Genomic DNA, 576716 nt, shown 5'->3' with positions numbered 1-576716 from the left:
GACATGCCTATCTATAATGAAAATAAACATAGAATTACAAATTGAATGAAGAATTTATAAATCAAACTAAAAAAATTCTAGAACCTAAATTAAAAATTAAATTAAATTAAATTAAATCAATTGAAAAACAATAAAAATTGAACCTACTTGTGGTTGGATCAAAGGTGGAGCGATAAAAGGGCAAGATATTATCGTATACCCTTTTTTTTTTACCCTATACCCTATACTAGAGGCCATTATGTAGAAGGAAAATGATGAAACAACGTTCAAATTTTTTAAAAACTTATGGGTAGGTATTGGGTACCCGATATGCTATGGTAACATTTTTTTAGTATTTTTATTAGGATTGGGGGGAAAAAGTTAGGGAAATTTTCAAATAGCTTTTGGAAGTTTTTGGACTAGTCTTTTTTCACATCATCAATTGTTGTCCCACTATGATCCAACACATACCCTAACCTACATAAAGAGTGGGTGAATTCACCTATAATGTGGGTAGATAACTCATCCACAATGTGTAGAGGAGAATGAAAAATTAAAAAAGAAAAGTTTCCTATGTGTTGAAACAACTGTCTAGGTAATATACTATCACCAGGATTACCACCATAATGGTAAAAAGTGGTGTGTCACATCAGTCCAAATTACTCATATTTTGATACCTTGGTTATGACAATGTCCTAAGTGGTATTTGGTCTTTTTAAACTAGTGGTTTGTTTGGATTCCTAGAAATTTTTTGGTATATGCTAACCATAGTTTTGATTAATTTACATCATAGATAGTTTTAGATGTTCAAAATAACAGTTTTAAATTGAATGATGCCCTAGATAGTAACTGCTCTTATTCCCATTTCATAATGCATTAAATTTCAAATAGTATATATGGAATGCCATGATGAGTTTCATGTGTATCTAGAATAGATGCAATTGTTTATCTAGTATTATGCAATTATTGAAATATAATGCCATCATTTTAGATTGACTACTTGTTTTTCAAGTAGATGCAAGATCAACTCAACTTCTGAAGAAATGGGAGAAGGAGATCACTGTGTAATGGGAAAAGAGATATGGTTTAAGGTCAATGATTGACTAGATTACAAAGGACTGGTAAGTACTGACTAAAAGTAAATTAGTGCAACCTTGTCGACCTAAGACCCTAGCAACATTTAGAGAAGGGTGTGTTCATTTACGCCTTCTTTCAATCAAGTGATAACCATAGAGTCATTAGATAGTGAAGATAAAACATTTCTTTACAAGTGAGAACAAAGATATATATATATATATATATATATATAAGTTTTTCATTATATTAATTATATTGATTAATAAACATGTTTCATGAAGGGACACGTCTCTTCTCTTGGTTTATTCCTCATACAAATTCAAGAGGACACTACCATTTAGAAAGTACATACCAAACATTATGACAGTGCTATTACATTTGCAGTGATCCCAAAAAACCAAAATGATCTTTTTGTTCATGTTTAAAGTCTCCTTATCTATTATGCATGTAAACATTTAGCATATATTATTATTACAAACATATTGCAAATCTAGAACTGCAAATCAATACATTTCATCTACAAACTTTATCACAATTCTTGTTTTGCAAAACCATTTTCATGAGTCAAATTTTCAATTTTTATATAAATATTATTTTTAAATAATAAAAAGTGATCTACCCAAGTACTCTCGTCCCTTATTTTGAATAATAGCCATACCTGTACCCTAAGTACCCTAGTATCACATCCCATGCAACCTTGATTAATATATAGTAATTATAATATTACATTAATATTTTAATAATAATAATATATTAAAAAATACATAATAATAATATGAAATTACACATAAATAGTAATTAAATTATAAGATAATAATTTTAATAAATATATCTAATATATTACTTATGTCTCCAATACATATCAAACATGATAATAAATATAAATACATAACTATTAGAATAAGTTTCCAAATGTAATTTCATTGTGTATGCAAAGGAGGAAAGTTTGGCAGGCGGGATGTGCAAAAGCAACACAAGGAGGATCTTGATCGGGAGAGTAAGGAAACTCATCATACAAGTTCGAGTGATTGTGGAGTAGCAGGGTATCGATCATCTTCTTGCCATTCCATAGGGAAATCTTAGCGTTTGTGAGGTTACAAGTTTTTCATTGCAAGAAAGGTGTCTTCAATGAGGAGATTCGTCATAGTGGAAAGAGGCCCTCAAATTCCCAGCCTCCAGTCCTCTGTTGTCAACCCCAATTCATTCATCTGATCGCTTGGATATTGCTAATTTTAATCCTACTGTTCCAACTTATATCTCTTGGCCAAATTTCATGCCAATGAAGAGTTGTATCATGTTACTCGGTAAGGGTATGAATATTACCCACAATAGTATTAAGGGTGGGTAGGATGGGAGATAAACTTGGGATAGTGTTATATGTTTTTTTTACAACCCTCAATCGATTTAGATTTTCTTCAATTAAGTCTTGAATTTGGGGAGGTTTTTGAGGGGGTAGTGGTGGTTCTCTATCATTTTGAGGATCATCATTTGGCAGGGGATTGTTTGGAGGTTGGTTAGGGTCTGACATGCCTATCTATAATGAAAATAAACATAGAATTACAAATTGAATGAAGAATTTATAAATCAAACTAAAAAACTTCTAGAACCTAAATTAAAAATTAAATTAAATTAAATTAAATCAATTGAAAAATAATAAAAATTGAACCTACTTGTGGTTGGATTGAAGGTGGAGCGATAAAAGGGCAAGATATTATCGTATGCACTTTTTTTTTACCTTATACCCTATACTAGAGGCCATTATGTAGAAGGAAAATGATGAAACAACATTCAAATTTTTTTAAAAACTTATGGGTAGGTATTGGGTACCCGATATGCTATGGTAACATTTTTTTAGTATTGGTATTAGGATTGGGGGGAAAAGTTAGAGCAAATTTCAAATAGCTTTTGGAAATTTTTGGACTAGTCTTTTTTCACATCACCAATTGTTGTCCCACTATGATCCAACACATACCCTAACCTACATAAAGAGTGGGTAAATTCACCTATAATGTGGGTAGATAACTCATCCACAATGTGGAGAGGAGAATGAAAAATTAAAAAAGAAAAGTTTCCTATGTGTTGAAACAACTGTCTAGGTAATACTATCACTAGGATTACCACCATAATGGAGAAAAGTGGTGTGTCACATCAATCCAAATTACTCATATTTTGATACCTTGGTTATGACAATGTCCTAACTGGTATTTGGTCTTTTTAAACTAGTGGTTTGTATGGATTTATGCCCTGGACAATTTTTGGTATATGCTAACCATAGTTTTGATTAATTTACATCGTAGATAGTTTTAGATGTTCAAAATAACAATTTTAAATTGAATGATGCCCTAGGTAGTAACTGATCTTATTCCCATTTCATAATGCATTAAATTCAAATAGTATATATGGAATGCCATGATGAGTTTCATGTGTATCTAGAATAGATGCAATTGTTTATCTAGTATTATGCAATTATTGAAATATAATGCCATCATTTTAGATTGACTACTTGTTTGGCAAGTAGATGCAAGATCGACTCAACTTCTGAAGAAATGGGAGAAAGAGATCACTGTGTAATGGGGAAAGAGATATGGTTTAAGGTCAATGATTGACTAGATTACAAAGGACTGGTAAGTACTGACTAAAACTAAATTAGTGCAACCTTGTCGACCTAAGACCCTAGCAGCATTTAGAGAAGGGTGTGCTCACTTATGCCTTCTTTCAATCAAGTGATAACCATAGAGTCATTAGATAGTGAAGATAAAACACTTCTTTACAACCTTCAACACCAAGCATGTAATGTTTCATAGCTTCTTATTGTATTATGTACGTAATTGATAAGATCCACACATTCTTTTTGTCTGCTTGCTTTTAAATCTTTTTGAAGTTCCATGATTCAAATATTAAAACATGAAGAGTTACTAGTTCTTTATGTCATTACTGAGAAAGGAAACTTCATTGATTATATTAATAGCTGAAAGAATGTTGAGAAAGAGTGACCATGTAATGTACCCTATTAGATTTCTTAAGAATTTGTACAAAATACTTATATAGTTTCCACTACAAAGGTCCCTTTCTATCTATCATTCATGCACAACTCTTTAATTTGTCATAATGAGTGTGTGGAAATAATTTGCAAATTGTGTATATTCCAATCCTTATTTAATAAAATAGACAATGAAAGATGGACCAATGCAATTATCTATCTTCTATTTATATTCTATTTAGATTTTCCTTCTTGGTTGTCTACAACTAACTTTCAAGGATAGTAATCCCAACTATAGTTGGAAATAACTTAGAAAAAGAAATAAACTATAGCTAATCTCTCTCCACTTTTCAAACATGCCTTTGGATTGTATTTGATAATCTATCAAACATATCATAACTAAAAGTGAATGCAGAAACAACCTTCTAGATATATGAGGTGAGAGGAGACAATGATAGGTCCTATGTCATAATTTTGTAAAATATCTTCAGAATAGTTGTGAGGACCCATCTCCAAAAAAATAGAATATTTACAAGTGCCATTAAGCACAGATCAACATAATGTGAGAAATTAGATCAAGAGCATGTACTTCCTAGGACTAGATGAGACCTCAATGAAGTACATGAGCTCAAGAGGTTACACCATGTTGATCTATGCTCAATAGATCCCAAATCTTTGATTAACTTAACTTTGACAATAACACATAGTGTAAGAACCAAGATTAAATGTCTATGTTTGTATGCTAGGAAATGGTGTGGAACATATAGATAACATGAGAATATAATCTTAGAATATAATCTTTTATACTATATTAGTTACCTTAAAACTGTAATGTGTCTCTAAGGGTGCAAGCGGAATAGTGTGAGAACTTGAAAACATGGTAATCATGTGCAGTGAATCCTTGGCCAAGGTGCACTAACCACATGCTACTGCTTGTCAGTTCTTAAGTTCTGAATATAGTCTCAGTCAAGAGTTATACCAACTTAGTAATAGAAACAAGGTGTAACTAACCAATGTTGTAGTGTTTTACACCAGCTCTACATGACTTGACATAACCACATACTATTCCCTTGCGGAGGGTTGGGCTCATTTCATAAAGAAGTGAGCAAGGCAGGATCAAGTTACAATCCATGGTTGGGTGGATAAATGCCCTAGTGGTATCTTTCCCCCTTTATGTAGAGGGAGACTAAAGATGTTCCAGTAACTTACAATGGGTAAATGCAAAGTAAGTTTCCTTCCATTATCTACACTTTGAATACAATGTAAAAGAAATGTAAATTTAGATTTAGATTGTACTTGGAAATGATCTTAGAAAATGTTGTAGCAATGAATATTTTATAGATTTTAGGAAAAAAAAATTATCATGTTAGGGCAATTCCTTTTCTTGTTTTATTTAAATTCATGTCATCATCAGTTTTTTATTTAAAACTAGTCGTTAACTTTTGTTTTAAGTTTAATGTTTGTTACATGGTTTAACCCTTATTATTGGGTTGTTAGCACATGGGACCAAGTGCTAACAAGCCAACGCACCATCAACCAAATCTTGGAGAAAAGAAGGAACAATTATAGGAGTCAATGTGGCAAGAAGGGGTTGCATCAATGTAAGAGCTGAAGTAGGATTTGCTAGGTTTGGGGAGTCTAAATCAATAACAAGAAAATCATCTTGAGGGGAGTCATCATTAACCTATGAAGAGTCATTAGAGGAAAAACCAAAAGCTAGGATAGTCAGATGACTATCATTCTAGCATCATTTGATCAAGTGGAAATGCCTTTACAAGGTGAAAGAGAACAATCACTTGCTAGGTGACCAATAGAGAAACACTTACTACATCAAAATGAGAGGCCCTAATAATCTAGTTACTAAGTTCACAGTCTATCCCCAACCATGAGAACCACATCCTCAAGAAGATGCGTGGAAATTTCAATTGACCAAAATATGTGCAAAGGTAGAGAGACTCATAGAAACCATGGTATCACCCACCTTTAAGAAACAACCAATGGAGCTACCAATAGCCTCAAAATAAGAACTTTCCCAAAAATGAAGGGGAAGACTAGGAAGATGAACCACACTAGATACACACTAAGTGGTTCAGTAAGAGGGTCAAAGAATATTGTTTAGGGTTTTGTAGAAGAGAGTGTGTGTTGGAAGTCCACAACTTTCTCAACACTACATTTCAATCATTACAAGAAATAAAGACAACAAAAAACCCTTTAAGACAAGGGATAAGATCAATGTTACTAAAAAATATCGGTCTGCAAGAATCTTTGATCCAAGATGAAGATCTAGAAGAGAAGGTTAGAAACCAACAAATCTACAAACCAACCCACAACATTGATAGAAGTCCACATTCTCCACCACATCAAGGCTACATCCACCATAGGAGAAGTCTTGGCATGGGTAAGAGGTAGCAATTTCACCTTTGAAGGAACAGTGGCACTTGATTTGGCAACACAAGACAAGCTTTGCCCACCAACAATAGAGATTGGGGGAGACCCCCTCATTTTTATAGTATTAGTTGACCTAATAAAAAGTCTCTTAAAAGAGTGTGTAGTGATCATCGCTCCAACAAAAAACCCCACATCAGTGTTTCCCAAGTTAGATTGAGTGACACCAATACATTATCACTGCAACCAAGACCATCGATACCTAACACCCTACATAAGAGCCAGATGCCTAAGCAACACTCCAAAAATGATCAAATTCAAATTGGGGCACGTGATGTGGTATAATATCCCATAGATATATGATCACTTAGAATGATAATGTCATGTCTTCATTTCAATTAGAATTTTAATAGTTAAATAAATAGTAATAACAAAATTAAAATAAATAAATAAACATAATACAATTAACATTATATATTACAATTTTAATAATATAAGAATTATAATAATATATTAATATCTAGGTTGCATAGGTACACTTACCCACATCCCCAAGATGTGTACCCACATACTTGAGTACTGAGTACATATACCCATGTATTGCATACTTAGTGGAGAGCATCATAGCTAAGAACTTTGATTATGATTTCTAATTTTTGTTTTCCTATCAACTTGTTGTTTATCATACTTAATTCAATACATTCGAAACTTTGGTACAATATTAATTAGCAGTAAACTTTATCACTATTCAAGTTAGAAGTTTATCATTTATAGTATGTCATTGTTATACAATTTATGATCTGTTGATGTTTTGGTAGCTTTAGTAGGATAAACCTGGGAGATCAAAGAGAAATTAATATAATTATATATATCAACACACACACACACAAATTTTTTGTTATATTAATTATATTGATGAATAGACATATCTCATGAAGGGAGATGCCTCTTCTCTTGGTTTATTCATCATACAAATTTAAGAGGATGTTTTCCATTTGAAAAATACATACCAAACATTATGGGAGTGTTATAACATTTACAACAATCCCACAAAACCAACATGGTACCAAAGCCAGACCGCAATGAATAGAATAAAATAGAAACTAAAGCACAACAAATGAAGGTGCCAAACTATGTATTTTTTAATGGAGAAAGAATTTAATCATCCTGCAACATATGTAGTATCAGTATCTACGCTTTAATAACTCCATAAATGATTCAATCTGAAGCCAAGATGTCGGATGTATTAAGTGGAAAGAGAAACTTTTATGGTAGTCGATATCACTTGAAGCAACTATGATAATAGTCGGTGGTGACACTACTGGCAATAGAAAAATCCAGCCTAGTATAAATGTTTCACAGTGAGAACTATGTGGATGGAATACGACAATCAAGCAATCTTACATAGGAAACTATACTACTGATGAAAGGTTATCAATGACTATAGACAGATGCATCATGGGAAGGAAGAATACAAATTATCATGGGAAGGAAGATACAATTTCTATTGTAAGCGAGTGATACTCTTTGAGAGGAGAGTATACCTTCTATAACATGTAAAGCATTGATAAATGAAGCGTGAAGTTTCGATAAATATCAATTAGCAGATTGGTAATTATCATATCGCCCAAGTGTAAGAAGTCGCACAGGTCCCACTTAAAACAACAAAGATAATGTGGTACTGGAGGCACTGATAAGATACTTTGTGATTCATGGAACATAACACAGGAATTGTCGTAGGTGGACAAACATATAAAGGAGCAACACCTAGCAACTCGACCTCTGGAATGGAAGTTATGTCAATTGCATAGAATATTAATCACCAATGAAGTGAAAAGAATGCGGCAATTTTCCTAGCATACAAACTGGGCAACGTCGGAGATAGGCTGCCAAGATTTAATGAAAATACTTAGAATGTAATCATAAAAGGAATATTGTTATATGTTGACCTTGAAATAAACCACTCCCCCTTTTGAAATGTACCCATTTAGATACCAGTGGGGAAAGATAAGATAAAGAATGATCAAATTCATCAAACCATGATCAATTTGGTGGCGAGAGTGGACAAAAATAACATTGATTTAGTCACGAAGGATGTGAATAATAATCCAAAACATCGTAATAGCACATAACTTCCCTTGCATATGAAAGGCATCCACTGGCGTATGCGAGTGATTAGGTATGAGTCTTGGAAATCGATCCATGCATGTTATCATAGACTAATTAAACAACAAGCTTTTTCATTGAAATGACACGATATGAAATGAGTGAAATGAAAGTTTTTAATGATGTCCATGATACCCACAGTCTATAGGACCAAAAGAACCTTTAGTTAAATTATCGTGCTTTCTCCAGGCTGTTCCTTTTGTTGTGGATCTACATAAGTAAGATTGCCCCCTCATGGAGAGTGTTCTTGTGCTAGTTGTTAATGTCCTTGTATGCGATGCAATCTTTCACATAGTGACCTCAATTTCTATCACTCCATCTTTGTAAAAACCTATAAATTTTGTCCTCCCACTTTTCTTTAGGAACCTCCCATTTGTTTGTTTCACATCTCAACTAGTGCAATCCTCACCTCAGTTGGGCAATTAGAATTTTAGCTTTTCCTTTGATCTCAACCCCTAAGTATTCTTTGTCATCGTGATCACATGTGGGATTAAATTCTTTGACATAATGAGCTTTTTTTCTACTTAACTAATTTGTCCACATGATAGATCTGATCTTTTCTACCACCCATTTTTAAATTTCTATATTAGATTTTGAGCATTCCTGGTAGTCAATGTTCCACTTGTTGAACCATTTGTTGTTTTGTTTCCTCCATGTCTTCTTTCTGATGAAGAACCACTCTGATACCACTGAGGAAGGTATGCTCTAATACCCCTTAATTTAGGCCACACCACCGTTACCAACTCAGAACCAAGAATGCAACAATATGAAGACCAAGAGAAAATAAAATGCTTCCCAAAGAACACTTTTATTATACTTGAAAATCCATCAGCAATTACATTAACATTTTTGCAAGATCTCTCAAGATACAATCCAAACCCAAGCTAGTCCAGATCCACACTCTGGTAGAAACCTCTGAGATCTCAACTTGTGCTCGCAAGCCACCAAGCAACCTCCTTGTTTCAAAACCACAACCACTAGCTCTTCTCCAACCTTATCCAAGATCCAAGTGTAAATTGCCTCACATTTGGTGTTCTATTTACACTCACAACTCCACCATAATCCTGTTGTAAACTGCCTCACATTCGGCGCTCTGTCCACAGACTCAGGAAAACTCACTCCTCACTTCCTCCTTCTCTTTCACACCCTGAAGCCTCCACACCTTATAGCTTTCACCTTGAAGCTTGGCCTTCCAAAGCTTCTCCTTCTCGAGCTTCTACTCCTCAAGTTTGATTAGAAATGCTCATATGCCTTGCTTAAATAGGCACTTATTGCCCAATGCATGATTTATCCACAACCTTCTAGAATTCCACCTACACAATATCCACAACCTTATACAACTTCCATAACCTTTTACAATATCCACAACTTTCTACAATATTCATAACTTTCTAAAATTCTTCCCACACACTTCGATAAATGGAATGACAACCATTTTTATTTTTATTTTCTATTATGCCACCTATGCACCTCGAAAATAGAAATCCCCTTTTCCTTTCTTTTCTCATTTTTTTCCCTTTTTATTATTTTTATTATTTCTCCTCTAATTTTCATCACTTTCTCTCTCCTCCAATTTTTTTTTTTTTTCCAATAATTTTTTCATGCAAGATGCTCCTGCATCAGACTTCCCCGGTAGATAGAAAAGTGTGTCCCACACTTTGACACCAAAAAAGAAAGATCTACCACCAACTTCATCTTCACCAAAGGTTTCCACCTTAACAAGGACAAGAAAACCACCATGCAAATCTTCCACATTTGCATTACTCTATCAAACACCAGAATTTCAACCATCCAATTAGCATGCTCACTCCCAGGAACAAACTGAACATAATTCTTCATCAATAGACCCTCATTCACATCAGCAACTAGTGAATCCACACCAGTAGCAACAAACCCTACATCAGCAACAACAAACTCCATATTAGCACCAACATGTAGATCATCATCAATACATGCCAAACTAGCAATAGCATTGCTCATAACAAGATGCTCTGCAATACATAACTCACCTCCAACAACAACCAGATCATCCACAACCAAGTGCTCTGCAACATACAAGTCACCACCAACATCAACTAGATCATCCACGACCAAATGCTCTGTAGTCTATATGTCAAACTCAACCATTGATCATGAAAACCAACCTCTGTCCCAACGTCAACAAGGTTAGGAATATCCTCAGCAACAACCTCTAGTTTCTCTGTAGGTTCTGCATCAGGCTCCACAAACTGATCAGCAAAACCAACCTCTTCTACCTTGACCTTTTTAGCTTGATCCAATCTAGCATCCAACCAAGAAAATATCTTAGAAAAATTCCTCTCCACTATATCATGGATTTTCGCAATCATCTTAGGGTCCAATCCTCTTGGATCCATCTCCCAAGATCTTCGTAAACCCTCTGCAACAAATCCTTCCCACACTCCTTGTGACAACCTTGAATTGTTTACAAGTCAGATCGCAACTTGTAATCCACAAGCTCTCTATGGTCATGCTTCAACATGTTCAGTCTTCCATCTCCACATCCATCGATCAATCTGCATGTCCTCCCAAGGTCCTAGTGCAAATTGCCTCAGCTTCGACAATCTGTTTACACACTCAGGAACTCCCACTCTAATAAACTTCACCCAACCAAAGTCTTGGTACAAACTACCTCACACTTCAGCAATCTACTTGTACACTCAAGAACTCCTTCTCTAATAAACTTTACCCAACCAAGGTCTTGGTACAAACTGCCTCACACTTCGGCGATCTACTTGTACACTCAGGAACTCCTCCTCTGATACCACTAACAAAGGTACGCTCTAATACCCCTTAATGGAGGGCCACACCACCCTTACCAACTCAAAACCAAGAATACAACAATATGAAGACCAAGAGAAAATAAAATGCTTCCCAAAGAACACTTTTATTATACTTGAAAATCCAATAGCAATTACATTAACATTTCTGCAAGATCTCTCAAGATCCAATCCAAACCCAAGCTAGTCCAAATCCACACTCTGGTAAAAAATTTTGAGATCTCAACTTGTTCTCACAAGCCACCAAGCAACCTCCTTATTTCAAAACCGCAGCCACTAGCTCTTCTCCAACCTTATCCAAGATCCAAGTGTAAATTGCCTCACATTTGGCGCTCTGTCTACACTCACAACTCCACCATAATCTTGCTGTAAACTACCTCACATTTGACGCTCTATCCACAGACTTAGGAAAACTCACTCCTCACTTCCTCCTTCTTTTTCACACCCTGAAGCCTCCACACCTTCCAGCTTTCACCTTGAAGCTTGACCTTCCAAAGCTTCTCCTTCTCGAGCTTCTACTCCTCAAGCTTGATTAGAAATGCTCATATGCCTTGCTTAACTAGGCACTTACTACCCAATGCATGATTTATCCACAACCTTCTAAAATTCCACCTACACAATATCCACAACCTTCTACAACTTCCATAACCTTCTACAATATTCACAACTTTCTACAATATTCATAAGTTTCTAGAATTCTTCCCACACTCCTTGATAAATGGAATGGCAACCATTTTTTTTAAATTTTTTCTATTATGCCACCTATGCACCTCGAAAATAGAAATCCCCTTTTCCTTTCTTTTCTCCCTTTTTCCCTTTTTTTAAATTATTTTTATTTCTCCTCTAATTTTTGTCACTTTCTCTCTCCTCCAATTTTTATTTTTATTTTTCCAATTTTTGTTTTTTTCAATAATTTTCCCATGCAAGATGCTCCTGCATCACTTTCGATGCTCAAACTATGATGCATATTCATTTTATCTACTTTTTTTAGGTAGCTCAATAGACGGATAAGTGTCACGGTTTCTACCGGAAAGATGCCTGCTTCCACCAAAAGAATTTTGTATGGGACTGTTGACTTGACTTTGAGGTTAGTGGTGATGAAATGCTTTGGTATTCTTTTTTTGATTTGCTGCCATTTGTGGTTTGAAACGCTGCTCCCTTAGACTTCGCTGCCATAAAGAACAACCAAAATCACTAGCAACCCAAAGAGGGTATATAATACCACCTTATAACAAGGAGAAAATAAACCCAAAAATCTAGGGGCAATGCACATGAGGTATGTGGTATTATAAGTATATGTTTTATTAAATAGAAAAAACTATCTTTACTACTTTATGAAATTATTATATGATTGAATATCGAAAGAAATATATGATTGAACATTGAGAATTTAAATGGAATGATTATTTTCATGGTAATTACTAGAATAAGCAAATAATTGTTGAAAATATAGATTAAAGTATATGCATATATAGATATTTATCTATATTATTTTGAAGCGATCTTATATTAGTATGCGAAATTATTTATTATCTTTGAGTATTATGTTAGTATCTTAGATTATTCTTTTATTTCAATATGTACTATAAGAGCTATTTGCCTTAATTTTTCCAAGGATGCCCTTGCAAGAAAAAGAGAATTGATATCAAATTCAGAGGGAGTCTGACACTCCACCAAAAGCATTATTCAATGAGGAGTTCAAATGATTGATATCTAGAGGGAGTTTGAAAGTCCATATGTGTGACTATGATTTTAATGTTCCTACCCCTTGTGTACATCATGAGGAAGTGACGACTTTCAAATGATTATCACTTGTATTTGCAAAAGTTATTGAAAATTGATGATCTTACAATATATTACAATGTCTATGCAGTTCATGATAGATTATACTTTGCATAGTAGATGTTTATATGGTACACATTATGAGAATGCATGTACATATAGTTTATAAACATTTTTTTTAGTACATTGTGAATGATAATGCAAATTGATGTTCTAGAGGCCATTACACAGAGAACTTGGTGAGTATCATGCAATTTGATGTTCATGAGACCATTACTCACAGTACTTGGTGAATATCTTGCTTCTCAACATTATGAAATCTATTACTCAAAGAGTATTTGGTGAATATCATATATAAATTTTTATTCTAGAGATCAATACTCAAATGTGATATCAAAATGGTGAATATCATATGTTGACATTTTGAAGGCCAATACTCTTAATATCATATGTGATATCAAAATGGTGGACATCTTTAAAAAAATTCATACCTAACATTACTAATGGTGTAATACATGCCCTGTGTTTATCCTTCTTGGCTAATATATATATATATATATATATATATATATATATATATATATATATATATATATATATATATATATATATATATATATATATATGAGTTTGCCATTATATTAATTATATTGATTAATAAACATGTTTCATGAAGGGACACGTCTCTTCTCTTGGTTTATTCCTCATACAAATTCAAGAGGACACTACCATTTAGAAAGTACATACCAGACATTATGACAATGCTATTACATTTGCAATGATCCCAAAAAACCAAAATGATCTTTTTGTTCATGTTTAAAGTCTCCTTATCTATTATGCATGTAAACATTTAGCATATATTATATTACAAACATATTGCAAATCTAAAACTACAAATCAATACATTTCATCTGCAAACTTTATCACAATTCTTGTTTTGCAAAACCATTGTCATGAGTCAAATTTTCATTTTTTATATAAATATTATTTTTAAATAATAAAAAGTGATGTACCCAAGTACTCTCATACCTTATTTTGAATAATAGCCATACCTTTACCCTAAGTACCCTAGTATCACATCCCATGCAACCTTGATTAATATATATAGTAATAATAATAATAATAAATTAAAAAACACATAATAATAATACGAAATTACACATAAATAGTAGTTAAATTATAAGATAATATTTTTAATAAATATATCTAATATATTACTTATGTCTCTAATACATATCAAACATGATCATAAATATAAATACATAACGATTAGAATAAGTGTCCAAATGTAATTTCATTGTGTATGCAAAGGAGCAAAGTTTGGCAAGAGGGATGTGTAGAAGCAACACAAGGAGGATCTTGATCAGGAGAGTAAGGCAACTCATCATGCAAGTTTGGGCGATTGTGGAGCAACAGGGTATCGATCATCTTCTTGCCATTCCACAGGGAAATCTCAATGTTTGCGAGGTTACAAGTTTTTCGTTGCAAGAAAGGTGTCTTCAATGAGGAGATTCGTCATAGTGGGAAGAGGCCCTCAAATCCCTAGCCCCATGACATATGCTTCAGTCCTCTGTTGTTGACCCAAATTCATTCATCTGATGGCATGGATATTGGTAATTTTAATCCTACTGTTCCAACTTATGACTCTTGGCCAAATTTATTATCGATCTACTCCATTCCCCAAATAATATTCTACTGCATACAAGAAAGGGAAAATTTCACCAAAATATTTCCCTAGAGTGTTTTGTTAAAGTTTGGTAGAAGGAAACAAATAATACTAAATTTTCTCCAAGGGCTTCACAAGTGCAAGTCTCTTTGGATTCATCACAGGGTTTTTAGCATTCGAAGGACATGAATCTGGGTCTATTATTACACTTACCTAAAGGATTATTGGAGCCCCAACTTACATAGATGTCAAAATCAATGTTAATCTGTAAAATATGGGCCTATACACTATAGTACATTTTCACTGATTTTTTGACCAAAGGCCAGATTGGCTTATGAAATCTTATTTATTTATTTTTTGCCTGATTTGGTCAAAATTTTGACCAAATCAGTTTTAATAACAAAAAAGAAAGAAAACAACATAACATTTTCTTTTTTTCGTAGGAGGAGTTGGTTCGATGAGCTTTGCATGCACAGGAGCTATTTGAGGTAAGAAGCAACCATTTTTCATTGATTCAATCCCCTTATAGTGCTGTTGATTGCATTTTGAGTTGCCTTAGGTGCCTTTGCTATTTACGTTTGCATTTCTCATATGGTGTGCAAGTTGATTGAGTTGCCATCGCAGACATTTTACAAGTTTGATTTACCACTGTAGATGTTTGATAGGTTTCGAGTTGCCATTGCTAAGTGGTAGAAATCTACAACTTTTTTTATTGCATAATGTATTTGGCAAGGGTTTCATCAAATCAATAAGTAATTTGTTTTTTAAAATGTGTATTTGGTAAGGGTTTCATCAAAATGATATTATGTCATTTATAATTGGTTGGCTTGTTAATAATTGCACAGTAATCTTTCTAGTTTATTGTCCTCCCATTTCTAAAAATATGCCTACAAAATCCAACTAAGTGTAATGTATGAAGCCTCTGTCATATCACTATCAACTCACTTCAAAGATATTCAAGTTATGCATTGTTGAATGTATGCATTGTTGGATGTTCTTTCATATAGTAATATAGTTAGAGAGAATAATTTAGACAAAAGTGAACCTCAATATGAATAGTTAATAGGTTATTTACTTTGTTACATTGACATCCTAATAATAATAAATATAATTAATAATCTTCTCTTTAAGCTAAAATAACCCAAATTCCATGTTATCTTACTAAAGCCACCCTTGTGATAATGCATGTTTCCTTGTTGAATATGGTGGTTGCCTCCCAACCTTCAATATCTTAGCCACTCCACTATTTGCAAATGTTTCTTAACACCCCAAGGATGTATGCCAACCTCCAAACATGTATTCCATTCCCAGTTTTATGGATACCAACACCCTTTCTATTGATTTTTAATCCATACCAAATACATTTAGAGAACTAACTAAGGCTGCCAAAAAAAAGAGTGTAGTGGTGAGGGATTACATGGGTTGAATTCTGACAGCACTTTATGGAAGGGTCCCAGATGGATCAAATAATGTGGGGGAAGCAAGAGCTTTACTTGAAGCCTTGTCAATGGAAATTTCTAAACGGACAAGGCATTTCTAGATTGGTCATAAAAGGTGACTCCCAGATTATAACATCAGCTCTCATGCCAAAAAAGATTGTGAGTTACAGTATGTATTGGGGGAGGTCTAGAAGTTGCTACCATAGTTTTTCAAATTCTCAATTGCTTGTTGCTATTGGGAAGCAAACTTAGTAGCTAATTGGTTATCAAATATGTTAGTAATGTTGGATCAAGGTTCCATTTTCTTGGATGAAAATAATTTAATAGGTATTGGCTTACAACTGTTTATTACAAGGTCTTTGGCTCAGGTATTTGTACATCTTGTAGGTGCACTTATTTGGAGCACATTAAAGAGAGGGTGATGTTCCTTGCACGGGTAGCATCAACCCTATGTTCTAGCCCTTATCAACAATAATAAAAAAAGGGTAAGAATAAAATGGATATAGAGATTGAGTTTCCTTAAGTATCTAGGATTTTTGGCTCTACTTGGAATGTTGTTTCTGCCTATGAGAGCTGGAAAATAAAGGACAGAGTGCTTAATCCAAGACTCTGTTTAATGTGCAAATCTCCTATGAAAATCTTGGTACAATCTTCAAAGATGATTGTTGGACATGTATCAGGCATGCTTGTAGCAAAACTAAGGAGAATTTTTATGTGTCATGCCCCATTGTATCTTATTTAAAAGTCAATTCCTCCCCATGTTTATCTAGTATAAATGGCCTTGATCTAGTCTATTTCTATTCACAAGCATGTCTTTGTGTGTGTTTAGAATGAGTTTTCTCCTTCAATATAAGTTGTGCAAGGCTAGGACCCACAGGTGGGAGATAGGCATTTGGGTATGTGCATGGACTCCTTTCTTGAGGAGATCTTCAAGTTGAACCACAACCACATCATGGCCTTAAGAGCTAGTTGTATTGGGTTGTGATGCAACAGTTAAGGACTTCTATGAAGATGCTCATCTTGTGTAAGAAGAGGGTAATAATTCCCAAGAGATTATTGTTCCCAACATGGACATGGAAGTGGAAGAGAAGTCTTTTTTGCAGCCAAGTCCTCTTATCAATAAGTACACTCCCTTTATTTTAATATATTATAAGATTTCAGACTTTTGCCCATTAATACATCATATAAAACTCATCATCAAACTACATATATTTAAAACAACATATAAATTATTGTATTTTGATTTGAACTTGATGCTATAAAAAAATTCATTGATAGAAATTGGCTATATTCCATCTAATAAAACAAATAACTCCATATCTATCTAATAGATTATAATAATCAAAATTCCAAAATCAACTATTCTTCTGTGCAACTATTGCTTTACCCTTACCATATGGATCTTTGCTTGAGTATGAGCCATCCTCTCTACTTAGCCCAATACCAAGTGTGGGCCAAGGCTGTTCATTTGAAATACTTTGAAAATAATCTTTTTCTTTCTCCTATTCTTGGATTACTTAAATTCATCAACCCATTGACTATGAATACCCATTATCTTGAAGATGCAAGCCTGACTAGAACAAGAAGGATTTCATATTATATTAAAGAATATTAAGATAAAATTGTTACAAATTAGATTATATAAAAGAATATTAAGATAAAAAATTTATGCACCTAAGATTTGATCTAGAGAGAAAGACATATCAGATAATTATTATAATTCCAAATATTATTCTTGGGGATAACTACAAGAATTTTATTAAAGAACCAAATAATGTACTTGTTTTCTGAAGATGGAAAAAAGGTTGGTTTGTATCATCTGAATGGAAATGGCAAGGTTTTTTACCTTTCAAAGATGCAACATGTGTTCAAATAAAATTTGATGAGTGTCGGAAGTAGTGGTCATCTAAATATGAATGCATTGTGACCCAAATGGCTATATCAAATCTATCACTCATGTAGATTTAGATAATGGGGAGGTGATTGTTTTGATTTGTATCCATGTAGCTAAGCTTTTTCCCAAGCTCTAATTAGGTTTTTCTCTTCTCTCATTGTGTTTTCATTATTTCCTAAACTACTAAAATCTAAGTGTTGCTGTGTTTGTAAAGGATTTAAAATATTAGAGGATTCTGTTATATTTATCAAGTTTTGTTGCTTTGAAAATATAATTAGTATTAGTTCAGAGTGTAGTTGGATTTATGAAATTTTGGTATTTTGTAAGATAAATGAGTATGTGCAGGATCATGGTGTGTCAAAAAGTGGTGATGTGAAAAATGTGGAGTTTAAAAGCATCTAAAAGCATTTCAAAATCCACTATGACTTTTTTCCACCCATCCTGATACCAAGGCTAAGAAGTTAGAACCAAGCCTTTTCGGGTATCTAATCAGCAATCAGGTATCCGATTTCATATCGGATACCTGATATTATATCGAGTATCTGATAACCTGAAACCTATAACATAGATTTAAAAAAAAAAAAAAAAAACCCGAGAGCTCTTTTTACATTGCATTTTTTCTGGTTTGATTGTTGACCTCCATTCGGGTATCAAATTTCAAAATGGGTATCGGATAAGGGTAATTTTTTTTTGTTTAATGTTTTGAATGAATATTATTATAAATTAGTTATTTTAAATTGAATTTGTTAAAAATTAGGTTTTTTTAATAGAAATTGTTGAAATTTAGGTTGTTTATAATACTAATTATGTTTTACAAATTAATAGGTATGGCTGACCCAAATGATGATATTGATGTAGGAAACAATGTTCCTCGTAACCCTCCACCAAACAATCTAGTACCCCCTCAAAACTATCCACCAAACAATCCCCTACCCCCTCAAAACCTTCCTTGAATTAAATATTTGATATTTGAAAATCTCGTTGAATTGAGGGTTTTGTGAACCACATATAATGCTATACCTGCATTGGCTCTCATGTTATCCATGTTAAACACCATAGTGGATAATATTGAAACACTTACCAATAAAAAAAATGTTGCTATTCGTTGGCATGACCAAATGCATGCCATGTTTGATGATGAGTTGGACTATGATGAGGTTGTGACCCTAAATATAACTAAAGATGATATAGTTAGCCTTTTTGTGGACCCAAAAATTGGTAAACAAGTAGAATGCACAAATCCCAAACTATCAATTAAATGGTGGACAAATGAGACTATGTATGCAAACTTTTGGGATCATTGATGGATGGTTTTTGACATCCCTCCACACAACAATTTAGAGGTGTCATTTTATTTCATTAGAAAATTGTATGCCAAATTTGTGTTGCACCTCAAGGTGAACTATTGAAGCATGAGGCCCAACATAGATGTAGGAGGAGGAGGTCCTTAGGATAGATCCTTTTCCTAGTAGAAGAAAGCCTACACTTTTGTCCCCCCTACTGATGTCTCTCCCCCCCCCCCCCCAACCCCTCTAGTAAAGCATCCTGATATCATTGCAGAGGCTAGCTCTCAAACTATTAGAGCCATCCATAGATTGAGTAGCCTATTGATATACTAGGCCAGGTTAGTGTTGCCTCCCTGTGTTGATGATCTTGGCGCAAGTTCATCATTGCAAAGCTCATCATTTGTTTGTGTGTCCCATACTTGCATAACATTCAAGAATATTTGTCTAGGTCCCATAGGTGATCTTTCTGAGTATTAGGTTGTATTTGAGGAGGATGCACCCAATGCACGTACAAAGGCTACATAGCCTAATGTAGGAGAGGAGAGGCATAGAATCCTTTTGTGTTAGTATGTATATACATTTTTTTGTTATGACATATGCAATTTAAAGTTAATCTTTATAATAGAGTAACTTTAATTTGTAACCCATACTAACTTATACATGTATGTGATCTTCATTCATGTTTAGTTGATGACTGATGAGGAGCTTAGGCAGGTTGATAATGTCACGCTCTTGACTATTTCATTTGACCTTGAGACATCTATGGTACATTATGTTGTGTTCTCATTTTTTTTCTATTTGATTTTGGAGCATATATGGTTTCTGTTAGAAATGGAAAAATAAATATGTAAATAAGCAATACTAGGAAAGAATCTAAGTGATTTAATGCATGAAAAGATATTACCATAATATAGGAGAGAGAAAGCTTCAAGATCCAACACCATGAGACAAGATATTTGAAAAGGGAAAAGCAAAGAAAACCCATTGTGACATTATGAATGAGGCATGAAAAGCCTAAGAAGAAATAGAGAGAGAGCAAGAGAGCAATTGCTCATACAATAATTGAGAAGAGGAAGAAACCTCGTTAAAAATAAGAGAGGAGGGTCATCTCTTAAATAGAGATGAGAGAGAGGAGTTAGAATGTAACTCCCATGTCTATGAATGCCACCATTCATAAGTGTGTGAGGCCAAGTGTGAGATTTCTCTTAAGGAGGAATAATCTAAATTACAAATTACAATAAATATTTGTCCTCACATATTCCACTAGATGACAAAATAAGATGTAGTGGAAAAAGGACAAAAAAATAATAATATTAGGATACCTTGGCTTATATCCTAATATATTATAACAATAAAGAAAGGAGGTCTAACCTTGGTTTATAAACATACGAAGGAAAGATTACAACTTCTAACACCCCACTTTAATCTTTACTTGGGGTAATTATATCAAGGGTATTAAACCCAAATTTTACAATGATATGCTAAATAGAAGCAACTTGAGCTTTGAGAATGTCTTCAATTATGTGAAAGGTCTCTTGTGAGTGTAGGTAGATCTTCATATAGCTAAGTGGATAGGTCCTTAAAGTACACCAAATCTTGTATGTGCCTAGATGGATTACCTGAAAAACATAGACACAAGAAACAAGACAACTATCCACATGAAGTATTTCATCTTATATACAAATTAGAAATCCTTTTGAATAAGGATAATAAAACTCTAATAGAGAAACAATGAGGAAAATAAAACATGTTACCATAAAGCAATGGAGATAACCTGATATCAAGATAAATTATATGATCAAAAATTGTCAACAAGGACAAATTGAGTAAAAAGCTTGATCAATGCTCTCATGAAAAGTATAACATACTAATGCACAAATGACCACAAACAAGGCCAAATAATGAAACCTGCATCAACATTGCGTCAATCAGATGGATATATACAGTCCACTAAATGAATCATCTCACTGCAAGTTAATGGGTTGCAACACCATAACTTACATGACTCATGATCTAAGCAATAAAGTATGCAAAACATTATCACATTGTATATTTATCAAAGAAATATAAGAGAGACAATAATAAATAAGTAGAGCATGTGCCTCAAGCAGCAAATAATTCAAGTTACAATTTTTCCAAGAATTATTGCCGATGTGGATCAAAGGAAGGATTTATGAGGAGTGACAACATATTGCCTTCAAATAAGAAATCCATCATGGACAAGCAACATCATTGCCATGAGGAAATATATCAACAAGGGTCAAAACAACTTTCTCAAATAGAGTCTCCAATATTGGAGTGCTCCAAGATATGGTAGCCTCATCACCTATACACTAAAAAATTAGCAAGGTGTAGGAAGTCATACCATGAATAAATCAAAACTAGGAGCATACACCGAGGAGACAAAGGGATTGGAATGAGAAATCCCCATAAAAATATCATCCTCGCATTGAGGACAAATGGAGGGAAACTCCATTGAAGTAAGTGCACACCAATTATAGGTTGGAGGGATACTCCACGGTCAGATAAGGCAACTATGAGTCAGCTAAAAACTGTCGGGTCCACCATAGTTAACCTTGATAAATTGGCTCCCGATGCAACTTACAAAATATATATATATATATATATATATATATATATATATATATAATAAAAGAATGGTATTAAATCATGAAATTCTACTATGAGCATAAAGAGATGCTATAAAAGCATCAAACTGCAATCATGTGCAGATAGATCAATTCAGTCAAATCATTAAATAATGAAGGCAATAGTGTAAGATAACTCATAAACCTGAATAATTTGAGATAAATAAGAAGAATTTGGAAGAGCAATAAGCATAAATTATTAGATATCAGGTAGAAAACTCCATTAAGGGTAAGCATGAGTACTTAAGAGATTTTATGCAGTGGAGTCTTGAGCATATGTATTTTGGAGAAGAAAAAAAAATTCTAAATTAATAAAATCACAATAGCTTGTATATTTATCTGGGTATATATGTGGGCCCCCATATATACTTGAATAAATATACTTAAAATATGAAATCCTACAATGAAACAAGGTCATATGTAGCTCACATGGAAGCCAAATTATTGATGGAACATAAATACGTGTTCTAAAAGAAATAGACTTGAGGTACTTACCTTGATGCTTGATCAAAAATTTAAATGAAAAATAATATAAATACCTATATTCACAAAAAAATGATAAAATTTCTATCATTTTCTCTCCAAATTCAAATTTATTAAATTGCATTATAAGATTTTAAGAATGTGGACTTGTCAAATAAGATCAAAAACTTTAGTAGGTCTCTATTTGAACACTGAGTCCAAAGTTGAAAAGAAGAGTATAATTCTTGCTGAAAGCATACTTAGCAACAACTGATGGCAAACTGTTGTCATATTGGTAAGGTTGTCAATACAATCTGTGAAAATATTACTTTGCACACAACCAAATTCAATTCACCTTCACTAGTTTGCCAACTATTTAGAATTAAACACTTCAGAAAAAACACAATATGAATTGACACAGTCAAGAGTGCTACAAATTACCATTGCCTAACCCTGCAGAGCATATTTTTTCGAGACTAGAAAATTATAGCAGGTACTACACAGCTAATGCAATTTTTCAACATAAACTAAGAATATGGTTGTTTAGAACATATGAAACAATATGCACTAAAGGCCTTAAAATAGAGAAGTTTATTCTCGCTATGAAGGATGTTTATAGGTTGTATAGGCAAATAAAATTTCACAATCAAATAACTGATTTATTATAATCAATGTATAGATTGTTTACTGTTAGAGTAGTAACAAGCAGTCCATTGACTATTCATTATTTAGAAAAGGACCTGCATCATATTCACAACAAAGATTAGTAATGGCGGCTTTAATATCCAAAAAAAAGCTCAAAAATTGTAAAGAACTCCAACAGTAGTAAGTGACAGTCACAGCTAGAATGAAAGTTCAAAGATGTATAACACAGATACCTAGAAGATGTGCAGCCATGACAATAAGATTCCTAGCTAAAGTCATGTCATATTAAAATATGCAAACCCCAGAATGAGGAATCATGAATCTTAGAAGCAAAAAAGGTAGAGAAATGTCACAGTATCAAGCAAAGGGGGCAAGATTTTATGAATAGCAGGAGTAAAGTTATATGTTTAAAAACTTTTACAAATGAAAACATTTTTCAGACAATCTCCAACCCGTGAAGCCAACCCCATATCAGAAAAAGCAAGAAGGTCGAGTAAAACCTTCAAGGGTGGGCTAAAATCAAACAAAAAATGTGTCCAGAATCACAACTCACATCAAAGCCTCCAAATGAAGAATAACATGGAATGACTAGAAAGTATAAAAGAAGCATTTTTCTTACTTATACAATTTGGATTAATTGTAAGTACACTACAAAAATTTGAATCCTTCCAAATAATACCAATAGAAAATTGCAAAAAAATTTGAAAAAACCACAAGGAGTCATCTACAGTAAAGGGAAAAACATCAATAACAAGCTCCTGTCAAGCATCTTTCTAGAACTTTCAGATTTGTTTTCTTTAAGTGCCAAATCATGAGCTTAAAAGGCATATGAGGAACTAGAATGAAGAATCACAACCCTAGCAACAGTGGCAAAAATGATATAAGAAAAGCAAAAACCCATTTCACAAAACCCTCAATCGTAGCCGCATATGTGGGTGGATCAACCCCATAGCACTTTTCAAGCATTTCCATGAAAAGCTGCATGACTTCCTCATATTTTTCAAGTCTAAAATGAGCAGCCATTAAGTGCTTAAAGGTCACATTACTGGTTCTCATATTAGTGTCATAGATCATCTGCAACATACCAAAACACTTTTCCATGTCGAGCAGCTCAACGTAGCTGCCAAGAACGATGTTGTAGGTAATGACGCTGGGTATGACTTTTGATTGGTGCATGAATGCAAAGGGATGGAAGAAATTCTCATACCTTCCAGTGTGATGGCAATGGCCAAGGAAACCTTTCGCATATACTCCTAAACATATAAAGTTTTTAAATATTACAAATAACCCTCCATAAATCTAAAACATGCACTACATGCATCGCGTAGGCGGCCATCTTCAAATGCATCTCGTCAGTATAATAAAGGATGAAAAAGTAGCCCTACCTTTGGCACCAAACCTGAAAAATGAAGTTCTTCCAGACGAAGGACTCGGCGAGGAGGAAGTGTCAAAAATCTGTTTGATTCCTGCGCTCTTTGATATTTTAGCACTACATTAATCGAAGCCATTTTCAGAGGATTCCTCTGACAATCATTGCGGTTCCAGCATAATGAAATGCAACAAAAGTCCTTCTCTCGTGGAATTCAAAATCACCTATAGCAAGCCGCTGGAGAAATGCAAAGGCGTCGACAATGAATCTTCAAATGGAAAGCGCAAGATTCAAGAGGGCAAATCGTCTCCAAAGCAATGTTCATCCTACAATCAAAATATCTACAACAGCTAGAGGAGCGAGATAGGTGAGCAAAATAGTGTTGTATTTTGCCAAAACTTGCAGAAAGCACAGGCCTTGCCAAATTATCCCATCAATAAACTAAAATATGGGGAGCCTGTCAACATGATCAATGTCCATGTAAATGTTAATGATCATGCACGATTTTTGAAATTTTGGGTGAAAGATCTGGGAAACAGTGAAGAGGGTATATGGATATTATAATCATGCTCTCAACAGTGAATCATAGAGTCCCAAAAAAAGAGAAAACCGTAATAAAAAAATGTATTCACTATTTGTCCACTGTCTCTGCTTCACTGTCTCTGCAGCGCAACCTCTTTCTCCAAAAGAGATGGCAAGAACAAAGCAGACAACAAGGAAATCCATAGGAAGAAAGGCTCCTCAGAAGCAGCTGGCAACAAAGGCAGCTTGTAAATTGGTGCCAACAATAGGCGGATTGAAGAAGCCACATAGATTTAGGCCCGGAATAGTTGCCCTTTGAGAGATTCGCAGGTATCAAAAGAGCACAGAGTTGCTTATTAGGAAGCTGCCGTTTCAGCGCCTAGTTAGGGAAATTGCTAGGATTACAAGACAGATCTGAGGTTCCAGAGATTTAGCGTGCAAAGAAGGGAAATATGTATATATATATATATATATATATATATATATATATATATATATATATATATATATATATATATATATATATATATATATATATATATATATATATATATATATATATATATATATATATATATATATATATATATATATATATATATATTAGCAAGAATAAAGTTTTTTTTTTTTAAAGGAAAATAAATCACAATTTTTTTACTAATCTATTGAGTTCTAAGTTTATTTTTAACAATCACACTTAGAATAATTTGTTTAATTAATCAATATATAAAATATTTAAAATTAAACAAATTGCACAATTTAATATAAGTGCTATCTAATAAATGCTTCTTGTTTTGGCAGCACGCCGTCCAAAAAAAGAGTAAAAAAAATTGATTTCTAGATAGGAAAACCCTTTGGCGGCAAGCCTTCCAAAGGGGGCTAGATGAAAACTAATAGAAAATAAGAAGTAACCTGCACAAATTAGAGAAAACATAGGTTAATCAAGTTTGGCGATAAATCAGCCAAACTCAAAAAAAAATCAATTTCTTCCAACTTAAGAAGATTAAAAAATAAATTATTGAAATCTCTCTCAAGAGTCTCCTTCAAATCGTACCTTCATGCAAACACTCAAAAAAAAAGATTAAACTGCTCTAATACCATGTTAGAAATGGAAAAATAAAGATGTAAATAAGCAATACCAGGAAAGAATCTAAGCGAGTTAATGCATGAAAAGATATTACCATAAGATAGGAGAGAGAAAGCTTCAAGATCCAACACCATGAGACAAGATATTTGAAAAGGGGAAAGCAAAGAAAACCCCTTGTGACATTATGAATGAGGCATGAAAAGCCTAAGAAGAAATAGAGAGAGAGCAAGATAGCAATTGCTCATACAATAATTGAGAAGAGGAAGAAACCTCATTAAAAATGAGAGAGGAGGGTCATCTCTTAAATAGAGATGAGAGAGAGGAGTTAGAATGTAACTCCCATGTCTATGAATGCCACCATTCATAAGTGTGTGAGGCCAAGTGTGAGATTCCTCTTAAGGAGGAGTAATCTAAATTACAAATTACAATAAATATTTGTCCTCACATATTCCACTAGATGACACAATAAGATGTAGTGGAAAAAGGACAAAAAGGAAATATATTAGGATACCTTGGCTTATATCCTATTATATTATAACAATAAAAAAAGGAGGTCTAAGCTTGGTTTATAAACATACCAAGGAAAGATTACAACTTCTAATAGTTTCTAATCTTTCTTTTCTCTTGCAGGTATCACCTGTCAATGGGAGGCAGAGTGCAGGGGATGAGGCACAACCCATTGACAAGGGAAAGGTATTTAGGTGCTTTTAAAATGATTAAATATTGATGCATTCTTGTAAAATATTTTTGGTAATGAAATTTAATTACATTCTTTATTGTATAAGGTGTGGCTATTGGTGATGAGTCTAGGTAGATTCCACATCACAGACCCTCTAGCATTTCCATTCACAGTGAGAGCCCCATTGTATGTATAAGTATCATTTATTTTTTATTTTCTTTATTTTCATAAATAAATTAAAAACTAATTTATGTGATATTAAAATCTAGTATTTTGTATCTCATAGGAAACACCTAGTGCATAGGAGGTTGGATGCTAGAGTTTTGTATCTTTGCTGACACAACCATTATATCTAGAGGAGGAGTCAATAGAGGTAAGTTGTAGTTTGAATTCTTGATTATATGTTATAAATTTAGCATGCTATAAATTATAATGTTATATTTTAAGTTGTAGATTCATTTGACAAACATATTTGAACATACAAATGCTACAATCACCGAGGTTCAAGCATTGCAGAGGACATATGAGAGGACTCCTGACTGGTGCAGGAGGTTGACGAGAGAGGTATTTATGATGAAAGTTTAATACTATAAATCTTCATTAAAAAAAAGATCATTATGCATTTGAGTATTTCAATGTTAGATACATAGAATCATATAAATTTAGTAGTCTAACTTTGGGTTTTCCTTTTTTGTTTGTGTAGGAGGCATCTAATCCATCTAGTGTAGTGAAGAGGTTGCATTTTGATCATCCACCAGCAACATAGGATAGTATAGTTTTCATAGGATGCATCATGAGATATTTTGAGATGGCATATGCCACATTGTATATAGAAACATTGATATTATACACATTCTGATAGCATGATCAACCACATTTTGTATATGGATCTATATATTTTGATATATATTTGTGTAATTTGTCTATGGATACATGAACTTTAATATATATTTGTGTAATTTGTCTATGGATACATGTATTTTGATAAATATTTTTATCATTTATGTGCACAACGATATACATATTAATTTAGTATAGTATTGTTCAACTTATTGTAGATCATGTGTATTGTTCATGTTTATGGAATATCATTCATTTTGATCATATTTTTTATATTTGATTCAAATGCAATAATTTGTGAATAAAATTTTAGAAACCCTTATTATCAAATCTTGATGCAATGTTTAATTTGAAATGCTATCATATATGCTTAATTTGAAATAATCTTTGCAATCCCTTAAGATGTCACTATGGTTCACCTACCCAAATGCACTTAGAGCACCTTGGAAATGAGATAGGTTATTGTAGGCCTCGGCATGACCATCTTGTAGTATTCAAAATTTCATCGATAGCCCCCACAAGCTCCGAGTTATGACCTTTGAAAGATCGACCTTGAAACACACTTAGAGCACCTTGGAGACTCTTCGGTATAGGGTGGCCGCGAATGATGGAGGCTCTCTGTGACCAAAACAAGGGTGTCACTAGGGTTCACCCACCCATCTAGAGCTAATCGAGTTGAAGATTTGATGCCAAGATCAGTTGTTTCAAAGTTACGCTATGATGCACCTATGAACTAAGGCACACTACGAGTTTTTCCATCGAGCGAGATTTTTGTGCCGAATTTAAATGGAATGTGATCTCTCAAAAATGAGATAAGTTATTTTAGGCCTTGGCATGATTGTCCTATAGCATTTGATGTTTCATTGGTATCCCTCATGAGCTCTGAGTTACGACCCTCAGAAGATTGACCTTGAAACACACTTAGAGCACCTTGGGGACTCTTCAGTACAGGGTGGCTACAAATGATGGAGGCTCTCTATAGCTAGAACAAGGGTGTCACTAGGGTTCACCCACCCATCTAGAGCTAATGGCATTGGAAATTTGATGCCAAGATTAGTGGTTTCAAAGTTACGCTACGATGCACCTATGAATAGAGGCACATTGTGAGTTTTGGCATCGAGCAAGATTGTTGTGTCAAATCCAAACAGAATGTGATCTCTTAAAAATGAGATAGTTTATTTTAGGCCTCGGCATGGCTGTCCTATAGCATTCAATATTTCATTGATAGCCCTCATGAGCTTCAAGTTATGACCCTCAGAAGATCGACCTCGAAACACACTTATAGCACCTTAAATACTCTTTGATATGGGGTTGTCGTGAATGATAGAGGCTCTTCGCAACCGGAACAAGGGTGTCACTAGGGTTCACCCACTTGTCCAGAGCTAATGGTACTAATGATTTGATGCCAAGATTAGCGATTTCAAAGTTTTTGATTAAGTAAAACAGGTTTTAAAGGGGTCCTAAAACTCAAAAGTTTTTACAACATATTTGAAATAGAAATATAAAGAAAAGTTTAGCTACAATACATCTGCTTATCAAAAGCCAAACCCAAATGACAGGCCCGTGGCCAGGATACAAAAAACTAGCTACACTAGAAAAAGAAAACCTAGCTAAACTAGTAAAAGACGAGACAAAAATGAAGAACTAACTATTAGTTCTCCCTATCTAGAACCTGCAGGGTCTTTGTAGCTTCATTGGTCTTTCAATTGTCCACGTCCTCCTAGTCCTAGTTCTAACCATCCGTCGGATCCCTAGTTTCTTCCAAAACATCCTCAACCTACCTAATGTCCAAGCTAGCCTTCTCCATCTTTTCCTTTCCCAATCCAGCACTCATCAGTGATTCACCCAAACTATTAATATTCTCATTTAGGGCGTTCATTGTGGCAATCACCTGACTAGCCAGGTTCTTATGGGAGAACTCCATCCTTTGGACTCTTTGTTCAACCTTGGTGATTCTGTCCTCTTGGTCAGCATCGTGTCTCTGGATGTTGTAGTGCCATTGGCTTCCATCCCGGCTTCTCTTCTTGTTGAGATAATAGGTGTTGCACACATTGCATAATATTGCTTAAATTTTATTATTTTATTTTATTATGTAATGTTGTACCTAGATGGATGTGCAACATGTAAAGATTCCCATGGAATATTTTTGATGAGTTGTATTGTAGCATTGCGATAATATTTGATGTAATTATTTAATATTAGGGAAAAGAATTAAATATCCAATATTAAATGTGGGCTTAGTGGGTTAGGTAACACATGGTTTATGTAATACCACTTAGTGGTTTTGTGGGACTTGCTACTATATAAGCAGCCACAAGGGTAGTTGTTGTGTGTGAGTGAAAAGGGAAAGAGTCGAGCGAGACAAGGCTTGACAGACTAGGCTAGGGAGCATTTGTGAAGGTTGGAAGCATGGCATGGAATGTGTGGATTCATGCTTGTTCACATAGTTTTCTCAGTTATGGCCATGGCTTTGAAGGCTTCTATGGTTGTATTGCAATGGTATTTTTGCTGAATAATACATGGTGATGGATGCTTTTAGAGGCTGGGTTTTTCCCTCAATGAGGGTTTCCCAGGGTATATCTTGTGTCACATTTTTGTGGGTATGTTGTCTATTCTCTTGCATGTGGATTTCAATTGCATATTTATTTCAAATTTATTATGGGTTATGTCGAAACGGTTATATTCCTTGTCGAGTTTCTTTACACTTCTCTTCATTGTGCCCCTGGTCGCTACTAATACTCTAGCTTCCTTCCTAGCTTATTTTCCCCTTAAGGTCTTCAATTTTATGGAATAACCATTTGATAGACTAAAAATTGTCTATCATGTCATTATTTGCATTGTTCAAAAGATTAAGCCTAGTTTCCCTTGCATTATCAGATATAACAACTAGTGCAGAGTCAATGAGTTCATCAAAATGGGCTTTGCCATCATTGTCTTCCATCACTTGGAGGCTCATCGGCTCCTAACTATACCTAATTTTGCAATATTCATGTTAAAATTCCTCCAAGACCTCCTCCTATTTTTCATTATCACCTCCCCACTCTCTTTCCTTAGAATTTCTATCTTCTCCTTAGATAGAAAAATAGAGGGGCCAGGGTGTGGAGTCTCAGGAATCTAGTCATTGATTTCCTGTGACAAAGCCTCATCTGCTTTCCTTTTCTTGGGATTCCCCAACATGTCAGCTAAATCCTCCTCCTCCTTTTCACTTTCCCTCCCCTTCTCCTCCTCCTTCTCATCATCCTCCCCCTTCTTCTCTTCCTCTAACTTTGTATCCTCATCTTCATCATTATCCTCCTCCTCCTCCTAAGGCTCAGACTTAGGGGGAATGGGGGGTAAGCCTTTGGGACTCTTTCTATAGAGAATGTGGGTAGAAGGAGTAACTTTCCTTTCTTCCTTAAGGGTTTTACCTTTAGAGGAAGAATTGTCCTCTTCTTTCGATTTTATGCTATGCACATCCTTAGAATTTGAACTCCCACTTTCCTCAGAAGCACACCTAGTATCACTAAGGAATTTTCCCCTAGTTTGAGTCTTCAGATACTCATAGACCAGGAGGAGTAATCCCTTGTGAAGGGCTAGGTTAGCAGTAGGTTTCCTCTTAAAACCCTTGATACCCTTGCTCATGGAAGTGAAAAGATAAAAAGGAAAATATATTTTGATTCCATGCTTAAAGTGGTTAAGCAAAACAAAATGATGTATTCTGATTCTATCAAATCTAGGATCCAGAGAAATATATTCAATGATAATCCTCAAGACATACCTCCAAAGATTTTTAATTGACTTCATCTCATAATACATCTTTTCCTTGATGAGTTTATTCCTCTCAACTTCATCCTTCACAAAAACTTTGACAACATTAGTCGACAATTTCTTGTCTTTGAAGAAGTTACTCCCTTCCAGAGGGATCTCTGTAACCTAGGCAATCAACTCCACATTGACATGGTGGGTGACCCCATCTATTTTGACTCTCCCATTTTTATAGGAATCCACCATAATCTTGGTGATCCCCACATCAAATCCATGGAGTTTCTCTAAGAATCTTGTGATACCACCCTTTTTCAACTTATGCCAAACCTTTGATTTCTTCTTCTAGTTCTCCACCTCCCCTGATGGCTCCCTCCCAATTCTCTCCCCAACCATGGTTTTCTTAGGTTCAATAAGCCCCCAAATACTCATAGTTGTATTATAGACTTTGGCCTCTTTCAAATTGTGAAACTCGAAAACATTTTTGGAATTATCAAACAAGACAACCCATTAAATATGCCAAATGTACATGCTATCATGTTTAGAAAAGAACTTCGCATGATATTCATTAACTCCTAGTCCGACATGCAATTTGGAAAATCTTCCCATAATTAATTTTGGATTGGTTTAGTACTTCCCTAGATGTGGTCCAATAGAATTAAATCATTCATTGCCACTAGAAAGTTGTCTTCAACATGCCATGTCATCGCCGAATTATTGGCAACCACTTTATTTGCAAACCAGTCGGTAGCTGAATTGGCTTTCCTATACATGTGGCTAATATGGGTCTTGTTGTATTTACCTAGGTTAGACTTTAACTCTTCAATCATATTCACAATGGTCCAAGAAGGCACAAAGTGACCGTTTAGACAATTTTTGATATTTAAAGAATCCAACTCCGACCAAAGGTTCTCAATCCCAGAAGCCAGGGCTAGTTTAACAATGTGACTAGCCACACTGGCTTCTATGAAATGATTCGTCTAATGTCCAAGTGGATAGGAAAAAGTTGTAACACCTCCTTCATAACTATTTCTGATGATGCCTCCACTGCTAGCAGGGCTAGGGTTCCCTTTGGTAGCCCAGTCAAAATTGGCTTTGTACCAATTATGGGGGGGGGAACCACCTAGCCTCTATCTTTTCCTATATCTATCCTTTTTCCTTTCTCTATTATTACCACCTTCTTCAATAATTCCTTCCTTTGTGATGGAAAAGTTCTCCTTCATTAATCCTTCAATTTTCTCAACAATAACAAACTCAAGGGATTCCCTATCTCTAAATATTCGATTATTCTGCTCTTTCCAAATTCCCCAACAGAAATGTGGAAGGAACCAAGAGAAAATTAACTAGGTTATCATACCAAAGTGTGAGCTCTTCCATTGGTTGAAGAATTCTTGGATGTTAGCCAAGGGACACCAACTGACCCCAAAGTCCCTAGTCAGAAGGCTCCAAACTTTGGAGGAATAGGGGCAATGAATAAATAAGTGATTGACTGTCTCTAGGTCATGCTTACATAAACTAAACCTATTGGTGATAATCCAACCTCTCTTAGCTAAGTTATCGAAAGTAAGGATTTTTCTTAGAGAAAAAGCTAGAAGAAGATGTTAATTTTTGGGGTAATGCTAGGAGTCCAGGCCTTAGCCCAGATGGGCTTCTCCATTCTATCCCACAATGAAAAATACCTAGAGGCAACAAAGTATTGCCCATTCAAGTTATCTCCCCAAATGACTTCATCCCTCTTATTATTAATGAATATAGCATTCAGGCTAATCATCAAAGACTTAAGGTCTAGGGATATTATAGACAGGTCTTGCCATCCATTGCTAGTTCTATAATCACTGACTTTTAGACCATATCTTCTTATGCATGGCTCTACCCATCTTCCATAATTAGGGTAGTCAATAAGAGGTCCCTGGCTCATCCAGTTGTCCTGCCAAAATAATATATTTTAACCTTTGCCAACTTTCCATTTAGCCTTGGACTTAGCCAAGAATTTTTCCTTTAAGATCTCATTCCATATGTAAGATCCTTGAGGAATATCAATCTCATGAAGCAAAAGGCTGAGAGATTTCCTTCGTAAGTATTTCTCAATCATGATTTCCCTCCATTCTTTGGTGCTCTAAAAAATGCGCCAGATCTGTTTGGCTAAAAGGGCATTATTAAGGTGTCTGATTTTTCTAATACCACGGCTCCCATAACATTTGGGAAGACAAACATGGTCCCAAGAAACAAGATGATATCTCTTGTGCTATTCAACCCCTATCCAAAGAAAGTTCCTCTGAATCTTCTCCTTTCTGTTAGCTTGCTTAGTCAGGATCCCAAAGAGACTTAAGGCATAAGTGGGGAGATTTTGGAATATAGATTTCACCAAATTACATTTTCCTTCCTGGCTAAGGGTAATGCCTTTCCAACCAGCTAATTTCTTGTTGAATCTATCAATGATATTGTTCCAAAAAGATTCTGGGGGTTTGGACCCCAAAGGTAAACCAAGATAATTTTTTGGAAGGGTCCCAATACCACTTCCCAGGATACAAGCAATTTTCCTCTGTCTCTCTAGTAGAGTGTCAATGAAGTAGACTGATCTCTTATCCCAATTGACAACCTAGCCAAAAATCCTAATGTAAGTATTCAACAAGCCCTTAAACACTCTGGCCTCCTAGACTGAAGCATCTCCCCCTAGAAGAGTATTATCCACAAATTGTTGGTGGGTGAAGGAAGAATGACCAGATGAAGGCTTGAGACCTTGCAGACTCTGGTCCTTTCTTTTTCTCATAATTAGCCTTCCCAAACATTCTACCAAAATGATGAAGAGAACAGGGGAAGGGGATCACCCTATCTTAGCCCTCTCAATGGGAAAAAGAAATTTGAGGGGGAACCCATTAACTAGAATAGACAAAGAAGGGGAAGAGACAAGCTAAAGGATAAGTTTACAAACCTAGGTATCAAAATCAAAAGCCTAGAGGACAACCTTCAAGAAATTCCAATCCACCTTGTCATAAGCTTTAGACATATCTAGCTTGAGCAAAAAACCTCCCTTCTTACCAGCTTCAAGAGAGTGAATCACCTCATGAACTGTGATAATGGAGTCTAGAATCTACCTCCTTGGGACAAAACCAGTCTATTGTGGGGAGATAATCAAGTGAAGAACACTAAGAAGCCTTGTGGATAGAACTTTGGATATGATTTTGTAGAAAGAGTTGTAAAGATTGATGGGCTTGAACTTATCCATCAAATCTACCCTTGGGATTTTCAATACGAGAACCAAAAAAGTGGCATTGAGTTCCTTCAAAAGGTTTCTAGCCTCGAAGAATTCTTGCACAGCCTTCACAATGTCCCCTTTGACCACCTCCCAATAGAATTAGAAAAAGAAGGTCAGAAAACCATTTGGACCAAGGGCTTTATCACCCAGAAGGGAATTGAGAGCTCAAAAATTTCCTTTAGGGATGGGATAGCTTTCAACATAGAGTTGTGGTGGGCTTGCAGTAGTGAAGGAATAGTAGACAAAATTTCCTCTTGATTAGGCACCAAGAGAGAGGGGTCCTTGGAGAGAAGAGAAGAGAAAAACTACATTTCTTCATCCGCTATCTTGTCATCCTTAGATAATAAAGTTTGTCCTTTCTTGATGCTAGAAATCTTGTTATTGGCCTAGTGTTTTAAAGTAGATAAGTGGAAGAACCTGGTGTTCTTGTTCCCTTCTTTAAGCCAATTAACCCTTGATCTCAGTTTCCAAAAATGTTCTTCCTTGGAGATGATGTTGTGGAGGTTAGAGAGAATAGACCCTTCCTCTAGCTAATTCTGATCATTAAATCCAACTTTCTGAATCTCTTCCTGAACTATATGGAGCTGATTAGTCTTCTCATCCTTTCCCTAAAAAATATGGCCAAAATCTGATGTGTTCCAGACTTTAATGTTTCTTTTCACATTCTTCAAACATTCATCAACTTTTGGGCTACCCTGAACATTGTAGTACCTTCCACCTCAATGTTCCAACATGAAGAAATCTTGGTTTCCAAGGTTGGGTGGGAAATCCACATTTTCTCGAACCAAAAAGGGAAAATCCTTTTGATCATTAAAGAGAAAATGGAGATCGATATGGGAGAGTGGTTTGATCCAACTCTAGGGAGAAGGGAGAGTCTATAGGAGTGGGTTTGCAACCAATCAGGGGAAATAAGGGCTCTGTCAAGATGAACTTGGATGTATTCCCCCCCAACTCTCTTGTTTGACCAAGTGAATCTACCCCCCAGGAGATCAACATCCATAAAAGCCAAGTTGTTAATGAAGTTTGAAAGGTCTAACTTACTTTCTTAATCTAGGGCAAGCCCTCCACATTTATCATCATTAGAGAGGGGGGAATTGAAATCCCCCATAATAATCCCTTTTTTTATGTTATTAATGCTAATAACCTCTAGAATCTTAGCCCAGAAGACCTTTCTCTCCCTTTTAGAATTGGGAGCATAAAGATTTAAGATGAACCAAGAATCATCACTATGAATATGAGACACCTTTCATAGGAGGGCATTACCTACATTATAGATAATAGATATATGATAAGCCTTGTTATTATAGAGAATCAACTCCCCTCCAATAGCTCCCTCTGAGTCTGTGGCCTCACTACTCATGCTTTTGTTGAAAGAGAGTTTGCCTACCACATCTTTTATCATTTTGATTTCTTGAATCAATAAAAAATCTAGTCTTTGATCTTTGATCATATTCCTAAGTATCACTTGTTTCTAAGCCACATTTAGGCCCCTTATATTCCAAGATATGATCTTCATTTCTTACTTCTAGAGTATTCCTTGATGGTTCTCTGGCTCCCATTTGCCAAGTTTTTTTTGGTCTCTTCTTGCAATAACTAATTCAAAAATTTCCTTCCTGGAGTCTTAGTTTTAGCCCCAACATTAGCCTTAACCTTGCTTCTGGTTGTCACTAGTGACAAAGGAGGGTGGTCACAATTCTTCTTCTTTTTAACCAAATTCCAGCCATTTAAACTGTCTTGAGAGTAGCTATCAATCCAATCTTCCCATTGGGATATCTGATCTAGAGAGGAACTGTTAATAAGCTCTAAGATCTTTGTCCCCAAACCTTTGGATGTTGGAAAAATCTTCAGAGGAGCAACATGACTTCCCACCTAACCAGGCCCATCACCAATAGATTTGTCATTTAGATTGTGATCCTCTATCCTCGAGAGATCTGCAACACCATTAATTAGGGGTTTTGGGTTAGAGACCCTTGTAATCTCTGTTTGGGGGGTCTCCTACCTTCCTACATTCTACTCTTTCTCAATCAACACATTATCTCCTTCCTCAGCTATGGCATCAACAGTTGGGACCTCCATTGTAGGCTCCTTTGGCACTAAATCACTACTGTGGACTTTGTCCTACTTTTTTGAGTCAGGGTGGGTAGGACCATTTCCACTATCATCACCTTGAACTCCATCCTACTTGATGGCATTCTTCTTAACCTCCCTCTCATCCTAGTTCTGAGGCTACTTTAGATTTGCATTTCCAGATTAATTTCTTCTTTCCCTTGACAAAAGTGCCAGTGGGCTTAGATTTCTTCTTTGCTTTATCAAAGGTAGCGGGAACCTTACTTTTCTACTTCACATCCCTTGGGCATTGATTTTGCTTGTGGTTGGTCTTTAGAAAAAGGAAACAGACAAAAGACAATGTTTCATAGATTAATTTTTGAACATGCACTCCAAGTTTGGAGTGAAATGTCATAGTTTTAGGCATGTTTTTGCCTTCCCTAACTCTATGTAGATGCAAGCATAGTTGAGACATCTTTTAGAGGTTGTGATCATATCAATAGACAAAAGTTCTCCAAAAGATCTAGCTAGCCCCATAAAAACATCTTCGTTCTAGAATTCTAATGGTAGTTCTTGCAGTCTAACCCATATAGGGGCTTGAACATAAAAAGTGTCATTCAGGTTCAACTTGGAAGACCACTTCTGGAGGACCAGAGTGGAATCACCCATAGCCCACTGACCTTCATAGAGAATGTTAGAGAGGTCTTTCATGCAAGTGAATTCAAAAGAAAAAAAACCCTTTTCCATGGCTATGACCAAAACTTGGCCTTTAAGAGCCCATTTCTTCTTAATAAAAGACCTCACATCATCTATATTAGGTCTAGACCTCAGAAATTTACCAATCAAGGTAGAAGCTATTGATCAAATGTTGTGATCCACAATTTTGTTCAGGATGGCAATGACAATTTCATTCGGGGAGAATCTTAACAGGTGGGAAAGATGACTTACCTGAGGGCTTGATCCCAAAAAGAGATGACCATTTGGCTGACTAACCCCCTTTGGGAATCAAAGGAATCTTGACCACTTCCTTGGGGGGAGCATCTAGGTCCCCATCTGCATTCTCTGACTGATCCCTATACAAGACCCCTGACCATCCCCCTTTTGTGGCCTGTGCTCTAGATTAGGGTTTCGATTCTGATAGTCTAAAGGAATCTCACCCTTCTTTGAATTCAAATTTTGAATCCCTCCCCTACCTCTAGTCACACTTACCATTACTTGGTTAAGTGATGGGAGATTTGAATGTTAGCAATTTCAAAGTTACGTTGTGATGCACCTATGAATTGAGACACACTGCAAGTTTTGGCATCGAGCAAGATCACTATGCTAAATCCAAATGGAATGAGATCTCTTGAATGAAAATGAGATAGGTTATTTTAGGCCTTGGCATGACTATCTTTTAGCATTTGATGTTTCATTGATATCCCTCACGAGCTTCGATTTACGACCCTTGGAAGGTCGACCTCAAAACACACTTAGAGCACCTTGAAGACTCTTTGATACAGGGTGGCCATGAACAATAGATGATCTTCGCAATTAGAACAAGGGTGTCACTAGGGTTCACCCACTCATTCGGAGCTAATGGAATTGATGATTTGATGTCAAGATCAGTGGTTTCAAAGTTACATTGTGATGCACCTATGAACTGAGGCACACTATGAGTTTTGGCATCGAGTGAGATTATTGTGTTGAATCTAAACAAAATGTGATCTCTTGAAAATTAGATAGATTATTTTAGGCCTTGACATGACCATCCTATAGCATTTTATGTTTCATCAATAGCCCCCATGAGCTCCAAGCTACGACCCTTGGAAGATCGACTCAAAATGCACTTAGAGCACCTCAGAGACTCTTTCATATGGGGTGGCCACAAACGATGGAGGCTCTTTGTGACTAGAAAAAAGGTGTCACTAGGGTTACCCCACCCATCTAGAGCTAATGGCGCTAATGATTCGATGCCAAGATTAGTGGTTTCAAAGTTACGCTGTGATGCACCTATGAATTGAGGCACACTACAAGTTTTGGCATCGAGCAAGATCGTTGTGCCGAATCCAAATGCAATGTGATCTCTTGAAAATGATATAAGTTATTTATTTCTCAACATTACCATCCTATAGGATTCAACATTTTATCGATAGCCCCCATGAGCTTTGAGTTATGACCCTCGAAAGATCGACCTCAAAATGCACTTAGAGCACCTTGGAGACTCTTTAGTACGAGGTGGTCATGAATGATGGATGATCTCCATGGCCAAAAAAGGGTGTCACTAGGGTTCACCCGCCCATGTAGAGCTAATGGCGCTAATGATTTGATGCCAAGACTAGCAGTTTCAAAGTGACACTGTGATGCACCTATGAACTGAGGCACGCTGCAAGTTTTGGCATCGAGTGAGATCATTGTGCCAAATCCAAATGAAATGTGATCTCTCAAAAATGAGATAGCTTATTGTAGGCCTCATCATGACCATCATGTAGCATTTGACATTTTATCAATAGCCCCCACGAGCTCTGAGTTACGACTTTTGGAAGATCAACCTCGAAATGCACTTAGAGCACCTCGGAGACTCTTTGATACATGGTGGCCACAAATGATGAAAACTCTCCATGGTCAAAAAAAGGGTGTCACTAGGGTTAGTATTAAGTAAAAATATTATTTTTTACCTCTGTCAAGTTTTTGGCATTGGGCATGGTGCAAGTTTGGTATTAGTATGTATTGAAATCATCATTTTTTAGGTCCCTCCACATAAATTGCATAAAGTAAAATCATCTTTGTTTCTTAAATTAAATCAACAAGTTTCCATTTATAATATCTCAAGTGTTTCATCATTATTATATCAATACACAACTATCAAAAATCATAGTGTCAAAAATCGTAGTAAAAAAAAGTAGTGTAAAAAATCGTAGTGTCAAAAATAGAATAGATTTTTTTTGATTCTGCTCCTTATTTTAGATAGCTAAATTTGATTACATCACTAGGTAATCTTATTTAGTAATCTCCTAGGACATTATTGATTAAATATTTATTATTTAATTAATTAATCTCCTAGTTAATTCAATTTATTTAATTAACTATAGTCCAATTGATAAAAATCAAATAATAACCCAAAATCAATTTATCAATTAAAACCTTATTCCTCTGTTAAATTAAATAAATCCTCAAATATATTCAATTTAATCCCACATCCCCTATTTAGTAAATAAATCATTTAATAAATCATCCAAACCTCTAAAAAAATCCCTAAACCCAACCTTTACCCCTAATCTAACTCATTCACCCATACTAACCTCACTTAACCACCTAACTAACCCATCATATCAAAGCTAAGCCACTTGCCCCATAACCCCCTTTCTAAGCTAAGTCTAATCTTCCTCCTAAACATGTGCATAACTTTAAGCAAGGGTTAAGACTTGCTAACCCAAGCCAAAGTCAAAAAGTCTCCGTTATCCTCTTACATCCCTATCCAAGAGCATTTATGGCTCTTACATGTCATCAATACCTCTTACATGCCATTAAAAGCCTTTTACATCTCTCTTCCACACTCTTCCTCCCTCATTACTCCCTTTGACCAACTATTATCCCATCCCCTCACACTCTTCCTCATTGTGACAAGTGTCACTCTCTGATTGGCTACAAACAAGCACAATCCATGTGCTCCCCTTTCAAAGAATCCTAGCCCTCCCTCACCATTCTTCCATCCTTGCATCCTGACCCTCCATCTTGTTAGATTGTGGTGACTGATCAGGAAAGTAATGTACTATTTTCCATTCATAGATTCACCACTAAAGTTATGGCTAATTGTGGCCGACATGTTATAACCCTAAAGTGGTTTAATACTTGTATAAAAGGGTTTAGGGTTGGGTATTTTTTCATTATGTTGTGATGCAAAATTGGTTCTTGCAGCGGTATTGAGTTGTAAGGGATTACAGATTGTAATCAGGTTGTAATCACTGGATTGTAATAAGATCAAACTTACTATTTGGTGGGTGTAGCCCAGGGATTGGGTGAACCACATTAAATCTTGGTGCCTTGTGTTCATTTCTGTGTGATCTATTATTTTCTGTTATTGGTTATATTTTCATGTAGTTTTTATTTCTATCCGTGATTTATCCTAACAAGTGTTATCGGAGCCTAGTTGTTTTCTAGTTATCCTCTGCAAGAAAGTTTCACAGTTGAGTGAGAGCAATGTTAGATGAGGGTAAGCTGAGGGTTGACAGGTTTAATGGGCAAAACTTCCAGTTATGGAAGATGCAAATGGAAGACTATCTATATCAGAAGGATTTATGGAAGCCATTGGAAGGCAAAGCCAACAATCAGGGAACTATGTCAGAGGCTGAATGGGATCTTTTGGATAGAAAGGAACTTGAAAGCATTCAGTTATGCTTGGCACCATCAGTGGCATTTAATATTACAAAAGCAAAGATGACAAAAGATTTGATGAAAACCCTAGTGACATTGTATGAAAAGCCCTCCGCTTCAAACAAGGTATTTCTCATGAAGTGTTTATTTAATATGAAAATGGTATAAGGTGGATCTGTTGCAGATCATTTAAATGAGTTTAATACTATTACTAGTCAGTTATCTTCTGTAGGTATCAATTTTGACGAAGAAATTAGGGCTCTCTTGATTTTGTGTTCTTTGCCTAAAAGTTGGAATGGCTTGGTAATGGCTGTGAGTAATTCTATTCCTGGATCTAGTACCCTAAAATATGATGATGTGATCAGTGTTGTTTTGAGTAAGGAAACTCGTAGGAAATCCTCAGGTGGATCTATATCAGGAAGTGCTTTGAATGCAGAAAGCAGGGGTAGAATGACTGAGAGAGGAAATAACTCTAGAAATCGTGGAAAATCAAGAGGAAAGTCAAAAGGGAGGAGGTCTCAATCGAGAGGACCAAATGATTGCTGGTATTGTGGGAAACTAGGGCACAAAAAAAAAGATTGTTGGAATCGAAAGAAAAATGAAGGAGATAAATTAGATGGAGAGAAGGAGGCAAATTTGGTAAGTAACATATTCGAAGAGGATGCTTTGCTTCTGTCTTTAGAAAGTGTTGATGATTCATGGGTTTTAGATTCTGGTGCTTCATTTCATGCTACACCTTATAGAGGTTATTTCATTGATTATGTCCAAGGGGATTTTGGGCTTGTTTATTTTGGGGGATAATGAACCCTTTCAAATTGTTGGAAAGGGAAAAATTAAGATTAAGTTGCAGAATGGGAATCATTGGCTACTACATGAGGTAAGACATGTTCTAAGGCTGAGTAGGAATTTAATTTTAGTGAGACAACTCGGTGATGAGGGTTGTCTAGTTACTTTTAATGATAAAAATTGGAAGGTTTTAGAAGGTTCCCTTGTAGTAGCAAAATGTGTGAAAGTAGGCACCCTATATCTTTGTATAGGTCATATTGTTCCTTCTACTTTGATTGTTTCAAAGAAAAATGAATGTTCAGGAACAATTGTTGTAGTTGAGCAGGGAGAACAAATAGCTATTGTAGATTTCGATATAGCACTGTGGCACAATAGACTTGGGCACATGAGTGAGAAATGTATGAAAGTACTTCATTCAAAGAAAGTTTTACTAGGTCTAAAATGTGTTAATATGGATTTTTTTGAAAGTTGTGTATATGGAAAACAAAAGAGAGTGAGTTTTGTAAAGAGTGGGAAGGAAAACAAAAAGGAGAAATTAGAGCTTGTGCATATAGATGTATGGGGACCAGCTCAGGTATCTTCCCTTGGTGGCTCTCATTATTATGTTACATTTATTGATGATGCAACTAGAAAAGTATGGGTTTATTTCCTTAGACAAAAATCTGATGTATTTCAAACTTTTAAGAAATGGAAATGCTTGGTTGAAAATGAGACTAGTAAGAAATTAAAATGTCTCAGATTTGATAATGGTGGTGAGTATTTTAGTTATGAATTTGAAGATTATTGCTCCTCTAATGGTATTTGTAGAAAAAAAACTATTCTAAGGACTCCATAGAAAAATGGAGTAGCTAAACGCATAAACAAGACTATAATGGAGCGTGCAAGGAGCATGAGGTTGCATGCTGGGTTGCCCTTACACATATGGGCAGAGGTTGTCAATACTGCAGTATATTTGATTAATAGAGGTCCCTGTACTCTTTTGGGCTATGCTATTCTAGAGGAGGCATGGACTAGTAAGAAGGTGAGTTATTCTTTTCTCAAGACCTTCGGTTGTGAAGCTTTTGCTCATATAGACTCTAAAAATAGAACCAAGCTAGAAGATAAATCAAAGAAATGTGTCTTTGTTAGATATGGAATTAATGAATTTGGTTATAGGCTTTGGAATTTTGAAAATCATAAAATTGTTAGAAGTCGAGATGTCATATTCAATGAGAAAGTGTTGTACAAAGATATGTTGTAGCAACATGAGAAGAAAGAAGATGATTATGTAGTGTTGGATGATACTCCAAAAGCTATTTTTCTAGCCATTCCTCATGATGTGCAACAACTGCAATAATAAATACCACACACACCAGTGAATGTTAGATTGTCAACAAGACAAATTAGACCTCCACAATGATTTTCTCCATTTTTGTATTCTATTTTACTTACTGATGTTGGTGAACTTGAAAGTTATGATGAAGCTGTGCAGGTGGATACTAAGATTCAGTAGGAGTCTGCAATGAAAGATGAAATAGACTCTTTGCTGAAGAATAAGACATGAGATTTGTGCAAGTTGCCTACAGGTAGAAAGGCTTTACAGAATAAGTGGGTTTACAGGTTGAAAGAAGAGGAAGAAGGTAAGAAAAGATTTAAGGCCAGGTTAGTTGTAAAAGGATTTGCACAGCAAAAGGGAATTGATTTTGATGAGATATTTTCTCCTCTTGTTAAAATGACTTCTATCTGTACTGTTTTAAGTCTTGTGGCTACTAAAAAATTTTATTTAGAGTAGCTGGATGTTAAAACAACCTTCCTTCATGGTGATTTGGATGAAGAAATCTATATGGCTGAGCTATAGGGATTTGAGGCCAAAGGTAAGGAGAACTTAGTGTGCAAATTGAATTTTTTTTTATATGGCTTGAAGCAAGCACCTTGGCAATGGTATCTAAAATTTAATAGGTTTATGCATGAGCATGGCTATAATAGGTGTCATTCAGATTATTGTGTTTATTTTAAGAGGTTGGATGATGATAGCTACATTATTTTATGTTTATATGTTGATGATATGCCTGTAGCTGGGTCTGACATGGATCATATTAAGAAGCTAAAATGCCAGTTAGCACATGCATTTTCTATGAAGGATTTGGGGGCAGCAAAAAAAATCCTTGGTATGAATATTTGCAAAGATAGGAAGAATAGAACATTGACGCTATCTCAAGTTGATTACGTTGAGAAGGTGTTGCAACGTTTCTCTATGAAGAATGCTAAAGCTATCAGCACACCTTTACCTGGTTATTTGAAATTGACTAAGAAGATGTGTCCTAAGACATAGGAAGAGGAAGATAAGATGTCCAAGGTACCCTATGCTTTAGCTGTAGGAAGCTTGATGTATGCTATGGGATGCACTAGGCCAGATATTGCCCATGCAGTGGGAGTCATTAGCAGGTATATGAGTCATCCAGGATTTAAGCATTAGAATGTTGTCAAGTGAATTTTCAGATATTTGAGAGGAACATCCAATAAGTGTTTACACTTTGGGGGCTCTACTACTGATTTATAGGGCTATGTTGACTTAGATTTGGCAAGGGATATTGATACCAGACGAAGTACTATAGGTTATGTCGTTACTATTGGTGGGGCAGCCATGAGCTGGGTTTCTAGGTTATAGAAGATTAATGCTTTATCCACTACAGAGGCGGAGTATGTTGCTACTACAGAGGTATCCAAGGAGATGACATGGCTTCAGTTCTTCTTGGAAGAATTGAGATATCTTCAGAAGGATAATTATTTGTTCACAGATAGTCAGAGTACCATTCATCTTGCAAAGAATTTAGCTCTGCATTCTAAGACCAAATACATACAGTTGCGATACCATTTCATTCGGTCAATTTTGGAGGATGGACAGTTAAAGCTAGAGAAGATACATACCAATGAAAATCCAGCAGATATGTTGACAAAGGTTATAACACGGGAGAAGCTAAACTCCTTTTTAGCTTCGGTTGGTCTTTTAGACTGAACATGAATAAAAGAACAATAGAGTCTAGGGTGGTTTGATCCAGTGGGAGCCCCATGTGGTAGTAGTATTGGTACAAGATCAGTCTCCAAGTGAGAGATTGTTGTTTAGTGTGGAGCCTAATCAGTCCCCAAGTGGGAGATTGTTAGATTGTGGTGACTAATCAAAAAAGTATTGTACTATTCACCATTCGTAGATTTGCCACTAAAGTTATGGCTAATTATGGCTGACATGTTATAACCCTAAAGCAGTATAATACTTGTATAAAAGGGTTTAGGGTTGGGTATTTTTTCATTATGTTGTGATGCGAAATTGGTTCTTGTGGCGATATTGAGTTGTAAGAGATTACGGATTGTAATCAGGTTGTAATCACTAGATTGTAATAAGATCAAACTTTCTATTTGGTGGACATAGCCCAACGATTGGGTGAACCACATTAAATCTTGGTGTCTTGTGTTCATTTTTGTGTGATCTATTATTTTTTGTTATTGGTTATATTTGCATGTAATTTTTATTTCTATCCATTAATACTTGTATAAAAAGTTTTAGGGTTGGGTATTTTTTCATTATGTTGTGATGTGAAATTGGATCTTGTAGTGGTATTGAGCTGTAAGAGATTATAGATTGTAATCAAGTTGTAATCACTAGATTGTAATAAAATCAAACTTGCTATTTGGTGGACGTAGCCCAGGGATTGGGTGAACCACGTTAAATCTTGGTGCCTTGTGTTCATTTCTGTGTGATCTATTTTTTTGTTATTGGTTATATTTGCATGTAGTTTTTATTTTTGTCTGTGGTTTATCCTAACACATCTCTCTATCCCTTGGCCTACAATTAAAACCCTTCCCTCTCACAATCCATCATCCAATTTCATGCAAACTTATAATGCCCCACTGACCGCTACATACTTGTTTTGCACCATAGCCATGCTAAAATCTATCTTCACCTCCATTGTTGAATCCTCCACCCACCCCCATGCTTGATAAAACACCCATTTGTTGGAAGCTTGAGCACATCATGAGCATACATCCCCTATCCATTAGGGACACATCTACATCATTGTAGGTTACACCCAAGGAGTTTATTATTCTTGGTTTGCTTTCCTTCTTGGTGATAATCTTGGTCCTATCATAAGTTTTTTCTTATTTGGTTTTGTGAATGCTTTTGTTAATAGCTAGTATTCAATTTGCACTACTAAATTAGGTGATACACTTATTTAGTTTTTTTATCTTCATGCATGGCTACTCTTCATGATGTACCTACATTCCAATTTCATAAAAAATATTAGTAACTTATTGTATTAAACAAGATAATCATCGGTTCACCAAATCATTATGAACAAAATAACATAAGAAGTAAATATACCTAGTCCAATGTTCTAGTAAGGTCCTCTCTCTATTTTAGGGTCCCCAATAGGGCATCATGATCAACATTAGTAATAGTAAAAATTTTTTTTACTTTTGGTCTTCCTTGATGCGTCAACAACTTCACAGTTATTGCTATAATAGAATGCAAATATATGAGAATCGTTTTGTGCCTTTGATAGTCTTTGAATGTAGGAATTTCATTCCTTCTAAGCATGTATGTTCGCAACCATGTTCCAGCAATAACCACTGAACTAGTAGGATATGTGAATCTATCATCATCTTGTTGGAAATGATTGAAATGATCATAAGAAAAGTTGTTGGAATAATATATGGAACTGGTAAAGAATGGGCTCAATCATTGTTTTGTCATTGATGTCAAACTTGCTACTTGCAGGGATGACAATTGCTTTAGTGATCCAAATACTATCAATTAGTTGATTGTCAAGGTGGAGGCAATCAATAAGATGTAACTAGAACACCTAGAGAAAGGTTGAAGTTATGATGTTGTAATGAAGTACAAGGATCAGTTAAGCCATTGATGAAATAGTGTATTGGATGACATACTAAAAGATAAAAAGAATGAGCACACTGAAACATATCAAAGATCTAAGGTTTTAGCTAAGTCTTTTGTAAAGCTCAAACTAAGTTCATTAGAGAGAAGGAGTCAAGCAAGCTAGTAAGATCCGAGCAAATTCCTAGTTAAAGTGCCAAGCAAGTTCAGGTGCCAAGCAAAATCAAGTGCTGAGCAAGTGCCGAGCAAAATCAAGTGCCGAGCAAGTGCTAAGCAGAATCAAGTGCTGAGCAGTATCAGGTGCCGAGCACCAGTAACTCAATAATGCCAAGTTGGTGCATTATTTTGGAAATCAAAGATTCGTCAGATCTAAGTCGACGAAGTTGTTATCTAGAAATCTGTGAATTAAAAGGAAGATAAGAATGATGAGTTGGTGGCATAGAACACCATGTAGAACGTTTTTAAGATACAACTAGCAAAGTTTCTAGAAGAGAACAAGATATGGGGTAGATACATTGTATCCTACCTAATCCATTTTGAAACCCTAGGATTGGAAAAGAAAAATTGAGCAGAAAAAGGAAAATCAGACTTCTATATAAGAAGACATAAGTTAATGAAAAACTAAGGGACAATAAGAGAGAGAGTCGTGGTCAAGCATAAAAGCATAAAGTGTTGTAGAATGTGCTAAGGAGAAGAAAGTACAGGAACTCTGTTTGAATAAGATGACCACAAGAATGATTGCATTGGTAGAATAAGTAATAAGACTCAAAGAGACGAAGCTTGAGAGGGAAACAAGTAGTCAGAGCTGAAGTGATTGAAGCCAAACATAAGGATTGAACTGAAAGAGTGATCTGAAATCTGCAAAGTATGTTGTAAGTTATATTAGATCAAAAGACCATTATCATTACTTTCTAGCAATTGTAACAGTAAGATTAATCCTATGGACTTAGGTTGGTTTAATAGCCATTAGATAAAACCTTTAACAGGGTGACATTCCAAGTGAATGTTCTAAAGACCTTTAACTAGGCCCATTCCTAATAGTTTGGTGAAATCCTCTAACAAGGTCACATTTAATAGTGTGTTGTAAGCCTTTAACAGGGTAGGATTTTAAGAGGGCATCACTTTAGAAGAGTGAGAATCAAGTAGCATGTTACTGGTGGTTTTTCCCAAATTGGGTTCTACGTAAATCATTGTGTCATGTGTTGATCTTGAATGTTTTATCTTTGCATGTTGATTTACAATAATTTTCTTATATGACTAATTTAAGTTTGAACAGATAAAAAGGGTATAGATTCATTAAAAAGGTATTACTAGGGCATTTGGACCTTGAATAATTGATTCACCCCCCCTCTTAGTTATTCTAAAAGAATTCTAACAATTGGTATCAGAGCCTGACTGCTGATTCAATTTAAAGGGACTACTAGCAGAAAAGATCAAAATGCCAAAGAGAGAAGTTCCCAAGCTCAACAAAGACAACTTTGTTGCATGGAAAATTTTGATGAAGCTATATCTTGGATTAATAGGATATTATGCTCAAAATTCAATTGTCACTGAACATGTAGATCCAACAGGTGTTTCTACTACTGAAGACATGAAAAACAAGCAAGAACACAACCAAACAATGCTGGAAATTACCTTTGCACTAAGCTATGCTAAATTTGATGATATCAAAGGATGTGACACTGCATTCAAAATGAGGAAAGCCCTATTAGACATCTATGGAGGAGATTAGAATGTACAAAGAGCAAAAAGAGAAAGTCTCAGAGAAAAATTTGATGACATGAAAATGGAAGAAAATGAGAATGCTACTCAGTATGGTGCAAGAATAAAGGAAGTGGTAAGTGCAATAAGATGCTTGAATGGTCAACTAGATGAAGATACTATTAATAGTAAGTTCTTAAGAACCTTGCTCCCTATCTATGCTATTAGAGTATCAACAATACAAGAGCTAAGATGTATACCAGGAAATAATCTAAGCTTTGAAGGTATAATAGGTAGACTCACTGCATTTGAGTTATCTAACTTTGACAACTACAAACCTGAAAATGCTGAATCTGCTTTTAAGGCCAAGTTATCACTGAAAGATGCCAAACAGGTGAAATCAAGGAAAGGAAGAAAAATGAAATTTGTATCTAGTGACAACAGCACTAATGAGGAAGATGTGGAACAATTGGAAGCATTGCTTGCTAGAAGATTTCATAGGGGCAAAGGAAAATTCAAAGGTAAGATGCCTATCATTTGTTTCAATTGCAATGAAGTAGGTCATATTGCTGCAAGATGTCCACAAAAAAAAGGATTCTGAGGAAGGAAACAAATACAAGAACATAAGAGATGATGACAAGAGAGATTACAAAGGAAAAGGTAAGAAGTGTTATATTGTTGAAGAAAATTCTGATGACAATGATGATGAAGTTGTTTATGTAGCCATAAAGGACCAATCTAATGAAGAAGAAGCCACAACACTGGTGACATGTATAAACAAGAATGACAGTTGGATCATAGACAGTGGATGCTCACATCACATGACAAAAGACAAAAGTAAGTTTGTTAACTTTACTCAGTATGATGGAAATAGTGTTAGATTTGGTAATGATGCTCCATGTCAAATCAAAGGAAAAGGTTCCATTAAGCTCACAAAACAAATTTCATGTGAAAATGCATACTATGTTGAAGGATTAAACTACAATTTACTGAGTGTCTCACAATTAGGCAATGAAGGTTGCAAAGTGGAATTTGGAAACAAAACTGCAAAAATCTATGACAATGATGGTAAACTGATAGGAAAAGGAGAACAAACAAAGAGTAATTTTTTTTACCTTGATATGGATGATGTTTCTTGTCTACTTGCAAAATTTGATGATGAATGGTTATGGCATAGAAGATTATGTCATGTCAACTTTGATAATCTAGTCAACATCAATAGAATGAAGAAAGTTAGAGGTTTACCAAAATTAAAGAAGCCTGATAATATCATATGCAAACAATGTCAGCTAGGAAAGATGACAAAATCAAGTTTCAAAAGCAAAAACTATACATCTAAATAGATACTTGAGTTAGTTCACACTGACTTATGTGGTCCAATGGAAATACAAAGCTATAGAGGAGATAAATACATAATGTTATTTTTTGATGACTATTCCAGGATGATGACTGTTATGTTCTTAAAACAAAAATCTGATGCTTTTCAAATGTTTAAGTGGTATGTGGCTAGAGTTGAAAAAGAAACTAGAAAAAGCTTGAAATGCCTAAGATCAGATAGAGGTGGTGAATTTACATCAAATGAATTTGAGATATTTTGTAATGACAATGGAATCAAAAGACAAACGTCAGCTCCTAGAACTCCCCCACAAAATGGAATTGCTGAGAGAAGAAATAGATTTGTAATTGACTGTGCTAGAACATTAATGATGGAAAAGAATGTTTCTCTAAAATACTGGAGAGAGGCTGTAAGCGTAGCTGTTCATACATTGAACCGAGTACAAGTCAAGAAAGGTACAAATACAACACCTTTTGAATTATGGTATGGTTACTCACCAAATGTAAAACATTTCAAAGTGTTTGGTTGCAAATGTTTTATCCTTAAAGATGTTAGAAATGGAAAATTTGATGCAAAAAGTGATGAAAGTATATTTCTTGGTTACTCCGCTAGAAGTAAGGCATATAAGTGTTTGAATATTAACACTAACAAAATTGTGGAAAGTGCAAATGTAAATTTTGATGAGCACGCAGAAGTTCAAGCTGAAATACCAAAGAAAATGAAAGAATACAGAACCTTTGTATATTCTTATGAAGGAATGACTGCTAATGAGGATGATGTCAATCAAATTGAAAATCAACAAGTTTCAATTTCAGCTGATTCACAACCAGTGAATGTCGAGTTGCATTCAAAAGCCGAGTTACAGAATGAAGAAAATGCACAATTTGATTCTGAAGACAACATATATGATGAAGAACAACCTGACAATGAAGTGCATAATGATCTTGAATCCGAAAGATCAAACATGGAAACAAGGACAGAGCCAAGATTATCCAAATATGTGAAAAGACATCACCCTGCTGAACAAATAATTGGTGACAAAGATGCAAGACCAATGACAAGGAATAGACTAAGACATGAATCATGTTTTATTAGCCAATCTGAACCCAAGACAGTACATGGCGCATTACAAGATGATGACTGGTATAAAGCAATGAAAGAAGAAATTGATCAAATAAGGAAAAATAAAACCTAGAGTTTGGTTCCCAGACCAACTGATAAGAATGTGATTGACACCAAATGGGTATTCAGAAAAAAACTAGATGAGAATGGTGAGATTACCAGAAACAAAGCTAGACTAGTATGTAAGGGTTACGCTCAAGAAGAAGGAATAGACTATGGAGAAACATTCGCTCCTATTGCTAGAATGGAAAGGGTAAGAACTTTACTTGCATATGCTATCTACAAAGATTTTAAAGTCTATTAGATGGATGTAAAATCTGCCTTCTTAAATGGTATACTAGAAGAAGAAGTCTACATTGAACAACTAGAAGAACTTGTTGATGAAAACAATAGGGATATGGTGTGTAAGTTACACAAAGCACTCTATGGCTTGAAACAAGCACCTAGAGCATGGTATGAGAGACTCCACAAGTATCTAGTGCAAATTGGATTTGAAAGAACTGATGATAACAACAACATGTACATCAAAGTTGAAGAAGGAAAAGACATTATTGTATCTGAAATTTTTGTGGATGACATAGTATTTGGTGGTAAGGAAGTACTTTGCAAAGGCTTTTCTGACAAAATGAAACATGAATTTGAGATGTCTATGTTTGGAGAAATCAGATTTTTTGTTGGATTGCAAGTAAATCAACTCAAACATGGAATATTTATTACATAATCAAAATACATCAAATAAATTCTTAAAAAAATTGGATTGGAGGAATCCAAACCAGTCAGCACATCGATGGCCAGGGGAAATAAGCTATCCAAAAATGATGAGTTAGCTGAAGTCAATCAAACAATGTACAGGTCCATGATTGAAAAACTACAATATATTGTACATAGTAGACCAGACATAGCATTAGCAGTTGGAATAGTGGCTAGGTTCTTTGCTAATCCTAAAGAAAATCATCCCATAGCAGTAAAAAGAATAATGAGATATCTCAAAGGGACTGATGACTTTGGTTTATACTAAAAAAAGAATGGAAAATTTGAACTCAATGCATATACAGATGCAGACTGGGGGGGAAACATTGATGATAGAAAAAGCACAAGTGGAGGTGCATTATTTCTAGGCAAAAGGCTGGTTACCTGGACTAGCAAGAAACAAACATGTATATCCCAATCCACTGCAGAATCAGAATATGTGGTAGCTGCAGTCAATTGTACAAACATTGTATGGCTCACACATTTATTGAATGAAATGAAAGAAGAAGTAACAAAACTGGTGATATTGTATTGTGATAATACAAGTGCTATAAACATATCCAAAAATCCTATGATGCATGCAAAAACCAAGCATATTGCAATTAAGTATCATTATGTCAGAGAATTGGTAGAAGACAAACAAGTGAAATTGGAATACATTCACACAAAGGAACAAACTATAGATATCTTCACCAAACCATTGCCCAAGGATGCCTATGAATATCTTAAAGGCAAGTTGAGGGTTATACCCCTAAGTTAGGAAATTTAAGGCAACAAGGAAGCTACCTTGCATCAACATGAATAAATCATTGAAATATTAACAGGTTGATGCAAAGGATGACAACAGGAATAGAAACTCCAAATCAGTCACAAGCATGGTGACAGAGGGAGAAAAACAACAAGAAGCCAAAGCTTATATTTTGCATGATAAAGATGCTACATCTTTGGCATTTATGTCAAAGAGGGAGAAATATGCAGAAAATTGATCAATGCAAAGAAAGAGGAAGATATATTTAAGAGGGAGATATATGAGATCAGTAGTGAAAATGCAGCAAGCTAACATATACAATCTTGGTGGTAACTGAATTGATTACTTGATCAGTTTGGTTTGCCATCAATGCCAAAGAGGGAGATTGTTGGAAATGATTGAAATGATCATAAGAAAAGTTGTTGGAATAATATACGGAACTGGTAAAGAATGTCCTCAATCATTATTTTTTCATTGATGTCAAACTTGCTACTTGCAGGGATGATAATTTCTTTAGGATCCAAATACTATCAATTAGTTGATTGTCAAGGTGGAGGCAATCAATAAGATGTAACTAGAACACCTAGAGAAAGGTTGAAGTTATGATGTTGTAATGAAGTACAAGGATCAGTTAAGCCATTGATGAAACAGTGTATTGGATGACATACTAAAAGATACAAAGAATGAGCACACTGAAACATATCAAATATCTAAGGTTTTAGCTAAGTCTTTTGTAAAGCTCAAACTAAGTTCATTAGAGAGAAGAAGCTGAGCAAGCTAGTAAGAGCCGAGAAAATTCCTAGTTAAAGTGTCGAGCAAGTGCCGAGCAGAATCAAGTGTCGAGTAGTATCAAGTGCCGAGCACTAGTAACTCAATAATGTTGAGTAACACAGAGGTGCCAAGCACCAGTAACTCAATAATGTCGAGTTGCTGAATTATTTTGGAAATCGAAGATTCGTCAGATCTAAGTTGATGAAGTTTTTATCTAGAAATATGTGAATTAAAAGGAAGATAAGAATGATGAGTTGGTGGCACAGAACACCATGTAGAACATTTTTAAGATACAACTGGCAAAGTTTCTAGAAGAGAACAAGATATGGGGTAGATACATTGTATCCTTTCTAATCCATTTTGAAACCCTAAGATTGGAAAAGAAAAATTGAGCAGCAAAAGGCAAATCAGACTTCTATATAAGAAGACATAAGTTAATGAAAAAAGAAAGGGACAGTAAGAGAGAGAGCCATGGTCAAGCATAAAAGCATAAAGTGCTACAGAATGTGCTAAGGAGAAGAAAGTACAGGAACTCTGTTTGAATAAGATGACCACAAGAATGATTACATTGGCAAAATAAGTAATAAGACTCAAGGAGATGAAGCTTGAGAAGGAAACAAGCAGTCAGAGCTGAAGTGATTGAAGTCAAGCATAAGGATTGAACTGAAAGAGTGATTTGAAATCTACAAAGTATATTGTAAGTTATATTAGATCAAAAGACCATTATCGTTACTTTCTAGAAATTGTAACAGTAAGATAAATCCTATGGACTTAGGTTGGTTTAACAGCCATTAGATAAAACCTTTAACAGGGTGACATTCCAAGTGAATGTTCTAAAGACCTTTAACCAGGCCCATTCCTAACAGTTTGGTAAAATCCTTTAACAAGGTCACATTTAACAGTGTGTTGCAATCCTTTAATAGGGCAAGCTTTTAATAGGGCATCACTTTAGAAGAGTGAGAATCAAGTAGCATATTACTAGTGGTTTTTCCCAAATTGGGTTTCCACGTAAATCATTGTGTCATGTGTTGATCTTGAATGTTTTATCTTTGCATGTTGATTTATAGTAATTTGCTTATATGACTGATTTAAGTTTGAATAGATAAAAAGGGTATGGATTCATTAAAAAGGTATTAATAGGGCGTTTGGACCTTGAATAACTGATTCACCCCCCCATCTTAGTTATTCTAAAATAATTCTAACACATCTGTGATCGGTTGTGCAAGATTTTGTTTTCCTCTTACACAACATGCTAACCTATAATCTAGTTTCTCATCATTCCCTTGTGGTGCAATCAATGCAAAGACATGTCTTGGCTGAAGAAGATCTGATAGATGGTTATGCTCAAGTGAACTTTCCATGTCATCATTTCTGATAGAGGGTATGATAGACAATGGAGTAAGATATTGTGGAGCCCATGTGTCCACCCACTCACTTGACTCATAATGATCCTAATTAGACTGAAAACAACTAGGACAAAAGCAAGCTAGTTGTTGTGTCCAAATGGTTCATGTACTAGAACGAGAGCTCCAGAATGAATGAATTTTTTATGAGTCTTTGATTGTAGCACAATCTGATCTATCACCTATGGACCCTTCCTCAACCAACCAAAATAACTTGAATACTACTGAATCAAGAGTCCCCCCTATGATAATGTTGAGCTACACCAATTAACAATGCTATGATCATTAAGAAGCTCTACTCTTGAAATCTTCAATTTCTCCTTAACTAGAGCTCTCTTCACACATGCCCCTACTCCATCATGTTCCCCTTTCTCAAGGTTAGACTAAAAAAAGCTCCAAATATGAGGCATCCCCCTCTCTACATGTATCCTACACAACCAATAAAACAAGCGAGCATCTTGAATTGACCTGTGCAATTATTTGACCAAATGATATTTCTATCGATAGCAATGTCATGCTTCTATAAGAAATCAAAATAATTCTCAAAAAAATTTTGCACAAACTCGTAAGAGTGAGATCTATCATCACTCATATAAAAATGGTACTCTTTAATATTCTTCTGATTATCTTTTGCACTATCAGGGGCATGTCTATATGTTATGTGGACAAAAATAGAAATCTTAATGGAGTTGTAATATTGAGATTATGTCTCATTTTGAGGCTACAATGTGTAGTTCTCAGCAAAGTCAACAATTGATATAATAGTGCCCATGGGAAAAGTCTCCTTAGACATTCTAAATTATCGATCCAACCACTAAGACCCATGACTATGTCTTTCATACTTGTAGAAAAGATCTGTCTTGAAATTTGAAATAAAACTAGCCACACTAATTTCTTTTGCAACCAATTCACATATAGAGCGCTCACCCCCACTCTTCAATGTGTATTTCACCATTTCATATACCATTTTTTTTTTTTATTGTCTTCCCAAGATCTTGTTCACACCCCTCATGGAAACATGTGTCAAACTTGGATAAGCCACCACATTCTGAGCACTTCTCATTTAAGCAAGCATTTCTATAAAAGAAACAATCATCAACTCTATGACATAAAAATTGATCTAGCAAGTCTCTTGATGATTTTGGAAGCCTGCTAGCACCACAATTCTCCAACATTTCTTTACTATGCAAAGTAGAATGGATGGAATGTAATAGTTCATGGTGCATAGAAAACTCGACATGATATTTGCAACAATATGTATTTAAAATTTAAAGTGGAACATAATAAAATAACTTCAAAGATTCAAAAGCCCTTTGTGATATATGCAATCTTGGATGACTCTCTCTAAATTTTTTGAAAAACATAGTTTGACTTACCTCCAAATAATGTTTAAGATGTGGTGTATAATCTCTTATTTCAATTCTCAACTTTAACACATCTTTTGCATTGGTTGATACTCTTGAGCTAGAGTGCCAAAATTGTGTAATTTCTTCCTTCACATCATTGGATGGCTTCTTATCAAAATGTGGAAGTCTCCCACCAAAAGTCCATGTTTCATTTTGAAGAGGACCATCAATTCTCTCTTGTCTACTAAGTGTTCTATTGTCACTAAAGTTTGCACCCTTGTCCAAAGCCTATGCATGAGGACAACCTAGTGAAACATGTAAAAAACCTCCAAGCTGTGGGACTTGAACTGTGAGGTTGAGTCTTCAGAGAAGGTCGGCTTCCTCTTACTATCAGGGTGCACCTAAATACTCTTGGAATGGAAAAGGGAGAAGGAGAGCATGAAAGAAAATCTACCTAATCTAATCTAAAGAGGTGATGCACCAAAATAGAGTATTCAGACCAATCTCTGCCCATATATGCACTTTTGAACCAGAATGAAACTAAGGATATACACATTTAGATTTTCTTTAATCTAATAATCACATGTGGATCAGAAGACCAAGATGAATGAAATAAGGAAAGAGAGATTCACTTATATTATCATTCATAGGCCAAAGAGATGCAGTCATGCAGATGATAGATCTCTACAAAACACCGATAAGAGGCAAAGAGTTCTTGCACTTGCATACCAATGGCTGAAAGAGATAAGGTAGAAAATCATGTAGTTCAGAGGCACAGGGGACTTTACATTGAGAAACTATAGAACAATAAAAGAGAAAATAGAGAAAGGTCAACCCTCACAAAATTCACAAAAATTGCCTTTATAGTTTAGGCATAACTGAGATTTTCCCTCCAAAACTATTCTGCAACCACTGCCATCAAGGCTCTACCAAAAAAAATCATGGGGATCTGAAGAAATCTGATCTAAGTATAGCTCTAGGTACCACAAAATCTGACTGTTAACTAAAATAGGGCCTTTAGAAGATAGAGGTGGCACTATAATTGTGCTCTGATGAAGTAGATAGATTAGATCGAGGGGTAGAGTGTCTCTACATGCTTCACATTCACTTTTGGTGGTTGGAAATGATCATGAAGATCAAATTCATGTAAAACCTTGATTTCTTATCATTTTTGGTGCATGAATTAATAGAGTTAGTGGGTCAGCTAAACACTGTAAGCAAAACAGGCCACATGGACCAATTAATTCATTTCTTTATGCCACCTTACAAGTCTCCCCGAATTTGACAAGATATTCAAACTGACCATGCCACCTTGCAAACCTTGACTGCAATGGTCAGATTAACTGCCGATGACTAACCGTCAATACCTCTACCGGACCCACTGGGACATGTGTCATTGAGGTGCTATGTCACTATGCATACCCTCTGAGAAATTTTCTATAGCAAGATAATGCCCACCATGGATCCAGACTGATCTGACCATTGTGAAGACTTGTCGTATTACTATGTCACTGATCCACATGGCATAATGGTACTATGTCACTATGCATAATATCCTCATAGCTTTCCATAGCGAGATAGCGCCTACCATTAATTTTCCTTAGATCTAGCAGCGATCAAAAAAATTGTACAACTGTACATTGATTTGGCTAAGTGGACCAATGAAACATCACCACTGTACTATGACCCACCTGATAAATGCCACTGAGGACAAGCCACAATATTACTTTGGAGAAGGGCGAGCCCATGATGTCATTTGTGCCACGCATTGCAAAGGCGCTATGTCACTAATAGCGAGGAACATAGATTTTTTTATAGCACCATAGCTCCCACTGTGGATCTATCAAAACTCGGTGCTAGAGAAACAACGAGGAAAAGGAGGACCCACCGGCCACGCAGCCAAAAGGCACTATGTCACTATGGCAAAGGACCATGCAACTTTCCATAGTGAGATAGAGCTAACCATAGATATCTTTCAATTTGATGATGGGGGACTTGCGGGCTTGCAAAAATATACCTAGGAAATAAGAAATATCATAAGGTTCAATCATTTAATTTTTTTGATATTCCTAGAGATGTTTAAAATAACATTAAACAGGGAAGTGACCGTTGGGCAGGCAAGTATTTAAAATTCAAATATTTGGTAGGGGGCACAATATGTAACATTTCTAGCAAATCACAGGGGATGCTAGCCTGCTATGCATAAGACCAGTGACCTCATGCATCGATTGGGCTATAGAGTCAAAAAGATGTGGATCCTATGTATACTATGAAACCCTAACCCTACCTCTGAGAGGAAAACCCTGAAACCCCTATCTCTGCAACTGGAACTAGAGACCAAAACATCCATCCTTTGGCCTCCAAAAGTTAGAACCTACCATCTCCCAAAGAAATAGCTTGTGCTCATGCACTTCTTTGAAAATAGGAAAATAAACTGGAAACAAAACTAAGCTAACTATGTACATGGAATCTCAAACCCTCAAAAACATGGCTTGAGATAGATCCCATTGACTAGGATAGGCAGAATCTCACCATCAGGCTTGATTAACTAGAAAGCATTGACATATTTCCAACTAATAATCAGATAGGGGCCACTCCATAATGTGTCAAACTTTGAGTGTCTTCTTGGTTTTTTCCTATTTGCATCCCATTTCAGAACCAAATCTCCCTCCCTGAAGATTCTGTCCCTAGCCTTCCTATCAAAACTCTTTTTTACTTGTTGTTGGTGTGTCTCTAGGGTTTCCATGGCTTTACTTCTCTTCTCTTCCAGCTCCATCAGCTCTGCCATTCTTACTATCATGGCATCATCTTCAATCAACTCCAGCTGATGAGCTAGCTCTAAGGATGGGAACTCCAATAAAATTAGAAGCCTTGCTTCTCTGCCATAGACTAACACAAATGGTGAATTCCCTATTGACCTTTTAGGCATTATTATGTTAGCCCACAATGCAGTCTTTAGTTTTTTATGCCAACACCTCTAGTTATCTTCTATTGTCTATTTCATGATCTTGATTAGGTTTTTGTTGGAGGACTCGGCCAAACCATTACCCTGGGGGTAATAATTTGAGGATGTGCTCAAATAGATATTATGGTCCACTGCCCATGCACAAATCTGAGCTCCAACAAAAGACTTTGCATTATTTGAAATAATTGTTGAAGGGGCACCAAACCTAGTCACAATTCCATCAAGGAACTCAACAATTGGAGATTCAGTGGCATCCTTCAATGCTACTACCTCTATCCAACTGGTGAAGTAATCTATAGCAGCTAGAATCCACTTGTGACTAGAACCGGAAGAAGGATTGATAGGGCCTATGAAATCCAATCCCCATTGAGCAAAAGGCTGGTCCACCTGAATAGGATGAAGGGCAAGAGCTGAAAGTCTTTGTTTGCCAGAGAAGAAGGCACATTTTTCACACTTCCTTACATACCTATGATAGTCATGGAACAAGGATGGCCAAAAGTAACCAACCCTCATGATATTCATTGCAGTTTTTCTTGCTAAGAAGTGGCTACCATCAAGACCATCATGAAGTTCTTTGATCATTCTTTCAGCCTGGTCTATATTAAGGCATCTTAATAGGGCTCCATTAAAATCTTTTCTAAAGAGGACACCGTCAACTATGACATAAGGAATTGACTGTAATCTATATTGTCTCCTTTTAGTTCTATCTAATCTTTGAGGATATCCATTGCCTAATAATAAATTTATCATATCATCCATCCATCTCCTTGGGTCACTATTTCTTACCTCTTGTTGCTCTATCAGTATCATAGCAGATTACTCATCAGGTTCTTGAGATGATAGCATCTATTTACACAACCCCCTCCCTCTTACTAGCTTGGTAATCTAAATGTCAATAGCATATTCCATCACTTTAGTTATCCAGCCAACTCTTTTCTCACTAATATCTTTGCTCAAAAGGAAATCCTTAACACTGGCATGGGGTACTAACAAATGAATCTTATTATGAGATAGGAGGTGTCTAAATTTCTTTAAAGCTTTGATGACTGCAAGGGCTTGCTTCTCTACATAGTTGTATTTATCTTCATATTCTTTAAGCCCTTCACTAAAGAAAGCTATGAGTTGCTCGTCACCTTTATCATTTCTTTGAGTCAAGATAGTAGAAATGCTTGACTCACCACCTAGGGTATAAAGGATGAAATCTTTCTCAAAATTTGGATTCATGAGAGTAGGGGCTGAGGCTATGGTTGTCTTGATCTCTTCAAAAATTTCCTTTCCTTCCTTGGTCCATGCAAAGACCATACCTTTCTTGAGCATAGCTGTAAGAGGTTTCACCATGGTAGCAAGATTAGGGATAAATCTTCTCACAAAATTTATCCTACCTAAGAAACTTTGCAGCCCTTTCTTGTATTTAGGAAGAGGAAGGGCAAGTATTGCTTTTGTTCTCTCTAGATCAATGGTTAAGCCATCCTCAGATACAATATGTCCTAATAATTTTCCTTGGTTAGTAGAAAAGACACACTTGCTTGGGTTAAGGGAAACCCCAAACTCTCTGTATCTTAGGAATACCTATGTTAAATGATCAAAATGATCCTCTGCATTCTTAGAATACACTATAATATCATTAAGGTAAACTAAGACAAACTTGTCAATCAATCTTTTGAAGGCCATCTCCACTGCCTTCTAAAATGTAGCACCTGCATTGGTTAGCCCAAATGGCATCTTACAATAAGCATAGGTACCCCATTTAGTGGTGAATGTCATCTTGTATCTATCAGACTCTTTAACCAGCACTTGATTGTAGCTAGAAAATCCATCAAGAAATGAAAATCTCTTTGAACCATTGACCTTGGACAAAATCTGCTCCATAGAAGGGAGAGGATGGTGATCTTTAAGAGAAGCTTGGTTAAGGTCCCTAAAGTCCACGCACAATCTAATTTCTCTATTCTTCTTCCTAACAGGGACAAGGTTTGCTACCCATGATTAGTGTTTGATAGGGAAAATTATGTGGGCCTCAATCAATTTGGGTAGCTCCTTTATCATTAAGGGTTCAATTTTAGGATTCACTAATCTCTGTTTTTGTCTTACTAGTTTTACATCATTAATTAAATCTATGGTATGCTGAAACAACCTTGGGTCAAAGCCATTTAAGTAATCATATGTCCAAGAAAATACATCATTAAATTCTTGACATAGATGAATAAAATTTTCTTGTTCAATTTCAGAACATACCTTCCCAATGTTTAAGGATTTTCCATTAGCAACCATGACTGGAATATGATCATCCTTTTTAGTAGCTAGGTTCATACCTCTACCTCTTGCTTGATCATTAGGATTAAAAACACTCTCTAAGGTAATGTGACCCTTAAGAAATTTGTTAGAATTGAGATGAATGATTTGGTCACCATACTAATCCTACAGTCTTGATTGATTTCTCTCTGAAAAATTTGCCTCATTCTGCAAGAAGCTCACAATTTTCTCATTAGACTCAAAACACTTGCCAATGGATGTTGTTATCAGGGATAGCAGGCCTTACTACCACTTTGATTTGTTGCTTCTTCTCCTTCTCAAGATTCCCTAGCACATCATAAGATGCACCTATTGCTACAAGTCTATCAACATGCCTATTTTCCTTTCTAGGGATGTTTTGAATATTAAATGGATTGAAACCTTCAAGAAAATCCCATTCCCTATGTTTATAAGACTTGAGCAAACCATTCTTGGTGGTATTTTGATTCCTCAATTGATTAAGCGCCAACTCACTGTCTCCATACACCCTTAAGGCTTGAATTCCTCATTTTTGAGCAAGTAGGAGACGTTGAATCAAGGATTCATAGTTGGCTACATTATTAGTGCAACTGAATTGAAGCCTAAAGGAGAAGTAGTACCTTACTTGTGTAGGATAAATCAACATCGCACCAGCCCCTGACCCATTCTTATTCCTTGATCCATCAAAGTACATACTCCATATCCCACTCATATCTTCTTTAGTACCCACAAGATTGGGAACTAGAGCATCTTTCTCCAATATACAATATGTACTAAGACCTATCTCAAGGGTTTTTGACATAGGGTCAAGTTTATATGCGTTAGCCCATTCATCCAAAAAAAAATCAAGTATCTCTACTAGGGGAGTGGTGGGCTCATTCACTATGTCATTCTCATCCATCTCTAGAATAGGGAAATTTATGTTGATGGGGTTGGGGATGTAAGATTCAGTATGATGGAGGGCTTGAGGCTCTACTCTAATTGAAGCATTGGCTCCATATCTCATTTTAAAATACATATATGACCAATCAGAAGATATGAAATCACCTATTTGGGCAGTGAAGTCTCTTGACAGATAGATGGCAAAATATGGCTTGACCTCAGCAACAGAGATATCTTGGGTTACAATACAACTAGGGTATGCATGTAAGGCCATCTCCACATTCCTAAGGATCCCTATAGTCTTGAAAATACTTCCATTCAACTGTAATACATCCCTAATAATGGGCTCATATTTAATTCCTGAAGCATCAACAACACACCTAGGCATCACTAAACTACTAGCCCCTGAATCAATCATGAAATTATGGACTAGTTTGCCCCCTATAATTAGAGAAACATAGAATTGAGAAGGTCTAACCTTTTTAATTGTTTCTACCTCCCTTGATGGTTTTAATAGGCTTGTGGCACTTTCCATACTGAGTGTCTAATCCTTTGTTTCAATTCTTTCCAATTCTTGCTACAGCAACCTCTTTTGCATTAGTATAGTAGCAACGGCATCCCACATGGAGATATTCACATTTATCTTCTTCATTTTCTCTACCACACTGAATGACATAGCAGGTGCTTTGGTAGGAGCATTGGGAGCTACAATTGATTGAGGTTGAGATGGAATAACCTGAGGATCACTTGCATCTTTTCTACCATGATTTTGCCTTTGCTACTGAAAGGTACTTGATTGATTGTTTACTGCTTGCTCATGAGATATCACATTTGAAGTTGAGGCTTGCTTGGGAGAAGGAGGGACAACATCTTCCATAGCTCTTCTTTTTCTTCTAGTGTTATGAGCAATGAAACCCTAGTTTACATTACAATGCTCCTCCATTTGATGATTCATAAAGGAGCAATTGCCCTATCTTTGCATATCTGAGGCATCTTTAAATTGGTCCTCCTTGTATGATTGTTTTGCTGCAGGTTCTTGGACTGTTAAAGCCATAAAAGATTCAGCCTTATGACACATACAATAGGTATAGGAGTAGTTATAGGAGGGACAAAAATCTTTTTCTTGAGCCATATTGTTTTGAGGGACTATGGCCCTACTTTGGTTTACATTTGAGGTTGAAGCATGGCCACCCTGCCTATTCTAATCAAAAGAATTGTTCCAATGATTAGGATTTGGAGGCCTACCATTGCTTGGAGTTTGATATTGCAATTGATGAGGCTTACTACCTTGAGCTTTATGTCTTTTGAAACCTTGTTGCTTACTTTCTGCATCATAGAGGAGTTATCCTCCAGCTTCTTCCCATAATCTTGCAATCTTTTCTCTAGGTTCTTTTCTCTTTTATCCATGTTCTGCATCAAAGATTGCATCATCTCTTTGATTTCATCTATCCCATTTGAGGATGTGGAAGCTTGAGGGACTAGAGTAAGGGATTGTGATGTAGAAGTTGTGGGAAGGGGAGCCATTGCTGGTTGATGATTTGGAACATCAGGAAAGAAAGGCATAGGAGACCTTGGAGCTAGTTTACCTCCTTGTATTAGGTTGTGCTTTGATTTTATTGCTATGTCATAAGCATTGGGCAAGATATCTCCTCCCATAGTTTGGATTGTAGTGGCAATATCACTATTAAAAGCTCTAAGGTAATGCAAGAAGGCATTACTAGGGGTAGGCTTCACTGAAGTAGGTATTGTATCCCATATCTTTTGAAATCTATAGTTAAAATCAGTCATACATTCATGGGGGGCTCTTTTTATAGTAGTCAACTACTCTAAAAGTGACAAATAGTCACTTTTATGCTCAAAATGTTTGCACAATCCTACTCCTACTCCATATCAATCTATTATAGAACCATGAGCTAGACCTCTATACCATTGTAGTGCTTTTCCTTTCAAGGATGAGGCTAGGAGCCTAAATGCAACATCATCCTCTATAATACCATGGATATTGCAAACATTTTCAACCTCTTGAATATGTTCTGAGGGAGAGATAGAAGCTTCACTAGTAAACTCTGGTATACTTTTGAGGGTAGCTACTGGTATGTCATGTCTTTGGGCTAATAAGAGAGGGTTCTCACCATTAAAGGTGGAAAAAGTATGAGCTCTAGGTAATGCCATATAGACAAGTGATCTATTGATATGTACTGATGGCAATCTAGGTTGAGATTTAACAGTAGGAGGAGTAGAGATAGATCTTGTAGGTGTATTTGTTACTATTGCACTCCTAACCGGTGATAAAGATATTCTAGTCTTCCTTCTTCTAGGATTTGAAAATGAAAGCTCTTGATACTGAAACTTACCTCTAGAAGATGCCCTTGTTTCAGATATGGGCATGAATCACCGCAACTTTGGTCTAAAACTAGATATGTATTTGAAGCTCAGAGTCACCTAGTACTTTGAAGAATGAGCCTCTTGAAGGCTTAAACACCAAAGCTGGTACTATCTCCTTGGTATTGATCTTGAAATCTTTCCTTTTGACACCAGTAGGCTTGAAATTTTTTGAAAAGTTGTCCCACTGGGCATGCCAAAAATTGTTGTCATTGAGGTTTGCACCCTTGTCCAAAGCCTATGCATGAGGACAACCTAGTGAAACATGGAAACAACCTCCAAGATGTGGGACTTGAACTGTGAGGTTGAGTCTCTAGAGAAGGTCGGCTTCCTCTTACTATTAGGGTGCACCTAACTACTCTTGGAATGGAAAAGGGAGAAGGAGAGCATGAAAGAAAATCTACCTAATCTAATCTAAAGAGGTGATGCACCAAAATAGAGTGTTCAAACCAATCTCTGCCCATATATGCACTTTTGAACCAGAATGAAACTAAGGATGTACACATTCAAATTTGCTTTAATCTAATAATCACATGCAGATCAAAAGACCAAGATGAATGACACAAGGAAAGAGAGATTCACTTAAATTATCATTCATAGGCAAAGGAGATGCAGTCATGCAGATCATAGATCTCTACAAAATACCAGTAAGAGGTAAAGAGTTCTTGCACTTGCATACCAATGGCTGAAAGAGATAAGGCAAAAAATTATGTAGTTCAGAGGCACAAGGGAATTTACATTGAGAAACTGTAAAGCAATAATAGAGAAAATAGAGAAAAGTTGACCCTTACAAAATTCACAAAAATTGCCTTTATAGTTTAGGCATAACTGAGATTTTTCCTCCAAAACTATCTTGCAACCACTGCCATCAAGGCTCTACCAAGAACAATCATGGGGATCTGAAGAAATCTGATCTAAGTATAGCTCTAGGTACCACAAAATCTTACTGTTAACTAAAATAGGGCCTTGAGAAGACAGAGGTAGTGCTATAACTGTGCTCTGATGAAGTAGATAGATTAGATCAAGGGGTAGAGTGTCTCTGCATACTTTACATTCACTTCTAGTGGTTGGAAATGATCATGAAGATTAGATTCATGTAAAACCTCAATTTCTTATCATTTTTGGCACATGAATCAATAGATTCAATGGGTCAACCGAACATTGTAAGCGAAACAGGCCATGTGGACCAATCAATTCATTTCTTTATGCCACCTTGCGAGTCTCCTTGAATTTGACCAGATATTCAAACTGACTACACCACCTTACAAACCTTGACTGCGATGGTCACATTAACTGCCGATCGCTAACCGTCAATGTCTCCACCGAACCCACTAGGACATGTGTCACTGAGGTGCTATGTCGCTATGCGTATCCTCTAAGAAATTTTCCATAGTGAGATAGTGCCCACTGTGGATTCAGACTGATCTGACGATTGTGAAGACTCGCCGTATTACTACGCTTTGCCCTTAAAACTTCTAAGCCCACGAAACACTTGGCAACCACCTGGCACAACTTGGCATCCTAATCTTGGTGAGACTTGGCCCCACTGATCCATGTGGCATAATGGTGCTATGTCACTTTGCGTAATATCCTCATAGCTTTCCATAGTGAGATAGTGCCTACCATCGATTTTCCTTAGATCTAGCGGCAATCAACAAAATTATAAAACTGCACACCGAGTTGGCTAAGTGGACCAATGAAACATCACTACTGTACTATGACCCACTTGAAAATTGCCACCAAGGATGAGCCATAATAATACTTTGGAGAAAGCGAGCCCATGATGTCATTTGTGCTACGCATCGCCGAGGCACTATGTCACTAACGGTGAGGAACACAAATTTTCTAATAATGCCATAGCACCCACTGTGGATCTATCAAAACTCGATGCCAAAGAAACAACGAGAAAAATGAGGACCCACTAGCCACGCGGCCAAAAGGTGCTATGTTGCTATGGCAAAGGATTGTGCAACTTCCCATAGCGAGATAGCACCAATTGTAGATATCTTTCAATCCGACGATGGGGGACTTGCGGGCCTGCAAAAATATACCTAAGAAATAAGGAATATCATAAGGTTCAATCATTTAATTTTTTTGATATTCCTAGGGATGTTTAAAATAACATTAAACCAAGAAGTGACCATTGAGTGGGCAAGTATTTAAAATTCAAATATTTGGGGGGGGGGGGGGTTGCACAATATGTAACATGTTCTTCTCAAAGTTGTACAATTTAGGTTCGAGTCAATACAGGTTTACCTCATATATCTACCCTTTCTCAAAAGATGACTTGCCAAAGAGGTTGTAATAACCCTTCGAGCAACTCTCTTATCCTTCTCCCTACTATTTTTCCTAATGCTATTGAGAAAATTGAAAAGATTTTTCAAAATAATGACATTTCTTTCCAATTTTTTATTGACATGAATCTTCAATTTGGAAAGCATAGGTCTCATCTTTTGCATCTTTAATAAGTGCATAAAAAGTTGACATTGTTCCACCACTGTCTTGTTGTTGAAAAACATCTTATATAGTCTTGAAGCCCATAACCGAATGGTTCTTTGTGATTTTTTCCCTTCTAAATTGGTAATAATCATTTCATCAATTTCAATTATCCATTTTGGTGTTCTAGAACCTTCATGTCGATTATAATTAAGAGATATGTAATGTTATTGCACATTGTATTTTTTGACATGGTCAATCATGCAATTTGCATTATGAACTGGTAAAATTTCATTCTCCAAATTTTCATTCTCTAAATTTTCAATCCTAGCATTATCATTATCAATTGGTACATTTTCATTCCCCAATTGTATATATTTATTATTCAACTCTATGATTTTACCTTCAATCAATACATCATCAACTTAACTCACATTTAACATACCTTGTCTCTTTCTTCAATGATTTACCTTGTCCCTTTCCCTATATGTTGCAATGTCTACATTCGATACCTTCTTTTTGCATTTAGCCTTTCGACGACTATTGCTCCCCATTCAGAAAAAAAATCAAACATCTAATCATACATTATAGAATCTTTTTTGATCATATGGGCCACAAGAAATCATTTTTCTCCAATTCCATGAAAATGACCCACAAAAAAATGTGATTATCGGGTTTAGAATGATAGAGAATGTTTTGGAAAAAGTATGCCAGTATTTCGGGTACCCAATCCCATATCGAGTATCTGATCCCAAATCAGATACCTGATATGATATTAGGTACCCGAAATGGATACCCAAAGTTTGGAGGGAAGTCAAAATTTGGCAAGTGTGGGCAACGTGAAAAAATTTGTACATTATTATATATTAGTATTTTATTAAATATAATATTTGCATATAATTATTATTATGATTATTATTAATAAATATAATATAGTAATATATTATTATTATTACTATATTTAATAGGATATAATATATGATTCAATCGAATGCGTATGCATTTCATGACAACATATATCCCTAGATGCCCTAGGACACCTATGAACCTATTTGGTTTGTTTGAATGCATCAGAAGGGGTCATATAATAAGCTATGATGCCTTTTGATGCATTTCATGACAACATATGCCCCTAGGGGCCTTAGAACCCCTACAAACCCATTTGGTTGATCCAAATGTGTCGAAAGGGGTCTTAGTATAACCTATGACACCTTTCAATGCATTTCATGACAACATATGTCGCTAGGGGGCCTAGGACCCCTAGGGACCAATTTGGTTAGTTTGAATGTGTTGAAAGGGGTCATAGGTTATCCTATGACCCCTTTCGACACATTTCATGAAAAAATATATTCCTAGGGGCCCTAGAACCCCTAGGGACCCATTTTCTTGGTTCGAATCTATCAAAAAGCATAATAGGATAGCCTATGACCCCTTTCAAAAAATTTGACAACATACATCCCTAGAGGCCCTAGGACCCCTACGAACTGATTTGGTTATTTTAAATGTGTCAAAAAGTGTCATAAGATAACCTATGAATCCTTTCCATGAATTTTATGACAACATATGTCACTAGGGGCCCTTTGACCCCTAGGGACCAATTTGGTAGGTTCCAATACATTAAAAGGGGTCATAGGATAACCTATGACCCCTTTTGATGCATTTCATGACAACATATATCCCTAGTGGCCCTAAGAACCCTAAAGACCCATTTGGATGGTTTGAATGCATTGAAATGGGTTAGAGAAAAACCTATAACCCCTTTCGACGCATTTTATGACAACATATGTCCCTTGAGAACCTTTTGGTTGGTTCAAATGTGTCAAAATGGGTCATAGGATAACCTATGAGCACTTTTGAGGCATTTCATAACAACATATGTCCCTAGGGGCCCTGAAACCCCTAAGGATCCATTTGGTTGGTTCAAATGCATCAAAAGGGGTCATTGGCTAACTTATGACCCCTTTCAATGCATTACATGACAACATATATCCCTAGGGGCCCTAGCACCCCTAGGGATCCATTTGGTTCATTTGAATGCATCAAAAGGGGTCATAGGATAACCTATGATCCCTTTTAATGCATTTTATGACAACATATGTTCCTAGGGGCCCTAGCACCCCTAGGGACCCATTTGGTTGGTTCAAATACATCAAAAAGGGTCATAGGATAAGCTATGACCACTTTCGATGCATTTCATGACAACATATGTCCCTAGGGGCCCTAGGACCCCTAAGGACCATTTTGGTTGGTTTTTATGTGTCAAAATGGGTCATAGGATAACCTATGATCCCTTTCAATGCAATTAATGACAAAATATGTCCATAGGGGCCCTAGAACCCCTAGGGACCTATTTGGTTGGTTCAAATGCATTAATAGGCCCTTTCGACGCATTTCATGACAACATATGTCCCTAGGGGCCCTTAAACCCCTAAGGCCCCATTTGGTTGGTTCGAATGCATTGAAAAGGGTCATAGGATAAATTTTGACCCCTTTTAATGCATTCCATGACCACATATGTCCGTAGGGACCCTAGGATCCCTAGGGATCAATCTAGTTGGTTTGAATGCATCAAAAGGGGTCATAGGATACCCTATGACCCATTTCAATGCATTTCATGACAATATATGTCCCTTAGGGCCCTAGGACCCCTAGTGACCCATTTGGTTCATTTGAATGTGTCAAAAGGGATCATAAGGTAACCTATGTCACCTTTCAACGCATTTCATGACAACATATGTCCCTAGGGGCCCTAGCGCTTCTACGGACCCATTTGGTTGGTTCAAATATGTTGAAAAGGGTCATAGGATAACCTATGATCCATTTTGATGTATTTTATGACAACATACATCCGTAGGGGCCCTAGCACCCCTAGGGACCCATTTAGTTGGTTTGAATGCATCAAAAGGGGTCATAGGATAAACTTTGACCCCTTTCGAGACATTTCATAACAACATATGTCCCTAGGGGTGTTATAACCTATTACCCCTTTCGACGTATTTCATGATAACATATTTCCCTAGGAGCCGCAACACCCCTAAGAAACCATTTGGTTGGTTTGAATGCTTTGAAAGAGGTCATAGGATAACCTATGACACCTTTCGACACATTTCATGACAACATATGTCCCTATGGGCCCTGGTACCCCTACAGACCCATTTGGTTGGTTTAGATGTGTTGAAAAGGATCATAGGATAACCTATGACCCCTTTTGACACATTTCATGACAACATAGGTCCCTAGGGGCCCTATCACCCCTATGAACCCATTTGGTTGGTTCAAATCTGTCAAAAGTAGTCATATGTTAACCTATGACCCCTTTCGATGCATTTTATGACAACATATGTTCGTAGGGGTCCTATCGCCCCTAGGGACCCATTTGGTTAGTTTGAATGTATTGAATATTTCAACACATTTCATGACAACATATGTTCATTGGTCCCTAACACCCCTAGGGACCCATTTAGATGGTTCAAATACGTCGAAAGGGGTCATAGGATAACACATGACCAATTTTCATGTATTTTATGACAACATATGTCCATAGGGGCCCTAGTGCCCCTAGGGACCCGTTTGGTTCGTTCAAATGAGTCGAAAGGGACCATAGGATAACCTATGACCCATTTCAATGCATTTCATGATAAAATATGACCCTAGGGACCCTAGGACCCCTAGGGATCCATTTGGTTGGTTTGAATGCATAGCAAAGGGTCATAAGATAACCTAGGGGTCAACATATTTCATGACTATATGTCCCTAGGGGCCCTAGGACCCCTAGGGACTAGTTTGGTTGGTATGAATTCATCTAAAGTGGTCATAGGATAACCTATGACCCCTTTTGACGCATTTCATGACAACATATGTCCCAAGGGGCCATAGGACCCTTCGGGACCCGTTTGGTGGGTTTGAATGTATCGGAAGGGGTCATAGAATAATGTATGACCCCTTTAGACACATTTCATGACAACATATGTCCCTAAGGGCCCTAGGACACCTAAAGACCCATTTGGTTGGTTCAAATGCTTCAAAAGGGATCATAGGATAACCTATGACCCCTTCAACAACATTTCATGACAACATATGTCCCTAAAGCTGCTAGGACCCCTAGGGACCCATTTGGTTGGTTTGAATGCATTAGAAGGGGTCATAAGATAACCTATGACCCCTTTCAATACATTTTCAAGATAACATATGTCCCTAGGAACCCTAGGACTCCTAGGGACTTATTTGGTTGGTTTGAATGCATCACCTTTCAATGCTTTTCATGACAACATATGTCCCTAGGGGCCTTAGGACCCCTAGGGAACAATTTAGTTGGTTTGAATGTGACAAAAGGGGTCATAGGATAACCTATGAACCCTTTCAGCACATTTGTTGACAACATATGTCCCTAGGGGCCCTAGCACCCCTAGGGACTGCTTTGGTTGGTTTGAATGCATCGAAAGGGGTCATAGGATAACCTATAACCCCTTTCAACATTTTTGATGACAACATATGTCCCTAGGGGCCTTAGGACCCTTAGGGACCTATTTGGTTTTTTTAAATACGTCGAAAGAGCTCATAGGATAACTTATGACCCCTTTCGATGTATTTCATGAAAACATAGGTCCCTAAGTCCCCAAGGGACTAATTTGGGTGGTTTGAATGTGCTGAAATGGCTAATAGGATAACCTATGATCCCTTTCGATGCATTTAATGAGAACATATATCCGTGTGGGCTCTACCACCCCTAGGGACCCATTTGGTTGGTCCAAATGTGTTGAAAGGGGTCATAAGGTAACCTATGACCCCTTCAATGCATTTCATGACAACATATGTCCCTAGGGGCCCTAAGACCCCGAGGTACCCATTTGGTTGGTTCTAATGCATCAAAATAGGTCATTGAATAACATATGACCCTTTTTGATGCATTTCATGACAACATATGTCCTTAGCCCTAGGGACCCATTTGATTAGTCTGAATGCATTGAAACGGGTCATAGGATAACTTATGACCCCTTTTGATGCATTGCATGACAACATATGTCCTTAGGGGCCCTAGGACCCCTGGGGACCATTTTGGTTGGTCTGAATGTGTCAAAAGGAGTCATAAGTTTTTGATGCATTTTTTGACAACATATGTCCCTAGGGGCTCTGGGACCCTTAAGGACTGATTTGGTTGATTAGAATGCATCAACAAGGGTCATAGGATAACCTATGACCTCTTTTGATGTAGTTCATGACAACATATGTCTTGAGGGGCCCTAGGACCCATAGGGACCCATTTGGCTAGTTCGAATGCATCAACCTCTTTTGACGCATTTCATGACAACATATGTCCCTAGGGGCCCTAGGACACTTAGGGACCCATTTAATTGGTTTAAATGCATCAAAAGGTGTCATAGGATAACCTATGACTCCTCTCAACACATTTCATGACAACATATGTCCCTAGGGGCCCTAGCACCCTTATGGACCCATTTGGTTGGTTCAAATGAGTCAAAAGGGGTCATAGGATAACCTATGTTCCCTTTTGATGCATTTCAAGACAACATATGTCTATAGGGGCTCTATCACCCCTAGAGACCCATTTGGTTGATTCGAATACATCGAAAGGGGTAATAGGATAACCTATGATCCCTTTGGACACATTTCATTACAACATATGTCCCTAGGGTTCCTAGCACCCCTAAGGACCCACTCAATTGGTTCGAATGCATTGAAAGGGGTCATAGGATAACCTATGACCCCTTTTGATGCATTTCATGATATCATATGTCCCTAGGGGCCCTAGCACCCCTAGGGACCCATTCGGTTGGTTCAAATGCATTAGAAGTAGTCGTAGGATAAGCTATGACCACTTTCGACATATTTCATGACAACATATGTCCTAAAGGCCCTAACACCCCTAAGAACCCATTCGGTTGGTATGAATGCATCAAAAAGGGTCATAGGATAACTTATGACCCCATTCAGTTGGCTCGAATGCACCAAAAGGGGTCACAAGGTAACCTATGACCCCTTTTGATGCATTTCATGACAACATATGTCCCTAGAAGCCCTATCACCCTTAGGGACCCATTTGGTTGGTTTGAATGTATTGAAACGGGTTATAGAAAAACCTATGACCCCTTTTAATGTATTTCATGACAATATATGTCCCTAGGGGTCCTAGCACCCATAGGGACCCATTTGGTTGGTTTGAATAGGTAGAAAGGGGTGATAGGTTCGATGCATTTCATGACAAGATTTGTCCCTAGGGGCCCTAGCACCCCTAAGGTCCCATTCGGTTGGTTTGAATGCATCAAAAGGAATCATTGGATAACCTATGACCCCTTTTGATGTATTTCATTTCAAAATATGTCCCTAGGGGCCCTAGCTCCCATAGTGACCCATTCAGTTGGTTCAAATGCATCAAAATAGGTCATAGGATAACCTATGACCCCTTTTGATGCATTTCATGACAACATATGTCCCTAGGGGCCCTAGCATGTCTAGAGACCCATTTGAATGGTTTGAACACGTTGAAAGGGGTTATAGAAAACTCTATGTCCCTTTTCGACACATTTCATGACAATATATGTTCCTAAGGGCCCTAGCATCCCCAGGGACCAATTTAATTGGTTCAAATGCATTGAAAGTGGTCATAGGATAACCTATGACCCCTTTCAAGGCATTTCATGACAACATGTCCCTAAGGTCCCTAACACCCCTAGGAACCCATTTGGTTCGTTCAAATGTGTCAAAAGGGGTCATAGGCTAACTTGTGACTCCTTTCATTGCATTTCATTACAACATATGTCCCTAGAGGCCCCAACACCCCTAGGGACCCATTTGGTTAGTTTGAATACGTCGAAAGGGGTCATTGGACAACCTATGACCCCTTTCGATGCATTTCATGACAACATATGTTCCTAAGGGCCCTAACACCCCTAGGGACCCATTTGGTTGGTTCAAATGTGTCGAAAGGGGTCATGGAATAACTTATGAGTCCTTTCAACACATTTCATGACAACATATGTCCCTAGTGACCCGAGCACCCTTAAGGACTCACTTGTTTGGTTTAAATGTGTCAAAAGGGGTCATAGGATAACCTATGACCCCTTTCGACACATTTTAAGACAACATATGTCTATAGGGGTTTTAGCGCCCCTAGGGACCCATGCACACCTAGGGACCCATTTAGTTGGTTAGAATGCATTGAAAGGGGTAATAGGATAACCTATGACCCCTTTCAACACATTTCATGACAACCTATGTCCCTAGGGGCCCTAGCATGCCTAGGGACCCATTCAGTTTGTTTGAATGCATTGAAAGTGGTCATAGGATAACCTATGACCCCTTTTGATGCATTTCATGACAACATATGTCCCTAGAGATCATAACACCCCTAAGGACTAATTTGATTGGTTCAAATGCATCATAAGGCATCATAGGATAACCTATGACCCCTTTCGATTGGTTTGAATGCATCGAAAGGGGTCACAGAATAACCTATGATTCCTTTCGATGCATTTCATGACAACATATGTCCCTAAAGGCCCTAGCACCCATAAAGAGCCATTTGGTTGGTTTGAATGCATTGAAAGGGGTCATAGCTTATCCTATGACCCCTTTCGATGTATTTTATGACAATATATGTCCATAGGGGTCCTAGCACCCCTAGGGACCCATTTGGTTGGTTCAAATGCATAGAAAGGGGTCATAGGTTCGACACATTTCATGACAACATATGTCCCTAGGGGTCCTAGTGCCCCTAGGGACCCATTTGGTTCGTTCAAATGCGTAGAAAGGGGTCATAGGATAATATATGACCCCTTTTGATGCATTTCATGACAAGATTTTTCCCTAAGGGCCCTAGCACCATTAGGGTCCCATTCGATTGGTTTGAATGCATCAAAATAGATCATAGGATAACCTATGACCCCTTTCGATGCATTTCATAATAACATATGTCCGTAGGGGCCCTAGCACCCGTAGGGACTCATTCAGTTGGTTTGAATGCATCAAAAAGGGTCATAGTATAACCTATGACCCATTTAAATGCATTTCATGACAACATATGTCTCTAGGGGCCCTAACACTTCTAGGGACCCATTTAGATGGTTTGAATGCATTGAAAGGGGTCATAGGAAAACCTATGTCCCCTTTCGACACATTTCATGACAACATATGTTTCTATGGGTGCTAGCATCCCCAAGGACCCATTTAATTGGTATGAATGCATCAAAAGTGGTCATAGGATAACCTATGACCCCGTTTGAGGCATTTCATGACAACATATGTTGCTAGGCACCCTAGCACCCCTAGAAATTCATTTAGTTTGTTCGAATGTGTCAAAAGGGGTCAAAGGCTAACCTATGACCCATTTCGACACATTGCCCTAGCACCCCTAGGGACCCATTTGGTTGGTTTGAATGCATCAAAAGGGGTCATGGGATAACCTATGACCCTTTTCGACACATTTGATGATAATATATGTCCCTAGGACCCCTAGGGACCCATTTGATTGGTTTGAATGCATCAAAAGGGGTCAAAGGATAATCTATGATCCCTTTCAACACATTTCATGACAACATATGTCCTTAGGGGCCCTATTACCTAGAAGGACCATTTGGTTGGCTCAACTGCATCAAAAGGGGTCATAGGATAAACCTATGATCCCTTTCAATGCATTTCATCACAACATATGTCCCTAGGGTTGCTAGAACCCCTAGGGACCCATTTGGTTTGTTCGAATGTGTCAAAAAGTGTCATAGGATAACCTATGACCCCTTTTGACACATTTCATGACAACATATGCCCCTAGGGACCCATTTGGTTGGTTCAAATATGTTGAAAGGGGTCATATGATAACCTATGACCCCTTTTGATGTATTTCATGACAACATATGTCCCTAGGGGCTCTAGGACCCCTAGGGATCCATTTGGTTAGTTCAAATGCGTCAAAAGGGGTCATAGGATAACTTTCAACAACTTTTGACACATTTCATGACCACATATGTCCGTAGGGACCCTAGGATCCCTAGGGACCAATCCGGTTGGTTTGAATGCATCAAAAGGGGTCATAGGATAACCTATGACCCCTTTTGATTCATTTCATGACAACATATGTCCCTAGGGGCCCTAGGACCCCTAGCAACCCATTTGGTTGGTTGGAATGTGTTCAAAGGGGTCATAGTATAACCTATGACACTTTTCGATGCATTTAATGAAAGCATATGTCCCTATGGGCCCTAGCACTCCTATAGACCCATTTGTTTGGTTTGAATGCATTGAAAGGGGTCATAAGATAACCTATGACCCCTTTCAATGCATTTCATAAAATCATACGTCCCTAGAGGCCGTAGCACCCCTAGGGATCCATTTGGTTTGTTCGAATGCATTGAAAGGGGTCATAGGATAACCTTTGACCCCTTTTGACACATTTCATTACAACATATCTCCCTAGGGGTGCTATAACCTATGACCCCTTTCGATGTATTTCATGATAAAATATGTTCATAGGGGCCCTAGCACCCCTAGGGACTCATTTGGTTGGTTCAAATACATCGAAAGGGGTCATAGGATAACCTATGACCACTTTCGACACATTTCATGACAACATATGTCCCTAGGGGCCCTAACACCCCTACAGACCCATTTGGTTGGTTCAAATGCATCAAAAGGTGTCATAGGATAACCTCTGACTCCTTTTGACGCATTTCATGACAACATATGTCCCTAGGGGCCCTATCACCCATAGGGACCCATTTGGTTGGTTCAAATGTGTCAAAAGTGGTCATAAGATAACTTATGAGCCCTTTCAACACATTTCATGACAACATATGTCCCTAGGGGCCCTATCACCGCTAGGGACCCATTTGGTTAGTTTGAATGCATTAAAAGGGGTCATAGGATAAGCTATGACCCATTTCGACACATTTCATGACAATATATGTCACTAGAGGCCCTAGCACCCCTAGGGACCCATTTGGTTGGTTCATATGCTTCAAAAAGGGTCATAGGATAATCTATAACCCATTTCAATGTATTTTATGACAACATATGTCCTTCGAGGCCCTAGCACCCCTAGGGACCCATCTAGTTAGTTTGAATAAGTCAAAAGAGGTCATAAGTTATTCTATGACCCCTTTCGATGCATTGTATGACAACATATGTCCCTAGAGGCCCTAGGACCGCTAGGGACCCATTTGGTTGGTTCAAATGTGTCACAAGGGGTCATAGGATAACTTACGACACCTTTCAACACATTTTATGACAACATATGTCCCTAGGGTCCCTAGGACACATAGGGATCTGTTTAGTTGGTATGAATGCATCCGAAGAGGTCATAGGATAACCTATGACCCCTTTCGTCGCATTTAATGACAACATATGTCCCTATGGGCCCTAGGACCCCTCAGGACCCATTTGGTGGATTTGAATGCATTGAGAGGGTCATAGGATAATGTATGACCCCTTTAGACACATTTCATGACAAAAAATTTCACTAGGGGCCCTAGGACCTCTAGGGACCCACTTGGTTGGTTCAAATGCATTAGAAGGGGTCATAGGATAACCTATGGACCCTTTAGACACATTTCATAACAACATATGTCCCTAAGGTTGCTAGGACCTCTAGAGACCCATTTGGTTGGTTCAAATGTGTCAGAAGGGGTCATAGGTTATCCTATGACCCCTTTTGATGCATTTCATAACAACATTTTCCCCTAGGGTCCCATTTGGTTGGTTTGAATGCATCGAAAGGCATCATAAGATAACCTATGACCCCTTTTGATGCATTTCATGACAACATATGTCCCTAGGGGCCCTAGGAACCCTAATGACTAATTTGGTTGGTTTGAATGTGTCAAAGACACATTTGATAACAATATATGTCACTAAGGACCCTAGCATCCCTAGGGATTGATTTAGTTGATTTGAATTTGTCAAAAGGGTCATAGGATAACCTATGACCCCTTTTAATATATTTGATAAAAACATATGTTCCTAGGCGCCCTAAGACCCCTAGGGACCGATTTGGTTTGTTTGAATGCATCAGAAGGGCTCATAAGATAATCTATGACCCCTTTCGACGCATTTCATGACAACATATTTCCTTACAGGTCTTAGGTCCCCTAGGGATTGATTTGGTTGGTTTGAATGCATCAAATGGGCTCATAGGATAACCTTTGACCCCTTTCGATGCATTTAATGATAACATATGTCCCTAGGGGCCCTAGGACCCCTAGGGACACATTTAGTTAGTTCAAATGCATTGAAAGTGGTCATAGGATAACTTATGACCTCTTTCGATGCATTTTGTGACAACATATGTCCCTTTGGGCTTGAGGACCCCTAAGGACCCATTTGGGTGGTTTGCATGCATCTAAAGGGGTCATAGGATAACCTATGACCCCTTTCAATGCATTTCATGGTAATATATGTCCATAGGGGCCCTAGGACCCTAGGGGCCCATTTGGTTGGTTTGAATTCATCGTAAGGGGTCATAGGATAATCTATGACCCCTATCCTATGATCCCTTTCAATGAATTTCATAACAACATATGACCCTAGGGACCCTAACACCCCTATCGATACACTTGGTTGGTTTGAATGCATAGAAATTGGTCATAGGATAACTTATGACCCCTTTCGATACATTTCATGACAACATATGTCCTTATGGGGCCTACCACCCCCTGGGATCCATTTGATTGGTTTGAATGCATCAAAATCGGTCATAGGATAACCTATGACCCCTTTTGATGAATTTCATGGCAATATATGTCGCTAGGGGTCTTAGGGCCCCTCAGGACCCATTTGGTTGGTTTGAATATGTCAAAATGGGTCATTTGATAACCTATGACCCCTTTTGATGCATTTCATGACAACATATGTCGTTAGGGGCCCTAGGACCCCTAGGAACCCATTTGGTTGGTTCGAATGTGTCGAAAGGAGTCATAGGATAATCTATGACCTCTTTTGACACATTTCATGACAACATATGTCCCTAAGGGCCCTAAGACCCCTAGGGACCATTTTGGTTGGTTTGAGTGTATCGAAAGGGGTCATAAGATAACCTATGACCCCTTTCGATGCATTTTTTGATAACATATGTCCTTAGGGGCCCTAGGACCCTTAAGGACTGATTTGGTTGATTAGAATGCATTGAAAGGGGTGATAGGATAATTTATGACCCTTTTTGATGCATTTCATGAAAACATATGTCCCTAGGGACCCATTTGGTTGGATGGAATGCATCGACCTCTTTTGACACATTTCATGACAACATATGTTCCTTGGGGCCCTAGGATGCCTAAGAACCCATTTGGTTGGTTCGAATGCATCAAAATGGTCATAAGATAACCTATGACCCCTTTCAATGCATTACAAGACAACATATGTCTGTATGGGCTCTAGCACCCCTAGGGACCCATGCACTTCTACGAACCCATATGGTTAGTTTGAATGTATCAAAAAGGGGTAATAGGATAACCTATGACCCCTTTTGATGTATTTCATGACAACATATGTCCCTAGGAGCCCTAGCACCCCTAGGGACCCATTTAGTTGGTTCAAATGCATTGAAAAGGGTCATAGGATAACCTATGACCCCTTTTGATGCATTTCATGACAACATATGTCCCTAGTGGCCCTTGTAATGTTCAATTTTCTAATATTTGAAATATAGATATTTTCTTAATTTCTTCACACCTACTCTTTCAAATTCTTGTACATGAGCTTAATAACAAAGGATGTTAAAATATAATTTCTTCTATGTAATCAATATTATATAATGGGAAATAATTAGATCTTTCAGTATTTTCCAATATGAGTTCCAATTTGTAATGAACCCTTCTTAGCTAGCCTGTACGGTTAAGTATAATCAACTTCTTACTTGTCAAATGCTTCTTCTTAGAACAATAAATATTCAGTAAGTTTCTTTTACTAAATAAAGTTATATGTCTATGAAATCTTATTCTGAAACACTTATATATGTATGTTGTTTCATATTTTATCCTTTTCAATGATGTATATTTATATAGACTATGATCTTTATTACAAGCTACAATATCCTAAATGTGAACTGTAATATCCTATCAGAATTGCAATCTCTTTATTGACTGTGGTTTCAATATATTGTAACCCCCCTTCAATAATATCATCTTTCCACAATTGATATAAGGGATTGAAGATATCGATGTCATCTTATCTCTTCTTCTTGATCGCTGGCTACATAGGCTTGACTTGGTTGACTTAAATATATATTCATGTAGACAATGATCTTGTAATTGTTGACAAGACTTGGGAAGCCAATCCAAGATTATCTACCCTTATGTATCTGATATCCATGTATAGTAAGCCCACTTGGTTATTATCTTGATTTTGTTTGGTTAACTTAATGTATCTAAGAGTCATTCATTCGGTCCCTTGCAATAATCCTCTTGTTCGAATCATAGTCTTATCGCCTATTTACCACATCGTGATTGCTAATTATTGCTTCTTCTTTTTTGATGTTGATGGTATTCCTTTAGCTTCATCTCTGCACTCCATCGTGCCCTCTTATGCTATAAAAGATATCCTTCAATCCCTTATTAGATTGTGACTTTGTATGCTACGTTGTTGGTAATTCCATCATCTCCAAGTTGCTCCTTGAATATATCCTTTTTTTTTGAATTATATATGTCTGTCTTGAACTTGCCACATTTTCTTGAATTCCTCCTTCGATTAGAAATTGTTATTGTTCTTCCATTTATTATTCACTCTTATATGAATTATTCTCTCCAAGTTCTAATCTATTATCTCCTCTGTTCGATATGTCATTGTGGATGTGGAATATGGTATCTTGTTCCCCCCCCTCCCATCTACTTCCCTCTATATAAATATCTTTGAATGGATGCAACCAATCAAGCATGGTTATGTTTATATAAATTCTTTATTAATGTGATCTTTTAAATGATTTGTAAAATGTATAATAATTATATTATTATATAGATCATATCCATTCTAATAGAATATAATATTTTATTTTATTATGTTCGTCTTATTATTATATTATTAATAAATGATTGATTCAAAAATATTATAGTATATGTTACTAATCTCTTTAGTATATTTATTAAAGAATTTATCTATGTTATTTTATCAGCAGAGTTAGATACATTATACTATTTTATTGATATAATATTAGACTATACCAATTTGATAAGAATAATATATTTAATAATATTAAGTTATGTTAAATAATACTTTTATTATTTTTATTAATGTTATTTATTAAATTTAACCTTATAAATGTGGTATTATTATATATTTAACTTTATCAAGTGCAATTATAATTATATCATGTTATATTTATTTATTCCTTATATTAACTCTATTCTTAAAATTAATCTTGGAAATGGGGACATTACAACCCTAGCACCCCTAAGGACCCATTCGATTGGTTTGAATGTGTCAAAAGTGGTCATAGGTTTTGACACATTTCATGAAATCATATGTCCTTGGGGGCCCTAGCACCCCTAGGGACTCATTCGGTTGGTTCAAATACATCAAAAGGGGTCATAAGATAACTTGTGACCCCTTTCGATTGGTTTGAATGCATCGAAAGGGGTCACACGATAACTTATGACCCCTTTCGATGCATTTTGTGACAACATATACCCCTAGAGGCCCTAGCACCCCTAGGGGCCCATTTGTTTGGTTCGAATGCATCAAAAGGGGTCATAGGATAACCTATGACCCCTTTCGATGCATTTCATGACAATATATGTCCCTAGGGGTCCTAGCACCCTTAGGGACCCATTTGGTTGGCTCGAATGCATAGAAAGGGGTCATAGGTTTGACACATTTCATGATCACATATGTCCCTAGGGGCCCTAGCACCCCTAGCATCCCATTCAGTTGGTTTGAATGTATCATAAGGGATCATAGGATAACTTATGACTCCTTTCAATGCATTTCATGGCAACATTTGTCCCTAGGGGCCTTAGCACCCATAGGGACACTATCAGTTAGTTTGAATGCATCGAATGGGGTCATAGGATAACCTATAACCCCTTTTGATGCATTTCATGACAACATATGTCCCTAGGGGCCCTAACACCTCTAGGGATCCATTTGGTTGGTTTGAATGTGTCAAAAGAGGTTATATAACCTATGACCCCTTTCAATGCATTTGATGACAACATATGTCCCTAGGGGCCCTAGCACCCCTAGGGACCCATTTAGTTGGTTCAAATGCATCGAAAGGGGTCATAGGATAACCTATGACCCCTTTTGATACATTTCATGACAACATATGTCCCTAGCGGCCCTAGCACCCTTAGGGACCCATTCAACTGGTTTGAATTCATTAAAAGGTGTCATAGGATAACCTATGACCCCTTTTGATGTATTTTGCAACAACATATGTCCCTAGGGGCCCTAGAACTCCTAGGGACCCATTTAGTTGGTTTGTATGTGTCAAAATTTTCATAGGATAACCTATGACCTCTTTTGATGCATTTCATGACAACATCACTAGGGCCCCTAACACTCCTAGGGACCCATTTAGCTGGTTCAAATGTGTTGAAAGGGGTGTTGTCATGTCACCAGGGGCCCTAACACCCCTAAGGACCCATTTAGTTGGTTCAAATGTGTTGAAAGGGGTCATAGGATAACCTATGACCCCTTTTGACACATTTCATGACAACATATGTCGCTAGGGGCTCTAGCACCCACATGGACCCATTTGGTTGGTTTGAATGCATCGAAAGGGGTCATAGGATAACCTATGACCCCTTTCAATGCATTTTATGACAACATATGTCCCTAGAGGCCTTAACACCCCTAGGGACCCTTATGGTTGGTGAAAATGTGTCAAATGTTGTCACAGGATAACTTGAGACCTCTTTTGATGCATTTCATGACAACATATGTCCCTTGGGGCCCTAGGACCTCTAGAGACATATTTGGTTGGTTTTAATGCATCAAAAGGGGTCATAAGTTATTCAAACCAGCCAAATAGGTCCGTAGGTGTCCTAGGGCTCCAACCTATGACTCCTTTCAATGCATTTCATGACAATATTATATTTAATAATAATAATATAATAATGTATATTATAATATAATAGTGATATATTACTATATTATATTTAATAATAATCATATTTATTACTATATTATATTTAATAATTATTATTATATATATGACTATATTATATTTTTTAATAATAATCAAAATAATAATAATTATATATATTGCTATATTATATTTAATAATGATAATGATAATCATATATAATAATAATAGTTAATTATAATAATTCCCACACTTCTCAAATTTTGGTTTCTTGCCAAAATTTTGGTGCTTTTCCTCCAAAATTTCCAAAATTTGGTCTAGGCTATGAATGTTAGAAAGAATTTTGGCTGCCACTTTTTAGGTACCTGATTTGAAATCGGGTGCCCAATTAGACTTGGCATTTACAAAATCTATTTAGTCAACTCAAAAAATGTGTTTGAGAAAGGTTTCATTAGCATTTAGACTTCGAGTAGACATCTAACAATATTATTTTCATCGAAATTTGATGAAACAAAAAGGGTGTTTTTATAACACTCCCAAGATTCTATCCATATAATTGTTGTCAAATTCAGAGTTTGATAAATATTTATTAGTTAATTTTTAATGAAGATGTCTATAAAGTGCTAGTTGACATATTGATTGAAAAATAGCTATAACTTAATCCAAAAGTTGCGTCACATTCTATGCTTTGCCTAGTATAAGGAAAAAATTTAATTTAATTTGATAAAGTTTTCAATTAGTTATGGTGGTCAGACATGAGAGTTTTTTTCTTTTAAAAAAGTTATAGTAGAAAATTTATATTTAATTATTTATTTGTAATAAAAATACCCAAAAATATGTGTCACATCCATCCATGAGTAAGACTTTTTTTTAATCTAGAATTATACTAAAAAATATTATCATTTAATTTTGATTAATATGGTCAAACATATGCCTACTTTTTATTTTCGCCCTTAAATTTTTGTAGTATTGCATTAAAATCCAAAATTTTGACAAATCAAATTATTTTTTCTCCTGATAAAGCCTAATAGTTTAAAAATTACATTCAATTTCTTACAGATTCTTTTCTTAAAATTTTTGATATAAAGTCCATAACTACTTTAAAATTATGTGTCAATTTAACATAACCCTAATTTGCTGGTTTTTCATTGCTACTTAAGGCCATAGTCTGGTTGACCATGATCTTGCACATACCCAAATATTATATATTTGTTTTCTATCATATTTTTCGTAACATTAAATATGTTGTTTTTTATTTAGGTCATGCTATCTAATCTTAAATTTAATATAAAAATAGACTCAAACTGTTAAAACAATTTATTATTTACATTTTTGCTTTAAATGTTAGATAATATATAATAAAGTAATGACTGAATATTAAAAGTTCACACTATTTTTGGGTCATTATATTTGATGGAAAAAAGAGTAGCATAATTCAAATATTTAGATCATATTTTTCAGATATGTATTTAAATAAACTTTATTTTTGGTTAGTAGCATTGTTTTGGCAACAATGCTTCCTTATATCTCTATTTCATAATTTAGGAGCTTTATTTTTTTGTATACTTTATGTCTTTGTGTTAACAAATCAAATAGGGGATGACACAACTAGATTAGGGAAAAGGTGTTTTATGATGGATTTTGAATTGGATATGGAAGTTATAGCCATAGGAGGACTTGTGAAATTATTTTAGGTCTCCAAATCCATGAACCTACAAACTACTATTGTTTGAGTATTTTCAAGTTCAAACATCTGAAATTTGAATAGTTAATCTATGAAACAACTAAAACTCAATCTTTATGTTCTCCTTGAAGTGAGAAACACCATTAGATCGATAAAAAAAATGGTGTCTTCTGGTATCAATTCTGACAAGGAAAATTTAGAATATGAAGAAATCATAGAAGTTTGAACAAAATCGATTACAAAATGTGGTCTATGACATTGTGCTAAAACAATAAAAGAATCTTTTCGTCATAAGATTTAAACAAAAAGAGAGATATCCAGAAAACAAGTAGGTATCAAACATCTTGCTAAACTAATGAGAACTATTATGTGTAACTATTTAAGGATTCAAGAGATGTTGAAGATAAGACTCACAATCATTATCAACTATTAACTAGTTGTTTATTGTCCCAAAATTACCACCACAACATTTATGCATTTCATGATAGATACTATTTGAAACATGGGGGAAAACAACTAATTTATCCATATTTTATGTAAAATTTGATACCACCACATTTGATCAATAGAATGGTAATATGTTTGGGTTAATATCTAACTATAGGTGCTTGAACATAAAGCTATACATGTAAACAAGGAAATCCAAACAACTGCAAGAATGAATCATACCAAACACTAAAATAAATAGTCACAACTTTGATATGTGCATACTCTACACTAAATACAAACTTGCCCTATTAAATAACCCCAACTCATGACAAACAAGGAGTAATAGAAAGGCTCAATGAAAGTTGTTGATATTATAATGTGGGTGAATTTGAGTGTGGTGAACAAATTTTTCTTTCAAAACCATATGTGTAGATATAAACACTAAGTACAACATGTCTAATATTTTTGTAGATATACACATTTATTACACCAACTTTTTATTTTCAAAGCATATGTGTAGATATAAACATTAAGTACAACATGTCCAATATTTTTGTAGGTATACACATTAATTACACCAACTTTTTCTTTTAAAGCCATATGTGTAGATGTAAACATTAAGTACAACATGTTTACTATTTTTGCAAATATACACATTAGTTATACCAAAAAAAATTCAAAATCATATGTGCAGATATAAACATTAAGTACAACATGTCCAATATTTTTGTAGATATATTTTCCTGTGAAGAAAGATCATGCCTAACAATATGAACCTAGAAAAAAATAACAAGACAATGGCTACATTGTGGTCTTAGTTTCAAACAAAAGTTGATAAATGTAACTATCCCTGCAAAAAGTGTAAGGGCTTAAAGAATTGAAGAATTCAAATCACAATAGTCACATTGAAGGGGGCCATAATTTTTGTTGATTTTTTAATGTGGATTTCCTAATGGAGGAACACGAAGGTGTGAATATCCAAGTTGAGGATAACACTCTCATGGAAGAAGATGATAATGTGCTAGAGGACATGATTGATAAAGATGGTATTGGAGCAACTGATGGAGATACTAACGATGATGGTACTAGCACATCTGATAATGATGATGTAGATGGTCTTGATATACCTATACTTGAGAAGGCACATGAGCCCCTATATGAAGGCTCCCAAACAACTCTTATCTCTACTATAGTGTTGTTAGTGAACTTGAATGTTTTGAATAGTTTATCCAATGTAGCAATGTCACATATGCTAAGGCATGTCATTTTTTTCATCTTCAATGTTAGCATGCCATTACTATTCATTATATTAACAATTCATATTTTTTGTTGTAGGTTGATAGGTGATTTTTGTTACCACCATCAAATATTCTGTCTTATTCATATCGATAATTATCTACCACAATTAATCAAGTTAGAATGAAGTATCAAACAATACATGCATGTCCCAATAAACACATTATCTATCATAAACAATATGAATTTACAATAGAATGTCCTAATTTTCATATTAGTAGATATCAATCATATCAAATAATAAAAAAGTTGTCTCACAAGGTTCTTCGATACATTTCCATTATTCCACATCTTCAATGATTATTCAGGTACACTAGCTTGACACAAATTATGGATTACCATGCATGCAATAGAAGTCAAGATGACATTATGTGAATGCTTGTGGATGGTTTTGCATTTAAAGAGATAAAAGAAACATGGCCACACTTTAAAGAAGAACCTCATAATCTCAAGCTTTCATTGGCAGCAAATGGTGTCAATCGATTTGGAGATATGAGATCTATTTACTCCTTGTGGCTTATTTTTATTTTTAACAATAACATTACTCCTTGGATGTCCATAAAGAGGGAGCATTTAATGTTGTCAATTATTGTACCAGTTATTTTTTTATTTAATAGTTATCTAAATTAATTTATAAATAGTGCATGAAAATGGTCATAATAATTATGTAATATTTATGTTCATTCAATTACTAGGTAAGTACCAAGTTAAATATATGAATGTATATATTGAGCTCCTTATTGACGAGTTGTTGAAGTTATGGAATGGGGTTACTATGTATGACATCTCTAGACCAAACAAAGACAATTTCAATTCAATGCAATGCTTGTATGGACAATGTATGATGCCCTTGGGCTAACTCATTTTTGCAGTATGTTATATTGTTAAGATCACATATTTTTGGTCTATTATAGTGCTTATGTATTATTTTTTGTATGCTTAAATTAAACATGATAATTGTACATGACCATTTAGGTCTTTAGACAAAGGAAAAATTTACATGTCCAATTTGTGGTCCTAAGATGAAATCTCATCATTCAAGAAGTTTAGGAAAGAAGGTACTCAATGAGTTTAGACACTTTCTCCACAATAATCATAACTATCAAATTACTGAAAAAAAAATCTTTTTAACAGAGAAGAAGAGATGACATCAAGGCCACAAAGAATGACACCTCATCTATGAAAGTTGGAATATGACTGACTAAGTCACTGAGGTAATGTCTAAGTTGTGGTCCAAAGTTTAAAATTTATATTTTGATATTGTCTTTTATTTAGTAATGATGTAATTGATTCTCATGAAGGTTGTCAAGGCATCAATGGCCAACTTCTTAGAGGAATAAAAATTTATCCTACTCAATTTAGTAGGTTGTTATACTCCAAGGATCTCTCAATCATACATTTGTTTGATGCTATGCATATTGGAAAGAATGTAATAGATACACTATGAAAAATATTGGATGGAAGGTATGATAGAGAAAAAATTGCCAAAATTTGTACTGACATTCATGAATCCAATCATGCATTGAAAATTTTTATTGAATCAAATAGTAATGGAGATCACATAGATATGAGTGCCCTTCCTTGGTTATTAATGGAGCAACAAAGTGATGCATTAAAAGAAGTCATAAAAAAAATCAATTTTCCCACAGGATTTTCTGCAAATATAAGCACTCTTGTATAAAAAAAAACTGATTTTGGACTAGGGTTGAAAATACATGATTGGCATACCTTCATCAAAGTAAGTCATGTTTTCTATTTGTACAATATGTTTGTAAAATTGTATGTACTACCTATTGTATTATTTCATATTATATTGAAATGATCATTTTTTAATGATTGTAGTACGTCCTACCTCTATCCCTCCCACACCAGTTTGACAACAATATTAAACAAGTTATATATGCTTTTGAAAAATACATGAAGTTAGAAGTGTTATTTCTTATATTTCTTGCACATATATTATATTATATATATGAAATATTGTTTATGTGTTCTTGCATGATATCTTTTAGGTGGATATCATCTTTAAAAAATGATAAAAAAGATATAAATTATTGAAAGAAAAAAATTCTATAGTTTATGTATGAAATGCAAAAGTGTCTACCTCCAACTTTTTTCAATGCTCAAGAACACTACCTCATACATCAAGTTTAGGAGATTAAATTGTGTGGACTTGTACAAACTAGATCAATGTGGATAGTTGAGAGGCACTTTAAATTTATGAAGGGCTTGGTTTGACCCAAGAGTGCATCTTGAAGTTTCTATGGTAGAGGGATATATGGTATATCAGACCATGGTGTACATTAGTGAATATCTTTCAAAGTTTGTAGCAAACATCCATGTAGATCACATTTGGGATCCCAACTCTATTAAAAAATTCGAAGGAGAGTACCTGATGAGGAAAGGTAGATCGAGGAGAGTGAGAGGTAATTATAATTTATTTTTTGTAGTTAAATAATTATTATCCATCATCAATATAAGTTGTTTCTAACTAGTCTAGTTGTTTTCTTTATAGTTGGTCATAAGTGGGATGCACTACATTTGTATATTGCAAAAAATCTTAATTGAATGATGTTATAGGTTCAATAGCCTCAATAAAATGGCCACCTATTAACATGAGACAGTGTTGTATCATTGGATAAAGAAGCTCATCATAATGGAGATCCCAATGTTACACCAATGGTACGTGATCTAGCATTTGGCTTAAGAGATAGAAAGGTATGTAGAAGATTATTAATCATGATCCATAAGTTTAATATCAACTCATAGATCGATGTAAATAATCTTGATATATTTGAATAATTGGAGATCAAACATCACAAAGCTATGTACTACCATGGCCATAAATTTTGCATAAAAAAGTTAGATGTAATGAATTAAACTTGTGATTCTGGGATAAGTGTAGTCTTTGAGGTCACCAATATTTTATCTAAAAATGACATAAATCCTCAACAATCTAAAAATTGATACTATGTGATTTTGTATGATATACTTGGGTGTGAATTTAATTCATTCAAATTAGTTCTATATGTCATCAAATGGTATAGGCTATGGATGAATTGAAATGATCTTGAAAGGAGCTACTATTGAACATGATAATGGATTTACAATGATTAATACAAAGTCATTTGAGCCAATTGGAGATGAGCCCTATGTTCTTCCAAGATAATTTGAGCAAGTGTTTTACTTTAGTGTTCCACACAAACTAGGTTGGTCATTTTTTGTTAGATATGATCTAAGAGGAAGGCCAGTAAAGTATAATGTGATGGAAGAAGAAAATACTAAAGAATTAGAAGATGAAGTAAATGATGATCATGGACGACTGCTACAAAATGATGATGAAGAAGAAGAACATGGTGATGATTATGGTGATGCTAAAAATGATGGTGATGATGATGATGATAATCATGATCATGTTGATAAAGACAATGATGATCAAGTCGATGATGGTCATGATGATGATGGCGATGCAGATGGTGGTGGTGATGATGATGACATGAATGAAGATGATGATCAATTTCTCTTGAAGGATGACTATAAAGTTTTTGTTGCACACCTATGCCAAGAATCTGAAAGCCATACCCAAGATTTGGTGCACCAAATGAGACAAGTAAATTGGTCAAATAAAAAGTAAATCAAATCAAATAGTTGAGAAATTTCTTTTTTGGTGTTATTTTTTAACATAAATTGACTGCATAACAATGCACATAACATTACACTACAACCTTCATATCCTATCACAAAATCTATGTGTTATGAAGGTCATGATTTGCATCATAGTGGTGGGGGTATTACATTTTCTATTGGAAATAAATTACACAATTATGAAAAAAATTTAACATCTTCAAATGCAATTTGATGTATAACCTTTTTTTGAATATTTTAGAGCATGTTTAACATCATGGTGAAGGAGTGGAGCATTTTCCAAGTGTTCAACATGTTGACATGGCGGCATATCAAAATGTTAATGTTCATGACATGACGTCAGGTAAGAAAAATGCATGTTATGTTATATTGGTTAATTAAATACTTGTAACAGTTTATAAAAAAAATGGGTATGCCAATTTAACCCATTTACTTGTTCTTGCAATAGAGCCCCCTTTAGTGTAGCAGCCTCCTGCTTCTCAAAATAGGAGACATCATAATTTGACATTACATGTGCCACAAGAGGAGGAGAATGAGGAAGATATTGATGCTCTTATCAACTTTTTCTTAAGAGAGTTAAGAAAAATAAAAATAAGAATGTTATTTTAAGTAAGTATCTATGAATGTTTCATATTAATATTGATTTTTATTTTATATTAATGAATATTGCTATGTTTTAATGAATTCTTGATTAGTGTTGTGTATTGATGAATTTTATATCATATTAATGAATGTTATGTGATTATATTGATTGAATGTTATAGTTCATAAATGGATGAATGCATGAATGAAGTATGCAATTAGATGATAATGGGTAATTTAGATTGATGTTAGGGAGAGGGGAGTGAGGCTAGATGAGCTTCCACCTTTATGTGGTTGGCCTTGTTGGGTAGATAATATTAAAATATTCTCAAAACCAAGTGAAGGTCAAACTAACATACCAAAGATATCTTCTTAATAGTTTCTTTTCTTTGAGATAGAATTTCATGTCCATTCCTTTATCAATCACTACCCTTTTAGGATCCTCATTTTCCTACTCTATTCTTTCTTTTACTTCAAAACTATTACCAAAGTAGCAATTTATTCTTGGTCATCTTTAACTTAGTTGCCAAGAAATATAATTTTGATCCTGGTACCTTTGCTTCCTTCAACTACTATTCTATTTTATTTATTAGGTTAACATCCCTCACCCACATTTTTTCAAACATGAAAGGACATTATTTTGGGAGTGAATCCTTAATGATATTCAATTGAAATTCAAATTGGTTTGAACTAGAATGAGTTAGGATATGGTCTAAGACAGTATATTGAAATCAATTGTTATTGAGATTCTTTTGTGATTCTCCACTATTTTTATCTAGGATTCATTATAGCATTGAATTCACTACCTATAATACAAATTTGAATTCATTATAACATTAAATTTAGAACTTGCAATATTTTTGTTAAAAAATAAAATCATGTCCAACACATGCTTACACCAACCTTTCCGTATTATGATCAACATTGATACTAAAAACTATGTCACAGTCTATTCAAGAAGAGAAAATAATTATCAAGTATAGATTGTGTAAATCTGATACACTTTAGTAATTAAATCTGATACATATGTGACATGATCAATGATTAGTGGTGAAGGGGGTGAGATTCAATAGCTTATAAGATTCATCATTTCTATAGAAAATGTATTCTTTGTTTTGTTGTTTTTTTCTAATATTTGGTGAAAAGGACTATATAGGGATTATAAGGGTCTATTAGATCATATATAATAACTTAGTTGGGTTGTTGATATAGGTCTATTAGTGGAAGAACCTAATGGAGATAACACTATGATTCTTTCACAGAATAACTATCTGTTGAACCTGAATACAAGCAATGATCATGTATTGCTTCTCCAAAATACTAGTTATTTGATTACTACAGTGAGTAGGCTAATGAAACTACTTGATAATAACAACTATTGTAATGATTTCTACGAGCAGTGTTGCAATTTTTTGCTAGATGTTCAACACATAGCTGAGGAAAGAGGGGAGAAATGTCCTACAAAGGTATTTGTTTATAATGCTCTACAATCACCTCAAAAGGATAGTGCATAGAATTTAAAACCAAATCTTGGTTCTTTTATTTAAATAAGATTGATTAGATAACTCTATTATATTAACATTGATGTCTACCACATTGAATAGTTTTGTAGATCTCTAGAAACCACAGTTTGAACTTGATGGAAAACCATGTGTTGCTGCTGTTGGAAAAAGTGGTCTTAGGGGTCTGTATGACAATCTATTTAGTTAGGTTTACAATGATTTCCATATTTCTAATGCTCAATATACTTTCTTAGGAGAGAGAATTTATTTCAATACATTACACAAATTAAAGTATGTCTTTCTATCATACAATTGGATGTTGCATCATCCAAACCTCTTGTAACCAATAATGAATTCAAGGATTCAAAGTTTGGAAAATAATTGAGTGAAACTATAGGTTCTTTGCTAAAGCTGCACGTAGTTCCAATTTTCAATGAAAATGATGCAATGAGCACAAGAAAAACACCATACAAGGTATTTATTCTTACAATAAATTTAAACCACATACTTTGTTTATAAGTATGCCAAATTTTTATTTTCATTCATGTTGTGAGATTGTATCTATTTATGTATTCTAGATGTAAGATGTGAAGATTGACATCTAATGTATAATCTTAGACAATTATGTATCATGATGTATGGATATTATTGAGGTTTGACAATTTGGTCAACTTCTTGTTGTATCAAGCACATGTTAATTATGGTGTACATGCTTATAGTGGTAGGGTGTGGAAGAATAAGAAAAGTCAATATTTTTTATCGCAGATTGCTTCATTATTTAGATAGTGGCAGGGTGTGGACTTTACTTTTATGGTTATAAGGGAGTAACAACTTAATTCCTTTCACAGAGCTTTGCAATTATTATTTTGATATGTAATAATGAATATACCTAATACATCATTCTCCACTATTCCACAAAGTTTCTTGGCCAACTGATAGGTCTAGGGCTTCTCACTACAAAAAACCTCAAGTTACACTAGAGGCCTAAAAGGGGCTCAATCCTAGTAACCCTATTTTACCCACAATAAATTTAAACTCCCAAACTTACAAAAAACTTTCCAAATAAATTGAAAAATATTTTATTATATAAAAAACCATATCTAAATCTCAAATATGGGTTTAGGATCTCAACTCTAAAGCCCTTTTCTCTCGATCCCTAGTTTCTAGGCTTTATGACTTGAAATTGTTGTTTACCCTTGTAGGCTCACAACCTTGAAACCCATGATGGCTTTTTCTCTCCCATCAATATTGGCATTGTACTTTCTTGTTTTCCACCAAAGCTCCATTCTCCACAACTCATAAAATGACTTGCGTGTTATGTTCTTAGTAAATCAACATGTCAAAAATGGAAATAATAGTCCTTGCATGTGGCTATTATATCCCAATCTGATTAAAAAAATCAATAAATTCACCATGCATGTCACTTACACATCCAAACCTTCCTTTTCACCAAGTACTAGGAAGTTTCACCATGGGTATTAGGAGAAAACAATATGTACATACAAACCCTTATCACAGTCTAGGGTTAACAATAGGTAAAGAATAAGCCAAAACTAACTATTACCTTATAATATTCGAACAACACAATCAGTTCCTTCATTTAAGAACAAAGATAAAACTTTCTAAGAATGAATTTAGTCACTTACTATCACCCTACAATCAAATAAGGACAGATTCTTTCTGACTATGCATAAATTCACTTCAAAAAGTCTATATTAGCCACTCCAAATCCATAAATAGCATAGCAACCCCCTCTAGGTGGAAGATAAACAATATATATATCCCTTACATTGACCTTAAAACTTTACCTTTGCATTTTTAATCCAAATAGAGCTTAGACTGTTGAGCTTCCAAAACTTTCCAAGAAAAGTTGTTAAAAAATTTCATGACAACTATATATTGGACTCTTTTAGTGATTTTCTACATGTCTTGGTATTTTTTAAGTTGCAACAATAAAATGTGGATGTGGTTGCATACCAACAATCTACTTGAGAGATGATATATCTAAAATGGAATAGTAGCCCAGGAATTTGAACAAGAGGAGGGGTTGTTGGAAGAATATTTGAAAGAGCTACATGTCTTGCTTGATGAACACAATGATTATGATCCATACTCTAGTGTCATTTTAGAGAAAAATAAAAATTATGTTCTTTCTTCTTTAGTATGTTGCAGCCAAAATAATATAATGTCCTCTAGTTCTGACAAGGAATCTTCCAATGAGGTTGGTTTGGCATTTTTACTATTCAAATTTCTTGCTTACAAGTTTTCTTTTTTCTTTTGATTGCAGATTATGAGAAAAGTAGATTATGAATGTCTATACTAAGAAACCTCTTGATTTCAATCCAACTTTCTGATATTTATTGCTTCTCTATAGAAAGCTTATTATTGAGTCAATGAATGGCCATAATAGAGTTCTTAAGTAGTGACTTACATTTTTTGTTCTATTAAATCATGGTGAAAAGATTCCTTATAGGCTAGATGATATAAAGGGATCTCAAGACATCATAATTGTACTAATCTAGTTTTAATTTGATTCTTTGAAATACACATTGATTATATTTTTGGTAAATAAGCTTGGTGCTATGTAGGTTGAAGGGGAAATAGATAAACTTTCCATGGAAGAAGCTAGGTATAAAAATTGCATTAGTGTACCCGATGGTGCTCCATCCAAGGTTTCATTAAAAGATTTACCATCTCCAAGAAAAGTTTTTCCTACCATGTAATCCCCTTAAATACTAAATATTGGTAACATATATTTATATTCATCTACTAATAGGTCACCATAGGAAGTGTTTTCATAATTAGTTCTAGCTAAGATTTTTAAGATAATGAATTTTTCTTGAATAAATTTAATTACAACTAGGTGTTATATACAATTTATTTGGTATTAAATTTGAAGTTTTTAACTCATCAATGTTTATAGTTCTTTATATTCATTCCTCAACATGGGCTTTAATGTTGTCCTACCATATCATAGTCATTATCTTATCAAAACATTTGGAAGATATTTTCAAGGAAACAAATAAGGATGTAAAAATTGGGATATGTAGGACCATGATTGGTCTGCAGTCTATAAAAAATGTGATTGCATTTCTTTTTATTAGGCTTTGAATAGCTTTTAACTCTATTTTCTTGCTCATTGGACCAAGTTCTTCCTTTTCAAGCCGCCCTTAGACTAATTTCATGTAACCATATCCTTTTGATCTTCTACTACCATTGTTATGCATCACCTCAAAAAGTTGTTAACAACCATAGGATTGTCTCTTTATTCTTCACTTATCCACTATGATTGTTGCACACATAGATACTAATTAAGTTTGTCATGCTTTATGACTTTCGTTGTCAGTATGCTCTAGGTTCTTTATGGATCCTTTTGATTAGGTTTAATAGTAATACATTAAGATGCAAATGCTCATGATATTAATTTTTTTAGCCAATAGGTCATTTGACTATTTGTACTCCCTTGTTTCTGCTTAAGATGTGCTAAGAAGCTCCATTAATACTTAACTAGCTTTTAATAATCTTCTTGTTCATTGGAATAGGTAATATTTTTCTAAGTTCTCTTGCTACTTGATATAGAAAATCAAGATAAAAATTAAAATACCAACCCTATTCACATAACTATAATGAAGAATGATCAATTTATTTCTATCCTTGGACTTGTGCACTTATTGGAATCTAAACCTAAAGCATGTGGCATTTTGTAGAGAACGAGAAGAGACATATACCAACTTCTCTTGTAGGCAAATAATGAAGCACTTCCAAAAGGATTAACAATCTTTGAATCATTCCCCAATCTCATTACTGATACGAAGGTGAATCCATATGATGCCAAGACATTCACTTTGAAGATGGAAGAAATGACATGTGTTAAATTATTCTATGTTATTTTTGGAGGTTTTCACATGCACTTTATTTGCCAAGTTTTTGCTCTCTGATACATTCTAATATTAACATTAATGACATGAATATATTCTATACTCTATTTAAGGAGAGAGACTCCCTTCAAACCTTCACTATTTGGAGTGTCATTCTTCTCCATCAATTTAGCTGATACGTACAACTTGAAAAACAATTGTAGACAATTCATTACCAACAAGTTTTAGGAGGCTACTAAAATTCCCATCGTGTATACTCATGTCATCATTGTTGCACACAATTCAGTATCAAATAAGCTTTACGAGACCACCAAAATTCCCGCAACATGAACAAGAAGCCCATTCCCAAATCCACAACCATTTTCATCTCCATCTTTTACCAACACCATAGTTGGATCATTGTGCAAATTAACACCTTGACCACCAAGTTCATTCGACCTTTCATCAACCACAAATCTTCAAAATTCATCAATATTACTCTCTCCTAACATAATTCCCCAACATTCTTCATCCCAATTGGGATTTTGTCAAGCCCTTTCACTTCTTCTATATTTTTTTTTTAAACAAATGAGATAGGTCAATATTTCCACCAAGTTTTGGTCAAAATTTTGACCAATTATTTGGTCATAGGTATGGCATCATGGTCATTGATAGGCTAGAATTGGTCAAACTTTTGACCACAGTTTGGTGTCCATTTAGACTAATATTGGTCCAAATTTTGACTAATTCTTTGGTCCTAAGAATGACATCATGGTCATTGATAGATCAAAATTGGTTGAACTTTCAACCACACTTTGGTGACCATTTCAATGAAGTTTGTTCAAAATTACAACCAAATGCCACCAATAATGCTCATACAAAATAGAGCCTATTTTGACAAAGTATTTGGTTGAATGTCCGACCAATTGGAAGGTTCGTCAAAATTTCGATGACAAAAATTACGACACATCATTTGGTCACAAATTCAACCAACATGGGTTAGAATTTTTACCAATTTTTGTTGAAAAATGACTCAAAATTCACTAGTGATATTCCTGCTTCTGAACTTTTGGCATGGGCAAAGCAACACTAATATGGAGTTTTTGAATTTTTTTTACATATATGAGGGATCTTTTTTCATTTCTATTTTCAAAACTTTAATTGCTAAAGATAATGTTCATCGAATTAAATGATGGTTTTATAAGGGTTTGGGTATTTATACCATGTTCTAGACCCCTAATTTTAAGCCAGATCAATTTGCATATGGATTTATATCTTTTTTGCTTCAACTTTCTTCCCTACCTTTGGAATTTAAATAACTGGATATTGTCAAATCAAATTGGAATTTTTATTCGACATGATCTTTTTCCTTTTGAGGAACCTCATTTTCCAATTAGGGTGTGCATCTTGTTAAATATACTAAAACCCTACCCCATTGCAATTACATTCAAATCAAAATGGGGTGATTGTAAACAAGATATCATTATCCAAGATGTAGGGTTTGTTATTCTAAAGCCTAATTTTCTTGGCCATTATACAAACCAATGTGTCAATCTCGACTACTCCCAGCTCATTGTATGTGGAGATCACAAATCATACCCAAACAAATGTGTTTTTAAATCAAGCAAGAATCATCCTCCATCTTATCAAAATAACATAGTCAATGCTAATTCATCAGGTCTAGGATCAGGTTCATCTCATCATTTCTCTTATTAATCCCACTTTACATAAGAAAGAATGTCCTTTAATTAATAGTTTGGGTAATTATGTTTCTTCTACTTCCTTGCCTCATCAACCTATAGCCAATAGAAATGAGCTAGTTCTTTCTTCAACACTACAGGACCTTAATACTCCAAATTAAATTTTCTTTCTAGGATTTGGTTTTGTCTCCAATAACTAGCTTGTTATGTTTGGTCATATTTTGAAGCATCTTATGACTCATTTTTTGTTTGACTGAGCATCCTATGTCTTTTTCTTCAAATATTTCTAGCCTTCCTTAGACTAGGGGATTGGGAAAATAATCATCTATATAAAAATAATCTATCAACTCCAACTAATACCAGTAAGACAGGCCTAGATGGGCTTTCTAGGAAGTTGATGTTCTCATACTCTCCTATTAAAGTTATGAAATCAAGTCATCCAGATATTATAGCCCAAGAAGCTTTGGAAGTTGGTGCAGATAAGTCAATACTTATCCAAAATATAGGTGATGTTCTTAGCATTACTTATGAGAAAACTACTTTTCCACCTCTTCATTTGCTACTTTTAGTAGAAGGTAAAACCTTATAACATGAGGCCTTAACTATCCCCACTAGTACTCAGGATTCCCACACCCAAAAGAAGGGTTTTAAAAATCTTTTGGTGGCACAAACCCCACTATCTTCTCACCCTATCTTTCTAGGAAAGAAGACTCCCAAAAAAAGAGGAAGGAAGCCAAAGGTTGCTAAGGTAAAAGATGAAATTGATGTTGGACTCAAGTCCACACTTGATGGGAAATTTCTTCCGTCGGGTAAAATATCATCGAGGAGAAATCAAATTTATTGAGCACAATGAAGACCCTCACATGGAACTTCAGGGGCCTTAATGCCCCTAAAAGGAAACGAAAATCAAGTTGCAACTTGATTCTTCTCAAGTAGAAATAATCATTCTTCAGGAAATGAAACTAGCCAATGATAGTTATGCAAATATAGTTCAAAAATAGATTTTTTGGCATTTTGTTCATATTCAAGGGAAAGGTGCCTTAGGAGGGTTCACTACTTTATGGAATCCTAAGTCTCTTCAAGGACAAATTGTCCAACAAGACCTAAACTCTCAATTTTTACATTTTCAACATTATGATTTCTCCTTTTTTTTGGTTAATGTCTATGGGCCCATATCAACTGCTGATAATAAATGTTTATGGGATTCTCCCACCCTTCTTCTCTAATCCCATGAAGATCAACACTTTATCTTTGAGGGTGACTTTAATTCCACTCTTTCCTTGATTGAGAAAAAGGTAGTATTTCTCCACCAAATAGCAAAATACAGGACTTATAAGGAATTTGTGCTAATAAATGATTTAGTAGACATTTTACCCTTTAACAATCTTTTTATAACTTGGAATAATAAAAGAAAGGCATTCTCACAAATAACTGAGCATTTAGACAGATTCCTTACGTCTCCCTCATGGAGAGCATCTAACTTCAGCATGCAGTCCCACATGGAGAGCATCTAACTTCAGCATGCAGTCCCAAATTTTAGCATTCTTAGGCTTTGACTACTTTCTAATAATGTTATATTTTAATTTGGTAGACTCTTTTCTTGGACATGTGCATCGTCCCTCCTTTAAATTTGAACTTTTTTGGTTTAGACATCCCAACTTTATGACCAAAAATTATTTTTGGTGGACTATTATGCCTATTGAGCTTGGCACAAAAATGTTTCATTTTTTTCAAAAAAAATGGTTTTCTTAAAAACCCAAATTAAATTCTAGAATATTCATTTTCAAAAACATTTTTGAACAAAAGTCCAATATAGATATAGAACTTTAACAAATAATAGTCACATCATTTAGTTTGGTATAGATGATTCTACTTATGAAAGACAAAAGCACCTCCAATCTAAATGGGAAGAGTTATGTTGTAGAGAGGAAGAATATTGGTGTCAAAAATCAAGGGAGTTGTGGCTTCAAGAAGGGGACCAAAATACAATTTTTTTTCCATAATTCAGCCAAACAAAAGTGTGTCTCCAAGTCTATTTTCTCCATTCATCATGTTCTCTCCAAACAACAAATTTTGTCAACACAAGAAATTTAGGATGAGGGAGTTAGATTTTTCACTAAATTATTAGCCCCTCCTTGCTCACCACAATGCTCATCAAAGTTGGAAAATGATCTTCTTGATTGCATCCCTTCCCTAGTATGTCTTTCAGACAACTAAACTCTCATGACCCCATTCACTTTAATGGAAGTCTGGAAGGTTGTGTTTTCTATATCCCCTAATAAAGGACTTGGGCTCAAATGGTTTCACTGCACTATTTTTTCAAAAATGTTGGCACTTCATAGGTTTTGAATTGCTTGAGATCATAGAGGAATCATAGAAAAGTGCCTCATTGCTCAAAAATTTCAATACAACTAATATCACACTTATCCCTAAGAATTAGAATCCTTGTACTTTTTCATATTTTAGGCCTATTACGCTTTGTAATACCATTTATATTTTTTTTACTAAATCTATTTATTTTCATTTGCAAGATTTGATTTGTAGGATTATTTCTTTTGAGCAAGGAGGTTTTGTCCCTAGTAAAGAAACTACAAAAGGAGCATTAGTGGCACATGTAACTCTACATTATATTAACATATCATAGGCGATAACATTTATGATCAAATTGGACATGATAAAAGCTTATGATGGATAAAATTGGGATTTTCTATTTAAAGTTCTTAAGAAATTTTAATTTGATCACAAATGGTGTAAGTGGATTAGGCCATGTTTATCTGGTGCTCTCTTTTATGTTCTCATCAATGGAGCCCCTGTAGGTTTTTTTGCTTCATCTCATGGTGTTTACATTTCCTCTTCATTATAATGTGTTGGCTAAAAAAATTGTACATCCTTAACTATGACTTACAAAATTATGACTTTACGTAACATTTTATGAGATTTCTCTCTCCTCTCAGTAATAGGCGAAGCTCCCTTCTTACCATAAGTAGCTTCAATAGGAACTTAATTGAAAGTACAAAATGATTGTTTTCTTAATCAATTCCTCTTTTTTTCAGGAATGATTTGCTTACAACTCTAACTTTCCAATTTAACAAAAAGTGCCTTATTGCTAGGATAATACCAGTGACCTTGGAATTGATATAAGAACAACACCAGTGGCAACAGTTTACTATTTATATTTTGTGAAACAAAAATATAAACCCAAAGTCTCCTACTTTTGTCTTGAGTAAAATCCAAGCAGAATAACTAGTAAGGCACAAAGTCTCTTACTAGATACCCTCAAATTCAATAACAACACTTGCAATTAAAGCCAAAAGTCTTCAACTCTAAGTGATTACAACCAGTACTATCTATTAGAATTTTTCCTCTTGTATAAAAAGGTCTTCAACAGTTCAAATTGGCTTTGAATGCAATAGGCAGCCCAAAGTATACATGATTAAATTCAAACCCCTCTAGATCAGAGATCCAAAACTCATAATCAATATCTAGAAAATGTCATCACATAACACCTTGAATCAACACAAAGTTTGAAAACAAGTTTCCTCTTTCATTGATAGCAATTTAAATTTACATCCAAGCACAAAGTCTTAGATTGCACATATAAACTTGCAGAATTTTCTTGCCTTGCAAAAAGATGATTATTTACAATGAGCTCTCTCCTTTATATAGAAAAATAGGAGAGAGAGAGAAAGGTGGAGGAAAAAGTGGAACAACCTCTACCACCTTGACTTATCTCTAACTAACTACATTGACTTTATTCAAAGTTGCATGCCTAATGTGATTGCAACTTAACTACATGAGCTAGTTGTACAAGTGCATGTTATCTTGTACTTACAACATAGATGCTCTTTACATGTAACTTTCCTACTTCTATTATACTTAAAGCATATGAACATCCGCTTTGAACTATTCACATGGTATCAACTGGCTCTCCAAACTTCCATAGGGACTTGTGTACAACTGCACCATCTAGTTCATCGGTGTGTTGTGAGATCATTCTAACCTCCTTGAGTATGCTTGCTACTCCAAATATCTCTTTGTTACAAATCTCCATTTCTATTTTGAAAATTCCTTAATGAATACTTCCAACTTTCCAATGTATCTAGCACACTAATGTTGAAGTCATCCACTTCAAGCTATAAGTGGATGACCTTTGTGAACTCTATTAGAAGATCTTCTTGATTCTTGAGTTTGTTATCTTTGGTGATGATTTCACATGATAGCCCTCTGAATGCCTCTTTGATTGTGCTTTCTTGGTTAGTTATCTTGGCAACAACTACCTTTGCATATTTTACGAGTCCTTGTAGAAATTGATCATTGTTGGTCATCACATGTGCGTAATCATGGTACATCTCAGACATGATGGCTTCACACTCACGCAAGAAATCCAAATCAATCTCCGCCATGCTATTCCAGACACCAAGATCCCTATCCAACAACTCAAGTTGATGATTGACTAACTTGAGAATGTCATTCAATCCAACAATAGGCTCTTTCCCTTTTGCTAGTGTAACTTCTCATAACATTGATGAATAGTGTGCCTTCGCAGTTGTCACATGAAAGTTCCATAGTATATGACCATCATCATATGAAGGGTCCATAGAAAACTTGGGTGTGTAAAAACATAGATTCAAGAAATGTATGTATAGGGAAAGGTCATAGAATGGTTAGGGACAAAGAATGAGCAAATGGGTCAACTTCAAAATGGCTAAAAAGTGATTAGAAAAATCTAAAATGGGTTTTATAGGGTCCATTGCATGTATGACCAACAAGCTTGGAGTTAAGTGTATGAGAAGAAAAAATAAGTAAACATTGGGCATATCATATTTTAATAAGTGCAAAAAGTGATACTCTATCTGACAAGCACATGGGAGAAACTTCAACCATAGGGCAACCATGTGGAGGTTTATGGGATGCATATTGGTGGCAATTATGCTTCATTCTCATGAGGGAAAAGAATGGATTTGCTTCCATATTAGAACAAGATTTTATCCCCGAATACATATACAAGTAAAAGGGACCTTGCATATGGAACTTGAAGAAGTAGACGAGGAATAGAAGAAGCAACTTGACATATACAAAGAAAATACAATTCTGAAAATGGAAATGATGAGACCTGCATATAGAACATAAAAAATATATACAAAAAAAATATTATGAAAAATGACAAGGAAGCATACCCTTTTATGAAGAGGCAAGGGAAGAAGTTATTTTAAGAACTTGTGAAAAATCTGAAAATACAATAAAAAAGATTTCTTGGATTTAGAAAGATTGCAAGATGAAGTGTTAAACAGACTTTGAATCTTGACTTGATCCTTGCAAGAGACAAATCAAAATTCATTGTTTGTCAAGTGTAGGAAGTTAGAGTAAAAAATTGCATCATTTTATCAACTGTTTTGACCAAGCAATGTGCAACATGCAAAGAATCTAGAAAATGACAACCAAAGCATATCAAGTGATTTAAAAGACTTGAATGCAAGCTAGGAAAGATAGGAAATTATTTCAAAATTAACTTGATCCAATCACTTGTTGTTTTAATGGTGCAAATTGCTTAAAACTAGAGCATTTTTTAGCAAAAACGTGCCTTAGATGGGTTGAGAAATGAAGAAAAAACTCAACAAACTCCATTTTATAGTAGCTCAATGTGTTCTTTGGGTGATTATAGAAAAAGAAACAACCCTTTGATCATAAAAAATAACCAATAAATGCTCAAGCTATAAGCATTTAAAAGCTAGAAAATCTATTTTTAGAGAAAAACACCCAAAACAATTAAGTTTTGAGAGCCAAAACATATGTTCTTGGGCTAAAAATCACCACTTTTGGGTGTTTGATAAAAAAAGTCTCATGTTATGAAGTAAAATTTTTGTTTGCATTTGCATGTGAAAATGTGCCCAAAAACCCTCCAAATGCAAGCTACAAGTTTAAAATAGAATTGCCTTGTGCAAATGCATATATTATAATGCATGGATTGTGCTCCAAAATTGCCACTTTGTGTTTTTCATTGAAGACATAGTACAAAAAACACTTTTGGAGACCATTTACATGTTTTTGAAAGACATGCAATTGAGCAAAAAAAAACCTCTTTGCCTTAGTAGGGCTTTGAAACATGAAAACACATTTTAAAATGCATGTAGTTGGGTCAAAAAATGCCAATTCAGCTTATGCTAAGTTGAATGGGTTCTTAAATATTACACACACATGCAATTAGGTCCAAAAATGCCACCTAATGCATTTACATGTTATTAAACATGTATTTTAACTTAAAAAATTCATTAAGTAGCAATTTTAAAAGATATATATGTAATGGGTTAGAAAATCTCTATTTAAATGCATTAATATAATTAAAATAAACTTATACATGCAACAACATATGTATATGGGTTAGATTTTCCCACTTGCACTAATTAAATAAGTTTAAAATATGTAAATACATATTAAAATCTTACTTAACATATTAAAATGTGTTATTGCGTATAAAAAGTCCATTTAAATTAATATTGGGACTTATAATTTATTGAGAGTGAGTTTTTATGAAGTATTTTGCATGTGGATATATGCAATATGAAATAAAAATCCCACTCTACACAGTTAAGGTGTCTCATGTAATTATATTTAATATCTAACTATAGTTTTTAATAAAGTAAGATGAAAATAGTCTAGAAATAGGTTATTTTCATAAAACATAATGTAATGCCTACCCCTAGTTGACTTTTCATATTGTATTGCCAGATTCTTTTATGCCAGTTTTTTGATTGTGTTTTATGATTATTGGTACTTCGTTACCAGATTAGACTAAATGTATTTCATATTCAGTTGGTATGTGTGTTGAGTTACTAAGTTATTTCATGTATTCAGGATTATTTCTATGATGATATATATGTATGTTCAGTTAAGTGATTTCAGTTATTTCATGATGGTTAGTTAGAAGAAATATTTATGTGTAGTTATATGGTTACTTACCCCATACTTGCATGTGTATGGTGCACTCATTTATTTTACTTTATGTATAATGTTCCTGATGTGGTTGAGGAAGGGAGTCATAGTCACCTACTAGTCAGGATCTATACGATGCACCACTTCTCGCTATTGCCTATTTAGTTTAGAATATATGTGTTTGTACATGCATGGATTTTATGCAAATTGCAAGTACTAGGTATCGACTTCCTTGAATTGCCAGGATGAGCATACCCTATCGTAGTATTTTAGTGATATAAGTGGGGAGATAATTTTTGAGTCCGAATCCTAAACCCTAAGAATATGAGTTGTCTACCTTTCAAATTCGTCAAGTGACATTAATTTCTGACTTTGACCATGTTGTTGGAATCTATTCTTTGTCTTCAGTTGAGTTGTATTTGGTTTGTGGGTCTAGTGAGATGATGTTATGTTTTAATTAAATAAAGTTAAAAGATAATTTAATGATCTGATTTAATGAAAATTTAATAAAGAAAATTCAATATTTAATTATATTTAATTAATTAGGAAATTAATTAATAAAGGAATTAATTTTAAAGATTTTATTAAAATCTATTTTTGGTGTATTTATATTTATTTAATTTAATAATAATTTATTTAAGAGTTTTATTTTAATAATAAACTCTAAATAATATTATTAGTTAAATTAATAAATATATTGTTAAAGTGTCTCATGATTTAATAAGAGAGAGAAAATATAATTTAATAAAGTTTATTTTAATTAATTTACATAAAGCTTATGCATGAAATTAAAATATAATAAATTAATTAAAGAGAGAAAGCAATTTTTTTTTCTTTTTGATCGATAATAAGATATTTTATTTATTCAAAGGAAATTACATAGTCTAAAAACATTAACCTTTCCAAGGTTTCACCATTCTACCACTGAGTCTAAACATTCCTCCCCTACTTACAAAAAATTACATCTTTATAGCCATCTGCTTTCTTTACAATTCCTTACAGATTCAAACAAAATAATTACAAACTACAAACTTTACAAACTACACGAAATCTACTACAGGGGGCCACCTTGTTACATTCAAAGCTCTATCATTTCAAAATTCTTCCTTCGCACGATATCTGCCTTCCCCTGCCACACTATTTGCCTCTAGTTATCTTCCCTCGACCTCTGCCTTCATCTTTGGTTTACCTTTCCACCATCTAGAGCCAAAAAATGAGATTCCCATTTTCCCTTTTCTTTACTATCATTCATGTCTGGAGGCAACAAAAAGGTTATGGCCTCTTTCTCAAAAAGAAAAATACTAGCCTTCAACTCTTACCTACGCCCTTTGCTGGCTCCTCTTTCCAAACGTCGCTTCCTTGGCACAATCACATTGAAGGGTTCATGCCTTTGATGTGCATTAAACTCTGTGATTGCATTTTTCAGGGTGTTCCACGCTACTTGACGTTCATTGGCATAGGCCTCTCGCTCCTTATATCCTCGTGGCCAATTCACAAATGAAAAGATTCCTTTCTCCCTGCCTTCCTCCTCATCTGCATAACCCTCCGAGAAATTGAAAGCCCAGCCCAGATGGACCCATTCTAACCATGTTTCCATGTTTGGGATTAATTCCTCTTCAAACAATTCCTTCATAACCCATTCAACTCCTCTTTCATGCTCTCCAATTTCTAAGCCCCAGACCATTATCATCATGGCTATATCAACTTGTGCTTTCCATTGGTGCTCTGAATCCTAAAAAATGGGTCCCAATGTATCTTGCAAAGCATCCACCACCGCCTGCGACGGGCATTTTATCATCTTCTTCAGCCTTTGATCCGCAACTCTCCCGAAAAGAGCTTTCTACAGTCGTTGTGTTTTGAAAGTGAAGGATGGTTCCATCTCTGCTATTCCTCCCTTGCCTTCTGCAATTTCTATCCCCCTGCAAATTCTCACTTAAAAAATGATATAGGCAGTGCCGTTTTGAAGGCAATTATTTTTCTTTCAAATCATTAATGCTACCTGCGGGCATCCCACTTGAAAGATTTCGCACACTTCGCAGGATACTTCGGATGGGCTGAGCTATCTTTTACATCATTTACTGACAGTTTCCTCCTTTTTTCCTCGTGAATTAAGGATGTTAAAAAGTGTACCTTTTGAATTTACCTTTTCAATCCTTATTGTTTCCTCATTCATTGTTAAAGCCCATTTTGAAAGCATGTTGGCCTCCTGATTTCCTTCTCTTTTTATATGTGTAATTTTAAAATCTTCAAATTTATTCAATTCTTTCTCTATGTTATTAATAATTGATTGTAGATGACATGCCTTTGTGCTCAATTTAGATATTGCCTACACTGTGATCAAAGAATCCCCTTCCAGATGTTTTTTTTTAAACCCTTCCTTACTAGCTATTTGAACTGCTAATAATGCTACTTGACATTCTGGTATGTTATTCGTTCCATATGGGAGTTTTTTCACTCCTACTAATAAAAGGTGCCCTCTGTCATCTTTAAAAACAATACCAATTCCTAAATCCCTTGGATTACCTTTTTCTGCTCCATCAAAATTCATTTTGACCCAGCCTTCCTGTGGAGTAACCCATTCAACTGGCTTCTTCTTTGTTTTGCTTTTGCTTGTCACCAAAGCTCTTGAGGGTGATTTGAATCTAATCCCCGGCCAAGCATTCTGTAAGAGTCTATCATCTTGTGTAAATAGAATTTTCTTAGCTTGTTTCCTTGTAGCTAACACACTAACTATTTCTTCTATTGCATTAATGATTTTTCTTATGCACCTCCTCAGACTTTCTTTTTCTCCTCTAAAGATTCTCCTATTTCTCTCCTTCCACAACTCCCAAATTATCAGAGATGGTGCTACTATCCATATACTTGATAAGGTTGATTTCCTAGCTATCCTTGGCCATCCATCCAAGGTTTCCCTTATCATTTGAGCTCTTCGTCCCTGCCAACTTAGTTTAAATTCAACTATATCTCAACATTTTTTAGCATATTGGCATTGAATTAAAAGATGGTCAATGGTTTCCTCTTGTTTCTCATATAATGGACATCTAGATGGTCCATTAATCCCTATCTTCCTTAGTCTTTCAGCTATTAAAATTCTCCCTTTATAAGCTAATCATGTAAAGGCCTCAGCTTTAGGTAATATATCTTTGTTCCAAAATAAGTCTTTTGAGAAGAAACTTTCCCTTCCCGTCTCAGCTAATAAATTGTAGCCTAGTTTTACTGAGTATTTACCTGATAATGAGCCACACCAAATTACTTTATCCTTCTTCTTTTTTAGCATCACATTCTTGTCCTTAAAAATTTATTTCATTTTCTCTTTCTATGCTTCTATCAGTTCCTCCTGAGACACTTCCTTCCAACACCACTCCTTTCCTACTGGTCCATCCTTCTCAGCCATATAATCTTTTACTGCATTACCCCATCTTTCTTTAAAGTAGTATTTTAGTTCATTGTTCCCTACAGATTCCCCTAGCACTTCCATCCCATTCCACAAATCTTCCCAAAATTTTGCAGTAACCCCATCCCCTATCTACCATGTAATATGCTTCATTATCACCTCTCTATAGGATAACATGAAGTTCCATATGGCTGATCCTTTTGGAGGATTTCAAATTGTTAGAATTCTGTGGTTATCCATAATGTCTAAATACTTTCCTTTTAGAATTCTTACCCAGTAGAGGTGTGAGTTTTCATGAACTGCCCAGATTAATTTAGCTCCTATTGCTCTATTCATAAAACTCCAATCCCTTAGACCAGCACCACCTTCCTCTTTGGGTCTACATATTTTCTCCCAAGCTAATAGTGGAATCTTATTCTCTTCATTGGCACCATTCCAAAAAAATTCCTCATTTTCCTTTCCAAGATTCGAATAACTTTCTTTGGAATCTCTAGACACATCATTGAAAAAATTGGCATTGCTGTCATCACTATTTGAAGCATAAGTATTCTACCTGCCAAATTCAACCATTTGCCTTGCCATCCTTCCATTTTCTTTTGGAAATTTTCAATAAGCTTATCCCAAAAGTCTACCTTATTTCTTCCTGCAAAAAAAGGGATGCCTAGATATTTGTTTGGCATTAACCCCAATTTAATATCAAATATTCGATAGATCCTAAATCTCACATTATAAGGAGTATTGAAGAAATTTTTTTTTGACTTTTTCCAATTAATAAACTACCCTGAGACTTTTCCATAAAGCTCTAAAGTGTTCTTCATCACTCTTGCTTCTTCTAAACTAGCTTCTCCTCCTAAAAAAGTGTCATCTACAAGTTGTAGATGTGTAAGGGATTCAATTGTTTCTGTGAATTTAATTCCTTTCCATGCACCTTGCTCTCTTTGCTTTTGGATCAGCCTTCCTAGCACCTCTGCCATTATTATGAAAAGGAACGGAGACAAAGGATCACCTTGTCTTATTCCTTTTTCCTGTTCGAAAAAACCTTGAGGGCTTCCGTTTATCAATACAAAAAACTTGGGTGTTTGAATACAACTTTTCACCCATTGAATCCATTCCTTACTAAACCCAAATCATCTTAGCACTTCCAGCATGAAACTTCTATTTACCTCATCATATGCTTTCCTAATGTCTAATTTTACCATCATGTTTTGAGTTTTTGAAGCCTGGATGGTATGCACTACTTCATGTGCCACAACTACCCCCTCAAAAATTGATCTCCCTGGAAGAAAACCACTCTGCTCTATTGAAATAATGGAGTTCAGTACTTGCTTGAGCCTATTTTCCATCACCTTTGATATGATCTTATACACTGTATTGCTTAATGAAATGGGTCTAAAATCCTCAAAAGTTTGTTGTGTATCCTTCTTTGGCACCAATGCTATAAAAGTGTTATTAAAGTCTTTGAGAATGAAACCTCCTTGTCTCGACTCCTCCACTACTTCCCATAAGTCTTTCAAGAATATGGAGCTTAAATTCTAAAAAAACAAAGCTAGAAAACCATCTGGTCTTGGGGCTTTGTCCCCTCCTAAACCCTTTAATGCTTGAGAGACTTCACATTCTGTAATTGGATCCATTAGAGCCTTGTTTTGTTCACCAATTATTACTATTGGAATAACACCCAACACTTCTTCAACCTCAACACTATCCCTTTCTGTCATCTGTCCTTTATGTGAGAAGAAATTTATAGCCTCTTGTTTTATTTCTTCAATATCAGTCTTTAAAACTCCATTCATATCTTTAATTTAAAAGATTTTATTTGTTGCCCTCCTTACTTTTACTGAGTTATCGAAAAAGGTAGTGTTCCTATCTCCATCTCTTAGCCATGTTTCTCTAGATTTCTGATGCCAATAAATTTCTTCTTTGCTTAAGCAATCCTCCAGCTCTTTTCTAAGCCCTTTCTCCAATTTGAAATCATCCTCAAACATTCCACTTTCTATGACTTTGAGACTTAAAGTTTTTAACTTCTCTTCAATATCCTTTTTTTTATCAAAGATATTACCAAAGTGTTCCCTATTCCAAATTTTTAATTTCTCTTTTAGAAATTGCAACTTTTTAAAGAAAATAAAAGCTTTGTTACCTTTCCTTAGTGGGGTATTTTTCTACCATTCTGCAATTAAGTCTGAGAAACCTTCTGCTTTTAGCCACATTGCTTCAAATTTAAAGGGACATCTATCTAGAGATTTTTCATCTTGAATTCAAAGAAAAATGGGGAAGTGATCTGAACCCTGGTAAGGTAGAATTTCCGCATCACATGACCAATTTGCTTCAGCCCAATTCCCTGCCACTAGAAACCTATCCAACTTTTCTGCTATATGCACAAAACCTTACCTTCAGTTTGTCCATGTGAAGTCACCTTTTTAAAAATTTATATTTACTAATCCATTTTCATTTACAAAGTTGCTGAAATCTTTTTGACTCTCAGAAAGCCATCCTTTACCTCCCTTTTTGTCTTCCGAATTTAGAATGGCATTATAATCCCCACCTAAAATTGTTACCTCATTTGGAAACTCCTGTACTTTTTCAGCTATTATTTCCCATAACTCTCTCTTCTCAACATTTTTAATTGGTCCATACACATTTATCACCATAAATGACCAATGTAGATTTTTAACAAAGATCTTTGCCCATTGCCAATTTACATTTAAGTTAGACTCCGAAATTGTGATAGTTTCAGGTTTCCAAAGTATCGCCAATCCATCTAAAGTGCCCTGTGCCCCTGTTAACAAACATTCCCATCTTCTAAATTTATTTTTAAAGCTGGAAAAATCTTCTTCTTTTATCTTGGTTTCCTAAAGAAAAACTAAATCTGGCTTCGATTGATCAAGACATCTTTTGATCAATCGAATTTTGTCAGGGGCATTGCAGCTCCTAACATTCCACGATAGGGTTTTCATGGCTCTCAGGAAAAGGACAAGCCTTTTCTCGATCTCAAAATTTTTGTTTGGCTTGCTTCTTTGCCCACCATTGACAGCTTTACTTTGAATGGTTTTGGTCCTCTTTTTTTTTGGCTTCCAACATTCAGCTTTTTCTTTTTGGAGCTGGTTTGTTCTAATGATCTCTCTACCTGTATTCCTGGCATCTCTGATAGTCCAAGGTCATTTAATGGGTGCTCTTCTAAGGGTAAACCCCTTTCCTCCATTCCACTGCAGTTTTCCAAAGTTTCCTCAAAAGAATCACTTAGATTTCTTTTTGGGGAGACTTCATTGTCTTTAAAAACTATTTCATCATTACCTTCTTGATCCTTATTTCTCAGAGTTCCACACCCTCCACTCTCTCCATCTATTGGGGATTGCATCTTATGTTTACAGGATTCTTCAATCCTTGCACTACTCCTTCTTAGGTTTGTAGGGTAGTCGTTCAACCCTTGTTGGTCACCATCTATATCCTGAAAGTTTCTTTGCCCCTCCATTTCCCTTTGTTCACATTCTTCTTCCCATGGGGTTTCTAGTACTCTTTGGGTGGAGTTCTCTGTGACCCTTTTAACCCCTTCCTCCTCTACTCTATTCAACATATCTCTTTCCTCTAACTGCAATGGAGGATCCTAAATTTCTTCATCAATGTTTGTGGGTATTTGGTCATTGAAGTTCTGTGCCTAAAGCTTCTGTCCTTCACCCATCTCTAAAAAATCTAAGATTTTATCTACCTCCAAACCTTTCCCTTTCCTACTGCTGATATTCTAGGATACCTCTTCTGGATTATTTTTTATCCTCACCTTCCCATTTCTCTACTTGTTTTTTCCAGACCTCGTATTCTATGCTTAGGTTTATATAATTCGAGCATGGATTCCCTTCCTTTAACAAGATCAATAGCCTTGGATGAGAGGATGAGTCAGCTTTATTAAGGACCATATCCGACCTTACATACTCTCCTATTGTGTTTCCAATTTGCTCCAACACCTTTTCTGCCAATTATTCTACTGGTAAATTGTGAAGATTGATCCAAATGGGGAATGACTGTAACTTTTCTTTGTTCGAATCAAAGTTTGGTGTCCATTCCTTTACAATGATTCCCTTTCCTTCTAGAAGATAGTGGCCATTTCTCAGGATGTCATCTTTATTAGATCGACTTGGTGCTATTCCTAGATAGAATCCATTCACTAGGGTTTTAAATCTACATTCTACCCCCCATAGAGATCGGCTGCCCTGCCTTATAATAGAAACTGATGGCCATGGCCCTAACCACTTAAAGAAAAAGAATTTCTCTTTCATTTCATTAACCGATTCTACCCAGTTTTCATTATTGATGCATATAATAGACATTACCTCATAGGTGGCATTGTCCTCTTTGCTTTGAGAGCGCTCCTCCATCGCTTCTTTCTCCCCCATGGCCGCTTTCTCCTGCTGCTTTGGCCTATAAAACTTGTGGGCAATTCTGGAGTAGTCAAACTTATCAAACCTTTTATAAAACCAGTCATTTCTATTCCCTTTCTTACTCCAGTCCCATTTATTTTCTTCATCTTGTCTTCTCTACGGTGGATAAAACTGTCGACGATTTTGGTAGTAGGGTTTTTCTTTCTAGCCCCCATTCCACCTATACCGATTCATTGGTCATCTTTTATTGATCTGTTCTTCATAGGCCCGTCCCTCATAGCGTTTGAATCTTGGATTCCACTCTGTAAACCCCTTGAGTACTCTCCTACCTGTTGCAGGTAACTGTTGCTCCCATCGTTCAAACCTTGATCGCTCCCACTCTCACTCCATTTTCTTAAGAGAGAAAGAAAATTAATTTAATAAAGATATTTTAAATTGCAAAAAATGTGCATGAAAATGTAAAAAAAATAATTAAATATTATGAGAATATTGATTAGCGAGTTCCCTTCTGTGATTGCACAATCAAAGCCCCAAATTAGGCGAGAACATTTTATCGAAGATCTAGAGCTCATTTTGCAATAACTGGGTTTTGGAGGAGCAATTTTAGTGAGGAAGGTTTTCAGAAAATATAGAATTGTTTGCATGCTTCGTGCGATTGTCATTTTAGCATCATATCCAAGTAGGATCTTGTGGTTTATTTGTATAGTGGTTTTTGTTCTTCAAACTTCTATCTTCTCTGTGTCTATTGTGTATTCTGGTTTTAGATTGTTATTTGGGTTGAAACCCTGGTATGCGAATTTATTGTTCTTTGATTGAGAATTATTCATTTTTTAAATGAATTTGGAATTGAAACCTTGTCTGGCTTATTTACTGTTCTATGTTCTTGAATACATCTATGAAAGAGTTAAATTGAAACCCTTATTATTAAATTGAAGTTTTATATATGGATTTGTTAAATCAAGATTTGGGTTTTGAAAAGAAAACAAACTTTTTTTTTAAATTTAGAATTTGACTAGTTGGTTCAGATTTCTCTACCAAAATCCTATTGGAAAATTTATCAATAATAATAATAATAATGTAATTACATAGAATTAATAAAAATACAAATTAAGGGTAAGGGGCAATGACCTCCTCCCTGCCTCACGCTTGGCTTGCTGCTTATGCTACCATGGCAATTGTGAGTGCTAATTGATAGTGGCTCATGTTGCCATAGCACGTTGAGCACTACCACAACAACCTCACGCATCACATGAGAGCCCTTTGGGCTTTGAAAATAGTTTTTATTTATTTATTATGCTTTTTTTGTTATAAATTAAAATCATTATATTTTATAGTTATTAAATGGTTAATATAGTTAATTCTATAATATTATTTTGATTATATTTAATATTAATAATTAATAATTATATTGTCATTTAATATTATAAATGTTATTAAATTAGTATTTTATTAATTGAATAGTAATTATTTATTAATGATTTAGTATAAATTATTAATAAATAAATTATTATTATCATTATTAAATTAATCGATTATTGTGAGTTTTAATAATATGTAAATGGAAGAATTTCATTATTAAGTCATATTGGAAGATAGTTTAATAATTGAAAATGGAGTTTTATTTTAAACAATTATTTATGGAACGTTGAATCTTTTGAGATTCTTGCGAACTCAAAAACCTTTATGAGTCTAACATCTGGAATATAGAAAATGGGGAGATGACACAGGGCGAGCATGAGCAAATAGGGAAGAGGGTAGGGTAGTGCACATTTTCAAAGTTTGAAACTTGTCGTGGGTGGGATTCCATAGGGAGGAGGGAATCGAAAACTAGGAAGGAGGAGGGGTTTTTGGAGTGTTAAGGGCCAATAGAGATCGAAGATGCGGTGAAGAATGGTGATGGGGACCCACATGACAAGAGTAGAGTCTAGACAAGCCTGTTCTACCACCCAAGGAGGATCAGTCCGAGGTTCTTCTGGTGAAATGGTCATCTCTTTTTGGTGTTAAACCCTCTAGTAATTCTTCATTTCCTCTAGTTAAGATTCTTTCTAGCTTGGAAAGAGGTCTTGTGTGATTGCTATTTTGGATGAGCTAGTAGATTATAGTATTTCTTTAGTGGATTCCACTTTGGTGGGAAATTTTATTGGGCAAAGGCCAAACATAGACATAGTTAGATCTTTCACTTAGACGAAATGGAACCTTAAAGGATAGGTCAATGTTATGGCTATGCAAAAAGGCTTCTTGTCTTTTTATTTTACATGCAAAGAGGACTTGTCAAATATCCTATGTGAAGGTCCTTGGAGTATTGGTCGATCTAGCTTATTGCTTCAGAAATGGTCATCGAAGTTGGATTTGAATAAATCTTTCTTTATGCAAGCACTAGTTTGGGTTAGACTTCTAGAGCTACCTTTGAAATTCTGGAATGAGGATGTGTTTGTGGGAGTGGCAAATTCCTTTGGGGAACTTCTGTCAATTGACCTGATTATAGCTTCTAGAAGTAGATTAACTTATGCAAGGATATGTATCAGAGTTAGGGAAGGGGATGATATGCCAGAAGTTGTGAGCTTTAACTCTAAGCTAGGAACTCATACTCAACAGTTGGATTATGAAAGTATTCCTTTTGCTTGTTTTCACTATCTAAAATTTGGGCATAAGGCGAATCAATGTCCAAAGGTTAAAGCTGAAAAGAACAGGTTTCCTTCTTCCTATCTGGGAAAGGAGAAAAAGATCTGGAAAAAAAAGGATATCAAGGGTAGCTAGAAGACCCAGGTAGTTGAGGTATTGAATTCCCCAATCAAAGGAGGGAATAAACTGACCCAAAATGATCCTAAGGTAGATAGGAGAGTGGATGTTTTCATGTCTAGACCAAAGATTATTGAGGTGGTAGATCCTGTAAAGACAATGGAAGGCCCTACTGAAGGAGGGAAAGAGCTAGAACTCAAAGTCTCAAGGGAAGATGAGACAACTAATAATGTTTTGTCTGAAAGAGAGGAGGAAGAACTAATAAAGAATCCTAGATTCTCAAAAGTTAAGGAGGCTAATGGAGCAATAGTGGTCCCTTCTCAAGTATTGAGGAAGGAGATTAGGACAGAGAATGATGGTCAATCTCAGGAAATTATTGTGTTAGATTCTCAAATGCAGAGAGTGGGGGAGGAAGCCTTGAATATTGAAGGGAAGTCAGTGATGGAACAACAAGAGGATTTCTTGGTTCTCCCCTCATCTCCCAAGAAGGATCAAAATGTTTCATGTAATCTGGAAAAGAGATTAGAGAGGGATAACTCCTTATCTCCAAAGCCTAAAAAGAAAAGCAGTTAGGAGCCCTCCTCGGTTTCGCTAGCTGAGACTAGGAGTCATAGTAGACTAGATGTCAGAGTAAGGTCAAGATCAAGAGGAAGGAGATTTGTTAGTCAAGTCAGACAAGATGAGACCAAAAGAAGTGTGGCAGATGGAAGCCAAAGAACTCTTTTGGAGTGTACCTATAGTTTTAAATGAAGATAATTTCTTGGAATATTAGGGGCCTTAATGGAGCCTATAAGTAGGAAATCATTAGGAATATGATTAGAGATCAGAGACCTGATATTTTGTTGATACAAGAAACTAAAATGAAGAAAGAGAGCTTGGGTTAAATTTCTTTTAACAATAATATAAGTGGGGAGGCCTCAAATTCTGAAGGAGCATCTACAGGTTTGCTTACCCTTTTCAATAACAAGCAATTCAGATTTACTACTCTATACAATGATGGCAATATCCTTTTTTGTAAAGTGCTTCATATGTTCTCCAATGATATCTGGTTCCTTCTGAATTGCTATGCCCCTAATTCCAAAAGGGAGAGGAAGTATTATTGGTCTAAAGTTTGTGATATGGTTCATACCAGTAACATAAAAAAGGTATTATTATAAGGGACTTCAATTCTCCATTAATGGATGAGGAGAAGCTAGGAGGTTTGGCTCTAGACTGGGAAAGCAAAATGGATCTCTCCAATTTTATAAACAGCCTGGCTTATTTGGATATGGATATATTAGGTGATGCTTTTACCTGGTCCAATAAAAGAATTGGTAGGGATTGTATTCAATTCAATTGGATAGAGCTCTTATCTCTCCAGACTAGCTATAGTCTTTTTCCTGTAAGTTGTCTCTACTTCCTAGAGTTGGCTTTGATCCCTCCCCTATATCCCTCTTGGTTGTCTCTATTAAACCAAGGAGGAACTTTCCTTTTCGGTTTGAAAAGATGTGGACTTCAAATCCAGACTTATTGAATAAGATATGCCATTGGTGGGGGCTGGAAGTGGAAGGAACAACAATGTTTAGAGTTGTGAAGAAGTTGAGTAATGTGAAACGAATGATAAAAGTATGGAATAAGATGGATTTTGGCCATATTTTTCATGATAAAGATGATATTTCTATCAAACTCACCTCAATTAATGATACTATTCAATAGGAAGGGTATAGTGATTTGAACAGGAATGTTGAGTTGTCTATTTTGACTGACCTGCACAATATTATAAGTAAAGAAGAGAAGTTCTAGAAGCAAAGATCAAGAAATAATTGGCTAAAAGAGGGGGATCAAAACACTAGGTTCTTCCACATTTCTACTCTAAAGCATAGAACTAATAATAGAATTTTACGGTTAAAAAAGGGGCAGGATCTTTTGACTAGAGAGAATGAAATTTCTGTTGAGGCTGTTTCCTTTTTCTCTTCTCTTCTATCCTAGGATCCCTTGTTATCGGAGTTGGATCAGAATGAAATTGTCTCATGTCTTCCACAGATAATCCAACCACATCATAATAAAATGTTGAGGGCTATTCCAAATGTGCAGGAAGTCAACAAAGCTTTATTTTCCCTGCTTGCAGATAAGTCCTCAGGTCTGAATGGATTTCCAACTTTCTTTTTCCAAATTTATTAGGAGGTGGTTATGGAAGATGTGGTGAAGTTTGTCTAGGAATTTTTTGGAGCAAGAAGCATTCTAAAAGAGATCAATTCAACTTTTCTAGTCCTTATTCCTAAAGTCCTAGGGGCTGACTCTTTGGATAAATTTAGACCTATCAGTCTTTGTAACTCTTTCTACAAGATTATTTCAAAGGTGCTAACCTCTAGAATTCTTAAAATTCTTCCTTTGATCATATCTCAACAACAAATGGGATTTGTTCTTGGAAGATAGATTTTGGATTTGATCATGATGGTGCATGAAGTGATTCATTCTATGGAAGCTGGAAAAAGAGATGGAATGCTCTTTAAGTTGGATCTTTCTAAAGCCTATGATCAAGTTGATTGGACTTTCCTTGGTTTGGTGCTTTTGGCTTTTGGCTTTGATCAGAAAGTTTGCAAGCTTATTTCTCAGCTCATTTCTACTTCTTCTCTTGCAATTTTGGTTAATGGAGCTCCCTCTAATTTTTTCAAATCCTCAAGAGGGCTTATGCAGAGGGATCCTCTTTTGCCTATTTTTTTCATTATTTTGGTTGAATGCATTAGAAGGTTAATCAAGAAGTACAAACAAGAAGGCAGACTTAAATGGATTAAACTGTCCTCTAGGTGTGATCCTTTTTCCCATCAGCAGTTTGTGGATGACACTGTTATGGGAGCGGAAGCTTCAGTCAAGGAGACAGAGGTGATGAAGGAGATTCTAGATTTTTATAGTAGAGGATCAAGACAACTTATAAATTGGGATAAAAGCTTAGTTTTCTTCATTAATACTCTAGGGGACGGGCAGAGGAAAATTGCGAGGATCCTTGGGTGTGGAGTGGGAAAGCTTCCTTCTAGTTATCTTGGTCTCCCTTTGGGTACTAAACCTCCTAATTCCTTCTAGAATGAGATCATTGATAGGTTCAGTAAGAAGCTGGTGGGGTGGAAAGGGGCTTCTTTGACTCAAACATGCAAGTTCCTTTTGGTTAAATATACTCTTCAAAACCTCCCAATGAATGTGTTGAGCCTCTTTGGGATACTAGTTAAATTTTCAAGAAAATAGAAAAGATTCAGAGAGATTTTCTGTGGTCAAGTCTTGAAGGTTGAAAAAGATATCCCCTTGTGGCTTGGGAAAATGTTTGTCTTCCTAAGTGCTTTGGGGGCCTGGGAATTAGGAAATTAAAACATCTCAATATGGTTCTCCTAGCAAAAATGATCTGGCACATCATTAATAGTACAGGGGAATGGAGAGATATCTTTGTTAATAAGTATATCAGAAGACTTACTATTTAGTTCTTTCTTAACAATGAGGACATCCCAAATGAGTCTATTATTTGGAATGGTATTCTTAAGGCAAGAGACCTGGCCAAGGCTAATGTTATTTGTAAAGTGGGTAATGGGGAGGAAATCCTCTTCTAGCATGACAATTGGTTGATTCAAGGACCTCTTATAAATAATCTGATATTTTAAATCTAGGCTAATGATTGTATTAGGCAATTTGGTTTGAAAGTTAGTGATTACAAAACTGACTAGGGATGGAGAGACCTGTCTTTCATCTTTGAGGATCTCAAGCCGATTATGACAATGTTGAACTGTATGGTTATAAACAATAAGATGGATGAGTTAATATGAGGAGACAACCCTAATGATTGGTACTCAATGGCTTCAGGTTATAACTCCCTTTGGAGCTTGAATGAGAAACCCCTTTGGTTGAAAGCCTAGTTACCTAGTCTTACCCCAAAGATTAATATTTTTTATTGGTTGGCCTTGCAAGACAAAATTCTTACTCAAGATAATTTAATAAAAAGAGGACATCTAATGCCCAATAGATGTATCCTATGTAAAAACCAATTGGAATTGGTCAATCATATTCTTATCCACTGTCCTTACTCAAGGAAGGTTTGGGACAACTTAACAAAGAATCATGGGGTAAGTTGGTTCAAACTAGGTAATCTTCTGGATTTCTTTTGCCACTAGACAAGTATGTTCAAAGGCTCAAATATGCAGGATTTAAGCACATAGACTTTGCCTCATTTCTATTGGGGAGTTTGGAAGGAAAGAAACAATATAATTTTAAGAGATAGAGAGGAACCTGCTTATGTTCTAGGGGGAAAGATTTATAGAAACATAAAGGAAAATTACTAGGTTAGGAAGGGGGGAGATATTCAAAATGGTGGTAACAAGAAGGAGAAAGATAAGGACAGGAGGACAAAAAGACAGGAGGTGAAATGGCTGCTCCCTCCTGAGGGATGACATAAAGCAAATTTTGATGGTGCAGCAAAAGGAAACCCTAGACCTTCAAGTTGTGAAGGTATCATTAGAAATAATTATGGTGAAGAGGTGGCAGATTTTTCTCATCCTTTGGGTTTCCTAACTAAGCATTTCGCAGAAGCCAGTGCTGCTCGCCACACAGTGAAATTGGCCTTAGACATGGGGATTAAAAAATTATGGTTGGAGGGGGATTCTAATAACATTATTAGATGTATTAAAGGAATCACTCAACCTTCATGGTTTATAGCTAATCTCATTGAAGAGACACCCACTTTCCTTGACAATTTTGAATGTGTCCACGTTACCCATGTTTATAGGGAGGCTAACCCCGTGGCAGACTAGTTTTCCAACAAAGTAGTGAAGCAAGACAAGCTGATGATTTGGAATTCAGGTGAGAATATTTTGAAAGAAGCGAAGAGTCTTATTGAGCTAGAAAAAATCTAGGGAGGTACGGTGGAAATCTTATTGTAATAATGATCATAAATGGTAGTTTGTGTGTGAGCTTTTGCAATTATGGCATTTATAGAAAACATAGTCAAGTGAGGTTATCTTTTTCATATCGACACATTTTGTGGGTCAATTTTTTCATCCTCTGCTATCTTTTTTGGAGTATCAAAAAATACATTGGCACTTATTAGACTAGTGGAAACTAGGGTGTTCAAAGGCTTGAGAAGGATTCTCAGAAGTTGGTATTTATGAGAATTGTTGGTGTGGAGAGCTCTAAAATGGTGGGGGAGCGAAATAGGAAGGAACGTGTTGGTGAAGCAAAAAAATGGAAATAAAGGGAAAAAGTTAGGGAGAAATTGGAGAAGAGAGGTATATCAATTTATATTGCTAAACTCCATGGTTTCAACCCAGTGGTCACTAATAGTATGGTAAATTCTTGGAAGGATGGGAGGGTTAAAGTGGAGGGGGTTTCATTTCATATTACAAAGGATGTCATTGCTCTTATTTCTAAAATTGTGGCTGAGGCGTTCAAATTTATAGAGACAAGAAGTTATTAGTGAATGCTGTCAAGGATTTCACAAAGAACTTGGAGGAGAGGAATGAACTGGTAAAATGTGAAATGTACTATGAAATGGACTCTATCAAAAAACTATGGAGGTATTTTTTATGGGCTGTTATAGAGTACATTTCTTTTGATACTAGATTTGACCGAGTGAGAACACACCACTTTTTTTTTCTCAATCATTTCTGCCATGGCATCAAGATTTCTTTCCCCTTTTATTTATTTACTTCCATGAATAAGGCTATCAATGGGTTCAAGAGAAAACCCTCAGTGAATCCTACCCTGTATGAGGGATTATTTCTTCTAATTTATGAGCATTTTAAAGCTCAGACCATTAGCAAATCTGCTCTGCAAGGTGCAGAAGCTTCTGTGGACTCAGGTAGCTCTAGCTTTTCCTCTGATACAAAGGATATCCAAAGTATCAATTCAGAGGGTGAGGAAAACATTTTATTCTGGTAAGAAGGCCAAAGAGTTAGAGAAGAAATTGCCCTCATCTATTACCCCAAGTAGGAAGAGCCCTAGAGGACATGGGTCTAATGCCTCAAGAAAGTGCAATGAAGATGACAATGAGGAAGAGGAGGATATGAAATTTGATGGAGAGGATGAGGAGAAGACAAAAATTAAGAAAGAGGAACCATTGGCTAAAAAATGAAGGAGGTCAAAAGAGAAGGATGTTGAGGGGATTTTGGGTTCGAGGCCAGATATCTCTACCATTCCTCTTTCCCCTATTCATCCTCAGGAATAGGAGAAGGAAAAAATTGATGGTGAGGGAGGAGAGGTGGCTATGAAGGATAGGTGAAAGGCCTAGAGAAATTTCAATGTTAGAATAGCCAAAATGGGTATGTTAGAGAAACAACGAACCCCCAAATTATGGAAGAAAAATAAGGTCAGCTCTAGTTTGAGGATCTCATTGATCCAACTATGGTGGAAATAATGGATAATGCTAGGGAAACTGGCTTGAATTTTTTGAATAATGCTAGAAATAACATGATAAAAAATTTCAAGTCAATCAAATGGCTTTAAGGAGAATTGGAAGAGTTCATAGAAAAATTGGCCAACTAGAAAACAAAAGGAAGGAGCTAGATTGGGGAAATTAGAAAGAACAGGGGGATTGTCTTAGTTTGGCTGAGAAGAGAATCCAAAATTTGGAAAATCATAATCATAATCTAGAAAATCAAATGATTTCCATTCTCAACTCTATCAATGATAACATTTTATCCCTCACTAGAATGTTGAAAGCCTGAGGTCTAATGGATGAGGCTGAGGACAAGGACAGAAAAAGAACTAGGATGGAAGAGGACATGATGACAAAAATAAATTTTAGCAGCTTGGATCGGGAAGGTTAGAAGATTCAGGAGTAGATGGCTGAGGAGACTCACAAAGTCTACGAAGTAGCATAGACAATGCAGGAGCTCGAGCGAAAGATAGACAAGTAATCTTGGTTTTTTTAATTCCTATCTTTTTCTGTTAGTTACTATTGTTTTTTGTCTAGTTGGCTTTTTTTGGTTCTAGCTTTTTGGATGTTAGTTGAACTAGCCCTTTGGTTGGCCTTTGTTTTATGGCTCGGCTTAACTTGCTTATTATCAGCCTTATGACTTGTTATAATTTTCAGCTGGGCTTTTTCTATTTTTTCTCAACCTTGGATGTGGTTTAACTTTTGAGTTTCAAGGTCCCTGTAAAACCTATTTATCTTATCAAAAAAATCTAGAATATGGAAACTTGAAAAGCTCTCTCAACCTAATATACTTAGAAACATCAGCAAATTGACACTAGGGTAATTTTATGATTTGAAAACCTTAGTAATTATTATACTTTGAAAAGACATAAACTGAACTCTAATTGTAATCGAGAACTTTAGTGAATCTATGACTTAAAATGAAATGAAAACATAAACCTTTTATTGAAATCGAAAACCTTACTCATTATAATACTTTGAAACGAAAAATAAAAATTGAAATCCTAGTTTTAAACATCAAATCTTGTGTTTGTTTGATAATGAATTGAACTATGAAACTATGCTTAAACAACTTTATATGAATTAGCTGAATCATTTGGGATTATAATGAACTTGGAAATCATAGTGAAGTTGGTAACTAGAGAAATGAAAATTGAATCCCTATTCTTGTATAGAAAAATCTTGTGCTTGAAAATGAAATGGAAACTTGAAAACCTACAAGTGAATAATTGAACTATTGTGTTTTCAAAGCCTGATGAATTATGGAAATGACTTTTCTATGTACTCTTTATGATGTGTGATTTTACTAATGGGTGTTAGGTTGACTTAGTACTTTGACTAAATGTTTACTAGAGGCTTGGGAGTTATGTTTTGTGATGTCGTGATGATGTTTTGATCTTGATATTTTATACTCAACCATGGTAATATGTCTTATATGCTCTATGAGGTGTTTTGATATATTGATTGTTATTGCTTTCTAGTGTTCTTGTGTGAAACTGAGGTGAATGGTGTGATCTATCTGATATAACCTTTGAGTCTTCGATTAGTTGTATTTGGATTACTTTCTAGTCGCTTATATAGGACTGAGGTGTTTGTATGACTTGTTCTTGGTGATGTCATGTTATGATGTGGTTTGGTTTATGTGTACTTGTTTTTCGATTAGTCTTATTAAGATGATTGTATTGGTGAAATCTATGATTTTGATCAGTGATATTTTAACACTTTCTAGTTGCTTTTTTAAGAACTGATGTGTGGTTTATGGTCATTTGAGATCTTTTGATTTAACTAAGCTTAGGGTAGGTTATCTATGTGTCATGTTGGGAAGTGGCTTACAATGGAGCCTGAGGCCCTAAAGAGGCTAATGGGTAACCCATTTTAGGTTATTTAATAAGTGATAACATTTCATTATATGGGTTTAAAATGAATTAATAAGATATTGGTACCATAGAAAGTCACTAGGGGGCCAAAGGATTAAAAGACTAGCCAAGTAGCCTTAAAACTAACTCATTAGTATGTCTTGTCAGTACGAAAGGATACTAGTGCTGCATAGAGTCACTAGGGGGCTAAAGGATTAAAAGACTAGCCAAGTAACCTTAGAGTTGGCTTGTGTGATGACACTTGCCCACATGTATAATAGATTCCCTACGTGTCTTTGTTGCCTCTGGGTTTAGATGTCATTTGTATCTTGGTATCTTTGAGTTAGATTTCTTTTAGGTTTTCCTTGACTTAGATGTTGGATTTGACTTTTGAGTTTGTCATCCTATTGGGATTTGAGACTATCTCCTCAGTGTGGCAGGAGTGGACCTTTTTGGGTTTCACAAGGTCGAGTGGTAGTGCATTTTCTTATACCATTGAGATCTGACCATTGGATGTCATTGTTGGATGTGTTTGTGCAGATGTTCCTTTTTATTTGATCTTGTATTTCTATGATGGATGGTTATATTCTAAGTGTATTGCATTTGATTTCATAGATCTACAAGATGATGTAATCTATTTCATGATGTATATTATTTTAGCCTTTCATACCTTGTGACCTGTACAATGGATGATAGTGCATTATGATTATTGCCAAGTGGCATTCAAGATGATTGTATATTATTTAAATGGATTCATACTTGTATATTATTATTTGATGTGGATTTATTATATATTGGATTTAGTGTAAATTAAAATTAAATGTGATTCATCGTCATGGGACCCTTAAGAGATGTAACTTGTTCATGTGTTGTTGATATATGAGTGTATGTTAATTTCTTCCGCTATTCTATAACTTTTGTATCTTTATCTTTAAAAAAAAATGTTTCTCAAACATAGTAAAACTTTAGGTTAACTTCTTTCAGGTCACATGGCGAAGCGTTACACATAAAAGCTATGGTCAAATCAACTTAGAATGAGTTAAAATTTTACAGTGGACCACATAATCCACTTTAACATTAAATATAACTTTATATTGTGCAATTGTCAATAAAAAACCCACTTTTATGAGGTTTTTAATAAAAATATGTAGCTAACTTGAAAAACCCTATTTTTTCCCTTATAACTTGAGCTAGACAACTCTAATTTGGACCTAAGTTAGCTCGAATCAAGTAGAATTCCAAGGGCTATTCACCTAAGGAAAAAGAAAAAGAAAAAACTATTTACAACACAAAGAAAAACAAAGAAAAGATGTGAAATTTTACCAAAAATTGAATGTTTGTAGTGTGAGAAGAAAAAGTCTTACCAACAAACAATTGGTGATAATCTCAACGGAAACCCTTCAAAAGAACACATAGACAATACTACATAAAAAAATTTGGAAATAATGAATTATTTTCATGTTGCCTCATCAATGTGTTAGAACAAAGAGGAAGCACCTACAAATCCATGAGAAAATTTTGTAGGTCTACCTCAATTTTGTGATGTCAAAATTGAGGACAACATAATGGTCAAAGCCATCAATAGGATAATCACTACTAGACATCAATCTGGGCTTTGGTTTGGGGTGAAAATTTTAGGAACCCACTCGATATTTGCTAATGATACACTTCTTTTTGGTAAATCCACAATTCAGGAAGCAAAATTGATTAAAGAAACCCTTGATTTATATACACTTGTGTCAAGCCAATATGTAAACCCACAAAAATCCAAAGTGCATATTTATCTCAGTAACCCACTCGATATTTGCTAATGATACACTTCTTTTTGGTAAATCCACAATTTAGGAAGCAAAATTGATTAAAGAAACCCTTGATTTATATACACTTGTGTCAAGTCAATCTGTAAACCCACAAAAATCCAAAGTGCATATTTTTAATACTCCTAAAAGATTGGCATAGATAAATATTCATTTATTAGGGTTCACAGTTGGGGAGCTACCATTGTTTTATCTTGGGATCCCATTCTTTATGGGTGCTTATAAAGAGGTTTACTGGATTCCCATCATTGACTAAATTAAGTCTAGAATTGTAGCTTGGAAAACTAAATGTATGTCACTTAATAGAAAAATTGTGTTGATTATATCTGTCTTGTCAACTATCCCAAATTATTATCATTCAGTATTACATGCTCCTAGATCTGTGATAGGGATTGACCAATACTCAGGTCCTAATCTCCTCTAGGACTCTTGTAGGCTTCTTTTTAAGCCTCTTTAGGTTCTCTTTCTGACCCTAACTCAAGAGGAATATCTCCTCAATTCCCCTTCTTCACTAATCCTCACCTACCAAGTAATTAATATCCAAACTCATTCTTACCCCTTTGCAATTCCTAGATTCAATCTTCCAACTAGCAACCTAGAGTCAACTGAAATGTTAGATCGTATAGTAGGGTTTCTTCACATGCCATTTTGATAGCTTTTAGGGTCATCACAATTCCAACACCCATGGTTTCCTTAACAATTCTTCAAACTTTCTTTTAGGCTTTGTAGCCCTTGAGCCCCAATTATGTCTCCTATTAGGGTTTTAAGCAATAACTCCTTAAATTTCTTAACAAACTACTAAACAAACCTTGGATGTTGACACCCTTTTGGACAAAAGAACTCAACTGCTTACTAAATCCTAGTCTAAGGATCTTCATTCATTACCTACACACCTATAATCCTGATTGGCACAAACCAATCCATCCATCATAGCTTCCAATCTCTGCAACTTCAAACACCTAGCTGGGTACAACAGTCTCACCTAGGGCTTGATTGGAAAATCAGCAAACCATGTTCAAATGCTCCAAAAGTCATAGTTACATAGTATGTATAATGCTCTTCTTGATTCCAAGTGGCCATAGGAGTTCAACCATTGGAAATCAAGATAGAGCCATTTCTTGACTACTATTTATATACAATCTAGTGAACATAGCATTGTAAAAGAATTTACAAAATACCTATCAACCCAGTTAACTTGCAAACTCAAAGGTACAGTAAGAAACTAGAAAGAAAGAACTAATTAACCATTCAACAATATTTTCCAAATCAATCCATTGATGTGTGGAAAAATGACTTATTGTTAGACTGAGAACATATTTCTTGTATTGTTGATAGCTCCAAACTAAACTTCATACAATACCAACACCAACCCTTGTCCCAAGCCTAGCATGGAATTATATAGCTCATTTGTACATGATGTAACTACTAGAATGACCATCTAACTAGTTCTAGGTGAGTTTCTCTTTTTGCGAATGTTGTCATGACAACTTTGCAAAGTTGTCATGAACAACTTTTACATTTTTTGCATTTTGAATCTTTTCTAACCTCAAACCCACTTCCAATGAGTCAAATTTGATTCAAATCCACTCTCAAATGCATTTTCACACCCTTCCTACTCTCCTTGAGGTCAAAGTCAACTTTTGACCATCTTAGACCTATGTGAGCAACTTGTGCAATTACAAGCATTAAATTGACAGATCCTTAAACAACTATGTGCCCATGATTCATGTGACTTCTAAACTAATCAAACATGCCCTCTTGGGATTACCAACCATCCCTTATCCACTTGTGGTCTGGCCAAGGTCACTACAAGCCAAAATTGATACTAGAGTTGACCCATTCTCAAGGTGCTCCTACACCAATCTGTCATATTCCAAATTTAAAAGTTGATTAAAGACTTTCCGTTGAAATAAAATATGACAAGAACCAAGAAAATACCATTGGTCTCCCTCAGGGACATGTCTAATTCAAAATTATCTAGTGGGGTTGGCATTCATGCCCTATCTTTAAGAAATCTAACTTTTGGTGGAAAACTGGGTTGGTGTATCTTTGCTAATCCTTCATCTAAATGGTGTCAAATTATGTAGCTTAAATACTTGAACAATTTAGATTCAAACCTAGTCTTGATAGTGTCTAACGTGTCGAATGGATCAATTGTTTGGAACTTTATGACATATTCTAGACCTATTATCACTAGATATTTATCTTGGCATGCCAATGATGGTTGCTTGGTTAATTTTTGGATAGATTCATGGAATGAATTCCCACCCTTAAATTAGAATCATGATCATCTTCCTATCATGCATATTACTATCCAAGTGTGGGATGTTAAACATGTTGATTTCATCGATGTAGCTAAATAATTATATGCTAAAGTAATATGGAAAGACCTTTCCATTCTAAATCTTCCCCATGACCAATGTATCCTTCTCCAAGATATACTATCACAACAAAATGTTTTTCTATAAAAAAATAGGATTCCATATTTTGGGCCCCTTCAAATACTAGAAATTATTCTTTAAAACTTGGATATAGGGTGACAAGGTCTAAGCATGAAGTCACCTTATCTCACAAGGCTTTCACTTTTTGCTGGAATAAGTATGTAGTTCCCAAACTTGGATGCTTTGCATGGCTAGCCTTGAAAAATAGGATATTCACAAGTGAATGTATGCATCACTTTAACATTGCCCAACCTTTTAACTATGTTTTATGTAATGATCACTTTGAAACAGTTGACCATCTATTGCTAAATTTCCCCTTTGCCCAATAGTGTTGGTTCTTTGTGATGAATAAATTGAACTTATCTATGCCTTTACCTGAAAAACATTGGGATCTCTTTCAATCATGACATGTCTTATATAAAAAATCTCTTTTCTCATGCATACAGAAATGTGTACCTATGACTATTTTACGGGCAATATGGTGGGAACATAATAAAAGAATCTTTTGACAGACTTCCTCTTCCTTAGATTTGGTTTTGATGAATCTTGAAAAGGCTATATCTGAGGTTGCAAAAACTAGATGTAGAAATATGCAAGGGAATCGTATTGTCTCTCCATGGGATAAATTCATTATAGATGAATGGAAAAAGATTAAATTCCCTTCCTTATTAGTGCCTTTAGTTCAACCCAACAAGATCGATAGGTCCAAAGTGCATTAGTTCCCCCTGGCTAAGAATTTCATCAAGCTTAATTTTGATGGTGCATCAAGGGGCAATCTGGGTATTTTTGGTATTGGTGTTGTACTAAGAAATCATCAAGGTCATCTCATTGCTTTGAAATATGAGAAAATTCTAGCTGATACAAACAATAGTGTTGAAGCATTGGCATTACTAAATGTTTTAACTCTTTCCTGAAAATTGTGTCTCAAAAAAATTGAAGTTGAAGGTACTTCTAACTAGTAATCAATGCATGTATAAAAAGAAAGCTAGTAATCAATGCATGTATAAAAAGAAAGTCTATAAATTGGAGACTATTACATCTCCCTCAACAAGTTTGGTATTTACTTGATGAGTTTAATGAGTGTTATGTTTCACACACTTGCCATGAAGGTAACAAATTGGCAGATTGTCTGGCTAATATACACTCATTTGGTACTAGCCTTGATACTACAATCAATTCTTTTAATATGAAGAACTTCCCTCTATTAGGGGAAGTTTACTTGAGTGACAAGGCTTATGCACATTAATCTTCCTCCCTCCTCCTAGTTCTTTTTATTGTTTAATTTAATAACTTGGTTCACATCCCTAATGCAAGGGTTTCTATAAAGCTATATGAGTTCTTAATTAAAGGTTTACCCTCCATGCCCTTTAGCTGTATGATTCACACTTGTCGGGGTATTGTTGTCTCTGTCAACACTTGCACTTTTTGCTTCTTCCACTATTCTCCCATGGCATGTTCTCATTTTTCATTTTTTCTTGAAATTATGGTGACTTTCAATAGGTTTTTTCTTGTACAAACTTCTTTGAAGCTAGGTCTTTACACATTTGTATGAAGGATACCTATTGCATAATCAATATCCATTTCCTCCTATGATGTTGATATTTTTATATACTTTGCAAATTGATCACTTTGGTTACCTCTTCATCTTGATGGTGATGTCATATTTGCAATTTTTGCCTCATAGCATGACTTTGGCATGAACATTTATCCTCTCCTATGGATACATTAGGTGCTTCATATGTTAGTAGGGAGCTGGTTATGGGGAACACTCAGTTCTCTGAATCATCTCTTCCTAATTGGGATGTAAATGAGTTTGTCAATAATGTGCTAAATGGCAATGATGGATTTCTTTCTCAATTTAACAATCAAGACCATAATCTTCTCCCTATCTACAATGATGAAGTTACCCATTGGTCAAGTGGATTGTTGGGTTTTGATAATCACTAAGGGCCCTTTTGGTTGCAAGCATAGGAATTGGAAATTAGAATTTAAAATGGGATTGGGAATAGAAATGGAGAATGGGAATGGGAAATGGCAATCCTGGTCTCATTTGGTTCATTGGGAATTTGATAGGGAATATGTAAATCCCTTGTTTGTTTTTACAAAACTAGAATTAGAATAGGGTTAGGTTTAAACAAAGTTCTAAATTCATTTTGCTCCTGCAATAGGGATCATAGTGGTGAAGGTACAATTAATTCACAAAAACTTGGTTGATATGTACATTTTAGCTATTGAATTTGGTGCTTGCCTCAATTTGACAAAATGCAATCTCTATCCACTTGCTGTCGCGGTTGAGATGGGTTTCCGTCTGGAGGGTCTCTTCACCATTGAGGGAGAGGACGTCAAAGTTGAACTTGAAGGAGATGATGGAAGCGGCAGTGATAGGGCATTTGTGTTGATCAACATGACGAGTGTCCACTATGACACATGTTCATCTCAATATGAAATGGAATGACAACAGGGGCACCACAAACTGGGCCATGAACCAGTCTATGACTGAGCACTACTCAGGGTTGAAGATCTTCCACCATTTCACTGACATGTACACTAGTATCATCGCAAAATATGGAGGAACAATTGCCATCATCACATGATACAAGTCCCTCAATGTTATCATTTTCTCAACTCAAACCCACTGCCACCATTGCTAGTACCAAATAGTTGTTATGCATAACCACAGATTTGACAAAAATATTAATTTTGGAAAATTGAGATTGAGAATATGAATAACCAATCCAATTATAGGTATTTTTAGGAATGGATAAAAGCTCATTTTGGGGTAAAATGAGAATACGTAATCCTATTCCCCATTCCAATTCTGTGCACCAAACGAAGAATAAAAATCATATTCTAATTTTCAATGACTATTCTGGTTGTATTCGAGCAACCAAACAAGCCCTAAGCTTGTCATGGAATTCAGTGTTACTTTTTTTCATGGTGACCATGGTATTCACTATTTTATTAAGCATTCTTGTACCTTTTTTTTGGGATGATATAATGCAATATTTTTTGGTTTGGTTTTTTTTGGTGCTCTTACAATGTTTTATAGGGGTACATACTCCTCTCCTCCAGTGTGTTTTTTGGCACACAGATGGGTCTTTTAAAATGACATTCCTTCAATTCCCTTACATGTTGGGGTTCGTCTGGTGAAGGAATATTATCTACTATGGCTCATTCAGGGGATATATTCAGTTGTTTCTTTGTGATGGATTTTCTTTTTTCTTCTTCTAGCTATGGGGCTCAACATCTCTTTAGTGACATTGTAAATATTTCAAATGAGATGGTTTTCTTTTGGTTTTTTTAATTTTTAATTTTTAAAAAAAAATTCTCTCTTTTTGGGGTTAATGATGCATGTCATTTCTTACTATGCCTTTCTTGTAACTGGGAGGTGGGAAGGGGTATTATTTTCAAATGGCAATTGTATTATGCCCTTGATCTTTGTCTTTGGCCTTTCTCTCTTTGGCCAATTTTGTGCAATTTGGTAGTTTTAGGATTATTGGGCAAAAAATTACTATCAAGTCCCTTTTTGTATTTTGTAGTTGCTTTAGGATTTGGAAGGACAGAAGTAGAGGTTTTATTACTGGGTTCTTTCCTCCATGAGTCCTTTTTGAATCGTGTAAAAGAAAAATTAATATAATATAGTGGCCATGACCACTTTTGCAATACACACACACACATAACCAACTAAACTAATTGCACTCCTTAAAAGTCATTTTCGCAAATATTAAGATGTCATTGAATACCAAGGGTGTGGGGAATGATTAGTAAATACAATGGATGAATATCATGACCAAGATAATAGTGTATAGGAGATTTTGTCACATATATGTGAAAAAAGGAGTAAACATAGATGTAAAATGAAAATGAGGCTACACATACGAGCAATGTGGGTGTAAGAGATATGCATGCTAGACATTTGTAAAGAGAATTCTCACGTGTATGAGCTAGTATGCATAAACACACAAACATATGGGAGCATGATGGGCTTTAAGAATAGTTGTCAAATGGTGGCTTTAATGACTAGAGTTAAGTACAAGAAGAATAAAGATGATGCAAATTTTCATACTAGGGAAAATGATAATATCCAATAATTAGTTGTAATTAAATAATTTATTAGGGAAAAATATTAATAAAATTAAGGAATTCATGACTATGGCTAATTAATTTAATTAGTTAGTCACTTTTGGGAAATAATAAATTAATGATGAAATGTGAAGGCAAATAAATAATTAAATATTTAGTTAATTTATGGGAGAATGAGTATGGTTAATTGATGGTGGATTTGAGATGTACACAAGTTGTTATATAATGTCTAAAAAGGTGTCATGGAGAAACAATAATGATGCTTCTTGTTGTATGCAAACTCTAAAAGGTGTACGCAATCCTCACATCAAGATTGTTGTTCTATTACATATATACACTTCATACACTCAATTATCCAATTCATCCTATTTGTTCAACAATCTATCTTGAGGTGATAAGATGAATAAAGTTGAGATAAGTGCCCAAATTTTGTTTTTAATGTTGTTTAAAAACTGAATCTAAATATTGTATCTCAATGTAAAAGGATCTTACATGGAATCCATCAAGTCTAACAAAATCATCAAAAAGGGCTCTCACCATAGCCATGGCCTTACAAGTAGTCTTGGTAGGAAAGAAGTGTTTCACCTTTGTGATCTTATTAAGTGTGACCATAATGCCTCATAATGGCATGTTGACAATTGATGAACAACAATAGAGTAATAGTGTCTCATTTATACTATGAATTCCATGGCATTCCCCTTCAATGAACCTTGGACATGTTATCTCCAAAATTTGCACCCTGATACTTATGTCCTAAAACTTTAGCAATTTTGGAGCAACATGGAATCAATCAAAGGTTGTGGGTAACCTATGATTTGATTGAACCTCCAGGTTCTAGGTCAGTTCCTATCTAATATATCTGATGAACCCACTTATACTAATAAAAGATGTAAATTTGCATGGAAAAGGGGTAAAAAGGGAGACATGTAAATGGAAAGCCTAAAATAATAAAAAATAAGGCGATATACCAGAACAATAATGCAGATTACTATTATATTATATGACATAATAAACACTTTCAACAGGTAACCACAAGACACACCTTAAAGGAAATGTTAATACATATAAATATTTCAAGGGAAGGCAAAAAATGAATATTATGAAAGGAAATACATCAAAGTCAAATATATCATCAAGGAAACACAACTCAATACCTACAAATAATAGATATTAGACATGGAAGATGTAAAATGAGACATTACCCAGAAGGTTTTTGAACGAAACATAGTTAAATAACATCACTCACCAAAGAAATACAACCAAATCTTACTCCAAAAAGATGAGTCCAATGAAAACTATATTATGATCAAAATCCCAAAGAACATTACATCTGCATGAACAACTCAGAAAAATTGAAAAAAAGATGCTATAGACAAAAAATCACATACACATCCCTCTCCTCAAAATCTAAATCCCTTCTCTATAAAAAAAGAGAATTATATAACAACCAAAAAACTCAATCATCTTCCCACAAAATCAGGAAGTGAGGGTCGGATATCAAAGAACTCTCCTAAAAAAAGGACTCAAGAATCTAAGAAATGATGCTAATTGTCCTTCAAATTGTGCCTCCACTATAGGTCTATGATGACCACCCAAAAATAACTAAAGAATCTCCAAGAATGACTCAAAAGTTATCAATTAGGACTTCTGATCAAATACAACCATTAGGACACATGGTTATTATAAATTGCGACCAATAGCAAACTATTAAAAGTCTCCAATTTATATTTTAAGAACTACAAGCAACCTCTAGCACATAGAAACACATACTAGACATGACCCCCTTAATGAATCAAGTTCCCTTTTATTACTATTGCATCCAACTTAATATTAACAAATTGATTTTTTTTTCATCAACTTATTATTATTAATTACATATATCTGATGCAAATAATAATAAATCAATTATTTTATTTGAATTAAAATTATTATTAATTAATTGATTTGTAAAGAACCAATTAATATAATAATAATTTTATTTTCTACATATTTATAACAAAATAATAATATATTTATTAACATAATACATAACTTTCAATAAGTAATGTCATATCACTTATGTTGAATAAATATTATATTCTCCTCCAAATCCAAATGGACAGACCCAAAATGATATTGCAATGTAATTGAGGAATGAATAAGGATGGAAACATGGTCTTTTGGAACCATTTGAATGCTATGAAATTTTGATGAAGAAATGTTGAAGAAGGGTTTGGTAACCCTAGCTGCACCAAGAAGATTTCTGGGAACTTTTGAAGATGAAAAACACTAGATTTGAGGTGGATGTAGCTCGCATATTTGGTGTTGAAGTCATTTACTAGTTACTTTTTCCTTTGGTTACCATGGTGAACAATTCTAGAGTTTTATGGCGACTTTTTGTTGCACTTTCTACAATTTTTTGGTCTTGTCGTGACTAGGGATTTTAGTTGATTCACAAAGCTACCATGATACAATTATATGGAGGGTTTTCTTTCTCAATCAAAATAGGGGAAGGGTGAATCAATTTTCTACAAACTTTTCCCACAATTGGATATTATTAATTACTTTATAACATGCATATGAAAGTAAACCAATAATGTTGAACAGTAAATAAATTCATACACAAAGAGAATTCATAACACCATATTTTGTTAACTAGGGAAACCCTAGCCAAGGGAAAACCCTAGTGGGGATGGTACCCACAAAATGATCCACTAATCAAAAGAATCTTGTTGAGGATATTGACCCTGTTAGGAGTCTATGAATTACATATAGTGTCTCAGTCCTTGTTAGATGACTAGACCCTATTAAAAGCCTCAACCCTATTAGGAGTTAGTAGTACAATTACAAGTGTGTGCAAGAAGAGCCCACTGCCCTAACATGCAATCATACAATGTAGTTGTTGTCAATTAGGATTGCGCCTATAGCAAGATGCAAAATCTAGCTATCCTATTAAAATATGGAAAATCTCTCAAGTGGTGGGTTGTCCTAAAACAAGAGATGAATCTCTAGGAGCTAGGCTAGTTCCTAAATAATGATCATCTAAAAAACTTAATTGTATGCGAGAAAAGGGACGAGAATAACGAATACTAAACCTAAATGAGGCGATACACCAATAATTTGTATGCAACTTTAATTAAATCAACACAAATTACCCACAATAAAAATGATTCACAATACCCAGACAAGTGTGCAATTACAAAAGGATTTCTATGCAAGGACCCATAATCTTTTGCTTTGAAAGGAAAACATAGGCTTTACCAATTTTTTGCAAAAAGAATAAGGACACAAACAAAGACCTGCAATTACAAGTATTGAGATTGTAACATGCAATAAGGAATATAGATTTAATGAAGGACATACACAACACAAAAATAAAGAACCCTCAATATTGCACAAGAATCAATGAGAAGAAACTGTTGAATCTATATAACCAATGCTAAAAAAAATCTCTGCTACAAAGTGCTCCTACAATCAACTCAAAAATTTGCAATGTACAAAAAATATGAGCAAGAAAGAAAAGAGATCTCATAACGAGGTGAATGTACAATAAATAGAGGCCAAAGCCCTAACTCGGATCTCAAAAATATGCATGAAAAAAATGAGCGAAAATTGATCCAAACTATGAAGAAATCCCTACAAAAATTTCTCAACCACTTGTCCAACTGATAGCCAACTAAATGGATGATATGAAAGCCTCTGTAGATAACATGAGCATCCTTGTAGACTAGGCAATAGATTTACTAAAAACCCTATAACTGGTTTTGTGCTCTCTTTTTGCTTTCTTTTTGCTATCTTTTCCTGCTGGTTATTTTTTGGCTACATGTTTTAGCTAGTTTTGTTCTCAGGTGTTGATGCATAGTTCTTCTGAGTTTCTTAGCTTTTGTTATTTTGTTCCCTTGTAAAAGGTTTTAGATCCTTTAAAACCTATTTTTACATAATCAAAATTGATAACCAGCTAAAAAATTGCTTTTATCTCCTCAAAATCATGCACAAAACCCTAGGTCAGATTTCAATGTCAAGCTAAAAATATAGCATGTCAATCTCATCAATAACCATGCAAAAATGCATAAAAAAGGCTCTCAAATTAAACTACAATTGAAACTGGTCATAACTTCTCAAAACATGCCACATGCACTCCAAATTGTACCTTGACCATACATGCTGTAGACTTTGAAAATGCCAAAAATAGCTCCATAATTGACTCTAAACTCATTGGTCTAATATGTGAGTCCAAAAATAGCAACTTGACTCCTTACCCTTGAATTTAGGCATTTAGAATGTTATCTCCCTCTTGAAAACACTTAGTCAACATCTTAAACATCTTATTCCCCTTTTTCCCTTATAATTTTAATTTTAATTGTATTGTCCTTTGCATTTTAATATTTATTAATAATTAGCTGACTTATAATATATAAACTGAATTAATAATAATTACAATTTTTTATAATAATGAAAAGGTTTGTAAAATTAATAACATAGACTTCAAAAAAAGTCATTTATTATTGTTTTTAAAAAAATCAAATACATCTCCAAAACAAATGCAAAGTTCCGGACCCAAAATAGTCTTGCAATATAATTGATGAACTATCTTAAAAGGTAAAAGATATTCATTTTGCGTTTGAATACTTATGATTTTTTTAAAGAACAAATAAGGGATAAAGGTATTCAAAGAGCTAGCAACATCCTAGGGTTTTTCTCTACAATTTCTAGATATGGATGAACATCTGATGACTGTTGTCTTTGCTGATGTCGTGAATGCTCTGGTTATTTCATTCTAAGACATGAGTTTCTGTTGCTCTTCTATGAGGGTATTTCTTCTTGCTGGGTTTCTTCACTTTCCATGAGCTATGATTTTGACCTCCATTTCATGTTTTGTTGTCTCATGTACTCTTTGTTGTTGTATTTTTGAATGCCGTGAGTTTTTGTTGCTATATCGTGGGTTGTCTGTAAGTGGGTAAGCCATTATTGAGCTTCTTTATGTTTGTTTAATTGTTCTTGGTACTATTTCATGAGTCGTCTTCTGGGTTGTTAGTATTGTTGTAAGACATTGGCTATATGTGTTCCTTCTATTCCATTTTGTGTAGGCCTGTATTGTGAATGTATTGTCATTTCTATCACAGTTCATGGAAATCACTATCATATATATATAATGGAGGTGACTTGTTTTTGGGCTGCAATTTTTCTCTCTATTATATTTCTCTTTAAAATATCTTTGTGCGAAATACATATCAAAGTCCCCATGTTCTATGGATATGAAAACTTTGTAGAAAACCTTCTTGTTGGTTGTAATTAATTGAACAATACTTTATTATTAAATGAGCTTTCATGGTTGTTATTAATTGAACTACAACATCTCTTTGAAGCACCAACAATATGTCTTTGATATCCTTTCCTAGATGACATCGTTGCTAATGAGGCTTCTTCCATAAAATGCTCTCTTGCTTGTTAGTTTCTCATTGCTTCTATGTTGCAAGAAACATTCTATCCCTCATGTTTTTCTTTTTGATATGTCACTAATCTATGCTGATATGTGATTTAGTAGATCCTTGTATTGTCTATGAGAAAATGCATTTGAATTTTTGTACTAGAATAGTCAAAGTTAATACTATGTAAACACATGGATTGATTTTAAAATACTTTCTTTCCCATAAAATATGCTGAAAATTTATACATAAATTCCCTTATGGCACTATGACTGTGAGCTTTTGATGTGATGAGTCTCAAAATGTTTTTTATTTATTTGCTCACTATTAAATTTGTAGAAGATACATAGCTTCAATACTTTCATAAGAATAATTCATCTTTTCTTGCATTTGTCAATAGCTTTTAATACACTTGCCTCTTAGGAAGATTATAAATAATGAAGTTACATATCTTTGAATAAAAGTGTTTATCTTTAATTTTCTCATGTAGCTGATTATTTTAATACACTATTTGTCCAGTGATGTATAAGTATCTTTTGTATGAGTCTCTTCATTCATTCCATGTCTAGTTAATACTTTGCTATACCTTTGTGTCTAAAATCTATAATCCTTATGTGTAAAATGTGCAACAAAATAGATGGAAGGTTTCACTATAGAAGTTGTGTCCCTTCAACTACTTTTTTATTTACTCAGTTTTGTAACATCTTCCCATTGAATAAAACTATTATAACTTGAATAAGTGACTGCTCTAGATACTCATCAGGTACTTATCATTCATATTCACTTGTTTGCACATGTATGCCTTATTGTTTACATTTGTAGCTATGCACTTTTAGATTTTTTCTTTTTATGCAGTAAATCCATTCTTTTTTACTAATGCTTTCTTTACTTTGACTGGCTGATTTCTCTATTCGATGCTTGTTTTTTCCCCTCATCTTGTAGACTTTTAAACTAAGAATTCCATATTCCCCATTCTAGCACCACTCCTTATGAACTTATCCATATCCCCTATAGCTTCACTTTTCAGCATGCTTGTTGATTCATTGCTACAACCTGATGTTTTCAGCCCTATTATTACTTGCTAAATCAAAAGGTTTCAAGCCTATTCAACTTGCCCATTTAATGTTTGACTTTTCTAATATTAAAATACAAAATGTTTCAAATCAAATATTACTCATCCCTTAAATTCTTTTGTTCATGATTTTCCTCTTACTACTTCATGATTTGATTTAAAGGTTTTATACTTGTAATTGATTTACATCTCTTTAACAATCTTCTCAAATCTTCAGTCAACTACTTTGGTTCAAACAGAAGGTTCCATACTTGTAACATATGTATACCCCCTCAATGGTCTCCCCAAGGTCTTCGCCCCTACATGACTCAATCAAAAGGCTTCATGTGTGTTTCTTATGCATGATCCTTCAACAACCTCAAACTTCATACATGTATCTGCACATGAAACAAAATTATTAGCATAAAACTTAGTTTCCTTTCAGATATTTCTCTTGCTTTTGCATCTTTTAATGCATTTATCTGAATAATCATGTTGTAAGAACACTAAGTAGTGCAAAGATATTTAGAATGGTTGCCATTGCTCAGTTTGTATGAACTGACACCCCTCTTTACATTTTGTAGGTCTATTCAAAGATGGAGATGCAGGTTCAACACTTCTTCAAAATTCAGATCAACAACCTTCCATTTAGGCAATGGAGGTATTTCCCCTTATCTATCCAGTACTTTTTTATTTATGCAATGTGTTTATTCAAATAGTGTATTAGGAGCCGCCATGATTTGTGTTGTATCTGAATGCATTGTATTAAGTACTATCTAAAATTTTAACATTTCGTACGTTATAAAATAGTTCTAAAATATATTCAATAAAAGTGTACTATTTTGGTACTTGTATGTAATTTGAATAAAAATGATCAATTTCTCTTGTTTATTGATTTTTGTACTTCATATTCTGCATCCAAACCTATTCTGTAATATGTATGATCAACAACTTAAAACACATAGTGCAGTATATAGACAAGTTTAACATAGCAATTTAAGAGGTAGGCTAAATTGATAACAATAGTTCCTTTACACAAAATAGAGATAGATACATATACCTTGTATTGATTTATTTTACATTCCTTCTGATCATACATCAAACTTCGCATCATATAAGGCTCACATATCATACATATAGTCCTTGCATAAGCTCACATATCGCTTTTATGTCATTACAATATCCACACAACTTCGCAAGTTATGATTCCTTACTTATACCTTTACTTTTACAAAACTATTGTCTAGTCAAACTTGATGCTTCCACATGCTTGATAAAATAAAAAATTAACACTTGCCCTCTTATGGTTAACATCTAGGATGTTGTCCCTAATTAGTTAAGTAATTATTTTGTGAACAAAATAATTCCTTATCCATTTAATCCTTTAATTTTGTTTGCTTTGTTCTATTTTGTTCACTTCCCTTACTGGTGTTTGACCTGTAACTTATTTCGTACTATACATACTGATCTACACACTTAGCTACATCATCAAGACACTTTGTTCTACCTATCCATAACTGTGCATGTGCTGATTGTCATTGTAGACTTTGCAATATCAAAAACCAACTTTGTATTGATATTATACTGTTATCACAAGTGCAACGGGTATGTGACAACTATGCTGTGGGAGTGACGACTATCCATTAGAATAGGCCATCACAAGTGCGACGAGTATTCAACAACTGTGTTGTGGGAGTGACAACTATCCATTGAAACAAGTCATTGCAATTGTGACAGGTAGTCAAATTATTTTTAAAAAAAAATTGTTGCTTGTCCAATGAGGTCCTTTTACTACTACGAAGATTATTAGTTCTTTTTTGCAGCAGTGAAGATTAGTTATACATGAACGACTTGTAAATTCAGTGGGTAGATGTTCTATGTACAAAATAACATGGAAATTAGAGTCTAATTTGTTTTATATAACCATATTATAGATGATATTTATGAAAGTATAATAATGAGTGGCTTATGCCTTTTTTTCTAGTTGGTTCTGTGAATAGGATTTGAGTGCTCATCTTCTTTTGAAGACCATAGGCAAAATGAGCCAAATATGTGTTTAGCTTTAGATCATTTTGAGAGAGGAGTCATTTGAAGCAATCCCGGAGGCTACATGAACAAGTTAGACATGCAAAGCTCAATAATATAAGAAATGTTATACAAGGGACAAAGATTTGATAAACTTGTGAATGCCACTCTAAATTGAGAATGCACATGCAGTTGCATACTATATGCATGGACAATAGGCAGAGCTAAAAACACCCACCATGTTTACATTTATTTAATAGGTCTATTAAGTTTTTAAATTTATAGATCATCATGAATGTTAGAATTCTAGCTGCTATAGAATAGAGGATGTCCTCAACAAGCCAACATGTAGAAAGTCTTGATTTGCTTGCATGCTGAGGACATTACCCTTGCATATAAAAGTCAAAGTTACAATGTTCGTGATTGTCTATAACTTAAAATACCTAATTAAATACCTCTAACAAAAACACAAACCTATTGGGCTTTTTTAGCTCCACCTGATGTCGTATGCATATGAATTGAGATTGCATATTGAACTATGGCCTCCTTCTGCATTACTTGAAACCAAGAGATTCACATAGTTAGTTGTCATGAAATAATAAGTTAATGTTGAGCTTCACTTGGTTTTGAGAATAATTTAATATTCTCTACTAATTAGGGCCAACCACGTGAAAGTGGAAGCTCATTTGGCCCTACCCGCTCCCCCCCAACATCTAAATTCCCCAATAACATCTAAAATCTTTAAGAAAGGATCAATATTTAGAGTACTTAGAATGTCCTCGTCGCCTCTTGCTATTCTCAGGGGAAGTCCATCTTCATTTCTCACAAGAAATTCATCATAATTCTTCAGTGATTTTCATACATCTAACATGGGTACATCCATGAATGTCCTCATCGCCTCTACATAAAATGAATCCTATATTATAAAATGCCCCCTAAGAAATAATAGTTCAAGTGAAATAAACACATGAAAAATGAGAGAGAAAAAGAGGAATCTGCTTACCAATAGGCGTTGTCGTCGCATCTGTGGCCATTCTATATGTTGAGAGACTTTTATTATTTTTCTGTTGTGCCAAGATCTCTCTGTTTATATACATACATACATACATAGACACACACATATTTGTGTGTATGTATGTGTGTGTGTGTGTGTGTGTGTGTGTATACATATACATATGTATATATATGTATATACATGCATACATACATACATACACACACATACAAAGATTACAAGGGCACAACAACGAGATGTAGAGATCACAAGGGCACGCCAACAAAATGCAACGATCACAAGGGCATGACAATGAAATCTTAGATCTCCAATGATCTCCACAATCCTCAAGATCTCTCTCTCTATATATACATACTTACATACATAGACACACACACATATGTGTGTGTGTGTATGTATATATACACATATATACATATGCATATATATGTAAATACATACATACATATATACATATATACATACATATACACATACATATATACATACTTACATACATTTACACATACATATAAACATACATACATATACACATACACATACACATACATACATACATTTGCATATGCAATTTTATAACCTTGGAAAACTGTATTTGATCCTACTAGCTAGGAATAATTGATTGTTTGTTTTATTGTACCTAATCTGATGACAATTCTATAGGAATTTGTAATCAACAACTAGACCAATTTAATTGGATTATGGCTTGTTTCTTTCTAAAAATATTAGCCATGATATATTTTTGTAAAATTTATTGTGAACTCTACCCATTTTTCCTAGTCTGCATTATTTTTGTGGATGATCATGGGGTAAGTCACTTAGCACAAGTTGAGTGAGCTTTACTATTTTATTATTTGGATTCTAGAATATGTAAGTAGCTGGATCAATTTTCTGTTGTGCCAACGTCTCTCTGTATGTATACATACATGCATACATACATGTGTGTGTATATGTGTACACACACACACATGCATAAATAATAGTAATATATGTATTGCATCTGAATTTTCTTTTCCATTTCTTATAAGAGTGTTTCAAGGTTGGGAACCACTTCAACATCCTTTGCATGGTTTAGAGGTAATGCCATTGTAGAAGAGGCTTCTACAAGGAAATGGACCTCGTGATTATGGCATATACATAGAAGCAAAACTTGCTTCTTCAACTCCTTACACTCAAATCTTCACTGAGACTATTCTTCTAGCAATAAGAATAGCTGCTACAAATTCCTGAGAGCCAAGGGACCTTGAACCTATGCTATGTTTTTTGGAGACATGGGAGAAGTTATTGTCAGCTTCAGTACTTCATAGCATTCTGGATCATATAGTGACTCCCAAATTAATAGCAATAGTAGATACTTGGGATCCTTGTAGGGAGAGTGTGCCAATACATGCATGGTTACATCCCTGGCTTCCATTGTTGGGGCAAAATATGTGACACAGGAGCATGGGGACATGCAAATCCCTAAAGAAGACAAAAAATGGATCAGAGGCAAGGAGGAGTTTAAACCAATCAATTGACATGTGTTGAAGCCAATCATGGCCTTAGAAGGCTTTAAAGATGATAAAAATGTAATGAATCCTAAAGGGCCTGTTACGGACCTTAGGATTTTTTATAGTGAATTATGGGCATAATGGTATATTGGAGTTAATTGGGTCCTTAGGAGGTTTAGAAAGGTTTGGGATTGGTTAAATTGGTCTTGAGGACCTAATAGGCAAGTTTAGTGGATTAATTAGTTGTTTTATTCAATAAATTGTAAGTTGGGAAATTTAAATATTTGAATCCCAACGATTAGTTCCATTTTGGGGGGAAATTAGATTTAATAGGTTTTACACATAGCTAGGCATTGAAACTGATCCAAATCAATTGGGATAGTTGTAAGGGATGCTATTAAGTCAAGTTTTATGCATTGTACGGAGAGAGCAGTATTGGGATGGACCAATTGTATAAACTGTGTAAAGAGAGCCATTAAAAACATCATTTTTCAAGCATTTTGTACATGGTGGCTTGATTATCATCAATTTCTTATAGTCTTATGATCTCATATGCCTTTTGCATTTTTGTTGATCAATTCCTTATGCAATTAAATTTGTGAAGTTCATTCCTTTCAAGTTTGTTGTTGTTGCTCTAAGGGTTCCATTGTTTTCATTAACAAGTTTGAGTTTCTACTTGACATGTTGATCATTCCATGAATGCAGGAGTCTAATTCTCATGGAATGATCTTGTAACAATATGAAAAAATCATATCTAACAATTTTTTGATAGGAATTTTTAAGGATTGGTGATCACCATTGGAGTTTGTGAAGTAAAAGGCACTGAATTCATGGCTATGGAGCAATAGTAGAAGTTCTAGCCATTAGAGGTCAGCGTTTAATGATTGGAAGTGCTTTGGTATGTTCGAGACAAGGTGAAACAACCTTCAATAGAGTCTGAAGGTGCTTGGAAGGAAGAGATTTAGAAAACCCTACCTTTGAGGGTTTGTAGTAGATTGATTTAGGGCTTTTGGGGTTACAAAAGTTTTGGGACTGATTCCTTTTGGATTTAGAACATTTACAACATAAGGAGAGACTATCCATAGTTTGGGGTCTTCGGATTACAAGAACTTTTAGTTGCTTTGTTAAATTGCGCCCTCTTTTCATGCATTTTTGAGCCACAATATGGTAACAATAGGATATGGTCCAAAGGAACACATGGAACCCTTCTGAAATGTTGTAGTATGGCTTAATGGGTATCTGAATCCACCATTTGTTTGGGGAGTGTTTTGAAAAATTTGAGAGAAAGTTCACTTTTATGTCAGTTCAGGGCTATTGGGAAATCAGTTAGGCCTCTAGGATAGTTTGAGGGATTTGGGTGTTGGATGTTACTTGAGGACCAAAAATTAGTTGAAACCTTTTGAATCCACCTTGATTTGGCTTAAGACACCCATCCTAATCACGAGGGAGGTGTTGGAGTTGTTTGTGTATTTTTTTTCTTCATAGAGGGTTTGGGGAACCTTCTACTTCCCTTATAGGTTTAACTAGGATTAACTTGGTTTTGACTCCCACCACCCTTACCTCTACATTAGTATGGAGCCTTTATATCCAACCATTTGTTATAAATTGGGGAATGCATTTCATGCCTGGCATGCAAGTGATGCATCGACATATGCAACTTTATCACCTTAGAAAACTATATTTGATCCTACTAGTTGGGAATAGCCGATTGTTCATTTTATTGTACCTAATATGATGATAGTTCTATAGGAATTCATAATCAACCTAGGTAATCAGAAACTAGACCCATTTAACTAGGTCATGTCTTGTTTCTTTCTAAAAATATCTTCTATGATATGTTTTTGTAAAATTTCTTGCGAACTCTGCCCATTTTTCTCAGTCTGCATTATTTGTGTGTAGGATTTTGAGGTAAGTCACTTAGCATGGGTTGAGTGAGTTTTATTGTTTTATTATTTGGATTTTGGAATATGCATGCAACTGGATCAATTTTTCTATTGTGCTAAAATGTAATAAGCACCTTAAAAAAAATCTCTTTGTATATATGCATACATACATAGACACACACACACACACATGTGTATGTATGTATATATACACATACATATACATAAAGAGAAGCTTCTTTATTTATACATACATACATATATAGACACACATATGCGCGCGCGCGCGTGTATGTATGTATGTATGTATAACGAGAAGCTTCTCTATTCACCTGCTGAGGGAAATATAAAGAGATACATGTTTAGAAGGAAAAAAAAGGAACATTTACATAGGTACCTCTTCTCCCCTTGAAGAAAATCGCAGAGCAAGGGTATGCAGATCACAAGGGCATGACACGACAAAAAAATGTAGCGATCATAAGGGAATGAAAAAAAAATCTTAGATCTCCACTAATCTCCACTGACGTTTAGAGCTCTCCACTCTCTTTTGGAGCTTTCCACCCTCTTTTGTGTGCAACTCTCCACAATCAATCAAAATAAATGAGGAATGATTAATTTTGTGTTTTTTTTTTGTTTATAATCCATAATCCACAATCCATAAGATCTCTCTGTATATATACGTACGTACATACATAGACACACAAATATGTGTGTATGTATGTGTACACACACACACACACACACACACACACAGATATAGATACATACATATACACATACATATATACATATACACATACATACATACATACATACATACATGAAAACAATAATGCCCTTTCTAAGAGTTTACAATTGTTCAACAAAATTAATGTTTTACAAGAAAATGTAACAGAAGAACTATTAGCTTAGAAGCAAGAACATGGTGTTGAAACAATATAGAAAGTGCTTGACATGAGAGGTCTAAAAGTGAGGGTGTTGACCAATCTTGAAAACTTGAATGCTGAAATGAAAGCTATCGATGATCAAACACCTATGCCAGAGTCACAACACAATGTGAAGTTGATTTTGGATATGGTAGAGGCAAATATTTAGAAGTTTGATAATCAAAATTTAAGGCATGAGAGAGAAGGAGCGGCTTTAGAAAGAGGAGGAGCAGCTTTAAAAAGAGACTGCACAACAGAAAAAATAGGTAAACATAGATGATATTATGAGAGCCACTGGATAGAATCCAAAAAAGTGTTGCAGTAGGTACTATGACATTGGAATCACTTGCAAGTGTCTTTGAGAATTTACAGCCCAAATATCAGTAGGACTACAAGTTGTGCAATTTATCATGTATGCATCTGCATTTTCTTATAAGAGTGTTTCAAGTATTGACACAATCTCCTTGTGATGATCCCAACTATCCATTGCTTATAAGAGCGTTTCAAGGTTGAGAACCACTTCAACATCTTTTGCATGGTTTAGAGGTAATGTCATTGTGGCAAAGGCTTCTGCAAGGGAATGAGCCTCGTGAATATGGCATTTACACAAAAGCAAAACTTGCTTCTTCAACTCCTTGCACTAAACTCTTCACTAAAGTTATTCTTCTAGAAATGAGAATAATTGCTACAAATTCCTGGGAGCCAAGGGACCCTGAACCTATGCTATGCTTTTTGGAGACATGGGATAAGTTACTACTGGCTTCAGTACTTCATAACATTCTAAATCATATAGTGATGCCCAAATTAATAGTAGTAGTAGATACTTGGGATCCTCATAGGGAGAGTGTGCCAATACATGCATGGTTACATCCTTGGCTTCCATTGTTGGGCAAGAGTATGGAGCCTTTATATCCAACCATTCGTTATAAATTGGGGAATGCACTTCATGCCTAGCATGCAAATGATGCATCTACATATGCAATTTTATCACCTTGGAAAATTATATTTGATCCTACTAGCTGGGAACAACTGATTATTCATTTTATTATACCTAATTTGATGACAGTTCTAGAAGAATTTGGAATCAATTCAACTAATCAACAACTAGACCCATTTAACTATGTTATGACTAGTTTCTTTCTAAAAATATCTTATATTATATGTTTTTGTAAACTTTCTTGTGAACTCTGCCCATTTTCCTAGTTTGCATTATTTTTGTGCAAGATCTTGAGGTAAGTCACTTAGCACGGGTTGAGTGAGTTTTATTGTTTTATTATTTGGGTATTGGAATATGTATGCAACTAGATCAATTTTTCTGTTGTGCTAAGATATAATAAGCACCTTATAAAGATCTCTAAGATATATATGTTTAGAAGGAAATATAAAGAGATACATGTTTAGAAGGAAAAGAAAAGAACATTTACATAGCCCTTGAAGAAAATCTCAAAGCAAGGGCACACCATAGCAATGAAATCGCAGAGCAAGGACAAGACATAGTAACGAATTTGTAGAGAAAGGGCACGACATAGTAACGAATTCACAGAGAAAGGGCACGACAATGAAATGCACTGATCACAAGGACACGTAAACAGTCAAAGCTCTCCACCCTCTTTTGTATGCAACCCTTCACAATCAAAATAAATGGGGAATGATTTATGTTGTGTTTTTGTTTGTTTATACTCATGCGAGCATCACAATTACGGTGCCAATGTCAGTATTGCGACGTCGGGGACAATTGTAAAAAAATATATATGAAAATCACCACAAATTACACCGCCATCACAAATTACCATCGCAATTTGACCCCAAATGTTGTAGTGTGCCAACAATCTCCCCCTTTGGCATTGATTGCAACATATGGGAAAATTTGCTAAGTCCCAAAATGTTACTTCAAAAACTTCTCCAAAATCTGGCCTTTACAAAATTTCAAAATCTTGTGGATCATTACATATACAACCATCTCTTCTTATTACTCCTATTACAATAGATAAACTCCCCCTTAGTATATAATTTCTGTTATCATACTATCATATACCTACTTTCTCCCTTTACATATATTTTATACAATACAAATTTCTATATATTCTCCCCCTCTGACATCAATGACAAGGTGTAAAAACTATACATGTCAAAATTTGGATTACCTTTTGTGGCCCAACTTGATATTCTAGAGATGCAATCTACAAAATCTGTATTTAATCTCTCCAACTATTTCTTCCAAGTGTCTCTCAATGCCTCTGTGGTACTTAATAGTGCACACAGTGCATATGACACTATTTCCACTACATTCAGATCTGTGTATGCAAACTTCTCATAAGATGTCTTAGTAGTAAGGCATTCCTCCAACTGCCTCTGTAGTATATTGATCTTTGTAGATAAATGTTCTCTAAATATAGAGAATCCCTCAATTACCTTCTTCTTTTCCAGTTCACTAATGCTAATGGCATCATGAACTTTCTGCAATTCATCTTCAATGTCTTCAATGTTTACATCTGGCTGCTACAATCTATCAGCGAGTGTTTGAAGCTCACTCATCAGAATTGATATCTTATTGTCAATGTCTTTTAGATAGTTATAAGACATGACACATTGTTCATACAACTTCTTTCCTTCTGCAAGACAACTTCATAGCTCCTTCACACTAACATCCAATGTTTATAAGTCATTGCACACATTTGTGTAGACTGTATCAAATAGTTGCACATCTTGCTTTGCCCATGCTTGTACAAATGTAACATTTGATAATGAAGTTAATTCTTCATCAAATATGCTCACTATACCCTTTTCCTTCATCTGCAAATCAAACTATGTTACCTTGGTTGTTATTGCATTCTGCATTTTGTCTAGGACCTCTCCTAATGTTCTTTCCAAGGATCAATTGTCTTATTCTTCTCCAACAAATTAGTGAAGATATGAGACCCTTACAATCATCATCATCATCTAATGCTACTGAAAGTGTGGAAGTCAATAGTGATCTGCTTATCACAGGTGTAACAATTCTTTCATTTGGCTCATGCTAGAAGATAACTTTGTCAACCTCTAGGTTGACATGCTTGAGTTGAGGTTGTAATGCACTCTCTTGCATCACAACATTCCAATTGTGTCTCATCTTCTCCTCTGCCTTTTATTTTCTTCTCTTATCTTCTTCTCTCCTTTTCTCTTCCTCCATCTTTGTCTTTTCCTCCTCTTCTTCCTTCATTTTCTCTACTTCTTCCTTTTTCCTCATATCTTCTTCTACTTTCTTCCTTTCTTCCTCTATTTTCTTTTCCTCTTTTTTTCTTTTATGTGCCTTCTCTTTCTCTTTCTTTTCCCTTTCTACACTCTTCCTCATTAGAGCTGACGTAGGGATTGCTCCTCCCAACTTCACACTTGGAAATACCTTAAACTTGCCTTAACTCTATGTCAATTCTCTCTCAATTGCTTCTTAACTCTTCACATGATTGAATGGTACTCAAAATCTTGTTTGCATTCCTTAAATCATTTCAATTTGAACTTTGCATTGATAGCCCATCTACCAAATTTTGTGCAAGTTATTCTGTAATACCAATAACTAGTTTACCTTCATTCTCCATTATGCGACCTCAAAATAATTTGCACTCTTAACCCGAGCTTCCTTATAATTTGTTCTACCTATTGTTAACTTCACAACTTCCAATTTGATCTCCATTGTCATTTCTATCTTACTGATGCTCTGACTTTAATAGAAATGCTTAATTCAAGTAAGATGAATCACACACTATGGCTGATTTCAATCTCTCATTAGGTGCATCAAAACACTATTCCTCTAAAATTGTATGTGATCTTTTTGGATCATTTGCTTTCACAAGCACTTCTTTAAATTCTTCAACATGCTCTTTAAGTGCCTCTTTCTAACTATCATTGCTATTGTTATCATTTCTTCTGTCAATTCTGTTATTGTTCATTTTGTAGTTTGGATTCCTGTTAAAATTCCTTCTGTCCATTCTACAAAATCTTGCTATGTGTCCAATGTTATTGCACAAATGACATATTAATGTATTCTTTCTCTGATTAGGTCCATTATGATTATCTGGTGCTTTGCAATTCTTCTCATTATGTCCAAAGTTATTACACTTATAGCACACAATGTTCCTTCTTGTTCCATTAGTTCTTTCTCCATCATTAGATCTGTTTGAGGATCTCCTTCTTTCATTACCTATAGAGTTAGTATCCCTAAACATTCTACTATTTCCATTATTACTATCAAACTTAGGTTTCTTACAATCAACTGCTTTATGTCCAAAACTATAACAATTATAACAATAGAGATCAATAATAGGTTTGGAAGACTTACCTGTGCAATCTCTCTTCATATGACCAACTTCATTGCATATAAAACATCTACCTTTGAATTCATTTATGACTTCTTTAGGTGGTTCAACTTGCTTTGTTTGTTTTGGTTCATCACATTTATCAGGTTGATTTACTTGCTCAACTTCTTTAGATACTTTTGTAGACTTGCCTAGTTCAATCCTATTCTGATCATTCTCCTTAAGTTCAGGGATTTCAATAACTGGATTTGGCTCCTTCCTAACTTCAATTTTCTTTGCCGATTTTTCTCTGATAAGATATCCAAGACCTATCTTATCATAAGAAAATTTATGATAGAATAGTTGTTCATCAATTTTCTCACTACTGGAATATAGCTTTTTTAACTATTGCTTAGTTTGGGTTAATTCTCCTTTCACAATGATATTGTACTTCTCTAATTCTAAATGCTCTATGTTGATAGAATCTAATTCAGATGCCACTTTTGTTAAATGAGATCTTAGATTTGCATTCTCAAATTTCAGATCTGAATCAAACTTGCCATCATCTTTCTTTAGACTCAACTTTAGTTCAACAATCTTCAACTCATGTTTCAAAATTTCATGTTCTTTCTTAAGGGTTGTTACCTCATTAGTATCACTAGTGTGCTCATTAGGTTCTTTTCTAGATTTGAGATGACCGATCTTATCTTTTAGTTTACCAATGTAAACTTTTGCACCTTCATACACTTCTTTCAGATTGTCTCTTCCTTAAGAAGATCAATTTTGCTCAAGGGCTTCTTCAAGATTATTCTTTAACTGTTCCATATCGATAGGGATCTTACTCAAGTTGTTAAGCCTCTTTTGAGTAACTGAGCTCTGATACCAATTGTTAGAAATAGATAGTACTGAGGGGGATGGGTTGAATCAATATCCTACAACTTTTGCTCACAACTGGATATTATTAATCACTTTGTAACATATATATGAAAGTAAACCAATAATGTTGAATAGTAAATAAATCCATACATAGAGAACTCATAAAACCATATTTTGTTGACTAGGGAAACCCTGGCCAAGGGAAAACCCCAGTGGGGATGGTACCCACAAAATGATACACTAAACAAAAGAATCCTATTAAGGATAATGACCCTATTAGGAGTCTATGAATTACATATAGTGTCTCAGTCCTTGTTAGAGGACTAGGCCCTGTTAAAAGCCTCAAACCTATTAGGAGTTGCTTCAACCTTGTTAGGAGTTGGTAGTACAATTACAATTGTATGCAAGAAGAGCCCATTGCCTTAATATGCAATTATACAATGTAGTTCCTTTACACAAAATAGCGATAGATACAAAAAGCTCTTACTACTTTATTTCACATTCCTTTTGATCATACATCAGACTTCGCATCATATAAGGCTCGCATATCATACATATAGTCCTTGCATAAGCTCACATATCACTTTTATGTCATTGCAATATCCACACAACTTCGCAAGTTATGATTCCTTACTTATACCTTTACTTTTACAAAATTATTGTCCAATTGACCTTGATGCCTCCAAACACTTGACAAAATACAAAATTAACACTTGCCCTCTTAGGGTTAACATTTAGGATGTTGTCCCTAATTAGTTAAGTGATTATTTCATGAACAAAATAATTCCTTAGCCATTTAATCCTCTATTTTTGTTGTGCCCTATTCAGTTCTGTTCACTGCCCTTACTGGTGTTTGACTTGTAACTTGTTTCATACTGATTTGTGCACTTAGGTATGTGATCAAGACACTCTATTCTACTTGTCCTTAACTGCACACATGTTGATTGCCACTGTAGACCTCACAATGTAAAAAAACTAACTCTATATTGATATTAAACTGTTTGACACTTTATCAATTTTTGTCTCTGACCATAGAATCTTTAATTGTACAATCTATTATCTCTTTAGAGATATATGTTGCCATAATTGACAACCCTTTAGTCAACTTACTTAGCCATATTGCCAACATCAAGCTCCTTCTATTGTCTTTCATTTTGCCACTTATTGGAGATCTCAACGTGATCATTTATCATTTAAGATGTTCATTGAAACAATCTTTCAATCTTTTTCTCTACTCTAACATATTTTTGTAGTGTTTGTTGAACTTGAATTTCCAAATCTTTGTAACTCTCAAATATACCCTTATAGCTTATTCTGTTTGTGTTTTCATACTTTGAAAATTACGTAGCTTGCAATTATCAAATATTATTCCTTGTAGCTGAAACATTCATTACCACCTTATACTAGCTACATCATTCCTTGTTGTCCATCTTTGACTTTTCCTTAGTTCACTTTTTGTTGTTCTTTCCTGCAACTTGACACTTTCAACTTTGCTACTCCATCTGAAATAAAAGGTTTCAAGTCTAAAAGACTTGTCCCTTTAATGTTTGCTTCTGTGGTATCAAAAGAAAAAGGTTTCATGTAAGGAATACAATGTCCCTGTAATACTTTATTGTGCTATTTCAATCAGCTCCACTAATCTTGTATCTATTGAATATGTCAGGCACAATAATCCTCGTGAGAGCCTACGGTTATATTTACGTACTTATTTGATACAAGACACTACACAAGAAGCAAACATGTTAGAAATAAAATATTTGATGTGATTGTTTGTCTCTCTTTTTGTTGGTAGATGTTTCTATTTTGAAGGAATGAGTAACATGATAAAGATATGAAAGTTGTGGAGAGGTGAGATACTAGCATTGCTTAGACTCATTGGATCTAACATATTTTCTAATGAATGCAGGATTCAAGAGATTAGAGGGAATGCAATGCAAAACAAGAATCAAGCACAATCAAGCAAATACAACTCAACTAGTCATTATAGGCAATGCCTAGTGCTATGACCCTTTCCTCACTCTTTTACTTTTGTTATGTTATTCATTTTTTTAGAGTAGGAACATGCAACAATAGTTTAGGGGGCTACTCTCGCGATCAAATGTGTGAAAGACATTTTGCTTTCAACTTCTATATCATTTCTTTGTTTGTGAATATCAATTGTATTGTCATGATGAATAATACAAGGACATTATCTATTCTTTCAATATGAATAAGAAATGATTTTTGGCAACTTTAAATTTGAGCTAAAAGTAATGAATATGTACCTTATTTTATTTATTTTTACAATATGGAACTAAATTTTAACAAAAGTAAAAAAATTAGTAACATGGCAATGGACTTGGAATCCCTCCAAACGAGGACCAAAAATATTTCATATGTACTCTTAAAACTAATGTGACACAAAGCAACATTCAAATCAGAAATCCCAAGAAAATCAGCAAAATGTCTTGAAGAGGTACTTATTCAAACTTGCCTTACCATTTGATTTTGCGAATGCTTTGCTCAAAAAATGAAAAAGTTAATTCAATTTTGAGGGGTAATTAGGATTAAAGGTACCAAAATAGGAATTTGAAAATTAGTCTAAAATTCATAGATGCTATCCTTATATAAAAACTAGATATTAGACACTCTGCAGAAGACAACCCACTTCAGGAAAGTGAAACCCCTGATGACGATTCATTGAATTAATAAACAATTTGATGACAATTGATAAAATAAAATGCAAACACCTAGCCCAATACATTGAGACAAATCACTAATAATGATAAAAAACTTGCTATAGTCAAGCAACATGGTTGAAAAACACAATTGTAAATAATAGTTGATTTGTTTTTGCTTGCCAAAAATGACTACTTTGCTTGAGGTGGAACTCTACTAATGAATGCTCAATGGAAGACAATGAAGAATTAAAGTTTAATTTATGCACAAAATAATAGTATTTTTCAGTACCCTATCTTGTATTAATATTTCTCTTTTCATTTTCCTTCTTCACTATTTACAACTGATTTTCAACTGTATTGGTTCTTACCCATAAATAGGATAGTTCTTTTATGTTTCAGAGATATTGGATAGCTCTTGAACGGATACACTCCTCTATAAGTCCCCTGCAACCCTTTATATTTGGCTTCTCCTCTTTACAAGGCATGCCTTAACATAGAACTCCACACTTACATTAAACTTGCAATTTTCTTTTATAATGCACGATTATATAGAAATTCAGACCTTTGATTTCCATATTTTGTGTTTATACTTACAGGCAATAGCTAACAATGTCTTTGTAGAGTTTAATTTTGGAAGTCTTGTTTGTTCTTATACATGCACACCCCTGAAAAGGTGTTTGCATGGTTTGGAAAATCACAATGTAACATGGGGACTCGCACCCCCCTCCCAAACCTCAAAGTACTCATCCCCGAGATGTCCCTGCATCGGATGCTTGAGAACCCAAGTACCCCCACCTCCATCAATCTGCAACCATGTTGCCCTTGGGATGGGTACTTTAATTTCTATTTTAATTTTGATTTTTGAATGTTACTATTGGGTACGTAATATCTTACTATGTTGAATGTTCAATAATTCTAGCTCATGTTGCAATTTTGCTATGTACAATTATTATGTTCTACTGAAACATCATTTCATAATAACTATCATTTCAATATCTATGTGCATACTATACAACACCCCTCCCTGCCCTATCCTCCCCTTGCCGATGTCCCCCTACCTCCCCCAACCATCCTGAAAATGAGGCCCATTTTCCCTGCATCCTGGAAACTCGTCCTGACATACCCTAGTACTAGGGTAACACTAGAAAATTGGGAACCTACCTCCCATTATACATGCACCTTTCAGGGTATTTTAGATGATTCACAACTTCTAAAATCTTAAATTTGTTATCGTATCACTTCACACATGTCTATCAACATCTACAAAAGTTGTTAATAATGAGTTCTTTGATTTTCCATTATCTGACATATGCCATGACATGGATTTGCAGACATAAACTGAAACTTTAAGGTTTCTCTATATTGGTGTGGCCTAGTGTCCCATCTCACTAGTTTTGACTAAAATTAGTATTTTTCCATGATGCATGGTGTCAGCCGACTGGATGGTCCCGGCGGTGTTTCTGTAGCTGACGAAATGACTGTCGTCGGTGTTTGTATTTTGTAGCCGACGGGTAAATAGTTTGTAGTGGACATAATGTTTGTGGCTGACGGACTCCTTCGGGAAGGTTCGGTGGATAGTATTTATATCCCGTCCGGGATTATTGTAAATCATCATGAATCTTCTATCATTAATCATTCATCTTCTATTATTCATTCATCTTATGAAGCATAATGTAATATCTGGCATATGCGAATATAATTTTGCTATTCTGTTCCATTGTCTGTATGCGTTCATTTATTTTACTCGTACGGTAAATATTTGGCGCTGTTGTTGGGCTACTGAGCCGGAGTTGGGACCCAGTGACACCCCTCTGATGAAGCTGGCACATGAGATTATGGGATTGTACAAGGATGTTTACTATGCTCGTCGACGTGCGGAGGCGGACAGGGTTGCAGCAGAGAGATCATTGGCAGTTGAGAGAGAGGATAGAGCGAAGCTAGCCGCCGACTTGGCCGCCCAGCAGGCAGCATGGGTCGTAGAGCGGGCGGCACTACTGGCAGATATGGCAGCAGTGGTGCAGGAGGGACGTGGCTACGCAAGGTACAGAAGCGGCTGTTCGAGTTAAGGATGCGGCTGAGCACGAGATGCAGTTAGCTAGGAGGTAGGGTATGGATGCTGCACTTCTTCTAAAGGAGGCCATCGAGGTTAATTCTCAGATTCAAACAGATCTCCACAGAGCAGGTGTATGAGTTACATCGCTAGCAACACTCTTCTTGGACGCCCCCTTCTCTCTAGTATTTCTTTTGTTGTCTGTAAGTTGTCTCCTAATTTTGTTAGTCGTCAGGAGATGACTGTTCTTTTTAGGGGGGATGGCGTCAGCCGACTGGATGCTCCCGACGGTGTTTCTGTAGCCGACGGAATGACTGTTGTCAGTATTTGTATTTTGTAGCCGACGGGTAAATATTTTGTAGCGGACATAATGTTTGTGGCCGACGGACTCTTTCAGGAAGGTTCGGCGGATAGTATTTATATCCCGTCCGGAATCATTGTAAATCATCATGAATTTTTTATCATTAATCATTCATCTTATGAAGCATAATGTAATGTCTGGCATATGCAAATATAATTTTGCTATTCTGTTCCAATGTCTGTATGCATTCACTTATTTTACTCGTACGGTAAACACATTGCTCTTGTCATCTTGTGTAGGCATCTATTGCACTTGAAAATGTGTTCAACCATGGAAGGGTATGCACCCCAATACTGTTTCATCATTTTTTTATTTGTAAAGTGATTCATGCATTCATAGGCACACACATTTTCAATTTCAAAAGAAACAAGTACATGGTAACGGTTACAAGTTCAAAGAGTAGTTCTGTTACACATCTAGTCTATTTTGTGTTGAACTCAAGGCTGTGAACTAAAAATTTAAAATACTCACACAACATAGATAGAGGGGAGGTATCACCATGTTACAAAATATCAATATAGAGATATGCTAGATGTAAATGAAGAACTATTATAATGATAATATACTGAAACTTCAAGGTTAGGGAACCTATGAAGCATGGAAATCTGAGCTGTATTTGCTTGGTATTAAAAAATATAATCTAGAATAATTACGAATAAGATAATTTCTGCTTTATATAATTTCTTTTTAGTTTACATGTCAAGGAAGCAGATCATAGAAAACTACTCTTCCTCTAAATTATTGAAATATAATCTTTCATCAAAATCAGAAATAGCTTATATACAATGTCTCATTCATCCACATTATCCTAAAGGCTAATGTATATGCCATGCACACTTCGACAGATAGAGGCAAAGAAAGGATACATTATGTTCAATGACATACCACTCAAGGATATGTACCATTTATGTCAATAGCTTTAATTAAGTAGTCGTCTCAATAATTACAACACAAGGCAAGAGGATCTAAAAACCAATGCCCTTCCTTAAAAAAAGAAACAAGTCCACTACTGGTAGGTAGATTTTCCTAGATCGCATTATGGAATCGAGAGATCTGAACTGTTCCCCACTCTTAAAAAGTATGCTATTTTCCACAACTAAATACTGATGTGACAACCATAGAGTCTGCATCACCAAATTTCAATGCGCTTCAACTTCATTATGTTGGTTAAAAACCTGCCATGAGAAAAGTTCTGATTTTTAAGGTCCATTACTGTCACAGAAGACAAACATAAGCCAGTTAACATTCACAGATTTGAGTTGCATACTGCATACTGTCATATGCTATTTTCCACAACTAAATACTGATGTGACAACCATAGAGTCTCCATCACCAAATTTCAATGCGCTTCAAATTCAATATGTTGGTTAAAAACCTGCCATGAGAAAAGTTCTGATTTTAAGGTCCATTACTGTCACAGAAGACAAACATAAGCCAGTTAACATTCACAGATTTGAGTTGCATACTGTCATACTGGTGTTTTTACTGGGATCACCTTATGGAATCGAGAGATCAGGACTGTTCTCTACTCCTGAAAAGTAAGTTCTTTTCCATAATCAAATTCTGATATGACAACAAGAGAGTCTCCATCACCAAAGCTCAGTGATTCATATTTGTTTTTTGGGTTTATAATCTGCCACAAGAGAAGCTCTAGTTAATGCCAATTACAGTGGCAGAAGACAAGCATAAGCACAGTCAACATTCATAGACTGGAGTTGCATACCGTCTTGTTGGCTAATCTATAACCAATAGCAACTTCACGACGCAAGATAGCTCTCTCAGAGAGCTCATAAAATGAAGGATTCTCTCCTTTCTTCGAGTAAAAACTAATATCCTGACAGTCAATTAAGAAATCCTTTTTATCTATTTCATTATAATAATAAAGCATTCCAATCTCCTGTAACATTTTCACAAAGAAGAGATATTAAACCCATATTTACACAATAATACCAGTTATCAGGTAGAAAGCTTACCTTAACATATATCTCGCTGCCCCAAGAGTTCAGAAGCTCTGTCCAAATCTCATTCATTTCATTGTGGACTGCCACTGAAAATAACCAGCAAAAATAGGTGGTGACATTTATTGAACTCTCTAATTGGAAAAATGTTTAAAAAAAGCTACAATCTCCAAAGAGATGTAAACCTTGAGCTGTCACATGACCCATCAACTCTTCTGTCCCAACATACGTCAGATTTTTCTTTGTATTGCATACCTGTTTGAATGAAGAGAAAATTCAATGGATGGATATCACTGCATACAACTAGTGCACTGAATATAGAGAATGGATAAAATCCTTTTAGTGAAAGTTTCCAAAATGATGTACTTACTTGTTTTCCAAGTTTTGTTTCAAGAAACTCTGCTACAAGATTAGCAACCTGTTTCAAGAGTGGTTATATCATTCAAAAGGATAATAATAATGCACAAGGAAATAAGAAATAACTTATGCTAATGGATGTACTTTGCTTTCCATTAACTTTAGTGAGGGCTCAAATTGCGACCCATGCAATGCCAGCACAGAACTTCCCTGCCATTACTCATTGGATAGGACTAAATCATAAATGAAAGATGGGAAAAGTAAACAACAGAAGGCTAAGGCTAGTATCCTCATTAAAACAAAAGAAATAGAGCTTGATGGTGGGTACCCAAAACAACATGTTTTCTATTGGTGTAATGTTTCATTCATCTTGGACATATTTTATTAAGTGTGAGATTGCAACTATTTAAGAAGTTTACTTATGATAATTTGAATATTTAGCTACATTTTTGAGGGACAAATTTGTTGGCAAAATGATCAGTGCTCCCCTCGGGATTCGTGGCATGGTTTAACCGCCTCATATGGATTCTATAAGTCTAGTGGTTGAATCATACATTGATAGGTTGATCTTTTGGTGCACCGACAACAACCACTTTAACAAGTGGTATCATAGCTTGGTCACATGTTTGAATCCCCTCGGCCAACGTTAAGGGGGAGATTGTTGGCAAAATGATCAACACTCCCCTCAAGATTGATGACATGGTTTATTTGCCTCATGTGGATTGTATAAGTCTAGTGGTTGTATCAAACATTGATAGGTTGATCTTTTGGTGCATTGACAACCACCACTTTAACAAGTGGTATCATAGCTTGGTCACAAGTTCGAATCCCCTCGATCAATGTTGAGGGGGAGATTGTTGGCAAAATCGTCAGCACCCCCTCTGGATTCGTGAAATGGCTTAACCACCTCTAGTAGATTCTATAAGTCTAGTGGTTGTATTGAGCATTGACAAGTCGATCTTTTGGTGCAACGAAAACCATCGCTCTAATAGCGTCTCCAACTCTAATATCCTATCCGTGTTCATGAAATGGTATAGGGACTCAGGGATGGCCATGGGACATCCCCCCGTCCCTGTCTCTTATTTCTGAAAAGTCAACAGAAGCCAGAAATGTTTCGGATTCGATGGTAAGTGGCCTGCTCACTCTAGGGATGTTTGGGACATCCCTCAACCATCATAGGGATGGCTGGACATACCAGGTGTGAAAGACAACTTTTAAATTTAAAAATTGACTTTGGTTTTAAAAAAACACTATTCTGTTACATTGTGGGTCCCTCCCTCCAAGTTTATTGCAAAGTCACATATGCATTACATGTTGAATCATTTCACCATTTGTTTGATAGCAAAAAAGGTGGAGCAACAACAAGAGGTTTTGAAGGAAGCCATTGAAAGATGAACAGAAACTACAAGAGATAGAAGGAAAAAAGGCCAAATATCTTGCTTAGGCTTAAAAGAGGTAAGTTTCCTTCTTTCTTTTAAATTTTTTTTCAAAGCTTGAAGCTTAAAACATTCAGTTATTTTTTAGGCATTTTTGAGTATAAGGTTGCATTCAATCTCAAAAAAATGAGAAGCAATGAGGATGGTAGTGGTAGTGATTCACTATCAGACTCGTCACCATGACTTACTATCTTATGGCAAGATACAAATGACTTGCTGCAAAGAATTACCATCTTTGACAAAGATACAAAGGACTTTTAAAGGAGACCCATTGTCTCAACATAGCATACATGAAATAAATTACAATGAATAAACCTTCAGAAAATAGGTTCTAGCATTCTCCTTAGAACATACAAGATTTTGACATGATGTCTCAAGCAATCATTATTGATTCAGCTCCACAACTTCCACCATTCATTTATGTTTCTTAAACTTGCATCTTCCACATCTCTTCCACACAACTGTAACTGATTTGATCTTCTCTCCATACCATCTCGATCATCACTAAACATCAATTAGGTCAGTCAAAATATGTCGGCCGCCAATATGCAACTGTGGTGAAAGTGTTCCTATCTAGGAGATAGAGAGGACCTAAAGCATCATAACACAATATCCAGAGCAAGCCTGAACATCACACATGCTTGGAACACATTCTGCAAAGACAATAATTGGGTAACATGTAGCATACAAGAAGTCATCTCGAAAAATCTTCTTCAACGTTAAGCCACTCAATGAGGATCCCTAAAAAACAAAGTGAGATGTAAAAATCAACACAACACATCATCTAATATAGTCAGAACTACAACAAACCTTACTGCATCACTATGGAAACAACCACACATAATTCTTCATAACTAGAAGGCCAAGAAAACATAGTTATGGAACATATCACCCAAAAGGCCAATAAAACATAATTATTTTCTACTAGAAAATTATACTTAGACACTACACATACATTATAAGCCTTTCATTGAAGCTACAAGGCAAGACACATCAATGGGGAGCATTTTCCTGACCAATCTTGACAGACACCCAAACTAACAACAGAGCTATCAACACTAGGTACCTGAAACATGGAAGTGCAACATCCATTGAACAAAGAATCTATGCTCCAAATTGCAAGGCCATACCATCACACACAAGGAATGAAGAACATTCTTTGTGGTAGTTACTCTTCATTCTCCAATGATCAACACACCTTTTGAAGCGACAAATTCTCATCAAGAGAAACATAGGGTATAATGCAATGACCTATAGCATATGCAAAGCATTCTTCCAGGTAGCTACTAGAACACTTCTATGCGAACACACTCTTTAATATTCTCCAATGATCAACACACCTTTTGTACTGACAAATTCTCATTAAGAGCAACATAGGGTATGATGCAACAACCTATAGAATCATACAATCATTTGCAATAGTGTCATGTGTCTACTTATCATCTCAAAGAATCAATGTTTCCAATCCTCATCTCAATATTTATCTAGAAGACAAAGGATATCCTTGGATTTCTCCCTTTGGAAAAATGCACACCATCTTATGGATTTAGTTAGGAGGTGCAATAACCCCTAGCTCCTCTTGGAGATATTAAAAAATATCCTTAGGGAGTACTTTTGTAAAGATATCTGCAATCTAATCCTTTGTAGGAATATACTCCAATCTGACTTCATGTTGTGCAACCTATCTCAAAACATGATAGGTGATAGAAATGTGCTTGGTCCTAAAATACATCACCGGGATGATTAGAAATGTTTAAAGCACTTGTATTTTTGGATTTCTATATTTCAGGATTCCTAGCTTTTCAATGATCCCACCTAGTGAGCAGTAAGGATCACAATGACACATTTAGAAGTGTCTTTTGATTCTTTGGGTGTTCTCCAATATTCTACAAGAGAACCTCTATTTTTCGTAAATCATTGAGTTGGATCAATTCATCTTTCTATTGCTTTAATTGATCATGTGGTCAAAATTGGATTCCAATGTTGTTGTAGTGCCTTCTGCAACTTGGGTGCAATATTCTAAATTTTCACTTAGTTTTGTTATGATTTATTAATTATTTGACAACTTAAGTCTAATGTCAAAAAGGGTGTGATATAAATTGATTCCTACCAACCTTTTGTACTAGAGTGATGCTCTAGGAGAGGGGATTGGAGCCTTATACAATATAAGCAACCTATAGCCTTTAGGAGCAGAAAGCTTAGAGATGTTGAGAGGTATTATTCTACATATGACAAGGATATGCTTGTAATCATACATGCATTAGGCCAAATTCAGATTGTATTTTTTAGGAGAGAAGTTTGTAGAGAAAAGTGACCATAACATCTTGAAGAATTTCCTTGAGCTAAAGGACCTTAAAGAACGACAACAAAAGAGGGCAAGAAAAATACAAGCTTATGATTTTGATAGAGTAGAGGGAAGAAAAATGTGGTGGTGGATGCCTTTTCTAGGAAACCCATTTTTGTGTGCTGTGTTTGAAATTTTAACTGATTGGAAATCCCATCTTCTAGTTAACTTCTCTAAGAATATTTTTGCATGTGAATTATGTATGGGAAGATCTACTAGTTTTTCAATATTTTTCCAAAACTGCCAGAAAATGCCACTTACATCAAAAAAAGAAAATCATAGTTTGGTTTCTCGTGGTTTTTTTTTTTGTGTTTAGAATAGTTATCAACCATTTATATAAGATTGACTAGGTTCCTTTGGTCTAAATTGATATGAAGTCTTAATTCAAACTCCTCGTTTGCAAGCTTTTTATGTGTCATATAAATGATATTATTATTTAGGTACATCTTGAACTGAGTTCTGTAAGGTACCAGAGTTCTTCCATCAGAAGGATGAGCACACGACATCAAGCAGCAACTAATTGAATAGACAATAGAGCTTTCATGCATGAGAACAAGAGTTCTCTTTAAATTTTAAAAAATTATGTTGGAAATAGTAGGAATATGAATCATCCAAACAGAACTCAGCAAGGATTTAGCATGGTGCTAAGCACTTGGAACTATGATGAATTTGTCAAACAGGTTATTATAAATATAAAATTTCATGGCTTAAAGAATGGAAACACTTTTAACCTGTAATAACATAATAACAGATAGAGGATAACTTCACTATAGTAATGCTAAATATACATGCATGGATATATTGATCAGTACACACTGAATGCATGAATTCAATTTAATACTTGAATGCACTTAGCCTTACAATGTGATTTGTCAATGATTATGCCTACAACATCCATTGTTGATTCTATTCTAGTTATAAATATGTACCTGAACATTATTTTCTTTGCAAATCTTTTCTGCCATAAGAAGAGCAAAAACTGATTGCTTGTCAGCTTTAGATGGATCTGCAAAATTCAGGAGGATTATCAAAATGTGCAAGATGGCAGGTGGATATTTATCAAGTCACTCTCTTTTTTGAACGGATTCTACTACCTCCTATATGCCAGCTTTTGTCTGAGACCACTACTATTGACAAGGGTAACTTATCTTCCTTCTTGGAGCCCATGTCTATGTCTTGTATAGCATCCTTTAGGTCTGAGTAGTTGTTAGGGTTCCCAACCTGAAAGACAAAACTCAATTGGATTATATTTTTGTCAACAATAGCAATTTAGCAAATGCACCGATTAGAATAGTATATTTTTTGTACATTTAGAATGATGTTCCTTAACAAAGACGTCATGCACAAATTTAGGAGAAAAAAGTCTTCAACGATTACATGGAAATGATTTGCACATATTCCTGCAGAAGTTAAAAAATCAATCAATTCTGATCTTGAAATTAGGAGACATACCCTATGTGTGACATGAACATTCTTCAGTTGCTCTTTGTTTATTCCATTCTCTAAACGTTCTCTCTCCTGAATTGGAGCCTCTGCCAGTATTATCTGCAATTACCCAAGAATGCAATGTATGTTTAAAAACAACTTTGAGTTTGTTCATCATGCTGGATGATTTTCAAGTTCCATGTGGTACTCAATAGAAACAGGAAACACCATTTTCTTCAATGTATGACATCCAAGTAAATGAAACCCAAATCAAAAAAACATCAATCACATCATCAAATGATCCTCCTATAAATCTTTTCCTATAGATGAGTTACATTCTAGTTCATCATAAGTGAATGTATAAGATGCTTTGAAATCAATACTAGAGAAAGTATGGAGGAATTGCACTTTTTCTTAGGAATGTTCTTCTGCCATAGAAAAGGGTTAGAAACGGGTTTGTATGTTTCCATTTAGATTTTGACCATTGAAGGAGATTGTAGCAGGCTAGCAGCAACAACTCTTTTTTCTAGAAATAGACATAACAGTCTAAGACAGTTCATCATCTTACTTTTGTCTTTATAGAAGATAAAGTATGGATTTACAAAATGAAAAGTACCATTACAAGAGTCCATAATTCTTATAAGAAAAACAGAGGATACCAGGGTAATATGGCAGCAAGTATACATTACTGTTACAAAACTGGGCACAAAAAAGTGGTTAGCTTATCTGATATACAAAGAAATATAGAGCTCTGATAATAACAATGATTGGAACCATGTTTGCAACAAAATGACATAAAACTTCAATTCAAGGGTCCAGATAATGGTTGGCATCTCTGGGCTACAGTATGCCACAATGAGATGGTTAAGTGGTCCTGAATTTAAATACTATCATACAAACTACTTCAATTATTATATCAAATTATTAAGTAAAAATTAATAACACAATAAATAACAAATCATGTTGGCCTATTTAAACCTTCCAGATACTTCTAGGAAACCTTTATAAGGAGAGGGCTGGTATCGTAGGGAGCCATCGTGGAGTTATATTTTCTTGTGTATTTGTGATTCTTGTTAAAATTGAGTCTTTGTGTTCCATTTCAGAGGTGGAAGATCCTCCCTAGTCTGAAATTTGAAATTTTGATGGGAGCGTCTCCTCACCCTATCTGTTGTCTATGCATATTTGTAAAGTTTCCTTTGGACACAACTTGGACATTATCCCAAAAAAGAAAAGATATCTACTTTGTTGAAGATCTATCAATAAATTTTTTAATATTATTCTTTGTCAGATCTATGATGCACATTTTGTTATTGTTAGTTATGAAGCCATCTCATAAAACCACAAGGTTGAATTGGAAGAACACAACAAAATTGGCTAGTATTGAAGGTTGAGTACCAAAGGCTGCCAAGTGCTGAATGTGCCAAAGAGTGTTGTATCATGTCCCCATTTTGGAGGCAATTTGATTTAATTAATTAAATTAATTAGGTTGTCCAAAATAATGAATATTTTATGAGGATGATTAATTAATTATTTTAATTAAATAAATAAGTGATATTAAGTTAATTATTTATAAAGTTATCAATAACTTTATATTTAATTAATTTAATAAAGTGACTTGAATTATAAAATATTTTTTATAAAGTCACTAATAGATAAAATAAAATAATGTTCTAGAAGTTTCTGGAGAAAGTGGAGAAAAAGAATAAATAGGCACCCCGGGCTTCATTCTAATCATCCAGTTGTTTATTTCTCTCTTGACATCAAATTGTGATTCAGTCACATAGTCTATTGTGGAGCCAAGTGGTTTCAGATAGTCAGTTGATCTTTGGGAACGAAAACTCCCTTGGATTTGCATAACTGAGGAAGTGAAATATCTTCTGAAGGGTTGCACATTTGGAGGTGATACTTCAGTCACTTCAGCTAGGGCATCATTGGGCCTAAGGCCAATTTCAGCATTTCAGAAGGCAATTTTAGCAGGGCCGAAATTATTGGAGGTCATTTCTAGCAGGTCTGAAATTATAGGAAGCCATTTTAAAGCAGAACCGAAAAAGCAGGCCGAAAAAGCAGTCCGAAAAAGCAGGCCGGAAAAGCAGAACCGAAAAAGTAGGCCAAAAAAGCAATTCGAAAAAGAAGCTCCGAAAAAAGCAGTTCGAAAAGCGGATCCGAAAAAGCAGTTCAAAAAAGCGGATCTAAAAAAAGCAGTTCGAAAAAGCAAATCCGGAAAAAGCAAGTGGAAAAAGCAGATCGAAAAAAAAGAAAAGCAGAAGGGGCAGCATTGAAGAAAATTATTGCAGCCATCTATAATCAGGTTCTTCACTTCTCATTTGGCATATTTCTTGAGAAATGTAGGTTTTCAGCTAAGTACAAAATATAGCTTCAGCACTTCACTATTTTACATTGTACTTGTCTTTGTTTGCCATTTGGTATTATTGGTATCAAAGGAAGGCTAGGATTATGCAATTGAAAGAGCGTTGTAATTTTTAGACTATCTATATTGCAACCCTACAGTTGATGATTAGCTTATTAGTTTGCATTCCAATTGTTTGACAAAATATCAATTGGCTGTAAGTTCTCTTTTTGGCATAAATAATGTTATAATTTTGCATACTAAGTGTTTATATTAATGACACTTGGTTGTAAGTGCATTAATGCCATCTTAGGTTGCATCCAAAGTATTTGTCATAATCACTAGTTGCTGTAGCTGCATATTGCAAGTAGTTAAGTCACATATTTGTATTGAATATTGTCAAAATTAGTTGCACATTCATGTTAGGTCATTGCTTAGATAATCTGGAGTCTTTTTTGTAAGCATTTTCTTTGATGCAAATCGAAACAAGAGTCATTGCAGCAATCTGAAAAGTTATATCTGTCATATGACACCTTGTATGCAAAGTGTTTGACAAAATTCTTCAAGCCTTCAATCAACATTCTAAAGTCGGATTTGAGCAGGACCATTACAGTGGTATCAGAGCTTACTTGCAAAGTGTTTGACGAAATGTCAAACCACTGAAGTATAAAGATTTTTGGTGTTTGAAGAAGTTATAACCTATTGGGGTTATTACAGTGGTATCAGAGCGGTTTCCTGCCAACCTGATTGGGTTATTTCAGATTGAATTCAATAATCAATATGGCTTTAATAGGAGACAAGGATTTGGAAGAAAGAATGCACAATGTAAAGAAGAAATTAGATTGTCCATTTCAGAAAACAGAGGACCTTCTAAGAACTTTGGAGGAGTTGGAAACTTATTTAGGCAAGTTTGATCAGTCAAGACTCGATGCTATGCAAATAGCTTTATCTCCAGCATTTGGTTCGTTGGTTAAGCCCCAATTATTGAGACATCATGATGAGGTAATAAGACTTACAACTCTATCTTGCATTAGTGAAATCATGAGGATAATAGCTAGCCTTGATTCTTATGACGATCAAATTATGAGAGAGATACTTCATGCCATGGTAAAAAGCTTTGAAAAGTTGGACAACATCCGAGACCCTTATTTCACACATAGGGCAAGATTAGTTGAAGTATTTGCGAGGTGTAGATTTGAAAATATTATGCTGGCAATAGGTTGTATTGGTGACATTCGTAGGATGTTTAATACATTTTGGAATATTATGGACGAGTTTCATCCCAACAGGGTATTGGCATCAATGCACTCCATCATGTTCACAATCCTGTTTGAGGAGGATGAAATTTCTAAAATTTTGGCAAAAGACTTATGGTATGTTTGGACAAAAGAGAGGAATTTGTCACCTATGGCACGCACGTGGTTAAAGAGCTTGATTGATTGGCCTAAGGATCGTACCTTCCCTATGATAGGCAGAAACTTGTATGAGGAGTTTAACAGACATGCGGATTCGATAGAGGGAGACATTAGCCCATCTTCAGGTAATGAGTTTATCTGCATCATCTTTACAGGCAGAAGGGGTTGCAAATGTTGTGCAGGTTGAGCCAGTTGCATCAGAAGGTGATATCACAAGCACATTGGATTGTGTAATTGACACAAATAGTGATTACAGTACAATTGGGCTGGATGAAGTTATAGCAGTTGAGGATACTGTCATGTTTGAGGATAGTACAGTTGATCAAAAATTGAGCATTCAGGACTTTGCAGAAAATGAGTATCAGGCACAGTTGGATGCTTCTTCACATGAGATAGAGGCTAGTAGCTCTTCACTTGGTTTGGCAAGCCAGCTGAAGACAAGGGACAAGGATATTGTTGCGGCTTTATCTCATCATGACAGGATGCATGGATTGATTGAGAATCACATTTGGATGATTCAACTGCAGGAGAGACAGAAAGGAGTCACAACAAGTTCTTCTTGTGTTGACTTACAGGCAATTAGGGAAGGAATGGGAACGATGAAGTTGAGTTATTTACATCTTCTATCAGATCGTGACCATCTTCTTAGCTTTGTCGGAGACTATTCAGATGCCTTGAGGAGGAAGGAGGAAGTTGACAGGCTTTCTCGCGAGCTTGAGGACACTCGAGCTTCTTTGGTGAATACTCCATTGACATTACAGGACTGGGAGAGACATGGGGATAAGCATGGCATGGAGTTGAGTTTAGTTTCATCTTGCAGTCCTGATACTCAGCTTTCTGCGACACGTAAATCATATGTGGTCGTTGATAATGTAGTGAATTCATCTTGTATTCATATCCAGGATACAACGACAATGTTAGACAGGTATCTGGAGTTAGTTGGTATTGGTCATATTACTCAGGTGAGGAGTTTGCTTGAGTTACCGACTGATTCTAGTTTACGAATATGGACTCGAGATTGTTATATTGGCGTTTGGGATTCAGTTGACTGGAGATCTTTAACACTTTTTGGTAGCAGTGATTGTTTGGGTGCTATCATGGATTTGATTAACAGATTAAACGGTGTTGTCTTTTCTTGTGCCAGCAGCTCATTCGATGTTGGTATTAGTTTTCATACACCGGTGTTGGGCTTTGTTCATATATCCAGTCGACCATTCTTGCTAGAATGTGTTGATGATCTTTCATATTTGGTAGTGTGTACAGATGAGTCCCAGGATCATATTGGCATTGATGACATCCAGGAGGATGTAGTGGGTAGTTTTGAAGACTTAGTTTCCTTGGCAGTTTCTTTTGGTACAGAGGAGTTGGATAGCGGTGCTACAGTTTTTGATACTCCGTATGTTGATATGAGCTTTGGAGTTGATTTGCAAGATATGGATGGTAATACTCTAGAGACCAGTAACTTTGAGGATACTCCTTTAGACAGTGCGTCAGAGGAGGTTGGTAGGAGACAATCTAGCCAGTGCCATCATGTGTCTAGTCAGTTGAGAGTTAGTGAGCGAGACATTGCCATAGCTTGCCAGCATTTCGATGCTGCTCATCAGTTGTTAGCAGTTTATGGATGGGGTTCTCCTACTAGTGATGAGCAGGGAGGCAGTTATCTTTCCTTGACAGAGTTCCACTCTTTATGGGAGGCTATCCGGATTCTGAGACAGAATTATATGCAGTTGGTAGCCGACAGAGATTATCTTATGGAGTGGGGGAGTACAGCATACGATGCATTATTGGCCAAGGAAGATGAGGTGAGTGAGCTTACTCAGCAGCTTGAGGTGACTTCAGAGATTCTTGAGAGTACACAGTTGGCTTTCGAGGAGTCACAATTTCATTTGGCTAGGTGACCGTGGAGTTAGAGCGACTGCAGTCTTTACCAGATTCTGTACAGTCACAAGCTGTGATGTTTGGTGATACGAGGATGTCCATGGTTGAGATTGTCAAAGACAGTGGAGATGGGGATGCATTCGTCCTTGATACTAACATTGGCATATCGGGTTCGTTCCCACTAGAGTCAGGTTCAGCTGAGTTGGGTGTTGTAGCAGATTGTTGTGGTATGCTTGACATAGTGGTGGCCTTTAGTACTGATGACACAGAGACTAGAGATGTTGCATCAAAGATCATGTGTGATGTTGGTGAGCTGGCAATTGGCATGGTTCCTGCTAGTAATACTACTCCCTTGGTGATGTCTTCGGAGGTAGTAGTCACTTCCAACATGGTTAATGATCGATTGCAATTAGTTTCATCTGGATTGCAGTCTGAGCCACTAACTGAGATTGGTGCATTCTATCGGCATTACACTGTGAGGTATGCTCATCAATTTCCCTTTGATGACCATGTTGATGAAATGATGATACAGGGATGTACTTTGGTTCCTAGTGCTCATCATCAGTTATGGGACGGTTTGACGCCTCAGGATGAGAGTTGTGATGGGCATGACATGGCAATAGGTTTTGCGGTTGACAGCTTGATAATACATGACTTAGAGTAGGAGTTTGGGAGTGATGCTTCAACGGTTGTTGTTATTGATTCTACTCCTTTGGCTATGACATCTCCTGACTTAGCTGGTGATCAGTCACAGTGGGTTGTATCACTTGCTCATGGTGAGCTGTTGATTGAGGTTGGTTCTTTTTATCAGCATTATACTACAGGGTATGTACATCAGTTAGCATTTGATCCTTGTGCTGAGGAGTTGATGGCAGGCAAATTTGGTTTGGGTTCCATTTCTTGCTGTTTATCTTGTGATGTCTTTTCACCATCAACGGTGCATGGGAGTTATGGTTATGAGACAGTGGCCGATGATTTGCAGAGTTGTGTTGATTGCAGGAGTTGTACAGTGTGTGGATTCTCCATACTTGGTACAGTTTCATTCGGAAGCGTTCACCATTGTTGCAGAGTTGGATTGTACATTCCGTATAGGCCAGTGGGATGCGTTGATGGTACTTGCTGTGTTGGCAGTTTGATTTGTTCACTTTACTTGGGTTCTGATGTTCTAAGAGTTTGTGTCTCGTGGGTTTCTGACTGTGGTAGTTGTGATTTTGGAGTTTGGTTGAGCTGTAATTGTCAGTTTGATTATGGATTCCTCTTGGTTATATTGTAGAGGATATTACAGGAGCCTGTGTTAATTGACAGTAGTATAGTTCATGACGATGTTTGGGATCCAGGCGGATTGATTGGTTTATTGTTCAGCCATTGCTTGGGGACAAGCAATTTCAGAAAGGGCGGACTGTCATGTCCCCATTTTGGAGGCAATTTGATTTAATTAATTTAATTAATTAGGTTGTCCAAAATAATGAATATTTTATGAGGATGACTAATTAATTATTTTAATTAAATAAATAAGTGATATTAAGTTAATTATTTATAAAGTTATCAAATAAATAAATATTAAAAGGTAACTTTATATTTAATTAATTTAATAAAGTGACTTGAATTATAAAATATTTTTTATAAAGTCACTAATAGATAAAATAAAATAATGTTCTAGAAGTTTTTGGAGAAAATGGAGAAAAAGAATAAATAGGCACCCCGGGCTTCATTCTAATCATCCAGTTGTTTATTTCTCTCTTGACATCAAATTGTGATTCAGTCACATAATCTATTGTGGAGCCAAGTGGTTTTAGATAGTCAGTTGATCTTTGGAAACGAAAACTCCCTTGGATTTGCATAACTGAGGAAGTGAAATATCTTCTGAAGGGTTGCACATTTGGAGGTGATACTTCAGTCACTTCAGCTAGGGCATCATTGGGCCTAAGGCCAATTTCAGCATTTCAGCATTTCAGAAGTCAATTTTAGCAGGGCTGAAATTATTGGAGGTCATTTCTAGCAGGTCTGAAATTATAGGAAGCCATTTTTAAGTAGAACCGAAAAAGCAGTCCGAAAAAACAGGCCGAAAAAGCAGAACCGAAAAAGCAAGCCGAAAAAGCAATCCGAAAAAGAAGCTCCGAAAAAAGAAATTGAAAAAAGCAGTTCGAAAAGCGGATCCGAAAAAGCAGTTCAAAAAAGCAGATCTGAAAAAAGCAGTTCGAAAAAGCAAATCCGGAAAAAGCAGATCGAAAAAAAGAAAAGCAGAAGGGGCAGCATTGAAGAAAATTATTGCAGCCATCTATAATCAGGTTCTTCACTTCTCATTTGGCATATTTCCTGAGAAATGTAGGTTTTCAGCTGAGTACAAAATATAGCTTCAACACTTCACTATTTTACATTGTACTTGTCTTTGTTTGCCATTTGGCATTATTGGTATCAAAGGAAGGCTAGAATTATGCAATTGAAAGAGCGTTGTAATTTTTAGACTATCTATATTGCAACCCTACAGTTGATGATCAGCTTATTAGTTTGCATTCCAATTGTTTGACAAAATATCAATTGGCTGTAAGTTCTCTTTTTGGCATAAATAATGTTATAATTTTGCATACTAAGTGTTTATATTAATGACACTTGGTTGTAAGTGCATTAATGCCATCTTAGGTTGCATCCAAAGTATTTGTCATAATCACTAGTTGCTGTAGCTGCATATTGCAAGTAGTTAAGTCACATATTTGTATTGAATATTGTCAAAATTAGTTGCACATTCATGTTAGGTTATTGTTTAGACAATCTGGAGTCTTTTTTGTAAGCATTCTCTTTGATGCAAATCGAAACAAGAGTCATTGTAGCAATCTAAAAAGTTATATCTGTCATATGACACCTTGTATGCAAAGTGTTTGACAAAATTCTTCAAGCCTTCAATAAGCATTCTAAGGTTGGATTTGAGTAGGACCATTACAGTGATATCAGAGCTTGCTTGCAAAGTGTTTGACGAAATGTCAAACCACTGAAGTATAAAGATTTTTGGTGTTTGAAGAAGTTATAACCTATTGGGGTTATTACATGTTGAAGGTCAAGTGTTGGGTGTTGTCAAAGGTTAACTGCCGAGTGCCAAAGGGTGCTGAAAGCGAAGTGTCGGGAGCCATCAAAGGTTAAATGCAGAAGGTCAAGTCTCAAAGGTTGAGTGCCAAAAGACGAGTTCCAAGTGCTGAGTGTCAAGTGTGACTTGTTATACTGGAAGAGTTTTGGGTGCAAAGTGTCTTTATGTACAAGTGTGTGGGTAGAGTGACAATTGAGTGTTGTACGATTGTGATAGTAAAGCGTGAAATAGGTTACCATTACATTTTTGCGCTAGGTTGGGATTGGTAAATTACAGTGGCATCTAAACTGGTGATCTTGCTAGCTTGTTAGGAGAAAGTGGATGTAGAATCAGCTCTTAGTCTACGCACAAAGAAGGTACCATTCCTTAGATAGAATGGAGGAATCAAAAGTGGAGAAACAACATTGTTAAGAGAGCTAACCAAAAGCCAGGTTTAACTCAACAGAGCCATTGCTAGGGGAGAACAACAAAAACAACACATGGAGGAAACATTGTGGCGACTAGCAAAAGGAACGACTAACGAAGACCATAATGGACATGATGATAATTCCATCAATGGAAGGACAAACACAAGGCACTAGCATATGCATCCATTGATGCTTACATTTCCCCAAAGAAGAGAACAATGTAGAGAGTGAGAACCTACCTTCCTGGAGATGCAGAGCAATTGAGGCAAGATTGGAGGAATGATAATCTTGAGGGAGAAATATCCTTCAAAGAATATGCAGAATTGCGAATGAAATAGTCCGACACCAAGAACCATGGCTGCTAGAATAGTGACATTAAGTGGAAGATTGACAAGATGAGTCATTCTACTTTTGATGGATCCAAAACGACATCGGCGAGGGCATGTGTGCAAAAGGAGAATAGATGTTTTCAATTCAATCCAATGCCCGTGGATGGACCTCATGAATCGTGGCCCCATGGGGCAGTCACACTTGGTCACAATCAATTTACTTTGTATGCTAATTTCATGTATAGACTCGTTGATTGTGTCAATGAGAAGGATCTAAAAGTCAACTTCAAAGAGTTGGCACTGTTACAATAGATTGGACCAGTGGACAACTACATAACAAAATTTTAGAGGCTCTTAGTGATGGTCACCGACATCTAAGAGGAGACTTGACAGATTGATAGAAGTCCTTAAAGATTGGATCAAAGGTTTCAATCCCACACACATGAAGATGATCAAGGAGGCACATGACATGGCTACCTTATCCACTTCTTCCATGTAATGTCCCCATTTTTGGCAGTATTGGAGTTTGAGAGATTAGCCTATTATTGTGATCCTCATAGGCTAATTATTGTGGATAGAGGGTCTTCTTAGGCAGTGGCTTGGCTTGGAAGGGTCTTATCTTCTCCACAATTCAGTAAGTTACAGGTTGGTCTTCATTTGGCTCAGATCGGACTTCATTTGGGCTTAGTTTTGTGTACTTACTATATGTGGTAAGTTGGGTGTTGATTGAGATGGACCCTTTCTATTTTCGGAAGGTGCATTTGGTCACATGGAGAAATAACAGGCATGACTCCTATTTTAGACGACATATTTAAATGATGAGTATTATGGGAGTTATAATATATTTAGTGGCCATACTATTATTAAATCATTAAATGACTTATTATAAAGTTATAATTTAACTTTATAATATCACTTAAGTTGAGGGTTGAGTAATTATTGGAAGGGGCCATTTATTTTATTAATATTATGCCAAGCCAAGTATTAAATGTTGCCAAAAGAGTTAAGTTGGAAAGTTTCAAGAGTTGAGTTCTTTTGGAAACTTTTGTCAACAAAGGCATTATAAATATGAGATCATTTCATTGGGAAAAGCATGCTTGGATATTTTATTAGCTTTTAATGCCTTTGTGGCTTTTTTGAGTTTTCTGAATTGGGTGCCCTTGCTGAAGTATAAGAGTTTTTCCTGATAATTTCTATTGCAAATTGTGTCGATAAACAATTTGTCTATTTTCCTCCTATTGCTCATTCTATGTCTTGGAGGTTGGCTGAAATATTGACAGATTGGTGAAGAGGGTCGAATTACCATCTAGCATTGGTGAGGTTGCAAATTGTGATTTCGAATTGTGGCACTGGAAGTCTGCCGATTTACACTTGGAGGCAGCGTTTCATGTTCTTGGGCAAGTCTCTGAGCCAAATTTCACTTGGAGGTTGGATGGCATATTTATTTACAGCTGCGATTTATATTTCACAGTATTGGAGATCAAGTTACGGGCTGTGTGAGTACTGACGGGGGCTGCGTTTGATGCAATTTAAATCTGCAACATTTACTTCGGCTTGCAATTTGCATTTTAGGGCTTGCGGTTCAATTTGTCACCTCCAAATCTAGATGTTGAGGGATGGTACACAGTTGCAGACCTCGGCTTTAAATTCTCTAAGCTTGTGATTGAAGTTTAAAGGTGGTGAAACATATTATAGGTGCTACGATTTACTTTGAGCTTTGAAAATTCTTTTTGTTAATTGGCATTGCATTTGGACAGGCTAACTGTGAGGCAAGGATCTACACAATTTAATTTAGGTTCCTTGTTATTTGTGAATTGTTTGAAATTCATTTGCAAACATCAACAAACTACATTATAACAAATAGGCAAATAAATTTCTTGAATTGTGCTTTCCTTGCAATTATTTCTTCTTCTTGTTATTAAAAAAATTCACATATGCCAAACTCAAAGTTCTTTGGGTATGTTGCCTTTCTAGGCACCATACGGTAGGTTGTGTTGGACACCACTTAGTTGGGATCTACTTAAGGGCCTGATTACCTTGGATCCAAAGATGCTTTAGGATATGGAGCAGCACGTTGTTTGGGTTCAAGAGCATCTTCTTACTGCACAGGATAGGCAGAAGAAGTATGCTGATGGGCATAGAGTGGATAGGCAATTTTAAGTGGGAGATAGAGTCTTCTTGCATGTTCGTCCGCGAAAGAGCCCAATCCATTATGGAAAAGGTTCTAATCTGGTACTGCGTTTTATCGGACCATTTGAGATCCTGGAGTGGATCGGTCTTGTTGCTTATCGTCTAGCTTTGCCACCAAGCATTTTGCGCATATATGATGTTTTCCATGTTACTGTTTTACGGCTTTATATATCTGATGTTACCCATGTACTTGATTGGGGTGCTTTACAAATCAAGGACGAACAACCTACTTTGGAGCTAGTTTGCATTCTACGACACCAACGACTGAGCCTCAAGGGTCGCGAGACAGATCAGGTAAGGGTCCAGTGGGACCCAAACAATGAGACATCAGCTTCTTGGGAGGATGCAACGCGACTGAGAGAATCCTACCCTTACCTTTTTGTAGGCTTCCAGGAGTAAGCCTAGGCTTGGGGGGGAGGATGTAGTGCCTCTCATGTTGTCATTCTGCTACAATGTTCCATTTTGTTCTTGGAGATACTTGAGATACTCTAGTGATGACCATTATGTTATTATTTCATGTGGATGACATTTACTTTATAGTTCAGTATCTAGATGTTGCTATATGATGGCTTATGTGTTATGTACCTTATTTCATGTTATATATCTGATAGATTATGCTATTTAAACATCTGGATTCATCTTGGAAATATGTTGTGGTACATTAGATTCATTTTGATATATTGTTTACTGTTTTACCTACCTTATATGAGTACTGTGGACATTTGAGATGTCATGTTATGGAGTTTATACATAGGTGGTTTAGTAGATATGTTCTAGATGGATATCTATGCTAATTATACATGTTGCTTCGGCTTTGATATTTGTACCATTGCACTTGACGGGTTGTGTAAAGTGTGCAAGACTTCTAGCTTCAACAATGACATTGGAGATAGTGATTTGACCATTTCTTTGGGCCAATGTTGCCTCCGATATGGGCAATATATCCTTCTTTCTATAGATTAGTTTACCTTCAGGTTCTTATAACCCAGTTTTCCTTGTGTTTAGACCAGCCGTCTAGATTTTGTTCGTGTTTCTAGATTTGCTTAGGATCACTGTGTTTGTCTCTGTGGGCTTTCTGCTTGATTTAACCCTTTTTGGTTTTCGGCCAGTTGGCTGTGGATGGATTTTACATGTCTTTTGGATCATTCAAATTTTTGGGATTTTTGAGTTTTAATTAAATAAATATTATTTTAAATTAACTAATTAAATTTATTTTAAATTAATTATTTTGTTTTAGTGAGTAGATGGTTTATTCATCTATGCAGTTCTGACGGGGATCCAACTCATTCATCTTCAATCACTCATGTCTATTTTGGCGGATTCAAGTGATGGGTTTTGATAAAGTTTCTAATTTTTGCAAATTATATTAAATTATCCCAAATCTTATCCTTTTGGGTGATTTTTGCTCTATAAAACAAATTTTTGCCTTTGTAAAATTCATTCATGCATACTTGGGCAACTTTAATCTTGGGGAGCAAGTTTGGAGTATTTTTGAAACCCTCTTCCTATTGATTACTATTTTGTGGGTAAGCTGTTGTTTACTAAGCTTCTTGGCAGATTCGACAGCGTGCTTGTTTTTCTACCTCTTTTCTTCAGTTTCTTGGAGTTGGTTGTTCGTTTGTGAGGCATAATTTGTGATTAAAATTCTATTTTGAAAGTTTTCGTTTCAGTTTTTGTTTGATTAGACTTAGGGAATGTGGATCTATGTCCATACCTTTTTTTGTTCAGTGGGTTATCCCATTTGGGATTCCACATGCAATTTTCTTATGTTGAGGGTTTTAAATGCAAGTTTTTGAATAGAAATGTTGGCCGTTTTTCTGGGTTTTCCTGAAAGTAAAATTTATTGGAATTTTTCTTATTTGAGCTTGTTTTCTCAATGGTTTTTCAATTTAAAGTTTTCGATTATACTTTGGTTTTGGGTGGAAATTTATTTCGCTGAAATTTTTAGTGTTGTCCAGATTTTGAACATTTTAAGCATTGAATTGAGTTGGAGTTGGTTAATTGTTTGGTTACGCAATCCACTCTCTTCTGTCTTTCTGTTTCACCCTTGAGTCTTTGCGTTCTCATCCAACCCTAGTTCTATCTTCGTGAGCATGGTGCGCCTTGCCACGTGCACGGTCCCTTACACGTGCCTACCGAATCTTGAGAGATTCTTATCACCCTGATGTGCTCTGGTGAGTGTTGTTTTATCATGAGGTATTGGGGTGGGGATTTGCACGTCTTCGGACACATCACTTGGTGAGATAGTTGGGTATGTATCGGTAAATATGTGGAGTGGCCTTTGCTGAAAAAACCAACATGAAGTGGCTGGGACAACTGCATACATGAGGTTGCTACTTAATAAGAGAAAACTAAATAAATTATGGTTACTTAATCAACACAATATATTTGGGATGTTTGGATTGTCGTTTAGTGAGTTAGCGTGCCCACGGATGTTCAGATCATTGTTTGGCATGTTATCGTGCCTACACTCCACAATAGCCCCATCATAGTATCTTTAGAGGTTTTGACCAGGACTTGATCTATTGCATTGTCTTAGATTGTTTTCAGTCCTTGTTACTACTTGGCGTGTGTGTAAGCCATATGTGGTTGTTCTCTACTTTGTCGAATCTCTATCCCTTCAGCATGCAGTTATCTTCATCACTGCATTGGACTGATGTACAGGTTTTCCTTGATGTTGTTTGTTCACTTGACACCTTGTGCTTAGGCACTGTGAGTTCTCTCATGATTATTGCTTATCTACTTGGTTGCATGTGGTTTCTTGCTTGGTAGATGCTGTTTGTTCTATGTGATGCACTACTTGAGAGGTGTGTTGTAGGTGTATGTTTCATTATGCTGTATGTTACACGGTAGTGATATTGTACACACTTCGATAGATGTTTTTGTATTATTGTAGTATATTAGACCTTTAGGGTTCTTTTGATTACTATATTAGTACAATGAGAATTTCAACTTAGGGCCATAGATTGGGTGGTATGGAATATCCTGTGCTTGGAGGCTGGTTGAGGACCTGATGTCTTACGAAGTTGTGATTGTGTTGGGTGGAAACGGGCACTTAGATAGGTAGTGTGGATTGCCTGTTAGTTCTTGTCATATATCATTGCGATGTTATTTCAGTACTGTTGAATGTGCTCTTATTGGTTTATAAATGCACACATGTAGATGTTGAGATTAGATGTTTTACTTCAATGATTTAGTCCTGTTAGTTATGTTGGGTGGATATTTTGCAACCGACAATTTTGGGTAAAAATCTAGTCGCAAAATAGGATGACCAGCCAGAACGTGTGAGACAGAGTCTCTCCTACCTTCAAGGGAAGGCTCCCCCTTCTCACCGTTCCTTGGATCAACTAAAGGTAAGCAAGATGTCAAGAGCTTTTATAAAAGCGGTGTTACCAATATCCTTTCTTCTTAACTTTCAAGAAAGAATCCACTTACTCGTGGAACGAGTAATGGGCTGAGTGAATCTCTAACTACACTTCTATCAAGAGTTGGAAATAGTGATACCGATAAACCTTCACTAACTCAAAGGCTAGTTGAAAATGTATCGGTTTGGCTCCAAGTCCGGTCGTACTTCTATATGGAAAAGCTTTACAATTAGGGCATATAGACTCCTAAAAGTAAGAATAACTTAACTATTTTGCAAACTAAGAAGAAAATATAAGCCACAGACAAAGCTTCTAGCAATACACTTCCACAATTGCTCCTGGTCAAAGCTCCAGTTCCGATTGCTTCTTAACTCTTTTCTATTCAATTCACGAGATACAATTACCAATAACACAAGATAACATAAATCAAAGATAACTTGGATGAATTATAGACAAAGCTTACAATTCACACAAATAACAATCTCACTTAATCAAAGTTAAGTCTCAAATGCTCCTTTGAATTCACTTTCTCTCAAAATAGTGCTTACACAAACAAAGTTCTGCTAACACAATTTCTCCAGAGCTCTCTTGCATAAAGATAATGATGATTTTACAATGAGGGGGTACTCCTTTATATAGGCACAGGAGTTGAGAAAAAGACGGAGGAAAAAGTGGGAGCAACTCAACTACTTTGACCTAGTCTAACTACAGAAGAAAATAAAGAGTTGCATGCAACTGCACATGCAACTCACATTACATCCTTCTACATACATGTAACTCGCATTACATATAATTATGCTTTTTCATGTAATGCATCTTTTACAACTACTAGCATGAAATAAAAACAAAACAACAATCTTAGAAATTGTTTCTCAGTGCCTTGAATTTAACAATGATGTCTCTTACTGTGAGAAGATCAGCAATTTCCATAGTCTTCGATATGGCTTCTACTCTCACTGCATTTTCATACGCCGATCGCACAACTTTGGAATTTGCTACTATAGTATCTAACAAGTGTTTTGTCAAGGATTTATACGAGACAAACTTGTTCATCGTGTGCGAACCAAAATCTTTAGAATCTACATCAGCATTGATCCTGATCGTATATTCTGAATTTACTCTCTCTACTGCAATAAGATGACCAGATTCATTAGTAACATGGCATTCCATCCGTTCCAAATCACAAGTAACACTTGTTTCAACTGCTTGACAATCTCCAAAGGCCACCTGCAACTTTGTGATCAGCTTCCTCAATGTGTCCTCTTTGTAACCGAGCCCTTGAAATCTGAAGAATGTTTCAGATGATGGAAGAATATCAAATGAGACCAAGGCATCCAGATTGAATTTCACCATTTCATCCCAATCATCGAGGATTTCCTTCAAGTTATGTGCTTCTTTAGTCAAAGAAGAAATTAAGTTTTGATCCATTTCATTCATCTCTTTGACACGCCTAAGAACTACAAATGTTTCCATGATGGCTCAAACTCCTTCAGAAATGATTTCCTGTATCCAAAACTTGGCAGCTTCAATCAACCTTCTCTCAGACGTTTGAGACATAACAACACTCTGAGAAGATTTTTTTTGTGATGACCTCATTCAGATGAGAGACCTGTTTCAGTTGATTCTTCTTTTCCCAAAGCTCATGATTGCTCTTTGATACATTAGCTAATGCATCTTAAGCATCTTCTAAACAACTCAAACGTGATTGTTTTCCAATTTCAACCTTAGTAAACTTGTAATAAGAACAAGTAAGTTCCTCAATAGGTTTGTCTACTAAGGGCTCAACAACTTCAACAAATTTAATTTTATCAGAATCAACCAAAATTCTGCAAACAATTTTATCTTTCAAAGATTTGGATTTGGTCTTTTTAACAAGAAGATTGTCAAGAGGAACAACTACTTTCCTTCACTTTTTTGTTATTCTGCTCAACCATGCAGGCAAGCTGAAACTTTTATCCGCAGAAGCAGGTATAGTGGAAACCATTGACATTGATTTAGATTGTATTTCCATAGTGAATGAGCAAGATCTAGTCTGTACAATTGATGGCATAGGAACATGTTGGGAAGACTCCGTCATGAAAAGCTCAAATCCTGTCAAAGATATATCAAATTGGGAAACTTGACCACTGGTAAGAGTTGGAAAATCTTCAAACACATCTGCTAAATGATCGTATTGTTCATCTGCAGGAATGCGAGGAGCAGTAGAGGAAATAGGAAGAGCCATGGTATTAACTTCCGAGACTGGAATGGAAGGAGTGAAAACGATAGAGAACGAATCCATATCATCATCAACCTCATGTAGAAAAGGCTCTTCATGCATAGAAGATGTACAGGCTCATGCAAGCTTCAGAGAAGATATGATCATGCTTTCCCCTTCTTAGTCTGAATCTCCTTTATCAGATTTTGTTTCCAATTCCTCTTCTGATTCTTCCACTGATTCTTAAATTGGTTTAGGAACTTGAGATGATTTAGTTCCTTTTCCGCCCTTCAATTTGAATTTGAGGAAACCCTTAGCATTAGAAGATGAGGCACCATCTTTCCTTGTGATTTCCAATTGTGTCTTCCTACCAGGAGGACCAAAACTTCCACAATCTAAGCCCATCTTAGGATTTACTCATTTAAGGCCTTTACTTTTCAACCATTTGTTTGTGTTTACTAGGATGGATTGAAATTTGTCCATGATAGACACACCTTCCTTTTGTTGCCATTGAATAGGAAAAGTGTAATGTCCCTTAGCTATCTGGTTGATATTTATGCTTCTACCTTCTGTACCTATAAGAGTGTTCGTATTCCAATAGAGTTGAGAATTAAATATTATTTAACAACTAAAGAATAATCCAATTTCTAATCCCGTTTACTCCCCTTCTTAATGAGAAGCTGTGACTAGATACTTAGTTCTTGAGGGAAAGTTCTCCATGGTTTCAAGAGAACTCATCCACTAAGTATCGTCTTCTCACTATAACACTCCTTTTTAAGACCTATGGCCAATCGTTTCCGAATTAGCCATCCTTCCCAAAAGATTCTTTCAATTTAGGCCTTATGGATAACCTCACTGGGTAAATCCATCCTTTCATATGCATATGACAGTATTATTCAGTGTACTGACCTTTTAGAGATACTAAAACTCCGCCTAAATTCCCTTTGTTTCAAAGAATTATATTGGTATTACGCTTCTGTCTGTTACTGTGGCTCCCAGCTCAGCTATATCTTTGGCCGAATTACCTTGCGGTTAAATTTATCGAAAATTGTATCTTACTGCTTCACTTTGTTTCTTGTTTGTATAGTTGATAATTAGTTTATCATTGATTTTATACTCTAATTATATTGACTGTCTTGGTGTGGAAGTTTTTCCTTGCTACTAGGTTGATCTTGATCATATGGGTAAGTTCTTTCTTCCTCCTTCATGTTATGGCGATCTGCCAGGTGGCTGGATACTATCTCTGAACTTTCTTTGTGTCTGGTGTACTCAAATAGTATGATCCTCACACCTTCCTTGATTATGGACGCCTTTATGATGGGACAATATCAATGTGGTTGATATGGGACGTGTTTGGAGATTGTCCCTCAACTACTTCCTCCATTTGCAATGGAAAGCTCAATCGGTTCTTTCTTTTGCAGCTAACTCCCGTGGTCCCTTCCTAATTCCGACTGTGGCTTAAGGCAAGTTCCTGTTGGTATAATATGCATGGGCATTTGAAATGACTATCTTCCTTCCTTGACAGCTTGGCTATGTTCCTGTTTTTATGTGCTCTGCTTCTTCTTGACTTCTGCTTCCTCTTTTTCTCCAATTCCCTATCTACCCTTCCTCCTTCCTCTACGCTAAGTACTTGTATGCCTATTTGGGGTTCATTGAGAGAGCCGCGAAAGTTAGTCACCTTCTTTCCTCTTTATTAATCTTTAACCTCTTGTGTTGCCTTTTAAATAACTCGACTTGTCATTACTTTGTAATCTCTAATAATCATGTTTGGTTTCTTAAAAATATTTAATTTAATAATAATTGATAATCATGTTCAGTAATCACGTTTACCTTAACATTATTAATTAATAATAACTTTAATTTAAAAAATAATGATTAAAATCAATCATGATTATCTTTTTATATATATGTATGTTTTTTTTTGTTTAAAACAATTGAAATAATTAATTAATTAGTTATCCTCAAAATTAATTCCAAGATATATATAATTTCTAAATACAAATTTTGTTCATCATTCTTGGCTTGTGGATTGAGGGGTTATCACAGTCTCTCCCACTTGATTTTGCTTGTCCTCAAGCAATTTGATAGTCTCTTCTCTTTCCCAGGTGGCATCCTCCTTGGGTAGATTTCTCCATTGGATTAAGTATTATGTAATGGTTTTATTTCTTAATTTCCTTTTTTAGGTATCTAAGATGACTTTGGGATCTAAAGCCAACTAGCCCTCATCATCTAATGGGGGTAATTCTGCACACGGTTCTATTTTTCTCCCCAATACCTTTTTGAGTCGAGATACATGAAACACATTATGGACCTTACTTCCTTCAGGAAGTTGTAGTTCGTATGCCACTTCTTCAATTTTCTTCAATATTTTATAGGGTCCATAAAACTGGGGTTTTAGTTTTTTTGCTCCATTCCTTTTTATTGAAGTTTGCTTATATGGTTGTAGTCTTAGTAATACCAAGTCTCCCTCATCAAAGATTCTTTCAGTGCGCCTCTAGTTGGCATAGATCTTTTGTTGGTTTTGGGCTTGTTGAATGTTCTCTTTAAGAGTTTTTAGAATGACAGTACTTTGTTGAATAAACTCTTGTGCGCTTGGTACTCGACTATCTTGCAGAAGTAAGTTTGCAAATGTAGGTGCCTTATACCCATACAAAGCTTTGAAAGGGGTCATCCCAATGGACATGTGATGGGCCGTATTATGGCAGAACTCGCCTAAAAGCAGCCATTTTATTCAAGTTCTTTGTTGCCTAGTTACGTAATTCCTTAGATAGCCTTCTAGCCATTTGTTAACTATCTTAGTTTGCCCATCTGTTTGCGGATGATAACTTGTGCTGGGGGTTAGACTTGTTCCTACTAGCTTAAAAAGCTCCTGCCAAAATTGACTGATGAATTTGTTGTCTCTATTGCTGATTATATTTTGTGGGAGTCCATGGAGTTTGAATACTTCCTTGAAAAATAGTTCAGCTATCTGATGCGCTGTTGATTATGTGGAAATTGGAAAGAAATGGGCATATTTGGTGAGTCTATCCACAACTACATAAATACTGTTCTTCCCTTGTACCTTGGGTAAACCTGTTATGAAATCCATGGAAATGCCTTCCCATTTCTATTTAGGAATGGGTAAGGGTTGTAGGGGTCCCACCGGAGGTGTTTGTTCAGCCTTATTCTGTTGACATGTCATGCATTCTTGTACATGCCTTCGGACATGTTTCTTCAATCCTTTCCATGAAAACTTTTCTCTTATTTGTTTATATGTTTTGAAATAACCTTGGTGACCAGCCATTGGATTATTATGGTATTTCTTTAAGATGGTTTCCTTCATTTTTGATCTAGTGGTCAGAAACACTCTTCCTTTGTATAATATAATATCATTGTGTATTTTGAAATCTTCATGTGGAGCGTTCCCTTCTAATATTTCACTAGCTTTAGGCTCTTTTGCATATTTGACAATAATGTCCTCTTTCCAATTTTTTGAAATGCAAGTGATCATCTTGAGGTGAGTGTGTTTGGATAATGCATCAACAACTCCATTATTCACCACTTTAACGTACTCTATGCTTGTATCTGACTTACCCATTTCTGTTGTCAATCATTAAGATCTTTCTAGCTTAGGAAGAAATGTAGGCTGTTATAGTCTGTCTTCACAATGAATTTACCGCAAACTAGGTATTGCTGAAACTTGGCTAAGGCATGCATGATAGCCAACATTTCTTTATCATATATAGAGTAGTGTTTTTCTGATTCTGAGAGTTTATGACTCTCAAATGCTATGGGGTGTTTCTTTTGCATGAGGACTACTCCAATCCCATCCCCTGACGCATCACATTGTAGCTCAAAAGGTATGGCAAAGTCTGGTATAGCTAAGACTGGGCAAGAACTCATAATTACTTTTAGTTCATCAAATGCTTGTTGTGCTTTTTCATTCCATGCAAAAGCACCCTTCCTGGTTAAATTTGTAAGGGGGGAGGTGATCTTTGAGAAACCTTTTACAAATCGTCTATAATAATTGCATAGCCCAATAAATCCCCTAAGTTGGGTAAGGGTTTTGGGCCTTGGCCATTCTTTTGTAGCTTTGATTTTTTCTTCATCAACACTTACTCCCTCCGCATTAATCTCATGCCCTAAGTATCTCTCTTAACCCAAATTCACATTTGGAGGATTTGGCATAAAGTGACTCTTTCTCTAAGATATTTAGGACTTCTTGATGTGCTGCAAATGTTCTTCCCATGTTTTGCTGTAAATGAGTATATCATCAAAAAATATAAAGAGAAATTTTCTTAACTGCTGTCTAAAAATGTGGTTCATGTATGATTGAAATGTGGTTGGGGCGTTTGTAAGACCAAAGGGAAGTACTAAGAATTCAAAATGTCCATAATGGCATATGAATGCTGTTTTGGGAACATCTTCCTTTCTCATCCTAATCTTAAATGAATTTTTGAAAAGTATTGCGCACTATGTAATTCATCTATTAACTCATCTATCCTTGGAATTGGATATCTGTTCTTGATTGTTTTCTTATGTAGAGCTCTGTAATCAATGTACATCCGCATTGTTCCATCTTTCTTCTTGACAAGCAATACTGAAGAAGCGAATGGGCTACAGCTTAGTTGAATGTGTCCCATTTCCAATAATTCTTTGATAGTCTTTTTAATCTCCTCTTTAAATTTGTGAGGATGTCTATAAGGGGTGGTTATAACAGGTTTAGCTCTTTCTTTAATTCAATGGAATGCTCAAACCCCCTTTTTGGTGGTAAACCTGGAGGGATCTCTTCGAAGATTCTTTGGTGTCTTTTTAGGATGGGACGTATATCGACATGTATTTTATGTACATTATTAGGTGATTTATCAAGAACCAAACATTCAACTATCCATTCCCCTTGATTATGCCTGAGGATACATTTAATCCTATTGCAAGATACTATTTCAGGAAACCCATCAGGTAATCCTTTTAATATTATATCTTTCCCTTCGTGTTTAAAGCATACTTTGAAATTAGGGTTATCAATAATGAAGTAGCCTAGGGAGTCAATCCAACGCATTCCAAGAATAATATCATTTTGTAACTTTACAACAAAGAAATCAGCTTTTATAATGTGGTTATTTAGAGTAATCTCTAATTGTGGAATGATCTCTCTGCATTGATCAACGAAACTGTTGGCCATTATCACCTTATAGCCATTAAAATTTTGAGTCTTTAGTCTTCTCTTTGTTATGAGATCTTTGCTAATGAAGTTGTGGGATGCTCTAGAACCTATTAAGGCAATCACCCTTTGCCCTTTTAACGTTCCTTTGATGCGAAAAGGTTTCTTTCCACTTTCTTGGGTAATCACTGCTAGTGTTCCAAACTTTGCCTCATCCGTCTTTATTCTTTTGTTTGGTTTTTCATCTGTGCTTGTCTCTTCTATCCTATGTAGTCGTCCTCTTTTACATTGGTGGTCTAGTGCCCAAGGTTCTTTACATTTGAAACACAATCCTTTTTTTGATAATTCCTCTTTTTTCCTGATTGCTTCCTTTCCTTGACATTGATGCCTTGGGTTCCATGGTTCTTTACAAAAGTAGCATGTCCTTTCCTTATTATCTTTCTTTTTTCCTTCATATTTGTTTTTATTTTTTGAGGTGTAAGTCTTTGACCTCTCTTTCAATGCATTTGTTTCTACCTTTCGAACCTTTCGAGCCTTTTCAATGGCTTCTTCTATTGTTTGAGGTTCTAAAGGGTTCATCGTGTTCTTAATGGAATCTTTTACTCCTTCGATGAAGAGATAAGTAAGTCTCTGTTGGGATAAGTCAGGCACCATGACTGAAAGTTTTTGAAACTCATTTGCAAATTCTTCGATTGTTCCATGCTGTCTTAAATGGGCCAATTCTTTAAAATACCATTCTGGTTCTATTTGATCAAATCTTTTGATAAGTTTCTAGGAAAATTCTTGATATGAGGTACTTGTTGATGGCCTAGGGAAAGAAGTCCATTGTGCCACTATTCATGGGCTATCCCCTCTAAGTGAAGAATGGAAAACTGAAGTGCATCTTCTTTAGTCATTGGGCTAAGTGTAAAGTAGGAATTTAGTTTTTGGACCCAGGCATGGGCTTTCATTTTCTTGTTCCATCAAAGTTGGGTAATATCACTCTGTTCACCTTGTATTTCAGATCATTATTAATATATCTTCTTGTTCTTTTAGGGACTTTATGTTTTTAACCCTCACAAAACTCCGCAAATGTTATAAGTTCCCTGATTTCTAGTTCAAGACTTGCATAGGCTCTAGCATTATCTATTGTAGTATTATTGGGTTGATCTACTCTTTCCTCTTTTCTAGGTATTTCTTCTCTTGGCAAAAATGGAGGTCTTGGAATTCAAGAAGATGATGATTCATTACTGTTTGGTTCATTTGAATTTATATTTCTTGCATGGGATGAGTTATTTTCGAGGTTGTTGATGTTATTTCCCATATTTTGTAAAGCATTTAGAAGTGCCTGGTTTGATTTCTCCATTTGGTTTAGAATAATTTGATTAGTTTGATTGGTTTGCTCCCTATATGATTTAACTTCATTTGCAAGGTCATTCATTGTGGATTTTGCTCTCTTTTCGTAAGTGTGCATAGGCCTTTACTCACAGGATGGCAAGATTATGCTCTACAGGAATGCAAGGAGCAATAGAGGAAATAGGAAGAGCAACAGTATTAACTTCCGAGACTAGAATGGAATGAGTGAAAATAGTAGAGAATGAATCCACATCATCATCAACCTCATGCATAAAAGGTTCTTTATGCATAGAAGACGTACAGGCTCATGCAGGCTTCAGAGAAGATATGATCACAGTTTCCCCTTCTTCGTATGAATCTCTTTTATCAGATTCTGTTTCCAATTCCTCTTTTGATTCTTCCACTGATTTTTGAATTGGTTTAGCAACTTGAGATGATTTAGTTTATTTTCTGCCCTTCAATTTGAATTTGAGGGAACCCTTAGCATTAGAAGATGAGGCACCATCTTTCCCTGTGATTTCCAGTTGAGTCTTCCTGTGAGGAGGACCAAAACTTCCACAATCCAAGCCCATCTTAGGATTTACTCTTAAGGCCTTTACTTTTCAACCATTTGTTGGTGTTTACTAGGATGGATTGAAATCTGTCCATGATAGATGCACCTTCCTTTTGTTGCCATTGAATAGGAAAACTGTAATGTCCCTTAGCTATCTGGTTGATCTTTATATTTCTACCTTCTGCACCTATAAGAGTGTTAGTATTCAAATAGAGTTTAGAATCAAATATTATTTAACAACTAAAGAATAATCCAATTTCTAATCCCGTTTACTCCCCTTCTTAATGAGAAGCTATGACCAAATACTTAGTTCCTGAGGGAAAGTTCTCCATGGTTTCAAGAGAACTCATCCACTAAGTATCGTCTTCTCACTATAACACTCCTTTTTAAGACCTATGGCCAATCATTTCCGAATTAGCCATCCTTCCCAAAAGATTCTTTCAATTTAGGCCTTATGGATAACCTCACTGGGTAAATCCATCCTTTCATATGCATATGACAGTATTATTCAGTGTACTGACCTTTTAGAGATACTAAAACTCCGCCTAAATTCCCTTTGTTTCAAAGAATTATATTGGTATTATGCTTCTGTCTGTTACTGTGGCTCCCAGCTCAGCTATATCTTTGGCCGAATTACCTTGCAGTTAAATTTATCAAAAATTGTATCTTACTGCTTCACTTTGTTTTCTGTCTGTATATTTGATAATTAGTTTATCATTTATTTTATACTCTAATTATATTGACTGTCTTGGTGTGGAAGTTTCTCCTTGCTACTAGGTTGATCCTAATCATATGGGTAAGTTCTTTCTTCCTCCCTGATGTTATGATGATCTGCTAGGTGGTTGGATACTATCTCTGAACTTTCTTTGTGTTTGGTGTGCTCAAACAGTATGATCCTCGCACCTTCCTTGATTATTGATGCCTTTATGATGGGACGATATCAGTGTGGTTGATATGGGACATGTCTGGAGATTGTCCGTCAGCTACTTCCTTCGTCTGCAATGGAAAGCTCAATCGGTTCTTTCTTCTACAGCTAACTCATGTGGTCCCTTCCTAATTCCGTCTGCGACTTAAGGCGAGTTCCTGTTGGTATAATATGCGTGGGCATTTGAGATGACTATCTTCCTTCCTCGACAGCTTGGCTATGTTCCTATCTTTATGCTCTCCACTTCTTCTTGACTTTTGCTTTTTTTTTTTTCTTTGATTCCCTGTCTGCCCTTCCTCCTTCCTCTGCACTAAGTACTTGTATGCCTGTTTGGGGTGCGTCGGGAGAGCTGTGACAGTTGGTTGCTTTTCTTTCCTCTTTAATAAATCTTTAACCTCTTGTGTGGCCTTCTAAATAACCCGACTTGTCATTACTTTGTAATCTTTAATAACGATGTTTGGTTTCTTAAAAATAATTAATTTAATAATAATTGATAATCCTGTTCAGTAATCACGTTTACCTTAACATTATTAATTAATAATAACTTTAATTTAAAAAATAATGATTAAAATCAATCATGATTATCTTATTTTATATATGTATGTTTTGTTTTGTTTAAAACAATTGAAATAATTAATTAATTATCCTCAAAATTAATACCAAGATATATATAATTTCTAAATACAAATTTTGTTCATCATTCTTGGCTTGTGGATTGAGGGGTTATCACAAAAAGGGTACTTCTTATCAAAGCTAGCTTGATGAAACTCTGGATCAAGGATGTTGCCATCATCTTCAACTTCGAAATTTGAAGGAATTTCCAACATGTTAAGAACAATTATCTGTTGTAGGGTTAATCTGCAGTAGTCCATCTTCATGATGTCAAGTTCTGTCCTCATATCAATCCAAATGTGCTCGATGCAATGAACATGAATATAAGCTCTTTTCATTTGAGAGTTCATCTCTCGATAGTCAAAATCAAATTTGGCCTTGAACTTCTTCAAGGTGATCAACTGCAACTCTGCTTCTATATTCTTTGCTTTAGGCACAGAAATGATTGAATAGTTGCCAATAGCCAACGTTTAGCTGAGGTAATCCTGAAACCAAGCCTATGCAAAGCATGCTAATCACTCTGCACGTCCATGAGCTGTCTAGCTAGCTCCATCAACATAATTCGATCTGTAGCATACCTAGGTAAGGTATACGACTCACCTTTGAAATATCCAACTCTTAAGTATGTGAAAGTGAAAAATTGAATAAAAATACAGCCGTATTGATTCACCTTCTCCCATGTTGCATCAGATACTTTTTTGATGGATAATTGTTTATTGAACAAGCATCGGAAATGCCCAAATAAAGCATCTTGAACTCTTCTATAATGGAACTTACTATTTGCCAAAGTGATTTGGTCATAGTAATCCCAAATAGGAACCTGAAGACGATTTCCCTTAGTAGAAAAATCAGAGAAAGATCCCATGGAAGCAGCAATGTAAACAAGATAAAAATTCATGTAGAAGGGCATTGATGTTTCCACATTGCATATTTGTTGGCTAAGTGTAGTACTGATGAGTTCTCCCCAAAAGATGTGTTCTTTATTCTCCATAATTTGAAACATGAATTTATACATCCATGACTTGAAATCAGTAGAATCTTTAAGGCCACAAATCCTGCTGAGAAGGATGATGAGATCCTTATATTCTTGTTTGAAATTAGACCGATGAACAATCTTTGGGCATCTGGAGAAATTGCTTCTTTTATTGTCTAACCAGTAAAGGTTGAAATATTTTTGATAATGGCCCTTTTGACCATTCCAACATGCCAAAGATGATTCTTTAGTCAAGTCTGCACATTTTGCTTTATGCGAAACCTTGAAGATTTGTTCTATGACCTCAGGATCAAGGGTAATGATAACCTTGCCATCAACGTCTTTGATAGTCGTTGTCGTTGGAGTAAATCGCCGTGCACATCCAAAAATGAAGTCAGGTTCTATAGCTGAAAAAGGAAATGTTATACACCAGGTGAATCTTGCTTCTCTTAATGCGTTTCATTTAATGACTAGTTGGAGCTTCAACTCTTTGTAGAAAATCAGCCACGTCTACATGACCAATTTTTGTGTCCATCACATTATCTAAAATAGATATGATTGACAAAGGAGTTGCATGAGCTAATTCTTTATTATATTGATATTTCATTTTGCCTTTGGGTTTTGATGGTGAGGACATCTATTGTGTTTGCGTTGCAACACAAAAATTCCAAAACACATACATCATCAGAAGGAATCTCAATACAAGTGGATTCTAGATCAACAGCGAAGATTCAAAAATGGATTGGAGACTTTGCAAATTCGACAAAGTGACTTGAAAGAGAAAGCATATGCATATGCAATGGAGTGTGGAATGAAATGAACGAAATGCGAAATGAAATGATATGAAAGGTGAAAATATGGAAGATAGAATGAAACAGAATGAGAAAGTGTGATAGTGAAAGGCATGGGAATGTATGCAAATGAAAATTGCTGATTTCAAAAGTGACTTAGCATTTTCAAAGCATTATTTGCATGAAAAAATGAGTACATGTAAGTGCAACATGTGATAGGAGATAGAAGGCGAGATGAGATGCGGACGCGTGTGGGGAATGCACTTCACATGTAAGTGCGAATGGAGGGTGAGATGAAAAGCATGAAAAGAAGCGAAAATATGTATTTGCTCATGGCGCAAATGCATAAGGAGGGATGGAAATGGAAAATGGAAGAGAGATAATGAGTTTTATAGTCACTTTTGGTGAAAAGCGAAAGTCAAAGTACATGAGAGGTGAAAATGACATCTTTTTGACTTTTCAAAATGTGACTTTTAATCAAAATCAGACCTTTTGGATGCAATTACATGTAAGACATTTCGTGTAATCGTGTCGTGCGAATGGATATGAAAAGTGAGATGAGTGAAAATGGAAATGGAAAATGAGATTACATGTACGTGCGGATGGCGAATGAGATGGAAAATATGTAATCGCATTTGTTGAGTGAGAAATGAGGTGTTGTGACATAGAAACAGAATGTGGAATGTGATGATGCTTTCGCATGTAATAAAGCAAGAACAAGTTCTTGAGAAATAACTTGCAATTTCTCCAAGTAAAGAAAACTAACAAGCAAGCACAAAACACAAAAGAAAAAGCATACCTTTGGAAAGTGACTCAAACATACCAAGATGTAATACACTTCAACACTCAAATTCGAAATTGAGACTTGGGAAAGAACCAAAAACATGAAAATGAACAAAAAAATCATTTTTAAAAGAAAAATGCACTTTCCATGGAAAAGATTTTAACAAGTGGCAACCATCAAGTTATTACATGCATAAAATCAGCAAGATAAGCATGAATCTAAAGCAAGGAAGAAAGAGTCCACTTACATGTGTCAAAAAGGAAGGGAAAAGATGCTACAAAGTTTGAAAAATTCTTCAAAAATGTTTGAAACTTTCAACCTCTCACAAATTCGAATGAGAGAAGGCAGCAAACAAGGAGAGGTTGGTAGAAGATACCAAAACATGCCCTAAAAACACTGCAAGATCCAATGTTTTGGAAGAATACATGCCAGGGACGTTTTTGGTAAAAAACGTATTTCTGCATGATGCAAGATCAAAACGTTTTAGTGTTTAAACACCAAAATGTGCATCAAAATGCAATGCAATCTCGAAAATATACCAAACTGATTTGCTTAGGAGCTAAAACATGTATTAAAAATGGATTTATTTGCTGATGTCTCCAAAAACATGCCCTAGAATGAAGCTTTCAAAAATGTTTTTGAGCTTGTTAAATCCATTTTAAATGCAAGATAAATCACTGCCAACCAAAAACGCCTCCAATAGAAGAAATCTCATGCAAATCCATTGAGAAAATCTCAACTTATGATCAAAATCGGGTTTTTGGAGGGCAAAAACATGTTCTTCAAAAATAGACCTTGTTAGAAAGGTTAATCTTTCCTTGGATGTATTAATTGGGATATTCCAAGGGTCCCTAAATGTAGTTTGTCCTCTTGTACACATGTGGAGGACATGTCATTGTTTGTCCTTTATTCCACATGTAAGGTCAACTCTTGTTTATTTCTTTATTTAGTTTATCCTCCTTAAGAGGATTGTGACACTTTGCACACACCTATTATGAATGTGGCATTCATAGAAATGGGAGTTACAAATGCAACTCCTTTCTCATCTCTATATAAGAGATGCTCCTCCTTCTTTCTTCTTCACTCTTATCACTTTGATGTTATTGTATTGAGCTATTTTGCTCCAACACTCTCTCTCTCTCTTCTCTAAGCATTTGCTTTCATTCATAATACTCACAAGGGGTTTTTTTTGCTTTCCCCTTATAAATCCTTGTCTCCATTGTTGAACCATCTTGGTGTATGCTCTTGGATTTTGCTTATCTTATGGTAACATTATTTCACACTTAACTTACTTGGATTGTTTCTCGTTCTTTGCTCAATATTATCATTTCTTACATGGTATCAGAGCTTGGCTATCTAATCCTTGTTTTAAGTTTTGTGTTGAAGGTTGCCATTCATTGGAGCACACCTTATTTGGAGACGTTATTGAGAGAAGAAGTTTGTGTTGTGGTTTTAGTTCATTTTAACATATCTTGTGTATGCAAGTTTCATATTAATTTTTTTTACTAACCCTCTTTGGAAGGCTTGCCGCCAAAGGGTTTTCTTATAAAATTTCAATTTTTTTTTCTTGTTTTGGAAGGCATGCCGCCAAAACAAGAAGTATTACATGGGTTAAGTTTTCAATAAGTATATAATTTTCTTACTCTTTTAAAAAAAAAAAATTTTACTATATTGTTTTTTTTTCATACTATAATCTATATTGGTGTGTTTAAATTTTTTTGAAATATTTTTATCCATATGCAAACACAAAAACTTAAAATCATTTAAATATCTTAATCGCACGTAGCGCGAGTCTTTTTATTTCAAATTTTTGTGGGCGGACGCGCCACCCGCGTGCCTTCTCAGACCCGCGCGCCCTCAGCACCGCCGCGCGCCACCTGCGCCCACTGCCGTGCACAGGAAACTCAAGTCCGTTTTTTTTTGCAACTGATTTCGAGCTATTCCACCGCGCATACTCACCGCTCCCGCCGCCCCCTACCACCCGTCACTTCGGACCACGGGCCGTTAGCAGTCTGCACGGCCCGACCTAAACCCTTCGGCGCGGCCTGCGTTCAGGCCACGTGTCACCCGCCCCCTGCGCAGCCACGCCATCCGCTTCGCTCCCCCCTTATCCTTATCTTCATTTGAACCGCGCTTTTTTTAAAAACTCCGGTCTTTCACCGACATTTCCACCGACATTTCCTTTAAAATCTTGTTTAATTTTTTACAAGGAACCTTAAAAAAGATTTATTTAAAAAAAAAAGAATTGTTCATTCATTTTTTTAAAAAAACAAAAACAAAACAAACTTTTTCATTTTATAATATTTTTTACTCTAATTTTTTTATTTTTTAAAAAATATATATATTATTAATTTTATATATAAAACATCATTTTTTTAATTAATTTGATTTTCAAATCAAGGAATTTTTTTTTAAAAAAGAAATTTTTTTTTGTAATCATGTCAACCTTAATTCTAGAAATAAAACTTAATTATTCTAATTATCATTCTTGAAAAACTCATATCTCATTTATTTTCGTTTTAAACACCTCTTCGAAATAGCCACTGATCCTTCTCTTGAACCTGGTTCAGCGGCTACCCAAGACGAGAAAGATACTTGGAAATCTAAAAATGAAGAAGCTTTAGGGTTAATTGGTATTTCCATTATTCCAGATTTATATGTGTTAATTGCTCACTGTTCTAAAGCTCATGATGCATGGTCCATCTTGCAAACAAAGTATGACAGTGGAGATGAATACCGCAAAATACAGTTGCAGGATCAACTTGAAGATCTCAGGTATGCAGATTTTAAAAGTATGGATGAATTTCTCTTAAAATTTGATTCTCTTAAAAGCCAAATTATTGCCTTAGGTGTTCAATTAGAGGACATTCGTTTAATTCATCTTATTCTTAAAAAGTGTCTTCCTCGACAGTTTCAACAGTTTATAACTAATATTCATGCACAGCTTGCTATTCTTGCTTTAACTTCTCAGTTAACTTATGTTATTTTTCAAACTTTATTAAGACAGGAAGAAGCTAAGCTAATTAAGTTTGGTACCCTTAAATCAACTGAACATGCATTTGTGTCTAGAAATTCAAATAATAATTTTTGTTCCAATAATAATAATAACCACAAACAATATAATACTAATTCAAATAATTCCAACAATAAATTTCATGCGAAATATAATAATAATAACAATCATCATAATAACACTCGTAATATTAATAATCAAAGGAATCATTCCAATTCCAAACTTCATTGTTCTTATTGTGGAAAAGATGGTCATATTGTCAATAACTGTTTTAAAAAGCAAAATGATAAAAAACCTATGAATAATAGTAACAATAATCAAAACTCAAATCATAAAAAAGGTAACTCTACTGGTTTTAATTCTCGTCATGCTTTTACTTGTAGCTTTAATCTTTGTAGACCTTTAGAATGGATTGTTGACAGTGGTGCATCACAACATGTAACTTCTCATAAAGAAATTTTTGATTCTTTACAACCTGATATTGCTAACATTCCTATTCAGTTAGCTAATAATCAGACTTGTAAAGTTGAAGGATTAGGTGATGTTACTATTCCTAATGGTAAATTGCATGATGTATTATATGTACCTGTTAGATTAGGTGAAAAACCAATCTCCCAAGAACACCTGCATGCATAAACCTGTCACATGGATGAAGCAAAGAACAGAGGCAAGGAAAAATCAAGGAGGCCAAAAAGCCAGATCCATCTTATGGACATGCAAAGAGCAATATCTCATATAATCCAATAAGTGAATAAATAAAATACAAAGAGGTGAATCCTTATAAAGGAATCACGAAACCCGAAAAGGGAAACTAAAGCTTAAAAAAGCTAGGGTTGCACAATATAATTAATAAAATATTAATTATATGCACCTACAAGATAGCTTAAGAAAACTAGAGTAATAGGCAACTTAATTAATTAAATCAAAGTGATTTAATTAATAAGTTAGAACAAATCATTACTCTAACACCCCCCCTTAAGCGAAGCTTGGGAGGAAGCTAACCTAGCACAGCTATGAAAGAGAATTGGGTCCCGGCAACAAGGCCAGATCAGGTACCCAATCACAACAAAATCTCTATAAAGAGGAGAAATAGAGAAAACCACATGGGAAAAACCCTACTCCAAAAAGAGATAGCAAAGAATGTTCCAGAAGAAGGAACAAAGAGATCAGAAGAGAATCATTGAAGCATGAAGAACCGCAAAACTCTGTCAAAATGCTGATCTGTAGAACCTCCATGGAAATAGAAGGCACGAACCATCAACCAAAGGAACCTCCATGGAAATAGAAGGCACGAACCATCAACCAAAGAAGCATAGAACAGCAATATAACCTCCCCTTAAGGCAGGTGAGGTGACAGGCAGCTGAAAAGATGGGCCAAAAATCTCCTACAACACAGGAGCCAAACACATCGAGAGTGAGGTACAAACACAAATAAAGGCACGTGTCATAGACACTGCATGAGGAATTAGAGAAAGAGGGCCTATAAGCGGCAAACAACTATCCCCCCCATGACACTTTATATAATAGTGCGAGTACAACGAATCACAATGATGAAAAGGATCCCGAAACGCAAGAGTGACACTTTATCTCAGTGCGTTGCATAAAAATGCTTACAATGAATATCAACAATGATCAGAAAAGATATAAGGCTGAAACAACAGAAGGTAGAGCCCAAAATGAAGCAACTGAAGCAACAAAATCGATCCTCGGACCTGAAACAAACAAGATATCCACCAGAATGCTAAAATGCAAAAGACTGAATAGGATGTGCCTGGAACAGAATCTGAAACAACAACCAGCATCACTAGAAAGAGCATAGAAAGAGCTTTCCAACGATATAAAGAAGTCCAAAATCGGAGATCGGAAGCTCAAGATATGCCTCCCAGAGTGCAAAATAGAACATCCAGCTTTGACTGCCAAAATAGGCAACCAAACTATATCAAAAGTCCAAATAACTAGCACCATCATGACGGGCTCGGAAAGAGCTTTCCGACGATATAAGATTCATCAAAAAATACTTCCGTATGACAAAGATATGGCCAAAAAACCACAAACAGCTTTTAAAACAAAACAAATTATAAAAATGATGATTTGAAAGCCGTCAAATTTCAGCCCAAAGATGGATGACGTCAGCACCTGCGGCTGTCAGACCTGCTTCAGTACCTTGCTGATGTCACTTCTCTGTCATACTTTGCTGATGCAGCGTCCTTTTTTGGAAGATTTTGAAAATGTTTTTTTAAACAAAAAACAAAAAACTTTGAAGAATTTTTGCAAAAAAAGCAAACGCTTTTTTTAATAAAAACTCATGAGCCTTTTTTTAATAAAGCCTTTTGATTTTATGATTTTTTTTTTTAATAAAAAAATAAATCTTTTTTTCGGAAAGCATGCCCAAATCTCGTAACAAATTTTTGCATCAAATTTCAACTGTGTCCAAATTGGACAAATTTTATATGGAAACAGGGGTTTTTGGGTGCTACGAATCCAACGGTGAGGTCTATTTGGGCTCAAAATGCACCGAAAAAATGACCCCTCCAAATCCAATACAAAATAACTCTAAAAATTGAAACCCTCTGAAAAATGCAACTTCTGAAATGCTTCAACAAACCACGAACAGCGAGCAGCAAGCTTGCTCTGATACCATGTTAGATTAGGTGAAAAACCAATCTCCCAAGAACACCTGCATGCATAAACCTGTCACATGGATGAAGCAAAGAACAGAGGCAAGGAAAAATCAAGGAGGCCAAAAAGCCAGATCCATCTTATGGACATGCAAAGAGCAATATCTCATATAATCCAATAAGTGAATAAATAAAATACAAAGAGGTGAATCCTTATAAAGGAATCACGAAACCCGAAAAGGGAAACTAAAGCTTAAAAAAGCTAGGGTTGCACAATATAATTAATAAAATATTAATTATATGCACCTACAAGATAGCTTAAGAAAACTAGAGTAATAGGCAACTTAATTAATTAAATCAAAGTGATTTAATTAATAAGTTAGAACAAATCATTACTCTAACAGTACCTGACTTGAAAACTAATCTGCTTTCTATTTCACAGTTATGTTAGGACTATAAAGTTGAATTCTACAAAGATACATGTTATATCATAGATCCTCAAACTCTAAAAGTGATTGCTCATGCTAAAATGGATAATGACAATTTGTTTATATTCCATGAATTTGCTACTTCACGATATTCATTACATACTTCTATTGATTTCAATATATGGCATGAAAGACTTGGCCATTTAAATTCCGATTATATTACTTGCATGCAAAAGCATAATATGGTTGATGGCTTGCCTCACATTATTCCTTCCAAGATTGCCTGTATAGGTTGTATGAGTGGTAAGATGCATAGGGAGCCCTTTCCAAGTGGAAAATCATGGCGGGCAACTCATAAGTTGCATCTTGTCCATAGTGACCTTTTAGGCCCCATGGAGAATAACTCCATCCAAGGTTCTCGGTATGACTTACCTTTGTTGATGATTTTTCTAGACGAACTTGGATCTATTTTTTGCATAGCAAGGATCAAGTTCTTGATATATTTATTGAATTTCAGTTATATGTTGAACGGCAATCTGGTTTTAAACTTAAAATTCTTAGAACTGATAATGGAAAGGAATATGTGAATAATGCTTTTCATTCTTATTTGAAATCATGTGGAATTAAACACGAGCTTACTATTCCTTATACACTACAACAAAATGGTGTGGCGGAAAGAAAGCATCGGACCATTGCTGAAATGGCTAGAAGCATGTTGCATGCTAAGAATCTGCATTATAAATTTTGGGCTGAAGCCATGTTTTGTGCAACTTATATTCTTAATCGGACTCCTACCAAAGCTCTCAAGGTTATCACTCCAGAAGAGGCTTGGTCTGGTGGGAAACCTAATTTACATCATTTACGGATTTTTGGTTCTATTGCTTATGTTCATACTTCTAAACAGAAAATGCATAAATTAGATGCTAAGTCATCTCCTTATATGTTTGTTGGTTATGATGAAAACACTAAAGGTTATCGTGTTTATGATTCCACTACTAACAAAGTTCAAGTTGCTAGAGATGTTTGTATTGTAGAAAATGGAGTTCATGATTGCTCTACTACACATGATGCGAAATTCAGTGGCACTAAAATTGTGCTGGTGGAGGACCAACCTCCTTCTCTTAACCCTATTCCTCCTCTTAACCCTTCAACTCAAGTACCACCTATTATTTCTGCTCCTACAACTCATGATATTCAAGTAGATACTAATGATGCTTTTATTGCTAATGATTCTTCCTCTAGTGATAATTCCATTACAACTAAACGTAAACCTAAATGGGCTCAAAACTTAATCAATGAAGGTGATGATTACATTTCTAGATTTGGTGGAATTAAACATAGAAGGATTAATTATTGTAATTATGCTTTGATGACTACTATTATGAATTCTAACGATCCTAAGTCTTTTGATCAAGCTAACTCTCAACCTCATTGGTAGAAAGCCATGCAAGAGGAATATGATTCTTTAATTGCTAATCAAACTTGGGACTTAGTCAAATTACCTCATGGCAAGAATATAGTTTCATGTAAATGGTTATACAAAACAAAATTGAATACTAATAATGAAATTAGTAAATTTAAGGTTAGACTAGTTGCTAGAGGTTTTTCACAAATTGAAGGATTAGACTATAATGAAACTTTTGCTCCTGTTGCTAAAATGCCTACTATCAAATTAGTTCTTGCTTTAGCATCTAAAATGAATTGGCCCATTCATCAAATGGATGTTAAAAGTGCCTTCTTAAATGGTGATTTACATGAAGAAATCTATATGGCTCAACCTCCTGGATTTGTTAAGAAAGGTAGTGAAAATCTGGTTTGCAAATTGAACAAATCTATTTATGGTCTTAAACAATCACCTAGAGAATGGTATTCTAAAATTAATTCTTTCTTTATTTCTCAACGTTTTGCTAGAAGTAAGAATGATCCTAATTTGTATATTAAACATACTAACGACGATATTATCATTGTTATTGTTTATGTAGATGATCTAATACTCACTTCTAGTTCAGACGCTTAGATTTCTGATATCAAATTCCAACTTAAACAGAAATTTCAGATGATTGATTTAGGTATCTTACATTACTTCTTAGGTATGCAAATTTTCCAAACTCCTAAAGGTATCTTTCTTTCTCAAAGCAAGTATGCTTATGATCTTTTAGAAAAATTTAAGATGAATGACTCTAACCATGTTTCAATTCCATGTGAATTAGGAACTAAATTAATGACTGATATGAATACTCCTTTTGTTGATGAAACTTTGTATAGACAGTTGGTAGGAAGTTTAAATTATTTAACTCCTACTAGACCTGATATTGCTTATAGTGTTGGTTTAGTTTCTCGATTTATGTCTAAACCTCAACAAACTCATTTTAAAGTTGCTAAACGCATCTTAAGGTACATTAAAGGAACTATTAATATGGGATTATTTTATGATGCAAATTCTGAATTTATTTTACATGGCTATACTGATTCCGATCTAGGTGGAGATCCCAATGATGGGAAATCCACTTGTGGTTATTGTTTCTTTGTTGGCTCAGGTGCAATTTCTTGAAAAAGCAAAAAAGAACACTCTATTTCCCTTTGCTCAACTGAAGCTGAATACAAAGGTTGTACAAATGCAGCTAAGGAAGCTTTGTGGATTAGAAGACTTCTTGATGATTTGGGTCTACCTCAACAATCACCTACACCTATACATTGTGACAATCAAAGTGCTATTGCCTTGGCAAAGATTCCAATTTATCATGCACGAACCAAACATATTTCACTTCAACATCACTTCATATTTGAGTGTTATTGCATATATTAAAACATGTTTTCTGATCAAAATCAAACCTTTTTGAGTCACATATTTTAAAATGTGCATCTCATCAAAATCGCACTTTTTGGGTGCTATTACATGTTTTAAAATATGCTCATAAGAAAAATCGAACCTTTTGAGGGAGGAAGCTATTAGCTGATTGGATGGTTCCGGCGGTGTTTCTGTAGCCGACGGAATGATTGTCGTCAATGTTTTGTATTTTGTAGCCGACGAGTAAATAGTTTGTAGCGGACATAATGTTTGTGGCCGACGAACTCCTCCGGGAAGGTTCGGCGGGTAGTATTTATATCCTATTTGGGATCATTGTAAAGGATCAATAATCAATCATCTACTATTGCGAATCTTATCAAGCATAATGTATGTTCTGGCATATGCGAATATAATTCTGCCATTCTGTTCCATTGTCTGTATGCATTGATTTCTTTACCCGTACGGTAAACATTTGGTGCCATTGCCTTATGAATCTGGAAGGTGGGAGGAATGAAGATTAATGCCAAATCAGCTTAACAAGGATCGAAATAAGACGAAGGGAAAAGATGGAATCCGTACTGCGCGAGAGAATTTAATTCTGGCATAGCAAGCCGAATGCCGACGGAGATTTCAGAAGATTGCCGATGGAAACCGAAGTGCGGAGGAATTGTTGGAGGAGACTCGACAGCGGGTGGAATTGGTGGAAGAAGCACAAGAGGAGTTCTTGAATTTGAGTTTGCCGAGGGAGGAAAACTCAGACAGAAGAGCATCAACTCGCACGGCTCGCAGTGCCGAGGGAGCACGAGCGTGGAGTGACCTCTTCGTCCAGGATAGACTTCCGCGGGAAACAACTTCAGAAGATCCTTCTTCTTCACCAAGGTTCGCAGCTGTCGAGACCTCCGGTGTGGGAGAGCAGTCCGCCGCTATGGGAGAGCAGTTCGTCGGTGTGGGAGTGCAGACCTCCGGTGTGGGAGACCAGTGCGTCGGTGTGGGAGTGCAGACTGCCGGTGTGGGAGACCAGTCCACCGGTGTGGGAGTACAGACTGTCGGTGTGAGAGTGCAGACCGCCAGTGTGGGAGTGCAGACCGCCGGTGTGGGAGTGAAGAGCACCAGTGTTGCAGGACCGAGCAACGCTTGTTTACAGAAACCAATTGTGATGGCGGGACCAAAAGAGAAACTGCCGAAGTTCAATGGCAATGGTACGACCGATCCCATTCGACATTGCAAAACATGTGAAACAATCTGGAGGGCAAATGGCATAACTGATGAAGATGACTGGATGAGACAATTTCCGGCAACCCTACGGGATGTGGCGATTGATTGGTTTTCGGATACGGATCCACAAAAGCTGAATACCTGGGATAACATTAAAAAGGAGTTCTTGGCGGAATTTAAACTCTTGCAGGATGATAATGAAATCGCAGCAGAGATTTTCAATACCAAATAGGGGAAGCACAAAACTGTCCGCGTCTACGCCAGGAGATTAAAAGACTTAATAAACAAAATGGAAAGCAAGCCGGCAGACGGATTGCAAAACAGATGGTTCGTGGACAGCCTACGCTCGAAGTTGCGGAGGAAAATGAAAATTGTGCCACTGTCGTCATATGTGGACGCGTATAACAGAGCACTGGATCTTGAAAGTGAATAGAAGACAAAGAAGAAGAAAATTAGCTCATCTGATTTTGATGACGACGAGCCTGCCGAAGATGATAGCAGCGACGATGAAGGCAACAGCAAGAAGGTTCGTGCCCTACAGAAGGATATGGTTCGCATGATGAAAGAGTTTAAAAACATGCAAAAGGAGCCAAAAGGCAATGAACTGTGGTGCACGAAGTGTAAGACCGACGGTCATACTAAAGGATTGTGTCCGAAGAATCAATTTTGTGACATTTGTCAGATCATGAGCCATTCGACAAAAGAGTGCCCCTTTAACATGAAGACAAGAGGATCTCTGCAGGTGTTTCTTATACAGGAGGCTTCCCTGTCGGGTAGTAACGGAAACACGAATACCGCAGTGCTACATCCGGAGGATACATGAATAATAACAGAGGGCAAAATAACAACAATGCGAACAATAACATTAATAATGTGAGCCGAAATCGAACCCAATATGATGCAAACAGACGACCGATCATTCAATGCCGAGCATGTAATTTGTGGGGCCATTTTGCGCGGGATTGTACAACGGCAAACACACCAAAATTATTATGCAGATGGTGTGGACCCGGCGATCATGAAGATTCCAAGTGTCCAAAGTCTGGAGTAAACTTAATCATTGTCGGCACGGATGTAGAGGAGGTTCTGGCAATTACACGGAGGCAAGCAGAGGAAAAGAGAAAATTGGGGGAAGCGCAGGCGAAAATTGCAAAGGCATCGTCGGCAGGGACATCTCAGTTGAAGGACATCACCGGCACCTTGGCAAGTAACTTCGCAGAACACAACATTGTACGACAGATCTTACAAACGGAGATACCGGTCAAGATAAGTGACCTCCTTCTCACAATGCCCTAGTTACGGACGGCCATTCTAAATCATACACCGTTTTCGAAAGTGCCAAAGGACACGGGAAGGGATAGTAGGGAAGTGATGACAACAGACCCAATGCTGCTGGCACTCACATCCAGACAGCACCCGACAGTCGTCGAAATGGGGATTTTGGAAAATGTTTTGATAGACACAATTGTCGATGGAGGGTTCGACGTGAATGTGTTGCCGGAGGATACTTGGAAGAAGTTGGGAAAGCCGACATTGTGGCCACCTGCATTTCAGTTGCTCACGGCAGACCAACATGGAATCAAACTGTTGGGAATCTTGAAAGTGCAACCGGTAACAATTGGTATGCAACCATTTTTATTGGATTTTGTGGTCATTCCATTAAAAAGAAAAGGATATGATGCTATTCTGGGACGGGATTGGTTGGTGCAAGCAAAAGTAAAACCTGATTGGAAATGAAATACCCTATCAATAGAGCACGGAGGCAAAAGATTCACAATTGACCTGCATACATAAATGGTCGGTGACGAGGCAGCATCGTCAGATTCAGAAAGTGATGGCGAAGCAAAGAGGAGAATGGAACCAGACGAAGGAGTATTGAGACTTGACGGAGGATCGAATGATGACGACTTGGACTCGGTGAATGGCCTGTTCCACTGGCAGATAGAAGACTACGAACTGTTTTCGAGTTGCAATATGTTAACGGCCAACGAACGTGAAAAAACACAGGAAAATGAATGTCCGGAGGAATGCAGGGAAGCGGAAGAAGGAAAAGCTGCCATGGCTGAAGCTGAGGGGAAGAACATACAGTCTGAACACAGAAAAACGAAAGATCCCACTGTTCGGTACATGGTGAATGGACTGCGCGGAAAGAAAAGGTTACACCGCAGCATAAAATTAGTGGAAGGACACCAACAATAAGGAAATGATCCAGTTGCGCGACGACCGTAGGCACAGTGGGCGACGAAGGTGGCACAGAACAGACGTAAGGTGTACAACGGTCGGAATGAAATCAAAGTGAAAAAGTTTAAGGCCAGATGGGTTGGACCATATTAGATTCGGAAGGTCGGCGACAATGGAGCGATCAGATTATCAACTTTGGACAGGCAGAAGGTACCTCCGGCAATCAATGTCAGCCGACTAGATGGTTCCAGCGGTGTTTTTGTAGCCGACGGGGTGATGTCCGACGGTGTTTCTGTATTCTGTAGCTGACGTCATCGGTAAATAGTTTGTAGCGGATAGAATATTTGTGGCCGACGGACTCCTTCGGGAAGGTTCGGCGGTAGTACTTATATCCCGTTTGGGATCATTGTAATGCATCTTGTGATATGATATGCTTTGTATGTAATGTCTGGCATATGGAAATATTATTCTACTGTTCGTGTTCATTGTCTGTATGCGTTGATTTCTTTACCAGTACGGTAAACATTTGGCGCCGTTGCCTTATGAATCTGGAAGGTGGGAGGAATGAAGATTAATGCCAAATCAGCTTAACAAAGATCAGAATAAGGTCAAGGGAAACGATGGAATCTGTATTGCGCAAGAGAATTTAATTCTGGCACAGCAAGCCGAACGTCGATGGAGATTTCAAAAGATTGCCGACGGAAATCGAAGCGCCGAAGAATTGTTGGAGGAGACTCGGCAACAGGTGGAATTGGTGGAAGAAGCACGGGAGGAGTTCTTGAATTTGTGTTCGCCGACGGAGGAAAATTCAGACGGAAGAGCATCAACTCGCACGGCTCGCAGTGCCAAGGGAGCACGAGCGTGGAGTGACCTCTTCATCCGAGATAGACTTCCGCGGGAAACAACTTCAGAAGATCCTTCTTCTTCACCAAGGTTCGCAGCTGTCGACACCTCCGGTGTGGGAGTGCAAACCTCCGGTGTGGGAGTGCATACCGCCGGTGTGAGAGTGCAGACCTCCGATGTGGGAGAGCAGTCCGCCGATGTGGGAGTGCAGACCGCCGGTGTGGGAGTTCAGACCTCCGGTGTGGGAGTGCAGACCGCCAGTGCGGGAGTGCAGACCTCTGGTGTGACAGTGCAGACCTCCAGTGTTGTGATGGCGGGACCCAAAGAAAAGTTGCCGAAGTTTGAGGGCGATGGTACAGCCAACCCCATCCGACATTGTAAGACATGTGAGACGATCTGGCGGGCAAATGGAATCACAGATGCCAACGAATGGGTCAGGCAATTTCTGGCAACCCTACAAGGTGTGGCGATTGATTGGTTTTCGGATACGGATCCACAAAAGCTGAATACTTGGGATAACATTAAAAAGGAGTTTTTGACGGAGTTTAAACACTTGCGGGATGATAATGAAATTGTAGTGGAAATTTTTAATACCGAGTAGGGGAAGCATGAAACTCTCTGTGTTTACGCCAGGAGATTAAAAGATTTAATAAACAAAATGGAAAGCAAGCCGGTGGATGGATTGCAGAAAAGATGGTTCGTGGACGGCCTACGATCGAAATTGCGGAAGAAAATGAAAATTGTCCCACCGTCATCATATGTGGATGCGTATAACAGAGCACTGGACCTTGAAAGTGAGTAGAAGACAAAAAAGAAGACAACTAGCTCCTCTGATTCGGATGATGACGAGCTTCACGAAGATGATAGTAGCGACAACGAAGGCAGCAGCAAGAAGGTTCGTGCCCTACAGAAGGATATGGTTCGCATGATGAAAGAATTTAAAAACATGCAGAAGGAGCCAAAAGGCAATGAGCTGTGGTGCATGGAGTGTAAGACAGACGGGCATACTAAAGGATCGTGTCCCAAGAACCAATTCTGTGACATTTGTCAGATCATGGACCATTCGACAAAGGAGTGCCCCTTTAACATGAAGACAAGAGGATCTCCGTAGGTGTTTCTCATACAGGAGGCTTCCCCGTCGGGTAGTAGCGGAAACACGAATACCGTCGGTGCTACATCCGGAGGATACAGGTTTAATAGCAGAGGGCAAAATAACAACAATACAAATAATAACAATAATAATGGGAGCCGAAGTCGAACTTAGTATGATGCAAATGGACGGCCGATCGTTCAATGCCGAGCATGTAATTTGTGGGGTCATTTTGCACAGGATTGTACAGCGGCAAACACACCAAAATTATTATGTAGATGGTGCGAACCCAGCAATCACAAAGATTCCAAGTGTCCAAAGGCTGGAGTAAACTTGATCACTGTTGGCACGGATGTAGAGGAGGTTCTGGCAATTACACGGAGGCAAGTAGAGGAAAAGAGAAAAGTGGGGGAAGCGCAGACGGAAATTGCAAAGGCATCGTCGGCAGGGACATCTCAGTTGAAGGACTTCACCGACACCTTGGCAAGGAACTTCGCAGAACAAAACATTGTATGACAGATCTTACAAACGGAGATACCGGTCAAGATAAGTGACCTCCTTCTCACAATGCCCCAGTTATGGACGACCATTTTGAATCATACACCATTTCCGAAAGCAACGGAGGACATAGGAAGAGCTAGTAGGGACGTGATGACAATAGACCCAATGCTCGTGGCACTTACCTCCGGACGACATCTGACGGTTGTCGAGATGGGGATTTTGAAAAATGTTCTGATAGAGTCAATTGTCGACGGAGGGTCCGGCGTGAATGTGTTGCCGGAGGATACTTGGAAGAAGTTGGAAAAGCCGACGCTTTGGCCACCTACATTCCAGTTGCTGACGACAGACCAGCATGGAATCAAACCGTTGGAAATCTTTTAAGCGCAACCGATAACCATTGGTACGCAACCATTTTTATTGAATTTTGTGGTCATTCCATTGAAAAGAAAAGGATATGATGCTATTCTGGGACGGGATTGGTTAGTGCAAGCAAAAGTAAAACATGATTGGAAACGAAATACCCTATCAATGGAGCGCAGAGGTAGAAGATTCACAATTGACCTGCATACATAAATAGTCGGTGAGGAGGCAGCATCGTCAGATTCAGAAAGTGACGGCGAAAGTGACGACGAAGGAAAGAGGAGAATGGAACCAGATGAAGGAGTATTGAGACTTGACGGAGGATCGAATGACAACGACCTGGACTCGATGAATGGCCTGTTCCACTGGCAGATAGAAGACTACAAACTGTTTCCGAGTTGCAATATGTTAACGGTCGACGAACGTGACAAAACACAGGAAAATGAATGTGCGGAGGAATGCAGGGAAGCAGAAGAAGGAAAAGCTGCCATGGCCGAAGCTGAGGGGAAGAACATACAGTCTGAACACAGAAAAACGAAAGATCCCACTGTCCGGTACATGGTGAATGGACCGCGCGGAAAGAAAAGGTTATACCGCAGCATAAAATTAGTGGAAGGGCACCGACAGCAAGGAAATAATCCAGTTGCGCGACGACCGCAGGCACAGTGGGCGACGGAGGTGGCATAGAACAGACGTAAGGCATACGACGGTTGGAATGAAATCAAAGTGGAAAAGTTTAAGGCCAGATGGCTTGGACCATATCAAATCCGAGAGGTCGACGACAATCGAGTGGTAAAGTTGGGAACATTGGACGGGCAAGAGGTACCTCACGCAGTCAACGAATCCTGCCATGCCAAGAAGATGCCGTCACCGTCACAAAATGATCAGAGGATCCCCTTGTCATCGTCGTTGCAGAATGGCGACGCTTGGAGGCAAAATTGAGGTGTTGTCTTTTAATTTAATTTAATTTTTGTCTAAAAAACATTTAAAAAAAAAAAAAGAAAGAAAAAAAAAAATTTTAAAAAAAAAAAAAAAAAAAGAGGAAAAAAAAGAAAAAAAGAGAAACAAATTTTTTTTTTTTAAAAAAAAAGGACTCCGCGGACAGAGTCTGTCCGCGGGTGAAAAAAGTCTCGTGGGCAGAGTCTGTCTGCGGGTGGAAAGAGGACCCCGTGGGCAGAGTCTGTCCGCGGGTGGAAAAAGCCCCGTGGGCAAAGTCTGTCCGCGGGTGGAAAGAGGACCCCGTGGGCAGAGTCTGTCCGTAGGTGGAAAAAGAAGCCCCGCTAGCAGAGTCTGTCCGTGGGTGAAAAAGTCTCGCGAGCAACAGCCTGTCCACGGGCGAAGACAAAGGCCTCGCGGGCGTGAAAGGGAATGGCCCCGCGAACAGTTTGTCCGCGGGTTGATAAAAGCCCCGCGGGCAGCCTGTCCGCTAGCATAAAACTTTTAAGTTCCTCCGCCAGAAAGGCCGTGGGTAAAAGACATTTCCGCCAGACTCCATTCTCTCCTCCAGCCAGATTTCTCCGCAGGGAAACAGACATAAAGAAGAGTGCTTGTTTTGCCAGAAGGAGAAGCTCAGGGTTTTGTGAGGAGTGGGAAAAATATGGCATATTTAGTTTGGGCGCTTTTGAGTTTAGAGACAGCACAGTAAAATTGCAGGAGCCAAGATGGAATCTGTGTAGGGAAGGAGAAGAATTTTTGTGTGCAAAGGGATTTATGGTGGATTGTAGAGGAAGCAGTAAGAAAAAAAAAAAAAAAAACGACGACAGATTCAAGTTGTTCAAAATGAGTTGCAGATGGTGCCAAAGGGAAGGGGATGCATCAGTCGTGGGAGTCTGACCAGTTGAGAAGAGTTGAAGTTGCTGCAGGCATGGACTTTCTGTGTACCAGAAGCAGTGGGAACAGGTGTTGGCTGTGAGGCTGTCTTGGTGGATGCGTAGAGAGCTCGAGAGGAGCTGATCATCCAGTTGGAGGCAGTGCAGCGACACTTGGCTCAGAGTACTAAGGAATTGAAAACAGAGAAAGCAGCACAGGTGGCTATCAATGTCAGTTTGAGGAGACAGTATTGTGTTAGCAGAGGCTCCAGATGTAACGGGATGAATGTAGAAGTGATGTGACAAAAGTAGATTTTTCTTGTTGTAGTCACTCTGATAATATATTTTGTTTATTAATTTGTCTTAGATATTTTGTAATTGTCGTCCGGAGACGACTTTTCTTTTTGGGGAGGATGGTGTCAACCGACTGGATGGTTCCGGCGGTGTTTCTGTAGCCGACGGGGTGATGTCCGGCGGTGTTTTTGTATTTTGTAGCTGACGTCGTCGATAAATAGTTTGTAGCAGATAGAATATTTGTGGCAGATGGACTCCTTCGGGAAGGTTCAGTGGTAGTATTTATATCCCGTCTGGGATCATTGTAATGCATCTTGTGATATGATATGCTCTGTACGTAATGTTTGGCATATGGGAATATTATTCTGCTGTTCGTATTCATTGTCTGTATGCGTTGATTTCTTTACCAGTACGGTAAACAGTCAACGGATCCAAATTCAAAATATATGGTGCCAGGAAGACTCTATCATTGTCGCAGAGGGGACTCCCTCGTCGTTGCCGAATGGCGACGGTCAAAGGCAAAGTTGAGGTGCTTTGTATATTTTTTGAAAAAAAACAAAAAAAAAAAAGAAAAAAAGAAAAAAGAAAAAGAAAAAAATTATTAAAAAAAAAAGAAAAAAAAAGAAGTTAGTAATAGTCCCGCGGGCAGATGCAGGTGTCCGCGGACATGTCCCGCGACAAAGGTCCGCGGACTATTCTGCGGGTGGCTCCCGCGGAATGTCCCGTGGGTAGTCCCCACGGACATGTTCCGCGGGTGGCTCTCGCGGACTGTCCCATGGGTAGTACCCACAGACATGTCCCGTGGGTGGCTCCTGCGGACTGTCTTGCGGCAGAGGCCCACGGACTATTCCACGGGTGGCTCCCGCAGACATGTCCCACGGGTAGCTGTCTGTGGACTGTTTCGCGGGTGGCTGTCTGCGGACTATCCGCGGGTGGCTCCCGCGGACATGTCCCGCGAGTAGTCCCGCGACAGAGGTCCGCGGACTGTCCCGTGGGTGGCTCCTGCGGACATGTCCCACGGGTAGTTGTCCGCAGATTGTCCCGCGGCAGATGTCTGCGGACTGTCCCGCAGGAAGTCTTCCACAGCGTGATCTATCTATCTTTTTTCATTGTCGAAAGAATTGTTGAGCTTCTCATTGTCGGAGGAGTGGTTTCAGTGAAAGATTGTTGGAATTTTGTTTCTCATTTGCGGAGGAGAGATTGTTGAGTTTGTGTAGAAGATGGATGTGTGGAGTTTTCTAAAATTAAAAAGAAAAAAAAACCGACAGAATCAAATTGTTCAGAATGAGTTACAGATGATGCCAAAGGAAAGGGGACGTCTCCCAAGACCCCGTGGGGGCGCTGCCCCTTGACCCCGCTGGGGGCGTTGCCCCCTGGACCTCCAGTCGTTGTGGATATCAGTTGTGGGAGTCTGACTAGTTGAGAAGAGTTGAAGTTGCTGCAGGCATGGACTGTTTGAGTACCAGAGGCACTGGGAGTAGGTGTTGGCCGAAAGGCTGTCTTGGTGGATGCGTAGAGAGCTCGGGAGGAGCTGATCATCCAGTTGGAGGCAGTGCAGCGACACTTGGCTCAGAGTACTGAGGAATTGAAAACAGAGAAAGCAGCACGGGTGGCTATCAAGGTCAGCTTGAGGAGATAGTATGGTGTTAGTAGAGGCTATGATGTAACGGGATGAATGTGGAACTGATGTGACAGAAGCAGATTTTTATTGTAGTCACTCTGTTAATGTATTTTGTTTGTTAATTTGTTTCAGATATTTTGTAATTGTCGTCCAGAGACGACCTTTCTTTTTGGGGAGGATTGTGTCAGCCGACTAGATGGTTCAGGCAGTGTTTTTGTAGCCATGTAATGTCTTCATTTTAGCAGTTGACCAAGTGTGTGTGCGTTAGCCTTGTTCTACATGGTCCCGAGGGCTAACGAAGGGTTTAATGGGATCTTGGAGTGTTTTGGCCTAGTCAGCAATTTGGTTTAGTTTTTGGGACATCCAGGGGTGCCCATTACAAGCCGACAAAATGATTGTCGTCGGTGTTTTGTATTTTGTAGCCGACGGGTAAATAGTTTGTAGCGGACATAATGTTTGTGGCCGACGGACTCCTCCGGGAAGGTTCGGCGGATAGTATTTATATCTCGTCTGGGATCATTGTAAAGGATCAATAATCAATCATCTACTATTGTGAATCTTATCAAGCATAATGTATGTTCTGGCATATGTGAATATAATTCTGCCATTCTATTCCATTGTCTATATGCGTTGATTTCTTTACCTGTACGGTAAACATGTTTTAAAATGCATCTCACTTTTTGATGCAGTAGCATCAAAAAGGTCCACTTATGACAGACATTTGATATACGAATTGAAATGGATCGATTGATCAACGTTAAGCAATTGAATATCAAATTTAAGCTTAGAGAAACGCGAAACTAGTTTGAAAAAGTTTCGTGTTGTTACTAACATTTTGTGGTGATAAAATGCAAGACAACAAGTTATATCTTGGATGCATTTATGCTTATGAGTGTCTTAGCCTCATCATTATTATTCTAGTGCTCCTTGGTGTGGAGGTTAATGTTTCAATATTCCTTTATGCTTATAGTGAGGTTTAGTTTTATTCATCATTTCAGCATGTTTAAGAATTAATCTTGTGCTTTTAAATGAATCTCGTAATCTTATGTTAGAGATGAAATGAACAATGCAGATTAAGCACACTTAGATGGTTTATGTTTCGGTAATTGAGCATGTTTGTAAGTAATGATGCTTGGGATTCTTGTAATGATTATATGTTGTTAGTCTTCCGTTGCTTATTTTGTCACATATTGATGTTATCGTACTTTACTTTAACCAAAAAAAAAAATGTTGGACTTGTTTAATCCTTATTTTCCAAGGATCGTCGGGCGTGGCATTACATCCTTTGTGAGCATTTCCTCTTTAAGATCTAACATTTTGATAACCATCAAGGGAGGAGATCTACATCGAGGCCTTCACAATCTTCTTCATCGATTGACATCCATGATTCCATGATGTGATTTTGGTAGATCCAGTGCATTTGTAGAGATTTTCTACATCCTTCATTGCAAATTCGACATTGAAAACACACAAGCATTGAAAAACCCATATTGACAAGGGTTTTTTCAAGCAAGGTGAATATTTAAAATTGTCTTGCTTCCTTTCATGTTTTACGTGTCAATTTCAAAGTGAATTCCACAATCTAGGGCTTAACCAAGGCAAGCCCTTATCAAACCAAAACAAAAAAACCAAGTTTTGCTTTGTGTAAGACTGGGGTATCCAAATTGTGATTGTAAATCCAAAAACTACTCCTTGAGACCTTTTCGAAGAAATTTGGTTGACTTTTCTCCTATGTCCCTGGAACATGTCCATCTTCCCATAGGGTGTTGGGACACTTTACTGCAATGAAACCCGGGTGCACGCACCCAGGTCAAAATCTGGGCACACTCGGTGTGGGTGCGTCATGCACCCAAGCACCCTTGCCAGCGGCTTTTTCGCTGCCGCACCCTCGCCGCACCAGTCGAGAACCTGGGTGGGACGTGGTGCTCGGGTGCTTCCCGGGTGCGCAGGTGCGTGGGTGCGCCTCGGGTGCTTGCGGGGTGCGCCGAGAAGAGGCCCAATTTTCTTTTAAAAAACAATACTTTTTGCTTTTTTTTTTGTTTTTGTTTTTTAAGTATGCTAACCCTAATTGGGTGTGGCTCCCATGTGGTCTATTTGAAGGCTTAATAAGACCAATCGATCTCATTTTCATTTCATCATTTCATTTCACCATTTTGGAGCAGCAAGGAGCTTTGTGAGAAAGAGTGTTTGGAGGAGCTTGTGAGAGATTAGTGGGTGGTTTTGCAAGGGATTGCAAGATCAAGAGGAGCAAGAGGAGCAAGAAAGTTTGATTTGGCAAGTGTCTCCTCAAGTTCAAGCCTTCAAGGTAGGGTTTTTTTAATTTTACTTAGTTTTTTTGTTTTTAAAAATCAATTTATAATTTTTAAATTTAGTATTTTGTATTTAGTATTTAGTTTTACTAAGTTACTTTCAAATTTCAAGTTTCATTCTTGAATCTTGTTGATAGTTGAATTTTCTTAGTTCTATGATTTTTTATTTTATAATTTATTATCTATATTAATTTTTAGTTTTTTTCATTGTTCTTAAAATAAAAATATGGCAATATGGCATATGCTGAAACATATTTTACTAAATACGTTTCAGCATATGCCATATTGCCATATTTTTATTTTAAGAACAATGAAAAAATTTTAAAACTCAAAATTAATATAGATAATAAATTTAAAATAAAAAATCATAGAACTAAGAAGATTCAACTATCAACAAGATTCAAGAATGAAACTTGAAACTTGAAAGTAACTTAGTAAAACGTTTCAGCATATCCCATATTGCCATATTTTTATTTAGTATTTACTTTTAGTATTTAGCTTCATTTTTTAATACTTAAAATTTTTAAATAGTAAATGCTAAAATTAAATAGTAAAGTTTTATGTTTTAAATTATTTTTACTTAGGCTGAAATGTATCATGATCATTTTTATAATTTTATTTTCATTTTGTGAAATGCAGTTTTATAAATGGCTTCTAGATCCAACCAAAGTGCAAAAGACATGGAAATTAATGAGCCAAGTGCATCTGATTATGAGCCTGAACCTAAGCCTGAAGGAAGTGATCATGGGGCTGATGTAGATGGTCAATCTGAGCCTGAGGAAGAGCCTCCTTATGTTGCACCAGGGGTGCCTTCTACTGATTTCCCTTTAGAGATTTTGAGGAAGTATGCTAGAGGTCCTTATGACCTAAAGTTCCCTCTTAAACAGTTTGCTACAAAAATTACACTTCCTACACATTTAGGGGGTGGCACACGCAAATGGAAGTGCAATATATGTGGAGCAGAATGGTTTGGCGGCATTACAAGAGTTAATTCACACCTCCTTTTTTGGAGTGGCTATGGTGTGAACCCATGCATGTTCTTATCAAATCCTGAGAATGTTAGATACAAAATTGAAGTGAATAAACTATGGGGCATCCCTAATGATAGTGTTGTTCCAGTGCCTAGATCTTTGTCTGCTAGGCTATAGGTACAGCATATACAGTAGTTACAGGGGCAGCAAGATACATCTACTCGTATCTTGTATCAGAGAGCAGGGACTGTGTCACCTACACCATCATTCTCCTCACCTACACACAGTTCAGCAGGGGACAGTAGTAGGGGGAAACGAAAAGCAACTACAAGTCGTACTAATAGTAACTCCATTGCTCATTTATTTAAGATGCATGCAAGGGACTGGTTAGATGATGTTGTTGGTGATTTCTTCTTTGCCAATGGCATCTCTACACATGTGGCTCGATCTCCCTATTTTGTGAGGATGATGACCATGGCAGTGAATGAGGGAGAGCCATCATATGTGCCACCAGCTGACCACAAGCTGAGGACTACAGTGTTGGATAGAGCCTATGACAAGGTTGGGATCTTGATGGAGCAAATGAAAGCATGTTGGATCGAGTCAGGTTACAGCATTATCATGGATGGGTGGATGGACATTAGTCATCGTCCACTCATCAACATTATGGTTACATGCACGGAAGGCCCATAATTTTTGAAGGCAGTTGATTGTTCAGGGCATCCTAAAGATGCTGATTTTCAGTTTCATGTGCTTAGAGAAGCCATTGAGCATGTTGGATGGAGTCAGGTTGCAGCATTATCATAGATGGGTGGACGAGCATTAGTCATTGTCCACTCATCAACATTATGGTTACATGCACGGAGGGCCCATATTCTTTGAAGGCAGTTGATTGTTCAGGGCATCGTAAAGATGCTGATTTTCAATTTCATGTGCTTAGGGAAGCCATTGAGGAGGTTGGACCACAAAATGTGGTCCAAGTTGTGACACATGCAGCACATGTGTGCAAAGCTGTAGGGAGGCTTGTTGAGGCAGCTTATACGCATATTTGGTGGACTCCATGTTGTGTGCATGCCATGAACAATGCACTCAAAGACATGGGAAAAATAGAGTGGATTAGAAAGGTGGTTAATGATGGGAGAGAGGTGAAGATGTTTATCTGCAATCACCATACATCACATGCACTTTTCAGGAGCTTCGCAAAGAAGCAATTCCTGAAACTAGTTGAGACCAGGTATGCATCAAATTATATTCTCTTGGAGAGAATGATTGAGTTGCAAGAGCTATTACAACTCATGGTTATGACATGAATGGAATTGATGGCCTGAGTGCAAAACAGAGCAGGGGAAGAGGGTAAAGGAGACTGTGAAGAGTGATCAGTTTTGGAGTGATGCAAAATACATAGTCTCCATCATTACTCCAATGTTTCAGGTGATCAGATATGGAGATGCAGATTCACCTAGCCTTGCAGAGGTTTATGAGTGCATTGATTCCATGCTTGGGCAGATGAGGGCTTTTGTGCGTGAGAGAGACCCTCCTCTAGCATTCTATACGGAGCACATTGAGCCTATCATTCACCGCAGGTGGGAGAAGTTGAACACTCCTTTGCACATGGCTGCCCATGCATTGAACCTGACGTGGTACATACCTAGGCCTGGTAGAGTCACACCACTTTGGGATGATGAGGTGAAGAATGGGTTCTTTCGATGCATTGCCAAAATGTATGATACTGAGACTGCTAGTGAGATTCGCACCGAGTGGTCCGAATTTGCTAGTCTTTCAGGTAATCCTTAAATCTTGATTCAGTGCTCTAAACTCTTTATAATTATAAGTTCTTTTAATATTTAATAATTAATTGTTACTTTACTTATAACTTTATTTAAGTTATTTATAATTTTAATATTATGTTGTAAACTTTAAAACTTGTAACTTGTAGGATACTCAGATATTGCAAAGGTGGATCTCAAAACCATGGCACAAAAGAATCCCATTTTGTGGTGGAAATGTCATGGGTCACAAAAGTTAAAGATCACCTCACTAGCCATTCGACTGCTTTCTCAGGTTTGTAATACTAATAACTAATTCCAGCCCTTTACACTCTTAACTTGAAGAGTTTTACCTTGCTGATTTTAATTTATGATTCATTGATTCAATAATTATTAATCATCGATTTACTATTTATCATTTGTTACAAATTGTATGAACATTTGTTTGTAACTTTCAACTTTGTTATCTCAGGTGTCTAGCTCCTCAGCTGCAGAGAGAAATTGGTCCACCTATAGCTTCATTCACTCTGTTAAGAGGAACAGACTTACCTCTAAGAGAGCGGAGAAGGTGGTTGCTGTACATGGTCACTTGCGGCTCAAAGATCGCAAGACATGCGAGTACAAGGAGAGCCCTGTAGCACGATGGGATGTGGAGCCAGAGGATCCAGCTCAGATTGATGAGGATGCCGATGCAGAAGCCAATGTAGGGCTAGTTAGTGTTCCTTTAGAGGATCAGGATCTTACCTAGGAGGAGTTTAGTAGTTCCAGTGATGAGGACTTCGGCATAGGGGATGATTAAAGAGCACTTGAGAATCATCCATTCTCATTATTGACATTTTGTCATTTTGTTGATTATACTCACTTTGATATGGCTATGATACATTATTATTATTTCACTGTTTCATGCTATTCAGCTCATTGTCATCATGAGCATCTTTATGATATATGATATTTATAAAATCATATTTGAACAATGAATTTTGAATCTTGCATCTTGAACTAAGTTAATTTGACAAATGGTCATTAGTAATAGTAATGGTTATGAAATTTCAAGTTACAAGTTTGAACTTATGGTTTGTGAATCACATTTTAATTTTCTCTATTCATTGTAGTCAACTATATTTGATATGTTAATGTTACATTGTTATATATTATATAATATATTGAAGTATCATTTCATAATTAGCATTTTCAATCATATATATATTAATAATATTATCTATATACTATGCAACTCCCTACCCCCACTCCCTCTCCTCCCCCCCGAACCCCCCCTTCGCTCCCCTGCCGCCGCACCCCCACCGTCCCTCTGCCATCCCCAAATTGAGGCTATTTTTTGTCCGCACCTGAAACTCGTCCCGACGTCCCCTTGCACCGCCGCACCTATCGTCGGGAGAAATTGTGTATCAGTCGACGGGTCCCTTCGGAAAGGTTCTTGTTATGTAGTCGACGGGTCCCTTCGGGAAGGTTATTGTCATGTAGTCGATGGACCCCTTTGGGAAGGTTGTTCAGAAAGTATTTATACCCCCTTCGGGAAGCATTGTAATCATCAAATCTTATCAAGCATAATGTACTGTTTGGCATATGCAAATAATAATAAGAAGTTCTGCTATTCATATCTATTGTCTGTGTGTTGATTTCTTTACCCAGTACGGTAAGCATTTGGCACCATTGCTCGATGGACATGGTACGTAGGCAGGCGAATATGAATTAAATGCCGAATCAGTTGAACAAAGATAAGAATAAGCTGAAGGAAAAGGATGTCATACGCGTTGCGCAGGAAAATTTAATTTTGGCTCAGCAGACAGAGCGCCGAAGGAGATTCCAGAAGATTGCCGACGGAAACAAGAGCGTGGAAGGATTGTTGAAGGAGACTCGACAACAGCTTGATTTGGTGGAAGAAGCAAGGGAGGAGTTTCTGAACCTGCATACGCCATGGGAAGAAAATTCTGATGGAAGGAGATCGACTCGCACGGCTCAGAGTGCCGAAGGAGCAGGAGCGTGGAGTGACCTCTTCGTCCGAGATATACTTCCGGAACGAACAACTTCGATTGACGAAACCTCTTCTTCACCAAACAGCGTGGAAGTCGAAAATAGCGCGGGTGTGCAGAATAGTGCAGGTGTTCAAAACAGCGCGGGTGTGCAGAATAGCGCGGGTGTGCAAAACAGCGCGGGTGTTCAAAATAGCGTGGGAGCTCAAAACAGCACGAGTGTTCAGAACAGCACAGGTACACAACAAAACCCCCAACATACAGTAATAATGGCAGGTCCAAAAGAAAAGTTGCCTAAATTTGATGGTGAAGGAGCCGCTGATCCGATTCGACATTATCAAACATGTGAAATGATCTGGAGAGCAAATGGCATAACAGATATGAACGAATGGGTCCGACAGTTTCCAGCCACCCTACGGGGTGTTGCGATTGATTGGTTTACTGACACAGATCCGCAGAAGTTAAACACTTGGGATAATATAAAGGAGTTTTGTGCAGAATTTCAAATATTGCGCGACGATAATGAAATTGTCACCGAGATATTCAATACCAAGCAAAAGAAGAATGAAACAGTACGGGTCTTCGCTAGGAGGTTGAAAGACTTAATCAGTAAAATGGAGAATAAGCCGGCAGATGGGCTCTAGAAAAGATGGTTCATTGAAGGCCTTCACCCCAAGTTGCGGAAAAAGATGAAGATCGTGCCACCATCGACATATATTGAAGCATACAATCGGGCATCGAACCTCGAAAGTGAACAAAAGACAAAGAAGAAGAAGAAGACCAACTCATCCGATTTAGATGATGACGAACCTTCAGAAGAAGATAGCAGCGACGATGAAGGCAGCAGCAAGGAAGTCTGTGCTCTTCAGAAGGACATGCTGCGGATGATGGAGTTCAAAAACATGAACAAGGAGACTAAGGGCAATGACCTATGGTGCACAGAGTGCAAGAAAGAAGGCCATAGGAAGGGATCATGCCCGAAAGACCAATTTTGTGAGATTTGCCAGATTATGGGACACTCAATAAAGGAATGCCCTTTCAATTTGAAAACAAGAACACCGCAGCAAGTGTTTCTGACACAGGAGGCGTCCCCATCAGGAGGGAGCGGGAACACTAGTACGGATGGTGCCACATTAGGTGGATATAGAAATAATCGACGCGATCAGAACAACAATGGCGGCAACAACAATAATGGCGGGAGAAGTCGAATCCAGTATGATGCAAATGGCCGGCCGATAGTCCAATGCCATGCATGCAATCTGTGGGGTCACTTTGCCCGAGAGTGCACAACGACGAATACACCAAAGTTGCTATGCCAATGGTGTGAACCTGGCGATCATGATGATGCTAAGTGCCCGAAGTCTGGAGTAAACTTGATTACTGTCGGGACGAATGAGGAAGACGTTCTGGCTATCACTCGAAAGCAGGTGAAGCTCTACCCTGATCCAACGGAGGAAAAGAAGAGATTGGAGGAAGCTCACGCAGAGATCCAGAGAGCAACACAGGGAGAAACGACACACCTGAAGGACACACCGGGTACCTCTGTACGGAATTGCGCAGAACAAAATATTGTACGGCAAATATTACAGGCCAAGGTACCCGTCAAGATAAATGATTTATTGCTCACTATGCCTCAACTCCGTACAACACTCACGAATATAGTCCCGATTGCTAAGCAACCAATAGAGCAAGAAAAGGAGAAACAAGGGGCGCAAGTGCAGAAGACCCGATGCTGTTAGCTCTTTCATCCGGACGCTATTTGGCGGTTGTCGAAATGGGCATTCTCGGAACTGTGCTAACAGACACGATCGTAGACGGAGGATTTGGGGTCAATGTCTTGTCAGAGGATACTTGGAAAAAGTTGGGACAGCCGACATTGTGGCCACCTACATTTTAGTTGTTAACAGCCGATCAACATGGAATCAAGCCATTGGGAATACTCATAGCACAACCGGTGACGATTGGAACACAACCATTCCTGTTGGACTTTGTTGTGATTCCCCTAAGGCGAAAAGGGTATGATGCTATTCTAGGTCGGGGGTGGTTTATACAAGCCAAGGCAAAGCACGATTGGAAGAAGAATTCTTTATCACTCAAAAGGAAAGGCCGGAAGTATGTCATCGATCTGCACACTCAAATGGTCGGGGAAGAAGCCCTATCGTCAGATTCCGAAGGAGAAGAGGATGAAAAGGGGCAGAGTATGGAACCAGATTAGGAGGGAGTTCTATGACTAGAAGGAGATGACGATTTGGATTCAGTAAATGGTCTCTACCATTGGCAGATAGAGGACTGAATTGTTTCAGAGCTGCAACGTACTGACAATAGGACACAGTACTGATGAATTTCCAAAGGAGTTCACCGAAATGAAGGAAAGGGATGCGTCACTCGATGTGACCCCGGCACATAAGTTCACTGAAGGGGAACCCATCAAATACAATGAAGTCGCGTTGCAGACCATGAATTTGGGAGACGAAGCCGAACCACGGAACATACTGGTGGGGGCCAACTGGGACCCAGTACTAAAGGCAACAACATTCAAGATATTTTTAGAGTATAAGGATGTGTTTGCATGGACATACAAGGATTTGAAAGGAGTACTGCCGGAGTTGTGTGTGCACCGCATTCAGTTGATCGAAGGAGCAGTACCTGTACAGAAGCAACCCTACAGAATGAACAAAAATTATGCGGCATGAGTTACGGAGGAAATCAATCAGATGTTAGAGACCGGCATTATTTTCAAAGTGCAGACCAATGAATGGGTATCCGTGATAGTGATCTCACTGAAGGACTCCACTTAGATCCGAATATGTGTCGATTTTAAATGCCTGAATGCAGTCACCATCAAGGATCCCTTCCCGATCCCATTCATGGATAACATCCTTGAGGAGGTAGCAGGACACGAGATCTACTCATTTATGGATGGTTTTTCCGGCTACAATAAGATTTCAATCGCAGAGGAGGATAAGGTGAAGATGACATTTATCATAGAAGATGGGGTGTATGCCTATAATTGGATGCCGTTTAGTCTTTACAATGCGCCTGTGACATTTCAGTGGATTGTACTACACATTTTTGATAAGATGTCCGTCGGAAACTTCAAGGCATTTTTGGATGATTGGTCGGTGTTCAGTGTGGAGGGCAAACATTTGGCAGCATTAGGTGAGTGTATGGAAAGGTGTCGACGTGCGCGCCTGGCCCTGAACCTGAAGAAGTGCAGATTTATGGTTCCACAGGGAAGGTTGCTCAGACACATAGTTTGTAAGGAGGGATTGAAGATAGATCCGGACAAAGTGCGAGTCATATTGGAGATGCAGCCATCCACCAATGTGATGGAGGTAAAATCTTTCCTCGAGCATAGAGGTTATTACATGCGTTTTATCAAAATTTTTGCCAAGGTAGCATATCCGTTGGATAGGTTAACTTGCAAGACAGAATCGTTTAGATGGGAAAAGGAACAGGATGAAGCATTTGAAGGTCTCAAAGTACAACTAGCTACAACACCTATTTTGGCATACCTGGATTGGAATAAGGAGTTTCATGTGCATGTTGATGCACCAAACTATGCGATCGGAGCAACTCTCGCGCAAACAGGAAGCCACGGGTTGGATCACCCGATCTACTTTGCCAGTTAGTTGCTATCAAAAGCCGAACAAAATTATAGTATGACTGAACGGGAAGCATTGGGGATGGTCTATGCTGTGCAGAAATTCCGACATTACTTGCTGGCTACTCCGTTCGTGTTCTATGTCGATCATCAGCCCTTGTTGTATCTGATCAACAAACCAATCATTCAAGGAAGGATCAACCGATGGTTACTCCTGTTGCAGGAGTTTACGTTCAAGATCATTGTACGACCAAGGAAGAAACACGTAAGCGTGGATCATTTGTCACGTATAAGAACAGGGGAATCGGCAGACGGTCTGAATGATGACTTTCCTGATGCACAATTGTTTCAGATTGCTGCACTACTGGAGTGGTACACAAGCATCGACGAATACTTGTTGACGGGACAATTTCCAAGTAACATGCCACCGAATGAAAGACGACATTTGGTGATAGGAAGTGGAACATTTCAGTTGATTAATGGATTATTGTATAAAATGGGACCCGATCAGATCCTGAGGTGTTGTGTCTTGGAGGAAGAAATCCCACGGGTACTTAAGGAAGATCATGAAGGACCGGTAGGAAGACACATGGGGCTAGACACAACTGCACGAAAGATACTTGTAGCAGGATTATGGTGGCCAACAGTATACAATGACGCCAAGGAATAGGTTGTTGCATGTGATACATCTCAGCGAGCTGGGAAACCTTTGAAGAGAGACTTCATGCCTCTAAATCCCTCTCATGCTCAGGAGCTCTTTGAACGGTGGGGTTTGGACTTCATAGGACCTCTGAAGACGAGTAGAACCAGGTGCCGTTACATTGTTGTCGCAACGGAGTACTTGACTAAATGGGTGGAGGTGCGTGCACTACCAGACAACTCAGCAGTAAGTACAACTAAGTTTATTTATGAACAAATTATTACCAGGTACGACATTCCGTTACAGTTAACAAGTGATAGAGGCGGACATTTTGTAAATCATGTGATCCGATTGCTTACCACGGAGTTCAAAATTTATCATTCACTATCAAGTCTTTACTACCCAAGAGCAAACGGACAGGCTGAAGCAACCAACAAAATCCTTGTATCAATTATATACAAATCCTGCGCGGTCGAAGGGGAGGATTGGAAGGAGAAATTACCTTCTGCTCTGTGGGCTTACCGTACAACGTATAAAGTTACAATAGGACACATGCCGTTTCAACTGATATTCGGACAGGAGGCTGTAGTACTAGCGAAATTCATGATACCAAGCCTACGGATAGCACTAAAAAACAAGTTGGGCGACATGGAAAGCTTAAGGGAGCGGCTGTACAAACTGAACAGGTTGGAGGAGAACCGATTATTAGCATAGTGGGTGACTGAAGTAACGTACAACAGGCGAAAGGCATGGCACGATAAGCACCTGAAACTAAATAGGTTTTAGCCTAGACAGTGGGTATTGAAGTACGACGGCCGGAATGAGATCAAGCCGAGAAAGTTCAAAGTTAAGTGGGTCGGGCCGTATCAGATTCGAGTAGGGGCCAATGGAGCAATAAAATTATGGACTTTGGATGGACATGAAGTGCCTCAGGCGGTGAATGGCTCGAAGCTGAAGGTATACCACGGCCGGAAGACTTTTGTGTCACAGAATGACCTTCGGATGACCCCTTCGTCGTTGCAGACCGACGATGACGACGGTCGAAGGGAAAACTGACTTTGCTATTAATTGGAATTTTTAAAAAAAAAATTTTAAATTTAAATTTAAAAAAGAAATAAAAAAAATTTAAATTTAATTTAAAAAAAAAAAAAAATTGAAAAAAAAAGGCACTATATGGATTCTTAACTGTTCACCGTACAGTTGTTGGAGGAAGAGTATGGTTTTTGCATATTATAAAGTCTAAGTGTACGGCTTTCCCTGTATGGATTTTTCAGTCAAGAGTACGGTTTTTGTGCAGTACGGATTTCACCAGGTTTAGCATCTTGTTATGGATTTTTCTTGCATAAGTATGAAAGCGTATGGCTTTTCCTATACGGATTTTCTAGTCAAGTGTACGATTTTTGTGCAGTACGGATTTCACCAGGTTTGGCAGCTTGTTACGGATTTTTTGATCCATGAACAGTGTACGGATTTGTGATATGGTGTACGGATTTTATAATAATAAGCTAAAGCAAGGTTTTTTGAGAAGGCTGCGTACGGGTTTTTAACATAAGGACAGGAAATGGACAAAACCGACTATCAGTATCATTGGAAAAACGATAGAAGGCTGGAGTGATAGATGTGCTTAGAGCCATTTGAAAAAGAAGGCTTCACGGGAAGCGGCTTCAGAACACTGTACAATCCTTGGGTGTCGAGGAAGAAAAGTCTATATCCACAACCGGAGTGCTAGGTCCCGCATGATCTATGCTCAGCTAGGTTCAGAGGTATTTTGTTGACAGCGAACTATAAACCGAGTGGTATCTCAATCTGTGCAGGCGGGACTTGTAATGTTCAATTCTGTAAATCGAGCGCCAAGCCTCAAAATGGTACAGCATTAAACTCCACGATTTTTCAAACCTTTTTGAGCATTTTGTAATGCATTAGGCTTCCGGATTAGCTATATTCAGCTTGTCGTTGGGGTAGAACTCTAAATCGCTTCATCATACGGATTCTTAGACAAATCACCTGTACAGATTTTCAAGCTCTGCGTGTACGGATTGTGAACATCTTTGTAGGGGTTGCAATTTATCGTACGCATTTTTTTTTTGAAAAGAATTTCCACCGTATGGGTTTGGAAGACCATTAAGAAAAGACAAAGATATAACTGATGGAGTCTGCAGGGAAACGTCAGTGGAAAAACAATTAGCGCAGTCTAAAGTTGTGGAGGGCAGGAACATGGCAGGTGCAGGTAACGAGAATGAAGGCTCAAGCAGTAGCAAAGAAAAGCGTAAGAGTACAACACCTGCAGCAGCTGAAGCCATGCCACAGACTATACAATTTGAAGGGTTGAGTGGAACGGATTGCCGGAAATGGTGGCAAGAAACCCTTGATGATCATCCAATAAAAGCAAGCATTAGAAGAGTACAGGTTGAATGGGCCATTCAGATGCCTGTTTTTTGCATTCGAGATTATGAAGGGTATCTGCGTGCCATGATTGAGACATATGGCAGAGCTTCTCAGAGGAGCACATTTCAGTATCTGGGCAAGAACTTGGTAGTCTCATCCAAGGCAGCCGATTTCACACGAGTTTTTGGCATTCTAGGGCCGTAGGGCAAAAAGGTTCAGCCAAAGAAAATTCCTAAGGATGGAAAGCTACTTTTAATCAAACTAGTATGTGGAGATTTGACTGAAGTAGAGCAGGCGGCATTAGCTGAGACATCGAAGTGAAGGGGTTTAAAGAAAACTGACATTCAGGAGGGACCATGGCGATGTCTGATGGACTTGGTCAAGAGCAGGCTCATGGGATCCTCTAGGGCATCCGATATCTCATTTCTGCAGGTGTCCATGATGAACGGAATAATGACTGGGAAAGTGTATGATTGGGTGTATGTGTTGGCTGAGCGGATGCATGAGTTTATGACTCTCCAGCACAAGACCTTCTATATGCCCCATTACGCGATTGGTCTCTTCCTTGATGCAGTAGCACTGATGATTCCAACGGATGAGTTAGAGGCAAAGCCTGGACCGCTTGCTTCGGGAGAACCTCCTATCATGCGGTGGAAACACTTGGATACAACCACTGGGCAGAAGGGTTCTGTAGGCCAAAAGAGGCCTTGGATGGACATGGCAGGTGATACGGACAGCGACCGACAGGAGACATCTTCTGAGGAGGACAGTGTGGAGGAAGAAGGGGAAGGCGAGGATGATGAGGAGGTTTAGGTTGTCACGGCTACCCCCTTGTTTCCATGCACTTCAGTTCCTGTGACTTTTGGGTTGGTGTTAGGAGGTCTACACATGGCTCACATTCCTGGGTTTGGATAGACACGGAGACCGATATTGATGAATGGTGTATCCCAAGCAGTTACACTAGCCGCATCATGGCAACATGGGGTACGGCCTTCTCTTGTCCGACTGGGAGTTGGATTTGCTGTAGGCTTTGCCCAGCTGACAGCACCCGTCACCCGAGAGACTTCTTCAACCCTTGCTAAAGCACTTCTAGTAGCAGCACCCGTGGCACCTGCTATAATTCAACCAGCAACAGTAGTTACCATAGCACAGTCAGCAGAAGTGTATAGAACTAGTGCAGTCCGAACGACTGGAGGTGATGGATAGAGCTAGTGTTTTTCTGAGGCAACAGTTCCGACTCGTTCCTGACACGCGTGGGCCGTCCATTCAGTCTCCCAGCTATTCTGGAGTAGCACCTACAGTACCAGAGCCTCAGCTTCAGGAGCAGGGAATGCCACAGGCCGTGGTTGCGCCATCAGCAGAGGAGGCCGCACCGGCTGTGGGCATGGGTTCCGTTGATGACGAGGCGAATAGTGATGCGAAATGGTCATTGGAAGGCTTTGCCAAGGAGGATTACGGGTCGGATGAGGACAGATGCAGGGACTACCTCAAGACTATGAAGTCTGCGTTGAAGAAGGGGCTTGATGTAGCGATCCGGGCTCTAACTCGACGAAGGGAGTGGCATTTGATCCGAGCGTATATTTGTGGGGTTTGTCCTCAGGGATTTCAAACTTGTTTTGTGGATAGAGGTTGGCCGGTGGTTGAGACACCAGAGATGTTGGTAGATTGGGCCACTGAGCCAGAGTTGGGACCGAGTGACACTCCGCTGATGAAGCTGGCACACGAGATCGTGGGATTGTACAAAGAGGTTTACTATGCTTGGCAGCGTGTGGAGGCGGATAGGGCAACAGATAGTGTTGCAGCTCAGAGATCCCTAACGGTTGAGAAAGAAGCAAGAGAAAAGTTAGCCTACGACTTGGCTGACCAGCAGGCAGCATGGGCAGCAGAGCGGGCAACACTATTGAAGGATATGGCAGCAGTTGTACAAGATAAGGACACGGCTATCCGGGATAAAGATGCGGCGGAGCATGAGTTGCAGTTGGCTAGGAGACGGGCTATGGATGCCGCATTTCTGCTGAAGGAGGCCATAGAGGTTAATTCACAGATTCAGACAGATTTGCGCATTTGGACAGACCAGGGGTATGAGTTACGTCGTCAGAAACACTCTTTTGGGACACCTCCTTCTTCTCTCTAGTATTTCTTTTATTGTTTGTGGGTTGTCTCCTAATTTTGTTAGTCGTCAGGAGACGACTTTTCTTTTTGGGGGGGATGATGTTGTCGGGAGAAATTGTGTATCAGCCGACAGGTCCCTTCGGAAAGGTTCTTGTTATGTAGCCGACGGGTCCCTTCGGAAAGGTTATTGTCATGTAGCCGACGGACCCCTTCGGGAAGGTTCTTTAGAAAGTATTTATACCCCCTTTGGGAAGCATTGTAATCATCAAATCTTATCAAGCATAATGTACTGTTTGGCATATGCGAATAATAATAAGAAATTCTGCTATTCATATCTATTGTCTGTGCGTTGATTTCTTTACCCAGTACGGTAAACAGCACCCCTGCGCCGCGGTAACACTGCTTTACCGCCAAGTTGATTTGTTACTGGAGGTTTGAGAGAAACATGGCTTTCTAGGTAGTTTGTTGTGATCACAGATTCATAGTTTGAAGTTTAATCAAAGGTTCAAATCTGCGACTTTCGAAGTGAAAAGGCATATTACCTTGCATATTTCAAGGTAAGTACTTTATCATTTATTTCATCTTTTACCATAGATCTATTTTCATATTTTAATTAGGCTGATTGCATACATTTAGCATCTAGATCTATCTTACACTTGTCATTAAATCAATTAGTTCAATTTCACATTTACATTGCATATCTTTAATCAATTTACATTGCATAGAAGAGGACTTTCTTGCATACTTCATTGAGATTATTTGGGTTTAATATTGACATCCCTTCATCTATTTGAGCTTTGTTAATCTAACTTGGGTTATATTGAGTGTTATGTTTCGAAGCCCCTCTTTCTCTTGTATTCAATGCTTAATAGGTAAAAAGTGTTTGGTTAATGGATTTACCTCATAGTTTATATTATTAACATTAACCCTCCCATGACCATTTTTCAGCAAAACAATCTAATAGGTCTAAAAACTCTAAGAGTGCTGAGATCAATGTCATAATATTTATTTTGTTAAAGTACATCAAGAGAGACCACCTCATATAACAATCTATCAATCATGCCAAGTACTGCTCCTATAGTCAACAATTGTAAACCTTGTTGTCTTGCATTTTGTCACCACAAAATACAGTTAATAGCACATAACATTTTCAAGCTAGCTTCGCATCTCTGTAAGTTGAATTTGATATTCAATTACTTAATTTTGATTGATCGATCAATTTCAGTTCGTATATCAAATCATTTTACTGAAGGCTTTCGTCAAGTCTTTTTTGTTTTTCTTTTTGTCGAGCCTTTGTTTGATTTTTGAAGCCTTCATCGTTCTTTTTTTTGCTTTTGAATTTGCATTTGTTGGTTTTTAGTCTTTTGGTTTTGCTCATGTCATGACTCTCGGTTTCCCCTTCGATTTGGTCTAACCTAGAGCGCAATCAGAGTTTTCAGTCAAGAGTTATGGTCATTTTAGTGCCTCAAAAGTGGACCTTTTTGATACAACAAGACGAATTAAAAAATCATGTTATGTTTTTAATTTGACATTCACTTTTTGAAAAATATACCTTAAATTCACTTTATGTTATGTTTTTAAGTTACTTTATCAATTAAATTTTCACTTAAAGTAACTATAGTGCACTTTATGTTATAATTTTAAGTTGAGTTACTTTTTAATTTTTCACTTAAAGTTGCTATATAAACCAATGTTCCGGGACTCTGTAAGTTGGAGGCAAATGGCCTCTCGACTCGGACTCGGCCGAGTCCTGACAGAGTCCACATGGACTTGTCAAGTCCCGAGCCCAGGACTCTCTTGATTTTTATTTTTCTATTTGTTTTTAAAAGATAGAGATTTCTAGAAGGTGTTTTTTTAGTGTACATTAATTGTGAAAATGATGTTGTGGGGCTCACTACCAATATTGGTTACTATCTGGGTTTCATTATGAAGAAGTCGCTTTCAACATTGTAGAGTTCAGTAATGTTGTACAGATATTTTCAGATTTATATATATTTGTATTAGAATTCTATAATGATGTATATGAGGTTTTTTTTCCCCAAGATTTACATGTTCATGAATGTTAGAACCCTCTAGTGTTGTACATAAAGTTATAAACTTTCAGACTTACGTGTATATGTGTTGTTGACTATGTCCTTGATAATTTTCTTGGCAAAAATTTTTAAGCCAACCATAATTTTTATTAAAAGACTTTTACCGTTAAAGGTTGTGTTTCACCAAGCAAATTGACAGATATACTTGAGAGCCCTGTTGTTGTCTACAATGCACACATAAGCTGTAACAAACATATTTCTCAATATCTGAGTCTTCCATGACTTATCTTAGGCATATTTGTAGGAGTGCATAGGCTACTATAAACCTTAGTCTTCTACACTCTGGCTGATATTTTGATATATGTTTTCAACTTTTGATTCCATGGATTTCATATATTGTAGACATTTGACAGTGATACTATGTTTAACTTTATATTATGTTATTCATTTTTTTCCTTTAGAAATTCGCTGTTATACTTATGTGATTTATGCAAAATTGTGTATGAGTGTTAAGTAGCTTCTATTTATCTCACTTATTGTGTATTTGATGTTAATTGACTAAATGATGCATGAAAAAATCTTTAAATCCTTAAAAATCTTTGAATTTTAAGAGTTTTTTGATTTTCTGAGTCCTAGCCGAGTTCGGTCGCCAAGTCCAAGTTCGAGTCGAATTTTAAACTTCCGAGTCAAAGGCGAGTCTGAGTCCTATAACTATGATATAAACTATATAGTTTTAGTTTTATTTTTTATTTTTAAATCAAATGCTCATTTAAATATTACTTTTTAAATGATATTTATGTGTTATCTTATTAATATGAAATATAAATATTGTTTATTTCCCACTAAGTAACATTTTTATAAAATTAAGTTGATTAAATGACTTTTAAGTTATTAAAAGTGGACCTTTTGTATGCAATTACATGTAAAATCCATCAAAAGTGGACATTTTACATGTCATTGCATATAAAGTTCGACTTGAAAATATAAGTGGACCTTTTTGATGTCATTACATCAAAAGGCTATCAAAAGTGGACCTTTTTGATGTCATTGCATCAAAAATGTGAGATACAACTTAAAATATGCATTGCACTCCAAAAGGTTCGATTTTGACCATATGCATGTTTTAAAATGTGTTATGCACTCCAAAAGGTCTGATTTTCTTTATTGAGAGTTTTTAAAATATGCATGTCATCTCAAAAGGTCCAATTTTAACTTAAAGCATGTTTTAAAACATGTTGTGCCACCCAAAAAGTCTGATTTTGGAAGAACACATGCATTTGCTCTCCAAGAACTTGATGTTGCTCATTGTGAGAGACTTACTTGACGGTTTTGTATGAGATCTTCTCCAATAGGGTCGTTTTTGCTTGGCAATGGATTTTCTAACATCAAAAATGGATTTATCTTGCTAAAAAATGTTTTTTTAAACTCCTTCCAAGGGCACATTTTTGGAATAATCTTCAAATAAATTCATTTTAGAGTGATTTAAATCATGTTTTTGCAAGGAAAAGAGGCGTTTTGGCATATTCAATCATTGGCAATACATCAAGGGTCACTTTTTGTAGTTGTAAGTGAAAAATGACTTATATTATGCCTTTTATTAATCATATTTTTGCTAAAAACACCTATAAAATTGGGATTTTAATCCACTTTTATGCGTTTTTAAACCACTTTTTTACATTTGGAGAAGTCACAAGTTCTTTCCCAAGAACTTGTTGTTTCACTTCATGCAAAAGCATCATCACATTTTAGTTCCATCTTCCATGTCACAACACTTCACATCTCATCCGACAAATGCAATTACATGTTTTCCATGCTTCACACCTCATCTTCCATCTGCCTTTGAATTCCATCTCATCCTTCATTCCTTGTTACATGTTGCACTTACATTTAGTCATTTTTCATGCAATAACATCTTGAAAGCTCAAGTCACTTTTTAAAATTCCAAAAGTTCTCATTTGCATGCATTCCCATGCCCCAAGCACTATACTTTAAAAAAACAAGGTTAAAGGTGTTGATCGAAAGTTACTCCGAGTTTACATCTGAACACCATCAAGAAGGTTTCCAAAGTGTTAGAGAGTCCTGTTAAGGCTAAAATTTTGCACCCTGTTAAACTAAACAAGTTTAACAATCTTGCCTAACATGGGATTCATTTCTGCATATGGGAAATACGTAACTAGAAATGAAACCTCCGGATTCTAGGCCAGTTCCTATTGGATAATCACTGATAACTCCAAAAAACTAAGATGAAATTGTGAGAGAAAGGGATAGAAGTTACTGAAATAAACTTAAAATCTTAAATCCTAAACTAGAGAATCAGGTGATGCACCAAAATGATATGAAAGTTCAAATACTAGTAATTAGGAGGGATCACTAGCATATCTGAATGAATACAAAAACACTTCCTTTCTGTATAGGCTTGCATAAATATTTTGTAATAAAGTCTAAAAATGAACCAATATAAGGAAGAAAATGGATATTTCTCTTATCAACTTCACCTTTCAAAACATGAACTACAACCTGCAAACAAACATATTTTTCTGCAACTAGGTGTTTGGGTGAGACAAAACAACATGAAAAAATGATGATTCACTAGTTGTCTTTATCGAATCACTTGAACGTACACAAAATTACAGAAAGAAAGGAAGGCTCCAAAATAGATTCAAAAAATCATAGACTCAGCCACTGTCACTTGTATTTGATCTTTCCAAAAACGGGTTACAAATTTCTGCACAAAAATATTAAGCACAAAAAGTTGTCACCTAAAACTTCTTTGCATAATTCCAACCCCTTAAAATGAAATAAAAAAACTCCCTAAATACAATCCCAACATTTGGGTCGAATTCAGGAATCTAGGCTACAAAAAGGGAGTCAAAACTTATCAAGAAGCATGACTCACTTCCTAACAACTGCACTAAGTCATAACAGAACCTATGACTCATGTTAAAAATCCCTAAAAATGTTCTAACTGACCATAAAGATCTCCAAAAAGCTTGGTCAAAGTATGAATTCGACCAAAATAGAAGTCTCTACAATCTCTCTTCATAATCCAAAGGATTTGAAATACTAAGTCTTTAACTAATCTTTCTCCATTTTCTCTTTCTTTAAACACGTCACACTTATAATGATATAAGGGACATATGTTGATAAAGATTTGCCATTTAAAACAAAAATATAGAATAGCTTATAAGGTCACTATTAAATATTTTCATTTTCAAATGAGTTTGCAAAAACAATTAAGTGTTTATAAACACTTCTAACCCATGGCACATACAAACATTGTGGAAAAATTAAAAATGAGAAACAAACCCTCTTAAGTCCCCATGGACTTCAAAACTCATAAAATGGAGAAAAGGAGGTATGTCGGTTTTGAATACCCTAAAAACGACTTTATTTTGCATTTTCTTTCATTGCATGAATTTTGAAGAAGTCGGCTAGGGTTTGCTAGAGAAGATTTTATTGTTTCGCCATGATTCTTTCTTGCTGTAGCATTCGAATCACATTGCTGCTGCTGCCTCTGTGACGTGACTGAGTGCTGGAAGCACGTTTTAGTTGCTCTCATCATTTTGTAACTGGCAGTCATCATTTTGGAGTTGCCATTATGTGTTCTACATTTCTCTTGTTCTGCCATGAGTTGGAAACGCGTTTTTTGACATAGCCGCCATATGTGAAGGTTACATTGGCGACCTCTTGCTGTTTGATTATTTGAAGCTACCAGAGGTAATACATCTGATTTTTCGCATCCTCTGCTCAAAATTTGTCATTCTTAACAATAATGCTGAAAGCACGTTTTCTGGGCATTTTTTATTTATTTATGCTGTCATTTAGGAAGGAAATTTTGTTGTTTGCTAATCTGATTTTTTCTTTATCTGATAATGTTGACGTCTCTTTGCATTTGATATGTCGTTTTCATTTGCATGATTGATATCCGGTTCTAAAACATGCATGAATATTGCAATAGATGGGTTCTTAGGTCGCAAAGTAGATGAATTGAGACTCTCTCCTGTTTCTCCATTGAGAGCTACCACTGATGCATCTCTTGTCGCCATTTAGGAATTAATGTTGTTGAACCATGAAGCATGCAATTTTCAAACTGTAGAGCACATATACTTGGAGAAGATCCATAGAAGTATCATTTATGCGATAATACATTGCATGATTTTGTATCAATAACTGAAACCAAGCCTTCTTAGCAGCCAGTAACAACACGTGTAGAAGACCTGTCAATCGAGATGCAACAAATCTTAAACTTATGAACTTAAGTACCCCAATTTTTTGAAACCCTGTAGCAGTGTCCAAGGAAGCTCCCTGATGACTTGAACTTTGTTCAGATGGTTGTCAACTTTCTGGTGCTTAGGGACAATCTTGTAAATTTGAAACATTCCATGTTGATCACCAATAACAAGTAAACAGGAGACAGGACAGAAATCTATGGCTGTAACTGTACAACCATTTACAATAGCTTCTACATCACTCAGAGTTTTAATGGAAAGCAGTAAAAATATGAGAGAAGATGATACAACCCACACATCGACCATTCCATTACTATGTCCAGTTTCAATGAGTTCAAGAATATTGAAGCTCAAAATTATTTGGGTCAAGAAATTATTTCCTTTTGTATTGTACTCTGCTCATTAGAATCTCTCTTTAGAACAGTGACATCTTCGATCTTTTCCTATTATGATTAAGATCTATGTATCTTCTTTTCTGCTTTTTACTGGTGTATTGGCTGAGTTATCATGGCGTTGCTTGCTTTTATTGTTTATGCTTCAGTATTCCAAACAATATGTTTTTTGAAAATGCATGCAATATGATGTTGTTTACAGCTGTTTGGAAAAGGTTTCAATTTTTTATATACACATTTCTGTCCTCTGTACTTTTAAAACTTTATACTCACTGTATTGTTTTGAAAAGATATCTTTCTGCATCTGTATATTGCTTTTTTGCTACTGCATCATGCTTTTAAATACTTCCATGTTTTCTGACTGATTTGTTGTACTGTTAACAATTTTTTAATTTGTTCTCGTCTCTGCTTGTTCCTTGTCACAGTGCTCTATTTTCCAGCAACTCACTCTTTTCAATTTCTGATATTTGAAATGGTCTTTTATGAGGTTCGAGCATGGGCTCGTGACACTCACAAACTACCTCTCTATGATTTGCATCTGAATGCTTAGAATACACTTGCTATTTTTTGTATGTATTCAAAAATAAGAAGAATATGATATGTGCGAGTACGTGGTTATAGATAACTAGTCTTTGCTTAGATCATAAAGATCTAACCCCACCTCTTTTCTCTTGCAGGGGAACGAAAAACCTGGAGCTTACCGGATGAAAAACTGAACCATGGGCAACAATGCAGCGGTAAAGAACATCTAACTAGTCAAAGTCTGAAAGGCAATGACTGGTTATCTCTGACTTTCTCCCATATGTTTTATTTTCCTTGTTCTTAGTACGTATGAAAGATAGCAATTGTATTCTCGATTTGTGTGAGATACTTTGCCTTAAGTATTTCATTATTGTGTAAAATATCAATTGTATATTCATGAAATGAATGATACAAGTACATTTATATTCTTTCAAATAACAAATGAAAAGTGTTTTCAGCAAATAAAATTTGAATTTTCAGAACTGAATTTTAAAATGTGTTAAAATTAAGTAACAAGTCCAGAATGTGCTAATCTACAAAGGAGAATTCACAACAATTTGAATGAGAAAAAACTTGATCACACCAAGTTTTCAAATGACAACGAACAATTCATTAAAGAGAGTCAAAGGTTATCAAAAGACGCAACACCATGATTATCAAGGTGAATGCAATGGCACAATATACAAGAACTCCCAATCCTGTGATCATCCGGGATTGTATCGTCAAAGTACAAGGCCCTTCAAAACAATCCCTAGGATTGTTTCCTTCTTTTCTATCTTTTTTCTTCTTGTTTCATATTTGTAGTTGGAGAGGATGCATGGCATTAAAAATGTAATTATATGTAATGCAAGTTACATGTATGTTAAAAGATGTAATACAAGTTGAACGTGCAGTTGCATGTAACCCTAAAATTTCTCTTCTCATTAGACCAGGTCAAAGTTGGTTGAGTTGCTCCCACTTTTTCCTCCATCTTTTTCTCAACCCCTGTGCCTATATAAAGGAGTGCCCCCTCATTGTAAAAATCATCTTTTGTTGTATGCGAGAAAGCTCTGCCACATTTGTGCAAGCATAACTTTGATTGTGTAATACAAATTTGGGAGAAAAGTAAATAAAAGAAGCAATTGGATTCAAAACTTTGACTGGAAGCAATTGCGATAGAGCAGATTAGAAGCTTTGACTGTAATTTGTGCCTATTTTCTTGATTCAAGTTAATATTGTGTGTTCAATAAAAGAGCATAGTGATTTAAGAAGCAATCGGAGCCGAAGCTTTGACTAGGAGCGGTTGTAGAAATATATAGCTAGAAGCATTGTTTGTAGCTTATATTTCTTTCTTAATTCGCAAAATAGTCAAGTTATTCTTACTTTTAGGAGTCTTTTGCCCTAATTGTAAAGTTTTTCCATATAGAAGTACGATTGGACTATAGAGCCAAACCAATACATTTTCAGCTAGCCTTTGAGTTAGTGAGGGTTTATCAATATCACTGTTTCTACCTCTTGATATAAGTGTAGTTAGAGATTCACCCTGCCCATTACTCGCTCCACGAGTAAATGGATTCTTTCTTGAAAGATAAGAAGAAAGGATATTGGTAACACCCATTTTATAAAATCTCTCGATTTCTTGCTTACCTTGAGTTGATCCAAGGAATGGTGAGAAGGGGGAGCCTTCCCTTTAAGGTAGGAGAGACTCTATCTCACACGCTATGGCTGGTCATCCTATTTTGCGACTAGATTTTTACCCAAAATTGTTAGTTGCAAAATATCCACCCAACAAACTTGACATCAAGTGTTTGGCTCCAAATGCTAGTGTATGAAAAGTGAGTGTTATTTTAGACTAAATTTATATCAGATTTAGATCTTGAACTTATGGCAATTGTAGAATCAATGCAAGTCCAATATTTACAAATACTGGATATTTTCAAGTTTGATATAATTATGATAATGCTTGATTTGCACTAGATAAATATTTATCGATTTCAATATCTTCTAGAAAGATTGGGTCTATTATATATATTATTTTGAACGGACATGTTCATGAATGGACAAGTCTACACTTGGTGGAGACATGTCCATCTAGGACATGCCTCTTTGAATGCACTGATTCATCTCTATTACAAACCTAATCACTAACCAAGGTTGTTTGTTAATGTTCTTAACACCAATAATAATAAATATGAGATTGCCTGATCGGGGAGATATAATGAGACTCAATTTGATTTAGTACCTGCATTCGTTTCCCAAGAAAAATATGAAATGATCATAGTTAGTCAATTATAATCTGTAAGAACATATTAGACAACATACTTGGTATTAGTTAGGATATTCTGATTGAGTATATGAATGAGAGAGTTTTTAGGTTTTTTTTTTATATATATATATATACAAGAATTATCATACATATATCTGACCATAGCTATCATACTTCAACACTCCCTCTTAGCTAGGGAAGATAGAAACCTAACAAAGTATACATAACAAGAGGCTCATCTATTGTGAAAGGAGACATCACTCAACTCGTGATATCAGAGTATATAATATGCTCAAGAATATCAAGTCACATGACATTCTTATATATATATATATATATATATATATATATATATATATATATATATATATATATATATATATATATATCCTTGTTATGATATGTGCACTGACATCACATCTCATGATGTCTACCACAACAAATCATGGCATATCCACAAACACTCTTATCCACCATGATGATCTCATTAGGAACATGATACCTTCGTCTGATACCAAGTCTCATGATATCTATCAAAATGTCCAAGAGATACTATATATCATGATATGTCCACAAATATCAAGTCACATGATATTCATCATGATAGAGAACTAATCATTGTAAAGTCGTCACCTTACAATGTCAAATACAAGTGTTCATTATGAAGAAAGACTGTCATCTTTGAATAATGTACACAAGGGGCTTGTGGAGTCACACACATGACAATAAAAGATTATACAGAGACACCACAAATTCTCTCACGTGGCGTTGTCATGGCATCACACACATGACATCCACTATGAAACATATCAAATGGTGGATTAATCATAACTACTCCCAGAAGGTGGAACAAGGGTTCCACTTTAAGCTTATCTCACAGAGAAGAATCCAATGAAGTACATTTCAAGAAATCACTGATGCTAAGACTCCTTAGCAAGGGCTTCATTCTTTACAACCCCAAGCTAGTCTTCGAATGCACAAGCTTTACTTTTCTACGAGACTTGGTGAGAGTATCAATCGTTCATTCTCTAGTGATAATGTACCTCGCTTAGAAACCGTTTTTATGGTCTACTCCCTCTAAAATCATTATGATCAAAGACCTAATTGATAGATCTTCTAGCAACTCTTTCTATTATGATCACGACATTATTAGTAGTAGTTTCTCATGCACAAATGTACTTGTCGGATTTCATAGTAACATGAGTGAATGTAATAAACTATGGATTTATCCCTAGGCTTGGTGACACCAACATTTATGATAAGGTGGCTTCTATCTAAAGCTCCAAGTACATGCATCAACCTTTTGACTTTCTTGTTCAAGATTGTCTCTGGTAGAGTGTTAGACTCCCTTTGAATAAATATGATTAGGATCCTCAAAAATCAACTGCAACATATCCTCTAACTACTCCTTCTGTGACAAAAGCATACCTCTATGTCCAAGATTTCCTCTAATGAAATGTCAAGCTCCCTCTTGATATAAAAGGATCCTTAAAATCTCAATCATCAAATATATTAGCTTCAAGAGCCCCACTTTATCTAGCATGATCATCATATGACTAATGAATCCTAGCTCAAAATTTCTTTGGAGCTATTGTAATAAGATTGAGTCCTACACAATATTTGGTAGCATGCCTAATGTACCAATCTTCTTTTCTTGTAAGAACAACCCCAGAGACAAAGGAAAAGACAAATAGCTTTTTTTTTTATAGTAAGTATAGAAATACAAATTAGAGAGAGACTATAATGAGTAGATAAATGTAATACTCAAAGATAAGAAATACTTATCTGCACATGAAGGTTTGTAGACATCAAAACAGAGAATTCCTTCTTGGTTTATTTGAGATGGTTCAAGTGGGAATGGAACATTGGTTATTATTCCCCCCACAATGTAAAATCTCCAACTCTTATATTGTTTGAACAATTTTGCATCACATCAAATATGTCAAACTTCTTTATGTTCTTACTCTCACCAAATATTTAATGGATTTTCCAAATATGTCAAACTTCTTTTTGTTCTTCTTACTCCCCAAATTGATAAATCAATTTTAAGGCTTCTTTAGTCACCGAAGGATACCCTTCTTACACAATCCCAATCATAGAACCATAATATAGGACGCCCTTTTGTAACGATACCATGTTAAAGCTCTTCCAAATATTAAGTGTCCCTTGAAATGAAGTTTCTTTGTAAGATTCCTTTAGAATATCTTTCATTCATTGGATTTAATGGATATTCATATAACACATCTAAATTCCTATCATCGCATATGCTCTTGAGAGGATGCCAATATGGCTTCTAGAATTGGCTTTTGAATGATTTTCAACTGGCTTTTAACCTCTTGTTGTTGTTTGAGAAGTCGTGTTGTGTAGGACATGTCCCATGTCCCTTCATTACCACCTCCCATTCATTCATCATCTCCGTTAATTATGAATCTTGACATCTACAAATTCACCCCTCAATTGATATGCTCTTTATCAATGCCTTATGTGGTGAATAACTCTGATCTCTGTATTGGTCTTTTCTTCTTGTCCTTTATGGGAGACCAAGAATAAATTCCACCAGAAATGTATATTAAAATCCTCCAATAAATATATTGAACAGTAGTTACTTAGTGATGCTTATGTTGGGATAATAATATGGGAACAATAACTTCCTCTAATATTATTATTGCAGCTCACAAAAGTACTTGCGTCCCTAGAAATTCTCACACCATGAGAGTCACCAAATGTTATTGAGGGCCCATAGATATGAAGAGTAACCTCTATTATTATTTTATTTGTCCTTTAACCCTGCAATAGAATATTATGTCTGATGAATATGTATGCTGCCATTTGCATATCTATCAGCTTTCTTTATTTGCAACAATGTATCAGGTATTTTGGAGCAAGAAAATTATATGAGCAACCACCAAAGAAGAGGATTTACGTGCTACAAATAACGAAAAAGTGCTGAATTTTTCCCAACCCAATCTCTCCAAGTCAGAAATTGCAATGAAAGCTGATAGCCAAGTTTCTGTATGCAGCTTACGTGGAAAACCCTGACCGTGGAGACAACCAAATACTCTCAATATTCACCTTCTTAATCAGTCAATGCCATCACACATAATCTAGCCAATCTTCCTTCACTAGTAGTGACAAAACAATTGCTTCTTCATATGAATTAGGCATAACTTGACATAGACTAATATTGCGAGAGCCAGAAACTGAAATGGCCATCCACCTAATATAAGACTTTGTTCTTGAGTCAGGCTCAAATGATTGTGAAACTTAGCAAGACCAATTTTCCTCTTTCATATAGATATGTCAACTCCCTGAAGAAGTATGGTCTTCAAAACTTCTGTTATTAGAAACCAAATCTACTATACTTATCCAAGCTTGTGTTGAACGCACACTCAAAGTTGAGCTTCCGACTGAATAATGTTCTTCGGCAATACTATATTTGTACTACAACTATCCTCGATATTTATATTTTTTGGCTACTTATATCTTCCATATATTAGATAATAAATGTTGTAATGTTCCTTTCTTTATTCAAACACGATACTTTCGTTTCCACTGGTCTAAATGTTCAGCGATGATCTTTTCCTTTGAAGGCAACAATGAATGGTGTGATAGATCCATTTTAATTGCTTTCTTTCTACCTTACTATTCAATAAATACTCCCAACTCTACCTATCTAAATTGCTAATGCAACCTAGAGCAAGGTTTGGATGTGGAATGACATACAAGTGCTATAATATTTAGGTGTTGCCTTTCGGTACTCCTATCAATGTCCAATCCTTGTAATGTCGTCAGATATTGCCCTCGGGGTTGTTGGGTAGATATTTTGCAACCAACAGTTTTGGGTAAAATCTAGTCACAAAATAGGATGTTCAGCCACAGCGTGTGAGACAGAGTCTCTCCTACCTTAAAGGGAAGGCTCCCCTTTCTCATCGTTCCTTGGATCAACTCAAAGTAAGCAAGAAGTTGAGAGATCTTATAAGAGGCATTACCAATATTCTTTCCTCTTATCTTTTGGAAAATAATCCACTTACCTGCGAAACAAGTAATGGGCAAGATGAAACCTCAAACTATACTTCTATCTAAAGTTGTAAACGGTGATACCAATAAACTAACACTAACTCAAAGGCTAGCTGAAAGTGTACCAGTTTGGCTCAAAGTCTTGTTTTAACCTATTCTATAAAAATAACCTCTACCATTAGGGCACAAAGACTTCCAAAAGTAAGGAATTCTAACTATTTTTTGTGAATTTGAGATAGTAATACAAGTTACAGTTAAAGCTCCTAGTCTACGCATTGCCACAACTGCTCCCAGTCAAAGCTTCGGCTCCGATTGCTTCTTAAATCACTATTCTCTATTATTGAATACACAATAATAGATGAATCAAAGACAATAGGCACAAATTACAGTCAAAACTTCTAATTTGCTCTATCACAATCATAGTTTAAAAACTCGATATCGACAATATCTCGGCTGGCCCAAATAATTTGAAAAACTCGAAATTGGCAAAAACTCGGCGAAAAATTCAACAATAAATCAGCACTTTTATCGAACATTTAAAAATATCCAATTTTTAAAAATATTCTTAAAAACGCATACATACACACCAAAAAACAAGTACAACATCTAAATATAAATAAGTCCACTACATATAGAAGTATTAAGTATTATAAAAGATATATAATTTAGTATTTGAAATTTTATATATATTTTAATTTATAAATATTGTTAAATACTATTGTATAAAGTTACATAAATTGCAAAAAACAGTAATACATTAAATTTTTAAAAATAATAAATATTAAACACAGTCTATTTAGTAATTTTTTGTTTTGTAAATTTTAATTTTTTTATCAAAATAAAATAATAAATTATTCAATATATTTTAGTTTTTGGCATTATACAAAATAAATTAAGTTTGAAATTTTTTTGAACCAAACTATATACATTAAAATTCACACATAATTGGAAGGTTGGAAGTGTCTACTCGTTGGAGTCTATCGTCAAATACAAACAAATTGGAGTTTGTCATTTACAAAAACTCTCCCACTTAGAAAATGCAGTTTGCCATCAAATACAAAGTTAAACAAACCAAATACCTTGCCTGAGACAAATTTATAAGAGAGCTAGAGACATATACAAGTAGGGAGCCGCCGCCAATGTAGTCTTAAGGAGTCGTGGCAGATGTGGGAGCCTCTAAAATTGTTAAAAAAAACAAGTTACACCATCCAATGTAAACTTACATATTAATTTTTATTTTTCCCGTTGTCTATGTTGACCAATCAACAATATTTGGGGGCGATTTTTGGTTTAATGTACAATTTATAGAAAAAAAAAGTGTTTTTGGGAAAATATTAGTGCCGATATATGGCCCGTTTAATTCGTCTCCACAATGAGCTCATGATATTCCGCAATATTTTGTTCAAGTTATCATGAATTCTCCTTTGTAAATTGACACATTTTGGAGTCTAACACTTTGAAAACCTTCATGACGGTGTCCAAATGTAAACTCAGAATAACTTTCCATCAGCACCTTGAATTTTTTAATTTATTTTACGAAACAAAGTGCTTGGTGCATTCCATCACGAACTCGGGTTCTCAGACAACCATTGGAAAAATAGAGACCAAAAGAATTTTTGCTTCTTTGATTCAAAGGACACCTTCTTTACTGGATGTCTTCATTCTTTATAGAAATCCGGGCATATCATGACTTGCTGCAACATGAAAATTTCAATGGGATTGAATTCATAAAAGCTTTAAGATTTGAGTTACAATGACAAATCCATGAGGAGTGGGTATTCGAAGTATGAATTAGATACTTGTGGAACACATATGATGGCTGGAAATGAACCGGAAAGCATATGTATTTGGATGGAATGGGCCAAAGTCAGATTTGGAAGGATGGATATGCTTTGAAAGATGAAAGTGGAATGCATGGGAATGCGTGTGAATGAAGACTCTTGGCTTTAAAAAGTGACTTGGGCTTTCAAGATGTCATTGCATAGAAAGTGGATTTCATGTATATGCAACATGTAATGAAGAATGGAAAGTGAGATGACCTGCAAATGCGGATGGAGAATGAGCTTACATGTAAGTGCGTATGAAATGCGTTATGACAAGGGAAGTGAATGACATGTATTTTGCTCATGAAGTATAAGTGTATATGGAAAGAACGAATGCAACGTGCCTTAAGGCGAAGTGAGCTTTTATAGACGTCTTTAGAAATGGATAAATCCAAGTGCATGGGAATACATGCACATGACATATTTTGAGCTTTTAAAAAGTGATTTTTAGTCAAAAACGGGTTTTACAGATGCAATTACATGTAAAAGACCTTTCATGTAATCACGGCATGTGATTGGATGCAGAAAGTGAGATGAGTGGAAATGGAAATGGAAAATGAGATTACATGTACATGCGGATGATAAATGGAAATACATGTAATCGTATGTAAAGAATGAGATGCGAAGTGTTGTGACATGGAAAGATGGAAATGAAATGAAATAATGCTCTTGCATCAAATGGAAGGTGGAGTGGAGTAAAACATAATCAAGTTCTTGGGAAAGAACTTACAACTTCAAATGAAGAAAAACCGAAAAGAAAACAAGCAAAACATAGACACAAAAGAGAAATGTACCTTTGGCAAAAGACTTAAAACATATCAACAAGCAAATCACTTTAACATGCAAATTCAAATTTGGAGTTTGGGAAAAAACCAAAAACATGAAAATGAACCATTTCATCATTTTTAAAGGAAAAATACACTTTCCATGGCATCAAAGTCAACAAGTGTAAAGCATCAAGCATAAGTATGCATAAAATCAGCAATATAAGCGAAAATTAATTAGCAAGAAGGAAAATGTCCACTTAAATGATGATTGTATGACCTAAACGAAGGAGAAAAAAGCTCCAATGCTGAAAATTTCTCAAACAAACTTGGATCTTTTCAACCTTGCAAAGAGGAATCCATTATGAGCAGCAAAAGAGGCATTTTCCATGTATGTGCCCAAAAACATGATCAATAACTACCAAAACACAATTTTTTTTTGGCAAAATGTATGAAAGGTAACCCGTTTTTGATAAAAACATGGTTCCAAAAGGGCATTATATGGATTAATTTTCACCTTGGAATGTAAAAACGTGTCCTCTAATGTCATCTAGAATGATCAAGACTCTGAAAGGACTCCTTAGCAAAAACGTGAATTTTAAAGGCCCAAATTTGGGTGTTTTTCCTAAAAATGTGGCTTCAATCTTCATTTGCATGAGTTGTTTTTCACTTTTGCATGCAAAAACATATTCGCTAATAGCAAGAACATGGATAAACATGCCAAAACGCCCCTTCTCAAAGAAAAAACGTGATCTTTTTCACTCTAAAATGGATGTTCTTGGTTAAAAACATGCCTGAATTACACCTTAAAATGCATCATTTTTCACAAGGAATCCAACATTTTGGAAATGCAAAAACACCCCTTGAGTAAGAAATTTCAAAACATTTCATGGAGAAATCTAAGAGAAATCACAAAAAATAGGTTCTTGGAGGCTAATGTTATGAAATTCTTCAAAAACGGATTTTCAAAAGGCAAATGCATGAAGTTGAATGCAAAATGGACCTTTTTTATGTGATTGCATGCTTTAAATATGCACAATGGACCCAAATGCACCTTTTAGAGGTCATTACATGTTTTAAAAACATGGAATGGGCTCTCCCAAGACAAAAACACACCTTTTTGGTACGTATGCGTGTCTTGAAAAGATGCTTTTTGCCCAAAAATGGGTTTTGGAGATGAAATTACATGTCTTCGATGCAAAACACACCTTTTGGGTGTGAATACATGTTTTAGTTACTTGCATATGCAACCTAAGGAAAAAACTCACCTTTTTGGTGCATATGCATATAACGTATGTAGCTCAACTTTTTGATGTCATTGCACATTTAAGTTGAGTTCACATGCAATTGCATCTAAAAGGTCCACTTTTAAGATGTCATTGCACATTTAAGTTGAGTTTACATGCTCATGTCAATTTAATTTGGATAAAATATTATTGAAGTGGGACATAAATTATATTTACATTATCATATTAACAATATAATGTGTAAATATCATTTAATAAGTAATATTTACTAGAGTATTTGATTTAAATATCAAAAATTAAATTGAACTATATAGTTAATATAGTCACTTAAGTGAAAAATCAAAAAGCTAAATCAACTTAAAAATATCACATAAAGTGCACTGTAGTTACTTTAAGTGACAAATTAAATGATAAAGTAACTTAAAACACATAACATGAAGTGAATTTAAGTTATATTTTTCAAAAAATGAATGTCAAATTAAAAATATAACATGATAATTTTAATTTGTGCAGTTGCATCAAAAAGGTCCACTTTTTGGGCACTAAATTGGTCATATCTTTTGATTGCCAACTTAGATTAAGCCTTAAGATAGATTGAATCGAAGGGGAAACCGAAAACAATGACTTGAGTAAAACCAAAGGACTAAAAACCAAGAAACGCACACTAAAAAATGAAGGAAAGGATGTTGAAGGCCTGAAAAAGTCAAGCATAGGCTCAATAGTTAGAAAAACATAAAAGACTTGATGAAATTCTTCATTTAAAGGATTCATTATATTAATTGGAGTTGATTGGTTGATCAATACTAACCAATTAAATAATGTAACGTCCCCATTTTTGGCAGATCTATGCAGTTGATGGGGGTAGCTCATCATAGAGACCCTCGTGAACTGATAGGGTGTTGGGGGTCCCAGCTATAGATTTACTATTTTTAGGCAATTGCTATTTTTGGCAGTGCAGTGGGTGGCTTCAGCAATTGGTCGTCACCTATAGTAAATTAAGGTAATAAATGCATGAGCTCTTATTTATTCATTAATTATTAAGTTGCATTATTATAATAATGTTTATATTATTATAATAATGACATTAAGTGATATTTCTAAAAAGTGTGTTGGAAAGTTTCTCGAGTTGAGTTCTTTTGGGAAACTTCCACGATTTTTGAAATGGAGTTTTTTAGGAAACTTGGGCCAATGAAAGATTATAAATGAGAGCTCATTTCATGGAGAAAAGCACGCTTGAAAATATATTTTATTTTTGAGGCTTTGTGGCTTTTTCTTGAGTTTTGAATTGTGAGCCCTTGCTAAAGTATAAGGGTTTCCGAGTTTCTGAAGATTGTCTAAAGTCTCTGCTGATGTATAGTGATCTCATTGGTTAAATCTCCTATCTGTGATTTTCTGTGACTAAGAGATTGGATTTATAATTTTGAGAATTCTTAGTCTTGGAATTTGCTCTGGTAATTTTATTGCAAGTTGTGTTGTTGTAAACAATTTGCTGGGTCTCCCTACTATGTCCTTGTGACTAAGGAGAGATTGATTGTCAATGTCTCCAATTGTAGTGATCAACATATGATTGGAGGTTTGCGAATTCTTAGTGGTGGAGGACATTATTAATTTCTGAGGTCTGCATATTTACTGGCAATGTTTGCGGGCTTGGTCATGTGCATGAAGGCAGCGTTACATCTGGGAATTTGACATTTGCTTCTACAGACAGTGTTGGATGATCGAATTGCTTTTCCAAACACTAATAGGCTGGTGGACATGTCTTTGATACTTGCATTCATTATTTTTGCAATTTCTAGGACTGATGTTGACTGCGATTAGCTTGGGACTTAGCCGCACATCCTCTTTGCACCTCTATTCCACTTCCTAAGCTCCTGATTTGATCATTGGTATACAAAATTTTGTATATGCTGGGTCACATTAGGGTTTGGGTACTCATATTTCAGACTGATTGCTATTTTCATGTCAGTTGAGCAACCATTTTGAATTGGAGGAAATTGCAGATTATCTCAATTGCAGTCCACTGTTTGGGAATCTTGTGCTGTTCATACTGATCTCATTAAACACATCCTAATTGCAAATAGGTTAATCATACTTATGTTTGTAGTTTCAATTACCATAGCAATCAGATTTGAAGTCACTAAAGCTGAACTTCAAAATTGAAGTTTTTCTATAATAGGTTGCGAAATGAGTTATGACTTTTTGGTCAAAATATTTTAGAGTTCCATATATGCGTGTTCCGAATGCAATTACAAGAGTTTCTCACAAATTTGAAGTGGCCTGCAAAGTGTGTCAAAATGCCAAATTCCCTAAATTTATCCAGAAACTGGAGTTGTTGAGGTTATAGCTAGGTTGGGGTTTCTATAGTGGTATTAGAGCAATTTCCTACCAACCTGTAGGAATTGGGCTCGGTTATTATCAAGGCTGACTTCGAAAAATTTTAGATTGATTTTGTGATTTGGTTACCGATTTTATGGATGGTGACAGAAGATTCATTCTAGGTAGATATTATACACGCAGAGGGCGTACTTCTTTGCCTAGAGATACGGTGGTAATGGGGGTAAGTGTGTGTGATGATATATCTACAACTACTTCTATGATAAATGAGTCATCTAGTGAGGCACTTAGCAATAGTACCTTAAATGTTTAGGTGTGTGTTGTTGATAGTACGCTTGTTATTGATTTTAAGGTTGACAATGATCACTCACCTAAGTGGAGCTGGGCTTAATTTACACCATCTGTAGATACAATTTAGTTTCCTATAGTGGCAGTTGGTGGTGTTTCTACATTTGCTGATTCTGATGAGGATGTGGGCATTGTGGATACAATGGAGGTGAGTGCATTTGTTGAGAGCAACAGAGAACCACATACTGCACCTAATTCTCTTGTGGCTTCATCTTTTACAGGGGTTACTAGAGATGATCAGGATTCTAGTGAGGTATATTTTATGGGGAGTCCGTACTACTTCAGATTTGTGTAGGATTCGTATGTTGTGCATAGATTGTTTGTACCTATGTCCAATGATTAAAGAAATGATTGGGTTAGTACAAAGGACATACTGGGACCTTTAATGGATCTAACCACTGGGGACACTTTGGCATCAATATCACTAACACAAGTGTCTAGTGCTATATTACAAGTCATGTTATTGGTTCTGATGTTGGTATTAGCATTGAGTTGGTTCAGTGAGGACAGGGAGATCACTTGCTTCTTATGGGATCCCGATGGAAGTTTTTGTATGTTTCGGATTGCAATCTTGGTGAGGGAGTACTGTAATGTCCCTATTTTAGGCAGATCTATGCAGTTGATGGAGCTAGCTCATCATAGCGATATTTTCAAGTCTGATATAGTTATGATAATGCCTGATGTGCACTAGAAAAATATTTATCAATTTCAATATCTTCTAGGCAGATCGGGTCTATTATATATATTATTATAAGCAGGCATGTTCATGAATGAATAAGTCTCCACTCAGTGGAGACATGTCCATTCAGGACATACTGTCATCGGTAGAAACTGTCACTGACGGGCTCATGTTGTTGGTAAAGATTTTGTTTCCGACAGGTAGATTAGGATTGTTATGTAGCTGATGGACCCCTTCGAGAAGGTTCAGCGGGAAGTATTTATACACCATCTGGGATCATTGTAAAGCATCTTATCATCAGTTATGTAATCTCTTGGCATATGCGAATAAAAGAGTACTGTTGTTGCTATTCTTATTCATTGTTTGTGTACATCAATCAATTAATCTAGGTAGTAAACATTTGGCGTCGTTGCCCTATGAACCTGGAAGGAGGGAGGAATAAAGCTCAATGCCAAATCAGCTCAACAAGGATCGAAATAAGATAAAGTGAAAAGATGGAATACATACTATGCAAGAAAATTTAATTTTGGCACAAGCAGAACGGAGGAGGTTTTAGGAGATTGCTGACGGGCATCGAAGTGCTCAAGAATTGTTGGAGGAAACTCGACAGCGGGTGGAATTGGTGGAAGAAGCAAGGGAGGAATTTTTGAACCTGTATTTGCCGAGGGAAGAGAATCCAAATGGACGGGAATCGACTCGCACGGCTTGGAGTGCCGAGGGAGCACGAGCGTGGAGTGAACTCTTCGTCCACGATACACTTCCGGAACGAGAAGCCCCATCTTCACCAAAGGACAAAGCTGTTGGAGATAAGACAACTGTTGGAGAATAAGCTAGTGTAGGAGTGTAGACTGCCGATGTAGAAGTACAGACTGCCAGTGTGGGAGTGCTGATTGCTAGTGTGAGAGTGCAAAGCCACGGTGTGGGAGTGCAAACATTCTTGGAGGAGTTCATGACACTTTAGCACCGCACATTCTTTATGCCACACCATGCAATTGGCTTGTTTTTGGAGGCAGCAGTTAATTAGATACCAATGGATAATTTTGAGGCTCCTCCGCGGGGAAAGTTGGCACAAGGAGAGCCTCCAATATTCTATTGGTGACATTTGGACACAGGTGGAACAACAGTGGGGTAGAAGAAGGTACTCCAAGGATTGGAGGCTTATAGTGACACAGATAGCAGACAGAAGACTTCAGAAAGCAGCCGGGCTAAGTATAAGGAGAGTACTTCTGCAGAAATTGGCACCGAACCAACAGTGAGCGAGCCCATATTTTTCACCCCGCCGCTGTTGTCAACTTCGGCACGCTTGTCTATCCCCACTTCACACATTCCTCCTTTTGGTCAGTGTCATGCACTGGTCGTGACGACCCCACCGGCCGTAGCAGATGTCCCACGGGCAGTGGCTGAGGGTGTCCCACCGATGACAGATGTTGCACCGGCGACCACTCCAAATGTTGCTTTCTCTACGACAGCGGCAAATGTTGTGTCTCCTATAGCTTTAATTGAGGGCTTGCCTTCCTAGGATTGTACGCCAAGCCCTATTGCACCAGCAAAGCCAGAGTTGATAGAGTTGCCAGTGCCAAAGTCCAAACCCTAGGTTCATTTGGATGTGATTGATTTAGATGCCGTGGTCACGATTTCATCGTCCTTGTTAATGGAGGCACAATAAAAGTAGCCCGAAAGAATGGAGGTGATAGATAGAGCGAGCGAATTTCTGAGGCAGTAGTTCCGACTTATTCCTTCCGAGGTCGGACCGTCCATTCAGTCCCGCAGTCATGGGGGAGTCCCTCCAAGACCAGTAGCCGTACCAAAGCCACGGGAGATGATAGTTCCATAGTTGGAGGGTGCGCCCAGGAAGGAGGAGGCAGCACTAGATGTGGACATTGTTACAGCAGCGATAACAGAGGCGAACAGTGATGGGGAATGGACCATGGATGATGTGCCAAAGGAGGATTATGGGTTGGATAAGGATAGATGTAGAGATTACTTCAGGGCCATGCGGGCTGCACTACAGAAGGGACACAATGTGGCACTACAGGCTATGACTCGGCGGAGGGAGTGGCATTTGGTTTGGGCTTACAACAGGGGGATTTGTCCACAGCGGTTCTATTCATGTTTTGAGGATAGAGGATGGCTAGCAGTTGAGACACCGGAGATGTCGGCGGATTGGGCCACCGAGCCGGAGTAGGGTCCATGCAACACTTCCATGGAGAAGCTAGCGCACGAGATAGTGGGATTGTACAAAGAGGTCTACTATGCTCGCAGGCATGCAAAGGCGGACAGGGCAGCAGACAGGGTTGCAACGGAGAGGTCTCTGGCAGTAGAGAAGGAGGCTAGGGAAAAGGTAAATGCAAATCTGGCTAGCCAGCAAGTAGCGTGGGAAGCTAAGTGTGCAGCACTGTTACGGGATAAAGAAGTGGCAGAGCAGGAATTACAATTGGCAAAGACCCAAGCTATGGATGGAGCACTTCTCTTGAAGGAAGCCGTAGAGATTAACACACGGATTCAGAAGGATTTGAGCATTCGGACGGAGCAGGTCTATGAGTTGCACCGGCAGCAGCATTCTTCAAGATCACAGCCTTCTCTTTAGTGTATATTCTGTCTTTATTGTATTTTGTGGTCTCCTATTTTTGTTAGTTTTAAAGTCGCTAGGAGACGACTTTTCTTTTGGGGGGGATGATGTCGTTGGTAGAAACTGTGTAGCCGACGGGCTCATGTTGTCGATAAAGATTTTGTAGCCGACGGGTAGATTACGATTGTTATATAGCTGACGGACCCCTTCGGGAAGGTTCGGCAGGAAGTATTTATACCCCGTCTGGGATCATTGTAAAGCATTTTATCATCAGTTATGTAATCTCTTGGCATATGCGAATAAATGAGTACTGCTGTTCCTGTCCTTATTCATTGTCTATGTGCATCAATCAATTGATCTATGCGGTAAACACATACCTCTTTGAATGAACTGATTAAACTCTATTACTAACCTGATCACTAATCAGGGCTATTTGTTAATGTTCTTAACACCAATAATAATGTATATGGGATTGACTAAATGTGATTTAATACCTGTATTTGTTCCACAAGGAAAACATGAAATGCTCATAGTTAGTCAATTATAATTTGTAAGAACCGATCAGACAGTATACTTGGTATTAGTTGTGATATCCTGATTGAGTTTTCAGGATATATATGTGTGTGTGTGTGTGTGTGTGTGTGTGTGTGTGTGTATGTATATGAATTATCATACATATATCTGACCATAGCTATCATACTTCAATAGTGAGCATTCCAATTTCCAACAAACCCAACTCACTGTCAAAACACAAATTGATGTTATGAAGTGACTATACTGACTCAAATTATTCGAAATAGACATTAAGAGTAATTGAGTTGTACCCAAGAAATGCTCGACAACTAGTTGCATTGAAGTATACAAGTATTCTGAAATCCATACCCACACTAGAAAGAACTAGCACAACAGTAAACAATATGAAAGACCCCTAAATACATAGAAATCATGGGTAAGGAAGCAACTGAAAAATCATATCCTCTATTCAAAACATATCTACCATCCACCCTTAACCTGAAACAATGCATCTGCAAACCAAAGAATCCATCCATCTCACCTGTAGATCCGAATTTGAACTCACGTAAGCTGATTGGTAAGTGGGCAGCAATACTAATGCTAGAAACTAATCCATTACTCCAATCTTGTGATCATCCCTCATTACTAGGGACTATAATTGGGTACCAAATCATGCAATCAATTTCATTCTTATCACTGAAATCAGAAAAAAACTCCCCCATCCAACTCAAAGAGTGGATTATCAAATGTCCAATCAGCATCCACCCTAAACAAGGAATTGTCAACCAACTGAATGTTTTCTAGCTTATATTGAAGTTATGGATGATCCAAAAATTTGTTACTTGATCTTTTAGGACAGTTGTACAAGTCATAAGTGTGTTGTATGCTATCAAGTTCCTTAATCACTGCATGAAAAATATCAAACCTCTCTATTCTCTTTCTACCTAAGTCGATTAGTAATCTATTTTTTTGCTTCTTGAAGAGCAATCTGTGTATTCTCCAAAGTCTCTTGCGTATCCTTAAGCTCCTTGATGAGCTTATTAACCTCATTCTCCTTTTTCTTCAACTTGTCAGCACGTACTTCAACAACCTTAAAAACATGATCCCTATTTGAAAATAAACACAAATAATCTGATTTCATAGATTCAAGGGCTGCTTTGACTACCTGCATATCAGAAACATAAGAATCATCTTCCAATCCCCTTTGTCTCTTTTCTATCTGAGCCTTCCTGCAAAGATCTTCAATGATTCTATGAGTGTCATCATAAAGTACTAAGGTTGCAACTATCATCTAATTGGTGATCTTTAGCTGATTTTCAAAGCATGTGCCATAACATGATCATCTTAATTTGCATTGTTTGATCGATCCTCCAAAACACCATCACACATAAATGCACAACTTCTATTAAGAACACGACTCATCTTACCTTTCATGGGTGTTGTCGATGTTATCAAAGGCCTCATGTTAGATTGATCTGCATGCAATGTCAAGGCTACTGCTATGTCATCATCTTTAGGAAAATTCTCATCATGTGAAGACTCATACACCTTGTTGGAAACATTTTCATATTCCAACATGCTGTCACATTGAGTAAGACCATCCTCAACAAAGTGTTTGTCAATTACAACCTCCAAGTCACCAATGTAAAGATTTGTCTATCACATATCTATAACAATAGTTGAATTCATCACATCGCCAATATTTGTGTTATTTTGTTTGGACAAAGCTATAAGATTCTTATCTTCTCCATTGCTGGTCTGAATTTATTTGACTACCTTATCTTAATTGCAATTCCCACAAACATGATTAGGTGTCCAAGTGTCTTGACATGCAACAGTAAAACAAATCTGCTCCTTCCTCATTTAGTTATTACTTTTTTTGGGAGTTCCTACAACCTATAAGCTCATTAAGCTTAATTCAAATTCAGTCATGTGCTCCTTAATTTTTCAATTTTATGCTCAATCAACCCCTTTGAGAGCTCATAACCCATATGTAAAATTTTATATTCCTTTCTCCAAATATCCAACAAATCTGATTTCAACTGCTTATAGATATGATCATCCTCATCTAAGAGTAAGGATATAATAATGTGCATACAAGCCCTCACATTGTCTAGATGATGTTACTCAATTTTTGTTAAGAACCATTGAAACATTTAAAGAATCAAATCATTACATTCAAGGTCAATCATAATGGCAAATAATTTGACTTCTGACATAATTTCTAGAATTTTAACTTTATTAATGAAGACATGGGTCTTTGTCATCATATAACCCCTGAAAACTCTTCACAATCCACTGCAAGACCTTTCTCACTACATCATCATTGTAGGGTACTGTAGGAGCTGTTATTTGTGTAATTTTACCAAGAGATGAAGCAACTGCAAGTCTAACATCTTTATGGGGATGTTCCACAAACTTCTGTTGAACAAAAACAAGCATTGAGGGCTGCAAAGCCCAGTTAAGAAGGCTCCAATCTGCGTGGTCTACTTTGGACAAATATGTTTCTAATTCCCCCAACTCAGAGAGAACACCATCAGGAATTTTAATGAACTCAAATTGTAAACCAATCAGGTACAAACAATTCCCTATTTTTTCTTTCTGCAAGCTTGTCACCGTTGAATCCTTCATTAAATTCTTTTGAAGAAAGGACATTTTCAGATCTGCCATTGTCTTCATTTTGCTTTTCCAAACTGTAGTATCCACCCTTGTTTCCTGCTAGATTTTTCCCTTCTACTCTCTGGTATTTTATGAAAAAGTTCGTGTGCAAAGAGCATAAAGGATTTTGGACTAACCCACTAGAATATCCAGTCTATTGTTTATTTAATGCTTCTATTCTGATAACAATCTAAGCACAAGGAGGTATGTAATAAACTGTGACAGGTCCAAAAATAGCAAGAATACCTCTGATGATCAACTCCAAATATGCATACAATACCATCCCAGGGTTACTGATCACTCAGAAATCACCCAGCACTACCATTTTCTCTCAGCATGGTGACACATACCAGTTTTCAGTCGTGCGAAGCAAACTTCCCAACCACCAAAATCCTCATCCAATGGTCTGAAACTTTATTCACAAGTTCACCCAATTATTTGAATATTTTTCTTTGTAGTTAAATAGATCTCTTCCTGGTTATGCATGAAATGATGTAGTAAATGATATTTGCCAAACAAAAAACAATATCTCAGCAACACCTTTGTCACTTAACTAACTCTCTACTGTGAAGAATTTTGTCAAACGGTTGGCTTTACAATATAAATTGGAATATTATTTGTGCTCCTGCTGATGATTCAATTCATTGCTTGGTTCTTGCTATGAGAAAATGTCTGCTGAAAAATCCCAGGTAGAGTACTTCCAGACAGACATAGCAGAAACCAACTTCGTGTACAGGAAAAATATGCTATCTCCAGAACTATAGGAATGATTGATCGACAAAAGCTTTGCAACTATATGCACTATAACGAAGGCTGGTGTTATCTATTCGAGTGGAAATTGAACTCAGGGTTTCCACTCAGGTCTACACAAATGGATGAGCCCGTGGTAATGAACTTTGATTCCTTAAGCCTTCACAACAGCTCTGTAAAATATTCAAGTGTATATACATACAAATAAGTAACCACACTCCAGTAGTCGGAAGAGGAGGGAAGAGGCATGCTATTAAACTCCCTAGCATGCAATGACTTCTGCAGCTCTGTATTCTGAAAATGGTCTGAACATATATGCACGATAATGATATTTTACCTTCAAACTTTAGCTATAAAAAATGTTGAATAGTCTAAGCAAATCTTATTCACCATTTTTTAACTCTCCACGCCAACACCTGGTAATACTGACACCCTAAAAAAGAATGTCAATGCTCTGCATATCTGCAAAATTCCTGTTCAATTCATCAAATGAACAAACTCTACCGCAGATAATTAATTGACTTCTGATGGCACAGTCTGAGTTGTTCCAACGTGTTTAAACTTTAAACACCATGGAACTAATATCTATCTTTGCTGGCACAATGCCAAGTCTTCAATGGTTGACAATCACAAGTATTTTGATAATCAACTTCAAAAAGGAATAAAAAATTTCTAATGTTTAAATCTTGAATCAAAAATTAATTAATTCAGACATAAACAAGAATAGTTAGAATACTCTAGCTGAAATGTCCCCTTTCTGATTTTATATGATATTTAAAGCCTCTAATCAGATTTTAAAATCAAACAACCAATATTTCAAAAGATCAACCAATTTCTCATTAAAACTCAAATCGGGTATGCCCAAAATAGTGCCAAAAACTTCACAGCTTCACGTATTATTAATAAAACTGGAAGTAGACATTTTTACAGAAATTTTGCCAGCATAATGGCCTACAAAATAACATTTTCAGATCTGTATAGAGTTTACACAACAGCTCCCAAACAGAGGACAAAAACAATGCTCATCGGGCTCCCAAAAACAACACAAAAATAGCCCGGAAACACCGCAAAACACTAATAATCTATCACAAAAGTATAACCATGACCCCATACATGTATTCAACTCCATTTTAACATTTAAATGTTTGCAATACAGCAGCAAACCAAACTGATATAAAATACTCAACCGGAAACACCAAACTCTTACAAGAAACACACCCGAAAACTCACAAATTTGCACTATTCAGCACAAGGGCAAACTCTGCATGAGCTTGCATATGGAATGGCCTCAAACTCCCGTCTTTAGCCTTCTTGGAAACTTGCAAACTCTTGTTTGTGGGTCTCCTTCTCCACAGGTTTGGTAGCCTTTGAAGAACAACAAAGCAATGAGCAAAAATCAAGTTCTAGAATGAGCTTGAAATGCCTCCAAACCTCTTTCAAAGAGGGCATAACCCTAACTCACGACCAAGAGGGGTCAATAATACATATTGTAATAATAATTTTCATTTATTAATCCATTGGTTTCCAAAGATTAGCCCCTTTTCCCAAAACTTCACTTTTTGAGCCTGCCAACCTTAGCAAAAGTTATTATTTTTTAACTATTTGAAAAGGGGACATGACAAGTCCTCCCTCCCAAAAATTGCTTGTCCTCAAGTAATGAAGGTTGGGATTCTCAAGAATATGTGCTCCTTCCCAAGTTGCATCCTCCAATGGTAATCCTTTCCATTTGACCAAATTCTCTATGATGCTCCTATTTCTCAATCTTTTCTCTCTTGTATCCAAAACCTCTTCCAGTATCAAAACTAATTTCTCTTCATCATCAGGAGGTGGTAATTCTGTACATACTATGGTTTGCTGGCTTAGAACCTTCTTCAAGCAAGAGACATGAAAAACATTAAGTATTTTGCTATTTGGTGGAAGCTCCAATTCATAAGCTACCTCTCCTACCTTCTTGATAATCTTATAAAGCCCATAGAACCTTGTCTTGAGCTTCTCTGCCCCACTCCTCTTCAAGGTGCTTTGCTTATATGGCTCCAACCTGACAAATACCAAATCTCCCACCTCAAAAGATCTTTCAGTCCTTTTCCTATCCGCATACAACTTTGTTTACCGCATAGTTTAATTAAGAATTAAACACAAATAATGAACACGAACATGAACAGTAGAACTCTTCTTATTATTATTCGCATATGCCAGAACATTACATTATGCTTTCATGATAAGATCTGATGAATACAATGCTTCTCGAAGGGGTTATAAATACTTTCCGAAGGAGTCCGTCGGCCACATACAACATGTCGCTACATATCAAAAACCTTTCCGAAGGGACCCGTCGGCTACATAACAAGAACCTTTCCGCAGAGACCCGTCGGCTACATAACAAGAACCTTTCCGTAGGGACCCGTCAGCCGATACACAATTTCCTTTCCGAAGGGACCCGTCGACCGATACACAATTTTCTTTCCGAAGGGACCCGTCAGCTAATACACAATTTCTACCGACGACATCATCCCCCCCCAGAAAGAAAAGTCGTCTCCTGACGACTACAAAACAAAACTCAAACAACTAATACAACAATATTGATCTACCACATCACTTTCACATTCATCCCGTTGCATCTATAGCCTTTGCTAACACACTACTAACTCCTCAAGCTGACCTTGATAGCCACCTGTGCTGCTTCCTCTGCTTCCAACACTGGGTCCACTGAGCTAAGTGTCGCTACACTGCCTCCAACTGGATGATCAGCTCCTCCCGAGCTCTCTATGCATCCACCAAGATAGCCTCACGGCCAACACCTACTCTCAGTGCCTCTGGTAGACAGACACTCCATGCTTGCAGCAGCTCCAAGTCTTCTCCACTGGTCAGACTCCCACGACTGATATTCGCAACGACTGGGGGTCCAAGGGGCAGCGCCCCCGCGAGGTCCTGGGGCATGAGCACTCTGAAACCCACACAAAACTGCACGAAAGGCACCATTTCTGTCATTTTTTGCCGATTCTACACTCTTTCTGGCAATCGTTGGTTCTTCCACTACCCTGTGGCATCATCTGTTACTCATTTTGAGCATTCTTGATTTGTCGACATTTTTTTTATTTTTTTAAAGAAAACCTCTTGTCACCCTTACACCATACATCCTGCCACTATATCGACTCCTTCCTTATGCGATATCCTGTAACGTCCTCCCTCCAAAGTCTGAATGCAATAGAAGCCGCACGCCAAAACCCCACTCTTCAGAATCTGTAATCTTGCAATCCAAATCCGTACACATGATATGCTTGAAAAATCCGTAAAATTACCTCGCATTCCAAATTATAATTTTCGTACGCTGTCTTTACTTCCAAATTCTGTACGCCGTATAGCCAAAATCCGCAGTGTCAATGGCTTTCCTCAAAAATCCATATTGATCAAACCCTTAAAAAATCCATACGGCCACTATACTAGAAATCTGTACCATAACTGTTGTTGAAAATCCGTACTGGGATACCGTACGGTGATTTCAATAAAGTCTGTACATTAACCTTCTCAGGCTATTAAAATCCGTACGATGGTCCCAATGTTACAATATGCAGCTCTTTAAAAACCATACACTGCTAAAAAAATCGTACTATACTAAAACTGTACATTAGCCTTCAGTTAAAATCTGTACATTGTATTAACAACTGTACTACAACAAAACCGTACACCTTCAAATATGAAAAACCGTACAGTGCTACCTTTTTCTTCAGATATGGAAACCGTACGGCACTTTTTCCTTCAAATATGAAACTGTACGATAAATATGGAAGCCGTACGACACTTTTCCGTACAGTACTTTTCCCTGAAAATCGTATGGTACTTTTTTCTCTCTTTTTTTTTCTTTTTTTCTTTTCTCAATAGGAAAGTTAATTTTCCCTTCGCCCGTTGGCATCGTCGGTCTGCAACGATGAAGGGGTCGCCCAAAGGCCATTCTCTGATGTAGAAGTCTTCTGGCCGTGGTATACCTTCAGCTTCGAGCCATTCACCGCCTGAGGCTCTTCCTGTCCATCCAAAGTCCATAATTCTATTGCTCCATTGTCCCCTACTTCCTGGATCTGATAGGGCCCAACCCACTTAACTTTGAACTTGCTTGGTTTGATCTCATTTCGGTTGTCGTACTTCAACACCCATTGTTCGAGTTGAAACCTGCTACGTCTATTATGTGTCATCTCCATATTGCTCAATTTGTTCCCAAAGCTCACTACCATGGACTCCGTCAGCTGCCCCTTCTATCCGTCAATAACACATTCACTCTGTACTGCTACAACTTTTATTGAACCCTTCCTCTTTGTTTCCTGTGCAGACCGTATCGTGTGTCTTCCTTGCTTCTGGTACCTTTCTGCTATATTTGTGGTTCGACGTAGTACTTTCTGCCAGCGCAGTCGTACAGTAGAATCGTTCCTTCTTTTGGGTTCGTACTGTATGTTGTGTTCTTCAGCTTCAGTCATACCCACGTTTCCTTCTTCGGCTTTTCTGTGTTGCTTCGAACATTCATTTCCTCCTTCGGCTTCTCCATGTTCCTTCAAACATTCATTTCCTCCGTCGGCTTCTCTGTGTTCCTTCGGACATTCGTTTCCTCCTTCGGCTTCTCTGTGTTCCTTCGGACATTCATTTCCTCCTTCGGCTTCTCTGTGTTCCTTCGGACATTCATTTCCTTCTTTCTTACCTTCGTCGATCCTTAGCATATTACAACTTGGAAAGAGCTCATAATCCTCTATCTGCCAGTGGTAAAGACCATTTACTGAATCCAGATCATCATCTCCTTCCAATCGTAGGACTCCCTCTTGATCGGGTTCCATACTCTGCCTCCTCTCATCATCTTCTCCTTCGAAATCCGACGATACAGCTTCTTCTCCAACCCTCTAAGTGTGTAGATCGATGACATACTTCCGACCTTTGCTTTCAAGTGATAAAGTATTTTTCTTCCAATCGTGTTTTGCCTTGGCTTGTATCAACCACCCCCAGCCCAGAATGGCATCATATCCTCTCCGCTTCAGTGGGATCACGACAAAGTCCAACAGGAACAATTGTGTTCCAATCATCACTGGTTGCGTTGTGAGTACTCCCAATGGCTTGATTCTATGTTGATCAGCTGTTAACAACTGGAAGGTAGGTGGCCACAATGTCGGCTGTCCCAACTTTTTCCAAGTGTCCTCAAGCAACACATTGACACTGGACCCTCCGTCCACAATTGTTTCCGTCAATACAGTCCCGAGAATTCCCATTTTGACAACTGTCGGATGGTGTCCGGATGAGAGGGCTAACAACATCGGATCTTTTGCACTTGCGCCACTTTCCTTCTCCTTTTTGTCTACCGTACTTGCTCCACTTTCCTGCTTCCTTCCATGTTCTCTTGGTAGTTGAGCAGCGAGAACGATGTTTGTGAGTGCCGATCGGAGCCGAGGCATAGTGAGCAATAGATCACTTATCCTGATAGGTATCTCGGCTTGCAAAATTTGCCATACGATGTTCTGTTCTGCGTAGTTCAGTATGGAGGTACCAGGCGTGTCCTACAGGTGTGCCATTTTTGCCTGCGTTGCTCTCTAGATCTCTGCCCGTGCTTCCTCCAGTTTCTTCTTTTCCTCCATCGGATCAGGGTATAGCTTCACCTGCTTCCGAGTGATTGCCAAAACTTCTTCCTCTCCTGTCCTGAAAGTAATCAAGTTTACTCCAGACTTCGGGCACTTAGCATCGTTATGATCGCCAGGTCCACACCATCGGCATAGCAACTTCGGTGGGTTCACCATTGTGCACTCTCGAGCAAAGTGACCCCACAGATTGCATGCATGGCATTGAACTATCTGTCGGCCATTTTCATCATACTGGATTCGACTTCTTCTGCCATTATTGTTGTCGCTGCTATTGTTGTTGTTTTGATTGTGCCGGTTGTTTCTGTATCCGCCCAATGTGGCACCTTCCGTACTAATGTTCCTGTTCCCTCCTGACGGGGATGCCTCCTGCGTGAGTAACACTTGCTGCGGTGTTCTTGTTTTCAGATTGATCGGGCATTCCTTTACCGAGTGTCCCATAATCTAGCAGATCTCGCAAAATTGCTCTTTCGGGCATGATCCCTTCGTATGGCCTTCTTTCTTGCACTCTGTGCACCATAGGTCGTTGCCCTTAGTCTCCTTGTTCATATTTTTGAACTCCCTCATCATTCGAAGCATGTCCTTCTGAAGAGCACGAACTTTCTTGTTGCTTCCTTCATCGTCGCTGCTATCTTCTCCTAAAGGCTTGTCGTCATCTGAATTGGATGAGCTGGTCTTCTTCTTCTTCTTTGTCTTATGTTCACTTTCGAAGCTCAATGCCCGATTGTATGCTTCAATATATGTCGATGGTGGCACGATCTTCACCTTTTTCCGCAGCCTCGAGTGAAGGCCTTCAATGAACCATCTTTTTTGGAGCCCATCTGCCGGCTTATTCTCCATTTTACTGATTAAGTCCTTCAACCTCCTGGCGAAGACCCGTACTGTTTCATTCTTCTTTTGCTTGGTATTGAATATCTCGGCTACAATTTTATTATCGTCGCGCAAAAGTTGAAATTTTGCGATGAACTCCTTAATGTTATCCCAACTGTTTAACTTCTGTGGATCAGTATCAGTAAACCAATCAATCGCAACACCCCGTAGGGTAGCGGAAAATTGTCGGATCCATTCATTTGTATCTGTTATGCCATTTGCCCTCCAAATCGTTTCACATGTTTTACAATGTCGAATGGGATCAGCTGCTTCCTCACCATCAAATTTAAGAAACTTTTCTTTCGGACCTGCAATTATCACTGTATGTTGGGGGTTTTGTTATGTACCTGCGCTGTTTTGCACTCCCACGCTGTTTTGAGCACCCGCGTTGTTCTGAGCTCCCGCGCTGTTTTGAACACCCGTGCTGTTTTGAACACCCGCGCTGTTTTGAACACTCGCGTTGTTCTGGACACCCGCGCTGTTCTGCACACCCGCGCTGTTTTCGACTTCTGCGCTGTTTTCGACTTCTGCGCTATTTTCGACTTCTGCGCTGTTTTCGACTTCCACGTTGTTTGGTGAAGAGGGTTCATCAACCGAAGCTGTTCGTTTCGAAAGTATATCTCGGACGAAGAGGTCACTCCACGCTCGTGCTCCTTCGGCATTTCGAGCCGTACAAGTCGATCTCCTCCTTTCAGGATTCTCTTCCCGTGGCGTATGCAGGTGCAGAAACTCCTCCCTAGCTTCTACCAAATCAAGCCGTTGTCGAGTTTCCTTCAACAATCCTTCCGCACTCCTGTTTCCGTCGGCAATCTTCTGGAATCTCCTTCGGCGCTCTGTCTGCTGAGCCAAAATTAAATTTTCCTGTGCAACGCGTATGTCATCTTTTTCCTTCAGCTTATTCTTATCTTTGTTCAATTGATTCGGCATTTAATTCATATCCGCCTGCCTGCGTACCAAGTACATCGAGCAACGACGCCAAATGTTTACCGCATAGGTTAATTAAGAATTGCACACAGATAATGAACATGAACACGAATAGCAGAACTCTTATTATTATTCGCATATGCCAGAACATTACATTATGCTTTCATGATAAGATCTGATGAATACAATGCTTCCCGAAGGGGTTATAAATACTTTCCGAAGAATTTTTCCGAAGGAGTTCGTCGGCCACATACAACATGTCACTACATAACAAAAACCTTTTCGAAGGGAGCCGTCGGTTACATAACAAGAACCTTTCTGAAGGGACCCGTCAGCCGATACACAATTTCTTTTCTGAAGGGACCCGTCGGCCAATACACAATTTCCTTTCCGAAGGGACCTGTCGGCTGATACACAATTTCTACCGATGAAAAACTTCTGTTGGTTCTGTGGATGTTGTAGATTATCCTTGAGGGACCTTATTATGTCTTGGCTTTTTTTGACAAAATCACTTGTTGCAGGCACTCTACTATTTGAAAGTACTAGATCAACAAAGGCAAGGGCATCATAACCATAAAGAGCACAAAAAGGAGACATACCAATAGACATGTGATGAGATGTATTGTAACAATACTCCCCTAGGTGCAACCATTTCACCCAAGCATGTTGTTGATTTAAAACATAGTTCCTCAAATATCCCTTTATCCATTTATTAACTATCTCTGTTTGTCCATTTGTTTGAGGGTGATAGCTAGTACTGGGAGTGAGTTTAGTTCCTGCCAAATTAAAGAGCTCCTTCCAAAAAGAGCTGAGGAATCTATTGTCCCTGTCACTGACGATGTTTCTAGACAAGCCGTGTAACCTAAAAATTTCCTTGAAGAACAATTCAGCCACTTGTGATGCCTTGAAATCAGATGTGATGGGAAAGAAATGTGCATACTTAGTCTATCTACCACCACATATATGCAATCCTTACCTTGAACCTTGGGCAACCTAGTGATGAAGTCCATGGAAATACTTTCCCATTTTTGTTCAAAAATAGGAAGTGGCTACAACAACCCTGCAGGAAAAATTTGCTCACTCTTGCCTTGTTGGCATACCATACATTACTTAATGTGTTTAAGGACATCCTCCTTCATACCCTTCCATGCAAACCGCTCTCGAAGTTGCCTGTATGTTTTGAAGTATCCTTGATGACCAGCCAAAGGTGTGTCATGAAAGGCCCTCAATATCCTCTCCTTAGTTTTTGATCCTGGCACTAAAAAGATCCTGTTCTTGTAATAAATCAATTCATCAACAACCTTGTACCTATTATCATCCACTAACTTTTCCAAAATCTTGGTGGCAAAGGAATCTTTAGCATACTCTGAAATTATGGAGACTTTCCAATCAGCAGAGATAGATGTTAAGGAACACAAAGTGGGCTTTTTTGAGAGAGCATCAACAACCACATTATTCTTTCCTTTCATGTATTCAATATCAAAATCATAAGCTTGCAATTTGCTTACCAATTTTTGTTGACAATCATTCAAATCCCTTTAGTTTAAGAAGAACCCAAGGCTATTATGGTTTGTCTTTACAATGAATCTCCCACATACCAAATATTGTCTAAACTTATGAAGTGCATGCATGATTGCCAACATTTCCTTATCATAGATGGAGTAACCTTTCTCTGATTGATTTAATTTTCTAATCTCAAATGCTATTGGATGTCCCCTTTGAGTTAGGACAGCCCCTATACCTTCTCTAGAAGCATCACATTCAACAACAAAAGGTAAAGAGAAATCTGGAATTGCAAGCACAAGGCATGAAATCATTACCTCCTTAAGCTTATCAAACGTTTTTTGTGCCTTTTCTGTCCAAATAAAAGCTCCTTTCTTTGTCAAATCAGTCAATGGGGCAGCAAGTAGAGAAAATCCCTTGGCAAATCTCTTATAGTAGCTACACAACTTGAAAAAATCTCTCAACTGTGTAAGATTAGTGGGTGGAAGCCAATCCAAAATTGCCTGGATTTTTTGTTGATCAACCTGTACTCCTTTAGAACTTATAATATGTCTCAAATATAGGATCTCTATCGAACCAAACTCACATTTAGATAGCTTAGCATAGAAGGATTGTTGCTCCAAGATTCCCAAAACAGTGTCTATGTGCTTTAGATGCTCTTCCCATGTTTTACTGTAAATCAAGATATCATCAAAAAATACCAAAACAAATTTTAGAAGATGCTTGTTGAATACCTTATTCATACAAGATTGAAATGTTGCTGGTGCATTAGTGAGGCCAAATGGCATAACAAGAAATTCAAAGTGCCTATAGTGACATTTGAAAGCGATCTTTTCCACATCTTCCCTCCTCATGCGGATTTGATGGTACCTTGATCTTAAGTCAATTTTTGAGAACTATACAACACCATGTAACTCATCAATGAGTTCATCTATGCATGGTATGGGATACCTATTTTTTATGGTCTTTTTATTTAGAGCCTTGTAGTCTATACACATTCTCATTGTACCATCCTTTTTCTTGACAAGTACCATAGATGATGCAAATGGACTAGAGCTAGGCCTTATGAATCCCATGTCTAGGAGTTCCTTTTTCTATTTCTTCCTTATAACCTCTTGGATGGCAGTATGGGGTTGTTATAACTAGTTTGGCACCCTGTTCTAACTCTATAACATGCTCAAAACCTCTATCTGGTGGTAATACCGAAGGCAAGTCATTGAAAACTATACTATGCTTATCAAGAACATTTTGAATTTCAAAATGGAAATTACCTTGATTCTTTGGAGAGTTTGTTGGATGGATTATGGCTCCTGCTGCCCATGCTACTTGTCTTCTTCGAAAAGTCCTCTCCATCCTCTTTGCAAAGACCACCTTAGGTGGTCCATTCGATAAGCCTCTCAATAAGACTTCTTTCCATTGGAATGAAATTTAAACTCCATAGTTTGATGGTTCATGTAATAGCCTCCAATAGAGTGCAACCATTGAACACCCAATACAAGATTTGTCTCCCCAGTGCCAACAACATAGAAGTCTTCATATAACTCATAATCTCCTAAACTCATCTTGAGTTGTTTCACCACCCGTGTGCAAGGGATAGTGAATCCATCAGCTACAATAACATTGAATCTCTCAAAATCTTCTGCTTTACGCCCTCTTTTCATGACAAATCCCTCATCAATAAAATTGTGAGTTGCCCCACTATCAAGAAGAACTGTCAACCTTTGCCCTGCTAGTACCCCCTGAATTCGAAAGGGATGGTATCTTGGCACTCTTGATAATGGTGCTAAAGTACCGTCCTTGCTGATTACTTTTTCTTTCTCTTCTTCTTTCTCCTCCTTAGTGTCATGAAATTCCTCATGCTCATCTGAATCAGATTCTAAAGCAACTTCAATATAGTGCACTTGACCTTTCCCCAAACATCTGTTCCTGGAACCCATGGTTCTCTACAAATGAAACAAAGCTTTTTCCTTCGTAATTCACTCCTAATCTCTTCATCTACCTTCTTTTTTGTTACATTTATCACATTCTTTGGTGGTAGTGTTGGAAAAGTTTTTTTCTAAAAATTCCACTTATGTTGCCAAAGATTTGGGAGTTTTTGATTAGTGACTGGTTTCATAGGCACACAAGTTTCAAGTTGCAAGCTTCTTTTGACAGCTTCCTATAAGGTTGAGGGTGAGAAAGCCTTAACCAAATCCTTAACAAAATCTTCCAACCCATCAAGAAAAAGATAAACAATCCTCTTTTCACTCATATTAGGTACCATAACAGCCACTTTTTAAAACTCTTCTATATACTCATTAACTGATTTGGTTTGCTTCAACTTTGACAATTCTTTAAAATACTCTTCATCATCCTTGAAGTCAAATCTATCTATCACTCTTTGACTGAAATCATCAAATGTAGTTACCTGATCATGACCTTGAGTAGTCATTCCATGATACCACCAATCATAGGTTGCATCTTCCAAGTGCAAACTTGCAAATTGAACAACATCGCTCTCCTTCATGGGGTTAAGTGTGAAGAAGGTCTGTAATTTTCGTAGCCATGCTCTAGCTGAAATTTTATTTGTTCCATCAAAAGTAGGTGCTGTAAACTTGCTTATTTTATTTTTAAGCTCTCTTCCACTTATATCATGCTCTCTCCTATACTCTTTCTTGGGCATCAAAGTGTTCATCATATTCACATATTCTCTAAAAGCAACTGAACTGTGAAAGTCATCATCTAAGCTATCGTAAGTAGCTCTTAATGCAATCAAGTTACCTGTAACCTTTTCCATAGGACTAATGGCTAGATTTGGTATTGGTGGCTCATCTGTAGGCAGGAAAATAGATTTTGTTGATTTAGAGGGTGTGGGTTTCAGATTTCTTGGCTCCTCTGAAGTGCTCCCTTTCTCATTAGTAGATGCAACTCCTTGCAGTCTTTCTATCAATATCCGCAAAGCCTCTCTAGTTTCTACCAAACTATCCACTGTTTGCTTCTGAGTATTTTGGATGTCCTGGAAGAATTTCTTTGCCATCTCATCTAGGTCAGCCATACTTGTTCCTTCCTTGGATTTTGTACTTTTATTTTTAATTGGAGGTTTGATCAAAATTTCTTTATTCTTTTCTCGCTACAAATATCTCTTTTCCCTTTCACTTAGTTGCATACAAACTTCTACAAACCCTCAAGTTGGCAAGATCATAGCTCTGATACCACTGAAATGTCCCCTTTTTGATTTTATATGATATTTAAGGCCTCTAATCAGATTTTAAAATCAAACAACCAATATTTCAAAAGATCAACCAATTTCTCATTAAAACCCGAATTGGGTATGCCCGAAATAGTATCAAAAACTTCACAACTTCACATATTATTAATAAAATTGAAAGTAGACATTTTTACAGAAATTTTGCCAGCAGAATGACCTATAAAATGACATTTCCAGATCTGTATAGAGTTTACACAACTACTCTCAAACAGAGGACAAAAACAATGCTCATCGAGCTCCCAAAAACAACACAAAATAGCCCGGAAACACCACAAAACACTAATAATCTATCACAGAAGTATAACCACGACCCCATACATGTATTCAACTCTATTTTAACATCTAAATGTCTGCAATACAGCAACAAACCAAACTGATATGAAATACTCAACCGGAAACACCGAACTCTTCCAAGTAACACACCCGAAAACTCACAAATTTGCATTGTTCAGCACAAGGGAAAACTTTGCATGAGCTTGCACATGCAATGGCCTCAAACTCCCATCCTTAGCCTTCCTAAAAACCTACAAACTCCCGTCCGTGGGTCTCCTTCTCCACAGTTTTGGCAGCCTCTGAAGAACAACAAAACAATGAGCAAAAATTAAGTTCTAGAATGAGCCCGAAATGCATCCAAACCCCTTTAAAAGAGGGCATAACCCTAACTCATGACCAAGAGGGATCAACAATACATATTTTAATAATAACTTTCATTTATTAATCCATTGGTTTCCAATGATTAACCCCTTTTCCTGAAACTTCACTTTTTGAGCCTGCCAACCTTAGCAAAAGTTATTATTTTTTAATTATTTGAAAAGGGAACATGACACTAGCCTTAACACTCAACTAAGAATTCCCAATCACTTTATTCTTTTATTTTTCTTCTCCTAAGCAAATATTAACCAAAAATGGAAGCTAACATTTTTGTTTTATGGAAAACTTTTAAAAACTCAAAAAATGTAGCGGATGGTGATTACTTGAGATTACTGACAATATTTTGGAGTGTAATACTACTGTGGTTGGGTGTATGTAAGGTTGCTAAAAAAATTTCTTGTATTTTGTCAAGTGCTGGTATAGATGGGACAATCTAAAATATAAGGAAAATTTTTAATTCTATTCTAAACTTTCGTGTGTAAATGGAAGTGATAACCTAACATTAATCAAGTCATTCACATTGGATAATGCAATGAATGCTAGACCTTAACCGAACACTAAACTTTGTACCTATTGTATTGGTGTTATATAATGTCATTGTTGTCAATTAGGATTGCACCTATAGCAAGATGTAGAATCTAGCTATTCTGTGGAAATATGGAATCTCTCTTTGGTGGTGGGTTGTCCTAAAACAAGAGATGAATCTCCGGAAGCTAGGCCGGTTCCTAAATAGTGATCACCTAAAACCTAAATTTTATGTGGGAAAAGGGATGAGAAGTGAATGACAAATAATGAATACTAACCTAAATGAGGTGATACACTGACGATTTATATGTAACTTTAATCTATTTAACATCAATTACCCAAGATACAAATAATTCACAATACTTAGACAAACATGCAACTACAAAAGTGATTCTATGCAAGGACCCAAAATCTTCTGCTTTAAAATGAAAAGCTAAGATTTACCAATTTTTTACAAAAAGAATAAGGACACAAATAGAGACCTGCAATCACACATATCAAGATCCTAACATGTAATAAGGAATATAACTTAAATGAGGGATGAACACAACATAAAAGTAAAAAATCCACAATATTGTATGAGAATCGATGAGAAGGAACCGCTGAATCTGGATAACCAATGCTGAGAAACCCCTGCTACAAAGTGCTCTTAAAATCAACTCAAAATTTGCAATGTGCAAATATCTAAATCCGAAAGAAGATGATCCTCATAATGAGGTGAATGTACAATAAATAGAGCCCAAAAACCTAATTTGGATTTCAAAATCATGCATAGAAAAAATAAGTCAAAACTGATCCAAACTATGAAGAAGCCCCTGAAAACTGATCTCAACGATCTGTCCAATTGATAGATGACTGGAAAAAAGCCTCTAACTCCTCAAAATCATGTATAAAACCTTAACTTGGATTTCAAAATCAACCTAAAAATATAGCATGCAAAACTCATCAAAAATATGCAGAGTATGGATAAAATAGGCTCCCATAATGAACTGCATGCAAAACTGGCCTTAACTGCTTCATATATCGCCAAAAATAGCACTAAAGTGCTTCATGACAGCATGGAAAATTCAAACTGTTCTTTGACCAATCATACATGCAGACAATTTTGAGAAGACTCTGAAAATGCAAAAAATAGCTCCATATTTGACTCAAAATCCTAAGTCTGAACCAGGAGCCCAAAAATAGCAACTGAACCCTTCCCCTCGCATTTAGGCATTTAAAAAAAAAATATTGACTCCCTCTTTATTATTATTGCACTTTAATTAATAAATTGATTTATTATTATCAATTTATTAATATTAATTACAAATTTAATGCAAATAATAAAAAATGAATTCTTCTGTCCAAAGTATAAACTATTATTAATTAATTGATAAATCAATTAATATAATAACAATTCTTATTTCTAATTTTAGAACAAAAATAGAATTAAAACTATTGATTAACATAATAATAACTTTCATCAAATAAAGTTATATTATGTCAATAAATAGTATTTCCTCCTCTTTATCATGGGCGGACCCGAAATTATATCAAATGAAGTTCAATTTGATCAAATGCAAAATGCAAAAGGTGAAAGTCATTATTGTTTATTTCATTCTCGATGCATTTTTTGGAGGGTTTTAAACCCTAGCTGCCATGCTGGTTTCTTCCTTTTCATCATTTTGTGGGTTGCTGTCATGACTTTCTCTGCTATTTCATGAGTTCTTGGTAGTCGTGAGTTCTTGCTAGACACCATGAATGACGATTTCTTGCTCCTGGCTTATGGCCATGATTCGTTATTGGTTGGGTTTAATGCCGTAACTACTGGTTATGAACGACATGGGTTTATTCCTCCATGTCATAGCTCTGTTGTTGATGCTGTGACTTTCTCTGGTTATTCGTTGGTTCCTTGTTTTGTGGCTCTGTTGTTGATACTGTAACAAGTTTGCTTCATGGTTTTTGGTCTTTGTGAACGCCATCATTCTCCATTTCATGGACTGTCGGTTATAGCTGTGAGCTACATTGCCATGCCATTTCCTGGGCTTCATTTCTGCTAGCCGTGAGTTTCATTTCGTGTGCTGCTCTTCTATTTCATGGGGTTTCTACTAGTGAATTCCGTGAGCTTCTATTGACTGGGTTTAACATGGGTTCTGATTTTTTCTGAACACCATCATTCTCCATTTCATTATGGACTGTTGATTTTGTGAGTTGTTGTATGTTCATGGTCTTTCTTCTTTGCTAATGGCGTGAACTCCATTGCTGCTGTGATTCCTTCTCATGGCACAAGTTCTGGAGGTATTAGACTTGCCATAGTTGCATTTCATGTTTTTTCTTGAGGATTTAGTCACTACTATGATATCTTTTCATGATTGGAGCTAGGGTTTTAACATTTTTTGGAGATGGCTCTTCTTTATCTACTGTATATGATGGTTTGGTGGTTAAAGAATGCTTTTCTTATTCTCATTCTAGTGTAGACAAATTCTGATAGATTTTATTTCCTATATTGTCATTGAAAGAGACTTCTTTGTATGCTTTTGTGGAAAATTTACTATCTTGCTGCACTCTTTTACATATCCAAAATTTTATCAGCATCACCATATCCAACAGAATTCGCTACATTAATAGAACTTTCAATACCTTCTGATAACTTTGAACCTGTATCTGTCATCGGTAGAAATTGTGTATCGGCCGACGGGTCCCTTCGGAAAGGAAATTGTGTATCGGCCGACGGGTCCCTTCGGGAAAGTTCTTGTTATGTAGCCAACAGTGAATAGTTTGTAGCAGACATGATGTATCTGGCCGACGGATACCTTCGGGAAGGTTCGTCGGAAAGTATTTATAACCCCTTCGGGAAGCATTGTATTCGTCATATCATATCATATGCGAAAAGCATAATGTACTGTTGGCATATGCAAATAATAATAGAAGTTCTGCTATTTGCTGTTCGGTGTTCGTATCGATTTCCTGTGTGCGTTGCTTAATTAATCCATACGGTAAACATTTGGCACGATGCGTAGAGAGCTCGGGAGGAGCTGATCATCCAGTTGGAGGCAGTGCAGCGACACTTGGCTCAGGGTACCGAGGAGTTGGAAGCAGAGAAAGCAGCACAGGTGCCTATCAAGGTCAGCTTGAAGAATCAGTATTGTGTTAGCAAAGGCTATGGATGCAACGGGATGAATGTGAAAGTAATATGGCAGATTATGGAACCCGATCAAGAGGGAGTCCTACGATTGGAAGGAGATGACGATCTGGATTCAGTAAATGGTCTTTACCACTGGCAGATAGAGGATTACGAGCTCTTTCCAAGTTGTAATATGCTAAGGATTGACGAAGGAAAGAAAGAAGGAAATGAATGTCCAAAGGAACACAGAGAAGCCGAAGGAGGAAGTGACTGTCCGAAGAAACACAGAGAAACCGACGGAGGAAATGAATGTCTGAAGGAACACAGAGAAGCCGAAGGAGGAAATGAATGTTCGAAGCAACATAGAGAAGCCAAAGAAGGAAATGCGAGCATGACTGAAGCTGAAGGACAGAACATACAGTACGAACCCAAAAGAAGGAAAGATTCTACTGTACGATTACGCAGGAAGAAAGTATTACTTCGAACCACAAATATAGCAGAAAGGTACCGGCAGCCAGGAAGACACATGATACCGTCTGCACAAGCAACAAAGAGAAAGGGCTCAATAAAAGTTGTAACAGTACAGAGTGAAAGTGTTATTGACGGACAGAAGGGGCAGTTGACGGAGTCCATGGTACGAGGCTTTGGGAACAAACTGGGCGATATGGAGATGACACAGAACAAGCGTAGCAGGTTTCCACTCGGACAATGGGTGTTGTACGACGATCAGAATGAAATCAAACCAGGCAAGTTCAAAATTAAATGGGTTGGGCCATACCAGATGCGGGAAGTAAGCAATAACGGAGCAATAAAACAGTGGATGCTAGACCGAAAGGAAGTATTCGATGTAGTGAAGAGGTCGAAGTTGAATGTCTGCAATGAAAGAAGTAACACACCCCCGTGGACGAATAACTGAGAGAAGATTGTAAGTACTGTATATATGTAAATATTGTAGATAATTGTTCCAGAAGTGAGATTTTCAATAAAAAAAAAGAAAATAAAAAAAAAACACCGTACGGTTTTTGGGAAGCACCGTACGGTTTCGGGGAAGTACCGTATGGATTTTGGAAAGTACCATACGGCACCGTACGGTTCCATGTTTGCAGGAGATAGCATCGTACGGATTTAACTTATTCACCGTACAGTTTTGGAGGAAGTGTATGGATTTTCCAACTCAATGTACGGATTTTAAAATGATGATGCAGTGTACGAAATTTATTGGTTCACCGTACGGATTTTTATAAGAAAGCAATGCACGGTTTTTAAGTTGTAGATACCGAACGGTTTTAGCAGCAAGGTTACCGTACGGATTTTAAAGCCAGTTCTTGTACGATTATTTTCACGGTTGCCATACGGATTGTGGAGACAGTGTACGGATTTTTGTGATCGAGCAACGTACGGATTTCATGCTTGTTGTACGGTTTTTAAAGACAACGTACGGATTTTAAAGACAATGTACGGGTTCCATCATCAAGTTGGTGTACGGTTTTGCCGTGGCACGGATTTTTCTTGCATTGTACGGTTTTATAAGTTACACTGAAACCACCATACGGATTTTGACAGCCTCAAAAGGGTAACGTACGGAATTTGATAGCCTCAGAAGATTAACGTACGGTTTCTAGAGCCAAAATTTGTTTATTTTCATTGTACGAATTTTTCAAGACGGTGGGATATTGCAGAACGGTTTTTTTAAGCAGATTGGAATCTAGATTGTGTCAAGTTGGAAGCCGTACGGATTTCATCACAGAAGGATGACAGGAGGTTTTGAAAAAAAAAAAAAAAAACGACAACAGAATCAAGTTGTTCAGAATGAGTGACAGATGATGCCAAAGGGAAGGGGACGCATCCGTGGTTGCCAGAAAGAGTGCAAAATCGGCAGATAATGACAGAAATGGTGTGTTCCGTGCATTTTTGTGTGGGTTTTGAAGTGCTAATTTGGTCTTGGTGGATATCAGTCGTGGGAGTCTGACCAGTTGAGAAGACTTGGAGCTGCAGCAGGCATTTTCTGTGTACCAGAGGCAGTGGGAGCAGGTGTTGGCTGTGAGGCTATCTTGGTGGATGCGTAGAGAGCTCGGGAGGAGCTGATCATCCAGTTGGAGGCAATGCAGCGACACTTGGCTCAGGGTACCGAGGAGTTGGAAGCAGAGAAAGCAGCACAGGTGGCTATCAAGGTCAGCTTGAAGAATCAGTATTGTGTTAGCAAAGGCTATAGATGCAACGGGATGAATGTGAAAGTAATATGGCAGATCAATATTGTTGTATTAGTTGTTTGAGTTTTGTTTTGTAGTCGTCAGGAGACGACTTTTCTTTTTTGGGGGGAATGATGTCGTCGGTAGAAATTGTGTATCGGCTGACGAGTCCCTTCGGAAAGGAAATTATGTATCGGCCGACGGGTCCCTTTGGGAAAGTTCTTGTTATGTAGCCGACGGTGAATAGTTTGTAGCGGACATGATGTATCTGGCCGACGGATACCTTCAGGAAGGTTCGTCGGAAAGTATTTATAACCCCTTCGGGAAGCATTGTATTCATCATATCATATCATATGAGAAAAGCATAATGTACTGTTGGCATATGCAAATAATAATAGAAGTTCTGCTATTTTCTGTTCGGTGTTCTATCGATTTTTTGTGTGCGTTGCTTAATTAATCCATACGGTAAACAGTATCATCATTCATACTATCATCTCCTTCAGAAGCAAGTTCCTTATCTCCTGTGTCAGAGTACTGCCCTGCTGAATGAACTGGCATTAGTTTTCATAGATTCTGAATTGTTTTTATGATACTTCTCTGTTCTATGATACTTTCTGCTATTCTATGGCTTATTTTCCTTTTTCATTGTTGTGACTCCATTGTTCTAATTGATTGAAGACCCACTCCAGCATTGTTTGAATGAGTCACATACCTTGACTACGAAAGAAGGAATTTCGATATAAATAACAACTATCTTACCCATGAAATCTGTCCCAAATTGTGTAACATAATATTTATTTTCTGTGCATACCCTTATTGCAGTCTTCAACGTTATTTCAGATTTAATCATTGATAAATGAATGGTAATTAGTCTGTATATCTGAAATATTTGTGGCCGTAATGAGGAAATGCTCATGCTTTATTACATTAATCATTGTCCCAGTTGGTTATCCAGGATATGAGAGTTCAAACTGTAAAAAATGATTTCTTTCCAACCAATAAAAAATATAAAGTCTTATTGTTGCTTGCTGTAGCTTTATTGAGTTTCATTTCATATCTTGATCTTTTCCATAAAATCCCTGTTGTTTGATACACTTTTAATTCCTACTATACATGCTTGAAAACTTTATCCCTGACTATGTACTTGTAGACTTCCAATCCCTCCATGATTCAACTGAAAGGTTTGATACTTGTAACATATGTATGTCCCTTTGACAATCTCCTCGTGTCTTCAATCTTCTGCTATGGTTCAACTAGAAGATCCCATACTTGTAATTTACGGCCCCCTCAATAGTCTCTCCAGATTTCACACTTGTAATTTATGCGTGTCCCTTCGATAGTCTCCTCAGTCCTTCAGTCTTGGCCTCTATAAATCTCAATCGAAAGGCTTCATGCGTATAACTTATGCAATATCCTTCAACAACATCAAACTTCATATCTGTATCTATACATGAAACAAACTTATTAGCATAAAACCTGCTTTGCTTTCAAATATCTCTCTTGCCTTCACATCTTTTATCGCAATTATGTGAATAATTATATGGTAGGAGCACCAAGTACTATAGAGATAATCAGAATGGTTTCCATTGCTCAATTCGTATGAACCGACCCTCCTCTTTTACATTTTTGTAGGTCTATTCCCTGATGGAGATGTGGGCTCAAACCTTCTTCAACATTCAAATCAACGATCCTTCCATTTAGGCAATGGAGGCCTTTCCCCTTATCTTTTCAGTACTTTTTTGTTTATATAGTGTATTTATTTAGATATTATATTAGGAGCTGAGAATGCTTGTGTGGTATCTGAATAGAGATATTCAGAATGGTTTCCATTGCTCAGTTCATATGAACCGACCCTCCTCTTTTACATTTTTGTACGTCTATTCCCTGATGGAGATGTGGGCTCAAACCTTCTTCAACATTCAAATCAACGATCCTTCCATTTAGGCAATGGAGGCCTTTCCCCTTATCTTTTCAGTACTTTTTTGTTTATATAGTGTATTTATTTAGATATTATATTAGGAGCTGAGAATGCTTGTGTGGTATCTGAATAGAGATATTCAGAATGGTTTCCATTGCTCAGTTCGTATGAACCGACCCTCCTCTTTTACATTTTTGTACGTCTATTCCCTGATGGAGATGTGGGCTCAAACCTTCTTCAACATTCAAATCAACGATCCTTCCATTTAGGCAATGGAGGCCTTTCCCCTTATCTTTTCAGTACTTTTTTGTTTATATAGTGTATTTATTTAGATATTATATTAGGAGCTGAGAATGCTTGTGTGGTATCTGAATACATTGTATTAAGTACTGTTTAAAATTTGAAAACTTTGTACCTTATCAAAACAGTTCTGAATATCTCAATAAAATGTACTATTTTGGTACTACTATCTTGAATAAAAATGATCAATTTTTTCTTGTTTATTGATTTCTGTACTTTACTTTCTGCATCCAAACGATTCTATAATATGTATGATCAGCAACTTAAAACACCAAGCACAGTATATAGGCAAGCATGACATAGCAATTTAGGAGGTAGGCTAAATTGGTAACAGTCATTTTATACTATTCCAAGAAAAAGACTCCTCCTATATTTTTATTTTATTTTACTCCATTATTATCATTATAATTGTATGATTTGTTCCACAGAAATTTGTTTACTATTTTAAATTGGAAGATCAGCCAAAAGATCTGAAACAGGGGAATACTTGTTTGTATTCCTGCAGAAGACAACGGTTTGCAAGCATCATATGAATTTCCTTTCTAAATCCAGTCAGTTATGACTGTAAACATAGTAAACATTGAATTCGATACAATTTTTTTAAACATTTCATCATCCCAGTCGCTTGAATAGAAGATATCAATTGATCAGCATGATTGAAAAGTTTGATAAGAAGAAATACATAAATAAATTATATACACCACATACCAATTCACTATCAGGTCCAACATAGCTATCATACTCTAGGATCATCTCATTGACACCTGGACGCCATCCCAGCATAAGTATACACTCCTTTGGGCCTAAAATTCCATTGCCTGCCTTCAAGAGAAAGGGAGATCTCAGCCTTGATTTTACCATGTTAATAAAAAAAATCACATATGATCTACTTAAATTCACCATTTATACAAAATTCATGCTAGCTTATGCATTTTTTCACTACTAGATTTAAAAAATAGTATTATTAGAAATGAATTTGTATGAGATATTAAATGCAAGATCATACCTTTGATCCTGGTTTCTCAGGACGCCTTACTACACTTTCAAACCGCTTTGATGACACTAAATCAGTCCTAGAAGAAATAGACAATGAATCACTAGTTGGCATATCCAAGACTTGTGATGCAAAATATGTTGCTTCTTCATCAGATGTCAAGCCAGGTTGAACTTTTTCTGATTTTGGTGGAACAATCATAAGCAACTGCAGGTCAACCAGATACAAATAAGGGTCAAGAATAAGACAAACAGAACAAAATACAAATTTATGGCAAACAAAATATCGGCTAATGTAACTTCTATCGATATAGACTGAAGTTAACAAATATTACAAAAAAGCCTTACAATTTACTGGTCTTGCTTCCACATAATGTTCTAATGCTATTGGTGTACAGATAGTGGAACACTTCTGAAAATTTCTTGCTTGAGGAGAGTCTTTTTTATAATAGTACTCAAATAAAAGTTCATAAAATTGTTTAAAGTTTTATATTATGCCACATCTGGACTACAGCTGTAACATTACAAGCAGTATTGTTTTCTGTTGTCTAAAACTTATAGATTTCTACATTATAGTCACCCCAGAACAATACAGAACATGATACATAAATTTACCTCTATTTCTCATTGATAATAAAATGAATTTGTTTTAAATACTATAAGGTGTTTTGGACCTGTTGAGATATAATAAACCACAGATACCAAAGTGCCAAGATCCTTAATAATTCTTATCTAGACCAAGTAAGACGTGCATCTGATTGACCCTTATGATTACAATGCTAAACATTTTCATATCTCAAACATTAATAAAAGTGCTAGGGTGACTATAGAACATTTAATACACATGATACAAAAGATGATTCATAAGCCAATCTACAATTGAATTGATGTCCTTTAAACCTTAAGAAGGAAACGTAACTAATTAAGCTTCCAGTTAAAGATTCTCATTTTGAGGTAACACTACACAAATTGGCTATCTCCTTTTTCTTGGAATATCTAGTTGCTGCCAGATCATAAGGTAAAGGATAAGGGCAGCAAGGTAAGGGTTGCACCAAGGTTAAATAAAAATGGAAGACCAAGAAAACTGCTAACACAAGCATGAAGAACATGATGAGCAAATAAAAAACATTTTTCATACATTGTGACAAGAAAGATGTTTATTTATAGAGATGGCAACAGCTATTTTTTTAACATAAACAAGTTAATCATGAACGGATAATTTACACCAGAAGTTGCAGAACAATACAAATAATTACTTTTTACTTTTTCCATTCAATATATTTTGTTATGCAAAACTGTAGTCCAAGGGTCAAACTCCCTCCCATGACTATGAGAGTTCTACATAAAAGCCCTAGGGGTTGCCAAGCAACCACAACCATTGACAACAACTAATGAATTGATTTCCAATAACTCTTAGAAGTTGAAAATAATTAACATATAGTTGGGAATAACCATAGAAAAATTATAGTTGAGACAAAATAAACTAAATCAGTGTCCCCATTCAGAACCCTTAACCCAAAGAGTCTTCCGGAGGACAATGCATACAACAAATAAATAACATACTTGAAGCACAAGGGAAGGAGACATCTCTGAAGGTATTTCAGAATCTTAAGAAATAAATGCAGGTGAATTCATATGGTAGCTAACAACTCATAACTTATAAGCTTCTATTCTATTCTTTGAGCAATGAGTAGAAGCAAGTTCCCAATCCCTAGAACTCTTATCATTTGAACTATTTCCATCAGCTAAGATTTGGCATTATTGCCTTATCATTTTCATCTCAAAAATTTTGAATTTCTAAACCCTTCTCTGCTAACTTATTTCTTTCCAACAAATTGATCTTGTCAAGCTAGTTGGAATTGAAATTTAGCCTATTATCTTAAAGTTCCACCCATAATTTTTATGAGTTCTAAGGATTGGGATTCCAAGCATCAGAGTTTGTTTGGATTGGCCTATTATTGGCTCTCGTATGCCAAGGATGATGGTTAGAGGGTCCCAGTTGGCAAAGCAGGAGACTTTTTCCCTTCTAGAGCAGACAAGTGTTCAAGATTGCTCTTCATTTAGTTCAGTTTTGTACACCTACTATTTGTAGTAAGTCATTTATCTAGCATTTCTATATTTGGCAAGGGCATCTGAACTAGCCTCAATTGCAGTGAAACCTTTTGGCACCATTGATTTGAACGGGTATTTAGGGATTTACTAACTGTAGTAAGTCACTAGTTGATAGAGAGGGAGCCTTACTATTTTTAGTAATATAGCTGGATGCGGAATGGTGACTCCCAAGTTCAGATGAAATTGACAAATAATGATTATTCGTGGAGTTATGTTATTCTAATCACAGTCCAGAATATTGTTCTCTGCCACTTGTCGGCAAGACAAATATTGGAGATAAATTGGTAACTTCTCGAGAAAATATCGGGAATTTTTAAAATGACAAATTTATAAGTAGGAGATAATTTCCACAGCAATGGGGTTGCAAGCTTTGGGTTTAAGCATGGAGGAAACTCCGTCGTTAGGAACAATCAGGCTGGAGTAGTACTAGGATGGGTGACCTCCCGGGAAGTCCCAGTGCTTCACCCCTGTGAGCATCACCTAGATCCAATGAGCGCTAAGTGTTCCATTTATTCTCATGAGAGATGGATTCATTTTGAATCACTACACATGAAACATGGGTCAATGAGTTTGACTCAAAATCACACATTTAAATCCTGATAGCAATATCACAAAATGACAAATTTAATTAAAAATGCAATTTTTTTGCAAAATTCAATAAGTAGATGCATCTAATGAGTCAATAAATGAGATAGCAAACCAAACAAGCCGATCTAGATATACAAATGCAATAAGTAACAAAATTGCATCCTCATGTAAAATGTCGATGACCCAAACCCATTTTCTATTTAACTGTTCCAGTAGGTGTTTGTCATGTCTCCTATCGACACTTCATTTCTTCCTTCGACGACGTATATATGTTCATCGGATTAGTTGTTATAGACTTATAGGTATGTAATTTGGATTATTTTATTGTACTATGAATTCCTGTTGGAGTTCAGTGTTGTTTGCCATTTCGAAAGTGGAAGATCTTCCATTCTTGATCTTCCCTAGTTGGCTACTATTTTGCTTGGATCTAGCAAATCGGAGCACCATTTTTTTTGCAAATATAATTACTATTTGGTGATTAGTTACATATATTCATGTCCATTCTCTCTCTCTCTCTCTCTCTCTCTCTCTCTCTCTCTCTCTCTCTCTCTCTCTCTCTTGTATTGCAAATTGTTTGTGTTCAACATATCAAATACGATTCACTATGAGTTGCTGTCATTGAATTACATCACATATTTTTCTGTCATTAGCGAATTCACTCAAACATACATCACTGTACATTCCCATTTGCTTCACTCACCATACATATAAACTCCTCCCTACCATACAGTCACCATCCCAACACTGTACGGCTATCTCATCAAACCGTATCATCTTCTGGCTATACCTTACTACACATGAAACATGCTCGTATGGCCCATACAATCTTTCTCACAGTACATGCCAGCCTCCACCGTACAATATCCTAGTCTATATGACTTCTTCACTCCCTCTGTACATCAATTGACCACCATACAGACATCAATACTACCATACGACTACATTCCTGCCTACAACATACTCATGGTGTCTAATCGACACCATACAGGCTACTTCGGACCTATTGTATGCCTTGTCTGTAGTAATTTCTGATAATCACAAGACACATGCAAGCTATCTAGTTTCTGTAGGTCACTCTGACAACAAAACATTACACTGTTATTAGAGCTAGTGATCCTACCAGCCTGTGGACAATGAATGAGATTTACAGTCCGAAATAGAGGATATCCCACTCAGTTAATAGCATGGCGAATTTACAAGAACCCACTCATGCTGAAGTCATGGCACTATTGAGGAATCTTTCGAGGAATCAGGCACAAATCAATGACACTCAATGACTTATGGAAGTTCAACCACAGTTGAAAGAAGACTCGAAGAATGCAAACTTGAAAGAGGATATATCCTACAAAGATTACGCAGAATTGAGAATGTGATAATCTGGAGGCGAAAACCGTGGATATTTTAACAATGATCTTACAAGGAGATTGAGTAAAGTGAATCTGTCACCATTCGATGGATTCAGATCCATATCTGCTCAAGTATAGGTAATGAATACTGACACCTACTTCTAGCTCAATCTAATGCCAGAAGAGGAAGCAATTAAATTTACAGCACTCACTTGGAGGGAGTGGCACATTAATGGTGGCATAATGGCACCATTATGCTAGGATATGACCAAGTAAATACATACGTAGAATTCACTAAAAGGTCAATCGATCAATTTGATGGAAAAGATCCGGGACCTAATTTCAAAGAATTGGCACAATTATGGCAAACAGGATCGGTCAACCAATACATCACTGAATTATAGGAACACTCTGTTCTAGTTACAAATATTTCTGAAAGGACACAAATAGTTCTATTCATAGACAGACTGACTGAACCATTGAGGGGTTGGCTAAACAATTTCAATCCGACCACCCTCTAAGAGTCTATCAAAAAGGTGCAAAGTATGGCATCATCATCCTCTCGAGGTCACTCCCATTCCAAACTGCCATTGGTTCTCAGAGACAAAGATAAAAAAACTTCCGCCGACGAAAGCCTTCATTGGACGAAGCTACTAGACAAGAACTTTGAAGGAAGAAATAATGTTTCACTTGTAAGGAGCCATGGAAACATGGCACAGATGCCTCGATAAAGGAAAAATACATTACATCGAGGTTGTATTTGATGATGAAGATAATCAGGAAAATCTACCCACAAAGGGCAGTCACCCACAAGAGGGCTCCAAAATGGTCAGCCTAAATGGTATAAAAAAATTTGCCACATTGGTACAACGTGGAGGAACAATCGCCCTGGTCGAGAGCCCAAGATGTATGGTATTCTGGGTAGGGGGGACTCTTCAAGGACAGAGGGTCATTGTGATGCTAGATAGCGGAGTCACTCTAAACTTTCTAAACTTATCATTGGTGAAACTAAGAGGTCTACCTATGATTCTAAGTCAAGTTCGTTGAAGGAACACTCGTACCCAGTACGCACCTTGTTCCCGAAGTGAATATCACCATAGCTAATCACACAGTGACAAAGTATTTCTTTATACTAGACCTAGATGACATAGAAGTCATTCTTGACATAAAGTGGATGGAGGCACTGGATGAAAACACATAGAGCTTCAAACGGATGGACTTCACTTTTCTTGTTGATGGAAAATGTTAGCATGAATGCTGATGATATTTCTTTGGAGAGTATCCTAAGCATTGGGGAGTTTGTTAGCATGATTAACATGTTACATTCATGACTACGTTTATCATTGATGTCAACATAGTATTGTTTCTGTAAAAACTAGCAGAGTCACAGATTGAGAATGAGGTCGTACAAACTGTGTATTGAAGATGAGGTTAAGTGCAGTTGAGGCTATATTCTACATTGTGTCCTCATGAAGTGACAAGTGCGCGTGCAGAGAGTCGAAGACATGTGAGAGTTATTCAAGAATTACAGGGGGCAGTGTGGAGACAGAGTACTTGAGAAGTGGTTTTTGATGTTTGGATTGAATCTATAGAATCGTTGTGAGCAAAGTTAGAAAGTGATAGTAGACAATTTGATGATGAAGTCAGGGAGAGTGCAAGGTCAAAAGTCACACGTGTGAGAAGTATTTATTATGAGCTGACAGTGATTCGTAATTGCGAAAAGAAGTAATGAATTATAATATCTTAATGAGGTCCTATTATAATTAATTGGGAAAGTCTCAAGGCCGAGTCAAACATTATTTTGAGGATATAGTATAAAGGAATGTTATTTTCCTTGTGATGAAGCATGTGGACTTATGTATGCAAGTCTGAGTAAGTTGTGCAAGTGTGAATTGTACAAGTGATATGCGAAGTTGATAAATGTGTGTAAGCGATCAAAGGGACCAGTGTGATGTGAGTTCAAAGATTTGGTATTTTGATCTGAAGAGGTTTGGTCCAGTCAAGAGGGCAGAGAAGGACTTCAGTTATTTCATTTCTATTATTCTACAAGGAATAATACAAAGATTAGTTGGACAGTGTGTCTAGTGGTCTTGCCTTGAAGCTGTTTGGACAATGGGTCCATCTGCCTTCTACAACTCCTAACAGGGTTGGAATCTCCTAAAAGGGATTCAAAGTCTCCTAACAGGAACTAATATGCACTGAATGTATTTCATTGGCTCCTAATAGAATCCATCCTCTTACAAGGAACTTTTATATTAGTACATCATTTTGTGGGTACCATCCCCACCAGGGTTTTCCCTCTGATCAAGGGTTTCCCTGGTGAACATATTTGGTGTAATTGTGTATGTGTATCTTCTTATGGTTGCTGATTATATTGTTCACATGCTTAAGGTTTAATAAGGTTGATAAAAGATATTGATCTGATAACTGATTCACCCCCCGACTCTCAATTATCTTGGTGGACTTTACCTTCTAATAGAAAGAAGGTTGTTCTTAGGGAGATGGCTAATGGGAGACCGAAGGAAGTTTCAGATCAATGGATGAAGGCCATTTATCGACATGATGACATTGCTTGGGTTGCACACTGCTTTGTTTTACCAGAACCATAAATTGGGCAACAACTGTCCTATCTAGATGATGAGCTACAGGTCGTCTTGAATGCACAAAGATAAAGTTTTTTCAGACATTCCTTTTTGCATACTTCTCCATAGTGGTTTTAAGCACACCGTCGAATTGGAAATTGACACCAAACCAATTATCACTACACTATCCCACCATCCTAGAAAATTTAAAGATGAAATTGAGAAGACAATACAGGAGTTGCTCAAGAATGGATGCATCTGTCTCAGCTCTATAACTTTTGCATCATCAGTGGTGTTGGTAAAAAAGGACGTGATGTTGCACGTGTGTGGACTACCATGTGTTAAACAAGAAAACAATAAAAAATAGATACCCTATTCCTAGGATCAATGAAGTGGTGGATGAGTTGCATGGTGCAATTTATTTCTCTAAAATAGATCTCTATTCTGGATACCATCAAATCCGGATGCAAGAAGAAGATGTGGAAAAGATAACTTTCCATTGTCACTACAGGCATTATGAGTTCTTGGTCATGCCTTTCGGGTTGATGAACGCATCAGCTACTATTCAATCCTGCATGAGTGACATCTTCAACAAACAATTGCATAAATACTTGTTGATATTCTTTAATGATATCCTTATTTACAATAAAACATGGGAGGAACACTTGAGGCATTTGGATGAAGTCCTCGGAATCAAGGAGGTTCAGTCTTTGTTTGCCAAGCAATCTAAGTGGGAATTTTGAATGACAGAGATATTATACTCAGGACATGTTGTTAGTAAATTTGGAGTATAGGTCCACTAGGCGAAGATTCAGGCTATCCTTGATTGGCCTATGCCAAAATCACTCTCCAAATTGAGAGGTTTCCTTGGGTTGTGTAGTTACTATCGAAAGTTTGCGATAGGATTCTCTCAACTTAGTGCTCCATTAATAGATCTAAGGATTCCTTCCAATGAAATGAAGAGCCGCAATATCCACAAATCAAAAGAAGCCATGAGCACTTGCCCTACTTGACTTCACTTAACCATTCATTTGGAAGTGTGATGCGTCCAAAGAGGGCATTGACATTGTACTTTTGTAGGAAAGGCACCCCATAACCTATGAAAGTCAAAAACATACACAAGCCAAGCGTCTATATTCCATTAATGACAAAGAAATGTTGGCTATCGTGCACACTTTGACCAAGTTTCAACAATATTTGGTGGGTGCCATGTTCGTTGTTCATATTGATCATAATAACTTGAGATATATTCTGAAGCAATGGGATCTACAAGAGGCAACACAAATGGGTAAGTAAGATTCAGGCTTTAAATTTTGACATTGAGTATGTGAAGGGAAAGAATAATGTGGTAGCAAATGCTTTGTGAACAAAACCCACCATCTATTTATTATTCCATATTTTAGCCAATTGGAAAATATACTTATTGGTGGAATACTCTAAAAATACATTTGCATATAAGCTAATGGACGGTGACACTCAGGATGACTGATATAAGGTTGTTGATGACATCATCTATTACTAGGATCAGCTATATTTAGAGCATGAGGATGCATTACATGGAAAAGTGTAATTACATGTAATGCAAGTTACATGTATGTAAAAGGATGTGATGCGAGTCGCATGTGCAATTGCATGTAACCCTATAATTTCTCTTCTAGGTCAAAGTTGGTTGAGTTGCTCCCACAGTTTCCTCCACCTTTTTCTCAACTCCTATCCTTATATAAAGGAGTGCACCCTTATTGTAAAATAATTTTTATCTTTATGCAAGAGAGCTCTGGAGAAATTGTGCTAGCAAAACTTTGTTTGTGTAGCATTGTTTTGAGAGGAAGTGAATACAAAGGAGCATTCGAGACTTAAGTTTGATTAAGTGAGATTGTTACTTGCGTGAGTTATAAGCTTTGTCCATAATTCATCTAAGTTATCTTTGATTCATGTTATCTTGTGTTTTGGTTATGTGTATCTTGTGAATTGAATATAAAAGAGTTAAGAAGTAATTGGAGCCAGAGCTTTGACTAGGAGCAATTGTGGAATTGTATAAGTAGAAGCTTTTTCTGTAGCTTATACTTCTTTCTTAATTCACAAAATAGTTATTCTTACTTTTAGGAGTCTTTGTGCCCTAATTGTAAAGTTTTTCATATAGAAGTACGACCGGACTTAGAGCCAAACCAGTACATTTTTAGCTAGTCTTTGAGTTAGTGAAGGTTTATTGGTATCACTGTTTCCAGTTCTTGATAGAAGTGTAGTTAGAGATTCACCCTGCCCATTACTCGCTGCACGAGTAAGTGGATTCTTTCTTGAAAGATAAGAAGAAAAGATATTGGTAACACCAATTTTACAAAATCTCTCGACTTCTTGCTTAACTTGAGTTGATCCAAGGAATGGTGAGAAGAGGGAGCCTTCCCTTTAAGGTAGGAGAGACTCTGTCTCACATGTTGTGGCTGGTCATCCTATTTTGCTACTAGATTTTTACCCAAAATTGTCGGTTGGAAAATATCCACCCAACAGGATTCATATCGCCATCCAAATTGATGGCTTGGATAGGGGAAGATGGCTTGGCCACTGATTTTTCTTGTTCTTTCCCTTTATCCTTGTCATCCTCCTCCCAACTTTCCCAGTGTTGAGAAGAGAGCCAACTTTGCAGGTAGGAGTGATTGGCACATGCTTCTCTGGAGGCTGTTCGCCACCTTGACTAATGGACTGTATAAGCCCTGAGGATGTTGATCTAGTAGTTGTGGTGGTTGTTTGTAATGTCCCCGGTTTCCAATTAGGTTTGAAAGTTGTAACCCGCAACAATTTGTCAATACAATATCAAAAATTGTATGTAAAACATCTTAACAACATTAGATTTAAGTAAATACTAATCTAAATACTACCAAAGCTACCCTCCCTAATCCTTTGGGAGAGATCTTTTCTCCAATCACCTAACCCTCTGGTGAGAGCTACGTCTCGATTAGGTAATTGTCATAGAAAGAGCTTCTCCCTTAGGCGTCTTTGGTATCTCTAGTAACACTACTTGGTAGACATCCCACCTCTACCAAGTTTCTATCTCTGACATATGCATATGTTTGACCACAAAAATATATATCGCCGCTAAGAGATTCTCTACAAATCTCTCTCTAGGATCTCCTTTGGAAATCCCAACATTCATCTCTGAATGTCCTCTAATTCTCTGAGTTCTCTTTAGAGAAACTTGAAATCCAAAATGGATGCCCTCTACCAAGGATTTGCTTGGTCTCTATGAGAAGCATAAAGTTCTCCTCTTATGTATTTGATTATTATAGAATTCTCTTTTTTTGTATTGAGTTCACTTGCCTTATAGTCACAATTTTATACTCTTTAATCTATTTAGTTCTCTGTCCACTATTTCTACTCATCTCTTATTTTCTTTGGTTTTAACTTTAAGGTGATCTTTGATACGTATATTATATCCCTTACTGGTTACCTTTATCTATTTACTGAATGTTCTCTAGTATATTTGGAAATCTGGAGTTGGTATGAGATGGACGTTCGATTACTTATCGTTGCTTGCGTTCAACTCTTTCTAACTTCAACATTCAACATTGATATCGCTTATGTAATGTCCCCGTCATAAAATAAATGTATTTAATTAAACCTTGTTAATGGGCCGATTGATTTAATATATCGTGGACACAATTTTATTTCTATTCGTTTCCGTAGGTAGGTGTGGCCGTCGGCTATCTTTGTTCACCCTTGGAAGGTTTCCGATGGGTATTTAAACATGGCATGTAGGTAGTCATAGGTATGCAATTTGGATTATTTTCTCTGTACTGTGAATCACCGTTGGGATTCTCTGTTGTTCGTCATTTCGAAAGTGAAAGACCTTCCCTATTTGGTTTTGTTTGGTTTCAGTGGGATTCAACACACACCCTATTCCGTCACTTGTAACACTTTGCTCGGATCTGGCAAGTCGAAGCACTATCATATTGGCATATGTTAATCCAAGGATTATTCGTATTGAAGTCTCTATTATTGTGTCTGGAGTTTATCTAAATTTATTGTATGATTGCCTTCATAGTTGTGGTTGTATCACTTCCGACTCAAGTAGTTACTGACAATTTTCCTCTTCAAACATACCATAGTGCACTTCCTTGTGCCGTACGGCTTGCTAACTCCACCATACGGCCTGAAAACATATCTTTCCAAACGGCCTACCATACCATCACCCTCCATTTGTCTCCACTATACGGAAGACACCCTACACACCCACCGTACAACTTATTGTGTACTACCCCTTCACTGTACGGCCTTCCAATTGATACTGTACGACCTTTCCTGTGCCTTGCTCCAACACCGTACGGACTTCTTGGACGGAAAATCCGTACTTCCCTTCCTTTCTCCACCATAAGGGTCCCTTCATTGCACTGTACGGCTAGTCTTTCCACACCATACGAGTTTCCTGAGCTCATCTTCATCAATTATCCAACCCTCCATACTTGGGAACATCACAGTGGTATTAGAGCTTTTGATTCTGCCAGCCTATGGAAGTGAATGCAAGTTTATACTCGAAGGAGAAGGCGAAATAACTATATTGATAGAATGGCAAATCATTAGGATCCTACAATAGAACTCATGAATCTTTTAAGAGAGCTCAACAAAAACCAAATACAAATCAACGGAACCCAAAGGTTGATGCAGGAAACATTACAAAAGATATCCGAAGGAAAGATAACAAGAGAACAAAATGGGCATAGCCATGACTCAGTTTTTGGAAGGGAAAACTTTCAACCCTCTCGCTCTCGACCCTTAATACCCATCTTCCTTCCAAGGACGGAAGCACCTCACAAAGAAAGAGAACCCAATTTTCATGAAATGCCAGAAAAACTTCTGGAAGATTAGAGGAACGCAAATATGGAAGGGGATATATCTTACAGAGACTATCTTGATCTAAGAATGAGATATTCTGGTAGGGGAAATCGCAGTTATTTTAATGATGATCTCAGGAGAAAGATTGGAAAGGTAAACTTATCGCCATTTGATGGATCTAGAGTCATTCCCATATAGTCATGGATTCTAAATGCAAATACCTATTTCCAACTCAATCCAATGCCCGTAGAGGAAGCAATCAAGTTCGCAGCACTTACATCTAGAAGGAGTGGCGCATGAGTGGTGGAATCATGGATTGGTCACTCTCAGTCACGAACAAGTGACCTCTTATGTCGAGTTCACTGAGGGACTCATTGGCCGTTTTGATGGGAAGGATCTTGAGCTAAACTTCAAAGATTTAGCTCAACTAAAGCAAACGAGCACAATAGACAACTACATCACTGAGTTCCAAAGGTTGTCAATACTAGTCACATACATCTCTGAAAGACGCCGAATTGTGTTATTCATTGATGGGCTAAGAGAGCCTTTGAGAGGCTGGATCAAAGGGTTTAAACCATGTGCACTCAACAAAGCTATTAAGAAGGTGCGTGACATGGCCACATCTTCCTCCAAAACTCACGTAGCTACACCAACACCATCCCCACAAGAAGACAAGGACAAGGAGACAGTTCAGAAGAAACCTTAGTTTAATGAAGATTCTAGGCAAGAGCTCCAGAGGAAAAAGCTATGTTTCACATGCAAAGAACCATGGGGACCTGTTCATTGTTGCCTTGGGAAGGAAGAGATTCATTACATTGAGGTAATGCTTGATGACGACAAAGGAAAAATACCTACGGCAACTGATGAAGAAATTACCCAGTAGGAGAGAATAAATGTCTTGATACAAAAAGGGCGTTCCATTGCTACCCTCACTACATCGACTGGAAGTGGTATCTTCAAGGTTTCTGGCACACTTCATGGAAAGCGAGTCCCAATCATGATTGATAGTGGCGCCACACTCAATTTCATCAATTCATCTTTGGTCACTAGTAAAGGCCTGCGCGCAATTGAGCATGGAGGATTTGAGGTTAAGGTTGCAGGAGGAACCTTGTTACCTTGCAGTCATGTGATCCCACGGCTACAAATTTCCATAGGAAACTATACCATGGAAAATGTTTCTTTGTCATAGATTTGGTTGATACTAATATCATTTTGGGCATCCAGTGGTTGGAAACTCTTGACCAATACACCAAAGTTTCAAAAGGATGGACTTTTCATTCGAGACGCATGGCAAGAAGGTGCTGCTAAGAAGAATGTCAAATAAAGGATCGAGGGAAGTCACAATCAAGAAGATGGAGGCCATTTTTAATCATGATTGGATAACAGCAGGTAGAAACAAGATAGTCAACATCTCACCCCATTCCTTGGAAAATTGGCTGGCCCATCTATTGGTCAAGTATTCCAAGAAAACTTTTGCATGTGAGTTGATAGATGGCTATGTACATGATGGAAGATACAAAGTTATTGATGACATCATTTACTTCAGCGAGAAGATCTACTTAGTGCCTGACTTGGAACTGAAGAAGCTGATTACGGAAGGTTTCTTATAACCGGATTTGCATTTGCTTGAGGACAAGCGAATTTTGGGAAGGGAAGACTGTAATGTCCCCATTATAAAATAAATGTATTTAATTAAACCTTGTTAATGGGCCGATTGATTTAATATATCTCGGACCCATTTGAATTTTTATTCGTTTCCATAGCTAGGTGTCGCTGTTAGCTATCTTTGTTCACCCTCGGAAGGTTTACCGACAGGTATTGAAGCACGGCATTTAGGTAGTCATAGGTATGCAATTTGGATTATTTTCTCTTTACTATGAATTCCCATTAGGTTTCTTTGTTGTTCGCCATTTTGGAAGTGAAAGACCTTCCCTATTTGGTTTTGTCCGGTTTAGGTGGGATTCAACACTCACCATATTCCGTTGCCTGTATCACTTCACTTGGATCTAGCAAGTCGGAGCACTATCATATTGGCATATGTTAATTAAAGGATTATTCGTATTCAAGTCTCTATTATTGTGTTTGAAGTTTATCTAACTTTATTGTACGATTGCCTTCATAGTTGTGGTTGTATCACTTCCAACTCAAGTGCTTACTGATGATTTTCCTCTTCAAACATATTGTTCTACACTTCCTTGTGTCGTATAGCTTGCTAACTCAACCGTAAAGCCTGAAAACATATCTTGTTGTACAGCCTACTGTACCATCACCCTCCATTTGTCTCCACAATATAGAAGACACCTTACACACCCACCGTACAGCTTCTTGTGTACTGCCCCTTTATCGTACGACCTTCCTATTTACACCATACGGCCTTTCCTGTGCCTTGCTCTGGCACCGTACGGACTTCTTGGATGACAAATCCGTACTTCCCCTCCTTTCTCCACTATACAAATCCCTTCATTGCACTATATGGCTGGTCTTTCCACACCGTAGGGGTTTCCTGAGCTCATCTCTGTCAATTATCCAGCCCTCCGTACTTGGGAACATCACACCTTATTGTTCCTTACCCCAGTTGTCATTCCATTCACAATGCCAGTGATCTTGTAAGCAGCATGACTAGTGATCTATTCTATTTATTCACTTGTTCGTGACTGCTCACTATTGTACGCTGTACTCCTGCTATGATTGCTTGGCTATGATATACGCTACATTTCCAATTGTCCATGTGTATATTCATTCATTCGATTCTATATGTGCTTGTGTATATGTCTACAATACTCAATGACAATATGGACTCCTTGCGTAGTACTTAGTCTTACTTGTGATTGCTAGATACGAATCTGATTCAATTATTTATCAAATTGTGTCCTCTAGGTATTGCTTTGATGGGTTCCCTCTACTTCTGAAAGTAGTATTTGTCTTTGCACTACGAGTGAAACACTAACTTGGAGTGTTGTGTAATATTCCCAATATAAAATAAATCATTTATCAAACTGTTGTCAATGGGCCGATTGAATTAATATATCTTGGACCCATTTTTATTTCATTTCCATAATTTGTGTTGCTATCGGCTATCTTTGTACACCCTCAAAAAGTTTTCCAATGGGTATTTAAGCACAATTGGTAGGTAGTCTTAGGGTATGCAATTGGGATTATTTCTTTATACTACGAATTCTAGTTGGGATTCTCTGTTGTTCGCCATTTCAGAAGTGAAAGATCTTCCCTATTTGGCTCGTGTGTTTTCAATGGAATTCAACCCTCATCCTATTCTGTCTTTGTACTGCTTGGCTCAGATCTGGCAAATCGGAGCATTATCTATATGTGGAAATATCATTACTATTTGGTAACAAGTGTGTATTTTTCAGACTTTGGCTTCTGCAAATTATTCGTGTTTAATATGTGTTATTCTGCATTCTAAGCGGCATCGTCGAACTCCTTGCATCACCCCTACTCCCGTACACCCTCCTGTACCATTGTATGGGCACATTGGCATCCACTTCAGAACCCAACCATCATTGTACACCTTATAGAAAATACCGTATGGTATCATATACCTCTATATGGCCAACTCCTACAGTTGCTCTCACACAGCATACGGCCATTCTGTATGGCCATTCCCCCTGTCTCCACCGTATGGCCACTACACATTCCACTTCCCTCCATCGTACTGTCTCAGCTCTATACTGTATGCCATCCTCACTCGTGTACAACCACCACATAAACACCGTACGACCAGCCCATTGACATCGTACGGCCTTTCCTATGCCTTGCTCCAGCACCATACGAACATCTTTGATGGCAAGATCCGTACTTCCCTCCTCTCCACCATACAGATCCATTCATTGTACTCTACGACTGGCCTTTCCACACCGTATGGGTTTCCTGAGCTCATCTCTGTCAATTATCCAATCCTCCATACCAAGGTACATTACAGTGGTATTAGAGCGCTTCGTTCCTACCAGCCTGTGAACAATGAATGAGAGTTTATAGCCGAAAGAGACGAAGAACCCATCCTATTGATAGAATGGCTATTGAATCGGAACCAACAGCTGCCGAACTCGTGGCACTACTGAGAGAACTTGCAAAGAATCAGGCATAGATCACATATACTTAGCAACTCATGGAGGAGACTCTCAAGAAGTTTGCAGACAATAAAATATCCAGAAAAACAAAATGGTCATAGCGCGGACTCGGTGTCAGGTAAAACAAACCCTCATCTAGCACGCTCTTGACCTTCCATGTCATCTTTTCAAATAGCAAGAACAATTGAGAGAAGACTGGAAGAATGTGAATTTTGAGGAAGATATATCCTGTAAAGATTACACGGATCTGAGAATGAGATATTTGGGAGGCGGAAACTGAGGATATTTTAAAGATGATCTTAGAAGAAAGTTGAGTAAAGTAAATCTGTCTCCATTTGACAGATCTAGAGCCATATCTGCACAAGCATGGGTAATGACAGCCGATACTTACTTCCAGTTGAATCCTATGCTAGAGAAAGAAGCAATCAAATTTGCAGCGCTGCACTTGGAGGGAGTTGTGCATGCATGGTGGCATCACGACACCATCACAGTGGGACATGATCAAATAAATACTTACGAGGAATTCACTGAGAGATTAATGGATCAATTTGATGGTAAAGATCCAAAACTCAATTTCAAAGATTTGGCATAGCTGAAGCAAACTGGATCTATCAACCAGTATATTGCAAAATTTCAAAAACTCTTTGTTTTGGTCATGGACAGACTAACAAAGCCATTGAAACGTTGGGTAAAAGGGTTCAATCCTGCCACCTTGTCGAAAGCTATTAAGAAGGCACGGAGCATGGCATCATCATCGACGTCATCCTCTCGAAGTTACTCACACCCCAAACAATCGGCATTTTCAAGAAACAAAGATAATAAACCTCTACCCAAGAAGCCGTCATTAGATGGAGCTACCAGATAGGAACTCTGAAGGAAGAAATTATGTTTCAATTGCAAGGGACCTTGGGAACCTGGCCATAGATGCCTTGGAAAAGAAAAAATACACTACATTGAGGTTGTGTCCGATGATGAGGATGACCAAGGAGAAACACTCGCAGAAGACAACCAACATCACGATGACACCAACATGGTTAGTTTGAATTGCATGGAAAGGATTACAGCATTGGTAAGACACAGAGGAACTATTGCCCTAGTCAGTAGCATGAGGTGCACAGTGTTTCGTGTATAGGGAGCCCTTCAAAGAAAAAAAGGTTATGGTGATGCTCGATAGTGAAGCTACGCTAAACTTCATAAACTCTTCTCTGCTGAAACAAAGAGATCTACCTACGAAGACGCACACATGATTTCGGGGCAAGGTTGTTGGAGGGACTCTCCTACCCTGCACACACTTGGTTCCTCAACTAAGTATCACAATGGAAAATCGCACGGTGACCAAGAATTTCTTCATAGTGGACCTTGATGATATGGAGGTTATTCTAGGCATGTAGTGGATGGAGACTCTTGACGAATACACTCAAAGTTTGAAATAGATGGCCTTCACTTTTGTTGTCGATGGAAAGAAGGTTGTTCTCAGTGGAATGGAAAATGAAGGGCCGAAGGTAGTTTCTGCACATCATATGGAGGCAATTTTTCAACATGATGACATTGCGTGGGTTGCACATTGTTTTGTCTCAATGGAACCTATAAAAGGACAACAAACACCTCCCCAAGATGATGATCTCCAAAATATTTTGAGTAAACGTGATAAAGTATTCATTGACATTCCTCCTGGCATACCACCTCATCAAGGGTTTGAACATACTATCAAGTTGGATGCTGAAGCCAAGCCGGTCATAACCACACCTTATCAACATCCCAAGAAATTCAAAGATGAGATTGAAAAAACTTTTTAGGAACTACTAAAGAAAGGATGGATCTGTCCCAGTTCTAGCCCATTCGTGCCATCAGTAGTATTAGTCAAGAAGGATGGGATGATGCACATGTGTGTGGACTACTGTGCGTTGAACAAAAAAACAATAAAGAATAGATATCCCATTCCAAGGATAGATGAGTTGCTGGATGAATTACATGGCACAGTCTATTTTTCAAAAATAGACTTACGTTCCGGATACCATTAGATCCACATGAGGGAGGAAGACGTAGAAAAGATGGCGTTCCATTGTCACTATAGGCATTATGAATTTCTAGTCATGCCATTCAAATTGACAAATGCACCTGCTACATTCCAATCATGCATGAATTGCATCTTCAAAAAACAATTGCGTTAAGAACTTATTGGTATTTCTTGATGATCTTATTTATAGCAGGGCATGGGAGGAGCACCTGAAGCATCTCAATGAAGTCCTAAGGATCATAGTGGAGTGCTCTTTGTTCGCCCAGCAATCCAAAGTGTGAATTCGGTATGACAAAAATATCGTATCTGGGGCATGTTGTCAGTAAATACAGAGTTCAAGTTCATTAGGAGAAGATTTAGGCTATCCTTGATTGGCCTCCCCCAAAATCACTCATGGATTTGCGAGGGCTTTTCGGACTGTGCAACTATTACTGGAGGTTCGTTAAAGGATTCTCTCACCTCAACGCACCCTTAACGAATCTGACAAGGAAGGGGCTTTTCCAGTGGAAAGAAAAGGCACAACACACTTTTGATAAATTGAAAGAGGCAATGAGTACCTATCCCGTACTTGCATTGCCTGATTTCACTTGACCATTCATTCTAGAGTGCGACGCATCCAAAGAAGGCATTAGCGCAGTACTGATGCAAGATGCACTAACCATCATACATGCACTAACCAAGTTTCGGTAGTATCTGGTGGGTGCCAAGTTTGTCGTCCGTGCAGATCACCACAATTTTAAATATTTTCTAGAGCAATAGGACTTGAACAAGAGGCAACAAAAAGGGGTAAGCAAGGTTCAAGCTTATGATTTTGACACTGAATATGTGAAAGGGAAGAACAATGTGGTTGCAAATGCCTTGTCCAGGAAACCCACCCTCTGCTCACTAAACCAGATTTCAGCTGACTGGAAGGCACATCTGTTGGTAGAATATTCCAAAAACACATTTATCTGTGAGCTAATGGATGGCAACACCCAGGATGATCAACACAGAGTGGTGGATGACATCATCTACTATAAGAATCAAATACTTTTAGTACCGAAATCCAAATTGAAGCAGAAAATTTTGAAGGAAGTATACGACTCACCCTTGGCTGGACACCTGGGTTTCCTCAAAACTTACAGAAGTCTTCGGGAGAGGTTTTCATGGAAAGGACTTAAAGGGGACATGCTACAGTATGTAAGAGAGTGCGCGGTCTACCAGTAGAACAAATCCGAACATACTCTACCAGTTGGGTTATTGCAACCGCTGGCAATTCCAAAACATAAGTGGGAAAGTATCTCAATGGATTTCATAATGGGGCTTCCCAAGGTGAACGAAAACGATTGTATTTTCGTGGTGGTTGACAGATTGACAAATTACGCACATTTCTTTGCCATCACCTCAGATTTTCAAGCCACACAAGTTGTCGATCTGTTTATTAGAGAACTCTTTCGTCTACACAGGTTACCCCAAAACATTGTCAATGATCGGGATAGGTGATTCATTAGTGTATTCTGAACAAAACTTTTTCGATTGGCAAGGACTGAATTGTCACCAAGTACTAGTTACCACCCTCAGATAGACAGACAAACAGAGATTGTGAACAAGTGGTTCAAAGAATACTTTCGAAACTATGTTTCGGCACAACAACGGGTGTGGGTCAAGTAGATACATCTAGGAGAATATTGTTACAATACCAAGTATCACATGTCCATCGGTATGGCACCATTCAAAGCTCTGTACGAGTACAAAACCCTCTCCATCGACACAACGCTGGGAGACGATTGCGCACCGAGGATGAGGGATTGGCTTCAAGAGGGACAGGATATCCTACGATACCTAAAGGAAAACTTACAATGGGCACAGAATCAACAAAAGATGTACGCCGACAAACCCCGAATGGAGAGGAGTTTCGAAGTAGGGGACTTGGTTTATCTCAGGTTCCAGCCATATCAAGAATCCTCATTGAAGGAAAAGGGAAAAGAAAAATTGAAGCCATGATTTTATGGCCCCTATTGCATAGTTCGTCGAATTGGTGAAGTCGCTTATGAGCTGGAACTTCCAGAGAGAAGCCGTATTCATAACGTCTTTCAAGTTTCATGCCTAAAGAAGGCTGTAGGGCAGAACGTCACGATAGCCATAGACCTTCCACCACTTAACGAAGAAGGAAAGCTCATATTGGAACCAGCCGAGATCATCAAAGTACGTGAAAAGACTATGAAACTACACGGTGAAAGAATATTTGGTGCGTTGGAAACACTTGCCATTGGACGACGTGACGTAGGAGGGCAAGCACATTCTCTAGCACTCGGCATTGCATTTGCTTGAAGACAAGCAAAATTTGGGATGGAAGGACTATAATATCCCCGTTATAAAATAAGTCATTTATCAAACTATTGTTAATGGGCCGATTGATTTAATATATCTTGGACCCAATTTTATTTTGTTCCCATAGTTTGTGTTGTCGTTGGCTATCTTTGTACACCCTCAAAAAGTTTTCCCGACAAGTATTTAAGCACGACTGGTAGGTAGTCTTAGGGTATGCAATTGGAATTATTTCTTTATACTGCGAATTCCATTTGGGATTCTTTGTTGTTCACCATTTCGGAAGTAAAATATCTTCCCTAGTTGGCTCTTGTGGTTTCGGTGGGATTCAACTCTCATCCTATTCCGTCCTTGTACTACTTGGCTCGGATCTAGCAAATTGGAATAGTATCTGTATGTGGAAATATCATTACTATTTGGTAACAAGTGTGTATCTTTCAGACTTTGGCTTCTACAAATTATTCGTCTTCAATGTGTTATTTTGCATTCTAAGCGGCATCGTCGAACTCCTTGCATCACCCCTACTTCCATACACCCTCCTGTACAGCCGTACGGGCACATTAGCATCCACTTTAGCACCCAACCATCATTGTAACACTTACAACAAATACCATACAACATCATATACCTCTATATGGCCAACTCCTATGGTTGCTCTCACACACTATATAGCCATTCCCCCTGTCTCCACCGTGCGGCCTTGATACTGTATGGCCACTACACATTCCACTTCCCTCCATCGTACTATCTCAGCTCTGTACCGTACGCCATCCTCACTCCCGTACGACCACCACATAGACACCATACAGCTAGCCCATTGACACCATACGGCCTTTCCTGTGCCTTTCTCCAGCATCGTATGAACTTCTTGGACGACAAAATCCATACTTTTCTCCTCTCTCTACCGTACAAATCCATTCATTTTACTGTACGGCTGGTCTTGCCACACCATACAGGTTTTCTGAGCTCATCTCCATCAATTATCAAATCCTCCGTACCTGGGTATATTACATGTTGATTGTTCCCTCAACATCCTTCGTGCCCCTTATTCTCATAATTTCACCTTGTGGTGTACAGGATTTTGTTGGATTACATTGGAAACATTCTACAGATACTAAATGCTCAATATTAAACAATGGTATTTATTATTTGGTCTCAATAAATGTATGTTCGCATTGTCTACAAATGTAAGGTATCTTCCCCAATTGAAGTTTCCATTTATCTCTGCACTAATAACATGGTCTCTCCCTTACTGTGGCAGAACATATCAATTGGTTATTAATTTCTAAATGTTGGCTTTCGTCCTTATTATTCAATCCTTTGAGTTCTATCTACAATGCTTATCCGAAGTAAGCTCTCCTTGTGTGAATCGTTTTTCCTCCTTCCATCTTATGTATTTGCAATATCCTCCTGTTCTCTCGGTTTGGTTTTCTACAATGACTAGATAATACTTTTGATTATTCTTCTTTTCCCTTAGTTATATATGTTTCTCTTTGATGGTCTCTGATTAACCTGACTTGAACTATGATTTAATAATCTCCATACTTGTCCTCCACGACACTTGATACTTATTTATACCATCAAGGAGTTGTAACTTGTCAAGCCAAGTGCTATCCCCTTCATCCAACATGGACTTCATTTTTTGTAGTCTCGTCATGCTTTGATAATATATGTTCTTCTATAGATGTAACTGAACTCATCTTGCTTAGTCCTCCCCCTTTTTCCCTTCGTATGATACTATTATATATTGTTTCATGTCTCTCTAATAATCATGTCTCTACAAGATCCATCATTATCTTTACTTAACTAAATAATATATATGATTCACATATTGTTATAATATATCATATTTAGTTATAGATTTCTTAATTAATGTTTCGATGAGATAGAAAATAATATTGACTCATTTATATTGTTAAGTTTTCATTCTTTATAATATTTATAATATAGTCAATAACAATTTATATGATTTTCAGCTTCTCTTGGGAGGAACGTTTCCCCTTGATGGCCAAACCTTGGCATAAGGATTTTGACCCACTTACAGAATCTTTTAATAAGATCCTTGTTTGGGTTAGGCTTCTGAATCTTCCTATGCATCTCTGGTTGGATTCTATTTTGGAATCTGTTGGGGAGGCTCTTGGGGAGTTTCAAATTGTGGATACGGCAACCTCTAATGTTATGCATTCAACTTTTGCCTGCATCCTAATTGAGATGGATGTCTCTAAGGGTTTCCTTGAGAAGATTTGCCTAGGTTCTTTGCGGGGTATCTGGACTCAGAGCCTAGATTATGAAGGTCTTCTCTTATGATGTAGGAAATGTCACATGACTGGCCATGTGGCGGCTCGTTGTTCGTCTGTTAAGGCAAGAACAAAGCGAACGCCTTCCTAGTGGGCAGGTGTTTCTGATTAGCATTACACTGTTACTAAATCTTCATCTGTTCGGGAGCAAGTTACTGAAGGGTCTCTTGCTTCTGATGATTTAGGGGATACTACTCCTGATGTGTTGGCTCAGCCTGTTTTGGAGGAGGTTCCTGCTTCCCAGATTGTTGGCCCTATTGTCCTGGGTGCTGTCCCTTTTCAGTCTGCTATCTCTGGTCTTGTTGTTGTCTCTAGACCTGTAGTACAGAATGTTTTTGATTTGGGATTGCCCAAAGTGGCCTCTCTTAGGGAGAGTGTTTTGTTGGATGATACTTCTTCTCCGGTCTGCCATGTGGACTCCTTCATTTCTTCAGGGGATTGGCAGAACGATGTGGCTAAGCTAGACGATGGATGGATAGTGGTAAAAGGAAAGAAATCTAAGTACTCCATCCCTCCTCTAGATAAGAATTTGTGGTCCCACAAGGGAGGTTTTAAATATAAATCTAAATCTTAAGCTCCTTTGTTTTGGGTTGATGTCTATTGTGGTGAGAATTTGTTGGTTTTTCCCTATCTTTTCTTGGTGACTCACACTACTGTATTTGGGCCTTATATTGTTATATCTTTTGATTTGATGTACAAGGTTTCGGGTCCTTTCAAAACCTGTTTTTACTTAATCAAAACAATTTATATGATTTTTATTATAATTATATTTTATTATTTTATTAGGATTAATTAATCAATCAATTATTATATTTAACTATAGTTTAAAATCATAATTTAATATAATTATATCTATAATTATCTTGGGAGAGGGGATATTACATTGTTGTTGCAATTGACTGGGTGGCTCCAGCAGATACTCCACCTACAGAACCAGTGCTCCCGATCCTCTTCTTCCTCGCTCAGGTCCACTCCACCCATTTATTTGTTCTTTTAATTATCCCCTGCATAAGAACCTCCATAGTGTCAATGACTGGACCTATAAGTGGGGAAGACAAAATTGGGGTGCCTTTGATCTTCTCGTGGGATGTGGGATGCATGTAGGCTCCATCATTTGCAAGGTCATAAACATCAACAAAATCATTATACAGTTTAATCTCATTAATTGTTAGCCACGACCAAAACTTCTCCCAAGTTTAGTACTCGTTGAGACACTTGGACCAAAAGTCTTCAATATTCGGAACGTGCCTGAATGCATATCCCAACTTCAAGGGATCTCTTACAAAATTGACAGGATCATATTGAGGCCTGAGTACCTCATAGTCTACCAATTTCATTTTTCTCTCAAAGCTCTTTACTAGATTCTGAGCATCGGATCTGGAAGAACATGAATACGGTCCAACCACTATAGGGAAAGGGATCCTGGCTATCTTCTTCACATTAGAACACAACTGTCATGCCCAAAAAATACAAGGGCAAAAACGCACCACAATTTTCTTTTAAAGATAATAATTAAACTTGCTAGGTTTTGTTGAGTTCGTTACCAAAAGATAAAATATATGTACTCAAAAAGACAAACACGAGACCCCTTATCAAATCTTAAGATTCCCACTCAGTTTTTAAACCAACTAATTTCAATTAGTTAAAAGACTCAAAAAGACAGACACGAGACCCCTTATCAAATCTTAAGATTCCCACTCAGTTTTTAAACCAACTAATTTCAATTAGTTAAAAGACTTCACACCAACTATATTTAATTACACTTTAAATTAATTCATCCTTAGAACAATAGTAACACTATAATTTACCATCTTTTAAGTCCTGTTAACTTTGATCAATTATTAATCTAAACTAAATTTCATCAGTAAAAAAAACTTTACTAACTTCAACTAAAAACTTACTTAAATTAAAACATACTTAAATTAAAAGCTACTTAAATTAACACTAACTTAAATGAATAACTATCTTAAAACAAACTAACTTAATTTAATAAACTAACTTAAAACCTTAACTACTAAATTTATTTTAAAATTTAAAACCTTAAAATAAATAACAAACTAAACTAACATTTCAAAAGAATAAAATAGAACAAACCTGAACTAAATAATCCCATCGATTTCTAACATAAAAACGAACTTCATTCACAATCTACTAACATTCTAACTTAAAAACTTTAAATTAATCTACCCCATTTAAATCCTATCCTACCCACCCCTCCCCCATGACCAAGCGCTTCTCCAAGCGCTTTGAAAATTGATGATGCGTGCTGCCCAACACACCAAGCACTGACAAAACTAGTCTATGGTATGTTCCTCACCACCCATGACAAGACCATCCAATGGCGCAACAAGGTAAGAAAGAAAGGGTTTGATTATTTTAAAAAAACTTGCTTAGTTTCCTGACTTTAATGCCAATCAGGCCTGCGCTCTCAGACCTGCTCCACTTACCACTACATCCTGCTTTCCTTTCCACCTGTCCACGCCTAAACCTTCATACATGCTGACCTAAGCTTGCATTGTACAGGTCTGTCCCCTCTCTCTCTCACGCAAGTACCATCTGACAAGACACAAAGGGTGGGGAGAGAATGAGTTTGAAAACAATACAACCACCTTGCGCTGATGGAAGCTGCTCCTCAAAGACAAAAAAGGTGGTAATAAATTTTGTGGCCAGTCATAGGGGCACGCGACCCCAATACATCTGCTTGCTAAAACAATGCACAGGGAGTAGACAAGAAATGAAAAGGTAAATTCTCAACTTGCATCGACTTGACACCCACGTGGGTGAGTTTGGACTGCGCCAAGCATGGTACTGCAAGGTTAAGACATCATTGGTACTTGATGTGAGTTACATTCAGAGCTGCCCCTCCAACCCATTCGCTGGTACACTGCCATAACAGACCCCCCCCCCTTAAATAGCATTGACCTTAGCTTTACTAAGAACATCAGATTCATGCGCCCACATTAGGAAAGGAAGTAACGAGAAAAAGATAGTTAGGTAGTTCCATAGGATATTTAGGATATTTGAATTGTGTTTCTTTAGTTATTAGTATTGATTTTATTGATTTATTTTTTTTGAATTTAAATTTGCAATGAAGGATCAACAGAGAATATTCTTTGTTTCCACAAATGTTTTAATTTCTTTCCTCCATGTAAAATCCAGAGAGCATTTTGCTCTAGGAGTGTATTATTTTTTTTTGGTCATATTTCTCTAAGTGTTGAAATTTTAAGAACAAAAGGCATAAATATATATATATTTGTCTAAGTATAAATAACAAATTTTATCTATTATTCAAGGGAAGGTATATATATATATTTTTTAATGCTATTGAATTTCGCTAAAACATAGTTAAGCCAAGAAATTGAATAACTCCTTTAAACAACATTGCAAGATTGATCCTTCTCCTATTACTACGAAATTGAATCAACATTCCATACATAACATAATATCTTTTATTTACTTATTTGTTAAATTGCCTTAACATATTTGCACTTAAAATTCACAAAATTGAACATCATCATTCTATCTTATCTTAATATACATTCATATAACTAAAAAGAAAATACGAAAACCTCATAAGAACGATATCACTCAAACACTATTTTTATTGACAACCTGATTCAAAGGCTCCGCCGGGAAAGAACCAGGAAGAAAATCCGACGTCATTGCCATTACAACAAAGTTTTTAAAAATACAATTTACACAGGATTTCAATCCCGTAATTTCAACCATCAAATTTAAATTTCCTTCATGGCCCTTCACAGGGGACCCATTTCATTTCCTAAAATACACCACTGAGGTCGTGGAGGGAACGAAAACTGACCCGGTGACAAACAAACATAACAAGGAGACAAAATCAAACATTCATATCCATACTAGGTTTTCACAACAGGATTCAACATTGAATCAAAACTAGGGAAAGGTGGATTTTTCCAACAGGAGATATCAGACACAACACCAAAATAGGTGCCCAATTGGGGCTCTAACTCAAGAACTTCCGTTCTTCCATTCTTACATGCCAAAACTCATATGTGGCTTGTGCTGACAAGTAGGGGCCCATAACACCCTACCCTCTCTCCCTCTTCTTGTCCTAAGAAGAGACTCTACACTTTTGGAGTCCAACTGAATACCTTTCCCGAAATTGGCCACTTCTACCCTATCCAAGGGTGAGTAATCCCAAAACACCCATACAAGCAAACTTCGAAATTCAAACAAAACATGAAAGAAAAGCATTCAAGAAAACATGGTTTCAATCCTTCCCAAGCATACCCAATATATATACAAGCATACCAATAAACAACACAATAGCATAAGCATGAACCAAGCATGGAAAAACATGAACAAAGGAGATGAAGAACTCCTACCTTCACAAAGAGGTTATGGTAAAATGAACAAATTGAGAAGAGCTTTTCCTTCCTTGCCTTCAATCTTCTAAGACTTCTCTCTAAAAGTAGAGATTGGGTAACAACCAAAACTTCTCAAAAATGCCTCTAAATAAGATCCAAACTCAACCACCTAAAAAAACAATAACTTTCCCCACTTACCTAAAAATCTAGAGGTTTCTAACTCAACCAAACCCAAGGTTAACCTCTAGGTGGAGTTGAGGCTATTCAACCCATGGTAACAACTTTCAATTTTCGCACTAAGGCAAAAATAGACATTTTGAGTAACCTCAAAAGTCAACAAAAAGGGCTAGGGGGGTGGAAAATGCCCCCAACCCATACCCATACCCTTTGGGTATTAAGATTTCATGATTTAAGGCCTTAGGAATTGATTTGGGACCAAACAAATGCTAAGAATATTTAGGACCATTTAACAACTCCAAAATGCAGATTAAGCACTAATCCGGATTAGGAGTAACTAAACTCGATTAAAAACAGATTAGCAAAAAGGTCACTTAGTCTGACTTAGGTCCATAGGTTACACAGTTAACCCTAACTAGCATGCTGAAATGCATAAACAATTCACGTGTCAAGCGACACTATAAAAATACTACTATGAAACATTAACATTTACTAAATTACAGAAAGATACATTCATACATCTCACAATACAATTAAGATACGAACAACAAGGTTTCTACAAATGGCACACAGGGATCAGTTCCGTTTCTCCGTCGGGTTTCTCGGCTAAAATATCCTGCACACTCATTGCACACATCAGTAGCCCCATAAAAATCACATGCACATATGTATATACGTATCAGGGAATCACATAAATTAAAACATACATCTTTCAAATCAATCAGTTTTTCTCTTGTCGTACTCATATTCTTAATCATTACAATTTCATAATCAAAATGTTAATCCTGCATTTACTTATTTCATCAACATACATGTTCATAAAGCATTAAATGACAAACTTAAATATCTGAAAGTAAACATCACACAACATGAAATAATATAATATGTCAATTGAATAGGCAATGTGTACAGTAGGGGAAGGAAACAACTGAAGGCATGGAAGGAACCGTACAGTGTTTAAGCAAATGTCGTACAGTCAGTATGAAGAAAGGTCGTACAGAGGAGACAACTTAAATGTCGTACAATGGGAGAAAAGTGATGTACGATGACCAAATTGTCGGCCGTATAGAGTCCAACGTCGATGCAGTGACAAGGTGTTCGTACAATGACGGAAGTAGTGGGGCCGCACAATGGGACAGAGGACTGTATAGCAGGAGTCTAACTTGGCTATACGATGTAGGATGAAAATTGCCATACGAGGTGGCAAGGATGACTGTACGTGGGGAAGAATACTAGGGCCGTACGATAGGCTTACGTAGTGAGCAGATGGATGCCTGAAGGGGATCGTACCATTGATGTATGAGACTGGAGTGTATGGAAGGGCGAGTATGGACATTATGCCAACAAAGAGTAGATAAATAAGAGATAAAAATTACCTAATACAAATACCAGAGAGTTGATCAAATTAAAGAAAGTGATTCCTTTCGCAATATGATGGTGCTCCAACTTGCCAAATCCGAGCGAAGTGTTGCAGGCGACGGAATAGGATGAGGGTTGAATCCCACTGAAACCAAACAAAACCAAATAGGGAAGGTCTTTCACTTCTGAAATGGCAAACAACAGAGAACTCCAACAGTAATTCGCAGTACAAAAAAGATAATCCCAATTGCATACCTACTACAACCTACAAGCCGTGCTTAAATACCTGTTGAGAAAACCTTCCAAGGGTGTACAAAGATAGCCTACGGCCAAACTACCTACAGAAACAATTAAAAATGGGTCCGAGATATATTAAATCAATCGGCCCAATAACAAGATTTAATTAATTACATTTATTTTATGATGGGTATATTACAGTCCTCCCGTCCCAAACTTTGTTTGTCCTCAAGCAAGTGCAAATCCAGTAGTAGGAAACCTTTCGTAATCAACTTCTTCAATCCTGAGTCAAGTACTAAGTAGATCTCCCCGCCAAAGTAAATGATGTCATCAATAATTTTGTATCTTTCATCGTGTACATAGCCATCCATCAACTGACATGCAAAAGTGTTCTTGGAGTACTCGACCAATAGATGGGCCCACCAATTATCCAAGGAATGGGGTGAGGCATTGACTGTTGTGTTTTTACTTGCACTGTCTGGGATCCAATCATGATTAAAAATGGCCTCCATCTTCTTGATTGTGACTTCCCTCAATCCTTTATTTGACATTCCTATTAGCAACACCTTGCCATTCATCTCGAATGAAAAGTCCATCCTTTGGAAATTTTGGGTGTACTAGTCAAGAGTTTCCAACCATTGGATGCCCAAAATGATGTCGATATCAACCTAATCAATGACAAAGAATTCATCTGTCATGGTATAGTTTCCGATGGAAATTTGTAGCTATGGGATCACATGAGTGCAAGGTAACAAGGTTCCTCATGCAACCTTAAGCTCAAATCCTCTATGCTCAACTGTGTGCAAGCCTTTACTAGTGACCAAAAATGAATTGATGAAATTGTGTGGCGCCACTACCAATCATAATTGGGACCAGTCCATGATGCCACTCCTTCTAGATGAAGTGTCGTGAACTTGATTGCTTCCTCTTCGGGCATTGGATTGATTTGGAAACAAGTATTTTCCTTCAGAACACATGATTGTGCGGTAATGGCTCCAAATCCATCAAATGGCAATAAGTTTACCTTTCCGATCTTTCTCCTGAGATTATCATTAAAATAACCACAATTTCCCCTGCCAAAATATCTCATTCTTAGATCAACATAGTCTCTGTAAGATATATCACCTTCCATATTTGTGTTTCACCAATCTTCCCTAAGTTTTTCTTGCATTTCTTGAAAAGTGGGCTCTCTTTCTTTGCATGGTGCTTCCGTCCTTGGAAGGAAGATGGGTATCGAGGGTCGAGAGTGAGAGAGTTGAAAGTTTGCCCTTTTAGAAACCGAGTCATCGCTATGCCCATTTTGTTCTCCTATTGGCATCAACCTTTGGGTTTCGTTAATTTGTATTTGGTTTTTGCTAAGCTCTCTTAAAGGATTCATGAGTTCTACCGTAGGATCCTGATGATCTGCCATTCTAGCAATGAAGTTATTTCGCCTTCTCCTTCGACTATAAACTTGCATTCACTTCCACAGGCTGGCAGAATCAAAAGCTCTGATACCACTGTAATGTTTCAATCCTTGTACTTGAATATGTGAGCTTCGGATACCAATTTCTTTGCTGTCAATTGAATAGGCAATGTGTATGATAGCAGAAGGAAACAAATGAAGGCCTGGAAGGAACCGTATAGTGTTTAAGGAAAGGTCGTACAGTGAGGATGAAGAAAGGTTGTATGGAGGAGACAACTTAAATGTTGTACGGTGGGAGAAAAGTGATGTATGATGACCAAATTGCCGACCGTACAGAGTCCAACGCCGACGTAGTGACAAGTTGTTTGTACGGTGATGGAAGTAGTGGGGCCGTACGATGGAACAGAGGGTCGTATGGCGGGAGTCTAACTTGGTCATACAGTGTAGGAAGAAAATGGCTGTACGACGTGGCAAGGATGACTGTATGTGACGAAGAATACTAGGGCCATACAGTAGGCTTACGTGGCGAGCAGATGGATGCCTAAAGGGGGTTGTACTATGGATGTATGAGATTGGAGTGTATGGAAGGGGCGTAACGAACAGTGTGACAACAGAGAGTAGATAAACAAGAGATTAAAATTACCTAATACAAATACCAGAGAGTTAATCAAATTAAACAAAGTGATTCCATTCGCAATATGATGGTGATCCGACTTGCCAAATCCGAGTGAAGTGTTACAGGCGACGGAATAGGGTGAGGGTTGAATCCCACCAAAACCGGACAAAACCAAATAGGGAAGGTCTTTCACTTCTGAAATGGCGAACAACAGAGGACAACAAGAATTCACAATACAGAAAAGATAATCCCAATTGCATACCTACTACTACCTACAAGCCGTGCTTAAATACCCGTCGGAAAAACTTTTCGAGGCTATACAAAGATAGCCAACAGGCAAACTACCTATATAAATAATTAAAAATGGGTCTGAGATATATTAAACCAATCGGCCCAATACAAAGGTTTAAATAATTATATTTATTTTATGACGGGGATATTACAGACACAATTCGACTAAAACCACCTTGTCTTCTGAATACCTTGGAATGAGTATCTGAATTGGCTAATGGTCAAAAAGCATTCGACACAGTGCCACGTAATAAATTATGGGATAGAATGGAAGAGTTGGAAGTTCCTAAAGAACTTAGGTCAACGGTTTACAGATTATATGAGCAGGTCAAAGCTAAAATCAAAATGACAAAAGGGCTATCAGAAGATTTAGACAGCAACATCAGGGTTAAGCAAGGGTGTCCTCTATCTCCAACATTATTTGGGCTCTATATTGACAAGTTAGAAGAGTGGATAAACAAGACCAATGGTGAGGGGGTGCAGCTGGCCCACTTTGTGATAAGATTGCTCTTATATGCAGATGATCTCATAATTCTTGCTAGAACAGCTAAAGGTTTGAAAGAGCACTTGACAGCACTAGAAATTTTTTGTCATGAAGTAGGAATGCAAGTTAACACTAGAAAAACCAAAATTATGATCTTCTCGCTGAAGAAGAATAGGGGCATACAAGACGAGTTTCTGTTTGAAAATAGCCCACTTGAGATTGTGGAAGAGTACAAATACTTGGGCATCGATTTTCATAACAAATTCAATTGGGATACTTGCAGATCAAAAAGGATCCAAGGGGGTTGGAAGGCTTTATACTCTTTACAAAACAAGTGCAGGAACGTAGAATTATGGGATTGGACGACCATGAAAACTCTTTTTGGTTTGCTGGTCACTCCGGTTATTCTATACGGATGTGAAGTGTGGGGAGGTAGTATGTCCGAATAGAAATGGTGGCAAGTAGAAAGAATTCAAAAACACTTCATCACATGCAATCTTAAAGTCAAGACCACAGTTCCGTATGAGATCCTTTTGGCGAAGGTGGGTTTCTTTCCATTAGAAGCCATTGCTTTGGTCCGAATGATAAGCTATTTAAAGAAAACCCAAGGTCTGGAAACACATCGTTGCCCAAATTGATCATAGAAGAAAAACTTGCGAGGCAGAAAAGCACATGGATGAAGCAAAATGACAAATGGATGCGAAAATGGGATATCAACATCCAAACTTGCTCGGATAACATTACAGAAATAAAGAAGTTTGTCAATGAAAAATTCCGCAATATTCTGTGGACAAGACACATAGGGCGGAAAAAATCTTATTACATTAAAGAATTTAATCCCAATTCTAGTCATGATGAAAAGCCCTATATAAGAGCACCTATTAACTGGAAAGCAAAAATGTTGATGGCACAACTTAGAACTAGTTCACATCAGCTGCGATGTGAAATTGGTCGGTGGGCAGATAGAACATGTTTATTTTGTAATATGGGAACAGTTGAGACAGAGTAGCACTTTGTCAAGGAGTGCCTGGCTTACAATGACATCAGATCTAGTTATACAAAATAACTGCAGAACAAGGACTTCAACTATTGATTCGAGGAAGATCAAGTGAAGAGAGCAGTAGATTTGATTACCAAACTTCAGAGAAGGAGAGACAAGTTAACCAAAACTTTACAACTCACTAGTTCCGCTCCTAACTCGGGAGGGTGATTGCATGGGTCCCATAGACTACTTTAGTCTCGTGGACGTCATTAAAATCTATCATATCATATCAAGGCCAATTAACTTATCGTAACCAGCAACTTTGATTGTCATTCGCTATGATTGCACAGGTTACAATTCTCGATAAATAGCAATTTTAATACACTTGAAGAAATCAACTGCAAGTAATTCCGACGAAATAGGTATAGGAATTAGAATGTTGGTGCCACACGAACGAAATTAAGTTCGGACAACAATTATAATGGTAGGATTTGCATTTAATACCATGATCAACGGCTATTTGAACTTTCCATTGTCTTGCACATCAAAACTTAAATTCCCAGAAGCTCTATTACTTAACTTGGAGTAAAGTCATATTACCAAAAATCACTTTAAAAAAACATGACTTTAAGTTCTATGGGGGAGAAAGAGAAACTTAGCTTTTCTACAAACAAACTTTCCTTCTATTCAGAATTGCAGCATGGGGAGTAATCCTTTATTAGCTTATGCACTTCATTCTAACACTTTCCGCCTAAAGATTTTAACACTATGTTTCCTTTATATCGGGGTCACATTCCCAATTCTAACTTCTTCGCAAGCATCTTTCAAGCATCTTCGAAGAATACTTGTACTTTAAAGTTGCTTGTGTTTCTATACCCAAAACCTTTGGATAAGTAAGCTTTCTCATTTCCTTGGGATGGAAAACCCCTTTTTTGGCAACATTTCTCGAACTAGAGTACAACTAACGACACTTTACCCTTGACTTCAATCTGATGGCCTCAAAACTAGGTTTCGAGCATGCCTTACTGATGAAAAGCTTGCAATAACATTGTGCCTTTATTGCTTGTATGTAAAGCCTTGGATATCTTCACAAATCACTGTGGCCTAGAAGTAGAACAAAATAATACCCTTGCTTCCATTAATGTGCAGCAAAGAGTTCATAGATCGCTCTTTTCCTTTTGAAAGTAGAATCTACCTCTGCAACATGAATGAGCTTCTTCCTAACTTGATCTGCAGCTTCGTGGGTCTTTCCATTATGCCATAATCGCATACACAGCTTCTAGATTACTTTCCTAGCTTCCTCTCCCGGATACGCACTTGATTAAGCTCACCAATTAGGAAAACAAGCTCGATTGCTCAAAACTCATAGGAGAAAGGATGTTGAGGCAAGATAATAGATTGTGAAACACAAATAACTTACTTCTCATCGAGAAGATGCTACATAACATCCCAACCATGCCTAGATCACCTAGACGTTGCGCGCATCGAAAAAACAAGAAACCCACTTAGAATGATTAGGTAAAGGTAATGCAAAGGGGGACCTGGAAAACAAAGAAAGTAAAGCACTCGGGAAAGATGAGAAGTAACCTAAAAGACACTTAGACATTGCACCTGGACACAAACTCACTTTCATGTTAATGACTTAAGTTTTACAATGGCCAGACTAAAACTTCGCAACACAATTCTACTTTTATAAAATATTCACTCTCCAATTGAGATAATATTTCCTCCCCAACGATTGTAGAGCATAGAAGATGAAACTTTGTACCTCTTTTCTTATTACTAATGCTCGTCTTTTCATTCCTTTTTATTCTATGAAATATGCTCTATCGCTTCATAGTGATGGTACATTCTTATAGAAAAGAAGACCGTCTAAACTAGATGACTAAGGGGCCTGTACGATGTTATAATTACATAATCTATATTTGTAGACTTGTTTTTTTGTTTCAATATTCCTTGTTGAGCACTGTAATGGCCACTTGAATTCTTGTTTATCTATCACCTCCACAAACTTATACTAGTCGCCGATGTATAATATTTCTAACTCTTGTCTAATTCACTTTACAGCCGCTACACCTCTTATTTTTTTCTAAGACCACAAAGTTCTTTTTCGATGTGCCACCTCCACTATCCTTTCCTTAATCATTGACTATCGACATTCCTTTCTTAATTGCAGTTAGCTTCCTTCTTATTTCCTGGAAGATATCTATCGAATCTCCTGTTACGTTTCCTTGGTCTGCAAATCTATTATTTTGTTGCTTTAATAGTTTCTTTGATAGAACTATGTCCAAACAATTAATTCTAGGATGATGGTATGGAATAGTCTAACTCCTTTTTAAGGTCTTAAGAATGATAAAAGCTATATTCTCCCCTTTGAGAAATTACCGATGCTCTCTATATATTCGCGCTGAGGTGATAATTTACATTGGTAGTAGGTGTGTCTATTGATTCCTCCTAAACTAATTGTATTAGGGCACTAAACATATCTAATCATCTTACTTTTAATACCAAGTATTTGTTTTATCAGGAGATATCAACTTAGTTTATGAATAATCAAGACTAACTATAAATATACCAATAGTTGTCTTGATTGAATCATATGCAACTATGTTTATAGATTCTTATTATTCATTTAATTAATCAATCTTTATAATTTATAATTTATTTATTGATATATTATATTGAATTATATAGTTCATTTAAATTATTTATTCACATTACCTTTTAAAATTGTATTAATTACTTTATAATCATATAATATAGATGATATGATTATATTGATCAATCTATATTATATGTTACTAATCTTCTTATTATATATATATATATATAGATGTATAATAATGAATTCTATTATTAATTAAGTTTTAACTAAATCTTATAAATATGGGGACATGACACGTAACTTGTCTCATAGAGAGAGAAACCGAAGGTAAAAGGTGTCGTCCAGGCCGAAGGAGCATCTTTCAAGTGTGCTATTTGAGATAGCCAACTGATTTCTAAGAAATTACTATCCACCTAGGAAAGGATCTATTGTGGTGGCAGGAAGGCCCTAGACTCTCAGGTTGTCTTCACGGACACATCTTACCCACACGGGTCAAAGAGCCATAACCTTTGTTGATGCAAGGATAAAGTTCTAGTCTCATACTGAAGCAAGGGCCAAAGAATATGACCCCTAAATAGGTGCACAAAGAAGAGATCTCAAACTTTGCACTCTTTTAAAAAAAGTGGAGGTCTCTAGGCCATTCAAGACCATCACCTTGGTCTTGCTCGAGTTGACTATCTGTTTTCCTAAGATGTAGAAAGAAGTGAGCCCATCAAGAAGTCTCTATAAACCCTCTAGAGATGAGGCCAAGATGACCACATTATCAGCAAAGAGCATGATATAGATTAACACCTAGTGCAAGAAATAAACATCACTTAGAAGTGAATGTGCTTGAAGAAATGCCCCAAGCTCATTAATGTAAAGCCCAAAAAAGGTAGGAAACCCCTGCTTCAACCCAATGGTGCTCTAAATAAAATCTAGCACTCCATGAGGGGTCTTAATTCAACAAACCGCCATCTTATAGAATCTCATCATGGAAATCAAGAGTTTCTTAGAAATACCAATCTCACGAAGTCTCTAGAAGAAAGCCATCCTAAGAATAGAATCAAAAGTACTGTAGAAATCCACAATGCAGCAATAAACCTTCGAGTGACTATGGGCTTCCTCAATAAAAACCTTGAGGGTCAAAACATGGTCCATGGTCTAATAATCCAACAAAAAAAAAACTTGACCTCTAGGCCAAATATGTTGTCAATCCAACTCCTAAGATATTATAGTATTCAAATGCAAGATTTGCAAGGGTAATTTTAAAATGACTAAACTATTCCTAGCACAATTGCTGCCCCAAGCTCACCCTTGATAGTTGTCAGTCCAATTTGCTAATGATGTATGCATATGATTACTTTGATGCTTACAATAGGAAAATAATGTTTTTGACTCGAACTGACCGAATTCATACACTTAACAATATGATCAGAATGAAAACAGTTTGCTTCCTAGATATTACTAACACGTTTATATTCTAAATTCTTCCAATCAGCAAAAGTCATGCACACAAAAAACTTTAGTCTTAAGATTAATAGCGAATTGCTTAATGATCACCAATTATCAATAAAATAACCAAAACACTAATATCGTTGAAGTATTACAACTCGAAGTACCTTCCTCTACTAATGAGAGTTTCGAATAATGGTGTTTCCTTGCAATATTAGATGCCTAGAAATGGTTGTGGTGAAGTCGTTCTTTGCCTATCTGACAACAAATGGAGTGCACTCGACCCAACTATAGGATTCATTGCCTATGAAAATGGATTTTGCGACTTCTAGCAGCAGCAATCACATGCACAGATACCTTTGTCCAATGGCATTGTTAGGCATTCAAGTATTCTCTCAATGATGCCACGAGACTTCTCAAACAATCATCAATTTTTTGTACACCCTGATGTCACTATCCAACTTGTGAGAACAAGATTGATATCTTTGTTTGACTTCCACTCTCTAATCTTCAACTTAACACCCGTCCTTCTAATCGATATGCTTGTATCCATCATACAAGAGGATTCTTCACAAAACTTATTCCAAACTGTCATTAATACAACAAGTGAACTCTGATACAAGTTCACTCATGAAGACTGGGATCGTGTCCAATCTTGTGCTCAGAGGTTTGCATCTCCGAGACTTAAATTCATAGACTGTCAGTAGTGTGTTTTAGAAACTTTGTTCTCCATCTTTGCATATCCCCAAAACCAGAATATTCTCCTTCAAGCACTAGTCCTCTACATAGATTCTAGGTATTACATGATCTTGGCATGCACATCTTAGCTAGGAAGTGTTACAAACTTGCACCTACTGCGGAGAAGTTGATGTCAGATACATACCAAATGGGTAGCATGTCATAGGAACAACCACGATACCATTAGTTTGTTCTTTGAACTCCAAAATAGGCATGAAATATTGAGTTGGTAATATTGAATCCAAAGTTAAGGTCCCATTTTAAATTGATGGCACTAACATTTGGCCCACACCATCCTTGCTAATGACACTTTAGCCCATGGGGATTTGGCATACGCTAAGTGCTATGCTGGTTAATGAATTGTAGCTTCGATTGGATTATTCCTATTGATGAAATCAAATGCATAAGTGGCCTATAGACCTTGAGCATTTGATCTCTATCCTTCTTATGTATTCTATTGTGATTATTGATTATTATACATGATTAAATAGTATGATCACAATCATGTGTATATATATATACACACACAGACACACATAATTGTAATTGAGATAACTATTATTCATCATACTTATAATATTAATCATGCTGTTAATATCATTTATATTAAGCATGTTGTTAATATCATTGCTATAAATTATGCTGTTAATACAATTACATTGTTGATAATAATGCAAAAATTGATAATGAGCATCAATATAATTGCTGATGATAATATAGCTTTATTATCATATAATATTTTGTGCTATCAAAGATAGCACACTATATTATTGATGCCATATTTATTAGACTTGTATTAATATGAACTGATTATTAGTATCAAAATGTGAATTGATATGAGTATCGATTAAGCATGATAATTATTGGTATTACATTGTGATCAGGCATGCCTTTGAAGAGTCATGTCACTACATGGACTATGTCCACGCAGGGACATGCCTCTTCATAGATATGCCCCTCTCTTGAGATATATATCATCGATTATTATGAATTGGAAAAAAAATTCAGGAAAAAAATAGAAGGAATCAAGAATTTTCACAAAAGCTGGCCTGAATGATTTTACTACTAAAAGTTATGAATTGGAAAGAAATAAGCAACCGACTGAGTATTGATTAATCCTGAATTGAAAACGATTTCTGCTACTATAATTCTGTCTATCCAAATATATATATATATATATATATATCTATGCATGTGCCATTTATTCTATTTCAATGAAGTTTTTGCAGTCGGATTGCAATTGTCTTTTGTTCTCTAGGTACAAATACTTAAGGGTTTTATTAATGTTCTTAAATAGCTCTTTTCAGTGACTTTTCTCTGAAGGCTTTACAAACATTTTAATACTCATATAGATTAAGTTGGCTCATAAGATAAAGAAAAAGCATAGCCAAAGCACCAAAATTACCAAAAGAGGATAATGCAACCAGCTCTTGGCATTTCATACCTTATCTGTTTCTTCAAGAAGAAGACTATCACTCGGGTGAAAATACATTTTGCCTCGGTAAAGTCCACATACAACAGCCTGCATTCATAATGCATTAAAATGAAATATGACACCATGTTTCTTACATCCATCCATCATGAAGTAGTAATCATATAATGTACTCTTTTATTTGTCATTCTATATCATCATAAAACCATTAATACCTCTGGAAACGCACGTCTTACTTTCTCATAAGACAGGCCAGCAAGACTAGGATAGTTGTATAGATTAAAAACATGCCCTGTAAGAAAATCACAGTTAATGTAAAAAGCAAATGTGAGTTCTACCAGTCAGAATCTAATTTCATACAGACAAAACAATTCAATGCTCATTAAAAATACCATTATTCTATTTATTCAAAAATGATGAACTCAGATCTTGAATAGTTTGATTCTTATTGCTTTGTAGTTTGACATTAAGCACCGACAAGATTATGGGAAGACTTGTTACAATTCAGAGCTTTTCACTAATCTGCATTAAAAGTGAATTAAATATCTTCTTTGGCTTATGCCAGGTGCATGGAATTTTTATAAAATTTATGATAGAATATTGACAACATGCACGGCTACTCATAGGCCAAAGAAGCAATAAGGCAACCTTAACAATTTTACATTTACATTTCTACACTGAAAGTTAGATGTGACATAAGAAAGATGTGTCTAGGACTCCACACTTCTTTCCTTGCTGGGTTTTTGATAAATTTTGGAAATATCTGATAGTTTCTTTTTAATCTTTTCCAACATACATACCCTTTTTCCTAACTTGACTTTTCTCAATTTCTGAAATGCAAATAAATAGTTTCTTTTAATACCTCAATAGCATAGGATCAATAATGTAGGATTCTGAACTGTTTTCCTTGATTGATTGCTAAAATTTTTTCAAAAAATCTAGTATTTTCTTTTTACTCCTCTTCATAACAATTACCTTTTTGGTATCTCTTATGACTTTCCTCATTTTTCTGGATTTCAAATTAACACATTAAAAAAATTAATCTATTTTCCAAGACACAGTGAATCGTGCACTATTTGAAATATCAATAATTGCCAACATCTTTTGAGAAAATACTCATTTCTTATACACATGTTGTCTATGGGTTGCATGAATCTCTTCCTCATGACAGACTCATGAATAAGATATTCCTATTTAAATACGTTTTTAATAGGTGAACTAAAATTATCCTTATGAGGTGGGTGACCCATTTAAAGCAGTTATTGAAACACTTTGTTAGTGAGATTGCCATCAAGGTTCAAAACCTCGTTGAACCATTGCATTCCCAGGCCTTTTGCCTAAACCGGGTTGTCGTGTTTGCAGGTCTGAATTTGTGGATTGTGTGGCAGCTTAGAAGGCTTCTGTTTACCAATGAAAAAGACCTTATGAGGTGTACACCAGATTTTGATACAATAACCAAGGGAATCTATTCCATTAAATTCACCCAGAAATTGTATACGTCCTTATCCATTAGGATACACTACACCCACATTTCCACTCTGTAAAAATCCCATTTCAAATGTTCACTGAAATTGTGTATTTAGGCTCAAGCTTATTCTGTCAAACGGTTGGTGGGCTTTCTAAATTTCATTGAGTTGATCTGTATGCTTGCTCACATTTACAGTGATTTATGCATTGAAATATACAGCAGATGCGCATTCAACACAATTGAATAAAAAATCAATAAATAATAGAGAAATTCCCAGACATTGCATTCTTATTCAAAGGGAAACTTAGTTCAGAAAACAGAGGCAAGAATTAATTTCCAACCTGTTTAAATTGATGTAATTACTACATACAGGTGGTAGTAAAAATTGAGAGCAAGAAAACATTTACATCACAAATATTATCCCATTCAGCACAGTGATACTGATGGCTCCTCTTTAATTACCAATTCTCAATTCAACATCACAAACATGCAGAGATTATCACCCAATCTGGAGACTATAGTCACTAGTGTCTATCTCTGTAATATCCACCTTCAGAATAGGATTTAATAATTATTATTATAAGACTTAAATAGTAAATATTATAAAAATGAATAAATAAATTAACTAAATAGGTAATTTAATAATGTAACAACATTACAACGTAAATAGTAATAACAATAATAATTAAAGTAAGAATATGATATGTAACTAATATAATAAATGGTAGTAACAAAACGAATATTACCATTAATCTAATATAAGGATACTGTATTAATGTATAACATTATGTTACATATCTTCATTTATCAACAAGCTACATATGAAATGATATATAAACGTATAAGAATGTATATATATTACTTTGACAAATACAATGATATGCTATACCTGATATGTACAAGTCAAATTATATAAAACCTTAGATAAGAGGATGAGATCACGGATATTTCTCGCATATAGAGTAATTGATATAAAATAATATCATATACGTAGTAATATGGAAGTGTTGTCCTGCATTTTGTCACCACAAAATGTAGGTAACAGTACGAAACTTTTTCAAATTAGTTTCACATTTCTCTTAGTTCATTATTTACTTGGCTAGTATTGATCAACTAATCGGTACCAATTGATATAATGAATCTTTTTATTGAAGGCCTTTGTCAAGTCTTTTTCGTTTTGCTTTATGTCAAGCCTTTGCTTGATTTTTGAAGCCTTTATCATTCGTTCTTTGTTTTTGAATTTGTGTTTGCTTGTTTTTAATCCTTTGGTTTTGCCTATGTCATGCCTTTCATTTTTCTCTTCAATTCGGTCTAACCTAGAGGTCAATTGGACTTGTCAATCAAGAGATATGTCCATTTTAGTGCTTCAAAAGTGGACCTTTCGGGTGCAATAGCACGAATTAAAAATATGATGTTATATTTTCAATTTGCCTTTCACTTTTTGAAAAATATAATTTATATTCACTTTTTGCTATGTTTTTAAGTTACTTTTACTTTAAATTTTTAACTTAAAGTGACTATAGTGCACTTTATGTTATAATTTTAAGTTGAGTTACTTTTTAATTTTTCACTTAAAATAACTATATAACTATATAGTTTCATTTTAATTTTTGGTTTAAAAAAATTAAATGTTTATTTAAATGTTAGTTTAAAATGATGCTTATATATTATATTTAATAATATGATAAATAAATATTGTTTATGACCTATTTTGTAACATCTTTATAATTTTAAGTGAATCAAATGACTTAAAGGGTTCATAAGTGGACATTTTATATGCAATAACATGTACAATCTATCAAAAGTGGACTTTTTACATGTCACTGCATATAAAGTTTGCTTTAATGGACCTTTTTGATGCTATGGCATGAAAAGTGAAGTTTTTATGTCTAAATATCTAAAAGAAGAATTGCATTTTAAAATATGCTTCCTCCTCCAAAAGGTCTGATTTTACCTATAACCATATTTTAAAATGTGTATACAACCAAAAAAGGTCCAATTTTAACTTGTTGCATATTTTAATGTAATGTTCTATACCAGCTATGGGCTTTTCTTTAATCAATGTACCAATTCCGAAAATGAGGTCATACGATCTATAGGTGCAGGACAAAATTCAAACAGAAACCAAATAATGTGGTACGGATGTTAGAAGAAGGTTGTACGGTCTGGAATGAGTGTCTATACGGTAGGTGGAGGATGCACAGAGGGCCATACAGTAATGCAGGATGGCGTACGATTAGAGTTGGAGGCCGTACAGTAGGATGGTCATACACCATGTGCAAGATGTCGTACGGGAGGTCAAGTAATCCGTACAGTGATACTAGCAACTAGTCATACGGTGTCTAAGACAATCCATACAATGGCGTGGAGCAAGGTGATGGACTTGGCATACGGTGTACAGTCTGTACAGGGTGTGGTACAGCACAGGAAAGTTGTACGGTGACTTAGATAAGCCGTATGGATGGATGGAAGGGTGAGGGAAGACAGTACAGAGGGATGCATGGGTGCAGCACGGAAACACACTGTTGCACGAACTCAAAATATAGAATATTGTTAAATCAATGGTAATCACTGTAGATTTCAAACACCAAATAATTCCCGTACAAGTATGAAGAATATTCACCAATTGATAAGTATTTGCAAATAATGAGAGCACTCCAATTTGCCGGATACAGACCAGTTGAACACCGATGGAATAGGATGAGCGTTGAATCCCACTAAAACCATGCAAGCCAAATAGGGAAGATCTTTCACTTCCAAAATGGTGAACAATCCTGAACTCCAACAAGAATCCGCAATACAAAGAAATAAAATCCAAAAGCATACCTATAGACTACCTACAAGCCATGCTTAAAAACCCGTCGGGAAAAGCTTTCCGAGGGTGTACGAAGTTAGCCGATGGCAACACAAACTACTAAAACAAAAATAAAAATGGGTCCGAGATAAAATAAATCAATCGGCCCGTTACAAAGATTAAAGTACTATTTATTTTATAACGAGAACATTACAGTCCTCCCGTCCCAAAATTTGCTTGTCCTCAAGCAAGTGCAATGCGGGGTGCTGGAGGATGTGCTTGCCTTCCCACATTGCGTTGTCCAATAGTAGGTGTTTCCAACCTACCAAGTATTCCCTCACAGTGCAGTTTTGTAGGGCTTTTTATGCACTTCGAGAATCTCTGCTGGTTCCAGAATGAGCTTCCCTTCCTCATTGAGTGGCGGAAGGTCAGTAGTGACCGTGACATTTTCCCCTATAGCCTTCTACAAACAAGAAATATGGAAGACATTATGAATGCCGCTACCCTTCGGATGTTCCAGTTCGTATGCTACCTCACCAATGCGACGGATCATGCAATAGCAACCATAAAAGCGTGGCTTCAATTTCTCCTTTCCTGTTCCCTTTAATGAAGACTGTCGGTATGGGTGAAGCTGGAGATAGACCAGATCCCCCACTTCAAAACTCCTCTCTATCCGGTGTCTGCTGTACACCTTCTATCAATTTTGTGTCTGCTGCAAGTTCTCTTTCAAGCTCCTCAATATGTCCTGTCCCTCCTGAAGCCAATCCTTCACCCTTGGAGCGCGACTATCACCCAGAACTGTGTCGATGAAGGAGAGGGGTTCGTGCCCATACAGAGCTTTGAATGGCGCCATCCCGATAGACATGTGATACATGGTATTGTAGCAGTACTCCCCAAAATGAATCCATTTTACCCACACTCGTTCTTGTGCCGAGACGTAGTTCCGAAGGTAGCCTTCGAGCAATTTGTTCACAATCTCAGTTTGGCCATCTGTCTACGGGTGGTAACTCGTGCTCGGTGATAATTTTGTCCCTACCATCCGAAATAATTCCGTACAGAAAATACTGACGAATTGTCCATCTCGATCACTAACGATGTTTCAGGGTAACCTGTGCAAGTGAAAGACTTCTCTGAAAAATAGATTGGCAACTTGTGCAGCCTAAAGGTCCAAGGGGATGGCGAAGAAGTGTGCATACTTTGTCAATCTGTCAACCATCACGAAGATACAGTCCTTTCCATTCACCTTGGGAAGACCTGTTATGAAGTCCATTGATATACTTTCCCACTTATGTTCGAGAATTGGCAAAGGCTATAATAGCTCGGTAGGAAGAGTGTGTTCAGACTTGTTATGTTGGCAAACCGTACATTCTCTTACATGCTGCAACACGTCCCCTTTCAGTCCCTTCCATGAAAATCTCTCCTGAATACTTCTGTAAGTTTTAAGGAAGCCGAGCTGTCCAGCCAGAGGTGAGTCATGCACTTCCTTCAGGATCTTCTGCTTCAGTTTGGATTTCGGCACCAGGGATATCCGATCTTTATAGTAGATGATATCATCCACCACTCTGTGCCTATCATCGTGAATGTGACCACCCATTATCTCGCGGGTAAATGTATTCTTGCAATATTCTACTACCAGTTGTACCTTCCAATCAGCTGAGATTTGGTCTAGTGAGCAAATGGTGGGTTTTCTGGACAAGGCATCTGCAACAACATTGTTCTTCCCTTTTACATATTCAATGTCGAAATCAAAAGACTGAACTTTTCTTACCCACTTTTGTTGTCATTCGTCCAAGTCTTGCTGCTCCAGGAAATATCTCAGATTGTAGTGATCCGTATAGATGACAAACTTGCACCTACCAGATACTGCCAGAACTTGGTTAGTGCATGTACGATGGCCAACATTTCTTTGCCCTAAATGAAATACAGGCGTTCTGCCGGTGTAAGCTTCCTGCTCTCATAGGCGATGGGATGTCTATCTTGCATCAGAATAGCTCCAATGCCCTCCCCGGACGTGTCGCATTCTAAAATGAACGGTTGGGTGAAGTCAGGTAATGGAAGGACCGGGCAAGTGCTCATGGCCTCTTTTAGCTTATCAAAGGTGAGTTGTGCCTCTTCATTCCACTGAAAAGCCCCCTTCTTCGTCAAATCCATTAAAGGTGCGCTGAGATGAGAAAATCCTTTAACAAATCTCCTGTAGTAACTGCACAGTCCGAAGAATCCTCGCAAATCCGTGAGTGATTGTGGCGGAGGCCAATCAAGGATATCCTGAATCTTCTCCTGATGCACTTGAACCCCGTACTTACTGACAACATGCCCCAAGTACAATATCTCTATCATACCAAACTCACATTTGGATTGCTTGCCGAATAGGGACTGTTCCTTCATGATACTCAGAACTTCATTTAGATGCTTCAGGTCCTCCTCCCATGTCCTGCTATAAATAAGATCATCATACAATACAAATAGATATGCAACTATTTGTTGAAGATGGGTTTCATGGATGATTGAAATGTAGCAAGTGCGTTGGTCAATTTGAACAGCATGACTAGGAGCTCATAATGTCCATAGTGGCAACGAAAAGCTGTTTTCTCCACATCTTCTTCCCTCATTCAGATCTGATGGTATTCGGAACGGAGCTCTATTTTTGAAAAATAGACCGCGCCATGTAGTTCATCCAGCAACTCATCTATCCTTGGGATGGGATACCTATTCTTTATTGTCCTTTGTTTAACGCGCGATAGTCCACACACATGCGCATCATTTCGTCCTTCTTTTGACCAACACCACGGATGACGTGAACAGGCTAGAACTGAGGCAGATCCATCCTTTCTGAAGAAATCCTTGAATCGTTTGTTCGATCTCATCCTTGAATTTCTTGGGGTGGTGGTATGGTGTGGTTATCATTGGTTTTGCCCCTAATTCCAACACGATTGTGTGTTCAAACCCTCGATGAGGTGGTATGCCAAGAGGAATATCCATAAAAACTTTTTCATGCCTACTTAAAATATCCTAAAGTTCATCATCTTGTGGAGGTGTTCGATGCCCCTTCATAGGTTCAGCCAAGATAAAACAATGCGCAGCCCACACAACGTCATTGTGCAGCAAGATTGCCTCCATCCGATGCATGGAAACTTCCTTCGGACCTTCATTTGCCATTCCTCGAAGGACAACCTTCTTTACGTCAACCACAAAAGTGATGTCCATTCGCTTGAAACTCTGAGTGTACTCATCAAGTGTCTCCATCCATAGTATGCCCAAAATGACTTCCATGTCAGCGAGGTCCACTATGAAAAAGTCCTCCGTCACCATGTGATTCGCCATTGTGATGCTCAGCTAAAGAGCAAGGTGCGTGCAGGGCAAGAAAGTCCCTCCGACTACCTTGACCTAAAAACCTACATGTGCTTCTGCAGGGAGACTTCTTCGCTTTACCAAGGATGAGTTTATGAAATTCAAAGTAGCTCCGCTATCCAACATCACTGTAACCCTTTGTCCTTGAAGGGTACCTTGTACATGGAAAACTGTGCACCTCGGACTGCCGGCCAATGCAATGGATCCTCCATGCTATACCAAGGCGCCAATCCTCTACGTACAGTTTAAACTGGCCATGTTGATGTCCTTGTTAGCTTGGTTATCTTCCACCAACATTTCTTCTTGTTCGTGTTCATCCTCATCATCAGACACTACCTCGATGTAATGGATCTTCCCTTCCCGAAGCATCGGTAGCTAGGCTCCCAAGGCCCCTTGCAATTGAAACACAACTTCTTGCTTCGAAGTTCCTGTTGGGTGGCTTCATCCAGCGACAGCTTCTTGGGTGGAGGTTTGTCCCACGAAAATGTCGACAGTTTCGGATGTGACTTCGAGAGGATGAGGTTGATGCCGAAGACGATGCCATACTTCGTGCCTTACTGATTGCTTCCGACCAGGTAGACAGATTGAATCCCTTCACCCAACCCTTCAAATGTTCTGCCAATCTGTCCATAAAGAGCACGACCCGCCTTCTTTCGGAGATGTATGTGACCAACATAAAAAGTCTCTAAAATTCCGCAATGAACTAATCTATCGATCCAATTTTTCTCAGTTGCGCCAGATCTTTGAAATTGAGCTCAGGATCTTTTCCATCAAATCGTTCTATTAATCTCTCCATAAATTCCGCATAGGTCTTTATTTGATCATGTCCTAATGTGATGGTGTCGTGGTGCCACCATTCGTGCACAACTCCCAACAAGTGCAACGCGGCAAATTTAATAGCTTCTTCTTCTAGCATAGGATTCAGCTGGAAGTAGGTACCGGCTTTCATCACCCCTGCTTGTGCTGAAATGGAACCTGATCCGTCAAATGGAGACAGATTCACCTTACTCAATTTTCTCCTGAGATCATCGTTAAAGTATCCTACTTTGTTTTCGCCTCCCGAGTATCTCATTCTCAAATCTACGTAATCTTTGTAGGAAATTTCTTCTTCAAGGTTCACATTCCTCTAGTCCTCTCTTATCTCTTTGAAAGTTGGTAATCTCTCTCTGTGATGTGCTTCTGTCTGTGGTGGGAAGGTCGGCATGGAAGGTCAAGAGTGTGCTCTTTGAGGTTGTGCTTTACCCGATACTGAAATTGTGCTATGACCATTTTGTTCTCTAGATATTTTGTTCTCCGCCAACTTCTTGAGAGTTTCTTCCATAAGTTGCTACGTATCAGTGATCTGTGCCTGATTCCAGGCAAGTTCCCTCAAAAGTGCTACAAGTTCGGTGCCTGTCGGTTCCCATTCGTCAGCCATTCGATCAATCGAATGTGTCCTTATCCTCTTCTAGTTATAAACTCTCATTCACCGTCCACAGGTTGGCAAGATCAAAGAGCTTTGATACCACTGAAATGTTTCGTACCAGCTATGGGCTTCTTTTTATCGATTTACCAGTTCCTGAAATGAGGCCATACGGTCTGTAGGTGCAGGGAAAAATTCAAACGGAAATCAGATAATGTGGTACAGATGCCAGAAGAAGGCCATACGGTTTGAAATGAGTATCTGTACGTTGGGTGGAGGATGTACAGAGGGCCGTATACTAATGCAGGATGGCGTACGGTTAGAGCTGGAAGCCGTATAGCAGGATGGCCGTACACCATGTGCAAGATGCTGTACAGGGAGGTCAGGTAATCCGTACGGTGTCTCAATAACAACTAGCCATACAGTTTCTAAGACAATCCGTACGGTGGTGTGGAGCAAGGTGGACTTGGCTTATGGTATATAGTCCGTACGAGGTGTGGTACAACACAAGAAAGTTGTACGTTGACTTAGATAAGCCGTATGGATGGATGGAAGGGTGAGGGAAGATAGTACAGAGGGATGCATGGGTGCAGCGTGGAAACACACTATTGCAGGAACTCAAAATACAAAATATTGTTAAATCAATGGTAATCACTATAGATTTCGAACACCAAATAATTCCCGTACAAGTATGAAGAATATTCACCAGTTGATAAGTATTTGCAAATAATGAGAACACTCCAATTTGCCAGATACAAACCAGTTGAACACCGACGAAATAGGGTGAGGGTTGAATCCCACCGAAACCGTACAAGCCAAATAGAGAAGATCTTTCACTTCCGAAATGGCGAACAATCCCAAACTCCAACAGAAATCCGCAATACAGAGAAATAAAATCCAAAAGCACACCTACAGACTACCTACAAGCTGTGCTTAAATACTCGTCGGGAAAAGCTTTCCGAGGGTGTACAAAGTTAGCCGACGATGACACAAAGTACTAAAACAAAAATAAAAACGGGTCTGAGATAAAATAAACCAATCGGCCCGTTACAAAGATTAAAGTATTATTTATTTTATAATGGGAACATTACATTTAAAACATGCTATGCACCCAAAAAGGTCCGATTTTAATCAAAAGCGTGTTTTAAAATGTGTTGTGCCTTCCAAAAATTCTGATTTTGAAAGAATCCATGCATTTGCTCTCCAAGAACCCGATTTTGCTCATTGTGAGAGATTTAGTTGGTGGATTTGCATGAAATCTTCTCCATTGAAGGCATTTTTACTTGGCAATGAGGTTTTTTGCATCAAGAATGGATCTAACATGCTGAAAATTGTTTTTGGGGCTCAATCCTAAGGCACATTTTTGAAGAAAACTCCAAATACCTCCATTTTTTATCAACGTTTTTGCATGAGGTTGAATCGATTTGGTCCTATTTGATGATTACATTGCATATTAGTTAACATTTTGGTGCTTAAACACCAAATCCGTTTACTCATGCTCCTTTGTGAAACATGTTTTTCACCAAAAATGTCCCATGAGTTTCAATATGCAAAATGTTGGATCTTGGAGTGTTTTTAGGACACGTTTTGGCATCTTCTAACAAGAACCAATTGTTTTCTGCCCTCTCCCATTCGAATTTGCAAAGTTGGAAAAAGTTTTACCATTTTTGGAGAATTTTTCAATATTGGAGCGTCTTTTTCCTTCATTTTTTGCACTTAATCTTCATGTAAGTGGACTTCTTCTTTCTTGCATTTTAATCTGTGCTTATCTTGCTGATTTTAAGCACATAATTGCTTGATGATTACCACTTGTTAAAATTTATGCCATGGAAAGTGCATTTTTTCTTTAAATATGAAGTTTTTATTTATTTTCTTGTTTTTGGTTCTTTCCCAAGTCCCAATTTCAAATTTGAATTTTGAAGTGCATTGCATCTTGGCATGTTTGAGTTATTTTTCAAAAGTACATTGTTTCTTTTGTGTTTTGTGTTTTGTGCTTACTTGTCAGTTTTCTCCATTTGGAGAAATTACAAGTTCTTTCCCAAGAACTTGTTTTTGCTTCATTACATGCGAAAGCATCATCATATTCCACATTCCGTTCCATGTCACAACACTTCATCTCTCACTCAACGAAATGTGATTACATGTTTTTCATCCCATTTGCATGCAATCCCATTTTCCACTTCCATTTTCACCCATCTCACTTTTCGCTTCCATTCGCACGACACGATTACACAAAATTTCTTATGTGTAATTGCATAAAAAAGGTCTGATTTTGATTAAAAGTCACATTTTGAAAAGTCAAAAAAATGTTATTTTCACCTCCCATGTACTTTGACTTCTCCTTTCACCAAAAGTTACTATAAAACTCATTATCTCACTTCCATTTTCCATTTCCATTCCTCCATATGCATTCATGCCTCCGTGAGCAAATACATGTTTCTGAATCTTTCCATGCTTTGCGCCTCATTCCATCACCTGCACTTACATGTAAAGCTTATCCTCCACCCACATTCGCATTCCATCTCACTTTCCATTCCTCATTACATGTTGCATTTATATGTAATCCATTTTCCGTGCAATGACATCTTGAAAGCCCAAGTCACTTTTTGAAAATCAACAATCTCCATTTGCACGCATTCCCATGCGCCAAGCACTTTATGTCAAAAAAAAAAGTTAAAAGTGCTGATGGAAAGTTGTTCCGAGTGTACATTCGGACATCGTCAAGAAGGTTTTCAAAGTGTCAGAGACTCCAGTTTGTGCTAATCTACAAAGGAGAATTCACGACAACTTGAACGAAAAAAGTTTGATCACATCAAGTTTTCAAATGACAATAGACAATTCATCAAAGTCAGAGGTTATCAAAAGACGCAACACCATGATTATCAAGGTGAATGCAGCAGTACAAAGTACAGGAACTTCCGATCCTATGATCATCCGGGATTGCATCGTCAAGTACAAGGTCCTTCGGATTATTTCAACTCTCTTCCATCTTCTTCTATTTCTTTCATGTTTGTAATTGAAGAGGATGTATTACATGAAAATGTATAACTACATGTAATGTAAGTTGCATGTGTAGTTACATGTAACCCTATATTTTCTCTTTTAGTTAAACTTGGTCAAAGTTTATTGAGTTGCTCCCACTTTTTCCTCTACCTTTTTCTCAACTCCTATGCCTATATAAAGGATTACCCCCTCATTGTAAAAATCATCTTTTGTTGTATGCAAGAAAGCTCTGCCACATTTGTGCAAGCATAACTTTGATTTTGTAGTATAAAGTTGGGAGAAAAGTGAATGAAAGAAGCAATTGGATTCGAAGCTTTGACTAGAAGCAATTGTGATAGAAAAAATTAGAAGTTTTGACTGTAATTTGTGCCTATTGTCTTGATTCATGTTATTATTGTGTGTTTAATAAAAGAGCATAGTGATTTAAGAAGCAATCAAAGCTGAAGCTTTGACTGGGAGTGGTTGTGGAAATATATAGCTAGAAGCTTTGTCTATAACTTATACTTCTCTCTTAATTCGCAAAATAGTTAAGTTTTTCTTACTTTAAGGAGTCTTTGTGCCCTAATTGAAAAAAATTTCCATATAGAAGTACGACCGGTCTTAGAGCCAAACTGTACATTTTTAGCTCGCCTTTGAGTTAGTGAAGCTTTATCGGTATCACTATTTTTAGCTCTTGATAGAAGTGTAGTTAGAGATTTACCCTACCCATTACTCGCTCCACGAGTAAATGGATTCTTTCTTGAAAGTTAAAAAGAAAGGATATTAGTAGCACCTTTTTTACAAAATCTCTCGACTTCTTGCTTACCTTGAGTTGATCCAAAGAACGATGAGAAGGGGGAGCCTTCCCTTTAAGCTAAGAGAGACTCTGTCTCGCACGTTGTGGTTGGTCATCCTATTTTGCAACTGGATTTTTATCCAAAATTGTCGGTTGCAAAATATCCACTCAACAGTTTTTTGGCGACTCTGCTGAGGATAGGATGCACATTTGAGAGCCTCATGCTTTCATTTGAAGCATACCCATGTCTTTTTTCATTGTAATATTATTCATTGTAATTGTTTCATGCATTTACCAAGGACATGTAAATGGCCCAAGGTCCTTGGGGAAATGCTTTTGTACAGTTGAATCTAGCTCCACCTCTACATGATCTTCCTGATGGCTCACGAAAGAATTTTCCCAAGCGTTTTGGTGATGATGAGCAACATACTGATGAGCATATTGCTGTTTTCTACATTGCATGTCGTGTTCATGCTATTGAATACAAGGACATGTCTGTTAGGTTGTTCGTGGAAACTCTACAAGGTGTGGTTGTTGATTGGTTTTACCATTTACCACCACATACTATCACAAATTGGGCTACTCTCATGGCCAAGTTTGAAGAAAGCTTCAAGCCTCCTGAAGATGCCCATGCATTATTGGCTCAACTTGCTCAGCTAAAGAAGTTATGTCATGTGCCTATGCACAAATTTGTTGCTCATTTCAACAAATTGACACGAAGAATTCCAGTTGTTGCTCAACCTACAGCTACCAATCTAAAATGTTTCTTTGTCAATGCTCAAATTCTTGAAGTCTGTTTTCTATTAAGGAGAGAAACCCCGACTACTATTGCAGTTGCACAGGTATTGACGATTGAAACTGAAGATGATCTTATTCTTGCTGGGAAGATAAAAATTGTAGCAAGTGGATTTGAAGAAAGTTATTATTCTTCTAATTCATTTTCTTCCAGTATAAAGGCGGATCTTGCGGTGCAGAGGTTAGCAAATGAGATTTTTGCCCTCAAAAAGCGAATTGCTCAAGGCATGTTCTTTGTTCCTCATGGAGATGTACCAAGGAAGCCTCTTCCAACTATTCCTGATAGTTCTCTTGTTGGGAATCAACAAAAGTCAGCTTAACCATCTAAGAAGCTTGCAATTGAAGCATCATTAGCAAAGACAACAGTGACGCACCTTGTATCTAAAGCTTTCTTGCATTCACTTTTTATTATGTTTTTAAGTTACTTTAACTTTAAATTTTTAACTTAAAGTGACTATAGTGCACTATGTTATAATTTTAAGTTGAGTTATTTTTTAATTTTTCACTTAAAGTAACTATATAACTATATAGTTTCATTTTAATTTTTTATTAAAAAAAATTAAATGTTTATTTAAATGTTACTTTAAAATGATGTTTATATATTATATTTCATAATATGATAAATAAATCTTGTCTATGACCTATTTTGTAACATTTTTATAGTTTAAGTGAATTAAATAACTTAAAGTCTTCATAAGTATACATTTTATATGCAATAACATGTAAAATCTATCAAAAGTGGACTTTTTACATGTCACTGCATTTAAAGTTTGCTTTGGTAGACCTTTTTGATGTCATTACATCAAAAGTTCATCATAAGTGGACCTTTTTGATGCTACGGCATGAAAAGGGAAGTTTTTATGTCTAAACATCTAAAAGGAGAATTGCATTTTAAAATATGCTTCCTCCTCCAAAAGGTCTGATTTTACCTATAACCATATTTTAAAATGTGTATACAACCCAAAAAGGTCCGATTTTAACTTGTTGCATATTTGAAAACATGCTACGCACCCAGAAAGGTCTGATTTTGATCAAAAGCATGTTTTAAAATGTGTTGTGCCTTCCAAAAAGTCCGATTTTGAAAGAATGCATGCATTTGCTCTCCAAGAACCCAATTTTGCTCATTGTGAGAGATTTACTTGGTGGATTTGCATGAAATCTTCTCCATTGAAGGCGTTTTTACTTGGCAACATACCAATATATCTGAATTGTAGAGAGTTATATATATTTTTGAGCATTATAGTAATCGAATCATTTCTTTGGATAAGTCAGCACTCGATCACTACAATATCTACAAGGGTCTAACAAGAAAAGATTTATTCCAATTTATATACACAACTTGTTACTCTAGTAAGTCTTGACATATCAATATTTATTTCAAAACAGTTTTGAATTGAATAAAAATCTCTAGACCAAGGAGATGGTAGCATTTTGTTCAATATTCTGATGAATTGTACAAGGGACATTACATACAATGGAATTGTGAACAAGAAGCATCTTAAGTGAAAAGAGTCTTCATGAAGCCATGTGTTAGAAAGTGATTTATTTAAAAGAATTTGATGGAATCTTCTAATTGAATATTGTGTTGATGAAGCTACCTTAATGAAAGGTGTATTGGTGAAGCTAATTTGCATTATAAGCTTCATGGACCAAATAGGAAATCCAATTGTTCATTGCTTTTAATTAATTCTTGGTGAGGGTTTTTTGACTGCGTTTGCTGAGTTCAATCCATTGCTGAAGTATAATGGATTCAGTCTGAGTTGTAGTGTCTGAAGTTTAGTGACTTCTCTACTTTATTTCCTGTGGCTGAGAAGTGATATGATTACTGAGGTAAAAAGTGGAATTTGTATCTGAATTTCTGATATTGTTGTGGTGTCTTCCATTACTGTTTTCCACTGTTGCTTAGAAGCCATCGTTGCGACTGGATTATATCTGATTTGAGACATCTTGGTGATTTATTTGGTGAAAATTGCTAGAGTCTCATATTGTGTTCACTGTGATTAGAGAAATGTCTATTTGTTGCAGAATTGCATCAATTTATTCTTCTTGGCATTCAATATTGGCAACCCCACCTAATTCTGGTTTAGCGTTGCAAACTGGCCGTTTTTACTCAGGCCTGTGGCTGCAATTTTTCCTGCCAACACACAAGTACTCATTGCCCCAAATGACCTGCTGTTGTAACACCGCTCCTGGCATTCATATTCTCTGAGGGAATTTGTGCCAAAATTGGCATCTCCTCGTATCATTTGCTGGGACATGGATGTCTAGTTTTGCCATTAAAAATTCAACGCCACTAATGGGTACTAACTACAGCCACCAATGCACATTGTATATGCTCTTTTTGAGCAGCTGCCTGGGAGTTTAGAGCAGACTTGGTGACATAAAAACATTCTTATTGCTGCCAGCCGAGCTTGGATTTAATCAGGCTCTTATACATTCCTTGCAACTCTTATTTGTAATAGTTTGTGAAAATTCCAAATTCCAAATAAATTCAGTTTCGTATTTAGCTGTAGTTATTTTCAGTATTTAATTTGCTCCATCAGCATTTTGGAGTCGCATTCAGTTGATTTGTAAATATAAATTAGGTGTTGAAATAACTGGAGGAAATAAATTTGTAAGATCTAAATTGCTAGAATTATTGGATATCTGATAATTGGCATAATTAGTAAGAGCAGCCATTTGAATATTTGAGTATTGTGCTTAATTTCTTGAATAATTCATAATTCAGTAGTGTAAGCTATTTGGGCTGATTACGTATGTAATGTCACCATTTTTGGCAAGCTCCTGCACTTGATTGAGTCAATTCATTATAGTGACCCTCGTGAGCTGACATGATGATTTGGCGGTCTTAGTTGTGGACATGCTATTTTTGTAACTCCAATTCAGGCAATTGCAATATTTGGAACTGCAGATGGTGGCACTAGCAGATGGTCATCACCTGCAATGGATGGGGGCTATTTATTTTGTGAGCTTATATTTATTAATTAATTATTAGAGTTTATATTATTATATGGCTACTTTATTATTATTATATGTTAAAAAATGATGTTGTGATGGTGAAGCTTCTTAAGTAGAGTTTTGTTTGGGAAGCAAGTGCCTTGTGGGATTTTAAATATGGGCTCATTGTGAAAGAAAAAGCATCCAATTATCCGATTGATTATTTTCTTTTGTTTCTTGTGAAGGGTTTCTGAGTTTGATAATTTTTTGTGCCCTTGCTGAAGTATAAGGGTTCGTGTTACATCCCCTTTTTTAAGGTCTTAACTAACAACTTAGCATATCAAAGAAATACAGTTATTACTTCATATTCATAGGAAGATAGTTATAACAGTTATGTTCATGTGAATGAGAATAATTGTTTCAATCAGTTAAAAGGAAATTTCATAACAAAAAATGGATAGCATCATCAATAAATCTAGATATAGAAATTGAGTTTTACATTCCCTAAATTCCAAAACCGGAATCTGCCTAGGACAACATCTACAAAACCCAAGTTAATCCACATATACCACTTAGGGCACAAATAGTTATACCACTATCGAAACATCAATTACCATTTTGGGCATCAAATATCACTGCATCATAATGACATATACCATCGTTTAGGGTATAAAATACCACTATATCATCCTTTTTCTTTCCTATTGCTAAATTGGCGATAACATATAGTTTAAAAGATATGATCATTTTCTTTTTCACATAAAAGGACGGTTATAATATCCATAAAGTAGGCCTATTTCAAGCATACAAATATAATTCATGTCAAATTGGAAGATCAACTGATCTAACCGGTTACCATTTACATTAACGAGAAAGCTGATTTCATTTAAGGAAATAACTAATTCAACTATATAAATCAATCTAACATATCTTCAACTTGTAATTTCAAATATCATAAAAGTAAAATACCTGTTACCAACAGATGTCGAATGCATAACTTATCTTTGTCTTGTGCATGTCTTGGCATCTGGTGGAGAGGGGAAACATTGTCAGGGGCTTAACCTCCCAACCGTGGACCCTTAAAATATCCTCACATAATCTCATCCGAGAAAGGCCCTCCTTACCCGGAATAGACTTGGAACACCTTTTCCAGCCACTAAGCATCCTGGTACTTAATTCCACCACTCGACTTGACAACTGAGTATATACTTGGACAATCATGAGCTGACTTGAATATTTATTTTTAAATCATCATAAGTTTACATATTTTTATAAATGGAAATTCTGATTTGTTGTTACTTTTCCCTTGCAGGGATCCTCTTCTCTCCATCCCCCTTCATTGGCTATACCCGCCACGGTGAGTCCTTGGAGAACATTATTTCATACTTATATGATATCTCAAAGTGATCATGGATTGTTACCCATCAGCGGATGCACCGCAAGCACTATCGTGTGCAATGATGTATTCTGTTTCGATTATCAGATTTGCATTATTCTTTTAAGAAGGTACTTGTATGACAGAGAGGAAAGCAGATAGACAATAAATTCAGGCTGTCTGCATATCTAGCCTTTAAATGATCGATTAGAAAAGATGCAGAGATATGAAACAAAAGCAGGCCATAGTGAAATCGAAATACAAAGGACTTAGAACATAACCTGATCGGTAATGATTATGCCAAGGAGACTGATGCTTCCAAGATGCACGGCTTGATGCTCGATTCTTAATGGTGGCTAAAAGAGTTAAGATGAACCAGGTAGCTCAAGAATAAGAAGAATTATTTATTTCCTGTGAGATGAAGGTTGTATCTTGTCTGATACCAGATGTTCAATAGAATATATCGTTTTCCTTCCATCGTCTCAAACAAGCCACAGCCTTAATCACCCGCATTGCTCAAGATGACAGTTTCAAAGATCATTAGTTTCAAGGTTATTGAATTTGAAAGGTAGCGCCAAGTGTACATGGTCACCTCTCATGAAGAGATTGTAAACTTTAAATTATTAAAAGTTCCTTTTCTCCAAATATATATATATATATATAAGTTTTAATTATTTTAAATATATGATTTCATCATGCTATTTATTATATCTAAAATCGCACCTATAAATAGGTATATATACGTGCGTAGTTCAAAGAAATATGGTTTACTTCTAACATCATATTCTCTTTGGATATGCATGTGTGTATATATATATATATATATATTGTCACAGTAGGGTTTATCGGGGGCATGTGTGTGTGTATATATGTGTGTGTGTGTGTGTGTGTGTGTGTGTGTGTGTGTGTGTGTGTAAACTCTTAATGATAAGATTGCCAATGTCTCATATCAACAAAGAGGTAATAGTTCTTTCCTACAATATTAAATGTTTAATATTTCTCTTGTTATAAATATTGACCAAGTAACTCATGGTATTTTCCAACATACACTCTTGCTTGCCTAGTCGTTTACCCTTAGCCATGATGGTTCAAGGCTCATACCAATTTGCCCGGTGATGGTGGTGCCCCTGTGCCCAATTCTTTTCTAACAATGCTTCCACCCCTTGACGTGCTCCTGCATTTCTCCACAATTATATCATATTTCTCAGTATAATGACAATTACCATAACAAGTTATTAATCATAAACTATCATAACGGCTAACCGCCATTTCACTTCCCAGGAATTCATGATGAATAACCAACTTCCAAATATAACATTAAAATATCATCATAACGGTTAACTAGCTTAACAACTTCATATGAAATTATAACAATTAACCATCTTACCATTTCACATGATTGTAACTCATTTTACCTGTCAACTGACTTCACGGAAACCTCAACAGCTATATGAACATTTCAAATGGCTCCAAAATTGGGATGTAACAGTTCATTCCTGAGAAGTGCATTTAATCTACTGCTAAGGTATAGTAGATCAATTCTAAGTTTGCTGCTTTGAATTTTATAGTCTTCCCTTTGTAACTGTTGCGGCTAGGAAGATTTATTATTGCTGAGGAAGTAAATACAATCTTAATTGCAAATTGTGGAGATCAAACCGGTCTTAGAGCAATCTGAACTTGGGGTTTATGTACAAAATTGGACTTCTGAAATACTTGCAAGCTGGAGCAATTCATTTCATAGAATCTTGAGTTATTGGCTGGAGTTGAGAAATTTAGATCATAGCTGTGTCAAGCAAATAAATCTGCCTTCACATTATTTATTTTGGAGTATCTCATCTGTAAGGGTTTCAGGTTCAGCATTTCATACTGTCATTCCATCTTGCATTTCTAGGGCCTATTATTGATCGTTTATACTCCTACAAGGACAATCATCACTGTGATATTCTGGAGCTGCATCTGGCATCATTGTTGTTGGGAATTTGGGCATCTATTCACCTTGTTCCACGTGAAATATACCTGCAGTTTCAAACCCCAATTAATTGCTGGTGGCATTGGGGTTTATTGGGACTCTAGGCATGTAAAGTAGCTGGAGATTGGCGGCTCAACTACCTGCAAAATTTGAGCCTGTTCATTGCTCATGTGTGACCTGCATGGAGTAATACTAGACATGATTACCGGCACTCAATTAGAAGAAGGATCAAGCTAGGAAAGCCTTGTTTACTTTTTTGCTGATAAGCGCCCAATTTGGTGTCATCCTAGATTGTGGTGGCTCATTGTTTAGGGCCTGCGATTTGTGCAGTTAGTCACCCTTGTTCATTGAAAAGACAATATCAAGTTCACATCTATAATTATCTTTACTCTCTATGTATTTGCAGAAATAAATTGATCAAGTACATGCAATAATGTTTCAATTGTAGTTATATGTGTTTAAATTGAATGGAATTAGTGGAGGAGAGTTATATTTATTATTTTCAGACTTGTATATGCAAGCTCATAAGGAAGACTTAAATAATTAATGGGTGGTATTCATTTTGACAAGAATCTTAAACCCAAATTGTTCTGAACATTGTAAGCACCTCATTGCATTCTCTAGTTTGGTGTTTGAAATTTAGAATGTCATTTTTACCGTGAAAATAGTGAAGCCTTACAATTGTTTGATAGAATGTCAAATAATTCATTAGTGGACCAATTTAGAGATTGTCTAAGCTATAATAGGAAAAGGTTATTACAATGGTATCAGAGTGGTTCCCTACAAGCCTGCAGAAATTGGGCTCAATCTGATTACTGCTTTATTTAGGAGATTTGGTTTGTAGCGTTATGGATGGTGACAAGAGGTTTGGTATTCACTAAACGCATAGATGTCGCATTCTACAACCAGAGATGGTGATCCTAAGATTCAGTTTGGTACAGTGGACGACAATGGAGTTGGTAGTCCGGGTGGTTCTACTAGTACAGGTTACAGGGATGCTAGCACAGGTTCCAAGGTAGATAGAGAGATTCAGGCTAAATTCCAAGATTTGGTTGTAGGAAAGAACCAGATGGCGGGTGTGCTGCAATTTCTAACACTCTGCAACGGATAACACTCCCTCGGGGATGGAGTAGTGAGAGGGCTCGAGATGTTTCTGTTGGTTCTCATAGATATCAAGTTGATGATAGATCCAGAGGTGGTGACGTATACAAAGACGGAGACCGGGTTCGAGTTGAGGATTGAAGCTAGTTAGCTAACAAACAAACCAATATATATGATAGACCACAAATGCCCACATTTTTGCAACCCAAGGTGGATGCAATTAGTGTTGAGCTTGAGGCCACTCCTTTTGTTGACGACATAGTGGCACACTTTGTGGAGTGGGATGCTTTACCATAGGCAATAAAACAACATTTTAATTTTGATAGGTTCCTGACTCAGAAGGAGTGTTCTAGGGCGAGGCCGACACCTAAGAGACAGAGGCCTCGACAGACTGATTTTAGAGAGGTTGTCAGTAAGATGACATTGGAGCACTTCAATGGCAATGGAAAGGTTATAGCTCGATCTTTGATCTATAAGGTCGACACTTATTTAGCTTCACATCCTATGTCTGAGGTGGACGCTATCAGGTCTGGAGTGCTACATTTGGATGGAGCTGCCCATGACTGGTGGTACCATGGGTTATTTTCCTAGCAATATGATCAAATCACTTCCTATCAGGGGTTTGCGGTTCATCCTATTGAGAGGTTTGATAGGAAGGATCCTGAGGTGTACTTTCATGAGTTGGCTCGGCTAAGGCAATCTTGTCATTTAGAGGGATATATCAGTGACTTACAGAGACTCTTGGTTATGGTTTATAATATATCAAAGCGCAAACTTGTGATGTTGTTTATGGAGGGATTGATTGAACCTCTCCATGGATAGGTGAAGTCATTGGACCCATCTTCTTTATAGGAAGTGATGAGGAAGGCACGGAACTTAGAGTCATCTTTTTGAAGCAAGGTTGCTTTGAAATCTTCTATTCCTCTGCTTGTTGATGAAGAGCTCCTGCCAATTGTTGAGGACAAGGGGAAGTTTGATGATACGCCTAGAGAGGACCTGATGAGGAGACATTTTTTTATTGGTGCAAAGGGCCATTCTCTAAAGGTCATACTTGTGCATTGAGGCTGAAGGGAGTAATGAATCATGGCATGTGGGTTTATGTTAGTATTGTTGAGGGAGAGTTATCACAACAGCTTGAGGATGAGGATGGGGATGGTCATAGTTGCAGTATAGTTGAACCTATGATGAGTGTTTACAATCTTGTTTTTCACTGACATGTTCATGATTTGCATCAGGTGCAAAGTTGGTCCGTGCCTGAGTTGGATTGTTTGCAGGATAATAGAGTAGGTACAATGAAGGAGAGTGTGTTGAGATCTCCTATGGACGTGTCTTCTAGTGATGTCCTGACTTCTACATCATCAGCACGAGTATTAAGTGCTATGTTGCAAGTCATGTTATTCAATTTTGATGATGTTACAGGCATGCAATTGGTTTAGCGATGACAAGGATGTCATATGCTTCCTATGGGATCCAGGTGCAGGTTTCAATGTGATGCCTAATTGCTTAAAGACAAGCAATCTCGAGGAAGGAAGACTATAAAGCCCCCATTTTTGGCGAGCTCTTGCAATTGATTGAGTCATTTCATTATAGCGACCCTCCTAAACTGATACAGTGATTTGGGGGTCTAGGGTCTCAGTTGTGGTTTTACTATTTTTAGTAAGTCTAATTCGAGAAGTTGCCATATTTCGCAGTACAAATGGTGGCGTTGGCAGTTGGTCATCACCTATAGTGGATGGGGCTATTTATTGTGTGAACTCATACTAATTAATTAATTATTAGAGTTTATATTATTATATGGGCACTTCTTCTATTATAATTTGTTATAAAGTGATGTGTTGGTGAAGCTTCTTGAGTGAAGTTTCATTTGGGAAAAAAGTGCCTTTGTGGGATTATAAATGTGGGCTCATTATGAAGGAAAATGAATCCGATTATCTGATTGATTATTTTCTTTTGTTCCCTGTGAAGGATTTCTAAGCTTGATAATTTTTATGCCCTTGCTGAAGTGTAAGGGTTTGTTCGTAAGAAGTGCATTTAACCTACTGCTGAGATATAGAGGATTAATTCTAAGTTTGGCACTTGAAAATTTATTGTCTTGCCTCTGTAACTGCTGTGGCTAGGAGGACTTATTATTGTTGAGGAAGTAATTGCAATCTTAACAGCAAATTGTGGAGTTCAAACCAGTCTTAAAGCATTTGAACATGGGGTTTATGTGCAAAATTGGACTTCTGTAATAATTGCAAGCTGGAGCGATTCATTTCATGGAATCTGCAGTTATTGGTTGGAGTTGAGAATTTTAGATCATAACTATGTCAAGCAAATCATTCTGCCTGTGCGGTATTTATTTTTGACTATCTCATCTGCAAGGATTTCAGGTTGAGTGTTCGATACTGTCATTCCATCTGGCATTTCTAGGGCCTGTTATTGATCATTTATACTTCTGCAAGGATGACGATTGTCAATATGATATTCTGGAGCTGTATCTGGCATCATTGTTGTTGGGAATTTGGGCGTCTATTCACCCTGTTCAACATGAGTTATACCTGCAGTTCAGAATGCCAATTAATTGCTAATGGCAGTGAGGTTTATTGGGTCTCTAGGCGTGTAAAGTAGCTGGAGATTGGTGGCTCAACTACCTTCAAAATTCAAGCCTATTCATTGCTCATGTATGGCCTGCATTGGAGTACTAGCAGAAGTGATTACTGGCACTCAATTGGAAGAAGGATTGGGCTGGGAAAGCCTTGTTTACTTCGCTGTTGATGAGTGCCCACTTTGGCATCATCTTGGACTGCTGTGGCTCATTGTTTAGGGCCGGCGATTTGTGCAGTTTGTCCCCCTTTCTTATTGAAAAGACAATACCAGGTTCACATCTATAATTATCTTTACTCTCTGTGTATTTGCAGCAATAAATTGATCAAGTATAAGCAACTGTGTTTCAATTGTAGTTATCTGTGTTTAAATCAGAGTAACGAGAATCGCCATAAAATCGCCTGAATCGGCGATTCGGCGATTAGATTCAGCAATGGCGATTTTTTTGGAGTCGGAAATCGCCATTGCCGATTTCTTCAAGTGAATCGCCTGAATCGCCGATTCAGGCGATTCAGGCAAAAAATCGCATGAATCGCCTAGAAAAATCGGCAGGAATCGCCCACGGCCAATAAAGTATAGAGTTGTAAAATTTTAAAAAATTGCTTGGTTTTTTTACTTTGTTTTTGACCATTTCTCTTTGTTATAACCCTAAAGGGCCTTCTATTTATTTAACATGAGTAGAAGAGAGGAAAAGTGAGAGAGAAGAAGAGAAAAGAAAAGCCATAGGTTTCTAACCGGCAAGAAGAAAGAGCACAAAAGAGATCAGCAATCCATTTGTGGAGGCCATCAATTGCATTGGGAGCATTAGGGAGCCAATCTCAACACTCCTCAACTCATTTGCAAGAGGTAAGTGCTCTTTTTTTTTTTGCATGTTAGTGTATTATGCATTTTTTGTTAAATTTTTATAGTTTTCAAGATTTTTAGTTTAGATCTTGAATGTTCTTTATTTTTACTAAGTTGCAAACTAGGGTTTGTTGTTTTGTAGCTTTTATTAGCTTCAAACTTTGATATTTTACATATAAATTTTTATTGCAGCAGCCTTTGCTTTCATTTTTTGCAAATTCGCAATGGGTAGAAAAGATGAATGTTGGAAATATAACGAAGAGTTTCCTGGAAGAACCAAATATCAAACAAAATGTATTTTTTGTAAAGAAAAAATAACTTCTGGGGGTATTTATAGATTGAAATACCACATTGCTGCTATACCTGGACACGATGTTACAATTTGCACTCACCAAACTCCTGAGGCAAAACGCACTTGCTTAATGGCATTAGAAAAAATTGAAAAAGACAAAGCCAATAGGAAAATGCAACTTGAAGGGTTAAGGGGTATTGGCTCCCATGTTCCCGCATCCGCATCTGCAGCCGCATCCACATCTGCATCTGCATCAGCTTCTGCATCTGTAGGTTGTGTTGGAGAGGGTTCTTCTAGGCCTCCTTTTTATCCTAGTTCTTCTGCTCGTGCTGGTGCTAGTCGGTCACATACTGAGACAGAGTCCCACACCAACCTATTGCAGCCTAGAGTGCGGAAAAACAGAATGGATAGTTACTTTGTGCCCCGCACTACTCCTGGTTCCCAACCCACGCTTGAGGGCATGGGTTTGAACAAGGAAATTCATGATGCTGCCAGAAAGGAGATATGCAAATTTTGGTACTTTTGCAACATTCCATTTATTGCAGCCAGGTAATTGATTCTTTTTTCGTTGTTTTCTTTAAAGTTAAAATTAAAAGTAAAAGTAAAACTTTAATTATATTTACTTGTTTTATAATTTGAGTCTTTGACATCTAAATTTTTATTTGTGACAGGGCTCCTTATTGGCAGAACATGATAGACGCGGTTGCTATTTGTGGTCCGGGGTTTAAAGCCCCAACTGAGGCTGAGTTGAGCGGATACCTCTTGGATGAGATGGTAGAGGACATGAGGGCTGAGCTCGAGGAGAACCGAAAGGAGTGGATTGCAAAGGGTTGCACCATCATGACTGATGGTTGGACAGATAGGAGGAATAGAACACTCCTCAATTTTCTTGTATCCTGTGGAGGTAATTGATCATTCTACTTTCCTACATACATAATTGTAAATTTTGATTTGTTGAATGCTAATTTGTTGATGATCCATTTAATTTTAATATTCTAATTCGTTGTTTTGTTACTTGTAGGATATACCATGTTCATCAAATCCATTGATGCTTCCGCACATGTAAAAAATGCCACATACTTATGTGAGGCTATTGAGGAAGTCATAGCAGAGGTGGGAGAACAAAATGTGATCCAGGTGGTGACGGATAATGCAGCAAGTTATGTTGCTGCAGGTAAACTTTTAACTTTTCAAGTTTTGAAAATAAATTTATTTGAATTTTGAAATTTGAATTTCTAATTGACTTAAAATTGTTGTAGGTAAACTTTTGATGGAGAGGCACCCCACCATATTTTGGTCCCCTTGTGCGGCACATTGCATTGACCTCATGTTGGAGGAAATTGGCAAACTTGAGTTTGTCAAGTCATGTGTGGAAAGGGCAAAAAACATATGCAAATTCATTTATAATCATTCATTTGTCCTTAGCACAATGAGGAAGTACACAGAAGGAAAAGAGTTAGCTCGCCCAGGTATCACGAGGTTTGCCTCGAATTTCATCACCTTGCAGTCCTTGTTGACATCAAGGGATGAATTGAGGAGCATGTTTGTTGGGCAGGAGTGGATTTCCTCTTCCTATGCTACGACCACTGTAGGGATAGATGTGGCGGATTGCATATTTGATGAGGATGGTTTTTGGAAACCCGCTAGAGAAATCCTGCAGGTAAATTTATTGCAATTTAACATTTAGTATTTTACTTTTACTTTAAGTTATATTATTTTATATTTAAGTTTTGACTCAAGTTTTTTGTTTTACTTTATATGTAGGTCACTGAGCCCCTTGTAGCTTTGCTACGAACTGCTGATGGGGAGAAGCCCTCTATGGGCTACATTTATGAGGGCATGGATAGGGCCAAGGAGGCCATCAGAGCCCAATATGCAGGAGTGCAGGAGAGGTATGGCCCTATTTGGGACATCATCGATAGGAGATGGCAGAATCAGCTCCATCGACCCATCCATGCAGCAGCTTACTTTCTGAATCCGGCATATCGTTTCCGTCCTGAGTTCAAGGCGGATGCGGAGGTTCTCACTGGCTTATACACAGTGATTCAGAGGTTGAGTAGCGATGAAGATAGCGCTGCTGCGATTGTTGAGCTAGACCAGTTCAACAATAAAGAGGGGCCACTTTTCTCTAGCAGGATGGCCATAAATGCTCAGACAACACTACAGCCAGGTAAAAATTAAATAATATATTCAATGTTCATGAATCTAGATTCTAATCTTAAAGTTGATTATGTAATTTTAGAGTTAACTTGTAATTTGTAAATGAGACTAATTGTTTCTATTTTCAATTTTTCCCTTATTGCAGATAGATGGTGGCAAATGTTTGGGGCCACAACCCCAAAACTTCAAAAAATTGCCATTCGTATTCTGAGTCAGCCAAGCAGCGCTTCTGGATGTGAGCGCAGTTGGTCCATGTTCGAGCACATCCATTCGAAGAGGAGAAACAGGTTGACAGTGCAGAAGTTGAATGATATTGTCTTTGTTCATTACAACCTCCGTCTTAGAATCAGACAGATTTTGGGCACTGACTCCTCTCCGATCATTCTAGAGGAGATTGATCCAGAATCAGAGTGGCTCACAGAGGTTGTGGATCCAGTCTTCACTGAGGAAGACCGTGTGTGGGTTGACCAGGTGGATATAGAGGCTGAGGCAGCTAGAGCACGTTCTTCAGGCATTGGTAGACGCACACGTGCACGCATAGGCACAGGCCCTAGCGACGTTCATGAGCCCATCTTACATGCGGGAGATATGGCTCGGCAGTCCTCTAGGACCTACATTAGACGCCTTGCTACTAGGCAGACTGGATACTCAGAGGCTGAGGCTGAGGCTGCAGCCGAGCTTCAGGATGATGTTGAGGATGATGATGATGACTATGAGTCTGAGGCTTGAGCTGGAGCCTTGTTTTTATATTTTGTTTACAGATATTGATACTGAATCATTGATAGACATATGTTTCAAACTTTCATGGATCTTCATCTTAGATTCTTACATACATTTATGATTTGATGTCTTATGGATCATCTTACATACATTCTATGATTTAAATCATTGTGATCATTTGATTTCTATTTACTTCAGCTAGCCTACAATTTACATTTTAGATAACATAGTTACATATGTGATGGATTTTATGTTCCATGTTTATGTATGTTAAGTTTTAACTTCTATTTGATGATGTTATAGTGTGTTTAAGTTATATTCAATAAAGGGTGCATGAAATAAGTTTTAAATTGTTAAAATCTTTAAATTTAAAGGGTTTTTTCAAATTTGCCGATTCATTGCCGATTCACGATTCGATTCGGCCTTGCCGATTCCGATCCGATTCCGATTCTTGTTACTTTGGTTTAAATTGAATGACATTAGTAGAGGAGAGTTATATTTTCAGACTTGTATATGCAAGCTCACAAGGCAGACTTACGTAATTAATGGCTGTTATTCATTTTGACAAGAATCTAAAACCCAAATTGTTCTGAACATTTTAAGCACCTCATTGCATTCTCTAGTTTGGTGTTCAAAATTTAGAGTATCATCTTTACAGTGAAAATAGTGAAGCCTGCCAAGTGTTTAACGGAATGTCAAGTAAATGATCAGTGGACAAATTTAGAGTTTTTCTAAGCTATAACCATCAGGGGTTATTACAATATGAATATATAACTCAGTAGCAAAAGAATAAATAGATTTGTTTGTCAATAAATGTTTGATGTAATGTCATTACTGAACTGCTCTTAGTCAGCATATTAGTTTTGTGTCAAGTATTTGATGAATTGTCTCTATGGTATAAGTGGTTGCTTCAGCATGTTATGCCTATTCAAATGTGGACAGAATTTATATGCCTGATACGTGTAGTTTTGTATGGTGTTTGTGATTCAAAAACTCAAAGAAACTTCAAATTACACCTTGCATATTGACTGTTTGAGAAAATATCAATGAGTCTGTTATGAGATTCTCACACCATCACCCCAAAATTGTGGGGACCCCCTTTTTTCGATCGCCTTGGCAAAAAAAAAATTTTGAAGTTGTCCAAAAATTTTGAGTCTTGGATGCCTTCAGGCCAGAAGGGAAAGGGTTAGATTTATTTTCACCCCGTTTCAACTTAATTTTTCAGAACGACCAATTTCATCCTTAGGCCGAACAAATTTCAAATAACAACACTTGGTAGGACTTGGCAAGGCAAAAATAAGTGTAGAATCCATCGATAGAAAGAAAGTTGGAGATTGATAAGGGTTGTCCATATCACTTAGAACGAAGGGGAAAAAATAAGTGTTTAGGATGGTAGATGTTAGTGCAAGCAAGAACCCTAACGGAACAAATACTAAGAAAGACAAAGACGATATGACGCCCAAAACAACTTTCTTCTCGAAAATGAAGCGAATAACCTATACCAATGTCGATATAGTAAACATGATACAAGTAAAAGACAGACTAAAGGAAGGACAATCCCCCTTGGCAAAGAAGATGTACAAAAGTGGAATTGTATACGCAGCAAGTTTTCCTCCTACCTTGCCTTGTCCAGAATTGGTTATGGAGTGCGCATCCAAGTTTGATCTGATCAGTAAATTCATCATTTTTAATGAAGGGAAAAGAGTGTTGGCCAACATTGGCGGACAGGCGATCGAAGAAGCATTCAACATTTCCCAGTACAAGAGCATGACAATGGTAATGATGGACCAGGCGGCCAAGTCATTTCAAGATAACCAAGAGGCTTATTTCATGCATCTAAAACAGGATTGGCTACACAAAGGAAAGAAGGGAGTCACCAGATCATCGAGGCTCACCGTGGTAGACTACAAATCAGAATACGGTGATCTCATCGTGCTTCTCAGCCGGATCATGGGCCTAGCTCAAGGTATGCAATTCAAAAACTAGATGTACTTCTTTATTGATGAAATTGAAAAAGGAAAAAGAAGATTTGATTGGGCTAGGATCATAAGCAAGAATCTAAAGTTGCAACTTAGAATCGTACAAAACCAAAAGCAATTCTACGTGGGATCCTATCTATTTTACCTAATTGCTAGATTGTATAAAAGTCCGGCACTTAAGGCCTTAGGAGAAGTTCGCAATGGGCCCGGGCAATATTTGGTGCATGAATGCTATCCCCAACTTCATTTGCACAACAACAAAGAATACAAAATGTTTTGTAACGCCTTTGCCATGAAGACAATAAGGGTATTACAAGGGACACCTGCTAAGAGATTCTCATCAGAAGCAGAAGCAAAGATAAAGAAGTATGGAAGTTGGTTTATCCAATTTTCGAAATTCAACTACAGTAGAGTAGCAGGCAGCACAATTTGTCCCAAGAGGCTTCCAAGATACCCACCCGACAAGGTAGTTTTGATGGAATTGGCTAGGCAACTTGAGCATTATGATAGAATAATGAGACTCAAAAGTAAGACAAGGATTACCTTCTCATTCGAAATTGGCAATGATAGTTGCCCCAATCGAGTCACCTTTGTAGCTACGGAGAAGGAATTGGAATGGTATCATCTAGGATAGTACAGAGCAAGGCAAGGATTCGATCCTAATGGTCTTATCAAGGTATCTCATGAAAATGTGTTTAAACATGTTCCCACTATAGAAAACTTTTGGGCCAATACCAAGGATGACTTTCATGTGAGAAAGCTAGTTTTCTCAAGATTGTCGGTGAACATGATGAGAGATATCAAATGGAGAGGCCTTCATATTCCCGATCAACTAGAAGATGATGGAAATGTGTTGAGAGAAGATTATGATATAGTAGAAGGAACAAAGTTGAATCCAGTAGATTGGGATGATCATCAAAATCTTTCATTGGAAGCAGTTACAAGAGCGATTGATTTGCATAACGAGTCATGGTACAATGAAAGATTAAGGAAGGTACAAAGTCAAAGGGTTCCCCTTACTTATGAGAAGATGAAGCCAAAAGAAGGTCTAGTAGAATCAGTTGGACAAAAGGGTGAAGGAAGTAACCGGCAATAAGAAACAGTTAGAAGCAAGAAGAGAGCTTTGGAGGTTGAGAAAAACAAAGAAAATCCGGAACCTCCAGGAAAGAGACAGCAGGCAGCACCGTCAAGGGAAAGTATAATTGGGGCTAGAGGCCAAGAAGATAACACAAGTGAACAAAAGACCGCAGTAGAAGTGAGCTTTGATTCAGAGTCAAGTGGTTACAGTAATAGCACCGAATACTCTCCTCTCTTAGAAAACCAACATGGAGATGACATGGCAGTTACTAGTGAAGAAGGAGATGGGCTGATTGATATTGAGGCAATAAGTTAGGCACCTGAGGCCGTTGGTGATGCTCTATTAGTCGAACCGAATCCAAATTTGGGTAGATGCACCGCACCACTGTAGTTAAGGAAAATGCTTATGCCAAGAGGCGAGGTAGTAACTGCCCGAACCATTGAAGACATCCAAGGACTAATAGAAAAGAGTGATAGCGAGAACCAAAAACAAATGGTAAAAATGGTGGTAAAGGTAATCAGGAGCGACAATGATGGTCACCGAAAGGTTTAAATTGCCATGCCAGCAACCAACAAGGCATTGGATGAGATTGCAGCCCAAGAATATGAGATAGTGGAGCATAATTTGGGAAGAAACACAGATGAGATGGAATGTGAGGAGATCGAAGAGGGTATAGTTTCAATCAGAGAAAGGTTGAGGAAGGCAAATGAAAGGATCATAAAATTAGAGGTCGAGAACAAATATTGGAGAGATTGCCAACCTATCCAACAACTACACCAGGCAGCCCTTCTTCAAGACAGTGGGAGCAATATAGAAGAGATATTGGCCCAGCTACATGAAGTCAAAGATTGGATCCATGATACAATCCAAGATGGGCGAAATTTCTTGCCTTCCGTTATCTCGACATTCTAGTCATTAGTGACTGTTAGAAACAAATTCAAAATATTTGAAGAGGAGTGGAAGGATTTAGCTATTCCCAGGCTACATGTGTTTATTGGGCTACCGGAGGTATATTTGGAAAGGGCCAAGTTGGTTGATGAAAGAGGATTGAGTACAGTTGAGACTTGGTTTGTTGCCTTGACTACAAGATTGAGAACACTCGAAGAGATACAGAAGGCAGTTGCATATGACAACCCAAGCGTCGACACTTCCATCTCAACCATAATTAGCGACATTGGGGTGGCAATTGATTTTGAAGACATCAGAGAAGAGGACATCGATGAGACAAGACTTGGATCAAGATTGGATGAGTTAGGAAAGGTTGCTATCAAAAAGAAACATTTGGGCACCCTCTCCTCCCTCAATGCCTTTATTGGTTTTGCAAAAGAATATGAGAAGACACTACAAGCAACAAGCAACATGATGAAATCGGTTGAGCTCAAGATAAAGCATACACCTTGCCCTCCCATGGAGGAAGTCAATGAAAGGCTAGCTAGGTTCATTGCTTTAACTAAAAGAACGAAAGAAAAAGGGAGATTTATATTAGAAAATCATTTGATGTAAGTCCAAGGGGCAATTTCTCTTTCTTCTTCTCAGGTAGGACAAGTGTCTAATTTTGATTGGCCACCATTTTGGTGCCTTCTCATTGGTTGCTACTTTTTCACTTTTTTCATTGGTCCATTGATGAGGTGGCATCTTCTCATTGGCCAATGGGGTGGCAACCCTAATTAGGGTTTCTAGGATTCAATCTGGATCATCGGTTTTGCCTCTTTATCTCTACCGTCAGCTGTAATGTCCCTGCCATAAAATAAATGTACTCATTTAATCTTTGTAACGGGCTGATTAATTTATTTTATCTCGGACCCATTTTTATTTAGTTTTCGTAGTTTGTGTTTCTGTCGGCTAACTTGGTACACCCTTGGAAAGTTTTTCCCAATGGGTATTTAAGTGCGGCTTGTAGAAACTTGTAGGTATGCTTTTTGGATTATATCTCTCTCTACTGCGGATTCCTGTTGGAGTTCGGCATTGTTCGCCATTTCAGAAGTGAAAGACCTTCCCTATTTGGCTTGCATGGTTTCGGTGGGAATCAACCCTCACTCTATTCCGTTGGCGTTCGTGGCTTCTGTATTTGGCAAGTTGTGAATTTCATTGCATATTTGTTGCTGTTGATAAATTTGTGGATTCTGCGTATGCAAATTGTGTATGTCACTCTCTACTAGTATTACTATAGGCATTATAGTCTGACCGTACGGCTTCTAACTCCGTTCTAATTCATTACCTCACCGTACGGCCTTGGGATTATCACATATGGCTCATTGGCATCCCTCCAGAATAGTGTACGACATTCATACTTCCATCTTACCCACTATATGGCATTGGGACATCATCACTTCACGTACAAGAAATCACGTACATCCAAACATAGCTTCTGTACGAACTTTGGTTCTACCACCGTACGGCTTGTATTAGACACCGTACAACCTATTCTATATCACCATACGGTTACCCCTTCTTTTTCGTACAGCAACCCTCCTCTCGTTGCCTTATACACCATACGGCATCTAGTCTATTCCTTCCTTCCACCATATGCCAAACACCTATCTCCACCGTACGGTTGCCATTTGCCACAACACTTCCAGTGTGGGTCCATACGGCCACCACAAGCCAGTTTGAAACACCGAACGGGTCTCACCCTAGGGCACATTCGCAGAGGTTTTAGTATGAAATCTATTACACAATAACAAAGGAACATTACAGTGGTATCAAAGGTCTTCGATCTTGCCAGCCTGTGGACGGTAAATGAGAGTTTATAGTCGGAAGAGGACACATTCCATTGACCGAATGACTGATGAACGAGAACTAATCGACGCTGAACTTGTGGCACTTCTGAGGGAACTTGCTCAGAATCACGCACAAATCACGAATACGCAGCGACTCATGGAGGAAACCCTCAAGAAGTTGGCGGAGAATAAAATATCTGGTGAACAAAATGGGCACATTGCGGACTCAATATCGAGTAAACCACACCCTCAGGTAGCACGCTCTCGACCTTCCGTGCCCATTTTCCCACCACGAACGGAAACACATCACAGGGAGAGACTACCAACTTTCAAAGAGATAAGAGAGCACTGGAGAAATGCAAACCTTGAAGAGGATATTTCCTACAAAGATTACATAGATCTAAGGATGAGATACTTGGGAGGCGGAAACAGAGGGATATTTTAACGATGATCTCAGGAGAAAATTGAGTAAGGTGAACCTGTCCCCATTTGATGATTCGGGCTCCATTTCAACACAGGCGTGGGTGATGAAAGAAGACACCTACTTCCAACGAAATCTTATGCCTGAAGAAGAAGCGATCAAATTTGCCATGTTGCACTTGGAGGGTGTTGCACACGAATGGTGGCACCACGGCATGATCACACTAGGGCATGATCAAATTAAGACCTATGCAGAGTTTACAGAGGGATTAATAGAACAATTTAATGGAAAAGACCCTGAACTCAATTTCAAAAATCTAGCACAACTCAGGCAAATTGGGTTAGTAGATCAATTCATTGCAGAATTTCAGAGACTTTCCGTATTGGTCATGGACATCTGCGAGAGAAGGCGGGTCGTGCTCTTCATGGACGAGTTGGCAGAATCACTAAAGGGTTGGGTGAAGGGATTCAATCCGTCAACCTTGTTGGAAGCAATTAGTAAGGCACGAAGCATGGCATCGTCGTCAAAATCATCCTCATCCTTTTGGAGTCACTCATCTGAAACCGCCGACATTTTCGATAGACAAACCTCCGCCCAAGAAGCCATCATTGGATGAAGCATCCTGACAAGAACTCTGAAGGAAGAAGTTGTCCTTCAATTGCAAGGGGCCTTGGGAGCCTTGCCACTGATGCCTCGGGAAGGGGAAGATCCATTACATCGAGGTAATGTCCGATGAAGAGGACGAACAAAAACAAAAGGAAAAGCAAGTGGAAGATATCCAACCTAGTGGTGACATCAACATGGCCAATTTAAACCGAACAGAGAGGATTGTCACCTTGGTACAGTGCGGGGAATCCATTGCTTTGGCAAGCAACCTAAGGTGCACAGTTTTCTGTGTATGGGGTACCCTTCAAGGACAAAGGGTCACAGTAATGCTGGATGGTGGAGCTACTTTGAACTTCATAAACTCATCCTTGGTAAAACGTAGAAGTCTCCCTACGAAAGCACACACAGGCTTTCAGGTCAAGGTTGCCGGAGGGACTTTCCTGCCCTGCACGCACCTTGTTCCTTAGTTGAGCATCATGATGGAAAATCACACGGTGATGGAGGACTTTTTCATAGTGGATCTTGCTGACATGGAAGTCATTCTTGGTATACAGTGGATGGAGATGCTTGATGAGTACACTCAAAGTTTCAAGCGAATGGACTTCACTTTTGTGGCTGACGAAAAGAAGGTTGTCCTGTGGGGGATGGCAAATGAACGTCCGAAGGAAATTTCTGCACATCAAATGGAGACAATCTTGCGGCACAATGATGTTGAGTGGGTTGCGCATTGTTTTATCTCAGCGGAACCTATGAAGGGGCATCGAACACCTACACAAGATGATGAGCTTCAGGATATTTTAAGTAGGCATGAAAAAGTTTTCATGGATATTTCACCTGGCATACCACCACATTGGGGGTTTGAACACACAATTGAGTTGGAGTTAGGGGCAAAACCAGTCATAACCACTCCGTACCGCCACCCCAAGAAATTCAAGGATGAGATCGAACGGATGATTCAGGAGTTGTTTGAGAAGGGATGGATCCATCCTAGTTCTAGCCTGTTCGCATCATCCATGGTGTTGGTCAAGAAGGGCGGAATGTTGCACATGTGTGTGGACTATCTCACCCTGAACAAAAGGACAATAAAGAACAGGTACCCCATCTCGAGGATAAATGAGCTGTTGAATGAACTACATGGCACGATCTATTTTTCAAACATAGATCTCTGTTCTCGATACCATCAGATCCGAGTGAGGGAACAAGATGTGGAGAAAACGGCCTTCTACTGCCACTACGGACACTATGTGTTCCTGGTCATGCCATTCAGTCTGACCAATGCAGATGCCACATTTCAATCGTGCATGAACCGCATCTTCAATAGACAGTTGCGTATCTATTGCTATTCTTTGATGATCTTATTTATAGCAGAACATGGGAGGAGCACCTGAAGCATCTGAACGAGGTACTGAGTATCATGGAGGAGCAGTCCCTGTTCACCAAACAGTCCAAATGTGAGTTTGGGATGACTGTAATGAATCCTTTTTGGGGGCCATTCATTTATGTGCGACCCTTTCTGTAATTTGTATCCTTTTTGCTGTATTTTCTTGATGATTTTGATAATCTTCTATCTCATCCTCCTTTCTTGGAGTTTATTCAATATATATATATATATATATATATATATATATATATATATATATATATATATATATATATATATATATATATATATATATATATATATTTCTTCTTCTTTTTTTAAATTTTCATTGTAAGAGTCACATCCTTTCATAATATATTATATTAATTTAATAGTTATATTATATAATTTTATATTATATAATTATATATTTTTAAGCTTAGTTATAACAATTAATAAAATAAGATATATTATATTAATAATTATATTACAATTAATATATCAACTATATTTATATTATATTTTATTAATACAGTATTACCATATTAAAATATATCTTAATGATAATATAATTATTTTTTGTATTAGATTATTATTTAATTTGTATTTTCATATTACAATTATAATACAATATAATATGATATTATTACATAATTATAATATAATATTACTTGTAAAATATTATTATTTTAATATTAATATTAATATATAATACTTATTTATTATTTAAGTTATATGTAAAGTGGGGACATTACAGTCCTCCCCTCTCGAATTTGCTTGCCCTCAAGCAAAATCTTCCATGCACAAGCTTTGTCATAGATACAAACATATTTGCATACGAAAGGCCTAGAAGGTTTATAAAACATACATCTTTAATGAATGAAAACATGAAGCAAACACGATGTAGACAAATGAAGACACAAAGCATACACGATGCAGACACATCATACATTATTTATTGATTCCTTATAAAATTATTTTTCACAATGAAGTAGAGTAAAGGAAATAATTTATAAAATATACCTCCCCAGTACGCTTTTTTGTCATAGATCCTGCAAACACAAATAATTATTAGCATATGATAGCTCCAAAGAAAGATGAGTATTGTGATGATCCTTTTTTCTCATTTATATAATTATTTGGAAGATTTCTTTATATAGGAATTTTTCTCTCTCCTTATTACGATCATCTTAAGATGGTAGATTTACGGTGCAAAGGGCGCGTGAAACAGGCTACAAGCGGTTCCCTAGAGGATATCCGTCATGTGCCCAAAATTACTCTGCCTCTCCCTCCACCAACTCCCTATCTTAAGAGATCATAATGTGGACAAGAAAATTACTCTAATGAACATAATTATTTGGCACAGGAATCTTTCTCTCTCCTTATTACGATCATTTTGAGATGGTAGATTTACGGTGCAAAGGGTGCATGAAACAAGCTACAAGCGGTTCTCTAGAGGATATCCGTCATGTGCCCGAAATTACTCCGCCTCTCCCTCCACCAACTCCCTATCTTAAGAGATCATAATGTGGACGAGAAATAGAGCCCTATGTACTATCCAATCACATGGCTTTCCCTTCTAACATAATTGGTTAATTTCTTCTTTTTTTGGGATATACACTGCTCTATGGACATGTATTTACTCTTTGGTAATGTCAGGTGTAAAACCAATAGTCACTAAACTATGATAGGTCACTGCACCTCATTTCATATATTTCCATGGTGTTTAATACTTCACTTGGTACTTACTAAGATCTGGTCATACATGATCCCATATTTATGATGCATCGCAGAATTTGTGTAGCTTATTGCAATGTTTCCTTGGTTCTTACTAAGAAATAAATTGTCTAATTAGATAAGCTACATTCATATTAAAATATATTTAACGATCGAAGACTTTGAATTATCAATTGATAAAATGATGACCATGCAACCATTAGAAGATGAGGATGTAAATTGCTCAAAGGGGATCTCCTTCGGTACAATTATTTTGAAAAATAAACTTTACCTAATAGTTCTTATTGCATTATGAAAATAAAATATATTTTTTGTATTTCATCATTTCCATATAAATAAAACAATCTTAAAATGGAAATATACTTACCTCTTTCATCTTTCAATTTCACTAACTTCGTGGGCGTCAACTACCTCAAAAAACATATTTGCATTTAATTTGGATGATACTTCACCCATTTCCTCCTGTTCGAAAAAAATTTGCATGATTTTGTTTACCGAAAGCTTCTTCAATCCACAAAGATAATTCCATAAGCATGATGCACATCCATCATTAGGAATTTCAATCTGCAGACTTGTTAATCCTGGCAACTCTTCTTCCCATTCTAAGCTCTGTAACCGACGTCGTCGTACAATACTAATTGTCTCCAAACGATGTAGATGAGCAAGGGTAGGCACCCATTTCAACCCATCACAGTTCATTAGTGTCAACGTTTGAAGCCCTATTAGAGTAGATAAATCTGATATTTCTTCCAACCGAAGACATTCAAACACATCAGGAGTGCTCAGTCTCTCTAGCTTCTTTAACTCCATTTCTTTTAGATTACCCATAAGATGAACTTCCACTTATCGAAGTCTGGGGCACATCTCTCCACTAATTACCAATTTAGATATATTTTGAAGACAGACAAGTTGTATGGTTTCAAGGTTATCCATGCGGCTGCTTGTAGAAGAAACTGAATTGTTTGAATCTCTATCTTTGCTCAGATCAAAATTCCCTCTGAAGAAGCCACCCTTCGTATTCCGCAATTGTAATGATCTAAGATTACTAAGTTGTTTACTTGATTGTGCCAAGGATGTTGTATCTGTCTTCTCTAGTGAATCATTTATATATAATTCTTCCAAAAGACTAAACATTTTGATTAGATCTGGAAGCTTTCGCAAAGAGGGAGACTGCAAAATCGTCATCTTTCTCAACTCATATATATACATATATAAAAATTTGTAATGAATCCCCAAAATCTCTACAAATCCAAAATGCTGATAAGCACAAATTACAACTGAATACTTAGATCATTATTTAGCTGAGCACTCATGGTAGTGTCTCCCTTCTTCCTTTCTCTTTCAATTGCTCTTTGCTCCCTCTGATTGATTTGCAAAATCATAAACTATTCTTCACAGGTTGGCAGGATTTCTACTCTGATACCATTAGTAATGAACCCTTTTTGGGGGTCATTCATTTATGTGCGACCCTTTATGTAATTTGTATCCTTTTTGCTGTATTTTCTTGATGATTTTGATAATCTTCTATCTCATCCTCCTTTCCTAGAGTTTATTCAATATATATATATATATATATATATATATATATATATATTTATTTTTATTTTTCATTGTAAGAGTCACATCCTTTCATAATATATTATATTAATTTAATAGTTATATTATATAATTATATATTTTTAAGCTTAGTTATAACAATTAATAAAATAAGATATATTATATTAATAATTATATTACAATTAATATATCAACTATATTTATATTATATTTTATTAATATAGTATTACCATATTAAAATATATCTTAATGATAATATCATTATTTTTTGTATTAGATTATTATTTAATTTGTATTTTCATATTACTATTATAATACGATATAATATGATATTATTACATGATTATAATATAATATTACTTGTAAAATATTATTATTTTAATATTAATATTAATATATAATACTTATTTATTATTTAAGTTATATGTTAAAGTGGGGACATTACAATGACAGAGATATTGTACTTGGGGCATGTCGTCAGTCAATACAGGGTTCAAGTGCATCAAGAAAAGATTTAGACGATCCTCAACTGGCCTCCCCCAGAATCACTCACGAATCTGCGAGGGTTCTTTGGATTATGCAGTTACTATAGAAGATTTGTCAAAGGTTTTTCTCAGCTTAGTGCACCTTTAAAGGATCTGACGAGGAAAGGGTTTTCCAGTGGAATGAAGAAACACAACTCACATTTGATAAGCTAAAAAAGGCCATGAGCACTTGCCCAATGTTGACACTGCTTGACTTCACCCGACCGTTTGTTTTGGAATGCGACGTGTCTGGGGAGGGCATTGGACCGGTTCTGATGTAGGACAAACACCCCATCGCCTATGAGAGCTGGAAGCTTACACCAACAAAACGCTTGTATTCTATTTATGATAAAGAAATGTTGGCCATCGTACATGCATTGACCAAGTTCCGACAATATCTAGTTGGTGCCAAGTTTGTTGTCCATACGGATCACAACAGCCTGAGATATTTCCTAGAGCAACGGGACTTGAACAAACGGCTGCAAAAGTGGGTAAGCAAAGTTCGGTCTTATGATTTTGACATTGAATATGTAAAAGGGAAGAACAATGTTGTTGTATATGCCTTGTCCAGAAAACTCACCATCTGCTTACTAGATCGGATCTCAGCTGACTAGAAGGTGCAACTATTGGTAGAATATTCCAAGAATACATTTGCCTGTGAGATAATGCATGGCCACATCCATGATGATCGGTACAAAGTGGTGGATGATATCATCTACTATAAAGACCGGATATACATGGTACCAAAATCCAAACTGAAGTAGAAGATCCTGAAGAAGGTGCACGACTCCCCTCTGGCTGGACATCCTTGCTTCCTTAAAACCTGCAAAAGTGTTCGGGAGAGATTTTCATGGAAGGGACTGAATGGGGATGTGTTGCAGCATGTCAGAGAATGTACGGTTTGCCAACAAAACAAGTACGAACACACTCTTCCTGCCAGACTGTTACAGCCTTTGCCGATTCCCGAACATAAGTGGGAAAGTATATCAATGGACTTCATAACAGGTCTTCCTAAGGTGAACGGAAAGGACTGCATCTTTGTGGTGGTTGACAAATTGACAAAGTATGCTCACTTCTTTGCTATTCCCTTGGACCTTCAAGCTGTACAGGTCGCTGAACTATTTTTCCAAGAAGTCTTTCGCTTGCACGGGTTACCCCGAAACATCGTCAGCGATTGGGATGGACGATTTGTCAATATCTTTTGGACAGAACTATTTTGGATGGCAGGGAGTAAATTATCACTGAGCACAAGTTAACACCCGCAAACGGATGGTCAAATGGAAATTGTGAACAAATGGCTCGAAGGCTACCTACAGAACTACGTCTCGGCACAACAACGCACATGGGTAAAATGGATCCATCTCGGCGAGTATTGCTACAATACCACATAGCACATGTCGATCGGGATGGCGTCGTTCAAAGCTTTGTACGGGCACGAACCACTCTCCTTCATCGATACAATTCTGGGCGACAGTCGTGCTCCAAGGGCGAAGGATTGGCTTCAGGAGGGACAGGACATTCTGAGGAGCTTGAAAGAAAACCTGTAGCAGGCACAAAACTAACAGAAGGTGTACGTCGACAGACATCGGATAGAGATGAGTTATGAAGTGGAGATCTAGTCTATCTCCGACTTCATCCATACCTACAGTCCTAATTAAAGGGAACAAGGAGGAAGAAACTGAAGCCACGGTTTTAATGTCCCTACCGCATGATCCGTCGCATTGGTGAGGTAGCATACGAACCAAAGCTTCCGAAGGGTAGTTGCATTCACAATGTCTTCCATGTCTCCTATCTGAGGAAGGCTATCGAGCAAAACATTACCGTCACTACCGACCTTCCACCACTCAATGAGGAGGGAAAACTCATTCTGGAACCTGTTGAGATTCTCGAAGTACGCGAAAAGGTCTTGCGGAATTGAACCGTTAGGGAGTACTTGGTACATTGGCGACATGTACTGCTGGACGATGCAACGTGGGAAGGTGAACACATCTTCCAACACCCGGCATTGCACTTGCTTGAGAATAAGCAAATTTTGGGACGGAAGGACTGTAATGTCCTCATCATAAAATAAATGTACTCATTTAATCTTTGTAATGGGCCGATTAATTTATTTTATCTCGGACCCATTTTTATTTAGTTTTCGTAGTTTGTGTCACCGTCGACTAACTTGTTACACCCTCGGAAAGTTTTTCCCGATGGGTATTTAAGCACGGCTTGTAGAAAGTTGAAGGTATGCTTTTTGGATTATCTCTCTGTACTGCGGATTCCTGTTAGAGTTTGGCATTGTTCGCCATTTTGGAAGTGAAAAACCTTCCCTATTCAACTTGTACAGTTTCTCTGGGAATCAACCCTCACCCTATTTTGTTGGTGTTCATCGCTTCTGTATTTGGCAAGTTGTGAATTTCATTGCATATCTGTTCCTATTGATGAATTTGTGGATTCTACGTATGCAAATTGTGTATGTCACTCTCTGCTGGTATTACTGTTGGCATTATAGTCTGACCGTACGGCTTTTTAACTCCTTCATTCTAATTCATTGCCTCACCGTACGGCCTTGGAATTATCACCTATGGCTCATTGGCATCCCTCCAAAATAGTGTACGACATTCATACTTCCATCTTACCCACCGTACGGCATTGGGACATCATCACTTTACGTACAAGAAATCACGTACATCCAAACATAGCTTCCATACGGACTTTGGTTCTGCCACCATACGGCTTGTATTAGAAACCGTACGACCTGTTTTATATCACCGTACGGTTACCCCTTCTTTTCCGTACCGGAACCCTCCTCTCGTTGCCTTATACACCATACGTCGTCTGGTCTATTCCTTCCTTCCACCGTACGCCAAACACCTATCTCCACCGTACGGTTGCCATTTGCCACAGCACTTCCAGTTTGGGTCCATGCGGCCACCATAGGCCAGTCTGAAACATGGTACAGGTCTCACCCTAGGGCACATTCGCAAAGGTTTCAGTGTGAAATCTATTACACCATAACAAAGGAACATTACATCGGTTGTGCATTTTGGCCTCTATTTAAGGCCATTTGCTCCCATTTGTAATGGTCGGAGAAAATTGTTGCAAAGATAATGCCAAAAAATCGCTTTTCTTTCTCACTGTTGTGACTTGCATGGTGATTAAGAGCTTTTGGTATTGTTATATGGTTTCTACTTCCAATTAGTTAGAATAAAATTAATTTTCAAGTTGTTAAAGTAAATTTCATTTCAAGTTGCTAAATAAGAGTAAAATAGATGGATAGTTGCATGGTAGCATTAGTGGATGTTTGATAGGGATTAATAACTAGACCACTAGCATCCTAGCAGCTTGTTGGGAAGCCTTGTGCGGTAAACTAGTTCACTTTCCTTTGAATCATTGCATCTATGGAGGTGGAGCCACCGGTTAACTTTCATTAGATTGGATCCCCGTCCGTTTGCTAATCTTCCATTCATAGGAGTAGGAGTAGAATAGCAAGTAGTTTAGGAGTTAGAATTTTGAAGAGGAAAGTTAGACAGGCATAAGAACATTCACCCTCCATCACCATCACCTTCTCCATCAACATCATCTAGCATTCACACCAAATCACCAATCACCATCATTCCACCAAAGTCCAATTTGTCTTCAAACAAACAGCATAAGGCCGCCTACGTGATTACCAGCAAATCACATCAATATACTAAGTTAGTATCCATAGGTGCAAGGAACATTGGAGTTCTTCTCATGTCCCATGAGTATTAACTTTTCAAGAGAGGAATTGTGTGTTTGATACTCCGTACCAGATATTCAATTGCTAATATGTTATGTGGTATAAAAACTGACATCAACAAAGTCATAACATAAAACAAAGTTAGAACTCACAAGGGTTCTTATAACAAACTTACCTCAAATAAAATCAGCCTTATAACAGAGGAGGAATTAGATGGAGAAAGGGGTGACAGTCCTTTATGGAGGGACAAGTGGAATTCGTCAAGGAAGATTATTTTTCCTAAAGACACATACGAGGAAAAATACATGGAAGTGCAATTCCTACAACAAAAGAATGAACAAAAAATGCGAGATTATACCAACATGTTTCATGTTTTATCAGCACAGCTTCACATCGAAGACTCAAAAAAGCACCAAGTACTCAAATGCTGTACTGGAGTACATAGATATATTCAAATACAGATTTCCTTGAACATTGAAACTATGGGAACTGCTTATAAATCTGAAACAAAAGTCGAGAAGTTTAAACAAAAAGGAATAAGGATTTTTTTTGGTCACTAATAAATCCAAATGAGAAAGTAAAAGTGAATTCTCAAGCATTTTAATGAACTTTTCTAGTGGTCTACTTAGATGACATACTCATCTTTGGTAAGACATAGGATGAACATCTACAACATGTGGAGAAAGTGCTCTCAACATCAGAGCAGCATAAACTCTAAGCCAACAAAGAAAAGTGCTCATTTGGGTTGGAAAGCATCTTGTATTTTGCTTACATTATGGACAGAACGGGTATTTATGTTGATCCCGCAAATATTCAAGCCATCAAGGACTGGCCTTCTCCTAAGAATATCACAAGGCTTCGTAGCTTCTTGGGTTGGCCAATTTCTATCAAAGGCTTATACTTGGATTCTCTCATTTGGCATGGCCTATGAATCAAGTACTTTGGGTTGACTCAAAGGCAAAATCTGTTTGGGAGGAGGTGCAAGAACAACAAAATTTATAGCTCCGAGTAGAAATTTATGATCTCACCAAGTTGGGTTACCCAATTTTGTAGTTTTCAAAATATTTGTAATTTTGATTGTTGTTTTATTCCCTAAAAACACATTAGTTCAACTTCAAACTAGTTGGTTTTCTAAGACTGTTGCAATTCAACTCTTGTGTTTAAAAACTCTCCTGAAAGAGTTTAATGGTGACATTTGATGCACACAACTTCTTGTTTACGAGTTATGCTAAAGTGCATGATTTTCACAACACTTGCAGGTTTCCACTTAATTGGAATTGTTTGATGAATGCCCTGTCAAATACTTACTTGTTAATAAACCACATAATAATACAGATTTACTATACAATGTCGGACAAAGTCCTCAGTTCAAAACCATATCTCATAGATTAATACAAGACACACTTCGTGAAAATAACACCAGCTATCTCAGCTTCTCCAGCCTTACCAAAAGCATCCTCAAAAGAATTTATACAGAGATACCTGTCTCTTCTAGCCTTAACTCTTCTACACTATTTTATTTTTTGTATAATTAACTCCTTCCTTCATCACAGATTCTTCATTATCATCATTTGTACCATTCTTTACATTTTTCTTAGAATCCACTGGTAGATTTGAAATTTGAAATTCTTTGCAAAAGGAACAATAAAGATCGATTAAAATTGGAATAGAGATAATTACTTATCATTCAACTAGAGATCTCAGTTATATTCACTTGAAAGCCTAATAAGTGATTTTATAGGGAATCCCTCATTGAGATTGGTTTAAAATTTTTCCAACTATTAGAAATGTTAGGGGAATAAGATATGTAGTGCTGATGCAGAATTGAAAACAAAATACGTTTCAAAGATGGAAAAGATCAATACTTGCAGGGTCAAGTAATTGGCGATACACTTTCACCAGTCCTTTTTGGCGAGAACATTGGACAAATAACTTTGATGCAAGATTCTTCACGGGTTCAACCTTTGGACCACATAGTGATTTCAAGAGGCTACCGGTATTATCATTTGACACCTGCAAACATGAAAGGGTAAATATAAAGGGTGAAAACTCGAAATATGCTTTGAAAGGACACAAGAAACCTGAACTGATGTAATGGATGACTCTTCTTACTTATGTTCTTAGCTAAGAACTATCTAAACTCTTTGTAAAACCATTTAATTTCTTCGCTTAAATTCAAGAAGAAAAGATCATTTCATGATGCACGTATCACTCCATCTAGAACAATCTACTCATTATAAAGAAATACTATAGATGAGCCTAGGAAATAATTCCAAGTCGGATGGGAAACCAGGATGAGACTCTTTGAATGCAAGTTACAAGAGGACCCAAAATGATACAAAAACCTTTATCTAGGAAGAAATACAAATTGGAACTAAATATGTGAACAGGATAACATATATCTATAGCTACCAACAGATTGGTATAAAATGTTGCAAATGGTGCAATAAAATCATGTAGTCATCTGATGGCTAAAGGAAGTTAATAAGAATTATTTTAATCTTAACCTTGTCAGTAATACAAAGGCACGGTTTCTTGGTTTTAATTCTGAAATGAGATCAATTTAAAATAAAATTAGAGGCAGAATTCCTAAATTGCAATTGAAACACATTTATGGTCCCAGAAAATGTTCAATACCTCAACAACAACTGTTCCAGAGGACATCCCAAGAAGAGGGTGCAATGCTAAAACAGAGAGAACTGCATCTGCATCAGCTTCATACCTAAAATTCAAACAAAACAATTTTTCGTGTTTTAATAAAACATTTCAATTCTTGTTTGTAGAAATTGACAAAATACATAATGCATTGACTAAAATCAAAGATAAGTCATTTTCATTACAAATTTCAAGGATGCATGATGAGATTTGGTTTGCTTCAACTAAAACAAGAACTCAATAATAGATAGATTATATAATTTACTACAAATGTATTATAATAGCCAATGATCATAATAGCAACTGTAATGAGAACCCCTTAGAACCTTATATTAATGTGTCACCTGTGTGTTACTTTTAACCATGGTTACCTAGAGACCCATCTCCCCCTAAAAGACACGTCTCGGAGACAGAGACGCGTCTTGGAGGCTTTTTGCATCTCCAGAGACCTCAAAAAAGGTTGGAGACTTCATGACAAAGTCTCGTAAAGTCTCCCAATCTCCTAATTTAAAAAGTGAAGTCTCTTGATAATAAATAAATGTAAAATATATTATTTTATGTATTTTAGCCCTCATTTTAATGTTTTTTAATGCAAAAAATAAGACCCATGACAATTTAAATGATTTTGAGACCATGATAGCTAAAGACCTTGAGATGGATGATCACAACCATGTGGAGTAGATGATAGTTTACTGTACTAAGTTTGTTCATTTTTGTTTGCATATTGGCAATTTAGCATCAAACTATACTTTGTTTTAATTTTAAACTTGAATATGTAATGATAATCTCAGTGATTATCAATCTGATATGATGATGATCATATGCAATATTCTAGAAACAAGTATCACTATGAGATGCAATAATGTGATTATGTGAGTTTTGTAATAACTCCAACTAGTTATAACTTCATCAAACACCAAATTCTTCTCTAATTCAGTTGTTTGACAATTCATCAAACAATTTGCAAGCAAGCTCTGATACCAATGTAATATCCCTTGCCCAAACTGACTGATTTTAGCTCAAGGAATATTGTCAAACACTTGTATGTTGCCTTTCTCTTTTCTGATTTTTTCTGTGTTTCAGATTGTTTGATATAGTTTGAATGATGCTAAAGCAATTCAAAATGTTGCAATGATATTACAATACATCTTGCAATGAACTAACATGCAAATGTAGTTCTTTTTAACATTTTCAATGCATATACATGGAAACTAGATATGGAATGCATACCTACAGTCAACTGACATTTTGACAAACAATTGGCATACAACTATTATGCTGATCATATATGCTATTAGATGGACATTTCATCAAACAAATGATATGCAACATATATCTCCTTAATTGAATTCATTCCCATGTATGATGTTGCTATGGATTTGCCAAGACAAATGGGCTTACAATAATGACTACATAACGCCAAATCTGATTCTGAGTTATCACTTACAACAACAAAATTATATGCCTAAGATTACAATGCTAACTACTAATAGTTGCAAGAGGAACCTGATAATAGTGATGCCCAAGGATGGAGATGAAAGTTGCAAATAGAATCGAGCATAAATACTATAGCACAGGTACTATAGTGCGGCACTATTCACACATACTGTAGCAGCAAGGAAAAACAGTTACTAATGGCTACCAAAGATGAATCTTCAAGTTTGCACTCGATAGTCCTTCAATATTCATCAAACCATTCAATTATTCTTTAACTTTAAGCACAAATAGAACTCCAGAATGAAGCTCTCATGAATGCCAAATTCAATGGATATTTCACCATGTCAAATGGTTGCAACACTAAAGAATTGACGCTCTCCAATGGCTAACTAAAATCAGAAACCCCTAGTTTCTTCTCCCAAGTTCATATCAAATGCAATTAACAATAATCGGATATCTAACAATGAAGCTCTAGCCTCTTTATTCTTTTCCTTCACCCTTCTAGAAGGAAATAAAATATTATTCAATTGCACTCTCTAGAAGCTTCCCCCTTTCCAATGCAATAATTAGTTGTACTTCTAGAAAATGCACTCTCAAGAAGCTTCCCCCTTTCCAATACAATAAATAGTTGTGCTTCTAGAAAATTAAATTAATTAAATATAAAGTCACCTTTAGATTTATTTTTTATTGACTTTAATTTAATTTGTTTCTTCTTATTTCTCCACTTAGCTTTTGGAGAATGAAAAGCTAAAAACTTCATTGAGGGCCCAAAAGATGGGAAACATTACAAGTTTTGAAATATTTGACTCTATATTAATGTGACATTACTATTATTATTTACTTTAGTCTTTTGGTTTTACAATATTACTATTTTGTATTTAGTATTAGACTCTTTAAACTATTAAAAAAAATTGCCGTCTCCAAGTACCCCTATCTCCTATTTTATTGTCGTACCGGTACAAGTACTAGTACCAGAGACCTCCAAGCCTTCCCAACTCCCGGTGACCTTGCTTTTAACATTTTGGATTTGTGCTTTGTGACTCTCTTATAACTAATGCTTAGCTAAGCTCCTTGATTGAATTTAGTTATGAACATCACTTGCATACCAGTCTTCACATTTGGACCAACCTTTGTCTAATGTGTACATTTCTAAGATGATTGTTTGTGGTCATTGATTTGGATTCACACAAAGATTCATTATCTTAATGAAGAGATGTGCTATAGATGGAAGTTTTAGCTTTAAACGATAGAGAATTCAAAATTATTGACAGTAAGCCTTAGCTAAGGCTTTTGAGAAAAAAGTAAGATCGCTGTATGCTACAATAAAAAATATGGGTTTGCACAGATATAAATTAAGACAATCATCAGTCTTGATGATCATCAAATGGCAATGACCACATCAAAAATTAGTAGAAATGCTCCTTCCAAGGCAAATAACAAACTGCCCTCCCAACCCTACTGGATTATCTAAAGCTTACCTTGAAAAAAAGGCATCACTTTGTCATAAATGCTAAGTAGGCTGGTAAACCATGCCAAATTAATTAAATTATACTTAAATAATTTTCTTGTAATTTAAAATAATAATGCAAAGTAGTTGTATTATTAATGGAAAATGTGCTCATACAGATCTCTGTTCTACTTCACTAGATCCTCTCTGATCGAATATAACTTTATTGCTCCTCAAGGATATCTAACCATCCTTTAAATTTGCTCACACTTTCCTCTTCAAACAATACACTTGCATATTCGTTCATCCACACTTTAGAATTCCAACTTGATCTTTCATATATACCATACAAATTATCAAGCCGGCTCAATTACAAGTTACAATCACCAATACTTATAACCTCAATCGACTGGAATCATTACTTGAAACAATTAAACTTTATTTCTCAAATTAATAAAATCCTTCATTAGCCAACCCTGCTCAGTAAACACTATTCCAAAAATGATTTCTTGTGTTAACCAACAAAAGCTCAATTAACACTGCAAACCCTACAAAATCCTTTGGACACTAAGTGAACTCGGTAAACACTGAGTTTCCTTCGTTAACCATGTGAGCTCGATTAACACTACTTCTGCCACAAAATCCTTTGACGCCCGAGCTAGCTCGGTAGACACTGTCTACACAGTATAATTTCTAGGAATGCTCGGTAGACACTGAAAATCACCTTGCTAACCAACTGAGCTCGATAGACACTGAGAATTGCTTTGCTAACCAACTGAGCTCGACAGACACTGACTGATAACTAATATGACATTTGTGTAACATCGAAGACAACACACAATTAGACAATTGTATCCAACAATCTCCCTCTTTGGCATTGATGGCAACACAACATGTGATAGCACAATGAAATTTGAAAACAAATCTTTCTCTGACAGAAATTTTCTCCCTCTTAGATTTTATGCCTCAAACTTCTCTAATGCAGTAATCTCCCTCTGTGAAGGAATTACATAGCTTATTTTCTAAATAGAAAACTCTCCCTCAAACAAATTCAAATTTGAAAAAGATATGACAGTAAACTCTCCCTCTTTGACAACACATGCCAAAGAGAACACATACCAAATAAGTATCAATGTACCTTGAGTACTAATTCATATGCAATATTCTCTTAACTATGCTACATCAATTGATAGATCTTCAACTTAGTTTCTGTTGATGCATCACTAAAACCTTATTTTAGTGAGCTTCAAATAGGGGAGTGGCCCCTAACTTACCTCTTAGATACAAGAATGCATCCTTACGTAATGGCTTGGTAAATATGTCTGCTATCTGTTTTTTTGTATGGACATATTCCAATCTGATCTCTTTATCCTGCACCAATTCTCTGACAAAATGATATTTTATAGCAATATGCTTAGTTTTGGAATGCATCACTAGATTTTTAGATATGTTAATTGCACTTGTATTATCACAAAACATCACAACTGGTTCTTTGATCTCAACCTTCATGCCTTCCAATAACTGTTTAAACCAAACAATATTAGAACAGTTCACTGCTGCTGAAACATACTCTGCTTCAGCTGTAGATTGGGATGTGCAATTTTGTTTTTTACTTGTCCAAGATACCAATCTTTTTCCAAGAAAAAATGCTCCTCCACTTGTACTCTTTCTATCATCTAGATTTCCAGCCCAATCAGCATCAGTGAACACTTTTAGGTCCAGATTTCCTCCAAGTTTATACCACAAGCCATAATCTTCAATTCCTTTCAAGTATCTCAAGATCCTTTTGATTGCCATCATATGATTTTCTCTAGGTTTAGCTGAAAATCTTGCTACTATACCAATTGCAAAAACAATATTAGGCCTTGTATGAACCACATACTATAACTTTCCAATCATTGATCTATACAATGTCTGATCTACCTCTTTTGATTCATCATCTTTGGTAAGCTTTAGTCCAGTACACATGGGGGTTCCATCTAGCTTACAATCTTCCATACCAAACTTCTTAAGTATCTCCTTGATATACTTAGATGGAGTGATGTAGATACCGTTCTTCCTCTGATGTATTTCAAAACCAACAAAGAACTTAATCTCACCAAACATAGACATTTCAAATTCTTTGTTCATTTGCTCTGAAAATTCTTTGCATTGATCATCATTCCATGTAAACAAAGTGTCATCCACAAATATTTCTACCAAAACAATCTTGCTATCTAGTCCTTCCTTGATGTACAAACTACTATTATCATTAGTTTTCTGAAAACCAATCTGAATAAGGTAGTTACACAATCTCTCATACCATACTCTACGAGCTTGTTTCAGACCATACAATGCTTTGTATAATTTGCAGACCATGTCCTTTTTGTCTGGATCAACAAAACCTTCAGGTTGCTCAATGTAGACTTCTTCATTAAGAATACCATTGAGAAATGCAGAGTTGACATCCATCTGATATACTTTAAATCTTTTGTGTGCAGCATATGCAAGTAAGGTCCTGACACCTTCCAATCTTGCAACAAAAGCAAAAGTCTCTCCATAATCAATTCCTTCTTCTTGAGAGTAGCCTTTACATACCAATCTAGCTTTGTTTCTTGATACCTTACCATCTTCATTCAACTTATTCCTGAATACCCACTTTGTTCTAATCACATTTTTATCTTTAGGCCTAGGTACAAGAGTCCAAGTTTTGTTCTTCTCAGTTTGCTCTATCTCTTCATTCATAACCTCAATCCAACTTTCATTTTCCTATGCATCTTTGACATTTCTAGGTCCAAAATCAGCAAATAAACAAGTGTCTTTTAGCTTACTTCTTCTCATAGCACCTTCTAATTTGTCTCCAATAATCTAGTCTGGTGCATGATGTCTCCTGACATACTTGGCCAATACAGGTTCTTTGCCTTTTGACTGAGTTGCATTGTCATCCTCTTGCACTTAAACTTCAGGTTCTAGCTACTCAAACTTGGTAGGCATTGGCTCAGTAGCTTCAGAATGTGACTCGAGTTCCTGCAACTTGGTTTGAACTTCTTGCAACTCGGTGACTGATGAAGACTCGGGAGTAGAAGTTTCCTGATTGACAGATGTATCTAGCACTGTATCAGGTTCAATGAAAAGAAATCTCCTAAAAAAAATTTATTTCTTTTTGCTTTCTTCTTCAGTCCTTTCTACAAACTCATCAACTTTCACATGTGCACTTTCTATGATTCTGTGAGTAGAGAAATTCAAACATCTATATGCCTTACTCTTGCAAGAATATCCCAAAAATATACCTTCATCACCCTTCACATCAAATTTGTCTTTTCTAGATTCTTTCAAGATATAACATTTACTTCCAAATACTTTCATGTAACTTACATTGGGTTTATAGTCATACCATAACTCATAGGGGGTTTTGAATGAGTCCTTCAATTGTACTTGGTTTAAGGTATGAACTGTAGTGTTGATAGCTTCCTTCTAGTATTTGATAGCAATGTTCTTTTCAATCATTAGAGTCCTTGCACAATCCATGATAGATCTGTTCCTCCTTTCAGCTATTCCATTCTGCTCAGGGGTTCCAAGAGCTGATACCTGTCTTTTGATTCCTCTTTCAATGCAAAAGTTATTGAATTCATTGGAGATGAATTCACCACCTCTGTCTGATCTCAAGCATTTCAGTCTTTTCCCTGTTTCCTTTTCTACTCTGGCCAAATACCATTTGAACTTCTCAAATGCTTCTAACTTCTCTCTCAGATACATAACAGTCATCATTCTAGAGTAGTCATCAACAAAAAGAATGAAGAACTATTCTCCAATATAGCTCTCAATTCCAATAAGTCCACACAAATCAGTATGCACAATTTCCAAAATATCTTCAGACTGATAGTTTTTACTTTTAAAGCTAGATTTTCCCATCTTACTAATCTGAAAATTCTTGCATAGACCAACATCAGGTTTCTTCAAACTAGAAATACCTCTTACTTTCCTGAATTTGTTTATTTTCACCATGTTATCAAAATTCACAAGACATAACCTTCTGTACCATAACCAACTTTCTTCAACTTGAGCAATAAAACATGAGCACTCACCAAGATCAAGATAAAACAAGTTACCTTTTGTTTGTATGCCTGATCCAATCAGCTTTCCTTTGTCATCCAGCAGTCTTGCCTTGCCATGCATGAATTCCATCTTGAATCCAATGTTGATTAGTTGTGCCGCACTCAACAGATTATGTTTTAGTCCTTCAACCCAACAGGCATTATCACATACAAGTTTTTTGGTTAATGAGATTTGACCTCTTCCTTTTATGCAACAAGGTTCATTATTTCCAAACCTTACACTACCACCATCATAGTCTTCAAAGTGTTCAAACTTAATTTTGTCACCAGTCATATGATGTGAACAACCACTCTCTATGATCCATGTATCATTTTTGCTCACATGAGAGATAAGTGTCATCTTATCTTCTTCAGCATTATTAGATTCATCTATCACAGCAATGTAAACAATTTCATCTTCACTATTATCAGAATCCTTAGTCCTTAGCCATAAAACACATTTTCTTACCTTTGTCCTTAAATGATTTGAAATCTTTCTTGCTATTGCATTTGTGACCTTTCTTCTCATCCTTGTTTTGCTTGTTTGGGCACCTAGCTACAATATAACCAATTTCCTCACATGAAAAACAGATAAGGGGAACTTTACCTTTGTATTTTCCTTTGCCTCTAGAATATTTCCTTGCAAATAGAGCTTCAACTACTTCAAGATCACTATCAGAACTTTCCTCTGATTATTCTTCACTTTCTGACTAAGAATCCTTTACTTTCTTGCTTTTTTCTTTGAGTGAAAGCTTGGCTTCAAATGCAGATTCAATATTCTTGGAAGCTAGAACATAATTGTCATAGTTATCTAGCTCAAAGGCTATCAACCTTCCTACTATGGCATCCAAATTTATTTTATGATTTGCTTCACATCTTTTTTTTGAATAGCAGATACTCTAATTGCATAAACGGGAAGCAATGTTCTAAGAACTTTACTTACAAATGTTTCATCTTTGATGTCTCCTCCAAAAGCTTTGATTGCACTGACACTTGCTTTGACCCTCTCAACATATTTGGAAATGTTTTCATCCTCTCTCATTCTCATCTAATCAAATTGTCCTCTTAGACTCTCTGCTTTGGCTCTTCTCACATTATCATCACCTCCATAGATATCCTTCAGCTTGTTCCACATAGAAAAGGCAGTTTTGCAGTCCTTGATATCATCAAATTCTTCCTAGCTTAGAGCAGATGCAATGTCTATCATCATGGTGTTATGACTCTTCTTCTCAGCAATGTCATTAACAGATAATGTACCAGAAGGAGTTGTGTATTCTTCATCAACATATTTCAATCTTGTATCTCCAATGGAAGCCAGATGAAGTCTCATCAGTCTCTGCCATGCTGAAAAGTTATCCCTGTTAAGCCTTGAAATTTCTCTCTTGTAAGACATCCTGATCTGTAGCCTTTAGCTTAGATCCTTGAAACCTTTCCTACACACACCAAAAGCTCTAATACCAATTGTTGGAAATATAGATGGAGTGACTAAGAGGGGGGGTGAATCAGTTACCACAAAAACAAATCCATGGATCCCTTAGATGTCTGATAAACTAGTTTTCGTTGTCACTCGGTAAACATACAGAAAAATGTTGTAACTCGGTAGATGCAGTGTATGTTAACTTTTACAAATATTAAACATTCATAGTGATTAACATGCAACCATAACAGAAATAACATGAACACATGAGACACCAGATTTAACGTGGAAACCCAATATGAGAAAAACCATCAAATAACTAGCTACTGATTTTCACTCTTCTGAAGTGAGCCCTGTTAGGAGCCAGCATGTTTAAAGGTTATAAAACACACTGTTAGGTGTGACCTTGTTAGAGGATTTAATCACCCTGTAAGGAGTGGCCTTGTAAAAGCTCTTTAGAACAATTCAATGGAACTGTCACCTTGTTAGACGATTTACAAATGGCTTTCAAACCAACTCTGTTAAGAGATTTGGAATCATTGCTACAATGGTAAGAAAGTAACAATGAATGACCGGAATGATGCAACTGAATTTGCTGATACAGTTCTCTGTTCTGCTTCACTATATCCTCTCTGATCAAATATAACTTTGCTGCTCGTCAAGGATATCTAACCATCCTTCAAATTCGCTCACACTTTCCTCTTCAAACAATACACTTGCATATTCATTCATCCACCCTTTAGAATTCCAACTTGACCTTTCATATATACCATACAATTTATCAAGTCGGCTGAATTATAAGATACAATCACCAATAATTATAACCTCAGTCCGTTGGAATCATTAATTGAAACAATTAAAATTTATTTCTCAAATTAATAAAATCCTTCATTAGCCGACCCTACTTGATAAACACTGTTCCAAAAATGATTTCCTGTGTTAACCAACAGAAGCTCGATTAACACTGTGAACCCTACAAAATCCTTTGGAGACTGAGTGAACTCGGTAAACATTGACTTTACTTCGTTAACCATGTGAGCTCAATTAACACTACTTCTGCCACAAAATCCTTTGATGCCTGAGTTAGCTCGATAGACACTGTCTACGCAGAGTAATTTCCAAGAATGCTCGATAGACACTGAAAATCACCTTTCTAACCAACTGAGCTCAGTAGACACTAAGAATTGCTTTGCTGACCAACTGAGCTCGGTAGACACCAACTGATAATTGATATGACATTTGTGTAACATCAAAGACAACACACAATGAGACAATTGTATCCAATATTAGCAATTAAGAGGAAACAAACCTTTACTCAAATAATAAGAAACAAAGAGGAAAAATGATGTCTGGAGAATTTTTTCTAAAATAATTTGCATCCTTAGTTTTGAATTATCACAATCATTATTGTCTAATATCATTAATTATGATTTAACAATTTAAAAAGAATGCATGAAGGAATCTCAATTGGTGTAAAGGGGATGACTTAACTATGTGTAATGATGCCTACTTATTGGGATTTGTAGTTTTGTTCCAATAAAAAAACTTCATAATTTGTCAAATTTTCACTTATTTATTTGTTGATGCGAGTTTTGTATCACTTACATAACATATTAGTAATTGGATATCCGATACGGGGTATCAAACATACAATTCCTCTCTCGAAAAGTTATTGCTCATAGGATATGAGAATAACTCCAATGTTCCTTACAGTTGTGGATAATCAGTTTTATCGATGTGATTCGTTGGTAATCACGTAGGCGGCCTTATGCAAATTGTTGAGGATGACTTGGACTTTGGTGGGATGATGGAGATGGTAGTTCGGTGTGAATGCTAGATGATGTTGGTGGGAAAGTGATGGTGGTGGAGGGTGAATGGTTCTTACGACTGGTGTTCTTCTAACTCTTTTCTCCAAAGTTCTAAGTCTTAAATTACTTGCTATACTACTCCTACTCCTATGGATGGAAGACTAGCAAATGGACTGGAATTGGACCTAATTAAAGCTAACTACCGGCCTCACTTCCACAGGTGCAATGATTCAAAGGAAAAATAAACTAGTTTGCCATGCAAGACTTCCCAACAAGCAGCTAGGATGCTAGTGGTCTAGTATTGATCCCTATCAAACATCTACCAATGCTACCATGCAGCTACTCATCTACTTTACTCCTACTTAGCAACTTGAAATAAAATTTGCTTCAACAATTTGAAAAGAAATCTACTCTAACTTTTGGAGGTAGAAACCATGCAATAATACCAAAGGCCCTTAATCACCATGGAAGTCACAACAATGAGAAATAAATAGCAAATTTTGGTATTATCTTATGCAACAATTTTCTCCGACCCTTACAAATGAGAGCAAATGGCCTTTTATAGATGCCAAAATTAAAAACAATGGTAAAGATCAAAAGCAAAACCGACGATCCAGATTGAATCCCAAAAACTCTAATTAGGGTTACCACCCCATCGACCAATGAGAAGATGCCACCTCATCAATAGACCAATGAAAAAAGTGTAAAAGTGGCAACCAATGAGAAGGCACCAAAATGGCGGCCAATCAGAAATAGACACTTGTCCTATTCTAGAAGAAAGAGAAATTGCCACTTGGGCTTACATCAAATGATATTCTAATACAAATTTCCTTTTTTCTTTCATTCTTTTAGCTAAGGCAATGAACCTAGCTAGCCTTTCATTGATTTCTTCCATAGGAGGACAAGGTGTGTGCTTCATCCTGAGTTCAGCCGATTTCACCATGCTACCTGTTGCTTGTAGTGTCTTCTCATGATCTTTCTCATATTCTTTTGCGAATCCAATGAAAGCATTTAGGGAGGAAAGGGTGTTGAAATGTTTCTTCTTGATGGCAACCCTTCCCAACTCATCCAATCTCGATCCAAGTCTTGTCTCATTAATAGCCTCTTCTCTGTTGTCTTCAAAATCAAGCGCCATCCCAACGTCGCTCATCATGGTTGAAATGGAATTGTCGATGCTTGGGTTGTGTTGTGCACCTGCCTTCTGTATCTCTTCGAGTATTCCCAATTTGGTAGTCAAGGCGACAAACCAAGATTCGACCATACCCAATCCTGTCTCATCAACCAACGTGACCCTCTGTAAATATGCCTCTGGTAGCCCAATGAACGCTCGTAGCCTGGGAATAGCTAAATCTTTGATGGGAAGGAAATCATTCCACTCTTCTTCAAATAATCTGAACTTGTCTCTAACAGTCACTAATGACCGGAATGTCAAGATGACGGAAGGCAAGAAATTTCACCCATCTTGGATTGTATCATGGATCCAATCCCTAACTTCATGTAGCTGAGCTGATATCTCCTCAAGGTTTCTCCCACTATCTGGAGGAAGGGTTGCCTCATGCAACTGTTGGATAGGTTGGCAATCTCTTCAATATTTGTTCTCGACTTCCAACTTTACGATCCTTTCATTTGCCTTCCTCAACCTTTCTCTGATTGAAGCTATACCCTCCTGAATCTCCTCGCATTCCATATCATCCGTGTTTCTTCCCAAGTTGTGTTCCACTATCTCGTATTCTTGGGCTGCAATTTCATCCACTGCTTTATTGACTATTGGTATAGCAATCTGAACCTTTCAGTGACCATCATTGTCGCTCCTGATTACCTTTGCCACCGTTTTTGCCATTTGTTTCTAGTTCTCACTATCACCCTTTTCTATTAATCCTCGGATGTCATCCACCGTTCGAGCAGTTACCACCACGCCTCTTGGCATAAGCATTTTCCTTAACCATAGTGGTGTGGTGCATCTCCCCAAATCTGGATTTGGTTCGAGTAACAAAGCATCATCAATGGCCTCAGGTGCCTAACTTATTGCCTCAATGTCAATCGGCCCATCCTGTTCTCCACTAGTTACTGCCATATCATCTCCTTGTTGGTTTTCTACAAGAGGGGAATACTCAGTGCTCTCACTATAACCACTTGATTCTAAATCAGAGCTTACTTCCACCGCGGCCCCTTTATCACTTGAATTGACCTCTTGGCTTCTAGCCTCAACTATGCTTTCTCTTGACGGAACTGTATGCTACCTTTTTGCAGGAGTTTTCGAATGTTCTTTGCCCTTCTCTAACTCCAAGGCTCTCTTCTTGTCTCTGGCTACTTCCTTCATTCCTCTGTCCGACTGATTTTGTTTGTCTCTCTTTTGGCTTCATCATCCCATAGGTGACGGGAATCCTTTGTCTTTGTAGCTTCTTTACTCTTTCATTATACCATGACTCAGTATGTAAATCTACTGCCCTTGTGACTACCTCCAAGGAAGGATCTTGATGGTCATCCCAATCCACTAGATTCAATTCTATTCCTTCTACTATATCATAATCTTTTCTCAGCACATTTCCATCATCCTCCAATTCATCAGGAATATCAAGCCCTCTCCATTTGATATCTCTCATCATATTCACCGACAATCTTGAGCAAGCTAGCTTCCTTACATGAAAGTCATCTTTGGCGTTGGCCCAAAAGTCCTCTATAGTGGGAACATGCTTAAATTCATTTCCATGAGATACCTTAATAAGACCATTTGAATCAAACCCTTGCCTTGCTCTATACCATCCTACCTAATACCATTCCAATTCTTTCTTCGTAGCTGCAAAGGCGGCCCGATTGGGGCAACTATCATTGCCAATTGCGAGTGAGTAGGTAATGCCTATTTTACCTTCATTTCTCATTATTTTATCATAGTGCTCAAGTTGCCTAGCCAATTCCATTAATACTACCTTGTCAAGTGGATATCTTGGAAGCCTCTTGGGACAAACTATACTCCCTGCTACTCAAATGTAGGTGAATTGCGGAAATTGGATGAACCAACTTCCAAACTTCTTTATCTTTGCCTCTACTTCTAATGAAAGTCTCTTAGCAAGTGTCCCTTGTAGTACCCTTACTGTCTTCATATCAAAGGCATCACAGAATATCTTGTAATCCTTGTTGTTGCGAAAATGGAGCTGTGGATAGCATCCATGCACCAAATATTTCCCTGGCCCCTTGCCAACTTCTCCTAAAGCCTTAAGTCCCGAACTCTGGTACAATCTAGCAATTAGGTAAAACAGATAGGATCCCATGTAGAATTGCCTTTGGTTTTGGATGGTTCTGAGTTGCAATTCTAGGTTCTCACTTATGACCCTAGCCCAATCAAATCTTCTTTTCCCTTTTTCAATTTCATCAATGAAGGACATCCAGTTTTCAAATTGTGTACCTTGAGCTAGGCCCATGACCCGACTAAGAAGAATTATGAGATCTTTGTATTCTAACTTGAGGTCCACCATTGTAAGCCTCGATGATCTGTTGATGCCTTTTCTACCCTCGTGTAGCCAATTCTACTTTAGGTGTGTGAAATAGCCATCCTGGTTATCCTGAAATGATTTAGCTACTTGATCCATCATCACTACTGTCATGTTCTTGCAATGTTAAATGTTTCTTCGATTGCTTGTCCGCCAATGTTGGCCAACACCCTCTTCCCTTCGCCAAAGATGATGGATTTACTAATTAGATCAGATCGGGATGCACATTTCATAACCAATTCCGGACAGGGCAATGTAGGAAGAAAAGTTGTTGCATGCACAATTCCACTTCTATATATCATTTTTGCCAAGGGGGATTGTCCTTCTTTTAGTCTGTCCTTTACCTGTATCATGTCTACTATATCGATATTGGTGTCGGTTATTCGCTTCATTTTCGAGAACAAAGGTGTTTTGGGCATCATATCCTCTTTGTCTTTCTTAGTGTTTGTCCACTTAGGATTCTTGCTTGTACTAACATCCTCCATCTTGTTGCCCTATTACGGGATGGTAAAGTGGTGGACAATTAGACTAGCAAAACCAAGGGACACAATTCTTAAACTAGAATGAAAAAAGGAAGTCATCTTAAGGACCCCTTTCAGCTCTAAATGATTAAAAGTCACCTCTACCAATAACCGGATCTTGACTCTTTTGGAATTTAGGATCAAACTTTGAGAATTTCAAATCTCTTGAAAATCAGAATTTTACTCCTTTGGAATTGTCCACCTATCCCTTCCAAAATCAGACTTTCACCATTTATCTCCTCTCCAAACCAAAATCGCCTAGGTCTGATAAAAAAGTACAGTCCTAAATGGAGAAAATCAGACTTCCATCCTAAACCGCCTATGGCAAAAAAATCAGGTCTACTCTCAAAAATTGCCAAGAGTGGAAAGTTCTGCCCTCAAACGTAACCTAGGGCATAAATCGCAGCCATAATGGAAGGAGAAAAATCACCAAATAATGCAAAAATCTGCCACCAAGAGAAATCGCCAAGGTCTGAAAATGGTTGATTGCAAACAAAATTGCCCAAAATTGCAAGAAATCTGCCTCCCAAAAGAAATCGCCTAGGAGGAGAAAAGCTGCTCCAAGCTCAAATTAACCCAAAATGGAGAGAGGACTGCTCTTGCTAAATCGCCAACCTTGAGGAGGAAAAGTGAGAAGTGAGGAGAAAATGGGAGAGAAGCCTCCTCTTATATCCAATTTTCCAATTTCCTCCTAGCTGGCCGACTGGGGCCATAGAAGCAAGAAAAACAATAATTAATGCAAAATTATGGCCAACAATTAAATACTTAGCTAAATATTAATTTTGCCAAAATGAAAATTGCTTTTTTAAATTGCCATTAGTTCCAAATTGCAAAAAGAAATTAAATAATGCCTTAGAGGTGTTAAATATTTCCATTTAATGAGGATTTAGTAATTAATACGTCATTAAAATTGGATTTTGGCTAACCAAAAGCCATTGTTTAATATTAAATTACCAATTTCATTAAAGGGTCAAAATTTTTCAAGGCAATTTTAATCTATTAAAGCCAAATTTTGCTATTTTTATCCAAATAAATTTTGCCATGCCATTAGATTTTTTATTTTTTTTGACAAAAATTAAATTGCCCCTAGAGTCTAAAATCGATTTTGCAATTTGGCCTCATTTCTACAAAATTAACTTTTTCACCGAAGAAAAATTTAAGATTTTTCAAAACTCAAGTCTAACAAAATTTCTCTTTTTGAAAATTATCCAAAGTTCACACAGTTATATCCAAATTTTCAAAAGAAATTGATTAAGTACAAATTTACAATTTTATCCTGCCAAGCGTTGCCTCTTGAATTTTGTCTGGCCTAAGGACGAAATTGGTTGCTCTGGAAAATCAAGCAAAACCAGGTGAAAATAAACCTAGCCCTCTCCCATCTAGCCTGAAGGTGCCTAAGACTCAAAACTCTCAAAGAACCAAAATTGCTAGACAACTCAAAATTTTGCCAAGGTGATTAGAAAAAGGGGGCTGTCAGCCGACTGGATGGTCCCGGCGATGTTTCTGTAGCTGACGGAATGACTGTCATCGGTGTTTTGTATTTTGTAGCCGACGGGTAAATAGTTTGTAGCGGACATAATGTTTGTGGCCGACGGACTCCTTCTGGAAGGTTCAGCGGATAGTATTTATATCCCGTTTGGGATCATCGTAAATCCTCTTCTATCTTCTATCTTCTATCATTCATCTTATGAAGCATAATGTATGTCTGGCATATGCGAATATAATTCTGCTATTCTGTTGTCTGTATGTGTTGATTTCTTTACCTGTACGGTAAACATTTGGCGTTGTTGCCGTATGAATTTGGAAGGTTGGAGGAATGAAGATTAATGCCAAATCAGCTTAACAAGGATCGGAATAAGGCCAAGGGCAAAGATGGAATCCGTACTCCACAAGAACATTTAATTCCGGCACAGCAAGCAGACCGCCGACGGAGATTCCAGAGGATTGCTGACGGAAACAGGAGTGCGGAGGCATTGTTGGAGGAGACTCGACAACGGGTGGAATTGGTGGAAGAAGTATGGGAGGACTTTTTGAATTTCTGTTCGCCAAGGGAAGAGAATCTAGACGGAAGAGCATCGACTCGCACGGCTCGGAGTGCCGACGGAGCAAGAGCGTCGAGTGAACTCTTCGTCTGAGATATACTTCCGGAGGGGACGACTTCAAAAAACCCTTCTTCACCAAGGTTCGCAGCGATTGAGTCCGTCGGTGTGGGATACCAGTCTGCGGTGTAGAAGTACAGTCCGCCAGTGTGGGAGACCATTCCGCCGAAGTGCAGTTCGCCGGTGTGGGAGTGCAGTCCGCCAGTGTCGCAGGACCGAGCAACACTTGTTTACACACACCAATTGTGATGCCGTTACCAAAAGAGAAATTGCCGAAGTTTGATGGCGATGGTACGGCCGATCCCATCCAGCACTGTAAAACATGTGAAACGATCTGGAGGGCAAATGGCATAACTGATGAAGACGACTGGATGAGACAATTTTCAGCAACCCTACGGGGCATGGCAATTGACTAGTTTACTACTACAGATCCGCAGAAGCTGGACAGTTGGAATAACATTAAAAAGGAGTTTCTAGCCAAATTTCAACTGTTGCGGGACGATAATGAAATTGTAGCAAAGATCTTCAATACCAAGCAAGGAAAGAACGAAACTATCTGCGTTTACGCTAGGAAATTAAAAGATTTGATAAACAAAATGGAGAATAAGCTGGCGGATGGACTTCAGAAAAGGTGGTTCGTGCAAGGTCTATGCCCTAACCTGCGGAAGAAAATGAAAATTGTGCCACCGTTGTCATACACGGAAGCCTATAACAGAGCATTGAATCTCAAAAGTGAGCACAAGACAAAGAAAAAGAAGAAGACTAGCTCCTCTGATTCTGATGACGACGAGCCTTCCGACGAAGATAGCAGTGACGATGAAGGCAGTACCAAGACGGTCCGCGCCCTACAGAAGGATATGATCCACATGATGAAAGAATTTATAAACATGCAGAAGGAGCCAAAAAACAGTGAACTGTGGTGCACGGAGTGCAAGACCGACGGTCATACTAAAAGATCCTGTCCAAAAAATCAATTCTGCGACATTTGTCAAATCATGGGCCATTCGACAAAGGAGTGCCCCTTTAACATGAAAACCAGAAGATCTCCACAAGTGCTTCTTACGCAGGAGGCTTCCTCGTTGGGTAGTAGCGGCAACACGAATACCGCCGGTGCTACATCCGGAAGATACAGGAATAATCGGCGTGGACAAAACAATAACAATACCAATACAAGCAAAAGCCGGATCTAGTATGATGCAAATAGACGGTTGATTATTCAGTGCCGCGCATGTAACTTGTGGGGGCATTTTGCGCGAGTGTCCAACAGCGAATACACCTCAACTATTGTGCCGATGGTGCGGACCCGACGATCATGACGACTCGAAGTGTCCAAAATCCGGAGTGAACTTGATCACTGTCGGGGCAGATGAGGAAGAAGTTCTAGCAATTACGCGGAAACAAGCAAAAGAATACCCGGACCTCGCCGAAGAAAAGAGGAAATTTGCGGAAGCACGGGCGAAGGTTGGAAAAGTATCCCAAGCAGCAACACCTCTGGACACCGCCAGCAATTCAACGAGGAATTCCGCAGAACAAAACATAGTACGGCAAATTTTGCAAACGGAGGTGCAAGTAAAGGTAAATGATTTGCTTCTCACCATGCCTCAACTTCGATCTGCTCTTTCAAATATTGCAGGAGAATCAAGTCAAGGGAAGGAAAAGTCACCGGGAGAACCAAGTCGAGGGAAGGAAAAGGAGATTGCTATAGGAGGAGAAGATCAGATGTTGCTGGCGCTGACATCCGGACGGCACCTTGCAGTCGTCGAGATGAGGATTCTTGGACATGTTCTCACAGACACAATTGTTGATGGAGGGTCTGGCATAAAAGTATTGCCAGAAGAAACCTCGAGGAAACTTGCACAGCCAACATTGTGGCCTCCGTGATTTCAGCTTTTGACAGCCAATCAACATGGTATTAAACCGCTGGGTATTCTCATGGCACAGCCGGTAACCATTCGCATTCAACCGTTCCTGATGGATTTCATGGTGATTCCGTTGAAGAGGAAAGGGTATGACGCCATCCTCGGCCGCAGGTGGCTTATTGAAGCAAGAGCCCGACACAACTGGAAGAACACCTTATCACTAGAAAGTAAAGGCCGCCGATTCGTCATTGATCTGCATACCCAAATGGTAGGGGAAGAGGCCCTGTCATCAGATTCTGAGGGAGAGGAGGATGAAGGCAAACAACAGATGGAACCGGATCAAGAGGGTGTCCTCCGATTGGACAGGGGATCAACGGATGACGACTTGGATTCCGTAAACGGTCTCTACCACTGGCAAATGGAGGACTATGAATTATTTCACAGCTGCAATGTTCTGTCAATTGAGAACGAATATCCAAAGGAGTTTACTGAAGTAAAGGAGGGGGAGGCACCGTTGGATGTTACACCCGCCCATGCATTCAGTGAAGAGGAGACAATCAAGTATAATGAAGCTACGCTACAAACAATGAATTTGGGGGCGAGGCAGAGCCGAAGAACATACTAGTCGGAGATAACTGGGATCCAGTACTCAAGACTGCGACATTCAAGATATTTCTAGAATACAAGGATGTGTTTGCATGGACATACAAGGACTTCAAGGAAGTACTGCCGGAATTGTGTGTGCACTGCATCCTGCTAGTGGAGGGAGTCGTACCTATACGAAAGTGACCCTACAAGATGAACAAGAACTATGTGGCACGAGTTACGGAGGAAATCAACTGGATGCTGGAAGCTGGCATTATCTTCAAGGTGCAGACCAACGAATGGGTGTCGTCGATAGTCATCTCATTGAAGAAGGATACTACTCAAATCCGAATATGCGTCGATTTCAGATGCCTGAATGCAATGACGATCAAGGATCCTTTTCTGATTCCATTCACAGACAGCATTCTGGAGGAGGTCACGGGGCATTAAATTTACTCCTTTATGGATGGGTTCTCCGGATACAATCAGATTAAAGACAACGTTTGTCGTCGAAGATGGGGTCTACGTGTACAACTGGATGCCATTTGGGTTGTGTAACGCGCCGGCCACATTCCAGCAGATTATACTGTATATCTTCAACAGGATGTCCGTGGGAAACTTCAAAGCCTTCCTGGAAGATTGGTCAATATTTAACACGAAGGATGGACACCTGGCAGCACTTGGTGCATGCATGCAAAGATGTCGCAGAGCCTGGCTAACATTGAATCCCAAGAAGTGCAGATTCATGGTTCCACACGAAAGACTGCTCGGACACATTGTTTGTAAGGAAGGGTTAAAGACGGATCCCGACAAGGTGAGAGTCATTCTTGAAATGCCGCCATCTACTAATGTGACAGAGGTAAAAGCTTTTCTCGGGCATATAGGTTATTACAGGAGATTTATTAAAAATTTTGCCAAGGTGTCCCACCCGTTGGATAAGTTAACCTGCAAGGAAGAATCATTTAGATGGGATAAAGAGCAGGATGAGGCATTTGAAGGGCTAAAGGTACGACTGGCTACGACACCCATCCTGGCATATCCGGACTGGAATAAAGAGTTTCATGTTCATGTGGATGCCTCCAACTATGCGATTGGCGCGACCCTGACACAGACTGGTAATCACAGACTGGATCACCCAATATACTTTGTTAGCCGGTTGTTATCAAAGGCCGAGCAGAACTACAGCACGACTGAAAGAGAAGCATTGGGAATGGTCTATGCTATGCAAAAATTCCGTCATTATTTGCTTGCTACACCGTTTGTGTTCTATGTTGATCACTAGGCCCTGTTGTACATGATTAATAAACCTGTCATCCAAGGGAGGATCAGCAGATGGCTACTCCTATTGCAGGAATTTACTTTCAAAATCATTGTCTAGCCAGGAAAGAAACATGTCAGTACCGACCACCTATCGCGGATCAAAACAGGGGAACCGACAGAGGGTGTGAATGACAACTTCCCTGACGCACAGCTATTTCAAATTGGGGTACTGTCGGAATGGTACAGGAGTATTGGCGAGTACCTGTCAACAGGACAGTTTCCCACTGGGATGTCACCAAATTATAGGCACAAGTTGATAATCAGGAGTCGTACGTTTCAATTGATCAATGGATTGCTCTTCAAAATGGGGCCGAATCATATTCTTCGGCGGTGTGTGTTGGAAGAGGAGATACTGCAGGTGTTAAAAGAAGCACACGAGGGTCCCGCAGGAGGACACATGCGACCTGACACCACTACACGGAAGATATTGCTTGCAGGTCTCTGGTGGTCGACGATGTACAATGACGCGCAGGAATGGGTCGTCAGATGTGACACTTGCCAACGGGCTGAGCAGCCGCTGAAGAGAGATTTCATGCCACTTCACCCCTCACATGCGCAGGAACTTTTTGAGCAATGGGGATTAGATTTCATTAGACCACTGAGGGTGAGCAAGACTTGATGGTGCCAGTACATCATTGTTGCAACGGAGTACCTGACCAAGTGGGTGGAGGCACGTGCATTACCAGACAACTCGGCCGTCAGCACTGCGAAATTTATTTATGAACAGATCATTACCAAGTATGGAATCCCGTTACAATTAACAAGTGATAGGGGAGGTCATTTTGTTAATCATGTCATCCGCTTGCTCACCACCCAGTTCAAGATTTATCATTCATTGTCAAGTCCGTATTATCCAAGAGCAAATGGACAGGCCGAGGCTACCAATAAAATCCTAGTATCCATCATCTACAAATCCTGCGTGGTTGAAGGTGCTGATTGGGAGGAAAACTTACCCGCCGCCCTGTGGGCTTATCGCACGGCATACAAGGTGACGACAGGGCACACACCATTTCAGTTAATGTTTGGACAAGAAGCAGTAGTCCCAGCGGAATTCATGATCCCGAGTCTGTGAACAGCATTGGAAAACAAGCTGGATGACGACAGAAGCTTACAGGAGCAGTTAAACAATCTGAATAAGCTAGAGGAGAAGCAATTGCTGGCACAGTGGGCGACGGAAGTGGCACAGAACAAATGCAAGGTCTGGCATGATAAGCATCCAAAACGTAGCAAATTCCAACCGGGACAGTTAGTATTGAAGTATGATGGTATCGGTCGCAATGAAATCAAGCCGAAAAAATTTAAAGTGTGGTGGGTTGGACCATACCAGATCCGCGAGGTTGGCGACAAAGGAGCGATCAAACTATCGACGTTGGACGAATAGGAGGTGCCTCAGTCAGTTAACAGATCTAAATTGAAAATATACCGCGCAAGAAGGGTGTTGTCGTTGCCCAGTGCTCACATGAATCCTCCATCGTCATCATTAAAGGACTGTGAGGCGGCAACGCCAACTGGAGGTACCTCTGTAATTTAATTTGAAAGAAAAAAAAGAAAAAAAAAAATTTTAAAAATAAAAAGAACTAAAAATAAAAATAAAAATAAAAAACAAAAAACAAAAATAAAAAGAAAAGGCCGCGGGAAATGGCCCGAGGGCAACTCTCCGCGGGAGACTGGGCCGCGTGCACATCTCCGGGGGAGATGGCCCGCGGGAACATCTCCGCAAGAGATGGCTTCGCGGCTAACTTTCCTCCACCGCTGTTGGCTTCGCGGCTAACTCTTCTCCACCGCTATCCGCGGGATTGTCAAAGCCGCCGCCCGTGCTACAAACAAACTTGTTACAAGACTCTTCCGCGGGTTGCAATTGGAGGATGACATTTCCCCACGTTGCATTTGGAGGACGTTTACATAATTTGGAGGCTGCAAATTTCAGTCTACTTGTCACGGGGGGAAATCAAGCTCAGTAGCGGAATGGGGAGTCATAGGTGAGAAATCAAGCTTGCTTCTGGTCCGACCGGTTGGAAAAGTTTCTGAAGACACGTTACAGCAAAGCCTACTATAATACTTCTGGGCGACCGATCATATTGTGGGGAAAGAAGTGACTGCTCCTGCTGAGAAACGTTTCAGTTTCCTTTCTCAGATGAATTTGTGTGGACATCGACAACCAGTGGGATTCCCTTGGAATTTTGCAAATTCACCGATTGGGTTTCAAATGCACAGGGTTGTGTATGGCAGTGTCCAGTGGTGTGAAGATGCGATGTAGGTGATAATGTCGCACAATAGAAGAGAGTTTGGTAGTAGAGGTGTTCCATCAACATTGTGTATTAACATCTGGTAGAAGGAAAGAAGAGCCACGTCCAGTAGGTGATTCCTTGTGCATAGCAATAAAATTAATAAGCTAGCCTTTCTCTCCCACGGAGGGGGGGGATGCGGACAATTTTTCTGCATAAGGAAATTAAGCGGCACTTCATTTGTCTGCCACGGGAGTAAGGGGGGAACTATATAAGAAAGAAGATGCCATTTTTTTTTCTTTTTGCATGGAATCAGCAAGCAAACGGAAGCCGTGGAAGAGTCAGCTGGCAGCAAATATGGAAAAGAATTCAAGAGTTTTGGCATCGGGGATTCGAGTTGCAGGCCCCTCGAGTTCTAGTAGCAAGAAGCAGAAGACCAAGGAGGAACTCACTTATCTCATCATCCAGTTTGAGAGTCTTAGTGGCAGCAAATGCCGGAGGTGGTCGCAGGAGAACCCAGAGGCAGACCAGATTAAACAGATTCTGATACGGGCACAGGTACATTGGGCCATCCAAATTCCCATCTTCTCCATCCGGTTGTTTGAATCAGTATTGCGCACCATGATAAAGACATATAGCGCCCAGAGCAGAACAAGTACATTCCTGTACAAGAAGCAGCAGATGACAATGTCCTTTAAACCTAGAGATTTCACTAGGGTTTTCGGCATCCTTGGCCCTGAAGGGAGGAAAGTGGAAATCAAGAACCATAGACTATCACGGGAACGGAAGGAGCATTGGATAGATCTAGTGTGTTGGGACCTTACACCCGTGGAGCAGGAGGCCGCGGTTCAAGGGTCAAAGTGCAGAGGGCTTCGTAGGGACTTTATTCGGCAGGGTCACTGGCGGTGTATCATGTACACCATCAAGAGCAGGTTGACAGGTGCCACTCAGGCTTCAGATATTGCATTGCTACAGGTTGTGTTAATGAATGGTATCATGCAGGGAGTGGTATATGATTGGGCCTCAGTCCTGGCTGATAGGATGGAGGAGTTTATGACCCTTCAACAGCGAACATTTTTTATGCCGCACCATGCCATCGGGCTGTCTCTGGAGGCTGCAGCTAGCCAAATTCCACTGGATGATTTTGAGGCTCTTCCAAGGGGCAAGTTGGCAGACAGGGAGCCTCCCATATTCTATTGGCGACACTTGGATACAGGAGGATCAGCAGCAGGCCACAAGAAAGTACTTCGCGGACTGGATGCTTCCAGAGAGACAGATAGCGGACTGGAGGGCACTTCGGTGAGTGACGGGGCTGAGTCTGTAGAAGAAGAGGAGAGCACTTCGACGAAAATTGGCGGTGAGGCAACGGATAGTGGGCCCACATTCTTTACCCCTCCTCAGCTGTCAACTTCGGCGCATTTGACTACCCTTCCGACAGTCATTACGCCGTTTGGCCAGCGCCATGCCCCGATCCTCATGACTCCTCCAGCAAAGGCCGATGTCCCACGGACAATGGCAGAGATGGTCCCACAGACAGCGACAGATGTCCCACGGACAATCGCCGAGATATTGCTGACGGTTGTAGCGGAGGTGATTCTAGTTGTACCAGCAGATGTCACCGTCGCAATCTCACAGAGAGCACAGTTGCCACCGCTGGAGCCTGAGCCGCAGGTTCGGTTGGATGTCATTGATTGTGATGCAGTTGTCACTGTTTCGTCATCTTTTTTAGCAAAGGCCGAGTCAGCCCAGCCAATACCGGAGGAGAACATGGAGCTCGCACAGTCAGACCAACCGGAGGTGATGGATAGAGCTAGTGTGTTTCTGAGGCAACAATTCCGACTCACTCCTGCCAAGCGGGGTTCGTCCATTCAGTCTCCTAGGCGTTCAGGAACATCACCGGCAGTACCAGAGCCTCAGCTTCAGGAGGAGGGAACGCCACATGACGTGGTTGCGCCGACAGCAGAGGAGGCGGCGCCAGATGTGGGCATGGCTCCTGCTGATGAGGAGGAGCATAGTGATGCGGAATGGTCATTGGAGGACTTCACCAAGGAGGATTACGGGTCGGATGAGGATAGGTGCAAGGACTACCTCAAGACTATGAAGTCTGCATTGACGAAGGGACACGAGGTGGCAGTTCAGGCTCTAACTCGGCGGAGGGAGTGGCATTTGATCAGAGCATATATTTGTGGGATCTATCCCCGACGATTTTAGACTTGTTTTGTAGAGAGGGGTTGGCTGGCGGTGGAGACAGCTGAGATGTTGGCAGATTGGGCTACTGAGCTAGAGTTGGGACCCAGTGACACCACTCTAATGAAGCTGGCACATGAGATTGTGGGATTGTACAAGGATGTTTACTATGCTCCTTGGCGTGCAGAGGCAAGCAGGGTTGCAGTAGAGAGATCATTGGTAGCTGAGCGAGAGGCTAGAGAGAAGCTAGCCACCGACTTGGCCGACCAGCAGGCAGCATGGGCCGCAGAGCAGGCAGCACTACTAGCAGATATGGCAGCAGTGGTGCAAGAGAGGGACATGGCTAGGCAAGGTACAGAAGCGGCTGTCAGAGATAAGGATGCGGCTGAGCACAAGATGCAGTTAGCTAGGAGGCAGGCTATGGATGCTGCGCTTCTTCTTAAGGAGGCTGTCGAGATTAATTCTCAAATTCAGACAGATCTCCGCATCAGGACAGAGCAGGTGTATGAGTTATGTCGCCAACAGCACTCTTCTGGGACACCCCCTTCTCTCTAGTATTTCTTTTGTTTTCTGTAAGTTGTCTCCTAATTTTGTTAGTCGTCAGGAGACAACTGTTCTTTTTGGAGGGGGATGGTTTCAGCCGACTGGTTGGTCCCAGCGGTGTTTCTGTAGCCGACGGAATGACTATCGTCGGTGTTTTGTATTTTGTAGCCGACAAGTAAATAGTTTGTAGCGGACATAATGTTTGTGGCCGACAGACTCCTTCAGGAAGGTTCGACGGATAGTATTTATATCCCGTTTGAGATCATTGTAAATCATCTTCTATCTTCTATCTTCTATCATTCATCTTATGAAGCATAATGTATGTCTGGCATATGTGAATATAATTCTGCTATTCTGTTGTCTGTATGCGTTGATTTCTTTACCTGTACGATAAACAAGGGTCCCCAAAATTTTGGGGCGATGGTGTGAAAACCTCACAACACTATTGCAAAGGTCTTCCCCCATAGGACCCAAGCTATTAACATTATCCGCTGTGATCTCAACTCTCAACTTCTCATAATCACCCCTATACACTCCCTAAATGCCTTGGAACAACTGTAGCTCGTCTTTCTTCTACCATGCATGCTCTCTAAACTATGCACTGCACTCGCTGAGCACATCAATAGTCCTGAGTTCCCCTCGCTAATCACTACATCCTTGAGTGACTTGGACCTCTGAGTCCTCCTATTCACCTCACATGCTACCAAAGCATACCCTTCACTCATTGAGCACCTTACAACACCTTGAGTCCTATTGTCAATTTATGCATGCTACCAAAGCATGCTTAATGCTCCCAAAACACTGGCACCCCATGTTGTGCTCCCTAGTCCACCATGAACCTTGAAGCACCAATCCTTTCTCATGGGACAGCCAACCAGCCTAGGTAGCTTTGAATCCATCATCTGAGCACTAGCTGCCCTGACCCTTGGTCTTCAACTACATAACTCTGTTGGTGAACATTGTTACTCATGCATCCACTACATTCAAACCAACTCCATGCACACGTGTAATCTTAGCTCCATAGGTTCCCTATGCAATGCGTACCTACTTGAGCTCCAGGCCTTGGTTCCATGATCCAACCCAATCTCTTGGTCGTTGAACTACTTTCCAACTCGGTTGTACCCCCGTAGAACTTTGCCTATGGACCATATCACACCATTTCATTCATGCACCACAACTCACCTTAGTCACCCTTTTGGAATAAACTCATGGATTGGCTTATCATGAGCAATTTTCTAGAACCTTGTCCCAATTGCCATCTTGGATTCCTTGTTCTCGTCATCATAGTGGTATCAAAGCTCAGTAAAAGATTTGGGTTGACGAGAGGTTCTATGTTTTGATGTTGCTAATGAGTTGTGGTTACACGTGCTTGTCCATCTAGCTGTAGGAGGGTAGACAAGTAAGGTTTGTCAAGGTCTACAAGGATGGTCCAAGTGATTACCAAAAGTCCTAGGAAGAGAGGCAAAGAGAGGACTCCTAAGTGAAGCAAAGAGAGTTGTTGGTTTGTGAAGCAGCAAAGGAGAAATGGACTTCGAATTGTGAAGCAATTGAGGATGCAACAAATTACACACTCCATTGATAGGACTCTGGAGTAACTAACAGGACGCATGAGGATGAGGATGGTAGATTGAAAAACAAGAGGCATGAAGACCTAAAGAGGCAAAGACAAAAATTACGGTGCATTTTCAGTCCAATTTTGTTCCCATGCAGGTTGATGTTACATGTTTCTAAGAGACTTGGAAAAGTTTCAGGGCTAGGAGTATGGTGCAAGAAAACCTAATAATACAAGATGATCAAAGGGGCAATAAAGCTGTAATCTCATGGTGTAATGTCATTTGAAGTCATTTTGATTCATATTATGTCATCATGTAGAGTTATGCAATGTGACTGTTACTAGTTGTCAAAATTGATCATGTAGGTCATGATTAGGTCCTAGTGGTCAAATTGATCTAAACATGGCAAGGAAGGTGTAATGTCCCCTTTTTTTTGGGACATTAAAAACTCATAGGCCAATCCCATATATGACCTGTGAGGACTTAATATAGAATTATTAAGTCAATTTTAATTAAAAGGAGAGTGAATAAGAGGTGAGTTGGCACAAGGGACAGGGACAGGAATACAGAAGTTGATGAGTCACGGGTTGGGTCTTTAAAACAGCAGAGGAGGAGCTCATTTCTTCATGCTTGGATATTTCCTTGGATTTTATTTGGATATTGAGCTCTCTTGGAGAGTAACTTGGAAGCTTCAGCCTTCAGCCGGCTCAGAGGATGAAATACCACAAGACGGAAGACGATGGACAAAAACCCATCGTAGTGAAGGCATCGTTTTAGGTGTCTCAATTGTACTTATTTGTATCTCTGATTTTCAATACTTCCAATCTGACTGTATCTCTGTTTGGAAGATTGGATTTGGGTGGTAATAAGAGTTATTGTATTGCTAATGTATTATGGAATGACAAATCTGAGGTTGTTTTATTCTGTTATATTGGACGAAATGCTGGTTAATTGTTGAATATTTGATAAAATCTGTTGCAAGTATTTGTTGTTCATTATTCTAGTATTTTCATTTGAGAGTTTGAAGACGATACCCAGCCAAGGTATTACAGAAGGCCAACAATGTTGTAATTAACATTGTTTTACCCATTTAGACATATTAGGAAGGTTTTCATAAAAGTCTCAAGTCAAAAGATGTAAAATGTAAAAAAATGTTGCAAAGTGCAACATTTAAAGTTACACAAAAGTTGTCAAGAGTAGAAGTTGAAGAGTCAAGGGTCGTAGAGACGTTTCATGTTGCCAAGAATGTTATAAAAAGGCATCAAATGATTGAATGTAGGAAGAGGTTGGGCTGTTTGCATGCATTTGTAAGTTTTCATAAATAAATCTGACTGTCAAGGTTGGATTGCAGTCCTAATATGACAGTCATGAGAAATGTGATATAAGCTATGAACAAAGAATTGTCATGGTCGATTGTAAAGGTGAGGTAATAATTGCCTAAAGTCTTTGATATGTATTTGATTGAAATTGCAAACAAAAGCTTGACGAATTTTTGTTTTATTTCTCAACTGTCTGACAGTTCTCATGTTTTCTCCTGTTCAAGAGCACTTTTGATGGTTCTCAGTGATTGAACAATCCCTAAGTTTGATTGGGATTCTTTTTTCAATCAATCTAATTTGTATTGATGAGATTTGGAGCTCTGGTCGTGAGTCAAACTGAAAGAACAAGAGAGCTTTCCTGAAAATGTCATTAAACCCTCGTACTCGGAGTTGAGACCAAGGGTTTGTTTATATCTTTAGTTGCAACCGTTCAAAGTTTGAGATAACCTAGAAGTAGTATACTAACATATCCATCTAAATTATTAGGTTTCACTTCCAAAAGTTTGGTATTGTACAAAATAATTTATGCCCTAGCAGGCAAAGATATGTAAATTTCTGGATTCTGTCAATAAATTGCAATAATTGGTGGATTTAATGATAAAATGTGGTAGAAGTTGGGAACATTCAAGACATGTTTTGTAATCTTTGTACACTACAAAATTAACCATTTGTTTATGGAAAGAACCTGTTGGTTATCAAAATCGCTGGTTAGAAACCTACAAGCTTTGCTTGGTCGATGCTGGGTATCTAACTAATTTTGGCCAACTTAACAGGATTAATCTAATCGACTCAAATCCTCTGCGCTTTTGGCTCCGCCAGACCAAGGCCTGTTCACCCAAATCTTGGATAGCAAACACTCGGGTCCAAGATGATTTATAGCGGATTATAACATAAAACAAACTCTTCAACTGGCAAGTGTCAAGGTAACTTTTTGGATTGTGATTAATAACTATTTATCTTCAAACTTTGATTACTTTATTAAGATTTGTGTGTTGCTGAAAGAAGAAGTTAAAATGAATTACTATTACGAATAAGATTCAAACTCTTCAAAAGGAAAAGTTAAAGAATTGCCAGCATATGGGCTGAAAATCATGAACAGATTAATGATCAGTGCCAAATTTTAATGGGTAATAGAGTCAAACGGATATTTCTTATATACAACTTAATGATATCAATGATATTATATTTGCTAATAATTCAATTATTACGATGCCACAAATTATTGTTCTTTTGCATATTCAAACTAGTCTGTCATGATTTAACCTTTATGTGGACACAACTGATACAAATAGAGGAAAAATTCTATCCTACAGTATTCATATTTATCAAATCTGAAAAGCAATGAATAATTCTATGTACCTATCAAAATAGTAAATTATAAACAAATAATCATCAAAATCATAAAGGACAAGTTACGCACATTCTTACTCTAAAACAAATAAAATTCTTACTGATTTTATTGCTGGATGGCTTGTATTAAAGACACTCACATTTGTTGATGCTCTATTCGATACAGCTTGATCACAGACAACTTTATTGTTTATGCTCAACAATTTTCAATCTCCAATCACTTTGCTCAATATTTCTACAGTTTCTCTTTGAAGAAATTTGATAATATGTGTACTTCAGAAAATATTGCAGAGAACTCTATAACATGGGCTGTGTGAATTGTATGTTTACTATTTCCTATGCCTTATATTTATAGAGGATGAAAGGGTGCTTGCTGGAACAACACACCTTTTCTCGGCACCTAATTACAACTTTAACAAAAAACTGAAATATAACTATGACTGATTAACAACCAACAGGTGCATTGTCTCATGTTTTGTTAATGAGAATAGACCTTTTATTATGCGGGAATGCTGCCTTTCAGACGCTGATTTGATTGATTGTCCCTGATTATTTAGATCTAACTTGTCAATTCCACCTTTTTTATAGAAGAATGCTTAATGTGCCCTGGATTTTGATGAATGATCTGAAAGTGAATGAGAGTTTGTTGGAATAACGGAATCACAGGCTTCAGACTCGTTCAGTTGTTCACTTGGAGATGTGTTCTTGACATTATCTGGCACCACTGGTCCCATTTTTGTAGGCTCCCTTTTTTCCTCTAGATTCAATGCTTCCAAGCGTGTCTTTAGATCCTCTAACTTTGAGTATTGTGTAATTGCACTCTCTTTAACCAAACTATTTAGATCCTTACAAATTCTTTGTTTTTGAGCCTCTTGTTCTTCCAAATCCTTCTTTGCTTCGTCCCAAACCTTTCTGAAACTCAATGCTCCGATACAGCACACGATTGTTGTTCATGCCTGCAACTTCTCTTCCACACGATGACCAAATGAGGAATGCGAAAGATCTCAGTTTTCCACCAAAATGCAAGTTTTCATCCACGAGTTCTTTCCAAAACACATTCACAAAAGCTTCCTGGTTTCTCACGTGCATCTGCTGCTCATGCCCTCCCTTGTATCAAGAATCATGAATCTACAAAAAAAACAAAACAACATAAGATATAGGCCATCAAATATCTCAAATGGTGTGACAAGGGTTCATCAACAAATTACAACGTCTTGAATTTCATAATGCGACTTGGGTTGTTGTTTGCTGATGACAAAAACAGGATGACACGCCTTTACACGGTTACCACCTCGACTTCCATAGCCAAAAACCGACATTCCGCTTCATGGCATAAAAACTTCTAATGTCAATGTTTGAGAAGAAAAAACACTCCAAATGCACAGGTGATAAAGTTGCGTCTGGGAACACCACTGTTGAAAGAGCAATAAGTATTCAATCCTTCAATACACCAGCCACTCTAGCAATGACTGCTCCAGTTCTAACAATGACCGGAAATATGAAGACAGGCAGTATTGTCAAACCACAAACTCAATGCAAAGAAAGCACTGATTAGAACAACACATGTTGCATATACTTCAAATGTCATTTTGACTGGTGTGGTAACCTTGAGAACACGAACAAGTATGAAAGCAACTGCTCCAGAAAATCCCATATGAATCAAGGTGCGTGTTATTGGAAATGGAAAATTGAAATGCTTTGTTGATAGCACCCACTTATTATACAGAATAACACCAGATGAAAGTGAGATGTGTATGAGAAGGTACAGATAGGTTAGCAACAGTGACTTGTTAATCAACATTGTGAAGAACCACTGCTTAACTCAGAAAACAACTTAAATTTATTTGATCTAATAAGCCACTTAAATCAGAAGTATTGTCCCATGTGCAAAGCATCTATCAATTCCAGTCTTCTGCAAGGATCCATGGTGAAGGGTGTCTCCTCAGTACAGCAAACTGAATCTCGCAATCTAAAAGATATCTTCCACATAGGATACAGGTTTCAAGCATCAGCTCCCTCTGATCAAAGCTCTGAAGTCAAAGCCAAGCAGTGAAACCATAGATTGCATTATGATGAATTCATCCACCACTGATTTTCCTGAAAAAGTGAATGACAACTTCAACTTCATCCACATTATTACTCATTCCCAAGATTTTCACGAAAATTTTAGTTGCGAAATTTCGAAGCTCCATCAGAACCTAAAACCACAGGAAATCTGATATTGGCTTTTTGTTTGAGTAATTGGTTCTTGGATCAGGCCCTTAATTATATGTTGGTAATAAAAGCAAGACATATTAGAATCCTTGATGGTTACTCTTGATTGTTGGGAGGAACTATAACCATTAACTTTCTAAGAAGATAGTTAACTGATATGGAATGACCGTCAATAGACAAAGTGATTTCTTTATTTGCAAGATTGATCCTCCAACATACTCTTGTCAATATGGTGATATGTTCTCAATAGGAAGAAGAGTAGTTGTAATAAAAGTTGACAAACATAAGGAATGTTTGGGTGGGATTTGTCATTTGCTTGCAGACAGTAATGAGATTAGGCCACTTTAGTTTATTTGATCTATGGGAACAAGAGACCAGTAATAAAGAAAGTGTACTTGATTCCTAAGATTCTAAAAGGAAAAATATCGAATGGTAGATGTTGTCGTCCTTCATTTTGTAATGACTTCATTACAAAATGAAGGCAACACTACAAAACTTTCCCAATTAAATTTCATGTTTCTCTAAGGTAACTCACTCTTCGATTGGTGAAGATTGATCAATCAATAATTTCCAATCCATAAAATGAGTCTTTTTAGTGAGTCTTTTTAGTGAAGGCTCTCATCAAGTCCTTCTTGTTTTTTCAGTTTGTTAGCCTATACTTGATTTTTGGGGCCTTCGTCCTTTTTGCGCTTCTAAGTGTTTGTTTAGATTGCTTTTACCTTTTTGTTTCCTTCAATCTCTTGCTTTGGGTCACGCCTTTGTTTTGAGCTAACTTGGGACTTATTCAAAGTTTGTCAATCAAAAGTTATTAAGGTTTAAGTGCATGATCTATATATGCATAATAGCTTTGACCAGATTAATGATTTTAAATAGCATGGCACACACATGCGCACACACAGAGAGACATATACATACATAGTTATATTACTTGGAATAATATTGATCTTATTGAAAGTGATTATCTTTTATATCAGATCATAGCATCTCATGAACTCAAGTATATTATCACTCTGCACTTACAGATTCTATCTCTGAAATTGTTATTTTATGTTCTTCACGTTTTGATTGAGTAATGATCAAATGTTTGACTGAATGAATGATTTGAGGACTTTACCCTTCTGATTTGAAGAATGGTTGTACCACACATCTATTTCATTATGTACTGAATCAGAAGGCATGATGTAAAATGTTAGTGCATAATTAGTTGTCTTTTGAGTTAAATACTACTTCATTTTGACATTCCTTATTTGTACTATTTTAATCACAAGATATTTTGAAGGAAGAGGACTAAATTTACCGCCTGTTTTACTCATAAATTCTATTCTTTAAAATGTTATATCTCATCAAGGATTGCTTGAAATGGACAATAAGAAACATGTAGTACAAAAAATGCATTCTTGTCAACTTAGTTGAACTAGTAGTGTCTCTATGAAAACTATCAAATATTCTCATTTAGAGTTGCATATAAATAAATAGATGTGCATAATTGGTATCACATACCCATCATCTTTGCCAGAGAGAATAATGATTGAGCGTGCTTTATCAACAGCTGCCTTCCGAAATGATTCAAAATTGCTAAGGCTTCCACTATAAGAAAGTAAAATCATGACAAGAACAAGGTTAGGCATCTATGTAATACAATATCATAAAATACTAAATAGCTTTTCTAAATGTCATACATCACGAGAGGTCCAGTATGAAAAAAATTAAGCACATAAAACTAAGGATGCGCCATGCAAAATATATATAATTAAGAATGAATATTTGAAAATATATCTTATATCTTTAGATCGAGGACCCCAATACAAAATATTAGAAATTACTAACACAAAAACTGTGACATTGTAGCTTTAATTTTTTAAGGAAAATAAAATTATTATATTGGTTAAAAAAACTACACAATGAGGTTCTTTTAAACAGAGAAGACAAACATCAAAGACCAGAGAACAATCACACAAGATTTTGATTGGTGGTACGATAAATTAATACAACATATTTCAAGCAAAACCAAGAAAATAAATCAAATAGTCATTAACAAAATTACAATCCACTTATTTTACATGACAATTTGGACAACATAAAGGACGACAAATTTTCTAAACAAGTTGGGATCATTAGTTGCTTTTCTAAGGAACTAAATGACACTTCCTCATTAGAAGTGTCCTTTATGCACTGAATAAGGACGCTTGCAATTTGTAAAAAGTAGGTGACCAAGTGCCTCAAACATCAATAATTGTCAACCTCTCAGCATTATTGGTCTAATGGTTGGCTATAGGGACCATTTCAATATGCTATCTAACTACCAATTGTGCACTCATTTTTCCACAATCATTTTAGTTAAGTTCTTTCACTAAAGTTGCCTATTCAAGCTCAATTTATCTCATAGAACCTTGAACCTTAATAATATGCTATCTAGCTTCCAATTGTGTGCTTACTTTTCCACAAACATTTTACTTAAGTTCTTTCACCTAAGCACCTATTTAAGCTCAAGTTGTTTAGTCTGACACATTTTCTTGTGGTTGGCTAGGTTTGATCATAAAACATACATGTACATTGTAATATATTAAAAAAATAGAAAAATTAATAATACTAATATATAACACATCATATATGTGTCGAGAGAAAAGAAGAATGTTAATAGGAAAGCAAAATAGTTGAACACCCCTTATGTTTTTGTAAGTGAAATTTTGATGGGGTTTCTTGTGGTAACCCTAGACTAGCAAGTGTTCGTTTTTTCTCACAAAATCCAAGAGTTCCCTTTGTTTTGGGTGGTTCTTTCTCATAAGAGATTTGATTGAACAATAAAGTTAAATAAATAGTACTTGTTGAAGGCCTCTCCCATAAAAAATGTATTTAAGACGGATTCACAGAATTGATTTTGGTAGAGGACCCCTCCATTGCCATTCAAGGTCTACAAAAGTAGTCTCATTCATTTGAAAATACAAAAGGCTTTAGAGGAGGTACCCTCTCATTGTATTCTTTTGCATAGTTGTTGGGAGATTAATAAGGTACACAATATTGGCTAATTATAGAGTTGACCAAAGTCTTTTTTCTATATTTCTTAGAGATTGAATGGATTCTTAGAAAGGCCAATCCCTAGCTTGAGAACAAGCAAGTGTTGATTTGTGTTGATTTCCCTCTTGTTTATGGTCCTCGTACTTCCTCCTACTTTGTCAGATCCACTTTTCTTTGTCAAATTACTATTTCAATGTCTCTAGCAAGTTGTCAAGTTCAAATCCACCAATTTGTTTTTTACAATCAAGTCATTCTCTAACTCTTTGTTTTGTCCTTATTTTTAGGTTCTCTAGTGGTCTCATTGTCACTACCATTCGAGGTTTGTGTCAGCATAGAAAGAGATGTAATTTAATGTTACTAGTGAGCTTAGATTGTCTAGAGGATTCATATGATAGTTTTAGATGTTTTTTTTTTCAAATTTCAGTTTGGCATGCAAAATTCTTAAAGGGTGTGTCCATTTTCAGTAAGTCAATCAATCAAGTCCATTTATCGTCTTTTATTATCAAGAGCACTCCTACCCAGCCAAATTTCATTATGACACTTTTTTGCCATTTTTGCTACTTGTATGTAATATTGAGCTATATTTAAATGTTATCACTAAGGCTGCCATTTTAATAAAATTTATTCATTGGGTGCATCAGTGTTAAATCTCATTAGAAAGAGAATGGACACTCAAAACCAACTTTAACTGCCATAAACATTTTAAAAGTAAATTTAAATCATTTTTTGGAGTTAAAAGTCCTAACAGATTTAAAAAGTGCTTTTAGAGGGGACTGTTTCGAAATTTTTGAAACAATCTTATTAAAAGGGGAATGGAGAACACATTTGAGGGGTTGAATTTACTATTTCTAATATTTGTCTGCAAGGAAATCCAGCATGGTTTTTGAGATTTGGACTTCCTCCATATCAACCTTCCTAAGTATGAAATTCATCTTGGAGAAGACTATCTATAATAGTGAAAGATCTACTCTGGCTAGTATTTGTTGGAGATATTCTACAATTATATCAAAGTACATTCCTAGTTTGGTTTTATAAGTGTAGTTCGAGTTTCAACATTTTTAATAGACATTTTCTTGTGCTGACTACACCATTCCAGCTAACCTAAGATTCGCGTTTCTGGTCATATCTCCAAAGATGAGACATTGTTGTCATCAACTTTGTATTTCTCTATGGAAAATTTCGTAGGATAAATTCTCTAAGGCGTTTTTTAGTTGTTTTCAATTCTGCTCATTTCGAGCTATCTTCGGCCTTAATTGGAATTGTCAGTCAAAAGTTATAAAAGAATTAAGCATTCTGCAGATAGGCTTTTTTGGCCTGACTGCATATCCTTATTCTTTGATTGAAGTATTTTATGGGCGGGCTTTTTGCTGACAAGGGCATCGCATAAAAGGTGTTATTTACATGTATGATGGATTTCAAATTCCATTGTCATAAATTCACATCAGAATATGTGAGCATTAAATGAGTTTATAATGTGAAGATGAGTTTTCAAACTCCAATTACATGTTTTCTCTTTTAAGGTTTGCTTGCAAATACAAATGAGAATACCAATCATGTGCAAGGGTGGTGATTTTGTGTGCATTCCATGTCTTAAATCATGTTTGAGCATGTGTTTGGTTTTAAATTTCATTACAAATCAATAGTGGGGATGTTAAATGTGTTTACATGTATTTAAAAATAAGTTACAAACACATGCAAATGGACCAAAACAGCCATACATAAGCCTTAAGCGGAAAGGCTTTGCACATTGTTTATACATACGTTTGGCAAACAAAAAGTCGTCTAGACCCATAGTGGTAATTTCAGAGTGATCTGCATGTCTTTAAATCCCCAAAGTACATGTGTTTTACTTCTAAAAATCTGTCTAAGCTCTATGGTGGTGATTTTTGTCTCGATTACATGTTTTGATATGTTTTATAACATGTGTAATACTCCTCCAAAAACATGTCATGGTATTAGAGCATGCAAAGTATAGTTAAAATCACGTCTTTAGTCATTTTGAATGTTGTCTCGACTCTCAATATTAAATGTGGCGATTTTTATATCACCTACATATTATAATGCATTTATATTATACGTGTTTGGCGAGGAAAAGTAAACTTTTATCTCCAAGGGCTGCATTTTTCTTCTAAAAGACTATGGTGTCAATTTTAAAGGCATTTAAATACATAGCATAAGGTGTAAATCATTAATAAAGCTTGTATTTAAGTGTGGAAGGATGCATTTTTGCATTAAAGTCCTAGACAGTCAATTTAAATGGAGCTACACAATGTTCACATGTGTTTTTGACATTAAAAATCCTGTTTTTGAAGAATCTTGGGCAGTGATTTTTTCAGCCTTTGCATGTTCCAAACCATACATTTTTACCTGTATTTTGCTTCAAACAACCAGCCTAGGGCATCATTTGATCAAAAACAGCATTTGGAGGAGTGACTGCATGCATCTAATTTTGCAATATTGATCTAAAATCCCGATTTTGTGCAACATACAAACATTTTCAGGTTTGAATAATTACAGAACAAGGCAACCTATTACCAGCAAATCACAGGCACAAATATACTTATTCAAAACTCGAGCATCCCTATTAGAGAGAATCAATGGAGCAAAATTACTTCTACAATGGACGAAATGTATTGAAAGATAAAACTCTTGTGTATGCACCTTCCTATGTAGCCACACAATGAACAAATCACCAGTCTTTCGTGAAATGACTGTATACTGCCCCTTTTTGGTGACACCCAGGAGCTTCTCAATACTTTTACCCAGGCATACAGCCCCCAGAATAGTTTGTGTCCAGTGTTTTTATACAACACTACTCATTCTCCTCATATCATATCCCTGCTACATCTCCATTGAATCCATTATGAGGAGAACGGCTGCTTTCACGAACAAATAAGGGAGATATGTAGTTGCCCACTCAAAATCAATTGCCAAAAATCTGTATATTTCTGCCTTATGCCAATGGATGCCAGCAATCTGTCTTACATGAATGAAATGGGGTTTGATGATGCTTGGACTTGAATCGCTTCCTATTTATCCTAACTATGTTATATGCTGGAGACTTGATGTTTGGTGATTGTAGAGCTTTTTGCTGGGTTCTTGAGGATGTCTACCCTCTTGAATAGCATCTTCCTCACTGTTGCAACGATACAGCCAGGACGATTTGTTTAGAACTGCAAGGTAACATTGTGGAATTATACTGTGTTCATGACATTTATCCGATGCTTGGATGAAGAAACTGACTTGTTTTCAGAAGATGATATTTGGGGTTCTTCAGAGCATGCATTCTTGGGAATTACATCTACCTCACTGTTAAGACTAAACGGCCAAGAAGACTTTGATTGGATTTAAGGTAAAATCTGAATTTGTGATTCTTTCTTTAAAGTTATTGTGCATGTGCCAGAGGGATTCAATTGCGAAAGTGGCAGATTGAGATTAAGAGCAGACTGCTGGTACCTATTTGGCCTATCAACATTTTTTGTGCCCAATGATTAAGAAGCAGAGACTGCTGTACAGCATTGAGACCACTGTGTGGATGAAAAATCAGTTTAGAAGACATTAGGGGGCCATACATGCCCAAATTTTACTCCAGAAATTCGTGCATGATCAGAATAACATACGGCAGTGACAAACAAGTCTGAAATCAATTGTTAAGGGTGCCAAATTCATCTGAAATCAGTTTGTAACGAAGCTGCAGTCATCTGGATCAAACTGGGATAGCCGTCCATGCTTGGGAAAGGTGTAATGCAGGCTCAAAGTCACCTGAAGGTTGCTGCCGAGTGTTTCTAATGCATTCTGGTGTGTTCAGATGGCAATATAGCCATTGGAAAGCGATTGTGGTATGCCTAAATATATTGTACTAAATTTTATTTAGTTGAGATATCAGTGGAAAAGACTGATGTTAGTGTACATGTATTTGTTTACAAAATAAAATGTTAAAGTTCCAATAGGTCACTAGGCTCTGGAGTTTATATTGCTGTTGAGAGGTCCCTGCAAACATGCTATGGATGTCATAAGCATTTCATACTCTAGTTTCAAAACTAAACAAATTCAAAGAAATTTGATTCACACATATGTCAGCAAACTGTTTGACAAAAATACGTGAGTTAGTAAAGTGAAAAATTGTTCAAGAATTGGGGTGATATTACATCAAGCGTTACAATGTTCATGTTTCGAAAACACCCAAAAAAACACAAAATCAGAAAAAGAAAATAGATCAAACTTCATCAGGAAGAAATCAGAAAGTAGCCAAAAAATTTAGAATTGCAAAATTACCATTTCCAGGGGTGGTAATTGTTAAGGTTGTAGCTTCAGTCAGATTGAATTGACCTAGAGATAATTCTTTTACGGTTATTGGTAAATCATCATTTAGACAATGACTCTTATATGTACTTGTGCGTGTGTGTGTGTGTGTGTATATATATATATATATATATATATATATATATATTATTGTTAATATATTATCTAATAATGATTAATCATGGAGACATGTCTCTTCGTGAGACACGTCTCCTCTTATATTTATAAATCTTTCAAATCTGCATTTGGAACACATAGAAGTAAATGAGAGTATTATTAGTTATTACATTTGAAAAAAATGATCTACAAAACTAAACATGTTATCAGAGCCAAATTGTAAATGTAAGAAAACAATTGGACAGAAGAAGCATGACAGCCAGAAAGAACAGAGATAAATCTTATTGATGCAGTTGTAGGACATGGAGAGCAGCATGGCATATCTGATATTCCTCATGAGTAAAGGAAGCGGTACTTGTAAGGATCGGCTATAGAATCTTATCACGACTCTAATAACCACAGCGAGTCCAAACTGGAGTCAAAATATTTATTTGATGAGGGCATAATAAGGAATACAGAGTATGTTATATCAGGTCTCAAAGTAGATATAGGATGTCACTAAAGGAAGCATGTGGTTATAACTGTCTGCAAGACCATTCACGATGTGAGACACTCGTAGAAATTACATAAGCCAAACCTAAAGAGAGAATGATATGAAACGAGAAATTGTTGCAATGATCATAGAAAGACAAGAAAGCAAACTTCAATAAACCTTGGTGCAGCGAGATGATAGAAAGGAATGTAATGCCCCGGTTTAGGACATTAGGTTTTAAAACTATACTCTGCATATATTTTCCCCATTCTTCTCTCTCATGATCTCTTACCAAAGTTTTTACTCCCCCTTTATATATTTCAATGGTAAGAGTTGTGTCCTTTTATAATATAATAGTTAAATTAATTATATAATTAAATTAACAATAATATATATTATATTAATATATAGATTATATTATATAAGTTTAATTATATATTATATCTATAATAATATTAATGATATTATCATTCTTAATAGTATTGATATGAATATTATTCATTTATTTTATTAATTTGATACAGTATAGTATAAAAATTACATATATTTAGTTATTTATTATCATATGCATTATGAGACTAATATAGAATAGTATTTATTAATTGTCTATAATTAATTATTATTATATTTATATTTATATTTAATATTCTAGTTTAATATTTAGTTTTGTTATTGATATTACTTAGTAATATTTCTTGTAATATTTATTAAGGTCTTGTTAAAATGGGGACATGACAAGTCCATCCTTCTCGATTTTGCTTGTCCTCGAGCAATAAATATGATCCTAATTGATTTATAGCTCAAATTCCTTGGTTTCCCTGCTTACACATTAAATACTTGCAAAAGTATACATGTTAGTATAAGATGGTCTTATGCAAGAACATATGAATGAAGACACAAGGTAGACACATTAATGCATGAAGACACGATGCAAACACGAGGTAGACACACGAATGCATGAAGACACAAAGAAGACACAACGCAAACACATTGATGCATGAAGACACAATGTAGACACATAGTATACATGTTAGAATCTTGCTTACAAATTGAAATAAGAAAAGGTATGGAATTGTTTTACCACTTTGACCATGAATATCGTGCTCCTTTCACTTGTCTCGAAAAAGTTCTTGAAGATGCATATTTTAAACAACTTTTCTATAGCTAGTACTATAATAGGGTGTATAATTCCATAATGGATGGTAGATTTACTGCTGCTCAAGTTTGGACATGCTCAGCTTGGGGCTTCCTCTGATTTTTAATCCATATTGGGATTCTCTTGCCCCAATGCGACCAATTTACTCCTCCCCCTCTGCACACTCCCTACCCACTATGTACATGTTTAGTTTCATTATGGATGGAAGGTTTATTGCTACTCAAGTTTGGACACGCTCAACTTGGGGCTCCCTTAGATCTTAAAATCCATATTGAGATTCCTATGCCCCAACGCAACCGATTTACTCCTCACCCTGTGCACGCTCCCTATCCATCATGAGTTTAAGCACAAATATTTTGAATAATGTCCACTTTTGAGATGTTCTTTTATGATTCCAAATTTTTTTGTACCTCGAGGTTGGAACTTATAATTTTCGTTTCCAATACATTGTAGTGGATCAACTTGGAAACTTCCTTTAATTTGATCTCGAAAACAACCTTAAAACAAGAATCTAAATACATTAAATAAAGAATTCCATTATTTTCATCTTAAGAAAAATAAATCAAAAAATGATACCACTATAATGCCCTTGTTTTAATACATAATAACTCCATCTAAGTTGAGAGAGAAACATTTATATCTATAATTTTATAACGAATAAGGTATTCTATAGATGAGATGAAATGAGCTTATCTCGATTTAAGTAATGGAAGGAATTCCTTGCGGTTTGTCGCTTTCATAGTTTCATACAAATCTTGATACATATGCCACTATGGTTCCTGCTTGGGAGGTATCCACATGGCATGGTTTTGCAATTTAACCAATTCCAAGGTCAACGTATGACCATATCGTACTTGGTTGAGAAATGGAAGTTTCATCTTTAACAATTTCTCGCTCTATGATATCTAATGTGTAGCACTTGTATTATCTTTGGCCAAATGCATTAGTTTTTTCTATCTTGATGGCATTCACGTATTTTTTTCTAGATGATTCAAATGCACTCTCACTGTGGATCAGAATTCTGGATTCTAGTGAGTATATTAACTCTTTTCATATTTATGGATTTTATTGGCCTACCCCGGCTTTACATTGGTAGCATTGTTTATAACTTTATTCCATTGAGTATTCATGGACTCTGCTCAAGGCACAGTGAATGTGACAAAATATCATAACTACCACTGAAAATTTTTGAAGAGGGCAAAAACAATAATGCCAACGTCCTCATTGATGTTTTGGGTAGCTTCATAATTAACAGAAGCTGCCCTTAAAGAGACGAATTAGACTATATGACAGTCTCTTCCTACAAGTTTTGCAACTTAACTACTTTATCGTCAATAGCTTTTGCAAGGATCCTGATTCTTATATTGCAGTAGATATTTTCAAAGGTAGAATATTTGGCAGTCCTATCACGCAGCATTGTCTCTTACCATGGAATCTGCTTGCTGTCTGTTGGGTAGATTTAGAAATTGGAACAAGGATGATACAAAGCTATCTATCATGCAATTTAATGCTGCTGACATATCATTCTATACTGAGTTGGAATACTTGTGTGCTGGAGATGTTCATTTATAACCACGATATGATATTTATTTGAAGTGCAGACCTGTCTCTGATTACCTGGCATTTTATGCCGGCAGTAATTTGTTTGTTTCTTCCATCTTTTATCATTTCCATATACCACAATTCAAGGCTGCTCCCGATGTCTTATTTCATAGTTTCCTTAAACACATTGCTGCTCATTTTGTCTTTTCCTGATTTTTCTCGTTATTCTTATTGTCTCAGCCTTCGTATCAGTTATTATTAATCTTGCCAATAGTCGCTGCTTATAAATTTGTGTCTGCTTTCCCTCATTGAAAGCATGCTGATGTTGAATAAGCTGGTGTATGATTGTTTAATCTTAATGTGGTCGATATCCATTGGTTGTGTTGACTCCTCCTCGGTGACAACAAACTTCTGATATATCAATCTTTTCATCAATATATTTTCATAGCACAACATTTGATGCATATTCTTATTCTTATTTTCTTCTATTCAAACCCCTCATCTCTTGATTTGCATTCTTATACACAGGCTGGCAGGATCATAGCTCTAATACCACTGTAATGTCCCGGTTTAGGACATTAGGTTTTAAAACTATACTCTGCATATATTTTCCCTATTCTTCTCTCTCATGATCTCTTACCAAAGTTTTTATTCCCTCTTTATATATTTCAATGGTAAGAGTTGTGTCCTTTTATAATATAATAGTTATATTAATTATATAATTAAATTAACAATAATATATATTATATTAATATATAGATTATGTTATATAAGTTTAATTATATATTATATCTATAATAATATTAATGATATTATCATTCTTAATAGTATTCGCGATATGAATATTATTCATTTATTTTATTAATTTGATACATTATAGTATAAAAATTACATATATTTAGTTATTTATTATTTATATTTATTATCATATGTATTATGAGACTTATATAGAATAGTATATATTAAATGTCTATAATTAATTATATTTATATTTAATATTCTAGTTTAATATTTAGTTTTGTTATTGATTTTACTTAGTAATATTTCTTATAATATTTTTTAAGGTCTTGTTAAAATGGGGACATGACAAGGAACACAAACTTCGGTGTCTATATATATAGTAGGAGAAGCATACGCAAAATGCATTCTCACCTCATCGCATAGATTAATTAAGAAATGCACACAGATAATGAACATGAACTCGAACAGCAGAACTCTTCTTATTATTCGCATATGCCAAGATATTACATTAGGTTCTCCTATGATGATTACAATGATCCCGAAGGGAGATATAAATACTGTCCGAGGAACCTTCTCGAAGGTATCCGTCAGCCACATACAACATGTCAACTACAATAATAGAACCTTCTGGATACATCTCGATACATGTCGGCCTGACGGCATTCATCCCGATACACTGACAGAAACCTCCCGATACACCGTCGGGAACCTCCCGATACCCTGTCGGGAACATCCTGATACACCATCGGGAACCTCCCGATACCCCGTCAGGAACATCCCGATACACTGTTTCCTGACAACATCATCCCCCCAAAAAGAAAAGTCGTCTCTCGACGACTAAACAACAAAAACTGTCTCCTTAGCTGACCTTGATAGCCACCCGTGTTGCTTAGTCTGCTTCCAACTCCTAGGTACACTGAGCCAAGCATTGTTGTACTGCCTCCAACTAGATGATCAGCTCCTCCCAAGCTATCTATGCATCCACCAAGACAGCCTCACGTCCAACACCTACTCCTAGTGCCTCTGGTACATAGACAATCCATGCCTGCAGTAGCTTCAAGTCTCATCAACTGGTCACACTTTCCACAATTGATATCCGCAACGACTGGGGGTCCAAGGGGCAAAGCCCCTGGCGGGGTCGAGGGGCAACGCCCCCGCGGGGTCCTAGGGCACACAAAACTACACTCCGAAACCCACACAAAACTAGCACTCCGAAACCCACACAAAACTGCACGGAACACACCATTTCTGTCATTTTTTGCTGATTCTACACTCTTTCTGGCAACAACTGATGCTTCCCCTTCCCTTTGGCATCATCTGCTACTCATTCCAAACAACTTGAATCTGTCGTCGATTTTTTTTTTTTTTTTTTTTTTTGTTTTTTGAAAACCTCCTATCATCTTTCTTTTGCACTGCCAATATACAGCTACTATGCTTCGGTCCTTTTGCATCGCCATATGGCTGATGTGCCTCGATTCTTTCTTCAATTTTCCAACATGTGCTACTGTACAGTGATACAACTTGAATACACCGTACGGGATTACCACTTTCAATGCTGAATGTTGTTGTCCAGAAAGAAGATGTACGGCTCAACGTGGACACCTCTCGAAGCCGTACGATGTTCAACTTGTACTCCAGCTGTGTCCGTACGGTGATGAATGCCTTCAATGCTTCAGGAAGAAATGACTTGTTGGACAAACTGGAAACTGTATGGGATTCATTTTTCAATTCCAAGCCATACGGTGATATGAATTTAGAAACCGTACGGTGAGTGACTAGGGACACCATACGGTGGCCATTTGGACTCTTACTAAGTCCGTACGGTGATGAATGCTTCCAACTTGCCTTTATGTTCTCATTCCAAGCCGAATGGTGATATAAGATGGTACCATACGATGATGCAACCTTTCCGCCGTACAGTGTCTACTGCTCCTTCATAATGTCGTACAGTCATTTGACCGTACGGTGCTCCTCTCTCTTTTTTTCCCCTTTTTTTTTTATTTTTATTTTTTTTCAAGCAGATAACTCTGTACAATATTTACATATATACAATACTTATAGCCATTTTTTTCTTTCAGTTGTTTGTCCACGGAGGTGCGTTATCATGGTAGACAATCAACTTCGACCTATTCACTGCGTCGGCGACTTCCTTTCCGTCTAGCATCCATTGTTTTACTGCTCCATTAGCATCCACTTCCCGAATTTGAGACGGCCCGACCCATTTAATTTTGAACTTGCCTGGTTTGATCTCATTCCGGTCGTCGTACTTCAACACCCACTGTCCGAATTGAAACCTGCTACACCTAATCTGTGTCATCTCCATATCGCCCAATTTGTTCCCGAAGCTCGCTACCATGGACTCCGTCAACTGCCCCTTCTGTCCGTCAATAACACATTCACTCTGTACTGCTACAACTTTTATTGAACCCTTCCACTTAGCTTCTTGTGCGGACCGTATGATGTGTCTTCTTTGCTGCTGGCACCTTTCTACTATATATGTGGTTCAACGAAATACTTTCTTCGTGCGCAGTCGTACAGTGGAATCTTTCCTCCTTTCGGGTTCGTACTGTATGTTCTTTCCTTCAGCTTCAATCATACCCGCGTTTCCTTCTTCGGCTTCTCTGTGTTGTTTCGAACATTCATTTCCTCCTTCGGCTTCTCCATGTTCCTTCAGACATTCATTTCCTCCGTCGGCTTCTCTGTGTTCCTTCGGACTTTTATTTCCTCCTTCGGCTTCTCTGTGTTCCTTCGGACATTCATTTCCTTCTTTCTTACCTTCGTCGATCCTTAGCATATTACAACTTGGAAAGAGCTCATAATCCTCTATCTGCCAGTGGTAAAGACCATTTACTGAATCCAGATTGTCATCTCCTTCCAATCATAGGACTTCCTCCTGATCGGGTTCCATACTCTGCCTCCTCTCATCTTCTTCTCCTTCGGAATCCGACAATAGAGCTTCTTCTCCAACCATCTGAGTGTGTAGATCGATGACACACTTCCGGCCTTTGCTTTCAAGTGATAAAGTATTTTTCTTCCAATCGTGTTTTGCCTTGGCTTGTATCAACCACCCCCAGCCCAGAATGGCATCATATCCTCCTCGTTTTAGTGGGATCACAACGAAATCCACCAAGAATGGTTGTGTTCCAATCATCACTAGTTGTGCTATCAGGACTCCCAATGGCTTGATTCCATGTTAATCGGCCGTTAACAGCTGGAAGGTAGGTGGCCATAATGTCGGTTGTCCCAAGCTTTTCCAGGTTTCTTCAGGCAACACATTGACACAGGACCCTCCGTCCACAATCGTTTCTGTCAATACAGTCTCGAGAATTCCCATTTCGATGACTTCTGGATGGCGTCCAGATGAGAGGGCTAACAGCATCGGATCTTCTACACTTGCACAACTTTCCTTCTCCTTTTTGTCTGTTGTACTTGCTCCACTTTCCTGGTCCCTTCTATGTTCTCATGGTAGTTTAGCAGTAGGAACGATCTGCTCCCTTCCATGTTCTCCTGGTAGTTTAGCAGCGAGAACGATGTTTGTGAGTGCTGATCGGAGCTGAGGCATAGTGAACAATAGATCATTTATCCTGACGGGTATCTCAACTTGCAATATTTTTTGTACAATATTCTGTTCTGCGCAGTTCCATACAAAAGTACCAGGCGTGTCCTTTAGGTGTGTCGTTTCTACCTGCATTGCTCTCTGGATCTCTACCCATGCTTCCTCCAGTCTCTTCTTTTCCTTCGTCGGATCAAGGTAAAGCTTCGCCTACTTCCAAGTGATTGCCAGAACTTCTTCCTCGTCCGTCCCGACGGTAATCAAGTTTACTCCTGACTTTGGGCATTTAGCATCGTCATGATCGCCAGGTCCACACCATCGACATAGCAACTTCGCTGTGTTCGCCGTCGTACACTCTTGGGCGAAGTGACCCCACAAATTGCATGCGCGGCATTGAACTATCGGCCGACCATTGGCATCGTACTGGATTCGACTCCTCCTGCCATTATTGTTGTTGTTTTGACCGCGCTGATTGTTTCTATATCCTCCTGATGTGGCACCTTCCGTACTAGTGTTCCCGTTCCCTCCTGACGAAGATGCTTCCTGTGTCAGAAACACTTGCTGCGGTGTTCTTATTTTGAGATTGAAAGGGCATTCCTTTACCGAGTGTCCCATAATCTGGCAGATTTCACAATATTGCTCTTTCAGGCAGGATCCCTTCGTATGGCCTTCCTTCTTACACTCCGTGCACCACAATTCATTGCCCTTAGTCTTTTTGTTCGAGCTCTTGAATTCCTTCATCATCTGAATCATGTCTTTCTGAAGGGCATGAACCTTCTTACTGCTACCCTCATCATCACTGCTATCTTCTCCTGAAGAGGCGTCATTGTCTGAATCGAATGAAGTATTCTTCTTCTTCTTCTTGGTCTTCTGCTCACTTTCCAAGTTCAATGCCCGGTTATATGCTTCAATGTATGTCGATGGTGGCACAATCTTCATCTACTTTCGCAGCTTTGGGTGAAGGCCTTCAATGAACCATCTCTTCTGTAACCCGTCAACTAGCTTATTCTCCATCTTATTGATCAAGTCCTTCAATTTCCTTGCGAAGACGTGGACTGTTTCATTCCTCCCCTGCTTAGTATTGAATATCTTCGCTACAATTTCATTATCATCGCGTAGGAGTTGAAATTTGGCGATGAACTCCTTTTTAATGTTATCCCAACTGTTTAACTTTTGTGGATCGGTATCAGTGAACCAATCAATTGCAACACCCCGTAGGGTTGCCAGAAATTGCCTCATCCATTCATTTGTATCCGTTATGCCATTAGCTCTCCAAATCGTTTCACAGGTTTTACAATGTCGAATGGGATCAGCTGCTCCATCACCATCAAATTTAGGTAACTTCTCCTTTGGTCCTACCATCCTGACGGTCGCGCTTGGTATTCTGATGCTTACACTTGGTATCCTGACAGCTGTGTTTGGTGAAGAAGGGTCTCCGTTAAGTGAATCTGTTCCTTCTGGAAGTGGATCCTGGACGAAGAGTTCACTCCACGCTCTTGCTCCTTCAGCACTCCGAGCCGTGCAAGTCGATTCTCTTCCATCTAGATTGTCTTCCCTCGACGAACACCAATTCAAAAACTCCTCCCTTGCCTCTTCCACCAATTCCACCCGCTGTCGCATCTCCAACAATGCTTTCGTGCTTCTGCGTCCGTCTGCAGCAATCTTCTGGAACCTCTTTCTGCGTTCGGCTTGCTGCACCAAAATCAGATCTCCGTGTGCTGTGCGTATTTCGTCCTTGTCCTTTAGCTTGTTCTTATTCTTGTTCAGCTGATTTGGCATTACTCTTCATTCTCCTGCCTTTCTAGGTCCATTGGGCAACGACGCCAAATGTTTACCACATAGATTAATTAAGAAATGCACACAAATAATGAATACGAACTCGAACAGCAGAACTCTTCTTATTATTCGCATATGCCAAGATATTATATTAGGTTCTCCTATGATGATTACAATGATCCCAAAGGGAGATATAAATACTATCCGAGGAACCTTCTCGAAGGTATCCGTCAGCCACATACAACATGTCAACTACAATAATAGAACCTTCTCGATACATCTCGATACATGTCGGCCTCACGGCATTCATTCCGATACACTGACAGAAACCTCCCAATACACCATCGCGAACCTCTTGATACCTCGTCGAGAACATCCTGATACACCGTCGGGAACCTCCCGATACCCTGTCAGGAACATCCTGATACACCATCGGGAACCTCCCGATACCCCGTCAGGAACATCCCGATACACTGTTTCCTGATGACACACAAACTTCGGTGTCTATATATATAGTAGGAGAAGCATACGCAAAATGCATTCTCACCTCATTTTTATAGGAAAAATGAATCGGGGACTGTTTAAAATCTGCATGTCATACAAACCGCGGTCTGATGATCTATAGCCCTTGCATATAATCTAACATTAGCGTTGTTGGATTAAGTGTCATTGATGTCAAAACATGTCTGCAACATTTGTGTCACTCAGATATGCGTCTTTCATAGTAAAACTTGTTCAGATATTGACCTTTGATACCTACAGGAACTGAATTTATAAACTTAAAAGACATTGGAAGATAAAACTATGATGAAGGAAAATGATTAATATAATGATAAACAGTAATACATGTTATCAAGACACTTTTTACAAAGTATTGATTATGTTTAAAATAAGCTGCGATAGTAAAGACAGAACATGGTCATAAAAGACAAAATTTGTCTTATTCCTATTTTGTCTCACTCAAAGGAAACTGTAGCAATTACATTTTTGAGTAAAGACAAGTGATTCAATATTCATAATGATAAAGTGCCAAGTATTCAATAATAGTCCAAAAATATATATCCCAACCTCAGCAGTGTATAGAAAGGTTCAGCCACAACGAATATGTATGTGACGGCAATCTCTGGTTTAGAAGCATCTGCAATTCTAGAAAATCACAAACTTGTCTTATATATAAAGCCTCTCCTATTCAAACTATTTGGGATTTAATAAACTATATTTAATTACAATGAAGACAAATGTTTATTGGATGCTTTATACAGGTAAGATGGAACGATATTTTTTAGTATCGAGTATACAGCCAGGCAGGTCTCGATAAGCGAAAAATCCTTAATACACGTTAAAGATGAAGATGACTCAACATTTGTGAAACGATGTGTTAATCATTGTTGATATGGTGAAGGCCAACGGTCACTTGTTTCTTCCCTCCAATAAGCATGTCTCTTGGTTTCCTGAGACCTTTCATATGTAATATTATTGGAGCCTTTTTATATGCTGCTCCTACTCATTTGTAATTATCTTTTACACAATAATCCAATACTCTACAGTCTGGACGTAGCCACTATTGTGGTGAACTAGGATAAATCTGGTGTTGCGTATTTTTCGTATTGCGTATATCTTATTTCTCTGTTTAAATCCTTTCAATTGGTATCATAGCATGAGGTGTGCAGATTGGGAAATCGATGTTGAATTTTTTGAAAAGACAGAGGATATGAAAATAGAGAAATTTACAGGCAAGAATTACAGCTTGTGGAAAGTGTAGATGTGCTCTTTGCTGGTTAAGCAAGACTTATCACTCGCAATCGAAGGAAAGTCTAAGAAACTGGCTACAATGTCCAATGAAGATTGGCAAAAGATGGATGAGAAGGTGATGGCATCCATTTTTCTCTCGCTAGCGAAAAACATCTTGTTCAATGTCTCAAATGAGAAGTCAACGAAAGAAGTTTGGGACAAACTTCAGAATATGTATCAAATGGCGTCGGCTGCAAACAAAATCTTCATTACGAAGAAACTCTACAAACTGAAAATGAAGGGACTGCGATGTCAAATCATATAAATGATTTGAATACTCTACTATGTCAAACAACCTCAGTTGGTATGATTCAAGATGACGAAGCCAAAGCCATCATCTTGTTATGTTCTTTACTTGACAATTAGGATCCCATAGTTACAGTTGTAAGTACTTCGAACTCTACAAAGTCAAAGTTGGCCTACGATGAAGTTGTTGCCACTTTATTAAGTGAAGACATGAGAAGGAGTAACAAAGACTCCTCATCCGGTGATGCTCTCACCATGGTCAGCACCGAGCGAAGGGGAAGAAGCCATCATAGAGGTAATAACCATTACAATCAAAGGAAATCTAGATCACCCAATCGTTCAAGATCAAGACTTAGGAATGGAGAATGCTGATTTTGTGGTAAGCCCGGCCACACAAAGAGAAATTGTCGGGCTTACAAGAAAGCACCAAAAAATGTGAGAAACATTGAAGCAAATACAGCCTATGAGAAAGATGAAAGTGTTTTAATTCTTTCTACAAGTGACTCAAAATCAGATTCTTGGGTGATAGATTCCGAAGCTTCCTTCCATGCCACTTCTTGTACGGATTGTTTCACAAATTACCATGAAGGTCAATTTGGAGAGGTATTCCTTGGAGACAACAAATCTTGTGAAATAGTTGGCAAAGGTGACGTTTTGTTACAGCTGGAAGATGGAGGACAATGGTTGTTAAAAGATGTTCACCATCTTCCCAAATTAAAGCGAAATCTGATTTCTGTCAGTCATCTCTTTGCACAAGGATATTATCCATCCTTACATCCGGATACTTGGAAAGTTACCAAGGGTTCGAGAATCATTGCCAAGGGAAACAAAGTTGGTAATCTTTATCTTCTTGAGAAGCCTACTGAAATAGGGGCTGCTATGACAGTCATGGGCAGCGATGAAGCACTTTGGCATTAAAGATTAGGCCACATGGGCAAAAAGGGCCTTGAGGTAATGCTCAAAAGGGATCAACTACTGGGTCTCCAATCAGCAAATTTGGAATTTTGTGAACATTGCCTTTACGGAAAGCAAAAGCAGGTCAGCTTATTGAAAGATGGACATAATCTCAAGGAAAAACCATTGGAACTTGTACACTCGGATGTCTTTGGTCTAGTTGAGGTACGCTCTTTAGGAGGTGCAAAAATTTTTGTTACTTTCCTTGATGATTGTACTAGGAAAGTATGGATATATATGATGGCAAATAAATCTTAAGTTTTTTTTAAGTTTAAAGTTTTCAAAGCTCTTGTTGAAAACCAAAGGGGCCATAAGATCAAATGTTTAAAAACGGATTATGGAGGTGAGTTTTGTTTGCTAGAGTTTGACAATTATTGTGCAAATAATGGTATTCATAGGGTGAAAGTTGTACCCTGCACCCCTCAAGAAAATGGGGCAGTGGAAAGACTCAACAGGACAATAATGGAGAAAACTCAATGTATGCTTTCAAATGCAGGATTCGGAAAAGAATTCTGGGCTAAGGCATGTAATACAGCTGTATATCTCATTAATCGGAGTCCTTCTTCAAGGTTGAACTTCGGAATTCCGAAAGAGGAATGGCAAGGTAGAAGAATTTCATACTCTCATCTTAAATTTTTTGGTTGTCAGGGTTTCACACGTGTGCCCAAAGAAAAGAGAAGCAAGTTGGATCCTAAATCCGAGCCTTGCATATTCAATGGATATGGAGAGGATCAGTTTGGCTTCAGGCTTTGGAGTTTAACTGAAAAGAAGATCACTAGGAGAAGAGATGTCGTCTTTAATGAGAAGGTATTTTCTCATTCTAAAGATGAGACTTCTAGCAAAGAATACATTCCTTTATTCGATATGATGAGCAATGGCTCACACTATCAGCATGGTAATTCGCAGTTGTTATATCCCACAAATAATCTCTCTCCTACATCAGTTCTTGCTACTGCCCATGTCTCTTCCTTAGAGGATACATGGCATACTGAGGTAGAAGATTCCTTCTTCAACTCGGGAAATTATGACAGTGAAAGTGTAAACACAGAACAGTTTACTAACATAAATAAATCAGATGCTTGGCCTATATCTTCACAACCTCAGGTCTATGAAATAGAGCACATTCACTTCCAAGGCAGTTGCCTAGGAATAAAGCATGATGGCATAGACAAAGATAAATTGTTGGAGTATAGACATGGGACCGAGCACTTCATCCATTGCAACACTGAAGACTCTGCTCATTCCCGCAAACATTCACAACCAACAATAAATTCAACATTTTTTGAACAAAATGTTCCCAATTACATGGGCGGGCCCTGTGCTACTGCAGAACCGGTGGACAAACAGAGCCAAGACAACATGGCTAACAAAAGACAATACTAAACATAGGGCAATTATAATCATGCACCTCTTAATAACGTTGAAAACCTACAGGACTTCTCTGAGTTTAATACCTGCTTTGGGCTCGGGCAAGTGGATTTGCAAGAAACATTGGAAGCCGTAGGAGAAAGACCACGTGGTGCTCTGTCCAACAAGGCCAACTCACGGAAAGATAATCTGTAGGGAACATTGGAACAAAGATCGCATGATATAAATCCTTTCAATCCGTAGGTTACACATATCAATCCGCAGGTTGCACATATTAATTCGGAGGTTGCACAAGTTAATACGAAGGAACCAACCAAAGTTGCAAAAGTAAATCATTTTAACAGTCATATTAACACTTGCTTTGGGCACGGGCATGTTGATCCGCAGGTGATAGAAGTTTGCTTGAACACCTGTAATTGGAAGGGTGAAAGTCCATGCTCCTTGAATGAAAGAGGAAATAAAAAGCCCACAAATCAAAGTCCCATGCATAAGTCTTATAATAATCTATCCTCCAGCAGTAGAGAGGGCATTCAAAATTTAAACCAACGAACTAGAGTAACTGGTTCTCCATTTGAATTGGTTCAACCAAAGAACAAAGAGCCCCAAATGAGAAGATCCACTAGAGAAAGGAGAATGCCGGCTAAATTCTCAGATTATGAGTTGTTATTTGCTGAAGATGCAAAGCCTTCAGTTTTGATTTCTGAATTCTCTGAACCAACCACTTAAAAAGCTGCACTCAAAGATGTAAATAGTGAAAAATGGCAAGCTGTGATGCGTAAAGAAATGGACTCTTTACTGAAGAATCGAACTTAGGATTTGGTCTCTCTTCCGCCAAATCGAAGACCACTCAGGAACAAGTGGGTATATCATGTGAAAGAGGAAGCGGAAAGCAACAAACACTTCAAAGCCAGATTGGTGGTGAAGGGATTTGATCAAGAAAAAGGGATAGATTTCAATGAAATCTTCTCACCGGTTGTCAAGATGACAACTATCCGAACTATTCTAGGATTAGCAGCAGAGTGGGATCTTGAGTTAGAACAACTTGATGTGAAAATCGCCTTCCTACATGGTGATGTAGAAGAGGAACTTTACATGGAGCAGCCTCAAGGGTTCATAAAGAAGGGACATGAACATCTTTATTGCAAATTAAATTGGAGCTTGTATGGCCTCAAACAAGCCCCAAGACAGTGGTATGTAAAATTTGATCGCTTTATGGCTGAGCATAATTTCACAAGATGTGAATCAGATCCATGTGTCTACTTCAAGAAACTTCCGAGTGGTGAGTTTGTCATTCTTCTTCTTTATGTCGATGACATGTTAGTAGCTGCCACAAATAAAAGAATAGTTAATGAGTTGAAGTAGAAATTGGCAAGCAAATTTGCAATGAAAGACCTAGGGGCGACCAAAAAGATTCTTGGCATGACAATCACAAGGGATAGGAAAAAGAGGGAAATCACTTTGTCTCAAAAACAATACATTGACAAAGTTGTTGAAAGATTTGGCATGGCTGATGCAAAAATAACTCCTATTCCTCTTGCTGGTCACTTTCGATTAAGTTCTGAATTATGTCCAAAAATGCAGGAAGAAAAAGAATTTATGGAGAAAATTCCCTACAAATCAGCAATTGGTAGCATTATGTATGCTATGGTTTCTACTCGCCCCGATATTGCTCATGCAGTGGGAGTTGTGAGCAGGTTCATGAGCAATCCTAGAAAAGCTCATTGGGAAGCCGTGAAATGGATACTAAGGTATCCAAAAGGCACTTCAGATTATGTCTTATGTTTTGGCGGAAACAAAGTTCAGCTACAAGGTTACACTGATTCTGATCTTGCCGGAGACTTGGATAAACGAAGGTCTACCACTAGTTATACCTTCACATTTGCCAGAGCTGGGATCAATTGGGCTTCACGGTTGCAACATTGCATTGCTCTTTCTTCAGCTGAGGCTGAATACTTAGCTCTTTCCGAAGGTGCAAGGGAAATGATTTGGCTTCAGCGGTTACTTGGTGACTTGAAAGTTCATCAAAGTGAATATAATTTGTTTTGTGACAGCCGTAGTGTGATCTTCATGGCACATAATCACTCATCACAACATCGCTCCAAGCATGTTGATGCACATGCTCACTTTGTTCGTCATGCAGTCAAAGAGGGCAAGCTGAAAGTTGTCAAGATTGATACCAAGATCAATCCGGCTGATATATTCACGAAGGTTGTTGCCAAAGAGAAGTTCGAATGTGCTAGAACTTCTCTTGGGCTTGTGAAGAAAAGATAGATCATTCTTTGAGCAGGGTATTGGGTGATCAGTTGCAGCATTGGTTGTCCTTCAGGTGGGAGTTTGTTGATATGGTGAAGGCCAACGATCACTTGTTTCTTCCCTCCAATAAGCATGTCTCTTGGTTCCCTGAGACCTTTCATATGTAATATTATTGGAGCCTTTTTATATGCTGCTCCTGCTCATTTGTAATTATCTTTTACACAATAATCCAATACTCTGCAGTCTGGACGTAGCCACTATTGTGGTGAACCAGGATAAATCTGGTGTTGCGTATTTTTTGTATTGCGTCTATCTTATTTCTCTATTTAAATCCTTTCAATCATTGTGTCCTTTGGATTAAAACTACCGGAACCTTAAGCATAGTTGTTAATGTTAATATAATTGGTCTGGCACACCATTTCTACTTGAACCTGCCCTATTGAGAGATTATAAATATGATTCAGGAGCGAATAAAGGTGTGCATCTAGAAGAATCTGAATGATGTTAATGAAAGTTCATTATATTAGCCTCTATCAAAGTAATAAATTCTGGAGGCTTATAGATATCTGCAATAAGTGAATTTTTATTTGGAGAAGACTATGTAAAAGAAAAGGTGATAGGAGGAAGGACTTTCCAAATGTTAGAAGTGGCTGCTACAGCACAACTTTTCTTGACTGTTTGATATAGAATCAGAAACAGGAGTAAAGTAGAATCTTTGATATTTGGAATGTATTAAAATTGAAGTACTGGACAGTACTTACAGACAAAATCTGAAGTAATCAAAACTACTTAGGCAATTTCTGGTTCAAAATCACAATGTATATTCTTGCTTCAAAAACTTTATTATTTGCAACTGAAGTGATAAGATGTACTGAAATTGTTATCCATATTGTACAACAAAGTTGATGCCTTGTTTAAGATGAGTTGATGCGCTTAAGAAGAGAGGTGTTTCATGACTCAATGCTTTGATGGGAGGATTATTTTAACAATGAATACTAAATATATTGCTACTATTTTAAATGATAATTAAATCACTCAATAACATTAATATATTCTATATATTTATTATAAATAAATTTATAATAAATACAAACTCTATTGATATTATTTAAGTGATTTTTAAATCAATTTAATAACATCAATATAGTATATATATTTATCATTAATATTAAATAATTTCATCAAAAAAATATTTATTTTATACTATAAATTATAAATATTTTTTAGTTTTAAAACTAAATATTAATAAAATGATTTATAAATTTATCACTTTGATTAATATTGACCTACATTTATAAAGTGAGAAAAACACCACCTTGTCACTTGTGTTGTGGACTCAGCAAAAAACAAAATAGAAGGCATAAAGCCTTTTTTCTCCACCCACGTTACATAGGGACTTTGGAATTTCTTGTGTTTTAGAAAAAATGATAAGGCATTAAAGCCTTCTACATTCCCATGACATGAGGCTTAGTCAAAAAAAAATTTTAAAAATGAGAAGGCCCAAAGCCTTATTGAACCCTAAAATTCCACATTATTTTTCATTTTATTTTATTTGCCTTTGCTTCAGCTTCAGCTGCCTGGATAAGGATGAGGGTTTGCTGCTACTATTGATGGCATTGTGGCTCGAATCTGGAGTTTTCGGGGCATTTTCCTTGCTTTCGCTGCTGCTTGGACCAAATACCATTCATCTCTTTCATTTTTTTCCTGTTGGGCTGCCATGAATGGAAGAAAATGAGAGTTTGAGGGTCTTCTATCTTGAATGTTCTGGCATTTTTTGCTGCTCGAACCTGCGGTTTGAAAGATTTAGAAGCCTGAAAGCTTGTTGTTTCTAGGCATTTTCAGTCAACAAATAGCAGATCATTCTCTGCTCTTTTCTGGCTGCAATTCACATCATTTGCTGGTCACCATGGAACAAAACCTTTTAGCTTGGAAAAGCAGCATTTTTCATGCATTTTTCTGGGTTTGTTTTGCAGTACTATCTCTGTGTTTGTGACTAAAGATTATGTCATTTTCCTTGCTCATTTTCATCAGCATCTTATCATGGTATGCTTTGAGCTTCAGCTGATCTTTTTTCTTCTACAAAATCCGAGCTTTGTTTAGGCAAAGATGCTTTGAAAGAAATAAGAAAACTTGTTTATTACCTTTGATTGAATTTTGCTGCACTTGAATTTGCTAGAAAATGAGGGTTTCTTTTGAACTCTCTGTCAGCCGACTGGATGGTTCCGGCAGTGTTTCTGTAGCCAACGGATTGACTGTCGTCGGTGTTTTGTATTTTGTAGCCGACGGGTAAATAGTTTGTAACGGATGTAATGTTGTGGCCAACGAACTCCTTCGAGAAGGTTCGGCAGTAGTATTTATATCCCGTCTGGAATCATTGTAAATCAATCATCTACTATTATTGATATTATGAAGCATAGTGTATGTCTGGCATATGCGAATATAATTCTGCTATTCCGTTCCATTGTCTGTTTGTGTTGATTTCTTTACCAGTACGGTAAACATTTGGCGCCGTTGCCGGGGATCGAACCCGGGTCACCCGCGTGACAAGCAGGAATACTCACCACTATGAATCTGGAAGGTGGGAGGAATGAAGATTAATGCCAAATCAGCTTAACAAAGATCGGAAAAAGGTCAAGGAAAAAGATGGAACCCGTACTGTGCAAGAGAGTTTAATTCTGGCACAGCAAGCCGAACGTCAACGGAGATTTTAGAAAATTGCCAACAGAAACTGGAGCGCCGAAGAATTGTTGGAGGAGACTCGGCAACGGGTGGAATTGGTGGAAGAAGCACAAAAGGAGTTCTTGAATTTGTGTTCGCCAAGGGAGGAAAATTCAGACGGAAGAGCATCAACTCGCACGGCTCGCAGTGCCGAGGGAGCACGAGCGTGGAGTGACCTCTTCGTCCGGGATAGACTTCCACAGGAAACAACTTCAGAAGATCCATCTTCTTCACCAAGGTTCGCAGCTATCGACACCTCCGGTGTGGGAGTGCAAATCGCCGGTATGGGAGTTCAAACCGCCGGTGTGGGAGTGCAAACCGCCGATGTGGGAGTGCAGACCGCCAGTGTGGGAGTTCAAACTGCTAGTGTGGGAGTGCCGAATGCCGGTGTGGGAGTGCAGACCTCCAGTGTTGTGATGGCGGGACCCAAAGAAAAGTTGCCGAAATTTGAAGGCGATGGTACAACCGACCCCATCCAACATTGTAAGAAATGTGAGACGATCTGGCGGGCAAATGGAATCACAGATGCCAATGAATGGGTCAGGGAATTTCTGGCAACCCTATGGGGTGTGGCGATTGATTGGTTTTCGGATACAGATCCACAAAAGCTAAATAGCTGGGATAACATTAAAAAGGAGTTCCTAGCGGAATTTAAGCTCTTGCGGGATGATAATGAAATCGTACCAGAGATTTTCAATACCAAATAGGGGAAGCACGAAATTGTCCGCATTTATGCCAGGAGATTAAAAGACATAATAAACAAAATGGAAAGCAAGCCAGCGGACGGATTGCAAAAAAGATGGTTCGTGGACAGCCTACGATCGAAATTGCGGAGGAAAATGAAAATTGTCCCACTGTCATCATATGTGGATGCGTATAACAGAGCACTGGACCTTGAAAGTGAACAGAAGACAAAGAACGAGAAAACTAGATCCTCTGATTCTGATGACGACAAGCCTGCAGGAGATGATAGCAGCGACGACGAAGGCAGCAGCAAGAAGGTTTGTGCCCTACAGAAGGATATGGTTCACATGATGGAGTTTAAAAACATGCAGAAGGAGCCAAAAGGCAGTGAACTGTGGTACACGGAGTGTAAGACCAACAGTCATACTAAAGGATCGTGTCCAAAGAACCAATTTTGTGACATTTGTCAGATCATGGGCCATTCGACAAAGGACTGTCCCTTTAACATGAAGACAAGAGGATCTCCGCAGGTGCTTCTTACGCAGCAGGCTTCCCCGTCGGGCAGTAACGGAAATGCAAACATTGATGGTGCCACATCCGGAGGGTACAGGAATAATAGCAGAGGGCAAAATAACAACAATGCAAACAATAACAATCATAATGGGAGCCGAAGTCAAACTCAGTATGATGCAAACAGACGGCCAATTGTTCAATGCCGAGCATGTAATTTGTGGGGTCATTTTGTGCGGGATTGTACAGCGGAAAACACACCGAAATTATTATGCAGATGGTGCGGACCCGGCGATCATGAAGATTCCAAGTGTCCAAAGTCTGGAGTAAACTTGATCACTGTCGGCACGGATGAAGCGGAGGTTTTGGCAATTACACGGAGGCAAGCGGAGGAAAAAAGAAAATTGGAGGAAGCTCAAGCAGAAATTGCAAAAGCATCGTCAGCGGAGACATCTCGGTTGAAGGACATCACCGGCACCTTGGCAAGGAACTTCGCCGAACAAAACATTGTACGACAGATCTTAGAAATGGAGATACCGGTCAAGATAAGTGACCTCACAATGCCCCAATTACAGACGGCCATTCTGAATCATACACCATTTCAGCAAGCAACGGAGGACACAAGAAGGGACAATAGTCCGACAACGACAACCGACCCAATGCTTCTGGCACTCACAACGGGAAGGCATCCAGCGGTCGTCGAGATGGGGATTTTGGGAAAGGTTCTGATAGACACAATTGTCGACGGAGGATCCGGCATGAATGTGTTACTGGAGGATACTTGGAAGAAGTTGGGGAAGCTGACATTGTGGCCACCTACATTCCAATTGCTCACGATAGACCAACACGGAATCAAACCATTAGGAATTTTGAAGGCGCAATCGGTAACTATTGGAACGCAACCATTTTTATTGGACTTCGTGGTCATTCCATTAAAAAGAAAAGGATATGATGCTATTTTGGGATGGGATTGGTTGGTGCAAGCAAAAGTAAAACATGATTGGAAACGAAATACCCTATCAATGGAGTGCGGAGGCAAAAGATTCACAATTGACCTGCATACACAAATGGTCGGTGAGGAGGCAGCATCGTCAAATTGCAAAAGTGACGACGAAGGAAAGACGAGAATGGAACCAGACAAAGGAGTATTGAGACTTGACGGAGGATCGAATAACAACGAACTGGACTCGGTGAATGGCCTATTCCACTGGCAGATAGAAGACTACGAACTGTTTCCGAGTTGCAATATGTTAACGGTCGACGAATGTGACAAAATACAGGAAAATGAATGTCCGGAGGAATGCAGGAAAGCGGAAGAAGGAAAAGCTGCCATGGCTAAAGCTAAGGGGAAGAACATACAATCTTAACACAGAAAAACGAAAGATCCCACTGTCTGTTACATAGTGAATGGACCGCGAGGAAAGAAAAGGTTACACCGCAGCATAAAATTAGTGGAAGGGCACCGACAGCAAGGAAATAATCTAGTTGCGCGACGACTGCAGGCACAGTGGGCGACGGAGGTGGCACAGAACAAACGTAAGGTGTACGACGGTCGGAATGAAATCAAAGTGGAAAAGTTTAAGGCCAGATGGGTTGGACCATATCAGATTCGGAAGGTCGGCGACAATGGATCGATCAGATTATCAACTTTGGACGGGTAGAAGGTACCTCCGGCAGTCAACGGATCCAAATTCAAAATATATGGTGCCAGGAAGCTCTGTTGTTGTCGTAGAAGGGGACTCCCTCATCGTTGCCGAATGGCGACAGTCAGAGGCAAATTTGAGGTGCTTTGTATATTTTTTGAATAATAAATAAATAAATAAAAATTCCACGCAGACAGTCTGCCCGCGAACAGCTGTCCACGAATATATGTCCCACGGGCAGCTTGTCCATGAACTGTGTCCCGCGGGCAATTGTTCGAACCTCCCGCAGAACCTTTCCGCAGAGCATTCCCACAGAGTTTTTTTTAATGTTCCTGCGAAAGGCCTTTTTTTTTTGGCTACCCGCGGATTGTTTTATTCTGATTCTCACGGCCGCACAGCCTTCTCCCCGAATTTCTTCTCGGCGTTTGTTCTTGCTGCGGACTTAGGCAATATTTCTCTCCGCCCGTAGTACTCTGCGATTCCATAGTGGTTGATATTGTTGGTGTAGATAGTTCCGCAAATCCATAGACGAGGTCAGGGGCAAGGTTGTGGGTGTTGGTGTCAATGCTCCAGTATCAGGCTGTTGGGAGTGGATCTATGCAAAGGCGGCATACGAATCCTTACCGTGAGGATTTTTCTGTTCACAGTGGACGCTTGTCTTCTTCAGAGTTTTCTTGTCCTGCAGATGGTTTTATGCGGGTTTTTCTTAGTTCTCTCACGGAGGTGGTTGAGTTCAGCTTGAAGGACAAATTCAACTCGGAGGAATTAATATCATTCTCTTGGCAAGGAACGGCAGGGAAGAGGCACCACAGCGGGCGAGCAACAAAAAAAAAACGACGACAGATTGAAGTTGTTCGGAATGAGTAACAGATGATGCCAAAGGGAAGGGGAAGCAGCAGTGGTTACCAGAAAGAGTTTGGAATTGAAAGATTCAAGTTGCCCCTCGACCCCGCCTGGGGCGTTGCCCCCTGGACCCCCAGTCGTGGGAGTCTGACCAGTTGATGAAGACCTGGAGCTGCTGCAGGCATAGTGTTGTGTACTAGAGGCACTTGGAGTAGGTGTTGGCTGTGAGGTTGTCTTGGTGGATGCGTAGAGAGCTAGGGAGGAGCTGATCGTCTAGCTGGAGGCAGTGCAGCAACACTTGGCTCGGGGTACCCAAGAGTTGGAAAGAGAGAAAGTAGCGTGGGTGGCTATCCAAGTCAGCTTAAGGAGACAGTATTGTGTTAGCAGAGGCTACAGATGTAACGGGATGAATGTGGAAGTGATGTGACAGAAGCAGATTTTTTGTTGTAGTCACTCTGTTAATGTATTTTGTTTGTTAATTTGTTTTAGATATTTTGTAATTGTCGTCCGAAGATGACTTTTCTTTTTGGGGGGGATGGTGTCAGCCGACTGGATGGTTTTGGCGGTGTTTCTATAGCCGACGGATTGACTGTCGTCGGTGTTTTGTATTTTGTAGCCAATGGGTAAATAGTTTGTAACGGATGTAATGTTGTGGCCGACAGACTCCTTCGGGAAAGTTCAGCAGTAGTATTTATATCCCGTCTGGGATCATTGTAAATCAATCATCTACTATTACTAATATTATGAAGCATAGTGTATGTCTGGCATATGCGAATATAATTCTGCTATTCTGTTCCATTGTCTGTTTGTGTTGATTTCTTTACCAGTACGGCAAACAGTCTCCATTTATTTCATTAAAGTTTCATGGTATTGCAAAACCCCATATCCTCTATGCATACAATGTCTTGATTTTGAAACCAATATGTATCATTTCTCTGTATTTGACTATGTTTCACTTCTGATGTTGCTTCCTTGCTATGATTTGGTTAGAAATAAACCATTCTGTGATATTGAAGCATCCTTTTAGCAAATCTGAATTTCTCTTTGCAAACAGAAGTACCCATTTCCATGAGAAAATAAACCATCTTCAAAATCTGAAAACTACATCCAACGTCATGAGAGTTTTTTACTTTTCTAAAACCTGTTGCTCAGATTTGGAGCTTCTGGATGCACGAACCTGCTTTTTATAGTTCTGAAAATGAAAAGATAAAAAACTTTTCATGGCTATGTGCATTTATGAAAACATTTTTCTGATTTTACAATCATAGATGCATGAAAATCTGGGCATCATCCTTACTATTGCTTCACTGGTGGCATATTTCTTGCTCATTTTCATCGACATAACAGTTGCATCACAGGTATCAAACTGATACTAACATTTGAAAATATTTTGGTACTTCCTTCCTGATGGCTCAATTTAGAAATAATATGTTGTACCTGTTGACAAACCTTGATATCTTCATGCATTCCTTTGAGTTTAAAATTGTTGCTCATTCATGACCACATTCTCTTGTCCTTTGAAATTTTGAACAATAATATCTTCATGTAGCAGCACTTAACATATCTTTTGATTCATAGCAGCTCATGTACCTTTTTCACGATTTCTTGGTTATTTCACATAGCGTTTGCTCTCTGTTTTTATCTGTCTTCTCATGGTCTATTGCTGTTATCTTGTAGCAGTTATAATACATACTTCATTTAACAATCACTGCTCCTTACAAGATGACATTATTGCTCCACTGATGTTCTTGAGATGTAGATACATTTAATGACACAAAAGAGTTATTTGCATCAGCATTGTTAGAGTTTTTGTAGCACACTCCATACTTAACATTTTTAATTTGCTTTGCTACTTGTGAATGGTCATAAACAATCTGATAAATTGCAGATGCCTTCAATTGAATTTGGCTGTTGCATTTTCCCTATATTTCAATTTGTTATCAGATTTCAATGCCTTTGTTATTTCAGATTTGCATGATCATGATGTTCTTTCCATCTAGCATTGATACTTTACAAATATGAACATGACCTTTGGAAACATATGTGTGTGTGTGTGTGTGTGTGTGTGTGTGTGTGTGTGTTGATGCACTTGTCTTTGTGCTCTTTTCATGATATAAAACTTGATTCTGACCCTCAAGTACTTTTGTATCTTTTAGCAACATAGTATTGTAACCTTAACCATGTTATATGCCCTTGCACTTGTATTATTGCATGCTGATCCGGTTGTCTCTATTGATTTCATTCAATGTTATCCATGTATATTGTTTATCCAACTCCACTGAATACTTCATTATAAAGGTGCAACATATAGATGCTTGCTTGCTGATTGATTTTCAGTACCTGATCATTTCAAAATGTATTTTTGTCTCTTTTTAACAAGCTGAGATATATGTTACTGCATAAGACAAACTAGTTAGAGAGACGATCAGGATTTGTGTTTGGAAATGTGGATGCATGTGTGCGGTATAATGATGAGATAGGCTAGGTATTGCTTGGATCCACTGGATCTAACTCCATTCTTGTTTTCATTCTCTCCAGGATACAAGGCAGTGAGGAAGCAAAGATGCAGGAACAGTGGGGAACAAGGGCATATATCGTCAAAGAGAGGAACAACATCACTAGTTACTCAAGCAAGCAATGACTAGCCCCCATGATTCTTATACCTTGTTCTTCTTTTCACACATGTTCATGCTTTGAAATTCAAGCTCTGATTCGCTCTTTAGCTAGTTTCACAGCTTGTGTGAAACATTTGAACATATTGATCAATAAAGTATTACATTTTCAGAAAAGCATGAAAAAGATCAGTTTTAGGTGATGTTTTCTCTTCATCAAAATTAATGTTTCAGCTTATTGTTTTTCATGAAATCAAAGCTCTTGTACTTGGCAAAATACAAAACTGCACCTTTGATTGGCATCACTACGGCTCTACCTATATTCAGCCGGGGGTGAAAAGTTAGGTAACAATTACATCCATGGACATGTTTTATAGAAAACGTGAAGTTTTATAAATATAATGTTTTCTGAGGAATGGCTGTTCTTCTACCTTTCTTATGATTCCCTTCCCCCTCTCCCATTCAATGCCTTAGGTATACTTATAACCCTCATCTTGGAAATGAAAATACATGTCTCCTATGCATATGTCTCTTTGGGCAGTGGTGCCAATTCTTTGTATTATTATTTCAAAACAAGTTGCTGCTTGTAACTAATGTTTATTATGTGTAACTGCTCCATAACAAACGATTACCCTTAATACAATAGAATCGCTGCCTTATTATCAAATCATTGTTTTGTTTCTGGGCATTAGTGAGTTTATACAGATCAATGTTATTCTTCTCAGGGATATCTGATTATTATTAATATGTGCTTTAATAAGTCATATTATCTCCAGAGTTTGCCACCTCTTTTCTGAGTCACACCAGTCTATTGAGTACTGCATATTATACTGCCATTTCTGATGACGTGATTCTGCTGTTAGAGTTCTTCTGTTACAGCATATTAGTTTCCAGAAAATTGTCAAGTCCTAGAATTAAGACAGTTTTCTGGCGAATGAAAGTTATCTAAAAATCTCTCATGCAAGGTACATGATATCTTTATTAATAAATGTATATCATGATATTTAGAATAGAATGAATGGTGATTTACAAATTTCTAACTTTTATTATTAGAATCAAGTGGTTATGTAAAAGGTGTTCATGATTGATTGTGCAACCAACATTGCCAACATGCCTCACCTTTATAATAATGTTAACTTATGGCATTCGTGGGGAAAAACCTCTTTAGCATTCTCCCTGACCATATTGTCTATCAACTGGATAATTTCTATATAATTATATAACGAAATAATTTCATGTTTCTATTATATGTCTGTGAGCCTTTCTATCTGTGTCTATTGTGGTTTTGAACATGAATAGTTAATATCATGGCATATTGAACTGCCTCTACTATTTTCATAAATCTTGCTCACATCCCCAGAGCTAAAATCTAATTCAAAAATATTTCAAGACATTTAAGGAACTGAAGCTTTAATATTGATGTCCAAAAACTTACTACGTGGTGCTAAAAACAAGCCCATAAAAGAAAAGTGAAAATTCAATGGGAGAAAAGTCAAACCTGCATCTGTCTTTTTTTTAAATGGTGTAAGTAGCTTAGCTATTTGGATTCCATGTTTATTGTGTCTCTTACAAAAATAACATTGGCAGGGATACTAAAAGTACAAAGGGTCTACACAAGGCCGTACGGAGGAATAGTATTTTAGTTCAGCTTATCCTCCTTAATAAATAGAAAGTTTGTAATATTAAAATATTGTGTATCAAGAGACAAAAAATGACCAATACTCTAAAAATATATAATTGCATATGATAGGCATCTCACCTCCGTGTGATAACATCAATATTTCGACAGTCTTTGATTACATGTCCTACAAGCTTTTCAACATCCTTCTTTACTTGCTCTGATAAAATCAAAACTCTTTGCCTTCTGCAATGCATGTCATTTGTGTTTGTCACCCAACAATTGAAAGTTGCAATTTTTTACACAAGTATTTTCCATTTACAATGTATACGAATTAATCCTATACTATACTTACCTTAATTGATTAATACCAGACTTATTTGAAAATTCTTGAGATTTGTTTACTTGCTTAAGTACTGTTGTAAGATGACTATTTACTCCACAAATGACAATATGTTTAGTCTCCATTATTTCAAAATGTGCTCCTTCCTTGAGTCGACTCATGTAACTCTGCAAACATGATTATTTAAGCAACAATCTATAACATTCAATAAGAAGATTACTTCAAATATCAAATTAAGTACAGATTCTATGTTTACAAAATTCTTACCCCAAAACCTGCTGTCATTGTGCTAATAAGGAGAGAATAAAATAGCATGCCCCCAACTGCCAATGACAACCCAACAACACGCTCTTGAAATGTTTGTTCCTGTAAATGCAACATATAAAATTCCATTTGAACCAATTGATCCAGTTTTTTTCACAATGCATATAATATGGTTACCTACTTACAAGACATTATGACTCATAAAACTTAAAACGTTTTTCAATTTCAATGGTAAGACTAGCGAAAAATGAAGCACACGTACCCTAAGGTGAGTAGAAGATGAACATAAGCATGCCCATGAGTCCCAGAAGCAATCTTTCAAGGATTTATTAATTCTCCTATACATGCATATATATAATGAAATAGGTAAATTCTCTACATAGAAGAGAACTTCATTAAAAAAGCCTCTCTAAATACCCACAGATAGAAAATATAACATAATTCAAAATCGACTGCATAGGAAAATAAAAATCATATAATGGATTATCAAGAGAGGATGAATCACCAAATCATTCTTATACCACCAAGCTTAAAAAATAACATTAGAAAAGTGAATAAATACATCTTAAAGGTGACTTTTGGTGGATAACTTATGCATATGTGTATCCACATTTTGTAAGTTAACACAAGTGGAACCCATGACCCATTTCACCATGTGGGTGGAAGTGATTCTCGTGAAGAATGCGACATCATTAGTGGTGTGTTCATTCTTTAAGGAGAACATGATTTCTCGCTTCAGAGTTACCAACAAGATAGTGACATACAAAATTCTCATGTTCTCATCAAAGATCACATTGTTTTGTTTTCAATATCAAATTACCCTATCTCGTGCATTTGACTATTATCCGCAAGGAAATGGTCACACTGAATCAAGTAACAAGAATTTGGTTACTATCATTCGCAAGTTGGTGGATGATAATCATAGGTCCTAACACAAGGCATTGTTTGATGCTTCCTAGGCAGCCAAAATTACACCAAAAAAAGCTACTGGCATGTTGCCATTTCAGCTTCTTTATGGTTAAGATAGAGGGTAGACTGTTATAATTAGACTTGATATATTCTAAATTCTAACATTTATTTTGCCCCAAGCTAACCCAAGTAGAGGGGACATTAAAAGTGGTATCTAGGCATGATCCTACCACCCTATAGGGTAAAAGAGGATATAGGAAAATAATTCATATTAAATACTAATTTGATACATCTTTGATGGGTTTTGATCTTTTCATAACGAAGTCTTCTCATCATGCTCCTATGCCTTCAACTGTGCAGACTGAATCTTGCTCAGTCATGACAAAGATACAATCTAGACCAATGTAAATACTCTCCACTGTACGTGCTTCTACGGATGAAAGTTTCAGCTTGCCTGCATGGTTGAGCAGAATAAGATTGTTTCAAGGATTTTGGTTGATTCAAATAAAATCAAATTTGTAGAAGTTGTTGAGCCCTTGGAGGACAAACCTATTGAAGAACTTACTCGTTCTGATTACAAGTTCACTAAGATTGAAATCGGGAAACAGTCACGCCTAAGTTGTTTACAAGATGCTCAAGATGCATTAGCCAATGTATCAAAAAGAAATCATTAACTATGGGAGAAGAAAAATCAACTCAAACATGAGGTTTCTCGCCTGAATGAGGTCATTCGGTAACAATCTTCTCAAAGTGTTGTTGTTATGTCTTAGACATCCAAAGAAAGGAAGCTGATTGAAGCTGCCAAGTCTTGGATAGGAGAAATCATCTCTGAAGGAGTTTGAGCCATCACAGAGGCATTTGCAGTTCTTAGGCGTGTCAGAGAGATGAATGAAATGGAGTGAAACTTGATCTCTTCTTTGACTTGAGAAGCAAATGATTTGAAGGAAGTCCTCAATGATTGGGATGAAATGGCAAGATTTGATCTAGATGCCTTGGTCTCATGTGACATTCTTTTGTCATGTGAAATGTTCTTCAGATTTCAAGGACTTATTGGCTACAAAGAAGAAACATCAGGAAGCTGATTACAAAGTTGTAGGCAGCCCTTGGAGATTGTCAAGCAGTGGAAACAAGTGTCCCTTGTGATTTGGAACAAATGGGATGCCAAGTTCTTGATGAACATGGTAATCTCATTTCAGTTGAAAGGCTAAGTTCAAAATATACAATCAAGATCAATGTTGATGTGGATTCTAAAGACTTTGGTTCACACACAATGAACAAGTTTGTCTTGTATAAATCCTCAATAAAGCACTTGTTAGATTCTCTGGCAAAAAATTCCAAGCTTGTACAATCAGCATATGTAGATGTAGTCAGGATTGAAGCTATATCAAAGACAATGCAGATTGTTGATCTTCCTACAATGCTTTATGTCATCGTCAAGTTCAAGGCACTGAGAAACAATCTTTAAGATTGTTGTTTTTGTTTTTGTTTTTGTTTGCAAGTCTAAGAGGATGCATTATATGAAAAGATGACATTACATGTGCATGAAAAGATGTAATGCAAGTTTCATGTGTAGTTGCATGTAACCCTATAATTTCTCTTTTAGTTAGACTAGGTCAAAGTTGGTTGAGTTGCTCCCACTTTTTCCTCCATCTTTTTCTAAACTCATGTGCCTATATAAAAGAGTGCCCCCACATTGTAAAAATCATCTTTATCTTTTATTGTATGCAAGAGAGCTATGGAGAAATTGTGCCAGCAGAACTTTGTTTGTGTAGCACTATTTTGAAAGAAAAAATGAATACAAAGGAGCAATTTAGACTCAACTTTAATTGAGTGAGATTGTTACTTGTGTGAATTGGACGTTGTGTTTCTAATTCGCATACATTATCTTTTATTCATGTTATCTTGGGTTGTTGATAATTGAATATAAAAGAGTTAAGAAGCAATTGGAACCGAAGCTTTGACTAGGAGCAATTGTGGAAATATATAGCTAGAAGCTTTGTCTGTAGCTTATATTTCTTTCTTAATTTGCAAAATAGTTAATTTATTTTTACTTTTAATAGTCTTTGTGCCCTAATTGTAAAACTTTTTTTGTCATAGAGAAGTAAGACCGAACTTAGAGCCAAAGCAGTACACTTTCAGCTAGCCTTTCAGTTAGTGTTAGTTTATTGGTATCACCGTCTCCAGCTTTAGATAGAAGTGTAGTTAGAGATTCACTCAACCCATTACTCGCTCCATGAGTAAGTAGATTCTTTCTTGAAAGATAAGAAGAAAGGATATTAGTAACTCCCTTTTTACAAAATCTCTTGACTTCTTACTTACCTTGAGTTGATCCAAGGAATGGTGAGAAGGGGGAGCCTTCCCTTAAAGGTAGAAGAGACTGTCTCACACGTTGTGGTCAGTCATCCTATTTTGTGACTGGATTTTTACCAAAAACTGGCAGTTGCAAAATATCCACCCAACAAATGACTCATTGATATCTGGTTCATTTGAACTTATATCTCTTCTGTGGGAAGAATTACTCCTAAGCTTTTTAATGCAATTCCCCATATTTTGCAGGGCTTTTAGAAGGCCCTGGTTGGATTGGTCTAATCATTGATTTTGACTTATGAGAGTTTGATTGGTTTTTTCCATGAAAGGCCTTAATTCATTGGCCATTTGATTCATGGTAGTTTTCCTAGTTCTTCTCTCATAGGTTTGCATAAAACGTTGTTGTCAGGATGGCAAGATCGATGCTCTGATACAGGTGAAATGTCTCTTGTTCTGTTTGGTTGTGTCTCCCAATTTCTCATTGTTGAATCTGCAACATGTGTTAGTATTCCAATATAAAATAGATATAATTTGATAAGGTTAGATTTAATTCCTAAAATTCAAACTACAAAAATATAAGATCCTAACTCCTACTGGATTCCCTACTTGAGAAGAGGTTGTGATCAAGAGCTTAGTTCCTAGGGGAGGGCTTCCTAGGGTTCTAAATGTTTAGAACAGCTCTCCGCTAAGCACCATCTTCTCACTATAACTCCACTTGTCAAGGCCTTATGGGTAATCGGTATCGATCTACCCATCCTTCCTAGAAGAGGTTTCCCTCATTCTAGGCCTTATGGATAACTTATTAGGTATATCCATCTTTTCATATGCATATGATTAATTTCTTCAGTATACTGACCTTTTGGAATACTCAATCCCGATTTTGTTTCTTTGATATTTTATCACTTAAAATCCCTCGAGGGTCCTTAGTTCTCTGTTAGTATTCACAATGGTTAAGTTGAAGTTTCCCAAGCTCTTGGGTGATGGTGGCAAGGAGGTGAACTAATGCTCTCCGGTTCTATTGAGCTTTAGGTTCAGTTTGTATTCTGTGACTGGTCTAGACTATGGATTAATAGTCACCACTTGGTAATTGTTATATTATAATTGGCTATCTGAATTTATGAATACCTTGACTTAAGATTGTGGAGATGTCATTTTCGTGGATGAGTTATTCGATTTTCCCACTGGTGCATTTGCCAATAATCCTAAGTGCCTCATCCTACAACCTCCTTATATTGACCGTAGGTACAATTTCCTATTGCTAACTAGGATGCCCTTCTGCCAGAAGATGGTTTACTTCTTTCCTCATGAATTTGGATGGAGATAATGGCTTCTAATTCGAAACTCTATTGTGTATGTCCGCTTTGGCTATTGTAATGGGTGGTGACGATATTCAAAATCCCTTCTCTCCATTGACGGTGATATTCTTGAGGGCCGTAGTCTCTTGATGTTGACTTGGTATTCTCATTTTGGTCTATATGTCTAGCTCAGTTGTCATACTGGACAATTATCGATTGCCTGCTTCTATCCAATTGCTCTGTCATGTCTTTGTCTAAACCCATGACTGGTGTACACTGGATCTACTATCCCAGTGATTTCTTAGATGCCTGTTCCTTCCATTTGATTGTCTCCAAAATGGATGCCCAAACTTGTAACTCCTATTCCTTTTCTCGATACTCGCTTCTTCTCTGCTTCCCTCGTGAATTGGTAATCTCTTTTGTGCGATGATTGGCCACTCTTCCTACGCGGATGAGTGGGTTTTACAATTGTACCATCAACATATAGATTTAAACCTTTTTCCATTAGTCTACTCTATACAATATCTTTCCATGTAGTATAATTGTGTGAAGTTAAAATGGAGTTTTAGATGAACCCATGATGCAAAAAATTAAAAGAGCACAAGAGAGAAAGAGAGACACAAAAACACAAGACACACACCCCCTATTCACTCAATCAAAGAACCCCCTCAAAAATGATGCTTTTGGCACTTTATATGTAGTGCATTTACAACCACTGGTCAAAATGGACAAAAGTGGTCTTCTGATTTTGTTGTTTACAACCTTCTTTTGGAGTTCAAATCTAGTACTTAGCAATGTAGCTTAGATGTACAACAATTTTGAAGTCTAATCAAATTAATACAATGCAAAAAAATGACTTATTTCTGAAAGTGGTATTTTTATCCACACAAGCCTGTAATATGATTGCAGATCTGGAAAAAGTTTAATCAAAGCAATACAATGCAAAAAAATGACTTATTTCTGAAAGTGGTATTTTTATCCACACAAGCCTGTAATCTGATTACAGATCTGGAAAGTAGACAAAAAATTATGCACTTTCAAAAAAAATGGAACCTGAATATGTGTCCAGATGAGAAAGAACTAAGCCTTTGAAGTTGCAAAAATCAAGATTTGCAATTTGCAAAAAAATTCAGGAACAGAGACCTCAAACATCCTACACCAATGTGTAGATCACGAAATTCTACCTCAAAACAAAAAAGATTGCTCGGACAAAGGAGTCCGTATGAGGGAGATATCGCTGTTTAAAAATCACCTCTGCAATTATTTTTTCTAAATTGCCACCGTCAAACCTCCAAAAATCAATTGACTCTAGATTTCACCTCAGATGTCCGATTTTGATGAAACAAAAGTCGATTTGGGGGTTTTTTGACCTTCTAAATATGATGACAATATTTGATTTGCAACAGCAAGCTCCAATCTTATCCTGCAAAAAAAATCTCTCCTACTAGCCTAAAAGGCCAATTTTTTTGTAGAATTTCGGAAATAAAATCCAAATCCAAAAAAAGAGCAAAGAAATTGCAGAGATGCAAATATAAAATATAGATCTGAAATGATCATACCAAATTCGCAAATCGGGCCTTCGGGTGCCGATTTGCAAAAAACAAATTTGCCTCAAATTTGACTATAGCCTAGGGTAGGAAAAATTATAGTCAAACTTCACCGAACCGACGCTCCAGATGCAATGGTGAGGTCAGCTTTGGCTCTAGAGGCTCCCAATAGCTACAGATACTCCGGATCTGAATCATGGCCCTCCTAGAGGTGAAGCAAAAATGGTCTCTAATGGCTATGTGAAGAGAAACTCCCTCAGCTCTGATACCATGTAAGAATTTGTCTTAGGGAAAAATCACCCAAGATCAAGAAGCTCAAGCACTAGCACAATATGGACCAATAAAGTATGATCAGAATAACAATATGAAATTGAATTGATGTACATACCAGTGTAATGGGACTCACCAAGTCAAACCAAGACTCTGCAAACCAAAGGTAGAGTCATGGTTTCCTAACTCAGATTCAGCCGAGTCCTAGCAGAGTCCACTCGTACTCGCCGAGTCCATGGACTCGCCAGACTCGCCAAGTCCCGAGGCATGGACTCTCACGAGCGGCCAAGTAGGAAAAAGTGAAAAAAATAAAAAATGTTTTGCTTAATGTGGACTTTTTTGGTTCTTATAACATGTTATTGACCTAAAAAGGTCATTTCACCATTTGCTTGTGCTCACAAGAGAGAGGAAAGAGTTAGAGAAGAATATTGGGGGTTTGAGAGAGAAATCAGCAAACCGATTGGCTCTCCCGTATTGATTGCTAATGGTTTGTGCATCTTTGTAACTTGCATTAAAGCATTGAAAGGAGCTTAAGGGAGCATTTCGAGGAGGTTTTTACAAACTTGCATTTCCATTGTTTCTGCAAATTTGAAGAGGTAAGCCACAAGTTGCATTTCTTTGTGTTGTTTAACTTGTTTTATACTATGTTTTAAACTTTTACATTCATATTTTTTAGTATTTTTACTTCTCATTTTGTTTAAATTTGTTTGGTCTCTACTCTCTACTACTAGTATACTACTATCTACTATTTTTTACTTCTAATTTTATTTACATTCATATTGCAGCAGGCTAGTAGCAAACACATTGAATTTTGACATTATGTCTCAGTGTGAGGGAAGTGGAACTAGGCCTCCATTTAACCCTAATGTAGACCCAAGTGCAATAGCAAGGGATAGGGCTTGGAAACATGCCATCCCAGGGCACAAAAAGGGAGTTGTTACATGTTGGCATTGCGGTGTAGTGTATAATGGCAGAGGAATAAATAGATTGAAGTATCGCCTAGCACATATACTTAGACGTGATGCTAAAAAATGCAAATATGTACCCCACGATGTTGTGCGAGACATGCAAGCTCTTCTAGAGGAAAAAATGGAGAAAAGAGAATTGATAAAGAAGCAACAAGAAGAAATAGCAAAAGTACCCGGAGCCCAACAAGGATCTTCTAGTTTTCGCTCCCCATTATCCCCTACTCCACCTACGGATGCCACTACTTCTACGAGTGGGACCATTGAGCCTCGCATTCGTAAACAAAGATCGACACTTGATTCCATGTTTGCTCACGCATGGCTCCAAATGCACAACCATCGCTTGAAGGCATGGGTTCGAACAAGGATAAACATGATTATGCAAAATTGGCACTTGGAAACTACTTCATCTACAACAACATTTCATTCAATGTAGTAAGGTACTTATTTATTTAAAATTAAATTTATGTTTTCTCTTGCTTTCAAACTTTCAACTTTCAAGAGACAATAATATGTTTATTCTGTTTATTTTAATTTGTATTTTGTTTTCAAATTTATTAATAATATACTAATTTGTTTAACTTTAAATTTTATTCTATTTGTTTTAGGTCCCCTTATTGGCAAATTGGAATCAATGTTGTTGTTGTTTGTGGTCCAGGGTTCAAAGCCCCTACTGCTGAAGAGCTAAGAGGCCCTATTTTGAACCAAAGGGTGGTTGATGTAGAAGTTGAAATCAAGGAGCAGCGTGCGGTGTGGAAGAGGAAGGGTTGCACCATCATGACTAATGGTTGGATTGATAGAAGAAGTAGAACACTCCTCAACTTTCTTGTCTCCTCATCAGGTAAATCGTAATTGTACTTAGAGTCTTAGACATTAAAAATTTAGAAGTAAAACTTGTACTTAAGTGATTAAGTTTATAAATTATGAATTTATAAATTCTGATTCATCATTAATCATTAAACTAATTTGTTTCTTTTTCTCCAGGTGCCACGGTTTTTTTTAAATCAATTGATGCCTCAGGAAAAACAAAGAATGTTGAATATCTTTATAGGGCAATGGATGAAGTGATAAAGGACGTGGGTGAGGAGAATGTGGTGCAGATAGTTACAAATAATGCAACAAATTATGTTGTTGCAGGAAAACTTCTTATGGAGAGACACCCTCACTTATTTTGGACCCCTTGCGCTGCTCACTGCATTGACCTCATGTTAGAGGATCTTGCGAAAATTCCTTGGATAAAAACAGTTATAGAGCGAGAAAGGAGTGTATGCAAATTCATATATAATCATACATGGGTCCTCAACCTCATGAGGAAACACAATGGACAAAAGGAGTTGTCTCATCCAGGGGTCACTAGATTTGCAACCAATTTTCTCATATTGAAATCTTTGCTTGATTCAAAAGAAGATTTGAAACGCATGTTTGTTACTGAGGAGTGGATTGCATCATTATATGCAAAAACCACTGCGGGGATTGCTGCAGCTGATTATGTTTTTGATGAGGCTTCTTTTTGGACACTGATTGCTGATTTGTGACAGTAATTTTCCTTTTTGTCCTCATTTCAACTTTATTTTGTTTATGAAATTATGTTATAAATTATTGTTCCTTTTTTTAAAGATAACTTAAAGCTGATTATTTCTTTTCCAACTTTCATAACGATTGCAGTTTGTAAAGCCGCTTGTTATTCTCCTACGAACTGCTGATGGAGAGAAGCCCTCAATGGGCTACATTTATGAGGGCATGGACAGGGTGAAGGAGGTCATTCGCTCTTTTTTTGCAGGGAATCGAGATAGGTATGGGTCTATATGGAATGTCATTGATAGACATTGGCACAATCTACTTCACAGGCCTATACATGCAGCGGCCTACTTCCTTAATCCAGCATACCAATTCAGCCCACATTTCAAAGCTAATGATGAGGTGTGGAGCGGCCTCTACGATGTTATAGAGAGAATGTCACCTGATTCAGCAGTTGGAATAGATATAGTCCGTGAGATTGAGCTGTTTAAGAAAGCTCAAGGGGACTTATTTGCACGAGAGTTGTGCAAGAAAACTAGGAGAGAATTGATGCCAAGTAAATACTAAAAATCTTTGATTCTACATCCTAATTTCTAATAGTAATTCTATTACGGTATTGCCATTTTAATTTGATAAATTCAAAGTTATTGATATGATTCAAAATTTTCTTGTTTCAGATGCATGGTGGGAGATGTTTGGCACAAAGGTGCCAAATTTACAAAAGATTGTGATTCGCATCTTGAGCCAGCCATCTAGTGCATCAAGATGCGAACGTAATTGGAGCCTATTTGAGCACATACCCTCAAAGAAGCGCAATAGGTTGGCAAAAAAAAAATTAAATGATCTTGTCTTTGTTTACTACAACCTTCGCCTTCGCCATAGACAGATCCTTTGCACCGATACATCACCAATTGTATTAGAGAATGTTGATCCTCATGCAGAGTGGAACATAGAGATGGTTGATCCTATCTTCAATGATGAAGATGTGGAGTGGGTAGATCAGGTGGATCGGGAGGCTGAGGCAATAGCGATGGTAGTTGAGGAGGCTAGAGTGCGAGGAGACAAAGTGCAAGACCCTAAGGCTAGGAGTGATGGATCCCAGTCTAATGACGAGGATTATGTGGGTGAGGATGAGGATGAGGATGATGATGAGGATGAGGATGAGGATGAGGATGAGGTTCAGGCTCAGCCACAGACATAGAGAGAGAGGATGGCTCTAGAGTCTTCCATGACTTATCTTAGGCGCACTTGTAGGAGAACATAGACTACTATGAGCCTTAGTCTTCTAGTTGTTATTTTGATTATGATATATGTTTTCAACTTATGAATTTCATACCATGGAATTTGTAATCAATGAATATTGTAGATATTTGAGTCTTTGACACTGGAGTGACACTATGTTTATTACTTTATAGTTTATAACTTTATATTGTGTTATTCAGTTTTTTTCCTTCAGAAATTAGCTTTTATACTTATGTGATCTATGCAAAATTGTGTGTGTATTAAATAGCTTCTATTTATCTCAATTACTATGTATTTGATGTTAATTGACTAAAAGATACATGAAACAATCTTAAAATCCTCAAAAATCTTTGAATTTCATGGGTTTTTCAATTTGCCGAGTCCGGTCGCCGAGTCTGAGTCCGAGTCCGATTTTGACCTTTCCGAGTCAGAGGCGAGTCCAAGTCCCGTAACTATGGTACATACACACTAGGAATGCCTAAATATAAAGGCCTCTAGACTGACTAGGAGTCAGCACAATGATAAGTCTAACAACTAAGCACATGTCCACTAAAAGTGGATTATCCTCCATTGAGCACACAAGTTAGTGCGATGATGAGAGAATAAGCTTAACATGGGTGTGTCACATAAAATTATGTTGTAGACACCATGTGCTTAATTAGAGTGTGAACAACTGTGTTGTCTACATGAGAACTCAGTTGATTATGCAAACTCCAGTGTAGACACCATGTGCTAAAATAAGATGCTAACTCCTGTGTTGTCAACAAGACAACTCATATGAGTACGCATACTCCTAGGTGTCTAATCTAATAAATAATAAAATAATGCATTAACCTAAGTAAACTTAAGTAAAGTTTAATAATAATTAACTATTTACACTAACAGACTTGTACACTATCTTGAAAATATTTTTAACTATGAAACAACAATATGATAAGCACAAAGATTTAAACAAATGAAACTTCGTTTCTACTTCTAAAATTACTATGAACCACAGCTCAAAGTTTATGCCTTCACTTTTAACTAACTCAAATTGACATTTATAGCACAAAATCTATATAAAATCAGATTCAAGACTCTTTATAACAGCACAAAGAATTCCACAAGTTTCCTCAACTCAAAGATTGAAAATACTCACTTTTTATTCACTCAAAAATCAACTTGCACAAATTAAAGCAAAGTTTGAACTTGCTCAATTTCACCAAAGTTTTCTTGGAATGCATGAAGATAAAAATCTACAATGAATCTTGTTGTAGTTATAGGAGAGAGGCCATGAGAAAAACATGGAAAACTAACTACCTAGGGTTATAAGTAGGAGATATTTTTCACAGCAAGTCAAATTGTGATATTGCTATTAGGATTTAACTGTGTAGTTTTAGAGTGAAACTCATTGACCCATGTATCATGAGTAGTGATTCACACATGAATCCATCTCTCATGAGAATAAATGGAACACTTAGCACTCCTTGGATCTAGGTGATGCTCACAGAGGTGAAGCACTAGGACTTCCACATTCTTAGGGTTGACTTATTCCACATTCCATATCTTCGTAATAATATTACATGTAGCAAGATGTGTAATTGCTAATTTTTACTTTTAATGTGACATTACATATGTAATTGCAATTTTATGCTTTACATATAGCTTGTCAAAACCAAATATATGGTCAAAAAAGAACTAAGTGTCTAACAAGACACAACTCCGATTACATCAACCTTTATCAAAGAGGTATTCCTATCACCAAATTACCAAGCGCTGGAAATCTTCAAATTTATATATGGATGGGAACGTCAGTAGAAAATAACATTATTACTTCTTCATTTGATGGCATCAACAAATCACTAATTTCATTATCACCCATGAATGAAAACTATTCACACTCCGGTCCTGCTACAACTTTCTTGGAATCAATGCTGAAAGCATTCTAATATTTATGAAACTTGAGTTTCATCTTTCTCTTATGCATGATGGTTAGCCCTTCTAACTTAGAAGAGCACCTATAGCACGAGGACGAAAGACCAAAGCATCATGACATCAAGATTTGTTGACATTAGCTCCATATCATTCTCCACGAGGTTCATGTTTGATTTTGAAAACTAATAGATCGTGTGTGCAAACTAGGCTTCAAACAAGGTTGAAATGAAAACTTTCTTTTCGTTGGGCCATGGTTGCATTTTTGGGATTTTCAGACGCATTGCATATCTAACTAGAAATGTAACTCAACTTGTAATTGTTTATGTAGTTGGACCAAAAAGTTCCTACTACATGGGAAAAATATGACACTTCAAGTGAAATATTGGGATTTGTGGACCCAATTGCACTTTCGATTGCATGTGTAGTTCAATTTGCAATCAGGTCAAAAATCCCTAACTACACTTAGCATCGATTTTAGAACAAATATAAAACTTGGGTATTGTAGGAGATTTTCGATGCAATCGTGTATTCAACTACATGTGGCAAATCATGCAGTTGGTGTAAAAATCTCCACCTTATGAGTGATATGAGTAGAACTTTTGTTTGTGATTGCATGTTTGACTACATGTAACTGAACATGTAGTTGGTGTGAAAATCTTCGATTTCAATGAACTTGGCAAGGAGATTTTTGGGGAAGTTACACTTTTGATTACATGTGACAATACATGTAATGTGTCTCAAAAATACCGATTTTAGAATCATAGAGGATTTAGAACAAATTTTTGCAGAGAATTTCTGAGGTGATTGCATATTTTATTACATGCAACAAAACATGTAATGGATATGAAAAGTTCCAACATTCAATTATGGGGGTATGCAAATGGGACTTTTAGGGAGGATCACACTTCGAATTTCAAAAAGCGCTGAATGTAGTAGTTTTTGAAATTAGGCATTCAACTCCTGATTTGGGACATTATCATATCATTGTTCATGATGGGTATGGCCAATGCTGATTTTTTAAAGGGTACATATAGGCAAGTCTTTCAAATATTGCTGCATTTCTCAAAGAGTAGGTATGTATGTAAGAGTACATGCTATGACTGCAAATGGATGGGAAATTCTGATTTCTCAATTATATATACAATGTGACTGTTGGAAAGAAAATTGCAGCCTGAGAAAATTCTGATAAGCATTTGCATTGTATCTGTTAAGTCCTGAAAGTTGGTCCCAAACAGACTTAAAGAAAAGAACTGGAAATTTCAGGTAACATTGAACCACTCACAGGCAGTGGCATTTTCCTATGAAGCTAAGTGGATCACTGGGTTATAGGCTGGTTCCTTGGGATAATCACCTAAGCTCTTGTAACTAAAATGAACTGAATTTGATAGGAAAAGAGAGAAAGATGCAAAAAGAAACCTAAAACTAAACCTAGCTAATAGGTGATACACCAAAACTTATGAATACAGAAGACATGATTGTTAACAAGACAGTGAAACTCCCCCTATTGATCAACACTTAGATCCTATACTGACTTGCATTAATATTTCATAATAAGGTCCTGATAATGAGAGTTAAGGAACATGAAAACATTCACAAAACAGTCCCAAAACAAAAGACACAAATTACAACCTGCAAACAAAAGCACAAACTGCAACTAGGTGATAACTGAGACAAAATGATAAGGAATCCTGAAAATTCACTTAAACACTTAATCAATCAGATCTTACTCACACAGTAATAGAAAGGATTAAGGTTGGATTTCAAATCAGAAAAATATCACTAAATGATTCAGTACATGTATAAAGTATCCTCCAAAATGAATTACAAAATATGCAAAAAATGCCAAGAACTCTCCTTACAATCACAGTCACAAAATTATTCTATGCATAATCAAAACTCTCCAATCATAGTCCAAAAGACTAAGTACAAACCCCTAAGGGTCGAATCCATGAAATAAGGCTCGAAAAAAGGAGTGAAATCTTATCAAAAATGACGACTCACTACCTAATAACCCCACTAAGTCATTAAAGAACCTATGACTCACTCAGAAAACTCCAAAAAACACTCTAACTGATCATAAAGACCCTCAAGATTCTTGGTCAAAGTCCAAATTCGACCCAAACCAACCCCTAAAATTATTCCTTAATCCTAAGTCAAACTTAATACTTGGCAAAAATACAACTTAGTCACCTCCTTATTAGGAATTCATCCAAACAAAAGACCTTTTCCTACTCAAAATCACCCCCATATAGCACAAAGAATAAGTCACAATCTTATCACCCCTAATCTGGAAACATTAATATCAATTTTGCATTGGAATTTTAATATTACTTATTTGACTTATAAGTTATCAAAATAAGTAATATTAATTACAATAGGAAAAAATGCAAAAATCAATAAAACAAAACACTAATGTTTACAAATTCCTTATGGTCACCTAAACACATATTATCGATGGGAAGAAGTATTGCAAAGTAAATTGAATAAAATACCACTTGGCTAGGAAAAGGCAACGTGGCAGATTTTACTCCAAGTATTAACAAGCAACCCTAAAGACAAAACTATTTGACTCATCCTTCATTTGCATTTTATTATCATTTGTTTGGGAAGCTTGAGAGGGAATGCGGCTAGGGTTTGAAGAAGCCTTTTGCAACCACCATGATGGAATGTTTCTGCTAGTTTGTTGGGCACATTTTCACTCTTGAGCCACCATATCTGGGTTTTTGCTCCATATTTTGCAATTTCCTTGGGAAGGCGTGGTTATTTCAATGTTTTCTTGTGATTCCACAAGCAATGACGTGACTGCATCTTGGAGCCGCCATATCTGGTTTTTTCTTGCATCTAATGCATGAGTGTTACCTCTAGGTCTACAAATGAAGCATGAAGTGACTCTAGGCATGCAGTGTTACTATCGTGGCTACACATCTAATGGGTATCTCTTTCCTCCACTTTCAACCTTTCATCTCAACTATGACTATCACTTGTTGCTGTTGGCATTTCTATATCTTCACCTTTTTTGCATTCTTTACTTAAATCTGGAGTTGTTTCGGATCAAAGCCGCCATGAATGAGGGTTTATGCCTTATTTTTGTTGCCATTTTTTGCCCCCTTACAAATTTCTGATGTTTGAGAATTTTTTTGCATTGTTTGAGGTAATGTGTGGTTTTCTAGTAGATGGACTTTTACCCTGCACATTGCTTAACACCAAAAAGGCATTAACATTGTAAGCTAACTTGAAGTCTTCCAGAATTTGCTTGAAAATGAGATCTTTGGTTATAAGATCTAAAACCCAAAATGGGTTTTCCCCTATTACATGATAATTTTCTTCTTAAAAATGAGTTCAAGTTTTCTCATTTCTCATATATCTCCTTTATATCCGGAAAGATTTCTTCATTTGTAGCTGAATCTAGACTTTTAAGGAGTCGCCATGTAATTTCTAGGCATGGGTCTTTGAACTTGAGATGATTCATTAGAAACCATTTATGCTTTCCTAGCATTTCTAAAGCCATTATTTGTTGTTGCTGATTTCCGGGTAAATCTGATACATAGCTATTCAAAAAAATTATTTTCTCTTGCTGATAGACTTGCTCCTTTAGCAGTGACAGTTTAATGGAGACTTGATAATTTTGAAAGTAACCCCAAACTAGTTTTGCCTGATTTACTGGCCCCCTTTTGCATTAAACTCAAAGATTTACTTTGAATGTTTGAGCTAAAAATAAAAACAGATCTTTGTTGTTGCTGATTTCTAAAGAACGCTCGTTGTTACACATTTTCCAGCATTATAGCATTATCTTTTTGAAATTTTGATTGCAGCCCTGGATATATGCTCTGCAAAAATATGCTATGTTGTTTGCAGATCTAAAAAATATCTATGTATTTGATTTTTTACTCATTGATATTCCACACATTATCAGATATAAATTATTCCAAGCATAGAAACTTAAGTGCATTTCTGAACGGTTCCATCTACTTGTTGATAACTTTGCATTTTAGGTATATTGCTGTTAAGATTCTGAATGTGTTCTCCACTAGTTACTTATCTCTATTTTAGAAAACATTCCGCAGTAACAATATGCATTCACAAGTCCATTTTTACTTGTAACAAAGGCTCCTCTGTTTATCAGTTAGAATATACCAACATACTTAGATTCTTTTGTTTGAAGTATCATTCCTATAGCATCTTTCTTAAATTTGATATCACTCCTCGTGTCGCTTCATACCACATTTTCCCTCTTATCGTTATCCATGGCCACTATATTACCCTCTACTTTCTTTCTTGTATCCTATAGCAAGTTACTTTCTTTTGTAAGGTTTCAAATCAAATAATAATTTGTCCTTTAAACAATTAGAGGATTTAACCTTTCCCTTTTGTGCAATCTGCAATGTGATTATAAAAGGTCTCATGCATGATGAATACATGTCCCTTTAATATTATGCTTTTCTGTTCTACTTGTCTTGATCAGCTTCGTAGGGTCTATTTCTAACTGGTACGCCGGGCTCAATAACCCTTGCGGGAGCCTGTTGTTATATCCGCGTACCCGTTAGAAACAAAACATTGCACAAGAAACAAACCTATTAGTAGTAAAGCATATCAGTGTGATAGTTTTCTTTCCTTGCTAATATATATTTTATTTATAAAAAAGAATGGCATTTTAAGAAAACGAATGAGATGAATGAGATGCTTGCATTGCTTAGATCCATTGGATCTAACAAATTTTAAAATGAATGAGGGTTTGGATGCAATTCTTGCAAGGGGTGTGGTGCAGGGGCATAGCCCTACTATTCTAATCTAAAGGCACTTATTAATGAACTGATGCCCCTATTCTATGGGGCAGGTTCATGCCATTAGGCAGTGGTGCAAAGGGCATCATAGGGTTCCCCAGCCCACCATAGAATAGTAGGGCACCAAGGGCATAAAAGGCAAACCCATCTTGCACTATATTGCGTGGTTTTCTAGTAGATGGACTTTTACCCTGCTCATTGCTTAACACCAAAATGGCATTAACATTGTAAGCTAACTTGAAGTCTTCCAGAATTTGCTTGAAAATGAGATCTTTTGGTTATAAGATCTAAAACCCGAAATGGGTTTTCCCCTGTTACATGATAATTTTGTTTTTAAAAATGAGTTCAAGTTTTCTCATTTCTCATATATCTCCTTTATATCCAGAAAGACATCTTCATTTGTAGCTGAATCTAGACTTTTAAGCAGTCGCCATGTAATTTCTGGGCATGGCTCTTTGAGCATGAGATGGTTCATTAGAAACCATTTATGCTTTCCTAGCATTTCTAAAGCCATTATTTGTTGTTGCTGATTTCCGGGTAAATCTGATACATAGCTATTCAGGATTTTTATTTTCTCTTGTTGATAGATTTTCTCCTTTAGCAATGACAGTTTAATGGAGACTTGATAATTTTGAAAGTAACCCAAACTGGTTTGGCCTGATTTACTGGCCCCCTTTTGCATTAAAGTCAAAGATTTACTTTGAATGTTTCAGCTAAAAATAAAAACAGATCTTTGTTGTTGCCGATTTCTAAAGAACGCTCTTGTTGTTACACATTTTCCAGCATTATAGCATTATCTTTTTGAAATTTTGATTGCAGCCCTGGATATATGCTCTGCAAACATTTGCTATCTTGTTTGCAGATCTAAAAGATATCTATGTATTCTATTTTTTACTCATAGATATTCCACACATTATCAGATATAAATTATTCCAAGCATAGAAACCTAAGTGCATTTCTAAACGGTTCCATCTACCTGTTGATAACTTTGCATTTTAGGTATATTGTTGTTAAGATTCTGAATGTGTTCTCCACTTGTTACTTATCTCTGTTCTAGAGAACATTCAGTAGTAACAATATGCATTCACAAGTCCATTTTTACTTGTAACAAAGGCTACTTTGTTTATCAGTTAGAATATACCAGCATACTCATATTCTTTTGTTTGAAGTATCATTCCTATAGCATCTTTCTTACATTTGATATCACTCCTAGTGTCACTTCACACCACATTTCCCTCTTATCATTATCCATGGCCGCTGTATTACCCTCTGCTTTCTTTCTTGTATCCTATAGCAAGTTACTTTCTTTTGTAAGGTTTCAAATCAAATAATAATTTGTCCCTTAAACAATTAGATGATTTATCCTTTCCCTTTTGTGCAATTTGCAATGTGATAATAAAAGGTCTCATGCATGACGAATACATGTCCCTTTAATATTATGCTTTTCTATTCTACTTGTCTTGATCAGCTTCGTAGGTTCTATTTCTAACTGGTACGCCGGGCTCAATAACCCTTGTGGGAGCCTGCTGTTATATCTGCGTACCCGTTAGAAACAGAACATTGCACAGGAAACAAACCTATTAGTAGTAAAACATATCAGTGTGATAGTTTTCTTTCCTTGCTGATATATATTTTATTTATGAAAAAGAATGGCATGTTAAGAAAATGAATGAACCGCTTGCATTGCTTAGATCCATTGGATCTAACAAGTTTTAAAATGAATGAGGATTTGGATGCGTGGACGAAGCGCAGCCCGAGGCAATGGATGAGTGGAAGCGGATGGATGGAAAACGACCAATCATTACAAGCAATGACTAGTGCCCATGACTTCTACTCTTCATTTTCCTTTTTTGTCATTTACTTTTGTAGAGTAGAATATATATCAGCAAGTAAGAGACTACTCTCACGGTCACTTGTGTGAGGATTTTATTTTCAGCATTCTTTCATTATCACAGACCTTTTGTAAATATCAGTTGTATATTCAAAATGAGTAATACAAGGACATTTGTTATTCTTTGGCTCATAATGAACATGATTTCAATATGTATGAACTAAATAAAATGTAAAATGTTTATGAAATTGTATGAACCCCTTGAAATTAGAGCTAAATTTCAACATGTGTAGAAATTTAGTAACAGTATCAAAATAAAAACAAATACACTTGAATACAACTCCAACAGCACACGAGAAAAATAAAAACAAATCCCGTTTTTGACTAAACATATATACAGAAAACCCTAGTTCAGGTCGGAAAGAGAAGAAAAACTCAAAAAACATTCAACCATGAGCATAAAAAACCAATTGAAGATTAAAAACAACTTTAATAAATTCACATAAATCTGCAAACACCTACAGAAAAACGTGTTTTTTTGCAAAAACGACCAGAGATATAAATATAAAAGCCATCAAAATGCAAAAACGGCCTTATACAGCAAGAAACAATTTTATAAAGGCTTATACAGTCACATCTTTTATAAAAAAAACCCAAGAAAACCCAATTTTGGGCCAAAAGTCACCCAAAAAATCATGTTTTTAACAAAAACGACTGAGAAAATCACGTTTTGGTGCAAAAATAACTGATACAATGCTAAAATCCTTTGTTGCCCATTCAGGATACGAATCTGATTCGGGCACATGAATCAAATTTGTGGATTCGTGATTTTCTATCTTTCCCATTATGATTTGTGAGGATTCATGAGTACACATATAATATATCCATTATATGTATTTATTCCAAGTTTGGCCTATGGGTCCTTGGGGATTCATGACGGATTTTGTTGGATTTGTGAGGATCCGCATGGATTTGTGCAAGGTCTAGATTTGAGCCTATTTGTTTGGATTCGTCACTCGTGGTACCTAAATCCGGACGGATCCTCAATCCAAAACAAGGATCCTACTCGGATCAAGATGGATCTAGGCACGAATTTGGATTCGGATTGGACCCAAACGCACCTAAACCCAAGTTCAGCCTCCCAGGCATGAATTCAGTAACTAGGATAAATTCAATCACGTTTTTGGCCAAAAAGACCAGAACAAACCAAAAACCTCCATTCTAGATTACATTTTTGACAAAAACAAACCAGTAAATACATGTTTTTTTTTTTTGCAAAAACAACTATACTATGTAAAAAACACAGAGCTAGAAATGGAAGAAATACATGTCTAATAAGACATGTAATCACCATCAAAACCTCCAGTGACATAAAACATTGAGTTTCTTTGGATAACTATCACCTATATTTACATATATAAAAAAATGCAAAGAGAATAATAATCTTTGTCATTAGAAGTTTTCAAAAACTTTGCACATATATATTATAATATGCAAAACCTTTAAAAAGGGATGATTACGCCGAGAGGCATTCTATACAATGGTAGCACGAATGCCCACCACAAGAATATGCCAAAAAAGATTCTTCGTCGATAAAAAAAATTGGGAGTGGTTACAAACTTTTAAATCATAAAATACAAAAAGCATTCCCAAAATAATAGCTGGCCGAAATAAAAGGCAATAAAAAAGCATTCCCGAAATAATAGCTGGCAGAAATAAGAGGAACCCAAATGGAGCCCAAAATAATAGGGCCTAAAAAATAAGCACCTAAAAAATATAAATATAAATATATATAATAAAACAATACAAAAATTTTAAGAAATTTTTTTTTTTTGAAAATTTTTTTTAAAAAATGAATCATAAATTTTATTTTTAAAAAAATTAGTAAATAAAAATAAATTAAATAAATTAAAATAAATTAAAAAATTTAATAAATAAAAAAGTTTTAAAAACAAATTAATACAAACAAAACTTAAAAGTTGTGAAAGCCTGATGGCAATTATTGCCAAGGTGGCTGTGGGGCGGGGGTGGTGGGCCGTCACCTTCATAATTTTTTTTTTTTTTAAATTATTAATAACATCCACCACTATGTGGTGGATGTTTTAAATTATTTTTTTTAATTTCATTCTAGAAAGGCCTTGTTGGTGTTTTTAAATATATACTTTTGAATTTTGAATTTGTATGGAGAGTGAGGGAGTGGAAATTGAAGGGTCTTTTAGTGGTCAATGAAGAGTCTTTTCATGGGAGGTGAAGAGTTGTTTCTCTAATTATAAAACACTCCTCTCCTTTCATTTTTGCTTTGCATTTGCAAAAGAGTAGATTTGGAGAGAGACAAGTTTTGAGAGTAAAGCTTTGATTGCTTTTGAGAGGTAGAATAGCTATTTTTTTAGGAAGAAGAGAGGAAGATTTCAAATTTGGAGAAGCATTGCAAATTTGAATATCAGCAAAGGAGATCAAAGAGCAAAGTAACCTTCTTCTTAATGTTTTCATTCCATTAAGTTCTATTTTGCATTTAGATTACTATCCGCATTTAGAATAGTAGTTACACTATTTACATTTAGTTGTATTTTATATTTTAAATGAGATTTGTTAATTTTTTACATTGTTGTATTCAAAATTACATTTGCATGTTTGATACATTATTTAGATTTAATTGCATGTTATATATTTAGATATGTGATTTGCATAGATTAATGTTCTTCATATTTCGCAATGTAGTTTTTAGATTAATGTTATATTTTTTTTCGTAGTGTTTCATATGGATGGCAATGCCGCCATATAACTAATTTTAATAATTTTTTGAAAACGGTGATCTATAAATTTAATGATTACTATTTTGATTTACAAAAGTAGTTGTATTTAAAATAGTATTTTTATTACGATAAGTATATTGATTTAGATTACTATTATGAATTAGATTACTATTTCAATTATAATAGTTTTTTAATTAACATTTAGATTAAAATTAATCTTTACTTATTAATATTTGAAAATGGATGGCAATGCCGCCACTTTCCAAATATTTTATTAAAGTACCAATTTATTTGTTTCTAAATAAGAAAAATCAAAATTATACTTTAAATTTTGTTGTTTGAAAAATAGAGTAACCATATATTTATTTTAATTTATGTTTATTTTTTAAATATAATTTTAAAAGAATAAATATTAACTTTTAAGCATCAATCTTTGAAAAGTGGAAGGCAATGCCGCCATTTTTTAAATATTATAATAGCAAGCAATTTATTATAATGTTAGCTATAACTAAAAATATTTGTAATGTTTCAAAAAAGCCACCATATTTGAAACATTATAATGTAAATATTTCATAGAATAATAAATATTACTTTGTTTACATATAGTTGTGACCATATGCATTTTATTATGAACATTTTAAAAATATTTATTTGTATTAAGGATTGATTTATATGTTTATAATGAAATAATCAAAAAAAAAAATTATTGTTAGGATTAGAATAGGTATTGCAAAGTTTGACATCATGTATACAAATGTTTTGCAATAAGAGGTCTTTTAGACCATTCTTTTTTAAAACTAGTATAGATATCTTAAATAAATCTATATAAAGAAATGCCAATAGATATCCACTACAAAATGTTTAAAATTTAATTTACTACACCTAAAACTATTTGTATTTCCTTTTTTCCATTTATTTTATTTTTCACTAACTTAAACTTTTTATATTAATTTCTTAAAAAACTGATGATTTATATCTCCAAAGATTATAATTTGAACAAATATTTTATATAGTGTGTATTAAATTATTTGTATAGTATAATCTATTTGTAATAAAATGTAAAATCTTGATGTGTAGATGATTGTCAAATTTAATCTAGAAAGATAAAAGTTAATATTAACACGCTCACACCATGACATTCCACCCATTCCGCTATTGTAGAATGCCTATTGGCATTAATGATGTATCCAAGGTTTTCATAAATAAAATAATTTATTTAGATGATGTATCCAATGTTTTCATAAATAACAAATCACTATACATCTTCATGTTTGTATATTTCTTTAACAAAATGCATTTTCATAATCTTTTAATGTATTCTCTTATTTATTGTTCATACTTCCTTCGTTTCTTCTTCATTAATATGTTTTGCAACAATCTATAAATGTTTAAATTGTTTGTCTCCATTCGCAGATACTTTGATTTTACTCATTTTAAATGTTAATTTTCTTCATTCATGCAAACATTATAGATAAATTCAACTACTTTATATAGTAATCTTCATTGCTATAATTTTCCTTATGTCTACTAAATAAAGTATCCCTTAAATAAATCATATATACATTCTAATAAATGAAGTTTACTAATTTATATGACAGATTTTTTAGTGTCATGAAATATATATCTTAATTCACTAATATTATTTTTGTACTAGCCATGGTGAGACCTAAGTTAAATTTTGAATCAGAGAAGGCAAGAAGAGAAAACCAAAGGCAATATCAAAGAGAATATCATAGAGAATAAAGTAGACGTCAACAACAACAACAAACAAAAAATGAAAGCGAACAACAAAGAATAACATTAAATCAAGGAAATAGGCAAAGTTATTGTACAAGGTGGTCTGAAGTATCAGTTGCACAACTAGAAACTGATGAAAAAGAGCACACAAATGTATAAAGAAACAATCGTCGGTGTACTTCTAAGAGGGTCCTTCCAGATGCACAAAGTTGTGAAGTATAACATGTTGAAGTGCAACCAAGTGACATACATGAGCATCCTACAAATGCAAACAATCAACTATAATTGGATATGCTCAATGCAACACGATAACCTTATTATTTGCACATTTTAATGGTTGCAAGTACCATTAGGCTGAAATTTCATTATACTAATTCTCTAATTTGTAAAGTTAACTATGATCATCAATTGGGTCCTAAAATTAACATAGCTATAACATTAATTCAAATTAGAAAGACCACTTCGATTGAAATAAATCATAATGATTGTGCTTCATGACTTTCAACCAATACATTGCTACTCAATATTTGAAAAGTATGTTTGTCTATTCTTCACTATCCATGAATGGTCATAATATTACCATGTTTCCATACCCAAAATTTCATTACAAATTTTAAAACAATATGGTTTTTATTTTCATTTTCTCCACACTTGATTATACTAAGTGACCTATTATGTTTTTTTACAAAACCATTATTGATTTAAAAGTTATATCCCTCTGATTAAGTATACATTTGTTCTTCTTTTTTATTGGTGCTAATGCTTTCTAAATTGTTTTCCATGAATTGTTTCAGGCATGGCAGCCTCTGATAGACAGTCAAGCATTGTCGACATGAGCCCAACTTCTTCTGTAGGATCAAATCAGTTTTTTGAGACAGAGTTTCAGAAGTGTGCACGAATAATTAAACAATGTTGTACAACTATGGTAAAAGCACTTGAGAATGCACCTTTATCAATTGATCATGTACAAGAGATAGAGATAACTGAGATGGAAGATGTTGCCAAATATGTATGCAACACATTTGCAAAAGTAGATGCATTTCCATCCATGATGAAATAGGTCTATGATGATCATATTACGAACAAAGTCTGTAATACGATTTTAATCTTTGAAGAATATGTGATGTACTTACATGATTATGGAGAATTGTACACATGGTCCATATGATGATTTCACATCTTTCAATTTTTCACTTTTTACTTCATCTAAATAATTGTACTAGGAGATATAGTTCTCCTTTCATCTATGTATTAGAATAATAAATAAACGATTTAACTTTTTAGCTCAAATTCTTCTCAACTATACTTGCAAATATTTCAAACATTTTACCTTGACCTTTGTGTTTATAATATTAAAGCTTTTACATGACATATATCATTAATATATTGATCATTAAATTATGTATAAAATTGATGTGTTATTTCTAACTATTAACCTACTCTAAAGCGTAATATTCATTTTATACTCATTTTAAGTGTAATCATTACCTCAATAACATGTAGTAGCCCTTCATCGTACACTATTCATGCTAAGCATAATTAACATTAACCAATGGTCTATTTATAAATGTAACTAATAAAATTTAAAAACTACTTAAGGAACATTGTATCATTGTATTGTTCTATTATGCTAAGAGGCATGTGTAATGAGAACAAGTTGCCCTCCTAAATGTAACTCTAAATGTAACACTCACCATAACTCTAACCATGGTCCTACTTGCTCCCCTAACCTTATCCATGATCGTGAGAATATATTTATTATTATATAGGCCACCTTATATAATAATAAAAATATTCTAAAATCCCAACCCTTACTCCCCTCCTAACTATAACTATGACCCTAAGTAAACTCCTAAATGTAACCCTTTCTCTAACTCTAACCCTAATTGTAACCGTAACCCTAACTCTAACCTTAACCCTGAGCACTTAAATCTATAACCCTAACCCTAACTCTAACTCAAACCTTAAAACTAACCATAATTCTAATGCTCTGTCTACCCCTAATTCAAACTATAACCCTAATTGTAACTTAAAATCTAACCCTAACTCATATTCTAATCCTAAACCTAACCTTAACCCTGACCCTAACCCTTTCTCTACCCCTATCTCTAACCCTAACTCAATCCTAACCTTAACCCTGACCCTATCTCTAACCCTAACCCTAACCCTAATCCTAACCCTAACACTGACCCTTTCTTTTCCCCTATCTCTAACCCTAACCCTAACCTCAACTCTAATCCTAACCTTAACCCTAACTCTAATCCTAACACTAACCTTAACCATACTCCTATCCCTAACTCTAACCATAAATCTAACTCTACCATAATTAGACTCTAACCCTAACGCTAACCTTAACCCTGACTCAAACCCTTACGCTAACCTTAAACCTAATGCTAATTCTATATATAACTCTAACTCTAAATATAAACATAACCCTAACCATAACCTTAAGCCTAACCCTTTCTCTAACTCTAACCCTCACTCTAACTATAATTGTAACCCTACCCCTACCTCTAATTGTAGTCCTAAACCTAACTCTACCATAATTGGACTCTAACCCTAATTGTAATGGTAACCCTAACCCTAACTCTAACCTTAACCCTGACTCAAAACTCTAACCCTAACCCTAACTCAAACCCTGACTCAAACTCAAACCCTAAACCTAACCCTAATCCTAGCCATATTTCTAATGATTTGTCTACCCCTAACTCAAACTATAACCCTAACCCTAACTCCTATTTTAACCCTAGACCTAACCCTAACCCTTTCTCTACCCCTATCTCTAACCCTAACCCTAACTCCAATCCCAACCTTAACCCTAACTCTAATCCTAACACTAACCCTAACCCTAACCATAATCTTACCCCTAACTCTAACTCCTAATCTAACTCTAACATAATTAGACTCTAACCCTAACCCTAGCCCTTAGTTTAATCTTGACTAAAACCCTGACCCTAACCCTAACTCTAACCTTAACCCTAACACAAAAATCTAACCCCAACCCTAACCCTTACTTTAATCTTGACTAAAACCCTAACCCTAACCCTAACTCAAACCCTTACCCTAACCTTAAGTTGATGTAACTATATACAACCCTAACTCTAAATATAAAACTAACCTTACCCATATAACCCTTAATCTAACCCTTTCTCTATCCCTTTCTCTAACTCTAACCTTAAATTTAATTTTAACCCTAACCCTAATCCTAATTTTAACCCTAACTATAACCCTAACTTCAACTCTAACTCTGGCCCTTATTCTAACTCTAATTCTAACTCTAGCTCTAACTCAAACCCTAACTCTAGTTCTAACCCTAACCCTAACTATATTTGTAACCTGAACCCTAATTCTAACTCTAATTCTAACCCTAACTCTAACCCTAACAATAGCCCTAACCTTTAAAATAGCCCTAGCCTAGCCCTAGCCCTAACCCTAACTCTACATGTAACTCTAACCCTAACCTTAACTCTAGCTCTAATTGTAACCCTAACCCTAACAATAGCCCTAATCCTAACCCTAACCCTAATTTTAATCTTAATGCTAACCCTAACTCTAATTCTAACCCTAACTCTACTCTTGAATATAACATTTTACGTAACAATATCCTTATAATAAAAATGAATTAAAGTGATGCGAATAAACACCATATATATAATTAAAAAATAAAATGTTGAAGAATATTTTTATAGTAAGTTTATACTACTACAACTTTATAGTGAGTTTATACAACTATATTTAAAAAGAAATAAATAAATCGATACTAACCTTATCGAAAATAGAAAAAATTAAAAATACTTTTCCTATTGCGTCGCAACTGCCACTAGCTTATATATATATAGCCAAGAGTAACCATTCTTGAGGCGCATATTTTCATAAATCCAATTGAGAAAAAATAATCCTAGGATTTAATGAAAATAGGTGCCTTGAGAATGATTGTTCTCGGTGTTATATATATATATATATATATATATAAGCTCGTTAGTGAACAAATAGGAATTTTAATAATATATTGTGAATATATTATTTGAGACAAACAAACCTAAAATAAAAACATAAAAGTAAACATAGATAAAATAAAAACAATAAACGACTAGAGTTTACAAACCATAACAAATTTAGAAGTTTTCAAACACTTTACAAAACTTACTTAGAGTTTAAAAACCATAACAAAATTAATCAAAATTATAATTAGATTTGTCTATGTTTGACATAAATTTTTAATAAAAACGAAATTTACGACAACAAGTTGGAGGAGATTGATGAAGTTAAAGTCAAGAGTATATGCACTCATTGAACCATGGTTCAAAATATCGTTCTCTGCCACTTATCAGCAAGGCAAAAAAGGTTTTCTTGACAAATATCAGAGATAAATCGGTAACTTCTAGGGAAAATATCTAGAATTTTAAAAATGACTTAAATTTAATTTAAAATGCATTTATTAAACAAACCAAAAAAACTGATCTAAATATAATATAAATGCATTATGTAACAAAATCTGATCCTCATGTGGAATGTCGATGGCTGGCAGCCATAGTCAGAGACTCTGAACTTCGAACCAAACTAAAAATAGCAAATTGTCATTGTAAAATGATAAACAAATACAAATGTAAAGTACACTATAAAAATTAGTCTACATCTTCCTCTTCCCCTTCCCAATAGCTCTAGTAAAAACTATGGGAGTAGGAGGGGGTCTAGCCCTGGCAGTCCACTGTGGTTACAGTTGTAGTTGTGTCTCGATATCCATTCTACATGTAGTTGGTGTTGGCACTAGCAATGACGACTCATCATCTATATCCTCGCTCTCACTACCCTCGTCCCAAATGTCATCCAATCTCGGTGCAAAACCACCCTCTTTCGAATCAGTTTTTTCTTGAAAAATTTCTTCGAATCCATTTCAAATCCACTTGCAACCAATTGACTAGGCTTTGAATTTCTATTTCTCTCCTCCAAAGGCTGTAAATTTTTAAATGGGCCACTAAATGGTATCTCATTGGGCTGCCCATGAGATTTTTTCAACTTCTCGAGAGAAGTACACCACTTTCGGCAATATATCGCCAACTTCTCGGTCGAGATTTTGGCGCGAAAACCTTGTATTTTCTCGCCACTTCAAACTTCTCGCAAGAAATTGATATATTGGCGCAATTTTGAACTATGGATTGAACATACCTTTGTGATAACTAGCATATCACATCATAAAACTAAGTGAAAGTCCACAATAAGAAGGAATCTTGAAGTTGTCTCATTGATCACGTGACTCATCTACATTGTTTAGCATATGACCATCCTTATTCAAGAAGGAATTTGAGATTTGGTGCTTCAATGTAGAATATAAAGTATTCAATTTTGCATGTTGTAGCGGAACAAAACTCACATCCCCACCTCTCACATCAAGTTGCATTGGGTGTCATTTAGAATACATATAGATAAGCAAGCAAATTGGGTAAGGGAGGAACCGAATCAGCATTTGTAAATGTCAATGTAAAGCATTTTCCATATGATGTTATAGTCTAATAGTATTGTATCAAACGTGATAATAAGTGTATTCGTTTATCATTTATACCTACTGCAATATTATTTCTTTGAGTTCGTCTTATGAAAGCTTGGAGCAATCATTTTTTATCATAATCTTTGCATTTCTATTTCCTTTGGCAATAGACATAGACCGCAAAACATCTTAGTTACTGGATTTGTGCCCTAGAGGTTGACGTCCGAATTCTTCAAGATTTTTTTATTTTTGAACTTTTGAATTTTTTGAATTTTTTCGATTATTTTCTTATAATCATAGTGGATTTGATCCATAGATTCTTACCATGAAATAATTTTGAATCATAGATTCATACTTTGAAATGATTTAGTTTTAGAATTACGTATGTTTCTCTCATTTTTTAGTAATATATATAGACACACACACACACACACGAATCCTACATGAATCATAATTGGGAAAAAAAATTACGAATCCAAGGATCCAATTCACATGCCCGTATCAGATTCATTTCAAAAATCTGTAACTAAGCAAAACATAAACAATAATCAGAAAATCAAATAATAGTGAGGTGTGTCAATTGTTTGATGAACTGTTAAACATTAAAACTTTAAGAAAACATATAAGAATTAGCAGGGGCTCTTACAGCTCCCTTTTTGGTTTATAATTGCTCCTCATAAGAGGTTCATACAGAATTTATTTGCTTTTGTATGTATTTTGGTTTTTGTCTTTGGGCAAGACCATTTAAAGATACCCAAATAGTATATGAAAAAATGGCTATACAAAAACGTTTGAGATGTGTGTATCTAAGCCTATTATCCAAAAAACCTTTGTAGTATAACCTTCCATATAAAAGTGTGTAGGCATGCATGCATGTGTATGCACACATGTCAATTGTTAGGTCACATTAGAAATAACAAGGAGATGACATGAAAAGATTTTAAAATATGAATTGCTTACCTGAATTTATGGAACATAAATCCTCCAACTATAACAAGGATACAGCATGCAATAAACAATAATAGAAAATACCTGCCCACACAAAAATCAAGCTTTAAGCTTTTCTCTCTGAAAGGAAAAGTTTGGAAAGATCGTGACTAAAAGTAAGCAATCATATCTATAATTGTAAAAGTACGATAAAAAAATCTATTTAAATATTTTAGTAATTGAGCTTTTGAGACTATGGTATTATTTTCTCTCATTAGTTATTATCATTTCCACAGGCTAATTATATTTTATCTTGTTCATTATCATCATTTCCTGGGACTGGTCTTATTTTATCTTGAACTCTTATCATTTCCAAATCTACAAGGCATTTCTTATATAACTATGGTAAAGGTATTCCTTCAAGCATATAGTATTTGATCTTTTGAAAATGATAGTACATTTTAAGAGGATTTCTTTGATAAAAATTGTCTGGGATCTTCCTCTTGTCTAGTGAAAAGCAAATTTAGTAATTCTGAAACTTCTTTTTTTGTTGACAGGTTATAAACATCATGATTATTCTAGTTTTGTCAATGTATGTATAAAGTATTGCATTGGATTTCTTCCTAAGCTTCTTATACAGTTTTGCTTTGAGATGACCCCTTTCGAGAATAAAATTTGATAATAAACAATAGAAATAAAACTAATGAACAAAATAAAAAATAAAAAATTACAATATAATTCATTGTATACTATTAATGGAAGATTATAATATATTAATTTATAATATTATATTATATATTAATGAATGAATATAATGAATAAATAATAATATAATAAAATATTAAGAATAAAATATTGATATAATTATCAATATAATATAAATTATTATTTTTTATCAATAAAAGGCAATAGCCATATTTAATTAATTTTAAAAAAATTGTACATTTTTCTGCGATCAAAGCAGCCACTAGTAGGAACGAAAGGAGTCAATAAAAACTCCAACCTTACCCGGGGACTTTTTGTTCACTCATCAGATTATAAGAAAAGAAAATATAGGGGCATTCCCCTATTTACAACTTTTTATGCCTTGAGGTCATTCCTCAGGGTTTCAAAGATTAAATAATAGTTTGAGGTTTCCTTATTACATGGCAAACCTTTTATAATGTCGTACATAACTATAAAATAGAACCTTTTGCCTTTTATTGTGTCTTCATATCATTAACTTTAAGAGTATTTCTACGCATATTACACATATGCTCCTAGAGAGATTGTTAGTTTGTTAGATTAAAAACATAGATGATAATAGCCTAGTATGAGAATCTCAATAATTCATAGTTATAATAATATATATTATATTAACTATATCCAATTGTTGAACCTTGTGAATCTGACTAGGTAGTATTCCTTATGAGATATAAAACCTAAACAAAAGCTGATATACTATGTTCAAATGGGCGTGTAGTCAAAATGTAAGACAATTAACTAGTGGTATGAAGGTTAATGAGTAGGATGTTCTTGTTTAGTTCAAATATATTTGATCCTTCAATGCCTAATTTTGTGAGTTTTTTTTCTTCGATCCTGAGATCTTTGCACAGAATCACCCCTTTAGACAAGGCTTCTAATTAAGCTATGTTATTAGTAGCCTTCTCAATGGCTATAGCAATTGGGCCACAAGTGACTTTATTCCAACTATGGATAATTGCCAAGCTAGGATTTCCACAAGAAGCTCCCTTGTAGTTTAATTTATACCAATAAAGTTGTGGGGGAGACCATATACAGGGGTATGTGCAGGATCATGGTGTACCAAACTATGGCCTTAAGTGGCAGTGAAAAATCAGAAAATCAGGGTTATGTCAATTTGACACATAATTTTAAAGTGGTTATGGACTTTATATCAAAAAGTTGTAAGAAAATAATCTGTAGGAAATTGAATGTAGTTTCTAAACAACTAGGCCTTATCAGGAGAAAAAAATAATTGATTGGTCAAAAGTTTGAATTTTAATGCAGTACTACAAAAATTTCAGGGCAAAAATAAAAAGTAGGTGTATGTCTGACCACCTTAATCAAAATCAAATGATAATATTTTTTTAATATAATTATAGATATGAAATGTAGACTCATGCCCGGATGTGACGCATATCTTTTGGTATTTTTATTCCAAATAAATAATTAAATATGAATTTTCTACCAAAAAAAATTCGGATAAAAAAAAGTCCCGTGTCTGACCACCTTAACTAATAGAAAATTTTACCAAATTTTTTTTTTTTTTTTTTTTCTTATACTTCGCAAAGCATAGAATGTGACGCAACTTTTAGGTTTAAAAAATGTTATACAGTTTGAAAATTATAGCTGTTTTTCAATCAGTATGTCAATCAGCACTTTACAATAATCTTCATCGATAATTAACTAATAAATACTTATCAATCTCAGAATTTGACAAAAATTATATTAATGGAATCTTGAGAGTCGATATTAAAAAACCCTCTTCATTTCATTCAATTTCAATGAAAATAACATTGTCAGACGACTACCCAAAGTCTGAGTATCACTAAAACCCTCTTCAAACACGTCTTTTGGGTTGACCAGGTGATTTCAAATCGGATATCAGATTTCAAATCGGATATCCGATATGGCTAGGTGAATTTTGGTGGAAATTTTGAAATCCCAACCCATTTTGGAGGGAAAACCGGATTTAAGACTTATAGCTTATGATTTATAAAAAAAATTTGTAATATTACTATGAAAATATGTATTATAATATATATATATATATATATATATATATATATATATATATATATATATATATATATATATATATATATATATATATATATATATAAATAACGTAATGTAAAGATATAACATATAATATATTAATATATAATAATATATTATGTTATTCTCATTATAATCTATAAATATAATTTATATTATTATTATTTTTACTAAATATAATAACGTTAAATATGTATATATATACATATGTATATATGTATATATGTATATATATATATATATATAAGTATGTTATTAATAAAAATATTACGTTATTATATATAAATTAATAACATATATATATATATATATATATAATAACGTAATATTTTTATTAAATATAATAACTTTACATATATGTTATTAATATATATAATAACGTAATATATATATAAGTATGTTATTAATATATATATATATATATATAATAACGTGATATTTTTATTTAATATAATAAAGCAATATATATATATATAATAACGTCATATATATTATAACATAATATTTTATAGCTTATGATTTATAAATGATTTTTGTTATATTACTATGTAAATATGTATTATAATATATTATATATATATATATATATATAAAATAACGTAATGTAAAGATATAACATATAATATATTAATCTATAATAATATATTATGTTATTCTCATTATAATCTATTAATATAATTTATATTATTATTTTTACTAAATATTTTTATTAAATATATATATATATATATATGTTATTAATATATATAATAACGTAATATTTTTATTAAATATATATATATATATATATAAGTATGTTATTAATATATATAATAACGTAATATTTTTATTATATATATATATATATGTTATTAATATATATTATTATATTAATATGTATGTTATTAATATATATGTATATTATTAATATATATGAGTCAAAAGGGGTCATAGGTCCCTTCAACCCATTACATAACAATATATGTCCCTAAGGGTCTTAGGATCCCTAATGACATATTAGAATCGTTCTTATGGGTCGAAGGAGGTCATAGGTTGACTTATGACCCCCTTCGACGCATTACATGATGACATATGTCCCTAGGGGTCCTAAGACCCGTAAGTACATATTAGAATCGTTCTTATGGGTCGAAGCGGGTCATAGGTTGACCTATGACCCCATTCAATCCATTAAATTATGACATATGTCCCTAGGGGTCTAGGACCCATAGAGACATCTTAAAATCGTTCTTATGGGTTAAAGGGGGTCATAGGTCACCTATGACCCCTTTTGACCCATTACCCCTTTTGACCCATTACATGACGACATATGTCCCTAGGGGTCCTAGCACCCCTAGAGACATATTAGAATCATTCATATGGATCGAAGGGGCTCATAGGTTGACTTATGATCTCCTTCGACCCATTACATAATGACATATGTCCCTAGAGGTCCTAGGACCCCTAGGGACATATTAGAATCATTCTTATGGGTCGAAGGGGGTCATAGGTTGACCTATGACAATCTATGACCCCCTTCGACACATTACATAATGACATATGTCCCTAGGGGTCCCCTAGGGACATATTAGAATCGTTCATATCGGTCAAAGGGGGTCATAAGTTGACCTATGACACCCTTCGACCCATTACATGAAGACATTTGTCCCTAGGGGTCCTAGGACCCCTAGAGACATATTAGAATCATTCATATGGGTCAAAGGGGGTCATAGGGTGACCTAGGACCCCCTTCGACCCATTAAACGACGACATATGTCCCTAGGGGTCCTAAGACCCGTAGGGACATATTAGAATTATTCATATGGATCAAAGGAGATCATAGGTTGACCTATGAACCCCTTCGACCCATTAAATGATGACATATGTCCTTAGGGGTCTTAGGACCCCTAGGGACATATTAGAATTGTTCATATGGATCAAAGAGGATCATAGGTTGACCTATGACCCCCTTCGACCTATTTAATGATATGTATGTCCCTAGGGGTCCTAGGACTCCCAGGGACATATTAGAATTGTTCATATGGGTCAAAGGGGGTCATAGGTTGACTCATGACCCCCTTTGACCCATGACATGACGACATATGTCCTGAGGACCCCTAGGAACATATGAGAATTATTCTTATGGGTCAAAGGGGGTCATACGTTGACCTATGACCCCCTTCGACACATTACATGACGGCATATGTCCTTAGGGGTCCTAAGTCCCCTACGGACATATTAGAATTGTTCATATGGATCGAAGGGGGTCATAGGTTGACCTATGATCTCTTTCGACCCATTAAATGATGACATATGTCCCTAGGGGTCTTAGGACCACTAGGGACATATTAAAATTGTTCATATGGGTCAAAGGGGGTCATAGGTTGACCTATGACCCCCTTTGACCCATTACATGACGACATATGTCCCTACGACCCCTAGGGACATATGACAATTGTTCTTATGGGTCAAAAGGGATCATAGGTTGACCCATGACCCCCTTCAACGCATTACATGATGACATATGTCCCTAGGGGTCCTAGGACCCCTAGAAAAATATTAGAATCATTCTTATGGGTCAAAAGTGGTCATAAGGTGACCCATGACACCCTTCAACCCATTACATGACGACATATCTCTCTAGGGGTCCTAGGACCCCTAGGGACGTATTAGAATCATTCTTATGGGTCACCTTTTACCCATTACATGATGACATATGTCCCTATGAGTCATTGAACACATTGGACACCTAGGCAATTACATAATGACATTTGTCTCTAGAGGTCCTAGGACCCCTAGGGACATATTAGAATGCTTCTTATGGGTCAAAAGGGGTCATAGGTATGACCTATGACCCCCTTTGACAAATTACATAATGACATATATCCAAAGGGGTCCTAAGAACTCTAGGGACAGATTAGAATCGTTCTTATGGGTCAAAGGGAGTCATAAGTTGACCTATGACCTCATTTGACCCTTTATATGATGACATATGTCCCTAGGGGTCCTAGGACCCCTAGGGACATATTAGAATCGTTCTTATGGGTCAAAGGGGGTCATAGGGTGACCTATGAAACCCTTCAACCCATTACATGACAACATATATCTTTAGGGGGCCTAGGACCCCTAGGGACATATTAGAATCATTCTTATGGGTCAAATGGGGTCATAGGTTGACACATTACATGATGACATATGTCCCTACGGGTCATAAGACACCTAAGGATATATTAGAATTATTCATATGGGTAAAAAGGGGTCATAGGTTGACCTATGACCCCATTCGACCTATTAAATGACGACATGTCACTAGGGCTTCTAGCACCCCTAGGGACATATTAGAATTGTTCATTTGGGTCAAAGGAGGTCATAAGTTGACCTATGATCCCCTTTGACCCATTAAATGATGACATATGTCCCTAGGGGTCCTAGAACCCCTAGGGACATATTAAAATTGTTCATATGGGTCAAAGGGGGTCATAGGTTGACCTATGACCCCCTTTGACCCATTACATGACAACATATGTCCCTAGGACCCTTAAGGACATATGAGAATCGTTTTTATAGGTCAAAGTGTCTTAGGACTCCTAGGGACATATGTCATCATGTAATATGTCGAAGTGGGTCATAAGTCAACCTGTGACCCCCTTACACCCATAAGAACGATTCAAATATATCCCTAGGACATATGTCATCATGTAATGGGTCGAAGGGGGTCATAGGTCACCCTATTAGCCCCTTTGACCCATAAGAACTATTCTAATATGTCCCTAGGGGTTCTAGGACCCCTAGGGACATATGTCATCATGTAATGTGTCCAAGACCCATATATATGATTCTAATATGTCCCCAGAGATCTTAGGACCCCTGGGGGCATATGTCATCATGTAATGGGTCGAACAAGGTCATAGGTCAACCTATGACCCCTTTTAACCCATATGAATAATTCTAATATGTCCCGAGGGATCCTAGAACCCCTAGGGACATATGTCGTCATGTAATGGGTCAAAGATTCTAATATGTTCCTAAGGGATATATGTTGTCATTTAATGGGTTGAAAGGGGTCATAGGTTGACCTATGACTCCCTTTGACCCATATGAAGCATTCTAATATGTCCTTAGGGGTCCTAGGACCCCTAGGACATATGTCGTCATATAATGGGTCAGAGGGGGTTATAGGCCAACCTATGACCCCCTTTGACCCATAAGAACGATTGTAATATGTCCCTAGGGGTCCTAAGACCCCTAGCTATATATGTCATCATTTAATGGGTCGAAGGGGGTCATAGGTCAACCTATGACACCCTTTGACCCATCTGAAGCATTCTAATATGTCCCTAGGTGTCTTAGGACCCCTAGACACATATGTCATCTAATGTGTCGAAGTGGGTCATAAGTCAACCTGTGACCTCCTTTGACCTATAAGAATGATTCTAATATGTCCCTATAGGTCCTAGGACCCCTAGGGACATATGTCGTCATGTAATGGGTCGAAGGGGGTCATAAGTCAACCTATGACCCCCTTAGACCCATATGAATGAATCTAATATGTTCCTAAGGGTCCTAGGACCCCTGTGGAAATATGTCATCATGTAATATGTTGAAGGGTGTCATAGGTTAACATATGACCCCCTTTGAGCCATAAGAATGATTCTAATATGTCCTTAGGGGTCCTATGTCATCATTTAATGGGTTGAAGGAAGTCATAGATCAACCTATGACCCCCTTTGACTCATATGAAGCATTCTAATATCTCCCTAGGGGTCCTAAGACCCCTATGGACATATGTTGTTACGTAATAGGTCGAAGGGGGTGATAGGTCACCCTATGACCCCTTTTGACCTATTAAAAGGATTCTAATATGTCCCTTGGGGTCTTAGGACCCCTAGGGACATATGTCGTCATGTAATGGGTCGAAGGGGATCATAGGTCAACCTATGACCCCCTTTGACCCATAAGAATGATTCTAATATGTCCCTACGGGTCCTAGGACCACTAGGGATATATGTCATCATTTAATGGGTCGAAGGGGGTCATAGGTCAACCTATGACCCCCTTTGACCCATAAGAACGATTCTAATATGTCTCTAGGGGTCCTAGGACACTTAGAGACATATGTCATCATTTAATAGGTCAAATGGGGTCATACGTCACCCTATAACCCCCTTTGACCCATAAGAACGATTCTAATATGTCCCTAAGGGTCCTAGGACCCCTAGGGACATATATCATCATGTAATAGGTCGAAGGGGGTCATAGGTCAACCTATGACCCCGTTTGACCCACAAGAATGATTCTAATATGTCCCTAGGGGTCCTAGGACCCCTAGGGACATATGTCGTCATTTAATGGGTCGAAGGGGGTCATAGGTCAACCTATGACACCCTTTGACCCATATGAAGCATTCTAATATGTCCATAGGGGTCCTAGGATCTCTAAGGACATATGTCGTCATGTAATGGTTCGACCTATGACCTCCTTTGACCCATAAGAACAATTTTAATATGTTCCTAAGGGACATATCTTGTCATTTAATGAGTAAAAGGGGGTCATAGGTCATCATATGACCCTGTTTGACCCATATGAAGCATTCTAATATGTCCCTAAGAGTCCTAGGACCCCTAGGGACATATGTCATCATGTAATGTGTCGAAGGTGGTCATAGGTCAACCTATGACTCCCTTTGACCCATACAAACGATTCTAATATGTCCCCAGGGGTCCTAAGACCCCTAAGAACATATGTCATCATTTAATAGGTCGAAGCGGGTCATAGGTCAACCTATGACCCCCTTTGATCCATATAAACGATTCTAATATGTCCCTATGGGTCCTAAGACCCCTAGGGACATATGTCGTCATATAATGCGTCGAAGGGGGTCATAGGTCAACCTATGACCCCCTTAGACCCATATGAAAGATTCTAATATGTCCCTAGGGGTCTTAGGACCCTAAGGACATATGTCATCATGTAATAGGTCATGAAAAATTTTAAGACATTCTTAGGGGTCCTAGGACCCCTAGTGAAATATGTCATTATGTAATTGGTCAAAGGGGGTCATAGGTCAACCTATGACCCCCTTTGACCCATAAGAATGATTCTAATATGTCCCTAGGGCTCCTAGGACCCCTAGGAACATATGTCATCATTTAATGGGTCGAAGGGGGTCATAGGTCAACCTCTGACCCTCTTTGACCCATATGAACGAATCTAATATGTTCTTAGGGGTCTTAGGACCCCTAGGGACATATGTCATCATGTAATATGTCGAAGTGGGTCAGAGGTTAACCTGTGACCCCCTTTGAGCTATAAAAATGATTCTAATATGACCTCTAGGACCCCTAGGGAGATATGTCGTCATTTGATGGGTTGAAGGGGGTCATATGTCAACCTATGACCCACTTTAACCCATATGAAACATTCTAATATGTCCCTAGGGGTCGTAGGACCCCTATGGACATATGTCGTCAGGTAATGGGTTGAAGGGGTTCATAAGGTATGACCCCCTTTGACCGATTAGAAGGATTCTAATATATCCCTAGGGACATATTTCGTCATGTAATGGGTCGAAGGGGGTTATAGGTCAACCTATGACCCCCTTTGACCCATAAGAACGATTCTAATATGTCCTTAGGGGTCCTAGCACTCCTAGGGACAAATGTCGTCATTTAATGGGTTGCAGGGAGTCATAGGTCAACCTATTACCCCCGTTGATCCATAAGAACAATTTTAATATGTCCCTAGGGGTTCTAGGACCGATAGGGACATATGTCGTCATTTAATGGGTCAAAGGGGGTCATTGGTAAACCTATGACCCCCTTTGACCCATATGAATAATTCTAATATGTCTCGAGGGATCTAGGACCCCTGGGGACATATGTCATCATGTAATGGGTCGAACGGGGTCATAGGTCAATCTATGACCCCCTTTAACCCATATGAATGATTCTAATATGTCCTTAGGGATCTTAGGACCCCTGGGGACATATATCATCATGTAATAGGTCGAAGATTCTAATATGTCCCTAGGGTCCTGGGACCCCTATGGATATATGTTGTCATTTAATGGTTCGAATGAAACATTCTAATATGTCCCTAGGGTTCCTAGGATCCCTAGCGACATATGTCATCATGTAATGGGTCAGAGGGGGTTATAGGTCAACCTATGATGCCCTTTGACCCATAAGAACGATTGTAATATGTCCTTAGGGTTCTTAGGACCCCTAGCTATATATGTCATCATTTAATGGGTCGAAGGGGGTCATAGGTCAACCTATGACACCGTTTGACCCATATGAAGCATTCTCATATGTCCCTAGCTGTCCTAGGACCCGTAGGGACATATGTCGTCATGTAATGTGTCGGAGAGGGTCATAAGTCAACCTATGACCCCCTTTGACCCATAAGAACGATTCTAATATGTCCCTAGGGTTCCTAAGACCCCTAAGGACATATGTCGTCATCTAATGGGTCAAAGGGGGTCATAGGTCACCCTATGAGCCCCTTTGACCGATAAGAATGATTCTAATATGTCCCTAGGGGTCCTAGGACCCCTAGAGACATATGTCATCATTTAATGGGTCAAAGGGGGTCATAGGTCAACCTATGACCCCCTTTGACTCATATGAAGCATTCTAATATGTCCCTAGGTGTCCTAGGACTCCTAAGGACATATGTCGTCATGTAATGTGTAGAAGGGGGTCATAGTTCACCCTATGACCCCTTTCAAACCATATGAAAGATTCTAATATGTCCCTAGGGGTCTTAAGACCCTTAGGGACATATGTCATCGTGGAATGTGTCGAAGGGGGTCATATGTCACCCTATGATCCCCTTCAACCCATATGAATGATTCTAATATGTCCCTAGGGGTCTTAAGATCCCTAAGGACATATGTCATCGTAGAATGTGTCGAAGGTGGTCATTGGTCACCCTATGACCCCCTTTGACCCATATGAATGATTCTAATATCTCCCTAAGTGTCCTAGGACACCTAGGGACAAATGTCATCTTGTAATATGTCGAAAGGGTTCATAGGTCATCCTATGACCCCCTTCGACCCATATAAACTATTCTAATATGTCCCTAGGGGTCATCATGGAATGTGTCGAAAGGGGTCATAAGTCATCCTGTGAGACCTTTTGACCCATATAAATAACTCCACTAGAAATAATATAGTAAAAATAATAATAATATAATATAACAATCATATATATATATATATATATATATATCATTATAATTTATAGATTATAATAATAATAACATAATATATTATATATTATAATTTACATATGATAATAATAATAATAATATATTATAGATTATAATTTATATATGATAATAATAATAGTATGTATTAATAAAATATATATAATATATTACATTATTATATTTAATAAAAATATAGTAAAAATAATAATAATATATATTATATTTATAGATAATAATAATAATAACATAATATATTATTATATATTAATAGATTATATATTATATCTTTACATTACGTTATATATATATATATATATATATATATATATATATATATATATATATATATATATATATATATATATATATATATATATATATATATATAATAGTTATGTTATTATATTATATATTTATAGGTTATATATTATATCTTTACACATTTCATAACTCAAATTAGTTATATCACATACAAATTTATTTTTCCCTCTAATTTTTGTGCCTTTTCCCTCCAACTTTTATGTCGCCGATATCGGATATCAGATCTCATATCGGATCTCAATCTCAAATCGGATATCTGATAAGGCTTGGGTCTTACTTTCCAGGTTTGGTACCTGGATAGGTGAAAAAAAGTCAGAGCGGATTTTGAAGTGCTTTTACATGTGTTCAAACTCTATTTTTTTCACATTGCCACTTTTTGGCACACCATGATCCTGCACATACCCACAGCTTGTCTGGCTAAAGAAGAATCTTTGTCCCCTTTATCAAAATGAGGTGGAGTATCCAAGTTATGCCGATCATTTTCAATTTCGTTGTCCCATTGAGAGAAGATATTATTTGAGGATCTAATACGCTTTAGTCTATTGTTCGTTACTTCTAGACTATGCTTGCTTCTATCTTATTAATCAGATGATTTCGCTCCATCTTCTTGTCGCACAATATCCTTAAATTACATTCCTCTCATAATTCCCAGATAAGAATAGATGGAGCAATTTTAGTTAAGGGATAGAAGGTACTATGCTTATATGGATAAGGCCAACTTTTGAAAAGATCGAGAATGTTCCAAGGGATTTAGCTTAGTTGGTTGAAACCATGACTTATCAGTGTGGAGACCCTAGTTCAAATCCCAAGAGGGACATCTTTGTGGAATTTAAGTTGCGACTCTTGGTCTTCTATTAGTTGTATTTGTCTCATTGTAAGGAGGATTCTAAGTTGTGACTCTTGGTCTTCCAATTGTTGTTTATAGTGTGGTTTCTCATAAGGAGCTTGAATAAGCTTGTAAGTCTCATGTTGTTGGTCGAATGAGCACAAGATTTGTAAACGATTTCAACATAAAAGATCGAGAATGTTGTTAGGAAGGGGAATGTAGAATTGTAACTTTTTAATTAGCCATAACCAATAATTTTGAGCAAGAGGACAATTTAATAGGATATGATCCATAGTCTCTTCCTTGTGCTTTACATCGTACGCATCTAGAGGGGTCTTCAAAGCCTATTTTCTTAAACCATTCAGCAGTTAAGATGTGTTTTTGGAGTGCAGCCCAACTAAACATGCCAGCTTTAGGTAGACACAACTCATCCCAACATAGATGGAATGGTAGCTCAGCGCGGTTCCAATTTTCTTTATTTATTAAGGATTAGTACCCCTCTTTAACTTTGTATTTTTCAGTTTTAGAGCCTAACCATACCAAAGAGTCGTCCAAATTCTTGGGATTACAAGATCTATCAGCCAGAAGGGAGGATAACTATAATTTTTTGTCATTTGTTAGAGGGGTATTGTCAAGGGATTTCCATTTCCATTCCAAGTTTGGATCACCTTAAAGGAAAACCACATAATTGTTCAAGGTTTCCCCCCAGACATTGGAGAGAGAGAGATCCTGAAATTAGGGGAAATTACTTTAGAAAGCGCAAAGTAACCACCCCACGATTCTTCCAAGAACAGGGCTTTGTTAACTAGACCTACATCTGAGGAGATCTTTTCTTTTAATTCTTCCTACATTCCAGCATAAAGTTTCATACTTTAAAACCTTTTGGAGGAATAAGGGTTCTAAAGCCATTTGAATTATTGCATGGGTAAAGGTATTTATTATAAAGGATCCTAACCCATTTACTTTGTGGATTTTGATACATCCTCCATATTAGTTTGGCTCCCATAGCTTGATTTTTCCATTTTACTCATTTCATACTAAAACCACCATTCTCAATAGGTCTACAAATGTTTTCCCAACTGATTGATGCCATCTTTTTATTATTGGAGATGCCTTGACAAAGGAGATTCTTCATTTTTTTCTCAATGTCAAGCTTCGCTTTAACAGATAGAGGTAAGCAAGACATCTCTATGAAGAGCATAACTCTCCCCCACTCAAATATATTATACACCATCACTCAAATCCTCTAGAACTCACAAATGAAGGCCTCCAACCCACCTATCTCCTAGAGCTGGGCTAACTCCCTAAAACACACCTTTAGATCCTTCCTATCGAAACGCTCTATCAGTCTATCCACAAACTCTTGATAGGAAGAAATTTGATCATGATGTAGAGAAATTAGCCTATGATACCTCTGGTCATGAGCAACTCCATCATGCTGAAGCACAACAAATCTAATAGCATCGTCCTCAATCATAGGATGCAATGCTAGATAAGTATCGAGCTTGTAGACCCAATCTCAAGTTGTCACTCTAACACTACCATCAAGATGCGCTAAAGTCATCTAATAGGCCACCTCTGGCAAATCAAACTGTGTAGGCCTCTGTCTATCATGTGTGTTTACCGTACTGGTAAATTAATCAACGCATACAGGCAATGAACACGAACAGCAGAATTATATTCGCATATACCAGACATACATTATGCTTCATAAGATGAGTAATAGTAGATGATTGATGATTTACAATGATTCCAAGCGGGATATAAATACTACCGCCGAACCTTCTCGAAGGAGTCCGTCGGCCACAACATTACATCCGCTACAAACTATTTACCCATCGGCTACAAAATACAAAACACCGACAACAGCCAATCCGTCGGCTACAGAAACACCACCAAAACCATCCAATCGGCTGACACCGTCTGCCCCAAAAAAACAGTCGTCTCCTGACGACTAACAAAATTAGGAGACAACTTATAGACAACAGAAGAAATACTAGAGAGAAGGGGGCGTCCCAGAAGTGTGTTGTTGGTGACGTAACTCATACACTTGCTCTGTCCAGATGCGGAGATCTGTCTGAATCTGAGAATTAACTTCGACGGCCTCCTTTAGAAGAAGCGCCGCATCCATAGCCTATGTCCTAGCTAACTGCATCTCGTGCTCAGCCGCATCCTTATCTCGGACCGTCGCCTCTGTACCTTTCCTAGCCACGTCCCTCTCCTGCACCGCTACTGCCATATCTGTGAGTAGTGCTGCCCGCTCGGCGGCCCATGCTGCCTGCTGGTCGGCCAAGTCAGTGGCTAGCTTCTATCTAGCCTCACTCTCAGCTATCAATGATCTCTCTACTGGAACCCTGTCCGCCTCCGCATGCCGACGACCATAGTAAACATCCTTGTAGTCCATAAATATCTTGAATGTCGCGGCCTTGAGTACTGGATCCCAATTATCTCCGACTAGTATGTTCTTCGGCTCTACCTCGTCCCCCAAATTCATCGTTTGCAGCGTAGCTTCATTATACTTGATTGTTTCCCCTTCACTGAGTGCATGGGCGGGTGTAACATCCAACGGTGCCTCCCCCTCCTTTACTTCACTAAACTCCTTCGGATATTCGTTCTCAATCGACAGAATATTGCAGCTGTGAAATAATTCATAGTCCTCCATTTGCCAGTGGTAGAGACCGTTGACGGAATCCAAGTCGTCATCCGTTGTTCCCCCGTCCAATCGGAGGACGCCCTCCTGATCCAGTTCCATCCGTTGTCTGCCTTCGTCCTCCTCTTCCTCAGAATCTGAAGACAGGGCCTCTTCCCCTACCATTTGGGTATGCAAATCAATGACAAATCGGCGGCCTTTACTTTCCAGTGATAAGGTGTTCTTCTTCCAATCGTGTCGAGCTCTTGCTTCAATAAGCCACCCGCAGCCCAGGATGGCTTCATAGCCTTTCCTCTTCAATGGAATCACCACGAAGTCCATCAGGAACAGCTGAGTGCCAATGGTTACCGGCTGTGCCATGAGAATACCCAGTGGTTTAATGCCATGTTGATCGGCGGTCAGCAGCTGAAATCTCGGAGGCCACAATGTCGGTTGTCCCAGTTTCCTCCAAGTTTCTTCTGGCAATACATTTACGCCGGATCCTCCGTCAACTATGGTGTCTATGAGAACATGTCCAAGTATTCCCATCTCGACAACTGTAGGGTGTCGTTCGGATGTTAGCACCAGCAACATCTGATCTTCTCCTCCAACAGCAATTTCCTTTTCCTTCCGTTGACTTGGTTCTCCCGATGACTTTTCCTTCCCAAGACTTGATTCTCCTGTAATATTTGGAAGAGCAGATCGAAGTTGAGGCATGGTGAGAAGCAAATCATTTACCTTTACTCGCACCTCCGTTTGCAAAATTTGTCGTACTATGTTTTGTTTTGCGGAATTCCTCGCTGAAGTGCCGGCGGTGTCCGGAGGTGTTGCTGTTTGGGATACTTTTCCAACTTTTGCCCGTGCTTCCGCAAATTTCCTCTTTTCTTCGGCGGGGTCCGAGTATTCTTTTGCTTGTTGCCGCGTAATTGCCAGAACTTCTTCGTCATCTGCCCCAATAGTGATCAAGTTCACTCCGGATTTTGGACATTTTGAGTCGTCGTGATCGTCGGGTCCGCACCATCGGCACAATAGTTGAGGTGTATTTTTTGTTGGACACTCCCGCGCAAAATGCCCCCACAAGTTACATGTGCGGCACTGAATAATCGGCCGTCCGTTTGCATCATACTGGATTCGGCTTCTGCTTGTATTGGTATTGTTATTGTTGTTGTTATTATTTTGTCCACGCTGATTATTCTTGTATCCTCTGAATGTAGCACCGGCGGTATTCGTGTTTTCGCTACTACCCGACGGGGAAGCCTCCTGTGTGAGAAGCACTTGCGAAGATCCTCTTGTCTTCATGTTAAAGGGGCAGTCTTTTGTCAAATGGCCCATGATCTAAAAAAAAACACAAAATTGGTTCTTTAGACACGATCCTTTAGTATGACCATCGGTCTTACAGTCCGTGCACCATAGTTCACTACCTTTTGGCTCTTTCTGCATATGTTTAAATTCTTTCATCATGCAAACCATATCCTTCTGTAGGGCACAAACCTTCTTGCTACTACCTTCGTCGTCGCTGCTCTCATCTCCGACAGGCTCGTCGTCATCAGAATCAGAGGAGCTAGTTTTTCTTCTTTGTTTTCTGCTCACTTTCAAGGTCCAGTGCTCTGTTATACGCGTCAACATATGATGGTGGCACAATTTTCATTGTCCTCCGCAATTTCGATCGTAGGCCGTCGACGAACCATCTTTTCTGTAATCCGTCCACCGGCTTGCTTTCCATTTTGTTTATTAAGTCTTTTAATCTCCTGGCGTAGACGCGGACAGTTTCATGCTTCCCCTATTTGGTATTGAAAATCTCTGCTATGATTTCATTATCATCCCACAAGAGTGTAAATTTTGCCAGGAACTCCTTTTAAATGTTATCCCAGGTATTCAGCTTTTGTGGATCCGTATCCGAAAACCAATCAATCGACACACCCCGTAGGGTTGCCGAAAATTGCCTAACCCATTCATTGGCATCTGTGATTCCATTTGCCCGCCAGATCGTCTCACATGTCTTACAATGTTGGATGGGGTCGGCAGTACCATCGCCTTCAAACTTCGGCAGCTTTTCTTTGGGTCCCGCCATCACAATACTGGAGGTCTGCACTCCCACACCGGAGGTCTGCAATCCCACACCGGCGGTCGGCACTCCCACACCAGCAGTCTGAACTCCCACACCGGCGGTCTGCACTCCCACACCGACGGCCTGAACTCCCACACTGGCGGTCTGCACTCCCACACCGGAGGTGTCGACAGCTGCAAACCTTGGTGAAGAAGACGGATCTTCTGAAGTTGTTTCCCGCGGAAGTCTATCTCGGACAAAGAGGTCACTCCACACTCATGCTCCCTCGGCACTGCAAGCCGTGCGAGTTGATGCTCTTCCGTCTGAATTTTCCTCCCTCAGCAAACACAAATTCAAGAACTCCTCCCGTGCTTCTTCCACCAATTCCACCCGCTGCCGAGTCTCCTCCAACAATTCTTCAGTGCTCCGGTTTCCGTCGGTAATTTTCTAAAATCTCCGTCAGCGTTCGGCTTGCTGTGCCAGAATTAAATTCTCTTGCGCAATACGGGTTCCATCTTTTTCCTTGACCTTATTCCGATCTTTGTTAAGCTGATTTGGCATTAATCTTCATTCCTCCCACCTTCCAGATTCATAAGGCAACGGCACCAAATGTTTACCGTACTGGTAAATTAATCAACGCATAGAGACAATGAACACGAACAGCAGAATTATATTCGCATATACCAGACATACATTATGCTTCATAAGATGAGTAACAGTAGATGATTGATGATTTACAACGATCCCAAGCGGGATATAAATAGTACCGCCGAACCTTCCCGAAGGAGTCCGTCGGCCACAACATTACATCCGCTACAAACTATTTACCCGTCGGCTACAAAATACAAAACACCGACGACAGCCAATCCGTCGGCTATAGAAACACTGCCAGAACCATCCAGTCGGCTGACAATGTGCAAGCCTGCCTCTAGTATGCTCCTACTTTTGAGCTAGAGATCTATCAAAATTAAGGTTTCTTCTTGATGGCCTACAGAAGAGCATCACATTCAACAAAATGTGCAAATACATCATCCACAAAAGGTGCAGCCTCAGTCTCAGTACTAACCACATCTACTTTAAGTCTCAGAAACATAGGCCTTTGTGGCCTATCATAAGCACCAATGTAACCAATCATGTCAATCATGTGATCAATCATGACCCGGTCCTCTGCTCTAATATTGTCACCAACTCTAGACCTATGTGAACTGACAGAATTGTCACGAGTGCCTCTCTCTATACTCCATCCTTTGTCCTCTAGAGAGTGCAATTTGTTGCAAAGTGTAAGAAAGTTGTAGCACATCTGCGACATTATATTGTCCAATTGCCAGATCTTTTAAAGTCTCTTTCACCTCTCTATCAATCTCAAAACCAGTGTTAGCATCTCTATAACCTGTATCTCTTGACCCAAGTGCACCCTTGTTACCCATACTACCAAATTGTATCTTTGGTTCTCCATATGTAATGTCCCCACTTTCTGCTTAGGTTCGAATGTTGTAACCTACAACCACTTGTCAATACAAAATCGAAAATTATATGTAAAACATATTAGCAATATTGGATTTAAGTAAATACTAATCTAAACACTACCCAAGCTACCCTTCCTAATCCTTCAAGAGGAATCCTTTCTCTAGTCACCTAACCCTCTGGTGAGAATTATATCTCAATTAGGTAATTTTCATAGAAAGAGCTTCTCCCTTAGGCCTCTTTGGGATCTCTGGTAACACTAATTGGTAGAGATCCCACCTCTACCAAGTCTCTATCTCTGACATATGCATATGTTTGACCACTACAATATATATTGTCTCTAAGAGATTCTCTATAAATATCTCTCTCTCTGGATTCAATTCTGAATCCAACATTCGATGCTCAAATGCCCTCTAGGTTTTGAGTCTTCTCTAGGAGAAACTCACCATTCATGATAAATGTCCTCTGTCCAGACACTATTGGGTCTCTAAAAGTTCTCTTATATACATAATTTGTAAATATCCTCTACACAGAGTATGTTAATTTCAAATAACTTGGATTCTGCATCTATGTTGATTCCCTTCTATATAATTCTCCACCTATTGTTCACTACTGTCCCTTCTTACTATATTTTTATAACTTCATTGTTATTTATCTTTTGTCCAAACTTTTAGTTGCACTTAATTTCACCTATTTATGTATTGATACTCATAAGGTGTATCTCGATCTGGCCTAGATTTTGACCACGTTACCGTCCATGCCTCTTATTTCTCTGTTTACCCCCGACACCAATATTTGCAAAGGTATTCGGTTCTACTTCCTATACATCCTTGTCTTACTTGCAAATGCAACTATTCCTCATGATATAGTCTAGGTCTTCTTCATTCAGTGGATGCACTTATGATTTCCGTGTGATGGATCTTGATCCTCACTATGATTTGGTGCCTTGATCTCCTTTCCTTGAGTTGTATCGACAATGTGTATTTTGAAGTGGTATGCATTGTTTGTCATAATCTCTTCCTTTCTTTTATGTTAACATTCAATGCCTTGTGTTTGTCTTGCTCATACTTCATAAGGAAGCTTGCTCAGTCCACCGTGCCCTGTTCTGGTTATGATTGGCAGATTCTCCCTCTACTCGGTATGGAATATGTCGTATATTCTCACTATGCGATCCTTCTCTCCTCCAGTTTATGCTTTGGATGTCATATATGCCTGTCTTCTGAACTGGCCCAAGCTTTGTCTTATCTATTACCCACACCAATAAAGATTTCAACGCTTCTTTGTCGCTCTACGTAGTAATGCTTAAATATTGTTGATGCCCCGTCTGTTCGCTATCTACCAATACCTTTGCCTTGCTCGATGGTCATTCCTTTGATTCCCTCCATATATCCCTAACCAGTTCGTATATCTGCATATTGTATTAAACATTCCAAGTATTGACAAATCTTGAATTCTCTACTAGACTGCAACCTCAATGGAATAGTATAATGCTTGATACGATGGTACTGCTAATTGATTGGACATGGTTGTTGACAAAGACGAGGACCTGTGTTTTTTTCTCCTTTACTACACCATCTCCCTATCTTCATCTGGAGCATTTGTGGACTCTCACTTGTTGACTAGATTATATTGTCTACCTCTACTTGTACTTGATGTGTTCAGTCATGTCTGATGTCTATGTCTTTCCTTTGACCTATATATTGCTCCCCTCTTTTGATTTCAATATGACTCCTTTCAAATACATGCGTCAAGATCTGGTTGTGACTCTTAGTCACACTCTTTCAATTTGCTTAATCATTATTATTAAAACATATATTGTAATGTATTATTTTATATTTCAATTATATATATATATACATATGATGATTTTATTTATAACAATATTATACATACATACATACATACATACATATATATATATATATATATATATATATATATATATATATATATATATATATATATATATATATATATATATATATATATATTACCATGGATAAGGTCTCTATCTCTAACTTTTAATATGTTATATATGCATTAAAATAGATTAATTTGTATGTAATTTTCGGGTCATGACACCATCCTAGGTGGAGAGCACAACCTTTGAAGGTACAATGTCTACTTGGAATAAATCTCTATGTAATAATGCACTAAACCCAATTCCCTACAAACAACCAGGAAACTGCTCTAATACCATTGCAATGAGCACAAGCTAACTCTCACTGACTAAGTTGTATGAAATTGTTTTCTTTTTTTGTTTTTCGTACTTTTTTTTGGTTTTTTTGTGTTTTTGCAAATAAAGCGTGAAATGAAAAAATCTAATAAAATGGAATTTTGAAAATGCAGTAGACAACTCACACCAACTAGTGAATTTTTGAATATTTACAACATTTCAATTATCAAAACTAATGTTGCAATGATAGAGGAAATTACAACTAGTTTATGGATGAAACCTCAATATTATTAAGCAGTTCCAGGAAACAACAAGCAGACCATGCTTTTTTCCAATCAATCATAGCCTTCCACAGGTCACCAATCTGGGTGTCATTGGAGTAGTCCCTCACACCCAATAAATGGTTGTATTCAGTTGCCCGACTTGGAAGAAAACGCCTACAACAACTGGCAGATTACGCCAATATTGGCATTAACAGGTATCATGATAGGGCTTGCAAACTCTTCCAACGTCGTCCCTAAAATCCCCATTAATGCACACCACACAGATAATAATGGTGCCAATAACTTATAAATCATCGCCTTCAATGCCAGAAAACACTTACTAGTCAATGCCAAGGACATGGAAATGATGATGTCCAAATTCAGTCTATGAATTGCCCCAAAAATGCAGAACTTCTAACACCAATTAGTAGGGAACTCAGGGATTTGAATGCAGATTAAAACCAACACCAAAGACAAGAGGATCCGCACCCAACAACAATTAAAATTAGATGCCCAAATTCAAAAACCCTAATACCAAATTCTTCACACAATTGCTTCTCAACCACCATTGAAATAGTAAGAGGTCACTAATTTAGATTTCCAAAAAACTCAATTCAAATCCACTATACCTCAGCAATGGATTAAATGCACAATTTGGTTTTCAAACCCTTAGGAAAATGTCAAAGCAATAAAACAATAATTGGATGATCATTTCTTACAAATGGTCATATTTGTGACTTAATTGTGCAATTCAGCTTCTTGATCACACATCTCACTTAAGAGGCTTCATCTTGACAACTTCAAATTATAACATGAAATAACATTAAGTACCTTATAATAATGAAAGCGTCATTAATAATTTAATAAATATGAACTCCATAACTAATAGGCTCAATCAAATGCAGATGACGACCAACCAACTGTGGCCACTGCACTACCAAATACGGCAATCACCCATAAATAGACTTACTATAAATAGAAAGCCTAACTTAGAGATCCTCAAAACTCATTGTCAAGTCACAAGGGTCACAATGATGAATTGAACACTCCTGGCTATGGGAACCTACTAAATCGAGGACTCGCAACCTTCTAGCTTTTCTTTATATCCCCCTTTTGCACTTTCTTCCTTCCCATATGGAACACTTGCCTCCCCTCCTAGTGTCAATTTATCATGATGCATTCATCCAAGAAAATAATTCAACATATTCTAGACTATTCCTCTCGTTTCAATTTTCATGTATTTATAGCATAGTTACAAGTGTCAGACTCACCTTAGACACGGAACTCGGTGTCTAGACTCAGAAAATTAAGAAAACCTAATAAATTCAAAGATTTTTAAGGATTTAAAACATTTTTCAAGTATCATTTAATAAATTCACATCAAAGACACCATAATATAGATAAATAGAAGCTACTTTGTACACATAAAATTAAACTAAATAACACATTAGAAATATTAGAAATGTCATTCTCAAATTTCTACAATATTCATGGAATATCAAACCCATGGAATCAAAAGTTGAAGACATATATCAAAATAAAAGCTAGAGCCTAGAAGACTAGGCTTCTAATAGCCTATATCATGACAAGTTGACCCCACTAGAAGTAGCCTAGAAGAATAAGGCTCAAAGTAGCCTAATCCCTTATTTCCTCTCTTTCTTGTATTTGGAAACAAAAGAATGTTGCTTCTTGTACTTGAGGGAAACCTTAAAACAATTTTAAAATGGTTCTTTTTTCACTTTGACACCTATCCACTGTGACCGAGTCTTGGGCTCAAGACTTGGTGAGTCTGGTTAACTCAAGAACTCAATCCAAACTCGCTCTAACTCGTCAAAGTCGAAAGGCTAAAAGACCTGTTTGGCTTCACTTATTCAGGCATGGTGCAGTTATGTTCAAAATAATGCAGCAAGCAAGTGCAACAGTGTTTCTCAAGTTGAAATGGGATCCAGGGATCTTATTGATAGATGAGTTGCATCCCTATTTCGGTACATAGCATGGCATGTCCTGATTTCAGTGATACCAATATGAGATATAGAGTAGCTTGCAGATTAATACGGGGTCCTAGTATCATGGTGCAGGAGCACCTTGTTGCTCCAAGGATCTCCAAGCAATCAAATATGAAAGATTCGTATTTTGTTTAACTTTAGGATCGCTCTAAATGTAATAGAACTGCCTATAAAGTATGTGAAGTGAAAAACAAAATCCATATATAAGTCCTTCGATCTCCATATATTATGAAGGATCATTTGCCTGATCCAATACATCCTATATATTGATAACATATCCTAAGTTGTCGGTTCAGATTTCGGTACGGATGTGGATTCGAGATTCGACTTCAAATTTGTTAATTTTTTTTGGGTTGGGTGTGGATTCATTTTGGGTTCATCTATACAAAAACATATCTTTTTTTAAAATATGTATGTGTGTAATTGTATATATATGCAACAACAAATATGTCCATATATCACCATGCTAATAGGAAAGCAACATAGCAAAATACACCACCATATCTATATATCAGTTCAATAGGATAATAATTGCATCATTTACCCATACATACAACATGATACACTTGATTGGTCACATGCATGTAGCATATTTCCTTATCAAGGGGATAGTTTGAGAATGAAAGGAATTGTCAAAAGACAAGTGCAATTCTCTGAATTTTTATTTTGTATTGGTTAGAGGATTTCTAAACAGGCTAGATCAAAAGTTAAGATTCAAATTTTAAGCCCTGGATTCAAATATATCATATCTTTTTAGAAGTTTAAATAAATTCCTCTATAATTGTCAATTTGGATGTCACTATCATCAATTTGGAGTTCCTTAATAAGCAAGTGTTCATTTTCATTCACAAATGCATAAATCACATATAGACCATCTTTTTTGATCTTTTTAGTGGTCACTTTAGGGTTGAGAGGATCAAATAGACCAAAATAAACACAAAAAACACTTCAAAAAGTCTAAAAAAGTGCTTTGATACAAAATTCAGCCCAGGTTCAGCCGTTGGGCAGCAAATTCTTCCAAATCTGCTCGGGTTCCTCTGGCAGAATTTGCAGCAAATTCATAATTCTGCAAGAGAATTTGAGGAGAATTTGACAAGGACCAGACTTTGTACAGAATCGAACCAGGATTTGAGTGTTGCTGGAGAGAATCTATTAACTTGGAATATATCTGATCAAGACTTGAACGATATTGTGTAATGGATCATTTGCTCGATCAACAAGAGATGGTATAATCTGAAAGTACAGATTTCAGTATACTCAACTTACATATATGGTTTAGATTAAGTGCAAGGATACTTCCATGGTATATGAACAATAATTCTGATTTAGCTGATAATTTATGTCAAAGTTTATGTATGCATGTAGAGTGAACTGACATACAACATACATGCACTGTGATATGTTATCCTTGTATCTGACCGAAGCTATATATATCAACATATTTTGATAGACCATGAATTTGAATAAGGTCTCAGAGGACCAAATATGATGTAATAAGGCTGTTGGAAGCCAACTAGTAAGTTAATAAAGTCATTAGGTTGATAGGTCTTGAAAAAGTTGTCAAGGGGCAAAAGTTGTCAAATGGGTCATATGGTCAAAATCGTAAGTCAACCTGTGGGAATTTGCATTTTTAGTCATTTTTTATGTTAAAACACCTAATGTATCCTTCTAGAGTCATTGGATTGATAAAATGTGCAAAAAGAGGAAACACTGCAAAAAAGTTGCCTGACAACTTCTTCCAACTAATAGCTGAAGGGTAGTTAAAGTTGGTTGGTCAGTTGGGATAGTTTAGAATGGCTTTAAATAAGAAGTACATGCTCTCAAATCAATTTATTGGCCATGGTTGAAGTTTTTCGCAATAAAGATCATAATTCTTTGCAAGATTACACGGTTTGTTTGTCATATTGATTGATCACAGTCATTTCTCATTTTGAAATCTTATTAAAATCCTTGGAGTAGTATCTTGAATTGTTAGAGAACTGAATACTCTCCATTTTGGCATTGGTGGCTTGCATTTTCATTTAGTTTGAACAAGGTTATCTGTGTTTTTGTGAAACTGGTCAAAACCCTTGCTAGGGTACTCATGTTTTCCCCTCAATAAACCCTGAACCTGTGGGTAATGGTTGTGTTTGACATGTATTTGGTTTTCCAAACACTTGCAGAGAGCCATGCACATTTTGGCATGTGGATCCAACTAGGAAAGGGACTGATTGCTTGTCCCAAACTGGAACTTCGCCAGTAAACCAAGAATGAGAGAAAATACTACTCACATCATGATGTTTGGAAGAGGATCTTGGGTTGGGAAACATGTAGCAGCAAATTCCTGATGGATTCCAGCGGTTGGAAGGCAAGGATCAATTGGTCAAGAGCTATAGAGGTGACTGTCTCAGAGAATGTGTAAAAACTGTCACAATTCACAGTGAGCAAGTGATATGAGGGTAAGTGGGTTAGAGTTCTGTTCTTTCGAAATCCAAGGGCTGGTGTGGAGTCCAACAGAAGTGCTAAGGTTATGAGAGTTTGTTGAGTCCATTGGGAAGGGACTGGTAGAGTCAAACATCAAGGAGGGTGTCTTGTGTATGGCTAATGGGGTTTGGGACACTCACATATATAAGTCTGATTGTGTGAAGTGTCATAGGGTTTGGGTATTGTTAAATGATTGGGAAGGGCATTAGGAATGCTCGCCAAGTCAAGGGTCTGATCAGGGACATGGAAATTCAAATAGAGAAGGCTAGGAGTCTACAAGGGAAATGTGTTACAAAGAGGGTATATGTGAGGACAGTTTTTTTAACCAAGAATGTTAAGGGTATTGTGTTGAGTCAAGAGGGAAAGTTTGAATGCGTTGGGGCTGTGAGAGGGTTAAGAAGAGCTTTAGAAAAAAGGTGTTGATGAATTCGACAAAGGGGAGAATTTAACAAACAAAGTTGGAAAGGCACTCCTGATAGGGGATTGATGTTTTTTGTGAATGCTCTGCATCATATCAATTTACAGATTCATAATTGCTTGAGGACAAGTAATCTTGAGGAGGGAGTACTCTAATGTCCCCTTTTAGGGACTCAAGAATTTTGAAAGCCAAATTCATAAAATATTGAAAGTGCATTTTTTGGAGTTTAATGCAAAGTACACAAAGTCAAATTTAATATTTAAAAGAGGGTAAAAGGGGTAACAAAAGAGAAAGAAGACAGAAGGGCATGAACGGGAAGTTGAAGGGTCATAGGCCTGCTCCTTAAAAGAACAAAGAAGAGCTCATTTCAGCATGCTTGGATATTGGATTGGATTTTCAGATTCCTTTTCTGAAGAATTGGAATCTCAACTTCAGCTAGCTTTGAGAACGGAACCCTCTAGCCGGAAAATGGTGGACAAAAATCCAATGTCCATGGAGGCATAATATCATGTGTCTCACTTATGCTTAAACTTCATTTCTATTCTCCAATCTGACTGTCGTTTTCTAGGTTTACATTTGGAGCTCATTAATGTTTACCACATGGGATAAATAGATTAATGCACACAGACAATAGACAAGAACAGCAGTACTCCTTTTATTATTCGCATATGCCAAAGGCAAAGACATTACATTATGCTTATGATGATGATTACAATCATCCCGGAGGGTGTATATATACTTTCCTAAGAACCTTCCCGAAGGGCCCGTCGGTTACACAATATTTACTGACGACATACATCCCGTCAGCTACACAATAATTACCGATGACATCATCCCCCACAAAAAAAAAGTCATCTCCAAACGACAATACAACAAAACTCAAAACAACTAATTACAACAACATAAACATCATGAAGTAGAAGGCTATGTCTCTAACTATGTAGACCACCTACGTCATAGCTGATACACTTGCTCCGTCCAAACCTTTAAATTAGCTTTGATCTGGGAGTTCTCCTCTACTACCTCCTTCAGCATCAATGTGACCTCATGGCATTCAACTTCTTTCTAATCGTGAGCTTTCTTTGCTGCTTCCTTCTCTTGTAACACTACTGCAAGTTGCTGATTGGCCTCTTGCTTCCCTCGTCTAATTTCCTTGAGTTGTGCTAATAGTGTTGTCCGCTCTATTTCCCATGCCAACTACTAGGTGGCGAGTCGGTCGGCCATCTCCTCCCGAGCCTTCTTTGTGGCCTTCCGAGCTTCTTGCCCAGCCTTTGCCCATCGTCTCTCTGTGAGCACCAACTCTGCCAGGAACTTGCTTTTTCTCGGCAATGTCACTAAGGCATGAATGGATATCCTTATCCTTTTCCTCCGCTATAGGTGTAGGATGTTGCGTCTATACCCTCCTTTCTGCTTTTTCTGGTGCCTCTGCACTCTAATCTCCTACTTCTGGTGATGTAGGGACCTTGACCACCCCGTTGTTCGACCAAATTGCCTCTAACTGAAGATCCTCTCACATAGGAGACTGAATGGAGGGACCTCTGGCAACAGGGGCAAGTAGTCGTCACCTCAGGTAATCACTCGCCTGACTCGCTGAGCTAATCTGTTCCACTGCTGGCATCTGGGGTTTTGCTTCCGGAATACTCAAATCAGCATCCTAATCTACTGTCTCATCCAACAAAGTGTCGACTATTGTGACTACTGCATCCGTCCCAATCACCTCTAGACGGACCTGCTCCTGTGCGCCTCCCTAACTAACTCCTCCCTCCGTGGCTATCGACTCTGCTACAGGAGATGGCTATGGAAAACTTACTGCTCCTGACTAAAGTGATCACTGCTCTGGAGGTACGGGGGTCAGTTCCTGTACCGCCGACTAAGGTTGTGTTCCCGTAGGTTGCGTACCCATAGGTGTGTCCGTTGGTGATAATGTCCTCCAGCTTACTAAAGGTTGGGCAGCCGCTAAATGTGAAATTGATCCTGCTACTGCTACTGTTGTCCGTGATCTAGGATTTAGAGTGACTGGGCTCATCACCACTGGATGCTGAAACTATCTAAAACTTGGGATGTGAACATTTGCCATAGTGTGCATGTGCGGAGCTGAAAATGATGGCATAGCTACTACAGGTGCAGCCATCAACTGCTGCGGAAATCGAAGTGGAGTTGCTGAAACCACCCCAACTTCCTCATCATCATCCTCCTCATCCTACTCCACCTCCTCCATATCCTATAAGTCGTCCTCCTCACAAGATGTATCCTAGCGGCCACTATCCGTGTTACCCGATTCCTCCATCTTCTGTCGTACCCTCTTCTGGCCAACGCCTTTCTGCCCTGCAGGTGAGTCTAAATGCCTCCACTGCATTATCAGAAGCTCACCAGGTACTACCGGACTTGGCTGTATTTCCAAAATTTTCTCAGTTGCCTCCAGGAAGAGTCCAATGGCATAGTGCGGCATGCAAAATGTTTTATGCTACAGTGTCAAACTCATCCATGTGTGTGGCCAATAGAGAAGCCCAGTCATAAACCCTCCCATTCATGAGTCTATTCATCATACTGACCAATGGAAAGGAGATATCCGACGCCCTACTAGACCCTATAAGTCTACTCTTTATCATGTCCATGAGACACCTCAAATGATCTTCTCTAATGTCAGATTTCCACAACCCTCTACTTCTCGAGGTTGCAGTAAGGGCATCTTTCTGCTGTTGTACCTGATCCTTGCCCACTAATTTCACCAACTTCAATTTCCTCTCCTTGTCCATCTTTTGTGGCTTATTGTCAATTTTCTTCCCTCCTTGTGTTGATCCCGGTATGTCGAATACTCTAGTGAAGTCAGCTAGTCGGAATGAAATCACCACGTCGTACCCCAAATATGGAACTGAACTCTTTCGGTGGTGCCTGTCATATGCCTCAATCATGGGATGCAATACACATTCGAAGTCTTGGATACAGAAAACTAGCATCCAGATTGTCCACTCTACCTGTGCCTTCCATATGCTTGCTTTGACGAGTTGGTCATCCAAATTTTCATTCCACCATTTCCTGCATTCTAGTCCATTCAACCCTTCGAATGCTACATTCTATGGGGTTATCTGAATACCTAGCTGGTTTTGCACTTTGGCCCTTTGTTTTCCCTTGTCTTTTCCGGCTAGCCGCGCTCCTGAAGGTCCTACTTGAGTATTTTGACTCATATCTGAATTGTGATCAAGTTGCTTCCTCCAAGCCCTTTTTCCGCTGACTGCATACCTATTATTTCGTTAGGTCAATTACGTTTTCAATATGTCCTGCTTGAAAGAAATTCCTCACCCTCCGTATGGTCCTGTACGGTCTTCCTATGATGCCTTCAGCTCTGGTACAACTTTGTTCCCTCCCTTAAACTGTAGCTTTATTGATCCTGGCTTTCATAGTATGGCTGTACTCCTTGTACTCATACGTCGTACAGTCGTACGGCCTCCTCTTACTTGCTGGTGACAAGGATTTATTCGCACAGAAGATACATCCAAGGTAATGCTACAAGGTTCACCGATTTCTTCAAAATTTTGATTCATCCATGAATCTGAGTCTTCTAGTGGTTCCAAATCTGCCAAAAATCTACCACTCCACACAAAGTTCCTTCAAACCCTCGAGCTTATAAACCTTACCAAGATCTTCGCCTACTGCAACCAATTTTAACTCTAATAGCGATTCTAGTTTCTCAATGTGGCATTAGAGAATTAATTCCTTCGCATTGATGGGATTCAAATTCATTACCAAAACCACAGAAATTTCCCTATGTTTCTTCTCTGTTGAATGGCGTACATAAACTCCTACGCTACCGACAATATAATATGACATCGTACGGTCAAGGCCGTACGGGTGGAGGGGCGTACAGTATCGCTTTCTAGAATGGTCATACGGGTGGAGGGCCAACGACTGGAGTTGATGTACGGTGCTTCACATTATGGAGAGAAATGATAATGCTCCTTTCCCTTTATCTAGCTGCGTACGGTGAAATGCCTCAGATGCCATACCTTATGGATTTCATATCCCTCATACATCCGTACGATGTCTGTCTGGAGGACCGCATGGGGTAAATAGATTAATGCACACAGACAATAGACAAGAACAGCAGTACTCCTTTTATTATTCGCATATGCCAAAGACATTACATTATGCTTATGATGATGATTACAATGATCCCAGAGGGTGTATATATACTTTCCTAAGAACCTTCCTGAAGGGCCTGTCGGCTACACAGTATTTACCGACAACATACATCCCATCAGCTACACAATAATTACCGACGACAATTAGTATTCTACTAGAAGTTTGATTGTAATGTTTGTTTGGAAAATATCATATTGCCGCTGGTCATTTTTGTATGAACTGCTGAAAATGGACCAACATAGGAATTATGGGATTGTCTTCTAGTGACGATTTAACTGGTTATGTAAATAATTGCATGAGTTGTTTGTTTGAATTATGAGAATACTTGTGTGAGAAAATTGGGAAAAAATTCAAACAAGTTATTACATTAGCACATTCTTGCTAACATGCATTTCAATATGGCAGAAGGTAATAATTTGACAACACAGGTTTGTTGAATCAAAGATGAGTGATGTTTAATATTATAAGAAAGCTTCAGCAACAACGACTTAAGCAACAGATAACTAAGGAGGTCGATAATAATATCAACTTTGATTATGTTATGAGGAGTGTTCCTTTTGATAACTGGGGAAGCGGTTATTCTTCATGAGCTTGTGAAGATAATATGAGAGCAAAGAAACAGCAACTCATATGCCTGGACGATTTCCTTCCGGTATCAATGACTATGTAGAATAAATACGGAAGCGGCCACATTGGAAAAGAGATTCCATATTATCTAAATAAAGAAGATAAAGACACTTGTTATGTTTTAAACATAGTTATTTGTGTATTTTACAAGAGATGGCAATTTCATTATAAGAACAATTAATGGAAAAAGAAAGAACAAATGTTTATTATATATAAACAAAGACAGAGGAAAGTAAGTGATTAGCTTTTAAAAAAGGATTATAATCCAAAGGTGGTTAATTTTACTTGAAATGCGTCCTTTCATAGGATAGAAAGATATGAAAGAAAATTTGGAATTGAGAATCGTGGGGAGAGGGTTGTGTGTGTAAAAGAAATATCATGGCAAAGAAATTATCTGCAGATTTATAAAGTCATGGGCAGACTTATCCAAAAAAAAAAGAGCATATTTGAGAGATAAGAGGAATAAGAATCGAATCAGAGATTATGATATATATATATATATATATATATAAGTGTTGTGAGGTTTTCACACCATTGCCCCTAAACTTTGGGGACCCCCTTTTTCGGGCAAGCCTTGGCAATTTTCGCAGTTATTTTTTGGAATTTTTTCGGTTGCCTTAGCAAAATTTCGGAATTTGAAAAAAATTACACCTTGGACGCCTTCGGGCCAGGAGGAATTTGATATGATTTGTTTTTTCACCCGATGTTAACTTGATTTTTCGAAACGTGTAATTTTATCCTTAGGCCAAATATAATTCAAAAGCAACATTTTTTTTCGATGATATCTAATAGGATAAATTTGCAAATTTTTGGACTTAGACAGACTTTGAAAATTTGATATAATTGTATAAGCTCAGACATTTTTAGAATTAATTTTAGATTTAATTGTTTTGGAAAATCTCGAAATTTTTGGTGAAAAGGGAAAAAAAAATTTATAGTGAAATTGAAATTGGAAAATCAATTTTGACGGTCACAAAAATGATTTATTTTGGTTAAAAAATAAATCAAAATTGAATTAAATTGCAAAATCGCATTAATTTGGTTGAGATATTGCCTGGAAGATTTTTAAAAATGTTAAAGGAAATTAGTAAATTGGAATTGAAAATTGATTTGAGCTTGCTAAATTCAATTTTAATGATGTTTTAATTACCAAAACGTTGTTAAATGAAAATTTTGACATCTCCTAGGCTTACCTTGTTTTTATTTTGCAATTTTTGATCAAAATTAGCAATTAAATGGGCTAATTTCACTACGGGCTAAGTAATTTCAATATTGCATTTAAATTTGGGCCATTAATTAAGGAGCTAATTTAATTTTGTTTTTCCTCTAGGCAAGTCGGCCCACTTGGAGAGGCAAAAGGGATGGTATAAGAGAGGCTTCCCTTCTTATTTTCTCATTCCTTGTTCCTCCTCCTTGGATGTGCAATTTTCTTCTAGAGGAAAATTTCAAACTGGGGCGATTTCTTCCAAGGCAGATTTTTTCCATTTCTTGGCAACGAATTTCAGAATTGGGCAATTCTATTTGGTGAAGAGGCTATATGGTTCGAGGTCTGATTTTTGGCAAATGTGGGCAATTTCAAGGAAGTCAAAATTCTGATTTTTGCTGGGGCATCATTATTTGCAAGGAAGGTTAAATTTCCGAGATCTTATCTGAATTTGAAGAGGGTCCGATCATTGGTAAAGACAGATTTAAGAGAAAATTCTATTCATTTTTATAGGTGAAGATTGGTTTAAAGGCAGATTCTATTCCTTGTTCTTGCTTGGTTCGTTTCCCTTATTTTCTTCTTCCACTCATCATCCACCACTTCATCATTCCATTAATAGGCTGAAGTTGGGAGATATAAGTGTAGATTTCATGATAGGACACTTGGAGAGGCAGAAATAAGCTAGACCACCCTAGGATTGAAGTTGGGAGATATAAGTGTAGTCCATCCTAAGGTAATAAAAAGGCAGAAATAAGGGGCAGTCCTACCCCTAGGTTGAAGGTTGGAGATTGATAAGTGTAGAGATAGGACTTGGAGAGGCAGAAATAAGCTAGATTCCATCGATAGAAAGAAGGTTGGAGATTGATAAGTGTAGTCCATATCGTTTAGAATGAAGAAGCAGAAATAAGTGTTTAGAATGGTAGATGTTAGTGCAAGCAAGAACCCAAAGGGAACAGATACCAAAAAAGACAAGACATGATGCCTAAGACCACCTTCTTCTCGAAAGTGAGGCGAATAAGTGACACCAATATCGGTATAGTGGACATAATACAATTGAAAGACAGATTGAAGGAAGACTATCTACAAGAGCGGAATTGTACACGCAGCAGCTTTTTCTCCTACCTTGCCTTGTCCAGAATTGGTAATGGAGTGTGCATCCTGGTTTCATCTTTTTACCAAGTCTATCATTTTTGATGAAGGGAAGAGAGTGTTCGCCAACATCGGCAGACAAGTGGTCGAAGACAAATTTAATACTCCCCAGTATAAAAGCATGATAGTGGTAATGATTGATTAGGCGGCTAAGTTATTCCAGGATAATCAAGAGGCTTACTTCATTCACCTAAAGAAAAATTGGTTACACAAAGGCAAGAAGGGAGTCACCAAGTCGTCAAAGCTCACTAGGTCAGATTTCAAATCAGAATATGGCGATCTTATTATGCTTCTCAGCCGATTCATGAGCATGGCTCAAGGTATGCAATTCAAGAACTGGATGTACTACTTTATTGATAAAATTGAAAATAGAAAGAGAAAATTAGATTGGGCTAGAATTATGGGCTAGAATTATAAGCGAAAATTTAGAGTTGCAACTTAGGACAGTGCAAAATCACAAGCAATTCTATATGGGATCCTATCTTTTCTATCTGATTGAGAGACTATATGAAAATCCTAGACTTAAGGCCTTAGGAGTGATTGACAATGGGTCAGGGCAATGTTTGGTGTAGGAGTGTTATCCACAGCTTCATTTGTAGAACACCAAAGATTATAAGATGTTTTATGACGCCTTTTCCATGAAGACAATAAGGATAATACAAGTCGACAAGGGGCCGTAGTAAAGGTGAGCTCTGCTTCGAAATCAAGCGGTTACAGCAACAGTACCAAGTACTCTCCTCTTTCGAAGAACCAACATGGAGATGATGTGACAGTCAGTAGTGAAGAAGAGGATAGGCCAATTGATATTGAAGAAATAAGCCAGGCGCCCGAGGCCATTGGTGATGATTTGCTAGTCGAACCAAATCCAAATTTCGGAAGATGCACTGCACCGCTACGATTAAGGCAAATGCTTATGCCAAGAGGAGAGGTGGTGACTTTCCAAACAATTGAAAATGGAAAGAGAAAATTAGATTGGGCTAGAATTATAAGCGAAAATTTAGAGTTGCAACTTAGGACAGTGCAAAATCACAAGCAATTCTATATGGGATCCTATCTTTTCTATCTGATTGAGAGACTATATGAAAATCCTAGACTTAAGGCCTTAGGAGTGATTGGCAATGGGTCAGGGCAATGTTTGGTGTAGGAGTGTTATCCACAGCTTCATTTGTAGAACACCAAAGATTATAAGATGTTTTATGACGCCTTTTCCATGAAGACAATAAGGATAATACAAGTCAACAAGGGGCCGCAGTAAAGGTGAGCTCTGCTTCGGAATCAAGCGGTTACAGCAACAGTACCGAGTACTCTCCTCTTTCGGAGAACCAACATGGAGATGATGTGACAGTCACTAGTAAAGAAGAGGATAGGCCAATTGATATTGAGGAAATAAGCCAGGCGCCTGAGGCCATTGGTGATGATTTGCTAGTCGAACCAAATCCAAATTTCGGAAGATGCACTGCACCGCTACAATTAAGGCAAATGCTTATGCCAAGAGGAGAGGTGGTGACTTTCCAAACAATTGAAGATATTCAATGGTTAGTGGAAAAGGGTGATAGCGAGAACCAGAAAAAAATTGCAAAAATGGTCAAAGGTAATCAAGAGTGACAATGATGGTCACTGAAAAGTTCAAATTGCTATACCACAGGTTAGCAAGGTAGTGGATGAGATTGTAGCTCAAGCGTATGAGATAGTAGAGCATAACTTGGGAAGAATCACACATGACATGGAACGTGAGGAGATCCAGGAAGGCATGGTTTCAATTAGAGAAAGGTTGAGGAAGACAAACGAAAGGATTGTAAAGTTGGAGGCCGAAAACAAGGATTAGAGAGATTGCCAGCCTATCCAACAGTTTCACCAGACAGCCCTTCCTCAAAACAGTGGGAGCAACACTGAAGAGATATTGACTCAGTTGCACGAAGTCAAGGATTGGATCCAAGATGGGCAAGATTTCTTGCCTTCCTTTATCTCGACGTTCAGGTCATTGGTGGCTATTAGAGACAAATTCAGAACATTTGAAGGGGAGTGGAACGATTTCCTTCCAATCAAGGACTTAGCCATTCCCAAGCTATAGGCATTTATCAAGCTACCAGAGAAATATTTGGAAAGAGCCAAGTTGGTAGATGAGGGAGGAATGAGTACAGTGGAGTCTTGGTTTGTTGCCTTGACCATCAGATTGAGGATACTTGAAGAAATACAGAATGAGATTGCACAGCACAGCCTAGGCGTTGACACTTCCATTTCAACCATGATGAGTGATGTTGGGGCGGCACTTGATTTTGAAGATATCAAAGAGGAGGACATCAATGACACAGAGTTTGGATCGAGATTGGATGAGTTGGGGAAGGTTGCCATCAAGAAGAAACATTTGGGCACCCTTGCCTCCCTCAATGCCCTTATCGAATATGCGAAAGTATATGAGAAGGATCATGAGAAGACACTGCAAGCAGCAAGCGACATGATGAATTCAGCTGAGCTCAAGATGAAGCACATGCTTTGCCCTCCCATGAAGGAAGTCAACGACATGCTAGCCAAGTTCATTGCCTTGGCTAAAAAGATGAAAGAAAAGGGTAGAATTATATTAAAAGATCATTTGATGTAAGCCCAAGTGACAATTTCTCCTTTCTTTTGGGTAGGATAGGTGTATAATTCTGATTGGCTACCATTTTGGTGCCTTCTTATTGGTTGCCACTTTTCCTTTTTTTCATTGGTCCATTGATGAGGTGGCATCTTCTCATTGGCCGATAAGTGGCAACCCTAATTAGGGTTTCTGGGATTCAATCTAGATTGTTGATTTTGCCTCTTAATCTCTACCATTGGTTGTTATTTCGGCCCCTATATAAGGCCATTTGCTCGCATTTGTAAAGGGTTGAAAAAAATCGTTGCTAAGATAATGCCAAAATTGCTTCTCTTTATCATTGTTGTGACTTGCATGGTGATTAAGAACACTTGGTGTTATTGCATAGTTTCTACTTCCAATAGTTAAAGTTAGATTCTTTGAAGTTGTTAAAGTAGATTTCATTTCAAGAAAGTTGTTAAGTAAGAGTAAGAGTAGATGGATAGTTGCATAGTGATATTAATGGATGTTTGATAGGGATCTACAACTAGGCCACTAGCATCCTAGCAGCTTGTTAGGAAGCCTTGCGTGGTAATCTAGTCTTTTTCCCTTGAATCGTTGCATCCGTGGAGGTAGAGTCACTGGTAAGCTTTCATCAGATTCGATCCCCGTCCATTTGCTAATCTTTTCATTCATAGGAGTAGGAGTAGAACAGCATGTAGTTTAGTAATTGGAGTTCATCCTTAGAAAGTTAGAAAAGGAGAAACACCATTGGCAAACACACTCCCACCATCATCACCATCAACATCATTTGACACTCATATTTTACAAAGCTAGATTCATCACCATCACACCAAAAGTCCAAGTTATCCTTGAATGAACAACGTAAGGCCACCTACGTGATTACCAGCGAATCACATTGATATGATTGAGTTAGTATCCACAAGTGTAAGAAACATTGGAGTTTTTCTCATGTCTTCATGAGTATTACTTTTCAAAAGAGGGATTGAGTGTTTGACATTCCATGTCAAGTATTCAATCACTATATGTTATGTAGTGGTACAAAACTGACATCAACAATAAGTTACTGATGGAGAACATCTAGATCAAAGAGAAATATAGTTGGCTCTCTTCATGACAAAAAGAGAATAAGATGATTATAAGATAAATGTTGGTATCCATTAGAATAGGATGAGAAAAAAAATGGATCAAACATAATGTTGGCAAGAATCTACGAATCATTATATAGTTTAAAATATTTGTAAAAATAACATATATTTATTAATGATAATAAATCAGAATTGCATATCATTCATGTCATATATATATAGCCAATTCTTGAATCGCTAGCTAAAACAAAGAAGAGAATATGCACTTTGTGGAGAGAAAGATGGAGTAAATAGAGTCACAACACGGTAGTTCCTAAGATGGGTAAAAGCCTTGAGGGTGTCTTCTTGTAGATTGTTTTATGCGCCCTTGGCACAGTAAATCTACCATCCTTCATAAAGTTAGTAATTATGAGAGAAGTAAGAAATTAGGACTCAAGTATTGTAATATCCACTATCTGAACCTCAGATAGTTGACACAGAATTCTTTAGGCTCAAATGTCTTTCTCTCTATGAACCAAAACATTTATATGATATTGCACATTCCCCTCTTAATAAATAATAATCTTACTGATTTTATAATGTCCGCACTTAGTGAATTGCATAATGACCTTATAACCTCTGAGTTATCTCTTATTAGTTTTACATTAATAGTCTCTTGATTCAGATCTAGTATTGTTCGCTGTCGATATAATGATTGCAACCTCTCTTATTTTTGTGAGTTCTCAGTCTTCTATAGTGTTGGTATGTATTTTGATTACTATATAACTTTGTTATTGTCCTGTTTAAACTAGCTACTTAAAATCTGCATATTGTCTATCCCTTATATGTAATAGATTACTCTTCTCTTCTTACAATCCACGTTCTTTGTTTCTTTTTGTATGGAGGCTACCTTGCTTGTCTGCTCCCGATTGGAAATCATTGCTAGCACTGGAGTATTTTTAGTGTTAATGTTGTGTAGCTTAAAATAATACTTCAACCTTTATTATCCTTGACTTTGTGTATTATGAATTGCTTTATGGATGATCGAATTAAATGTAGTATCTGAAATGTGAATGTAAAAATAAGGCTTTTTTGTTCGAAGTGCTCTCCCCAGATTTATTCTTCTGATCACCTATCGTTGCTTCCATAGTCCCTACAATGGAAATTCATTCTTTCTTTTCATTTGTAGATGTCTTTCTTAGTGGTTCTGGATGTGTATTACATATTTAAATGTATTCACTTTTGACTCCAATATAGTGATCTCTATCACCTAGATTGGCTTCTCGATCTCTCTCACTACTTTAGCTCTGTCATGGTGTATTTCTAGTCTTCTAGGAGATGTTGACTTACTCTAGGAATTGTATTGTCTGCGTCAATTGACTAATGGATTCTTCCGAAAAACCGATATCAAACCCGTTGCCTTCAATAAGAGATGGATGTAATACTGTTATGTGCGATTCTTCTCTCTCACTTGTTTGTATTCAGAGTATCGTGTACACTTGTCTCACCACAGTTGACTCCTTTGCTATTCCCGTCCCAATCAATCCCTTGTCACTTAGCATTGGTTTTGGGCGTATTAGTGTATGGATTCATAATTTGTGGATGAACACTTCGGGAGTCCCTTGCTTGCTAAGGCTGATGGTGCTAGTTCTTTATCTTTCACATTACCTTCAAACTATCCTACCGAATTCATCCTTGTGTTTACTTTACGTAGCATCTCCATTGTCTATTGTTGGATCAGTCTCTGTTCTATTGATTCTTTGATGCCCGTTGCCTCTCCAACCACTTGCTCTCGACCCAATGACTTGGTGAGAGTACCCATCTCTCTAACTTTGTGAGGGCATCCCGTCAATACCTTCAATCTCCTTGGCGGACATCTGGTCTCTCCTCCGTCTCCTCCCTTTTTTTATTTTTTTGCAATGATCCTCCCACTTCATATATATGTTTGTGTGACTGGGAAGAGTCACGACTCCTTCCTCAGCAGTTACTTTAGTTTATTTAAATATGCACTTGTTATTATTTAATTTTCATATCATCATACTTTGATACATATATTATATTTATACTTTAGAATATATCTAATATATGTGATTACTTATTTAATATTTTACTCCATCATACCTATGATAGTTGTTTATCAACTATTTAGTTAAGTTGTAGAATATAATTGCTCATTCTATATATTTTAGTTAACTATTATTTTATTTATTGATAATACTAAATTATAATTTTTTCTTTTTCTTTTCTTATTATGGTATTGATCATATTAATCACATTATAACCATATGATTATATCAATCAAAACATATTATATATTATTATTTTTTCTATTACATTTCTAATTTATTATTAAACCTTATAAATATGGGGACATGACTAAGTATACATTATGAAACAGTAATTGTTCTTAATTTAATCAGATTTTTATACATGGTGAGATGCTAATCACTGAAAATTGGTTCTCCTGGTAAGGAGTGTTACAAGTTGCCATCCCCAAGTGAAGTCTAAACCCTAAATGGAAATTTTAGAGGAAATTAAGGTCAGTCCCACTATGGGGCATTACACTTTGGTCTGATAAAAAATGATCATTTGCTTCATCAACTGCCTCTCCCTCCACTACTGAATCAACGGAATGCCTTATTCTATAGTCCTCCTTATTCGTTGAGGCAAGATGGATACCCTCTATAACTGTTCAGGGGGTGTGTTGAGCATGGTGGGAGGCAAGTCCGATAAGATAAAATGCTTCCTACTATTCTATGGGCGACGTGCTTATAAAACTGATTGTAAAGACTAAGAGATTGCCTAAAAGGAAGATCTAAAAGTTTGATAATGTTTGGTTTGCTTTACATACTACACCATAGAGTTGGTTAATAATGAAAAACAGATCAGCTTTGGTTTCTAGGAATTCATGTTGCCCATAGCAGGACACACCTCATAGACCAGCACTCAAGGAGGAACAATCTTCCCTCAACAAAAATACAAGAGAGAGCAATGAAGACACCTTGGAAAGGTATAAACATAATTCTAATTTTTTGAGTTGGGACAACAATCATTTGACATCACATGGGCATAAATCCACTAAGGACAGTGGTGACAAGAACTGTAGAACGGTGGACATTTGCAAGTAGATTAAGGAGCATGAGGTAAAGATCGACACTTCAAATTGCCAACAATCTGATTGTATATTAGCAGTTGAAGAAGAGCATGAATCAATTTGTGTTTTGATACCTCACTCTTGCGATGTTGATACCTTGATTGAGTCTGATGATGACATAGCTTCAAGACATGAAAAGCTACAGGATAGGGCTGCCAAGTGTGTGCAAGTGCACTCTACCATTGAAGATATCAAAAGCAACGAAAGAAAAGGTACAATCAGTCCTAAATCTCTGATTAAGGACAGCAGTGCTATATCTATTTATACTCAAGTTAGCTTTCTATACTCATGATGAAGTAATATTGACTCTCCAATTAATGGTGAAACAATGCAAAGGTTAGACATAATATTTTGTATAATGCAACACGACATACTGTTTCATGTTAACAGTCGATTGTCAACATCCAGCCCATTTCTTTTGTGTTTCACGTTACCGGACATAGTGTTGTTAAAGGTTCAAATTATTATAGTGCTAAGAATTCAAGAGACTTCTTTTTTGTATATTAGTTGATTAGTTATCAGGTGCATTATCTAATCAAGTGGACATGTGAAATATCATTCTTCTATAGTGCAATCACAAGTAATTTTTATATTAAAAAGAGATATTTTCATCGGGTTAAAAAAATTGCTCTATTTATCTAAATCAAAACAAGATATCATCTCCATCTATTGATTATTTAAATATTATTGGATTCTATTCAGAAAATTTTTTAAAAGTATAAAAAGAAACTTACGAAAGTGAATTGCGTTCGAGCAACAAATCCAATTTATACAACAAGAGTGCCATGTTCCAACCGATTTTTGGTAATTTTGAAGGCATGCCATCAAGTCTTAGAGGTAGAGGTTGAGCCAATGTAGACACGCCAAAAATACTTGCAAGACAAGGTTGTTTTGATGTCATGACTTTCAATATACTTGAAAAGATAAATTCAGCTTTTGAAACACATATTTTGAATTTCTTAAATAAAACCATTCTCATTGATGGGGAGATCGTTATAGAACATGCAAAAAGTCCAACAAAGAAACCCTGCACCAAAAAGAATGGAAATTATCAATGGAAACCTTGTTCACATTCATGAATTCAAGTGGAATCTACAATAATATGACAATATTATACTAACTATTGCAAAAATATGGTTATAAAGAAACCGAGGGAAAAATGATATGCCATAAATAGAAAGACTCATTCATGAATCGTTAGCATTTTATCATGTCTTTCATTTCCAAATAGGATGGTCACTTGATGCTACAACTAAATTTTGTTAGAAACCACTACTAATAAACTTACCCATTTTAATCAAGTTTAGTTGTAATATTCATCTTGTGCATATAATCAAAAGGAGGAAAAAGAGATGCTTAATTACTTATAAACATAAAGGTTACCAAAATCAGAAAACAGAGACTCAAGCTGAGACACTATCATACCTATTGAAACCCTAATCTTTTTGCAAGATATAGAGTTCCATACAAGGTGAAAACCCTAGCTAATAGCCTCCTAAACTCCATGCCCAACGACTAATGAGATGATGGAGCAAATGACATGGGATAAAACATCAAATTATTTCAATTAAAAACTGAAGGAGTAAGGAAGGAAGCTTTGTGACAGGAACAATCAAAATTCAGTAAGCGAAAACTTCAGAAATGCTAGAATTTTGACTTTTTGCAAAGACAATGTAGACAAAGAATGAAAACGATTGAAAATTGAAAATCTCAAAAAGGTCCACTTTAGAAAATCCAATTTCCAAGCTTTAGACAATATCTTAGCTTATCACGAGATGATTTGGGTTGCCGACCAAACCCAAATCCAAAAGACAGGTAGTTACTTAATTAGTTGATTAGTTTTTTCAAAGGGGTTTGTAATAGGGTGGTGTCTTTTCACCCTAAAGTGGTGTGAAAACTATTCAAGCACATATGTGTATGTGGTAAAGAGAAAGGGGGAATCATAGAAAAACATTTTTCTTTTGTAAAATGACATCAAACAAAAATGTAAATATAATGAAGAAATAAAAATATATGATCAGTATCTTCTTTGCTAAAGGATGTGGATATGTTCAAGTTAATCAGTTCATTTGTGATTTCTATTTCTAGTATATAGAAGCTTCTTTGAGTCTTTTTGTGAAAGAGATTATTGGTATGTGTTACAATTTGATCATCAAAATTAATATGAGAAGTTTTTATCTGTATGAATTTTGCTCTATTGGTCTTTTCTAGCAAAAGTTAAATTCGATAGAACTAATTGTAATTATTATTAACATGGATCAGTTTCTGCAAATGTAATTATAATGCCATTGCTATAGGTATGTTTCGAATGCAAATCCCAATCTCTTATAAACATAAAGAGTATGAGACATGTCTCATGAAGAGACATATCTCTATGATTAATCATTGTTAGTTAATATATATTAACAATATAAATCACAATATAGCATATGTATTATATATAATATTTAATATTTATGTTTAATATTATATATATATATAATATTATGTATATATGTGTAGTATAATTATATATGATTTATTATATCAGCATGATTAAATCTATCCGACTATAGCTATAATTTTAACACTCCCTCTTAGCTAGGGAGGATTTGTTATGGAACACATTATGCTCTCAGGCATATGGAGATATATCATCTCAATGTGATATTCCTAGAATGGCATATTTAAGGATATCAACATTATTCCATCAACACACGCATACATATATTCACATATATTACATATGGAATTGGCTTCAATTCACTATAAAGCTAAATTTCTCAACACTCCCTCTTTAGCAAAAAGAGAATTGAAGCAATTATAATACAAAATTTGAACACCACTTTAAGTGTGGTCTAAGATAGATTTAAGTTGTGGTATCCGGCAAGATCCGGCCCGAAGAACTATAACAATTGATTTTCATGGTGTCCGGCAAAATCTGGCTCGAGAACCATGATGAGTTAAATATTAATGTGTTCGGCAAAATCCACCCAAAGAACCATGATAAGTTGGTTATCAAGGTGTCCGGCAAAATCTGGCCCGAAGAACCATGATAACACTTGCTCCAACACATTTTGGTGTTAGGAGATAGATCAACTATTGATAAAGTCGTCAACTTACAATAGTGACCTCACACATGAAAGATCGTCACCTTTCATAAAACACAATTGCAAAAATTTAATCTACCTGTGACAACAACTTAATGAAGTTTGTTATGATACATCCGTTATCATGACTTTTAGCACTATGGGACAACAACTTAATGAAGTTTGTCATGATAACAAGTCCACCATTTATAAGATTATCATCTTACAATGATTATCTTCTATTTATATATGTCAATGAACGATTGTCACCTTCATTACATATCATATGCGAAATAGTAACCACCATGAACCAAGTTAGAGGGTAGTATAAAGGCTTTCACCTTGATTCTCCCTCACAGAGAAGAATGCATTACAAGGAATTTCATTTCGAACTTCTCCTCATAGAGAAGATATCATTTACAAAGGATTGCACCTCAAAAATTCTCTCTCTGAACAATGATCCTGGGAAGTCAGGTCCTCTAGTTACTTCCTCAGAGGCTCTCTTCACCCAAGGATGCCTGTCGAACTCACTCTAAATCTAATATCAATCTTTTGATTTTCTAGTGATAAGTCAATACTTCCTCATGATGCACTCAAGAGTAGGCCCATCAAATTCATGCAATCACACACGTATTTCTAAACTCCCTCTGAGTATTAATCTTCTAAGCTCCTGCATTGCCTTCAAAGAAGTGTCATACTCCCTCTTAATGTAGAAGGATACTCATAATCTCAATCATCAAAGATATCTGCTTCAAGATGACTGATGAATTCTAGAACATGACTTCTTTAGAGCTGCTGCCATAAGATTGAGTCTGCACAATATCTGGTAAAGTACCAACCTTCTTTTCGTGCAAGAACATCCTTAGACATAAAGGAAAAGATTAAGGCAAATAACTTTTATATTATATATAGAATTATAAATAAGAGAGACTATAATGATTAGATAAATGTAATACTCAAAGATAATAAATACTTTCATGTGCATGAGGGTCCATAAACATTTGAGAATGAAACATATCCTTTCTAAAGATGGCTCAAGTGGGAATGGAGCATTTGATATTATTCCCCCCCATAATGTAAATTCCCACTCTTGTATCATTGAACAGTTTTGCATCACATCAAATAGGGAAAACTTCTTTCTGTATAATAGAACTCAGAACTGTAGTTTATTTGCACTTATGGAAGGACACAATTGAAGTGATCGGGTCGAGTTTTCTCTAGTTGACAAACACATCATATGATGTAATTTTCAGAGCATATAATTTTTTATTAGTTAGTCATATCTTCTAATGCATTGTTCCACATCACACTCTATCATGGAAGGTCATTGTTCTTTTCTTCATTTCAGATTTCTTTAAAGATATGCAACTTGATTTTCCAAAAACAAGTGGTCACTTGAGCAATCCAATAAGAATGAATATGTAAGAAGAAATAATTGATTATTTTCTCACATTTTCCCTCCTATCCTTTATATATGTTTCCTTCTATAAATAAGAAATTTTCCCTCATAATTGAAGAGATTGTACTCTCCACATGAAAGGAATGTTGTCATCCATAATGGCCCTCCCTAACTTGATCATGCTCTCGGGAACATCTTACATGGCAAAGAAGCTTATTCTCACCAATGCCAATATTACTGTCAATGTGTTATTACTTCGTACCACTCACCGCTCTACTTAAAGTAATCCAGTCTCATTTAATATCCTCACTTGTGCTGAGATAGTAATGAAGGATGCATTTCATATGTGTGAAATCTACTACAAATGCCAAAGTTGATACAACCACCCTGATCTTATTACAAATGACCATGGCCAAATGAAGGGGACGATGACTATGAAAATTTGACTCCACCCTAACCCACACGTTTTGAGGTAAGACATCAAAACCACTTCAATAATATCTGGACAGTGCACAAGCAAATTAAAAGACAAGGAAATCGACAAACCCCACATATTCTTAGATTTTATCCAATGCAAGCAAGAGATAAAATGCCAGCTTAATGTGTAAAACATGATCAAACTTGGAAGTATGACAAATCACTACACCAATTTCAAGCACCAAGGCAAATATACTCTGGACAAATATAATGAGCATTACAATGGTAATGGAATGTCAGTCATTGAACAAGCAAAGATACAAACCGCTTGATGCAAATATGAATGAGATTGGAAAGGACTTTGTATATCTTGCTCATTTATTTTGATTGTATCCAATAGTCGGTTCTGCCAGCCACTTGCCTCCTTTGTTTGTTCATCCCTCTCCTCGATTTGTTTCAATATGGGTGGGATCTACTACTGGTAGCTCTAGTCCTATCACCTTTGCATTCACTTCTACTACCATCTCTCTAGCTGCCTTCAGAGTCTCTGTCTATGCTACAGTTTATCGGAAGTCTTTGAAAGTCTGAAAATTTCTTCGATGAATATCATCATGTCTCATCTTATGCTTTGTTTTCTTCCTGTAGGAATACTTAGGAGATGCACTAATAGTGCATGACAAGACTTGGCCATTCTACATAGATCTGTATTTGAGGAATCTTTGTTGCTTGCCCCTCAGAGATTGTAAATATACTCATCGATTTAAATAGTGCAGTCTATCCTTATCCTTCCAAGGATCGAGTTGATGATCTAAGGATGAGAAAATTCCGAGCACTTTTATTCATCCCAACAATAGAATTGCCACTTTGATTCATCCCCGCAGTCACCTAGCACACAAAAAATTTGATGTTCTTTTGAATACAATATGATGAAGTGCATTATTAGGATACACTCTGTTGACATGTCTTATATTCATAACCATATATAATATTGATATATGTTTACACAACTTATTTGACTTCCCAAATTGTCTGATACGAATGAATACTTATTAATACTACTTTTAGGCTCATTATAACATCTTGTTAAAAATAATTATGACTGAATGAAACCACATTCTCCATCAATGATCTTAGTATAGTTCAGGCATCATTATCTAGAAAATGATGTTTTAAAGATAAGTGTATTAGCACCTTCATGAATTATTAAACATCACATATATATGTTCATTGTTGTCTTTGGTATCATAATCACGCCATAATACTTTTTGCTACTGTTTGATGCAGATTCAATTATTGCACAAAGATAAGTTGAATTTCCTTTTAATGTTTCTGATTTCCTTATTAATCCAATCATTTGGTATTGTAGGAAGAACGATATAAAAGGTAGCTTTAGGGCCTCATCAAACCTCTTGTTGCGAACAAGTCCAACAATCATTGTAGTCCATAATACAACATTTTGCTCTGGCATTTTTGAAAGAGATTCAACGCCTTTTCCCATAACTATTTTGTATGTATTTGTATTATGTCTCTTGTGTTCTTACATTTACAATATGGCTCTAATACCATATTGAGTAACATGGATCAATTTCTACACATGTAATTATACTGTCATTGTTATAGGTACGTTCCAAGTGTAGATCTCAATCTCTTATTAAATATAAGAATAGGAGACATGTCACTATGATTAATTATTATTAGTTAATCTATATTAACAATATAAATCACAATATAACATATGTATTATATATAATATATATGTATAATATTATATATATGTATGTATGTATGTATGTATGTATGTATGTATGTATGTATGTATAATTATAATATATATATGATACATTATATCAACATGATTAAATCAATCCGATCGTATCTATAATCTTAACAATTATACCAAATGGTTGAAGGCATTAAAGGTTAGGTCAGTTGGCGGGATTATTCTAGTGATAGTCTTAAAAATTGTCTTACAAAGGTTATATACTTAAGGTTAAGGAGATAATTGACTCTATAACCCAACACGAAGATGACACTAGTATGAATAAGGAGGCTTCTATATCAATTAGTGAATATGACACTAAGACTAATAAGGCTGAAGAAAATGTCTCGTGTATGAATACAGATAATTCTAATGATGGGGGCTTTACTGTAGTTGGGGACAAAAAGAAAGAAAAGAAAAGGAAAATGCTTGATAGGAATTCAGTTTCTATAAATAACAGTATGAACAATAGGGGCAAAGGACCCAAGATTCCTAATTGTTTTGGTAGACTTTGTGGTACTCCTAAAACCCCAAATAAACAGTGATGTTTAAATTTGCAAGCTGGAATGTCAGGGGACTAGAAATGCCTGACAGAAAACATGTAGTTAGGGATTGGAGAAATAAGTTGCAGTCTATTGATTTTGTAGTTTTGCATGAAATTAAGGTGGTTGGATATCATGCCTTTACCATGATGAAATTTATGTAGAGAAATGCTAAACACTTCCACTCTTCCCATGACAGGGGTATGTGGGGGTGGGCATCTTGTGTCACCCTAAATGGGAAGCATGTATTTGGGATCATGGTCTCTCCTCTTGTAACAGAGCAATCTGGATTACCTTTTCTATTCATAATTCAATTGTTGGTATAAGTAATGTCTATGCTGCTAATTGTGTACCAAAAAGTAGGCACACTTCTATAAAGCATTATTGCCAAAGAATCCCATGAAGAGAGAGACTTGAGAGGCAACTTATAGCTCTCTATCTATGAATGTGCAAAGGTGCAAAATAGTAGTAGGGTGGCTCTCAAATGAACCAAGTTATGCAACCCTTGCAAGGTGCACCATAAAACAAGAGATTCAAAGATGAGAGCAAGGATGCTAGTATCCAAGAATCAAAGATAAATGCAATGCAAGCTAAATTGAGATGATATGCAAGATCCAAGCTAACAAGAATGAAGAGTTACAAACCTCCTATTTAGACTATGTGAGTTATTCTAAAGCATAAAGGAAACTAAGCTAAGAATGCCATGAAGCTATGATGCAAGTAAGATGAAAGCTAAACTAGAATGCAAGAATGCTCCAAGTCTTCAAAGCTCCAAAGTCACCAAGAAATTATGCAGCATTAGTACAAAGCATAGAATTTGGAAAATAAGGAGAGAGCCCTCCATTTTAAAGAAAAATGGACAGTTGAGATTAAAAGGCAAAAGAGGCATAATCAAGGGTGGAGAATGCATCTTGAGTGATCCATGTTCACAAGCATCCCACCTAATCAAGATCAACGGTTGACTTTAAGAGGCAAAAGATGTGTGGAGGAGAATTAAAGCAATTTTGAAAATAGAAGATTCCTCACATAGAAAATTGTGCATTCATGTGTAGACAAAAATGTATTTTCCTCTTATAATAAGAATAATGCTTTATGTGTGCATACTTAGGATAAGTGGGATTTGGGGAATTTTATTTAATTAAAAGGGAGAAAGTTATTTCAATTAAATAAAAACTTAGGATAAAGTGGTCAAACCATAGGTTATAATCGAATAAATAACAAAGTGAAGATTTGATAAAGAATTAGCGATGAATAAATTGAGCAAAAATGCTAGAAAGGGAGCTCATAGTCTAGATGACCATTTTTGGGTGATTACACTTACCGTGATAGAGCTAAACTGTGGGATTGGATAGCCAGGTACTTGCGTAAAGCTCATTGGATCATTGTTGGGGACTTTAACATGATTGAATTTGGTGATGTCAAAAATTCTTGGAAGGACAATGAGCATTTCTTTTGGAACAAACTTAAGAGAGGGCTCAATCTCATGGATCCTGTTGGTAATAAAAAAGCTCCTTTTCTGATATCTAGTACACGTGCACTAACAATCAGATTGGTAAAAACTAGGTACATTGTAGATTGGATAGCGCTCATGTAGATGCCTCCTAGTCTTCCCCTTCTAATCTTGGAGCTTCTCCCATTCAAGTGTCTAGCTTCCATCTCAGATCATTCTCCTATCTCCTATCTGCTTTATAGTGAAAGTAGAAAGTGTGGGCAACATTGGAGCTGATTTTAGACCAAAAGGTTCATTCAAATTAAGTGTCTCTCTTCTCAATGATCTTGAAACCTCTGAAGCTATCCAAACGACTACCCACATATATAGACTGTGCAATAGGAATATAAGCTTCATTGATCAATGGAACTTTTCTATCAACATTTGGAAAAATTATTCCAAATTCTAGGAAAAAGAATGGTAAAGAGAGAAATGGGGAGGTCTCCTATCTGCAGAACAGACTTCATGATCTGGAACTTGATCTTCAGAAGTAGAGGGAGGGCAGCAGCACTGCTCAACATCTTGCCACCACCAAAATGGAACTCGGGCAAATTCAGAATTATAGATTTCAGGGTCAAAAGATCAGAGCCAAGGCTAATTGGATTCATGAAGGAGACACAGGATCTAAGCTAAGATTGCCCCTCATAAATCGATAGTCATGGGATGGAATGACTCAAGCCCTACTTGCTTTGAGCAGAAAGGCTGAACATGGGCTGGTCCGGACAGTATTGTTAGATACTTGGGAATCCCTATTGTTGCATCTACCTCAATCATAGATATGTGGAACTGGATATATTCTAAGATTGAAAAGAAACATCAAAAATGGCAATCTTATCTTTTATCATTAGCAGGAAGAGCATAGATTGTTCAAAAGGTGGTTTTCTCACATTCAATATATTTTGCTTCTGTGTGGCTCTTTAACAGCTGTCAAAATAAAATGCTTGACAGAATATTGAGGGATTTTCTTTGGTCAGATGGCAAGAGTAATAGGAAAAGACATGTAGTGAGTTGGAAATGGTGCTGTATGCCAAGATCTTAGGAAGGCCTTGGGATGAGAGATCTTAAGACACATGGAATAGCATTAGCATCTAAATGGATTCTTAAATCCATTTCTGGTAATGAATCCTAGAAAGTTCTAGTAAGCAACAATATTGTCAGATTTTCTGATAAAAAGGGTAAAAGATGGAAAGATATTCCCTTTGCTGATATTATTCTTGGAGATTTTGAGATCAAGGTTTTTGGGTCTAATGTTTTTGCCTCCATTTGGAAAAAGCCTGGACACAAGTAAGGAAGTTGCTATACTTCAAAGGTGCAGTAGATGGTCTTCCTTGCTTCTCTATTATTAGTAGATCAATTTGGTGGGATATCCAGTTCAAAGATAAGCCTTTAGCTCTGACCCAGAGATGTTCTGCAAAATTTTGGTGTGATAAAGGCATAAAGACAATTGGTGATATTCTTATTAATAACAGATTGGGGACTTGGGATGAGCTTAAGGATAAATTTGATATCCCAGTTACCCATAAGAAAACATATTCCATCCTTAAGAAAGCAGTGGGTGCTTTCTTTCCAGGTAAGCTGGTTTGCAATACTGAAATATATATAGAGATCAAATGGCAAGATGGATCTATTTTTATAGACAGCAATACTAAAAAGATTTACAGCATGATCAAAGAAGACTCATATATCTTTAAAGCATTGATTAAGAACTAGTCTATAAACTGGCTGAAATCCATTTGGCATTTCATTTTTTATTTTCTATGGCACCAAGCCACAGAGCCTAAAAAAGCTTGTTTTCGTTGGATGCTTTTATTGAAGAAACTTGCCATTGTTGATAACCTTTGTCACTATAATATCCGTCCTTATGCATTCCTTTGTTCCTGAATCTTTTGAACATGTCTTCTTTGAATGCAAGTTTGCTACTTTGACTTGGTCTTCCTTTTTTGGCAGACCTATTAATTGGAATAAGCCTTTTAATTTTTCTTGGATTGAAATCTTGGTTGGATTTGTTAACTCCTTTGATCTTAAGCTTAATCAATTTTGGTATGTCTTTACTAATGAAGTCTTATGGTTCATTTGGAAGAAAAGGAACAAAGAGATTTTTCAAGGAGCAAAGAGGGATCTTACTGGTTTTTCTATAAAACTCGCCTATCTACTCAACATGTCTCAAGTCTCAGGTGTTCTAGAAATCCCAAAGAGCAGGTTCATGATCTTGTTGCAGGAAGGTGCAATGCTGATATACAAAGCAGATATCAAATTTTCTCACCACTTCGATACAGTGATATGCTGGATGAAATGGAACGAGAGCATTAAAGCAATTTGTGGCTCGGAAGAAAATCGATGTGGCTAAAAGGAATAAGGTGATCCTTGAAAATCAGCCCCCTGATGCTCCTGATTGGGTTGCTTTTGCTGAAAGACCTCCTCTTGATCCTCCAGTCAAAGCCAATGAAGCAAAATGCTCCAATAATATTATTGAAGCTTGGGATTAAGTTGTTTACCATATGGGGTAAATAGTTTAATGCATACAAACAACAGACAGGAATATGTAATGCAGCAGTACTCCTTTTATTATTCGCATATATGCCGAAGAGATTACATAGTGCTTACAATGATGATTCCAACCATGACCCAAAGTCCAATTCAGATGGTGTACATATACCATTCCGAAGGGTTGACTCAACCGTCGCGCGTCCTTTCGGATGCCAATCTACCCGTTGGCTATTTTATAACTTTACTGACAACATAAGTAGCCTAGTTAGATAGTCTCCTTTATCTTTTCCTAAGACTTTGTCATTATTGTTTTGAAAAGCAATGTATAATTATCATAATTTCTAACTTTCTAATCTCTGTCGATACTATAACAGCAGAAGTACTTTTCAGTCAGTTTACTCTTAGCTCTAGGACATGATATATTTTTTTATCGATATTTAATATTAAAAAAATTAATGCCAACTTTCCAATCTCTTATATTCACTTATAAAATATCTATATTTCATATATAATCTTACCTTGGCTATGTAATATGTTATACCTTTATTCCAAAGTAAAATAATGAATAAGGTAGCATCACCAACATACTTCTAGAGGATTTACATACCTCCACATTAATATTCATGTGGGTGTCCCTAGTAACTTAGATTATGTCCATGTAGTACGCTACCCATTCCATAATGCTTGATCAGTCTTAGTTAATGGACGTAATCCCCAAGTGGATCCCGCTGTCCTTTCTTTGCAGTCACTGTCAAGGGGTATCATCTTCCTTATTTAATCAAGCCTTGCTATTTCGCATCTTCTATAATCCACTATGAATTCAATTGAGTGAATAATCACATTAGGAGATATATTTTATTTTAGAAGATGGAGTCTTAAATATTCAAGGTGCCTTTACACATTTTAAAAGGGCTTCTCATAATTCTATCGGCTTCTTTGGGTGTTGAGCCATCCTCTTTTATTTTCTTTAATAACCTTGGCAAGTGTGTGGATCACAGTAGAGTACATGGAGTTGATTTTAACACAAGTCCTATTGTGTGGGGTCCGATGTTCATGCAGTCGCACTTGGTGAGCCGACTTGGGGAGCCAACCTGGTGAGTGGACTTAAAGAGCTGACTTGGTGAGGTGGCTCAATGAGGTGACTTGGTGAGCAAACTTGAATAGTCAACCTGGTGAGAGGACTTGGTGAGCCAACTTCAATTCCATAGCACTTTTTCTCATTCCAACTACATCTCTCATTTGTGGGGTTTGATGCTTCTCAATCCATGTCACTCCTATCACAGGTATTTGTCGAGTGTTTTCCTTGTATCGTATTCAAGAGGCTTGTTCAGTATGTCTTGTACTTACAATGTTCGTCCTTAACTTTGCAACCTTACCCCCTTATCATGCTTCCTCAAAATGCTTTTAACATTGTTAATAACACATCATTAGGCCACGTTAGAACTAACATAGCATATATAATTCACTTGTCCATATATGTTAAATGCTTCCTTGCAATAACCCCAAAATAAACATATAGATGTAATTTCCTGAATAAATAAAGAGCAATTTTCTTTTATTACTGATGAAGTGTATAAAATAAGATATTATTATATTATAATATATTATAATATAATACATGCTTAAATGAATAAATATCAAACTAAGATATTATTAATATGAGAAATGTTTATTATGGAAACCATATCATTAAGAATAACAATGTCTTCCATATCATTTACAAGGTATTCAAATGGACATGTTATTGAATTAAATTATTAATATCAAACCATTGATGAACAAACCATATAAATCAAGAGATGTGCCCATTCACGATACTCATCATGTGTAAAGGAAGGATAGTAAAAAACCAATGAGGGGCCATGGAATATATCTGAAAGAAAAGACAAGGAAGCGTAGCAGCTCAGAAGCTAACCAATCTCCCCTAATAACTAGAAACTTCAACCAACCGAACAATTGGCAAAAATGACAAAAGAGGGTCGAGACATCAATCAAAAATCATCACATCTATTACAAATAAAACAATAACAATCTCTGCATTCAAAGTATATTCAGCACACAGTGGAAGCAACAATTGATAGGTCAGGAGAGAATATTCAATCATAACCACATCCTCACTCTTAGTCCATTCGAGCCAAGGAAAAGTATGAGACACCAAGAAGAAGTGACGTTAAACATAAGGAGGGAATTCCGCATCAACCATTTCCAAAAATACTGAACCAACGCCAACGTCCAAAGACCTACATGTTTAAGAAACAAAGGAACGCTCACATTCAGCAAGTTAGGGGAAGTCAGTTTGTCTTAGTGATATACATAGAACAAAAGCAACGATAATTGAAGTTGTAAATAAATACTCTTCAATAATTAAATTGCAGTGAGAAAGGAAATCTTTTGGAGATAACCAAACTAAGGGACATAGTATTCATACAAAGGAATATTACAGAGAAAGGTATGTACAAAATCTATTAGATCAATAGAATTTCCAAGGGGAATTATTTTAATGATTATATAGAAGACATTCATGTAAGAATCCCAAGCTCTTTGAGAGCTTATAGACTAGATGGCATTTGGGAATGAATGTCAAGATTCCCAAGAGAAGAAATATCCTACAGTGAGGGAGATTTGTAAAGACAATATATATTGTAATGGTCAAACATATGCATATGTCAGAGATAAGAGGCTTGGTTGGAGGTGGGATCTCCACCAAGTAGTATTATGTAATGTTCCAAACAATTTCTGTAATGTTTCTGAAAGTTTTGAAGATGCTCCCGAACGGTTTCGGTAATGTTCCCGAAAGTTTCAAAGATTTCCCGAACGGTTTCGGTAATGTTCTCGAAAGTTTTGGAGATCTCCCGAATGGTTTCAGAGATGCTCCCAAAAGGTTTTTGCTCTGATACCACTATATTGTTTTGTTCTAGAGTTTCCTTATGAAGTCCCATAGCATGCTTCAGGTAGTCTTGTTATGTGCTTCAGGTAGTCTGGTTGTGTGCTCCAAGTAGTATCCCTCAATGCTTCGGGTGGCCAATGCTTCAGGCCAGTGCTTCAAGTAGTTCTCCCTCAGTGCTTCAGGTCGTGCTTCAGGTCAGTGCTTCGGGTCAATGCTTCAGATCAGTGCTTCAGGTCAATGCTTCGAGTGGCCAGTGCTTCAGCTCAGGGCTTCAGTCAGTGCTTCGGGTGGCTAGTGTTTCAGGTCAGTGCTTCGGGTCAGTGCTTCAATGGCCAGTGTTTTGGTTGACTAGTGCTTCAGGTAGTTCCTCTGGGTGGCGATGCACAATGGACTGAGATCATAAGACAATGTTGAAGCGCAAGGAGACCGTACAACAAGGAGCAAGTAGTGAGAAGCCATATGATGCAGGAATAAGTGACCGTACTGTGGGTCTTTACGTGATCGTACGGTAGTGGATTGAGGGGCCATACAGTGACAAAGGACGAGGTGGTCATACGGTGGAGGTGGAGGGGCAATTGCGCGGGATGGAAATAATGAGGCCGTACAGTGGAAAGGACAGTCGTATGGTATGGACAAACTAGAGGCCGAAAGGGAGGTATGGAAAAATGGTTGTCTGCTGAGGCCATACGTCCGTACAGTGATATAGAAGGAGGTTGTATGGTGAAGTAAAGGTAATTACGGCAAGGAGGAAAACAAAGAAGTTTGACAATGTAATTCACAATGCAAAATGCAGTATATTAAACACAAACACCTTGTAGGAAACCAAAGACCAGCTAGATACACAATTGCACCAATTAATAATGATATTTCGCATATAGACTCAAAAATGGAGATTAGAACACACATGACCTTCAATTAGATTTGCCAAAAGATAGTGTTCCAATTTTCCAGATCCGAGCGAAGTATTACAAGCCATAGAATAGGGTGATGGTTGAATCCCACTGAAATCGGAAATAGCCAAGTAGGGAAGGTCTTCTACTTCAGAAATGGCAAATGACAGAGAATCCCAACAGGAATTTGCAGTACAAAGAAATAATCCAAATTGCATACCTACAACTACCTACAAGCCTTGCTTAAATACCCATCGATACCCGTCGAGGAAAACCTTTCCAAGGGTTTACAAAGATAGCTGACAGCAACACTTACCAACAGAAACTAAAATAAAAAATAGGCCTGAGATATATTAAATCAATTCGAACCACAAATACAAATATTAACTTGGGCTCCATATTAATTAATTAAAGTAACTAATTAAAGGTCCTTTTATTATATTATTTAAATTCTGTGACCAATTAATTAATTAATTTAATTTAATTATTACATTAAAATTTAGGGCTATTACAAATCCTCGCTGCCCAAAGATAGTTTTCCCTCAAGCAATCCATCATCAAACAAAACACCAATAGCTCCAGGGTCCCAAATCAAACACGCAGGCAAGATAAGTGAATTGTCATCAAACCTCCCTTGCACCACACTGTCATTAAGCATCCGATGTGCCATTCTGATATAAACATTGTTGTAGCCTTCAACAAGATTCCAATGACACAAATTGATGAAATCTTTCACATCATTACGTTCAAAAATCTCTTTGGGTACGACCATGCATATAGACGCTTATATTGGCACAAACTTAGCCACTGCCACAATCACAATGACCACTATTATATTTCTGATGGATGAAACCTTGACGAAGAGAGCTTTAGTGGTGAGAATATTGACGAAGAGGACCTCGACTATGAGTACCTTGGCAACAGGAGCTTCAATGAAGGGTGTCACGATGATGCGAACCTCAGCAAAGAGTACCTCAGTAAAGGGAATCTTGGAAGAAAAAACCTCAACAGAGAGTACCTCGATGACAAATAAAATTTTAGCTACAAATAAAACCTCAGTGGCACACAGAATCCCAGTTGAAGCCTCGATGATGGATAGAGCCTCGACAACAAGCAATGTCTCAATGGCGACAAACGTAGCTATTGCAACCAATGCAGCCACAGTGACGGACACACAATGATGATGGAGACAGCCATGACACCGTCAACAGACAACTATGGCGATGGATACGAACTCGGCATCGGTGATGGATACTAACTCAACGATGGACACAGACTCGGCATCAGTGACAAATATGAACTAGACGTCGGTGATGGACACGACGATGACGGACACGAACTCGACGATGGACATGGACTTGGCTTCGATAACAAACACAGCGGTGACAAACACAACAACAGTGACGGACACGAACTCGACGACGGACACGGACACAACGGTGTTGGACACGAACTCAGCATCGGTGATGGACGTGATAATGATGGACACGATGGTGATAGACACAACGATGATGAACACGACAATGACAGACACAACGGTGATGAACACAACAATGACAAACACAACGGTGATGAACACGACAATGACAGACACAATAGTGGAAGACACAACGGTAACAAGCACGACAGTGACAAACACAACAACGGTGACTACACGAACTTGATGACGAACACGGACTCGACGTCGATGACGAACACAAACTCGACGCTAATGACTGACATGACGGTGATGGACACGAACTCACCATCGGTGACAGACATGACGGTGGTGGACACGATGGTGACAGACACAACAATGACGAACACAACAGTGACAGACACGAACTCAACGATGGAGATGGACTCAGCATCGATGAAGGACACGATGGTGTCAGATAAGAACTCGGCATCAATGACGGACATAACGATGATAGACACGATGGTGACAGACACAATGGCGACGAACACGATGGTGACAAACACAATGGTGACAAACACAATGGTGACAAACACGATAGTGACGAACACGACGGTGACAGACACAATGATGATGAACACGACGGTGACAGACACAACGATGATGAACACGATGGTGACAGACACGATGACAATGATAGACACAAACTTAACGACAAACACAGACTCAACGTCGATGATGGACACAATGGTGACAAACATGACAGTGACAAACATGAACTTCACAATGCACACGGTCTCGACGTCGATGATGACAACGGATACAATGACGATGACGGATATGGCGATGGTGACAACAACGAACACAATGACGGTGACAGATATACAACCTCAACAACAGGCAAGACCACGATGATGGATATTGCTTCGATGATAGATACACAGCCTCGACAACAAACATAACCTCTGTGACAGATAGCCTCGAGCACAACTTCAATAATGGGCACAACTTGATCCGTCCATTTCTTCACAAGATCCACGCAAGCAACTTAATTTTTTTAGTGTTTTCCCCATGTTGGTGTAGTAGAAAGATTTAGCAAATCCTCCTGGAACGGCCCTGTAATCATGCCTTCATTCTCCTCACGTAAAGCATCACCCTTATCGTTGTCAGTCAGTTTCTCCCACTTGAGTAAATGAGATATTAGTTTTTCCTCAAAATGCTTGAAAACATTACTGACCAATCTATATGCTACTATAAAGGGAATACATTCTAGATTATGAACAGCCCATAACATAGATGTGATGGGTTGGGATATTTCATCCATCTCTTCAATGCACGAAATCATGACTCTCCATAGCAACTAAAATCTTAGTATCATGATCTTCCTTGATGGTGACCAAGAAGTGATGAAACATATCATAGACCAAATTTTGCAATTCGAGATCTAAGAGAAGGTTTCTTACTCTGACATTTGCACAATTCTCCAATATTGTAGATCTCCCACCAAAAGGGTCACTACTGAAGTCATTAAGACTCTGAAAACTATTAACTATCAATTGCAATATCTCTATCATAGTGTTATCATCATACAGTGCTTTAGGAGCCAAAATTCTGAAGACCTCACTGAGAAATGCTGCAATTGCCAATCTTTTATCCTTGTCATGGTGTCTTAGAAGCCTAGGTTGACTTAAGGCATCCTTAATCGGCGAGAGGATTCTCTGTATAAATCTTGAAGGTAATTGGTCCACTTGACACAAACATACTTCCAATATATCTAATGGAAGATCAACACCCTCATTGAGCTCTTTGCCAATCCTTTATAGTGCCTTCAACCACCACTCTCCATCGCTATTCAGGGCCATAGTGTGATCCAAGTACTAAAATCTCTCAATCATCCCAACAGGCTGGCAAGATCACCAGCACTGATACCATTGTAATGTTCCAAACAATTTCAGTAATGTTTTCGAAAGTTTTGAAGATGCTCTCAAATGATTTCGGTAATGTTCCGAAAGTTTCAAAGATTTCCCGAACAGTCTTGGTAATGTTCCCAAAAGTTTCGGAGATTTCTCGAATGATTTCGGAGATGCTCCCGAAAGGTTTATGCTCTGATACCACTGTAATGTTATGTTCTAGAGTTTCCTTATGAAGTCCCATAGTACGCTTCAGGTAGTCTTGTCATGTGCTTCAAGTAGTCTAGTTGTGTGCTCCAAGTAGTATCCCTTAGTGCTTTGAGTGGCCAATGCTTCAGGTCAGTGCTACAAGTAGTTCTCCCTCAGTGCTTCGGGTGGCCAGTGCTTCAGGTCAGTGCTTCGGTCAGTGCTTCAAGTCAATGCTTCAAGTGGTCAGTGCTTCAGCTCAGGGCTTTGGTCAGGGGTGGCCTATGCTTCAGGTCAGTGCTTCAGTGGCCAGTGCTTCAGGTCAGTGCTTCGGGTAGTTCCTCTAGGTGGTGATGCACAATGGAGTGAGGTCGTACGGCAATGATGGAGCACAAGGAGGTCGTATGACAAGCAAGTAGTGAGAAGCCGTACGGTGCAGGAACAAGTGATCGTACAGTGGTCTTCAGGTGACCATACGATAGTGGATTGAAGGGTCGTACAATGAGAAGGGAACAAGCAGCCGTACGGTGGAGGTGGAGGGGCAATTGTGCAGGATGGAAATTATGAGGCCGTACGGTGGAAAGGATAATCGTACGGTATGGACAAACTAGAGACCGAAAGGGAGGTACGGAAAGGTGGTGGTGTGCTAAGGTCGTACATCCATATGGTGATACAGAAGGAGGTTCTACGGTGAAGTAAAGGTAATTACGGCAAGGACGAAAACAAAGAAGTTCAGCAATGTCGTTCACAATGCAAAATGCAGTATATTAAACACAAACACCTTGCAAGAAGCCAAAGACCAGCTAGATACACAAATGCACCAATTAATAATGATATTTCGCATATAGACTGAAAAATGGAGATTAGAACACACATAACCTTCAATTAGATTTGCCAAAAGATGGTGCTCCGATTTGCCAAATCCAAGCGAAGTATTACAGGCAATGGAATAGGGTGAAGGTTGAATCCCATCAAAACCAGAAATAGCCAAGTAGGGAAGGTCTTCCACTTCCGAAATGGCAAACGACAGAGAATCCCAACAGGGATTCGCAATACAAAGAAATAATCCACCTTGCATACCTAGGACTACCTACAAGCTGAGCTTAAATACCCATCAGGGAAAACCTTTCTGAGGGTGTACAAAGATAACCGACAGCAACACTTACCAACAGAAACTAAAATAAAAAATAGGTCCGAGATATATTAAATCAATCGGAACCACAAATACAAATATTAACTTGGGCCCCATATTAATTAATTAAAGTAACTAATTAAGGTCCTTTTATTATATTATTTAAATTCTGAGACCAGTTAATTAATTAATTTAATTTAATTATTAGATTAAAATTTGGGGATATTACATATTATCAATCAGAGATCCCAAACGAGGCCTGAGGAAGACGCTCTTCATATGATGATTACCTAATCAAGATATAATTCTCGTTAGAGGGTTAGGTGATTTGAGAAGGTTCTCTTCCAAGGGATTAGGAGGGATTAATAGGGTAGCATTTAGAGTAATGTCTAATTAGCTCTATATTTCTAACATGTTTAATCTATATTTTTCCTTTATTGTAGTGACCAATTGTTGCAGGTTACAGCATTCAACCTTAATCCAAAATCAAGAACATTAAATTCCTTTATGAAAGTCTGTGTTGTTCGTTCTGCATCAATTCTCTTCACTAACATATTCCTTCCCTCTGTCGTGTATGCTCAGAAGGATCCCAAAAATAATTTGTCCACATTTTATTTTGTTTTGTTATTTGTTTTTTTTTTTGTTACATTTGCAGTTGGCTCGGATACCATGTTGATTTTCATGGATCACTGCAAATGTAATAGCACTACCAGATTGGTATGTGTTTTCCAAACGTAGCTATCTCTTTGTATTTGTATGAGGAATAAACCAAGAGGAGACATGTCTATTCATTAATATAATTAATTTAATGATGATCTTAATTATAGTTGTGTGTATATATATATGAATCATTATTAGTATATTAATTAATCTCACAGTTTTATCCTACTAAAACTACCAAACATCAACATGAAGAACAAATATTGTCTACTCAACAAAAAGCATTGGTTTTGGTGAATTGGTTGATCTATGCCCTCAAGTTTCATGACCATTACTACTATGATGAGGAAGTCTTCAACATACTTTTTGAGAATGTAAACATTTGGTAGAATGTATGCATTTGAATCATTCTCCATAGAAAAAACTTGATTGTTCCCATTACATTCCCCTCCTCCATCTTTGAATGGTTGATAATTGTGCTTATATCCCATACCCATTTCCAACTATGCACGAGTCAAACTGTAGTCTTCAAGTGGTTATGGTCTCACAACCGTCAATTCTATCAATGTATATAATGATGCCAAGAAGCTCATAATTCAAAAAAATTGGTATTAAAAGAATGTTAGGAACACAATGTGTCAATTATAGGGCATAGTAAGCAATATTGGATGATTATTCTCTACTCCATGTCATCCATACCAATTCTATAACCCTCTTATGAATTTCTATCTTGAATGCATTCTTCTTTTATTTCTTTTTTACTTCCCCATATCCCTTAGGTCACAACTATTAGTCACCAATTATTGTGCGTTTATTAGTATGTGTTACATTCATGTGTTTAGATAACATGTTTATGTTAATCATTTATTTATATTATTATATTTAGTAATATATATATATATATATATATTTTTTTTTTTTTTTTAAAATTTAAATTTTTTTTTTTAATCATATCAATATATATTAATAATATTAATTCATTAATAATTATTATGTGTGTGTGTGTGTGTGTGTTGATAGGTAAAAAGCCATGAGGCCCAAGATTGTGTTTAGATGTAAAAAACCATCTCAATTGGGCACCAAAGATCAAAGATGAATAGGTATCCTTGGTGTAGCCCTTACATAAATATCTCGGAGTAATTTAACCAATTTTAGTGGCTGATTTTGATTTCCAAATTTATAACGTTACTCTTGATACTTCCTTCTGAATATAACTTGAAAATTAAAATTGACTATGATCAAATTGTTAGAACAAAAATAAGTATGCTTCATAATAAAAAATGAAACTTATCTCCTTTTAACTTTAATTTTAAAATCAAATAGTATATAAGGAAAAGTTTTGAATAATCGAAAATGTCACTTTTTAACATTAAACTTCCATGATATCAACTAAATTTAACATATTTATTTTGACAATATAAGTTATAAACCAATTTCGCTTCAAGAACAAGTGTCTAACTTATCATATTAGTTTGTCTTATTAGAATCTCTTCTCCATCTACTCCTTTGTTAGGAAGATTATTTGCTTCTCTATTACCTTCCCTATAAATATGTTTTATGATTGTTTCTTCGAATTGATCAACGATGGCTAGGGCATATTCAAGTTTAGAATTAAAGATCCAATTTGGGGTCTCTTTTTCTTAACACATTCAGAATAATTTGCAAGGCTGCTTCAATAATTAATTTGTTAATACCTATCTCTCTACTTAGAGTTAAGCCTTCTATCAAGGCCTCTAATTCGGCCAAGTTATTAGACATTATTTGTAAAGGTTTGGCGCATTTACTTAGGCATTAACAGTTTTCATATTATTTTGTTATTATATTAGTAATATAGATAATCTAATAATAATTATATCATAATGTATTATTATTTATTTGTTTGTTAATTTTCTTTTCATCATTTATTATTAAATCTTATTTTAGAATAGGGAACATCACATGTACATACTTGTAAAGTATGTCAATAGCTTTAGGTTTTTGGTTTTAGGAAGCTTCCCTTTATAATTTGAAGAACAGTTCTACAAAATGTATTATTCTATTTTGTGTTGTCTTGCAAAAGATAAATTAAAATATAGCAAAATTATCACGGTGGAACATTGGAGGCTATAAAAAGTAAAGATGACACTGCACCAAGAATATTAGAGAAAGCATAACAAAAGAAGAGAATTCTATGAAGACCACAAAAACAATAAGTTTCAGAGCTTGGTTGAAAATGTATAGATAAGTCTCATCATGTCAATTCATTTTTATAATAAGAATCGTCATAAATTCACATTCTATCCCAACAGTATGAATAATAACATTATAAATGGAATTGAGAAGAAACAATCTACATAAATGTGATAACAATACAACAAACTTACCTTCAAGAATTCTTTAAGGTGGACTGTTTGCATCACACTTCTATCAACGATTGGTACTTCATGTATACCAGACTCAATTTCATTATTCTTATTGCCACTCTCAAATTTTGAGTTATTTGCATGCCAGTGCCTGTTACTGCAGTTATATTGCACAAGTCTAAGAGAATTCTCAGAACCATTAAATGCTCTATCATGTGAACCCCGGTCATCATGAGATTTCTGATTACTCGCCTCATCTCCTGCCAAAAGTAAATCTCATATTACAAATAAGTAGTCAAGAATATTAAAAAAATTGATCTACATTAAAGAAGATAGAGAGTTGAAATCCTGACGTCTGAAGTTTGAACACAATGAGTGTGAATCTTGAGAATAATTTGCAGTCTTCAAAATTAGTTTATTAAAAACTTCTTGTCCAACAAAGTAAGTTGTAAGTTTGTAACAATAGTTCCAACCAGGAATCATTTTCTGTAATAAAAACTATGATGTTATAAACATTAAATGAGGCATTGTTGTAACATAAATTTGGTTACAAATCACTTGAGGGGCAATGTTATGATTGGGAAGCTATATCAGCATTACCATCTTTGTATCAGAAAGTTGTTTTGCTCACTTGAATGCAGTTTTAGTTTGATAGAAGGTTGCATGTCAACCATGTTTGCTGTTCCAATTTGTGACATTTCAGAGGGTTCCCAGAGATCCAGATGTGTTTCTAACAGATTTAGCAGTGTTTTTTATCCCCAAACTGCTGACAACCTATCCATTTACAATTTATTTTTCCTTGTTAAGAACCGAATAAAGCACAAGGGAATGTTGGATTCACCTTTATCTTTTGGTGTTCATCAATCCTTCCAGCTCTAAGAGTAGAGATTTTTTAGTGTGAAACTTGTTGTAATGTCACCTTCTCAGGCTTAGTCAGCTGACGTGACTGTTAGCTAATTGGTTGTTGTTAGGGGGCTGCATTGTTCCTGGAGACCTCAACTTTGGGTTTTCTTGGCATCCAGTGATGTTTGAAGTTCAGTTGGTAGTCGGGATTGTGGTAATGCTCTTTGTAGTGTTTTTGGCCATCTAGGTTGTTCTCCTCTTGTCCTCAATTTTGACATCACAAAACTGAGGCAACCCTACACAATTTTCTCATGGATTCGTAGGCACATCCTCTTTATTTTAAAGCATTGATGAGACATCATGAAAACAATTCATTATCTCTAAATTGTTCTTTGTGCAATATTGTGTTTTCTTTTGAAGGTTTTCTGTTGAGATTATCCCCAACTATTTGTTGGTAAGAGTTTTTTTTCTCGCACTACAAACACTCAATATTTGGTAAACTTTCATGTCTTTTCTTTGTTTTTTTTTGTGTTGTAAATAGTTTTTTCTTTTTCTTTTTCCTTTAGTGAATAGCCCTTGGAATTCTGCTCGATTCGAGCTAACTTAGGTTCAAATCGGAGTTGTCTAGCTCAACTTATAACGGGAAAGTAGGCTTTTCCAGGTCAAGTGCATATTTTTAGTGAATATCTTATAAAAGTGGATTTTGTAGTCCATTTTAAAATTTCAAATCATTCTAAATTGATTTGACCATAGGATTTATGTTTTATGAAAATAGCATATTTCTAGACTATTTTTCATATTACTTTATTAAAAACTATAGTTCGATATTTACATAAGACAACTTAAGTGCATAAAAGTGGGGTTTCTATTACAAATTGCATACATCAACATGCAAATCATTATGTGAAAACCCACTTCCAATAAATTATAAGTCCCAAAATTAAATTAAATGGACCTTTTATATCCAATGTGTTAAGGGGGTTTTAAATATGTATTTACATAGTTTAAACTTATTTAATTAATGCAAGTGGGAAAATCTAACTCATGTACATGTATTGTTGCATGTATAAGATAAGATAAGATAACAATATAAATGTCCAACAAAAGACCATAAAAGGTTTATGGGACTAAGAGATTACAACAAGACAACAGACCACAGCGGGAGCACCAAACAGTGTCCGAGAAAACAAACAACAAAAAGCATGAAGAGGAAAATAAAGGTGCAGAGAAAGACCAAAGCAAAGACTAGGAGTCCTTCAATGGTGAATAAATCTTAATTATTTTAATTATATTAATAAATAAAATGAGGTTTTTCTAATCCATTACATATACATCTTTTAAAATTGTTACATAATGGACTTTTTAAGTTAAAACACCCAAAAGTGGCAATGTTTAGCCCAAAAACACATGTTTTTGGCTCTTAATACTTCACTTTTTGGGGTGCTTTTCTCCATAAATGGGTTTTCCAGGTTTCAAATGCTCATTTCTTGAACATTTCTTGGCCTTTTTTGATCTAAGGGTCGTTTTTGCCTAAAATTACCCAATGAACACATTGGGCTATGTTGTCTGTTGGGTGGATATTTTGCAACCGACAGTTTTGGGTAAAAATCCAGTCGCAAAATAGGATAACCAGCAACAACGTGTGAGACAGAGTCTCTCCTGCCTTAAAGAGAAGGCTCCCCCTTCTCACCATTCTTTGGATCAACTCAAGGTAAGCAAGAAGTGGAGAGATTTTTATAAAATGGATGTTACCAATATCCTTTCTTCTTATCTTTCAAGAAAGAATCCACTTACTCATGGAGCGAGTAATAGGCAGGGTGAATCTCTAAGTACACTTCTATCAAAAGCTGGAAACAGTGATACCAATAAACCTTCACTAACTCAAAGGCTAGCTAAAAATGTACCGATTTGACTCTAAGTCCGGTTGTATTTCTATATGAAAAGCTTTACAATTAGGACACAAAGACTCCTAAAAGTAAGAATACTTAACTATTTTGTGAATTAAGAAAGAAGTATAAGCTATAGACAAAGCTTCTAGCTATATATTTTCACAACCGCTCCCAATCAAAGCTTTGGCTTCGATTGCTTCTTAAATCACTATGCTCTTTTATTGAACACACAATAATAACATGAATCAAGACAATAGGCACAAATTACAGTCAAAGCTTCTAATTTGCTCCATCACAATTGCTTCCAATCAAAGCTTCAAATCCAATTGCTTCTTTTATTCACTTCTCTCCCAAATTCGTACTACACAATCAAAGTTATGCTTGCACAAATGTGGCATAGCTTTCTTGCATACAATAAAAAATGATTTTTACAATGCGGGGGCACTCTTTTATATAGGCACAGGAGTTGAGAAAGAGATGGAGGAAAAAGTGGGAGCAACTCAACCAACCTTGACCCAGTCTAACTAAAAGAGAAAATATAGAGTTACATGCAACTCGCATTATATATAATTACATCTTTTCATGCAATGCACCTCTCCAACTACAAATATGAAGAAAAAGAAAGAAGATGGAAGAGAAGGAAACAATCCTAGGGATTGTTTCTGAAGGGCCTTGTACTTGACGATGCAATCCCGGATGATCACAGGATCAAAAGTTACTGTATTTTGTGCCACTACATTCACCTTGATAACCATGGGTTTTGGGTCTTTTGATAACCTCTAACTGTGATGAATTGTCCGTTGTCATGTGGAAACTTGATGTGATCCAACTTTTCTCACTCAAGTTGTCGTGAACTCTCTTTTGTAGATCAACACAAACTAGAGTCTTTGAAAAATTGAAAACCTTCTTGACGATGTCTAGATGTAAACTCGGAACAACTTTCCATCAACACTTTTACCTCTTTTTTTTTGTGACAAAGTGTTTAACGCATGGGAATGCGTGCAAATGGTGATTGTTGATTTCCAAAATGTGACTTGGGCTTTCAAGATGTCATTGCACGGAAAATGGATTACATGTAAATGCAACATGCAATAAGGGATGAAGGATGAGATGGAAAGCGAAGGCGAACAGTGGACGAGCTTTTACATGTAAGTGCAAATGGAAGAGATGCAAAGCATGGAAAGATTCGGAAACATATATTTGCTCAAGGAGGCGCAAATACATATAGAGAGAGGCGAAAATGGAATGAAGTTTGAGGGAAAATGAACTTTATAAATGTCTTTGAGAAAAAGTAAGGTCAAAGTACATGTGACAACATGCACATGACATCTTTTTGACTTTTCAAAAAGTGACTTTTAATCAAAATTGGACCTTTGAGATGCAATTACATGTAAGACATTTCGTGTAATCGTGTCATGCGAATGGATGCGGAAAGTGAGATGAGTGAAAATAGAAGCAAAAAATGGGATTACATGCATGTGCGGATGGTGAATGAGATGGAAAACATGTAATCGCATTTGTCGGATGAGATGTGAAGTGTTGTGACATGGAAAATGGAAGTGAAACGTGATGATGTTTTCGCATGAAGTAAAGCAAAAACAAGTTCTTGGGAAAGAACTTGTAACTTCTCCAAAGTGGAGAAAACTGAAAAGCAAGCACAAAGCACAAAACAAACACATGCCTTTGGCAAAAGACTCAAAAATGTCAATATGCAAAGCACTTCAACATGCAATTTCGAATTTGGAGTTTGAGGAAATTCCAAAACTATGAAAATGAAAGTTTTCATCATTTTTAATGGCAAAACGCACTTTTCATGGCATATATATGGAAAAATGTGCAATTTCAAGCTAAAATATGCATGGAAATAGCAAGATAAGCATGAATTGATGAGCAAGTTTGAAAATGTCCACTTGCTTGGAGGTTAAAGAGCCAAAATAGCAAGTTTTATAGACTTGAAGACCAATTCTTCCTCAAATCCGGATTTTCAAACAACTTTTTGACTTTTTCCATACATGCATTTAACACAAATTAATGAGCAATGAAGGGTCGAATTTGACATGAAAGTGCCAAATACATGCTCTCCAAAGACAATATCATGCATTTAAAAATCAAAAACAATCCCTCTTAATCAAAGGTATGAGCTGAAAATGCATTATTTTGAGTTTTTTTGAACAAAAACATGATTTTTTAATGCCAAAATCTGGGCCGTTTTTGCAAAAATGTGGCCAAAAAATGCATGTTTTTGAGTAATTTTTGACTTCTAAATGCAAAAACGACTTCCCCAAATGCATATACATGGATCAAAATGCAAAAAAGTGGCTTCAAAACGCATAAAAGTGGATTTAAACCCCAATTTTCCGAGCATTTTAAGCAAAAACGTAATTCATAAAAGGTATGAAATGAATTCGTTTTTAGCTTCCAAAGTTGAAAATGTGTATCACAATGCAATGACAAACACTTAAAATGCCAAATAGATTTGGATTGGAGCAAAAACATGTATTAAAAATTGAATTTTTTGGAGATTTTTCCAAAAACGTGCCCTTGGAGGGAGTTTGGGAAAACGTTTTTTAGCAAGATAAATCCATTTTTGATGTTAGAAAATCCATTGCCAAGAAAAAACGATCCTATTGGAGAAAATCTCATACAAATCCATTGAGAAAATCTCAAGTTATGATCAAAATTGGGTTCTTGGAGGGCAAGAACATATTCTTCTTCAAAATCGGACTTTTTGGAGGTCATTGCACATATTAAAACATGTTTTTGGTTAAAATCGGACCTTTTTGGGTCACTGGCATATTATAAGTTACATCTCACTTTTTAGATGCAAAGACATGAAAATTTCATATTTGATGCAATTACACCAAAAAGGTCCACTTACATGATAACCTTTTGATGTAATGACATCAAAAAAGTCCACTTTTGATTACAAGTTGAACTTTATATGCATTGCATATAAAATGTCCACTTTTGGTGGATTAATACTTCTAAGTTGAAAATTATACGCAATGACATGTAAAAAGTCCACTTTTAATGACCTTAAGTGATTTAATAAGCACATGTCAATTTAAATTCATTAAAATATTACTTAAGTAGGACATAAATTATATTTACATATCATATTAACAATATAACATGTAAATATCATTCAAAAAGTAATATTTGCTAGAGCATTTGATTTAAATACTAAAAATTAAATTGAACTATATAGTTAACATAGTCACTTAAGTGAAAAATCAAAAAGTAACTCAACTTAAAATTATAACATAAAGTGCATTATAGTCACTTTGAGTGAAAATTGAAAAGATAAAATAACTTTAAAACATAACATAAAATGATTTTAAGTTATATTTTTCAAAAAGTGAATGTCAAATTAGAAATATAGCATGATATTTTTAATTCGTACTGATGCATCAAAAAGGTCCACTTTTGAGACACTAAAACGGGCATATCTCTTGACTGACAACTCCAATTGACCTCTAGGTCAGACCGAATCGAAGGGAAAAACGAAAGGCATGACATGAGTAAAACCAAAAGATTCAAAACCAACAAACGCAAACTCAAAAGCAAAAAACGGACAATGAAGGCCTTAAAAATCAAGCAAAGGCTCGACAGAAAGCAAAACAAAAAAGACTTGATGAAAGCTTTTAGTAAAAAGATTCATTATATCAATTGGTACTGATTGGTTGATCAATACTAACCAATTAAATAATGCACTAAACTCAAAGAAATGTGAAACTAAACTTGAAAAAGTTTCGTACTGTTACCTGCATTTTGTCACCACAAAATGTTGGTAACAGCATGAAACTTTTTTGAAGTTAGTTTTGTGTATCTCTAAGTTTGAATTTGATATTCAATTGTTTAATGTTGATCGATCAATCAATTTCAATTCGTATATCAAATCGTTTTACTGAAGGCCTTCGTCAAATCTTGTTTGTTTTGCTTTCTATAAAACCTTTGCTTGATTTTTTAGGCCTTCATCGTCTTTTTCTTTGCTTTTGAGTTTGAGTTTGTTGGTTTTTAGTCCTTTGGTTTTTGTAATGGGCACCCCTGGATGTCCCAAAAAACTAAACCAAATTGCTGAAAGGAATTATGTCAAACAGTTTGCATTCAACTTCTTAAAACCCCTTATAACTCCGGAAATCAAACGTTTATTTGTTTGTTGTGTTTCATGGATGGAATTGGTATCATACAACATAAACAAGAAAGGAACTACAATAATATGCAAAGTGGAAATGAACTGCTGCTAATAAAATATTATTTTCAGAATTCATAAAACCAAATACATGGCAGATTTATCAACTCACTAATTACTTCAGCAATATTGTCATAATACTCCAGCCCATGCTTACGAACTTGCTGCTACAATACTTTGTCCTTCAATCAGTCCACTACCTTCGTAATACCATTCCCTCAAAGCGGCATAAGCGTCGGACAAGTAGTGAAGAAGATATGAGCAAAATACCAAATCTGCCTGTAGCCGGAAATGCAACTAAACTGCCTGATAATGAAGCCAAAAACAAAGAATTCCAAAGGCCAAACCCCAAGGGAATGACGTCTAGAATGTTACAAGAGAGGATAGACGTCCTAAAATGCCAAGAACTGAGCTGCAACTCACATACCAATTTCTTCTCATATTCAACCTGCCTAATGAAGCCACAAATGCTTCCTTTTATTCTATTCCCACGGGTCCCCTCAACTCATATGGGCAATGTGGGATAAAAGATGTGTAATATAAAACATATATTAAAATACCCCTTATGTCTCCCTTGGGTACACATCACCATAAAATATATATTAAAGTAACACTTTAATATTTTACAATTAAATTAGACGTTACTTTAATAAAACTTCAGGCATTAAAATGTATTAGCAATCGGACTCCGAATAATGCGAGTGATAGCTCATCGGAAAGCTCTCACCGAGGAGTATCGAGTCCAATCACCAAAATTGACCTGCACTGTGTCCTGCCGACTTACTAAAAATAGTAAGTATGCCTGAAACTAAGTAAATCAACTTCGTTTTGGCCCAAACTGGAAATGACTAGGCCAAAACACTCCAAGATCCCATTAAACCCTTCGTTAGCCCTCGGGACCATGTAGAACAAGGCTAACGCGCACACACTTGGTCAACTGCTAAAATGGGGACATTACAGTCCGCCCCCCTTGAAATTGCTTGTCCTCAAGCAACCTCAGTCCAGCCTGCTAAATAACCTGCTCACTCTCCCATGTAGAATCTTCCTCCGGCAGGTCTTTCCATTTGACCAAATACTCCTTCACTATCCTGTTTCTAAGCTTCCTCTCTCTGGTATCCACAATAGCCTCAGGTACTAACACAAGCTTCCCCTCCTCATCCAAAGGGGGTAAATCTGCAGAAGGCACTACACTCTCACCAATGGCTTTCTTAAGCCTAGACACATGAAACACATTGTGCACTCGATTGCCCTCTGGAAGCTCAAGCTCATAGGCGACTTTGCCCACTTTGCGAATCACCCTGTAGGGACCATAAAATCTAGGTTTCAACTTTTCAGCTCCGCTCTTCTTGAGCGATGACTGTCTATATGGTTGTAGCCTCAAGTAAACCATATCCCCTACCTCGAAGCTACGCTCTATTCGGTGCTGATCAGCATACAATTTCTGTTGATTCTGGGCCTGTTGTATATTCTCTTTGAGCACTTTCAGGATGTCCTAACTATCCTGCAATAAGTTTTTGGCTTTGGGCACTCTACTGTCCCCCAAAACTAAATCCATGAAGCTAGGTGCTTCATAACCATAGAGTGCCATGAAAGGAGTCATCTTGATGGACATATGATAAGTGGTGTTATAACAATACTCTCCCATATGCAACCATCTGATCCAAGCCTTTTGTTGTGTAGTTACATAGTTCCTCAAATATCCTTCCGCCCATTTATTCACAATCTCTGTTTGCCCATCTGTTTGCGGATGATAACTAGTGCTAGGTGTAAGATCTGTACCACACAACCTGGGCCTGATATGCCCCATCTCCAACAAATCCTTAATCGCCTTCTCTATCTCATCCTTGTGTTTCTTAGGATGACGATAGGGAGTAATCATAACTGGTTTGGCTCCCTCCTCGAGCTCAATAACATGTTCCATCCCTCTGTCAGGAGGAACCCCATGAGGAATATCGCTAAATACTTTAGCGTGTCTATCAAGTATCTTCTGGACATCTAGTGGATGACTCTTTTCTTGTGGCTCTGGTGAAGTTGGCATAATGTGGCACTCTGCCGCCCACTCTATGTCATCATGACGAAAAAGTCTCTGCATTCTCCTCAAGGACACTATTCTGCAACCTCCATCTGAAAGCCCTCTAAGTACCACAGTTCTCCCCTCATGCTGGAATCTCATCTCCAATTTCGCTAGATTGAGTGTGAACTCAACTAGTGAAGCCATCCATGTCATGCCGAGGATGACATCATAATCTCCCATGTCCACAACATAGAACTCATCTTCCAACTCGTAGCCATCTCCAAACCTGATGCGAAGATTAGATATCTTCCGAGTGCATAATAACTTATCACCGTTAGCCACCATGACTCTAAACCCATCATGCTCCTCTGTCTGTAACCCTCTCCTGGCTACCAACTGTGCATCTATGAAGTTATGTGTAGCCCCAGTGTCAATAAGAGATATCACTTTCTGCCCCTGGATAGTACCCCTGACCTTAAATGTGATTGCCTTTTGGGCCCCTGTCAAGCGTGCCAACGATCTATCATCCTTAGGAATGTTGCTCTCCTCTATAGTGTTACCCTCATCTGAATCGGAGTGCTGATCCTCCCCTTCTGACTCTGACTCTTCTGCTGAAAAATACTCCATTTGATTTGCCTTAGCCTTGAGAGAACATTTATGAGATAAGTCCCAAGGCTCTCTACAACGGAAGCACAGCTTCTTCTTTCGAAGTTCATTCAAGGTTTCATTGTCTAGTCCTTTTGATCCTTCTTTGGGTTTGCTATACTCTTTCTGAAATGATTTTTTGTCTTTGTCCTTGCGGTAGGAAGAATCTGTTGAATGGTTTTTTCCTTTGTATACCGAAGGGGCTAAATCTCGTGCCTTTTTAGTTGCTTCAGCTAACGTGAGTGGATCATGTCCCTTCACCCAACCTCGTAATGGATCAGCAAGACCATCACAAAATAACACCACCAATCTCCTAGGAGAGATATCAGTAACAAGTACAGACAAGCGCTGAAACTCGGCAATGTAAGCATCCACAGAACTTGACTGTTTTAACTGTGCTAGCTCCTTGAAATGTAACTCGGGATCCTTAGTGTCAAATCTCCCAATCAATGTTTCGGTGAATTCCTCATAAGATGTAATCTGATTATGCCCCAAAGTCACCATGCCATGATGCCACCATTCATGTGCAACGCCATCCAAGTGCATAGCCGCATACTTGATAGCCTCCTCCTCAGGCATAGGATTAAGCTGCAAGTATGTATCTACCTTCTGCACCCAAGCTCGTGCAGTCATCTTCCCTGAAGCATCATAATAAGGTAAAGAAAGTTTTCCAACTTTCTTCCTCAGCTCAAAGTTTTGATTCCTCCCTCCTGCTTTAGGCATGTGTCTCATCCTCAAGTCCATATAATCTCTAAGAGAAATATCCGCCTGAAACTCTGGTCCACTAGCCTCCCAGTCCCTCCTGAACTGATCCTATAACTTGGTAATCTGCGGTTCGTTTACTGGATGAACCGGATCTCTGTGTGGAAAAGTGGGTAGAAGAGGTCTCGAGCTCACAGTCCGTGCTGGGCGTGCAACGTGTCTAAAGTTATCAGCCTCATTCCCATTGTTGCCGTGTCCATTATTACCATTAATGTTATTCTCAGGACCATTGTTGTTGCCTTGGCCTTCATGGTTATTGTTTCCCCCGTTGTTATTGTTTCCCTCGTTGTTATTGTTTCTGTTGTTGGCATCACCTGGATTAATATTGACACCCATCTGTCTAGCCATGAGCTGCAACATCATGTCCATTCGCCTATTCTGCTCCTGCTGCATACGCTACCCCTGCTCTAATGTATCCAGTAACTGTCGGAACAGTACCTCCCCTTGATCTGGACCAGCATTTCTGCCTCCGCCTAATCCTGTATTCCTGTCATCTCGATCACCCATATTATTGTCCTGATCACAGAATATCTCCTCTGTGTCTGTATGGTTGAATTCAATGTCCCCCTGCACGGATGTACTAGACTGTTTGCTTTGCAAGTCTGAAATCCTATTTTGTCTTGCTCTGGTATCGCGGAAATTATAAGACCCCTGTCGCATGCTCAAACATAAATGCTTAGCCTGTGTTTTTTTTACTTACTTTTTCCCTCTATCCGGCTGTTCCAAATTCCCTATAAGACCTCCACAGGATGGCAGTACTTATAGCTCTGATACCACTGTAATGGGCACCCCTGGATGTCCCAAAAAACTAAACCAAATTGCTGAAAGGAATTATGTCAAACAGTTTGCATTCAACTTCTTAAAACCCCTTATAACTCCGGAAATCAAACGTTTATTTGTTTGTTGTGTTTCATGGATGGAATTGGTATCATACAACATAAACAAGAAAGGAACTACAATAATATGCAAAGTGGAAATGAACTGCTGCTAATAAAATATTATTTTCAGAATTCATAAAACCAAATACATGGCAGATTTATCAACTCACTAATTACTTCAGCAATATTGTCATAATACTCCAGCCCATGCTTACGAACTTGCTGCTACAATACTTTGTCCTTCAATCAGTCCACTACCTTCATAATACCATTCCCTCAAAGCGGCATAAGCGTCGGACAAGTAGTGAAGAAGATATGAGCAAAATACCAAATCTGCCTGTAGCCGGAAATGCAACTAAACTGCCTGATAATGAAGCCAAAAACAAAGAATTCCAAAGGCCAAACCCCAAGGGAATGACGTCTAGAATGTTACAAGAGAGGATAGACGTCCTCAAATGCCAAGAACTGAGCTGCAACTCACATACCAATTTCTTCTCATATTCAACCTGCCTAATGAAGCCACAAATGCTTCCTTTTATTCTATTCCCACGGGTCCCCTCAACTCATATGGGCAATGTGGGATAAAAGATGTGTAATATAAAACATATATTAAAATACCCCTTATGTCTCCCTTGGGTACACATCACCATAAAATATATATTAAAGTAACACTTTAATATTTTACAATTAAATTAGATGTTACTTTAATAAAACTTCAGGCATTAAAATGTATTAGCAATCGGACTCCGAATAATGCGAGTGATAGCTCATCGGAAAGCTCTCACCGAGGAGTATCGAGTCCAATCACCAAAATTGACCTGCACTGTGTCCTGCCGACTTACTAAAAATAGTAAGTATGCCTGAAACTAAGTAAATCAACTTCGTTTTGGCCCAAACTGGAAATGACTAGGCCAAAACACTCCAAGATCCCATTAAACCCTTCGTTAGCCCTCGGGACCATGTAGAACAAGGCTAACGCGCACACACTTGGTCAACTGCTAAAATGGGGACATTACAGTTTTGCTCATGTCGTGCCTTTTGCTTTTCCCTTCAATTCGATCTAACCTAGAACTCAATCGGAGTTGTTAGTCAAGAGTAATAGTCGTTTTAGTGCCTCAAAAGTGGACCTTTTTGATGCAACAGCAAAAATTAAAAATATCATGTTATATTTTTAATTTGACTTTCACTTTTTGAAAAATATAACTTAAATTCACTTTTTGTTATGTTTTAAGTACCGTATATTTAAATTTTTCACTTAAAGTGACTATAGTGCACTTTATGTTATAATTTTAAGTTGAGTTACTTTTTGATTTTTCACTTAAAGTGATTATATAACTATATAGGTTCAGTTTAAGTTTTGATTTTTAAATCAAATGCTCTAGTAGATATTACTTTTTAAACGATGTTTACATGTTATATTGTTAAAATGATATGTAAATATAATTTGTCCCACTTAAGTAATATTTTAATGAATTTAAATTGACATGTGTTTATTAAGTAACTTGAAGTCATCAAAAGTGGACATTCTGTGTCATTACATATAAAATCCATTAAAAGTGGACTTTTTACATGTTATTACATATAAAATTCAACTTAGAAACATAAATCCATCAAAAGTGGACCTTTTCCATGTCTTTGCATATATAAGTCATCAAAAAAGGACATTTTATATGCCATTACATGTAAAATCCATCAAAAGTGGACCTTTTCCATGCCACTACATATAAAGTTCAACTTAAAAGCATAAAGTCATCAAAAGTGGACCTTTTTTATGCCATTGCATCTAAAAGTGACTTTTATGACTTAAAATGTGTTATTGCATCCAAAACATGAGATTTCACTTAAAATATGCAATCCATCCCAAAAGGTTCGATTTTAACCAAGGCATATTTTAGAATGTGCAATGGCTCCTAAAAGGTCCGATTTTGGGAGAACACATGTAATGGGCCTCCAAGAACCCAATTTTGGAGATTGTGAGAGATTTACTTGATAGTTTTTCATGAGATCTTCTCCAATAGGGTCATTTTTGCTTGGCAATTGATTTTCTAACATCAAAAATAGATTTATATTGCTAAAAAACAATTTTTCAAAATCCTTCCAAGGGTACGTTTTTGGAAAAATCTTCAAATAAATCCATTTAGAGTCTTTTAAATCACGTTTTTGCAAGAAAAAGAGGCGTTTTGGCATCTTCAATCATTTGCAATGCATCTTGGCCCACATTTTTGCACTTGGAAACCAAAAACAAATTCATTTCATGTCTTTTATGAATCACGTTTTTGCTAAAAACGCCAAAAAAATCGGGGTTTTTATACACTGTTTTGCATTTTGGAGTCACATTTTTGCATTTTGATCCATGCATATACTTTTGGAGAAGTTTTTTTTTCATTCACAGGTCAAAAATGACTCAAAAACATGTATTTTTTTGCCATGTTTTTGCAAAAACAGCCCAGATTTTTGCATTAAAAAGTCGTGTTTTTGTTGAAAAAACTCAAAAAATGGCATTTCAGCTCATACATTTGGATCAAGAGGGGTTCTTTTTGAGTTTTAATGCATGTTATTGTCTTTGGAGACCATGGTTTTTTCCTTTTCATGACAAATTCTACCATTGAATGTCCATTAGATACAAGTACGGAAAAAGTCCAAAAGTTGTTTGAAAATCTGGATTTGAAGGAGAATTGGTCTTCAAGTCTATAAAACTTGCTATTTTGTCTCACAACCTCCAAATAAGTGGACATTTTCATGCTTGTTCATCAATTCATGTTTATCTTGCTATTTCCATGCTTATTATAGCTTGTTATTGCACACTTGTCCATATATATACCATGAAAAGTGCATTTTGCCTTTAAGAATGTTGAAAACTCTCATTTTCACACTTTTGGAATTTCCCCAAATTCCAAATTTGAATTTGCACTTTAAAGCTATTTGCATATTGACATGTTTGAGTCATATACCAAAGGTACGTTTTTCTTTTGAGTTTTTGTGTTGTGTGCTTGCTTGCCAGTTTTCTCCACTTTGGAGAAGTCACAAGTTCTTTCCCAAGAACTTGTTTCACTTTATGCGAAAGCATCATCATTTTCCATTTCCATCCTCCATGTCGCAACACTTCACATCTCATCTAACAAATGTGATTACATGTTTTCCATCTCATTCACCATCCACACATGCGTGTAATCCCATTTTTCGCTTCCATTTTTCACTCATCTCAGTTTTCGCATTGACTTGCATGACACAATTACACAAAAAGTTTTACATGTAATTGCATCCAAAAGGTCTGATTTTGATTAAAATTCACTTTTTGAGAAGTCAAAAAGTTGTCATTTTCATCTTCCATGTACTTTGACTTCATCTTTTCACCAAAGATGACTATAAAGCTCATTATCCCTCTTCCATTTTCCATTTCCATCTCTCCATATGCATTTAAGTCTTCATTAACAAATACATGTTTCCGCATCTTTCCATGCTTTGCACCTCATCCTCCATTCGTACTTGCATGTAAAGTGCATCCACCATTCGCATTCGCATCTCATTTCACCTTTCATCTCCCATTACATGTTGCACTTACATGTACTCATTTTTCATGTAATAACGCCTTGAAAACCCTAAGTTATGTTTTGGAAATCAGCAATTTCCATTTGCACGCATTCCCATGCACCAAACACTTTACTTGAAAAAAAAAAAAGTTAAAGGTGTCGATGGAAAGTTATTTCAAGTTTACATCCAAATATCGTCAAGAAGGTTTTCAAAGTGTCAAATTATCCAAAATGTGTCAATCTACAAAGGAAAATTCACGATAACTTGAACAAGAAAAGCTTGATCACGCCAAGTTTTCAAATGACAACGGATAATTCATCAAAGAGAGTCAAGCTATCAAAAGACGCAACACCAGGTTTATCAAGGTGAATGCAATGGCACAAAATATAGGAACTCTCAATCCTGTTATCATCCAAGATAGCATCGCCAAGTACAAGGCCCTTCAGAAAAATCCTTAAGATTGTTTCCTTCTTTTCTGTCTTCTTCTTTTTTCATGTTTGTAATTGAAGAGGATGTATTACATGAGAATGTGTAATTACATGTAATGCAAGTTACATGTGCATAAAAGATGCAATCCGAGTTGCATGTGTAATTACATGTGACCCTATTATTTCTCTTTTAGTTAGACCAGGTCAAAGTTGGTTGAGTTGCTCCCACTTTTTCCTCCACTTTTTTCTCAACTTCTTTGCCTATATAAAGGAGTGCCCCCTTCTTGTAAAAATCATCTTTTGTTGTATGCAAGAAAGCTCTGACACATTTGTGCAAGCATAACTTTGATTGTATAGTACGAATTTGGGAGAAAAGTGAATAAAAGAAGTAATTGAGTTTGAAGCTTTGACTGGAAGCAATTGTGATAGAACAAATTAGAAGCTTTGACTATAATTTGTACCTATTGTCTTTGATTCATGTTATTATTGTGTGTTCAATAATAGAGCGTAGTGAGTTAAGAAGCAAACAAAGCTGAAGCTTTGACTGGGAGCGATTGTGACGATACATAGACTGAGAACTTTGACTGTAGCTTGTATTACCATCTCAAATTCATGAAAAATCGTTAGAATTCCCTACTTTTGGAAGTCTTTGTGCCCCAATGGTAAAGGCTTTTCTTATAGAATAGATTAAAATAGGACTCAGAGCCAAACTGGTCGCTTTCAGTTAGCCTTTGAATTAGTGAAGGTTTATTAGTATCACCGTTTACAATTTTAGATAGAAGTGTAGTTCGAGGTTTCATCTTGCCCATTACTCACTCCACTGGTAAGTAGATTCTTTCCTGAAAGTTGAGAGGAAGGAATATTAGTAAAACCCCTTTCAAAATCTCTCAACTTCTTGCTTACCTTGAGTTGATCCAAGGAACGATGAGAAGGGGGAGCCTTCCCTTTAATGTAGGAGAGACTTTGTCTCACACGCTGTGGCTGGTCATCATATTTTGCGACTGAATTTTCTCCAAAATTGTCAATTGCAAAATATCCACCCAAGAGGCTACTCAAAAATGGAGTTTGTTGAATGTTTTTTTCATTTCTCAACCCATCTAGGAACCATTTTTGCTCAAAAACGCCCTAGTTTTGAACAATTTGCACCATTAAAACAACAAGTGTTTGGATCAAGGTAAGTTTGAAAGCATTTCCTATCCTTCCTAACTTGCATTGAAGTCTTCTAAATTACTTGATATGCTTTGGACGTCATTTTTCAAATTCTTTGCATGTTGCACGTTGCCTGGTCAAAACAATTGCTAAAATGACATGACTTTTTGCTCTAACTTCCTACACTTAGCAAGCTACAAATTTTGACTCATCTCTTGCAAGGATCAAATCAAGATTCAAAGTATTTAACTAACCTTGCAATCTAAATCCAAGAAATCTCTTTGATTGCATTTTCAGATTTCTCACAAGTGCTTAAAACGACTTCTTCTCTTGCCTCTTGATAAAAGGGTATATTCCTTGTTATTTTTCATAAAGTTTTTGTTGTATATATTTGTTATGTTGTGTATGCAAGTGTCATCATTTCCATTTTCAGATTTGCATTTGTTTTGTTAAAGGGTTGATTTAATTTCATTTATTAAATTACCTTTACTCCCTTCTTAAGATTTCCCTTTATGCACTTGCATTTCCATTTAATTATTATTTAGTAATTATTAAATGTCATTTACCTCTTAGGGTTTCCCTTTTAGGTTTTTCGATCTCATTCTATCAGGATTGATCAATTGTAAATTTCATTCATCTTTTTGAATCTGATAATATATTTTTCATATTCTTAGAGCAAAACCCTTGCCTCTTTGTTTTTTCTTCTCTGTGACAGGTTCTTGTATGTAGGTGCTCTTCAAGTGTTGTGGATTTGTATTGATCAAATCCTACATGGTATCAAAGCTTGACCTGTCGTAGCTTGTTCTTATTTGGAGAAAAAGAAAAACGAGGATTTGACAAAATAGATTTGGTTGTTTTTGTGTATTATTTGTGAAAATTGGGGGGTCTCTGAAATTTGGAGCACTTTGAAGCCAAATAGACCTCACGGTTGGATTCGGAAGATTTCAAATACCCTATTTCCATATAAAATTTGTCGATTTTGGACAACATTGACTAGGAAGCAAATTTTATTGCATACCAGGGCCATACGGCCTCTGGCAGGCACTCCGAGGCACAAGAAAATTTAAAACTACAGAAAAAATTAAAACGCGATTATTTTAACCGCAATGGTTTCTCTAACCACCATGGTGACATCATCAGTTTTCCATCACCACACGCCCACCTCCACTTGACTTGCCTCTGCAGCGCCTCTCAACCGCCACCCGCACGCCCCCCCAGCCAGCTGTGCCGCCCACCCTCCACCACCACTCCGCTCAACCACCAGCTCGCGGTCATATGGGAGGGCCAGAGGCCAGAGTCAATCCCTTCTCTCTCTTTTTTACCTTTTGCTACGGAGGCCCTATTGGTTTTTTCTCTCTAACTTGAGTATACGAAAGCGTTTTTTGGATCCAACAAAAGCGTCGGAAAGCTGATTCAGAGATGAACATGATGATGAAGGTATTTTTTGGATTTTTTTTCAGTTTGGTACTTGTTTTTTAACTTGAAGTCAGATGATGTTTTCTATCTTCTGGGGGAGATAACTTGCTCATTTTAGCTCCGTTTTCTGATTCGAAAGAAGCGTCGGAAAGCTCTTCTTGAGCACTATTCAAATTCTTTGTTATCTTCATCAGTATGCTTTCAAAGGTACATATGATTCTCAAACTTAAGCTTTTTTGCTCTTTTCTTGTATATGCATTCTTTCTAGCAGTTAGGGTTCGGTTTTTTGCATTGTGGGGGATGTTTTGTATTATTATTTTTGTTATTTACATCAATAAACCAAAACATTTTCAAAAAATAATCCAACACATTATAAAACAATGGCCAAGACCTCTTCTTGTCTAGAACTTCTGACCCCTCGTAACTACACACATGGAAGTCCCTGATGACACAGCTTCTCCGATCAAAAGGGTTGTGGTTTTATTTCGATGCAGTGGAGCCAGTTTTACAGAGGCCTTTTGAGGTCATGCAACACAAGAACAAGATGGATAAGGCAATGGGATTGATTCCTTTACAAGTATCTGACAATCTACAATTTCATCTTGATGCGAGCAATACCCCTCTAGCTATGTGGATCAAGCTTGCGGCTTGTTTGGTACAGTGAATGAGTTCAAAGTACTTCAGATTGAGGCAAAGCTTACCTCTCTTGTACCGGATTCTTTTCCTTCCATTGAGGACTTTTTGATGAAGTTCAAACAACAAAGATCTTTATTGTAGGGTTGTGGGTAAACCAAGACTGACACTAAGTGCATTTACCTGATTCTTTCTAAGCTTCATGGAAACTTTAAGATTTTTGCTTCTACCTTCTATTCCACCAAGGATACTTTGGGTACTATATTTACCATGTCATCCTTTGAGGTTTTTTGTGATCATTTACTCGAGAGCAAGCTAAGCTCTCTCAATTGGATTCTCTCATAGGCTCACAAACTTATGCATTGGTAGCTCAGCCATCTTTTGGAACAAAGGAGAAGAAACAGAAGTCACATCCTATAGAGTCTCAAATTGAGTCTAGCCCTCACATCACATCAGGCCCACCTCCTCCTAAGGGATAAACAAAAGCCAGAAAGACTGAAGTGTGCTTATTGTAATAAGCCCAATCATGATAAGTCATGTTGCTATGAAAAGAAGTTAAATGGCTATGCCAAACAAGTTTCAGATTTGATAGCTCTCCTTCAGAACAGCTACACTGATATTCCTTCTACTGCTCACAGATCTTCTTCATCATCAACATTTCAATCAGATGGTAAAGATATGGAAAGGGTCATGCACTATGTGCAACTACTACTCAACATTCTTCTAGATGATTACTCGATTCAAGTGCTTCACACCAAAGTAATGTGAATCGGAATCGTATCGAAATCGACATGGCCGAATCGAATCGTGAATCGGGTGTGAATCGCCAGTGAATCGGCGATGAATCGGCAAATTTGAAAAAACCCTTTAAATGTAAAGATTTTAACAATTTAAGACTTATTTCATGCACCCTTTATTGAATATAACTTAAAAACACTATAACATCATCAAATAGAATCTAACATACATAAACATGAAACATTAAATCCATCACATACACAACTATGTTATCATTATGTACTAAAATGTAAATTGTATGCTAGCTGAAGTAAATAAAAATCAAATGATCATAGTGATTCAAATCATAGAATCAGTAAGATGAAATCATGAAGATCTATAAGACATCAAATCATAAATGTATGTATAAATCTAAGATGATGATCCATGAAAGTTTGAAACATATGTCTATCAGTGATTCAGTATCACTATCAATATCTATACAGTGTAAACAAAATATAAAAACAAGGCTCCAACTCAAGCCTCATCATCCTCATCATCATCCTCTAGCTCTGCTGCAGCCTCAACCTCAGCCTCTACATCCACCTGGTCAACCCACGCGCGGTCTTCCTCAATGAAGATTGGGTCCACGGTCTCTGTGATCCACTCTGATTTTGGATCAATCTCCTCCAGAATGATCGAAGAGGAATCAACGCCCAAAATCTGTCTGATCCTAAGACGAAGGTTGTAATGGACAAAGACAAGATCATTCAACCTCTGCACTGTCAACCCGTTCCTCCTCTTCAAGTGGATGTGCTTGAACATGGACCAACTGCACTCACATCCAAAAGCGCTACTCAACTGACTTAAAATGCGGATGGCAATTTTTTGAAGGTTTGGGGTTGTGGCCCCAAACATTTGCCACCATCTATCTGAAATAAGGAAAAAACAAAAACAATTAGTCTCATTTACAAATTACAACTCTAAAATTAATGCATTATATAATCAACTTTAAGTTTAGAATCTAGATTCATGAACATTGAATATATTATTTAATTTTTACCTGGCTGTAGTGTTGTCTGAGCATTTATGGCCATCCTACCAGAGAAAAGTGGCCCCTCCTTATTGTTGAACTGGTCTAACTCAACAATCGCAACAGTGCTATTTTCATTGCTACTCAATCTCTGAATCACTATGTATAAGCCAGTGAGAACCTCGACATCCACCTTGAACTCAGGACGGAAACGAAATGCCAGATTCAAATAGTAAGCTGCTGCGTGGATGGGTTGATGGAGCTGATTCTGCCACCTCCTATCGATGATGTCCCAAATAGGGGCCATACCTCTCCTGCACTCCTGCATATTGGGCTCTGATGGCCTCCTTGGCCCTATCCATGCCCTCATAAATGTAGCCCATAGAGGGCTTCTCCCAGCAGCAGTTCGTAACAAAGCTACAAGGGTCTCAGTGACCTACATATAAAGTAAAACAAAAAATTTGAGTCAAAACTTAAATATAAAATAATATAACTTAAAGTAAAAGCAAAATACTATATGTTAAATTGCAATAAATTTACCTTAAGGATTTCTCTAGCGGGTTTCCAAAAACCATCCTCATCAAATATGCAATCCGCCACATCTAACCCTACAGTGGTCGTAGCATAGGAAGAGCAAATCCACTCCTGCCCAACAAACATGCTCCTCAATCCATCCATTGATGTCAACAAACATTGCAAGGTGATGAAATTTGAAGCAAACCTCGTGATACCTGGGCGAGCTAACTCCTTGTCTTTTGTGTACTTCCTCATTGTGCTAAGGACAAATGCATGATTATAAATGAATTCGCATATGTTTTTTGCCCTTTCCACACATGACTTGACAAACTCAAGTTTGCCAATTTCCTCCAACATGAGGTCAATGCAGTGTGTTGCACAAGGGGACCAAAATATGGTGGGGTGCCTCTCCATCAAAAGTTTACCTACAACAATTTTAAGTCAATTAGAAACTCAAATTTGAAAATTCAAATAAATTTATTTTCAAAACTTGAAAAGTTATAAGTTTACTTGCTGCAACATAATTTGCTGCATTATCCGTCACCACCTAGATCACATTTTGTTCCCCCACCTCTGCTACAACTTCCTCAATAGCCTCACATAAATATGTGGCATTTTTCACATGTGCGGAACCATCAATGGATTTTATGAACATGGTATATCCTACAAGTAACAAAACAACAAATTATAATATTAAATGGATCATTAACGAATTAGCATTCAACAAATCAAAATTTACAATTATGTATGTAGGAAAGTAGAATGATCAATCAACTCCACAAGATACAAGAAAATTGAGGAGTGTTCTATTCCTCCTATCGGTCCAACCATCAGTCATGATGGTGCAACCCTTTGCAATCCATTCCTTTCGGTTCTCCTCGAGGTCAACCCTCATGTCCTCTACCATCTCATCCAGAAGGTATCCGCTCAACTCAGCCTCAGTTGGGGCTTTAAACCCTGGACCACAAATAGCAACCGCATCTATCATATTCTGCCAATAAGGAGCCCTGTCACAAATAAAAGTTTAGATGTCAAAGACTCAAATTATAAAACAAGTAGATATAATTAAAGTTTTACTTTTACTTTTAATTTTAACTTTAAAGAAAACAAAGAAAAAAGAATCAATTACCTGGCTGCAATAAATGGAATGTTGCAAAAGTACCAAAATTTGCATATCTCCAATCTGGCAGCATCGTGAATCTCCTTGTTCAAACCCATGCCCTCAAGCGTGGGTTGGGAACCAGGAGTAGTGCGGGGCACAAAGTAACTATCCATTCTGTTTTTCCGCACTCTAGGCTGCAATAGGTTGGTGTGGGACTTTGTCTCAATATGTGACCGACTAGCACTAGCACTAGCACAAGCAAAAGAACTAGGATAAAAAGGAGGCCTAGAAGAACCCTCTCCAACACAACCTACGGATGCGGAAGCTGATGCAGATACAGATGTGGATGCGGCTGCGGATGCGGGAACATGGGAGCTAATACCCCTTAACCCTTCAACTTGCATTTTCCTATTTGCTTTGTCTTTTTCAATTTTTTCTAATGCTATTAAGCAAGTGTGTTTTGCCTCAGGAGTTTGGTGAGTGCAAACTGTAACATCATGTCCAAATATTGCAGCAATGTGGAATTTCAATCTATAAATACCCTCGGAAGTTATTTTTTCTTTACAAAACATGCATTTTGTTTGATATTTGGTTCTTCCAGGAAACTCTTCATTATATTTCCAACATTCATCTTTTTTACCCATTGGAATTTGCGAAAAATGAGAGCAAAGGCTGCTGCAATAAAAAGATTTATGTAAAATATCAAAGTTCGAAGCTAATAAAAATTAAAAAACAACAAACCCTAGCTTGCAACTTAGTAAAAATAAAGAACATTCAAGATTTACACTAAAATTTTTGAAAACTATAGAAATTTAACAAAAAATGCATAATACACTAAAAATTTAACAAAAAATGCATAATACACTAACATGCAAGAAAAAATTAAGCACTTACCTCTTGCAAATGAGTTGAGGAGTGTTGATATTGGCTCCTTAATGCTCCCAAAGCAATTGATGGGCTCCCCAAATGGCCTGCTGATCTCTTTGGTGCTCTTCCTTCTTGCCGGTTGGAAACCTATGGCTTTTCTTTTCTCTTCTTCTCTCTCACTTTTCCTCTCTTCTACTCATGCTTAACGAATAGAAGGCCCTTTAGGGTTATAACAAAGAGAATAGGTCAAAAACAAAGTGAAAAAAACAAGTGATTTTTTTAAAAATTTCAACTTCCCTTTTTACATGCCGCGGGCGATTCATACCCGATTTTTAAAGGCGATTTTGGCAATTTTTTACATGAATCGCTTGAATCGGTGATTCAGGCGATTCATGGCCCAGAAATCGGCGATACCGATACACGATGCAAAAAAAATCGCACAGCATGAATCTGGTCGCAGAATCACCGATTCAGGGGATTTTTGGGCGATTCTCGTTACTATGCTTCACACCATATGGCATTTTCTCAGGATTTGTTCTCTTCTTTTGAGGCTTCTCCTACTCCACACATTTTGATGAGGAACAACACTGTTATGACTATATGTGGAAAAGATTCTATTGACATTGATGATGGTACATTTCATGATGTACTATGTGTTCCATCGTTGTCCTCTAACCTTCTCTCTATTTATTATATTACACACAGTGAGCCAAGGAAGGCAGTTGAGTTTGCACAAGATTCAGTGCACATCAGAGATAGTGAGATAGGCAATATTGTTGCTACAGGGATTGTTGCTCATTCTTATACACATTCTCTCATTTTGGTCCACCATCTCCACTATCGGATACTCACTCTCCTTGACGAGAGACTACTGAGGTGAAGTCAGGTCACTTGAACTTATGTGTTGTTCCTAAAACCAATATTGTGACTTCTACACCTCCACCTCCTATTCAAATTCCATCCATTGCACAAGATTACTCTTTAGCATTGCCTACCATTGTAGCTCCAATCATTGAGCCACCTACTACAGTTGTTGAGGATATATCAGAGGACACATCTCTCGGATGACACATTCAGCACACATGTTATCCAACCTCCATTGGAGATTCCATTTCAAGATTCTCATGCATTCTCCTTCAAGCATTAGCTAGGACTTCCAGTTTCACCTTACATTCAGGGGTTTCACCCTCCTTGTCCACTACCTTTGTTTCGTTCAGATTGGAGTCACATTGGTATGTTCATTGGCACTGAAGATCTACCATTCTGGGGGGGCTATGCACTCTCAAGCCTCTATCATGGGGGGTTTCATTGTACTTATGGTCTTGACAGAGTCTCTTGAGATATTTCATTTGTGCATCCTTTTCTATCTCTTTTTGGAGTAGGGTTTTCCCACTAAGTTTTCTCTATTTCTCCGTTTCATAGAAATTTGGTTGTGATTGGGTACCTCATCAGGCCTTGTTGTCGGGACCCAAGTTTTGCTTTCAGCATTGTAGTTTCCTTGCTTTTTCATGCATTGTTTGTAGCTGCATTGTTGCTCATCTTAAGAGGGGTGTTAGAGTAAAGGGTTAATTTAATTTCATTTATTAAATTACCGTTACTCCCTTCTTAAGACTTTCCTTTATGCAGTTGCATTTCCATTTAATAATTAAATAGTAATTATTAAACGTCATTTACCTCTTAGGGTTTCCCTTTTAGGCTTTTCGATCTCCTATAAGGATTGATCAATTGTAAATTTCATTCATCTTTTTCAGTCCGATAATATATTTTTCATATTCTCAAAGCATATTCATCTTTTTTTCTTCTCTGTGATAGGTTCTTGCATACAAGTGTTCTTCGGGTTTTGTGGATTTGTATTGATCAAATCCTACAGTTTTGTATATTTCAGATTGCTTCTTCTATTTCTCTAAGTGGCATATGCAATGTCTCAATTACTTGCATATGCAATTGGGGATAAAATCTCATTCTAATATGGAAGCAAGTCCCTCTAATCCCCTCATGAGAATGCAAGTGCAAGTCCCAGAGTTCGTAGAGGCCATCCGCTTACAGCTTGAAGTGGATGCCTTCAACGTCAGTGTAATGGATACATTTGCAAACTAGAACTGGAAGTATTCATTGAAGAATCTTCAAAATCAATGAAAGCATTGTTGTGTACCTATATGACTTGACTGCTTTCTCCAAAACACTTCAAGATCATTTCTCTCATCTTCGAATGTCTTGGAGAGATACAAACAGCATGGCGTATCACTAAATGCCAAGAAGTCAATTTTTGGTCTGATGGAGGGCAAGTTGTTGTGAGACATCGTGTCCAAAGAAGGTATTAAAATTGATCCAAATAGAGTGCAAGCAATTCAAAGCCTATCTCTGCCATCAAACAAGACAGCAGTTCATTCTTTCTTCGAGAACGTGAATTTCTTGAGAAGGTTTGTAGTGGACTTTTCTGAAAAGACTTGTCATGTTGTTGATATGATGAAAGGGAAAGATGCCTTTCACTGGAATCAAGAAGGAAGGATGACATTTGCAGAGATTAAAAATGCGATATCAAATGCACGAATATTAGCATGCCCTGATTACACAAAGAGTTTCATCATGTATAGTTATGCTTCCGAGCATACTATGTTTGTCATTCTGATGTAGAGGAATAATGAAGGTATTGAATCACCCATTTCATTCATGAGTTGTTCTTTGAAGGCTCATGGGTTGAAATATATTCAAATGGACAAGCATACATATGTTTTTGTCAAAGCAGTGAAGCATTTCAAGTTTTACATTCTGAACTCGCATATCATTGCTCTAGTTTTGTATACTACCGTCGAGACCATCTTGACGCAAAAAGAGTTTGGCACAAAGAGAGGAAACTGGATTGTCAAGATCCAAGAATATGATATAGAGATACGACCAACCAAGCTAGTTCGTGAAAAATTATTCTGTCAGCTTATGGCTGAAAATGTATTTTTGCAAGTAGAAAATGAGAATTCCTCTTCTCTTACTATTGTTTTATTCCTCAGCACTACAGATGACTCATACTCTGATATGGCATATTATCTAAGCTATGGAGAATGCCCCTCACATTTGACAGATAAAGAACGAAGGACTCTCAGCCTGAAAGATTCTAGCTTCATCCTATGGGAAAATGGTCTTTACAAGCGTGCGATGGACAAAACTTTCCTTCAATGTGTGGAGAAAAGTCAACAAGTACAAATTCTAGATTCCTTCCATAATCAAGCTTGTGAAGGACATTTCTCAACACCTGTCACTGCACACAAAATTCTGAGAGCACAATACTATTGGCACACACTTTTTCAGGATACTTATCAATGGGTAAGGAAATGTGAATTGTGTCAACAATTCATAGGTAAGGAAAAGCTTGTTGCTTTGCCATTGAAGCCAATAGTGATCAAGGAACCATTTCAACAATGGGGAATTGATTTCATTAGTGCCATCAATCCACCCTCAAACAAAGGTCATACTCACATCCTAGCAGCAACAGACTACTTTACCAAGTGGGTAGAGGCAATTCCTGTCAAGGACTCTACGTCATAAATAATTTGCGACTTCCTGAAGCAAAACATTTTCACAATTTGGTGTTCCAAACAAAGTTGTTGCAGACAATGCAGATGCTTTCTCTTCCAAGGAAGTAATTGAATTATGTTTCAATCACAGGATAACTCTGGCACATGCATCAGACTATTACCTATAAGTTCATGGTCAAGCAAAATCAAGCAATGAGAATATAGTGACTATCATCAAGAAGCTTTTGGAAGCAAACCAAAGAACTTGGCACAAGGAGTTGATCGATGTTTTTTGGGCCAACAAGATCACTCCAAAATGAGCAATTGGAATGTCACCTTTTCAATTGCTATACAAGATCAATGTTGGGATTGCGATAACTTTAGAGCTTCCTACTCTTAAGTTGCTTTGAGCCATAGAAGATGAAACTTATTCAGACTCACTAGATAAGTGAATTATGTTTCTTCAACAAATAGCCTCCAGCTGAACCATCATGAAATTCAGAAAGAATCTTTCCTATCTGATTGTCATCAATGCACCTTAGAAGCACTCCATTATGATCCTTTCAAAAAAGTACATCATCTATCAACACATAAGGAAAAGATTGCAGTCTATAGTATCTCCTTCTACCCTTATCAAGATGTGATGGGCATTCACTAGTTTTAAGAAAATGAGACATCTTTCAACCAGCTTGCTGTATTATCACTGTTTTCTGCAATTTGTAGTACCAAATCTGCCTCTGCTTGTTCTTCAGCCTTCAAAGCTTCCTCACCAATCAACTGCTCACAAAGGCCCTTACCCCTAACCAGCTTAGTCACTTGGATTCTACATTATAATCCATTATTTTTGTTATCCAGCAAGCCCGCTTTTCATTCAAGTCCTTACTTAGAAGAAACTGCTTAACACTTGGATGAGCCACATGCAAAAACACCTTATTATGTGACAGCAAATGCCTGAATTTTTTAAGGCTTTTAATAACAAGTATGTGCTTCTCAATGAAACTATACCTCTGTTCGTAGTCTTCAAGGCCTTTGCTGAAAAAGGAGATTGGTTGTTCCAATCCTTCAAAATTTTGTTGTACCAGCATAGCGAAAATAACATCAAGTCCTCCATATGCGTAAAAAATAAAATCCTTACTGGAATCAGGATTTATCAATATCGGGTCTGCTGCTAGGGCCTCCTTGATTGTCTGAAAATTATCCTTTGTTTCTCTTGTCCAAGTAAAGACAACATTTTTCTTGACCATAGCTGTAAGTGGCTTAAGTAATGCTGCAATATCAGGCAAAAACCTTCTGACAAAGTTAATACAACCAATAAAACTTTGGAGCCCCTTTTTATGCTGAGGTAAAGGCAACTCCAGAATTGTTGCAACATGTTCAGGATCCACTTTAATACCTTCTTTTGATACAATATAGCCAGGTAGCTTACCTTCATGGACACAAAAAATGCACTTTTTGGGATTTAGTGAAATACCAAATTCCCGGCAATGTTCAAAAATCTGCTTCAAATAATCAATGTGATCTGTTGTCTTTTGAGAGTAAATAGTAATATCATCAAGATATACTAAAACAAATTTATACATCAAATTGTTGAAGGCCATCTCCATTGCTTTCTGAAAGGTTGCTCCAGCATTGGACAATCCAAATGGCATTCTTTTGTATGCCATCGTTCCCCACTTTGTAGTGAATGTTGTTTTGAATTGGTCCTCTCCCTTCACCAAAATTTGGATATAGCCTAAATACCCGTCCAGCAAGGAAAACCATTCAACCCCAGATACATACTATAATATTTGCTCCATTGATGGGACTGGCTATCTATCTTTCAGCAAGACTCTATTCAGATCCCTAAAATCTACGCGTAACCTCAGCTCTCCATTCTTTTTTCTTACAGGAACCAGATTTGCAACCCAGCTGGTATGCTTGATGAGAAAGATTATTTTGCTTTCAACAAGTCTAAAAACCTCCTTTTGCATTAAGGGTTTCAATCTGGGGTTGACTGGCCTCTATTTCTGCCTAATAGGCTTGGTTGTTGGTTCCAGCTCTATGGTATGTTGCACGAGTTGCGGATCAAAACCCTTCAAATCACTGTATTCCCATGCAAATATGTCGCTGAATTCCTGAAATAAATTAAGGAATGACTGTTTTTCTTCAGCAGAATTTATTTTACCAAATTTGAGACATCTTCGAGGTGCAATCTCCAAATCCTCATACTGATTTTGTTGTACCAACAGGTTAGCTTTACCAATTTTCACTTGGTCATCCGAATTAAAAATACTTTCCAGAGTGACTGACCCTTTAGGCAACTTATTGTTCTTCAACTCTAGCACTTGATCCCCATACTAGTCCTTATATCTTTGCTGGTTGGAACTAGCAAAAACATCTTCTTCATACAAAAATTGCAAAATTTGTTCGTCACTTTCAAAAACATGCCAATTGACACTATTGTCAACTACTGAAGGCCTTATAACAATCTTTATGTATTGCTGGTCAGATTGTGCTTTAATGTTGTCTATGATATCATATTGAGCTCCCACACTGCTAGCCTATCAACATGCTGGTTTTTACTTCTCAGGATGGCAAGAATATTAAAGGCATCAAAATCCTCAAGAAGATCTCACACTCTATGCCTATAGGACTTAAGAACATTTTTAAGAGCATTCAAGCCTCTCACTTGATTTACTATTAATTCACTATCACCATGAACCTTAAAGCACTTGATACCACGCTTCCGTGCCCAATCTAACCCTTGAATAAGGCCTTCATATTCTATTGTATTATTTGTGCAAGAAAAACTAAATCTGAAAGCAGCATAATACCTTTCATTTTTAGGTGAGACTAAAATAAAACCCCCACCAGCACCTTATTTAACCCTTGAACCGTAAAAAAAATCAATCAAATTTTGTTGCTTTCACCAAATTTGGCATAACTAAATCAGCCTCTTGAAATATATAGTTACCCATCCCGATATCTTGAACTACTGGGCAGTTTTCAGCATGATGATAACTTTCAGCCCATTCATCTAATAGTATATTAGGAATACCAATAGTAGAGTTATGTGAAACAAGATCTTCATGCTCATCTTGTTCAAAATTAACACAATTTGCATTCATCATGCTAGGAATATAGGGTTCTATGATATCTCTTGCAAGTAATTATGATCTTAGGTTTACTTTTGTTCTATATCTTGTGTGGAAAATCATATGAGACCAATCAAATGACATATAACCTCCTATCTAGCTGTAAATTCTCTTGATAAGCAAAGACCAAAATAGGGAGGTAGATCTATCACGTATATGTCTTGTGGAATGGAGAAGGTAGGGCAAGCATGTAAGGTCAAACTAGCATTCTTTATGAGACCTATAGAATTTACAAACGTACCATCTAATTGGACTGCCCCTTTCTATTGGCTCATATTTTAACTCTAATTGATCAGCTACCTTTTTTGGCATAACAGAACAAGTTGCTCCACTGTCAACCAAAGTTATGTAACAAATTTTTTCCAATAATTAGAGAAACATAGAAAAAGGGTCTCACGTCCTTACCTTGAACTGTTATAGGTTTGTTGTTTACATCATTTTTTTACTTAGCATTTGTCATCACCACCTTCTCACGACTTCGAACAACTTGCTCTTGCACATCTTCACCACTCAACACCTTTTTCAACATCTCAACTTGTCCCGAAATAGAGTCTCACATAGTCATTGACACATTCATCCTCTTCATGTTCTCCACTATGTTGTAAGGTACAGCTAAATATAACTTCTGGTATATTTTAGCAGCAGCCAAGTCTACATCTTTGTGAGGTTGATTGCTGGTTTGCTGGATTGGAGGCTTCTGTGGCATACTTTGACCCTTTGTAGATGATGGTCCAGCATTTGTAATAGGCTCTTTACCTTTGTTGGTTGTTTGATCCATTTCTAGAGCCCTGTTCTTTGCTCAAGCATATGCTATGAATGTTGGATCATCATTTACACCATAGAATTCCCCACTCTGCCAATTCAGGAATGTTGTCTCATTGGGATGCACATCCTGTTGTTGTTCAGGTATAGTAGAAGATGCATCTTGATGTATACTAGCAGCATTTTGGACCATGAGTGCTTGATTGATCACTCCATTTGAACAAGTGGCCTGATTATGTGCTTGGTTGCATGGATAACACCATTCGTAATCTGCTGCAAGATTATTTTGTGCTGGAACAATATCTCTTACTGGATTTGTTTGATTTGAAGGCCCTGAATTATATGGCTGAAATGGTGTTTGATTAACAATTTGTCGGTGTCCTTGATAGTTCCCTAGGTACAGTTGTCTATTATGTTGAAACTGTTGATTAAACCCCTGATTTTGATAGGGTTGAGTCACTCCTTGTTGTTGCTGGTTATACCCTTGAAATGGTGGCCTCGGACCTTGGTATTGTTGTTTCTTCATGCTGGTTAACTCATTTCCTAAGGTTTCCAAAAAGGTCTTAATCTCTTGTAGCTCATTTGAGGGTCCGGCAATAGCATTGATTTGGCTTCTTGCTGATTCTATAGCTGGAACAACAAGTATTACAACAAGAGGGGGTATATGTAGTGGCATATTCGAATATATATCTGGAAAATGCAGCATAGGAAGTCTAGGAGCTATCTTTCCTGCTTGAATAAGGTTATTCTTCACCCTAATAGCTATACTATAAGCTTGACGAAATGACTAACCCCCCATGGATTGTATCATTACAGATATATCACTATTAAGGCTTTTCAAATAATATAGATATTAGAAACACATGATCAGTAGAAGGTCTTACCGCAATAGGTATCCTATTCCAAGTTTTTTGGAATTAGATATTGAAATCTGTCATTTGCTCTTGAGGAGCTCTTTTGATGGTAATCAGCTACTCTACCAATGAAAGATGATCTGACTTCTCTTCAAAAAATCTTGTGAATGCATCACCCAACTCGTCCCAAGTTGATATAGAAGCCACAAGAAGACTTCTAAACCATCCTAACACCGCCTTCTTGAATGACGCAGCCAATAGTCTTACAACCATGTTCTCTTGAGTCACATGGTGAACATTGCATAATGCTACCACAACTCTTATGTGCTCAAAAGGCGTGATTTGTCCTTCTCCCATGAACTCCGGTAGTCCTTTCAAAGCTGCTAGTGGTTTATCATCATGTTGCTGAAGAGTCAGAGGGCTACCTTGATTGAGAGGTATGAAAGCAAAAGCTCTCGATGCAACTATAGTATGAGATTGTGTTGGTATGCTTGCTGAAACTGAGCTTATGTTTGCTAGTACAATACTTGAAAGTGATGAAAAAGTGCTTGTACTTGCGGTGGAAAAACTAACACTTGTACTAAAAGTATTCCTACTATTCTAAAAGTTGAAATTTCTAGAAATAATAACTAGTAGCTCTTCTCTAACAATTGCTGATGTTGAACGTGTCACAGACGTTCACTATGCAATGATCTTCCACTCCTACCATACACTCTTGGGGGAGTGGGCTGAACTCTCTTTGCACGAGGAGTTCAATCAAGAGCACTTCCTTTTCTTTTGGGTGATGACATCTCCAAGTATTCGAAAGACTTTGAACTTCTTGTTTCCACCTTTTTAGTGTAAATTTTTGCATTGGTCACCTTCCTTCACAAATGGAGTCACCAGATATGTTGAAAATAAGCTTCTCCAAAGCTGCAAACTTGTTGTAGCATATCATACAGCAAGGATTTCTTGAAAATTCTGACTCGTGCCAAAACTGTTAGGTCCTGAAATTTGCGCCCAACCAGACTCAACGAAAAGAACTGTAAATTTCAAGTAACATTGAACCACTCGCAAGCAGTGGGATTTTCTTATGAAACTGAATGGATCTCTAGGTTATAGGCCGGCTCCCTGGGATAATCACCTAAGCTCTTATAACTCTAATGAACCAAACTTGGTAGGAAAAGGGAGAAAGATGCAAAAATAAACCTAAAACTGAACTTAGCTAATAGGTGATACACCAAAATTCATGAATACTAAAGACATGACTGTTAACAAGATAGTGAAACTTCGCCTTATTGATCAACACTTAGATCCTATACTGACTTGCATTAATATTTCATAATAAAGTCTTGATAATGAGAGTTAAGGAACATGATGACATTCACAAAACAGTCCCAAAACACAAGACACAAATTACAACCTGCAAGCAAAAGTACAAACTGCAACTAGGTGATAATCAGGACAGAATGATAAGGAATCCTAAAATTCACATAACACTTTATCAATCGGATCTTACTCTCACACAGTAAGAGGAAGGATTAAGGCTAGATTTTGAATCAGAAAAATATCACTAAATGATTCAGTACATGTATCAAGTATCCTCCAAAACGAATTACAAAATATGCAGAAAAAGCTTTAAGGACACAAAACTGTCACCAAAAATCACCTCTGAATAATCAAAACTCTCTTTACAATCATAGTTCAAAAGACTAAGTACAAACCCTTTAGGGTCGAATCCATGAAACAAGGCTCCAAAAAAGGAGTCAAATCTTATCAAAATGATGACTCGCTGCCTGATAAACTACACTAAGTCATAAAGCAACCTATGACTTACTCCTAATTGCCCTTAAACTTCTCCAACTGATCATAAAGTCCCCAAAAATACCTAGTCAAAACCAAACCTGACCCAAACTGAACCCTAGAAAAACTCCTCATGACTTTAAATGATAATACTAAGTCTTCGAATATAGCATTCCTCATAACTCCTAAGACTAAGTATTTCAACATATGTCATATTGACCCATTAGTCATAAGACATACAAATTTCCCTCTTTCGCTCTTATTTGCATTTAAGAAATAACAAAAATATTAAAATGACTTATAAATGTCATTTAATACTTTGTTTACAATATTAACTAATGCAAATAGAAAATCTTAAAGTAATTAAATCTCCCCCTTCCCAAAACTCACGGCATACTTTTGGAAAAAAGGAAGAGAAAATAAATTATCCAAAGCTATCGGACTTCAAAAATATTACAAATGATTTGAGGAAAATAGGATGAAAAAACTTTCCCAACCCTTAAGCCATTTAGTTCATAAATCACATCCCCTGGAAGAGTTTGAGAAACAACTGCGACTAGGGTTTGAAGAGGCTTTCCATTTTATTCACAGCCGTCAGGTCTGAGTTTTGTTCCATTTTCTGCAATTTTCTTGACTGGAATTGTCCTTACGGGCTGGAGGTAGTTGGCAATTGTATTTTGTGTGGAGTCCTCTTTTAATTTGTTGGGCACGTTTTATACTCAAGCCGCCATATTTGGGTTTTGCTTCTCACATCTAAATTATAAATGGAATGAGTGATTTTCTTCTATGGTGGAGGCTTCTGGAACTTGGAGTCTTACTGTTATAGCTACCACCATTTGCTCTTCTGTTGTTTTTGTTGTGACTGATCTCAACTATCTTTTCATGGAGATTGGGTTTTATGCTGTAGCTGCACATCTGTTGGGTATCTTTCTCCTCCCTTTCCGACCTTTTATTCCAGCTGCATTTTTTAAGATATTGAAGTCAGTATCACTATTCCTTTTTGTTGAATGTCATAGATGAACATATATTTGCTTTGCTTTGCTTCCATTTCTTAAAAAACTCAAAATGAGTTTCTTCCTTCTTACTGTTTGAAGATTTCTGAAAAGAAAATCATGCCGTGACTTGACTGACTGCTATAATTCAACTGGTATTATTTGTAAGGATTCAAATTTCTACATTCTATTTGCAATTCCTCCAAATTGTAAGTAAGAAAAATACTTCTTTATGCTTGCTGGACATTCCACACTGTTTGCAAAAATATGACCTTGTAGTTTGATATTTACCTGTAAATATATATTTCCTCGTGTTTTTTTCCTTTTCCGCAATTTTACTTCTAACCCTGTTGTAGGTGATGGAAATTATGGGCTTTGATTTACTTCATTTGTTGTATGCTCATATGGTGTCATGTTCTTCCAGTGCTCTATTGTTCAGATAGAATACTCTGCTCATAATGCTTAATTTTCTGTAATCTGGCTGAATATGATGCCATCATTTTGAAGGTTTCGGTGATATAAACTCTTGTCACTTAATATTCTCATCTGGTGTCTTCATGCTTGTTTGTATTCCTTTGATGAATTGAACACTTGATTGTTGTAGATGAATTTCTCTATGTGATTTTATGCATACAGGTTATTACATATTCTGTAACATATTTCCTCTTTTTGGGTGGTCCATTAATAGACTCATCTTCTTTCCTTTTGATGCTGGAATGGCTCTCTTTGATCTTTTGAGATAAAATTGAGGAATTCATACATTCTCTTTTCTTGGCATTATTTTCTTGCAAGTATTCAGCCTGTAACAATTCTGCTTGATTATCTTAACACTGTTGAAGTCGTCATTCATGTCATGGTTGCAATCACATTTTACTTCCTTTGTCTTTTACTTTGATGAAAAGTGTACCTCTGCTGTATTATAAGCTGCTTTCCGGAATTTATTACAGTTCTGATATATGTGATTTCCCCTTTGATTCCTGTTGTCATTTTGTAAATAAAAACTGGAAAACTCATCACTTTTTATCATAATCTGTGATTGGATCTTCCTGTAGCTTATTTTTTCTCATATTTTTGAAAACATTTTGCTCCTCCTTTACTGCTATTAATGATTAAAATGCCTGCTATGAATCCTTTCTAGATTTTAAAACGACATTATAGCTCAATGTATTCACTTGCCTGGAAGATTTATGATTTCTCTTGCTGAAAGCTTTAGATCTTTTACTATTTTCACTTTTACTAAAACATCATAAGTGAATGACTCATGACACTTTTCTGATTTGATATCGAAGTGCCTTTAGGACTATTGTTGCAACATCTTTGCTTCGATTTATTACTGCTGATTTAGTATTGTTCTTGTATCCTTCTGTTGTGCAATCTGCAATGTGATAATAAAAGGTTTCGTGCATGATGAATACATGTTCCTTTAATATTATGCTTTTCTATTTTACTTGTCTTGATCAGCTTCATAGGTTCTATTTCGAACTGGTATGCCGGGTTCAATAACCCTTGTGGGAGCGTGTTGTTATATCCGCATACTCGTTAGAAATAGAACATTGCACAGGAAACAAACATGTTAGTAGTAAAGCATATCAACATGATAGTTTTCTTTCCTTGCTGATATATTTTATTTTATGAAAATGAATGGCATGATAAGAAAGATGAATGAGGCGAATGAGACACTTGCATTGCTTAAATCCATTAGATCTAACAAATTGCCTTATGAATGCAAGGTTTGGATGCGTGCATAGAACGTGGCTCGAGGCAGCGGATGGACGGAAAATGACCAGTCATTACAGGCAATGACTGGTGCATATGACTTCTACTCTTTTGCTTTCTTTTCTGTCATTTACTTTTGTAGAGTAGAATATATATCAGCAAGTAGGGGGCTACTCTCACGATCACTTGTGTGAGAAATTTATTTTCAGCATTCTTTGATTATCGCAATTCTTTTGTAAATATCAGTTGTATATTTAGAATAAATAATACAAGGACATTTGTTATTCTTTGGCTCATAATGAACATGATTTCAATATGTATGAACTGAATAAAATGTAAAATGTTTATGAAATTGTATGAACCCTTTGAAATCAGAACTAAATTTCAGCATGTGTAGAAATTTAGTAACAGGACCCAAGTGGCGCTAATGGTAGCACTATTCTCAAAATAAGTTAAAAATTATTTAAGACCTTGTATCCAATGATGATTAAGGTAGATCACAACTCATGAGGCTTTGTATTTAACTCCCTTATGAACTCATAAAATGTCTATTTGTGTAAATGAAATAAATTGCACTGTTCTTTAACATTGCAGGCTTTGTATTGCAAAGTTAAGAGAAGTGCAGACATTGTAGCTTTGTATCTTGCTTTTATTTTGATTCGCCAAATTGTGTTGTGTAAACCTACTCAATTCTTATGTGTTCTTTCACTGCTCAATCTGTAATTTCAACTAAGAAATGTAAGTGTTGTAATCATATGGTTCTCATTACCAAGTGGGACATGAATTTGATGCATGAGACCCTCAAGTGGTTGAATGGTGGATGCCAACAAGGAGATCCAATTCCCATTTACCTTATACATTCTCCTAGAAAATTTACATCGGTCAAATTCTTCATTTTAATCAAATATGTATCTTTTCTATAGTGTACAAGCCCAATTTAGCAACTAAGGAGTTAGGAGTAAATAAATCTATACGTAATGCCTACACAAATAGCATTGTCAATTCATCTTTTTCGGTCAAACGAAAGCCAAAAAGAATGAGAGAATAATATCATTCCGTTTCCAACTTCAAATCTCAGACCCAACTCCCAACCAATTCTGCACTTTCACCCTCAATAGCTAAGGGAAAAAACATTAATATAATTACTCTCTCTACCCTAACACCTGGTGACATATCTATCTATTTTTTACCTGATATTAAATACCCCGTTATGAATTCACATGCTATGATATTGCATGTGACACCCTTGGTGACTTAATTACACACAATGAGATCAAATTGTGAAAAAAAAATTAAATGCACACCCAATCTAAGATATGCAAATTTCCTTCTCAAATAAAGTGATCTCCAATCTTAAAGATGTTCATATGAAGTTTAAACATATCAATTCATTCATTCATTCAAACCAACTGGAAATTAGAGGCAAATACCTTGTAGTGCAGAGCATGAAATAAGAGAATTATAATTATAATAGTATCTATTCCTCAATACTTGGCCCTGTAAAAAACACCTGCAGAACCAAAGAAGAATTTCTTGAAGTCTATCAAAATCTCAAAAAGCTATAAGCCTATAATGCATACAAGAAGAGAGGTGTGTACCATTATAGTTTTTATCTAGCATAAGAGAACAAGTTATATGTTACTACTAGAAACACCCTGTAAAATATTTTAAGGCAACGTATATCAATTGGGCACTAAAATTTATGCATTCATCATTACAGTACTGAGTTAATAAATATGAGTTGTTTGGTAGTTGCATGTTAGCATTCAGGTGTAGCTGAGAGTTTCTAAACCAATTGATGAAGAACACCATAAATTTTAATGTAGATCTACAAAGTTGAAGAATTAAGGATCGCTCTCGTTTCTCTATATTCCCTAATTTGTATTTTATTCTTCCTTTATGTTATCAGAGCATCAGAAACTCAACAACAGAACATAAATCAGTCAGTTTAAGGCACCATTGCAGGGTCCTTTGTCCTGTACAAAAAAAATCTTTTGAAAACACTTGTGGCTGAATGAAAGGTGCAAGAACAAATATTTTGGATCAGTGCAAAATACTGACAAATCTACAAGAACAAACATTTTTGTTGCTGGGAAGATTCTGAATCTAAAAAATGTATAATAAGCTAATAACGCTTAAATTTTATATTTTTTCTAAGTTACCGGTTCAGGTTTGGGGGCGGGTTCATATATGAGAACCCAGTGCTTGTGTATGAGGAAAAAAATTCCATTATGGTATGTGTGTGTGTGTATTCAAAAAAGTCCAAGGGGTTCAGCTTTGTTGGTTAAAGCAATGAGCTCTCATTGTGGAAACCTTGGTTCAAGTCCCAAGAGGGGCATCTTTGTGGAATTCTAAGTTGTGACTCTTGGTCTTCCAAATGTTGTTTCTAGTGTGGTTGCTCTAAAGGAACTTGAATAAGTTTGTAGAGGGACATCTTTGTGGAATTCTAAGTTGTGATTGTTGGTCTTCTATTGATTGTATTTGTCTCATTGTAAAAGGTAGATTCTAAGTTGTGACTCTTGGTCTTCCAAATGTTGTTTCTAGTGTGGTTGCTTGAAAGAAACTTGAATAAGTTTGTAATTCTCATGTTGTTGCTTGAATGAGCACAAGATTTGTAATCGATTTCAGTATTTATATATATTCAAAAAACAAGAGAAATATACAAAATTGCAAAACTAAATCATTTCATAGCATGATGCTTGATCATTGATCAATGCCAAATACCAAAGATAAACATTAACACAATTCTAATGAAAATCATTACATTGAATTGCGGAATTACAAAATGAAAATGTAGTTCATGAAAGTTTGAAAGTTGAGACATGATTCAATGTATAATGTTCATCAATCATCAAATGGATTACCAAAAATAATAGTCATCTATGGCATTTTCAGTAGCTGCAAGTAGATCCTCATCATCATTAGAAAAATGAGAGAGCAAATGTGAAATAAGTGTGTTTGGAGGCTTCATAATGGGTCATTTTATGTAATGTTCCCAATTTTAATTAATTTGGGCCCAAGTTATTAATGTTTGTATTTAGGGGTTCCGATTGATTTAGTATATCTCAGACCTATTTTTATTTAATTGTTCCGTAGGTGTTGGCCGTCGACTATTTTTGTAAACCCTCGAGATGTGGTATGTCAAGAGGAATATCCATGAAGACTTTTTCATGCCTACTTAAAATATCCAGAAGTTCATCATCCTGTGGAGGTGTTTTGTAATATGTCGTACCTGCTATGAGCCTTCAATCAATGTACCAATTCCTGAATTGAGGCCGTACGGTCTGTGAGTGCAAGGCAAAATTCAAACTGGAACCAAATAATGTTGTACGGTTGTTGGAGGAAGGTCGTACGGTCTGAAATGAGTGTCCATACGGTGGGTGGAGAATGCACAGAGGGTCGTACACTATGACAGGATGGCATACAGTTAAAGCTGAAGGCCGTGCCATACACCATGTGCAGAATGTTGTACGGGGGGCAGGCCATACAGTGTTTCACAAGCCGTACGATGATCCTAGCAAACAGGTCGTACTGTGTGTACTGCAGCAGTACGGTCAACAAAAAAGGGTCGTACAAAGGTGAGGGTGTCACAACGAATGGAAATGCACAGAGATATGGTATGGCAAGGAAAAATACAAATTCATTCGATGAAGTAATATGTTGTGAAGTTGCAATATGTTTAACACAGACGACTTGCAAGTAACCAGATATCAAATAGATACACTTTGTGCCAAATAATAACATTCCACATACAAGATGTTCTGATTCTCTAGTTCCGAGCCAAGTACACAGACGGAATAGGGTGAGGATTGAATCCCACCGAAACCGCACGAACCAAATAGGGAAGGTCTTTCACTTCCGAAATGGCAAACAACAGGAATCCCCAACAGGAATTCGCAGTACAGAGAAATATAATCCAAAGCATACCTACTACTACCTACAAGCCGTGTTTAAATACTCTTTGGATAAACATCCCGAGAGTTTACAAAAATAGCCAACGGCCAACACCTATGTAACAATTAAATAAAAATAGGTCTGAGATATACTAAATCAATCGGAACCCCTAAATACAAACATTAATAACTTGGGCCCAAGTTAATTAAAATTGGGAACATTACATTTTAGGGTTAGAACTTAGAACCAAATAAAATAACTACAAAAAATGTATTTTTTTTGTTTTTGGGCCCACTTTATAAGCTGGATGCCGAAGGTTCTAATGGGTTTGCGCGGGTCCTTGCTCAATCTACCCGGGTTCAAGAAGGGTTCAAGCAAGGTCCGCACCCAGCCCTGTGGGTTCGCCCGAGTCCGAACCGGGTCCTGATGCGAATTGGGACTGAGTACGCATGGGGGTTTGGGTTGGGTTTGTATAGGGTCCACACCCAGCCCTGTGGGTTCACCAATGTGAACTAACCGAGTACGAGTGGGGGTTTGGGTTGGGTTCATGTAGGGTCCGCATCCAGTAGGGCTAGGTGCAGACCCTACACGAACCCAAGCCAAACCCCCACACAAACTCAAACCCAGTTCACCTAATTTGAGGGTCTAGGGTGCGAACCCAATAACTTAGTATTTTTTGGCTATGCTTTCTAAGATTTGAGACTTCGATATAGAAGAACATAAAGCTTTAAGTTCTCTAGACATGGAAAGAGGCTTAGACAAAAACCTGCCCTTGAGGGAAATCAATTTTGGGACAAACCAAGAGCAAAGTTCTCTAGAAATAATATGAAGTCAATAGAAGTTTGTTCAAACTTCACCTCAACGAATATTATCCACGGATTTTGGAAATGAATTGAAGCCAAATTGACATGTTCCTAAGTTTTCTAACCAATAGAGGCACGGTTTTCAATTTCGAACATAATGAGATTTCAATTTCTGTTGATTTCTATTTATTATAGGAATAAGTTAAGTTAGATTTGGCAATACAAAAACTCAGCTATGTCAAATTCGAAAAAATTATGTAACAAATCTTTGTATATTCGATGTGGAAAATCTACAAATTTGGAAAAATTGGACTCCATTCAAGAATTGATTTATGGCATACAACTATTGCTTGCTCAAGGGAAAGGAGAAGATAAATAAGATTTCATTTCTAAAGCATAGAGGCAATGTTTCTATTAAAATTCTTTGATGATAGATGAGATATTTACCAATGCTTCAAGGTCAAAACTTGCATCAAAATTGAGCACCTTGTAATGTCCCCTTCTCAAGCATAATCAGTTTGTGAAATAGCTTATTTTCAAAGTTATTTCCCTAGCTAGTTGGTGCACAAGGGAGAACTCAAACTTTCTTGGAGAGCACAAGCTTGATCAAGTAGGGGTCTTGTTCACGGAAGTGAACTTGGGTGATCTTGGGAGCCTCAAGATGCTTTCGAAATACAATTCCATCTTTTTGGGAGATCACCAAACTTCTTGGAGAAGCATGATATTTCTATGATAATGCCAAGCTGCTTCAATTCATCGCCTAAGTCCTCAAAGATTATGATCAAAAGTTCATAGTTACTCATTTCCATGCTTTTGTAACATGAGTGAATAATTAAATTATTAATTTATTATATATTAAGAAGTTTTAAGAAGGAAAATAAAAAAGAAAATCAAGTACAATTATTTAATTTTAAGTGTTTTAAGTTGTGCCTTGAAGGGGCCGGCCAGGCACAAAGGGATCTTTGATCAACATAAAATATTATTATCTACTTTGAAAAAGAGCTTTAGGAGGGAAAGAGGAAATTATTATTTTATTTCCTCTAAAATGTTATAAAAGAAGGTTAGTTCATTGTTGTGGTTAATTGTGTTATGGTATTTGCTCTGACTCTAAGAGAACCCATGTTCATCTCTGATTTTAGAATGAAAACCCTCTTGAAAATACTCGGTTTAGGGACAAAAATCCCCCTAGTTGATCTTGGTGGTTTCATCGGGAGCCATAGTTTTAGTTGGAAGTTGGAAGTATTCAATGTGCTTTGATAAGTTATTTTGGTTTGCTAATGCTATTACAACATCTACAAGGATGCGGACCTTCCCAGATATAGATATATCATTTTGAATTTTTGTATACATGTCAAAAAAGTAGATATCAAGCACCATGTCTTCTAGAATTTTTCCCTTTGACTTTAAAACTTGGAATTCCTCCATGTATTCTTCCACATTTTTTTCCTCGCAGATATATATGAACTGGACAGTGTATGATCTATTCCAGTGTTCATATGTCTTTTTAAGTAAATGCATCAAAAATTAGCTAAGTCTACTTTAATGATTTGGTAAAAACCACCTATCTCCATGAGTATGTGTTATTCCACCTAGGCATTGTTCTACAAGGCTGCATTGAGCTTCTCTTTGAGATGATAAATGCATTGCATCTTTAAAGTAATTTTGATCTTGCTCAGCCATGGATTTCCCTCTACTTCTCTCCTAATTTGTAATGTGGAATCTTCATATGTGGGAAAGGATCTCAGAAGATGGACAGGGTATTGTGTCCCGCTTTGGGGCTGAACTGCTAGGAGTTTGCAGCTTGCATGGGTTAATCATTTGTAATGGGATGGCAAAGTGGCCAAGCTCAGGAGGTATCACATGTAAGACCTACAATGGTCACAGCGTGGTGGACTACATCCTTTGTTCTCAAACTTCTATCTCTAGACTGCTGGAATTTAATGTTGGAGCATGTCCTATTGAGTTGAAGTCTGATCACATGCCACTCTTAGTGAAATTGGATATTCAAAATCAAAGATTGCAGGAAGCAGATAACAAAAACCACCTATCTCCATGAGTATGTGTTATTCCACCTAGGCATTGTTCTACAAGGCTGCATTGAGCTTCTCTTTGAGATGATAAATGCATTGCATCTTTAAAGTAATTTTGATCTTGCTCAGCCATGGATTTCCCTCTACTTCTCTCCTAATTTGTAATGTGGAATCTTCATATGTGGGAAAGGATCTCAGAAGATGGACAGGGTATTGTGTCCCACTTTGGGGCTGAACTGCTAGGAGTTTGCAGCTTGCATGGGTTAATCATTTGTAATGGGATGGCAAAGTGGCCAAGCTCGGGAGGTATCACATGTAAGACCTACAATGGTCACAGCGTGGTGGACTACATCCTTTGTTCTCAAACTTCTATCTCTAGACTGCTGGAATTTAATGTTGGAGCATGTCCTATTGAGTTGAAGTCTGATCACATGCCACTCTTAGTGAAATTGGATATTCAAAATCAAAGATTGCAGGAAGCAGATAACATCTTGCACAAGAACAATAATTCTCAATGGAAAATCAGCTTGAACCAAGAAAATCAAGAGCTATTTGTGACCACATTGGAGCATCATCTTGGAATCTCAAAAGCGAACAAGGAGCACATTTGCAGCAGCCAGCTCATCCTTGTAATCCATAAAGCTTTAGAAACATGTAAAAGATCTCGGTCTAAAAAGAGGGACAACAACACTTTCCCTTCCAACCCTTGGTATGATGAAGAGTGCAAGGCAGCAAAAAAAGCACTCAAAAAGGATGAATCGAACAAGCAAAAGAAAATATCATATGAGAAGCCCATAAGAGTTAAAAATGAGAGATATGTCACATCAAGAAGAGAAGAGCTAATCTCTTTGGGGAAGCACAACCCTAGGAGGTTTTGGAAAGAACTACAACAAAAGAAGCAGCAAATTAGAAACAATATTACAGACAGCCAGTGGTTTGAGTATGCAAAAGTCCTTTATGAGAGAATCCAAAATGGAAATACACCTTCCAGAATTAGCACCTCTATTGAACTTTTCTCGGTAGAGGATATTGATGGGCTGCAAGCTGAAATTTTAAAGTCGGGCATGGAACTTCTTGCTTTGCACATCCTAGATATTTTCAACAAAGTTAATCAAAACGGCTTTTCAACAAGTTGGACCACCAACGTGGTCATACCTCTACACAAGTGGAGATATCAACAATCCGTCTAACTACCGCACAATTATGGTTAATCCCATCCTTGGCAAATTATTCAGGGGCATGATTGTCATCGATAAATATTGAGTAGCCGACGGGTTGATGTCATCGGTAATTGTTATGTAGCCGACAGGCCCCTTCAAGAAGGTTCTTGTTATGTAGCTGACAGGCCCCTTCGGGATGGTATATGTACAACTTTGGATCATGGTTGTAATCATCATTGGAAGCACTATGTAATCTCTTTGGCATATATGTGAATAATAAAAAGAGTACTGTTGTGTTACATGTTCTTGTCTATTCTCTGCATGCATTAATAGACCGTTTACCCCATACGGTCAACATTTGGCACCGTTGCCCCATGGACCTAGAACGAAGGAGGACTGAAGACTAATGCCGAATCAGCTTAACAAGGATAGAAATAAGATAAAAGGAAAAGATGAAATATGCACCGCACAAGAAATTTTAATTTTAGCACAACAGACCGAGCACAAACGAAAGTTTCAACAAATTGCCGACAAACACCGAAGCACCGAGAAATTGTTGGAAGAGACTCAATAGCGGTTGAATTTGGTGGAAGCAACAAGGGAGAAAATTCTGAACCTGTATACGCCGAGGGAAGAGAATCCAAACGGAAGGGAATCAACTCGCACGGCTTGGAGTGCCAAGGGAGCACAAGCGTGGAGTGAACTCTTCGTCAGCGATACGCTTCGGAAGAAACTTTGTTGGAGGAAAACCCTTTTTCACCAAGTAACGCTGCTGTTGGAAATAAGACGATAGTCCGAAACAACGGGGGTGTGCAGAACAGCACGGGTGTGCAGAGCAGCGCGGGAGTGCAGAGCAACGCAGGAGTGCAAAATAGCACGGGTACACAACAAGTACCTCCAACTCGAATAGTAATGGCTAGACCAAAGGAAAAATTGCCAAAGTTTGATGGTCATGGAACGACCGATCCAATCAGACACTGTAAGACATGCGAAACAATTTGGATGGCGAATGGCGTAATCGACACAAATGAATGGGTCCGACAATTTCTAGCAACCCTAAGGGGTGCAGCACTCGATTGGTTTGCCGACATCGATCCCCAAAAATTAACTACATGGGCGGGAGTCAAAAAAGAGTTTATCACCGAATTTCAATTGCTGCGAGATGACAATGAGATCATAGCAGAAATCTACACCACAAAGCAAGAGAAAAATAAAACAATCCGTGTATATGCCAAAAAGCTAAAAGAATTAATAAATAAAATGGAAAGTAAGCCAGCGGATAGGCTGAAAAATAGGTGGTTCATTGAAGGACTATGCCCGGAGTTAAGGAAGAAAATGAAGATTGTACCGTCATCATCATACATCGAAGCATACAATCGGGTGATGAACTTAGAAAGTGAACAAAAAAGAAAAAGAAGAAGAAAAGTAGCTCATCCGACTCAGATGACTCATCTTTGAAAGGAGATAGTAGTGGTGATGAAAAGGACAGTAAGAAGGTCCGAGCTCTTCAAAAGGATATGATCAAAATGATGAACGAATTTAAAAATATGCAGAAGACGAAGGGAAACGAGCTATGGTGCACGGAATGTAAGACAGAAGGTCACACAAAGGGATCCTGTCTAAAAAACTAGTTCTACGATATCTGTCAAATTATGGGACATTCCACAAAAGAATACCCCTTCAATATGAAAACAAGAGGGCATCAACAAGTGCTCCTGACACAGGAGGCTTCCGCGTCAGGAGGGAACGGAAACACAAGCAACGATGGTGCCACTTCGGGTGGGTACAGAAATAATAGAAGAGGGCAAAACAGTAATACCAACAATAACAATGGGGGCCGCAACCGAATTTAGTACGATGCGAACGGTCACCCAATGGTTCAATGCCAAGCATGCAATTTGTGGGGCCACTTTGCACGAAATTGTACATCAACGAATACACCAAAGTTGTTATGCCGATGGTGCAGTCCTGGAGATCATGAAGATGCCAAGTGCTCGAAAACAAGAGTGAATTTGATCAGCATCGGTGCAGACGAAGAAGTCTTAGCAATCACTCGTAAACAAGAAAAACTGTACCCCGACCCGACGAAAGAAAAAAAGATTGGAAGAAGCGTAGATGGAAATTGAGAAAGCAACACAAGAAGAGAAATCACAACTGAAGGAGACTACTGGTACCTCAATAAGGAACTACGCATAACAGAACATCATACAGCAGATATTACAAATGGAAGTACCAGTCAAGTTAAATGATTGGATCCTCACAATGCCTCAACTACGAACAACACTCACAAACATAGCCCTGACTGCTAAATTACCAAAAGAATAGGAAAGGGAGAAGGAAAGTGGAGCAAGTACAGCGAACGGAAGGGAGAAGGAAAGCGGAGCAAGTGCAGCGGACCCAATGCTGTTAGCCCTCACATCCGGACAGCATCTGGCGGTCATTGAGATGGGTATATTAGGAACAGTCCTTTCAAACACAATTGTGGACGGAGGTTCAAGGGTAAACGTCCTACCAGAAGATACCTGGAAGAAGTTGGAACAGATGACGTTGTGGCCACCTACATTCTACTTGCTCATGGCAGACCAGCATGGGATCAAACCGTTGGGAATCCTGATGGCACAACCAGTGACTATTGGAATACGGTCGTTCCTACTCGACTTCATCGTCATCCCGCTGAAGAGGAGAGGATATGACGCCATTTTGGGCTGGGGATGGCTTATACAAGCAAAGGTTAAGCATGACTGGAAGAAGAATACACTATCAATGGAAAGCAAAGGACGAAAATTCATTATTGATTTACACACACAAATGGTGGGCAAAGAATTCGTATCATCTAATTCTGAAGAAGAGGATGAAGAAAAGTAGCGATTGGAACCCAACAAGGAAGGAGTCCTACAGTTGGAAGGTGGATCGACAGACGATGATTTGAATTCGGTAAACGGCCTTTTCCACTGGCAAATGGAGGATTACGAGCTCTTTCCGAGTTGTACTATGTTACGAGTCAACGAAGGTGAGAAAGAAGAGGAAAATGAATGTCCGAAGAAATACAGAGAAGCGGAAGAAGGAAAGGCAGTTACGACAAAAGCTGAAGGGAAGAACATATAGTACGAACCCAGAAAAAGGAAAGATTCCACTGTATGGTACACAATAAACAAACAATGCGGGAAGAAAATGTTACGTCGAACCACGTATATAGTAGAAAGGTGTTGGCAGCAAGGAAAACACATCATACAGTCTACACAAGAAACAAAGAGGAAGGGTTTAATATAAACTTCAGCAGTACGGAGTGAAGGCTCTAAAATCAATAATACAGTTATTGACGGCAAGGAGTGGCAGCCAACAGAATTCATAGTACCAAGTTTCGAGAACAAACTGAGCGATATGGAAAACCTAAGAGAGAGATCATATAACTTAAATAAACTTGATGAATGACGATTGCAGACACAATGGGCCACGGAGGTGACACAGAACAAGCGTAAAGCGTGGCATGATAAACACCTAAAGCTAAACAAGTTCCAACCAGGACAGCTCGTGTTGAAGTATGAGGGACGGAACGAAATCAAACCGAGCAAGTTTAAATTCAAATGGGTTGAGCCATACCAAATTTGGGAAGTAGGTGATAACGGAGCAATAAAATTATGGACATTGGACGAGCAGGAAATTTCAGAAACGGTGAATGGTTCCAAGTTGAAAATATATCATGCGCGACCTGTTTCGTCGTCAATGAATATCGAGGAGCAGTAAAATTCAGCGGAAAAAAAGGGGGAAAAAATTGAAAAAAAAAAAAGGAAAGAAAAAAATTGGAAAAAAAAAAAGAGTTATAAGATCACTGTATAGTCACCGTACGGCAGCAAGACAATAAACACCATACGGCTTTTAAGAGCCCCCCATGACCGTACAGTAAGCTTAAATAAGAAAAGAGTTAACATGAAACACCGTACTGTTTCTCCACAAGAAAGTCTACCGTACGGCATCCTCTTTTTTCCCAATGTATGGTAATTCAATAGAGCATGATAGGTATCGTACGGCTCCACTTACCAATTAGCAGCGTCGTATGGTCTTCTTATTATTCAACCATACGGCGAACTGGGTTGAACGCAGGCAACAACATGAAGGGGGTCATACACAAACTAGATACTGAAATCGTAAGTATTGATCACAATACAAGACCCGTATGGCATAAGAGGATGGTCAATTGAAACAATAGTTGGTACGACCATATGGGTATTTGTGAAAGAAGAGTATGGAAGTAAGGGTCGTATGGACGCAAGAAACCAGAAGAATTTGGTTGCAGGAAGGAATAACTGACCTAACTAAGCAGAAGAACAAATGGAGTCTACAGGAAAGAGGAAGTGGAAGAAAAACTTAGAGGAAGAATCTACAACTTAAAAAAAAAAACGACGACAAATCAAAAATGTTCAAAATAAATAATGCATGATGCCAAAGGGAAGGGAAAAACATAAGCAGTTGTCAAAAAGAGTGGGATCGGAAGAAAATCACAAAATGGTGTGTTCCATGGAGTTTTGTGTGGCTTTGAGAGTGCTAATTTGGTCCTGGCGATGGGGGCGCTGCCCCTCAACCCCACCCTATATCGCATAGGGCTCTGCCCATGACCTCGCGAGGGTGCTGCCCCTCAACCCCGCTAGGGGCGATGCCCCCTAGACCCCCAGTCGATGCAATTATTAGTCGTGGGAAGTATGACCAGTTGATGAGACCTAGAGCTGCTGCAGGCACGGAGTGTCTATGTACCAGAGGTGGAGGGAACAACAGAGCAAGCCTTTCGTGAGGGGTGATACGCTTTGAGGCACGTGGAGTAGGTGTGGGACGTGAAGCTGTCTTGGTGGATGCATAGAGAGCTCGGGAGGAGCTGATCATCCAGTTGAAGGCAGTATAGCAACACTTGGCTTAGGGTACCCAGGAGTTGGAAGCAGAGAAAGTAGCACGGGTGGCTATCAAGGTCAGCTTGATTAAGGAGACAGTATTGTGTTAGCAGAAGCTACAAATGCAACGTGGTTTGCAGACCAGTTTGGTGCAAGCACGGGACGAATGTGAAAGTGGTGTAACAGAAATAGATCTATCTTGTTGTAGTTAGTCAGTTAATGTATTCCGTTTTGTTAATCTATCTCGAATATTTTGTAATTGTCGTCCGGAGACGACTTTTTCTTTTGGGGTGGATGATGTCGTCAGTAAATGTTGAGTAGCCGACACGTTAATGTCATCGGTAATTGTTATGTAGCTGACGTGCCCCTTCGGGATAGTATATGTATAACTTTGGATCATGGTTGTAATCATCATTGAAATCACTATGCAATCTCTTCCGCATATATGCGAATAATAAAAGGAGTACTATTGTGTTACATGTTCTTGTCTATTGTCTACATGCATTAATAAACCATTTACCCCATACGGTAAACAATGATAGAGCGCAAAATCAGTTGCTGGGCTGAGAAAGAAGAAAAGAGAACAAAAGGGCAAGCTGGGTTTAGATCAAAATACTCTACGATTGACTATTGCATCACTCTTAGACACCTTATTGAGAAGGTTTGGGATATCCAAGGCAAAGAGGTTTTTTGTTGTTTTGTGGATTTCAAAAAAGCTTTTGGCACTGTCCATAGGGAAAAACTTTGGAAATGGATGGAGGAACTTAAAATTCCATATGAGCTTAGAGCGGTCGTTCATAGACTTTATGAGAAAGTTAGAGCTAGAATCAGAACGAAAGATGGCATGTCAAAATGTTTTGGTAGTGACATTGGGTTAAGCAAGGTTGCCCTCTCTCGCCTACCCAATTTGGCTTATATATTGATAAGTTGGAGGAATGGTTAAATAAAACTTTGGGGGGAGGAGTCCAACTTGCCAAATATGTGGTGAAGTTGCTTCTCTATGTGGATGATCTTGTTCTAATTGCACAAACAGCCAAGGATCTAAGAGAGCACTTGAAAACTTTGGAGAGCTTTTGCCACGAAGTTGGGATGCGAGTGAACACTAGCAAGACTAAAGTTATGGTGTTCTCTCTAAGGAAACAACAGCAAGTTGACCTCCAATTTGAAGGAAATACTATTGAGATTGTGGAAGAGTATAAATACTTTGGCATAGACTTTAACAACAAGCTCAATTGGGAAACTTGTAGAGCTAAGCGGATACAAGGGAGTTGGAGGGCTTCCTTTTTGCTACAAAATAAGTGTAGACAGAAGGAGCTTTGGGATTCGAAAACCAAAAAGATTCTTTTTGGACTGCTGGTCACCCCTGTTGTGTTATACGAGTGTGAGGTTTGGGGAAGCAGCCTATCCAACTACAAAAGGAAGCAAATAAAAAGAATGCAAAAGAACCTCATCACTACTAACCTTAAAGTCAAATCAACTATACCATACGAGATCCTCTTGGCTGAAGCAAGGATGTTCCTGATGGAAGCATCTGTAATTATACGTTTGTTAAGCTATTTAAACAAGGTGGAAAATATGGATAAGCTGGTTGTTGAAGAGGGGCTAGCCCGAAGAAAGAAAATGTGGATGAAGCAAAATGAAAAATGGCTAATTAAGTGGGACATTAACATACTAGAGCGCCCCAACACCAATGAAGAGATAAAAAGGTTCGTGTTGGAAATATTTAAAGCAGTCATGTGGACAAAACAAATAGGGAAGAAAAAGGCCCACTATGTGAAAGACTTCAACCCCACATGGTGCCGTGAGATTAAAGATTACCTTCATGTAGATATGAAAGGTAAAAATAGGTTGTTAATGGCACAGTTACGAACGGGATCCCATCATTTACAATGTGAGACGAGGAGGTGGACAGTGTCCAAGGAGGATTGGGAAGAAAGAAAATGCATCTACTACAATAAAGGACGTGTTGAAACGGAATGGCACTCCATCTTTGAATGTGCAGCATACCAAGGTATCTGAGAGCAGTTCGAGGACAATTTGAAGGAGGGTTAATTACACCAAATTTTTGAGGAAACAAGACTATATAAAACAGCAAACTTCTTAAAGCAAATTCATAACAAGTGGGTTGACATTGAAAAGAACATGAAGAGGGTCCCACAGGCTGGTTGGTCTCGTGGACGTCATTAAAATACCTTCATTCGTTCATTCATCAAAATATTAAGAGGGGGTTGAAAACCTTTTTTCTAGTTCCTCTTCGTCATCTTTGGTCTAGATGGATTAGGATCTTCCAAGGTCTGGCATCCTTCTTGTTTAACATAAAAGTATAATTGTATGGAACATTGACTTCCGATCTTTTTTTTCCCCTTAGCTTTTACCTAGAGATTGTATCTTCCTTCTACTTTTTTTCAAATTCTGTATATAATCCCTTGACCTCTTCCTTGCTCACAAACTTAGATCTTTTCTTAGATAAACAACCCTCGTCATCTTAGCAACAATGATGAAAGCTAAGGGGTATTTATACCACTTGCAATTGTTCCTAAAGAGAAGGGAGAATGACCTAGAAATTCAAAAATAAAAAGAATAAATATAAGAGATGGGCAACCTACCCACTCATTTTGGATTTCCATGTGCAAATCCAACTGAATATAAGAGTTTAGAAATGATGGTTCAATGTATTAGGTAGATCACAAATGAGAAAAAGATACATATCTTAGGCTTTTCTCTCAAACTATACTCGGGAGGAAAATACTTCAATGGTTGCAACTTAACATAATCCTTTACTAATTTAAACATATCATAACATTGTACCTACTAAACTAAAGCAGCAGACAATGAGATTAAGGACAATGGAAGCCATCGTCCATATTTCTAATGGCGTTGGCTATCCTCCAAACAAAATACACCAAAAGTCAAAAAAACAATTCTTCAAATCTCCAAAAATACAGTGATTTTTTCTCAAATTTTTTGGTGTTTTCGATTACAAAACATACAGATCATCATGAAGAAATGCTGAAAATTTCGGCAAAATCCATTGTGTTTTCGACTTTTTCAATTTTGGTCAAAGGTGCATTTTGTCTGGAGGATAGCCGTGGCCATTTCTAATACCATGTTGTGTTACAATACCCAAAATATCTTTCAAGTGGAGATGAGGTAAGTTTGACCTTAATTATCCAAGTGTGCTGCCATCAAGCCAGCATTATCAGCTACCCTCTTTTCTAGCAGTATATAGTTTCCCTTTGATAGAATAAGTTTTCACAATAAGTGTACACGGAAAATCCATTTGTATTAAGAACATCCAGAATTTTATCAGTGAATCAAGCCACACATATATGAACTAAGGATTCATGGCATTGCTGAAGGAACCTATCGGCTCAGTGATGACATCCTAAGATGCGAATTCTTGCGAGCGTAATAAGAGTCTTTGCCTTTCTTATATCAACTGTTCAAGGGGAGACTGCACTGTAACGAGTCAATTTACCACTAGGGCTCCAAACTGGGCGAAGCCGTCTCTTTTTCAACGAGGCCCAAATATCATTTTAGATTAAAGCGGATTTCGGCAAGCCAAAGAGGGAATCAAAAGACGATAAACAAGAACATTTGACGACTCAAACTTCCCACTTCATACTTGTTGGTATGATTCCTCGATCAAAAGGTAAAAATGCAGTCTTCCAACAAATTTTTTACTTTGACAATCAGATTCTTTCCTTTTTTTTAAGCTGGGGAAAAACATTCAGATTCTTTTTACAGTTTGTGTATTATTAGTATACGAATTATTACCTTTCTTTCGTGAATCGTAACTTCATTCTGTCAGGTTCCCTCGAGACTTGAATTGGTCTCGTTATCATGATGAACTTGTACGATCTACAAAATGTAACTAGTTTAAAAATCTCACCTATTAACCCACCACCACTTTGAATTTAGAAAATTGTAAATTAATTTGACCAAATTTATCCGGGAGGACATAATCAAAGATCGTGGCAAGCATCAGAAGAATTTTTATCACAAACTCTCGAGCGGCATTTGAAGTAGCATATTCTTAGACACAAGGAGTTCACATTTTGAGAAAGCCGTTTCAAGAAAAAATTGCAAAAATACCTGTTGATGTGGCCCAAACATGAAGAAGGCCTCAAGCAAAGTACATGGGGAGAATGGGACTGTAAAAGTAGCATTGTGGCCACTGAACTGTTCGAGGTTGAACTATGTGCATGAGAAGCACCACCTCATCTTTATATGCTGATAATAAGTCCCGTTTTTGAAATCAGTGCCACAAAAGCGAGGGACTGTGAAGTAGAGTTCCCGGATAATGTGAGCCCACAGTGTAGTTAGAGTGTTCTGTCCGCAACCGCAGATGCCAACAAACAATACGACATCGTACCTTGCAGCCCCCATCCACGAACCATCTGGTTTTAATAATGTCTTTGACTTTTTCACTATCAATTTCTATAAACTGTTGTTTTTAAAATTTTGTTTTCAAATATTTTATTATGAAGTTTATTTTTCTATAATGTAAAAATATTCTTAACCTTCTTATAGTTATTGTTCGAGTTTGTCTTATTCTTTTGTTTTGATAATTATTCTAGTTTGTCTTATTCTTTTGTTTTGATAATTAAAAAAATTGTACTGACTGATTTGGAACAATTATTTTTCTTCTATAAAAATATATTGACTCATAGTGATTTTACAATGTGTTTTTAATTTGTAAAATGTAGTGTGAGGTCATTTATGGAGTGTTATTTTGTTTTTCCTTCTAATCAATCAAATCATAGAATTTAATGTAGTGTGAGGCCATTCGTGGAATATTATTTTGTGTTTTCTTCTAATCAATCAAATCATAGAATTTTTCTAAATGTCTATATAATCTCTATAATTATCAATTTTTAAATTAAGTTTATTAAAAAGCTTTTATTTTAGTTCTTATTGATTAATACAATGAACAAGGATGGTGCAACAATTTCCAATATTTTCTTTTCTTCAAAATTTAAATGCTTATTCCTTAACTTTAGACTTTTTATGAACTTCTAGAAATATCTACCATTAGTCTTTTTTTTTCTTAAAAATTATTGTCATATTTTGTACCTTCTAATTAATACAAAATTCTCCAAACATTAATTGTACCTTCTAATTAATACACAATTTTGGAAACCTTTATTTTCTCATATTTTATACCTTCCAATTACTACAAAATTTGAAAATATCTAATTTTTTTCTTTAAAAAATTGTCCTCATATTTTATACCTTCCACCACAATGGAGAACATTCATAAGCAATTATTTACTAATATATATTGTATATACACTTCCTCTATACCAAAAAAAAAAAAAAAAAAAAAAATCATAGATTGCTTTGAGGTGGTAACATGGAGCAAATTTGTACCAAAGAAGTTTGTAATAAAAGAAGACATGGGTTTTTAATGTACGGCTTTGCTTTCAACACAAACTTGAAAATACATGTTGCTCATCTTCATCCTCAATTATGCAAAGGATCTCTACTAATGGAAGGAAAATAGCCCATAGTCACGATTGTTGTAGGAATCCAAACAAGCACTTCATGACTGTCAAGTAGTTCTATGGGATCCTCTTGAAGCTCAGGCTCAGACTTTTGTTGTTCATTGTTTTCATTAACATTTATATGCTTCTCTTTGCTCAAATGAAGAGGATTTCTCACTACCCACTACAGGCAAGTGCAAAGAGATGATTTGCTCATATACTCAAGTTAATCAAGACATTTGTTATGCTTGGAAAATGCAAATTGGAGTAATTTCAGGGGATTAAGTAGTTTATCACTTTTCATAGAAAATATTTTGTTTTATATGTATTATTGAAAGGTATATTCAACATTATTTAAATCCAAGACCTCTGCTTCGCATGTTGGCAGTCGCAACTTGTCCCTTTTGAGGGAAAAGCTTTGGTTTTACATTTATTGTTGAAAGTTGTACTCAAATTTTTATTTGAATTGAAGACCTTTGCTTCACATGTTGGTAGTTTTACAAAGTCACATGGCACATAAAATTCCTCTTTGGCCTAAATTCAACTTACAATCCATCGACTATTAAATTCTTAACTAAATATTGTTTAATTTACAACTCATCAAAAATGAAATCATGATAAAGCTAGATGTGGCTCTAATGGAGTGGGATTATTATTGACTTGTATAAGTTTTCTAAGGGATAATGAGCCTATTTCTTATAGAACTTGTTTTCTCTCCTTTAAACTGTTTACAATGTAAACAACTTTTTATATGTCATGAAAATAGTAACAAAAGGGCATATTGTGATGATTTTTAAAACAAAGGAAAATATGAAGTTTGACTGTGTGAGATTTCAATCTCACACATATTCCATGAGGTTTGATTTCAATCAAAATAAATTGGGGAAGCCCTTATCTTACAATTTTTTTTGGTTTTATTCTATTACAGATACTAATCTTTGTAACGAAATGGAACATGTGAGCCTATAAGTGTATATGTGAATGCAACCCAGGATGAAAACAATCAAAGCTTTACTATGATATTTATTCCTTCTAAGTAAAATATCCATCTTGTAAATTGAATGGAATCATTTGCAAGAGGAGAAAGTCCATGAAATGTCTCTTGAAATTGTATACAAGCGTATTTTTCTTCTCCATTCTTAATCTTGCATAATTTCTAATAATTTTGTTGCATTATAAGTGAGAGGAATCTTTTATTTAAAATGATAGACATTAAATAAATATTTAAGCCTATTTTTAGCATGTGGTAAGTATACTTATACTATAATGCATTGTGAATGGTTTGTGTATTTTCTATTATTTTAATAAAAAAATTAGAACTATCCATTATTAAAAATGTATTTATAATTCCATCAGCTCATTATTTGTAAAGTTTATACCTTAGTGTACTCATTATTATAAATTCATTTTGAATTAATAACAGTCATTTTCAAGTGAGATAACATTTTTTTCATTAAACAACACTTCATATTAATATTACTTCTTTCTACTGGACTTAAAACAAATCAAAACTACTATGGGTAGGTACTAGACACAATGTGTCATTTTAAAAAAAAAGTTTCACCCATTAGCGATTTAAATAGGCTTTTAATTTGTGAAATGTAATGTGAGGTAAATGGAATTTGAACAATAATTGACACTCTTCCTCTATTTGAAGGAATCTAGATTTAACATTCGAAGAACATACTAAATTATTTTATATTTATTATCTACTATGTTGGTTTCTAAAACTATGAATTGTCAATCCCTAGATATATGTTGAATCTCATACTTGGGCTCAAATAATTTTTTGCCGATGAATGATCCAATCAAATTCCTTTTCACTTCTGACTCTACCACAGCAAGGTGGGTGCATCTAATGACATAATGTTTCTTATCTTCTTAGCACTAATTAACATTGTAAGAGAAGATTCAATTTGTATTACTTCTTGTTGATCAATTCAATTTGGCATATGAATTAATATTGATATGTTCTTCTACTTTAACTTATTTATCTCCTATTTCTTATTGTAACTATCTTGTATTACTACTTTAACTTACTCTTACAACTAGCCTAATATTTGACTTGATTTTGTTTCTATCTATCCTCTATTGCTCATACTATAACCTGATTATGTCTTTTTTTGTATGAATTGGATCAACGCCTTCTTCTCCTTTGGGATATAGAATCACTCTTCTCCAAACCCTACATATAACTTTGAGAGACAATTCTTAAACCCTCCTCTAGATGAGTGTCAATTATCTAACCCTCAATGTGATGATTACATGTATTCAACCACAACTGGTTTGATTGAATTTAACTTTCCTAGAAAGACCAATCATAACAAAATACAAATATCCACCTTTTTCCTTGAATGTGTTTTATAGTTTTCTAAATTATAATCATGATATTTAAATCCTCACATGTAGATTTAAGATAACAATTATTTAGCTTGAACAATAATCTTAAAGAATTGATCCAAATAATAGATTCCTAATAACTCAAGTGGGAAGAAAATTTGTTGATTTGTATTGCTTCTTTATGATCAAATATGTTACAATGTGTTTTCCTCCCTTATCTTTACATTTTACACCACATATATGTGTAGTTGAATGGACTTCATGCCACTTTATGGGGAAACACCATCATTCCTCGTTAAAAAAAAAAACATTTTTGAAGAAAACTAATTGACTAACTGGTTACTATGTATCTACATATCTTTTGGATTTTTTCTTGGTTAGCAACCAAAAACGCCTCATTGAAAGCTAAGATTTTGATTGGAAGTTAGAAATTCAATTTTCTGGACTGGTTTTTTTAGATTTTTTTTATTTTCGATCATGTTCTACCTTTGTCAACATAATTTTTATAACAAATCAAATTTTCAACATCTCTTAAACCTTCACTCACAAAATTCTTATTGTTCCCATCACACAACTTCCTTCCTTACTCCTTTAACTTTGAATTGAAAATAATTTGATGTTGTATCCCATGTCATCTATTTATTTGTATTCTCATTCATCTCATCAATTGTCTCAATTGAAACTTTTCATTAGATCTCCAAGCCACAATTTGTCCCTAGAAAAAATAATGAAATATGATGGATAAGGGTAAGTTTTGTTATTTGTGACTTTTTTGAAACATCTTGAATTTTAAAGTGGTGCTTGTAGGCGCCACATCCACACCCTATATGTTCTAGTCATCAAAAGTTAGTGTAAACTCTCTTGGACTTCGCCTGATTAATATACTCATTTAAAACATAATTAATATGTATTATGGAAGTTAGATTAATGATTTAAGAATTACGTGGTTGGAATAGTTTTGACACTTAACAATATAAATATGAGAATAAATTTATTTGGGATTGTAATTAGATGTTAATGAATTCTCAAATGGAATGAGTTGATATTATATGATGAATAATTAATTTGTGATTATGATTTAAGAGCTAACCTTACTCATGAAAACTTGAGCATTGTAAGTGGTTGGCAGGATTCAAAGGCAAGAATGTGGCCTAGGTAGAGGTAGTGAGCATTTTGGCAACAATTGGTTTGGTGGAAATCTAGCACTTATACATTCACTTACATTGTTATATATATTTGACTTAAATGAATTTCTAACCCTATCTATACATTTCAACATAAAATATGTGTATGTGTTTGTGACAATTATTGTGCTTTCATTCACTATATTATTAAGAAAAATAAATGTCTTTTAATTTTTAATTTTATAGGGAAAAAATTATAGTATTTTAATTTTCTATTTTGAGGTTTAGATGTACAACATTAATTAAATTGTAAAATTAATAGATTAAATATATAAATCCTTGTAAAATTCTTTTATTTAAATTAAAAGTGATAAAATATCTCTCACACCATCACCATTTTTAAAAAAATAAAAAAAATCTTATACCTTTTCCATTTCAAATTATTATTTACTAAAAGGACTACACCTATAGGATTTTCCATGATGTATTTATTTTTTGGGTAATGAAGTCATGGGGACAAGTGGTTGAAAGGATTCATCCCCATGATAAGGCTATCCTAGGACCAATGAGGTCACCCTAACAAGGGTTTTTCTCATTATTTTACAGATTTGATTTTCAAATCATATTTTACTTTGACTAGAGTCAATAGATGTAGGCAAAAGCCCCATAAAATTTGTTAGGATTAAACCACAGATAGAAATAACAATTACATGCAAATATAAATAATATCATAAAATAATAGTCACATAGAAAAGAACACAAGACACCAAGATTTAACATGGTTCACCCAATTCCTGAGCTACGTCCACCAAACAACAAGTTCGATATTATTGAAATCCAGTGATTGCAACCTGATTACAATCTGTAATCCCTTATATCTCAATACCACTGCAAGAACCAATTTTGCATCACAACTATAAAAAAATCCCTAACCTTAAGCCCTTTTATACAAGTATTTTTATGTCACTTTAGGGTTACAACATGTCAGCCATATGTCGGCAATACATCGGCCACAACCCAAATTTTTTTTCCAAAGAATTTATGAAGTATGTACAATACTTCCCTGATCAGTCACCACAAACTAACGATCTCCCACTTGGGGGCTGATCAAACTCCACACCAGACAACAAAATTACCATGTTTTATATCAGAGAGACTTGCTTTTTTGGAGTTAATTTGGTAGATTCTTTTGTTAAAAAGGGAGGTAAGTTCTACAGGGAAGAAGGGAACATTTATGCCCCATGTTGTTAGATTTGTAGGTTTTCAAATTGGTTCTACCATGATTGAGAATTTACAAGACTATTTGAACAAAAATTGCAAGTGGAGGGAGGAGAAAGTAGATTATATGATCCAAATGGACATATAAGATCCTTAGTTAAAGAGTATGGATACAATCTTGACTTGTAGGAGGATATTGCCAGGAACTACATGAGTACTTCTTATGTACTGAAAAAAGGGGAAAGAATGGAATATGTGGCAAAAGTTAGAAGATGAAAGATCAAAGAAAGGGTTGTCAAGGTTTCATGAGGAGTAGGTCAATGAAGTTCTTAGGATTGAATTGTGTAGAAAATATTTTGAGAAGTTGCATGGTTAATCTTCTAAAGTCCCACTTCCTAAGGTCATGTCACCTTCCAAAAGGTGCAAGAGAGTGGTTATTAATGATTAATATTTTGATTCTTCACCACCCAAAATATTAAATGAAGATGTCACTTCCATGGTTCCTTATAGTAACTTAGACGATGAGGTGGGAGAATTTGAGGAAACTATAGCCACTTCAAAAACTTTTGGAGGAGAAGAAAGAGGATCATCATCCCCTCCCTTTATTTATCAAAAAGAGATCCATGGATACCATGCACAAACTATGGAATATGATGAACCCATTGATGTGAATGATGAAAGAGAAGCTATATCAATGAGATTTATTTCTAATAAAAACTTTGTAAATTCTTAAGAATTTAAATACTTTTTGTTGCAAATAAAAAGTAAGGATTTTGAAGAGAACAAACAATTGATGTTTGCTAATACAAATCAATCATGTTTTGGAAAAACATATAATTGCATGGACCACATGATAGAATAAGAAATTCAATAATAACTACTAAAAAGGGAAAACTAAAAATCAAAGTTGAACATAATACTAAAATCTTGAATTAAAGAAGAACAAAAACAAATTTGAGAGAGATGTGATGCAACTCTCTGACATGGGCATTTTAATTGGTTAGAGATTTAATTACCTAGATCATTTCTCTATTTACATCTATGTTTAGTAATCTCATTTTGGTTTTGACATTATAGTGACCAAATACTTAGTCATTATTTAGCAATCAATGCAAGCTGAGTGATCAAATCATGTCGATCATAAGTTTCCAAACAATATATGTCATCTAATATGATTAGTCAGTGTGGAGCACTAGTATGTGTCGAGTAGATAGTATGTGTTGAGTCACTCTAGTGCCAAGCAATCTATGCATGCCGAGTGATTTAGTCGTTGAGCAACAATTAGTGTTGTGTTCTATAGAAGCCGAATAAGATCATTCAAAGCACAATGAAGGTCGAGCATCAGAGCCTATTGATGTTGAGTTAATAGTGAATGACATAGATGTTTGTTATGGCACAAACTTCTATGTAAATCTTTTTTGGCTGACATAATCATGAATTTATGATTATAAGAGATAAGTATGGAGTCATATTACAAATCCCTATGAAATGCATGCAACCAATCAAATTAATGGAAGCATTAGGTAGCAATAAGGATCAACCACAGTCATTAATTCTAACCTAATCCATCTCCACCAATGTTTATTTAAGGAAGGTAAACCCTAAGAATTGTATCAATGTATGAGGAGATGAATGCTAAGAGTTGAGAAGGCATTCATGGTGGATATGATGGCTATGATAGAGTTATAAAAATAAGAATTAGTCTAAGAGGAACAGAGACAAGCAATGAGAGGTTTACAAAGGATAGATTTGATCAGAAGGATCAAGAATCAACCAGCAAAGAGGAGATCT

At 36.9% G+C, this 576716-nt stretch overlaps 3 protein-coding genes across 10 annotated transcripts; 1 reads left to right on the top strand and 2 right to left on the bottom strand.

Annotated features, from left to right (window-relative positions):
* Positions 1 to 156341: 156341 nt before the first annotated feature.
* LOC149573126 (putative ion channel POLLUX-like 2) lies at positions 156342 to 569171 on the bottom strand. 6 transcript variants are annotated; one of them, XR_016360038.1, is made up of 27 exons: positions 568853 to 569143; positions 568535 to 568618; positions 553421 to 553500; positions 516648 to 516886; positions 494797 to 495089; positions 454599 to 454670; positions 425347 to 425422; positions 425088 to 425186; positions 424833 to 424987; positions 424619 to 424723; positions 392064 to 392150; positions 359101 to 359185; positions 358329 to 358476; positions 313420 to 313496; positions 313217 to 313294; positions 274957 to 275151; positions 274659 to 274772; positions 163161 to 163253; positions 162803 to 162929; positions 162638 to 162714; positions 157942 to 157989; positions 157757 to 157826; positions 157587 to 157660; positions 157337 to 157447; positions 157109 to 157246; positions 156881 to 156988; positions 156342 to 156788 (listed from the first exon to the last, which is right to left on the bottom strand). XR_016360038.1 is itself a non-coding variant. In XM_089814304.1 (26 exons), exons 1-25 carry the CDS (start codon positions 568924 to 568926, stop codon positions 157139 to 157141), a joined length of 2769 nt encoding a protein of 922 aa, XP_089670430.1. In that variant the 5' UTR covers positions 568927 to 569171; the 3' UTR covers positions 156342 to 156988; positions 157109 to 157138. The 6 variants fall into 6 exon arrangements, 2 of the variants coding, with proteins under 2 accessions (XP_089670430.1, XP_089670431.1); XR_016360039.1 differs by having other exon boundaries at positions 156888 to 156988; XR_016360040.1 differs by lacking the exon at positions 568535 to 568618 and having other exon boundaries at positions 568853 to 569171.
* LOC149573128 (uncharacterized) lies at positions 337137 to 340958 on the top strand. 3 transcript variants are annotated; one of them, XM_089814308.1, is made up of 7 exons: positions 337137 to 337603; positions 337796 to 338441; positions 338564 to 338796; positions 338914 to 339066; positions 339152 to 339552; positions 339657 to 340062; positions 340198 to 340958. In XM_089814308.1, the coding sequence occupies exons 2-7, from the start codon at positions 337825 to 337827 to the stop codon at positions 340779 to 340781; spliced, it is 2394 nt and encodes a 797-aa protein (XP_089670434.1). In that variant the 5' UTR covers positions 337137 to 337603; positions 337796 to 337824; the 3' UTR covers positions 340782 to 340958. The 3 variants fall into 3 exon arrangements, with proteins under 3 accessions (XP_089670434.1, XP_089670433.1, XP_089670432.1); XM_089814307.1 differs by having other exon boundaries at positions 337793 to 338441; XM_089814306.1 differs by having other exon boundaries at positions 337137 to 338441.
* Positions 536126 to 538041, bottom strand: LOC149573127 (uncharacterized). The gene is made up of 5 exons (XM_089814309.1): positions 537783 to 538041; positions 537488 to 537697; positions 537297 to 537401; positions 536787 to 537192; positions 536126 to 536655 (listed from the first exon to the last, which is right to left on the bottom strand). The coding sequence occupies exons 4-5, from the start codon at positions 537124 to 537126 to the stop codon at positions 536261 to 536263; spliced, it is 735 nt and encodes a 244-aa protein (XP_089670435.1). The 5' UTR covers positions 537127 to 537192; positions 537297 to 537401; positions 537488 to 537697; positions 537783 to 538041; the 3' UTR covers positions 536126 to 536260.
* Positions 569172 to 576716: the final 7545 nt, after the last annotated feature.

The sequence above is a fragment of the Cupressus sempervirens genome, chromosome 2 (assembly GCF_028749045.1).
Source record: "Cupressus sempervirens isolate cs-2001-9-10 chromosome 2, ASM2874904v1, whole genome shotgun sequence".
NCBI lineage: Eukaryota > Viridiplantae > Streptophyta > Pinopsida > Cupressales > Cupressaceae > Cupressus > Cupressus sempervirens.
Note: the sequence above shows the minus strand (reverse complement) of the source record. Positions and strands in the feature narration are given on the sequence as shown.

Excerpts from the sequence above, each read along its gene's own strand:
- LOC149573128 (XM_089814308.1), top strand. The coding sequence starts at position 337,825 with ATGGGTAGAAAAGATGAATGTTGGAAATATAACGAAGAGTTTCCTGGA. Across the intron at positions 339,067-339,151 it reads AGCAAGTTATGTTGCTGCAG|GTAAACTTTTGATGGAGAGG; the intron begins GTAAACTTTTAA and ends AAATTGTTGTAG. Across the intron at positions 340,063-340,197 it reads TCAGACAACACTACAGCCAG|ATAGATGGTGGCAAATGTTT; the intron begins GTAAAAATTAAA and ends CCCTTATTGCAG.
- LOC149573127 (XM_089814309.1), bottom strand. The coding sequence starts at position 537,126 with ATGAGGGCATGGATAGGGCCAAGGAGGCCATCAGAGCCCAATATGCAG. Across the intron at positions 536,656-536,786 it reads TCAGACAACACTACAGCCAG|ATAGATGGTGGCAAATGTTT; the intron begins GTAAAAATTAAA and ends TCCTTATTTCAG.
- LOC149573126 (XM_089814304.1), bottom strand. The coding sequence starts at position 568,926 with ATGCTACTTTTACAGTCCCATTCTCCCCATGTACTTTGCTTGAGGCCT. Across the intron at positions 516,887-553,420 it reads TTCATGCTCTGCACTACAAG|GAGATGAGGCGAGTAATCAG; the intron begins GTATTTGCCTCT and ends TACTTTTGGCAG. Across the intron at positions 313,295-313,419 it reads TAAGACGTGCGTTTCCAGAG|GCTGTTGTATGTGGACTTTA; the intron begins GTATTAATGGTT and ends TTATGAATGCAG.